The 576,716-nt window shown below is 41.4% G+C and overlaps 7 protein-coding genes across 11 annotated transcripts; 3 read left to right on the top strand and 4 right to left on the bottom strand.

The window, feature by feature from the left end:
* Positions 1 to 26,362: 26,362 nt before the first annotated feature.
* Positions 26,363 to 57,339, bottom strand: EPDR1 (ependymin related 1). Its single transcript, XM_087749445.1, has 3 exons — positions 57,035 to 57,339; positions 31,198 to 31,406; positions 26,363 to 29,105 (listed from the first exon to the last, which is right to left on the bottom strand). Exons 1-3 carry the CDS (start codon positions 57,337 to 57,339, stop codon positions 28,915 to 28,917), a joined length of 705 nt encoding a protein of 234 aa, XP_087605571.1. The 3' UTR covers positions 26,363 to 28,914.
* Positions 57,340 to 59,060: 1,721 nt separating this feature from the next.
* Positions 59,061 to 69,742, top strand: SFRP4 (secreted frizzled related protein 4). The gene is made up of 6 exons (XM_087770877.1): positions 59,061 to 59,641; positions 59,808 to 59,888; positions 59,983 to 60,048; positions 62,699 to 62,897; positions 65,914 to 65,977; positions 68,517 to 69,742. The coding sequence occupies exons 1-6, from the start codon at positions 59,200 to 59,202 to the stop codon at positions 68,703 to 68,705; spliced, it is 1,041 nt and encodes a 346-aa protein (XP_087627003.1). The 5' UTR covers positions 59,061 to 59,199; the 3' UTR covers positions 68,706 to 69,742.
* Positions 69,743 to 76,545: 6,803 nt separating this feature from the next.
* NME8 (NME/NM23 family member 8) lies at positions 76,546 to 94,034 on the bottom strand. Its single transcript, XM_087759449.1, has 15 exons — positions 94,002 to 94,034; positions 93,850 to 93,907; positions 92,833 to 92,939; positions 91,730 to 91,801; positions 90,570 to 90,686; positions 89,533 to 89,593; positions 87,594 to 87,673; positions 85,847 to 85,939; positions 83,220 to 83,371; positions 81,698 to 81,876; positions 80,449 to 80,593; positions 79,626 to 79,733; positions 78,526 to 78,677; positions 77,354 to 77,498; positions 76,546 to 76,768 (listed from the first exon to the last, which is right to left on the bottom strand). Exons 1-15 carry the CDS (start codon positions 94,032 to 94,034, stop codon positions 76,546 to 76,548), a joined length of 1,725 nt encoding a protein of 574 aa, XP_087615575.1.
* Positions 94,035 to 126,890: 32,856 nt separating this feature from the next.
* LOC104012089 (putative G protein-coupled receptor 141) lies at positions 126,891 to 130,071 on the bottom strand. Its single transcript, XM_087747829.1, has 2 exons — positions 129,960 to 130,071; positions 126,891 to 129,126 (listed from the first exon to the last, which is right to left on the bottom strand). Exon 2 carries the CDS (start codon positions 129,118 to 129,120, stop codon positions 128,236 to 128,238), a length of 885 nt encoding a protein of 294 aa, XP_087603955.1. The 5' UTR covers positions 129,121 to 129,126; positions 129,960 to 130,071; the 3' UTR covers positions 126,891 to 128,235.
* A 17,527-nt stretch (positions 130,072 to 147,598) lies between these two features.
* Positions 147,599 to 167,750, bottom strand: GPR141 (G protein-coupled receptor 141). 3 transcript variants are annotated; one of them, XM_087737977.1, is made up of 3 exons: positions 167,658 to 167,750; positions 156,031 to 156,092; positions 147,599 to 150,786 (listed from the first exon to the last, which is right to left on the bottom strand). In XM_087737977.1, the coding sequence occupies exon 3, from the start codon at positions 150,781 to 150,783 to the stop codon at positions 149,842 to 149,844; it is 942 nt and encodes a 313-aa protein (XP_087594103.1). In that variant the 5' UTR covers positions 150,784 to 150,786; positions 156,031 to 156,092; positions 167,658 to 167,750; the 3' UTR covers positions 147,599 to 149,841. The 3 variants fall into 3 exon arrangements, with proteins under 3 accessions (XP_087594103.1, XP_087594095.1, XP_087594090.1); XM_087737969.1 differs by lacking the exons at positions 156,031 to 156,092; positions 167,658 to 167,750 and adding an exon at positions 153,800 to 153,935; XM_087737964.1 differs by lacking the exons at positions 156,031 to 156,092; positions 167,658 to 167,750 and adding an exon at positions 152,367 to 152,410.
* Positions 167,751 to 178,504: 10,754 nt separating this feature from the next.
* LOC148057570 (uncharacterized) lies at positions 178,505 to 192,087 on the top strand. The gene is made up of 10 exons (XM_087746787.1): positions 178,505 to 178,566; positions 179,152 to 179,257; positions 184,392 to 184,466; positions 185,184 to 185,240; positions 187,296 to 187,355; positions 187,853 to 187,914; positions 189,368 to 189,421; positions 190,012 to 190,069; positions 190,371 to 190,420; positions 191,928 to 192,087. The coding sequence occupies exons 1-10, from the start codon at positions 178,505 to 178,507 to the stop codon at positions 192,085 to 192,087; spliced, it is 744 nt and encodes a 247-aa protein (XP_087602913.1).
* A 50,281-nt stretch (positions 192,088 to 242,368) lies between these two features.
* Positions 242,369 to 555,695, top strand: ELMO1 (engulfment and cell motility 1). Of its 3 annotated transcripts, none has more exons than XM_087767900.1 (23): positions 242,369 to 242,521; positions 243,674 to 243,744; positions 291,269 to 291,418; positions 305,115 to 305,155; positions 306,302 to 306,374; positions 319,298 to 319,348; positions 329,094 to 329,263; positions 342,059 to 342,094; positions 349,711 to 349,810; positions 355,435 to 355,586; positions 356,475 to 356,553; positions 361,132 to 361,182; positions 362,799 to 362,921; positions 364,297 to 364,428; positions 387,368 to 387,472; positions 402,526 to 402,634; positions 449,074 to 449,210; positions 526,396 to 526,559; positions 532,333 to 532,445; positions 540,446 to 540,553; positions 544,161 to 544,243; positions 549,752 to 549,829; positions 554,386 to 555,695. In XM_087767900.1, exons 3-23 carry the CDS (start codon positions 291,341 to 291,343, stop codon positions 554,584 to 554,586), a joined length of 2,184 nt encoding a protein of 727 aa, XP_087624026.1. In that variant the 5' UTR covers positions 242,369 to 242,521; positions 243,674 to 243,744; positions 291,269 to 291,340; the 3' UTR covers positions 554,587 to 555,695. The 3 variants fall into 3 exon arrangements, with proteins under 3 accessions (XP_087624026.1, XP_087624017.1, XP_087624036.1); XM_087767891.1 differs by lacking the exon at positions 242,369 to 242,521 and adding an exon at positions 242,889 to 243,111; XM_087767910.1 differs by lacking the exons at positions 242,369 to 242,521; positions 243,674 to 243,744; positions 291,269 to 291,418; ... (12 more) ...; positions 402,526 to 402,634; positions 449,074 to 449,210 and adding an exon at positions 471,357 to 471,624.
* The last annotated feature ends 21,021 nt before the right edge of the window (positions 555,696 to 576,716 follow it).

The raw sequence follows: 576,716 nt of genomic DNA, 5'->3' as shown, positions 1-576,716 counted from the left end.
AAAACAGTTCCTGTACTGCAGCCTGGGATTTTCAGACTTCTTCAAGCCTGGCCAACTCTCTCTCTACTCCTCTAGAGCTTCGAGAGGAAAATATTGGCACGCACCTTGGGATAAGGTCTTTTAACCTTTAAGGTTACTTTGCCAGTGCTGTAATTACTGTTCTTTAAGGTTGCACTATGTGATAATTTATTTGCAGGAAGTTTTGGATGTCTCCATGTTAAAATATTATTTTTGTTACAACAAAAGACCTCATATGATTGTTAAATTTGCAGGAAAAAAAGATTCAACAAACTGGTGTGTTTTCAAAGAGCATGTAAAAATAAAGTTAAAATATTATCAAAGGGCTATTTGGGAGGAATTTAAAAATACTTCTGCCAAGAAAAATACTTTTGGAAGCTGACAGCAAGGTCAATATTTGAAGTTTTTATTCTTTAACTTTCTTAACAAATTCTTTTCAGTACAAACAAAGATACCCTATCATTAGCCATCCACTCGGACGGTCCTGCTGGATTTTCTCTCTCATAACTCTGAAGAATGGTCATAAGTCTTCATGAAGCAAGGCAAAATTTTAATACGCCAAAAATTATATAAGTGAGCTGGAGGTGAAACATTTATTCCATTAGAGGGTCCTGTATTTTAAAAATAAATGGCCTTTTAAATGACGCACAAGAATTTCCCTCCAGACTGGTCTTGTGAAATGCAGTGGCTTTGTCTCTGTCGTGGTTTGGGTTGAAGGCCTTTTGGTAAATAATAGGTTTTTTTAGTTCTCATCCAATTATTCCTTCAGATGCAATCTAATATCTGTCTAGGCTTCCTTCTGGGGCAACGATAATATTACAGTAAGTGCTCTATCTTCAGTGAAGAAGAAAGAAACGGATTTTAGGAAAGAACATTCAGCTACACCTAACTTTTGCTGTCAGCTGACCTGCAACTATTTTCTCATCCAGAGTGGGCCAGCAAAAGGACTTGTATTTTATCAGCCAGTAAATCTCTTTTTAATTCCGTGGACAGGTACAGTCCTTGAAGGCATCTCCAGAGGGCTGAGGGCACGCACGTCACTGCCAGCCCTTTGTGGCCAGGCTACAGGCCAGCAGAGGAGAGGAAAAAGCAATCCTTCACAGGATCATTAGAAAGTGCACGTCGTCAGGGCTGCTCAGCACCTCCCTTTTCTTTCAAAATGTGTTCATGAAATAGCGGTGGTACTGGCGGGGTGGACACTTTCTGCAAGGACCAGTATCATTCTTCCTATCTGGTACAGACTTTCTCTATCTAGGTCTTTTAAAAGGATGCTAAATACCCAAAGGTTTTATTGCAAATCTGTAAATAATTATCTACAGCCATAGCACAAAGCTGCATAAATACTGCCGTTGTACTGACGGGTTTAAGTGCTCGTTAGAAAATATCACTATTTATTTTAAACACAAGGACAAAGATTCAGAGGAAGCCTAAGCCTGAGCCCTAAGGTGCTGATGAGTTTCTTGCCTGCCTGGGGTTGGCTGAGCTACTCTGGCCTGGAAGGTTAAGGCTAGAGTTTATTGCATTGTATTGTACAGCATGGCAATTTGCATCTGGAAACTTCTTATGTCGTTGAAGGAAGTGAAAAATAAATTTGAGGAGAATGCTTGGTCTCCCTAATTATATACCCAGGTGCTTTACTTAGTTCAGAGGTGGGTGAATGCTCCACTTCAGCTAGAGCAAAATACTTCCATATTAAATTATTGGTTATGAATTCAGAATGTGAATTTACATCAGCCACTGAGGTTATGTTTGGAGAAACGGCTTAGGTTTAAAACTAAAATTTGCCTGACTTTTCCAAGTCTCTATTCTCTATGCTCCTGGGATTTACACCTTTTTCTTTTTTTTTTTTAAGTTATCCATCAATTTTGAATGTTTGAATAATAAGCTAATAGCAGCTTTTACAGCTTTGATTTAGACAATGCTCTCAGCTGACTGAGGAAAACATGCAGAGGCACTGAGAAGTAGAGCAGTTCATGCCTATGTATCAACCTCAGTATTATTTTGTCTGTAACTGCTATTGTCGTTAAAGAAGTAAATTGCTTTCTCCTGTCTAAGCCACAAACTTTTCTGCCTCGCTGCATCAGAAATTGGAGTATTTGCCACAGAAAGTTGAAGTTTCAGTTCTAGAGGATGTTGCTCAGTCTAAATGGCAGTGAAAATAAGTCAAGAAAAAGGAAGTTATTTTCCTCTGTGATCTGAAGGTGATCAACTCTTATAACTGCATTTGTGTTTTGTAATATTTTGAAAATGTCATTTGAATTTAGAAGACCTGGCTTTTTAGCAATGTTTCTAAAAATGTAGCTGATGCTATTGAAAGTTGTTTCCAGGATAGTAGTATTAATAAAGATACTCCAATAGGAGACCATAAATTACTCTTCATTTTACAAAGTAAGTCTGTCTACGTATGTGGCTTACCATGCCATGTCTGGGGACTTCATCTATTGCAGATGCCTCTTCATTCTCTTATGTGTCAAAATACGGGTTCCCTTTGGTAACAGATCAGTATTTCATTCCAAAATTCACTTGAAAATTAGAAAGCTTGGTTTCAAAGAGAAAATGGTAGAAGTTGTAAAATAATGATGAAAATACTAAAAAAGTCCTGAGATAGTCCTGCATTGAGTAGGGTTGGACTTGAGGGCCACCAGCAGTCATCTCCAGCCTCAGCTATCCCATGGGTCAATGAGTCTCATGTAAGATATCCAGATAGGGTAGAGGTGTAAAGACCGAATAAAACATTCTCACACCCTTCAGAGGGATAAGGTGGAAGAAGATAAATGTCTCCAGAAGACAGGTTTATAACAGAAATCTTGTTCAGATTCTCAGGTTATAGAAAATACTCTGTAAAGTTCTCTCATGGATGCACTTTTTGCAACATACAGTGAGAAATCAGTTGTCTTCTGAAAGGATTTAGTTCAAATCCTTAAGTCAGCAGCAAGCTTGATGATAGTCAGTGTTAAGCAGCTGAAAGCCGCTGTTATCTGGGCAATACAGATTCTGGAAGCTAACTCCTCTTCCAATTGTGGATGGTACTGCGGGTTTCATTTTCATTTAATAGAAAGTTCTTGCTAGAAAACATTCACCATGTCTGTAATGATGATATTATAATAAGTTTAAATGAATGCAATTTTCTAAAATCCTCAAAAATGCTCTACCATATCTTTTTTTCTGCAAATGTTTTCCAAAAGTAGCTCTGCCTTTATTGCCTTTGTATGTTCTCTCCCTGAGAAAAAAGTAATTGTAGTAAGACAGGAGGAAATAAAGCCATTCATAAGTCAAGTGATGAACTTCTTAAAGCTGAAAATACTCTGAAAAGAAGACAGGTAAATCCCTTCCTAAACTGTCGCATAAAAACTACCAGTCTTTAAATCTCATGTTAACATAAGGCTTTATGAACATCAGTTGAGGCTTTCTAGTCCTCTGCTAGATACACAAACATAAATTTTCAGTTTTCTGAATTGGAAGTCCCACCGAGAAAGGAAGATCATGCTTGGTACAACAATGATTTAAATGCAAATTAAAAACCTGACTTTATGAAGGAGTCCACAAGTAATGACTTTTTACATTGCTTAGGTTTAAAATTCCTCAGTAACAGTGGTTAAAATTCTTTAAGTGCTAAATTACAAGTTAGCTTCCCAAACTAGTTCAAGTGGATGGTACAGCAGACTGCAAACCAAAGTTTGCATCTTTTCCTTGAGAGACTGGTCCTAAGCCAGTTGAAGCTAACTGGAATCTTTCCAGTGAATTCACTTTGGACTTTGGAAGATAATCAATACGTAAGTGCTTATGTCTTTTTAATCCCCTTCGGGTCCCATGCAGGATATGCAAAGAAAGGGGAAACCAATGAGTGGATACAAGCTTCTGAGCGTTGGGTCTGAGGTGCAGTAGTGACACGTGCTAAATATCCCATTTCAGTGCTATGGCAAATAGTCCACACGACCTGCAGACAAGCATTGAGAGCCACCTCTGTTGCCGGATGCACAGTCCACCATTTTAGGCCGCAGATCTTACAAGGACATTGAGTCATCCTCCACAAGAGTGAAGTCCTTCCTTGGATCTGCCCCCAGGATCCTGCAACCCCCTGACCCCCCTGATTAACATACCTGCAGGAGACATCTGTGATGCACCCAGGGTTTAGCTTCTCTTACTGGTAGCTCTGGGTGCCCACGTACTGAGTTTGAGCTCTTTGCTTGGCATGATCCCACTGCTAAGCCTGATCTCAATTTTTCCAAGTGCATAGAATATAGTTTTATGTCTTACCGTGGAGCATGAGATTCTTAGCTCCATCTCATTCAGCCACTTGCATTGTGATTTGAAGTCAAAAGGCTACCTGAAACTAAAAGATATTTTTCATGCTCACCTGTCTCATACGTACTGATATGATACGGCAATCAGACAGTTTTGCAATTCTGTTCTTTTTGCATCAACGCAAACCAACTTTGCACAGGCAAAATCCCAAAGCATAAAGAGAGGCAGGACAGAAGCTCTGGAGAAGCTTATTCATCCTGCCACTGCTGGGAGCGGGGAGGAGAGGCAGAAACAGGGTCTGCCGCTATTAGGAGGCATCATCCCCGTCCATAGCCCAGGCACTGCAACCCTCACCTCCTGTTCAGCCCTTTGTGTTTACATAGTATTTTACATCTGCACGGAGCAGGGTTGTGCGTGCTTTAGGTGGCAGGGGTTGAACTTGGTGAAGAGTTTGCATTGTCTTCTGCCAAAACTGCTGTGTCTGCTAATCACTACAGCCCCGTAGTTTTTAAAAATGCATTACATTTTTAAATGTTTTTGCAGGGCTAGAAGCTACCAGATCCCAAGCATTTCAGGAAAAAAAAAAAAAAAAGAAATAAGGTTCTGAAATGCTGATCATCTGCATCCTACCATGGCAAAAACACAAATTTAAAACTGTGCTCCTGTCTGCTCTAGCTCCAAGTAATGGTGCACAGACCCGTAACAATGAGAGTGTTTCACAACAGATTTCTGGGGGTTTAGATAAAGTTCAGTGGCAGTCTTGGCGATAGATGCTCTGACGTAGTTGAATAATTGATGAAAATGTCTGCTGTGAAACGATTTGCTAGGTGCTGAAACACCTCCTGGCCGTGAAGTGTCCATAGAAACACTTGCACAGCCAAAGCCTGAGCCCTCCCTGCCACCCGGTGCTGAGCTAATTGCCGCTTGCCTCGCATCACAAACTTCTCTTTCTTAATGCAAAACTGCTGTTTTGGCTGCTTTTCCCCACTTTGTTCTTAAGTTTAAAACAAGGGCTGGGTACAATCCTTTTGAGGTCCCCAGCATGCATGCTCACTCTGAGCAAGATTTTGGTATAGTACCATCTGATTTGTATGCATAATCTCTGAACATTAAATGTGAGTCCTAGCTCATTCTGAGGTCTTTTGTTTTGTTACCGTAGTTAACACTTTAGTGTAGGAAGCCTGAGCCTAGTACCTCAGCTGCAAGGCAATGAATGTTTACGGTAAACTTTCTTTCTCCAACCCCCAAACTTACCCAGTCCCTAAAAAGCCCAGACCTTTACAGACTAATGCTTGTGGGCAGACCTGGACAAAAGCTGTCTGTGAGTGTAAAGTAACATATACAATGAAAAATACGTAGTTTACAGGGTGAAACTATAATTATGTTGTCTCAGATAACTCTTTTCTATCTTAGCTGCTGGAGAGGTGGAGGTGCTAATACTAGCTGCAGCATACTTTTGCCTAATATAAGGGGTTAAGGCTTGGGACAGACACAAGACTAATGTGGAAAAGTAGGGCTGTAACCTTGCTAGGACTGGAAAGCTGGCCATAACCAAGATACTCTCTGGGCAAATACCTCTTACGAATTTCCTGTCCTTGGGTAAAACACCAAATCTAGATAAAAGGCTCCTCCTGGCTTCAGGAAGCCTGCTTGTTTGCCCACAGAGGTTAGGCTGGGTGTTGGGACCTACTTCCAGCTGCTCATGCTGCTTATGGGAGCCACGTGGCAAATGCCCTTCTGTTGCAGGCAGGATCCAGCCCTTGCTGTGCAGACACCAGTCCTCGACAGCGCTTCCTTGCTTCAGTATCAACTACCTGTCAGTCATAGTCTTTGGAGCTGGCTTTCCAGGAAGATAAAAGTGTTCTACGCACCAAAGAAAAATCTACAATCATCAACACTGGGCACACGGACAGAGGAATGCTGTCTGGGAAAAATACAAAAGGCAGCAATAAAACATCCTGCTGCTGTGAAGCGTTCCCGTCCAGCCTCATGGAAACCAGCCTAGAGCCAGAGAAGCCTGTCTGCGAAGGACGTGGAAAATTTCACAAAGTGAGAAAAGCTTGAATCTGTGTGAAGAATCTGGGTTCGCCCTCCCGAGCATGGCGATAGCCCTGCCTACAGCATGGGGCCTCATCTTGTCCTGTTGGTGGGGATCATGGGGTGTCTTCCAGCATCTTCACCATCCCGCTGCACCAGGCAAGCCTAGGGAAAGCAAACTCCCTGTGGGAAACTTTGTCTCCATTGGCATGCAGGAGTATTCGACCATGAGTTGTAAAGAAATAATTGCACATCCACTGGGAAGCTCATACACTTTAATTTTAAGGGGTTTAAGCCACTCTCATTATATCTGGGAGCATTTTTCTTGACGTTTGAATGCTTGGGGCTGGCAAAACAGCCTCAGTGGATGATATTTGGCGCTTCATATATTTTCCATGCAAGGTGAGCCAACAAGCCCGAGGTGGCTGGGGCTGGCCAAGTCCTCCTCCCTGTCGTGCAGACTCATGATGTGCCAAGGAAGCCCCACGAGTGGCTGCATGAAGGTGGGAAGGCAGCGGGGGGAGAGGAAACCTTGGCTGCCCATTTCACTGCTCTTCAAATGGCCCCTAACATTCAGGAGGAGAAAATACAGAGGAAACCTCTCCCTGTATCCGCAGCCTGGCTAACAGGAGACCTTTCTACGCCAGCCCAACACGTGATAGTCCTTTATTTGGATGCAGCTTGTCTCCCACCCCCTCACCGCTGGTGATGAAAACCCCCAAATTTGTCCCAGAAGCAATGTACCTGACGGTGTGGAAAAGGACAATTGTCTGCTGCAGAAAGAGCAGCAGATTGGGCTGTGGTTACTGACCCTGTCTGTGGCTGAGGGCTCTGCCAATGGAGGAGCCTATGTCCAGCCCTCGGCGATGCTCCTGCCTTCCAGAAGTGGCTGGCAGATGTTGCTGATGTCTTTGGCTGCCCCGAGTGTCCCTCTTTCAAGGGCCTGCACAGAACTCCCTCCTCTGCCAAGAGGTTTAAAAAATAAAAGAAGAAAAAAAAGAAGAAAAAGAAAAAAAAAGAATTAGAATTACATTTAAAAAAGCAGTTTGGAAAATATGTTGCTTAAAATCAACCCCCATTTAAAAAAAATTATTTCAAGATGTTGTCACTTCCCGAGCCAGGAGACATTGGGAGCACAATGCAGGAAGCCTGTCCAGCCCCTGCACTCCCCTCGGACAGGGACAAGTTATTGTAATGTGGGTGAGATAAAAAAGGTTTCAAGTACCCAGACAAAATTTTCCTTCGACTCTGTGCAGTGTACGTGTAACCCAGTCTGTGACCTTCACTGACCAGCGGAATGGAAGAGATTCGTGGTCCTTTTTCAGTTATACCTCTATGAACTCACCTGTTTCGGACAAATTACAAACAGCAGTATATACCCATGCTGTGGTAAAGCCGATTTCTGCCATGTTGCCAGCAGGATGTGGCTAAAGAGGGCTGCCACAGACCCCCTTCACCCCTCCAAGTCCACCCTCAGATCAGGGCTGGGAAAGCTCCAAGCCAGTCCCTGGTATACCAACAGTGGGCAAAACCCTGCAGTAGCATCACACCTGCCTGCATGACAAAGCAAGTGCTGCAAAAGAGCTGTCAGTGTTTGAGGCTCCATATTTGAGGCTCCTGTTGGTGTCTGAAAGTGTGACAAAGAATAACTGAAAAAATCAGCAGAGAAATGCAGCAGCACAGTGCAAAGAGCAGATCAAACCGTAGGACTGTCAGGTAGAGAAGAGGCAGGATGCTGACGCCAAGTAGTGCGAGGGGACAGTGAGCCAACCACGAGAGACATAGGAGCAATTAAATCTTTTAAGTGAGCAAGAATAATGCTCTGTGTGTGTGTTTGTTAGGTTGTGATACATGCTAAGAGCACCAAGACATAGAATGAGCACTGAGACATAAAGATGCCTGTTTGTTATCTGTTATTCTGTTATCACAATATCTGTCTTCCAGCATGACACTGCAATCATATTCATGTTTTATTTTAGATGGAGAGATGAGAGGAGGAATAACTTTTTTTCTTTACCACTTCAGGACCAGATCCAAATGTCTTTAAAGTCAATAGGCATCTTTCCAGTACTTTCATTATGTTTCAGTAGATATCCTGATTGCAGTAGAACAAACTGGCATTATTATATAGGTAGATAAATCTTCCATCACCTTTAATTAGCAGTAAGCTTCAGTGCAAGAGAGACATAACTCATATTTGGGAGTCGATATATTGTTTAATAACTCTCTGGCAACACTGGGAGGTATGTGATTTTGGATTGCTTCGTAGAACTGAACATCCCAAAGAGAGGAAAAATGTAAACTGGCATCTGCTGTGCATAAGGTGTTGCTTCCAAGAGCCCCTTCTTTTTCTTCTCTTCTTTCTTTTCTTGTTCCTAATTTCCTTAGCCTGCCCAAGCTCTCTTTTTTTACTTTTATCATAAGGTTTTTATTTCAGTGAGCCAGTACTCAGTGTGTAGAATATGGACTCCAAGGTGAATTTCTTGGTAACATGGTTTTAAGGCAACTCAAATTTGATCTTTCTCCGTTTTTTAGCATTGCAGCTCTTTTCAGTGTCTTGTAAGTTAAAATATATAGTATTGTAGTGTGACATAAAGGCTTATAAGACACAAGCAAAGAAGTGCCAGTTCCATTCTCAACACATACTTTAGTAGACAGAACCACTTATTCATTAACTTAAGGAATTGTACAATTTAATAAGAAATTGTAGTTGTCTATACCTATAAGTAGAACTTTCAGAATTATTTTTTCTCAATATGATCTGTATACATTTCTGAAGAATAACAAAAATGTAGTTTAAAGGGTCTAAAACATATTCTAAAATAACTTTCAGATATAGAATATTATAGCATTGAAGCCGGATCTCCCAGGATCTTCTATAGAAAGGGCTGTATTTCTACTTTTGATGTTATCAGTGTTGACTCTAATTTTTGAAAGTGAATGTCAGAAGTTAGGTTTCGAGTGAATTTGCTGGCATTTGAAATACTATTTTTTTGGGCTTTTTTCAGGGGAGAACATTTAAAAAACCACAGTCTCTGATACTGTCTTAAAAGTGCTTAAGTATGAATTTAAGAAACTGAATTTTGAAAGTTAGGGGATATTTCTTTGGCTTCATTTAACAATTTTTAAAAACATTGTTGCCTGTAAACTAGCCTTAAGATCCATACCTATACACTGACAAGGTTTAATTTCATAAAGTGATTTGAACAAAAAGAGGTATTTTCCCCTCTCATTTAAAGACAAATTAAAGACTGCAGAGATTAGCAAATACATGATATTTGCCTCCTTAGGTTTTGGTAGAAGAGAAAACAGTTCTTTTGTGGTTGAAGTAAAAAAAGTCCCATTTTATCTTCAGTTGCAGGAATATTTGCTCCATATTTAAGTAAATGAAAACCCTGGCTACAGACTAAAAAGTCTTAATTTCAGTTCAGGTAACAATGATAATAATACCCTGAGAAATTAGTTGTATGATAAAGGAGGATGAAAAAAAAGATCTAAGAAATTAACCACTTCACAATGTAAGATTTGTATCACTACCCAAAGGGAAAATCATGGCAACTTTTGTTAAAATATGCAATACGAGGCAATAATACTGGCACAAAAAAAAAATATTCAAGTTTGGATGCCTAAATCTGGGAACTTTGGGCAATTTCCTTTAACAACGGTGGAAAACAGAGACAAGCTTCAAAGGCAGGTGTCAACAAAGTTACCTGTATTGCAACTGGATAGAAGAGATTAATTTTTTAGTCAATGCAAGTTATAAATGAGCATTTTGAGAGACTGATTTGTCTCCTCCTAAAGGAGACTTCTCACTCAGGTCGCATAGCTCAGTCCATAAAGTACCTCTTTCTATTCATTGCCTCTAAGGGGAACTGAGATTCCTCAGCCACATGCAGAGCTTCCCATGCTGGTATCTAAGGTTGGGTGCAATGAATCCTACCAAAACTGTCTAGATTGCACATGTAGCTTTGAAAACATCAGAGTGAATTTTAGTTGAGAAACCTAAATCTATGACCTTTTTTTATTTTCCGGATACTAAGCTTAAAAATTCCTGCTGAAATGAAATAATTTATTTTCATTAGAGATACATGAAATGAGTCAGAAAGTCTTTGACCCAAATGCCTAATTGCTTACATAGGTTTTCTCCAGAAGACAGAACTAAATATAATTGTGCTTTATGTTATTTTTCAATGTGTTACTTTCCAAATTAAATGTAAAAAGAATTTGTAATTGGTTATGTATGTCTGCTACCTGTGGCTGCTTTGCCCTCTCTTTCATTGAGACATCTGCACTGTTCATTTCTCTCATCAAAATAGAAATAACTCCTATCCAAACTTTCTTCCTAAATTGAAAATATAGGCAAACAATGCCAGAAAAGAGGAGGTTAAGCATAATTTCTAACACTACAAATCCATTCAAGCCATAAATAGCAAGGTGATTTGGTTTCTTAATGCTTACCATGACTTTAAAACTAGTAGTAAGGAGTCTCCAATGCTGGAAAGCTGAAGATTGTTAAGGGTTATGAATATCAACCAGAACTTAGTTGTTAGAAATGGGGGTATAAAACAGGCCAAATCTGTGCTAGCTCTGAAGAAGTAAGGCTTACAACCAAGAGTCACTGAGTTTATGCCGAAGAAATTCTCATTTGAGCATATTATTCCACAAAATCCACTGTACCTTGTCTGTGTGCCAGCAGCTTTCAGTGGGACGTTTCCTGCTCGCCCCGTGCAGTCTGGTGGTGAGTATTGAGTAAGAGCAAACATGCAGAGTTTCAGACCTCCAGTTCAGACTGAGACATTGCGTGCTGGCTGCCACAATGGCAAAAAATGGACAGTCCTTGCCCAGGAAGGTAAAGCTTGCTCTGGAGTTACCTTGATGGCCTTGGGTTAACTCTTGGGTTTGACTTTGAAGGTGCCTATTCACAGTCCTCCAGTTAGGGTTTGGGTCTTGTTTTGAGTTCATTCACCTTGAACAGGCGCATAGCTCAGTATCATGATGACATGGTATTAGAACAGTGTTACGCACTGGATTTTTCAGCAGGTTATCTCAGTTTTGCTGTTCTGATTACAGATCTTCCCCTGGCATCCTTACAAACATCCCTGTGGCCTAAGCTTGGGTCCTCTCAAGGCATTTCACCCAAGTGGAACTGGTTATCCAGATTATTAACAGAAGATGCCACAAACTACATTGTATGGAAACCTCAAGCAACAGGGACCTCTTGGATTTGCACGTATGCCTGTATGTGCACCACAACTTGGGAGGCCAAGTATTACCTTTTCTGTTTGTTGGGTCGGGACTACCTTTTGTGGTGCTTCAGGTGCACAGAGGTTAGACCCATGGGGTCTGTGCACCAAACAGGACACCCAAGTAACATCACCGAGCCTGTAAGTGATGCTGATGAGCACTGAGCTGAGCACAAGTAAAGAAAATCCAATTTGCAGAAAGCACCAGCTTGCATGGCTCCGGAGCCTTGACCTTATGAAATGCACTTATTGGCAGAAGGCTGCTGTTTGCTTCCGCTTTCTTTTTCACTGGAGCTGTGTCTTTAATCGCAGTGAGTGCCACCCCTGTGCGGTCTGGCTTGTGCTCATTAGGGGATGCTGAGCTCCCAGCAGCCTCCTGCAGGAGTTCATTAATTACAAGAACAGAAGTGCCGCCTGTGCGCTGTGCCAGCGTGTGGCTTTCAGGTCTTTGATGGCGTGTGTTTATGCAACTGCGGACAGCGCTGGCGTCTGCTGTGCCTTGCAGGGTGACAAAGAAATGTAAATTGATGACAAGTAAATTCAAGGCTGCCTTGCCCACTGCTTACGCAAAAACATCCTGCTTTCATCATGCCAGATAGTGGCCAATGTCGGCACTCAACGTTATGAGGTCACTTCACCAGTGTCACGTCACATGTCTCCTGGGGTGGTTGCATGGACAGACCAGCAAAGTTGAGGGGATTCACATTTTGTTTCAGAGGCAGTTGACCAACACGCCACTACCAAGGTCAGTGAAAACAGAGATAAGCCTGAGCCAGGCTGTAAAACAAGGAGCTCTCTAATATGGCCCTCGGAGCTCCCCAGCATCCCCAGCCCCGAATGGGTTGTTTGCCCGGATTTCACAGATAGCAAATGGTAGGTAAGAGTCAGTGGCTCACTTGGCGCCAGCCAGTGTAGCTCCACTGGATGCTGTGGACTGACACTGGTTTGTGCCATGTGAGGATCTGATGCACGGTCTTTTGGGCCTCCTGATTGCTGTGAGTCATCCACATTCCAACTGAAAAATAAACCCATTTTAAGACAGTTTAAAAATGTAAAATTAGTGCTTAGTTTCTTGACTGCTAGCATCAAACCTGGCCAAGGCAGCTATCAGTAATTTTAGAACGTCTTGAGAAGATTTATAGATCTCATGAAAACACTCTTTTCCATCTCCCTGGTGATTTAGCCTTCCACTTGCTTTTTAACTTCAGTCCATCTTTAGATCCTGTGGAAACAACACCAAAGCTAAACACAGAATGAGAATGAGCTCACACCATCTGCAAAGACTTCTCTTCTGATGCTGTGTTTAACTTAGGAAGACCCCTACCAGGGCAGTGGGAGTTCAAATGAAAAGCTTTCTGTAATAAATGTATTTTAAGGGTGTGTACAGTGATACAGAGCATCACACTTGCTGATATCTTTGCCAGGATTTGCTACAAAGGAACATTAAAATAGAAATGAGCTTCATGAGCAGATGTCAACCTTTTTTAATGTTAGACTGAAACAAAGCTTTATAGGAAAAGGAAAATAGAGGAATAAGATTGGAAAAACTTAATATAATGATCACAGCAGTGGTGGAAACTTCCAAACATGGTGTTATAACCATTGCATGTAAAATGAACAGTCTTCTTAACAATAGTTCCTATGTAAATAGCTACAGTAATAATGATTAGTGCTTTCATACCTGGAAATTGCATATGTTATGCTTGTGTTGTACATGTATGTACAACATGCATCTGTAATATCATATGCTGTTAAGAGTGAGGGATGAGGTGTTCTCAACTGCCATCTGAAAAGAGATCAAACATTTTAGTACCATAAAAGGAATGTTTACAATATGCTTGTGTTTTACAATACTCAAAAAATGGAAGCAGTGGGATGGAGTAACTGGAAAAACAAAGTGGTATAAGGGAGCTTGGAGCAGAGGCCAACCATAGGGTGGGTAGAGAAGGAAGGACTTTTGACAGGAAAATATAAACTTAAACTTCAACGGGTGTCGGCTGAGCTCTGCAGCTACTGCAGATAAATTGAAATAAAATACTAGGAACTGTAGAGCCAACATGCCTGTGCTCTTCTGAGAACTGCATAAATTTAGGATACCAGTTTTTCTTCTTCGAGTTTTCCAGTCTTCCAGAAAGACATTTCACAAAGGAAAATCAAAAACCGCAATGAACAATGAACAAATAAGGAGCCCAGATCATTGCCATATTGGACCTGGAACCGAAGATATTTGATAGACTCTTTCATGATGCTACTTCATGCCCATCTGCAGATTACAGAGCCCTTGAGGCTCCTGTTACTGAGCGTTGCATTGTCAAGCTTGAATTGTCTGCTGGGATGTCTGCTTTCCTATCATACTTGCCAGGAAAACATGTGGCTGAAAGTCCAATCTGAAGCTGAATACTTTATTTCTGTTACCTGATGCTACACAATGGGTGAGACTAACTTCTTACTGTCTGTCAATGAAATAAAAAAATGGACTCCCTGGATTTATCTTCCAACAAAATAAAAAAATGGACTCCCCATGGATTAATCTTCCAAGAACTATCTGGTATGAGGAAGATTTGAAAGTCCCATTAAATTGTCCTTGGCTCCATACTTGCATAAACTCACAGAAAGTTTAGGCTTTTAGTTTTCTAAAAAAATTAGATAATGCAGTAGTCCAGGTGCTCTTCAGAGAAGGCTGTATTACAAGTATATTACCATTACAACCAATGAACAAGAACTATATTCTTGAAGGCATTCTCAAACTCCCTCTTTGTAGCCCAGTTAGCCAATTATGCTACTCCGGCAAGCACGGAACCAGGTGTGTTTACGCAATAGAGGTCCCCACTGACTGGAAGCTACCCAATGTTATTGCAATTTACAAGAAGGGAATGAGGGAAGACCCAGGAAACTACAGACTGTTAGTCTAACCTCAGTACCTGGAAAAATTACGGAGAAAATCATACTGGGTGCTATTGAAAGGCATTTAAAGGGCAATGCAATCATCAGGCACAGTCAACATGGGTTCACAAAGGGAAAGTCCTGTTTAACTAATTTGATAACCTTCTACGATAAGGTCACCCACCTACTGGATGAAAGGAAGGTGCTGGATGTAGTTTTTTCTGGATTTTAGTAAGGCTTTTAATACTGTCCCTCACAGCATCCTTCTGGACAAGTTGTCCAGCTGCGAAGTGAGCAGGTACACAGTGCGCTGGGTGAAGAACTGGCTGAAGGGCAGGGCTGAAAGGGCTGCAGTGAACAGGGCTACATCTGCTGGAGACCGGTCACCAGCAGTGTTCCTCAGGGCTCAATTCTAGGGCCAGTTCTGTTCAACTTCTTTATCAACAAACTGGAGGCAGGAGTTGAATGCACCGTTAGTGACTTTGCTGATGAAACCAAACTGGGAGGTGCTGTTGGCTGTCTCAAGGGACAAGAAGTCCTGCAGAGGGATCTGGATAGATTGGAGCACTGGGCAGTCATCAGTGGCATGACATTTAACCAGAGCAAATGCTGAATTCTGCACCTGGGGTGGAGTAAGGCCAGACACAAGTATAAATTGGGAAAGGAGTGGCTGGAGAGCAGCCCTGCAGGAAGGGGTCTGGGGTTGCTAGCCAACAGTAGGCTTAATATGAGACAGCAGTGTGCCCTGACAGCCAAGAGGGCAAACTGCATCCTGGGGTGCATCAAACACAGCGTAACCAGCCAGTCAAAAGAGGTGATTAGCCTGCTGTATGTAGTGCTGATGTGGCTTCAGCTTGAGTATGGTGTGCAGTTCGGGGCCCCATGATTTACAAAGGATGTTAAGGTACTTGAATGCATCCAGAGGTGGGCACCAAAGCTGGTGAAGGGGCTGGAAGGCATGTCCTCTGAGGAGCGGCTGAGGACACGGGGTTTGTCCAGTTTGGGGAGAAGGAGGCTGAGGGGTGACCTCATGGCTCTCTGCAGCTTCCTGAGGAGGGGACGGGGAGAGGGAGGTGCTGATCCCTTCTCCCTGGTACCCAGTGCCAGGATGCGTGGGAATGGCTCAAAGCTGCGTCCATCAGGGGAGGTTTGGACTTGACGTGAGAAAACATTTCTTTACTGAGAGGGTGGTAAAACCTGGACCAGGCTTCCTGGAGAGGTGGTCGATGCCCCATGCCTGTCAGTGTTTCAGAGGTATTTATTTGGACAATGCCCTTAATACCATGCTTTAGCTTTTGGTCAGCTCTGAAGTGGTCAGGCAGTTGGACTAGATGGTCGTTGTAGGTCCCATCCAGCTGAACTATTCTATTCTATATTCTATTCTATTCTATTCCTCCTGCACTCATGATGAGTCGAGTAAGGATGAGACTGTTATTTGCCTAAAATGTCAGGGTTTTTTCAGCTCCAAAAACACTTTCAAGGACACATAACGCAGAGGATACAAGTGGAAACAGGATTTGATTTTATTTTTCTGACTCTGTTTCAGGGCAGATGTTCACAAGCATTAACACAATGCGCAAGTGTAGCCAGCTGGGAGCAGGCTGATGCAATCCTCAGTTTAGCTCGAAAATACATCACTTGAAGTCTGGCAAAGGCAAGTCAGAGAGCTACAGAAAGTCGCAAATCCCCTACATTTTGTGGAGAGCCATGTGCTATTGAGACTGCATGGGGAATACCGACGATTTCTGGCTCACCCACACGTCTCTTGTGACAAGGAGTTAATGGCACAGTTAGCATCCAGCACGGTTGTTGTGAACTCCACCTCTCCAGGCAAGTTTGCCCACAGAGCTTCTTGCAATATCATGAATTACGGGCTGTTTATCTTCCTGGTGAATGTCCTTCACCCAGGCGCTGCAGGGAATGAACGTGCCGGTCTGTAGACATCATTCCTTCATAGGACATACTTTGTTTTGACCACACATCCTTCCTGAAGCCTGCCATATAGAATAACCCAAACAATGGGACTGCCTGGAGCCGAAAGAAGGGGTGCCAGCTGAACCCAGCCTCCTTCAGATCAGAGGCAGACACTGGGTCAACCCACAGATAGTACAACAATCCTGAAAATATGTAACTGTTATTGAAAAAACAGCAATGCACTAGAAAATATTCACCTTTGCCAGAAACAAGAAAGCAGATAAGTGACCGATGCACAAAGAAGGCTCTTTCTAGAGCAATCTCAAAAGTTTTAAAAGTGTGATTTTCTCTTTTCTTTTTTTGGTAAAGAATCTTTTTCACATGAATTTGTATTTTGGCATTCAAAAAAAAACCAAACCCCAAACATTCCCACACCTAGTTTATAATTATCTTTTCTCTTTTGTTTCTAAATTATTTTTTTCTTTTGTCCTTTGAGAAGAAAGGACTAGAACCACTCTCATGTATCACTTAGGAAGCAACAACTCAAATAATATGGGAGCATGAATACAGGCCAAGCAGTCAGTGTTTCCTGAAGAGCGAGAACAAGGATCAGTACCAATCACGCACAAAGGAAGAGGAGGTGTGTGGTATTCCCAAAAGTATGACATGTAGCGATGACAAGCATACTTCTTGCCTTCCAAAACTTGCTCCGCTGTGCTTCTTGGCCAGCAATGCATGAAAAGCGCTCTCGTGCCTGCCCGGCCCTTGGATTGCACGCAGGGAGAGCTGAAAAGTGGCAGCTCTGGATGGTGCAGCGACCCTGGAGTCCTTCCAAGCCCAGGCTGTTTTGCACAAGCAAGAACCCCTGGGGAAATGGAGCCAAGGGAAGAGCAGAGCTCTGTCCCGCTCCAAACTGGCAACGGGCAAGAGAGCCAGCGAGAGCCAGGGCACGAGTGGTGCCTTGGAGGTGCAAGGGCAGCGGGACGAAAGAGCCCAGAGGAGCCCTGAGAAGGGGCTGTGCTCAATGCTACAGAGGACAAGAAGCAACCCCCGGGGGCCACCCTTGGGGCCCGCCTTGGGAGCCTGCAAAGCTTCCTCCCCCCGGATGCGGGGCACGAGGGCCACCTTCGTGGAGCAGGAGCAGCAGGCACCTAGCCAAAGTGGCCCAAAGGAACCCCGGCAAGTGCCCGTGCTCAGTGCTGCAGAGGAAGGCAAAAAACCCCCGGGGACACTTGCTAGCCCGCCGTGGGGGAAAAAAAGCCTTCCTCCCCCCAGCTGCAGGGCACGAGAGGCCATCTTCGTGGTGCATGAGCAGCAGGCAGTAACCTAGCCAACAGGGAGCAGAGGAGCCCTGAGAAGTGGTCATGCTCAGTGCTGCAGAGGAAGGCAAAAAACCCCCGGGGAGCAGTGCCAATCTGTCCCGGGGGAAAATTCCTTCCTGACCCCAGCGCTGGCGATCGGCTATTCCCTGAGCATGTGAGCAAGACCTGCCTCCTCGTCCCACAGGCTGGTCACGCCTCCCAGGAGATGTCCAAGCCCTGTTCTCCCTCACCCTGGAGCCATCTCAGGGGCTTCCGAGAGCGGCCACATACCCCTGGCCTGATGGCCCTTTGGGGAAGAATCCTTCCCATGCCTGGCAGGACACCAGCGGGTGCTCCAAAGCCCTGGGACCCCTCGCAACATCTCTGCGTCCCATTTCTTACGGCTGCTGCCTCTGGCTGCGTAAGAGAAGAGGATGGTGAGCCCTGCAGTGCTTCTCCAGAAGGCATTCCCTTGGTCTTGCCACTGCTATCCAGCTGAAAAGGATTTCCATCCATCAAATGACCTTTGGAGGGGTCCCTGCCAGGAGCTGGCCTTGCAGCGGAGAACCTCCATCAGCCTCGTCCAGCCTCCGGTCTTCCTCCCTCAGCCCCCTCCAAGTAATTCCACTGGCTCCTCAAGGACTTCCTCTCGGATATCTTCGGGCTGCGCCCAGGCCAGCTATGGCAGTGGGACACGGGACGATGCTCCCTTTTATCCTGCCCCGGGGCATTGTGACTGCTGCGTTGCTGGGTGGTGGCCCTGTGACATGGGGGTGACGGGGCCTTCCATGCACAGCCCCGCCTGCTGCAGCCCTGCCCACCGTCCCTCCTTTGGGGTGCTGGCCAGGAGGCCCAGGGGGCTGTCCCTGCCCTTGGTGGCCTTGCACTGGGCAGAGCTGCTGGGCATCCCTGACGCCTCTTCTGCCACTCAGCTCCCAAGGACAAACCCGGTGCTGTTCCTTTTCTCTCAGGCCGTGGCAGAAACCAACCCTGCAGCCCAGAGGCCGCCCCTATCAGCTTTCCCCTCTCTGTGCCAGAGCTAATGGCCATGAGGCCATGCAGCGAGGAGGACCAGGGACACAAACCCTTTTCTGGGGGGATAACAGGGGAGGGTTTCAGCAGGCACAGCCTGGAGGAAAGCCAAAGTGTAGCCAGAGCCATAGGCTGGGGTGGATGGTGCCGCTAGACCGCCATGGAAATAAGACAGGCTTTGAAAAACAAGTGAATGGAGGTGACACCGGTGTGGGGGAAAGGTTGGTCGTTTTCAGACCTAGAACATTTGGATCCATGCCCAAAGCACAGCCAGGCAAATGCCAACTCTTCCAAACAGCAAAAATAGCCATTGCTGCTGTCGCCGTCACAACCCCTTTGCCCACTGAAACCAAGCTGCCCAGCTGGCTGTGCATAAGCACAGCATACAAAATGTGCTTCAGCCATGAGGTAAAACTTCCACAGCTCATTTGTGACTTTCCACTTTCTGAGAGTTCTTTCTCTACCTCACTTTGTGGGAAGATGCCCAGACCTTATCTAAAACCCTGGCAAATCTCTCTTTCCTTTAGGATCTAGTGTTTTGAGCACTGAAAGAGTAAGGAAGGTACTGTCTTGTCATTTTGTACATTTGTGCCAAAACTCATATGTACATTCAGGGTGTTAAAAAACAAACAAACAAACAAACAAGGGGGGGTGTTTGCTTTTATACCCTAGACATTTATTTGGTTGTGGTGATGGCAGAGGTGGAAGAAAGGGTTTGGTTCCCTCTGCATGAAGTTTGCAGAGACATAAAGAGCATGCATGATTTCCTTGCCGTTCCTTACCAGTGCACCAAGTGACATGTGCCACTACACTGTTGTGTATGGTGAGGTCGTCTGTTTGGGATGAAGTCCTGAACTGTTTTCTGTTCTTTATCATATTTTTCCTTGCGCTTCAGTAGCTCTTCTCCTCCTTTGGCCTTCATCCTTGATATTGTTCTTGAAAGTGATGGCAGCCCTCTCGGCCTTTGTCTTGCTCCTTCTAGTCGTCGTCGTCTTCTGTAGGTCCTCCATGCTCCTAATCAACTGCTTAGTCTTTGTCTGCCTTCATCCCAGATGGAATTTATCTTTCTTGAACCTGAGTAACGAGAAATGTCCATAGTGGTGTAGATGAGTGGTCACCAGGGCTTTGCACGATGCTTGCCTTTCCTATGGAAATACCTTGCCTGACACGCAAGACTGCATTTGCCTGTATCACATCCGTGGCTCAGAGTCACCCTGTGACCTGCTCATGCCTCCAGGAACATTTGCCTACTCCGATGTTTCTGGACTGTAGCAGAAACTCATGGTGCTCCAGCTGACATTGTGTTACCTATTTCTACCTTGCAGTTCTTCATGCATGGTTTATTGATGTAGGGGCTCTCTCTTCTGTCAGAGCTTCAGCTGGTAGGGAGGATGGGGGCCGTAGAACTATACCATGAGAGAGGGCTTTTTCTGGTTCATGGATGCCGTGAACTCCAGAATAGGATGTGCCCAATGAATGTACCTTTTGGAAGGCAGGAAGCCTCCCTATCTTCAACAATGGTTTTCTGCAATCTAAATTCAAAAGACCTGACCGTGAACCTCACTGTTTCATCCATTTGGTGACATCAAAGCACGAAGGGTGGAGCCTGAGAGATGTGTCAATGAGACTTTCACCCATCAGTGGCCTGCTGGAGTCCAGCTCCACGCAGCCATGAGCAGCAGACCCAGCCCTCCACCAGCCAGCTGGGCAACAGATGGGCTGTGTGGGTGGGCTCTGAACATGAAGCTGGTGGTGTCAGTCCAGTCACTTTCAAAAGGGATGTCTGCCTGCTAGGGAAGAAAATAACCACAGCCAACATTAACTGAGATTCCCTTTTATTTATTTTTTTTTTAATTAATGAAAGAAACTATGGAAAACAAGCTTCTAGCATGGACTTTGTGAGAAATCATTTTGCAAAACTGGTGCAACGAGTGCAGCAAGCTGCCAGGCTGCGTCTGTTCAGTTAAGGAATCTCAGCATCTTGATGCAAGCTCAGTGTGACGAGACAGGCCCTCGCATGTGTCCAGAGGTGGATCTGATGGACCAGCAGGCAGAGCGAGGCTAGAGACAAGTTCCCTTGCCAGGAGTGTCCCCTGTCCAGAGGGCTTGGAGGCAGAAGAGAGTCTGCCAGTAGCAAGGATTTCAGACTATATGGAATTTTTAAGCTAAAACCTACGCTTTGAGTCACGCTTGAAAACCAACGGGTAGCCAGTGCGTTTTAAGACCATGCTTTCCTCTTTGCAAAGGGCCCCACAAGGCAAATGAATGCTGAACGAGCACATCCTGAAACAATTAGCTCTAGCTGTACTAATTGCCTTCCCGCACTGTGCTCTATCTAGCAACAATCCAGACTGGAAGTAACAATTTCCTATACAATTGGCACGGACTGCCACATCAAAAAAAAAAAAAAAGAAAAGTCACCGCTTTTAGCCAGTGTAGACGGAAATTTTTTTGGAAGGGCAGGTGTTACTTGGCTTTTTTCTTTCTCTAACAATTTCTTGGCTTTTCATTTCTTTTTTAACTATGGCCATTGGTGGCCAGACCTGGGGTCTATATCTCATCCCAAATGTTTTCCTATGAACTGCTGTTACCCAGCAGGGCACTTCAGCGTGAGGGTTTTTAGTACAAAGCAAGTGCTGTTTACAGCACTCGAGTGCAGCGATTCTGCTCACACCAGAGTGTGGCCCAAAGTTCATTGTAGCACTTGAGACACCTGACCAAACACATGCCACATATGTCTTCCTCCTCTAAAGCCCTTTGACAGCCGTGCTTCAGGCAGCGGCTGTAGAAATAAAGGAGGAAGCTTTAAAGATGTATTGTGCTTGGCCGCCCTTGGCTGGTGCTTTTGGCTGGCTGGGACATGACTCGCCGTGGAGGCAATATCCAACATTTCCTTCTGCCCTTAACAAAGATCCTCCAGAGAGGGAGATTTCATTAGCGAGCAACACATCTGACATCATGCGAGCGCTGCTCTAATATAGACAATATTAGCCCCAATCTTTGAAGCGCAATAGCGCTTTGCTTCCTGTGGCTTAGTTTTTGCGATTGCCCGTTTCACAAGTCCAGCTCGGGTGGCTCGTGTGATGGGAAAGGCAGCAGGTGCACGGGAACATGTCCTGCTTTGCTTCGTTCTGGACTTCTCCTCCGTCTGGTTATTTCTCCTAATGTTTCCCATGGGGACCTTCTGTGCTTTTCATCCACATCTGTAAGAGTGAGACTGTTGGAACAAATAATCCTAAGGGCAATATCATTCTGGCAGCGTGAGCTAGCACAAGGTGGAAATTACATGGAAGGGAGTTAGGCGCTTTCCATGTCCAAATTCAGCAGCTCAGTTAAGAAAACTTTTCTTGGAAAGGAAAGAACAGGGTCATAAGCGCTGACTGTTGATTTCCACTGGCTAGAGATGATTTTGCGCTCAATCTGTCCACTTCAGCAGGAGGTGCAAATGTGCGGTACTTGCTTGAAGTGAGTCTGAAAGGTCAAATCCACCCAAAGCCTCCTTCCCAAGGAGGAGGTGGAGGCCCACCCAAAGCCTCCTTCCCTCCGCAGGGCAGCTGAAAGCCCTGCACTGGTTCCCGCGGGGCCATCGGGCGCTGAGTGAGCAGCGTCAGCGTGAGCAGACCCCACGGGTGCTCTGTCAGGCTGGTCAGGTCTTTCAGAGGTTTGTATTGCTTGAGAAGAAATGCTGATGTTTAGGAACCTTTAAAGTTGGATTTGGTCCCCCATGTCTTCTCTATAAACCCATAAGACAGGCTGAGAAGGGGCAGACAAAGATGGTTCTCTGTCATCTTCCTTTTTTTTTTTCTTTTCTTTTTCCTTCTTTAATTTGGGATGCGGTTGACTGGTTTCTGGGCTCCCACTCTGTTGGCATACTTTAATTTTGCCTCATGTCACTTCTTTTTTCACCTTGCTCTTCCGGTGCTCTTTTCCTCCCATTCTCACCTACATGGAACATGAACCTTAAACTTCTGAATGGCATTTCCAGTCTAGGATGTCCCAGCAGGCCAGAAACAGCGAAAAATGTCACCAGTTTGGGTAAGCTTTCTCCCATGATAAGGGACACTGGCTGTTGGTCATAGCCTGCTCTGTATTCAAGCAAGCACATTTGACTAAAAAAAAAGTTTGACTAAAAAAAAAATCCAGGACAGATCCTGTGCTGGCATAAACCATCATCTTTCTTTGGAAATCTGCGGAGTACCAAGCGTACACACAAGTGAAGAAACCACATCCCTTTGACAGGACAAGGTTTGTAGGAAGAGGCAATATCTTTCACTAGCTCAATTGGCATGGTTGGAAAAAGTATCAAGCTTTAGGCAAGAGCCCCTCTTCAAGCCCACAAAAGAAGCAGCATCTTTCAAAGCTGAATGCCAGTTGAGAGTACTTAATTCAGAGTTCAGTCTTTCTGACAAGCTGCATTATTTATTTACTCTAAAGTAGAAGTTCTAAGGCTGAAAAACTTTAGCTTAAAGCTACAGACTCCTTTATAGATCTAGCTTTTGTTTCACTACAAGTGTTTGGAACTTTCTACATTCCATTTCTTTAATTCATAAGTCAACACTTTCTGCTGATAACTAAGTTTTACATAATTTCTGTAGAAGCGTGCTGGGAGAAAACATGTGTTTTTCTGTCCCTCTATGAAGCAACTGCTCAAGAGTGAGCTATGGTCACGCATACAGGATTTAGTACAAGACATTACTTTAATAAAGTAAATGCAATGTGGGCTGCCCAGCATAGCTACTGATTTTCCTTTGGAGAGGTGTGGGGTATTTCTTGGGATGAAGTGTCTACAGCCTCTCCAGAGCCCCCTCCTCAGAGGTTTAACAGTGTCGTAGTACTTGGTAGTCACTTGGGCCACCAGTAACAGGATCTCTGCTGTCACTCATCATTACTTTCAGTATTTTCACCCCCTGTGCTCTTACCAGTGCAAGCTGCTGCCAGCATCAAGAATGTCTATTGCTATACAAGTCGCTGAGTATGAGATATTGCAGCAATAAACAAGGGCCGCTACCTAGCATGAAGAGGGTGATAAAAAAATCAAAGCTCAGCATCCCTGTGACAAAACGCCGCATCAAATTAACAGAAGCAGCTCTCCTATAAAGGAGATAGCAGCCAGCTGAAGCAACCACATCAAAAATGAATTTTGAAATGGCACAGTGGTGGGAAGAGAGGAAGGGCTTTTCCCACACCTTTCCAAGCCCCACAGCAAAGTGGAGAAGACCCGCCAGCCTTGTGTGTGGGGACAGTGAGATCCCTGCTAGACCCTTGCTTGTCCTGGGGAGTGGGGGATGGAGAGGGGACAGTGGGGACAGGCTGAGGAGCACTGTCCAGCTGCCCAGGAGGCTGTCACAGACTGCCAGACGGGGGCAGGTGGCATGGACACAAACCCCTGCCAGCCAGGCTGGGATGGCAGTGGCGGGGGCGATGGGAGCAGGCATGCTTTCTCCACCAAAACAAAACTGAGTCCCTGGCCTGGCCTGAAGGATAATTTTAGTGCAGAGGGTGAAACGCAACCCTCTCCTTCAGTGTGACACAGGCTGTAACGCAGAGCTGGCAATTCAGCTGCTGCTGTTTGAGGAACGTCAAAGCTGTTTATCAGCACTGGGCAAGCGTGGGAAAAACCCCAGCGGGGAGCAGGGTGAGCCCAGCAGGCTTTCCTTTCTTTTCCTCTCCTTTTCTTTTGCTTGTGAGCCCCTTTGCCTGGCATCAACGAAGCCCGAGCTGAGCCCAATTAATTGTGACGGCCAGGTCCTGAGTGCATGAGCAACAACCCCATGCACTGAGTGAGCACACAGGGGTGCAAAGGGTAAGCCCACACGTATAACACACACGCATAATTTTATTACACGTTGTAAGGCAGAGACTGGGAACCCTCTGTGACATTCGCGCTACTGCAGCAATGCCTCCAGGCCTCCGGCTGAGGCAGTGATGTTGGCCCAGAGCTATCACAGTCAGGAAGACAAGAGCAGTAGAAAGCAGAGTTATTGTGCCCAATTTGCGGAGTGGGAAAGGAAGTTGCCTGAAGCAGGTTCCCATGGATGGGGTGGTGGTAAGAGTAATTCTTCTGTCCTCCGGTGTGCTCAGTCTCCGCTCAGAGGCAGCAGGCAGCACCCCTCCTGAAAGGCACATATATTCCTGTAGCTAAACAGGCAGGTCACCAGTCACTCACTCATGCCTGCAAAATGTGCACTGCTGGGCTATTTGTCCTTACTTCAAACAAAATATCATACTGTAACTACATGCATAATTTCATTCAGTACACAGTTTCAGGCTCTATGCTGAAACAGCCGTATCAAACCAGATGGATCTTTATCCTGGAGCATGTTAAACCAGTATGCACTCAAAGTAATGTTTGGAAATTTATCCTAGCAACTTCATAGCAGCATCTCATCATTCTTATCCTACATATCTGTCACTGGTTTCTGAGACTACTCATTGGATCATAAGCTCTTCTCCCTCTCCCCTTACAAAGCAGTAAATGCTCAGAAGAGTTTAAAGAGCTTGCTTCATTTGCTCCTATGCCCAAGTGCAGTTGTGAAGATTAAATCTGTACGTGCCCGCGTCCATGCCATACATGCAGCCTCCTGGAAAGGTAGCTGAGGGAGACCTCGGGATCTTTACAGTCAGGGACCTCTGTCTTTTTGTGTGGGTGCTCTTTGAAAATCTTTATTCCTCACGGCTAGGGAACAGGCAAATAGCTGATGATTTCCTGACACGCCTTTCTGTCATGTGGGAATGTCCTGCAGCTTGCCTCCAGCACCAGTTTGTGGCCGAGGATGCAGGAGATGTAAGATGTGATGCAGGAGTTGCAGGATGCGATGCAGGAGTTGCGCCAAGACCTCCCATTGACTGGGATTTCAGGACACCAGTAATTGCATCTGAGCCAACGCTGCTCTCCCTGTCGGTCACCTATATGTAGTTCAGCGTATGTTGTTCACATTTGGTTATGGCTGGTACCACTCTTGCACTTGAGATAAGACTGCTGGCAAAATTAAAGAGGTCAGGTTCAGATCAAATCCATCAGGTATTTAGTTACTGAACTCCTACTGAAACAAATGCAAATGAGGGTTGTAAATACCATTTTGGAAGTGGACTCCACTGACATTAGGAAATAAATGGCAGTGGGAAGAGATGCAAGGTTACAAGGAGTAAGTGTGAGCACTAGAATGCAATGAACTTCAAGGTGGAAAAAACACTAATTTCATTAGAGTGTCCCAAAATAAGAATATTGTATTGTTTAGGGATTTCTCCGCTAAAATGTACTTTGACTATGGATTATTGTATTTCTTCCTACACTCTTCATGAAAGTTGGCATGCCCTGGTAAATGGCAGCACTTCCATGGTCTGCAGCATGGCTTGAGGCAGCAAAATCTGGCCTAATACTAGAGTTAAGCAAACTGTTAAAATAGGAACTGAACCAAATGCCCAGATCTCCTCCCCAAACTCAAACTAAACCTGTTTTGAGGTTCAGGAATGTTTGCTTAACTTTAAATAAAACAATGTTGTGCTTCTACACATCCTGCTTTCAGCAAAGCCTCCAAGCAGCAATACAAAAATATGGCAGGCAGATCTATGTTTGCACTATTTCTGGCCCAGCTTAAACCAGGAAGCCCTGGAAATCTCACAAAAATAGCTTTGTCTCACAGGATATCCAGCTCCCAGGTTCTGTCATCCAGTAGAATACAATGTAACTCATGTACATACCAATTTATTATTAATTTTCCACTCAGATAATTGTGATAAACAAATTCCCCAGACTATCAGACATATGAAAGCCTTTTTTTTACTTTACCATGGCAGCACACTATACGGCTACTTTAAAATCCTTTTATGCTCATTCTTATTAAGTCATTGGCATAGTCGCATAAAGACAAAATGTCTCTTGTGGTACACAATAACAAACCACAGCAAATTATAACAAAGATAACAAACCAGGCATACGCCATTTTGTCCTTCATATTTGGTTTGTGGCTAATTTAAAACACGTAATCCAAAAATTTGTTATTTGACATCTCTTTGATAACTCTCTTTATTGAATTTGCAGAGCATAAATACGAAGACAATAGCATTGTTTTAGAGGAATGTGTTTAGCCATATAAAATCGCTCCGTATGTCACGGCAACATTTTTAAAGCACTTCTGTGTACTAGACTTTTGCAAATTCGTATTTAAAGGAACCTTTAACGTTATTGCTACAAATGATATCACTGTCAGCAAAACACAATACAAACACCCTGATTACTCAGCTATCGGCTCTACCACAACAAAGTCATCCCAAACGATACAGTACCACAGCTTCTTGTTTGCTAGCCAGATTTATTCTATTTTCCAGATTCTAACAAGACACAGATATTAAGAAATGCATGTTAATCATTGCCCTAATGAGAACAATATGCAGCTAGGATCTAGGTTGTCACAAAAAATACAGAAGGCGAGTACAGACTAAATGCACTCTAAATTCAAGGAAACCAAGTCCTTCTTTCCACAAGCACGTTTCAGTGGAATGGTCATGTCCGAGAGAAATTTTTTAATAAACTACCTAAATTTTAGCAGGTATGTGTATATGCTTTCATTAGGCACAAGGCAAAGTAAAATGCCATTCTGATCACAACTGTGAAAGCAAAATAACCACTGTACCGCTTGCTTACGTACAAAAAGCTATGAGCATATAAAGCACTAAAAGCCTGCCCAGCAGCTCTCCTCCAGAGACACCAAACTTCCCAGTGTTGCACTGTTTTCAGCCAGACAACTTCTGGAGCAAACAATTACCCAACATGTGTAAGAGGACAAGAATCTGGCTTTAAGCATATTTGCAAATAATAAATAAAATGCATGCCTAGACTTACAGAAAAAGTCAATTAATTTCATTTGCTAAAAGCACAGAACCTGTCACCATTCCACACTTCTGAGGGCCTGAAGGTGCATGAAAATTTGAATTTTCTAAAGCAAAATATGTGCACTTCCCATTCTTGTTTTGGTTAGTTATTTATTTCCCTTAAGGAAACTTTCACACTGCCCACCAGAAAAGGATGTGGAGATGATAAGGTTTGAAATGCTGGCTGAACAGCAAATATGGCAGGCATCAATGGAGTGAGTGCAAAAGAAAGCAAGACTATAACTTCTGCTTAGATTGCAGTGCCTTGCAGTCACACCAGACAGAAGACGTCTAAAACCTCTCCCTCTCCCTCCGATTCCTCCTCTCACCTCCCCACACCAGTCACACAGCTGTCTTTCATTCCATCCAGATTGCCAGGCACTGCCTAAATGCTGACTTAGCCTCTAATAATTATGCACTAACAGATGTTTTTCACTTCTACCTGCAATTATAAAGGTCTCTCCTTGAGTAAGGAAAGACTTTTGAAAATAGTTACAAAATATTAAAGCCATTTAGAGTGCAGTATCTCTTAATCTCTTTGCATAGGTTAGAACTAGTATTGCCTTGAAAAGTGGGTGCTAAAGTAAAATATGATTGAAAAATGTCTCATCACACCCTGTTGGAACACTTTGAAGTGTAGTAAATGCAATAAAACTTTGGCTTATTGTTTTGGGGATGTCCTTCTCCCTCCTTCCCTTCCTTTCACATCATTCTCTCAAGAAACAGAAAAGGATTCTTTTGCATGTCAGCTAGCATTACACGAATAGAGCTACTCCAGTTTCTTTTCAAAAGGAAAAAATCAGCTCAAGCATTAGACTACCAGCTTCCTGAAGGGCAGAAAGAAAAAACCCACAAAGAAAAACAAAACCAAGAGAATGAGTTTCCATGCTTTTGAGGTACATTGTTTAAAACGGGGTGTTTTTCGTTTAGGGATGAGGTCTTACCCAGGACATACTTCCCCTTCCCTCAAGTCCCCAGAAGTAACAACAACAACAAAATCTAGCTTTTCCTTCTTGATGTTGCCATTATTGCTGTCTGCTTATGCTTTGTCTTCCTGAAAAAATAAATAATGAAACCTTTGCAAAAGGAAAATCAGCCACAGCTTAAATAAATAATATCTATAAATACTCTCTTAGTGGTAACTATATAATACTGCAAGTGCATCACTGAACAGATTAATGTGATGAAAGAGATCTTTTGTGTTACATATTTTACTCAGTTAAATGTTTATGTTCTCTTTCAAGTGAAAACTTACAATTCCCAAAAGAGCAACAATAAGCTTGAAAAATCAGGTTAGACGTCAGCAGCTGACTATTAATAACGATCCTCTTGGCTAATATTTGTTTGCCCAGGGCAGCCAGCGTCCATAATCAGCATTCGTCTTTCATCTTCCTCGGCTGGGCTGTCTGGCAGGTGCTGGGTGGGGTAAACACCGAGGGGTCGGCAATGCCCAGCTGTAGATCAAAAAAGCGAGTGGAGGTTGTCACGCTGTAGTTCTTCGTGTAGGTTTCCTGTACCGGGTAGCAGTCTTTGACTGTGTAAACGCCGACCCAGGATTCCACTGCAACCAAGCAGAAATGTTAGACAACAAGCATGAATGAATGTGTCGCGATGATGTCAGTCAAGAAAATGGCCATTCCTCAAGCAAAGCCTATAGGCTGGAACTGCCCATAGTTCTGTCCATATGCATGGCAACACCAAGAAAGGCCACAAAACTGGTACAATTTGGACACCGCAATGATCTTAAACCTGAACATGTTGGTGTCAAGCACATTTCAAATCATGATACCATCATGGCATCAGTATGTCACCTTTCAAGTATACCGCTACTGAAGGACCATCACTGCTGCTTAGTCACAAATTTAGCTGTGTCCTGCACAAGTCTGATTTCTCTCATCTCTCATGCCACTTTCATGTCAGCACTTACTTCACCAGTAAAGCAATGAAATGTTCTGTTTTCCCAGAAGGCAAGTTTTGGTGCCATCAGCTTGGGTAGCACGGGGACATTTCACCTTACACTCTGTTCTTGACAAGTTGAAAGGTGTGATTACTGAAAACCTGTGGTCCATTAACAATGTTGGCCCTGAACACAGCCTTTGGCACTCTAAAACACTTTTAGTCCCCCCAGCTATGTGGGACATCCGATTCCTTCCAGTGCACAAGAAGTTCTGCACTCACCTACCCAAGGAAGCACTTGTCCTCTGCTGTGCTGGGGACTCCTCTGCACCAGAACTGACAGCCATAACATCTTGCTTCCACAGATTTTGGTCATCTATAATCTTAACTGTCATTCTTTTACACTGATGATACTCACTACATCTTTAATCCAAATACACATGACCTTGCTTCATCTTTTTCCATGTTACTGTCTCAAGCACAGAGGGTTTGTCTCATTTGAAGAGGAACATTCCCAAATACAACTCCAGTGCCTCCATCTCTTCTTTTAAATCGTTCCTTCTGTTTATTGCCATCGATTCATATGATCATTATCATGTTCATTTTTTTAATTCCTATTCCTCTCAAACATTCCTACTGGTTCATTAATTATTTCAAGACTACACTCAATGCTGATCTCCTCCAGACAACTTTAAGATATTATTTTTCTGAATGATCATACAGAAAAACACTGGAGATGCAAAATACTACAGGATAAAAATCACACATCATTAACTGAATGTATCTGGATATGAAGTTCCATAAAAGTTCCAAAAATACTGGATCTGAAAAACAGAATTCTTGGATTGAGTGATAATTTGCTTCTTGTAGAATACCAGAGGATATATCGACATAGTTACAGAGGCCTAACGATCTTATCCTTCATTTTCTACTTTATTCTTTCTACTTTTATTCAAGAAAGAAATATTTTCCCCTGGCTAAATGGTCAGGTTCATAACCAGTCGATATATTAGATGTCTATAACCATAAGTATTGCATTAGCTGAATAATGCCATAAATTTCATGGGGGTTTTAAAATTATTTTTATAGTTGTCTGGGTTATCAGTAAACCGTAGATGAAATTGAAGCCAATGTGCTAATAAATTGCTACGCATCCAAAACCTAACATACTGTACCTTGGAAAATTCATCCTACTTTCTTTTATGATGCAGGTGTTCAGCTGCCAAATGCAGAACTAAGCCTTGAGAGCAGATGTTTCTTACTAGTGTAGTGGATAACAAAATTTAAGTGCATATTAATGATGTCCGTTGCTGCAGAACCATGTATTGGATGTATTCTATGATAACACTTGATACTAGTGTCTAGACACACACTGACACCTGCTTTGTTTCTATTATGCACACTCTAGTTTGAGTGTGCCCCTAATTATATTACCAATTTTTCTCTACATAAATTTTGGATACAGGCTGCTAGATTCAGATGCAAAATGATGCCGTTCCATGCCAAAAACTGTATGATATGAACTAAAATACAATCAAGTCCCTTGGACATATTTGATCCTGCTGAGATATGAAACATTTTCTTAATAAAATGCATTGATAATAAAATTATATGCTGTGCACAGGGTATATTTATTATTTCTTCCAGCAAACTTTGTAGAAATATGGAAAGCTGGGATGAAACATGAACAATTTCATTTTTCCCTGGGTAGCAGAGACAATGATTATTATTAAGATGAAACAAAAGCTTGCACATACATTTCCTGGCTGGTTTTCTGTCAGACCATTCCTGTACCATAATTTCATCTCCAGGTCCCCCGATGTAATACTGATCTTCATAGGTTGAATTGGCGGGAATATCATATGGATCCCATGGCTCTGTCAGAGCAATCTTCGAGCAAAGCTTTGTAACTTGTTCAATCTGAAACATCACTGCATCTTTGTAGAGCAATATATACTCAAAGAATCTGAAACATTAAAAAAAGCAGTTAATACATATAGTCTTTCTATACTAAACAAGGAGCATTGCTGATAAGTATGCTTGCCTTTGACTTCTCAGTATAAGACCATTTCACTTCCATTAAACTTTGCCAAACTTTGAGAAAGTCTAACCAGTTGGGCTGAAATTTCCCATGCTGAAAGTTTGTCTCAGCTGACTCTTTCCAAAATAAACAAATCAGGCTGAACTGGTTCAGCCATTTCTGAGAACAACAGAACAACTTTTCTGAGAACAACTGAGAGAAAAACATATTATTATTCCTAGTTTTGTTTTATTTTTTAATAACTGTTTCATTAAAAAGCTCTAGTGCCTCCATTTTTGGAGAAAGGAACTGAAATTTGGCAGGGGGAAAGTTTTCATTAAAAGATGCCCAGATTTGGCTAAGTTATAAGCCTTTGAAAAAATCTGCTTGCATGGGCTGGATAGATTCAATTCCCTATGAATGAAAGCCTTTCTCTGTGCTGGTTAGATGTGGTATCTGCCATCCTCACAGATGCTCCTCCATGGCAACCCATGTAGCTCAGTGGGACATGCTGGTGATGGGGAAAGTACATGGTCCCAAGTGCAGAACTGAGAGGCTCTCTTTCCTAATGGCAAAGTTTCTCTCTGGAAGCCACCAGACTCAAGAAGCAGTGAAAGGAGAGCAGAGGAGCAAAATAGTAAGGCAGAGATAAGGAGAGATGTGGAGATCAATGAGCTTGAGAGGTCAGAAAGGGAGGTCAACAAAATGGATAGTTAATAAAGGATTTAAAAGCAATCTTCTACAGAGTATGAAGTGACCAAGCCCTGCTCTGAGGAGAGATGATAAACCTCTTCATGGACATTTTAATCCAGTTACAAGTTACAGTAGTTGGGTCTACTACAAACACTGTGACTTTGCTTCCATTTCTATAAAAAGGAGGTGGTATGATCCTTACCTTATAACTGGGGACAGAAACAGAGAGAAACTGAAATCAAAACTATCAGAAGTATCAGCTGATTTTGAATACGCAACCAGAAACACCAGAAGCCTAACTTCTCCAGCGTACTTAGCATTATCAATCAGATGATGAGTTGTCCAAAGCACAACTCAAAGCATCCTCATGCGTGCTCTGCACCTTTTGCAAAGGCAAGCCAGGAGTCACGCTCTAAAACCCCCCAAAACTGTGCACTCATTATTAGAGGCTTCCTGTGAATATCTCAGCTCAAGTATTTGGCTACAGTCTACTGTTATGCAATGACTCTAGAGAAAAGGAAGGGATGGTATTAATTCCCTTGAACAGCTTCACCCTGCGTATCTGTAATAGTGTCTCTTTCCATCTGTAATTCCTTGCTTCATTCATGCTGCTGCCTCCATTTCCTGAAAAAAAAAAATGGCTTGTGTGTCCTTTGGACCGTGGCATCTTCCACTTCACAAACCTGATGCTAGCCCCTAACAGTATTCATCCTGTGCCATCAGCAAGATGGCAAGCTGGTGGAAAAGAGTGCATAATCCATGTAATTGAAGAGATGATGCACAAAAGCCAGAGGAGACCTTCTCTGTGGTATTTTCCAACTCCTCCATGTTTCTCTTTGCAGTCTTCACATTCTTTTGGGGAGAATGTAAAGTTTACATAAAATAGGGCTGACAACAAAACAATTTACAGTTTTAATTGTTGCACTATACAATTGCATCAGACAGGAATCACTTCACCCACCACTGACACAGAGGCATTTGAAGGTTGCACTATAAGAAATATCTAAGCATGGTTAAAAGCATCTGAGCAACATTCCCATCACTTCTTGAGAGGATCATTTATCCAGCATGTGGGCTGGATAGACAGGCTAAATGGCATTAGCCAAACTGAACGGTGATGAAGAATGTAAAAGGGGACAAGGAGGCTGACACTAGGCAAGCTGGGGCATACCTCTCACGGACAACCTTGCACAACACAGGAGGTAGCTTGTCCCGCTTTCCGTGAGGGAATCAGTCACCGGGAACTTCCCACATATTAACAAGAGAGGCTGACAAGCTGCAAGACTGTATATTTATTAGCTTCCCCATGGTAAATCATTCTCCTGCCCATATCTTAAAATATTCCGGCTTCTGTGATGACTCGTACCAACCTAAACTCACCTGCCATTTTCTTAGTCAAAGCCAATGTCTCCACAGTTGTGATATGCTACTGAAGCATTCAGTATATATAAACTCGTTCCTTACGTAAACCCAAGCCTGTGACCACGTAAGGACGTACATAATTTTTATATCATGTTCAGTCCAGAAAACATACTCAGAAGAACACTAAAATGCACTTATTTATGTGTTTGCAACGAGGCTCTAATGACTCAACTACTGTTCAGCTGGCTGCCCAGCAGCTCCCATAAAGGTGAGATGGGGAATGCCTTAGAGATGAGCCTGTCAATGTGTTTGAGATATTTGAGTGATAATACAGCCATTTTGTGAAAGAACAAAAAAGCAATACGTTAGCAAAGCATTACAAACTACTGGGAATAAAATTAGAACAATTACATTTCTTTTTTATCTTAAATCCTTACTTAAAACTTACTTCACACAGAAATTTTATTTGCATTTTTAACAATAATTTTTTCATGTTTTCTTTTTCATTATCCTTTCCTTTCCAAATTATTTCATGGAATAAATATCTTTTGTTCTAAATTTTGTAGCCTGTGAATTGATATCATTGCATGAGGGACATGTGCCACCTTTACTCAAATGAAACAGTAGTTCAAACTTCAATCTGACAAATACATGTATTTAACTTACAGCACATGGATAGCCACTGTGACTTCAACAGATGGCCTGAATACTTGCAGAAGGAGGGCCACAACCCAAAAAAGCCTACTTTCTTCACTTTGCTGTCTTCCGTGCAGACAGTAAGATGTGCATTATGAAACAACAATGAAAAGAATTAGAAAAATCCAGACAAATGAAACTCATCACCAAGCCTCTCTCTAGCACCCATTCTGCACAGCAAGAGGCTCCAGAACCTACATTTTTGGTTCTGGGAGTGGCAGAGCCAACGTATGTGGAACAGACACCAGTCGTACGATTTGATGTGCTGCTGGGATGAATTCAGCAGCTACAGTGGCAGGCACACAAGATGGGAACTGCAGAGAGCATGGCTCTACTCACTGTGCGTGGCAGCCCTGGGTAAGCAGTGAACATGATTTACACTGTCATTATTTAACCTGGATGTACCTCACATCCAAGTTTTAAAGAGAATTGCTCCTGTGTGTGTCCTGGAAATAGCAAGCACAGAAACCTAAGATTACACAGGATCTGAGTTTAACTGCATATGAAAGATGAATGGTTAAGTTGTTGTTTTATAAAGAGAATTATTTACCAGCCAAGATTAATAACAAAATGTGCATGAATAGAAAAATGACAATCTAGCATATTTTAAATCAAAATATTTAAAAATAATTTCCTCTTTTTTTTTTTTTTTTTTTACCAGCCAAGTCCTAAGTATACTGCCTCTATTTGTTTTAGGTGCCTGAGATTTCATTGGCTGCTTGAGGGGAAGCACAGAGTCCTGAAAATAGGTCTTGGCAAAGAAACAGAAGAGGAAATTATTTTTAATTAGTTTGTTTTTTCAGAAAAAGTAACATATTTGCAGCCTGTGCCCACCTCCAATATTATTTTTATAATAATTTCATTCCTTAAACTGTAACTTTAAGAAAGCCTCAAACTGTTCACTGGGCACCTTCAAACAGATTTGGAGAAGTTACTTGGACAAGTTACCCTATTTGCCTGATTGAGATTATTTCCCTTCCTTTCCTATCCTATTCCATTCTACCCTGACCTATGCCTCACACCCTTTGTACACTATGCCCTTAACAGGACTCTCTCTTGGTCCTTAATACTCCCTTTGTCTGTACTTGAAAATGGATACATTCCAGCATATAAAGACACATGCATGATTTTTGCTCCTATGCTTTAAAGAATTTCTTAACAGTGGACCATATTCTGCGCAAATAATTCCATTGACTTTGCTGAAAGTAATCATGTCAGACAGGTGGGATACACGCCGAGTTCAGTACTCCCTTCTCCCGACCTAAGGAAAGCATTTTTCTGAATAAGAGACCAACTGAATTCAATGCCAGGACAGAATACCATGCCCACACAATCACAAGGCGAAGCACTTGCATTGAGGCCATACTGCGAGGAGTGGGTGTGCATCCAAATACCGTCCTACTTCTGAGATTCCTCCTGAAATTTGGGGAGATAGTTAGAGGTGCCTCCCAGGAGACAGCCCAGATAACAAAAAGACACACTCTTGGACCCTCGTAAATAACTGAAACCAATAAACATATCTAATGACTCGTCTTTTGAATGGATTATTGTTCTGCGTGTTATAAATGCAATTCAAACCAATGAATTATTTTTTAATATTTGTCAGAAAAAAAGTCATTAAACTCTAGACCATGCTACCAGCTCTGTTTCAGATACTCAGTCTGCACTGAGTCCTGATGAAAAGTGCCCTATGCTGAGGTCCTTCTCAGCTGTCAGTCCTGAAGCGTGCTAGCCTGCCCATCACCTAATACATCCGCATGACTCCCAGGGTTTACTTCTGCATTTCCGAAGGCTTCCTTGTGAGTGTCAAACCTAGAAGGAAGGAGCTGTTTGCTGTGCAGTTGCCTTCGTAGTGACTCAGAGGAGCAGAGGTGCTGGCAGTAGCATGCCAAGAGGCACTTGATGTATCAAAGCACATCAGACAAGATCATTTGCTAGAGAGAAGCAAAATAATAGTCTGAGGCTGAGACTGGGTAAAAGAAATTCCTTGTGTGCTAAATCTGGCTCTGCATCATTTCGCTCTGTGGCTTTGGACAAGTAACTTAGTATCGGAGCCTTAAAATGCCTTTCTTGTTGTATATTTTTTGATTGCTGTAGCACTGAAGAGACACTAATGAGGGATCAAGAACCAGTTGTGCGAGGCATTGCATTAACAAAAAACAAAACCCCAATTCCTGCCCCAAAAAACAATGGAAGAATGGTTCTTGTAAAACAGACTTTCCTTTCCTGCAAAGACATATGGGGTTTCGTGCATCCAGGGCTTTAACCTGTTGATTCAGTTTTCCCAGCTGCAGTTATTGTATCCTTAAAACTCCCACTCATGTTAGCCAGGACTTATATTACCTAGTAATTATTATAAAGCAATTGAAAAATGAAAGCAAAATATTATGTGTGATTTGTATCAGAGATATTGTGTTGCTCAGCAGGGAACAGTATTTGATATTTAAGATATCAAGTTGAGGTCCCTGCAATTATTCCAAAACTAACTTTGCTTTCTCTTTTGAGATTAACCGAAAGCTTGAAGCATCTGTCTGCCTTTGTGGTATTATTTAATTCTTTGTCGGCCCTGTTTGTAAAAAGGCATTTTTAAACACTGTGAAAGAAGTTAGAAACACTTCTAACTAGAAGAAATTTCACTAAAAATATCCCAAACAAATTCTCTGTTCTTGTGTACACTGACGGGTACATCCAAGTACGTAATTCTTGAGTTAACTTGTATCGTCTTGATAACATACCCTACAAAATTTTCATAACAATACCACTAGTTTTTACATGTTTCTTACTGAGGAAGTACTGGGAGAATGGGAACCTTTACTAGAAGGATGACTACAAAACCTCATCTTCTCAGCTCTTCAGATGAAGAACATTTTCAAGGGAGCAAAGCTGCCAAGCAGACACGCAGACAGTTGATAAACACTCATCAGGTCAAGAACATTCATCTGCTTTTGGAAAGCTCTGCCGAGCTCTTTTCAAAACTGAGAAGCATTCGTTTTTCAGTATATTTCTGGGAACTCCTTTCCTCCTTCCCATGAAGTTTTCGGTAATTTCAGACTTCTGTTTTTCTTCTGGTGTATCAGACCTCAACAACAACAGTAATTTACCATATTTGATCTCACATGTTTGGCAGTGGTGTTGGACTATGGTATGTTGTACAAATACAGTATTGTGCAAATACATGTGACAGCAAATGTAATCTGATATTGTGTAAAAGCAGTATTTTTTAGTCTGACTTAAATCACTCACAGATTGTAACGGCCTTTTTTATTTTCAAGGCAACCAAGCCCCCTGTATCAGGTATCTAATTAGCAAGGTATTTGAGGAACTTTGACAGCACTACCAGTTTCCGAAGCAGAGAGAATTAGGCAGTTTAAGTCCTGTTAATTATGAAGTTCGTGTAGAAAGAAAACCTTAAATATAAGAATCGAAACCTGGAAAGTCAAAGCTACACCAGCTAAAGGATGACATATTTTTGTGATTTTAATTATGAAACTCAATAAAAAAATTATGCAATGTCTTATTCTTTTAATTGTTTTCCCACAAATTAGATTAGCTACTTTGGCAAATACTAAGGGAAATTAAGTTCTTCAGCAAGAGCGCTGTTTCCCTTGCTGTCCCTTTTTGGCTATTTGACACTCCATAATAATCAGTCTGATCCACCAAGTTGCACTGCTGAGAACAACACATTCTAATTGAAGTTGAAATTCAGGAAAACAATAAAGCATTGTGTTTAAGGGAGTCATGTTTTGCAAGGGGCTAAAAGATGCACTGTCCTTAATAGAGAGCGTCTGCGTGTTTCCCTAAGTAATGGTATTTTTGTGAATTGGAGCCCTCGGTCAGCAACGGCATAGCTCAAAAGGAAAGGAATGGAAGATGTAGCCAGAATACCATAATGCTTTCCAATGAATCAATGGAATCACCTCCTAGGGAATATGGTATATACCAGTAGAGCCACATGATATCAAAACATACTTGAGGTCAGAGATTATTTTCCTGTTCTGGGTTTGTACAAAAGACTAGTACTGTGAGGTCTTGCTGCCCTGACTAGGTTAATAATAATAAAGGTTACTGGAAAATCCCAGCACGGCTTAGAGGAGAACAAAAAGAATGAGGAAGGCCAGGATTTACCTCTCAATATATACGAAAGACCTTAGGAAGGACAGAACAATAAGGAGGGAAATGACAGAGGTACGTTATCACTTATTTATTACATTTCTCATCCTCTTTGTGTTATATACAGAAGGGAAGTAAATAACTCAATTGAAAGAGTGGATGCTCAAAACTGAGATGTGGAAATGCTCTTCTGAGTGTGCAATTATATTAAGGTACTTTATGAGCTTGGAAAAATGTAACAAAAAGGAAGCAGAAATTTAACACATATAGAGAACCAGAAAAATCATGGTTACAATGACTGAGAGTATCTCCAGAAAGAAAAAACAAAACAAAACAAAACAAACTAAAAGACATACCTGTCTTCCTGTTTTCAATTTTACCTCTAATTGTCAGATTTATCTGGAGCTTTCACCCCTTTCTCTGAATCAGGCTCAGAGACAGGATATTAAATTGGATCTTAGCTCTGCCCTGATATGGTAGTATCTGTTTTACACATCAGAAAGGCATAGCAGAATGAAGTCCCTAATCACAAATAACTAAACTTAACCAGTCTCCCTTTTCCAGATACTTACTTTGGAATAAAAGAATAATAACAAATAAACACCAATTTTTCAGCTAGGACTGGGCACTGCAGCTTCTTACACATCTTAACTTCTGTGTATAAACAGAGAAGGACCTTCAGATACCATGAACAGGGACTATATTAAACTCAGGAGAGCTATATTGCTCTTCATTGAGATTGTAAATCCCATCACGCATACACTTGGCCAGTTAGTTGCTTTTCAGTACGCATTCCTGTATAAAAAGTAATCATGAAGAAGTCTGAGGAACAGATTGCCCTTTGGAACAGATGCGGAGCAGGTCCCTATTCTGATAGAGCAAACTTTTCTTTCATGGCGGAATGTTCCCTGGAAAAATTTGTGAGGATATGCGCTTGTACCAGATTACTGCCCCAAGATGTAATGATTTCCACCTTCCATCTGCAATGATTTCCTTAAGAGGGATGATTCAGGTCTTTCAGATATCTGTCCAATGTAAAAAATAAAAAACACCAGGTCTATTTTCAAGGGAGTTTGGAAGTCAGGCCAGCTAGGATAATCAGACAACACAGTTTGAAAGCTAAGTACACTTTAACTTTCTAACATCTTTCTCCAAAGATCGGAGTGTAGCTTATTTTCAAATAAACTTTGTGAAAGATGGAGATTCACTTCACTGGAAATGAACGCCACCTGAAGTCCTGGCACTGCACTTCATTCTCCCTCCCCACCTCCAGTGTATAACTAACTTCTTCATTTCATCCAGAAGTCTTTGTGCAGGTCTTTTTCTTCTTCCTTCAGCAGCTATCAATCAAAAGTAATATTGTTTGCTGAGTGTATAAATTAGTGACTGGATTCAAATACAAAATGGTTGGTGAGTTAAAAGTCCAGGTGGGCCTGACTGAAAGTGTGCAAAATAAAAGAATTACAAGAAAGAGGGGAATGTCTCTGTGAGAGAAAACTCATCATTAGGGACAAATGTTAATTGCTCCATGGTTATAAAGCAAATGGCAGTTTGAACACATATCCATTGAGATGTGGTGCAGTACACAGTAATGATTTAGAAAGGCAAATTCACAATTCTGGGTCAATTAGGGAGATCATTTATTCTGTTCTGCTTAGCCCTGATGAGGTCAGAGTGGTAATGGTGTTCCTGATTTTGGATGCCACTCTTAAGGGAACAGCTAAACAGACTGGATATAGTCCAGAGAACAGCAAGAATGGTGTAATACGTAAGGAACAGGACCTACAAAGAAACTAGGCATGTTTATTCTACAAAAGGAAGACTGAGGTAGGACACATGATAAGCTGTCCAGTATATAAAAAGTTAAAAAAGAATACCAGTTTTTCTCCATGTTACCTGAAGGTAGCATTGGAAGAAAACAGCACCACTTTCAGCAAGGAGGGTTTGAGATCCTCTGAAAATGTCTGTATGTGTAAGTGCTGCAGGTTTCCGTGGAATCTTCTTAAGATCCAGCTTTTACAAGAACTGGTAAGAAAAACAAAGGTCAGAGACATCCCAAACACAGCTTTGCTTCTCTGGGATGGAGGAACAGGTTATATGGCAGCTCAGAGACCTTCCCAGCCTTACACGTAGGTGAGTAGAGAATATTGATGGCTGCTCGTCTCTTCTGGTAACAGACAAGGTTAATCAATTAGTCCTGACATTATCAGTTCTATGACTTGGATCCTTGACACTGCTACCTGCCCAAAGGTGCTGAACAACCTTCAGGGATCACTTTCTGAGACCTCTCAAAAGCAATGGTGGCAACTGTGCATCCTCTCTGAGGAGTCTCAGCAGAGGGCTGAGCTTCCATCTTATTTCACATGGGGAGTCTGGGGATTTGAGGGATGGTGCCATCTCCTGCACACTGATGATCCTCAACTCTGTTCGCTTTTACAGTTAACCCTAGTTACACCGTCACATTGTTTTCAGTGCCTGAATGAGTTAAAGACAAACACTGTCTAAAATCAGGACCCAGGGAGATCGGATTCAAATGATACATGTTCAGCATTCAAAGGGAATAATTAAAAGGTGAAACTATCTGTTAAAATTGCTCTTCACAAAACTGGGGTTTTTTTGGTCCTCCGTTGAGTTATTGTGCTTTTTTTTATTACAGCTGCCACTAACTCACAACTTCTCTGCCTGTTGTGGGGGACTTTCAGCAGTCACCACACATATACTGCTTGCAGGAATCCTCCGTAAGCAATATCCATGATGCATCACAAGAAACTGGCAGACCTCAGTATGTTCTTAAAAATCAGTTGGACTGCAAATGCATAAATAATTAATAGATGAATATGAATTTCAAAACCTTTCTCTTCAAATTATTGAGTACTTGCTTTAGGGTACACATCGGTATATTTGATGCAGAACCATTTCACAGATTATCTGTTAGACCATCACAGAAACAACAGTTGCTGAAGACATAGCAATCAGCTAAAGTAAGCATAGCTAAGAATACATTTCTATTTTTAAGAATGTTTATAGCCATTTTAATTGTATTAAAAACCTGACACATTTATTTTTCATTCAAGGACAGTTCTAAGAAGCAGTAGCAAGGAGGGCAAGACCTGTAAATAATATTGGTATAAATATACTGCACTGGCACAGCTGAAAGTTTTCCATTACTCAGGAAAAGGTCACTAGACCTATTGAACATGTTTAGACTACCCATGCTGCTTAAAACATGACAGAAATAGCTTTACCATTTAGCATCTGACAGAAATACAAACTGAAGGCTTTAGCAAACAGGTATGCCTACCTAATTTTGGGGTGTTTTCCTGACACAGAGCCCAGTGTCATACATTCACTGCCAGGGAGCCACAGTTTTCTTTGAGCTTTTCTTTATTAATATGAATTCAGAACTTTTGTACATGTCAAAATTATTTCACTTTACCATTCCTATAACCATAACAAATATGAAAATAACTCGTTTTTAAAATACAAATTACTTTATTGAAAATTTACACAGTGTGTCATATTTGCATATTGTAGTTTTTTGTTGTTTCTAATTGCGTTATTTTATACATTTAATGGGCAAGATGTTAAAAAAAGACCAGTGATTTTGAACAGCTTCCTATTTTGGACGTTCAACATGAAGATACTTGAAAAGGGCAAATTTTCAGGAGGACAATATTCAGTATTTTCTGAAATTCAGTGTGTCAGTGTAACCATTGCAAAATCGAGGTGCCCAACATTGCTAGACACCTTTTTTTCTATACAAAGACTGAATAAGAAACTCCTGAATTCTCTCCCCAGAGAAGTGCATCAGCAAAGGCACTTTTCTGCCCATCAGATTTTCTCTCCCATCTCTCATGTTTCCCCTGGCTGTCAAGAGACAATTGTTCTTTCCACATCGTAACAGCAGATCCTCATGTAACTGCCGCTGTTTACAATTTCCATCTACCAGCTATGTAATTAGAGATAAATCTGGCTGTATAACTCCTCCAAAATTATACATTAACCTGATCCAAAGCCCTGTGAAAGCAGCCAGAAAAGTTTCACTGATTTTTACAGATGTTAGATCAGGTGTTTATTAGCCATTCCATTTAGAAGAAAAAAGAAGCTGAAAAATGATTAAAACCTAACACAACTATCAACTTATCTCAAATGGGCAATCTGAGGAGATGCTGGAAGGCAAATATAACATGTTCTATGTACTCTCAATTCCCCAAAATGCATTTCCACAAGTTTAAGCTGTCTTTGAATATTCTGGCTTTCATCATATTTCTTGTTCTCTTCTTTATAGTGTTCTGGACTTTGCTTTTAGGCAAAGTAATTAATATCTTTATATCCTTAACTACAGACACTTAAATTATTTGAAACATCTTTTTGTCATAAAAACCCCTCTTTGGGGCCTTTTTTATGTAACCATTTGCTACAGTTAACTTCACAAAAATCCTACAACTCTGAGAGTATGAAAACTCAGAAAAATGAATTCACTTATGGGAAATCTTTGCAGCATTTTCATTCATCCATTTGTTTTCTGGTCTGCTGTATCTCCCAGGGTACTTGCTCTCCCAGGTTCTCTGCATGGCATTAACCCTGTAGTTCGACTCATTCAGTGAATAGGAAAGCGATTTCTGAGGGAGGGAGCTGGTAAGGAGCAAAAATCATAGAGGAACCTCACTCTGGCCAAGGTGGTGATTCAGTTGCTGCTCACCTCTTCTTACAAAAAGCATCTAGGTGGAGGTATGCCCAAAGCCTTGAGCAAGTCCTAAGAGGAAACCTCTGTGATATGTCATTTTTCTTACCCTGGAAATCCTCCCTATCCTTAAAGCTTTACAGGGCAGCAAGCAAAGGCTATTTTATATCACTCTGGTTATGACAACATGGTCCACCTCCACCAGCAAACTGCTTATTAACATGGCCATGCCTTGAGCAGGAGGCTCTCTGGCCAGAGACATGCTGCTCTGCTCCTGCAGGTCCCCTTCCCGACAGTGTCCCCAGTGGTGCAGGTCAGCCCTTCCCAGCAGAGCCAGCCACCCTCCATCAGGATCAGGATCAGGATCAGCATGCTTACTGCTGAAGAGGAACCGAGGATGGAAAAGGCTTTCTGTGCCAATGAAGAAGCCCCATGTTGTCACCGCCTGCCCCAGCCCTCTACACAGCAAGTGTATCTCAAAGGCATAGTAGCCAGAGGCTGCTATGATCAGCTTTCACAAAGCTTAACCTCTACATATGCTGCTTCAGTATAAACAGTTTGAGCTAATGATTTAAGCAGATTTTTGTCTTTATACTTAATCCTTGTTCATACACTATACTAATTTCCTATCAAACATCATATGCATATTGTAATGATGAGATATTCTCCCTCTTTTCATAATATTTTAAGTGACATTTGCAAAAGTACAAAAATGATCTATGCATTTTTACAGCCTGAAACTGCATTCAAAGATTCGGCGGAGGGGGATGAATTATGAAGACCAGACTGATTATAAATGGGTATATAGCAATTGAAAACAGCAGATAATTCATTAGGCCAACATGCAGGAGAACACTGGATATTTAAAGAACTGCCATGGTTAAAAAAAAAAAATAGCCAAAGGACATTGAACACATTGAACAATGTTTATAGTTACTATTGCTACAGTATATAAGCATCTCAGTTACAATACATATCCTGCAGAGACATAACACAAGCTTTGTAAGTGAATTTTTCCATTCTTTCAGGGGAAGAAAATACAGAGAACCAAACTGTGTTTCAGGCTTGTGCTAGACTTTCAAAACGCAGTAAGAGAGGGGATCCCACTTGACCCACCGTGGATCCCTTTATCGGGCTCCAACTAAGCAGTTGTCATACCTACATTTGGCAGTGCCTCAAACAGCAGCTCGTGCCTCCATGCCAGCTTGTATGTCACTTTGACCTGGCTTGACTATATTGGCACAACTGATGTGACAGACTGGATATCCTGAACGTATCTGAGTTATACCCTATTCTGCCTCCATCTCTGATGGCCAACTGTTTTCTACGTCAGAAGACTAGATTACTTACTTACATCAAGGATTTAGGAACTTAAACCAACCTGCCTATAAGGTATGTATGTTGTGAGATCACCTACTCTTAAAGGCAATGTAACTAACCAAAAAATTAAGATAAATATGTCAATAAACAAAGAATACTTGTAAACATACTGAGAATCAGTATCTACATGCTTACATTTGGTTTTGGAGACAGGCAGCCCAGAAGAGCAGTTAAAAAAATAGCAAGTCTTTCATCTTCTGCTATGTTGAGGCAGTTAGATGGTCCCTTACATTTTCACTCTTCAGTAACAAGGGGATAAACGAAATGCAAGGGGTGTCTCCACTCTCACATCCTTATCTCCTTTTAATCTCCCTATTTCTTTTTCCCCTCTATAAAAAAGTACAGGAGATGCCACACCTTCACACTTTTATCAAGCATACTATCCAAATTCGTCCCTTTCATTCTCTTCTGGGATAGGGAGGGTAACAAACTACCCTGACTTTGAGAATCCATGTGGTTTTGTGCACAGGTATTTAAAATGACACAATCAGGTGTCCCAGTCCCCAGATGCCACCACAGATAAGAAAAAAGAAATTTGTTTCTTCTACAGAATACGCAGGCCAACAAATCTGGATCTAATTAAAGCGATACATTAATTTGGGAACTAATTGTAGCAAGAATTCCTCATCCTGTATGGAACTCTACTTTCCAAATAATAAACATCCTCTGGGAATTACCATAACTACATAGCATGAGTAAACTTTCCAGTGCTGGCTGCCTAAAAGTATGGCAGAATCATAAGTTTCCTGGCAAGAAAAGTATCTGAATATGATAAAACCACAGTTGCAAATGGTATTAGGAGATACTGAAAGAATGAAAAATGCGATCTTTCTTTGCTGTGTTCACTGCATTGACTCTGTGCCCCATATGAGTGTTTCAAAGCCTTTAGAACTGCCATGCACAAAACTGCCCTTGGAAAACTTTGAGGAAAATCTGGCCATTCCCCCTCAGAAACATTAATTTCTGAAACAACAGGTATCCATACAAACAGCAGGTTTCCATGCAGACAGACTCCTTAAGAAGAAATTCCCAGCTGTTCAGGAGCTAAACACTATACAGGTCTCACAGTAGCTTTCCTGTGTAGGGTTTCACCAAAATAAATGGCAAATGCCAAGCACACCACACTTTCAGGAACGCTTTTATCTGCTGAGCCATCTAATTTTCAGACAAAGCAGCAACCTCACCATGAATTCCTACAACGAACTGACAGGAGGACAGCAGATAAGGCTTGCTAAGTATGAAAGTACTGGAACTGACAGAGAAACAGATGAGCAACATCAGAGACTGAAACCTCGGTGGAAAGTCTTGTAAGTGGTTGTCTTCGTTGCTATCTTACACCATTTTTTCTCTGCAACTGGTCCCAAGCTCAGAATAAGAACAGAGCAGAACAAAGGCAGAGGTTCTTTATTCTGCTAGTAAGTGGTACCATCTTGTGGAGGTGTTTTGGGGGGCTTTTTTTCTCACCTCATTAAAGCCTTAAGAAAAAGTAGGTTAGGTTTTAAAAAAAAGAAATATGTATTAGAAAACAGTTTGTTCCCAATAGACAACCTGGGATATTAGTTACAGATGTTATAAAACTTTTCCTGCTTTACTGCTAACTCCAGTAAAGCAGTTGACAGTGTGTTTTGAACATGCACTCGAAAATATGAAATAATATTTGGCAATAGCTATAAAGGAGTAGATTCTGAAGAGCACGTTACTGCACAAGAAGTCAATCAACAAGGGTCAGTGAAGCCATTTTTGGAATGAATTACTTGTGAACTATTCAACTGACCAAAAGGTAAATATGCAGAGCGTTATTACAATGTTATTTTTCAAATGGAGTAAAGAAACAAGGTTCATCATAAGTAACCTTAATATGGGATGTTGCAATACATGTGGTAATTTTGGTCTTCTGCATTTTTTTGCTATCAGTCACAATATCACATTTCATTATGAACTGTCCTCAGGATAAATAATACATGTAGAAAATAAGATATCCAGTAAATATGCAACATTACCTTCCATTTGAGAAGGGCAAATGAGTTTAATGAACTTAAGGATAAGCCACTTCTTGGGTATTTCATATTAAAAGACAATTTCAACTGCAATGAAGAGATTGCTTTTGTTCATAATTTAGGGAGGAGCTAGAGCAAAACAGTTTCAGCCTTCTAAGATCCAAAAGAAGGCAGCAATTGAGATTTTTACGACTCTTCCAGAATTCTACAAACCTTATGTGCATTTGTACCTGTAGTTTTTAGATGGCTCTTCGGGGACATTTGGGTTGAATCAGACAGTTATGCAGTTCTACACATATTTCTATTAAGTTTTGAAATGTTCTTTTTTATTTACAAAAAAATGCAGGCAGAGCTCCAGATTTAGAATAATTTGGTACCTATCAATGACATCTGATAATCCAAATCTTCTTAACTACCAAAATCTTACAGTTTTGTTGTTTGTTTTTTTTTGTCAGACAAGAAATTAATAATGTCCCAAGATCAGTCAGCTCTATGTTGTTTTATATGCAAAAGAAATAAGCTATACACATGCCGTGTGGTATCCGCACATATTACCAGTGACTGTTCCATTACTCTTCCAATATGGCAGTGCATACCACTGTCCCTCATCCACAGGGGTGATTGATTGGGGTAATTTCCAATCTATGCATCCACTCCCTTCTGCTCCTCCGGCATGGATACAGGGGCAGCAACACAGGGGGATCCAAGTGCCAGCCAATTATTAAAGCAACAAGGACCTATTCAGTGGGGAAAGGCAGAAGGCTGGATGGAAGTTCCCTCTGTGCTGGATTTGGCCCACAAAATATAATCTGGATGATGACAGAATGAAAGGGTAAATTTCATAAGGAATGAAAGGTATAAAATAGGCTTTCATGGAAGTAATAGCTAAGCAGATCCCGAGACATAAGAAATCTTAATAGCCAAAGACTGAAAAATTGTAAACACTACCGTGTGAGCACTGTACATGAAGAAAAGTGCCTGCCAAATTCATGTTCTGATGCCAGAAATTCTGAAAATCATGAAAATCTGAAAACAAAACCTGAAAAAGCAAAAATATGGTCATTGCTAAGTTATGGGAACAGCCCTACTGACTGTAGGAATGTTGCTAATAAAATTCTCAGAGCAAAAGCAAGAATTGCTAAAATTAGTGTTACCTTATCCACTTTTTCTGGTACAAGGGAAGCATCTTTTAATAATCAAGTGGGGTATAAAGCCAAATGTGTGCACATAACTTTCAAAAGAATGATTAAACTGATTCTCAAATAAATGTCAAGGATCTATATTTAGAAAAGATTAAAAAAAAAAGTACAAGTTCACATGCAAACAAGTCATTCTTTCTTTCTTACTACCACCTGTTATAAATTAGGTTTTGGACAAGTACAGTTATGCTGCTGTTGGAAACCCCTAATTTACTCCTGGGTATGAAAGTATAAAAGGTACCAACTCCGGAAATTAATATGCAACTGAAAACAAGGACTGTCTCACATGTTGAGCCTTCCGTACTTTCATGCATGGGAACAAACTCTTGGCAGAAAATCCCGTCCTTGACTTGTGACTCTCAGGTATCAGAGAGTAACCATGATATAGGCAAAAAGCCATCCTCCAGAGCCTTGGGAGGACACACAGTTTCCCTGTGGAATCTAAGATCTCTTGTCAACATACATGTATCTCCCCCAGGGCAATAAAAGTGAGGCAGTAAACAAAAACAGCTGAAAGAAACAGGTCTGCTTGGCAGAGATGAGGAGAAGTTTCACTGGGCAGTGGTACATTCAGGTTATGCAATGCCATGCCGGGCATAATGCTCCTTATTCTAGAAGAGCCAAAATATTGCACAAGGTGGCCCTGTTATACCCAGACATCACCCCCTCCCCAGCACGCCAGACACTATACCATGCCTTAAAAACACTTTGGAGGAGAAAATAATTTCCCCTTTGAGTTAAGAAGAGCAACAGGTAAAAATACTTTGAGAGAGAGAACTCGGTGAGTTGCTGAGCATGCAATTCCTTGCAAATCTACAGGGAAGACAAAGCTGAAGGCTTTCTGAAGATAGGGATGCAGCTGGCCAACATGAGGGTCAGGAGTTGGACTGCTGCTGCTGCAGCTACACAGATCCACAGCCCAAAAGTCACGGGCTGGATGGCCACAAGTCCGTTTCTCCAGAAAGCAGCCCTAGTATGACAGGCATGGGAAAAGACTCTTTCCTCCAGTCTCTGCACAGATCTGATGCCTTAATTGTGGCTTAAAAAGAAAACCTATTTTCTACTGTGTTCATCCCTGAATTGTCAACATTCCATTTCTAAGACTGCATCAGTTTCTAATCTTACACATTTACTTACATGCCTCATTCCTCCTCTTACCTCTTCACAACACCTGGCCGCTGTAGCAAGCATTCTTCTTTCCCAACGCTCTGTAAATTTCACCTTCTCCCATGTTATGTGACAGAGAAGTCCATTTATTCTGTTTCTGAATAACTCAGTATTATTTGCTATGCTACTGTCCTTTCCTGGATTGAAACATCTAATCATGTCAAGTTTAGCCATCAGTTTATAGCAAAATGGAGAGGATGGAAGGATACTAGAACTCTACCTTTCAATTGCATCAGCTAATGACCTGGCATACAGATAAAGGCATAAATTTGTACCATTTCATTGACTTCACTTGTCTATGAAAATGTCACCCAGTTGAAAACTTGTCCCACACAGTTAATAGATGGACAAGCCTGTTCATATGCAAACCAAATCAGTTCTCAGATGGAGTAGACAACTTTCAGAGCAGGATGACCTCTGACAGGAAAAAGCACAAGAAAAGCACCCTCTGAACTACAAAATAATAAACTTGTAATATACATAAACTCTCTTGTCACATGAACAAATCAATAGTGATATTAACCAAGGAACGGCAGTAGCACAAAAATTAAGTACATTAGTGAAAAAACAGACTGCAAAATGGAATGCAGGAAACTTTAACAAAAAAAAAAAGTCTTCTGTTCTTATAATTAAAACGTCCTGTCTCCTTCCCTGAACACTTCCTCTCCTCTAACTGGCAATCGCCTACCAAAATTCATCCTTAGAAGTGCTGGCAGAGGCAGGGTGTGGATCAGGTTCAGAGGCACAGGTTTTATCACTACATCTTCCAGTTCCACTCAGATGACACAACATTGAAAGCCATCCACCACAGTTATACCATTGCTGTCATCAGTGAGGCTAGAGGCTGAATGATGGTTTCAGTTTTGGCAGTGTGGACCAACCTCAGGAATTGAGGCCGAGTTTGAATTGGAAACAGAGAAATGTATTTCTTGTACGTACCTCCCACATATGTTACAAATGTGCATCTAACATAAAGTCCTGTGATAAGATCTTTGTGCCAAAGGCAAAATTCTCATCGACTTCACTAAGTCTGCAGCCCTGAGTTACAAAAGTAAGTAAAAAGTAAGGGAAAAATCTTTTGCTTGTTAACCAAAACTCTTCAGCTTTTCAGTATGCTCTCAACTGTAACATATGCAGCCATCATATTCAAAACCCTTCTCCTTTTCGCATATCAAGAAAAATACAGTTCAACTGCATATGGATGATAAACCGTGGGACTGAACAATTCAGTGTGTCCCCTGGTCTTAGCTCTCTCCAAATTCCAGGATGCAGTCGTACCTCCTAAATCCTGCTCCTGGGAAGATGCCACATCTGCTCCCCAGCTGTTGGGACAATACTGGAGCATATTCCCTCACCCTGCAACGAAGGGAGACCCGGCACACGCCCACCACTCAGCCCAGGGACAGCTACAGCCACAACAGAAAGCTGATGGATACGCATTGCTGGGAAGAGACTGTGCCCTAAACCACCCTATCGTGTCATGCACTGTAATTCCAGTGAACCAGACTGGGATGGGAAGATATAGGATAGGAAAGATTCTAGAGAGTTATAGCACGTATACTAACTGCATGAACGGACAAATTTCCGGAGGCTTTTCTGGAGGCATTTCAATAAATGCTGTCTTGAATACCTGAAATTCTTTTAAATTACTGGCCCTTTTACATTCAGGAGCCCTGGATCCTTAACTTAAACAGATTACAACTGAAGGACTAATGCATCAACTGGTAAAGTGTCCTTTGGATGCTTTTATCCCTCAGATTTCTCTGAAAGCAATGCACAGTCATTTTTTTCTCAGCTCACAGCAGTGCAAGATCAGCCCTACATTAGAAGATTATGGTTTATCCTTCAGAGGAGATAGTTTTTCAGACAAATGGCATTTGGTCCTGTGAGAATAGGTGTGATGTTGCCAGTTGCGCCACCTGAATTACACCAGGCCTCAAGCTGAATGGAGCCCAAATTAAGACCATGAATATAAAGATTTCTTTCATTGTGTTTGTTTAGCTGTGCAGTCACGTCACCATCAACTGTCTGCGTGCTGTCTGTGAGCACAGAACAAATTATGAAGTTGAATCTCTCTCTCTATTCATCTCCACTCTAAGTCTCCACCAAAAAAAAAAAAAAAAGTAAAAAAATCCCTGAATAAAAATGACAGTGAAAACACTGGTCTTGTGAAAACATTGGTCCACTGATCTGAGTTACAGATATGTAGGCATATTATATCTTCAGTGCAGTCCTGGTTTTGCTTTAAGTTTTTACCATAATATCCAATAGTATAAAACGAGCCATTAAGTTTCTATGCAAACACACAAAGAGTTCAAATAGACAAAGAAGAGATGGTAAGAGGGAAGAAGTATTCCCCTAACTTTAAGGGGTTCAGATGGATAAAAAGCTTAAGCCAATATCCACTAGTATCAACTGCAATATGGTGCCAGTGGCTATCATTTAACAATGTTTTTTAGAAAAACAAAACTTCTTGATGAGAACCTCTATTTTTTTTAAGAACACCCAGTCAACAATATCTATAACTGATGTGATAGTAATGACCCCATTGAGTGTCTGACACCAGTTTCTAAGCACACCAACCAGCACTCCAGCAAATTACCAATTTGGGGTCACTGGACACTGCTTATCTACATTTTCTCTCCAGCTTTAAAGGGTTTTGTCAATCCTGTTCTTTCAAACTGAAGAGCCAGTTTATTTTTTGCAGTTTGGGTGGGTGCTGTGTTTTGGTAGCGTATGAAATGGCTCCAGAGTACTTAGCATAAAAAAGGGGGTTGAGAACACTACACTAAACAGAATATGGCATCTCAAAGCAATGGATCTGCTTTATTCATACTCATTTATCTTTTTTTTTTTCTTTTTTTATTTCCCCCACAACAAAGATGCTGCTGTCCAAGGAAGTTATCAAAAGCATAAAACACAAGACAGCAAAAGCATTGCTAAACCAACAGTTCCCAGCTTCCTCTGATAGAGTCCATTTGCGTGTTAGTGCTGCAGCTCGATGGCTGAAGACTTTCAACCACCTCCCCCGAGCAGTGTTTTCATCTCTTCCCACCCAGCCCACCTGTAACAATGAAGGCAATTAGCTTCACTGCCTCCCTGAACTGTATAGCCTGGCTGACCTCCAACAAGATCAAGAACTTGGAAAGGGAAATGGCTGTTGCCTCTTGTAGGCAGAAACAAACAGAATGAACAGTCCGGGTGAGACAAGATGCTCCTCCATGCAGCCCTCATGGACCACGGCTCTCTCCTTGTACAGTGCTCTTCTCCAGGGAACCAGCCACTTTGGCAGAGAGCATCGCTGACAGACTCTGTAAACTGACTCGTAAATCAGCTTATGATGGAAATGCAAAAGTTGAGGCTTGTACAGCCAACCCTCCGTACCCCAACAGCACACAACTCTCACTAGAACAACTGCTGCGTGCTTCAGGCTATTGCCTAGCATCTGACTGCCAGCCCACATCCATCACAGCAGCTTTCCAGTGCCCCCTTTCCAAATGCACAGTTGTTAGCAGCAGCAGACACCTGAAAGAAACTGGTTCCTATGGGAGGAAAGTAAATGCAGGAGGTTTGAGTACCTTCCCTTAGTTCTTATTCTCAAAAGTGACTTATATGCACAGCAGCTTTTGAAGCATTTTAGATCCCAAGAACTCACGTTGGATTTAGGGAAACTGCTGAAAATTCAATTCTATGTTTCACTGCAAATTAAGGGTCTCAGAAGTTTGCATACTCTACATCATCTTAAAAAATGGGGCTTGGGTTCCCAAGTAACTTGGCCAATTCTGAAAATTTTACCCATGACCATCGTTCATTCCCCTAAACATTAAGTTGCAGAAACCACTCCCAAAACCAAGTCTGGGAAACAAATTTGCAGTCGCTCAGGGTAGCTCAATACTTAGCCTGTTGAGTCACCATAATGACCACAGAACGGATGCATTATATGATTTTAATAGGTCAGACACTGCTGTTTTTTCCTTTACGATCACACATCCTAAAACAACTAAGAAGTAGTTGAGATAAGTCAGACACGTGTGCCCACACTCTGTTTATTTTGAAAAGTCATCACCTCTTCTCCAGATGAATGCTGTTATATTTGCACCTGACCATACGCTGCTTCTCTTCAGTCAAGGACAGGGATTGACACATGCATGCAAACAGTGTGCCGGAATAACAGATGTATTTCTTTAAACACAGCTTTGTTGCTCCTCTATTGTACTAGCAGTTTTTGTTGCCAAGTGAAGGAGTTAATCCTGCCCATAACTGTGCCTGTCTGTTGCAAATTGAAACAATACAATTGAAACTAAAGAAATTACCAACACGCAGTTCTGTTTATAAATAAACACTGCTATGATATCTCCAGGTTGTTTTTCTGCTCTGCTGTCATGGTTGTTAAGACAATAACCCTAGCAGTCTCAAATACATAGGCATCCCAATGTGCTGCATGCTGTACAATGGCCCATGGAGGTTACATGGATTTTCTTCCTCCTACTGACTTTCTTGACCACATGGAAATTTTTTTTTCTCCACACCATTGCATTTCTCATAGGACAAACTGTTACTGGGCCTCCCCTGAAAATCACTCTGTGAAAAACAGTATGGAAGATAAGGGTGAAACTCCATGAATATGGCATGTGGTAAGTAACACCCCAGCCCTCAAACACCACCTGTGTGATTTCTGCTCTGCTCCCCACTTCATGCTTTTCTTCCTTCGTAACTGAACACTAATGCCTGTTGAGTGCCTTCAGCAGTGCCAGGCAGTACACTTCTTGCTCTGTTTCTCCAAGAAAATGAAAGGTGATGCAGGACATGTGAAGTTCTGGCCACAATGCAGCCAGTAGGATTTTTGGTTTAGACCTTTGTAGTGCCAGGATTTCTCACCAGTTCGCAGTGGTGTCATATTCAAATCTGAACCATAGATGTGACCTTAAAAATGAAACACTTTTTCCCCAACAAGAAAACCATGCTGATGACTGTTACCTATTTTGTGAAGTGTCCTGAGATGGTGGCCAATAGAGGGTTGAACACAAGCGAGGAAGGATTAATATACAGCGAGCACAAAAGGAAGTAACTCTATGTAGTAGCCAATAAAGGATTAAAAAACACGTCCCATGTTTAACAGGTAAGGTGACACAGCTCTGATTCAAGAGCTCTAGGGAACCATTTGAAGTGCTCTCCTTTCACATCATATAATAACCCTATTGGCATGAACTCTTCCAAATGCGAAATGGCACAATCTACTCAATAAAAACCTCTGTTTGTTTTCTTCTCCCTTCTCCTGGTATCAGCTGAGAGCTACACAAAACCAAAAGAGAAGACTGTCCCTGCCCTCCTTGTCTATCCCCGAAATTTTGATCCTGAAGGGGAAGGAAGCAGCAGGGCAAGGCACACTGGAGAAAACATAAGATGCAGAGTGTAGCTAAGGCTGGGGCTGTAAAAGAAGCAAGCAAGAAAGTTTAGTAATGAATCCAACTGGAATAGGTTCTCCTCTAAAAAGCTCAGCCTCGGATCACCATTGGTAGTTTTCTACACTCTAAGCCAGAGTGCAGGCAGTCAACAGTATGACCCAGAGAAACACACACCCAAGAAGCTGGCTGAAACAACCATCAGTGATTGCTTTAATGAACCAGCTCCACTTGGTCGTACAGTGAGCGAGGTGTGTGCTCAGGTGGCCGATGGGGAGCAGGCAGCCTTTACCAAGACAGTCACTGCATCTCAGGTGCTCTTGCAATGACTGGCAAGCAAAGCAGTGATGTTAACGAAGCAGCGATGGGATATTTACCTTATGGTTACTTTTCAGGAATTTACTTAAAACACTGGGTTGATGTAGGTATGAAAATGCCACATAGCAAATTACATGAATTTGAAACATATATCTGCAATAAAAACTGAAAGTTTCAGGTTTTCCTGTGGTTACGAGCCTGCAAGCCATTCCACACAGGCAGATCTTTGTGTCCCTGATTAACCTCAGTCAACTAACTTAAACAGGGCTGTGTCTGATTAAGGTCCACATTTGCAAGCTTCAGAAAACACTTTGTATAAAAATTTGGTTGTTGGCCAACCCTGATTGCTGCATGTCAGTTACATCTGATAGGAGCAAAATGTGTCCGTTCATGAGAATTTAGACTGAAATTTCCTTAGAGACCCGGACAGCACTGTTTTTCTTGTTGCTTTTGTAGTCACTGCTTCAGTGTAATTACCCTTTTCTTGCCAACATCAAAGTGGAGTGGGGGAGAGGTTATTTTTCAAAAGACATGATAAATTGATAAATCCCCTCGCCTCTGACTTCTGAAGGCTTCAGTTTATGACTCACTATGTCCACAGTGAAATGAAGTTGTGATCACAGCTCCAGACCCAATCCAACACACATTGAAATCAATGGGAGTCTTTCCGTTGACTGCAATGGAAGCTGGGTCACGCCCTTAGCAGACATTAGCTGTGCACATAACAAAACCACCCTCCAGTTTTGGATGGCAGAATATATGGTCAGCCTGGAAACACCAGGGATCCCTGAGGTCAGAGATTGTCTGCAACAAAAAGCTAATGCAGGAAAAACCAACAGAGAAATGCTTCAAGTGCACCTGTCTGCACTTTGCCTCTTCCTAGCCCTATCAGCCCAGACGAAACTGTGTCCAGAGCAAATATTTATCAAAAATGTAAAAAGAGCAGATCTTAGCAAAAGCCAAAATCTGGCCCAGAGCAGAAAATGTAGAGTAATTATTCAATCTTAAAATAAAGTTTTCAAATAAAATAAACATAAGCTTGAAGAAATGAGCTCAGTACAACTTAGAAGCTCGAAAAGACTTGCATCAGACTTTGTAGCGCAGTTTTAAGTTTGTCAAACATGAAGGTCAACCTAGGACTCCTAAAAGAAGGAGAGTATAAGCACAGCCAGTGTCCGACTCTAATGTTGTATGTTAGCAGACCAGCAGCGAACAACTGACCATATGTTGCCTTTAACATTCTTCATATGGCTCCTATATGAAAATAGTAATAAAGGAAAAAGCTTACAATGAGGGAAAAACTAAGCTTGAAAATGAAACTCATAAACCAGTTTTAATAGTGTTTTGGGACTGTCAGAGACAGGACTGAGGAAGAGCATACACTCTGGAAAGATGAAAACAATGACTATGTGATGTTGGTAAGAAATTGATCACTGTCAGGAAAAAAAGCCAGGAGCAAAAAGGAATATTGATCTTTCAGTAGCAGAGATCATTTAGTTTGGATGACACAGCATTTGTAGGCTGGTCTTCACCTTGGCTTATACGTCCCCAGGACTGACGCACTATTATTTGAACAATTTTTAGGTGGGAGAGGTGGAGGTACAGGCAGACCTGCCACCCTCACACTGACAGATATGTCTTGACATGGTGTCTGAGAGTTACTGACGCTCGGTACCCAGAAATGTCTCACTCAGGAAGGCCCCTCTGGGCTGATCATTTCTTCCACCCAGCCTGTCAGGGCCTGAGCTTGGCAGGTTGAGGAGAAAAAAAGAGGCCCTTCTTCAGTCAGCTTTTCTCTAGGCTTGTTTTTCAGCAAAATCAAGAAATGCACAATGACACAGGGATTTTGTTGAGTTAGTAATGGGCTTAACAGACACATACTTTATAAACTAAGAACAGGGAGGTCCTCCGGGGCTGGGCAGCCTGTGCAATGTGAATAAGTACGCTGTACCACAGGTAATAGATCCTGACACCCTGCACTGACTTAGCACTTGCAGGAACCGAGAATGAGCAGACAACTTGTAAAACGTGACTCAAATTGGTTAGCAAATTACTCGGCTAGAATCCCCCCCCCTCCCCGACATTATTCCCATGTTTGAGTGTAATCTCTTCATTATACCTCATTATACCTGTTATACCTCACATTTTGGGCTGTATTTTTGGACTCACTTCCCATTCCATTTAAAAAACAGAACAGCTGGGAGAGAGGAAATATCTCCGATGGTAAAAAACTGACACTGTTGATCATAAATCTCTCGCTAGAGTTATATATATATATATGCGGAGCACGGATATAAGTCATGCCGGTGACAGGTTTTCCAGCGCCGGTTATTCCCAGCGGCTCCCCCCCGCCGCCGTGCCCGGCCGCCCCCCGCTCTCCCCCGTCTCACGCCGGGGAGGTGCCGCCCCGCAACGCCGGGCGAGACCCCCCCTTCCCCGCCCCGCATCGCCCCGCACCCCCCCGGGAGGCGCCTCCGGGCTCTGCGCCGACCATCACCGCCCCGCCCGGCCCGGCCCGGCCCGGCCCGGCCCGGCCCCGCCGCGGGGTCCCGCCGCGGACACCTACTTCTTGCAGGGGATGAGCGCCTTCCTCTCCTCCAGGATGCGGAGGCGCTGGTTGGGGCCGTCGTAGGAGACGGCGGCCCGGGTGTTGCGGCCCGTGCCGTGCTCGTAGGACACGGTGCGCCCTTCCCACTGCCGCGGCGCCTGGCACGGCTCGGCCCCCGCCGTCGCCGCCGCCCCGCCGCCCCGCAGCAGGAGGCCGCCCAGCAGCAGCAGCCGCAGCAGCAGCAGCAGCAGCCCGAGCCCCGGCCCTGGCCCCGGCCCCGGGCCCGGCCCCGGCCCCGGCCCCGCCGCCGCCGCCCGCGCCATGCTCCGCGCCCCGCTCCACGCACGGCCGCCCCGCACGGCGCGCAGGCAAGCGGGCGGGCTGGCGGGCAGGCCTGCGCCGGGGGGGCGGGGGCGGCCCGCCTCCAAACCCGCATCACCTCAGCGGGGAGAGGCGGTTTCTGCTCGAGCTGCCGTATGCAAGCGGGATGGGAGAGCGGGAGGCGGTGGGGCGACAGGCGATGGGGACACTCGCCCCCCCATCACCCCCTCCTTGCACCCGGGGTGGCCGGGAGGGTTTGCTTGCCGTGGCTGTGCCCACCAGGGGCGATGCCAGAGGGGCACCTGCAAGGCCCAAGCCTTGGGGTACTTCTGGGCACTCTGTGGGGGCTTTGGGAGCGAGGGGATACACGAACAGGATGGGGACCTCCTGGGTGAAGCTGCTGTAATGTTGCTGCCGAGGGAGGAATCTGTTTTTTCCTTGCCAGTGGCTCCCCACAGACAATATCACCAAGCACATGCATACCTTCATTTCCCACTGCCCTCTCGGGTTTCTCAACCGTTGTTTACTGCCTGCTCTGGATCAAAGGGACGGGGGAAGCCTCTGCCCCACAGATCCTCTGTGGCACCCAGGCCCGAGCCCTGCCGATTCACGAGGGGAAGCCCTGGTGGCACCACGGTACCTGGCCAGGGCAGGCTCAGGAGCTGCTCACTCTGAGCCATGCTGGGGCTTTCCCAGGCCACTGCGATAACCTGGCGTTGAGTTAATCTTGTTTTCTCAACGAGTCCCTCAAAGACTGGGGTGCAGCATTTGCCCCCAGTGGAGGAAGGGCCCATAGGTCTTCTCCGTTCATGGGAACTGGAGTGGGAGAGAGCCCCTTGGTCCCGTGTGGGCATGCCGCTGCGCTGTGCCAACGGTGCGTGGCCATGGAGCACCACGGAAAGAAAAACACAAAATATCTTGGAGAAAGCCTGAAATCCCTTCTCCCACCCATTTGCAGATGCGACTGGGGGGGGACAGAGGTGGGGGGAGCGCAGCGGGGAACTGACTGCCCGCAGAGCAGCCCCGCACCGGCCCCGCGCTGCCCCGGCCCCGCCGCCCGCTCCCGCCTGGGCTCGGCCCCCGCCGCTCCCCTCGTCCCGAGCAAACCGGGCACAGAGCGACTTCCCCGCCCGCCTCAGGCGCTCCCCCGTCCGTGCCGAGCTCACGGAGGTCACTCTGCAACCCCCTGCAGGCGCCGGGAACAGCCGCAGGGGCTCCCCCGAGCCCGCAAAAAGTTTCTGCTCCGTGTCCCTTGGGAAAATGCAGCGCAAAGTTCAGCTCCGCAGGAGGGGGGCTCCGGCCGCGGCTCCCGCGTTCCTCCTGCCTCCTCCTCCCCTCTCCCCGCGTCGGAGCGCCGGGCTCCGCGGCAGATGCGTGCGGTTTGGGTTTGCTTCCCCCCCTCCCCTTCCACCTGAAGGAATTTATGACACAGATGAAAACTGAAACGGAGCTGGAGCCGCGGACGAGAGACGCAGTGATGTCGCCGGGGGATTAAACGGGGTGGAGGTGATGTCACCGTGCCTGCACAGCAAAACACACGCACACGCGCGCACACACACACACGCGCGCACACCCCCTCCCACCCACCCCCACCCCCCCCGGAGGAGCGGTGCTGCCAAGGGAGCGCGATCGGCCCCACGTCACTCGTGCCACCGGTATAAATGCGGTCCCGCGATGTCCATGGCTGTCGGCGCGGCGGCGGCGGCTCCCGCGACTCTACTGCAGCCGGGCGCCGGGAAGCAGCGCCGCTCCGCGCCCTTCGGCCGCCGCGACCCGCGGGGCGGCGGCGGGCGGCGGCGGAGAAGAGAAGGAGGAGGAGGAGGAGGAGGAGGCGGCGGCGGCGGCGGAGGAGGAGGAGGAGGATGCTGCGCGCCTTGGTGGCGGTGTCCCTGTGGCTGCGGGTGAGCCCGCGGGCGCAGGGTGCGCCGTGCGAGGCGGTGCGCATCCCCATGTGCCGCCCCATGCCCTGGAACATCACCCGCATGCCCAACCACCTCCACCACAGCACCCAGGAAAACGCCGTCCTCGCCATCGAGCAGTACGAAGAGCTGGTGGGCACCGGCTGCAGCCCGGTCCTCCCCTTCTTCCTCTGCGCCATGTACGCCCCCATCTGCACCCTGGAGTTCCTCTACGACCCCATCAAGCCCTGCCGCTCCGTCTGCCAGCGCGCCCGCGACGGCTGCGAGCCCATCATGCGCCGCTACAACCACAGCTGGCCCGAGAGCCTCGCCTGCGACGACCTCCCCGTCTACGACCGCGGCGTCTGCATCTCCCCCGAGGCCATCGTCACCGACCTGCCGGAGGGTGAGCGCCCGGGGGCGGCGGGCGGCCGGCCGGGGGCGGCGGTAGGGCTGGACCCCTTCTACCCCCGCGGGGCGCCCCGGGCGGGGGAGGTTGCGGGACCCCCACGCCCCTGCCCCGGGAGCTTCTCCCCGACAGCTTTCCTTCCCCGCCGCCCCTCTGTTTGCAGATGGGAAGTGGACGGACTTCACGCAGGGCGTGCTGGTGCCGGAGAGAGCCCCGGAGCCCGAGTGCAAGAGCCGCGGCCAGGGTGAGCCGCGGGCACCCCCCCACCCCCACCCCCACCCCCGCAGCCAGGCCCCCTCTGACACCCTTCAACCATTTCCCCTTCTCTTCCTTTGAAGAGCGATGCAGGTGCAAAAAGACAAAGCCTACGCTGTCGACCTACCTGGCCAAGAACTACAGCTACAGTAAGTGCATGGGGGAAAACGCTTCTCTTTGCCCGTCACACCCCTCTCTGCTCCCCTTGCGAGTCAGGCAGCTCTGTGTGGGTGCTGCACCTACGCCAGGCCCTGTCCAGCAAGCATGGCGTGAGGACACTGCTCCACCACAACCTTTCCAAGTGGGTGTTTTTCCCCAAGGACACCTAGCCATCCTCTTCCAAAACCCACCACTCGCGCACACCTCGTACAGGCAGTAGTAGTCATTGCGCAGATGATGGTGCGTTTCTGATAAAAGCAGTGAAATGCTGGTAATGCGCAACAGGTCGCTCTGCAGAAAGGGTGCTCGCTACGGTAAAGGCTGCTCTAGTAAGTGCAATTACATCTAATAGGAGCACGACCATGTGCTGCTTGGCCAGCTCCTGTTTTCATCCAGCAGGTGGAATAAACAGAGGTTTATCACCTAAATAACACGTGTAAATGTGAACGAAGCTGAAGCAAGATAAAAAGTTATTACTTAGCAATTCATATATTCTTTTACTTACTAGCCAGAGTTTCATCTGGGGCGGAATTCTCAGAGATTAATTGAATTCAGTGACAATTTGCACCATCCAGCCAATGAGATGGACGATAGTTTTATCATATGTTGCATGACATATTGGCAAGTCAAGTAAGTGTTGACCCCTCTTCCCCCTTGGTGTCGTCCCCCCCCTGGGTTTTCTGATGCTGGGCGTCAGGTAGAACTGTAATGAAGATCAGATAAATACCAGATTAAACGTCTGTAATGTCAATAGAACCCCCCTATTAGCTATGAATTTAACATGCTGGTTATGGTCTTTTGCACTTTATGGGTTTTTTCTCAGATGGCAGTTGTTTCTTCAAGGGATTTATTTAGTTCTTATGCAACAGGGTTATTATATCCATTCAATTCCTATTTGTCTGATATCAAATGAAAGTAAGTTTGTAGTTCTTTGCTTCTTTGTTAGTATAGGAAAAAAAAAATCCAAACCCCAGTTTGGCAGGAATAATCAAGCTGAACATCTAACTTAGGCAATTGTACACTTTTTTTGGCATTTATGTCATATATTCTTTTTATAGAATTCCTTAATCCATCTCAGTACAACATAGTGATATGTTCAGGTGGGACAATGAACTTCCACTGTTGTCTGAAATATATGAAAAAGCAGTGATATAAAATGACTATTCCAAAATGAAATACAGGTGTTAGCCATACAAATTCTGATTCCAGTTACTTCAATGGGAGTGTTGCTTAAATAAAAACTGTAAGTTGGGGTCCAAAATTTAATTCCATTGCATTTGTGAAATGAAGATTTTGGTTTTGAGAGGTAGATTTTTATTCAGCCTCCTCTGAAATAAGTAGACATGCTCATATGGAAAATGAATTGAGAGACAAGACAAGGCAGAACAAGCTGCAAATAAAATAATTTTTTTTTTCTGAAATCCTTTAGAATAATATATACAGCCAAACTGTACTTCTAGCTGGTCAGAACTTCGTTTCAATCAGACTTGAAAATGGATTGTGAGTCTCCAAAACTGAAATCCCTCATGTGTTTTGTGGCTGTTACACATGTCCTGATAAAGTTAGCACATAAAACCCGGACTGCATTAAAATTGCTGGTCTTCTGTTTTCTACATGTGAGGTTTATTCCAAACGTTAGGAGGTCCCTTTGAAGGACTTTGACCTGGTGGCTGCCAGGGGCAGCGTCAATGCAGGCTGATCACCCTGTGATCCGTTTGCTTCTCATGCTTCTTTCACTGAAGAATTTTGTGATAATAGCACCCTTCCTATTTTGACATTTCCTAGAGACAAAGTCCTTCGTGTAAAAGTCGTGCTTCATTTCTCTGATTTGGTACTTCTCACAAGAGAGAAGGGGTGAAATGCGGCAGTGGTAGGTACTGCCAGGGTTTGCAGGTACAAAGTTAGGCAGGGATCATCCTTAGAGCAGTCTACACAGTTTCACCTTCTTGCATCGATGCAGACATGCAGTTTTCCTCCATAAAAGGTAAAAATATGAATGTTTGTGTGTTCAGAGTCAGAAGAACCCATTTCAGAGTCTGTTTTATATGACGATCTTACTATTGATGGATAATCCAAAGGCAAATGATGAAAAAAAGTGTAGACCAAGTAAATCACGACAATCCTAAGCCTCTTAGTTTTTGGCTACTTGTTTCAAACCTTCCCTTCTTTCTTATATTTAAGAAAAGACTTCAGTTCATGGATGCAACCTACAGGGAAATGATTTTATTATTGAAAAGACTGAATTCACACTAACTGTCTGTGAGGTAAATTATTCATTACTTAATTGGAAAGAGCCAGATGTGGCTACAGAACGGGTTCGATTTATGCGAGGGGTTGTTCAAGTCTGAATCAAAGGAGCTGCTTATGTATACGATTCCAGGCAAGATCGCTTGGCCTGATCTGGCAAAGATTTAAGCACATGTTTAATTTCACAGTTGTCAACAGTCCTACTGAAAACCAAATTGGGATCAGGCCTCTGTTATTCTAAGCCACTGTACGTGCCCACACATGAAGAAGTAGTTCTAGTTTCACAGCCAAAACAACAGCTTTCAATTTAATAAGTTTTGTTTAATTCTGAGATGTGTTTAAATTTCTAAGACTGTTTGTTGTTCTCAACAACCTCTATTTTTCTAATTGCAGTCATTCACGCTAAAGTAAAAAGCATAGAAAGAGGAAACTGCAATGAGGTAACGACTGTGGTTGAAGTCAAAGACATACTCAAGTCTTCGACGCCAATTCCTCTGTCTCAAGTGCCTCTTCTTACAAACTCCTCCTGCCAGTGTCCACCTCTTCAACCGAAGCAGGATGTTCTCATCATGTGCTATGAATGGCGCTCAAGGTGAGCACAGGCGACGTGATGAAGAAAAGCGTTATAGCTAGCTGTGATAGACGGGAAGGAGGACCAGCAAAGCTCCCTTCCTTATCATGAGCATGTTTTGCTGATAGTTTTGCTTGGGATAACTCACACATACACCAACATGTTTCAATTACCTTCGCAATTAACTTTTTCTACTTAATCAGCCTCAGCTCTGAGCCACAACGCGGTGTTCACAAAACCTGGCTCACACATAGAGCATAAACCCTGGTGGCATTAGGTGCTGCTAGCATATTGCTTAATGCATCGTGCAGCAGGTCAGCCATCTCCAGCTGTTTGGGAGTGTTTTTCCAGGAACACTTTCCAGAGGTATGAACTGCTTCATATGCTACAAGCCCGATGGTGGCTGTAGATGGTGGTCCATGTTGGCAGGACCACGGGGAAGGCATAGTTCTGCCTCACCGACCCCAGGGGAGGGTACAGGAGATGATACACATCTCCTGTCTGCAGAGCTGCTGGAGACAGAGCCAGGCCCTCTCTGCCGGCCTATCCATACTTTGGATCGGTGCCATCAGGGAGATGTTTCTGATCCCACAGCTGTACCGGGACCAGCCAAAGCTGCAGCCATTGGAGCTCCAGCTCCCGAATGGCAGATGAAAAGTAAATACTCTCAGAGCAGCTTGCCAGTCCCGCTGTATGATTAAAAGACAAAACAAAACTAGCTTTACCAGACCTTTCATCTGGCAGTCAGCCTAGCCCCAGGCAAGGAAGGAAATCCAGCATGCTGGTCTGGAGGGGAGGGAGTAATGAATCACCGCTCCCTTTTCTCCCTGGGTCCTTGAGGCAGAACGGGACATCCCATCCCTGTTAGCACCCAAGTGTACCAGTAGCAACAGACACCAACAGGACAGGTCGTGGCGTGGTAGGTACGTGGGGCTCTGTGCTGTGGGTCAGAGGTAAGGCTGCTCGTAAAATGTGCAGGCGGGTTTTGCATACAGTGATGTGACTGTTAATTGAACATGCACACTTGTAAGGACCATAGAACATCTACGTGCAGAACTTGATGGGCTATATCCATATTTTCAATTAGTTTTATGTTGATATTTTAAGTGTGTTCTATAGGTGTTTCTAAAAGTTGCCATCTGATACCTTATTACCTTAACTTTTTTTTGTGAGCTGACAGGCATAACATTTTACTATTACACGGCACGTTGCCCCTCCGGGTCTGCAAGCGTTTCACAAAGATTAATTTAGAGCCCTCTACTTGTGTTAGCCGTTTTATGGATACATACTCTGAGTCACACAGAAGGACCATGACCAGATTGCGATCGAGGAGCTCTGACCTGCAGAGCTTTGTTGGAGAGGACCCTCAGGAAGCTGTCAGGGAGAGGAAATTTCAAAAATGAAAGATCACAATCTGCTCCTCCATTACTATGGAAAAACACAACATTCACTGAATATTTTGTGATGGTTTTTAAATGTCACTGAGGTTTTTAATTTCATATAGTGTACAAAAGTGGATTTGAAAAAGAATCCTAAACTATTATATATGTTTCTGTTGAACTCAGTGGCATGCAAACAGAAGGTTTTGAGTTACAATATCTTTTTAAAATGCCAGAAGAAAAATGGGTGGAAGCTGTATCTCCACTGAAGTCAATGGCAAAACATCCATTGCCTGCCAATAAGGTTAGGGTCTCACTCAATAATTTGACCTGAGCAGAAGCTTTATTAGATGTACACCGTGTTATGGTTTCATTCATCACGATGTGGCCTTAGCCCCAATCCTATATGTTAATTCTCCAATCTCTCCTCAGAAAGAAAAGGAGACGTGTATCATGTTGGTCTTGATTCTCCAGGGCTTGCACTCACTGTAGTACTTTCATGTTTGGGCAAAGTGGATGCACAGTGGCTAACAGCTACAAGTGGCAGAATTTTGTACTCTTTTTGAACTGGTATGAGCAGCAACGCTGTTCATGGAAAATGGAGTCAGGCCCTGCTACACTGTGTAAACCTCACCCACCAGCAAAGTGCTGTATGAAATTATATGCATTTATAATGATATTTTGATGTCTTCAGCCAACACTGATGTTTAAATAAAGACCTCCAGAATTAGGGAAATTATATTAGGGAATATTAAGGCCCAGTATCTCAAAAAAAAAAAAAAAAAAGAAAAGAAAAAAAGCAGAAGAAAAAAAGGTTACAATAGTTAAATAGTTAGCAGTAGAGGAGATACAGAAATTCCATCATCCCTGTGCTGAAAAATAGTTGTTTCTAGGGTGGGACTTAGAAGGTGTGACATCAGACTGCTTTAGAATAAACTATTTTAGAAGCTGCTTAAGGCAGGTACATTAAATAGTCACACTTTTGTTTTGTTCATTTCATAACATCTAGACTGAGTATTTTCATACAGGAGCCAGACAGGTTTCATTGGTAGGCAAATATCACTGACCATACATATTCTGAATGTACTTTACAGTACTCATTAAGTAGTTACATGTAGGAAATACATAATACCATCATAATGTATTTATAGGTAGCAATGGAGACAGTTGTAAGTGGTCAAATACCGTATTACCATTCATCAGCTGAGCTTTATTAACTGGTGCATATAAAACCTGGCTTTTTTTTTCATGGGATGTTACCCAACCCATCACTTTTTGTTAACAGTGATCAAGACAGGACAGTATTCCCCTGCAGAATAGCTGCAGGTGAGAACAAAGCGCTCTGAATGTTTTCTCAAAACTGGCCATGTGCTGCAGTTTTGGCTGTAAAATCTGATTTCTTTTGAAAACTATTTTCTGTTTTTACAGAGTTTAGAACAGAATTTCAGAAGGATCTGTATAAGCATTCAGAAATCCATTAGAAAGCATTTAGGGATGGAGAAAAATGTTTTTCTGCCTATTGTCCCATAAGCAGAAACTGTCAGTACCAGTACCTGCTGGTTCATTTCAACCTCAGTCTGTGTTAAATCATCTGGAATGACATCTCAGGAATCAAAATCAGAAATATCTGTAACTTGTATTTATTTCTTAATTTTCAGGTTGATGCTTCTTGATGGATGTCTAGTTGAAAAATGGAAGGATCAACTAAACAAAAGATTTAAGGTAAATACCAGCAAAGAAAAGAATGCCGATGTTCTTGATGCAAAGTTGAACACCTTTGTTCTACTTCAGCATTGAATAACTTGCTTGACTTTCAGATATCCATAACACCTCTGGGTATTATTATTTTCACTTCAACATTTTCATACCTCATAATTATGTATAAGTGTAAGTGAAAATTTGAAAATTTTAGTCTTGCATTTTAGGGTCTGTAAAATTTTATTTCTATTTGATCTGGAAACTGTCCCTAAGTAGGATGGCTGGATGATCTTTGTGTGAACTCTGGCTTATTACAATAATGACTCTAGGAATTTCTTTCATATCGCTGCTAAGGCAAGTAACTGTCAGATAGGTGATATGCAGATGAGTATCTAGTCCACATTAGGTAAGAAAAGAAGTTAAAATCCACTGCACTGGATAAATGGGCTTTGCTGCATTAAAGATTGCAGGCTGGAGACACAGACTTCTCACCAGTTACCTCCCATTAAGGACCCACTGAAAGTATTGGGCATCCCCTCACTGGTTTCAGGGAACATTGGAAGGAAAAGTCTATAGTATTGAGACCTGGGAGGCAGGGGTAGCAGATGCTTCTGCTTTTTGGGGCTTCAGCATAGTACTTGCTATCACTCCCTGCTTGTAAACTCCTCTTTATAATGGAAAGAAAGGGTGGATCAAGACAATGTCTGACTCTTCCTCACACTTTTAGAGATGGAAGAAAGTTATTTCTGGAATTCAGAAAAGGTTTCAGAGCATTAAAGACATAAATGTATATTTATTTTAATTATGAGCTGATTGGCAATTGATAGAGAGGGGGAAAAAGGATGCATGTATCCATCAGTAGAAGCTTTTTGATTACAGACCAACTTCTTGCAGGATATTGTTTTTGATATTTTATCATTCCCTTTTCTCCTCACTTGCTCATGTAAAACCTATGTGTGAAAAAGAAAATATGCTTTAAATCTTTAAAAAATAAATACATTGCAATTGCAGATGATACCATGTGGGATTTAGGAGAATACTGACATATGAGTCAGACTCTTGAAATCCCTTAGCTGTCAACTTAATGGCCTGTTACTGGCAGGCAGTGTGTTTTAGTGGCCTCCTCACACTGTTTTGTCATTTCTAATTGTGTCTTGAAAGCTGTTTGGACATTCATTTCCAGACTGTCAAATAGATGCATGACTGCCAAACAAAATGCTTCCTAAAGTATGTGTCATTCCCTCTGATATTAATAGTTTCATAAATTAAATCCTCATTTAAACATGTTTGAGTGGGACACACCTAAATGCCTGCTGATGGTTTTTGTTTTATAAAAGATGCGTATAATGACCCTGACTACACAAAGATAGCCAGTATGGAGCTAGGTATCACAGTGGCTTCATTTTAATGCCCATCATTCACCTCTGAAGACTTGCATCCAACTTTTGTCTTGAGTTACCACTTAAAATGAATGTTTTGAGCTGTCTGTGGACCACAGAAGACAGCTGTTAACATAACCACAACATGGCTGGTCTCTTCTCTAGCCAGGACGAGTCTGAGTTGCAACAGGGTCAGTGCAGAGATACTAAATAGGAAAGCTGGAGAGCACTTCTCTTGCTCTGATCACTGGGCAAAGCCCCTGCCTTTGGGAGTTTCAGAAGAGAAAGTTCATTAGTAGAGGGGAGAGGTGAGACCCCTTCCAGGTTCTACTATCATCTACCTTGCTTTCCTTAAAATAAGTATTTCTGTTTCTAGAGGTGAAAGACTGCAGTCTCTGCTGCACTGTTGTGGATCTCTCCATATTTTGGCCCACCTAACCACTTAACCTCACTGTAAAAATCTGTTTTCTAACCACTGCACTTTTGGGTTTGGAAATCTGACAGCCATTCTCTTTGGTGGGCTCTTTGATCTAACTGCTTTTCAAAATTTCTCAGGGATGCTGCTGAATAAAGCTACAGGTGCGTTATTCACAACCATCCCATTGCAACTCTGAACACTGTGATTTCAGTGGTCATCTCTGTTGCCTGTCTGTAACATAAGCTCTTTCATGCCCAGTCCTCTCCACCCCAGGGGAAACCAGAACCAGAAAGTAAAGACCACCTTCCCTTGTAGCTGTGTGTTTAAATACATATTGTGAAAGGATAGTCTGCTTTCTGCAGACTTTTCTGCAGAAAAGTCAAGTGGCACGTTCAGTAAGACAGCAAAGAAGGGGTTTGCAAAGGAGTCCCAGTGTGCAGATCCCGTCTTTTTGATGGCGTGGTGCCAGCTCCCCTGGATTTCTGAAAAGACATGAGATGGGCATTCACATGCAGCATGCACACGAGATGTGCAGTTGTCATTTTCATCAACTGATATCGTGCAAATTCCCCCACCCAAGAACATGTGGCAGGTTCCCCTTGCAGACAGCCATAACATACTGACATCAACGGCCCTGCAGGATGGAGCACAAAACTGTTAAAAGCAGTACTAGTTTCAGTAGTTCAGGATAGCTTTGATTAAAACATAATTGTTTATGATTATGTCCTTCCCTAACTCAGCCTCTTTGTCTTCTGCATTTCCACAGAGGTGGGAACAGAGACTGCAAGAACAAAAGCTGCGAACGGCCCGCAGTAAGAACCAGAATGCAGGACGCAGTGGTCGGAGTGGACCCCCAAAACCATCAACCAAGAACACCAACCCACCGGTCAGTGGCCCCAAAAAGGCCACTAAAGTAAGAAATGGCCAGAAAGAAATCAACCCTAAAAAAGTATGAGTGTGAAATTTCCAACAGGAAAGACTTTTCCTTCATGCTGAGGGTCACAATCTGGCTTGGTCGGCATGTTTTATTAATCCAGAACTCATCGACTTAAAAACTCATGGCAGTTTCTACATAGACATTTTTGCTGCACTTCACTTTTAAAAGGTTTGCTTTTCCTTTCAGGCCACTGCAAGCCGTAGAGTGTAGGTTTGCACTAATATGTGGTAGGCATATTCAAGCTGACTGAACTTTATCTTAGGGCTCTGATTTGCAGTTCTGGGTAGATCTAGCCTTGGCTGCCAGAAGTTTTAACTCTTTATGCCGGTTGCCAGCCCTGCTTCCCTGCCAGAGGTTGGAGAGCTGCATGGGGCATCTCTTCCCTCCTCAGAAAGTGCACCCATTTAGTAGTTGGTGAGTTAGTCTGTGAGTTAGTCTGGTGAGCTAAGAACCATGGCAGCTGAGGTGCAGCAGAGGGATGGTGACCTCTGGCTGACATCTGGGGCAGCAACCACTGCAGCTGCTGGAGCTGAATCTATCTGCTATTTGGAATCACAGCCCTTGTTGAGAGCATTCAGAAGCATAGTTTACCAATAAGCATCTGGGTATGCATTATGTGATTATTTTTACCTGTGTGCCAGAAATATGCTTACAGTGTCAGTACTGGATCTTGTGGGTTTGTGTAGCAAAAATGTATTGAAAGCAGACATTTAATTTTTTTATTGTACTTCAGGCTGGCTTCTGTTGTTATAATTTCAAATATATTTAAGCATCTAATTGAAAAATCGGTATTTTTTAAAAGGACAGATTAAAGAGAAGCAGATCTGTAGAATTCTTAAAAGTAACACTTATGTTTGCTGTAATATAGCTTTGTTATGAAAACTGGAATAGAAGCATTATTCTAAACATAACTGACAGCTACTGTACAGTATTAAAGAGAAGATAGGGCTTCATGTGGCTCAGTGTTCACTTGGATAATTTTTTATCATTTGTCACCATGTTTCTGAATCTTTCTCTGATACCAAATAAATAAATAAATAAATAAATAAATACATGTGGCTTGTCCCTGTTCCTGAACTTCTCAAAACAACTGGCTATCTGCAGTTTTGCTGATCAGAAGGTAACATTTACTCTGCAAAGGGTCACAGACAAAGCAGATGCTTTTATTTATGTACTAAGTTTTACTGACAACATTTGCCCTGTGAGATAGTAAAATAGCAAAGGTGATATAAATCTAATTGGCATAACTCCAAGATGGTATTTATGCTATTCCTGCCCAAGCTCTACCTGGATAAGACAGTATGGCTAGCACAGTCTGACTTCTGTTAACACATAAGAAGATCACCTGCATTGACATTGTAAGAGCTCATGATAGACATCTTAAAGACCTTCAATAATTCCTGCAGCAAAACTAATGACTAGACTTGGCAATTCTGGTATCTATAAAACAAAATGAGCATTTCTAAAATAGAGAGGGTCTACGTCAGAAAGAGTTCTGTGTAGGTTAACCTAAAGAGTTACAACTCATCATATCAGTATAATGATCTATGTTATTACAAGAATTCCAATGAAATTTGCATATATGAAATTTAAGGCAGAATATGCTGGAGTGATTTTGGTAGCAGCAGTAATACACTTGGTAATATGCTAACACAAGCGGAAGACATAGATGCCAAGTCAAAATGCTTAAAACAAAGGGTCAGGGGTGTTACAGAAAAATTGAACAATAGTGTATAGGCTAGTTCAGGGGGAAAAAAACAACCCTACAGGATCATTGGTTGAGTTTTGAGCAGTTGGTTAAAATATGCAAAGGTCAGCATTTGAATGTAGCCCTTCCTGCTAATTCTGGGCAGATGCAGAACTTTATCTCCATGGAACATCTGCAGAATTAGATTCAAAACTCAATCCAGGTGCCAGGAATGCTGAGCACATATTGCGTCTATTGACTTTAGTGGGAATTATGTGTCTAAAAAAACAGACCACAAACTTCAGTGCCTAAATACAGACTATAGGTGAAATCTTAATCCTGTACAATGAAATGGAAAAACTGAAATCGAGATCAAAGGAGACAGAATTTCACTGCAGGTGACTGAATTAGGTGAGTTTGAAAATGCTGACTTAAGTAAGCATGATCTAAAAGATCAGCATGATTGGAAAGCTTCTAAAATAGTTTTATCTACTGTGTAGCAGGAGTTCTTAAGCTTTGATTACCTACTGATCCTAATTTAAAGTACCCCAATAAATATGTATAAGGTTAGCTATTAAAAATGAATGACAGTCCCATCAATGTGATGTTGAAATAACAAATACCAAAGTTGTGATATTTCATTTCAACGAGTTTTATTGTGAACGTTGTCAAATGTGGTGTTTGTTGAATGAAACCTTTGGAACGGCTAGCTAGACTTCATAGCAATTTTACATATTATTTTACAGCTGTTAAAATCAAACTTTTTTCATTTTTTGATATTGGAGAAAAAATATAAAAAATATTTTCTACAGAGAATTGTCACCATTCCTTCTGTAAATTACCATTGTTGGACTGAAGATTCCAGTATGCTGGAATAAACTTTGATGCACCAAGCCCGGTGTTTCCAAAGTCCTTGATGTTTTTTATGTGTGCTTTATGCTGACTAACTTTCATTCTTATATTGAAAAAATATGGAAGAAGGAAAGTCAACACAGCAAAAAGCAGGGGATATCGTAATACAAAGAACAGATGTGCAGACACGGGGGATGAATTAGTAAGGTTTCCCTTACTGTTCCTTTTGTTTTCCCAAAATAATTTTTTTCTACTTTTTAAGCAGCCATGGGTCAACCCAATTCAACACTAATATAATTCACTCCGTTTTGAAAATCCCTTACAATTTTTAACTCACTGCGACATGAAATGCTGGCTGAAGGCAGACCCAGAACATCCCTGCACTCCAGCCTGCTGCCCTGCCCTTGGGAAGGTGCGAAACAGATGTTGGAGCGTTGAGGGCTGTTGGAGCACTGAGGGCTGTTGGAGCAGGCAAATGTATCCTCCTGCAACCCCACGTGGCCCACTCACCACTTCTGCTCCCCAGCATGTGGCAAAAAGTCAGATTCACCTCTCCTTGTGCACATCCGTGGCCAGGTGTAGTCATTGTCATGCTAGTGCACCCCAGGACCGGAGTCATGGAACCTCAGTTTAGCAGAGTGGGCAAATAGTCCGCTGATGGAGGAAAGTAATTACTGTGCCTATTTACAGCTGAAAAAATTCACAGGGCAAAACTTGAAGTGTCAAATGTTTTTTCTCAGTGTTACAGCTGCGGGGCTTGGCATCTTTTTCATATAAAATAAAAATTGCCTGGAACACCGAACAGATGTTTCTAGTGCATTTCTTACTACCTCCCACACAGAGGTACCCGGTTTAGTAAGAAATGCCATTGAATATTTTCACTGAATGTTCTAACCTCAATTCCAAAAGAATGAAACCTGAAAAAATATTTACTCTAATTGTGAATAATTGGCCCTGTTTTAGAAGCTCACTGTAAATGCAAATCAGAACTCTTTTATGAACCACATTTAAAAAAACGTCATAAACCCCCCTCCAACATGACCTGAATGACCCGGTCACTTTGATTCAACTCAGTGTTGCAGCTTTGTTACTTTTATCCAGTCATTGCATATAACTGAGAAATACTTCCCGTACAAATAAAATGAAGATTTTCCAGTCCAAAATACTCAAACAGCTCTTAAATTATTTTATCCAGCATTCTAACCTAGATTCCAAATGAATGAAACCTGAAAAAATATTTACTCCAGTTATGCACAACTGACACACACTTTTTGGTTGGGCTAAGTCATTGAATGTAAATGCACATTTGAAAACGTTTCCTCAACCAGATTTTTCTGGTAAACCACATCAGCTCCAATTAATTTTGTAAATAAATATAAAACCATCAATATGGGTCAACAAAGATTCAAAATTATGTTTCCATTTATGGTAAAAAGTAATAACTTGCAAGGACCTACAAATAAGTATTTAATTTCTGTAGAGGTACATTACTTCTAATTAAACCTAGTCAAGCATCTACATTTGATTTCAGCTGCTGACACTGTATTTCTTGTAACATCTCCAAAAGTGAACGCCAGCCTTAATGGAAGGTGAAACAGGTTTTCAAACTTGATTCTTAGAGAAGCAGTAAATTCAAGGGGTTCCAGGTAGCCTATTAATATCAGACTGGCTCCTGTTGTTGCTGCCAAAAGGCTTGTGCATAAACCAGTATGGCAATAAGCATAAATGAAAGTATTTGGAAGGGAGGGCGTAGTCCTTTTCTCTAGATGGGAATTCTGAGATCAAACCCCAAAAGTACCTTAAATATGTCAGACAGTGTATGTTACAGATAGACGGTTGATGGATGCATCAGAGTGATCAAGAGATGCCCCAAACAGACCAACACCCTAACTATTTTGATTCCTTCTGGTTACAGTATAATGAAAACTTTAGTTTGTAGATACTCAGAGAACATCAGCATTTATCCTCTGAACAAGGTAATCAGAAAGCTAATCATTTCCTTACAAAGAACTGTGGATAAAGTGAACAGATACTTGCGAGGTCTGACCTGCCAGTGCAGATCATTCAGCAGCCAGAGCAAAGGAAAAACAGTGCAGCAGTACACAACCACAAGCTGATTGACTCCATCTTCTTGGCGGGGAAAAAAGCTTTTTCCCCACTTCTCTTATTTTATTATGCAGTAATTCAGTACAAATACTCACTACAATCAGACATACTAAATCTTCTTAAGCGGTATTTTGAGATTTAGAACCAGTTTGTTTATTATTCTAAATTGAAACAGATCTTTAATATAGTCTTAGTGTCAGATTATGATTTTATTAAAGTTCCTAAACAAGGAAATATGTGGTCTGTTGTACAAATAAACATGTCCTGTGGTTCCATTTCCCTCCTGCTGGGACAAAAATCAGAAGAATAATTATGTTATCTTCTGTTAGTGTTGGAAGAATTTTCATCACAACTCTGCACCACCTAATTCTGCGCTGAACCGCGAGATATTTTCTAAATAAACGGCTATGAAGGTCACATTCTCTTTTGGTCTGGCATTTAGGTATGATAAAAGGACAGAGTCAGACTTTCTGTAAGATTTGTAGGCAGAGGAGCTGTGTAAATTTAATTGCAAGGAGATTTTCATCTGTGAGACTCAACTGAGTTTATGTTGGAACACATTCCTCCTGACTCTATAAATGCAAATGTTTGCTGATCCCATCACAAGTGCTCAAACTCTTAAACATTACATCCATGTCTATGTCACAGTAATATAAAATTCGAAGAAGAGTGGATGGCAGTCTAAATTATGTGTACAATACCTAAGTCTTGAGTTAAACTTTTAAAGAGACAAAGTAATCTGTTAAGATATTGACAGTATTTCAATTGCCATGCTTTTGAATACATGATATTTTGATAATTCTACAAAAGTCTGTAGCTCAAAGATACACAACCTTTGTGAATCTGAATCTCTCCATCAGCTGACTGAAACAGTTATTTTTATTGTTCTGAAATGTAACTCTTAAATTCCTCCTTTCCAAAGCTGCTAAAAGACATTAAGATCAAGAACATATTTAGGACAAGCAAATAAGCATTAATAAATTAAATGTTCCCACATTTCAATTTGGGTTTGCATACTTATGCAATGGGTAGAAAAGCTGTCATAGATCTATGCATAATATTTCAATGTAATCTACTGAATCATTTTAACCAAGCACTTATGATCCCCCAAGCAGGGGTCATAAGTGACACACATGAATATATGAACTCAAATAAATGCAGTCCTTCAACAGCTAACAGTTAAACCAAACAGGAAAAAATGCCATATTGCTTGAGAGTGATGTAATGGAGGATGAAGAATGATAGTTAAACAAGCAATAACTCAGTATATAAAATTATATCACATTTAACCAGGCAAAGCTCCTGTACCCCTACAGCTAAGGGGCTTCTAAGATCAGTGCAATAAATAATCCACAGTATTCAAAACCTGTGTGTGATACCTATCAAACATTTACTATTTGGTTGTGAACTTCCATCAGTAGATTAATGAACTCTTAAAACATAAACATATCTTGCTGTTTCAGCATTTCTGCTCCTGTCAAAAAATAATCCTATCTAAACCTTCAACACTGTATTTGCTCCATTGGTAGAGAAGCCATTAACTCTAGCAAGGATTTTGGGAAATTAATTGATATATCTGAAATTGCCCTACTCAGTCCTTTTCTGAAACTGCTTCTTAGTTTCAAGTACAGTGTGCCAGCACCTAAAAGACACAGAGTGCTGAAATAATGCCAGGAAGAACAGTTTTAATGGATTTTTGAAGGAAAAAAACAAGCCAAAAACCATACAGCAATTCTGAAGTATTTTTCTCAGAACTCACCTCATGAGGCGACATAGAAATTCTGCACTAATCACAGCTTCCTACAGGCTAGCTAGCCTCAAGTCAAGTTTATGGCAGTAAAGCAGCTGTAGGTGAAAATGGGCCACAGGAGAATGCTTAGTCCAACTTCTGCTGGAGGAATGTCTATAATAACAAATGCCCCATCACAACAGAAATATTTGTCAGGAAGCTCTTTAAAACAGCTAGTTGTATTAAATACAATAGGAGCAATAAAGAAAGTGTGAGACAGACTTCATTCTTTCTGGACTTCGCATTTATAATCAATGCCGTAAGTAAATTGCTTTAATTGAATGGCATTCTTTAGTATCTCAACCTTCAACAGACTCGGACAGCAAAAGTGAGAATATATCAGCTACGGAAGAATTTTTGTGTTCTTCATCAAGGCCAGCCAAGTTAGACTGAGACAGAATACAAATTCACTAGTTTGGCAAGGAGGTATGTGTCAAGAATAGTTGTTATGTAAGAGCTGACTTTATATTTTACTTCATCTTATATATTTGAATTGAGTAAATGGACTGGAAAGGACCTTCTATTTTATTATCCTACTTGTGACAGTAATCGTTAGAAGATGTTTAGGGAAAGGATAAATAAACAATGCAAATGTTTTTCAGTGCCCTGAGGGAACCAATAGGCCTTAATAACCCTGAGGAGTCTCACCTGGGATGCATATCCATACCATTGGCCAATGGGCCCAGGAGCCCCATTATAGCCCACACTTCGTCTTAATCTTTGTGTGAGCTGTGTTGCAGGAGTACCTGTCTCTGGCCCTCTGGCTGTTGTTCCTGACTGGACCCTTGAATGTGTCCTGGACCTGGTTCATTACTTGATTTGTCTGGAATTGTTGATGGATGTGGCTACCCAGTTCTGCTTGGATGCTGTGGGGCTGCGCCCCACTGGTGAGGGCACAGCCCGTGCTGTGGTCATGCTTAGTTCCTGGCTCCTTCTCCCTTGTGGGGCATTCCCACACTTGCTGCTGCTCCCTGCCAATATTGTAGCAGTGCCTCCACTACCTTTCAGCACTTCTCCTCTGTAGACTGCCTGAACTGGAGGACTCCATCCACATCACAGTGGACATGTCATTAACAGTGTTTTAATGACCTTCCTCGACCCTGCTTTTTTTCAAGTAGTTATGTACAAAACACCTTAGACTCCTGGAACTATTGGAAAGGCATAAATCTGTTAAAATGATGAAAGAAAAACTATCTACTAAGCATACATAAAGAAATCATTACTAACGTCAAACTTCTAGCAGGTATTACTTGTTACATTGATATGCTTTGCAATATGGCAAAGCTGATAAACTGGCTGATAAAAAAATGGATGGAGTATGAAGGAAAATATGTGTGTATATATAGTCTTAAATATAGGTGGTTGGGTAGACAAATGCATCTAATGACATGAATATAAATTTTCAGAAATTGTATCTTAATTGTTCAGTCTGTATCAATCTCTCCAAATACACATTCAATGCTTTTCAGTGCATGTTCTCTATTAGATGATCCATGAACAGCATTAGACAAAATATCTTGTGCAAAGTGAGCTCGAATTGATTCAGGAGAGGTCTCTTTTGCCACTTCTGGATCGGTTGGACCTATTAGCTGCCTCCACTCTTCCACAGCATTTTCCTTTGTTAAGATCATTATCACCGATGGGCCCCTGTAAAATCAATACATGAAGCTCTTACACTATTCTGAGATGCAGACTTAGCTTTGACTTCAGAGGTACCATGAAGGGTTATGGTAAGCATCACACTACCTGACTTTCTAAAAATTGTTTAAATTTTTAAATTTGTTTCTGAGTGTTTTGTTTAAGACAATGTCCTGTATTTGAAAGCCAAAAAGATTATGATGATCAGCTATTTGGATTTGGACATTTTGTCCTAGAAAGATTCTCACCCAAAAATTTCTGAAGCAAGGCAATACATACTGTTTTATCAACAGCTATACTAACAATATTATGAGGAAGATATTTGTCCTACATGGGAGGAACAAGAATTCCACCAGAAATTAGTTCTTTTTTTTTGAGAAAAAAATCCAAAGTAATAGTCACTATTCATAAGTTTGGAAAGAATTTTAAATCTTCCTTTTAAAGGCAGAGCATTCAAGCCATTAAACTTGCCAGAAAGAGTGACAGAGTGTAAAATCCTTAGCCCACTTTGGGTGTAGCATGTTTTGTTGGCACTGTAAATTCAAAGTTTGATGTATACTTACATATCTCAGTATTGTACAATGAGACACTTACTCAGTCATACAAGTCACTAACTCTTCAAAAAAGGGTTTTCCTTTGTGATCCTTGTAAAACTGTGTAGCCATTTCACGAGTTAAAGCTTCTTCTTTAATCTTTGAGATGGTAAATCCAGCATCTTTAACTTTTTGCATAATGTCACCTAGGAGAATAACAAGCAAACTCATTCTTGATTTAAATAGTTTAGATGCAAAAAAACACCCAAATTTTAAAAGTTTCAGAAAATACTAGATGCTTTTAAAAAAAAATCACCTGTACCTATTAAAATTCTACTTACAGTATCAATCATGGACAATATGACAAACACTTCAATAGTCCTCTAAAATACACAGAAACCATTGTCATTGCACTAATCCATCTCTATGCAGGTGACAAACCCAGACTGTTACAAACTATACCAGTAGCTTTCACTGCTGTTTCTCACATTGGATAGAACATGGACTGTCAGTGCAATGCTACATCACACACCAGCTGGCCTGCTAAAATCAGTCTGGATGGTTACAAGAGAGGAAGAAAGACTCACAAAAGACAATGATGAATTAACATTAGAAAGTTTAGATGCAAAAAAACACCCAAACATTAGAAAGACTACTGAAATTTGTTAGGACAGAAAAGAAGAATGCCAAGAAGAGGCTCTGGATAGAGGGTTTAAAAAAAGTGGCAGCAAAAATCTTTAAGGTAACATTCCAGATTGTACATGGTATACTTTGACCTTTCCTCCTCATTCCCTTTGTCTAACAGTGACTTAAACTAAGGATGGGAATGCATCCAATTAAGCAACAACCCCTTTTTAGTCAGTAGAGATACCTGTTTGAAATAAGTAACATGACTTTAGGAAGCCTCTCTCTCCTTTGACTTAGAAAGATGCTGAATGGCGAGTTTGCGCAAGTGCCTGGTTTTTAAACTGTTTAACTTAGCTAAGAACTCTCTCAAGTCAATTCACCACTATTCTTGTGCAGAAAGAGCTATACGCAGCCTAAACAAAGGAAATATGACATTTGAGACCTCAATATGAATTATGCAAGCCCTCTAAAAGCATTTCTCTGCACAGAAAAAGCATTTCAGAGAATAAAAAGAATGCATCTGACATGACTTACTGCAGTGTACATTGCTAATATTTTGTAGAAATTGCATCTGTAGACATAGCCCATACTTTCTAGATCATTTACCTTTATGTTGCTTAGCAGCAGCAGGTTTGATTAATGCCAGTGTGTGCTCCTGAGGGAAGAAGAACTGTAATTCCTTCTGAGCGTCACTGGGTGTAGAACTACCATGCAGTTGACCAATAGGTACGTTGTTGACTGCATACTTTGCACGTAAACTAAAAGTCATTAAAAGAATAAGTTACTTAAAGGAATAGCCATTTTGAGCTTCAACTACGACTAGCCTTATCCCAGTGAATATAAATTAATGTTGATCTGGTGACTTAACTGCTTGATGATCTCTCTGTAGGAGTAAGAAGTCTTCATAGTCTACAGAAAGAACAATCAGCTTTTTAATTAACTGCCTGCAATATGAACACCTTCCCTCCTAACAGTCATCTTGTTATATTTCCAAAATAATAACAGTTCTTGCTTAATGAAACACAACAGGTAAGATGATACCACAGCAGTTTCTTAGAACAATAAAATAAGCAAGTAAAACTAAGATGCTCATTTATAAAATGTGTAGAAGAAACTTAGTCACAAATAACATATGCTATGGATGGAAAGTTTTAATTAAGCTAAGAAAATAAGCATTTATTCTAAAAAATAATGGTGCTACTTCAAGCAAAAAGATCAATAAGCATGACATATTACCAATATTTTTTCCACGTAGAAAATTAATAGCAATACTTCTGTAGACCACAAAACCTAAAAATTGTCATCCATGGTCACAAAGATTCAACTTAATAGCCAAGTAACCTGTTCATATGACCATCAGAGCAAAATTATAAAAAGATTATTACAGGTGAATTCTTCCTGTGGTATGTGCTTCTAGCAGACAAGGATTTTTCTCTGACCCAAGAGATCTTCTTTTGTTTCAATACTCTTTTTTTAAACTCAGCTTTTCATTATGTTTAATATACATTATTTCTCAAAAAATGCTATAGTCACTACATGTAATACAACACTTCTTCCAAGAAAAGCTTTACAAACTGCAGAAATATGTATCAGTTTCCAGATGATGGCACTATAGTTACACCAGTTGAAATGTGGTATTCATTGAGACGAGCAACGCAAAAGTAAATTGGAAGCTGTGAATGGTAGTTTACTATTGTAAGTATTACCTGTTCGGATTTTCCTTCTTCGCCTCTTCAACAGTCTTTGGGCCTAATAAATCTCTCCAGTGTGCTACAGCATTTTCTCGTGTTAGAGCAAGTACAAGAGTTGGACCACTGTAAAATGGGAAAACTGGCATTAAAAACATCAAATATTAAACTCTCTGTAATTCGTAAAAAGAATTTGATTATGTATAGTCCAGGCCAGGAAAATGAGTCCTAGTATTGGAGGATTTAAAAACCCATCTCCATTTAAACAGCTACGGTCTTATAAAACTTTATGGGGCTTAAATGCAAATTTAAATTTCAAAGTTACTGACTGTTAACACGACAGCAAGAGTGTTGTAGAAATGAGCTATGTCTTTATTATTAGACATAAAAATGCTGAACAGCTCCTAAGTTTTTGTATTTGTCCCAGCCATGTCCCAACTTCATATGAAGGCAATATTTAAACACGATTTATTTTTCCTCCCCAAGGAATCCAGCACAAAACCTGGATGAAGATTTCAGAACTCTCCTACAGGCAACCTAAATGCAGCCTTCCAGAGCAGAGCTCAACTGTTTTCACCCAAATCAATGGAACTGGCCACTGACTTCAACATGCTGCATACAGAGATATGGAGTAGCTAGTAATTTTTAAAAACCTGATTTATTTATCTACTATACTTGGTAATTATCTCATTATCTGCAGTTGTCTAGTCCTGGTTTTGAGTTTTACTAAACTCTCAGATACATGGGTGTCTTGTAGCCATGTATTATTCAGGATAATTATTCATTGTGAAAATTTCAGTCTTAGTTATAGATCACCATACTCTTTTTTCATTCAACGTACCTGGTCATTTGCTCTAGAAGGATTGGGAAGTAGTCTTGATTTTCATGCTCTTTGTAAAATTCACGTGTCTGTTCTTCAGAGAGGATTATTTCTTTCTGCATTGCTATTTGGAATCCATCATCCTTTATTCTTTGCATGATAGAATCTGTTTAAAATATTGAAATAATGCTAAATTGCCATCCATTCATTAATTTGCACACTTGCGAAGAAATGACGTGGACTTTCCAGTCATAATGTTAAATTTTTACAGGTGAATTAATTTTTTAACTGGAGAACAGAAAACTAACTTAAAGCAACTGCTAGAGGGCTTCAGTAGTGTCCTGGACACTCAGAAAGCTGATGCTCACTTTCTTAAGGCTTTCTCTCACTTCAGAAACCTCAGTAGGAATTCCTGACTGAGAAATATGATATATGTTGCTATCACCAAAAGAAGGTCTAAGGATTTTGAATAGGTGAATATTCATTTGATTAAGTCTTACAAGACCATATGCATAAGTAAGCAGTGTTTGGTACAAGTCAAAATGACTCTGTAATTACCCATACATGGACTGCAAAACTGCTGCTCTAGCAACATACTAGATAACAATCAAGAAAATTAATACACAAGGAGAGGTCAAAATTGTAGTCTTTCAGATCTCTGTGTATAGGTTATTTCCAGTACAGAGGTTCTCAAGTCAAAAATAAAAGTGCGACCTAGAATCTAGGAAAAAAAATGAAAATATATGCCTGAGAAGAAAAGTAAACTTGTTTGGATGGATCTTCATGCTAATGGGGTAGATTTTCTGATTTAATCTGTAAAAACGTCTGTATAGACCTGCCTTTGTGCAGCACTGCCTTGTGCAGCATAAGACATCCTGGGTTAGATCTTTTTCACCTTGCCATTGATCTACCATTGACCTGTCATTCAAGGATAGTATCAGGTACTTTATTACGGCAGAAAGTGTGATCCCCTACACTATACTTTGAAACTGCTAGCTTATCTGAGAGGTCCTGTAGAAACATTCCATCCAAATACACAATCTAAAGACATTCTTGAAAAATCAAGCAAAGGAACAAAATAGCATTGAAATTTACATTCTCAATATATCAAAAACATCAACCATGTAACTCTTTTTCTGACAAAGATTACTGTCAGCTTAATGCTGGTGAGACAATATAGCATAAGAACATTTCATTAGTAGAGTTAGAGTTTTTAAAATATGAGACTTTTTCTATACACTAGATGGAAGATGTAGTTATTAACACTTACGCCGTCTTTCCTTTAAGAGAGAAGGTCTAATTAAGGCCAAAGTCTTTTCAACTTTTTGGTCTGTGTTCTTTCTATCAAAATTTGGGAAAAAGAAGGCAAGTTGCCTGCTGGCATCTTCTATACTGTCTTCGACATCACATATATTTAATATACTCTCAGTTTCCATGGTTCCTTCCAAACTAACAAGACACAAAGTAATACAATATTTAAGTTACTGCATGCATTGTGTTAATAGTTGACTTCTTGAAAATGTACTTTCTTAAAGTTTAGTGAAACATAAGAATAGAATGCCAAACTAAGTTTTTATTAAATTCAGATTCATGACTGAAATATTGGTTCTGAGAAGAGAATTATTAATCTTCTCAAAAAGTGCCTTGTCATGTGATATGAATGAGAAGTCTCAGCCATGCAGCTTTTCTAATTCCCCTCTAGCTTATTCAAAAGAGTCTCTCTGTTTCATTAGACAGAATTACCACTGACAAGTGTACAGCGTATAATGAATGATCAATAAAAGGATTGTGCTTAATTTATGTATAGCATGAAAAAAAAACCCAAAACTGATAGCACTACGGAATTGTCTTTAACAGAGATACTGCTCATTGTTACTTGCCTGTATTTCTAAGGTTTATTTAGCTATGTAAATACAGTCACTCTTGGCCACTTACAGAAAATGCAATATTCCTCAGTTGTACTAAATTAATGCAGAAAGGGATGCAGCAGGCATCAACAAAAATATTGATGACAAGTTCTTTTTTGGAACAAAGTATTTAAATTCATGTTGCTTTAAGTAAATCTCATGTCTAAATGTAAAACTGGATCCAATATTTGAATTTTTGTGAACACTCTATTGTCTGATGCTGTGTATACAACTATCATCCTCTTTAAAATTCTCTACAAATATTTGGCATAGGAGAACAGACATTTCAAGATACCATGGTTGTGAACAGCTAATCCTTACAATGCTTTTATGCGTCTTGGAGTGGAAGGGGAACAAAATCCAAAACCTTCCCACTTGTTTGCTGGCTTTTACAGAGTGGTCCCAGGGAGCACAGCATGTTTCAGGTGTCCCCTAGTCTCCCATGGGCCACATCTACAGCTTTCCAGCATACATAAGAGTAAACATGGGCAAGAGTGCAACCCTCAACGGGCAATGCTGGTGGTCACTTTGTCTGGGTGAACTAGTATGAAGTGGAATTTTATGGAGTACATCAGCTTTGACGTATAGCACTGTTCCCGTCAGTCTGACAACCTATTCAAGGCTAGTTGAGAAATGGCGAGGGATCAGTGCTCTTTGCTTGTTGTCTTTACCTAGGAAGCAAGTAGTTTCTGTTCCCACAGGAACTATGATTGCATCTCTAGTAATGGTCTTGTGGAAGATCAGCTGAACTCTGCCTGTTCCCTGGACCCTGTGCATATGGACATGTGAGCATCTGCAAGAATGTGGTGTGTTTATGTGATTTGTGTTTCTGGTGTGCTCTGAATACTGTAATTGAATCATATGCACATTTTCACTGTTAGTTACCTGTCTGGCTTCTCAGGCTCATCAGGCACACCCTTACTCGATTTCCGTAGTTCTTTCCAGTGAGGAATAGCATCAGTTGCTTCTTTTTTAGTGATTACCAAAACGTGGCATGGTCCACTCATCATGAATTGAACAAAATCATCAAAATCAGGCTAAAAAACATAATTTTTACCCTATGAATTGCAGGAACTCTGAGTTTATAATCAGAAATGAGATGACCATCCTTTCCAAAGTAACTCATAGTTCCTGTTCTAAAATGGCATTCACATATATTACTCAAAACCCTGTCAAATTGTTTGGGAAGTTTTTTGATCAGTCATTTGAGACAACACTACTATAAAATGTCTAAAACACAGTTAATTGAGGTAAATGAAGTAATAAAATTACATTAAGCAAGTGCCACATGTTCTTGCAGGTTAAAATGCAAATGACAAGAGTGAAGAAAATGATCTAGAAACTCGATGTGATCAAATGCTATGCTTGCTGTAGCACATATAGTGTGACATAACAAACTGCAATACAGTTCCAGGCATAATTTTTGAAACTAAAAATCATGTAGCTGGCTGCAAATACAGAATACTGAGATATTTGCAAGACATTTGTTGGCTTTTACTTCATTCTCTTTGCTATGTTCTTTTCACTCCTCCAGTTTCAACCTTCAATCCTATAAATGTACATTTTCATCAGAAAATAACTTTTGAAACTGTTGTGAGTTTTTAATCTTTTTTTCCTTGTATGTCACCTTCTTCTTCAATATTGTGAATTTCCTCAAATATTTTTCTCTCCTCTTAAATATTTGACTAAATCTTTTCTTTACCAGTCACCCTCATCTGATTGTGTATGATACATTTTTCCTTTAATAATATGAGGATGAAATATTCATGTGCGCTTTCAATTAATTACTTTTCTCTTTCAATTATCTTCATATCTATGCATACACTTAACCCATTTCACAAGATGAACAAACTCAAAAGAGAATCGATACAAGTACAAAAACATTTAGTACAATGCATAAAGGGAGAATCTGTACTGTTGTGGCTTCAAAAGTACACTTGCTCACATCATGTCTGTTAGAGTTGGCTCTCCTGGCTCACCCAGCTTTATCGTTAAAAAGAAACAATTTCTCCTTCCAGTTATATCTGAAGGTCTATTACCTTGAGTCTCCATTCTGTTATAACAGGCAGCCTACTCTTCAGCAAGCTTGCAGAGTATTAAATCAGGAATAATTTTGCCCACTGAGCTCAAAGGAATCTATATTCCATGTTGTCACTTTAACATAATTATTTTTCAGCTTAGAACCATACTTAAAGAATGGCAAATAATTGGCTTCTCGATATGCATAGGGGCCTCTGAACCGCTTCTGATAGTTCATAGTAGTTTTGTTATTCTCCCTGTCCTAATGTTGGCTAGGATCTGCTGTGGGGTAGTAGTGCTGCCATATATCAAACACTGCATGCTTTTTCCCTGTCTTTGTTCCTCCCCCGTCTCCCTCTACACCTAACTAATCTCAAATTTGGCTGCTGTTCCCATGAAGATAGCTTATTTTTACCTTTATTTCAAAACTGTCTCTGTCTAAACTGGAATCCCAGCTTTGCCAAAACCAAGCTCTTCACAATTCCTTACAAGGCCTCACTGTTACTTTCTTTCTAAACAATAGTGCAGCCATCTGGTGATTACTATCAGATTTCCTTTTTCCCTCTGGCTTCAGTAGGAACCATCTTGTCTCACTCTCATTCATTTGGAATGCCACAGGAACACTTTCCCAGCTTCTTCTTTTGATTATGCCAACCCTTTCATTGATCCCTTCTATTGGTCCCTCTAACAATATCAACCGAACTAGTTGTCTGCATATAATTCCAGCCTCTGTTTTATCTTATGCAGATCTTAAATAGCAGAAGGCATAAATATTTGCTGAGCAACTTCATTTTTGTGATTCAGATCCTTCTGCAGAGTTAACTTTATCTATCATACTGCCAAAGAACTTGACAATATTCAGGTGCTAGTTTGCTAGACCACTGCCATTTAATGGTGACCAGCATAATTTCATTGTTTTCTTGAACTTTCTGTCTGCCCTTAGCTATTTGTTGTCCCCTAATACAGGATAGGGCCAGAAAAATAAACTTTAATGGAGATGCTTTCTCTTTCTGCCTGTGCATATGCTTATTCCCAGTGCTACCCCATGATAAAAGCTGTAAAGAAGAAAAAACATAATATATACTACCACTTATTTTCTGGCTGGAAGAGTATGTGTCAAATAGATAAGTACTGTCATATAGATGACACTGGATTTTGGTTTTGTGCTACATTTCAGCACCTAACAGCCTATGTTTAGGGCCCTGACTAAGGGTCATACACATTCTGATAACAGAAAGAACTACAAAATCTTTTGATATTTAATTGGAGTTCAATTTAATTTAGTTGAAATGTTAGAGTGCTACCAAGCCATATTTGTATGAAGTGGTAAGAAAAAAAGAGAGAGAATATCTCCTTTTTTCTATGTACTAAATCTACATTAATTCAGCTCTTCAACATACTAAAAATTTACAAGACAGAGATTTGCAAGCACATGTAGCTACAATGATATGTTTTACCGCTTCCTTTTGTTTAGGTTTTCAGTTTGGTTTTACCTGTTCTTTATTCCGGGCATAGAATACTCTGATTTGCTCTTCAGTTAACATTTTCTCCTCTGCTGCTTCAATGCCAAATCCTGCATCTCTAATCTGCAATTATTCAATTATTACTCAGTGGCATTTGAAAATGAATATATACAAATTCATATGTTATTGTAAAACTAAAGATTGATTGATTTTGGAAGCTATCTTAAGTTTAAAATTCTACAAAATATTCCACATATAACTGCTATGTTTACATAAACTAAAGTTCCAGCTTTTCAAAACACTTCACTAAATTCAGGATTACAATGTCCACTAAATTAATGTTTGTGAAAAATATAGTGCAGTTCAATCTATGTATTCATTCAGTAGTTAATAATCCCTTTTATTTAACATTGAATAAACTCATTTTAACCATTGTGAGTGATTAACATGCAACCACCTCTAAAAATATTATTATAAATTATATTAATCATAGTAGTGATATAAATGTGTACTTGTCAACAATTGTTGTATTTGGCTAAACTACTTGGCTTTAGAAAGAGCAAATAAACAAAAATAAAATCTATTTTATGATTATCTATTTTAAGTTACATTACTGCACTAAATGCAAGTATGTGTAAGAGATGCACACTTACGTGACCTATATCAAAATTCATAGTCCACTGGTATGAGGTTTATACCATATACTGATATTTAAACAACAAAGGCACTACCCAGCCCCAATACTGATCATATGCCAATATTAATCTGCTTACCAGCACTCTGCTCTTTAAAAGCCCCTATGAGGCTGCTGAGTGTTTCCAGACTGCCTTGACAAGGCTGAGTGTGGAAACAGTATGGGTACACACCTCATAAGGCAGTGCAAAGGCAGAGCCAACTAGCAGCTGCTTAGCTCCAGCTAAATTGCTTTCAAGCACTGCCTGCTTTTTTTGCCTTTACTGAGCTTCCTTCTTTTCTAGCCAAGGTAGAGTAATTGCAGAAACAACCTATACAACACTCCGATTTTCTTTCCTTCAGAGGTCCCTGGCCCTGTCATAGCACTTTTTAAAATTAGTGTAGTTTTAGCTTGATATATAGTGTTATGAGGCATTTTTTGTAACAGAAACAGTGAGAAGTTTCTGTAATTGAAATGACCATTACTATAGTATCATATTCTGGAAGGCAAAAGAATTTTTATTTCACTGTGTGACAGCTTAAACAAATACTGAATCCCTGGATGCACCCTTGCGTACTTTCTGGAATCACATTCTTCACTGCAGGAACAAATACTGCACTACTGACAAATATTAGCGTACAATGACTAGTATGCATGAATTAGCCTCACCATCTACACACATATATTGTCATATGTGCCTGCGCACACACTCTCTTCCATAAAGAACTGGTTACTTGATTTATGTGTGCCTACAACTCTTAAAGATGCCGTGCGAAGAGCTAACTTCACCACCACAATTTCTAGGTCTTGTTTCCATTGCAATATAAGGAAAAAACTCTTCTGTTTGTATATTTCATGTCACTGATCAACACAGTATGAATCAATGTCATACCTCACCTAGTGACATAAAATATTAAAACAATAGTGTCAATCTGAATACCATATTATTTCAGGTCTAAATTATCTTGCTTTTATCATCCTGATCAGAGAAGTATTAGCAGGTCTTGTTCTAAAGTCTAGGAAAAAATTAGGATCTACTTAATCTTACATCTTGCTACTATGCTTATGCTAAATACGATGAATGAATCTTCAAATTTTGTCTACCTTTTGTTTAATTTCCTCCACGCGTCCCTCTAAGACATCATCAGGTTTTATAATTCCAACAGAATATCTGACAACTTCTTCTGGGAAAGGGGAAAAAAATGTGTCAATGAATACATTTATCAAAATAAATACACAACTGAATTTTCCATTACTTACAAGCTGGTTTCTCTAAATAATTCTCCATTTTAATATTGAGATGGCCAAACAGTGGTTCCAAAAAATAAGTGACTCCAATACTTAAAGCATGTCTTGGAGTGAGGGACTGTCTTTGGCCAATCCTGGAATCCACATTCCTGATGAACCACTGGTGTTTTGGGTCATATGGTGGAGAAATGGTTCATATGCAGCTAGGTTTGGTGGAAAAACTACTACTTAAGATGGGTGCTTTATCTAGGGAGTTCTGTATGTACAAGACTAGAAATGTGAAAGGGATTAATATTACTAAGGAAAATTCACTAAGTGAAAATCTGTATGAATATTAGAGATTTCCAGTAAAATATGCATTTCTTGTCACAGTAGATGCTTGTTTCCTTAGCATTGTGGATGCTGAAGTCATTTGCAATAAACAACTGTTGAAGTAATATATGCTTGCTAACAGAATCTAATGTTTAAAACAAGAGGTGTTCCTGGCTGTAGACATACAGTTACAACATCCATAGCTTACAGACCCTTGCAAAATGACAGAAAGTGGTTAGAAGAGAATATAAGCTACATCTCTCTTTGCAGAATCTGAGGTTTACAGTTAAGCATTAGCATGTAATTCAATCAGATCCCAAACACTGTCGAAGAACTTGATAGCTTTAACGGAAACACTAGGCTACTACTTTTTTTCCAGCACTAGAAAACACTCATAGGCACCTGCATGCAGTAAGGAAAATATTACCAAAAAAGTGTTAGTGTATTATGGCTTCTGAGGGATCCTCTAACCTGAAGCTGAACCCAAGCTGAAAACTCTCTTCCCTGATTTTGTCACACATTTAGGTTCTGTGGATTAGTGGAAAGTCTCTATATAATTGCTAAATGATTTATAATACTGTACTACTAGATCTCAGAGGGTTTAAAGCTGAGGTCAGGAATATGTCACTTGAACCATACAATAAAGAAGACATGAAGAGGAAGGAGAATGGACACAACTTAATCTGTGACAGTGATCAAATGCCTTATCACAGGAAAAAAAAAGCCACGATAAAGAAGAAGAGAGAGGATGGATGAGTTTATTCCATCTGAACATTGCCGAATGGTGTTCTGTGCGTCTAAAAAGCAGTAGGAAGCTTCAATAGCCACAGGTAACAATAAGAATAGAAAAGATGTAGGTCCCAGCTCATGACAAGCCTGAAATAAATCATAGGCACAAGACTCATAAGCAGGATGGTGCATATTTTTCAATCTTTTTGGAACCTTATCCTGCTATTGTGGATTTTTGATCTTATGTAAGTCTGTTCTTTAGTGCTTAAATCTAGTCTGGTGAAAGAGTTAATTAAAAATAATCTGAAATACAAAGCATGCCATTCCTTCGGAGATTAACTCTTCCAGCCTTCACAGGTTGCCCCTATCTTGGTGTTTCTGTAGAACATCCAAGGGTTAACAAGTACCATCCCAGCAAAAGTATATAGCTAACACAGGGACTGTGTAGAAGTGACTTTCAGGCACTAGTTTTACACAGGAATATTCCTGGCACGTAGCACTGCTGCTATATGCCAGGGACCTAAATTCTGAAGGTTCCCAAAGCAGGGGTGAAAACACTAATGATGACAGTCCAATATCTTAATTCCTTACAGAAGAAAGATTCCTCCTAGTTTGATATCCTCAGTCATAACCTCTCATGTTATTAACTCAAAGAAAGGTCTTTGGTGCTGGACATACACAATTCTTAATCAAATAACTAAAAAGATGTTCGTTCTTTCTGTTAACATTTCTAAAATAAATCAAATATATTTACCCTCATTCTCCTCAACAGTCTCTTCTGATGATTTCTCTTCTAGGAAAACAAGTTCATCTACCTAAGGTAATTGTAAAGACAGTACAAGTACATCATCAGTGTGAAGCTGAAGTCACCAAACACAGCTGTGAGATCTTTACAACACTTTTATCTTAATATAATAACGTATTTGCTACCCAGGAAAGCAAGCAATTCTAGGAAATACCTTGGGCTGGCCTGGTTTTCCTTAACTGAGCTACAGTTTGTTAAAATTTTCCTTTTATTGTGAGCAGAGTTCTTTCATCTCCATTTTCACTCAAAACAAGCAATGAGACATGACTATTTCCCATGTCTGTCTTTGTTTCATATGATGCATTCTTACTAAGTTATATATGAAAAAAACTCAGTCCTGAAAGAAAAAAGATTACTAAAACCTTCATGTGCTAGTGACATAGAATCATAGAATCGTTAAGGTTGGAAAAGACCCTTAAGATCATCGAGTCCAACCATTAACCTATCACTGCCAAGTCCACCGCTAAACCATGTCCTCAAGCACCAGTCTGGAGAAGAGGAGGCTGAGGGGAGACCTTATTGCTCTCTACAACTACCTGAAAGGAGGTTGTAGCGAGGTGGGGGTCGGTCTCTTCTCCCAAGTAACAAGTGATAGGACAAGAGGAAATGGCCTCAAGCTGCACCAGGGGAAGTTTAGGTTGGATATTAGGAAAAACTTCTTCACCGAAAGGGTAGTCAGGCATTGGAACAGGCTGCCCAGGGAAGTTGTTGAGTCTCCATCCCTGGAGGTATTTAAAAGACGACATTTCGTCCATCTCTCCATTTCTTGTATTAATAGGCTAATCTGTAAATTTCTTAGGTTTTTATAAAGTACCCCTTAATGGAAATTTCTAAAAAAACCCCTCACATATGTCACTATACTTTCAAGAAAAAAATACAAAAAATTAAACATTACATTACAGAAAACACTATCACAGGCATTGAGAGAAACCATGTAAGTGTAATAAAAATACTCATTTATATTTAAATATCTGTTTTGTGAGTACCTTGGCGCGTTCCTTCTTTCCAGCTGCAATTTCCCTCTCTTCTTGCACTAGCTCTGTTATTTTCTTACTTATAAGAGGACCATTTACACCTCTCACTATTGCAATAATTTTGCCATTCTGTAAAAGAGAAAATAACACTCTTGGTGAGTTTTTGTCGCTTAGTTTACACATTAACTCGAGTTTTGGAACATGCTCTATCTTGCTATTTTTTCCAGCAACAGGACCACTTCCTATGCCCAGTGAAGTGTATATCATATCTACTACTGTCTCTACTAGTTCAGAATGAACTTTTCTTAGTCTTACTTCCTCCTTTCCTTTTCTGCCTCATTTTCTATGTTTATTTCTAGGCTCACCATTAATAGTAAAGTCAGAAGTAAATAGAGATATGAAATTTACTGGCTCTTAATTTCTGTAACATGGAGTTTTCTATCTTTTCATTTGCATTACGTTTCATTGTGTGCTCTACCACACTCAGGAGCACCATAGTGAAGCTGGCTACTGATGATCAAAGATACTGCCAACTTCACTTGGCAGCATTCAGATTCAAACCTGAAAGTGTCCTGAAAGTATCATGGTTCTTGGCCCTTAGTTGCAGGAATTCAAATCCTAGAACCCTCAAGTTGAAAAAACCCACTGGCTCGTAAGTGAGCAGTGTTCTACAATGGAGTCCTAGGAGAATAGTCTTTCTGTATCCATCAAGGAGAGATAATAAATATATGATTCATTGTTACAATTGCTCAGGTGTGAAAAATACAATTTTAGTTGTTTATCTTAAAAAACTTGAAGTGGCAGGAAATGTAAAATCTTTTTCCCTGAGGGAAGATGTGCATAAAATAATCATTTCACTGTAGCCACATGTAGACACTTTACGTGAGGCAACCCTGGAAAACTTATACTGATTTCTCACTAAGTAACTACCAAAACTGTGGCTACCACAAATCTTCTGTGGCTGTATGTGCATCAGCCACAACAAAAATGTGCTTGAGAACCACAGATTTAGGCATGGGAAAGCCTCGAGTAAACAACATCTGATGATATGATTGTACCTACTGTAAAATGTAAAGATATGATTTATACAGCTTCACATTTCTTCTTAATCTGCTGAAAAATTAATGCAAAAGTAGGTAGCACATTGAAAGAAACTGATGTGATGTACTTACAACACAGAAAAGAAACACAGGTTCACATTTATTCCTAAATGGTTGCAGAGTCGGAATGCTGTCAGCCTCTGCCTGAAGTCAGATGAAAAAGATTATTTACTTACGTGAATGTGTATATATATGCATATATATATAAAAATATATATATACAAATCTTTTTGCCTGCAAGAAAACTTCAGTCTTATATACTTTGGTGTTACACACTCAAACTGCAGTCTTAAATACAACTATCAGTCCTTATGGCACTTGCTGGTGATGAAGAAAGAACTGGTTTGGTAACGTGGGATTGGCCTCCCTTCATATTACAGCAGCTAATCATGGAAAAATATCTTATCCTAATACTGTTTTCCCATGTAGGTCATAATAACATGCATAAATGAGGAAGTAGTCCATGCAGTCTTGACAGAAGAGATTATTCACTGTATTAAGTTCTTTGTGACATGTGGTCAACTTTATGAAAGCACTCGAGATAATCTCTGAACACAACTGCCTACTTTTTGTATATAAACAATACATGTATTTTCTGCAAAAATGTTTTGATTGGGCAAACGAAGGTTTTAAGTAACATCAAAAAGTATGATCTTTGTCAACATCTGGGAGGAACTGAATCTGTGAGACAAATTTATCTACTTTAAATATGATACATACCTCCTATTTTATACTGCTAGTGTAGAGGAGTATTTTTGCTACTATAGTTTTTGTTCTTTTGAAAATGAAATATAAGGGAATATTTGGGAAAAACATGTAACAGCATTTTTCCGGGATGTAAGAATTTTCAATGTGATAATCAATAATGTACAAGCTTGAAACTAAAAATCATATAGTCCAGTTTTTGAATGTTTGTGCAGTCTCATCAAGGAAAACAAAATTTGTGGGATATCAGCTCCCTTTCTATTAATGTCCCTTCCCTATTTATTACCATTTCTAATCTACCTCTAAACAAAGTCTTATGAGGAGATGTGCAGAAGAAGAGGTAACCAGGTGAAAATTATGACCACTTGATATAAGGACAGTAAAAGGAAAGCTCTGTATATGCGGACAGAAAAAAAAATACATTTAAAATAAAATGTAAATTAAGTCCCATACAGAATTTACATCCTTACCACTGCAAAATGCAACACATCATCTTCGCCAAACTCGTTCTTCAGTTTTCTGAATAAATTCACCGCAGCTTTGCAAGGACCACACCAAGCTTGATACACATCTATTACTAAAATGTAATAGTTTGGAATTACAAACAGCTGACTTGTGGAACTTATAAAACGAGACATATTTATGAATGTATTGGAACAGTACTGGAAAGACGTTCATATGCATCTTTCAGTACTCTCCTAGTCAATGAATGTGTCATGAATACATCAGTGTATTCAGTGGATACATCATGGTTTCCTCTTTTATTTCAATTACTTTTGACATCAACAACCTACTTCACAATACTGTTTGAGATGATTAATCCAAACAGCTACATTTCTCTCATTCCTTTTCCTTTTACTTGTTCTTGTTTTTTTTTTCTTTTTCCACTGTTGCTTTTCATTCTTATCTGAATCTTTATTCTACAGGATTTTTACCTCCATGAACCCACACAGATAATTTCTCTCCCATTACTACTCCTCTGTAGATAGGATGCCATTACAGATTTGTTCCTTCTACCCAAATACATTTCCTAGGAGACACTGTTATTGGACAGAGTAAACTGCAAACACATCATAGAACATGCACTCTCAAGAACGCTGACCGATTAACTGCTAAGTACAACCGCACAGTATTAATTTAGTCTGTACAAGATTTTAGGCAAAAACTTCCACAGAAGTGTCCTACCTCCTACAATACAGAATAACATATTGGAAAGGTATTTTCTGAACACTGGTCTATAGCAGTGCATAAAATAATGGATAATATGATGTGTAACAAGTACTTATTTATCAGAGAAAACAGTATATATTCATAAACACAATATATAAATTTATTAATATATTAATATAACCTTTCTTTAAAAGATAATATGGCCCTAGTCTTCTAGATTTATGACAAGTATCTATTAAAGATGATATGAAATATAAGTATGAAAAACTGTGAATGTCCTCATGAAAGATTAAACAGAAAACAGTAACAGTTAGTACCTACTACACCTTTTGTCAGCAACATTTCATCCCACTGGTTTTGATTGGTTATTATGGCCTGAAATAAAATGAATTGACATTTTATCATCTTAAAAAGGCAGGAAAAAAAATCTATTCATCTCTAGAATTGTTAAAGTAATTAGGATTTATACCTGGAGCTGGGTTTCTTTCTTCTTGCCTGCCATTTCCCTGTGATTATAGAAACATATCAAAATACAAAGCACATGTAACAGTTTTTTAAAAAAAACATATGACATGCGTGAACACCTCACGTCAGAATTCTGGGGAGCAATATACAACTTATTTGCAAAACCCACATAGCACAGGAAACAGAATAAAATTTAGTTTCTTAATCTGTTAGAGTCTTGTTGCCTGTGCATAAGCACTTGTGTATGAAAGTGGGTCCCTGCATGCTCCTAGGTAGCACCCTGATGGACCATCTGCTCCCTACCCTCGAGTTCTATGAAACTGAATAAAATACAAAAAATCATGGATGGAAAACACTCATTAAGGTACACCACACTTCAGCTTGCACACACATGCACGCCTGCGTGCTTCCACAAGTACATGCAAAGACTCACATCCTTCTGCAGGCACCCAAGTGTGCAAGCACACACCTCCATTATACCAGTGCGCACTCATCTGCGCAGGCCCTCTCCATGAGCACGCCTGGGTGTGCACACATGCACGCACTCTTGTGCCTAAGTCCCCCTTCTGCATGCACACACATGCATACAGGAACATGAGTAAGTGAACAAACGCGTGGACACATGGCAGCTCAGGGGCAGCATGCTACGCAGGCTCCCATAACGAGGACGCTCAGGTGCTCGTGCGCCCAGTGGTTCGAGACACACCCTCCACAACAAGCACGCCATCGCACAACGGCTTGGGTGCCTGCTTACCCCTGAGGTGGGGGCCAACCTGGGAGCAGACGGGCACTCCTAGACCCACACCAGCGTGCACACCTTGCCCGTGTCCTGGACCAGCCACTCGCCTGAGGACGCCCCACGGCTGCCCACCTGTCACCCCCCCAACGGCTCTAACCGCCTTCCCAGGTCGTCACCCTGCCCCAGCCCGCCTCGCTGTTCAGTCTTCAAGGGTCATTTTCCCCCCATCACCCTCTTTTGGCAGTCTGGGACTGACATGGCACGGGGAGCCAAGCTGCAGGGACGCAGAGAGGGGAATGGGGAGGGAGCTGGGGGGAGCAGGGGTTGGAGGAGGCGGCGCCATTTCCTGCACTCTTTCTCCTCTGTTTCTCTTCCCCTAGGCAGAATCCAACCCTAGCCTTTAAAACATGAGAAAATTAGTCTTGGAACCTTATTAGCAATCTACCTTCACTCTGTGTTACTTGCAAATTGTGAGACAATGGGGACAAAAAGAGGAAATTTTTTAGTGGAAGTCACCAAAGGAGGGTCTTGAAAACCAAATAACAGTGACCGCACATGCTCACCCCACTGTCAATGCAGGTCTGTGACCGCACCAGTTCAGAGTAGAGTATAATTTTTCAGATGTAAACTTGCATCTCAGCAGCCACCAAAATTCACAGAAGATAAAGGCGAAGTTCATTTATACAGGTAGAAAGCATGGTTGGTCCAGAGTATGGTGTGACTATTTTCATATATAGGTAAACTCTTAAAGGCATCCCAGCTGGTGAGAATTTCTTTGTGGAGGTATAGGTTTAAGAATGATCATGAATCAAATGTAAGTTTCTCTGAATTGTTCACATCTCACATATGCCTGTTGCTCCTCATTTATAAATCGTCCATGCTTCCAATTTACTGCTTAAGCCCTGCCCAGGCATACTAAGTGCTGTTAGGTCTATCTACTGCATCTTAAGAAAATCTAGTTTCAGTGACTTTCTTGCCACTTTTCTTAAGCTTTCTGGGACTGCTCACCAAAGCATGACTTGCAAAGTCCCTAATGAAGAGTTAATTTTATTTCCTGAAACTAATATGAAGAAAAAAGTAGGGTAACAGCACTTAAAGGAGCTAGAATAGATGTTCTTTCTCACTGTTAAATCATCACAAGTTGATGGATGTTCTTTCTGCAACAGTGTGAATGAGGCAACCTTTCCACAGAGCTGCAGAAGTTTTCAATGCTGAGATTGTGCTATACCCTAACAGCTTGGATTAGATCGATTAGGTGGCAAGACAGACTTCACATTCAGATCAGAAATAATGAATTTATATAGCCAACACTAAATCACTTCCTACATTTTTTACTGGAAGAGTCTAGCTTTGGAACTAGTATAAACTCTGCATTGGCCTGCTTGGAAGTGACAGAGTGCCCTTGAATAATCTTTCTTTTCCTGCATGAAGTAGGAAAACAACTTTTGAAACCTTAATAGGCTTACAAAATTAGAAAGAACTACAAAAGATGAGATATTTAACCCACCCGCCATATGGAAGTTAAAGCCCCAAAACATAGGCTATGTTTTTGGGGTTTCCTTCGTAAACTGCTAACATCTTTATCCAGACCACTTTCTTCATGAACACCCACTTTTTATATATTAAAAAAAAAAAAAAATCTTGAAGAGAAACACTAGAATGAGGTAATGCTCATGTACCAAATGTTAAAAGGCTGATGCAGCCTGTTCTTTAACCGCTCTGTTAGAATATATTATATGTATATTTTGGATATCACAAAATATTTAATGTAAAAGGATCTCATTCATAAATCTGGTATTTTAAAATATTGGACTTAAAAAAAGAGGTTGATTTTCACTGCACCCATCCCCATCAACATACTTGCAAAATTTAGAAGCAAGTAGTAAATGAAGATTGGAGTTGTGTCATCTGTTTGTTAATCAGCAGCTGAACCTCTTCTTCTTGGGTCTCATGCCATGCCTCCCTCATTTTTTTTTCTGATCATCAACATTTCAGTGAGGAATTAGGTCTACATGTTACTGTCTAGTAATTGTTGGGTAAAAAGGGATATACCTTATAAGGTGGGGTGGGAAGGAAGGGAAATAGTAAGGGCCTTGAATAAGGAAAAATATTTTCTCCAGCTTTTTATCTTTAACCTCTTCCTTTTTATACACTTGATTACCTTGTGCTAGTGTGAATTTATTTGGGGAATAACAGTCAATGACTCTTTCTTCCCTTGGTCCCTGGGGTGATGTTTGAACCATCATATCTAGAGAGACATGAAAGCAAGACCTTGATTGGAGGTTGTACCCAATTTCCATGTCACTTTTTTCCCCCCAAACAAAGGACTTTCTGCTGTCAGAGTGTTTTAGCTGCCAACTTAGGCAGTTTCAGTGCAGCTTGTTGATTTAATATGATGTTCGTCAATAATGGACCCTATCAAAAAACTCTGCAAGTCTGGACTTTCAGTGGAACAAGTATAATACAATGATGCTTCTTTAGGTTAGAGCACACAGTTCTGTAAAATTCTCGATGAATTTAATGATGACATACTCACCTTATCCAGACCAGAACTTTCGGTGGTCATTATAAAAGGCATCAGAGAAAAGGGGTTAGGAGTTTACTGTCTTTTTATCCTGAATCAAAATGATTCTGTAAGTATACTGAAAATATGCAATGGATAAACCAAAATGGGTTCATGATGAATGACTACACAATTTTTCTGAGTATCTTTAAAACTATTTCACTCCATTTTGTGCATACCACTTGATTTCAGGTCTGCTTTTTGTCATGAGTTGTTAATGCCCGGAGTGACATAGTTTCAAATGACTAACATTCTTTTACAGAGTAATGAAAACCAGCTGTAGACATTGCTGAGACTTTAAACCCTTGAGACAAAACTAGAGATGGGTTTTCCCTGCAAGTCAGTCTTTTTATGTGCCCTAGTACATGCTCGGATGCCCGTGCCTATGTAACTGTGATGATTACCTGCTAGTAAATGCACTAGAGACTTTAATCACCTTAATTTATTATCTCTTGTGATCTCTTCTGTAGCTGTATAGTCCACATGCATGCTGGCGCTGCAGTTTATTCAATCTGTGCCTTTTGCTTGCTAGATTTCCTGGATGTGTCCTGCCTGGATTCACTCTAGGATTGCTCATGATGAGAGAACGTCTGACATTCCCAGCTCTTCTTCAGAACTGTTCTTAGCCTGGCAGTGTAGCAGTTTGGGTAACTTGAAAGCTCTGTATGTGTGTACTGGCTTTCTCTGCATCAGCCATAAGTAGACCATGGATCTGACAGCAGTGGAAGGGTTTTCTGATTTCTTGTATTATTGTGGAAAACAGAAAGAAAGGATGTGAAATGGTGGACGTTTTCTTTTCTTGAAAACAAGAACAGCTGTTGTGGTTCAGAAAGTTGCAAAACTGAAGAATATAATGCTTGCTGCTGCAAGTGCAGTCTCCATTGCACAGACTGTTGCTGGTGCAATAGTTCTGTGCGGCAGAACTATATTCATAAACAAAGAAACAGCATAAAATAAATTAACAATCCAAAACATTTTCAGTAAGGACTTATTGTGACACACCAGCATGTGTGGTCTCAAGGTGAGAGACCAGATGACTCCAAAAACAGGCAGTTAGCTTCTAGGTGGCAGTCCAGGACTACTACAGGTTACAGTTGTGGAGGTTTGAGGCATAATTAATATTAGTTTTGCCCATAAATGGTAACTAATATATGTAATTGATAGCTTGCTTTCAGAGAATAACCTGGCTCTGTCAGCGGTACATCCCCCTAATTTGCCCTGAAGACAACATGAACGATAACCCTAAAGGATGTTACTAATACAGAAACTTTTGCCCATAAATGGTAACTAACATAATGGAATTGACAGCTTGCTTTCAGAGAATGACCTGACTCTGTCAGTGGTAGGTACATCCCCCTAATTTGCCCTGAAGACAACATGAATGATAACCCTAAAGGATGTTACTAATACAGAAACTTTTGCACACTTTGTACCACAAAAGAGAGGTTCATGAATGCTAGCATGGAATATACAGAAAATGTGCAGACAAAAAGGAATGGAGAGAATGTAATGTTTTAGAAGTCTTGATAAATACAGGCATTAATCCTTCCAAGTAATATGGCTATCATCCCTGCGACTTGGCACCCTAGAGCAATAAAAAATCAGGGGTGTTTTATTCTACCTTATCCTAGAGTCTCAAAATTATGTGAATGACAGCATGGTTAATAGTTGCGGAGGTAATACACATAATATATTTTTTAATTTCTGCCTTTGTTAAAGTTTTCTTTGTGTTTGGTAATTTGTGTGTAAATATTTCTACATATTTGTCATTCCTTGTCTGTATATTGGTTTGTCTTTTGGGTGTATGAAACATATTCAGCATCTTACATCATACTGATTTACAGAATACTAGAGTGTAACATTGGGCTCATCCTTTGTAGCTATAGTATGTGCCCACCCATGAACACAAGAGTGCCACAAGAAAGAATAAGTGTTTTACAACAGCTCAAGTAGTCCTCATCAAAGAAACTGGTAACTCTGATCTGGATCATATCTAGGCCAGCTGAAAACAGACTAGTAGTTTGCTCTCTGACAGTTTCAAATACACTGATTCACCAGATCCATGTACAGTTTTCCATCATTACTCATGTGTTGCGGTTAGGACTCTACTGAAAGTGAGACAGAGAAGACTGGTCTTTGCAACGGGATATGGAAAGCGTAGGAAAGTGAAGATACATTGACTTGAAGCAGCTTCCTGTATATTGAAGAAAAAAAATCTGTGATATCAGGTAACAAAGGTAGATTGTAACTGAGGTTCACATAAGTATTTAAAATCAAAGTTAACTGGTAAAGATACAGAGATGGTTTCTAGTTTATCAGATCTAAAGGTCTTCAGAGCCTAGTTTAAGGACCTCCAGAATATTTAACATGGCTGGACTGAACTCGGACCTCTCTATATTTTATGGAACTCCAACTAGTAAAACCTTGTTGCATATTGCTGTTTTGACTGGGAGATCTTCATCTGCAGAGACAATCTGAACAGGTATATGTGAAAAGCTTTAGCGTATTCATGGTAGTAAATCCCAGCAGGGCAGAAAAATAGGGGATCAGACAATCACATCATCTTGATACATTAAAGTGAGCAACAAAATATGCTTGAGGACAGTATTAGGGTTTTAGGGAATACCAGGCCTGAAAATATGATGGAAAATTACATGAATACTTGAATTGTGATGTAGTCCAAGCAGAATATGCTGTTATATTCCAGTCAGGGGACAGGCTAGTAACTGCACAGCTCTATTGGGTAGAAAATTTTGTAGTATATGAAGTACTGTTCCTTGCTAAGGTAGGAGCGGAAATTAAACAGCACAGTAAAATAGCCACTAAAAACTTTGCCAGAGACTAATTGAGGCATGTTTTTATGGTCATAATGAATAAAATAGTCAAGCAGTTGGAGCACGATTTGGCTGCTGTAAGAGTTTGGTTTGGTTTTGTATTTAAATTCCCTACTAATTGGTACTATGTGGTCATTTAAAAGAAAAAGTAAGATAGTGGGTAGTTTATAAACAGGAAGAGCACACAAGGCAGAGACAGTTGAACAGATCACATTGAGAAGGCTTAATCTAAACAAAATTTTGTTAGCTTGTTCTGACTCTAAAGAATGTGCCAAAGGAGTTGAAAGTTTTTCAAGCTCTGCTCCTTCAAGCTTTTGTAGGAAAAAAATCGTGCTGCGTTATTCTCTTTATTGACTCTTTCAGACTCTGATCCAATTCATCCAAGTAAAAAAGTATGTATTTCTAAACAATTTGCTCTACATCTGTTCTAAGATAATAAAATTGTTAGGAACAGAAAACAGATCTTGATACAATGTCTGCAGTCATCATAACATGTAGCCAACCATAGCTTTCAAAAATATACCCCAGTCCTTAGAAGACTGCTGGTTAGAAATGGTGAATGCTGGTGTCACATTCAGGAACATTTTAAATGGTAGATCATGTTTCAGATGTCACTTTAACATTCAAGGCTTTATGCTGGTTCAACTTGTTTAATGGATGCAAAGTCCTGGCTTGTACGCAGCATTTATCTGCATACAGAAGTGCTGCACAGGCCAGCAGTAGCTGAGCTTTCACCTGGCATAAGCCACACTTTTTTCCTTAAGGACTTTGAGAGATAAATGCCATATACCTCCCCAGTATATGACAGAAGCATGAGATAAACCACAGGTGATCATTTCTGTCATATGTTCCTGTGGATGGGAAAAGGAAATCTGGGGTTCGATCATGTACTGAGTGATCATACGTCAAACACAGTGGTCATTGGGAGAGAGAGTAATAGTCACTTGTTAGCAGAAACCAGAAGTTTTCATGTGGCTGGTGATGTATTTTTATCTATAGGTGAAGGGTCCTGCTGGAAAAGGGCCATACAGTGCAGGCCCGTGGCTGGATGACTCCTCCTATTTGTGAGCTGCAGCTTGGGTTTCTCACAGGGTTTCCAACATAGCATGTGCTAGAAGATCAGAAATCACCTCTGAGTCATCTCAAAACCAGATTTGCCTCTGCTGTCGTGGTTTCCTTCTCTGTGCTCCAGCTGTACATAGTGCATGCGTACACTTCACGTGCATAGGAGTTGCTCCCGGTTGTAAGGATCGCTATTGCTCACAGCCCAAGTGCTGAACACCCTGCCAGTGCCAACACACTCCACCCACAGAGGTTGGAGGGGTAACAAACTTGTTTCCTCAATACTGGTCTTGAACACAAAGACAGATAGGAAACGTATATATGCATTCAAATATATGCTGCAAACTCAGTACGTGAAAATGTACACAGTAATTCCTTGTTCTCTGATTGCTAATAGCTATGCTATCCCATGTGTTGCTCCTAGTACAGATGATAACATGGCCTAACAATTTTTTTCCTGAAGAAAGGTTTCCTGGTGAAAGATGGTCCAACAGTGAAATAAAGTAATTGGAGATCCATTAGGGAACCAGGGGTTTATACTTTAGATACATTGACAAAAGCTTATTTAAACCACTTCCTGATTTTTTTTTAGCATTGCAGTTTCTATTTACCAGTCCTCTTTTTTTTTTTTTTTTTTAACTAAGTCAGCTGCTGATCCCCGTCAGTTATCCTCACTGTTCAAATTCGATGAACTTCAAGACCAAGGCTGATGAATTTCAATCTGAAGCCCAACTGAAAGTTTATAACCTTTTCTCTTTTAATACACATTTTAGTTTTAGAGTTCCATGTGTTATTGGTAACACAGTATATAAATATATCCTGATATATTTATATATCAGTACATGCTGATATAACTGCAATGATATGGTCGTCACACCTATCTGGGAGAGTTTGCTGATAATTTTTTAAAAATTATTCCCTCTCTTATGTGTACAAAATTGCCATCATGCTGCAGGCAGCTGTTTGATGCTTAAATGAGAGAGGTTCTAGCTTTATTTAAATGATGAAACAGACTATAAAAATGGTAATCCTCTTAAGAATAAGTAAGTAAATGATCTTCCAGGTATTCCCAAGATGACATATTAGTTTCAGCTTTTTGCTCTGTAAAAGAGTACAGTAGTGTTATACTGTACACGTGTGTCTAAATTCAGTATTTTATAACTACATGTTAAAGAGAACAGGCCTATTTGTTTTATAAAAGTAGCTATAAATCCAGTTTTACCTTCAACTTTGAGCACATACAAGTTTTAAAATCTGATTGCACACATTTTTCAATGTTCTCAATTATCTCCAGCTATTCAGTTAATATATCTCATAACTGCCCTAAGTTTTCATTAACTCAAGCTCAAAACTTCAAAACTTTTCCATATGAATCTACTGCTAATTTCACTTTCACCACTTTGCCCAAAGTTTCAGCATCTGAAAGATGCAGAGAAACAGAGAGTTACTTCAGTTACAGATGGCAGAAGTACATTTGTCTCTTGTATAAAAATTCTGATAGCTTTTCCTTTTTAATGCAAGTCAAGTAGTGCATATAGCACAATAGAGCCATCAACATACCTGGAATTTTAAATAAAACACTTTCTGGATCCAGAACGTTTTTTCCTCTGTGTCTCAAACTCATTTATAATTTCCAGATTTAAATATAAATGGTTCCAGGTTTAAATATAAATTACAAAATAGGAATGATATATAACTTCATCTCCAGGCCTAATGTCCTATCACATCACTCAGCTTCACTTATATTGCTTCACTTGTATGATCCACATCAGACAGGAGTGGTGGCAGTGACCTGATGAGTTCAACACACCTTAATCTTGAAAGGTTGCTCGAAAGAGAATATTTGATATTAAAACCAGCTGCCTGAAGCAGAATCTGAATTGCAGAAATTTCTCTTTGTTGAAGGCTTCCCAGTAACTTGGCTATGTAGCTAAACTGAAATGTTCCATACAAGTTTAAAAACATTTTGTCTGCATGTGTGGAGGAAACCTGGCAGTAAAACATAGCCATAGCAGCAAGTTACAGTCATACTGAGTGAAAACACATAGAGACATCAGCTCAAGCCAAGGGAAAGCTCTCAGATTTTCTTGTTTTCCTTGTAATGTCTGTCCAGCCTCAGTTCTATATCATCACACTTTCGTTGTGTTTTTACTCCTATATTGAACCACATGCATGATTGTTCCACGGCATTGGGCTTTCTTAGTAAACCTGTAAACTCTTAGAATCATCTGTAAATTTGATGAATGAGCTCAGGAAGGTATTTATCCCTGACAGCCAGCACTTTCCCTAAGCTTCTCCTGCACATGGCGTGAAAGTTGGGGGGTGCTAGGGACCACTGTTGCTTACTACTATGGATATGTCCATGCTTGCTTTGACATGGTACGCTGGCAGTGTCTCAACAAGTCTCAGTCCATGCTTCAGGTTCTACTGGACATACTAATGACATGCTATAAAACACCCATTCCTTTCTTCTTTGACCTTGAGTTCAAGAAAGGCATGGGGCTGGGAGGATGGTTGCCTTTCTCCTAGCCAAAGAGGGTCTGAGACAAGAGTGAGAGAAGTCTAGCTCCACCTGGGACCCCTTGGGGACTACAGGAGTGGAGGTTCTGAGTATCATGTCCTGTTTTCTCAAGACACTGAAGAATACAATGGTGATGTTCAGGAGACCACAAGGCTGAAACCACAGTCAACTGCAGCTTGGCATATATAAAGTTACTGTCTTGATCTGCAGCAGATCTTCAGCTCTGAGGCCTCGGTTGGGAGGAGGGGATCCCAAGTACGCAGTCTCCAGCTTCCCTTTCGGCTGTGTGCCATTCTTCAGAAGCATCATGCCAACCTCCAAGAACAACCCAGGTGAGGGGATCTTCTCTCACATGCTGACATCCTGCTCAGACCATCCTGCTCAGCAAGAGGATCTTGCTTGAGGTTTCCTCTGAAACAGGAAAAATGAGGTTTATGTCTTAATTTTTTTCATGGCAGAGAGTGGGGCTGGATACTGAGGAGATTTAGAGACAGATGCCTATAGATGTGAGCCAACACCTGCAGAAGCAAGGAATGTGCTGTAGCAGATGGGAGGGTGGAAGGGGGGAAAGCCAGCAGCTCCTCCTCAACTGAGAGTATCCTATGGCAACGGCAGCAGATAAAATAGCATCAGCCAGAGCTTGTCTGCTGACAACCAGACATGGTCCCCACTGGGACCTCCGCTCCCCTTCATGCTTGGCATCAGAGTGGCAAGCATGATAAAGTGGTTACAGCTGCCAGCTGAGATTGACTTTGGTAGGCACACAGACTATGCTACCCCAGAGGCAGGAACTTTCATAGCCTGTCCCTTCTTCCTTTGCATGTGGGACTTCCAGGACTCTGCCACACTCTGGCACCCACCAAAGACCACAGCCTCGGTGACACAGGGAAAAGGGCATAAAGAGACCAAGACGTAAGAAAATAAGGAATACATCATGGCTTCATTTGTAGAGACAACCCTGGTTGACTAGGGAATGCCCATCTGTCACGTGCAGCGTTTAAGAACGGTTCACAGGTAGAGGAGGTGCACGTAAAGGTCTACACATTGAGAAAGGCTGGATGTACAAGGTCTGCCAAGGGTGAAAGACAAATCTAATCATTTTCAAAAATGCGAGCAGCATGGCTGCAAGGCTTTGATGGTTTGATGCACTGATTTATTTGATCGCTGTGGTGAACTAGCCCTAGCCCTGAACCAAGTGCATCAGATGGCCTCATTGACTTTTCTGTCAATTTTTCTTGGGAGGCCAGTGGGGCTGGGATGGCTATCCAGGTGTTGGAGGTCCCAGGTTCTCCGCTGTCATTTTGCTACAAGGGTGGTGACAGTGTTCACCACGCTGTCGTCTAACCTGTGCCTCAGAGCTTATAACTTCATGGTTATGTAGCCAAAGCAGTGGTGTTCTGCACCCATAAAAGTAGAATCATATGAAGCAGGATTTAATTAACAATAGCTTGTTTTGAACTCAAACATAAGTAAGCTAATATAACATAATTGGTAATAATATATAAGCATTTCTATACTCAGTGGCCCAGTAAAAAATCCTACCGCAATCACTAGAAGCAGGTGTTAGTGTGCTTTATGCTAACTGCACAAGGCTCCGGTCCTGGTCTGTTAGGTTTGTTATCGAAGTGTCATGAAAACTTGCTGTGTGAACCAGAGTTAGGTACCAAATGTCCCATGTTACAATGTACAGTCTAAGCTTGGAATAAAAGCAAAGTTTAAAACTGGTCCCATTTATCAATCTTCTAAGAATTCCTACCACAGAATTCTCTAATTCCCTAAATGATATACCTGCTTTCAGTCATACCAGTTATTTGCTCAAATGTGTATTCATCTGAGACCCTGGATATCTGCATACTGTGATCTGAAGTAGCACGTGGTCTGTGCTTTCTGCCAAACAACCATGTGGCACAGGATCGTAGTGGGTAAGCAGCATCTGCTATAAAGTGGCTCTCAGACCTCTTACAAACAGATGTCTGTGGGTGAGAGGAGGATGTCATTTCAGCCTTTGGAGAGTGTTTTACTCTGGCAGCAGCAGAATGGTTAGTATAGCAGCTGACGGTGTCCATAAATCTTCCCTGATGGCCCCTGAGGCTTGCAGTTAATGTTTGACAGACTCCTTGCAGAGAGCACCAAAAGGGAACAGGAATTACACTGCACAGTTGGAGAGGCTACAATGAGCAAAAGATTGGTCAGCCTTGACAGCGTGGTCTTGAGTGATACCCTCCATTGTAATGTGGCCTATTGGAACTGTCCGCTAACCAGTTGCACACTGACCAACAAGAGCCAGGGGTAGCAAGAGGCCGCCAAGTTGTCACAACACTGTTTTCCACCAGGATGGGCTCCCAGAAGGTGGTGCTTTGGCATGCGGTGATTGGTGCCAAACCTTTGCACGGGGCCCCAAAGCTGACCCCGCATGTGGAGGTCAGTGTGGAATTACTGGCAGGAACAGCTAAGTTTGCATTTTATGTAGAGCTCACTTTTGTTGATCCAAAAGCAAAATGATTTATTTTACCAGTAAAGAAAAAAATCCCATTAAATTGAAAATTTACTCAACAAATGCATTACCACATGGCACAAAAGCACATAACAGAATGACCTGCAAGATACTGGAAACTGCATCTCCCATGAGAAAAATAAACCACCTACTACGGATCAGTGAGATTGTTTTCTTCCCTTCTAACTGGTGGAACAGACACAGAACTCACTGCACAAGTTATCTTCACCTGCACTCAGTTTCCGAAAGCCAGGAAGTCTGTTAAGCAGCTAGATTTAGGCATGAAATAATTTCAGTGACTGAAAGAAAAAAACATTCCTGGAACACTATTTCTTGCCTTAATGTCTTTGCCTCTTCTCCCCTCTCCCCCTCCTTTTCTGGGTCTCTTATTCATCTGGTAACCAACAATTTCACCTTTTTTCTGTCAGTCAGCTGGATTTTGACATGGCATCAAAAAGTTTTATATATTTCCTGAATCCTTTTTAGGGAAAAAGCTTGGCTTCTGAAAGGTAGATAAGACAGGATGCACAAACTGAATGTAGAGCTTGGGGTAATGTCAGTCTTTTACTTCCATCCATGACCAGAAACAGGAGGTAACTCCAAATCAGTCATTAACTATCTGATTCACCAGTGTGCAAGAAACATATCTTAACAGTGCTGTCATTCAGTAGAGACCTTAGCAACTGCAGCAGAGCAGCTTGTCTAATCAGCAGGCACAAAACCCCCTCATCACTTCTGTAGAAATTTGAAACAGTATCTAGGAAATTTGACTTCCTCTGTACGTCATGAAAACATTAATTTTCTAACCTGTTGTTGATTGGTTTTGTAATTTTTAGTTGTTAATTAGCAATTTATTATTAATTAGTGCATGTTAATTGTGTAATCTTCCTTGCAAAAAATACTGGCTTTGAGAAGTTTTTTGCGGTATTGTATAAAAATCTGACAGTCACAGTTAGGGTGCACCATCTGTAGAAGTCACTGATGGGTTTCAGGTTCCTTTAGGTACTAACTTTCTTCATAGCCGGTAGAGGCTTACTTACTGCATCAACTAAATGTCTTGAAAAAGAACCTGATGATTCATCTGGCTGTTCAAAACAATCCAAAGGACGTCATTTGTACCTCTTCTCAACCACAAAAGAATGAGTAGACAGAGGACAGATTAAACAGAACTACTCATTTCTTGTCTTGAGGTCTGCTTTCCATCATCTTAACTTGATTAGGATAATTTATTATAAATAGTTTGTTTGTTTGTTTGTTTTGACAAATTTTAAAAATGTACATGGTTATAAACTCAAGTAACTCAAGGTTACAGTATATTTTTAGTTTGTGATTTACTACTTGGCTTAGGTATTTGTTTTTCAAAATCACATAAAAGTATGCTTCTATTTCATTAATTTTCTTACTTTTAAAAAAAATGTCATTGTAGATTTTTTTTTTCCAAATGGAGACATTTTTGTTGAGTTTGCAAATTCACAAATTAAGGTAAAAGCTGACACTTTGGGTAATAAGCTGTGGAAAAAATGATGCATAGCCAATTGTTGCAATTGTTAAATGGTCTTTTGAGACATTCCCGAGGTAAACTTGCTATGTGCTTTTGGTTTTAAAGTTCCTTATGAATAATGGGTTCTCTTCTATAAATATATAGAATCGAATATCACAAACATTGAAAATCCCAGTTTGGTGAATTAAGAAAGTTATGTTTACTCAATTTATTTTGGAAGCAGGAATCTGTGGTAACTATTTGTTTTATGCTTTCTCCTTGGTCAGTTTTTTCTGACTCTAGAATTGCTACATAAATAAATATAGCAATATACAGCAACATATATTTTCAGTCCATACATAGCTGCTGGGGAAAGGAAATGAATCCCAAATGAGATCTGGAAAAGTACTTACTAATTTATTTGAAATAAAGTTCTCACCACAAAACAAGAAGGCCAATTTAACCATGACCAAAATTCACAAGAATATGGGGTACTGCCTATCTAATATGTATCTTATTCTTGCACAAATGAAAGGTGCACACGTAATCCTCTTTAACATGAATAACACTCAGGACTGGGCCTACTTACAAAACTGGTGCTTCTTTTTCTATTAACATTTGTGTTAAAGTCTGGACAAATCCAAGAACCTCAACAGATGAGATTAAGAAAGGTGAATAAATGCTCACTAGTGCCCAGTGAATGCTGGGCACTTTGATTTCATACCAGAGGAGGCAAATTCTGTTTTTTTCATGGAAAGTTGCATACTTTTACTGAGGTGTTTTGTGTATGAGACTTAAAAGATTTAGTAGAGGAGTGATTATTCACCACTTTTTCATGTCTTGTCTTTTTTACCTGAGTCTGCATATACAGCAAACATAAAATTTTGTGGCATAGACAGCTATACCATCAGGATCTTTGACCTGCTTTTGAGTAAATTTGCCAGCAGGTACTACTACAGCTTAATTTAAGGGAACCTGGAAACATCCAACACTGGATTCTCATACAGTGAGGTAATGATGTAAACCCTGTATTGCACATTTGAAAAAAGGTAGATTAACATGTTTCACTGGCAAGCAGCATATCTGTGGTTAAAACTGAGTGAAGATATACTGTGAAAGCTGTAGCATAATATAAATGTAGTGTTCCCAATATTAATACAGAGGAAGTTTGTACATGAAATTTGTATATATGTGTACACAGTCAGAATGTAAACCTACAGGAAGGAAGCCGTACTATTTTTCAACATTTGAAATTAGTTCAGAAAATCAGCCTTGAATTTTCTACATTTTTCAGTTATGTCATGTTCTTCCTTCCTGTTGCTGATTGCTAGCTTTCATTCCTTCCCCTTTGTCCTTTGCTGGAGTTGAAATGCAAATTATTGCTTTAGTGAAATAATTTACCCTGCAGGTTTCATAAGTGTGTTCTTTGAAATTATTAGAGAAGTTGAATGTATACACTTTAAAATAGCTGCTACAACATTGTCTCTTACAAACAATAAGGGTAAACTTGCCAACAAATGCTAACAAGTCCTGAAAAGGAATCATTTGTAATTTCATAATGTAGGGTCAATATGCATATACTTTTAAGAACAAACATCCTGGAAAACATGTGTTCATGTTTCAAACTATACGCATATCATATGTCAACAGTAATTACCCTGAACACCCTATAAGTGAAATAGAATCATTTGCAATCCATTAGATTAATTATGATTAGTGCTACTTGCAAGCTTTCTCTGTACTGAATACATCAATCATTTTTGGATAATTGAGATTTTCATCAATGTCATTTTCAATAGATGAAGTAACTAAACCAATTAAATGAGCCTGTTATGTCTTAGAATGAAGGTAGATATGTTTTGATTATCTGCTGCCACAATAGTTGCCAGAATTGCTAGAGATGCCTGCAGCATCGTGCAGCAATTCATCTGCGCAATGTGTGAATCATAGCCCATTTCAAAGGTGTGAAGGTGTCTTTTGAGGGCAGCTTTATGGGTAGGGTGCTTATTAGCACTGCAAGTTCATCACGAAGTTCAGCTGTATCACCATTAAAACCCCATAAAGGCATGCTTGGAAAACATCTTTTTCTAGGTGCTGAAATGTCATGTAGAAATCCTAGAAGTGCTACACAAGCATCAAATTGATTAAGCAGTGAAAAGCAGAAAGCTTTTGCACCTAGAGATATGTTGCCTGATATTCTTATCCTTTAAATAGTAAATTTCTGTCTCTGGTATATATTCGGACCTGCCTGAGCTCCTCAAAATAGTTTCAAGCCAATCCGAGATTTTATTCACTATTTAAACACCGTATCAAGATGCTCTTGCAACTCTGGGAATTAGTTCTCAGCTATAATGGAGTACAGCACTGAAGCAGACTCCATTACTGTGCCATAACATGCTCTTCACCATGATCTTTGCAAGGACACTGCGTCAGCTCAAAAGCAGTAAGACTGATTTGTCATCCAGAATCTGGGGTAATACAGTAATTCCCTTTAAGTTAGGGATCTCCTGAAGATCCTGCCAAGGATGATCAGCTTCCATGCTCTTTGTGTGTGTCCAATGTTATCCTCTCTGTGGCATTAGCACGGGAGGTAAGACTTTTCCACTGTGGAGAACAAACGGGAAGACAAGAATATATTCTCAGTAAAGAAATAAAGCAGAAAATTATAGAAGGGCAGGAAGACAAATTCACTCCTTTTGATTTTCCAGTTAAAAAATCCTTTCATCAGTTCCATTGCCTTCACTTACTGCATAGCAAGAATGAGAGTGCTTTACCAAGTTTGTTTTACATGGAGTGATTTCAGACATTTCAATATCTTTGTGTTTTCAACTACTAATTGCTTCTTTTAGTTCTGTGTGATCATACTATCATGCTGCAAGGCTTCAGGTTTACACTCATACCGTATGCATGTTCTCATGCATTAAGCTCTCAGATTTAATGATAAGTTATACACTCAAAAGGTCCCAATATATAAGCAGGAAAGTTTACCTGGTGTTCCATGAAACTCACTGTGGTGAATTTTTAAATACTATATCATATTAAAAAAGTTCCTCTTGTGCCAGAATTGAAGTAATTGCTGATTTAGGAACATGGGGGGTGCGGTCAGACAGGCTCTGTCAGAACCTGAGCCACTTCTGTGTGCTAATCTAGTGTTCTTGGGGCAGTTCCTGGTCCTTTAAGCAAGTACTCATGAGTGGAATATGGATCGTGCACCTCAAAATTACATGAGAGTGGAGACACAAGCCTGGGTCTGGCAAAGAAGAAATAAACCAGTTGCTGTTCCTCTTATCTGCCTCTCTCCCTGCTATTCAAAACCTACTTATATGGTATTCATTGTATGAAGCTTCTTTCCTGATTTGATTTTTCCTTTAAAAAAATTTATTTGTGAAAATGAATTAATGTAGGGCTCCCGTAAACATCTCAACACAATTCCCTGACAGGAACAGCACCTGTGAACTTTCTACCGCTATCTCACTAAAACAGTGACTTACAGTCTGGTGAGTCCTTCCCCAGCATCAGACACCCTGCCTTTGTGAGTTCTTCTTCCATGGGGAGGAAGGTGAGGAGATTTCTTCTACATATGTCATCCAGAATATTGAAAATTTCTAAACAAAAATATAATACATTTTTAAAAAATCATAGCATAAAATGAAATATTTCACCTGTTGCTGCCCCAGTTCATCCTGCCCAGTGTTTGTACTCTTTTTGGTTTTGTTATTGTAAAAGCAGGAAACAGTAAGACCAGGGAGTTATGTGATATGGTTAATACCAAAGTCTTGTCGTTATGAATCATTTCAGAAGTTTGAAAAATTGACATAGTCTACCCTGAGCTGCTTGTAAATTGTGTTAGTACCTCAGCAGAATTGGATCCTGAAGAGAAATATGAATGGTGGAGGAGTGGAGCAAGGAAATGGTGGCAGCTGACAGAACAGTAACGACTTTGTACTAGAACTTCACATCTACTTTCTCCTACCGTTCTGAACTGATAGACATGTGATACCATATAAACAGCCGAGCAGCAGGGCAGCTATCGCTGCTTCACCCTTCCTGCAGTCACTCAGATGATTTCTTTAGAGATGTTTTGTCCTTAAAAGAAAAACCAACTGGAAAAAGGAAGGAAGAAACTATTTTTTTGTTTGTTTGTTTGTTTCCACCATCTAGGTGGATTTTTCAGATACGCCTCAGGCATTTTGTTAAAAATCTTTATTACTTGGTATATACTTAACATATACTTTGGAATAATCTCCTTAATGGGACTTTCTTTTGGATTTTTGTGTTCTGTGATGCTTCCTTCTGTGATACTCATATTTTCCTACAAGAGTAAGAATTTTGTACTAACACATTGCAAACACCATTTGTACAATTGGTCAGAGTGGTTTAATGCAAAACTAGCCTGCCTGCAAGTCGCCACTACACCGTGGTGTTGATCTTTACTGTCAGGCTGTGTATTTACCAGAATTGGTAAATTTTATATTAGTAATGTTTCTTTGGCACTTCAGTTTTCTCCTAATCTTAACTTCCAAATTTATAGTGAACACATCTAGTCCAATGCAGGACAACTGTGAACCACCTTTCAGGTTTTATTTTAGTTAACAAGGACAGACTTTAAAGTTGGATACATGCTTAGCACTTCACAGATTGTTGACTTATTATTGAAGTAATGTTTTCTGGGTGAATGAAGTTATCAAGAAGTAACGTGTCATGTACTCTCTCAGGGATATTTAAAATGAATCAATGGGACATGGTCATTTCAATTACATTTTTTCAGCATGGGAAATTACTACCAGATACCTCCCAGTATCCACTAAGTTTACAGAATAACTCAATAAGCAGTCAAACATCCACTCGCAGATCTAGCTAGACTGGGTCGAGAAATTAAAAGCCATATTAGTTTATTACTACTCCACACTTGAGATGAGGGATGTTTATTACGACTCCACACTGAGCGGGATGCCCTGAGCTTAATCCCAGTATGGAAAGCTGTACTGGAAGCAGAAAGCCAGCAGGTGGCATTCACTGCACTGGGAGAGAGTGCCGGGGAGGGAGACCTCGCAGGCAGCCGCTCTAGGAACCGGCAGCGGGTATCTCTCATAAACCTACAGGTCGTGTGTGATAACGCCACAGCGGTTTGATAGCATCCTTCGTGGATGTCACTCCCTTCTATGGCAAGATTGAAATTACCCCTTAAACAAAAGACACTTGAGGTCAAAAAGTAATAGTTTTAATAGTAAGACTTGGGGAAATTCATAATCTTTTTTTTTTTTTTTTTTTTTTTTTTCCTGTGTGCTAGGGAAATCTGTATCTTTATCTTTCAGATGATAACAGAGTAATTTCAAGAATAACTATAAAAACAAAATAAAATAACGAAGTGTGGCTACCGTGTGAACCCATGCATTTCTCACCCTTCTTTTTTCTGTCACAGAATAAACTTATTTTCAAATGTTGTTTAAAAAGATGCCACAGAGTGGCAGAGTCTTTCATTTTTGTGGGGGAAACATTTCTTCTCTCTTTCTGCCTTCCCCCGCCCCCCAAGTCTGTGTATATGTTAAATTTTGCTTTTCTCAGTTCTTGTTTCTCTTTCTCTTTTGAGTTTGCCTTGTATTTTTATTATCCTTTTATATCTTTCAGGTTCTAGAAACCATGCTGCCTTACTGGATTTCAAGCTGGGTAGTTGTAGTTCAAGTATGCGTACTTCTTGTCTTCTGAAGTTTTGTTTCAAGTCAACAAATAAGTTATAACTGAAAGGAGGGTTTGCTTTTTAATGAAAATTGATCTATAGCCTGTTTTTAACTAAAGGTTCTGGATTTCATTTAAATCTTTATTCATGACTCACTGAAATGCTTCTTTTACTAGTAACTACTTTCTGCATAACCAGGCTTTCTGTCGTCAATCATATTATCTGTTCAGCTAGAAGGGCAAAATGTAAAGAATGATAATATTGCAGTAGCACTGATGTTCATTCTCAGAGCTTTAGTAGGATAAGCATCAGCACTGGTGCACTTAAGCATCATCTGTTGCAGCAACACTGAAAAGTGGAGGAAGAAGACAGACAAGTTAGTTGACATTTATGTATGTATCTCATGTATGGTCAACTTAGTATTTGCTCCCAATTGAAAGCAAAAGTATGTAAAGGAGAGGTTTATGTAAAGTGAAGATTAGTACTCTAGACACATCACTTTTACTAATCTAAAATTATGAATGGAAGACTACCTCTCTGTGAGGAAGGACAGAAAGACTGAGACAGACATGAGAATTCTCTGTGTATTTTTCTAGCTGATTGACTTATCATTTTGAAGGAGAGACGGGGCAGGGAAGAAATAAGTTCTTGAAGCAGCTCCACGAAGCAATAACTCACCTCTGAAATATGAAGCAGCTCAATTACAATTCACTTCAGATTCTCATGTCCTTGGGTTTGCTATTTGCTTTTATTTTTAAATATAGTGATATCAGTAGCAGACTGGTTTCAAGCATACCCTGCCTCTACCTGCTATGCAACTCGTTGTGTGTTGTGTGTTAATATTGGAGAGCCTGGGACTAAATTACATCTCTCCACCAGCTTCACTGTTACATGATTAATACCTGTTATGAATTCTGCATAGCTCCTTTCAAAGAGCTCGGGTAACTCAGATCATTCTCCACAGATTTATCAGCATTGTACTGCCCAGTGTGACCTCACTTACTGTAAATATTTCCAAAAGAATATAAAAAGGTCTAATGAGGCCATGAAAACTAAATTGTAAAGCACTGGAAATTAGATCAGTTAAGCACTTTACGATAATATGTGTAATGGGAAGTGCAGAAAGCTTGGGTGTTTGATCTGGGAGCGTCAGAGGGGTGACCTATCGGCTTGGTTGTTAGAGCCAAGTATGGACGAAGGTCAGGTGGGCAAAATATTTCCCTTATATTACTGGAGGTACATTTAATTTCCTTATAGTGCGTTCCAGAAGTTAGACGGAATAAGGCAGATATCTGGACTCTCTGAGTAGTGATAAAGAGATTGGTGAGTTCAGATGTTACTTCTTCTATTTATCTTAGACACCAATTTTTGAAAGGGATGGACTGCCTGCTGACAGTACCCATCTCTTCAAGATGACTGGCTTAAACTATACAGATATCTTTTGGGTGGCCACAGCAGCAGTAAGTGACTTTATGACGAATGGGAAGTTTAAACAGTGGAAACACAAGGAGAGATAACACCAACCACAGAGTGATTCATTACAGCCAAATGGAAAAAAGGTTTTGTAATCTTTTTTAAAAACACTCTGTTAAATGTTATGCACTGCTACTGTTTTTCAGTGTGTGCTTTTCAAATAGTAGATTACCTGACATAACTGGTTTACAGGTAGCTCCACTGGTATGAGGGATATTCTCAGTTCCAGGTGTTTTTTAGTGGCCTGTTTTTCTGAGGAAGCACGCATGTGTCTGTGAGGGGCAGTGAGAGGCAGTCTGTTCAGAAGCCAGCTCAGCTCGTGGTGAGGAACCTGACAGACCTGGGTGCTCTTTAAGAGGGACTAAAATGTAGGAAGCATAGAAACTGTGCAGACAAGTTCGAGAATGTCACTTGGTGGCTAGGCTACACTGAGGAGGAAACACATATGACAGTGTGTAAGAGGCTTTCTGAGAAGCTGACAAGTGGGCAGACACATCTGAGCATTGTGAAGAAGGAAGGGAAGACAGTGCTGATGAGTAATCCCACTTGAATCCCACTTGAGTCTTTCATGGCACCAAAACTAACAAAAAATGTCATGATACCACCAAGTACCACAGTTCTGTTAAACAGATTTGAAAAGAATTATGTCAAAAAGGCTTCTAATGGTGGCACATTTTGAGTCATCTAACATAAATGATTACGGTATCAAACATACAAAGTGGTTATTGGGAAATGTGTCTGAGTGACTTGAGTTAATAATTGCATTGTTATGAAAGCTTCATAATGTGGTGCTCTCCATGCTGTCACAGCTATTGCCTATGCACATACAACACTCTGCACAATAAAACTAGTGTGCCACTTAGAGTGACAAAGCTGAAGACTTTTTTTTCTTGTGACATTACAGGAAAAGCTACTTGACAAAACAGAAGTAAAGTCAAAAGAAAGAAGTGGTTATGTGGCTGGGTTTCCAGTTACTACAGTGGTTGCGCTCAACATAGCTACCTTTTTAATGAAAAAACAGGTATCATCAGGTGCTTGAGAGAAAGACGGCTGCATGCTGGACTACAGATAAATCCAGAAATGTTACACACTGCCTGCTGGAGATGTGCTGCAGGGCAGCAGATATTTCTTCACCACTGAAATTATTGTGGTGGGGGAGAGTTTGTTGCTAGATTTCCTCCTCATCAGTGAGTCAAGTTGTGCTTGCACCACTTCAGCATTACTTCTAGCTCAGTTCATATTGACAGAAATTAAATATTTTAAAGCATATCTGTGAGCTTCTAATTTCCAGCAATATTACCAAACTGCACATATTTTTCTTAGACAAACTTTGTTTCAGCATCTGGTTCATTCAGCCAATCTTCAGGCAAAGTTAGTTGGCCGGGTTTTTTTTCTTTAGTTGTTTGAACTTGCTTCAAAGGAGATGCAAAGTCAGATTCTAACATATCATCATGACATTGACAGTTTTAGAGCCAGAGACAAGCCAAGTTCCTGTTAGAGGCCTAGTGCAGCCTTTTGTTTCTGATCGAGTTTGACCCTTGCAACAGCACATTTAATTTATTGTGCAAGGTGAGCAAACATCCGAGAAGCTCATAGTATAGTCAATATCTTCCACAGCACAAAAGGCCTCATAATGTTCTCTCTGCTGCCGTCACCAGCCATGCCTGACAGAACTGTGAGGACATCTTGCTTTTTCCAGTCTCAGTGGGTCAATATTAACCAACAGCCTTGATTGTCTCAACATGCCTTGCACTCAGCTCCTCCTGTTGTTCCAATACACAGTCACCTGGGGCTGATGTAAGTCCTGTTTTCATTGGCACCTGAAGAGATTACAATATGAAACACTATCAGTCCAAAGCAAGAGGTTCACCTACAGATGGCCCCAAAACTCTTCTAAAAAAAAAAAAAAAAAGCTTTGTATGTGCTTTTGGAGGTGGCTGTTGATGAGGTCTGCTCATGTAATCTACACCAGTTCAGGATGTTCAAGAATGCTGCCTGCGATGCGCAGCAGTTCCACACATACTGAACAGCATCACTTCTTTCCCTGTAACAAGTAAGTAATCAACAGTCACTGCCACGAGTAGGTCCATAGTCTGCTGGCCACAATACGTGAAAACATAGAAAGAAACTAAAGCAAAAGACTGATAGGGTTGCTGTGTGAAACTCTGGGATTTCAGTTCCCGGTGAGAATTTGCTGGTAGGTATTTGATTTCTCTGTAGCTCTCAAAAAGTTCTGAAATCATTCTTTCTCCACAACAAAAATTGGGATTTTGTTCTTGCCAATAAACTATAGCAATGTCTTGAGAGTCAGTGAGATAAGCGCTGTTAACACTTTGTGCCGTTTACTCATTGCTGACACCAGCATGCTTACCAGGTAGACCTGCTGATCGCTTCCTTCCTGATGTAGAGGGCATGAGATCCAGTCCACCCAGCTTGCGCCTGTGTTTTAGACATAGTGAAACAGTCTTGCAAAATGTCCATCTTCCCTCAACAATCAGTGGGGAGAGGTTTGTGCATTGGAACACCATGGGTAAAACTTCTCCACCTCAGAACAGATACTAACAAAGCAACTTACTGGCATAATCTGCCTTATTTCTTTGAAGACATAGGTCTTCTTTCTGAGACCCACCAACTTCACACGTAGAGGATGTCTACTGGGTCCTGGCATTCTGATGGACAGGAAGAGGAGCTCTAAGCATTAGAGGAAAAATTAAGAGCATTAGAATAGGACATGGATCATTACTGGTCCCTTCTTCCCATTGCTGGAACGAACGATCACGCAGCTACAGCTGCTCAGGCTTTGGTTCATACTGAGGCAGTGCTGAGCTATGCAAGGCAGAACAGATACTAGTACTACACATACATCAGTAATATCCATGCCTAATAATATTAGTTTTCCTCAAAATCATTTAGAATCAAACTACTACCGTAATGCTGATACACAACACAAGAGAGTTTGGCAAGAGAAGAGGGCAAGTTCTCTACAGCTCTGATGGATGGGGACAAGTGATATTAATCCTGTAAAGAAGTCTGCACTGTTAATTCCATTGAATGTCCTGAAGATTGTTTTTTATGTGCATTTCCATGATGCCCACTGGTTTTTCTAAGGACAGGTAGTAGCATACTCCATTTAAGAGTCATGAATCACAGAGTGACAGGACATTCTCATGGTATCGTGGTGTGGCACAATTGCACCTCAGTTCAGAGGTTAATGAGCTCTTTTCTCTGAAAGCTCTTACAGGTTTCAAGAGGGATACCCCAGAGCAACTCACATGGTTGTTTAATGATTGCAAAACTGGGTCCTTGCATCATTGTTGCGTCTATTTGAGATATTCCACCAGTGCCTCTTCTAAATCTGTGTAGAAAGGGTTTCTCAGGTTACCAGATGGATTAATGGCATATTTTGACTCCTTGAAGTCTTACTATATTTTTTTAATATGCATTTGCATAATTATTTTTCTGATTGATTAGCATCCATCTCATTTAACTCTCTGAAAGTGTATTTTGTTGGTTCTGCTAGCTGCTTATAAACTCATATTCCCACTGCCCTCCTTCCCAGGAACAAGTGCCCAGCCATGTGCCACTGGGCAGCTGGCAGCACCTTGTGAAATGCTCCTACTGCAAGGACATTACTCACCAGAAAACAAAGGCTGGCGTTTACCCTTAGCAGCAAGGAATGGTGGATAATCTCTTCTGGTTTTGAATGAGGAGGAAGAGTTGATGATCCAAAATTGTCAGATTGCAGTTTCGTGTAGATTTTGTAGTTGGGAAGCCCCATGGACTCTCTTCTTACTTATAAACTCAGCCAAAACCACCAAGCTCTAGCTTACCTAGCTGTGTGCTAGGAGAGTGTTTCTAAAGTCCAAGGATTGTGGCTTTATAGCCTGGTGACTGGCAGTACCTGCAAGTATTAGATCACTTTTGTTTTGGTCAGATGACATCCAAGGCCCTTACCCCTCCCTGGCTCTGGTGTTGTTCCTGTACCATGATCCCACAGGCAGAGGTATCCCAGGCACATCACTGCACTCTGTGGCTGGATTACAAAGTGACGCCACTGGGGTGGAAGCACCTCCATGACACTTCAGCCTTCTCTGATGGCAGCAGCTCAGGGAAATGTCAGCATGAGGAGGCAGTCCGGCGACTGACAGCCTGTTACCTGCTGGCAGAAAAGCCAGGATGCTTTCATCAGACTCCATCTGGCTCATGCAGTGTGGGTGTGCAGGAACAGAGGTGAGCTGAGAGCTTTTTCCTAGGAGCTATTTCATGAGGAGCTAGCCTCTGCAGAACTAGGTGTAGAGGATGTATTGCTTTCTTATTAGATTATTATTCTGTCTGATCAGATAGGATCTGATTAAACAGATTTTATTCTGTCTGATAATGACAGAAGAGCATTTCTTTTTAACTTAATTCCTTTTCAAGATCCGCGAGCACTAGTAAAACAATAATTCTAGAAGGAAACTAATGGAATTGGATATTGTTATGTGTAATAAAAGAGATATTCTGATTTGAGGTCACTTCAGAGAGCAATTCAACTTCTGCAAGTGTAATCCATGGTTTTGGTCCACTAAGACTCTCCTAAAAATACCTTTCATGTTTTCCTAGCATTTCATCTTCACCATTACTCTGTGTTCCTGCTTATTTCAGCCACCTCTATTTATCAGCCAGTAATGGTTATTTTTGCTTGACCCATCAAATTTTGTTAGCTTACTTCAGAGACATCTTTTTGAGCTGCCTCTTTTGTTTCTTTGTCTTTTTATCTGTTTCTCTCTTACACTCTTTTAACTTCTTTGTCATTTTAAATAATAAATAAGCAAATCGTTATGAGTTACAGTTTTCCTTCTTCTCCCATTCTCCCTTGCATCATTGCATCTTGACTTATAATGGCCCGAGTTTTGCAATTGAGCTATTTCTCTTTTATAAAACCTAAGATTTTGTTGTTGTCTCAGTTTTGCAGACTTCTCAGAGTTCCTTCATTTCCTCTATGTGGTTCTAATCTTGCTCTAATGCTTCATGTGCAGATACTGCTGTTGTGAGATTATTTTGTAAATGATTCTTATATTTATACGGAGTGTGCTGTCAGAGGAAGCCACCATCGACACTGCTTAGATATTTCAACAAAAAGCCCCTGCTTTGGCACAAAGATTGTCTCATAAATCAGATGGCTGTGTCCATTCCGTGTATATCACATGGGTCTTAGAAGGAGGCTATCGAGGTGAGGTGGTTGCATGGTGGGAACCTTCTTAAAATGCAGATGTCCCATCTGTGGGCAGACACCACACTTTGTAAGAATTTTTGTTACCTAAATAAGCTTTAAAGCTGTTTAAAGCTTCTGGAAAGTGATTGTAACCGCAGCATAACTTTGGTTTAAATCCGTGGTTCTCAAACCTTATACTCTCTAGCCTCCTCGTGCCAGAACTTGGCTGGCAACAAGTCAAATAAGTCAAGCATTAGTGTCATCAATAACAGACTAGCTCAAATCTAGAAGCCTGGAAAAATTACACTGAACTTTCTGGTGCTCAGTGAGTTACTTTTCCTACCCACAAACATAAAAACAGTATTTCACTAAAGAGATGAAAACAAAACAGACAGTGAGGAGATGAACCATGTGCCATATAATACCAAACTGCTCCTTCCTTAAAGGGGGGTAAGAGCTACTTACAAAGAGCTCTTCATGAAGCTGTTGCTGAGGAGCCATGCACTAAATCCATGGTAAGTTGTAAGTTGTGACCATCTGTTGTCACACAAAAGGTGTGACATAAATTGTACAGTTATTTTGTTCATCAGCTTATGTGTTGCCTAAAATTTTAGAAAGTTGTAACTAATAGAGTAGTAACTTCTGCTGATGTACACTTCTCAGGGAGAGTTAGAGGGTAAAATTTCAAGGGAAGGGGGAAGTTTGAGATAAAAAAGGCTGGCAGTTTTCAAGAGCCATTTGTCTGAAAATATGTTTCTCCTTTGAAGAGTTCTAGGGGTTAGGAGGACAGATTGTTAGGAATTAGGAAAAATGCTTTTTTACTGATAGAAATGTTTTTAGGGTAACTGTAGAGGGTAGCAGTAGACCTAAAGCAGGAGGGTGCCTGGTGACTTTTCTTGCACAGCCTGTTTACGGGACAGGCTCCACCAGCCTGTGCACTGCCATGTTGTGCTTCCACAGCAGAGCCAGAGGACAGTGAGAGAGACACCAGAAGCAGCAGATGAGTCATCTTGGTGTTCCTCATTGCAGAAAAGCCTCTTCCTGAATTCGTTTCTTCATTTGCTCCATCAACAATACACAGGCAGTCACCTGGTTAGGTTAAGCTTTGAGAAAGGATACTGGTATGACAATGCCAGGGAGAAAATAAAGTGTGGAGCTTGTGAAGATTCCCCTTTATTACCAATTGCTTTTATAATTTTGGGGAGAGGAATTTTTTTTCCCAGGTGGTAGCCTTTTCACATGAATCTGCTGGTTTTCATATTGCAAAATTTTAGAGGGGGTTTCTACAGAGAAACAACATTATGATGAAAGAGGAAGAATTGCTATAGGAAGAGGTTTTATTAAAAAATATGGCTGAAGGATTGTTTATCACATCTTTGTGTAAACATTGGAGGCGTATTGACAGAAGATGTGTCACTGGATTTACTTAGCATACAATACTTCTGCCAAGCAGAGTATGAAATGAAAGCAGCATGTATTTTTATGCTATTGTTTAATATCATATAAAGGCTCTACCTTATCATAGTGGTTTCATATTTTCTTGTTCGATAGATTAATGTAATTTATTGCCATGGAGTATTAGAACTTACACTGTGTTTTATGCGATGATAGCATGACTTGGGTAACACAAACCAGCCTTCACAGGTATTTAAAAGAAATCATGAATGAAAGAATTGACATGCAAAGCAAATGTCTTCTAGTCTGTCTCCTGCAGCCTTCTTTCCTCTGAAACATTCATCCTGTCCCTCCTTGTTTGCCGGGATGTAAAAGCAGGCAGCTACTTTCTTGTTAGCACTAAGGTAAAGCTCTGAGAATGATCATCACATCTTTCTTTGGCAGAGAGAAAATTGCTTCATCTAGAGCCCAACTTTCCTGTCTTCTGCTGTGTGCAAGTCCGGTGCTTCACAAGCGACATTCAGCAGCTTGTATGTTTCTACATGTACTTCAGTGTGGTTTTCGATAAATGATCATATGCATCTACTTGAAGCAGAAGAGCCTCTGCAGGCGGGGATGCCATCTCAGTCCCAAGTGGGTCAGAAACTGGGACATGAAGGGTGCGCTTGAGGGTCTAAAGTGGGGAGAGACAGCTAAGAAGCACAAGGAAGAAGAACAAGGCTGCCAAGCAGCTGATTTCACTGAGTGCACAGTGAACGTATTTGCTGAAGACTTCACATCCTTTTGGAGAGAAGTTCTGGAGACTGTTTGGGAGCATACTGGATGGATCAAAACATGAACCCTTTCAAGACTCTAGGTAGAAGCTGTGGAGTCTAAAGATTCAGAAATGGGGTTGCTCAGTGCACCTGATTTTGGGCTGTCAGACTTTTTCTCTTTCTTCCCTAGAACTCCCAAGAGTTTATATTCTCTATCTGTTCAACACAAGAAATTGTCTTACAACTGAGGAATAGGTGAAGCAATTCACTGGCAGCTCTTTGCCTTGCCTCTTGTTCTGTTAAGATAATGACAGTGAGTAGATGACTGTGAGCAATTACACTCATCAGTGACAGTATTTAGAAATTACATTTTTTGCTATTAACTTGCCATTACATTGTATGGTTTCTGTGATGCAACTCTTTCATCTTGTAAGATATCATCGTCTTCCTCCTGAGCTATGGCTCCTGCCCTTTGATTGTCAGTCTGGTCACAAAATTGTCAGCTGATGAACAAAATATCTCTGTACAATTTATGTCACACCCTTTGTGTGACAACAGATGGTCATGACTTACCATGGATTTAGTATTTGGCTCCTCACCAACAGCTGAAAACAGTGTAGTAAAGAAGACATGCAGAAATTGTGAGTTTTGCTGGCCATTTGTAGCTTTGTTGGTGTTTTAAACTTCTTTTTTTTCATGCTCCTGTGGGTTTAGTTTTGTCTGATATTTATTCTCTGTGTAACAATCGTTGCTATAAATGCTGCCCTCCTGTAGCTTTTCTGCAATGTTTTCATCCATGAGCTTATGGATAAAGTAATTTCAACACAACAATCCTTTCATAAGTTTACCCACATGTGGTTCTGCTCTGTATGTCAGATAGCTGCTCCGTGGCTCATGGTGGCACTCAAAACTCCAAACCGGAGTGTGTATGATAAAAGGCAGGAACCATAGTGTGTTTTTATGTTTAAGACTGCAATGGAAAAAATAGACACAGTTGTGAAAACTACTGGTCAGAGCAAGGACACCCTGATGCATGTGAATCCTAGGCTTGGGGACTGACCCCTTCATAGTAAAGAGCCACCCTGAAAGTCAGGGTATCTGGATCGCCAGGACAAGGGATTCAGGCTCAAACAGTGAAAATATGAGACATATTACAGCTTTAGCCCTGAATTCTGTCTGGGCAGAGTACGTGATGTGAACAATTTCATTATTCATGGAGACAAAGTTGGTCTGTCTGTACCCCACTCACACTCTGCAAGTGTGCTGTCCCCACACCATTCTCCCTGTGACCTCTTACAGGTGACTTTCTTTGGTTCATACTTCTGTAACTGCAAAGGAAATGATCTTCAGCTATTGCAGACAAGAGAATGGGGACTGTAAACTGTAATGAGCTTCCTGCTATGTATGGTTCAGGCAGCTTGAGCCATCTGAGGCAAATAGCATTACTTGATCATCCTTTCTTTTTCCCCACCAAAATCTGTTAGTGCTCAGAATGCCAGTGCTCAAGTGGAGAAGAAAAAAAAAGGGGAGGGGGAGTGTGCCTTTGTTTTCTCCTAATGCATCTGTTCCTTCTGCTTGCTTACGGTGAGGGGCATGTCCATCTGCAAGCATCATCAGTATGACCTTTCTCTACAAGCAGGCAGAAGGAACAGATGCATCAGAAGGAAATGGAGACTTTTTTTCCATTTAAGCATTGCTGTTCTGGATACTAGCAGATATGAATTAAAAAAAGATATGCCCTTTGTGCAGTTTGCCTGTGCGTGGGCTTATATCACCCTCAGCACTGCTTAAAAGGATATGCCTGAGTTAGGTAGAAACAGGCCACCTCTAGTAGCACCATAGCTGTGACGGCAGTGAGCACACTAGTTTTTGATGGCAAGAATCCTCTTGCTCCGCCTGTAGCTTTCTGTTATCAAACTAACTTAGGGAGTCAGATGTACAAATGAGATTTTGGTTTTGTTTTGTTTGCCTGCTTTTTTATGCAGAACTTCATGCAGAGAACAACGGAAGATACATTTAGCAGTTTGATACTCTTTCCTTCAGAATGTCTGGGGATTTTCCTAGTGTTCATTTGATGGCATTAAAAATGAATGGGATGACTAAATGGTTTACAATTTTACATATTCAGTTAACGTGAAAGCAATTACTAATGTGTATAATTATCTCCAGAATTACTTGGATCATGCAAATGGCATTCAAACTAACAGTTTTTAACAGTTTTCCGGGGGATGTGTCATTACATAATTCATAGTAAGAATAGTACCCTACAATCTGAGCTCAATGTTATTGCCCTTTCAGAATTTACTTCTCAGATTATCCTCCTGGAGAGTGATAACATTCTATTTTTAACAGCTTTTAGAGTGCTTCCAGATCTCAGTGGGGGACTGGGTATTGAATACAGCTTATCTCTATCACTTTAATGTGTCTCAGATGTAACAACACTGGGATCAATGCTTAATCCGTTATCCTCTGAATTAAGAGGACCATACTGAGACCAGTGAGTGGTTTGACCTCACATGACTGAGCCCTAGTCAGTGAGAGAGGGTACAGAGAAAATGGTCAAGCATAAAAAAAAGATAAAGGAGCTTAGATTAAGATGCAGGAAAGATAGATCAGTGATGAAGGCCAAGAGGCAGAGAGGAATGTGGTTCATGGGTAGGGTTAAAGAAAGTGGCTGTTGGGTGGAAGAAGGAATGTGGATGAGGTATGAGCTGGATGGTACAGCAAGCACTAGAATGATGTTCTACCTGAAGCCTTGGTGCAAAAACTGTTGTAGTTTTTAATAACTGTGAGAAGCTGAAGCATAAGCTGAACTTCACTTTCTGTACTTTCCCTCATTGCAATAGTTAATAATAAAGGTTGTTTGGCTGTGGCTGCAAGGAAGAAGCACCACAGATGCAAATTTCAGCTACATACAATTTTCTGGCAACAGGGCGCAGGGATCTCACCAACAAGGGGTGTGTGGTGGGCTGACCACAGCCAGCAGCTGAGCACCTACACAACTGCTCTCTCAGTCCCTCCACCCCCAGCAGGACGGGGCAGAGAACAGGAAGAACAAAAGCAAAATTCATGAGTCAAGACACAGACAGTTTAATAGGTGAAGGAAAGAGAAAACAGCAAACAACAAGCAGAAAATCACTTACCATCTCCCACAAGTAGATCGATGCTCAGCCAGTCTCTGAGCAACTGCCAACAAAGAAGTCAATCCCCTTCCTTCTTCTTATACCTCAGTTTGCATTGCTGAGCACAATGTCATATGGTATGGAATATCCCTTTGGCCAGTTCAGATGAGTTATCCTGCCTGTGTCTCCACCCAATGTCTTGCCCACCCGAAGCCTACTCACTATGGGGCAGAGTGGGAAAGAGAGAAAGCCTTGATGCTGTGCAAGAATCAAGCAGTAGTCGAAACACTGTGTATTATTAGCACTGTTTTAGCCACAAATCCAGAACACAGCACTGCATGCGCTGCTCTGAAGAAAGTTCACTCCATCCCAGCCAAACTCACCGCAGCGTGCAATCCCATGGTACCCAAGCAAGGCAAGCAGAGCAGGCCCAGTGACAGCCAGCAATCAGTGGTTACCAGACAGCTGTGAAGGGCAACACAGCTTCAGCATCATGCCAGGAAGTCAAGTCAGTGGGTCAGGGTTATTTCAACAAGGTACACAGCCAGGCACAGGTGAAAAAAAAGTCAGGCAAAAGCCAAGGGCAAGGCCACCAAGGCATGATTTTTTACCATAGCTGAGGACATGCATGTAATTTCTGTTTTCCTCTCCAAACTTGCACACCATTGTGCTGGACTGCTAGATTATCAGCAGACTAACAAGCAACACCAGATGACTCTGATCTTTACCAGGTAAGGCACATTGGAAACACTTGTCAGTGAGAATAGGCAGTGACACAGGACATCTTCAAGAAACAGATTTTTTGTTTAGCCACAGAAGTCCACTAATCAGAAGGGAAAAGCAAGGTACTTGTTGCCCCAGCTAGAGCTTTACCAGTTTTCCTAAAGATTTTGGTAGATCCAACTTACCCCAACTCTTTGTGGTGGCAGAGGTGCAATCGGCTTCTCTGCAGGTCCTGTCTCTTGCCTTATTTTCCTCAAAACCCTCCTGAAATACCAGAGCTTTATTTAAGCTTTTTCACCTTGAGGGGCCCTGGCTCTCTTATCAGCTACATATGCTGCATCCTGCCTGGAGAAGGATTTGAAAAGCTGCTGGTTTGGGAGCTATTTACCCATTTTAGAATCTGTCCCTTTGCATTTCATCTCTGTTGTATTGTATTGTACCTCTAGTTGCTGACTTTTTGAAAATCATGGGCTGAGCAGACTGTATTGTATGAACAGGAGTGGATCTGTTAACGCTAGAGGAAGCCATAAGGACAGGATTTTCAGGAGACTTCAGGACTTGTTGCTCATCCCCTGAACACCTCCCACTTTTTAGAAGAGGCAGAAAGGATCCTGGAACCATTGGGAGTTTTCAACAAAGTTTTTTAATGGAAATGTAAAGGCAAAAGCATTTATTCAGGATTGACAAAGTAGGTGTAAGCTCTTTCATTCTAAGAAACACCATCAACCTGAGGCATCACTAGCATTACTTTATAGGTGTAACTTTTCAACCCTCCCAAATCAACTTTTGACCTGTTTGAATCCAGGGATCACAGCACTTCTGTAGCAAAGATTACCAGGCTAAAAATTATGGCAACTTATGGGGCTATAAAGGAGGAAGCGTACCCTTGTGTGACTCCTGCAAGTCTGGGGTGGGAGAAATCTGGCCTCAAGCTGTTGGGATGCAGCAAATGACAGTGGGGCCTTTGGCAGAAGGGTTAGAGACCTTCCACAGTGAACAGAACAGGCAGAATGCAATAATGAAAAAAACTTTTACATAATGAAGATAAAACAGAGATTCTCATAACGGATGTGGTTCCTAAAGAATATAATCTGTCTAATGGAGAAAATATGTATTCCAGCACAAGTTTGTATACACTTACATGAGCATATGTTGAACTGATTAAGCACAGTTCAGTCAGTTTATTCTAGTTTTGCTTTGTTACATGTACAAATGGAAAAAATATGGCATCTGATAATAAATCAACAGGCAACTGAAAGTGACCAGACATCAAAGGTTTTTTGAAGGCTGATAAAATATTTCCCTCTCCTAGAGAGCGGCTTATCCTTCAGTAAAGGACCAGATCCCCCAATTTGAATTCCAGATCCAGTTGTGGGACCACAGTAACTTGTATTTTTTTGGCTACAATGGACCTAAGGGATAACAGCCACAGATCCAGTCCTGATGGGAGAGTGACATAAGGCAGAAGTTTTGAAACCTGTGGCCTGTTCCACTCTCACTCACTCTAAATGTGTAATTACCACAATTCAGCGAGCTGCTTGTGGTTTTGGAATGAAGTAAGTACAGGTGAAGCTGTGAGAATGATAAGTGTTTTGGTATAATTTAATTTAATACACATTTTGTATAAGTGAAGAAAAGAAGGATTCTGCTGAAATATGTTACTACAATATTTCATTCATACCCTGTTTCATGCCTTGAATACTTTTTTATTTGAATAGTGTTTGTGTCCTTGCTATCGAAAATCAGTAGTACAAAAATCCTCTAAAGTAATTTCTTTCTTCCCTCTCTTCCCTTCAGTATCACAATTGCCAGAAGAAGCTGTTAGACCTTCAGAGTGGACAACTTATTGGCCAGAGTGGGCTGTTGTTACTGAGGCACTTTGAGGAAAAAATAGAAAAGAATGGATACCCTTGCTGTAATTGTTAGAGAGGGACAGCTGAGGAAAGTCTTAATGAAGCTTCAGGAGATGACTCTTAGGTCAAAGACTAGAGTAAGACTCGTGTCTGCTTCAAGAGAGAAGATAAAAACCAGTAGCTTCTGAAAGATGGATCTTACTGGTTTGCAAAAGCCAAACAACACTACAGACCTATACAGTCATGCCAAAAACTCAGCAGTCTCCCTAGCTCAGCAAAGTCCTGACACAGTTTTATTTCTGCCAAAAGCCAATATTGACACAGCGCAGCTGGATTTCCTGGTAGTTCACAGTTCAGTGGGCTATTCCTGCTATGAAGCACAACATATCCAAGCAGCACATTGTTGTTAAAGCTAAAAAAATTTCATTGTATTGGAGTAGTTTATGGTCTTTATCCAGGTGGCAGTTTTGGATGTAATATACTCTGAATACATGATGAGGCATAAAGCACACTAATGTTACCAAGATGAAGAAGAAACTCTTTGCCTGAGCCCTGAATTCCACATGGGAGTTGATGTCAGGCCAGTATTTCACAGCCAGTCTACAGATGACAGACAGCTGGATTATGGTGAGCACAGCACAAACTGCCACCAAAATCCCAACCAAGCAGTAGTTTGTGATCACCATGGGCACCTCTTGTATCTCCTTGTGGAACTGAAAGCATTCGGAGGAGTGGTATGTGTTAGAGGTGCCATAGTACGAGAGAAAAACAGGTGTGATCACCAGCACTCCCACCAGCCAAACAGCAGCCACCCAGGTTGTAGTGTAGCACTTCCTAAACTCGAGTCGGAAGAGGCGTATTATGATGATAGCCACGTAAAACATGAAGGTGGTGTACATGTGGAGGTAGATGATGGCACTTGTTAGCTTGCAGGCAAACCTCCCGAATTTCCATTCCTGTAAAATGTAATAGCTGAGGCGGAAGGGAATGCTAAGTAGCATAAAGGTGTGCAACACCAGGAGGCTGATGATGATAATGGTCATCACAGATTGTGATCTCCTTTGAAACAACTGATGGGACATCATGATGACCCCGAGGGTGCCACCAGCCAGCTCGATGATGTACAGGGCTATGAGAAGAGTGCGGAGTGTCTCTGAGGTGTCTGGCAACGTCTCGTTTGAGGAATGGTTCTGCTGGGTTACTCTGCTGTTTGGCATCATCCTAAGATCCTCTTTCATAGGTTACTGAAAGTGAAAAATTGAAATTTAAAAAATATGCACATTTTCTTTGTTCCTTCTTTTATTGTTGACTATGGAATGTCGCAGATTCATGAAGAGACATTTTACTGAACTGTGTTTGAAATGGTGTTATCCCATGTAGTATACAAACTTATAACTATTGTCATACTGTATATGACAGCAATAAACCATGCCTCTCAGTGTCAAAACCATGTTTTATATAATTATGAAGAAGTTTTTAATTTACTAAACTGCATTATAGAATTTTTTTTTTCAGTTATTTGCCTCTAGATTCAGCCATTTGAAATAGCCAAGACACTGCTTGTAAATTATACAAATTTAATCCGCACTCACATTATAAAGCTAAAATTGAAGGTGGGGAAAATACTGAAATGTGAAGAGGTTGTACCTATAATTTGTGGATACTTTGTGAAGACACCTGAGCCATCTTTTTAGCATCTTGCTCGATGGGTGCAGGACACCCATAAGGCAGCAACAGTTTCCATTTCTAGGTGCACAGAGCACATTGAAAATAAAGATCTGCAGATGAAAATTCAGTTTCTTCTTGCTTCAGCTCCAGATCTTTTTGCTACAGAATTTCACCTGAGCTACTCTATGAAAAGTGAAGAAAAGCTAAAAATTAATTTAGGAACAATCTTCTGAAAGATATAATCCTCTGGGTACTTGTTGAACATAGCCACATACAGCTGCATTCTTATTAAACTTAATGCAAAATGTGGACTGTTCAGTTGTTTGGGCTTGCATACAGATTTCTGTAAAGGTATATGGGGATAGCATGCAGGGTACATGTGTACTTTGCTAATGAAATCTGTCCTTACCTTACAAAGAGTTTCAAAAGAACAAAGTAAGAGTTGAAAATGGTCTCTTAAAAAAGCAGCGTCTTGTCTCTCTGATTCCTTTGAAGTTTGAAATCAGTAAACTTGTTTTAATCGGCAGTTCTTAATTCTGTTGCATACATCTGTCAAATGATAGACTGCAACTGCAAAACATTTTCAGAGAAACTTCTTATTTATGAAGCGTCAGGCAAAGCATCTTTAGGTCATTGGAGTGTTGTGTCCAAGACTGATATAAACCTTTCTGTGCACTCCCTTTTAAAATGCGTGATCTTAGAAGCATTTAAATGGTTAAAATTGTATACCCACTTAATATTCCTGAGACCAATGTGAGAAATTTGCTTTCCCAGAAACTTTGCTACAAGAAAAATTTTGCAAGCTTTAAGATGACTTTCCGCTCTCGTCACAAATTCATTTTCCAACGTATATTGTTAATATTTCAAACTGACTTTAAGAAGGTACAATCTTTTTGTTGTTATAAACAGAATAATTATAGCCTAGATACCAACATTTTATATTACTCAGAAATAGATTATGTTTTTTCACTATTTATAGAAATAAAATACTTAAAATTTACCTTATAATCTCTTATTTTTGTGACTTCCCCCTTCTTCTTTGCCATTTCCTGCGTCCGTAGCATATGACGCATATAATCAGCGTGAAAAACAGAGTCTTTGGTATTACTGTTTTACTGCGAATGGTTGAGAGTTTTCTCAGCCCACATACAGGAAGGCACAAGCCTTTTTTCTTGCTTCACTGTGATAGCAATCAATCACATACGTTCAACATCCAATACTATTTTGTTGATTCAGAGGGAACTGCTGAAAATCTGCTGAGCTGTCAGAGACCATCATTGTGCTCAGACATGTAGGACAGACCCACGCATCAGGACTACTTCTGCCCACAATTTGGTCAGTCTTAAAGCTCAGATGGGCAGTGATTCCCTGAGCTATACAACTACTACAAGCTATTAGGTTTTGCTACTAAGCAAGTAAGAAGTGCCACTGATCAAGTGAAGAAATATGCAGCCGAGCAGAGGATTTTTAATTATAGATGCCCTTTTTCCCTGAACTTGTTTTATGTTTAATAATTAAGCTAAATGTGCCGGAATAACAAAGTGTTTAGCAGAGTTAACAAAAGATTTCACTCTAACATGCTATTAGATCTTCAAGAATTCAGAGATTAATCACTGTTTAAATATTGTAAGTAAAATAAGCTTCAGACATAGATGAAAAGTGACTTAAGAGTTCTTACTGTTAAAAAAAGACATGCAGAGGCCAGTGGAGCTTGAAGATTATGCCTGACCTGCTTGCATGAATGCTGACCCCAAACCATATCATTAGTATAAGGTAGCTCACTAAAAAGAGGAAAGCATTGAGTCAGGACTCTTCTAAAGACATTAAAAAGCAGTTTCTTGACTAGAAATTAAACAGAAAAATGTTAGCCCATTTTATTTTTCTATTGGAGTTCTTGGCTGCAGTCAGAGTCATCAGTACTCAAACACGAAAGGATAACACACAAGGTTTTGTGAACAATAACATAAAAAAAAATATTCTAGCAGGGCTGAACTATCATTGCTCCTGCTATCATGCAGTCATCCTCTGCTGTGGCTGTGAGGATGGTTCCCTCCGAGAGGCTTCTCTCCTACTAAGTAGAGTCATTAGGAAGAACAAGATGTGAAAGAGAACTATTAGAAGTAAATAAATAAAAAGACTCAAAAAAACAAGGGTGCTAAAAGTCAGGGAAAAAAACAGAAAGGGTTGTGAGGGTGAGCGAGAACATGGAGACAGCAGTCTGTGAGACATTCTCAGGATAAACTGAAAGCTTTGAGGGAGCAGTTACCATCTCATCTAGACCAGGATTCAGAACAGGAGGGATGGTCATTTTGGAGACTAAATATACTTGTGGGCTTGGGGTAAGAGAAATGTGCAATTGTTCCAGCAAACAGAGCTGTGTGAATAAAGGTACTCACCAGGTGTTGTTCCAGCATCACTTAATCCCACATAAGGACAGGCTGCTGCCTGACATGGTAGCAATGGTGTTTGGATGGCAAAATGATCAGCTGGTTCTGCAGAAATACACAGGAAGGTAGGGAACAGCCTGGGTGTCAGGCACCAATGGCTTCGATGGGTTAGAGTTAGATGAAACTACATCCACAGCCTCTGGGTGAAGCAGGGAAATGCCTGCAGCCTTGTGCTCTGTCCACAGGACCTGAAGTGATCCACAAAGCTTGAACCACCAAGTAATAATGCAGAAGAGACATGAAGAAATTGCATTCCTGAGATAGCTGCTATGTGACAGACGGCACTCAAGACAGAGCTGAATCAAGCTATGAGATCAAGAGCTCTGTGCACTCTATTACCTTGTTGAGTCCAGTCTGAGCTCTTTGGATGTAAAGTGATGCCAAAAACCCTGCAAAGGTGTTGCATAGATAATCCTCTTGTCACCCTGGGGAGGGCGCTGTTGGCTGACACAAAAAATGTTACGGGTCAGAAACTGAACTTCTCAATTGATGTTTCATACTTCTGAGTCACTTTGTCCTCGAAATGTTTCCTGAAGGTTGTATGTTGAAGCTGTTCAGTTTGTTAACCTTTCATCTTCATGTTCTTCCGTTAAAAAAAAAAAAAAAATCACTCAGCTCTGTAATCCAGGTCTTAAATTTTAGGTTAGTTTCTCATTTGAGTACAAAAGGAAACTGAGTCACATCAGCCTGTTCAAATGAACTTTCAGATCTTGCTTTTGCTCTTTACTTCATCAGCACATAGTTTGCCTTGACCAGTGGTGAGAATAAAGGTTGAAAGAGAAATGCATATATATATATCAGAGAACCATGTGAAGACTAGCATCGCAAATTGATTTTAAGGAAGGCAAGAACTGGGCGGGTCTGGTTCAATATTGGGCGAAACAGAAGACAAAGAAGAAAGGTAAAGGTTTAAATTATTAAGAGAAAATTAAATAGAAGAAGCAGCAATAGTTGAGAGAAGAGGAAGAAGGCCTGTTGGATGTTTAGAGACAGGATGAGTCTCTGTGGAAGCGTCACTGACTGTGCCTATGCATGGGCGTAGCAGAGTTCCTTTAAGCAGGGGCTAGATCCACAGCAGAACTCTAAGTTTTTATTTTATTTCATTTCTGCATGATTTCCTCTGCTTTCTGTCTTGCTTTGTAAGAAAATGTTATGTTTACTGGTCAGTATAATAGCAACCAAGATTTCACATACGAGCTCAAGAGCTCCTTTCTGTCTAGGAACAACGACGAAACTGCGCTACGTTGTGTTACTGGGTAGGTTTTCAGTTTTAGCTGCTTCCAACCTAGGGTCACAATTGCTGATAATTTGAATTATTTATTAATATTAAACCCTTTATTGCTAGTTACTTATAAGAACTGAGCTACATATAGGCCAGAGTCATAAACAACAGTAAGACAGTGAATACGTGTTATGTTTTAACGTACTGCTTTTTCTGTGACTGCAGATGCAATCACAATTCTTGCTGTCTCACTCCCACTCTGTTAGACATGAGTCACAGGTATGGGAAAGTGAGCAAATCGTACTCCATGGTTAGTGAACTTGCAGGATAATCCCTTTAACTTGCCAATCCTACCCACCCATGCAGCATGAAGAATTTAATAACTTCAGCCAGTAAATGGTCAGCAAGGTTAGCAGATTTGAGATTCTTGAACTAATCTTCTACTTTTTTGGTTGCAGATTTGCTGAGAGGTTTCTCAGGCTTTGTCTGTCAGGATGGATGAGGCTATCTGGCTTCTCTGCTTATTAGAAATAATAATATATAGTTGCCTCAGTCATACCTATTTAATATGCCTCAAAAGTAGACATTATGCTTTATGTAAGTAGAAGAAACATATGGATTTCTGTGGAGGAATTTGGCAGAGCATATCACATGCAGGCTATGACTTGCCTTTTGAAACAAAACTTATTTCTTGGGTTTGGTGCAAAGAGATGAGATTTATTATTAAAAGTTCAGGAACTTGTCTTTATTCTCTTGTGCTGGTACATACCAGTTTAGTAGTAAGTTAGAAGATTTATGAAATACTTATGTCCTACTATTTGGTCTACTTGCCCTCCAACACCTGTAGAGGCAATTAAAGTTCTTGCTGCTTTAGGTTATTGCAGAAAATTGATAATGCTGGCTTTAAAGTGCCATTGTACTCAGGAACAGCTGCAGAGAACCACATGTGAGCCAAGGATCTGGCACTGACAGTACATAACCTTTTCTTGGTCCCAAATGCTTTGCTTTCTGCCTGAACATGCTGCCACCCATCCTCCTTGTCAAACTTAATTCCCTTTGTTTTCAGTCCCACAGCCTTTCTCAGAAGTCTGTGTTTCTAGGGATAGCTCCACACAATGCTACTTTACCCTGTTTCTTATGTTCTTCTCCTTGATAAACACAGTCACAGCCACAGAGCCCAAATTCTTCTTTCCTGATACTAATATGCAGAATCAACAAGTCTCTGCAGAAATTAGATCCCTGCAATAAATGTTTGCTTTACACGAGTTGGGCAAGGCTTAATGTTTATTAAACTAAAAAGCAATTAGAAAGAAAACACGTAAACCAATTAACTTATGCAGGAAAGCAGAGATCCTCATTGCACTGATAGCAGTTTTCAATGAATTACAGGAAGCATGGAGGGTGCCCAAAACACAGAGATGGTGCTTTCAAGGTGGGGTGGAGAGGTTGGTTTTGGAGTTGTTTTTTGGTTTGGGGTTGTTTTTCCGAATTCCTGTTGATCTTAAACTCCTTGAGGTCTTTCAACTGTGTGTTTGTGACCATCTCTGACAAAAATGAGCCTTACCTTTACTGAGGAAAGTTTCCCATTTTTCTGGAAGAAAGGCAAGTGCTTATGTTCTGGATGGAGTTGCAGAGAGAGCACTAGAAGACAGGGACTAGGACTCTGAAAATAAAAAAAAATGTTTGCATTTGTCAGGAAATTAGTTTACAATTTGATGATTCTGGTGTCTAGAGGCCTGTCACCCAGTTTCATCAAAACACACATGCCAAACAGCACATCTACTAGAAAAACAATGACAAAAGAGGATTTTGAACTATAGAGAACTTGAAGTATCAGATATCAGCTCTCTAGAACCCAAAGCCATGAGTAAATCAGAAAAAATGCATTAGCATTTATCCTTACTGGGGTGGGTGGTAAGAATCAATATCAATAGTGTGAATTCTGAGATATAAAAGAAATTAAATATCAGTATGAAACATAAGACCTAGAACATCTCCAATATGCAGTGGTAATATTTCATGCTGTTCTCAGTGGTGGAAACTGGACTGGCTGTGAAACTAGAAGATTTTTTAGTGCCTATCACTAAATGGAGATTTGAATACAAAATCTATGCTGCAGGCTACCAGCCTTTTCCAATTTAATTTCCTGTGGGATTTCCAAAGACGCCTAGAGAAGCAAGAGTGAATTTGAAATTTGAATAGTTTGGCTAGTGGGTGCCACCACAGAAGCTGCTTCCTTTAAGTCCCTGGAAGAAAAGACAAGAGCCAAGGTCTGGAAAACCTGCAGTGGGGCAAATCCACAAGCAGAGGAAACTCCAAAGCTGAGGCCATTTGTGCAGTGGACTAAGTCCTGTATTTACAAAAACTGACTCTCTCACCCTCAGAGTGCCTTGTCCATAGCATGGCCACCATCTGCAGAAGAAAATACAACAGAGAAAAAAGCAGTTCTGCAACACTCAATGATAGAAGTGGCTTGGGAAGTAAGGCGTTGTGCAGACAAGAATGATCTGAAGGGATTTAAAAAGAGATGCTCATCATGTGCTTAAAATATACTTCCACTCTGCCTTGCCTTAGAAAAGGTTCTGTTGACATCTTCAGAGATGCCAGTAGCAACCAGGAATGAACCTATGTGCTGGCCAGTCCATCACCCATGGTAAGACCAGCAGTTCCAGCAGACCCATACATTTCTCAGGGCAGAGTTGTCATTTTATATTCTAATCACAAATATCACTGGCATCATCAGATCTGGAAACTCAATGGTTTAATGAAAGACTGCCAAAGTTACCAAAAAAATAGCATCTCTACTGGTGTCTCTCTCTAGGCCTCGGGTTTCTTTTGGGTCCAAAGCACCCAGTTCTTCCTCTTTTCAGGAGGAGGCTGCAGACCTCTTAAATGACAACAGTGATTAGCCCAGCTGCTCTGACTTACATCCAGCACTTCTGCTCCTTCTAGTGCTATGATAATGATAAGTAGTGACCACAGCTTCCTTACAGAAGGGCATTTTTTTACAGGAAACAAAAAATGGCCTTTAAGAGGAAAGATTTAAATCAATAAAGCAGACTCTACGCTTATTTAGATCTTACCCAGGTTTGCTATTTGCTGAAATGTGAAGAACCATTACTTGAGAGCATGTCCCAAAGCAACTCGGAAAGACTTTTTGCTCACTATATTGGATAATATCTTTAAAGTTATATCTGTTGTACATATTACTAAATAATTCAGCCACATTCAGCATTTGGAAGATGAAATAACAATGTCATTTCTGCTGCCTTTTTGCTAATTGGGAAATCTCTGTGCTTCCGTTATACATGCTGTTTGCAGGAATGAAATAAGATGAATGCCATGTCGTATGGCTGTTTATACCCCATACTCTCAACACATGGCAAAGACAATATGTACAACCAATCAAAATGCTCTCCTACTAAAATGATCATGATCCTAAGTACCATCAAACTGTCTGCATCAATTTATTCAATAGCTTTCACTGTTTCTTTGTTTTCTCAGTTCAAGGATTTGAGCAATTACTGTAATTGTAAGAACATTTCTACCCTAAAGCATAGATGGGCCATCCAGCTAATTAACATACTTCAAGCTAACTCTATGAAAATGAAATACGTGATAGGTTCCAAATGAACTGTTTAGCAGAGTCCTGTTGGACTTCTCTTTCCATTGTAACAAAAACAGATTGTAGAACAAGAGAATGGGATGGAGGGGAACATGTAAAATGAAGCGATTAATATAATTGCTTTTCTTTCAACCACCAGCAGTTCTTAGAAGTGAAGGATGGGAGAAGCCTTTGTTAATGCACAAGACACAGGGAGGAAACTATTCCTCTACATGCAACACAAGGTTACTTTATAAAATCTTGTACTCAACTACCAATCATTTTTGAATGACTGAAACTAAAATGAGTACAAAATGTCACAAGCTTGAAACTTGAATATTTTAATGCATCAGTTGCAAACTGAAGAGAGGCATGGAGAGAGGGAGTCAAGAGTAATAACCAAATCCCTCCATTCCTAATATTGTCCCACTGTAGGTAATCAGTCTTGGCTTCAGAGAGATAGAAGAAGGATACCTTTAAAAGCAGAAAGGGGTCTTTAGGATTCAGCAGTTACCTCCCTTTGGGGGTAGAGGCCGCTCTTCTAGTGCTTTTTCTCCACTTCCCCTGGGAGCATGCAGTGGTTACTGGGTGGCCAGTGCTCCTGAGCTCCAACAAGCCTCTCGTGTCTCTGCTTCTGGCTTGAAAGTCTCTGACCAGATATAGTGGAGCAGAGATTAAGAACCTGCTGCTCTTCATCCAAAAATTTGGTGGGGGAACATCCCCAGATTCAGGAAGAGCCTTAAATCCATGCAATCCAGCACAAATATAACACTTGCTAGTGATGCACTCCTTTCCCAAAGAGCAGAAGGAAAGACCGAGGCCCGTGGATGAAGAGAACAGACTGCCGGCAGCACTGTAACTCTTGAGCCCAACAGGAGGAATCAAACACCCAAAATGTTTAGAGACTGAGGGGAATACATTTCTCAGGGCACAGTTGTCGTTTTATATTCTAATCACAAATATCACTGGCATCATCAGATGATGCCCCAGGGACAAGGCCTAGAAAAGGTGGGGGTAGAAAAGTTCTTAGAATTAGATAAAACAGCCGAGAAACACTCCACAATGAAAAAAAGGAAAAGGTAAATCAAAATAAAGTGGAATAGCAGGGCTAAAAAAAGTAAGGTTGCTGTTGCTCAGTGAAGCAAGTGGAAGAAAGGAGAACTTTTTGCCTCTTTCATACCCACGTACAGCAGGAGGCAGGATTTGACAGCGCCCACGTTAGACTGCTGTGAGTCTGAAAAAGCATCTGTGGTAGTACTCATATGGAGGTTTATCCACAGGGCAAATATACATTCTGGAAAGAATTAAAAGGAGAAGCTGATGTTTCTTTAATCATAGCTGGTGGGCTACTAACCTCCTTGCAAACCTGCCTGACTAATCTATTACGCAGTGACAGTGTTGTCAGCTGGCTGTTCATATAGACCTCCAGGAGCTCAGAGGGTACAAACCCTTCTGTAGGGAAATGCAGTCATCTGGACTGTGAAATTGAAAGGGCCCGAAGTCCTTGCTCAGCTCCCATTTTAAATACCTGTGAGAAAAAAAGTGATTGCATTTCACAGAGGATCATAGGACTAAGTCAAGCCAACACAGGTTTATAAATCACGATGCTTTTAGATACGTTCCCTGTATACCTTTGAGATAAATAGAAGCCAAAAAAACAGCCCAGTCATTTCTCTGCCTTATCTACTATTCTTTTCTCACTTGGAGGTCCATTCTCTGTTCATATAAAAACCTTCTGGGTGGTACTGGCCTTCTCATCCTATAGCTGCCTTCCAAGGGTGACGGGGCAAGCAGCTGTTTCCCAAGGGTTATCACTGACCCACGCTACAGATTTGCTGCCTGAAGTGTTTTGCCTGCAGGATAACTGCAGCCACACACACTTGCATGAGGAGATTTTCCATGATCCAAGTACCACACTCATTTACCTACTCCAACCACATGTAACATCTCTTCAGCAGCTACTTACTATGCAAAATAAGCTTGGGGGAAGATTTTCTTTTCAAGAGGTCATACTTTTCCTCTAAGCAAAACCTGACCTCTTTGGAGATTTATTTTATTTGAATCTGAGAGAGAGAATAAGCTGCCTTAAATATGATTAATAATTTGATCTAAAGTGCAGATGAAAATCAGGGAGGGAGTTTACCTACATGTTTCAAAAGTACATAGTTTTATGTGTTTCAGTTGTACATTTTCAATGTACAAAAAAGCAGAAATAATTGTAGTAGAAATAAGCATCTTTAAAAACATTAGATTTATCTGTAAAGCTGAAGGCCTAATTCATCTAAAAATTGAAAGTTACGTTCCTTTACATCAGAACATGTAAACTCTCAAAAATAAATCCAGGGATTATGTCCTCAGTTCAAAGGAGGACAGTGAAAGAGGCAATTAATTCTCTTTCTTACTTTTTTTTCTTTTTCACTAAGCATGGTTTTAGGCATGACTGTCAAACCATTGTCAGCCAGTATCAACCAGTTGTTACCTATGAGAAGCTAAAAATTAATTGATTTTAAAGTTTGTTAGATCCTCCTGATACTTAAAAATCCTCCTGCTTAAGAAATGAATAAATAACATAGTTTTTTCCTGTTTGAGCCTTGGGGATTTTTTGCATTGCATGTTCAAATTTAACAATTTGAGTAAAAATAAAGTTGTCTCAAAATCCAATTTTATTTTCTAAACTAAAGCTCTTTGGTTGAATCCAAACCACCAGTGTAAGGAATTCTACAGTCTTTTATCTCCTCCTTTAAAAATGTGGCTTAAATTCTGAAGTGTGGTGCATTGACCCTGGCTGGCATCTAAGCCCCCACCCAATTGCTCGCCCAGTTCCCCCAGAGGGGTGGGGGAGAGAATCAGAAGGGCAAAAGAGAGAAGAAAATTTAATAAGTGAAGGGGGGAGAAAAAGAAAGGAAAAAAAATAATTAAGTGATGCAAAAGCAATCATCACTCACCACTAGCAGACCGATGCCCAATCAGTCTCCGAGCAATGGCTATTTTGGAAACTGCCCCCCAGTTTTCCTGCTGAGCATGATGTTATACAGTATGGAATATCCTTTCAGTCGGTTGAGGTCAGCTGCATCTCCTCCCCACCTCTTGCCCACCCCCAGCCCACTGGCTAGAGGGGCAAACCAGAAAAACAGAGGTGGCCTTGGTGCTGTGCAAGCATGGCTCAGCAAGAGATAAAACACGGGTGTGTTCTCATCAACACTGGTTTGGTCACTAATCTAAAACACGACACCATATGGGCTGCTATGGAGAAAATTAACTCCACCTCAGCCAGACCCAATACAGAAAGGAGAAATGCAATTTTGAAGCAAACAGTTGAAATATTCTGAAAATGTAACAAAATATGAATCTTTTCAAAATAAAGCTCTTGTTTGTAAAAATTAAAAAAAAAAAGTACGTTCAGTAAGCTTTTCTGGAATATGGATTAATCTAGAAAAAAAATTTTTCTAGGCTGCAATTTCCATCTGAATGGACCACGCTTACCTAAGTAATAAGGACCATACTTAATATTTTCCCAAAAACATCTGTCTCTAGTAGCAAAAATCCCTCTTACTGTTTGTAGAGGAAGGCAGGGGCAGAGTGGGGTGAGTTATAAAGGTTTCAGTCACTGGAAGATGGGGCATATCAGGTGAGCGAGGACCTCAGGTGTGAGGGTCAAACATGGCATTGAAAGACCCCTGAAGAGGAGCTGGCAGGAATAAGTGGCAGTCAGTTAGAAGCAAAGCTCTTCAGTGCTGGATCTGATACCCTTCAACATTGTCACCACAAGCTGCGTAACAGGACAGAGCTTTGTGGATAACAACAAATGGGAGGGAGCAGTAAAACGCTGGAGGGCAGGGCTGCCATTCAGAGGAACCTCAGCAGACTGGGGGAATGGGCCAGCAGGACTCTTAGGAGGATATCAATAATAATTTGAGAGTGGTGCAGCTGTGAGCCAGGAGCCCAGAGAAGGTGTTTGGATTCTTCATCCTTAAAGATTTTCAAAACACAACTAGACACAGTCCTGGGCAGCCTCATCTAACTTTAAGTTTAGTCATGCTTTAAGCGGGGCAAGGACTAGATGATCTCGAGAGATCTCTTACGATCTATTTTTTCCTGTGATTCTGTGATTTTGACTCGTCTTAATACCACAGAGGTGAACCTCCCTTCCACATCTTTACTTCATATTCACAGCTTTGTGAAGGTTCAAGTTACTAAGTCTGGTTACTAAATATAGTAACTAGCTTGCAGCAATTATTAATGTGGAACATTTAGTAACACAAATCTAAATTACCATTTGCTCCTACACACATTCTGACCTCCAGAATAAGATTTTGTCCTTGCTATTATTTTATCAGCTCAGGGTTTTTCTGTTATAGGAAAAATACCCCTTGACATTAAAATATGTGAAAACACTTTGGTCCAACACAATTATTATTTTTTTCATTTTCCCTTCACCAGTAACTGCAGTGGTTTCACACTCCTACACACTTTTGTAAAAGGTATTGTTATGGTGGTATATTTCACATGCTGTATTTTCCCATATGCCTCTGTTAACACTTTTTTTTGTGTCCTTTGTATAGTTAAATATGCCCACAAGTGACCAGTTTGGGGTATTTAACCAAGGAACAGTTGAGACTTTTATTGCAGATTCATTTTTGTCTCACATCGTGGCTTTACTTACTTGTCTGTGAACTAACTCTTTACTGTCCAATTTCACTTGTCATGTTTTTCATCTGTTCTTGTAGTTTTGCTGCTTCCTGTACTTCACATTCATTGGGGTGGAAAGTTTGCTGGTGTTGTTTGCCAACCTTGTTTATCCTCCACACCCCACTACTGCATTACAAAGAGCTCCATCTCTCCTAGAGCACCCGAGAAGGCTCAGCCTTTCAAATTGCTTAATCGACTGAACATTAATACTGCTCAGTGAAAGAAGTATCAGCTTGGGTTTGCAGTCTGCTGTTAGTGGTGGACAGAAAGAGAACTCCACTTTCACATGTGATTATTTTTCATTAGTTTATTTGTGACTGAGTTTCCAGGTCGATTATTGTTGAGATAAAGTAAAATGCATGAAAGTGTGTAATATCCACTCAGCAGTCCTGAAAGGAACATATTCTTGAATATCAGAGCACTGCTACAGTAAATTGCCTCTTATTTATTACAAGATTGCATACAGAGGAGATAACAGCAGAGCTAACGAGACTGTGCATATATATGGGTTACATTAGTCATGAGAAACAGCTATGCTAATTAACTCTGCTCCCTAATGAAATTAAATTAATGCAGTAAAAGACATTTATAATAAAGTCAATACAAAACCAAAGTGTATCAGTTTCTAATTCCTTCACTATGGCAGGGTGACATAAACAATATCATGATTATATATTATCATGGAACAGTAATCATTGACAGGGAGGAAGGGGGACTTAGTGTTCGTAGGCTGAGGTTGTTCCAGTTTCCACCAAAGAAAACAATAGCTTCCTTCCCTTACCCCTTCCTCTCCTCCAGACATGCAGACTGGTAAATTAGTGGACTATTTGTTCTCACTTTTTAAGTTAAATTTGGAAAAATAACTTGATACATTAATTTGCACATGTAGATTCCTTAAAAGCAATGTAAGCTCAAAATGTAAGCTTGAGTAGAAGACATAAAGCAGCATTTTTTCCCACTGATCTCACAATTATTTTCATGATTGAGACAATGGTGAAAAGGGCTGTTGATGCTTCCATTTTGCCCTGTAGCATTTCAGTCAACTTGCTTGCTGGTCCATCCTGGGGACAGTCACATCATCTCCATTGTTGCCAGCTGGGTGTTGACTTGGCCATGCCTTCTCGTCTCACTTGCCGACCCATGTTGTTCTACCTGGCCAGCCTGGTCCGTCCGTGCTCCTTCATCCTGCTGGTGAAAACAGAGGTCAGCTTTGGAGTCTGGGGTAGCTAGTGGTTGTCCACAGACCATGGACTCTGGTGGCAAAAGGTTATGTGTCTGTACGTCTGTGTGGGTGGAGGCTTCTGAGGTAGTGGGTGAATTTCATGTGACAGAGACCCAGTTGCAGGCTCTGTTGCAGCCTCAGCTCTAGTGGCAGTACTGGTGGGGTCCTCTGGAGCTTCATAGGCTGTGGGGACTGGTGATGCAGCAGGGGTGGTCGGCACAGAGACCAGGTCCTCCTCAGTCGTTAGGCAGTTGATGATATCCAATGGAAGAGAGGTTGAGGTGAGCCCACACCTGAGATCTGTTCCAAACAGAGCTGAGTACAGTGCACAGTTTATTCCCGAGTGGTGAACTGAATTCTTAGTAAACTGCACAAAGCATAGTCCCATAGATCAGTCCCACGAATTATTGTCTGCCATCCACTCTACGAACAATCGCCTTAATATTGCTGTTTGGATGCTCTGCTAGTTCTTGGCTTTGAGAGTGTCCTGGTTTTCCAGGCACCAAGCTGAGCTGAGGCCACAAATACTTGCATGAATTGAGTAATGAATTCTGTTCCATCATGACCCTGAAACACAACAGGGGCTCCAAAAGTGAGAAAGATGTCAAGAAGCTGTAGAGCCACCTCAGCTGCTTTTTTTGGTGTGAGTGGATGGAGAACACAATATTTGGTGATGCAGTCCTGGTACACCATAATCCACTTCAAGCTGCCTAGACACATGGACTGCATATCGATAAAGTCAATTTGCCCATGTGCTAAGTGTTCCTTGTTCAGAACAGACCAGCCAGCAAACCCTTCCAAGTGGTGCCTTCTTTTTTCTTGGCACACTACACAGAAGGAGTTGAAGTGCTCAACAGCATCTCTGGTGATGTTTGCACACTTAGACAACAAGTGTTTCGTGAGATGGTCACAGCCACCATGGCCTGTAGCCATATATGCTTTTTTGGTCATATCGTATGTATCCTTGACGCTTGCATAATATGTGGGAGATTCCTCTTTCATCTGCCTCCTCTTAATCAGCTTCTCAGTGTCTCCGCATTGCAGAATTTCATATCTGAAATGGGGGAAAGAGCAAACAGTTTATTATCAGTAATGCTATGTATCTAAATGGGAAAAGCAGCAATGTATACACTGAAGAGTTAAAAAAGAATAGGTTCTCCATACTTTGTAAGCAGATAGTATTCACATCTTGACTTTGACTTAGGATTCTGTTTTGTCTTCTTTATTTCAGCAATAGTTTCACAATACTTTGCTTTTGAGGTCATGTACTTGGAGCATTTCTTATACTTTTTGAATAGTCCTTCTCTAAATTTAACTTCAAAGTCCTGAGCCATCTTCAGGAATGATTACTTAGCAAGTAGAGAAATCTGATTCAACTCCCTCCTTTTATGTACAACTGCTCTTGCACCAACTTCTGATGTATGCTACAGTCATATGGTGTAAAATGACTAAAATCTTCAGCCATTTCTCAAAATGACTTCCAGTTATTTTGCAAAATGACAGAAAATAGTAGGCAGGTACTATGCAAAAGATCTAATCTCTAGCTTTTTGAACTTATTAGCTTAAAAGACAGCAGAAAGAGTTGGTTTATTTCATTTTATTTCCCAAATTGTTCAAAACCACACAGTATATCGCAGAGAAAACTACATATTATATTTTCTAAAATAAAGACTCTCATGAGGTCAACTTTACTTTATAAAATTCGTAGCTGTTTTTAATTTTTTTGTTCCATTAGATTGATATTTGAAACACCTGACCTTCCCCACTAGAACAATAGTGACAATAGTTCATATTTTGTGAAATGCTAGAAACCACCAGGCCTTTCAGGTGAAGACCAAATGAAGAATGCAGTCCAGTGGTGTAATAAAATGGCCATTATTTTCTGAAATGCCTAAAACCAGTCATTTTATGTGGCTGAAACAGTCATTTCATGAAAGAACTGCAAATTTCCTTTTTTTTTTTTTTCAAAATAGTCACTTTCACAGTATCATCATAATATAAACAAATTGTCTGCTGTTTGGGTTTAAACTTCTGAAGGCCAGTTTACTGTAGAGATAGCTTTATTCTTGCAAGCTGAATTTAACTTACGAACTGCTTTTCATTACGTGAAACTTCGTGATGCTATTTCTAGCATATGGACACAATTCATGCCTTGAGCAGATCCTGATTCAGCTGCTCCTTCTGTAGCAGAGGATGGGAACTGCTGGCTCTCTCCATCTATGTGGAGCTCACACCCATTCGTGTTTCTCTGCATGCAGTCCCCAGACTGGTGAGGCTCTCCTCTCCAAGGGTATGATTCAAGGTTGTCCATCACAGGATTTTCTATCAAAGTAGATACAGTCTATGCTGCCCTTTCTTATTTTCTTATTTTCTTATTTTCACCTGTGCTTTTGTAACACTGGGAAGACAAAGTACTGTCTGCAATTCTTACACATCTCTGTTGGAGATCATGGTGCCACCACTAGTGTACGCTGCCCCCTCAGCCATAGGCAAGTTGTGTTTCTCTATGCTTTAGACCTCTAAAACAGATGAGAGGCTGTGAGGTTTTTTCTATGAGTCTTCTTCTCTTAGCATGCAGCTCCTGCTGAGCACAAGTCAGGGTCTTGCTTCCCAGGTTCAGATGAAGCATTTGGAGATGCTATTAAATTTCTGTGCTGTCTTGCCTCTTTTGTTGGCATTGAGCATGTGGCCATTCCTGACCATGACCCTGCTATGGATGGGGTTGCCTGTGGATTTGATATCTGAGCGCCCAGTTGGTTGCATGTTACCCTTCCCAGCTATGGGACTTGCACTGTTTCCATTAGCAAGACCTCAGAGTCGGGTGAGCCCCAGACACCCATGGGTGGCATCCAATTCATTGAGGGCACAGCTACCAGAGCTAAAGAGCAAAACCAGCCAGCCACTCCCAAACTGGAGGCGTTACTGGGAGAGAGGAAAGTTCTACTGGTTGAGAATGAAAGCAGCCAGCCAGCCTGTCTTCTGCCTCACCAGAAGAAAGAGGACTATATATTACTTACAGTTATACTTCAGGGAACGGATACTATACATTATACTTATTGGTATTTCTCTTTTCAACAAAAATCTGGCTTATTAAGCAGCTGTTTACAAGTGGGGAAAATTATCTCATTGAGTTCCAGAAAGTTTAGTTTGATTTTCTGAAGTTTCTGTCTGGGAGGTCAAGCTGGTGTTTTATTAATGACCCTTTGACTTTTGAAACCAGCCCTTGTTTCCAATCAAGTCTTAGCCATAGGGTTTACTTACAGGGAAAGTGCACACAAAGTCCTCTTTCTCGGAGAACAGCAGAAATGAGTGACTTTATGGGTCAGAAACATCCAGTCCTGCAACTCTATTGAGGTTTCTGTCCAGGAACTGTTGCCTCTGCCACCTTTGGGGATTGCCATGCCCACCTCTCCCCATCCCTGGAAAGAGCATGAAACCCCTTTCCTGGCCTGCAGCTGTTGAGGTCCCTCCTTCCCCTACCAGCACCTCTAGTCTAAGGCACCCTGGTCCTTGGGAGCATATGGAAATGGAAATGTCCAGTGATGTGGATCTGTGGAAAACTGCCTGGGAAAAAAGAAGTTCTGGATCCTAAGGGGAATTAGACAAATAGGACTACAGTCTGACAAATGCTCCAAATCAGCATTGCTGCAAAAAGCAGTCTTACTGTATTTATCCTTGCATTGACTCGATTTTCCATGACTCCCCGGTGAGCTAGAGAGGGAACTAATGCAGCTGAAAGCCATTCAGCAGAAGAATCCCAACCCTATGGAAGGAGTGATGTGGGAGTGGGAAGAAGGAGTGATGGAGGGCAAGTTTGCTCCTGTCAGTGAGAGTGCCACTTTTTGGCAACTTTAAGGGTTCAATAAGCAACATGAGCTGAAGGCCAGAGACACAGTCTATGTTAACTTGCTGCTGTGTGGCAGAAACATACTGATATTCTGCTCTCCTGTCCTCATCCCCTGTTGCATTCTCCAGGTCCTATACCCTCTGTAATACAGCTTTTTGTGTTCTCACATGGTTGTCTTCTAATCCAGAATTATCCTCCATGATCCAGAGTCTTCTTTAAGCCAGTGGTGCCTCTGATAAAGCGGATGATGGTAACTGGACATCTCCCCTTCCCCTGTAGGTTGTCTCCCACACGTCAGCAGTTCCCCATCACTACCTCTGCCATCCCCCATCACAGGAGCCGCTTGGCTACATTTCGGATGCCGCTCTGGCCTTGTCTACACTTTTGTTTTCAGGAGTTACTTGGACTCTGCTTCTGTGGCATTGCCTGGCAGCACCTCCACCCCACCTCAGCCTTTCCAGGGGAAGCGAGCAGGGAGGTTGCCTGGGAGGGTGGGAGAGAGCAAGAAGCCAGTGAAGGGCAAAGCAGGGGGAGGCTGGAGGGACCAGCAACCGGTCCTCCCTGCAAGGCCAGTCAGCACCCTTGCTGGAAGCATCACCTCTGTCACCACCTGGCAGGGCAATTCCTGCCAGTGTGAAGTGAGACTTCCTTCTCTCAGGGCAGAGGCAGGCTTTCTCTGCTGGGCACTAACTTTCACAAAGCAGGACGAGTGGCAGATGTAAAGTTTGAGTAGATAGTCCCATAGAAAGCATGACTTTGTGCCGAATAGTATCACTAACTTAAAGCATGGAATTACGACCCCTTAATTCTGCTTATTATCATCCTGAGTTAGCATTACTATCATTAGCATGAATTTTTATTTGGAAAAAACCCACAGTATCTAGTATTTTTTGTGATGCTATGGTGCAGGGTATTGTGAATGTGTACATTTTTACAAGAATTAAACAACTTGTGATTTTAACACATGCATGAACAAGATTGATTAAGCTGTATGGTCAGGAGGTGCTGTTTGTAAATGTATGTTTTATTTTTTTAAAGTCTTGCCAAATTCAGATACATGAGATACAATGCTTTTCATTTATATGCATATTTGCAGGAAGGATTTGCTTAACTTTTTCAGCACATAGGAATTTTGTTTGTTAACAACTTTGTTATCACAGAAGGGTTATAACATAGTGTTACAAAGGCATGAAGTGCCTACAGAACACACGCAAAGTATTTTCTTCTGCCAATGGTGTTGCTACAGGAGGAAACAGAAATCTTGTGCCATTTTCCATCTTCTCTCCTGCCTCAAGGAAAACTTGCTTTGTTTGTGTAGTTTTAAAACAAATCTGGATCAGAGCAGTTTATTGCTTCCTTAATGACACATAATTAACTGGTAGTGAACTACACATTCAAGTTGACTCCTCCCATGTTATGAAAGTCTCAGTAGTTCTCCAACTACTGTTGAATCAGGCTGGTAGTTGTCTTCCTCTTTACCATGATCCTTTTGGGGCAAATGCCTTCTCAGACAGTTTTGTCTCAGCTCTACACACACTGCAAGCTCTCACATTTCTGTCTTTCCAGCTTTTGGTGTTGTATAGCATTATTCAGATGCTGACCTGAAAATACTCTCTCATGATCAGACCTCCTGAGAGATACAGAGGAGCTTGAAGCAAGAAGGAAGACAGGGAAGAAAGGCTATAGAAGAGATGGGATCCTATAAAGTAACCATCTTTGGTGGGACCAAAAGCAATGAGCATAGCAGTAAGATTGTACAGGTACAGCAAAATCAACCAATAGTTATTTGATTGCTGTCTGATGAGCAAGACATGTTGAAGGTGAAGTAGAAAGGAATGGAACGATTCAGAAGAATGAAATGGTGGACTTCAACAGCATCATGAGGAGACACTGTTGCTGGAAAATAATCAGCTGATAACCTCTAATTTGTCAAATTATTAAAATATTATTCCACTGACTCTAGATTAAAAAATGTGACCTTATGCAAATGGAAAGAAGAAGAAAGATAAATTAGCCATTGCTGTCTTGGGTTATAGCAGTCGGAGATTTATACTCTTTTTTGGGGATAGGGGTAAAACAGCTGAGCTATGAAAGCCTGAATATCTTTCACAGAACTATTTTGCTGATTTTTTTCCTCTTTTCAGATGGAATCCAGTTCTGTCTTCAGAGATAGCAACTCACAATGCATCACTGAGATATAATAAGCTTTTTAGCTCCTCCAGGTTCATTAGCTTTTTCCACCCCTCCAATCCAAGCAGTAACACTTTAGTTTCTTCTACTAGCACTAAATTTATAGAATTGATGTCAAGCTAAAGATACTGTGAGTAATTAGTTATAAACTTCAGAATTGTGCAAAATCAACATAGGATAAAAAAAAAATCATTGTTACCTTGGAGACCTAAAAAAATTTGACTTTTTAAGAGAAGACAACTGCTGTCTGAATGATCTAAATAAAATGATCCTCACTGTTAACTTTTTGTTTTTTAAATTGAACAATTCTGTAAATAATAATACAGGCTTTTGTTTGAAATTACAATGTTCATTTTAGGAACAATGTGTCATTTTTGTTATTGGAGACATTTTCATAATGTGTGAAAGAGAATAAAACTTTTTTCTGCTGCAGTGATACCACCAAATGGTGATTTTGATAAAATCTTTTAAGAAATAAATATTTAGTGCTAGTTTGTTTTTAAAGAGTTGGTTTAATTGTTCAGTTCATTTAGAAAGTTACACTTGTCTTTACAGTGAAGGAACAGACCTACTCAGGAGGAACAATAGCTTCCCTGATATTTTATGAGAGCTTGTGAGGAATAAATAAGAAATGTATGTGGAAAACTATAGAGATCTTTAAATTTAAAAAATCTGTACCTTATTCCATAAAAAACTGCTTTTCTATTTGTGTTTCTACATACTTTGCAAATTCTCTTGAGTCTCCTCCTAGTGCCTTTGACTTCACAAACCTTGATGTAAAAAAAGTAAGACAGAAGAGCCCATGCCCTTTCCTCCCTCTCCTCCAGGTGCATCTGCAACTCACTAGGTAGCACCGTGAGGAAATTCCAGAGGTAACCTTCTGGTTTACCAGCTGAGACACTGGAGGCACTTTGCCCCGTTATTTTGGGGAGCAGGTATGCAGAGCCCTGTGTGAGTGTGTTGTGCTGTTTCCAGGGCCCACCCTGACTTGCTGAGGAGGGGGTTTGCCACGCCTGTCCAGCACGCTGCTCTGCCAGGTCCAGGTCCACGCACGCTGCAGGAGGTTGATGCTAGCAGCAAGACAACCTGCTGCGAAGCACGCCCACCTTTTGCTTGAAGAGGCGGCTTCCACTCAGCACAAATGACAGCAGGTCCAGACAGCTGAGTGCAGTCAGACTCAAAAAAACTTCATTGTAGCTTTCTAACTGGCCAAATTCATTCACGTGTTGTATGTAGTAGGCCCTGAAGAGGTGATAGGGAAGGAAGCAAATTATGATGACGCAGATGAAAATCAAGTTTTTCACCTGGGCCCAGAACTCTTGGTGTGACCAGAGGGAGGTGGAAAATTTTCTTGCCACTTTTACCAGGATGAAAATCTGCAGGCCCAAGAGGATACTAGTAATGCAGGCGACTGCTGCAATTATGGTGTAGTTCAGGGCTTTCACGCTCTCCTGCTGTAGTTCTTTGTGGAACTTAAAGCATGTTGTATCACTGTATGATCCTGAGCGTCCATACTCAGAGAAAAAGACTGGCACCACAATGACTATGACGAAGACCCACACGGCAGCACTTGCTGCAATGGCGTGCAGCTTCCTGTAAAACTCCACCTTGTCCTTCCATTGAAAGAAGATGAGCCACCGGATCACCAGAGTGATCACATAGAATAGGAATGTCAGGTACATGTGGATGTGCACCATGGCACTCACCATTTTGCAAAACGGCATCTTGAATACCCACTTCTTGTTGACATAGTAGTGCAGGCGGAAGGGCACCGTGAAGAGGAGGAGACTGTGCACAACAACCAGGTTAATGATGGCTGTAGTGGTCACGGACAGAGTGTTCATCTTGACCAGCACAAATGACATTGTGATGGACCCGATCCCACCTCCAGCAAAGGCAACTGAGTAGGCAGTAATCAGTATGGCACTCATGGTGTCAGTGTGAGCGAAGGCAGAGGAGTTACTGCTGTTCCTATTCTCTTCAATCATGTTCCCGACACCTTCCTTGTACATGTTCTAGAAATGAAAGAATACATAAACACTAAGATAAGGTAGGAATGAGAGGGCCCACCTGAAAGGCCAGCAGAGCTTTCCACCTGGATCCTGCTCGAGGGATAATCCTGGAATCTCACAGATGGCACAAGCTGTAACCAGTAGTTTTACCCAAACATCCTCCAGCCTAAAGAAAAATGGCTGAGAAAGTTGGGTGGAGAAGCTGCTCTAGTCCTTAAGACATTGCTAGCCATACTATTAAAAAGAAGCATGAGTTAGTAATATGTGGGAAGAAGAGATCCTTAGAGAAATTACATGATTGTGGTGGTTTTGAGCAATCTGTGTTATTAGTTCTCCTCTCTTCTGAGCATCTGCATGCTTTTGCAGTGAAGATCAGAGATACTGTTTGAATTCTGCTACTCATTCATCAGTTTGTTTATTTGCAACACAAATCTGCCCTTCCCAGAGCCAGATAATAACCATATGTTGCTCTATCAAAGCTACAAATTTTGTTTGTTACCAAGAGCTGAGTTTTGCACACATTACAGTCAACTCCTTCTCCATGGACAGTTTATCTGAATAAGGGATTAAACACCATGGATACCCAGGCTCCATGGAGATGTTGCTCAGATCCTGCCAGAGTAGCGTGGGCAGTGCTGTCTGGTGCTCAGGGCCATTTCACATCTAATATGTGGTAACCGGGTGTTGCAAAATGGGCTGCTAGAAAACATTAGGAAAGGACATCCTGGGTTAGTGCAAATAAGCCTGCCCGGCCCAAGCTGAGGCTAGATGAAAGTTAATAGCAAGTTTAATAAGTATCCTATACCTTTTTAATATATTACTGTTTCAAAGAGAGATCAAATGTAATTCTTAGAATTCTAAATGTCACTTCTGGTAGGATTTTTAAGTACTACAAGATCATGTGCGAGGGGAAGAGTTCAGGCAGGGTGTTATCCTGGAGCATGTTTGCATCTCTGAAAGTATCAAGAGGATGTTCACACTACAGTCACAGAAAAGAAGCAGGGAAAATTGAACAGTCAGTGCTGGGCTCTGGACTGTCCCAGTTATATTGCTACTGCTACCTGAACTATAATTTAAAACTGATTCTGGTATGTCATCCATTTCACCAGTGAATCCCAAAACACAAGAGAGGGTTTTCTCCTGAGTGAGTTTTTGCAGTCTTTCTTTTAATACTGCAGTGTTGTTAACTTCACAAAGTAGTTCCTCTGTCGCTTGTACGAATGGTGTTTCAGCTTATTTTCATTTTTAGGTAGTACATACTGCCAGAAGTTGGGAGAGGAAAAAAGTTCTTTAGCCGTTTTCTCTTTTGTGGAAAAGAGGAAATACCTATAACAGTTTTATAAACCGGTTTTGCTCACAGTGGGGAATGAATATCTGTGATGCATCTCAGGTAGTTTTTGTTGCTTCTTAGCAATATTTCTAAGCATTTGCCCCTACAGTAATCAAGATCTCTTTATACATTGACAAGTCAGTTATTCTCTAGCTATCCCAATGCATCTAAGACTCCAGATATTTTATTGTCATAAACATAAATATAACTGCCGTATCTCAAATTGTTGTGTTGTTTGTTGGCACTTACTGACCTTTTCTGTTTGAAACTGCATTTCAGGGTTACATGGGCAACTAATTCCAGTGCATTATGAGAAGTAAAATGGGTTGCAATGAAAGAGCTTTTTCTCAAAGGCACTGCTGATTGGCACACTGCAGCTCTTGCATCAGAAACCAGGCAAGTTCCTTCCAGTTCTGTTCTCATTTCTGAGACGTTGCGTTTCAGCCTCACAACCCTGCAAGCCAGAAGGGATCAGCAATAGCTGTTCATCAGTTTCTCCAAGTTGCTAAGCTCTAGTTCGAAAAGATGTCTCTAAAAAGTGGCATTATCACACTGTTTTAATTTAAAAAGCATATTTAAAGTTTAAAAAGTGTCACAGCCCTAAAGGCAACATGCTGGAAATGCAGGTTGGTGTGAGCAGCCCCAGCAGCAAGGCTGCGCTTGGAGAGGAAGCACCCCTCGCGGTCACCCTTCGGAGCCTGGCAATGAAACTTGAACTGAAGACAGTAAGGAACAGATAAGCAGAAGTCAGATAACTGGTATTTTCCTCAGACAGTCCTATTAAGGGGACAGCTAGAGACCTATTTCTGTCTGCAAATAAGTAACCGAGACACAGAAATGCAGGTTTCTACAGAACTTTGTGGTTATCGCTAAATCCCTTCATTGTAAGATTCTGCAGGAAATCTCATTTTCATTAATCTTCAAAAAAACAGTTACTGAAAGCTATGATATGAGATTATCAGCTCCCCACTACTACAGGTGCCTCACTGAAATATCATTGCGTGATGAATATAGAGTATAGCGCAACACAGGGTATGTTTCGCAGAGGAAATGATGCTTTCTGGTGAAATTAAGTTTCCTACTGTAATGATGTTCACTTAGCTATGACCTACTGACCTGAAATACAACTAACAAGTCCTTTGGCCAGAATTTAACAGGAGGCACGTGGAATGAGAACGAATGCAGGTCCTACAAGAGACTAATTATATAACACAAGCTGTATACTGACCCAACTGGAAACATGAGCTATAGAAGTCTCCAGGAGCCAGAAAATATGTCACAGAAGAGGAGGAACCACAGAAGGGACCACTGAAAGTGGTATCAAGCTATCTAAGGGATGGTCTTCCCCCATGCTGCTTAGCCCCTTGCCAATGTCAGCGGGTGTAAGCATTTGCCAGCTGTAACAGCATTGCTTCAGTACTGAATCTAGCTTGCTTAAAACTAGCTTTTTTAACTATCTTGCATTTTACAGAGTGGCTGTACCCCGTCCACAGAATTACAATTCAGTGTCATCCCTTCTTCCCTCCTCCCCACACACCTCCTGGCCCCAAACAATGTCTGAAGCACCAAGGAGCTCCTTCAGGATGGTACTTTGCAGCTTTGCCTCACCCAGGTGGCTTCCCTTTATGCACACTAATGTTAGTTCTTGACATCTGTAAGAACAGAAGGAGCACAGAGACGACGTACCCCATTGCGCATCCAAAGGCAGAGAGTTTCTTCTCAAGGAGGTGTTTTTGTTTCTATGCTTTCCTACCCCCTCTAGCTACTGCCAGTTCGGTGATATTGCTCAAGTTTTGGAGCAAGGTTTGATCTTCCTCTGTGTTAAGCCTCTCATCACTTGGCTAAATTTCTGCTGGACATGTGCTTTAAACAGCCATGAGGCAATGATGGCCAACCACTTAATTTGAATGCCACTGCAGTTAAAGAGACATCTGCTGGTTGCAAAGGCTTGGGGACAATTGCTAAAGTAGCTGTGTCTTAGTTTGACAAAGGAGGTAGACTGCCAAGAGGTCAGATGATGGGTTCTTTCAGAAATATGGTCAGCAAAAAGTTTCTTGTGCATTCAAGATTCATCAGTTATCAGTGTGGATAAAGCCGTCACATTCATTTCCTGTGACTTTCTGCACAGCACAGTCCACGGGACTTCCCTGAACTGCTCTCTTCAGGCCAGAGCATGTCATGTACGAAAATGATTCGGTCTCTGTCAAAATTTTCCCAGTAAAAAAAAACATTCATTCCAACTTTCAAGAACTTGTTCCTCTTTTATCCTACTGTTAATTATCCTACTGTTATAAAAAAAAAAGGTGAACCATATTTCTACACAGAGTTTATACAGCCTCAGCTTCCAGGCATAGTATGTACTTCTGGTTTTGCCTTCAGATTTAAAAACCCTTTGTCAAATTTTGGCTTTTCCTAGAGATACCTGGAGATAAGTAGAGATAAGAGAGAGAAGATACTTATCTTCACTTCATCCCAGTCATATTTCTTAGTCACTGAACTGCCTCCACCAACACTGTGCTCCTCTTCTTTGGTTCTTTGCATTTGGCAGTGGTAAAATGCATGTTGCTAGTTTGCACCTGACTTAGCAATCCAGATCAGCCTGTCACTGGCTTGTCCTCTTCATTGCTTACTATTTTCCCAGCCAGGTTCATCAGTCACCATTATGTTGTCTCAACATTATATCAACTTATTAAAAAAAAATAAATCTTATTTGTCAAAAACTATGACACTCTTACAGTCTCTGCCAAACAGCGAGCTCTTACTCTCTGTATAACAAATGTTTGCAAAATTTTACCCCCTGTATATATGTCTGCTGAGGGACTGGCAGGCTTCACACAGATTTTCATGTGTTCTGATAGTTGGGTTCCACAGAAGAAGCATTTGCAGCCTGGATGCACCCAACTGAGAAGTTTCATTTGAATTTGGAGGGGAAAAAAGTTCAATTCAAATGAAAGATTTCTATTTTTGACAGACTTAATAAAATGGAAAAATGAGTGTTTGTCAGAACTGACATCTCTGCATTGAACTAGACTAGGTTGGAGGCAGTGCAAAATACAAATATTATTTAACAAAAGTCTGTTTAAAATGTGCATTTGTTTCACGAACATCCTCATTTAGTCTCAGAGCTGCTTTCTGTTGAAAGCACTGTAATTGCTTTTCGATTTGCTCTAATTCCATGCTGTGTTATGGTAATGTAGGCTGTGCCACTACGTTAATTGCAGCATTCTCTTCATTTCAAAATAGCCACACACCTGAAGTTTGAAGTATAAACCTCTGCTTAAAGGAAAACATTACAAATTAAAAATATGAAATATCATTGTGTGTGTTTAAATTTAGATATTGACTTTTTTTGATCAACTTTTAGTGATTCCTCTAACTCATTCACTAGCTCATTGACTCATCTCTTGTAGGTTGTGTCATCATTATACTGATACTTTTTAGTTTAAATCCAGTCTATTGAAGAACAAATGGGATGGAAAAACATGTTGAGCTAGTCCTCTTTTGCTTGAGATTTTCACTGTTTTTACACAAAAATGGAAAGCATGGAACCTTCCTAAAAATAATTATTTACTGTCCTAGCTGTACCGTATCAAAGAAAATAAACTTACCCTTCTGGTCTTTACAGAGATTGGATGATATCAAACACATGCACAAAGATGGATGAAAACAAAGAGAGTTTCCTCCCACTTTTAGGACGTGGTGTAGAACTACAGGACAGCAATATGAAACAGGACAAAGCAATGTTTTCCTGTACTAGGAAATTACAAATAACAATGACAAAAACGGTTGGCAGAAATCTTTAAAATGTGTTCAAAATAAAACAGCTAGACAATTGGATACTTTTTTCCCCTAAAGTTGCAATCATTGTTTTAAAAGCATTGCAAACCAAGGCTTTTGTTCATTCTCTGCATACTTACAGATTAGAGTTTATCTCCACTCTTCAAGTGTTGTTTACTTGTCTCTTCATTTTACGTAAGCTCTAAGAACAAAAAGCAAAACACCTGATATTTTAAAGAGTCATTGCCTTACATCCTTCTTTGAACTTACGATGAAGCAACAACCACCAACCTCAGCTACGTGACAGCAGGACTGCCAATAAGCACAGAACATTTAGGAAGATTTTTACTTGTGTTCCCAGTGAGGAGTTCATGGGGAGAAGAAATGCCCCCTTGGTTTGCATGTTACTATCCTCTACCAGTCATTTGATGTTCTGTCAGAACAGCTCTTTTGTGAATTTAACACAGGATCCCCTAATTTGCAGCTATTTCTTAGCCATGGGAAGACTTCAGAGCCTCCCATTTCTGAACAGCTACATTCTTCTACTGCCTAAAATGGTCAAGTTTGCACACAGATGGAAGCCACACAGATCACAGAAATGCTTGTTTGGAAAGATTATTCCCCAGAGTGGAGGGGATCATTTGAAAGAGTGTTTTTAGAAAACATGGTAGCACAGGAGCAAAATATAATCTACACTGTAACTAGCTAAGTGTGGGTTTGGGTATGGTTAAAGCATAGACATCAAAGTGTAAGGGATGAAACAAAGCTCACCCTAAAGCCCAGCACTATGTCTCAGCCCTGCTTTCTGCCAAGGTTGTAGCTCAGCATCTGGATCTCTTGGGACTCGGTGCCACTGCTACACCTGTACACTGCTAGCAAAATGAAACTAGGGGATTTTATTAAAAAGACATTGGCCATGTCAGTATTGAAGGATCATCAGTGACAACGGTCATTGTGTGGTGTGTGTGGTAAAAGATGTCTTACTGCAGGATTGAGTCTCTATTAGAGTTTGTGCAAGGTCAGTTTTGCCCTCCTCATTAAAACTTAACTCATTTCTGTCAGAACACACAGTTATGTTTGAGTATAACAGTTTTGAAAGCAATGGCATTAACATTCAACATTTACATATAATCTTACATAAGAACATTTTAACTGACTACATCCTGTTGCTTCACATTTGGTTAAAAAAGCACAAGGGACATACTGTTCTGTAGTACTTCACAACAGACTGGTATGTGATGGAGACCGTCTTCTTGCATTTTGCGATTTTATCAGTGGCTAACAACTAAAGAGCTGTTCAGATAATATTAAAAAATGATTGTAATAATGCTTAGCTCTTACCTATTATCTTTTTTCAGTTGATTTCTAAGCTGTGTTAAAGGCATACGTATCATTCTCCCCGTGCTACGGCTAAAAACTGAAGTCTCTGTGGCAAAGCCAGGTATAAAGCTAAGATATCCTTAAATCAAATCCTGTACCTTCTCAAGTTAGTCATATTGTCTTGGCTTCTTGTAGGTCTTGTTCTAGAATAAATACATCCCAATTAATAGTGGGAAGAAAGCCAAGATATCTTAAAGAAAGACCTGCAGGTAGCAGCTAAATGTGGGGGGGTTTAAAGTTATATAGTATTGTTGATACATATAATAAGTTAATACATATAATATGTTAATATGTATAGTATTGTTGATACATATTGTTGACACATATAATAATTGCATAACATATAAGCTATATAATATTGTTGATAAATAACAATGTTGTTTTCCCAAGCAGTCATCACAAATGGGGTTTTTCAGGTTGACTTCTTTCCATGTGTTTGCATTCTGCAAATTTTCAGTCCTTGCACTGACTCAGGATTAAAACAAACATTGAAATATCAGAGTATGGTCTAGGGGACACAACCTTATTATCTTTGTTTGTCGCTAAGCTGTAGTTAGTGTCAAGCTCTAGATAGGTACAGAAAGCTTAATACACATAATTGCAATCCATTTTTCTTGCCAAATTGATACAATTTTGCCCAAGATTTAGCAACAGCATGTATAATCTCTGGAGTATGTTTCTCACACTGTCGTTCAAAGAATAGATTCCAGACTGGTATGTTTAGATTTTCACCAGTAATGTACCGAGCTGGTGGCAGAATATGATTATTTTAGAACATCACACACCAGCTGAATTTAAACACAGGTGCTAGAAATGCACGTATTTTGTAAGTTTTGAGTAATTGCTGATGGTCTTAGCAATACCGCAAAATCCAGAAGTATGATAGTGGGTTTGTACGGTACCATTGTATCACCTGCATCAGACCTTCACCTAGTTTGAATTTGCATTATAGCAACAGTTTCATGGGCCAAGGCTGTTTAATAATAGTTGAGAGTCTGGCCCAGATTTCAAGGACTACTTGTCCTGAGATCTGAGCAACATCAAGGCTCCTTTACTCTGGATTGTGTGAAAGGTCCTTGAGAAAAGAGAACCGTATCCTTTATGCTTAGGTATAATACATGCTGTTAGTGATTTTTCAGCTGTTCCAAACGCAGAGATGTACACAGAATAACCATGGCAACCCACGTGTTTTGTTTTTCTACATTTATTGCACCAGGACTCAAGGATTTGGAGTGCTAATTCAGAAGTGGACCATACGGGGTGGTAGGAGGTATGCAGGTGCAGTGGTTGGGTCTTCTGGAAAACTGCTCCTCTCCTTCACTTATGTAGGTGGCAGAAAGCAAAAAATAAGATCCACCTGAACACCTTAAATTCACTGTGGGTAACCTGACTTTTTTAGTTAGTTGAGGGTAAAGCTAAAGTGACACTCCTGAAAACACTGAGCTGGTGTTGATAGCAGAGAAGCAGGCCCCCAGAGGGGTCTCTAAACCTGTGATTGCTAAGGGTGAGTTTTGAAATATTCCCCAAAGTGCAAGGGACAGTTACTTGAATAAATCAGCTTTTCTGGACCAGTCTTTGATCAGTCTTTTGATCAGTCTTCTGCCAGCCAGAAAACTGTACTAGAAGTAGCAAAATATTCCTTAACTATATAATTTTCTTTTACACTGGAAGAGCGAGACCCTGCTCCCCATTACATTAATGAAAGAATCAGGAACTGAATTATCAAAAAATTTCTTCAGTGCTGGTTTCTAGCCTTCTTCGTTTCTTGTATCTATTCATATCCACCACATAAACTTCATTTATATTAAGAAACATAAGCTTGTTTATACCAGCCAAGGCATTGTCCCATAGTTGTGTATTAGTCTTGCAGTAAGCCATGAGCCTGATTCTCCTCTCTAGTGCATAATTTTAATACTGTCCTCTTCCAGTTTCACCAATGACACCTCTGATTGAGGCTGGTGGGACAGCAGACCGAGGTCCTGCTTTTGCAATTTTCCCTTTGATTTGTGCCTGAATATAAAGCAGCCAATCACAACTATGGCATGAAGATAGGTTCCTCTGAAACTGTCTTCCAAAATCCTGCAGTAGAGATATCAGAGGGCTGGACAGATTAAAGAAGGTTCAGTTTCTTGACAACTGATCTGATATAATCTATCCTTTCCTAAACTGGGGGAAAACCCATATTGTCATGTATGTTTGACTGTGAAAGAGATGGTTTTAGTAGGTGTACCTGTCGGCTTGGTGTTGGTCATCTTTTCCTCAGGCCTTTTTTTTGGATGGGTCAGAGCAGTGTCCTCAAGCAAGAGGAGTGTCTGCTTCCTAGGTAAAAGGATGATATATAGGGAGAGCATCGTCCACTATATCTTGTGCTCCTTACGCAAAGCCCAAATCTACTCAGAGTCCCTCCCAGTGCCAGCTATGGGCTTGGTCCTAGTATGTAAGACTGGCTGGATCAGTTATTAAGCTGTAATTGTGATAGGTTAATTGTAATTTATCATTACATAAAAGATCAGCTGCTAATATAAATAGCTGAAAGGCAGTATGTAGTTAGAGTAACTTTCAGCTGCTACCAACGAAATTATATTTTTGACTCATATTTCTAATGTGCCTTACTATTTCAAGCACCTGAATAGAAAGATATTAATTATCTACAAAAGGAAAAATGTTCAGTATCAATAACAGCCAAAACCATTTTGTAGATAATAGGTTTCTTAAAATGTCTCTATCTGGGTTCTGAAGCAGTTGTGATTCGTGGCTGTCACCAAGGCAGTGCAAGGCATCCTATGAGTGAGAAATACTGCCTGTAACACATCTGAAAGAACATTTTGGGAAAGTATAGGGAGGAAAATATGACTTGCAATTCCTTGTTTCACACATCTTTGCACAGTAGAGATATAAATTCAAGCTCCTCTGAAAAGTGGAAATACATCTGGTGGCATCCTCCTAGTTCCCTTTTCTAATTTAGGTGGAAAAAATACTCACTTTGCACGTTACTGTCCTTGGGCATTATTACTTAAAAGAAATTTGCTTAAAAGTACATGAGGAAGAGTGGTGTGGAGAAAGTCTGTTTCCCCTTCAGTCTATCTCGCTACATTTCCCTCCTTTGGAAGCACCAAAATTGCACCTCATTCCATGTTGAAGTATAGCATATCAATAAAACCACCTCAAATTTCTGTTCAGCTCTTACTGCAATCCAGATCTTTCAACAGATAACTACTGCATACAAAACAAAGCCTAAATCCTCATCAAAATCTGCCGTACTTCTTCTTCAATAGTGTGTGTGGAAGGGGGCACAAATGTAGAAAACAACTGCTCTAACACTAATAATTTGCCCAACTTTCCCTATACCTACTTCTGTTTTATACTGGCACTCTGCTTTGACCTCAGTGTTTGCCACCGAGGACAGGAGGAGCAATCAGAACCGCATAGAAAAGATACCTATGCAGACTCCAGTCTAGATGGACCTTTTTGAGAAGGTGTCTTATTTATTTTTAACAACTGCACATTTCCAGCAGTCTATCACTAACTTTAATATTATCTTGTTCTGCAGGATTTTACTAGTTCTGTTGCTCACCCATAGGTTTTTCAGGAGATACGTCTTTCATCAGGAATCCAGCACAGCAATTCACTCGTTATCGGAGCTTGTTCTCACCAGGATAAAAAAAATGGAAGGGGGAGTTGATTGACAAGGAGATGCATTTCTCCTGCCATAAGGATGACATTTGACTGCAGAGAATGAAATCATGTATGCAGTACCATGCCGATCCTATACGCATATATGCCTTTCTGAGAAGAAAAAGCCCTTCCCTTCACCTGAAAAGACAGTGCTCATCCTAAAATTTGTTTGAACTCCATACTAGCCTCTCACTAATTGCCTGCTGAGGCAGGCAGCATGTTGTAAGGAACAATTTTTTTTTAAAAAAGTTTACAGCACAAGTCTGTTGCTACTCGCCATGAAATTGTTTACTGCACTTGCTAATACTGTTTTACTCTCAGATTGTTTATTTCATTTGATTTCTGACTGCAGAGGTAATACAAATGCTATCATCATGTGAGTGGAAAAAAATCATTTTACTAATGATCACTTTCATGCTGAATATACACATACAGATATTTATGAAATTTAGTATGCTAAAATGTGTTGCCTGTGTTGGCAGAGAAACAAACCTCCCTGCGTTAGTCTAAGAGTGTCTGCCTAGGAGCAGTACATAAAGCAAAGCTTAGTACTAGTCCTGCTAGACTGATACTGAAGATGCTTTCCTACCTCAGCATAAGCACAATGAAATACTTCCCTACTACAGTTGGGTTAGACAGGAATTCAGGGTTCCTCCTATCTCTTTCAGAAATGAGGGATTTACTGCAAGGGGATTGTTCCACACTGCATTCATAAAGTACCTTGATTTGTAAGAGCCTTTCCTGATCAGCACAGCTAAAGACTGCATAACGGAATGAGGCGCTGTGTGCATGCGGGTGCTCTATTACATCAAACTGTTTGGGCTGAAATGGTTCATTTTGCTGTTAAATCTGGAGGTTTCTGTTCTGAGCTAATGATAAGCATTTGTCTTAAATTAAGATCTTCAGTGCATTTGCCAAAGTGTGAAGCTAATTGTGTTAGGAATAAGCTCATTACTGATGCATTTTTCAAGACTTTTGCCTATTTGAAGTTCAGCTGAAATGTTTAGGATGCAGCTAGAGAGTCCAGCCAGGAGCAGCTGCAGAAATAGCTAGGGTAAGGGCTGCTTTTCTGGGCTCTGGGAGGAATACCCACACCTGCCCTTTGTCCCACCGTCCTCCTAACTTGCTTCCCCTAAGCCTCTTTCCCCATTTCATCAGCGCAAGACTCCCCAGAAAATCTTGGGCCATGCTGCTTGTGGCCATGGTGATAGTTCTTGCCCGAATCTGCTTATTTGGTTTTGGACTGCTCTGTGCTGTGGTGTGGCACAGAGCACCGTGCCACTGGGCACCTATTCTTGGTTGGTCTTTAGACCTCTCTGTAAAAAATAGAATTGAAAACAATAAACTATCAGTTAGCTTCCCTGCCTAACTTCCTTCTTTTCATTTCATCCAGGTTATTTTGTTTTCTGTACCGCTTTCCAATCACTGGAAAGCATAAGTGCCAAATATTTTACATCATTATTTGCTATAGGTGTTACTAGCTCTTCTTAGCTGAAGACAGACTGACAGGACATTCCCTTATGATATTACAAGCCCTACAAGATAGATTTAAAAAAAAGAAAAAAAAAATTGGTAAAATCCAGCTGGAGTCAGTGGAGTGTGGTGGAGCGAAGCCCAAAATACCATCAACATAAGTTGGTACAACAGTGTGTGGTGTAGGAGTTAGATACCCTGTACAGAAATGAGCTCTGATCCCAAAGCAGAATAGCCAAAGTAGGGCAGTGACATGTCCTTTAGCTTCTCAACTGGATTTGGTGAGACTGGCCATAGCACCATGTCTCTTTAGCCCCATTGCTTCTGGTTCTCAAGTTAGCACATTAAGCACTAATTCAAATACATCTTCACAGAAAAGATATCCCCAAAATACCGTTCCTGTTGATATCAGTAATGTTAAGAATTTGGGGAGATTAAGAAAATAAAGTACACAGTTAATGTGCTTAATTGCACTACTGAATTGGAAATGAGAAACATCAACTCACTGAGGAGAGATTGCCATTGCTTTCTTTTCGCTCTGCACCATCAAATCAGGAACATCACTGAAAGTGATTCAATGATTTCTACAGCCCTCATGGTGAGAGATCTCACCATTCACTGCTAAGTATGCTTAGCACAATGAAAAGTGCAGATAAAGCAATGTCTATTGAGTATCCACTACAGATTTTCCCTTATGCCTCTTACTTTGGCTAAAACTCTTTTCCCCTTAATTTCACTTAAGGAGAAAGATTTCACTTTGTTCAGCGAGCTGACAATAAAATAATGAATTCTGTATCAAAATCTATCTCCACTTAATTTTCAGATTCCGTTTCCCCTAGACGAGTTACTGGGCATCTGAGCTCATTCCATTCCCACATGTAAGATTATCCTCACATGAACTTAATTTCAGCTGTGTACCAGAGATCTCTTCTAGGTTAGGAAAAAGTCAGTTAATCTGGTGAGAGATTCCAGCATTATATTTTGTTATGCTTTTTTTGAAGTATTTTCCTCCTGAACTTTTTTGTTTCAGATTCAGAAGCTGCCCGCACGTGTTGTTTTAGGGGTAAAAGGGTAGAATTCATGCAGTCCTTCTGTATGGCATTGGCAAAAGAAGATATGAATGTTACCATGTGAGTCGGAGGTATGCATGCAATTCAGAATGCAATGCTATGCTGAAATATCTAAGCTAGCTTTAAATAGGTAGTTGGTGATAAATCTGTGCTGGTGTGACACTCCCTCGGTCAAATTTATCCCAGTTTTCCAGGCTTAGGGGCTGTAGTATTTTCAGCACTTCAGTTACCTCCTCCAGAGCTAGTTTCGGTACCTCTGCATAACACTGCAGAAAGCCATGTGCACATCCCAGTTTGTGTCTATTGTGGCTGTTGAATCATAAAAACATACAGGTCAGCAGGGGCCTCCAGAGATTTTACAGTCAAACCTCCTGTTGAAAGCAGGACCTTAGATTGTGTTGTCCAGGGTCCCATCAAACCAAGTCTTGAATATTTCCAGCAAGGGATATTCTGCCACTCCAAATTTTTCAGTGTCTGTCTTGGACCAGGAAGACTAAACCTGGACACAACATCCCAGGTGTGGCCTAACAGGTGCCAAGTGGAGTGGAATAATCACACCCTTGACCTGCTGGCTGTAGTCCTTGACCTGCTGGCTGTACTATTCCTGATGCAGCCCACAACAAGGTTCCCTTTCATTGCTGTAAGGGCACACTTCTGGCACACGTTCAGGCTGCACCCCAGGCGGTTAGTCACACCTCCCCACACACACAGACCATGGGATTACTCTGTCCCAGGTGCGAGATTTAACAATTATCTTTCTTAAACTTCATGCAGTTCTTGTTGGCCCAATCTTCCAGCCTGTCACAGTCTCTATTTGGTGGCCCTTCCTTTCCGCATCTCTCTCCTCCCAATTTGTTGTCATCTGCACACTTGCTGAGGGTGCATTCAATCCTGTCCTCCCAATTTTTTATAAAGGTATTGAATAGTATCAGGCCCAGTATTGACCCCCAAGGAAGTCCACTGGCTGCTGGTTCAACATTGAACCCACCACCCTTTCAGCCCAGCATTTTAGCCAGTTCTCCACTTAGCTGTGGTCCATCTGTCCAGTATGTATCTTGCCAGCTTGTCAACAGGTTATTAAGATGACCATGTCAAATGCCTTGCTAAAATCAAGGTAGATGATCTCCATGGCTCTCTCCTCATCCACTGAGCAAATTGTTTCATCGAGGTAGGCATCACAGAATGGCAAAGTAATTACAATGCTCTTTGTAGGATGACAAGTACTTTTCTCCTAAATAAACCACCTTTACGCTAACCTCTTCATCATTTCACAGCTATTTGTCTCAAAATTTCCTTCAGACAATGCCACCTATACAGCTAACACCTTCTTAAATGCTCAAAATAATCCCGATTGTGAAACCAAATACCTGGCATGAATTCTTTGTGCCCTTCTTCCAAAAACTGCCCCATCTGTTTATCCTTCCCTATAGGAGGTCAGTGAATGAAGAGGCAAGCTTTGAGAAATGCACAGCTCAGGTTGGGAGGCCTCATGCCATCTCCTGCAGCAGAAACTACACACCTGCAATCACTCGCTTCTGTCAGGATCCAACAGGAAGGCGAGTGTCCCACCACCAAGCTGAGGGCTGCCTGGTGCCTCAGTTTCTGAGATACAAGGTTGGGAGAGATCAAACTGGGCAGGTCCACGCCAAGCCACCCCTAGTTATCCACACCAATATATTTGTCACCTTGTGATGTAAAGTGAGATGTAAAACCTTCCATCAGCTGTGATTGCCTGCAAGGCAGACCTAATGTTGGTCTGATCTCTGTCTGTGACGCCTGTGTCACTCCGAGGCTGAATGGCAGCTGCACATATTTCTGGGACGTGGAGTTCAGGCAGCTCGAGCTGATATGGATGGCTGCAGTGCAGCAGCCCATGCTACAAGAGGGTCCTCTACCTCAACACCAACTTCCCACAGAAGATCAGGACCCTGTTTCTTCTCTTCAAGATGCCCCACGGCCCTAGCCTTGTTTTTCAAAGCAGCTACTCCCAGTAACAGAACAAAGATCACGATGAGTGACTGCACTTCGCAGAGACTCTTTAAGATAAGGATAAAGTGATTGAGATGGTCCCTCTCTGGGATGGCTCTAGGGCTGAGAACCGTGACCTAATTACCACGAAGCTGCAAATGCGGTGCAAGCTCTCTGCCTAAGCTATTGCCTCTCTTACCTCTTATGGAAATTCATAACAGCATATTTATTAAAAAAACCCACAACAACTTACCAAATAAAATATCATGCTGCAAAAGTTTCTGCATTTGAGTAAGGAGAAGATGTGGTAAGAAACAATCTGGGGCAGCTGGTTAATATAGTCACTTTATTCAATCTAGCTTTGAAAGGTATTTGGATACTTTGTGAAGATCACAGCTAGATGTTATGACAAGGTCATCATTATATAAACCTATACATAATGGTAACAGGACTCCAAATATTTTATCCAGTTATTGGTATTGCTAGCTTTTTCACTCATAAAATGACGAGCAGAATCTTCTCAGACTCTAGTTGCTTCTGATAACGTACTTGAAAGGCTGGTTCCTTTACATACCAAATGAAGGAAAACCCTATAGCATATAATTATGCAACAAAGCAAGGCAAAATAGCCATCACACTTGCTACTGCCCTTAGCATCACTTATGAATAATGTGTGATTTTTGCAGCAGTTTTCTTAGAAAGTTGAGTCTGTGTTTGGCTCACCACGTGAAGAGCAGCAGATATCCTTTTTTGGGGGCCAAACATAAACAGCATACTCAAAGGAGCAATGCCTTTCCATGGGTGCTAACCACACCAGGGAGGTTTAGGCTCTCATGTAGGGAGATGCTCCTGGACAGCAGCAAGTGGAGCATCTGGTGCCCTTCAAACGTGCAGCCTAGTTTTCCCTGCTGTACGTTGTTTGTGTGCTTCAAATAATAATGCTGTCACAAAGATGAGAACTGCAACGATACAGCTCAAAGTGGAAGGTGAAAAATCAATTCTGCTATTTTCTGTCTTCTCAGTACGAGAGGTGCGGAACCTGTGGGTTCATAACGGGGAGTAAAAAGCTGCCACTGCTGCTACAGAGATAGAAATAACGCACCTGATACATGATCACCCAGCAAAGTTAGGGAGTCCAAACAGAACACCACTGTGGAGTTAACTGAATAATACACACATGCATGAGTCTGCATTTGGTGACACAGGTCATTTTTGCTCATGACCCTTCTGATCACTTTTCTCTGTCCTCCAGCCACAGCTCTGTCTTGTCTGATTTATCTGTATTACTCAGTTCATGCTTTTCTTTTCCCTGATCACTGAGAAAGACACTCGGCTGCTTTTCCTGGCTAACGAAGGAAAGCTCTGCTACATGAATAAAATGAAAAAACCCGTCACCCAGGACTCCTTTGTTGCCTTCCTAATGGCCTCCTGTACACGCTGAGCAACAGGAGGGAAGGGATGTAAAAATTCAGTATTGGAGCAGATAACCAGTGGCTAAGCCAGCCATCCAAAGCCCCTCGAGAAGTGGACACTAAACCACTCAACGGCTGTCCTTGCTGAGCTGTGCAAGTGTCTGAGAGCATCAGGGAAGGTGTCCAAAAGCACTGAAGTGAAGGCAGAACTGGCAACACTCTGCCAGGGGGAATTGTGAACCTCAGCATCTGAGGTATTTTGAGAAATTTACTCTTCACATAAGAGTATCAAAGCCTATGAGAAAGCTAGTAGAAGCAGTATGGAAATTTCCTTCCTATTCTTTGTTTAAAGATTGACTGCCAAAACCAATAACAGTACTCTTGTCCTCCTGGTTTACATTTTCTTTTAATAAATTAATTTTCAGAAAGGATTATGAAAGTGTGGATGCTATTGTAAAAGGACCGCAGGTGCCCTTCCTGCAACGCTGACTCCCAATATACACTTCTAGCTACGTTCTACTTTGCTTCCACAGATTTCGCAAAATCTCTGACATTCACAACTGCTGCAGTGGACTGAAAACCTGAAGCACTTTTAACTTGCATCCTATAACGTTTCCTCCCCGTTGTGCTTTAAGCTTACCTCCCACCAGGAACTCTTAAGCTCCATCCAGATCTGCAGCCTTCTCATTAGAGTTTAATAATATTTCCTTCCTCCTCTCCAAGGTGAGGGGCAAAATACTCTGCATGTCTGCCTCCAGTACCTCTGCTGAGTACCTTTGCAGCACTTACCCACGGACTCTCCAGTGGCATAACAGGAGACTCTCCTCGCTCAGTACAACCTCTCAACTTTGCAGAGAAGTGCTGCTGAGGAACTGCAACTGCAACTCAGCTCTGTCTGCTTCCTGAAATGTCGCCCATTGCCCATAAACCACAAAGAGCTGACAAATGTGATTGGACCGATTGTTATCAACTCATGTATCAAGTCTATTGATGCTGATGTGTTTGGGGCTTTTATTTATTCTTCTTTTGTTCAATGCATATTAAATATTTCCGGTTATTGCAAAATGTATCTGCTTGTAAGCGGTTACAGCTGCAAGAAAGAAAGAGAAATAATCAGACTGGAAGTGAAAAAGCACATGTGGGAATATGTGTTTGTAGTCACGTATGTGGATATATAGATACAGGTATTTCTCTCCTGTGGTACAAAGGCCACTCAGTCTCTCAGTGTTTGCTCAGTTGCTCAGATAACACCTGAGAGGTGAATATATTGATCTGAGAGCCCTTGCAGGAACTTTCCTCTTGATGCAGTGGCAAAACATATGTAGCAATCCTGAAGCAGGGCAGCCCGCAAGGCTGAATGCTTTCTGGCACTCCTGAAATGCTTCTGTCTCATTATCAAACAGTATTCTTCCAAAGAGATGCCAGTACCTGCTCTGCATGTATTTTTCGTACATTATAGTCTTTTCATAAATGAAAAGTATTGACTCAGTCTTTTTATAAATGAGGAGGATAAGGCATGTGAAAAGAAGAAAATTTTGGTAGTGATTTGCTAGGAGATTATCATGATCGTCTTTATTATACACTGTTGGCTATGTTCCTAATTGTATCCAATTTATAAATATGCTACCAGAAATCTGGCAGAGCAGCAGAGGTACACACAAAGGTGCTATTATTCCTTCACCCCCTTTAATTTCCAAATGTTCTCTGTCAGTGGCGCAGCAGAATACCTGCAAAACCTGGCCATGCAAGAAGTAGCAGGACAAACTCATTTGTCTTCAAAAACTTGAAGAGACATTCCCAGGAGTTTCAGTATGAATAATAAAAGTGTTCAGAATAAGGATGTTCTCTTTCTTCCAAATTAAGGGGATACGCTTGGAGACTTTTAAATCCAAAAGCTCATTAAATGTTCTGTTCTAACCCTATGTTATTATGTTCTAACCCTATCCTATATTCTACAGGATAAAAACCAATAGTTGGAGAAAATACAATACTATCTCTAGCAATGTCTAACTGCTCTTTTTAGGGTTTGATAAGGAAACTATTGAGCTTAGAAAATATTCTTGTAAGATTTTAGTGATCTGCAATTTAATACTTACAACAGGTTCAATGTAAAAAAGACATAGTAATACCTTTCATCAAATAAACAGCAATATTTTCCACTGCACCCAAATGCAAAAATTAGAAAGTGTTGAATTTGTCTTAACTGTGTAATAGCCTACTAGTCCTATATTACATGTTGTGAAGGTAAGGCAGAAAAGAGTTCCGATGATTTCTTCAAAGTTACTTAGTCACTACTACTGAATCAGAATTAGACTACTTTTCTCCTAATCTTGTATCTTACGCTTTAACATGTAGGCTGTATTTTGCCTTTCAGTAACAGTAAGAAAGGCTTCCAGAACGAAACTGTTCACATTAGCCTGTGAAATCCAGTAACCTCACTGTTGCCTCAAGCCAAAAGCAACTGTAGGTTTTTTAGGAGCTGCTCATCCTCAGCACTTACATGGAGCATTAAATATCCCTGAGACTTTGCTTCTTAGAGGAGTAAAGTTTGCACTTTCCCTGGGAATGTAGCTTTATCTATGTCTCTTAAAGACTGATCTACTTGCAGAGTCCTAGGGTAATACAGGATATGGACTTCTGGAGGTCATCTGTTTTAGCCCATCACTCAAAGCAGGGCCAGCTTACGTCACATTGCTCAGTGCGTGGTTCAGGGGAGTTTGAATATTTCCAGGAATGGAGATCCCATCATCTGTGGGCCCTTGTTCCAATGTTTGACCACCCTCATAGTGAAAATATTTTTTTCTACATCTGACTGGAATTTCCCATACTGCAGCTTATATCCATTGCCATTTGTCCTATAGCTATCTACCTCTGAGAAGCATCCATCTCCATCTTTTTCTACGGCCTCTCATGAGGTAGTTGGAGAGAGTGATAAGATCTGTCTGTACTTTTAGTAATGCAGCCCAGGATGTGGTTGGCCTTCTTGGCTGTCAGGCCTCACGTTCAACTTCCCTACCAGGTACCTCCTGGTCTTTTTCTGCAAACCTGTTTTCTAGACAGGCAGTGCCCAACCCATACTGTTTCATGGGCTTATTCTCTCCCAGGTGCAGGGCTTTACATTTGCCTTTGCTCTCATGACATTCCTGTCACCCTGTTTTTCCAGCTTTTCCAGGTCCCCCTGAATGCTCTTGATCCCTGCCCTTGTGTGTAGCAGCCACGTGCCCTAATTCAGCACCATCCTCAAAGTGGCTGAGGGTGCACTCCGTCCCATCAGCCAGGTCATTAATACAGACGTTAAACAGTATTGACCTCAATATCAGATGAGAAATGTTGCTAGTAGCTGGTTGCCAGCTCAACTTCGTACCATAGATCCCAACCCCTTGAGCTTAGTCAGCCAGCCAATTTTCCACCCAACCTCCTGTCATCCATCCAAGCCATATCACACCTATTTAGCTATAAAGATACTATGGAAAATTGTGTCAAAGGCCTTGCTAAAGTCAAAGTGTACAACTTCCACTGCTCCCACCTCCTTCACAGAGCCAGGCATAACATGATAGAAGGCAATCAGACTGGTCAGGAAGGATTGCCCTCAGTCAATCCTTCTTGACTGTTCCCAATCCCCTCATCTTTTATGAGTCTGGATACTATTTCCAGACAGATTTGCCCCATAACCAATTGCCGCAGCCTTCCAAAGATGATTGAGAGTATCATTGTAACAGTAACAGCAACTCTCAGCAACCTTGGATGAACATCAGGTCCCATGGATTGCGCCCTGTGGGACATGGGCTGTGATCAGTTGATGGTGTTGGTGGCCACTGGTGAAGGTGTAAACAAGGCTGGCATCAGGCATGGAATCTCCCTGCCATGCCCACTGTTTGCATCACAAGGGCTGGCAGCCCTGCTGCAACTTCTCCCAAGGCTGGATCGCTGCAGGCACAGACATGTCCATGCTTCTGCCAGGGTAAAACATCCTCAGGTAGGCAGTAAAAAATATAAAAGAGTAGAAACAAGTAAAAGAAAAAAAAAAAACCGAGAAAACTGCCTGATTCCTACTATCACTTCCAGAGAAAAGCAACAGAACCGTGCAAAGTTTCCCACTAACTACAGAACCATGGAAAGAAAAAAGTTTAACCAAATATGTAGTCAATACAGCATTAACTTTCATGGCTTTTCCCTTCTATTTGCTGTCCAGTTCTTTTCTCTTGCATGCAAATAGAGTCTTACAACATAGCAAGGTGAGGATTAAGGATAAAGGGTAGCAATGGAACAAAATGGGACAGGGAAAGGGTGTGGGGCAGGTGTGAAGACAACGTCATTCTCACCATAAGAACAGACTGCACCTCCTGACCACCTGTCTGTCTTTCATTCTCTTTCCTGCTCCTCCCCAACCTTTTACTTACTCTTTCAGATGAGAAATATTTGACTCTTATTCAGCTCTACAGTAGTAATCTTTGAAGGGTCAAAAGGATATGAACATGATAATGTATTCTCCCAACTCCGAGATGGCTGGAGAAAGTTATTATAATCAGAACAACATCAAAGCTTGGCAGTTACCACTTGAATTATCATGGCCTTTCTCTAGCATTCAGAAACTACATATTAATGGACCAGAAGTTCAACCAAATATCTGTTCTATGTGCTACGCCACAACATAGGCTGCAAAACCCTTTCAACCTCCTATAATAAATGTCTGATGCTTTGCGAAGAAGAAAATGTTAGCAACATCAAAGTGCTGCTGGACACAAATGGACTGAGCCAGCAAGTCTTCAGCCAAGTGTTGTTTCCCACTCTGTGTAGTACAACATCTCTGTGAGGACTACAGTTGCATCTGATGAAAATGGGAGATGTAAACATATACCCTTGGTGTGTTACTGAGAACAGATCAGAGGACATCTCTTCATTGCTTCTGAGTATCTCTTTGAACAAGGAAGAGGAGGATAATGGATAAGCCTTTGAGAGAAACAGAAATTGTCCATTGTGACTTTTATCCCTCCAGGAATGTTTTGCAAGTGAGTGAGCGATACAGTATGGTCTAGGTTGAGGAAGGCTGCAAGGAGACTGAAGAGTTTAAGTATCAAGATGTTGCCCCAGCTTACAAGAAGATGTCTTCAGTAATTTGTACAAATTTTCGCTATGTTCATAGACCTGACCAGAAGTATTCAGTAAACATGATAGATGCTTGTTGTTTGCATTGAGTTTTTACTACTTTCTCCAATGTTTTTCCCTTGGAATCAAAGTTTACAGAGTCACAGTGATACAGTGATAATTATTAAGGTCTCTGGATCATGTGTAGACTATTTGAACACTGAAAAGATCACTGAACTTTTTCAGAAAAACCAATGAATTGCATTCTTAGAGGAAAAAGTGAATAATTTCTGCTAGAAGAGGGCACAGTTGATTTTAGCTGACCTTTACTAGCCAGAAGAGCCATGGATCTGTTTTATAAATATTTCTTATATCTTCCACAAGACAGAAGAGCAGCAGGCAGTGGTCGAGAGCAGCTGCTGAAGCCTTGAGTTATCCATCTTGTCAATGAATTCTCTGGAGGGTTTATCTTTCCCGTAGTGCAGGATGTTTTTTACGGCAACGTCTGAAAAACAAAGTTGGTTGGTTGTGCTGTGCTGTGCAATGCTGTGCAGAGAATGAAATAGAGAGCATCCTTTGCTTCTGCTGTTGTGGTGGCCATGTTTGGGAACAAGTTTGCCTATAGGCAGACAGAACTAGTTTTGAGGCAATGACAATCTATATTCTGCTATTTGGGTTTTCCAGTGCAGTTTATCATTGAAATGTGGTCTAGGTCTTTGGTCAGCAAGGAGAAGGAAGCAGCTTAGACACTAGAAAGGTAGATTAGATACCAGAAGCAGTGAAACCACTCAGAGAAAGAGAGATGTCCTGAAATGTTATAGCATGTCAGCTCCTTTGCTGCAGAAGTGTGTGATTTACTTTTGCAAAGCAAACTGGAAATGCAAGGAACTCCAAAGCTTTCTGTGTTGGAGTCACCTTTTGTATCTCTCCTCTCCTGGAACAAGCACAGAAATCTTGGTCTGCTGGGCGGGTTCCCAGCCTTAAGCAATGGGCCATGCCTCTGGGAACTGTCTGAGATGAAAAGCTAATCCCAGTAAGGCATAAAAATATCCCTATTTTTATCCCAGTTCAGATGCTGGCATGTGGTTGTCACGGTTGCCAAATCTAGGTTAAAAAAAATATACAGGAAAATCAAGTCTTTCCAACCACATGGAAGAGAAGCCAAAGTACTTTAAGCACTGTGTCTACTAAAACCAAGATGCAGGCATCCACTATCTGAGCATTCATGGCAGACATCCTTCTCTGAGCAAACAGACTTGGAAATAACAGAGGATTTTTAAAAAATACCATTGAATAAACAATGAAATTGCACTTTGAAAACTCATGGTGGATGCAGAGCAGTGATGAACTCAGATATGGGTTTTTTTACCCATACACAAGCAAGAAATCTCTGGATAAACAAAATATAAATGACCATTCAGCTGCCCAAATAGGACAGACATCTGTACCACAGAACAGTCAAAACCCTTGCCTTGTTTAGGTGAGGCCCTCTGCAGCTGGTGACCACAAGATTTCACCTTCTTCTGGAGGATGGGGGAGCTGTCTTGTGAGTGATTGCAAGTGGTAGCCCAGTACTTTTACAGGGTGGAGTACATGGTCTGTAAAGAGCCACTGATGTCCCAAAGAAAGAAGACAGCCATAGTGTGTAAAGGAGCACAAGCCAAAAAAAATTAGAAGTAACGGCATGAAGTCAGGAATATGACACCGAGACAGAAAAATCAGGAACTCAGAAGTCAGGGAATGAGGAAATTTGAGCAGAACAAAGCCAAGTCTCTCTGTCTAGATTTTTCTCAGAGCCAGCTTCCTCCGTTTAGGAGACAGCGTTTCCAATTTGCTAAATGCTGGGAGGATGGAGGGAGGAGAGGGCTGGTACTACAGCTGTCAGCAAGCTGCGAGGGTTAACCAGATCTGTCTGGGATGTTCAGCCTGAAGACTGTACCTCCCTTATTTGCTTCAGTCACAGTGTTTTGGTGATGTTTCTAGGAGATCTGATGAATGGGAAGACCAGGCTGATACTTTCTGCTGCGTCATCTGAACATTGAACCTAGACATATTTCATTTGAGCTATAGCTACTAAAATTGACATCATTATGGATGTGCTCAGGGGCTGGCGTTCAGCGTGAGAGCCCCATAGCACTGGCTGCGTTTCGTACGTTGCTGAGAGATGATCGCTGCCTGACAGAGCTCACGGTCTGAGCTGGCAGTTAAGGTAAAGCTTCTTCGAGGAAATAGCTCTTGCTGTTTTAAATTGAGCCAAGACAACACCCTCCTAATTACCGAGGCCTCTTGTCTCACCTCCTACACCATTACTGCTTCAGTCAGTGACCCTCTGTACCAACCCTGCCTATGGGAAAAGTCTCTTAAGGCTTCACTCCCACTCCCTCTACAGTCAAGATATGGCTTCTTCCTGGAAGGCTGGATGTTGTTCCCATCTCTAGGTGTTCTCAGAAGGGGATGCAAAGCCAAAAGTATTTAATCGTAGGCAGCTATTGGGTTTTTTCCTCGCTATCCTTTTACATACATGCAATCACACACACGTGCATACACAAACACAGCTATGTCTTGGTTTAGACAGAGTTGTTTCATAGTCCATAGCTCAACATAGTTGAATACAGGTTTTAGATGTCTGAACTAAAAATAAACACTCCCGGCTAACACATCACACACCTACACAACTAAAACTGCATGCTAATTATAACAGCCAGCTTTCTAGTTCCCGTTTTGCAGTCACAGCAGTGGACTTCCAAAGAAGACTTCAGTGCACTACACTAAAGTCCACGTCCCTAGAGGCTGACGTGAAGAATATCTCTAAAATGCAAACAGGCACAAAAACAAACTACATGATGAATCTAAAGCAACAACAGCAATAACAGCAAAATCATTCTTCTATTTAAAATTAAACTGAGAAATTCATCTGGGGACTAGTGGAAATAACACCAGCTCCAGCTGGTCAGACATTGACTGCAGCAATAATTTGGTCCAGGTTATTGAATCATGTACATTAGCATGTAGCACCGCATTTACCTTTAGCATCTGTAATTCCTCAGAGACTGACTGTGAAAAATGACAGCCTAGCTGGGCTGCTCACCACGGACCTCAGTAACAGCATGGCAAATGAAGATGTTGTGAGCCAGTAGCTTGCTGTATGAACCACTCCAACCACAGCTGCATCACAGTTTTTGTCCATCACACAATTTTTGTTGGAAGAGTTGAAAGTTTTGACATTGTAGTCTTCTCCTATAGAAGCATGTGGTTTAATTGACAAGCTTATCAGTTTATTTAGGTTAGGATGTCTCTGTGGTTAGTCTAAGTACAGTTGTACAAAATGAGATATCACTTGCTGGTTAGCAAGAGCTCTGAGGTGGTTTGTTTCATGAGCCTGCTTGTAGACTTTGCCTATGTGAGAATATATCTGGCTTCACAAATATGTATCACTTCTAATCACTGTCTTCAGCTCTATCTGCATAACCTTGCAGATAGCATCCTGGCTTTCCTGCTGTTCCCTCTGCAGTTAATCCTTCTGTCACTCACATGTACTTTTTGGGGGGCCTACTGTGATGCATACTAGAAATCTCAGAACTCATATGATGTCAAAAAATACTCAGTTTTCAGATTCCACTGAGACTGCCTGAAGGGAGGAGAAAAACTCCCTGTTTGGCTTTTAATATATAGTCCATTTGTTCATTAAAGCATTTAACTGATTGTCACTGAAGTGCTGGCATACTGCATTTTCTGGTTGGTAAGAGCTGGCAAAGAGCAAGCCAACACATTCTTACTCTTTGCTATGTTACTATTGAACGTATAGATTTTTCAAGGCCCTATCTGTTTTCTCTTTTGAGGAAAGAAACTCCAGGGCATGTATTTGTTAGCTGGAGCTTGTAATTGAGTAGATTAATGATTTGATTGGCATGATATAAGGCCCAATTTTAAAAGCACACAATTAACTTTAAGCACTAATATTCCCATTCAAGTCAGTCATTATTCCTTTGCTTAAGTGCTTTGTTGAACTGGGTCCTGAATATGAAGCAGCCCTGTGTTACAAAATTAATTGCCTCTCTGCCCCAGGAGCTTAGCTGCTTTGCTGATAGAACCAACACAGAGAAATTATATACACTGTTCGCAATGAGAATTAATAGCACCGCTGACGTGACTGGTACCTGAGAGAATGGCCATCAGGAGAAAGAGATTTCAAAGCAAAACTGAAAAATAACAAGCCAAAATCAATGAGCCTTACATCTTTCTGGGGTGCATGGTTGCTTCAGGTCTGGTGAACTGCCAAGGGATGTGACCCCTGAGAGCAAAATCCTGCAGCTAAGAGAGCAGGGGCTGGGAGCCATTGGATGGTGGTGGGGTCAAGAGGGCAGTGCAAGGAGTGGCCTCTCTGCACCGCTCGGCTCCTCGGGGCTGTGCTCATGCAACAGGAAGGCAGCAGGAAGCCCACACAGCCCATGAGCTCAGGCGTGGTTGCTCACTGCTGCCTGCCCCGCTCGACCCATGCTGCACGCTGCTCACCCCTCTGCCACACTGACGGGTGGAAATGCTCCCCGGGTCGAGGACACTGTGGAAGTTCAACCAACCTGCACCAAACCTGTGGATGCAAAAGCCGCGTCAGGGACAGTGCCACTGTAGGGATGATGGCAGGGCTCTTTCAGTTGGGAGCAAAACTAAGCCTTCTTGGAGAAATACAAAGGCAAGATGCTGAGTAGTGTCAGTTAACTAAGAAATTATTATTTTATGCCACCTCAGTGTACCCAAAGGCCTTGGGAGGCTGGATGTGGTAGATATATCCGTCACCATGTTTGGAAAAGAGTTCATCTTCTGCAGTCAGGGAACGTGGCCCTCTGACCTTAGCTTTTACTTTCTACACCAGGTTTTTCTTCATTTCCTTCTTATTTTGCTGTGTTTTGTTTCTGGCTTGGGTGCAGGGTCCACCTTTTTGGGGAACGTGTAAATAAGTCTGGCTGGCAGGATGATGTGAAGGTGTAGAAGAGACTTCTGAGGGTTTTTGTGAGTTCTTGCCAGGCTTGTCTCTCTGCTTGTAAGGTCCACAGCGGTGAGTTTTTGTGAAAGACTATGCAGGAACAACGCAAGCATCTCTCAGGGCTCTCTGACCCTCCACTCCTTCCCCTCCACAGTGCAAGTATTTACAGGGTAATACAGAAGACAAACTTTTGTAAAACTCTAAGGTAGTTTCTCTATCTGGATGGCCAAATTGAGGATACTCAAGGAGCATAAAGCAGCTTAAATAATGGAGCTTTCAGAGAGAAGAGGATGTGGGATGGAGGGAGGATGTCACCCTCCCTAGGAGCAAAGTGTGAGTGTCTGGATGAGCTGGGATTATCCTACATTTTAGAGATGATATCTAAGAGTATAGTGTTGTATGAATCCTCCTTCATCTCTGTTCTCATGTGCTCTATTCAGTAAAAATTTAGTTTATGTCAAAGTCTTCACACTGCTGGACTGAGACACCTACTTTTCCTCCAGCACCCTGCATACATCCCCACCTCTTGCCTCTCACCTTGTAGATGCTCTTGTTTTTTTAGAGTGAGCCGAGGGATTTTGGTGCTATGCCCAGCTGCGTGGTCACCAGTCCTGCCCATAGACCCTCGCGGGGCTGCAGACTGCATCCACGGCAGCAGCCAAGCAGTTGCAGCACTCAGAAGGCCAGCTGTCCCAAATCTGTCCCTCAGTTTATATCTGTCATCCTTGCCGTGAATGCCAGAGGAAGAGCTCAATCCCTTTGCTGTATAAATAGGGCGGCAGAGCTATCCATGGGAAACTCCTCCAAAAGCTCCTTTCCTTCAACTTATTTTGTCCTTGAAAGCCTGTGCAGAATTTCAGCAGAGTTTTTTGTGCTTGGGATCAAGAAAAAAAAAAACAACACAACAATAGTGTCACAGCCTCACCCAGTACTTCCTTCTGCTGAGCAGGGCCTGAGTAAGCTGCCGCAGCCCCCTCCCTTGCAGCATCCCCTGGGGCATGGGTACATAGACCTGTGCTTGTGGGAGCCATCCAGCTGAAGCCTGGATGGGGACTGCTTTTTCTGGCTGAGTCGCTTATATCCTGTATGATGGCCTCGAGCCTATTTGTGCCCAAATGCCCTGCCTAAAAAGGGAAATGGGGATAAATTCATCAATTACAGTACTAAAATTAAAATTAGACTTACCATGGCTTAAAAAAAAAAAAAAAAAGAGCCAAGAGGTTTTGTGTTTGCCTTTTGCAGTTTTATGGCAGTCACTGCTATGAAATAAATTGTATTGCTCTGTTAAAGCTTGGTATGAGGACTGGTTTACTACCAGCCTGTCTCAAAATCTGTAAAAATCTGGTATTGCAAACATGTAAGAGACAACTCACTGTGAGGTCTGTCAGACATGAAGAATTTGGGAGAGCAAATTATATCGTCCACCTGAGCATCTCATTCCAGCTCTGCAGGAGATGGCATATGACACAGTGTTTAGTGCAAAAAACCAAATTTTTCTGTGCAATGTTTTTGTAGGAAGATACTGTTTTCAGATGTGACCTTATCTACAGAGTGAGAAGATCTCAGCAAGATGGTTTCCAAACTTCTCGATGAAAACAAGCAGCCCCTTCGAGAAAACAGACATTTCAAGAGGTGAGTGAAGCTTGAGCAGATTCCCTCATTATTGTGTCTTCTAGAACAAGCAGAAAGCAAACAAATTCTAGAGTATTTAGTGTAATAAGGTTACGAGGTGGAGATTTTCTGGTGTCACATAGGCCTGAGCAGAAGTACAGGCACTTCCCAGCCCACTCAAAACTCACCAGGAAAACACGATTTCTTTCCAAGATTTTGTCAACTTCCTTTTTCTTGTCAGGCTAAAATAAACGCGAGATAAGGTTGTTCCCTATACAATTTGGTGCACGTACTTCTTGGCCAAGTCAGACAATGAAAAAGTGCAGGAAAAGATGAATGCAATAAAATATTTTGGGGAGCTCATCAAAACCTTTCATTGGTTGAAAATGGGATTAAGTTGGTGTTACATAAAAAGGCTTGATTCTGTTATTTTATAATCATCTCATGTAACAAGAAAAACCATACATCGGGGGAGGAAAGAAATGCAAAAGGTAAGGTGAAGTTTGAATTTAGGTTTTAATGCCCTCGCTCCTGCCTTGCCTGTTTTCACATAACCAGAACAGTGGCCCAAGCTGTGACCCTTCATCTGACACCGTAATTCTATAGTTTTCAGACACTGCCTGTGCCTCCAAGGACCGAGATGAGACAGAAAGATGTCGCAGGCTTCACTTCTGCAATGGTCAAGAAAGAATTGGAGTGGCAGACAGAGGAGGTAGGACGGGGCTGCTAATGGGTCTGCGGTCAAGGACCTGCAACCATCTTGTAGTGCCTGCAGCTGATTCATGACGAGACCGTGGGCAAGTCGCTTGCACTCCCTTGGTCTCACTGCAGTCAGCAGAATCTTTCTGGGTGATTCAAAATGGCTTTCACTCTCCATTTCATGTGCTTTTGGGCAGAGATGGGGAGGGAGCATGCATATAATCACACACTAAAATATTTACTGACAGCATCATGGTAAAAGAAAACTTGTGAGGTCAGGCAATATTCTACTTTAGCTAATTGCAAAGAAGGAATAAAACAGGGTTTATTTATGTACTTTCCAAATACTGTGAACTTTCTGACAATTAAAGACAACTGGAAAATATGGCCAAAATACATGTTAAGGTACTTGAGGACTTACCTTGAAAACAGCCTTCACCTTTCCAGTGTTCTTAGAATCAAAGAATCATAGAATCGTTAAGGTTGGAAAAGACCCTTAAGATCATCAAGTCCAACCGTTAACCTAGCACTGCCAAGTCCACCACTAAACCATGTCCTCAAGCACCACGTCTACCCGTCTTTTAAATACCTCCAGGGATGGAGACTCAACAACTTCCCTGGGTAGCCTGTTCCAATGCCTGACTACCCTTTCAGTGAAGAAGTTTTTCCTAATATTCAACCTAAACTTCCCCTGGTGCAGCTTGAGGCCATTTCCTCTTGTCCTATCGCTTGTTACTTGGGAGAAGAGACCGACCCTCACCTCGCTACAACCTCCTTTCAGGTAGTTGTAGAGAGCAATAAGGTCCCCCCTCAGCCTCCTCTTCTCCAGACTAAACAACCCCGGCTCCCTCAGCCTCTCCTCATAAGACTTGTGCTCTAGACCCTTCACCAACTTCGTTGCCCTTCTTTGGACACACTCCAGCACCTCAATATCCTTCTTGTAGTGAGGGGCCCAAAACTGAACACAGTACTCGAGGTGCGGCCTCACCAGTGCCGAATACAGGGGCACTATCACCTCACTGGTCCTGCTGGCCACGCTGTTCCTGATACAGGCCAGGATGCCATTGGCCTTCTTGGCCACCTGAGCACACTGCTGGCTCATGTTCAGGCAGCTGCCAACCGACACCCCCAGGTCCTTTTCCGCCAGGCAGCTCTCCAGCCACTCCTCCCCCAGCCTGTAGCGTTGCATGGGGTTGTTGTGACCCAAGTGCAGGACCTGGCACTTAGCCTTGTTGAATCTCATACAGTTGGCCCTGGCCCAATGATCCAGCCTGTCCAGGTCCCTCTGCAGGGCTTTCCTACCCTCCAGCAGATCGAAACTTCCACCCAACTTGGTGTCATCTGCAAACTTACTGAGGGTGCACTCAATCCCCTCGTCCAGATTATCAATGAAGATATTGAACAGGACCGGCCCCAACACTGAGCCCTGGGGAACACCACTCGTGACCAGCCGCCAACTGGATTTGACACCATTCACCACCACTCTCTGGGCTCGGCCGTCCAGCCAGTTTTTAACCCAGCACAGAGTGCGCTTATCCAAGCCGTGAGCAGCCAGCTTCTCCAGGAGAATGCTGTGGGAGACTGTGTCAAAGGCCTTACTAAAGTCCAAGTAGACAACGTCCACAGCCTTCCCCTCATCCACTAAGCGGGTCACCTTGTCATAGGAGACTAGGTTAGTGAAGCAGGACCTCCCTTTCATAAACCCAGGCTCGCTGAACCTGATCCCCCAGTTGTCCCACATGTGCCGCATAATGGCACTCAAGATGATCTGCTCCATGACCTTTCCCAGCACCAAGGTCAGGCTGACAGGCCTGTAGTTCCCCATATCCTCCTTCCAACCCTTCTTGTAGAGGGGCGTCACATTTGCTAGCTTCCAGTCATCTGGGACCTCACCGGTTGACCAGGACTGCTGATAAACGATGGAGAGTGGCTTGGCAAGCTCCTCTGCCAGCTCCCTCAGTATCCTTGGGTGGATCCTGTCGGGCCCCATGGACTTGTGAGCATCCAGGTGGAGGAGCAGGTCGGTGACTGCCACCTCTTCAACAACTGGGACTTCATTCTGCATCCTATCTCCATCTCCCAGCTCAGGGGCCTGAAAAACCTGAGGATGACCAGTCTGACTATTAAAGACTGAGGCAAAGAAGGCATTAAGTACCTCAGCCTTCTGCTCATCCTTCATGGCAATGTTTCCCTCTGCATCCAACAAAGGAGGGAGATTCTCCCTGGCCCTCCTTTTGTTGCTGATATATTTGTAAAAACTTTTTTTGTTGTCTTTAACGGCGGTGGCCAGTTTAAGTTCTAGCTGGGCCTTTGCCTTTCTAATCTTCTCCCTGCATATCCTCACAACATCCTTGTAGTCCTCCTGAGTCACCTGCGCCTTCTTCCAAAGGCGGTAAGCTCTCCTTTTTTTCCTGAGTTCCAGCCAAACTCTCCATTCAGCCAGGCCGGTCTTCTCCCCCGCCTGCTCGACTTGCAGCACATGGGGACGGCCTGCTCCTGCGCCTTTAAGACTTCCTTCCTGAATAACATCCAGCCTTCCTGGACTCCTTTGCCCTTCAGGACTGCCTCCCAAGGGACTCTGTTAACCAGACTCCTAAACAATCCAAAGTCTGCCCTTCTAAAGTTCAGGGTAGCGGTTTTGCTGACCCCCTTCCTTACTTCTCCAAGAATTGAAAACTCCATCATGCCATGGTCGCTGAGCCCAAGACAGGCTCCGACCACCACATCGCCCACCAGGCCCTCTCTGTTCGTAAACAGCAGGTCCAGCGGGGCACCTCCCCTGGCTGGCTCGCTTACCAGCTGTGTCAGGAAGCTATCTTCCACACACTCCAGGAACCTCTGAGACTGCTTTCTCTCTGCTGTGTTGTATTTCCAGCAGATATCTGGTAAGTTGAAGTCTTCCACGAGAACAATGGCTAGGGATTGTGAGACTTCAGCCAACCACTTGTAGAATACTTCGTCTGTTTCCTCATCCTGGTTGGATGGTCTATAACAGACTCCCACCAGGATATCTGCCTTATTAGCCTTCCCTCTGATCTTTACCCATAAGCACTCAACCTTAACATTACCTTCGTTGAGCTCTAGACAATCAAAACACGCTCTAATGTACAAGGCTACCCCACCACTTCTCCTTCCTTACCTGTCCCTTCTAAAGAGCTTGTAGCCATCCATTGCAGCACTCCAGTTGAGTGAGTCATCCCACCATGTTTCCGTGATGGCGACCACATCATAGTTTTCCTGCCATGCAATGGCTTCCAGCTCCTCCTGTTTATTGCCCAAGCTGCATGCATTGGTGTAAATGCACTTCAGTTGGGCTATAGATCTCTCCTCCAACACAGGCATGCCATTCCCTAGGCTCATCCCTAGCAAGCCTGTTTTTATCCCCTTCCCCCTTCGCATCTAGTTTAAAGCTCTCTCAATGAGGCCTGGTAACTCCTGAGCCAGAATTCTTTTCTCCCTTTGCGACAGGTGAACCCCATCTGTCTCCAGCAGGCCTGGTGCCATGTAAACTGCCCCGTGATTGAAAAACCCCAAATTCCACCTCTGGCACCAGCCTCTGAGACATGTGTTTATGAGATGGGTCTTCCTGTTCCTTTCTGTATGCCTCGTGCCTACTGACGGGATGGAGAAAAAACACTACCTGCGCTCCTGATCCTTCAAGTAATCGCCCCAGTTCTCTAAAGTCCCTTCTGATCGTCTTTGTGCCTCTATCAGCTACCTCATCACTGCCAACCTGAACAACCAATAGTGGATAATAATCGGATGATTTTACTAGCCTAGGGAGCTTCCTAGTAATGTCTCTTATCCTTGCCCCAGGGAGGCAGCAGACTTCCCTATGGGATGGGTTCAGTTGGCATATCGGGCCCTCTGTTCCCCTCAGAAGGGAGTCGCCTATGACAATTACCCTTCTTTTTTTCTTACCAGTGGCCGTTGTAATGCGTGGGGCTGACTGGTTCCCCCTAGTCAACCCCTTGGATGGATCACTGTCCATATCTGCATCCTCCTGGCCCTCGAGTTCCAGAGCCTCATACCTATTGTGTAAGGGCACCTGGGGGGTCAAGGTAGGTCGGGAGAGGATTCACCTGCTGCACTGAGCAGGGATCTGTTTCCATCCTCCTCCTTCTCTTAGGTCCCCTCCTTCTGCCTGGTGGCAAGAGGGTAGGGGAGCCTCCCCTTCTCTTGATGCTTCCATCTGGCGTGCTCGTCTCGGGGATGGTAGGGAGTGGCTCCACCAGTCTATCTCCCTCTTGCACTCCCTGATACTCCTCAGTCTTGCGACTTCTTCTTTCAGCTCTGCCACCATGCTGAGCAGATCCTCCACCTGCTCGCACCTCTAGCAGGTGTTGTCTTGGGAGCCCTCCATCACCAGAGCAAGGCTCTGGTACTCCCTGCAGCCAGAGACCTGGGTGGCTGCATGTTTGAGCGGGAGCTCCATCTCTGTCGCCACATCCCTTCTGGCGATGGCTCTTGTCCGAGTGGAAACCATGGCTGAGTCTCTTCCGGGAGGGCATAGACGACAAGGAGAGCTCGCCAGCTGCCTGCGTGAACTGCTGCGCAAACTGCCATGCAACCTGCCGCGCCACGCGCTTTCTGACGCGCCATGCCCTGTTTGCCCGTCCTGTTCGCTGCACTCCCCAGGGGCCCGTTTAAATCTCCCGCGGTTGCCCCAGCAATGCCCAAGCCCTGTCTGCCTCGCCCGCGAGAGCAGCTGGTTTTACTTTGGTGTGATGGCCCCGCCAGGCTCTTTATCGGGTTCCCCAGCACAGGAGACCCCCTTTTCCACCCCAATCTAGTGCCCAGTCACAGGACTTACCGTTGCTGCCGCCGCGTGCCTCACCAACCGAGTTCTTAAGTAACACCTATTGTTACTTTAATATTTCAGGCATGTTTCGAAAATTATGTTATGTCCTTGATGGGAAGCATAACTAAAATGTCTTCTTGCAAAGACACATCTTTAGAAATTTTTACATTTTTCTGCCAGTCTATTTCATAACTAGGCCTCACAGGGAAATTTTCTGTTGTCTTGAACAGAAACACACAGGTCTGAAGAATCAAGAACCCTTGTATAAAGAGAATGGTGAAAAAACCCCTTACTTCCCACCACATTGTTGCTTCTTCATGACATATCTTTGATTTGAATTTTTCAGGTTTCTGTATTCCATGAATATAAACCTCTTAAGCATCAACAGGTTCCATGTTTAGAAGACTTAAGTCATGTGAAGGCAAGTGGTCAAATAATAACATATCCTGCTATTAATGATCTGATAAAATATGTAGTACACACACTTTACACATTTTGACTTGATGCACAGAAAAGTCCAGACACCCCTGTTTCCCAAGGGCTGGTTAACTTGAGCAAGAGCATCTTTTCTGGGGAAGAATGCAGGAAAAAGATACACTGGCTGGTAATAAAGCCAGAACTAAACTGTGGTAAACAGGGTCCTTAACCAGGGGTAGTGTTTGGTATACCAGGTATTTTACACGCATAAGGAAACATCCAGTTCCTCATCTAAAGGCTTTACAGTTTAGACACATGCACAAGAACACTTGAGGCCAGAGTTGCTGCTATTGGTAAAAACAAGCAAGTGGACTTTTTTTTTCTTTTCAGCTGGCTCTTCCACCGATTCCTATGTATACCTGCAGTAAGGAATGGGTTGTAGGTTGAACGCACAAACACACACGCACACACACTTCCTACATCGTCTTGCTTGTAAAAAAAGCTCAAATGACTGGCGCAGGAAAGATTTGATTCATTATTTTCTGATAGGAATAAAACCAAAAGGCATAGTTAGCATTGAGAATGCCTATGGATAGGTATTGAGACATGCAAAGCTTACAGCAAGGCTCGTATTTGGTCGCCCATCTCGCCAACCCTGTGACTTGTCCCTGTGCCTCACTCTGCCCACCCTCACCCACTGCTAACCCTTTTCCTGTGACAGATATGTTTGCAGGAGCTGGTGAGAACATTGGAAGAGAAGGAAAAGGAACTTATAAAGGTATCAAAATGCCCTTGTGAAGAAAGAAATACGTATGAGATGTGAAGAACGAGTGTGAGAGTCGACCATAAGATTATTAAAAATAGATTGTAAGTTTGGACTTGCCCAGGAGCAATGAAGACCATGTCAAGGTAGCTCTGTGATGTCTATCTCTGCCCAGATGCAAGCCCATCAAAGATTTTGCTGGCTGTCATTGGCATGACAAAACTCCCCCATCATTGCTGTCTCTGAGTGCAGGAATGGCCTGAGAGCAGGTTTTTGGATGAGTCAGAGCAACTGCGAGTTTGTGGCTTACTGAGTCTTTGTGGTCTCCTCTGATGCTGCCCAAAGTGGATCACAAATTATTTGCTCCTGAGGTGTGCAGTTATCAATGAAGAGATGTATGTGGTCCACCTTTCTTTCACAAATATCAGCTGGTTACTGACCGATTTTCGACTGTATTTTTTCCTAATATCTCCTATTTTGTGGGGATAATAATGACCTCATGCCAACAGACTTTCTTCTCCTGTTTTACCACGGGAGCAAACACAAGCATGTGGGTAGCTGATGCCTTGGTTTGTCCCTCCAGTGGAAGGGGCCTTGGGTTTCTAAACACACAGCTGGGATTTAAATAAGCCTTTTGGAAATAAAATCTTCCATATTTCATCAACCATCGTAAGACTTTGAAAAAGCACAGTGCTAAACAAAATAGACTGTTTTGACTTACAAATTCCTTTTCCTGCCTCCCGCCCTTGACTGGCTGATAGGTTCTTTTTGTTCAGTATGAATACAGGAGATTATTTTTTTCCCAGCAAAACAATTAAATGCAAGTACTTGTCATAACAAAGTCTCTAGCAAAGTTTTGAAATGCTGCGTATGTCTGTGATTTCATGCTAAGCTACAGAAAAGCAACACTTCTATTTAGCAGAGGCCTCCATAAACCAATCTGACTTGATTTATGAGTCAGCAGAGTAACGGGACCACAGAATAATTCAGGTGGGAAGGGACTGTGGAGGGGTCTCTGGTCCGACCTTCCGCTCAAAGCTCAGAGCAGGGTGCTCAGGGCTGTATCCAGCTGGGCTGCAAAACCTCCAGGGCCAGAGCCCGCACAGCCTCCTGGGCACCTGCACAGCCACCCTGGGGCCTCCCCTGAACTGGCTGAAATTCTTTGACAACCATCATGTGCTGGGGGGAACACAGTATCCATATGTGGTCTAATGAGTGTCAAGTAGAGGAAGATAACACCTTCCCTCGACCTATGGGCCGTGCTCCTGCCCATAGGGGTGGGATGCTGCTGGTCTCCATCGCTGCCAGGGCATGCTGGGGGCTCACGCTCAGCTCCTGTCCCACCACTCCCAGGCCTTTCCCACACTGCTCAGCTCTTGAGGATGCTTTCCTGCTCAGGGCATTCTGCATCCCACAAGCTACTGAGCCCCCCAGCTGTGTGTTTGTGGTGGCGGAAGAGCCAGGACGCTTGGTTGATGTATGCCTCTTGTCCGAGCCCATGACTGCACACGCAGTGTCCCCTCCATCATCCCCTCTGCATTAGCTCACACAAGCGTGGCTAAGCAGGGCTGCGGGTGACTCTGCAGCATCACTGATCTCCAGTGAGCTGCCTGTGAGACCCGCCTGACACGTAACGCAGGTGCTGCGGGTGTTAGTTTCTGCTGATAATGAAAAGAAGCCATCCCAGTGGCCATAAGCAGCTTGCTTGTGTAGATCCTCTGGGCCTGATAAAATAGTTATAACCACCCTCAAAGCATTTATCTCAGCGTGGACATCAGCTTCAGCTTCTGTCTTCTATCCTACTGCCTATTTTTACCAAACAGATAGGAATTTTCTTTCTATAAGATTTCCCTTTACTGCTGATATCAGCCACAATTTCCGGGGCTGGAAAGACTGTCAAACATTCAGTGTGATCATATAATCCTCACTTCTGATAAATGTTTGATGGATAGAAGGTGCTGGTTTGTAGCTTTTTACTAGTCTTTTTACATTGCATGTTTAACCAATACTACTGTTTTAACATTAATACTTTTCCCCTAACAAGTTATACTTGATTCTGTCTATTTTTAGGAAAAAAATGAAATATTGGAAGAAAGAGGATTAGTCATACAACAGGACAAAATCTTAGAGGTACGACATCCTATTGCGTGTCACCATACACACTCTTTCTTTGTTTAGACCAGCACCATTCTATAATAGCTTTTACAAAGGTAATTACAAGGGTGTCAAACAGCAAAGTGATAGAGTAAAATATAATACAGGTAAGAGTGTGGGCAGTAAGTCTTCCAGTAGTCTCAGGAATACAAAAATAATGAAACACTGAGAAGTTTTGAGTTAGAAGTTTCACAGACCATAGTGTGCAAACCAGCAAGTACGCCTTTAAAATGAGTAACCTTGTATTATTGGGAACATAAGTCGTCCAGAAAGTTACTGCAATATAAAACTAATACCAGGAGGGCAGATTCCTGTAGATTTCTATCAGAGCCAATTTGGGAGAGGAGAATGTAATATCTGCAAGGGCAGCACTGGTGCTGATCTCATGCTAATAAGCTCTGACTTGACTTTTATTGCACATCAGAATGATGGACTAATATTAAGATTGTTTGCTTTTCTTTTGAACTTTTAAGGACATGCAGATAAAAATAAGCCACTTAGAAGAGCAACTCAAGCACCCTGAACTAATTGGGTTGTAAGTATTAGCAATGCCCTCTATTCTGGGTTTCTTATTTTAATATCCAGAATATTTCCACATCGGCCATACCTGAAGCATATGCTATTGATTGTAAGTTAATATGGTTTATGCTGCATCAAGGAAGAACCTCATATTTATGTAGAACAGCTTCTTTTTCTGTCAAGTAATCACCCAACCACAGAAATGCAAATGAAATTTAGATTTGGAAAGTCTCATCTCACTCCTAGCAGATTCAGGAGTAGCTTATCTTTTCCTCAGATGACCAAAGTTGTGGGGCATATCCTGGATACTAATTTCAATTCTCTCTCTTAATAATCTGCACCAGGTTCGTATTATTACTTTGCAGAATAACAAGTAAAAGCGGCAGCTTGAACAGCAGCAGAAGCAGCAAAGCCTGCAGCTACACAGTTATTTTCCGAGGAAGTGCTCTCTGTTCTTGGCCAGCATTCATGTGCCATTAAAACCATGCCCCCTTTCGCCTCATTACTGGACAGTAGTTTCCTTTAAGTAATGAGGTTACATAGAATCTCTGAATTTCAAAATACCACATCTAAATGCAGAGCCCAGCCCATGTGGATCTAAGCACCGGACTTCTCACTCTCACTCTTCTCTTTCTCAACTGCTCTGCAATGCAGAAATCCTCTAGCTTCAGTAAACACTAGGGGTTAAGTATTCCTTCTAGCAATCACTCCCAAATTAAGCACAAAGTATGAAGTGCCGGCAGTAAGTATAAGCCCTGTTTAAAAACTCCTCTTTCAGTTCTGTGACATGATTTGAGATTCAGTTTTGTGCTCTCTGTGTTTTGGAGAGAAGAGCCATGTAATTACATTATGTATGCACTGCATGAACTGTAACAACAGAGGCTAAAATATAATATAAAGTTTAAAATAAGAAGAATTTTGGAGGGAATCTGCTGTTTCCAATAGTAGGGCTATCCCCACACCTGAGGGGCACTACAGATCCTCTATTTTAATTACTGTAGTGCCTCCATCAGGCAAAATTGGAGGACATCCTAGAAGACCATACCAGACCCTTTTTCCTCCCTTGCTACCATGGTAGCACGTTTGATGGGAGAAACCCAGCAATACTAATGCTTTCCTGCAATAAAATAATCTAAATAGCGTTAGCTCTGTGCTGTTGGCATGCTCTCTTACCACTGTGTGGCTACTTCAGGATTGCCTAGTTTTGCCTCTTATCCAAGACTGGATGAACCCATGAATTCAGTTGTTCCACGTAGTAATTCCTATGAAGGTGCACCAAGTAAAAAGGGGTTCCTAATCTAGGTGCTTACAAACACATGAGAAGGTACAATATCCCACTAGAAGTTGTTTGAGGCTCTCTGTAAATGGTTGTATAACATGCAGCAGGGGGATGTATAGCACAGCAGCCCTGAAATGATTGTGAGCACAACTAAGTAGATGGAAAGAATTATTTTTCTTTCTGTTTACAGAAAAATCTCAAAGCAATTGCAGAATCAGATAGAAGCCTTGGGAGCAGGAAGCAGGTAAAAGAGAGGGCAAGATGAAAAAGAATATGCAAGACAAAAGGCATGTGCTTTGGTGGAGGGGGGAGTTTGAGCAGACCGGCAATAAAAGCTGACAAGAAACAAAATCCTCATTTCAGCCTGTAACACAGTCCAGTGACGTCAGTGCTTGGCCTGGAAATTCAGTGTGTGCCTTTCCTTGTCCCTGCTGTTGCTCCTGAAGGCTGACTCCATCCTGGGAATCCTTATTGGTTCTCCATTGCCTAGGTGGCTGCTGGAGACAGATGCTTTTTGGAAGCTGACTGTCCCCAGACACCATGCTCTTGAGGTCCTCACTCATGCCTAGTCAAAGCAAAGTAAACAGAGGTCCAAAATGCAATGTAGCAACATGTACTTTTAGAAAGAAGACACCGAAACATGCTCAATCTAGAAATGTGAAATTTAAGATGGGGAGAAATGGGAGGGAGGGAGAAATTAAATATTTCTTTAAAAGTTCTCAAAGGAACTGCTTGACTTTGCTGTCAATTTAGTCTCAACCCTTTACGGTGTTGCTGTGCAATACTTTTTAATGCAATCGCCCATCTCTGTTGGTGTTTCTTTTTGCTCCACAGCCAACAAGGACAGAAGGTCAACAACTGCCCAAGCTCTCCTGCTCAGAAGATAGCCATGGTGAAACTGGTAAAAGAGAACTGCACTGCTCCCCTTACACCTGCACTTGCAGGACCTCCTCTATCTCTTTGTTCCAAACTGGAAACCTCCTTTTTTCATCAGATGTGACTCATCTTTGAGGTTTTCAGCCCCAGTGGCTCCTTATATCATCTCGGTTCCTGTGTCTCAGGTTCACCACTTCTTGCTCAGTTTCGTTAGTTTGTGAGCCATTTTTAATTCTTTAATGTTTGTTGTCCTACAACTTCATTTCATGAGAAAACTTCATTTCAAAGTGATTCACATCTCTTCTTTCCCTTTCTAGACCCAGAAATCAATGACCGGCTACCTAAAAAAATTCTGTTTCTATCTTGGGTAGGTAAAATGTTCTCACTGCCTGCACACTTGGTTAGTTACACCTGGAGGACCATGGAGTCAAGACTATTCTGACAAATGCTGGACCATCATGGGAGAAACAGTGTGAGCAGGGAAGAGAAATGTGCTGCAAGCATAGAGCTGTGTGTGTGCAAACCTAGTGGAGCATCAGACTGAAGAAATCAGGGTGCAAACTCTGTTCTGGCCCTTGGCTACATTCCCTTATGAATCTGCTCACCTGCCACCTCTGAAAATGCAGCATTTATGTGCATGCTGGCAAATGTCTCCTTCTTCCCTCCTTGTGGGGAAAGGGAAGAAGGCCTAAGGTCTGAGCGCATGGTTTTCTCCTCCTGGGTGTTCCGTTACCAGCCCTCCATTAAACCCCTTCTCTGCCATACTCCCCTCACCAGATGGATATGGAGGGGTTGCTGGTGGGCTTTCACCTGCCTGGGCCAAAGTAGTGTGGACTCACTGAGCGCCAGGGCAAGCGATGGCATTTCTCTATTTTCTTAGTCTTGGCTGAAGGTAGTTTGAAGAAAAGGAGATATTTATGGATTAATTCTTCAATTAGTCACTTTGTGGTCAGGGTGCAACTGCTGCTGAAGATATTTACGGATTAATTCTTCAGTTCGTCACTTTGTGGTTAGGGTGCAACTGCTGCTGAAGCTATTTATAGATTATTTTTTTGAAGGCTGTTGGTGTTAGAGTCACCGACCATTGCTCATTTACTTTGTCCCTTTCCACCACTCCAGCAGCAGCAGGAGTGTCTCCCGAGATACATTTGCCTTTCTGTGATAGTCTTATAGTGCCTTTGTAAAAGGAAAACAACCTTCAGTTTGCTTCTGCATGATAGAAAGCTTTGGGATGGATCTTGCAGACAAGCGTCCAGAAAATGGATCAATTGTTATTTCCCCTCCTGAGGACACAGAAACATTTTTACTATTGTACAACCAACCACAATCAGCAAGTGCTTATGGCTTGTTTCATTTGTGGAGCTTCATTTCCATTTAAATCTGTGCATTTTGTCAGAAAGCTGTTCCTGCTAACACAGGGCATTCACCTGTGGGAAAAACCTTCCAAAAGGAGCAGGTAGAGGCATTGCAGGGTTTGTCTGAACAACACAATGTAGAAGCGGTATTGACCGACAGCATGGCTGGGCTCACAATGAATGCTACACACCTCCCTACATGACCTCAGGCAAATTTCTTCCCTCCAGACTTCAGTTGCCCACCTGTAAAATGACAATAGTATTTGTTTTCTCTGCTTTGCGTCCTCCTCATGCGTTCACACTACAAAAACTTTGGTGGCAAGAGCTATTGTTAAGTGTTTAAACACTTGCCAGGGCCAGACTCCATGGTAATTTTGCCAGCAAAAGGAAGGAAGGATTCTACTTTGACAAGGGCAATGAAATACAGGATTAGATGCTCCAATAGTTTTTAATATTAATAGAGCTGTTTTACAGTGTCTGTATTTTTCTCTGTGTATTTCTCTTTCTCTCTTGTTGCAGGAACTCTTTGTGGCTGTTTGGCAGGCTCTTACTGCACTCTGGCTGCTTGTGCATAACACTGGTCTTGTTTTATAAACACTTATCTGATGCTACCTGGATATGTCGGCTACTGAACAGAATCTCCCACCAGTACTACAAATCTTGGCTGTGGCCACATTAACCCTAGAAGATTTTAAGCGCTCCAGACTGGATTTCTGTAGGGCTACTGTATGGCTTCTGGGAATATCCTGCACTTCAAAATAAAGCATTCATGAATGCTAAAAGCCTGTGATAATGTCTGTCTTCCCTGTGAGAACTGCATTAACTCCTCAGAGGAAGAAACTAAAGCCCATGTAACTCAGCAAGAGGGAGCATGCTTAAACACATTCAGTTGTTTGCTGTTGGAGGCGGTTCTGAGATGCAAAAATTGCTTCAACATCCACATTCTGATCTGCTCCCCAAATCCCTGAATGTCCTGCCCCCATCAGCACAGGCATGAGTGCGGGAAATCTGTAATTAAATCTAAATAGGATCTTCTGTTAATGCAAATTGAAATGACCTCATTATCAGCAGAGCAGTGATAACTGATAGGAGCTGAAGCTTTGTCCTAACAAATGCCTCTTGGCAGACTCAGGACCACTCAGCTCTGTGGATTAGTATGTCAGTTGACCACCTTGCTGCCTAATGACAGAAGGCCTGCTAATGGGCTCTCTCATACACGCAGAGCAATACTACTGCACATCTGCAGCAAGCCCTTCATGAAGCATATGGGGTTGCCACCTTTGCTCACAGCACAGGGACTATCTGCAGGCTGTGGCAAGCCCTGGTGTACCTTGGAGGAACCTGTCTTACACAGACCATGTATGTGACAGGGCTGCAGATTTCAAATGCCCTGCATAGGCAGAGGTCATCAATATGTCTTCTGTGCACTTCACTGAGCAGTCAGGCCTTCCCCATCCACTGCAGCATGCAAGAGACCTTGATCAAGCTCTCACTGGTCCCACAGGACAGCTCTTTGTGGATGCTTAAGAAGACTTCAGTGCAACCTGCCTTCTGGGCTTGGCTGCCCTAAGAGCCCTCCATGTCCTAATTTTCTACCCTCCAGAAGGGCATTGTGCGCCCTTCGTCCTTGAATCAGTTTTGGAAGTAGACCGTCTTTGATCACGATGGAAAACACGCTGCCTCACAATGTCATACCTAAGTGTTACAGGACACGCAGTTTGCTTGTCCTAGTTACAAGTTTCCATGCCTAGTCTCTGAAAGGAGACCAGGATGGTCTCCATACAGATGCTATGTCTACTTCTGGGTTTGAACAAGGTATGTCAGTGCTTCAGCAAGTATCAGCTGGCATCCGTGTTTCCAAGTCTCACTGACAGCATGTTTTTCCCTGCATCTTCCAAATTCACCAACCATTCACCAACTGCACGAGAGCAGTGGGAAAGAGTCCTGCCTGGCTGTCATTGCTGCGTAAGTTATGCAGCAGCAAATTAGAGCTGTTGAAGATCAAAATAACCCAGAAAATGGTTTTAACTTCCTTCTCATGTTATCTCCTGCTCCAGATATTTTTGCTCTTTTTCACAGATTAGGAAGAGCATGAAAACCACTCTCTAATGAGACAGTATCTTGCAGTGCTGTCTTGTCATATGCCCAATTGCCTTTCATGGCAAGTACCTGATGTGAAAAAGGAGCTGAAACACCGAAAGTTGGGAAAGCAAACACACATAAACTGTTTATGATGGAGAGAAAGTGTGCTGAAAGCAAAGTGCAGCAGCAAAATTCCCCGTTTCTATGTAGAAAATGGAGCTTTCAAATTTGAAAAAGAAAATTCACTAAAGCTATAAAGAGGGGATATGATTGTAGGAAGCCCATCTTACAAGACAGAACATTTGTAGGAACTCGTAAAAAGCCTCAGCATATTACAAACGACTGAAAACCTGTGAAAATACCATCTAAGTGATGCGAGATGTTGCATGGTGCATCTCCTGCTGCTGCTTGCTTTCATGCATCCAGCTCAGGGCACGCTTCTAACGCAGGCGCTCCATGAAGCTGGGCTTATGTAGCCTGGGGGGAAATTTGGAATTGTGCTCCAAGATGAACATCTGTGCTTATTACTCTGTCTCCATTAAAAAAAAAAAAAAACAACTGTCCTAAGGCATCTCCATTATTCCCTATAATTGCCATAACCCACAGGTTGTAATCCTTGTGACAGAAGTCTTTAGCAGAAGGCAGTGTAGTGGGGGATGATTTTAGTACCGTTGTTCAGCTCTGTGAGTGAAAATCTTTGTGGGCAACTTGACCATAGAGTTTAAAACACAAGATAAAGCAGTGTGACACTTGACGGTGCCATGAAAGAAAACTGATTGAACAGCCCAGTATGCAGCTGTGCCTGGTAGAGTGGGTGGTAGTTGCTGTAGGGATGGCATGTGGGGGCAACAGTAGAAGTTTGGGAGAGACCAGCTCCTCTTTGCTGCTAAAAGTCAAAGTAATTTCTCTGTCTTGTCAACTGACAGCTCCTCCTCCTCTCCCTAGGCAGGAGGAAGGGCACTTTCTGTTTCAGTCCCATGGTGCTGTGCTGGACGGGATGTAGAGGGAATCTTGCAGGGAGCTGCAGTAGAAGTGATGATAAAGGTGCTGCTGGGAGCAACCTTTCAAACCCCAGCATTTAGCCACGGATGCATTACCAAAGCCATACTGTGCAAGACTTAAAAAAGGGCAACAATACCATTGCTCATCTTCTTCCTTCCTTTGCACATTCTAAATTTTGCTTTTTTAGTTCCAACTCAGTTTATATGCCACAGGCATACAGTGTGTTTAGTGAAGTTGGACGGCTTTGCGCCAGCTTTCTGTCTTTGGTTTTGCCTAGTTGGGTTTATCTCATTAGTACCCTCTCCTCTGATGGGACTGGATTAAATCACTGCGTTTGTAAAGGAAGTTAACTAATTCACATGTCAGCTCTTTACTTCTCTCCACCCCCCCAAGTACACAGTAGTGCACGTTGACAGGATCAGAGGCAATGGGCACAAACCAAAACACAGGAGGGTCCCTCTGAACTTGAGGAAACACTTTTTTACTCTGAGGGTGACCGAGTGCTGGCACAGGTTGCCCAGGGAGGCTGTGGAGTCTCCATCCTTGGAGATACTCAAAAGCCACCTGGACACGGTCCTGGACAACTGGCTCTAGGTGGCCCTGCTTGAGCAGCGGGGTTGGACCAGGTGACCTCCAGAGGTCCCTGCCAGACTCAACCATTCTGTGTGATTCTGTGATTTTGGGGGGAAAAAGTGTCCAGTTTTGATTATATGATAATTTTCTCTTATAGCTTTTCATACTTTCCAGAACTTTACCTGTCCAGCATGCTCTACGTGATCAGGGGCACTGACATTTGTGATCTCCTTTCTAAGATGTTGTCCTTCTCCACTTTTTCCTCTCTCAGGTGGAGAAAAGATGGTTGCTGACACCACACCTCAGTACCCTGAGGGACCATGAGGTCATTTGGGTTCAGACTGAATTGCCTGACAAATCCTTCCAAATTTCTGCAGCTGTTTCTCTCTGAACCAGGAAAAGGTATTCAGAGGGGAGGAGGGGGATGTAACTTAGAAACACAATGGTGTTGAATGCTCACAATCCCTCCTGCAAGGGTCTGCAGGAGTTGAGGGAAGGCACAGATGTATAAAAGTGAGTGGTGCAGTTGACACGCCTAAGGGATGCCATCCATAGGGACCCGGACAAGCTTGAGAAGTGGGCCCACGTGAACCTCATGAGGTTCAACAAGGCCAAGTGCAAGCTCCTGCACCTGGGTCAGGGCAACCCCTGGTATCAATACAGGCTGGGGGATGAAGGGATTGAGAGCAGCCCTGTGGAGAAGGACTTGGGGATACTGATGGATGAAAAGCTGGACATGAGCCGACAATGTGCGCTCACAGCCCAGAAAGCCAACCGTATCCTGGGCTGCACCAAAAGAAGTGAGGCCAGCAGGTCAAGGGAGGTGATTCTGCCCCTGTACTCTGCTCTGGTGAGACCCCCACCTGGACTACTGTGTCCAGCTCTGGGGATCAGGACAGGAAAGACATCGACCTGTTGGAGCGGGTCCAGAGGAGGGCCACAGAAACGATCAGAGGGATGGAGCACCTCTCCTACGAGGAAAGTCTGACAGGGTTGGGGTTGTTCAGCCTGGAGAAGAGAAGGCTGCGGGGAGACCTTACTGTGGCCTTTCAGTACTTAAAGGGAGCTTATAAGAAAGATGGGGACAAGCTTTTTAGCAGGCCTGTTGTGATAAGACAAGGGGTAATGGTTTTAAATTAAAAGAGGGTAGATTTAGACTAGATGTAAGGAAGAAATTTGTTATGATGAGGGTGGTGAAACACTGGAACAGGCTGCTGAGAGAGGTGGTAGATGCCCCATCCCTGGAAACATTCAAGGTCAGGTTGGATGGGGCTCTGAGCAACCTGATCTAGTTGAAGATGTCCCTGCTCATTGCAAGGGGGGTTGGGCTAGATGACCTTTAAAGGTCCCTTCCAACCCCAGCTATTCCATGATTCTATGATAACCAGGCACACTGCAAAGCAGGGCATCTTTCCTGGGTGCAGAAGAACCACCGACCATTGACACTCTCTGGGGGACTCTGTCTTCACTGTTGCAGACCCTGACTCTGAGGCAACTTATTGTTGCCCTAGATGGGTTTAAAAAAATTCCAATGCATTGAAATTTGTCACCTTAAACAAGTGCACGCGTAGCTCCTATGTTTGCATAACCCGTTCCCCCGCACAACACTGCCCCCACCGAATGGCCTTCCTATTCTTCACCCCACAAAGGACTAAGTGATGTAGATGCAAAAAGTTTAGGCGGATTCACATCTGAAAGCCTGAAGGAGTAGTTGGAAGAGATATCTCTTGAGGGTGACTAAATAGGCAAATTGCATTAGGCTCAGGAAATCCTCTGAGCTGAAAATAACTGGAGGTGGGGACAGTACTCAAGGGAAGTGCCATATATCTTTGTCCTATTCTTACTTTTCCCTGGATGTCTGCTTATGGACACCATTCTTATACATTCTGCATATTATACACATTTATCAGTATGGTCCTAACAAAACTAAATGCATTTCCCCCGACCCTCAAAAAAATCTGGTCCCAGAGGAAAAATAAATGGTGATGTGCGTGTGGGGCAGGGGAACAACAGGAAAAATGGAGAGAGGTGAAAGCCCAGTAGTCAAAAATGAAGTGGCTTGGGCCAGCCTAGCCCTACTGGCCTGAGAGGGAAGAACAGGGTCAGGCTATGGCTTTATGTAAGGAGCACAGTCACTCGAGACAGGGTGCCCAACGGGAGTGTACAATCCACCCTCTGGAAGTGAAAATAAATCCTCAGAGCCAGCAAAAAGGGATAAAAAGACCAGGACAGAACCTGCAGCAGCTGCAGTGCTGCAGCAGTAGGACCCCAGTGCCCCGACCCTACTGGGAGGTGCTGCGGAGGCGAGGCTGCATTTCCGCCCTTGGGAAGCCCTTTCCCCACCTCTGGGGGTGGTGCACGCACACTGCCAGGGGTACATGTGTAAGCAGCAGTAGTCTTGCTACAGCTCCTTTTGCTAGATCTTGGAGCATTAGTGATGACAAACAAGTCAAGGTGGCCCTCAGGACAGCACATTAGTCAGCAAATGAGCCTGCTGACAGGTAATCCAGTGGTAATGCACCATTTTCATTTATTCTGGTGTGTCTAAGCAGATATGCTGATGGCCTGCGGTTTAGATATTCATGTACGTTGTCTGTAACGGTACCTGCACGCCAGTCTCTACTGGCAGAATGAACCGCAGTGATTTATCAGGTCTTGTACAAATGCAGACCTCGTGCTGGCAGGCAGAGATACTCAGCTATTGCCAGAGAGAAGATGGAAAGGACAAGTCCAAAGAGGAACAGTCCAAAGAGGAACAGGAAGCATGTTCCTCTGTGATTTCAGCGGGCTACGGGTCCAGGCATTTGCATGCATTATCTGAACTACTGGGGAGAGGCTTGAGGCTACAGGAGCTAACGCCAATTATTTCCATATCAAAGGGCTTTCTGAATAAGTACCAGAACAGACATTTCCCTCTCTGAGTGTTATGGGTGCTTTTTTTTTTCTTCCAGAGATCAGAAAGAGTAACAGCTTAATCTTCTTAAAGAAGCCTTGATAATTTGTTAAGCAAAAAAACCTGGCTCTGGGACGAGGTTCATAACTTATATTTATAGATGGCCAACCTCAAGCAAGCAAGAAACGTCTAGATTCAGAAAAAGGAGAAGATGAAATAATTTCTGTCATTTTCAGGGAAAAATTGCCTAATGTCTTCTAAATATATTATACATTCAGTGTGCATTAATGTAATTGGTTAAAACTCAGAGAACTATACTTTAAAGTCTGAGCCACACCATCTGGTTCTCTCCCTGCTCAGTGCCCTAAGCATATGGCCAGAGAGAGCATATTTCTTTTTCTCTTCTCTTCTGTCTCCTTTTTTATTCTGCCTAGCCTCATTACCTTAGATTTCCTTACACTGAATTTATGTGCATAAGCCATTTATTTGCCTTGTCTCTTAATCTAGCTGTGTGAGTCTGAACATCATTTAGGCTGGACTGGCAATCCACATTTCGCCTTGTCAGAAAAATTATTCACCGTAATGCATATTCATTCCTCTAAATCATGATGTATAGGGAATTGAATTGGTCCTAAGGATGTTCTTTGTGTCACTTTACTGCCTGTTTCCTGTCACCGAGGACCATTTTCATGTGAATTCACTCTTCTGTTTCCAAACTCCCATGTACAGAATCATTGTGGCGATAAGGTAAAGCTGTTATCTGCTGATAAAAATGGCTTTGAGCAGTGCTTGTATGTGCTATGTTTTTTTTTAACTATGTGGTTCTTCACTTGAGTGAAACTCCTTGAATAAGACCTTTTTAATGCTAAATAACTTGAAGACCACTCTGAAGAGCGATTTTTTTGCTTAGACCCCATTAGTTGTGTTGGCCTTCAGGTGTGGATCCCTAGTGGGCCTATCTCTCTGTCTTAGCACATATATTAACTTTAGCAAGAAGAAGATATTTCTTCACCCATTCTTGCCTCTAGGCAGTCTGACTGCAGCGCTGTTTTTCTGACTGTGGAAAACTTCTCAAGCTACAACGAAACAAGGTCCAGCTGCCTGATTTTTGCAGTGGTCGTAGTGATGAAAACATTGCCAACACTGTGCAACATGTACTTCCATTAAATCTCTTCCCTGAACTTGTTCTTTTCTGCAAAGACCTCACCATAGCAATAATACTTCCCCTTCCCTTGAGCCATGCAGAACTTCCATCTAGGTTTGTGTCCAAAGCATGAGGCACCACTTCCACACGATATTTTTCCAAGCAGTTCAGTTGCAAGAAGACAGACAGGTCCTGCAGAGCTATCTCTCCAGCAGAAACTGAATATCCTCACTTGTCTTTCCACATATGATCCCTGCCTAAGGAAACAAAAGGGTTTTCCATAGTCCATTATAACCTTTATTACAGTGATGTGTCCAAAATACAGAATAGCATTTGGATCATTTTTTTTTTCTTCAAAGGAGTTGCTGTGGAGGTATTTCAGTTGTACTGTTAACCAATACGGCACAGCAAAAATCAACAATGTGTGGAGAAACAGATGTGCTCAAGTCCTTAACGCCAACCAGGACTTTCTTGATAAAGGGATGTTTAACCTTAATTGACTTATCCAGATGCAGCAAGGTTACATAAAATAACAAATGCATCAACATATGGTACAGACTTGATGTTTTCATTTGAGTTTCATTGGTGACACAATCCTACAGCAAAGATTTAGAAAAGAAATAAACCACCCCAGTTTGGAAAGAAAATACAATACAACTGCTCAGAAGGAAAACTACAGAGACAGCCTTCTGTTTCCAGGGATGAGAACAATTTTGCTGCCTTTCACCAGCAGAGTAGGGAAAGCTGAATGCTGCTGGGAAACCGTTGACGTCACTGCCTAATATCTATGGAGCATTTTGCACACAGTAGAGAACAGTATGACCAAAGCTGATGTCCAACATAACAGCCAGGAGTATTTTATCTCCCTGGTATGGGAAATGCTGTGTTAAATGCAACTATTACAAATGTTTATTTGAAGGAAAGATGATATTTAGCTTAGGGCTTTGGCTTGACACTTGGGATATGTTGAGTGGCTTTCCTAGCTCTGCCCAGTGCCATGGGCAAATCATTTAGTATCTCTCAGCCTGAGTTTCATATCTATAAAATCTAGACCCTAATTATTTCTTCTGCTCTGACTTTTGAAGTGGGCAGGACTTTCAAAGTCTAAAATACACAGGTCAGCAACTGAATCACTATGTGTCTTAGGAGTGCCCAATACAACTGCACCCCAGCAGCAGGATATCTGTCCCTAGTAAACAGAAGGGGAGAAAACCTGTCCAAAACGAGTGATCAGTACCTTCCTGAAAGACCTGTGGCTCTGATGTTGTGCTTCACGCAGGGGCTTTTCCCCCTGAAGGCAGAGCAGTGCAGCCATCACAACAGCAATGCTCTGCCTGGGGCTGCTGAACTGGACCTCCCTCCTGTTGCAGGGAAGGGGACAGGGAGGATCCTGAGGTCCTCTCTAGGGGCAGACTGCAGCAGCGCTGCCTCTCAAAATTTTCTTTTCCCAAACAACTGTGGAAGCACAGAGGAAAATTCCATTTTCATTTGCACTGAAATTCTCTGCAGAAGAAAACTGAATCCTTTTTGATCTGTTGCAGTGTAGCTCTCTGCCCCGTGTAGACCGGGTATCAAACCCTGGTGTGATAAAAACACAGGCAATAGGTCACTTCACTCCACCCACCACCCAGAGATGGCAAAATGCTTGCCGGGGGCTATCCAGAGATGGCAAAATGCTTGCCAGGGGCTATCTTTGCTCCCTGAGCATCCCAGTGAGCAGCTGAGGTTCAACAAAAGACCAAGGCCATGAAAAACATAGCAGATGCAAAATGCCTTCACTTCAGTCAATTTTGTAAATTGCTTCTGTTTCGGTGGCCCTGAAAAATATCTTTCTTTTTATGTTGAAAAATTATTAAATGAGTTGTGAGTTGCCATGGATGCGGCATTCGGTTTATTGCACACTTTGTCTCTTACTGTGCAGGACTTCATTCTCAGCGCTCTCCTGGGCTTATAAATATTGAATAAATTGGCCCACTTTCTCTCAGAAGTCAGAGGCAAAATTGCCACTAATTTAAAGGTGTGGGCTCAGGCCTATTATATCGCATTATATTTTTTATAGCATTGATCACCTCTGTTTTGGCAGTCTCCTGATTCTGCCTAGGAAGTCAGGCTTCCACTCAGGTATAAATAAATCTTCAAAATAATAAAGGAAAAAAAAATCCCTTTCCCTCTATAAGCCAACACGGGAGACTGTTTGTCCCTGGGAATGGTTTTGGCTGGGACTCCATGGCAAGTGTTCTCATGAGTACACAGAAAACTGTAAAGAAACTGCCTCTGCATTGCAGCAAGGTATTTGAAGAAATCAAAGTGATCTGCATATAGTATGTTGTTTAGCTGCAGTAGTTTTCCAGCCGGCCACGGTGTCAGGGACTGAGTGGATGGTGCTGACAGATAAACATTTGAGAATTGCTTGGACTGACTATAGCTGCAATTACTGTAATGAAATTTGTCTCTGGCCCTCTCAGAAGTTATTTGCAAGGAAATGGGTAGGGATAGGGTCTAAATCTTCAAAGCCAGCTGGCAATATTGCTTAAAAAAATTAGGGAAAATTCCCTTATACTCCATTCTTCTTCTGCTCTAAACTATTATCTTTCTTTTCAGAGGAAGGAGCTCTGCAGATGCACAGACATCTGTATAAATAGTTTTTCTCTACAGTTAAATCTTAAGCATTTCTTCAGTGATTATAAAAAAAAAAGAGTCGCAACATTTCAGGGCCACTCCTGAATTTGAAGTTGAATTTCCTGGGCTCTGATGCAAACCATCAGACTTTAATATTCCTATTTATGCACATGTGAAATTCAAGCCATGCAAGGACAGCTTGGACTTGCCATGAAGCATGGGGTCTCACCAGAGCAGGACCTACTCTGTGAGATGCTCTACACTCATAGAGCCTGGGGCAGTTTTCATGCAGGCTTGCTTCTATGCATTTAATAAGGTATCTTGTGATACTTAGGTGGCAAAAACCTCCCTGCAGACTTCCTCATTTTCTCAAAATCTTCGAAGCTGTCTACAGTTGGTGACCCCCATCCTGCTTAAGTGATTTATGCATGCAAAATGAGATGTCTAAAGCAGAGAACAACGATAATCTAATGACTTGGCCAAAGTTGCTTTAAATAGTGGTATCCGTCATTATTATTATGTATTCAATACTGACAGCTTATTTCACTTGTTTTAAACAAGAAAAGAGAGGAAAACATGGAACTTCAGTTCTCCTCCCTTAGGACTTGTTACGTCCACCTCACTCACCCCAATGTTAGCAGTCCTGATTCAGAGCAGCATAAGTAAAGGGAGGATTAGATCCACAGTCACCTTCCCAGCATGGACAAACAATCCAATTCCTAAGTGGGCTGGTCAGAAGGAGATATTTTTAGTTTGCCAGGCTGATTAAACTGGCTCCCCTTTCCTCCCCGCGCCCATTTTACACTCCCAGCCCAGAGGGTGCCTCTGTGTTCCCAGGGCTCAGCCCCAATCTCAGCTGGGACAGAGAGATAGCCAGGGATGTGGCAAAATTTGGGGTGCTCCTGTGTAGGCTGAGAGGACTCGGGGCTACAGCACTAGGATGGACTGATACAGCCTCAGGCATTTTTCTCATGATTATCTACAAAGGAAAATAGCCTGATAACCGCCATAGGGATACACTGTGTGCGGTGTCAGCATATGAACCACAGGGGACCCATAAAGGGTAAGGTGTAGGTTTGTCTTTCCTTTGCAGTCACCCAGGTTGTGGCCTCGCATCTTAATTTTTCTCCATTAAAATCATCTCCTTCCTGACACTGGGATCTCTATGTTTCATCTAAGTGCAAGTGCCAAGAAGTACCTATGCCCTGTCCCAACCTATCCCCTAAAGAGTATCTCTGTCCCAGCAGGATGCCCTTTGCAGGAGCTGGGATGGGGGCACCGGACTCCCAGCTTCATGCAATTAGTGTTTTAACCCTTCAGATCCTGCTTTATTTTCCCCCCAGACATGATGTCCTTGCAAAGGCATGTTTTTGACTGGAAAGCAGTTCTCTGGGACAGAGAGAAAGAGACAGAGAGAGCAGTGCTCAGGGCTGCTCCTCACTTCTTGGCCTGCTCAAGCAAAAAAAAAATCATCTTTGCAAACTGAGGGCTTTTTGTCCTGCACTGGCTGAAGTTTTTCAATAGTTATGGAAAATCGGGGCGGGGGGGCAGTAAATTCTGGAAGAGAACGGCAACAACGCACAAAGGACATCTTAAGGATTACTGGACCATACTGGGCTCAAGGTGATTGGAAATACTGTAGGTGAAGGGCAAATGCCACTTGACAAAAAATGGTATGGGTTTGACTTTAAATAAGATTTCATAAATCCAGGCTTTGATAAGTGAGAGAGGACTAGAAGAATGAATCATCCCAAGCAATTTCAGGGTAGTTTACATAGTCTGACACTTTATGTCAAGCCACCCAGCTCTTCTATTTTTAGTACAGCTAGAGATGGGTCCAGAATTTGAGGATTAGAAGTAATACTTCCCAGCATTTGCAGATCTTCGGATAGAGATTTTTGGCTCGACTGTCAGCAAAGATTAGGTGCATCTGCAGAGTTTGGAAGCAAAATTATATATGGTTTTTTTTCCAAGGTTCAGGTTGCATTGTGTTTCAAGGCTTTGGATCAGGAATGTTTTGACAAATCAAAACCAGAAGTATCTGAATTGTGAGAAAAATGAAGGAAACAAAGATTTCAACCTGATGATAGGTTTTCTGTTATTCAGTAAAACATATTATCATGGTTGAAGCTACCATATGAAGTCCAGGGTAAAGATGCTATTAGCAGTATGCTGTTGTTCTTATTTCATAATTAGGCTATATAATAGCTACACTTAATTACACTGAAAGTTTGGAAGTACAGAAGAACTCTAATAAGTAATACCAGTTTGTTAATATACAATTTGATTTTATTTCTGTAAAGGTTCAATTGCTCAAATCCTCATCACTTTTTCTTACATTTACTTGGATTTAGAGAGAGATTTCAAATACCCCGAGCAATATTGATTCTTCCATTAGTAAGACCTTGGTTTGCCATGCATGGCTGATAGCTATGACTGTTTTCTCTGTTATGTCTCTGAAGTGAAAATATCTTACCTGTATAAACGAGATATCCATATGTGAAGACTGGTTCTGGGAGAAAAAAGGTTTGTTTGCTTTCCCACAAAGACTTTACATATGCTTGTTTTCCTGTGGTTTGTTTCATTTTTTTTATTGCTGTGATGGATGTTGTTTTGACAGCATAAAATAAGGGCTGGTGTTTCTGACACTAAGGTGATTCATGTCAGCCAAGGATTTTGCCTAGGGGCATTTTCTGTTCCACTTGCTGTGCCAAGGTGGCACGGCACAAACACTGTCCCCCCCAAGGTGGACACCTTTTCCAGCCTTTCCCAAGCAGACAGATTTATGTTAGCCATGGAAAGCCTGGCTGCTTTTGCAGCCACTGCAGGGAACAGTGCAAGTACAGGGCAGCAGCTACTTCTGGAGTCCCTGAACCCAAATGACTGGCTTTCCTCCAGGCGTTAACTCTAGAAAAGAGAACATGCTATGATGATCTTTGGCTTATGTCCCAGCACTATACAGAAATATCAGGATCACAAAATCACAGAGTGGTTGAGGTTGGAGGAGACGTCTGGAGGTCATCTTGTCCAACCTCCCTGCTCAAGCATGGCCGCCTAGAATTGATTGCCCAGGACCATGCCCAGATGGTGTTTGAATATCTCCAAGGATGGAAACTCCACTACCTCTCTGGACAACCTGTGCCAGTGCTTGGTCACCTCATAGTTAAAAGTGTTTCCTGATGTTCAGATGGAGCCTCCTGTGTTTCAAAGTGGGCCCATTGCCTCTGGTCCTGTTACTGCGCACCACTGAAAAGAACCTGAGTCCATCTTCTTTGCACCTAATGCACTTCAGGTATTTATATACATTGATAAGATCCCCTCTCAGCCCTTTCTTCTCCCGGCTAAACAGTCCCAGCCTTCTCAGCTTTTCCTCATACGTGAGATGCTCCAGTCCCTTAATCATTATCATGGCCTTTCATTGGATTCTCTTCAGTATGTCCATGTCTCTCTTGCACTGAGGAGCCCAGAATTGGACACAGCACTCCAGGTGTGGCCTCACCCATGCTGAGTAGAGGGGAAGGATCACCTCCCTTGACTTGCTGGCAATGCTTTGTCTAATGCAGGCCAGGATACTATTCACCTTCTTTGCCGCAACGGCACATTGCTGGCTCATGTTCAACTTGGTGTCCACTGGGACCCTCACGTCCTTTTCTGTCAAGGTGCTTTCCAGGTGGGTCGCCCCCAGGATTCATGAGGAGAAGCCATAAGCAGAAGGAACTGCTTCCTTCTCTGACCCCAAGCACAGGTCCTCTCTTGCCCTAGGCTACTGTAGCCAGTAATGCCTCCATCCACCTCCAGGACCTCCTCCCCTGTTGTGCTATACTGTGCAACTGCTAACTCACCCCCAATGTCTCACTTTGAGTGAACTGATTAGTCCCATTCAAAATTGAATGAGCTCTTCTGCGGATACATCTTCTTGGGGACCTCTCCTACAAGGCAGCATGGAAGAATTTGTGCTAGATTTGGCCTTCTGCATTTTACACTCCCCTGAGGCTACCCCAGCAAAATTTTCATAGATAAGCAATAGCTAACCTGCGTTTCGTGCTATAAAAATCTCCCCTTTGGTAAGTAACAGTGCAGCCCTCATATTCTTATGGACATTTCAACTGGAAGAAAACTCTAGATCCAAAACAATAATTGTGTCTCAGAGCTGCAGGGGTATCATATGGGGCCCAGAGGAGTTGCATGGTCAAGTGCTACCCATGTGGACAGTGCTGCCTGCTCTGAAGGACCCATCTGCTCCCCTTGGCCTGGAGGCCAGGACGTATTCGCTGAAGCAATTGCAGTTAGCAAGGTAGTTTAAACAGTAGGAGACCACATAGTCTTTTATTATAATAACAGTTATTACCACAATTATTACTAGTTATTCTCCAACCGAGTGAAGAGAATTGAACTGATTTTTGTCCTCCAGCATCTGTTATGAGAGGTCTGGCACATTTGACAGCAAGGATCTATTTTCTTGCTGTATTTGCCAGCCAAAACATATTGAGGATGCTGATATTTAAAACCAAGCATGTAAACCAACCATCATATGGCTAAATTTAAAGTATAGGTATATTATGTAGTAAATATTTGCAATCAGTAGATCCGAATTCTTGAAACTGAATCTGCTGTCTTCTTTTGCTGCCCCACAAGATGACTCTAGTACAAGTATAAGGCTTGGCCAATAAAAGGCAGCAGGACATATTCTTTGTCACTATATATAAGAAAGCCCGTGCCCTAGCAATCCTGTGGCTGAGGTCTGGCATGCTGAAATAAGTCAGGATAATTCAAGGTTATGGTTCCCTCAACAACTATATTTCAGTCACAGTGCATGTATATAATAAGACATAAAAGTTAGCATCGCATACTGTGATACAAAATGTTACACATGCCCAAGGGGCTTTGAGTTATGATTTCTGCAGGAGTTAATTTGGTGCTGTTAGTGGAGTGATTCCTTTAAAGATGCAGTCAAGGTAACATTTTACATTTAATTTCCCCATTGCCATTTTCTTTGGCCTTGTCAGCTGTAAGAAAAAATCAATGGTGCATAAATCTCTGCTCATGTAACTAGGTAGTAACAGTGGAAGATGCACAGTAGGGAGGGCACAGACATGACTGTACCTACTTAAAACTTCTTGGAGCTTGATGATGCGCTGTCTTAAGGATCTCCGTTTCCTTTCCAGATGCTTAGCCTCAACCAGTGGAAAGGCACCAATAGAGAATTATGGCTCAAAATAGAGGCAAGATAGCTATTTGCCAAGTCTAATAATTGTTTTTTTCTTTTGCTCTCTGACCATATCACTGGTTCACTGTCAAACACTTTCCCTCTGGAACTCTTCACTCTCTAGCAAGATATTGTCCATATGCTAATACAGAAATACTCTTCAGGTACTGTAATTCACGATATGGCTTAAAAAAGTGTTCCCTCTAGGGGTTTCTCCTGGAAAAAATACATGTCAATAAAGCCAGGGGGAAGTATTTCCCTAACACTAATATAGCAAGCTTTATCGTCCCACATTTGGGATGCCATAAACTGGTTTCTCACCAAGTGGTAGAACTCTTCTTCTTGCTCCCTTCCTCCTTTCCTCTTGAATGTAACTCCAATAGTAAGTAGAACCGTGAAAATCAAGTGTTGTTTGTAAGATTGCGTAGCAATAGCCTGAGAAATCTTAAATTTAGCCCTTCTGATTAGTTATTTTGTACATGACAGATGTACCCACAGTAGTGACCCAGACATGAGCGCATTTCTCAAAAAACCAACCAGATCCATGCAGTTTCATTAGCAGAGACACAACAGATGTGCTGTGAAATTTAGATGTTGAAAAGCAACTGGGATTTGTTGGTAAAGCTCGTGTTTCCAACTGATAGAGGAGGATAGCAAACCTTCTATCACTACTGTACAATCCTTCATCTGTTGCTAACTGTAACGGCTGGTGTTTTACATATTGCATTTCATCCACTGAGCCAAACGGCAGTGGGTATGCATTACTCGCAGTAGTCCCAATTCTACACGTGCAGTAACTGAAATGCAGAGGTTTTGTAAAACTGAAGATGATAGCTTGGTTTTGCGGACTTCACCGGGGACAAAATATCATGCCCTAGTTAAACAGCTGCAGCTATATTTTCACGTGTGATTGTAAAGAAGCCTGTCTTTTTGTTTCCAAAAGGAGCAAGTTCACACAGACCTACTGGGAGCTGCAAGCAGTTGATGTCTTTGGAAAGTAGGTCATTGCTATGTTTGTGCCTAATTTGAGGTAGCCAAAGCTTCAGCACTGCCGCGATTGCCACAGAGAATAATATGCAGCAGAAGAGTGAGATATTTGAGAATATAGACTGGGTATCCCACCTTCCAGTCCTGGCCATTGGTCATATCATGCTTTCCACTGGATACTGATGGAGGGAAAGCCTGAACTGCCCCTGTTTTATTTTTCTGTGAATCAATTTATATATTCTTCTTACAGAAGTGCCTAAGCATTGCTGCATCCATATTTTAGGAGATAATCTTTATTGTGTTTCTGCTCTGGACACTATCACAGCCACAGAAAAGGGGAACATTCTTTTTTGTAATGAGGATTTTATGACTTCTTTGTCCTCTCCTTTGCCCATCCTAGCAAATCATACCCTTGTTATCTGAGGTGGCAGGCCTTAGCTGATGTAGCGCTTGCTCTGTGGGTCCACCCTCACCCCTCCTTCTCAGGAGCATCATTACTCTGCATCCGCATCCCTCCGCTGTCAGACACCGGCTGCTCACAGCTTGGGGGATTCATGTTCCACAACCGCCCCGAGGCAGAGATTTATGAGAAACACAGGAAATCCATAAAGAGCAACCCATGTGGTGGTACAGCATTTCTGGTCCAGAGCCTCCAAATGAATGGGGGAGGAGGGCAAGGAAGATTGGGACTATTTAGCCATATGGCCATGCCCACGTGTGTGTGATATGAAGAAATGCTGCTGCACCCTCCTTAACTCTCCACTTGCTGATTGTCTGCACTGGATCCAGAGGACAAGGTGGGCGCCTTGCAGCTCTGATGGCCTTTCGTCCACCCTAGGTCAGCAGGAAGACCTGCAACGTGCTGGCTCAGCCACTTCAAACAGCTTCATCCCATGTTATAGAAAGAATACATGGAACAATATGACAAAATAAGGGCTTTTCTCAAGACAACAGAGATACTTCCCATGCCATGGGGAAAACACAATCAGCAGTGTGTGGAAGCTGCCCATCTGCCCGCTGTGCTCAGTGGAAGCGAAGGTGAGGCATTTAATAGTCTAAGGGGTTAAGAAGCAGTGAATTATCCGCATCCAGACAGATGAGCTTTGCAAGCCAGCTTTGCTAATGCTGCCAACGGCAGGTGCATGAACCCAATCAGAGAGTTTGTGCACTTCATTTGCTCATAAGCAATGATGGAAGAAGGGCCAGGAGCCAGTAGACCGAAGAGTTCCCATTTGCCATCAGTGCCTAATGCTGCACTGTCTGCTTATGATTGCTTCAAGCTCATGTAGTGGCTGTACTGACTGGTAGAACTTTGTGTATTTGTACAATTTTGGATTGGGAAATTGTTTAAGAGCAAATAAATCCAACGCACAGCGGGATTTCATACAGTGGTGTTTTTCCATGGTTAATTACATTTTGCTCAGTGAAATTTGAGCCGAGAAAAAAATGCTTAGCACCAACTTCATTTATCACTGAATATGCAGCCAAAAGCTAAAAGTAGCCAACCAACACAAGTTAAAAAATATTACGACATGCAAAACAATACCTATCCCATGCAAGTCACTTGGTGGGAAATGTTTCCTCTGAGTCCTTGGCAACATGTAAAACTAGTGGATGAGCAGGAGGCAGTGCCGAATGAAGGCTGGGGACCCATGGGAAACACCTACAGCCAGAGCAAAGGACAATTTACAGGGAGTTTCCCCCAGCAGTCAGGACACAACCGCAGAAAGCAGGAAGGTGCTTGTTACAAAATCCCAGCACAACATCAAACATTACGTTGCCCAGTTGCCTATCCATCCATCACTGTGTCTCCAGACACCTTCCACATAAAATTGCTATTTTGCCAATGGTCTGCAATTCTGAGCTTCACCCTTCAGTGACCAGCCACCGGTGGCGATGACCTAAATGGTGAGCAGGAGGGACAGACAGGTGTATTACAGAAGCAGATGATTTTGGAGGAGCAAAAAAAACATTGTGGGTTCACCCTGGAATTCAGAAGCATTTTGGAAAGGTATGTTGAAATGGGACTGGAAACACTGTGGGTATCTTCATATTGTAGCCAGCTATTTCTCCAGAGCCTGCCGCAGGCAGACTGCCGGCAGTCCTGAAGTGAGTTAGGTGAAAGACAGTTGAGTCATCTCGACTCTGCAGTGTGGTTGATAGAGCTGTGGATATAAACCTTGAAGTCAGAGATGCTGTTTTTGTCAGCCTTTCTATGACACATAAGAGGAAAGGAGTTCAAGGACATAGGGGACAACACCGTTGAAAGTAACATAATATTTGAGAGCTCACTGCAGCTAGAAGAAAACAGAGAGGGCTCTTTGCTGTCATTCCTCATTAAAATGCAAAGCAATGTCTTTGTGCACTCTGTAAACATGACTATTTCTTCTTTTCTGCCTGTGAACTTCGAACAGATATAAAACTTGGGTATATCAGGTTCCAAAGCAGATACAGTCTAAAGTATTTTTCCAAGAAACATCAAAAAATATCTCTTCACTATGTGTCTTTCGTGATGCATATATATGGATATATGGGAGCTGGGATGTAAAAAGGGGGGAAATTTATCTCAAGCATTTATCCTGCCCGTTTTGGAAAATACCATGGCTTAAAAATTGCCTGAGTATTCTGCAAAAGAGCTCTAACTGGGTTCCCAGCATATTTATTCACCACCTAAACCACCAGTAAACGTGCAGTAGCAGAGTCTGCAGTGACTCTTCCTGCTGCAGTTTCTCTTTCCTGGAAAGCTTGTTGTTCTTCTGTTAAGAAATATTCCAGCAGAAACTGTTCCTCCAGATATATTGCTCACTCTTGCTGCTCTACCTTCAATAAGTCTAACCTGTAGTTTGCAGTGGGCTGTGTGAAACCAGGATTGACAGAAAGTGCTATTCAGGCACTGCTCTGGAGCCAGCCTCCCTGGGAGACCCTTTGGACCCACTGACCATCTCCTATTCAAGCTGTGCAAGATCACAGGGGAGGCCACTGAACCTCCTGTTTCCAAGGCTAAGTCACGTCAAGCTGGAGTGCACCATATCACAAAACTTAGTGTGAAATCTCCATATCTGGCTTTAAAATCCAGGTGCTGCTCTGAAGTATACCCCTATCGCTGATGGTTTGGTGCAACACTTATTTTGTCCTGCTGAACTAATGATGCACCATGCAGGGGCAAGAGGGTCGTAATTTCCTTAGTCCTGCACCTTGCCTCACCCTCTGCTTTGGGTGTTATACTGGTATGCTATGATTAACTTGATCATATTTTCCTTCCAGTTTGTACCAGTTTAAATGAGATTGGCCCCTGTAAACACTGAGAGCCATGGGCATTCCCACTGATTTTAGTAACACAGCTGAAAGACTGAGCCCACTTTTGAAAATGTAGTGTCACCTTCTACTTTCAGCATCAGTGACACCGTTTAGGAACAGAGCATGACATGTATCCAACCAAGCGGAAGTGGGGTGGAGCAAAAATGAGAAATTAATGTAACACATATGGCTTTATTTTCCCTGCAAATCATGTTCAGTTTAGGCCATAATGATTTATTCTAAAAGCACATTTAACTCCAATTTGGTTCTATATAACAGAACAGATGGGGGAAATCCACAGAGCTGTACTTTTCTGCCTAAATAAGAATGATTGCATTCATGTCCTGATTCATTTTTCTTTTTCTCCCCTCCTTCTGTCTTCAGCTATTTGATTTTTACACTTAAAATAAAATGAATTGACAAATAATTCATGTACTGAATTTATGTGGTCTTATCTGGGGGAGAGGGGTGAGTTTTCGAACTAGCACGCAGCCATTGCTGTCCAAAACCAACTTTGTCATTCTGCTCTTCCCCCTCCCTCCCCTTGTCCTACATTCGCACACAAATACCATTGTTAATATAGGGCCTACACTGTATTGAGTTCTGCTTATGAAGAACACACCAAGCAGCGGAGAGATGGATTACGTGTATTCCCACAGCTGTGCTGGCACAAATGGAGATGCTGGTGCATCAACATGGGAGCTATCAAAACAAAGGCAAACAAGGCTGTATTGTTTTGGTTTCATTGAAGAGAACAAGAGAGAATATTTTCCTTTCCACTCTTGAGAAAGGAGAAAAATAGCATGACCGGCACTGTGTTACTTCCAGTTTGAGAAATCAGCATCTTAAGAAATTTCTAGGAAAAGAAAAATCTCACCTTGAAAAATTAAGACCAAGTCAAATGCCCTGAGGCTTCCTATTGCTTTTCTTTCTGTTTGTCAGGCTTGCTTCCCAGGCCAGCAGCTTCCAGCCAAAGCAGGGGCTAACAGCAATTGCCTTTGCCCAGTGAGTCAGAGCCGAGGCTGGGTTGCCAGCCCAGTGCAGGAACTGCTCTAAGGCAGCAGCCTGCTCTGACTCTTTCCAGCAAACAATTTTACAGCCCTGGAAACGACTCTGGGCTGGCAAATGACATTATTTTTATGGGCCGTTGCCTCATTGCAGCACTTTGCTCCATCCACTTTAGCATAATGTGTCTTTTTATGCACTATTTTACCACCCTGTTATCTCAGCTCCTTACAGAAGTAACCTGCCATAACGCTGTTTCCTACTACGCGGGCAATATGCCTTGAGGGCACCGTGCATTAGTCTCAGCATCGCTCGCCTGGGCTCGGCAGGCCAAAGACCACCATTGCCCAAGGCCGGGGGACCATTCGCAGGCCTCTGCAAGGGCTTTGCCTCCCCCATGCACATTTACACCCCTGACCAGTAACTATTAGCGCTACACCTTTGGCTAACGCCTGCACTCTCACAAGCCTTGCACCATCTCTGGTGGTCCCCCCAGGTTCTCCTTCCACCCAGGGCAAAATGTAGCCTTATTCTGGGGGGCTTGGGTTGGACTGGAAATGTGCATGAGAGAAACGCGAGAGTGAGGATAGATGGATTTGGTACAGCTGGCACTGCTGTTGTGGCATGTAGGGCTCAGGGAGCTGAACTGGAGCTTTTTCTTGTCTTCAGGAGGAGGAATCTGAAACTCAAAAGATCCTTGCTTGATTTGCCTCTTTTCTTTTTAGACACCTTATGTTCTTGAGAGCATGAACAATGTCATATAGCTGAAAACTGCCTAGCTCACCCAGGGACTCCCCTTTTGGGGCAATAGTGGACTATATAAACCCCATATAAATTTAGTATGTAACTAGCCCAGTCACAATGATACGCTTTGAAAGTTCAATTCTGTTAGCTTTAGATCCCTTTGAATGTTCATTACTGAGAACAAACAGGAACTCAGAGGAGACGACAATCGCTTTCTGGAAGAGAGGGTCTATCTTTGCAAAGTTCGGAAAGTGTAAACACTACACAACATCCCTCTGACACTCTCGCTCCTGCTCTGGCCCTAGGTCAATGACTTTGTATGAATGACAAGAACCCACATTGGTGGAGTTCATTAGCCGTGCCTCCAAAGCTATGCCATGCCATGCCAAGCCCTGCTGGTAAATGCGTAGCTATGGCTGGTAACTCTTTCCAAAAGACAATGAGCAAATTAGAAGTCCAGAAGTCCTTTTTTAGGAGCCCAGCAGTCCTTCTTTAGGAGTCCAGGAGTTCTTCTTTCCAGAAGTTTATCCATTAATCCCAAAGAGTAAACTCTTCAGAGCTATAAAGGTAAACAAAAATGTCAGATGCTTTTTTGAACTAGAAAGATTAATACCATTGAAACCAATAAAAATTCCATAGGATTTATTGGTCTAGCCATGGACCAGAGGTCAGGAGGTGAGAACTCTCTTCTATACATTAATTGATCATTTGTTACAAAGAGTCTTCTAAGTATTCAGAGGGCTTTCTGCATCTTTTTACTTGATATTTTCAGACCTGTCCCAGCTGGCTTTTTCTTCCGTCTGCTTCCTGAGCATGCCTTGATTTCAATTTCAATCTACTTTTCTTTCTTATCTCTCTTACCCTCCTTTTCTTTCCCTTTCACTGTTCTCCTTGTAATTAACCACCTCCACCTGCTCTCCCCATCATAATTTCATGAACAGCATGACCTGGCCTGTTCTTGGGTCCCCTTGGGCTGCCTCCCTCACTGCATGGCCATCGCTAGGCATATCTTGCTGCCTAGCTTCACAAAGGACCACAAGATGGTGGCTTCTACGCCAATGAAAACATTCATAAGCTGCAAGCTTCAGCCATTTTGGGAAGTGGTAAACATATCCTGGGTACAAACAGGCTTCAAAAATTATCTGACAGGAAAAAACACATTGGTCATCCTAGCCAACAACTCTTCTGTTCTGAGAAAAGCAAAAATTGACTCTAAGTGGCAAAGACCACTGTGCACCATGGTGGAACTGACATCACCGGGACAAGTCAGTGAGAAGTAAATGCCGTAAGCATTTCATTCTGCCATAAAACTCATTGTAAATCAGTTTTATATATATTAAAAAAGTCGTCTTTCTTCTTCTGTCTTGGGGAGCTATGCATTGCACATGTATTTCATAGAAGAAATGTAAGTAAAGCCAAAGAAATAATGTCTTTTTTCTGTTAATTTCCCTTTAGGGTTTCCAGCCTGTAAGACACCTCTTACAAACTTTTGTGGCTCTGGCCCCTTCTCCAGTCCCAAAGTGATGCGGCAGGGGATTGCTCTGGAGCTGCTCCCTTTGATGCACGGGTAGGACCAGGCAACCTGCTAGCAGCCTTCACAGCCAGAGGGAGCCCTGACACATTTCTTACCTGCCCCACTCCTTCCTCTGGATGATTACATAGGAAAACAGCACCATGTTTTGCTCTGATTCACTCCTGGTTTGGGTAGCTGAGGGGAGAATGTGTACAGGAGGTCCTCAAGGCTAAGAGAACGGAACAAGTGTGTCTGTGAAAGTCGTATTTTCAAGCCATCAGAAACCAAAGGCTGGACACCAAACACTTTGCCTTGTGTAGCCTGCTCACATTGCTCATGCAGCAGTCCCTGGGCTGCTCGTTTGCATGTGTTTATAGCTGGGGGTGTGTTTAATTGCTCATTTCCAGAAACAAGCCTCCATTTTCATTCGGTTGCAGATAGATTGCCAAATTAGGGACTTGACCATGCCCTGTTCACATGCACCAAACTAACTTTGCCATCCCCAGAGTCCCATTTTGATCCTGCACCCTAGAAAAGGATGTGGCTATTTGCACCCCCCGGGGCAAATGTAGTCCAGTGGAGGAGAGGCGACTTTCCACCTTTATTGCTGCCAGCCGTGGCTGGTAGGAGGTACGTCTGAGAGCTAAGAAGGAAGCTGTGAAGGGAACACCATACCTTCCTAAGAGGCTGACACTCAAAACACGTATAGCTAAAGGCTAGAAAGGCTAAAATTTATTACCACTTGGGAAAGGACGTGGGGGGTTGGGAGTTGTTGATTTTTTTTAGCTTTTTTTTTTCTTTTGGAAAAAGTAAAGTTTGCAAACAGTAAGGGAAGTACTGAGATAAATTCAGTATTCAAAGTCTTACATTTGTGAGCTTTTTATATGGAATTTGAAATATTCAATGCATTTCTGAGTGGAAGGACTTAAATCCAAAAAGACATGTAAATGTATCTGTCTTGAGTACCAAGGCAATTGTCCTGTGATTTGCTGTCCCTCGTGTATTCCATTTGCACCATTCATATTTGTTCATGAACTTCCTTAGCTATCAGAAATCATGATTTCTGAAAATTGTTTGGAATCCAAGACTCTCGTTTCCTGTCAAACATCTGCACAGAGCTTTGTTCGGCTTCAAAGCTTAAGTCAACTGCATTTAATATCTGAATTTGTCTCTGAGGCAGCAGCAACAGCAACTGACAGTAATAAAACCCTACAGGAAATAAACTTGGAGTAGAGCATATGTGAGCCAGGTCTTGGTTAGATCTATCTTAAAAGCCAGGATAAAAGGCAAAGCCAAGAGGACTTTGCATCAGCAGGTTAAAGCATGGTTGCCAATTGCTTGTTGGAATTAAAGGATCTTATAGAGCTGTTCTATTCATCCCTCTCACACAGAGACTGCTAGGCGTTAAGTCAGCCAAGGGTCTTATATTTCTAGCTATTTTGGTGCATTCTGAAATTGTTTCTATTCTTAATACTCTGTAGTCATTAAATTACAGCCAGCTGTGTCCTGTCACTGACATTTTTTTGCAAACTGTTTTTAAAATGTAGTGCTTGCAGTTCATAGATGTTTGGTTATCCAAGAGCTGAATGACAAAACAGCATATAACAGCGCAGAGCAGAGAGCAACCCATGAGCTTGTCCTGCAGTATTTCACAGTTAATATGAAATGCAGTCAAAATGTAGAAGGGACTGGACACTGAGGAAAACTGATCGTGAAAGGGGTTTAAGGCATAAAGGAAATTAAAGCACAAACTGACTTTGCTTAAATGAACAGGAGTGAGATTTTGACATGTCATTTAACATTTCCCATATGGCTTCAACTAGAGTTGATTTGAAACCTTTCAAAACATTTTCCTTGTGTGCAGAATGACCCTTTACAACAAAGGAGAAAAAAACCCATAAACCATTTGACTGTTAAAGCCATTTTAGTTAAACAATTGAACTGGCCTGTGTGTCTCCCAGGTGGGGAAGTCTGGGATGCTGCTTTTAAGCAGCAGCTGCTGGTAGAGGCACGTTTGCTGCAGGGGAAGGAGAAGAGGTGAGATAAAATCCCCCTCAAACCTGTCCCTGGGCTTCAGGGGGGCTCACTCAGTTCTGGCCACATGAAACTCCTTCCTGGTGTGAGGCTGACCACATGAAGGTAAAGATTTTTTTAAAAATAATGGCTGATATTGAGGTTGTCAAAGTGCTTGTGCAGAGAGCTAGGGCTGCTATGTGGGAACATGATTTTCCAGCAGTTGAGAGCTCTGCACTTTTTGAAGGTGTGGCTCAGAAAGGCTATGGCACATTTGGGACTCAAAACCAGCCAGCTGCCTTTGAAAATCAAGAGCCAAATATGTGAAGGTAAGGTCCCAAAGTCTGACCAAAGTCCTTTCTTATAGACCAAGTTTCCACCTGAAGTTCAGGTTGCAGAGCAGTGTTATTTGCTCTGTGTCACTGTATGGTTCCCCTGGCAGACAGAAGCTGTGACAGGAGCTATGCATAACCCAGACACTGGCTGGCACTTACCAGGAATAGCTGGTGAGTAGAAAGAAAAAAAAAAAGGGGGAGGGGAATAAAACAAACAAACAAACAAAACAAAACAAAAAACACAAAAAGTCATGATACTTCTGCAAATCAGTAACCAAAGAAAGAATTCTGTACAAAAAGTTCTTTGCAAGAAGTAGCCTGACCGGCTTGCCAGGTGACCTTCCTCTGCCTTGCAGGGGAACCGTGAGCCCTAATTAGCCCTTGAAAAGCACCCAGCTTTGCTGAGGAAAGGTGCTCCCAAAGGGCAGGGGAATGGGAAGAGAGGTGTTTTGCTGTAGGCTTGCAGTGCTCCATCAGTACTGTTTCAAGAGAGCTGTGGTCTGGAACTTCAAAGGTCCTCTTTCCACCACTGTGTGCTTGAAGTCAGGGTTTTCTATTCAAGGAACAAAGGCAGAGCTAAATCCACCAAGGCCAGAAATCCTAGAGGAGGGGGGGGTTCTACCACTTTGCAAAGCAAATTGATTTTTGAAGTGTACAGTGTGAAACGCTCAGAGGACTGCTACTTCTTTGCCATAAAAACACCGCTCCTGCGTGGCTCTTGACAGAAGTTAATGTTTGCATCCCTATGTGTGGCAGGGGCAGGTCCACACGCTCAGGGCTCTTCCACACCGTTCCTTTCTGCAGCTCTTGTCTGGCTCAGAGGACAGTTGATTCAATCGTCCAGCACTGCCGAATAACACCTGGCAAGCAATACTTTCATTTCCTCCTCTTTTTTTGGAGTTATCTCGTGCAACAAGATTACCTGATAACCCCTGAAGAGCAGGGAATGCTCTGAATCCCAGCGGGATAGCAAGCAGCATAGCTAATTTCTTCTTTCACAAATTGTCTAATTCTCAAGCAACTGTTGCTGCCAAGCACTTCAGCAAATACACTGAGGCAATTTGGGCTGGAAAAAAGAAAGACAGTGACTAAGATCCCCTGTATTCCTTATTTTCAGTCAAAAAACAACTGAGCATGCTCCTTCAGAAAACAGAATCTAGGGGAGGAAAAGCAGTGGTTTGTTGGGGGTTTTTTAAGATTTTTAAAGATTTTTAAATGTGGACAGGATTGTAGTCAAGGTCATGACGGTTTCTTCAAAGAGACTAATAGCTCATGTTATAAACACGCACTTCTAGCAGGAAGAAAAACCTGCAAAATCACAGGATCTTCAAGCATGCTGAATTGTAGGGGGAAAAAAATAAACACATACACTTCTAACCATGAAGCATCAGTTCACATAAATTCTAATGAATGGGTGAAACAGCAGCTATAAAACAACTGTATCGGGTGATAAATCAACTTTGCCACGACCAAGGCCCCTCCAGTGTCAGAGGCTTCCCTAATGTGGATATTCGCCCGGTTTTGTTCTTTCGTGAGTCATGACTTGGCATGCTTTCCTCCTCGCTCCTCCACACGCGCAGCAGCAGGAGAAGCACATCCCTGGCCAAGCGCAGGGTGGGCTCACTGCCAGCGGCAAGCGCAGCTCCCTGGCCAGCCTGTGGCCAGAGGACTTCTGCCAGAGGGTGTTTTACCAGCAAGTTGGTCTCAGTTGACCGTCTCCAAAGGGCTGATGTCTTATTCCCTTTATTGCAGGCACAGCCCAAGCTCCCTTGCTTAGGATGAACCCACTACACCAGTGTGGGACTGGTCCCAGAGTATCCCTAATGGGGCTTCAGTGAGCCTTGCTCTAAATTACTTCATTGACAGAGTTGCCACCACTTCGCTTGAAATATTATGAGCCCTCTTAGCCCTTTGCAGGACATGTTTCTGAACAGCATCATCTCTGACGGGGATGAAACTGCTTTCCTCTGCACTAACATATTCTGGGTTGTGGAGAATGTGGGCTGCTTTTGTAATTTTTTTTTTTATGAATGGGCTGCAGGATCTGCACTAGACGTTGTATTGAGTCATGTTTGGGTGTGAAAGGATCAGTTTCTGCGTAGGAACCGGGGAACAAGAGAGCAAGTGTCTTGAAATCCCATCAGCCTGTGAGAGCGCATTATCAGCAGTTACCAGGCATCATGTGTCCAGGTTGAGTACAGCCTGTTTAGGTGGGGACGGTGGCTTGGGAGTTAGGAGAAGAGAACTTTCTTTGGGAGCAAAATTGCAGAGGCACAGCCTCAGTCCAGTCATCATGTGGATGTCAGGCTCATTTGCTGGGCATGAGCCCTGTGCCTGCTCCCACCCCATGCCCAGATGATGTTCCGGTATTGCAGTGCCCCAGGAGGGCTACAGCTCTGCACTTTATGCTCAACACCAGGCATTCATGCTCTCCTTATCTCTCTTATCTTGCTAAAGCTGCAGCAGTACAGAGTAGTACTTGGAAGAGAGTAGCAGGAAACAAGGCTGAAGCTTCAAAGTCACATATTGACATGGGGGGTGAAGTTACAGGACCATAAAACCCACAAAGGGCTGTTCTTGGTGACAGAGACTTAAATTTAGCTTGAATACACTAACATAAGGACTAGTGATGGGCAGATCTACTTGATGTTCTTCATCCACTGTCCTCCCAGGACCTGCTCCTGTCCTTGCTGGTCCCACAGCAGGAGGAGGCTGCAAGGGACCTGGTCATGGGAGGATGAAGGTGGGAGGTGGTGCAACTGGGGCTTTGGTGCACTGTGCAGAGCTATGCATGGCAGGGAGGAAAGGGGCACAAGATTAGTATCTAAGATATCACGGCAGCACCCAGTGATTTTGATCTTGTCTGGAGTTGGAGGCACCTTCATATTACGATATTAGTGTCACCCATCACTGATACGTGTCCTCTGTACTCAGGTCCAACTGACTGAGACATGCTGACTTCTTTGGAAAAGCCATGTGCATCAGCCATGGCCACTTCTGTCGATGTTGCTCACCTGTTGGCACAGTCCTCATGAGCAGCTGAGCTCATTTAGACTCAAGGACAGACAACAATAAGCAAAGGGTACTGAAAGCAAAGGTGGGACTCCATCCTTTGAAGACTTTTCAGCTGCAATAGCTTTCTAGGGATATTTAGAGGAACTACACCTAGAGCTAAGATTTCAAGCCACAACTAAGTCCATGACCAGAGTAACATCAAAAGAAGTAAAAGTATTCCTCCTGGGGATGCTTCTTACAAATCCAGGATAATCCAGAGTTGGAGGCAGGAAACAGGACAGTACATGGATGAATGGGTCTGAGCCAATGATGGCAGTTCCTGTGTCCCTACAAGAAAGAATAATGTAACTGAGAGCCCGAGGAAGCTGAGCAGCGAGGACAGCCAGCAAAGGCCTCCGGAATTTATTACTACTTATTTTACTGCAAAAAAATTGCAATCTTGCACAAATGCAAATAGAAGGCAGGCAGCTCAGCATAAGCTATGGAAAGAATGGAAAGCAGGCATGGTATTAAATAAGAGATGAGAAATGTTAGTAATTTATTATTATGGCTTTAAGGGAAATATATGACTTCTCTGAAGTTATTTTAATGAGCAAGTTAGGAGACAGAAGTAATTCTGGAAACACTGCTCAGAGATTTGTATTGGGAATCACTGAAATGCACCCACCAAACCAGCCTGGGGCTGCTAAAGAAATTTGAGTGGGTGTCAATAAAATATTTTGAGAGAAAGAGCTAGCCTGAAAGTGCTGACCCACTCCCAGCACCCCTTGGGATGAGGCAGTTGGTCACCTGGGGCTGATCTCCTTTGTCCTGTGCAGCGGTTATGTACACCAGGGAAAACAAGATGTGAAATCCACTGTGGCATGGAGAGTGCAGGTCACATCACTGGACACTTGGCAGGCTTTACTCACAGTCTGTCCACATTTACTGGCACAGAGAGAGAGCCAAAGCCCTGTGTCATCTGCCCATATCTCCACAAAAGGGAACCTAAAGCAGCTATAGGAACTTCTGAGACATATCTCTCTAGCCAGCTTCCTCCAGCCTTTGCCCCCCCCAGGCTCAGCTTCATTCACAGGGTCCTATGTGTCCAGAGCAGTCCAAAGAGCATCTTTATAGCTCCTTTGCAGTTCAGGCACTAAGACTCTCGCCTCCACAAAGGGAAACGCTGTGTCCAGCTAAGGCTCCAGCATCTCCTAGCATGGCCTTGATGCACTCGCTGAGCCTCTGAAATCTGCCTCATTGCGTGGGGTGGATGTCCAGCACCAGAAAGGTTCAGAACAGAAAAGTAAACTGCTTTTCTGATGGTTTCATACGGCTCCCACAGCCTGTGCGAAACCAGAGACATCTGCAGAATCCCATTTTTGCTGCACCTTTCTTTTCAGTCCTCCCATCTGTGGCCCCTTTCCTGGGCAGAAGATCTGAGCATCTTGGAAAACAGCCTGTTTGATCATTCATTTGTGAATCCTCATCATATACCGAGCAGGAAGGACTGCTCACTTTCTCCAAGGAGCACTTCAGGACATCATACAGACTGTGTTTGTTGCTTCTCAGGATATGTTGACCTTTTAAAGAAAAGGAATTCAGAATGCAGCTGGGTTGTAAGAATTACTCTGCTTCTCTCACCACTTCTGTTTGCTAACAATGGGTTGCCTGTTTTTTGATAAACAATAATTTTAAAAAAATTAGCAAACAAACAGGGGTATGTGTGATTTGCTGCAATGCATGAATGTACAAGTGGGATGCTGATAATCCTGGGACCAGAGGCACATACTAGATGAATAGTAGTTAGGGCTACTAACAGCCGAAATGTGAACCTAGACCCATTCCCCTACAAACAGGGAAATTATCAGGTCTGTGATGACCAGTAACCTGGTGATTCATGATTAAAAGAGAAGGATTTGCCACTGGTTTTTACTCATAAGCAAGGACAGAGTTGGCTCACAATGATCCCCATAGGCAGAGAGTTCCTGGAGGAAAATGTCCTGTTCTCCAAGGGCTGTTTTGCTCTGGAGGAGATTGCATGCTAGGCAGAAGGTGGCCTTCTATTTGCTGCCAATGTTTTATGGAAGACAATAGTCTTTTTGCAGAAGAACAGCAAATTCTGTTGCTGCCTTTCCCCTCACTAAAAAGCCATGCCAATTCATGGGCTGTTTTGGGACAGGCTCCACCAGCTGCATTTGGGGTCTTGTTTGAGACCTGCAGCTCCAGTCTGCCTTTCAGCTGCAGTGCAAAGTTGAGCAAGCAAAGCTGTTCTGTTCAGGGACTGCTTCCTTCCAGATTGAGCCCACGGAGGCCAAAGGATATGCTTTCAGTGCAGCTCCCCAGGAGCACAGTCCAGCAGAGCAGCCTGTCTCAACCATTTGCAGCAAGATAAACACATGGGCTAAGTTTCCCTTTCCTAAGGGCTGTGTGCTTTATAGGTGTCTGTAGGGCAGGCACTCGTGCTGACAGCCTGCCACTCAAATTGCAAACAGACAAGCTCCAAAGGTCACCAAGTCAGTTATAGGAAGTGAACCAGAATAAACAGCCTCTTTATCAGGCTTTATTTTCTAGCAGACTTGCAGAAGGCTTCAGCTTCTCTCTCTGAGGGAAGTTGCCTGCCGTGAGACGCCTGGGGATTTATCTGGCTGCGGCTCAGCTAACTTACACGCTTGGTCTCCTCTCCCACATCTGCTTCCTCTTCCACCTCATGCTTGGCACCTTCTCCTTCTGGTGGGCGAACAGAGATGCTCTGCAAGAACCAGTTTGCTGCTCTCTGTGTTCAGGTAAAGACTGCACTGGCGATGTTATCCTATATTGAATTTTTCCAGCATTTTTCCTCCTGGGAAATTAACCTGTTAAGGTGGCTTGCATTTCCATGATCTACTGGGAGCCCCCTGCCTGGGTCGCTGTGTACAGCACTTCTCTGATTTCAGCTGGGTTTTTTCAGCAAAAGCTGGGCATGCTGTGGTTTGGGGATTTGCAGAGGGGAGCGGGCTGTTGCAGTCACCCCTGCTCTGTGGCCAAGGTAAGCGTGGTGCTGCTCGCCCCAGCCCTGCGAGCACAGTGGCTTGCCTCACGCCAGCCATCTGAACAGGAAAGGAAGCAGGCTCTTTTCTCACTTCCCACTCACTAAACAAAGGCTTGTTCACAAGGTCTCATGCTTTTTCCCAAACTCTGTTTCTCCATGGACAACTGCCACAGACCAGCACGTACTGATAGCATCAAAGTTTTCCTTGGAAGACCTCCAAGGGATTCAGCTCGGTGGACCTCACAGTTGTTATTCATACACGGTTTGGGAACTACTGAGCTGCCTGAATCCAACTAGACTTTTTTCTTTGTGCCATTGATCTCACACTTTTCTCAACTACCAGAATGCTGTTAGCATTTCCCATCTCTCTAGCAGCTAAATTTTATTCTTTGGGCTTCATCTGTGCATTACTTGGTATGTCCACACCCACCCCCGCACATGCACCCCTTGGAGCAACACCGGCCCCATCCTCCAAGATTAAGCTCACTTATTGTCTTTTTTTTAAAATGTACTTAACAGTTGCATGTGCCTAAGCAAGAACGGCACATTTAGAGAGGTAAGAGCCCAATACACACCTTTAAGACTCGCTGCAGGTGTGATCATCCAAACCCAGAAAGATGGGACAGAAACTCGCAGTGGCTAAACACAGTCCTTGAAAAATAGACTTTGAGATGTCCTTGATATCAAGTTGCAACAAACCTCTCCATGGTGGTTCCTAACCTAGAACTTTCTCCCAGCTTTTCATGGGTCTTAAAATTACGTGAGCGTGGGATGGCTTGCTGGGTAAGCATCTTTGCATGCTTTTCTGCTGGAGTTATTTGAAACCTCCCTGAAGAGCTAACCATGATGTTGTGGGGCCCATAATGGGGATTTAGCCTTTTCAGTGTCCCATTGTGGAGAATTTTTTTGGCCTTGTCCGCAAGCTACTGCTCCGTGATTTCACCCCTTTCTGCATGCAATTCACAGTGCAGCATCTGCTGAAAAACAAGAGGGAAGCTTTCCTAACTGGCCTCAGGCTGTGAAGCAGGAGGCTGCATTGTCCAGTACAGACACAACCTGTGCTTTCTCATGCTCGAGCTGTAACACAAATCTCTGCATGATTTCTATCCCTGCATGATTTTATCCTAATGCGTTTGCTATCAGGAGAATCCACTTGCTTTGCAAGATCTTTATTTGACATTTTGGGTTTTTACTTTTGGGGATGAGCGCAAGGTCTGAGAAATGGTTTGATGGCCCCACAGTCAGTGGGGACAGCATAGTGCTGAGGGGTCGTGCTGGGGCACTGCCACTCTGACAGGTCTGCAGGGCAATTCCATGGGGCTATTCCTTAGGAAACTGCTGAAATCCTGTTTCTGTACGTGGGGAGGGAAAACAGCCTAGAAGTGCTGCTCCTTCCAAAGTTTTGAGCTTGTTCCTACCAAGTTTCACTCCAGCTTGGCTTACACTGCATTAAAAATAACTATATTTCCATGTTGTTTAAGGCCTCATTGATAATATGCTAAACAAGTCTGACTGCAGTTAAGATCACAGCAATGACTCAGAAAAGCTGCTCATTAGGAAAGGGTTATTCTGTTATGGACGGCTTGTATAGCAAGATGTCTCTTCAAGGAGGACCTCTGGCAGGAAGAACTCAAAAGCAGTATCTTGTGGGGAATAGATGCCCTTCGGTGCTGTCCTGGATTGGAGCTTACAGAAGAACATATTTACATTCATACAGTCTGAATAAGTCATAATTCAGAAGTGTGCCCTGGGATGCGACTGCCACTACTTTTGTTCCTGTTTCTAAAAGTCTTTGCTGGCAAAGCTAAGCATGAGTGTCTGACTCAAGCTGTGGGAGCTGCCATCTACCCTCTGCCACTGCCTCATTGTGCGGCCTTGGGCAAGTCCTGTAATTACACTGCGACCTTGTTTCCCAGCCCTGAAACTTGTATAATTAACATCCCTCCACTCACACTAGGTTTTCTGTGACACTTAAAGCCAGCCACTGATCCTGCCTTTCTCCTTCGTGCCTTCCTCAGCAAGAAGCCGCATTAATTTCAATGAAGTTGCTCATTGTAATGAGGGCTTCTCTGGATAAGGGCAGCACTGAGGTCTGCGGTGACCAGTCAGCACTTGGAGATGTGTGGGGGAAAGACACTGTATCATTACAAACAACTAATTACATAATTATTAAGTTCATTACTGTTTCCTGCTGAAAGGATCAGTATTCAGAGCCTGATGTGTTCTCACAAGAAATCAATGGGATACAGGGTTTGTATTCATTTCTCTGAGAGCTCAGCAGATCCTTAGCAAAGACAGTGAACGGCATAAAATGTTATTTAAAAAGTAGTTACTGTGCCTGTACAGGAACACATGTGAAGTACAGCATGAAATGTGGGGAAAATGTATCTTTTTAAACAGCAAGGTTTTATTTCTCTTAAGTTAAGCAATAAAAGCTTACAGCTGTGTTTTTTCCTAATAGGTAATTTTAGAACAGCTTAAATATACTTGCACCTTACCTCTGTGTTAACTGCCCTTCGTTGCCTCTTTAGGCTGCAGTGAGCATCTTTCCCAATTATATTCTCATTCTCTCTTGCTCTTCTTTCCCTCCCTCCTTTGACTCTTGCTGAAATAAGCCGTTCTAGACAACATCATACTCTGCACAGATTTTGACATTTTATTAACACCCAGGGATGCAGATTAACATTTCGATTATTCATCAGAGATGATTCCAGTATTGAATAGTCATTGCTATTTCAGCTGCCCTGCAATAGGAACACCAAGTTCTCAGATAAATAGAAGGAAAGCTGCCTAATTTCACTCTAGCACTAGTACATTTCTTGTATCTCACTATTTCTTGCCCTTCCTACTGCAGTTGAATAACTCTCTCTAAGTATGCTCCGCACCCCAGTGACTGGCACAGTATGCTGCTGAGCTGAGTTGGTAGTGCTCCAGTGGTGAAAAACTCCAGGACTGTAGCAAATGATTACTAAATTGTGACCAAAAGCTGGACTTTTGGAGGTACAGGATCAGTAGCAGGTATAACAAAGGAGTTTCTCCCTGTGGTAAAGCACTACTCGCTACTCCGATGCGTTATGTAGTTTTGCCATTTTCTTCTAAAGCGCTTGTACTGGTCAGTGCTAAGGGGAAGATGCTGGATACAGGAATGGTACAATCTGTTATAGCATCTCACATTTTCTGAAACAGCAAAACCGAAGTATCTCTCTTGTAGTCCATTGCTCCCCTATGCTATTTTTTGTAATGTGCCCACAAATTGACAAATAGTACACGTTCAGTAAACTAGCAAGACAGGAGGAAACTGCATTAGGTGTCTTTATTGATGTGCTGCTGGTTTGCAGTTGATTCTCCCTGGGAAGAAAGTAAACAGAGACAAAATACAATCATCTGCTTTATTTTCTTCCTTTTCAAGACAGCTACCTTTTTCCAGGGTTAGGGTTTCCCAGATCCTCCCAAACCATCCTGGAGATTATAGCTGGCATAATATGAAACTCGGACAAGCTGCTGATATAGTCATTTATAATAGTACTCCTTAAGCTGGGACACAGGTAAATAACCTTTGTTATCTGTGGACTATTAGTGCTCAGATATAAAGGAGCCCCTAAAACCACCACAGACCAAAAGATACAGCTGATCTTTTAGGCAGAGCTATGGATTAGTCTCTCCCAGCCTATCAGCTCTGCGTGATATGAAACCTGCTATTTCTCTGTAGATTTTTGTTTAGAGAAGAGATATCATACTAATCCCTTCAGGATCAAATAAACAATGGTGAATTTCATACAATTTCTCCAAGTGAGACCTGAAAATAGATGTTAGGATGGTATATTTTTTTCTGTCCCACTCCCCAAGATGATGGATGAGTAATGACAGTTTGTGCTTTGTTAGTGCATGTGTCTGTGTTTGTTCACTTAAAAAAAAACCCAAGACTTAAAATTTTAATGTAAAATAAGTTAAAAGGGGGCAGAATGGAAAAGTAGATAGCCCTCTGGCTTGGTGCCCAGAGTGAACTTCTCCTAACTCGTGTTGAGGACAAACCTCCTGGTCAGCAGCCAGAAACTTATTATTCCAACAAGTTTATTATCATGCTGGTTCTACAGTGAAAGATGGTATGAAAACAAAAGTTGCCCAGGGACATTGTGTTTTGCTGAAACAAAACATGAAAATTCTCAGAGAGAGCTTCTCATTGTGCAATCCAGCACACTGTAATGCACTGTGCACTCATCCAAGCATTAACAAAAGAAAAAATTCCAGTAATCATAAGTTCACCACAGCTCATATAAGAAGAGTAATGACACCAGACCAAATTCTGCTCCTGCCTGAAGACAAGAGACATCCAGAAAAATACCCTTCTCTCCCAGTGGAGCAACTCTGGATTTACATGAGAGCATATCAGTATCAAATTGAGCCCATTGTGTTCTGTCCTGTTCTCGTTTGTTAGACACAAAAGACAACTGCATTAAGTTCTGTCCGAGCAGCAGCCCCCAACCGAGCTATTGTAAAGGGCTGCCCCATTCTTGGGACACGTGATTGGCACTTTGAGGTTTCTCCAGTCAGACATCAAAAATTACAAGCAACTTTCAAAAATGCAGGCCTCCAAACAACATTACTGAATTCTTGTTGAGATTATTAAATGAAAAGGCATTTTCATTAAGATGGAAATTCTGGCCCTGCTGAAATCAATGGCAAGATTTCTGTTGGGTTGGTTGGAGCCTGGTTTCCCTCATCCATATTTTAACGGCATCACTGCTCATTCTCCAGAGAAAAAAAGGAAACTTCAGGGGAAGATTAAATTTGCCTTTCCAAGTGATTCTTGTGCCTTCTAGTTAGTGGAAAATCTGAGTGTAGATCTTGTTTGGGGGTTATGCTCTTACCTAAGGAAATAAATGGGTAAAAGAAGAACAGGGCAGAAATCCCTTCCTGTTGCTTAATAAACAGTTACACCTCCAGAGCCAGCAAGGCCAGTTGTCTTAATTGAATGAATAATGTTTTTCCACTACTCCTGATCTTCTGTAAATTAATTACTAATTGTTTTCAGTAGCACCCATCTGTGACAAGCATGATTAGGAGATTGAATCAATTATGAGATCACTCTGAATTTACACCAAATGCAACAAGAGCGAGGGAACAGCTGCCTCAAATGTGAGGTGAAAAGGTTTTGAAGCTACTTCACGTCCCCAGGTAAGCAGACATACAGTGTGAATCCTTCTCCTATGAATCACATTGTGCTTATCAATTGTTTTTTTGTGATTTGCTTAGCAGAATAAATCAAGCTTGCTTAGGTTCTTTTGTCCCCAGTAACCTTGCTAAAGCTATATAGGCACTTCTGGCTTTTAGGTCCCCTACTTTCAGATCCTGATTTTTTTTTTTTTCTTGCCTTTTTCAGAACTCTCCTCAAGGGTATTCTTTCATTTAAGGTCTCCTTTCTATCTCGCACAAAGAGCTGACTAAATGCAACACCTCAAAAGGAACTAGTTCTGAACTGCTCATCACCTAGCGAAAATGTACTAAAAGGCTCTTGAGAACAAACTGTAGAGAGAAATTGGCAACTGTAGAGCTAATATAACTGTGCAGGTACTGTGAGGATACTGGGTTTGGGAAAACATACTGCTTTCAGAAATTCCAGAAACGAACTGCTGCAAAAATGTGATACTTTTGATTACATATTTTATGGTTTAGGTCAATAGTGTGGTCTGTAATTCTTTCGTCCTGAGAAAAGACCCCAGAGATTGTTCAGTCAATAGGCTTGGTTGGGAATAATACAGTTTCTCTGATCCTGTGGAAGTGTGCTGGTGTTCTGCTTTTCTTGCAAGCATGTACGACATCCCACACGAGACAGGTCTGTTTAAGATCCATGATTGCAGCAGGCAGCCAAGGACCAGAACCCCAGCTGGAGAAAACCAACTGAGGCCCCTTGGTTTTAATGGGTGGCTGCTGAGCCACACCACTCCAGCATCCGGCCCCCTCATCTTGGGATGCAACTAATTACAGCAAATAATTAGGTTTCCTCATCCTCACCAGATCCATTCTGTAATCTATTTTTAGTACTCTTTCAACAGTAGGCTGTTTGCATCCTCAAAAACTATCCAGAAGCCCCTTCCCCATAGTGTTCCTATCAAGCAATAGTCATTCCTATTTTCAGTCTCACCATCTGGCTAAAAAAAAATAAATCCCCATGGTTTTATTTGTAAATTCTTTAGAGGGGGAGAAAATAGATCTTTCAACACCTTCATATTTCACAGAGCGCCTCCAGGGTCCCTCTTTATCTTTATGAAGGTCCACCTTGCAATGAGTGAAAAACCTGTAACAAAGCATGCTAATAATGGGACTTCACAAAAGAACAAAAGTCCAGTAACTGTTTGCTTAGTCCATCTCTGGGGGGAAAAAAACTCCCAATGATTTCTAAGAATGAGTGACCGCCTTCTCTGCGCCGGGCACTCTGTGTTAATTACAGCACAGCTGGCATCATGCAGGTTCACAAGCGATCTGTAGCACACAGTACATCAAACTGCGTGATACAGACCAGCGTGAACACTTTCTTCCCACCTCTCTTGAGATGCCTGTGTTTTTAACATATGCTGTGAGCTCCTCATTTTGATATTGTGATTATAGAAAGCAAGAAGAGCCAGAAAGCCATTCCCTGGGAAAATATTTTTAAAGTGCTTCAGCAACTTACTTGTTTCCAAACTACAGCTTGTAATGGGCTTTAGTGACAGCTTAAAAAAGGAGAAAAGGACAATTTTGAATGCACTGAACTCAGGGCTGCTCTTTAGAATTGTCTGATGGTGCTGGGAAGCATAGACAAGGTCTTTTTTGGTGGGCTTAATCTTAAAAGGCATACTGGGAAGAGAGGGGTTGCAATATAAAGCCTCTTCTGTTGTTCACAAATGTATTTCTGGTTTCTTCTGCTCATGTGCCTGGAGCCTTATTCTAAATTGTATGTGGGGCGGATGCCCCTGAGGGAACGGTTAGGGTTTTCTGGAAACAAAGCAGTAGATTTTTGTTTATTCCCAGTTGAGAATAACGGGGAGTGAGGGAATGAAGCTCTGTGTGTGACAAATACACTCCCATGTAAGCTGCATTTCTGGTTTGGTTAGAGCAGCTGACTCCTCCAGAGCTATCATGGGCAGGATCTCAAGCTGAGGTGATGGGAGGACATGGTGTCCACATTGCACAGCATGGTGGCTCCAGAGAAGTGTGATAATTGAAGAAGAAGAAGGGGCTGCCCTAGCCTGGAGGCAGGGCAGGCAAGGTGCGAGGGGAGCAAGCACCGACAGAAGCTGCCCTAGAGCTGCTCATGCTTCCCTCTGCCTGGAGCCCTGCTCCCTCCCTGGGCTCCCAGGCACAGAGGGGAATTGATGCTGCAGGGAGCTGCACCCCCAGCAAGCCCCAGGTAGTGGGGATGCAGTGACACACTCAGGCTTTGGGCTGGTGGGGGGATTCTCCACACCACAGGCAGCTCATGGTAGTTTTAATTCCTTTTTTATGCTGGCTGTGGGAATAGCTCAAGAAGAGATACAGGGTGGCCTGGGATCTGGCTGAGGCTGATCTGGTGTAAGTCAGAGGAGTTGACCTAGGGTAGGAAAGTCCTCTGTGCAAGCAATGAAATGCAGGTTGCTCCACGACTGCCAGGAAGCAACGTTTGCAGTGCTTGACGGCGCGAAGAAGCCCTCTAAAGGGCAATATCTACTACTCCAGGTAGACACAGCAGTCCTGTGAGTGGGCAAGCTGGTCAGAAGAGCAAACAAGCAATGATCTTTCATTAAGCACTGAGTGCCAGGAAGCATCCCTGACTGGGGTAACTGGTGTGATCTCCTGTGGAAGAACTGTCCAGAGCACTGAAAACCCAAGCAGTTGCCAGTGGAGATGGCTGCATTCCCATATAAGAAAGAATTTGCACTGCAATATCCAAATGGCAGCACGGAGAGCTCATCGCCACTGAGCACAAAGCTCCTACCGATGCATAGGATGAGCACAAAGATGCATTTTATCAGCTGTGTAAAAAGGACTCAGTTGGATTTTGTGTTGTGATGCCTGCATCTTGCTGTTTTATTGATGAGTGTCAGTGTCAGAATCCACGAGCTGATGGAATGGGATGGCAGCAAGTCAGGGGAAGGAAGAGCCTGGGAGAAAAACAAAGAAATAAAATTGCCTGGCTCTGTCAAAACAACTATTTGATGACAAGATAAGTGATGAAAGATAGGGGGCAAGGGGGCGAGAGAACTGCTGCCTTTCTGAGATAAAATAAGCCCCTACACTATCATTGTAAAAACACAAAGTCTTGAACAAATGTGCCTACCAAGGAAGAGAGTAAGATGACCTGATGGCTGGTAAAGCAACAAGATAAACAATTCAGATAAACATGGAGAACAAAATAGCGAAAGGAACAATATTTAGGGATGTGTGCATAAGCAAAAGGGAAAACTGGCACTGGCACAACTAGGAATAATGCCACCAAGGCAGTGGGTCAATCTACTGGAAAAGAATGAGGTTCATCTCGTTCAGGGGACTCCCAAAGTGGATTTAGTTTCATGCATTAGAAGACAGCAATGCTCCTTTGGAAATTGTCCTTTGCCCTTCTTCTTGGGCAGTGCCAGAGAGAAACCCACAACAGAGGAGAAAGGAAAAAAAAATGAAGCAGAAAGGTGTTTAAATCATCTCAGTGATGAAACAGATCTTTAAAATACTGAGAACCAGCTACAGGACAGCTAAGCCATAACTAGTGAGCACCAAATATTGTTGCACTAGACCAACTTTAAACAGGCTGACTTCACTCTGTCCATCTCTTCCACCTGAGGAGATTTCTGGGGATAAATAATGGAAGAAGAGGGAATGGCCTTGAGGCATTCACTGGAGGAGAGTGAAGTGTATGAAAAGCAGGACACATCAGAGAAGTAGTGATAGAAAAGCCCAAGCAACATAGTTGGAACATGAACTGCGAAAAAGGTACAGAGAAAACTTTTGAACTAAGTATAGATGAACAAAGTCATTTAGTCCATCAACTTGTCTTTTGTTGTTGTTTGATTTCTGTTATACTAAAGGAAATGCAATTTAGTTACATTCTCTGTAAATTGATGGGTCTGCATCAAAGATACCAAACTCCGCTTTAATATCTCTTTTTAATGAAAAAAAAAAAAAAAGCTGCAAGGTCTGAAGTATTTGACTAATGATACAGGACACAGCATGAAGTCAGAGCTAATAGTAAGATGTAGATGATAAAACCAGCATCAGGACAAATAAGATATGGACAGAAACCTTACATGATAGCTCAAATCCGGTTAAAATCACAGCAAAGTGAGCTAGGTTTCTTTTGATGGTTAGTATTTTTTTCAAACAAATAACTGCCTGGCTTCTCACTCGGAGCAATAGGGAAGTGGGTAGGTACAGGGGAAATTTCAGCCACATAAAAATTCTCAGTCTAGAGAAGTGTTTCAGGCTAAGGCGTGAGCACCCATGCCTGTACCATGACCTGATATTGAAGTGTGGGGACTGCCATCTGAGAAACCCCCTTTTGAGGCATGGCAGATCCTACTACTGAGGAGGAGGATGATCATTCATCAGAAAGAAACATAGAAGTCAGAAGGGTCCAGCTTCCTGCTGAAGCAAAGCAGGGAGTCTCCGCAGCAGCACCGAGACCAGCTGCCCCTCCAAACAGGTGGCCTAACATCGTAGCATTGCTTACTTCATGCTTCTCGCAGAAAGCTCCTCGTCCTTTCTCTGCTGAACTCCTCACCAGCTCTTTAGGCCCCATTTCCCCATGGAAAGGGGAAGAAATAAAAAAGGAGTCAAGATCACACTCACGTCAGGTCAGCTGCCACCCCCCAGTTGCCAGGGAGCACATCTAATTCAACAGTATAGCACTGACTGAGACCTGTTCTCAACATGTATGTACCCAACATGCATATATAAGGACAAAAACTGTGGGGGAGATGGGAAGAAAACCAAACCGAAAACCAAATCACATCTAGCATGATCAAGCTTTCTGTAATTTAGCCAACTTAAAAGTCGGGGGGGGGGGGAAATTTCCCAGAAGACAGCACCATCAAAAACATGTTTGAGGGAGGAGGGTGAGTTATCTTATTTATGAGCTTTAAAAAAAAAAAAAAAAAAAAAAAAAGATTTAGCTCTGTTGGTAGGAAACATCTTCATCGCTTCCTTTAGAAGGTTTATCTTAGTCTTTATTAATGAGCGTACTGTACTGATGTCCGTAGGAGTCATCTGGCCTCTGTGATATTGTCCCTTTCAAAGTGCTGCCGTTCTGAGCAGTTCTGGTGGGCAGGCTTGACATGGTCAGCAAGTTCAGCCTGCAAAATCCTGCTTGTATTTGTTGTATTCTCTCCCTCTGGGTTCTTCCATAAATCACAGAGGGTACATAATCCCAGCCGAAAGCAGGACAGCATGAGACTATGTTTCTTGAGGAATGGGTCAGAACTGATAAACCAATTAACAAAAGCTTGAGAGCCGTGGTCTTGCTGTTTTTATACCACACCAATTTTTGCAGCAGAGGATCACGGTGCTGATTTTATCATAAATCATTAGTCATTATTTCTTTCAGCAAAGCCTTTGACAGCTTGCTTTGTGTAGTGTAGAGGAATATTCCACAGGATGACAAAGCAAACATATGTTTGAGGATCTGTGCAAGACGCTAATTGCAACAGGGCATAAGGACAGGTGTGGGAACACGGTGTAGTACGCTGCTTTCAGTGACACATAGGCCATTCAATTCCCCATAGGTCCTGCACTTCATTTACTTTTGGGAAGATATTGTGTAATACTATCACAGATGGGAAGGAGAAGAGAAAGCAGAATTGGCAGCATTTTATGGTATTTTACACTACAGCAAGACAGTGGGGAGCTCTGGTTCATAAAGTCGATCAATATTAAAGTTTCTTCTCTTTGAATGCTCACAGACAGAGCAGAGGTTTTTCCATCCTGTTCCTCCATCTGTACACCAGCTCAAAATGAATCATCTGCGCTAGTGGACAGTGAAGAGAGTAAGTGCTTCCACAAAACAGCTTTTTTAAAGAAAACCTTTAAGATTAAACCGTAGCCATCTGTCACGGTAAAGCATAGATACACTTTTCACTTTCAGAGAGCTTTACAGGCATTGACTAATTAGTCCTTGGGACCTAAGAGGACCGATTTTTTCCCAATTTAGATTGGAAAGTCAGCAGGGGCATCTTGTATCCTGGGGCAGGAATTTAGGCTCCCTGTGAGGCAGAAGAATTGCAATCCTTTTGTAGTAGTCAACGTTTTGAAGCGGGGGGGTGTAAAGTTGACCACTTCTACCCCTACTTATGCACTTGTGACAAATTAAAGGCTTGATTTTTTTTTTCACAACTGCTGCACATCCAGACGCTCCTATTGACTTATAAATACTAAATGTCCAATCTGAATAGGAGCTGCAGGTGCTCAGTCCTTTGAATATTAAGCCATTAAAAAGGGTGTGAATTAGACCTACACAAGCAAAGTGTCCATTGATTTGTTAGCTGAACTGGAAAATATTTCCCATGCTCTAAATGTTTTTGAGTTGATCTGAAAAATTTTTTATTTTTAAACAAATTGACCTTCTGCTAGCACACTTTTTTTTTTTTTTAAATTTTTTTGCTGAATAAAATGTTTTATTTCATTTTCTGCATTGGTTTAAAGAATAAGAACTTTATGTAGCTTAAGTCTTGAAAGGTCATGAGCTTTGCTCTGTTCTGTCATTTAGAAATGTCAAATTAAAAACTTCCATTTTTTAAAAAAAAAAATAATCTTTTGACCTAAAGTATTCATCAAGTTTGATGCAAATACATGAACAGTTTTTGTTGACTCAGATCTTCACATTTCATCAAATAAGTCATTCTCATGTCTCTAACTTCAGGCTTGGGAACTGAACTTACGACATTCGCAGGGTGATGGTAGCATTCCAGATGAACACCTTGGATTCAAACTCTGCTGGTTCAGGCTAGAGCATTTGAGGGACCGCAGCCTCCAGCCATCTGCCTTGCGCCTTTGCGGGAGGTTACGAGCTTCACAGCAAAGACAATTTGCCGCAGAGCTACAGTAGCTCACCAGTTGTTGTGAATACTGGTTTGCAGATTATCTTTAATGCCAGGCTGTGGACCAAGGCCGCTGCTTCATGGTCTCTACCAGTCTGACTGACTGAGCCCTACCCAACCCTTGTCCTCCTTGCCTCCCTTGTCTCTGTCATATGGAAAGGACACCTGCCTGAAAGCCTTGCCAAAGGATGGCCCTACTTAGAGCAGGAAAGGCAGGGGGGAAAGGATCTTTGAAAACACGTGAGAGGTATTTCAAAATGGTAAGTAGGAGAAATGTGATGCAGTGACCACAATATGTTAGCAATGAAAAATATATATGAAGGCTATGACTTTGAGGCCTCGACATAAAGAAGCAGACAGTACTTTGAGCCATTGAATAAAAGGAGGATGGCAAAAGGGAAAACCCAAAAGGAGGCATGAAAAATGGATTATGTAAGTGCATAAGAGAAACACATTAAAGCACGGGGGTGTGAGAATGGTGAATCTCCTCCATTGGGTTGTAATAGGACAGGATGTTACCTACAAGACCTTTGCCTCAGCTTTTCAGAGTTGCCATAAATCAATCAATACATAGTCCAGCAATGATGTGAAAAAAACATAGTATTTAAGGCCTTTCAATTTCTCTGAAGCGTTACGTACATTGAAGTGGGATGTTTTGAAAATTGCAGCCCAATTTTTGTGCATGTTTGTTCTAAGTGAATGTTATTTAGGATACCGTGCTATCTAAGGAATGTGTGTTCAAAGGCTGGGATGTTTTGAACATTTCTTTATAACCAGCTCTGAAGCCTCATGAATTTTTTTGGCACGGACAGTCGTTTTCAGCCATGAGCATTACACTCCTCAAGAAATATGTAAAATAAAATGTGACAGCAGGGCAAAATATTTTATAGGCAAAGTGACTTTCCATAATAATGGAATAATAAATGCAGAAGGGGGAAAGGCCAAGTACAAATGCTGAAACGCGTTCACAAGTGCATTTGTGCTGCTTCTACAGCTGCTGGAGTGCCACTTATTCGTGTGGATTCATTCAGTGAAGCATTTGAAGTTAATCAACTCATTAGGAAAGTGGGCATCCAGCATACCTCTGAGGAATGAGCTTGTATTCTTTATTGCTACTTTGCTGCCAGCAGTTACTGTTGATCAATTAATATTATGAAAGGATTAAAATGGATGATAGACAGAACAGTCTGTTATACCCAACAAGAAAGCCACAAATCTGTCAAAAGACTTGTGAGTAAGTCCTAGGGAGGGTTTGCTAGTGCAGCAGTATTCATCGTGCTGCGATTTGGGATAGGGGGATTTGACCTTGATCGGTAGTGATTTGTGCTGTGCTGTTGCCAGAGACAGATGTTGTGCTACTTCTTTGACTTTCTCTGTACCTGCTTGTTTTCCCTAAGTGTTCAACTCTGTGTTTTGGAGAAAGGATGGCATTTACCATGACTTTGGGCAGTGTTTAGCTTTCTTGCTAGTTGAAGACTCTCTAGCTTATTGCAATATAAATATCACTGCTGCTACCCAGAAAGGATGGAACTGGTCTTTAATATTAAAGATCCGTAATAGTATGCGACATGGCTTCCTACCCTTCAAACTTCAACTGCACATACAACACAGCTGCTAAATTGATAAAAATAGGCTACTTTTATCAAATATTAATCTGTATAGAACACAAGGTGACTAGAAGACAGATGAATGTTAAAGAAGGTTTGCAGCCTGTTGAAGGAGTGAGGAGGCCCTAAGTTTTGGGGTTTTTCTTGTTTAAGTTTTCTATGGTTTGTGCACTGGCCAGTAATGTTCTTACCTACAAATCAAATAGGATAGCAGGCTGGGTAAAGAAGTAGAAACCTCAATCAAAATGCAGTGAGTTTCTTCACAAGGCTAGGATTATTAATAATAACTGTGCTGCAGTTGTATCAGGAGACCTCAAATGAAATTGGAGCTGAAATATATTGGTTATCTACAAATACATAGAGAAACAAAAATCTGTCTTGGAGAAGTTATAGCTTAAGCTGACAAGGTTAAAAAACAAACAAACAAGTAAACAAAAAAAAAAAGCAAACACAACAACAGAACAAAAGGAAAGAAAAGAAGGAGACAGGGTAGGAAATGAATTCCCAAAGCTGATACAGTTCACCCACAGTTGTATGGTGGATTAAGGGCTCACAGTTGAGTCAAAACTCGAGTCCCAATTCCCTGACTGCCCGGCTCTATCGTTTCAAGAGAGGGGAAACAAAACAAAGGCTAAAATGAGTAGAAAGGATATTGACCCTTAAATGTGGTTGAAACAAGTAGGAGGTTTTATCATAAACTGTTAATCTGATGGCAGATACAAGGAACGTCACTGTGTGGTGGAGAAGAAAACATAGCATGCAGCAAACAGCTCTGTTATGGCTTGGAAAGGTGATTAAAATTCCTCTAGTGTCTTCTCCAAGGACTTCTTTTAGTGCCTCTGCTTTCAGTCAGGCATCTGAACTTGGAGCTGCAAAGAAATCAAGTTCTCTTGTCTCCTCTGCTAAACTCTTTTCACAGCCGTTGTTGATAAACCACTGGTGTTACACAGAGCGAGGGGGCAAACCCTGCCAGCAATCACAGGCACACACAGCCAGCAGCCAGCCGGGGCTGGGAGCCTGCCCTGTTTCAGGTCGGTTTTGGCCATCTTCTCTTCCTAAGGTTCACGGTTAGACATCATGGTCTGTACCCCAAGGTGATTGGTAATCAACTTCCCATTCCCTAGGTCAAGCATCAACCACTTTTCTTCATTATTCGAGGGTGATCCAGTGCGATTTCTACCAAAAGAGCAATTTCTGCTCATTTCCATGAGGGGTGAATTAAGCCCTTGGAATGGAGGGTGAAAACTGTGTTTACTATTGGTGGCAAAGCTGTGGTAAGCTTTCCTCTCTCGTAAATTATTCTGCCAGAGATTCAAGAGTGAACATGCTGAGAACTGCCTAGATTCCTTGTTATTTAAATGGATGTGCAGAACTTCTTATCAAAGTCAGTGAGAGTTACCAGGGCTTACATGAAAGCTGGGAAATAGCACTGCATTCACTACATATGGCAAATTGTAGGACTCGGTTGAATTCCTGTTTGAAGTTACAAAAAGCGAGATTTAGCTTGCACCAATGTCTCAGCAAAATGCCTGGTTTGATTTAAACTTTTCTGGTCAGGACCAACTTACAACAAGCATTGTGCAGCTCCAGTGATTGATTTTTTTTACCGCAACGGGAGAGAAGCTCCTCCAAAGTTCAGAGCTTGCTGAACTTCAACATTATATTTTTGTTGGTTTTTTTTAAACTTTTCTAGCTCTTCCCAAGTTTTTCTTCTTCAAACAGCAGCAGACTGTGATGAAATCACTTCTAGACCTTATTGTTCATGAATTCCTGAAGAGGTCCTTCATAAGCAAGCTAAAATATAGAAGAACAAGTAAATGGCAGTAGAAACAGTTTGTAGAGGTGTGTTTTTCTTTGTAGAAGCACAATAGGTTAATGACATGAAAACTCTGAGAGCCATTCCTGACCTCTTCATTTTCCTGCTTGCTTATGTTTGGATTTCATAACTGGCGTGATGATCATAAATATTATGATTTCACAATCTTAACTTTTAACAATTTGTTTTATGGTAAATCTATGTCCAGATAAGATGGAAATGAGTCCATAAACAGACCTAAACTACTTTTTAGAATGGGGTTGTTTGTAGGTTAATTAAAACATGCCTTACATGAGCTTTATTTATTTCTTCATTAAGCTGGCTGTTTTGCAAAGGTCATCATTTTCTCCACATATGTTATATACAAATGTATACACAGCAGCAGATTTACAGTCTGAATAGGTATACTAAAGCTGAGTCATAATAACCCTTACATCATATTGACCTTGTTTAATCATCCCTCATCAAATGTTCATATATATGTATATATGAATATAAAATTCATACATATATAAGTCTATAAAGGCAAACCGACAACTATAGTTTAGGGACTGGAGTACAGAGATCAGCAAGCATAATGCAGCTTAGAAAAATGAGCTTGAAGTTTCTGATACGGTTCATTTTTATTGATGTCATTGTTCATGAATTTAGGGCAGATCTTCAGGACCTATTTAAAAATATCTCATAGACTATACATGCACATGCATGCATGTATACACAGACAACCTGTTTTCATTCAAACACAAGAGATAGCAAGCATGTCAAAATAAAGAAAAAATTATCTGTGACTTCTAAAACGTTAAAATGCAATAATAATCTTGTATTTTGTTTCAATATCACAGCTGGCATCCTGGTATGCTTTAATGGTTACGAACAAGATTCTGTAGGTAGCTACTTACATACGATTAAAATACTGATATTATTAAAGGCCATTCATAAAGCCTATAAGCACAGTAAAATCCAACCATCTTTGCCAGTGGGCGTAACAAAGCCTGTCTTGGATAATCCGTGCCTCAGGACGGTTTTGACCAGAAGTACTATGACAAAACTCAACTTCTTCAAAAATTGTCAGGAGCTCTTTCATCTCAAGATCTAAGGTTTTCACTGTCAAAAGTGATTAATGGCTTTGAAGCTTTCCTACAGTTTTGGGACAGTCAAGTTGAGGTTTCTACAGGCCAGGATTCAACAGGTGATTAGCACCTACTGGACTATCCTGGAACATCCTTGTTGTCAGCAGAGCCAAGCAGCAGTCCTTCCTGGAAATCCTTTTTTTTTTTTTTTTAAGGTTGCAGCTGAAATAGCTACGCAAATTAAAATGCTTAATTCTTGGTGTTTTCTGTTCCTGCGCTCCCTCTTCTGGCTTTCTAGAATTATTTAGCAAACATCTTATGCCCACATCATAAGAATAACTCCAGTATCAGTTGTAAAAGCATCAGCTGTAATGATAACACATGCTTTGGTAGCAGGCACCATAAAAGGGATGACTACTAAATACACAAGGAAACGGCCATAGCAGCCAAGCACTTCTGTACATACGTATTCCAAGTAAAGGTTCCCTGGGCTTTTGGAGAACAAAAATAATTCTACTATTGGTGCAATAGATGCAATACTGTGGATATTGGTTATGGATAACCAGCAGGCTTCACTGGAGCATGCTCTTCAGTTTCTAGTTTGCTCTCTCTCTTGAATGGTGCAATAGAATGCTATGCTTAAATTTGTCCCCATAAACCAGTAGAATTTTTTTCACAAATTTTCTTCTCAATTGTGTAACAATAGGATTGTTAAATAAACATTCTCCTGCACTGTTTAAAATCCAACTATTGTGGTAATATACAGCTGAAATCAATTTTAATGATTTTCATTGCTGAGCCTGAGAGAAAAATAAAAACATGGTGAACAAAATTTTGCATTTAAAGTACTGTTCATTCTTAATATTTTCCCAAACATCTTTCCTACCACTGTTTATATGTGCATTTATCTTCACAAACAAAGCCAGCCCCCCATGTAAGCATACTGGGAAACTGGTCCTGAGCTAATAGTGTAAAATGAGCTAAACAAAACTTTCTTGCACATCTTATATTTACAGTGCCCTTTTCTAAATTGTAAATGCTTTTTGCTTTCATTTCAAGCACCAAAATCCAGGTAACACATACAGAAAAAAGCCTCAGTATTACAGAAAGGGTTCAAATGCAAACCGAACAGCCATTTACTTGGTGTCAATATCATCCCTCTTTCAATAAACTCTGTGTAGCTGTAAGAAAGTCTAGAGGTGGTTTGATAAGTGTTTTCAGTGCATATAATAAGAATTATATTACATATGCACCTCACATTTTCAGTTTTGGAGTTCTACCTTAATAAAGCAGTATGAAAAGGTGCTTTAAAATGTATACTAAACACAGGAACCAACACATTCCAGGTTAATGTGCTAAGGCCAGCTTCACTGCGGATTTTACCATTTGAGGAGGTCCTAAAACTCAATGGCTTTAAAGAAATGTCCCTTGATAGCGGGGAATTCCTGACACGGAGAAGTTTCAGACTGTTATGCAGAACCGTGATGTCTCCTGCCCCAGCTCCCCTGGTTCTCATTGCTGTCACCCACACCATGCGCCAACATGCGAGGTGCTGGAGAAAGGGTGAGCAGGCAGGCAATTGCCCTCTATTTCTGAACACGTGAAAAGGAGCTTCCATGTTTTTAAGGTGCACTTTTATCCCCTGTCATTTGGTAGAGTCTGCGCTCTAGTCCTATAAATATAGTAATGTGTGATTCAGGTGAGTCATGCCATTTATTGCCTTACACCGGAGTATTTGCTCAGATCTAGCGTATCGCTGACGCGGTGCATTACAGCCTAAGGGGAGAACCAAGTCCCGCTTCCTCTTCTGGAAAGCCCCCCAGCAATTCTGCTAGGTATAAAAGCCTAGTAAGTGGCTGCGGTACCTTTAGGGCAATGAGCCTTATAAATGTCAGCCGATGCATAACAGCAGTATTGTGGTCTGAGGACCTGGGTGTTGCAGGAGAGTGGTTTTATAGGAAATTACTGGGAATTAGTAACCTGCATAAAGATACTCTCATATGTAATTATTTGCGAGACTAGAGCCAGTAATTTTGCAAGTTTTCATGTATTGTGTGATAGTTCACAAGGAGCAGATTTTGCTATACCAGACAATAAAAGTTGCTATACCACAGCAAGGCTTCATAGCTATGCCATCAGTTCTTATCAAAGCGAAATGCACAGGACTTTGGGAAAAAAAAAAAAAAAAAAAAAAAAAGACCTCACCATCTGTAGTATTAGCAGTATGGTGTGATGGCTTGTAGTGCCATGCATTGTGTGTAGTCCGTACAGTAGCTGTGAGTGAAGGCATTTAAAAAAAAAAAAAAAAAAAAGAAGCAACCTTACTGACTGCTTTTCTTTTGGGGAGACTGAGAGCAAAAAGCAGAGATCCGCTATTTCACGTTTCCAGCGAGCGAAAGGCACGAGTCAGTCGGGCACTCATCTCACACCGGCTTTAAGGGCCCCGGGATGCCCGGAACGCCAGCCAGGGCGGCAGCCGGTACGCCGTACCCGGTACCCGCAGGCGGCAGGGCCGGTGCGGAGCGCGGGCGCTGCCGCCCTCTCCCGGCCGGGCCGGACCCGGGGCGCGGCGCGGAGCGTCCCGGGCGCGGCGGGGCTTCCCCCGGCCGCTCGCTCGCTCCGCCGGGGAAAGAGATGTCAGCCGCGGCGCGGCAGCTCTGAGGCTGCTCAGCGGCGGCGGCTCTCTGGGAAGAGAAGCAGCAACAACAACAAATAAACAGTTATTCCAAAGGCGACGAGGACGCCCCAGATCCCTCGTTAGGGACCGCAGGAGGAGGGACGCCAGCGGCGCGGCGCGGGGGAGAGGCGCGCCCGGGCGGTGCAGGGGCAGGTAGAGGCGGGGGGCAGGGCGGGGGGCGCCCCGCCCTCCGCCCGCCCGCAGGTGCTGCCGAGCCGCCGGACCCCCCCCGGCGGCGGCCGGCCCGGGGCTGCACGTCGCGGCCCGGCCAGCAGGAGGAAGGAAGAGGAAGTGAGAGCGGCGGCGGGGAGCCGCCGAGTGCCTCTGCGAGCCGCGGGATGGGATAGCGCCGGCGGCAGCGCAGCGAGGCGGCGGCGCGGAGCCCGGCTCCCGCGGCGGTGGGCGGCCAAGCGGCCCCGCTCTGCGCCGCGCCGCGGGGCGGGGGGCGGTGCTGCCCGCCCTGGGAGGTAGGCGAGCCTCGGGGCCGGCGGCGGGGAAGCGGCGGCGGGGCGGGTGGCCGGGGCGGGCTGCGGCGCTGGCCGGGCGGTGAAGGGGAGCGCGGGGGGCAGCCGGGGAGGAGGGACGGGACAGGACGGGACGGAGCAGGCGGCCGGCGAGCCCCGCACCTGCCCGCGGCGGGCGGCGGCAGCCGGTCCCTCGCCGCTGGGGGGGGGTGGGCGGGGGCGGCCGGAGGGAGCGGCCGCCGTTGCTGTGAGGAAGAGGAAGCGCAGCCTCGTGCTTGTCAGTGCGGCGGGGCCTCGGCCGGCGGCTGCGGGCGGTGGCGGGGGGGGGGGCCCGGCCCGCCTCGCATAACGGCTCCTCCCGCCGCCCTGCCCTCTCCGCCGGCCCGCGGCCGCTCCTTCCACAGCCGCCCGGCTCTCCGCGGCGCGACTTCGCCGGCGCCTCCTCCTCCGCCTCCTTCCCGCTCCGTCCCCTCTCCCTCAGCCCCCTCCCGTGCCCCGGGCGGCCCTGCCCGCCCCCGGCTGCGCCTGGTGGTCGGAGGCCGCTGGTGAGGGGCGGCGGGCGGGGGCCGCGCACCTCCGGGCGCCGCCGGGGGGTGAGTGGTGGCGGGGCCTCGCCTGCCCCGGCGGGACCGGCGCGTCGCTTCGCGGTGGCGGGTGGCCGGGAGGGCGGGCGGGCGGTTTTGGGGGCACCGGCCTCGGCAGGTCCCGCCGGGGTCAGGGCGCGGGGTCAGGCTCGGGCGGAGGCTGCGACCGCAGCAAGTGTCCGCACCGCCGCGGGCGCCGCTCGGGAGGAGAAAGCTCAACTTTGGAGCAAGTGCATCCCTGCCGGCAGCCGGGCTCCCGGCTCGGCGTTGGTACCCAGCCGCCTCCTGCGCGGGCATGCCTCCCCCCCGACCTGGCCTTCGGGAGCTTTTGGCGGGGGGGTGTATGTGGGGGCGTGTGTGTGTGTGTCTCTCCCTAAGTTTGTGCTCATACAAGTGATCAAACCGCTGATGAGTTTCAGATGAAACGATGGTTCTGAAATGTGGGTGGTGATTATGCAAAGCCACGGTGCGCAGCCTTGTGTGAAGCAAGTGGGTATCAAAAAGTGAAGTTTTAAAGGTTTCTTGGCTCGAAGCCTTTATAAAGTTTATTTTGAATATCTTTTCCTTGCAGAACTAATACAAGTGTCCAGCTCTCCCCCGAGAATGGTATAAAGTAAATATAGGAGTTCCTGAAAAATAACAGTGAGTACATTTCAAATCAGCAACGTTTTGTTGTTAACTTTATGAGAAAACCTCTTAACCTGCCAAGGCTCAAAATGTGCAACAAACACATTGAGAGTGCCAATGATAATAATAGTGTAGGAAATGTACCCTGTGTTAATTGCTTTAGTCTAAACATGGTTGCCTGTGAGCTGTATTTCATGATACAGCACTTACGGTGCAATTTCAGTAAGGGATGTTTTGAAGTATATTCATAAGGAAATGGGTTTTCTTTTGCTTTTGTCACTCAGCTGCCTGACTGCCCCCGGTTAAAATATTTATCATTTGGAAAGAGGGGGAAATTGAGTACGAACTGTGCAGAGTCCTGTATCTGTGACTGGAGGACGTTGTTTCCTCCTCTTCCCCTTAGCTCTTTCTCCCCCTTTCCCCCAAATGCACACACACACGCATGCCAGCTCGTCTTCAGTTATATAACCTTGTAGGCATTTATGGATCATTCATTGTTCGCATTAGTCCCATTCTTTCCATGTCATTCCTGCTTGATTGAGTGACTTACGCAGAATGTTACAAGGTAAAGAAAAATATATTTGAATTTTCATAAAGTTCTTCCAGTTTGAGCTGCAAGTTTGCTTTCTTTGAAGGTTTTCTTTCCCTGATTTCCCCCCCCCCCCCCTTTTTTTTTTGGAGCTGTATAAGTAGGTGCTAGGCATCTAATCTGATGACGGGCAACTAGATAAGAAGAAAGAAGAACAGTGGTGACAGTTTGCTGGTAAAAGTCCCTCTTGTGTACTGTTAGGAAAATATCCATTAACACACATTTCATAAAGCTGTTAAAAGTACTGCAGCAACTTTTAAAAACTCACTAGTCAGAGAAAATAAAGATTAATATGGCTAAAACATAAACATGATGTGAAATGAGTATTATTGAAAGTTACTGTCAGTGCAGTCTGTGGATCAGAGTGTGTGATTTGATGAGTCTAGAGGTGTACCTGATTCACAGTTTATTCATGCCAGGGGGGTTGCATAGGGGTAGTTGACTTTCCTTTGTCTCCTTTTGTAATTTGTTTGAAATTCACTGTGCAGTACCACACACTTGTCTTCTCTGTAGCTTGCAAGTTTGCTATGAGTGTCATTATCTGAAGATTTTTGTGTAATAAAGAATGGGGGGGGGGGGGGGAGGGGGAAGAGAACCAGTTTCTGTACTTACTGTTTTGGTATTTTTCCTTATATTCTCCATATGCCAGGAAAAACTTTAGGTGTATGATTCAGATGGATTTTGATGAGGGGATGGGAAGAATTCTTACCTACTTATTCTGTAGCAGTCTTACATGGTCACTGAAAGTATCTGCAGTTCAGTAGTCATTATTATATAACCTGACTGTGTTCTTAAAAGCAAGTAATTCTGTTTCCTCACTGTTCAAGTGCAACATATTGTATATGTTGTCCTAAGAAGTGATTTTTTTTTTAATGCCCCTTTGCCCTAGTATTCACAAAAAAAGCTTATTATGCTACATGAAGGTGTAACTGTTGCTGAAGCACTGCTGTGTGCGTTGTACTTCCTGACAGCAGTGCTGTTCTGCAGCGAACTGCCGATCGAGAGTAACGTGGTGCTCCACCCTTCCTTCCGCTCTTTGTTTTATCTACCTAGTAGAAGTCCCTTTGATTTTAAGGTTTGGACTCACAGACATGGTTTCACACAGTGTCCAGCCTACAAAGTGGTGTTGAACTATGATCTCATGTTTTCCGTGTTGATACACACGTAAGATGTGTGGCTTTCTTCTTCTGATCCTCTAGATGGGCTCAGTATGTGATGGAGTGAGAGGCTAATGTCTATAGATTTAACCGTAACTAGGAAAAGGTTTCCATAGATCTCTGCCAGTGCACCTGCACGCTAACATGCAGTGTCCTCCTGTTCCAATGACAGGCTTCTTTTTTGGATATATTGCCAACTGCAACGTTTCTAATTCTGTGATTCTCAGATAAGGATTTGCTTGGGACTTAGCTGAGGCCATCAAGTACAGATTTCCTCTTGAGCTGTGACTCTACTATCACTTGATTTTCAGTTTCCTCAAAGTAAATGATCTCTTTAAAGTACAGGAGCTCTCTTTGTCACGCTGTGGTGCGGACGTGCAGTATGTCCTTGTATTAAAAAAAAAATGTTTGTAGAAGGTGATGGGGTTTTGGGAACCCTGGAGACTAGAAAACATCACACACCCTTGGAGCCAGCAACAGTACTGTTGCCTCTTCTGGTTTATTTCTCTGCACAGTTATGCCTGGGTCTAGGAGACTTTCTCCTCTGCGGTATCCCTGCACTGTCCTGAAAGTACAACTTAGAGGGAGAATGAGTTGGTCGGGTTTGCCTCCCTGTTCAGTCATTATCCTATTAAAAAGGAGATTTCAAAAAGAGGTTTTATGGTTATGAAGTCTTTGTGGTTTGAACACTTGTGACTAGAAATGGCTTTGTAATAGCCATCAAACCACCATTCAGTAAGGTCTGTGCTGTATCTTTAAAAGATTTCCCTGCTTTGAATGCGTTTTTTTGAAAAAGGTTCTTGTATTCGTGGCAAGAGGAACGTGCCAAGTACACGTTGTTAAACTTGTGTCAATTTAACAGAGCAACTGTTTAAAGGATTTCGGATAATTTTCCTTCTACTTTTTTTTTTTTTTTTCCTTTCTTCTCTCCCCTTCTTCTTTTCTTTTTTTTCCCTTCTCTCCAAATATAACACTGGAAAAGGAGAGAAAGAGAAACTAAAAGCAATTGGCAGAAGCCAGTATGTTGGCAGGCATTTGATAGTACGGATCGTAAGAGGTGATAATATATATGTGACACTTAACATAAAATAAACTGCATACATATGGTGTTACAGAGATGAATGGAAGAATAATCACAAAATTGTGAAGCTGTCTTTCAGTCAGCATTTTTGCATCAAGCTGTTTGCAAGGATTTGGTTTTGTGGTGTGATCTTTCATTATTGCAAGTGTTGCGAGGCACAAAAGAGAGATTGAAGGATAATGTCACAACCTTTCTGCTAGTTTCCTCGGTTTTCTGATCACTGTTAACACTTAAGAGGAGTATGAATGAGAAGTCTATGCCACAGGGGATAGATAACGTGTTTCTTCTCTCCGTTTCAGATCTGACAGAGGTAAACCTCTGTGTTATGGGCAGGTGCTAAGTGGCTGGTGCCACCTGTGTGGTACCCATCAGTAAGCTACTAATTTCTCAAGCTGCTGAGTAGATCGGTTTGTAAAGCGCATGCTTGTGCTTGAGAGCAAGGTGAACAGTGGCTGCAAGGAGGGGGAAGTTAGTTGTGAGAGAGTGGAAATGACGGACAAGCCATTTTTATGTTCAGCAGTAAGCTGCACTGTGAAGAAGACTTGAAGCCACTGCTGGTAGGGGTCCCCTTAGGAAAGTGTTCTAGCTTATGTACAAATGAACTCACTTTGGTACATTTCTAGTGAGCAGCCTTTGGAGTTCCTTAGAAAGCTGAATATACTACCTGAAGATGTTATGCAAATGTGATAAGCGACCTATTCTTACTGCTTTTGAGGACATAGGTCTACTTACTGGTGCTTCTGCTGTGCTCCATTTACAGTAAAATAACTCTGCAAAACTCCACAGGAGCTAGCAGTAGCGCAAGGGAGGGAGTGGGAACTACCAGTCAATGCTGAGGGAAAAGGTTTCCTCTTTCAGATTGGATTTGGTTGATTTAAAGTGTTTGTTAAACAGCATCTTCAGTAAAGAGGCTGGGGAGGAGGGGAAATAAGAAAACAAATTGTTCCCAAACAGATCTGTTCCAAAATAATAGCTGTGTCCTAGCTGTTTGTGTTTTCTTGTCCTTTGCTTCTGCTTTCCCTCTGGTTTTTATGTCCCAAAGTTAAACTCTCCTCATAATTTCTTCTTGTGTGTTTGCCACCTCTACCTTGGTACCTTATTCTTTGGTCTTTGATGTATTTATTTATCCCAACTCTCATGGTTTCACTGACTTTTGTTCAGTCCTTAAATTCTTCCCTGGGCACCCTTAGGTTATTATTCAAACAATTTTATTTAAGATTTGCAAGAAAAGCTGAGGACTGAAGCGTGTATCACCTCCTATGTTCTTTCAAAGTCTCTAGCTCAAAGTGTTTATTGTACAGCCCTAATTTATGGGGGGCATATGAAGTGTGAAACTGTCTCTGAAATATTGCGTCATCAGGGACCGAGTAATTTTTTTATCAGCTACATGAATACATACATGATAATCTGGCTTTTTTTCTTGTTGAGCTTGCTTCAACTGAAAGGGAGGATGGGTCACTGCTTCTAAGACAACTTCAGATTCTGGAGATGCAATGGCTTTAAATTCCCATTCGTTACTACAGCAGAGAATGCTTGCTTGAAGGTGATCTGATTTCCCATAGCTTTTTGCCAGTCGGAGAGTGTGTGTGAACATGGACAAAATGCCCTGTGTGGACCTTTTTTCCCTTAATGTATGAAGCTGACAACCTGTGGATCAAATACATCCAGCGCTTTGAAGTTAGAAAAAAGGAGGGATATGCAAGGTAGGGCAACGGGCTCAAATAATGCCATCAGCACATCAGCCTTCCTCCTTTGTTTGAAATATACAGTTCCTAGGACTAAATGGCTGTTGCTATTCAGAGGTGTTTTTCTTCTAGCTCATTGTCAGCTTGACAGTAAGAATGGGAAGAGTCAGGGCTCCTAATTTAGTCTGTTAGAAGCTTCTGTAAAATTAAGCATGTAGTTGTGTCTTCCCGTGACAGTGCACATGCTGTAAGTAGAATATACTTTGTGTATTTATTTGCTGACTTGGAGCCTATATCTGTTTCTTCTGATGCTGACTTGATCTTTTACGTAGTAATAGGAGATGCATAAATGTTGTGAAGATAGGAGAATGATTTTTACTTTAAAAAAAATTTAGCTAAAACAATTTTTGCTATGTTCTGGAGTGATGGAAAGAGTTTAGCAAAGCCAGTATTTCAATAAACTTCTACAAAATGCAGTTGTTTTAACACTTTCTTCCATAGATATAGAACTATCTTAGCTAACTATTCATATATTCTTAGTACATGCATGGATTCTGGTGCTTGAATTTGTAGCTGAAGTGAAAATATTACTTGCCTATTTTTCTTTCTCTTCAGCCAATGTACGTGTGTCGTATAGTCCGGCCGAAGTGTAAGGGATATGTGGGTCTTGGCAAAGATCCCTCACGTGAGCAGTTCAAGCTTTTGTCTGGCTAGACTGGCAATCTGCTGTATACTTTGTTGAATCTTGCTGGAGTGACTATAGTCGGTTAAGTTGCTGCTTCGTATTTTAAGAGAGATGGTAATCTATTGAGATAGGGTGATGGGGAATTTATAAGTATTCACATAATACCCTCTGGCCAGACAATAAAGTTGATTTGCACATTTCTTCTTGAATAATAAGAAGAGAAAAATGGCTATGACACAGGTTGGTATAATACAATTTTTACTCTTAGTGCCAGCGCATGTATCTATTACATTCCAATACAGTCTTTTCCATTGCTTTGCTTTCTGGAATACAATTGCACATTAGTTTTCATACCAATGGTCGTGGCTTCAGCTGGAAATTGAAACCTGATAAGTATTGGCTTGGTACATGGACTTTTGGACAAACTTTTTCAATAACACTGGGCCAAACCAACTCAAAAAAAAAAAAAATGTTCCCCAAACGTAAGTACTGGTCCTTGCATTCTGGAAAGGATATCTGGTATACCCTTTGGTTGCTAGGCTTTTAAAATGCTGTAGTATTGGTGTTTGTCTTTTTTTTTTTTTTTTTTCCCATCACAAGTTTTCTTTTTTTTTTTTTTTTCCTCCTCCCTTCAAGCACCAGGGCACTCATCTGTTGAAGCTCTACCCCCTGTGGTTCAAGTACATTCCTCCTATCAACCTTTTCACCCCACCTCCCACTGTCCCTCTTCACACATACTCTGACATCTCTTCTGTTCACCAAACTCACAAAATTCAGGTCTAGATGTGGGGTCTAATTCTGAGCTATGCTTTATGTAGGTCTATAATCTTCTCGTATAGATATACATACAAGTTTCTTGTTGTGCTTAACCTTCTTTTCCTGAAAAAAAGCAGAAAACTTGAGCAAATGAGAACTTCCATTGGAGAGCAAACGACAGAACATTTGATGTGGTGGTTGTTAACTGCTCAGGAGAAGATTGTAAAGGGGGAAAAAAGACCCCACCAACCAAAAAGCCTACAAAGCCAAAAGAAAATGTAAGATCTTTCCCACTTTGGACCACTTAATGTAATTTTAACCATATCTATGGCAAGTAATTAAAGATTTGACAGCTAGTGCCAGTTCCAGAAAAGGAAGAAAAGCGCATGAAAAATGGTCCACATCTTGAACAAAAATACCAGTTTGTTTTTTTTTTTTTAAATTGTAACTAATGTTAGAAGTAGGACAGTTTATGCAGTCTTTTTTGAAAAGACTAATTTTCGTATTTTATAGCCAAAAGTGAAATTTTTACAAAAGTGCAATTGTGGAAAGCAATATGTAAAATTTGGAAAGGGAAAAATCATTTTTTCTGCCCTGTGCTGCTCTGAGCCATTCTCTGTCCTGGCTTTCTTCTCTGACATATTTGAACTTGGCCTATTGAAATTTCTGCATCTCTTCTTCCCTCCGTATAAAATGCTGGTGATTTCAGTCTATGTTTCTTGGGTTTGCCTTAGCTTGTAACATGCATGGCACCTTTCATAAAACTTTCTAATATGCAATGACCTGGGCTTTTATTTCTTGACCTGCCAAAAATAACCTGTATTTTTCCTTCAGCTACCTTAGGAAGTTAGCTTGTTGGAAGAGCATGTTTGTGTAACAACAAGAGTCGGTAGCATTGTGCTGTGTTGGGATGGTTTTCTGGAAGGCAGAGGTTTCAAAGACTTCATCCCCTGCAACTGCGAATGAGTCAGAAAACACATTATGGTAGAGAGGTGTGCAGAGGGAGAAGGGAAGAAAATAATCTACATAATTTTAAATACAAGTTGGAATTTGAGTTCTATTTTAAAACACAGACATAAATAAAATGGTCTTGGGCTATTTGCACTGTAATTTTAAATTGATTTCCTGGCTCATGTGCCAGAGGGATCAAAACATCCACAATTCAGTGGTGGTGGTATGGGAATTCAAATTAAAACAGTATGTTGTAAGATTTTTTTGTTGTGTTTCAAATCTCTTAAATTTTATAAAATTATTCACCTCAGTCTAGAGATGGCGAGGCTTTTAGCTTTGAATTAATTTTCTGTAATTAATATATGAAGGTTGAAAAAGCAACTGTGCTGGCCTATGGGCTACTTTTCTGTAATTAAAGGAATGACGAGATGGGGGGAAAAAAGGGGAGAGCAAGCAGTCAGACTTCCCTCCCCTAAATGGATAAATAGGGAACCACCAAACTAGACTAGAAAATCAAACTTAAGTCAACCTGCAGATCCTTTGTTTCCAAGTAATTGTTCTTGCTGTGTTCACTGGTCCCCATAAGCTTGACTAAGGGGATAAGCCTTGCTTTCCTGTCTTGAGGCTTTTCTCTCTTGATCTATTGAAATTCAGGGTGGAGGGCCCCCTTTAGAGAATGTCCTGTCGGTAGCTGTTTCCTCTACAACAAAGAGGCTCCAGCTGTGGATATGGATTGAAGAGAGAGGTAGCCTCTCAGGCAAACAATTTGGAGTCATTTAGGAAACCAGTAGTTTTAATTTCATTTGGAAATGGTAAGCTTGAGTCAGTGCAGGTTTTGGACCACTGATGTCCGGCACTTGAATTCAGACAGTACCTGGGCAGGCCCAGTGTGTTCTGCTACAGGTTCCGTTTATGAGATATGTAACTGTAATGGAATTACATGATGCGGGTATGTAGTTTTAACGTGATGGAAGAGACGGTGTAAGTCACTGGTTTGACATTGGAAAGATGTAGTTTCAGTCTTTGCATGAGGTAAAGACTGGTGCCCTGAGTGCGTGCATCCTCAGGACAGCTGCTCTGCCACGCTTCAACGCTAGCAGTGTTCCCACAGGAAGGAGAGGAGAATTCAGGTGTGCCACTTAAGTGCGAATTCTGGTGAGAAGTAGTAGGCATAACCCCAGTCAGAAGGGCAGATAGAGTTTTTTCTGCATCTTCTATCTTCTTCATCCCAGTCTGTTTCAGCAGCTTCATCTTTTTTGAGCTACCCAGCCATTAGTTATGCATGTATAATTACAGCTATGCATGTAATTAACTGCATTATCAGTATTAGCCAAAGGGAAAGTGTTGTGTGTGTTAAGCACGGTAGTCCATGTGTGTTGTCATTTCATATGCATCTTAAATGAGACAAGAGGCATTACTTAAAGAGAAGCCTTGGGAGAAAAGTATCTTTTTAAAAAATTAATCGGGATCTATTGTTTTGACAAAAGTAGTACCACTGAAAGAGTAATCAGTTGTGATGTAATACCATTAGCTTGTGAGAGCTGCAGCAAGATCTCTTAATCCACAGTATTTACTGAAAGGGACAGGTAAGTCTGGTATGGTCAGCAGAGATACTTGATCTTTACTCATTCTATGGAGAAGTTACAAGCGGGAGCAAGGCATGGGTGTGTTCTGTAGTGATATAGATAACCCGAAGCAGTTAGAAAACTTGGAGATTGTTTGGAGCATCTTCTCAATGTTAAGTTAAAGATAAAAGGGTAGATAGTAGGCAGAATGCAGGCATAAAGGGATATATTTGCAAGCTATTTTCTGAGTAAAAGCTGGGGATTTGCCTTCCCTACAGAAAGCATAGATGGTATGCATCAGCAGTGGTAACTCTTGTTCTCTCCTACTGTTTTTCCAATTGTAATACGAAGTTACTGCTGTAGCTGTAGTGCCTTGGTGAGCTGATTCAGCCTAACTGGGCAGAGAAGATCTACGATCAATTCTTTTCAGATAGAGGCAGAAGTTAACTGCTCAGTCTACCAAATAATGGTAGAGGAGCTCCCATCAAACACTGGGAGGAGCACAGGGCAGCTCTGTTTAGGTCAGGCTGTCCAGTATTTGTGTTGAAAAAAAAATCTACATATCAACTGTAGGTACAAATTCGGGCACTCTTTGGGTGTATGCTGAAAGCAAAGAAAAAAGTATTTAAAGTTTGGATTCGTTTTGAGATGTCTGCTATTGTTTGTTTTCATTTCTTAACCTGGTGCTGGCACAAAGCCTCATGAACATGAAGTCAAAGAAAAGGGGGATTTTTTAGAAGGCACTTTGTCAACAGATGTGAACAAAGGTGGTTTTAAAGTGTTACTGAACCATTGACACAGCCTCTTAAAGGAGCGTACTGAGAGACTCTCTGGAAACATCTAGATTTCATGAAGGGAAGGACCATCAGCTCTGTCTTTCCTCACTGAAAGAGAGCTGATTGTTCCAGTAATTCTATAGGCAACAGCGCTGTCTCTTGGACTGTAGTTTCTGTGTGTTATAAAGGTTGTCCATAGATGAAAATCACTAAGTAGCAATATGATTTAGTTGAAAAAACCCTAATTCTTGGCATTCTCTGTAATTCTCTGTTTTATATTCATACCGCTTCCATGTCTGGATATCTACACTTAGAACTGAAAAAATATGAGTTTATTTTGCGAAAGAACAACTTAATCTGGAACTTTTTGTTGGCTTCATGGAGAGAGCTGTGCAGGTGGTTATCTTGGTCTCATGCAATGAAAGCTGGTAATAATTTGCCATAATATTTCCAATAAAAATGTTAACCAAATAATCCTGAACTGCTGGCATAACTCAGTTCCTCCTGCTGACATAACACATTTCAGTTCAGTGGTGTTAAACCACTAGAGAGTTTGGCCTTTAGAAGAGGAAGAAAGAGAATTATCCTATATACACAGTGCTGTAAATGTTGACTCTTCAGTTCTAAGCAGTGTGTAGCCTCGTTGTGCAGAGAATCAGTCCATGGGTTCATAGTTCAGCACTTAACAGTGTTGAATGAAAAAATTAGTTCAAAAAAAGGAAGGTGCCTTCCTTGAATTGTATGAGAAATTGATACAGACTGTTAAAATATTGAGAGTTACTTTTTTCTTTCTAAGGTCTAACACTGGTCTTCAGCTACTTCTGACCCCATTGAGGAATTCAGGAAATCAGTGAAAGTTGAGGGTGATACATGTGATAATTGCAAAGACTTTTGCTATTTGCGGTACAATTTGGATACCATAAGGGAAGAAGCTGTCTGCTTCTTTCTCACTGGTATGCTACTAAAGCAGAACAATTGTATTTAGGAAGAGAAGGACCTTCTCTGATTTTGTGTTAGTAGAGTAACTGTGTCTTAGGAGCAGCGGTTTACCCTTGTACACAATGAGATTGGGTTGCTGAAACATTTGCATAAAATAATGCATCTTCCTGCAGTAATTCTTTTAAACTATTTCTGACAAAAAATAGCGTCTTTCTGCAGTTGTCAATGGTTTGCCTTGTACAATTGTCAAAAGAAGAGCAAGAGTGTACTGGGAAGAACCAGCAGAAATCTGTAGCGTTTGGCCTCGCCATTTGCTTCTGTAGAAACGGTAAAATTACTGGAGTGTTATTTACGTCTGTGGGTATCTGAGATCCACAATGTAATGTCTTTTCCTTCTTTTCTGCAGGGCATTTTTATGTAGGTAGGAAGAGCAGGTGCTCGTTGCTGGTGAAAGCCATTGTATGCTACCTGCCCCTTTGGAAGCAAGAATTTATGTGCTTTTATTTAAAAACTGCCAATGCCAGCGGCATTTTTTTTTTTTTTGTTCTCCTTTTAAAAACCATGTCTTGGACTTCCTTATCTCCTGTCACAAAAAAAGAGATTGTTCAGTTTCGGGCTCTTTGTTGGAGCTGTACTGCCAGGAGCCTTCCTGGCCTCTGGCGCTATCAACAGAAAATGCTGCTCTTGAAAGAATGGAGTATAGTTTAGGCGAGGGGAGGGGGGATACCAAGACTGGCAGCGAAGGGCAGAACTTGGCATTGCAAAGAAATGGCTGAAAAAAAAGGTTCATGTTCCTTGAAACTTTTTACAATGGTAGAATGAGGTTAAATGAAGGAGGAGAAGAGAGAAATAAAGCAAGCAGAAGGGGAAAGTGTTAGCAGGCCCCAAAAGGGGGGGGGGGGAGGGTATTGTCAAGTTTATTTAGGCATCGTCTTTTTTGCAAGATATGCCTGGAACAGGTTTTTGGTCATCCATAGTGTTTTAGTTTAGTGATTTAAATCTATGCAGTACATAATTACGTATTTTGGGTTTTCTCCGTTCACTCAGCCGCACAAGCTTAGTCTGTCAGGGGTATGGAAATTGAGTTTGAATATTGCTGGGCAGTAGTGTAACTTCTATAACGTGACTCTGAAGAATGGAAGAGTGATATATAATGGCACATTCATCAGGTAAGTATTCCTCAGTAACACCTCGCTTCTCCACAGCTTTAATGCATGTTTATTTTTATATAATGTATTGTCCAACTGTGTGCAAAATCTCTAGCTGGTGACAGGGCAGGACCATAACTTGTTCATAAACAACCTTTGCCTCCTCTGGAGTGAATGATGAAGCCCCGTTGCAACTTGGATTGTCCTGCGGGTCAGGAGCCATACAAACTGGCTGTTATCTCGGAACCATCACTCTGGGCTGTTTTTATTTTTTTTTTTCCTTCTCCCCATCCTTTCTGTCTGTTGATGCAGAGCCTGTTTGAGTCCTCAGCAGACAGCATTATGGGTTGTCTACCATAAGGCTGCAGTGGGAGTAAGGAAGCTCTTGAGCTAGGAAGCTCTTGAGTTTTTAAGGCCAATCCTAGATTATTCTGGGTCTTTTAAGGTGGGTGGGTGTGTGTGAAGACAGGAAGGATTCTTATTCCCGTTAAATTACAATGAAATATGCACTTAAGTTTTGTTTTTTTGTAAGTAATCCTGTTGATTCTGCACAAACCAAGACACATATGGGTCATATTCTTTTTTGCTGTACAGGCATGAATAATGATGGAGAAAATAAATGCATGGGTCAGATCAGCTGAGTGGGAAGCACCCATCTTATGCAGCTATGCTTCTGACAATAGCTACTTTCTAAACAGCTTGGAAGGTCTTCCTATGAAGATTTTTGCTATTTAGGAGACAAGATTGTAATTTGCATTCAGGAAGCGTTCTTTTAATCAAAATATTTGGCTTTTCTATGCATGCATGCGTGTGCATGTGTGCAAACACGCAGTATGACAGTGCAGTAGGGCAGTAGGGTCTTTGCTTATTTTTTTTAATGGTTGTGAATGTTAAAAAATTAGCCATTAAACTGTAGATGGAAACTGAGTTCCTGCAAATGTAATGGAAACGGTGCTTGGATAAAGGACACAGGCACATGGCTGTGTTCTTTATCAAAAATCTGAATTCTGCTGGATTGATGGTTTTCATCTCATTTCACTGACTTTTGGCCCTGAGAATTTTATATAGCTAATAAATTAAGCCACTAGTGGATTATTTGCTATTCATTTCAGAAATCCACTATGCTATAAAAATCATAATGTCTGTCTCATAGTAAGGATGAGCATTACGCTGCAGCAGTTGGGTGTCTCGGGTGTGCAGTGAGGCACGGCGCCAAAGGCAGGCTGCTCCTCGGTGCTGTAAGCACACCGTTGGCTTGCAGTTGTTGGAGCATGATTGCTTGGATTGTATTGTTGCTCTTAGAAAATGTTGGGTGTTGGGTTTTGTTTGCTAAGTATCTGGCGAGTGTCCCCTTTTAAAGCTTGAACACCATTTGCAATTAAGGGATAATAGTATATTTTCTTGAAAGCTGAAAGTGAATGAAATTAAACAGTCCTTCATGCTGTTCTGACTTCTGCATTAGAAAAGGATGCTGGGTATCAGGGTAATAGGCAGCACATCTGAAAATTTTCTCTAAATGTTGTGCAAGACCTGTGAAATGAGTGGTTCTCCAGAGTGTTAAAAGAGAATAAAGTTTTATTGCTTGCTGTAAAGCTACTGGTGGAGGGAGTAGTTACACTAAAGCAAGATGAAGTTTAAATTTAAACCAGCCTGCCTGCGCTGGTCCATGTAGATAGATCCATGCAGATATAATACTTCTGAAATAAGCACCTTTTTAGAAGGTCTTGGAGAGGAAAGGCAGCGAGTTACTGTTTAGATTAGTTCAGGGGCTTTTGGATTAATTTAGATTCTTTCCTTACACTTGCTCTTGAAGAGGAGCCATACTGACTTAAGCATGTAGCATTTTGCTTTAACTACAAATTTTACCATGGAGGCAGACAAAATGAGGAGAAAGAAATAAATGTTTGCAGATATAATTTGTTGTCCTGACTATTCTGGCGGTTCTAAATATCAGCAGTGCGTGGAGAGTTGCTGGCAGGCCCTTTACACAGTGTACAGCTTCAGCAGCGTGGCTGCCAGTGAAGCCAGCAGCTTGCTAATAACTGACTAATCGTTTCTGTCACACCTGCACAAGCCTTTCTATCTCTCCAAAACACATTAGCATTCATGAGAAGTTACTGAACCACGATGAATCACAAACACATTTTAAGTAATTCTTTTGTCATTCTGCTTGGGCCAAGTACACCTTTCCTAAACAATACCTTATTTTTCTACCCCATAGAACCTTTTATTTTTTTAGTCAGAGAACTGAAAATCAGAGAAATGAAACTGTTGTGTATTCAAGTTTACTTTTTAATACGGGCTTTGTACCCCCACTTCTCGCTTTTTACCTCTGAGCTCCATCATGTGATTAGATTAAAAAGCTCTGGTCTGTGCTGGTTTTGTTAATGCAGTAATATGGCTCAATCGCATAATGTGACACATTAGATGTGAAGCTTTGGATGCCAATTCTGTCACCTCCCTGGGTGTTCACCGGCTAACAGCTGGTTTCCACGGCGGTCTGTGTCCACCTCAGTATTGCTCATTGGGTCAGATGATGGTTACTGAAACTGCATGGGAACTCCACAAGCCTTTTCCATATGAGAGAGCCTGTGCTATTCCAGGATCTTGCTGTGATCTCACCAATACGTGACTGCCAAGCGCTTAGTTTGATTTACTGTTCTCATTTTCTATGTCGACTTAGGCAATCATGAAAGGAAAGATTAAATCAGAGTGGGAATGACTATGCAAATAACTGGTGGAAATGTAAGAATGAACAGCAACAGCTATAGAGATGTTTAACTTCAGATATTTATTTGGAAAATTGATCAAAAATGCCATGTTTTGCTGGGACTGGAAGGAGATCTTGTACAATGAAATGGAAGTATTAACTGAAATCTCATATAAGAGAGAACTTCAGGTGTAATTGTGTTTGTAACTTGATGTTTCCAGCATCCATAAGCCGAGGCTTTAGGATGGATTTCTACTGGCAAAATGTTGTAGTAGGTGTGGAGAGCAAGAAGGGCTCCTATTTCAAAAGTTGGTTCATCACCCCACCCTCTCAGTTTTTAGCTTGGTACCCTTAGAAACAGCAAGGGATTCTGTTGCTCGTATGTATGGGATCTGTGTCTCTTTTCCCCGTTCCCCTCTACAGTAACTTTTAAATTGTCAGCTGATTCCAGCCAAGTCAGCAGAGCAATAGAAGTCCCAAAGATGCAAATTTCAGACAGGTTCTGTAAAAGTAGGAAACTGGATAGAGCAGAAACTGTAAGGGAAAGACTCCAGTGTGATCTTTATTAAACAGCTGGAAACCTGCACCGGGGATTCAGATGGGTTTGCCTTAGCCCTGCTGCTCACAGGAAAGCTGTTTGCTTTGCTTGGTTAGACAAATGTATGAGAAAAGGAATCTCTCACTTTTTAAAGGAAAAACAAAATGAAAAGCCTGTAAGACGAAGCTTGTGCTAAAACCAGATTGCCATCTCATAATTTACCTAACTTCTAATCTGAAACATTTTACTGTACACAAAGCTTCACTGTTAGATTAGTTATAAAGGGTCTTCTAGATAAGTGAGATTCACGCTGCTCTAACACTTTCATCAAAATGTTTAAATAAAAATATTTAGGAGCACTTACTTTAAACAAAAACTTCAAAACTGAAGTGAAGCACTATATTTTATTCGCTTTTAGGCAGTCCTGTGCTGATCATACAATGAAAGAGCAGAATTGGGGGGTAATACTGCTAACGAAGGAGACTTAACAAAGACATTAAAAAAAAGTACTGTGTGTCCATATGGGATAGTGCTGTGCAGATGGTAGACAAATACAGATGAAGAGTTATAAAATCTTGCTTTACTGGGGAACTCAACTAAAAAGAAACTTTTTACTGCCCAGGAAGGATGGATTACAAATTAATTTTATGTGTTTGATAGGGAATCTTTTGGAGCTTGAAAAGATCCTAAAGCACGAACCCATGCTGGTTAGTTTTGCTGTAACTGTAAAGTCCACAGATTGTTTTTTGTCTCTTTATAAATATTTTAAATTCTACAGGGATGCAGAAGGGAAGTAAAAACTTCCCTGCACGTGATGGTTAAGGAAAATAGGATGTTAATTGTTTCCAAATGCTGGCTTGCTCATTAGGTAGAATTTATTACTCATCTCCAATTGGAGGAGCCATGTAAATTCAGATGGCCAGTGGCCAACGAGGCACCAGGTCTGGTGAAGTCGTCTTAGAGCTGGTCTGGTAGTAGCTTCTGCCATGGCTTTCCTCAGACCTCAGCTGGTGGCTTAGTTCTTCCTTTTGACCTGCAGCTAGCCAGGGGCCTGACCAGGCTGGCTTTTCCAGCTGGAACTGGGAGAAAGAATTTGGGAGTTTTGGTGCTCCTCCCGGCCACTAGTACCATTGCTTACTTCTGGTACCTGTTCATAGATGAAATGAATAGGTGCTGTAACTCATAATCTTTTTAATTTTTTAAATAATTAGTTCCTCTCCCCATGCTCAGCATAAATTCCCTCTTCGATTTGAGGAAAGTGCATTCCCTTGAGTTTGTCACGTGTCTCTCCATTCTAACTGTTGGATTTATTAAGTACCTTTTTTTTTTTTTAGTGATACTATTATTTTCTAAGCCCTTGTGGCATCAAGACTCATGGACTGTTGTAAAGTACATCCACTGATTGAATTGTAGCTGTAACTGCTGTCTGTGTTTTTTAGTCCATTCCAGTCCTGGCTGCCTTTTTTGCTCTAGTCTCTGAGGTTTTGGTCTTTTCTGCCCGAAGTGTTTAAATTCTCACATGTCTATTTCATTTACAGTTCTTAAAATCAGATTTATTTTCAAAGTCCTTTTTGAGAAGGAATGTGTGGGAATGTGTGTGTATAAACCATAAAAAATGTTAGTCCCTTGGGAACCACATCGTTTTATGGTTTGTGTTCCTACCTACTGATATCTGTAACTAGGCCATGCTTTCCTTTCTTTCCTTCCTCCCCGCCCTTGGGGAACACTATTTGAGGTGAACTTTCTTCCTTTAGGATTTTGAATCCCAGTCAGAGCAGGATTATTCATCTTTTACAGACATTAATTCTGAGTTACCGCTTCTGTAGCAGCCCTGAATATTATATGCCTCTTCTGGGTTTGTGGGTTAATGTTAATTTAATGCAATTATTTTCAGCTACTGTCTTTTCCCTTTAAATCCTATACTCTGCTATGCTAAGCTAATGAAACACAGCTATTGTGGCGTACTCAGCTGCTCTGCTTACTAAAGGCAGTTGTAATGTGGAACACACTAACTGAAAGAGATTTTCCTGTCTGCAGTACATGACAGTTCATAAAGGGCTGCAAGATTTTTTTGCCCTTCTAAATACTTTTTTTGGCTTAGCCTTTTGCCACTTCCTTCCATTTGGAATTTTCTTCTTTCTTATTTGTCTTGGTTTAAAAAAAATACAATAAAATAGAAAAATCTTAAAGTCAACTGGTGATGGTATGGAAGGAAAGAGAGTAAAAGCCTCTGGTCTGCTGGTTCGCCTTTCATACTAATGCAGATGCATCCTGAGTTTCTCTTATGTGTTGTGGTGGGAGAGCACCTGGTAGCTTATTGCAATAAGAATCACTGTGCTCTCAGGGCTGGACTGCTTTCCAGATGAACTAAAAATGCCCACCTACTTGAGAGGGTGCAGGATTCAGCTTGAAGTCAGCAAGATGACTTCACTGCTGTATCATGTAGGAGGAGAGGATTCACTGCAAGGGAGGCAACATATGTTTAAACTTAAATATCGTATAATTAGCCAAACTGGCAAAGGAAACTGTGAACAACATAAGGAATATGTATTAAGTCCATTTTATGATGTTTAAAGAGTTCCCCAGTGCGAGAACCCCTACTCCAATATTAATCTTTTAAGAACATTCCTATCCTACTAATGGATACGTTCGTCTCTGTCAGCAATAGTTACAGCTTGTTTTGCTCTGCTTCTTCCTCAGGTGTGTTGATACACCTGTTGTGGTGGGGAATAAGGTCATTCAGGGAACCCATCCAGGTTAAAAATAAATTTATTGGTTTTTTCTAGATTATTTTTCTGCTCACTTGAGGCTTGGATCAGTTCCCCATGTCACACCGCAAATAGTTTGCCCGACGTGGCTGAGGGGCTATGCTAGAGGAGGGGATAAAGCAGGAGAGAAAGGGAAGGAAAGGACAGGAATTAAAAACTTGGACCCTGGGAGAAATGTCTCTGTAAATAGACCTTTAGGGGAGATCGTAGGCGTCAGTAAGGGTACAGCAAACTTGTGAATGAGAGCAACATGCCACTCTTCCAGCTGTACATATTTTTAAAGAATATTAACAGGTTTAACTGTGTGGGTATTCTTCATTATTTAAGTGAAAAGATGGTTTTATTCTTGGCATGGCAGATCCTAGTAACATCAGCCCCCTTTTTTACTAAGGTATTATTCAAGCCGATAGGCTGTTTCTCACCAGGAATAGTGAGAGGCAGTCACTGCCCTGAAGATATGGGCCTAATTGCATCAGATCATGCAGGGTTTGAGAGAGGGGCAGTGGCACCAAGAAGGGAAGCGGTGTGGCCAAGTTCATAAAGTGGGTCAGAAGCTGAGTCAGTCGCGGAGGCAGGTCTCCCGTGTCTGTCTGGCTTCCTATTCCTAGCCCCGTCACACTGCCAATCTCTTTGGCTTTCTGCAGTAATCCCCTTCATCCCCTAGAGCTGGACTTGGAGCTGCTGACATGGGGGAGAGAAGGGGGAAGAAACAAGGGGTTTTATTTATGAACTTTTCTCTGTGTAGCATACGGTGTCTTGAAATTCACTCATTCTGGATGTGACATCCGTCTGTCATAAAATCACAAGCATGTGTTTGTTCTGGCTGATGGTGCCAGCAACAGCTACTTGCTTCGAGTGTGTGCGTGTGAGGTCTCAGCATGAAAATCCTTTAGCAGGGTGATCCTTTGCATGCACTGACTGAGAGCACTTCTGCTGCCTGACTTAAGCCCCTTGCTATACTAGTGTCTGAACCAGGCTAGCTAGCAAATCCTTCTGTCCTTAGTGCAAACTGTGCAACGTGTGTGCGTGTTATCAACCTTTTGTACTGTAGACAGACTTAGGAGGAAACAGTGATTTGTACGTCTTACAGTGAAAGTGTTGCTACCATAATAGATTTTTATGCTTGTTTGCATCCCTTTTTTTAATGCAAAAAAGCCAATTAATTATCTGAAGTTTCTCAGACTCTGTTTCATATGATTTCGGTGAAGCTATCTGATACCTCTTACTCTGTCTGTGTTTGAGGTGCTGTGAGACAGTTCTTTTCGACTAGCTTCGTGCTGGACCTTCATTCTTCGTTGTAAGGAGGATTCTTCTGTTGCTAGAAGAGTTTTGCACAGCAACTGTTAAGTGCTGAAGAGCTGGAAAAAGAGCTTTGTAAAAGTCCAGGAAAGGGTTTTTATTTGAAGGCTTATGTATAAGGATGGCCTCCTTGGTAGCTGTGTACTGCCTTATCTTTGGAAGAATGACATTGCGTATGAATCACATTTTCATATGGGTCTAATTTACTTATTAACTACACTCTGCTGTCATCTGTCAGAAAAAGTATATTATTTCTGAGGTTACTCAGAAAGCTGGCACAGCGAATGTTTTATGGAAAAACAAAAAAAACCACCTTGTGCAGTTGCCAAGAGTGTATCTGCTGTCCTTTTCACTTGGAGTACCACCAAAGTGGAGAAAAACTAGTCTCCTATCAAGTAAAGAAAACAAACAAACAATGTCTTATTCTCCCTTATGTTTGTAAGTGATGAGAATGGGAAACAGAAATTTGAGGGCTGGTATAGGTTGAGGATTTTTTGGGGGAAGAAAAAAAAGGACGCTTAGTAATAAAACAAAACCCCGTTTGTATGAAGCCCATCTGTGACAGCAGTTTTTACACTGCCAAAGGAACTCTTGGCTAGTTCACTCACAAACTTTATAAAAAAAATATGACATATTGGACCTCTAGTAATGAATGTGCTCCCAAGGCTGAGAGGTTGGCCATAAAAATTATTCATCCTTTTTTTTTCCTAACTGCATAACTATGGGTATGACACTGAACAGCTGATACTGGATTCCTTCATCACCTGCCTTCATCAGATGGGTCTCCTGAATAGCCATGTTGGTTTCTTCTAGCAGTTGTGTAAAGCAGGGTTGCTCTCGTCTGTCTTTCTACCGTGACATCACCTTTAGCTGCGATTTCTTACAGTGGCTCTAAGTATCAGGTTCCTGCAGTTTTCTTTCTTCCTCTTAAGCTCTTTTCAGGTTACTTAAGGCATCCTTCATGCTTCTCTTCCCTGTGCTAATAGCGATTCCAAACTTGTCTTTTTTTGTCTCATCGTGACGTTAGCTTTCTCTGTGCTACTTCTGTCTCTGAAATGCCTTACCAATACTCTGCCATGCTTGCCCATGTGTCAGCAAATCTGCAGCAGGAACTCTAGCTCAGAGGTGCTGACAGGAAGCAGTCAAATTCAAAACACAATCAAAATATTCCTCATTCATCACTGGCTTCTCACTGCACCTTGTCTATTCCCTTTTGTCATTTAGATTGTCAGTTTCTTAAAGAAGTAGACAATTTTCTTTGTAACTTGGATAACGCTGAGCACTTTACAGGTACTTAATAAATAGCAAATCAAATAATTTATATCCATGTAATCGCCTGTTTTTACACAAATCACATACACTTGTCTTTTATATTGCCTATCCCTCTTTTTTTATCCACCTTGCAAAGCAGCGTTTACACAGTGCAGTCTAACATTGGAAAACTGCTTTGAATCAGACTTACAGGTAGATTTTCTTAGAGTTCTATGGGTTTTTTTTTGTCATGCTTGCTTCTTTTGGACTGGTTATTCCATTGAACTTAAAGATACATTATCATTCCAGTGCTGCTTGCATGGCACTGTACCTTACATTACAGAGCTCATTAAAACTATGAAGGCATCTGGTCAGTGTGGATAAACTTGGTCCCTTCAGGATAGTTGCTGTTGGGGAGCTGACTGATCTCCCTGCTCTTATCTTCCATACGACTCTGAATCCAGGCAGTGCTAGGCGTTTCTGCTGCTTTCTAATTGATTTACTGTTGCTATCTACTCTGTTCTGCTGGAGCCGGGTTCAGCAGCGTTCATTGTAAAAAGCCTGTGGGGGAGGAGGTCAGTCCGCACTCAACTGGGAACTTATTAGGACACTACAGCTACATCTGTTGTGTGGCAAGTGTCTGTCATGGTCACGTCTTGGTTGGCCTGTGGAGACGTGGCCCCACCTGGCCTCCTCCTGTGAGTCTTCTTCTAGTGATTTAGTCTCAGAAGGTGATGGCCATATCTCACCGAGTGAAGGTGAAACCACAGTGCAAGTGGGGCTTGGGTAGACAATATTTATCTTCAGGCGAAGATCTAGCTGAAAGTTTTAAGAGGCATCTGGGCCTTGTCAGGCCACCTGTGCTAGTGGCTATTTCATCCCATGTGAACTTTCTGGAGCTCCCCACCACATAGACCATTTTTACTCTGGAGGACTCCTGTGTTGCAAATGCCATCTCATTTGGTCAGAGATTAAATGTGCTCCGAATTTAATCTCGAAGCACCGCATCAGGAAAGAGGGGCTAGTTTGTTGTTGCAGTGGGATTGTAATTCATCAGATTCAAAAGTTGTTGTATCTCTTGATGTGACAGAAGTGCTCACAAATACTGTGTGTTCTGTGCAGTGAACAGTCCTGGTGGTGCCTGCTACACATTATACTGTATACACCCCATTAACTGTGAGTTACTCAGCTCTGTTTCACTATAGTTTAATTAGTTATTCCAGACATATGATGGAAAAAATAAATTCAGTTTCTCTGGGTTATCACCTTGCATATATTCAGTTAAATTGCATATGCTTATCCTCATTTCACCCCAGATTTTGTTCCCAATTATGTTTAATAGGCACAGGGTGAATGCACCTCGCATAGCATTTATATTGCTTGCACGTTTTGTGGGGAATTGCATCTTTCTGACCTTTCCAACCCAAAGTTATTCTTACAAGAACAATTGAGGTTCAGCCTCATATGTCACAGGAGAAGATCCTGAGTTTTGTTTCTCGCTTCTAAAGTTGAGTAAATTCATATCATGGTTCCAGTCAAATACTGATTTTGCTCCTATATTCTCTGCTTTTTTGTATGCTTCTGGTTTACATGATTGCCTACTAGTTTTTTATTGATTTAGTAGCTAATGCTGTCTGGTATTGCTGTCTGAGAGGGGCATTGTGAGAATAAATGCATGAAGAGTTGTGAGGCATTTAGTTCTATAATAATGACCCACATAAGAACTTAGAAGGAAAAAGATTATTTGCATATATGCAGTTAAAATATTCAGGAATTCTGTGACTAGCGAACAGTAGAGAATACTTAGATAATGAAGCTGTAGCAAAAAAGCAACTACATAGCTACAGAATATCTTACTGGTATTCAGGATAAATTTACAATTTCAAATACATTATTTGACTGAATACCTTAAATTTATGGTTACACATTTATGTCTCTAAAAGATCTATCCTAATCTTTGGGAGATGTAGTGTGAAATATCAAGTAAATAAGATACATCATCACTGCTTTGTTAGAGTGGCTTTAAGTTAATGAGAGAGATTTATTTAAATTAGATGATACTTCATAGAATATTGCGCTCTGTTCTAGATTACAAATCTCTGCTATTTAAATATTTTTCTGTGGGGGCTGGTGATAGGAGTGGGAGGAGATGCAATTCTAGTTTCATCTGTATCCTTGAATTAACTATGAAAAAGGGTGGGTTCTTAATTTAACTAACTTAAGCTAAAAGCTTAGTGAAAACACAGTTTATAGTCTTCTGCACAAGCTTCCACAACGTGTTTTAATTTTCTAAGTGTTCTGCTTTCATTAGTTGACCATATTGGGAATGTAGGTTTTTCACAGCAAGACCAACCTGCTGTGTATTAGTTCCTGCCACTTCAATAGCTGAGCCTCCTTGCCTTCCTCTCCAACTTTGGCCACTGACCCATTTTCCCGCTTGGACAGGGCAGGGCAGCTTTCTCTTCCCCTATCTGGGGGACCAGCGATGAGGCCTGGTAGAACTTCTGTGCTTGGTTTCAGATCTCGTCTCGCCTGTGGCTGCTCGTGCTGGCTTCTTCTGAGGCCCACCTCACTCTAACGTGTTGGGTGGGTTAGGTGGGGTGGTTGCCTGTGGGCTGCATGCAAGACCTGACCTGCAGAACAGTTTCTATGGCTTTGCTGTGGAGTAGCAGCTCTTGTGGGAAGATGAGTTTAGGAATAAGTACATCTCCAGCTGTGGTTGTGCACTGCCAAATGTTCAGAACTGCAAGCCAGAGTCCTTCTGCATTTTACAAACAAGTTTGTAGGCTGGTATCTGCCTCTCATACAGAGAGAACTGAGTTGTCTTGGTGAAGGGTTTTATACATATGGCCTTTATATAAATGAGAAAGTTTTGCACACAGAAGAGTCAGCCTGCTTCTCATGCCCTCCAAAATCCTCCTGCAAGACATTGTTGAGTCTCAAGAAAGTCTGGAAAACTCTGATTGTGGAGGAGGTGCGTTTCATTTGACTGAAGTTAAGACATCTACATGAAATTAAATGAAACAAGCTATATCAACCCATCTGTAGGCAACCATTGATCTTGACAATGGTAGATAAAAGACTAGATGTTGTATGTGAAATCTTCGTTTTTATTTTAAGGGACAATGAAACTGAGAGATCTGGTTGAGACCGTATTTGAAACTGTTTTTTTGCTACAAGCTCAAAAATAAAGATTTAATTTCCAGTAGATGGGAAACATTGAACCTGAGATTAAGGATATCTGGATTCTGTTACTTAAGGGTATGTAAGTGGGATATTGATGTGTCATAAGGTGAATTTATAGGTCACCAAAAACTCATCACTAATCTCAATCTGTTTTGCTAAGTATAAGGTAGTTTATCATCTTTGTCTACATAGGAACACTTGGAAAAACTAATCTGGCTTAAGATATGCTTTGGAAGTGGATTAAATTACATAGTACTCCTATATAAGGACTTCTAAGCGGAATTTAAGTGGCTTTAGGTTTAGTTTCTTTACTTCCTCAGTTAAGTACATTAAATCAAATTAAAGGCATTTAAATTTTGCTCAAATGCCTGTAGAAGTTTAATGTAATCTTATTAACCTGCTTTTAGTAAAGTTTATCTGCATTTACTTTCATTATTTTCTTGCAGGCAAATTGGAGGCATGTTCAAACGAGCAGGAGATGAGATTAGCAAGTTTAGTGTAAATTCATAGCTTTTATTTCTTGTACACTAACATTCTCAGGTTGACCAACTCTGTTTCTCTGCTTACTGATACTACCCAACTCAGTCTTCTGGTTCTCAGGTCCCTCATTTGCAAATTGTCAGTAATGATTTTTATATCCTCGAAGGGACTAAGGGCCCTTCATATGATAAGTGCTAAATAACAGCTGTGTGGTGGTATTTGATTATCATCCAAATGGAAATCTGAAATTTATGTTTGGCTTTGTTCATCAGTATAAAGGTGAGGGTGGAGTTGGGGAAAATGAATGATTTACAGGAACTTTACCCATGAGTATAGTTATTTTTCTGTAAAATTATGACAGACACAAGTAAACTGTGGTTTTAATGTAACATAGAGTTCCGGCGTTTACATCTGCTTTTGCTGCACCTGGCTTAGTATATTTATGTAAGATAAAATGTGTTCTGTCTTTAGCAGACTCTTAGATGAGGGACATATACACACATTAATCACCAGATGGTAAATATGGCGTTTTTTCCCCTTACAGAAGTGGAGACAAAATGTGAGAGAAACCTTGCTTTGACTGACCAGAACCTAACATTGTAGAAGTTGGTTTGCAAAATGGCAGCTGCAACTTCGGACCTTTCAAAAGACACTTCTTTTTCTTCATTATTCAAGGCTTGATACAAAGCCAGTGACATAGGGTACTTGAGAATAGTAAATATTGTTATGCACAAATAAGAATGAATGGCTTGAAAGTTTTGTGACAAATTACTCATGTTGGCATTGCAGCGTGAGGGCTGTATAATGCTGCTATATGAGGAGACAGACAGTGATTGTAAGTGCTCCCTCCAAATATGCAGAATGGTGATCTCTGGCCTGTATTTTTCCTGTACGTGGCAGCATCTAGCAGTGGGCACTTGTAATATCTGGTGATTTGAATTGCCAAGTGATGCCTTTACACTAAAATCCATAAGAAACTAACCTTTTCCTCTCCCACCCACAGCCCCATTGAGAAGTGAAACATACTGAGTTGCAAAAAGTATGTCAAATATGCATTTGAATGCCTTGCTTCTCTGACGTTTGATTTTGATATGTGCTACATGTGACTTTGAAGCATAATAGCACATTGTCCTAAACTGATGGAGTTAGACAGTGTTTGATCTCTTCAACTGAACAAATGTATTGTTTTAATGCTAAGCAAAAGACCTTTTAAATAGGAGAACTGATTTTATACATTTTTAAAGAGAAACCAGGATATAGCTGTGGTTTCTTTTTCCTTTTGGATTTACAGCAGTATGACAACAGATAAGTAATGTTCCCTCAGGCTGAGGTTGAATGCATAAGAGATGGTAAATTCTGTGGTAATGTTAAGCCCTCTAAAAAACAGTTATTTTAACTATGCAGTGTGCGTAATAAGTTTTAGAAATGAAACAAACAAAAAAACTTAAAAGAAAAGTTATCAACAGCTTTGGAAAGATCCTTAAAATACACATATTCTAATGACAATATTGGAAGAGTTGTAACTGTTGGCCTGCTGATGTTCATGAAACATCTAGATGGTATACCTGAAAGAAAGGAGCTCATAGTTTTACTTACTAAAATCACGTTCCTGTGAATATAGCACAGGCGAGGGAGAAGGAAAGAATTCTGAAAAGCATACTTAGCAAATACTGATTTGTGCTAATAGTCTTTCTTGTCATCTTCTGGCAGCGCTTTTGAGACACCAGGTTTTAAATCATGGGGCATCAGCTGTGGGTACAGGTAAGTCAGTGATAACGAGTTTGAATATAAGTAGATCCAACACGCTCTGTACTTAGCCAGCATTTTTTGAAATATTGCTAAAACTGGCTCTGTGCAGATCTGCAGCTGATGCAAACTGGAGGTTAGATCTATTGGATAGCTCTGAAATAAAAATTTTGTTCTAAGATTGTCTTTAAAATTAACCTCCCTTTTGCTTGCTGCTCTTCCGCTCCCCCTTTTAGAAATAACTCTACATTTTGAGATAACAAATTGGCTAGTATCCCTTGTGTATGGTTCCTGGCTATATGCAGTTAGGTAAGACCATGAGCAAAATGTAAATTCTTCGGTAACTCGGCAGAAGATACTATTTCATCACAATTGCTATTTAATTTTTGCAAAAGAACCTCCCACGCTGAATGTTCTTTGAGTTATTTGGGTTGATTTTTCATGAATAAAATTCTTAGTCATCTTCAGAATCTATGCAATATCTTAAAGAAATAAAGACACTGCACATTTCAATAGTTAGTTGGTCTCCTTTTGTATTGCTCTTGATTCCTGCACTCCTTGCTGTGGATGTGAAAAGTTTGAATTCACGTTGAATTTGGGAGCTAAGCGGTGAACTTCTTCCCTTGTGGAAACCAATGCAAAAGAAATTTGCTTTTTTTTTCTACTTTAAGCTCAGACAGTGACTTTCTGCGTGACCTTGGTGTGAAGGTCTTAGCAGCAGAGTTTATGCAGATAATCTGCACCTGGATCTACAGGGCAGGAATGCGTTGTGGGCTGCCACATTGCAAGGTTGCATACAAGTAAATGGTACGTTGGGCAGTTGGTGTGTTCCTCCTCCTATGTGGTAGGACTCTTGAGGATGCTTGAGGTCCTTCATGTTTCATCAAAATGTAGATAGGCTACCAAACCAAGAGACATCTTTACATCAGCTGTGCCCTCTACCTCTGCTCCCCAGCTGCACAGCTTACATCAATTCATATCATGAACAGTCTTGGATCAGTAATTTTGTGGAGGGGAGTACTGGGATGTTGTGCAAATTGGCCCTTTAATTGCTGCAGTGAACACAAGCTCGTGGACAAGTCACAGAACTTGTCTGTACCTGGGTAATGATCTGTATTTGCATACCTAATAGTATATGCCAATACTATGTAAACAGGGAAGTTCCAGAACATCTTTATGAAGGGCTTTGAGGTCACTAAAAGTTAGCAGTGAAACCAACTCCTGTGGTTTTATTGCAAATATCAACTCTTGATGCTATTCTAAAAGCCTGAGCTCATGAAGCTAAATGACTGCATTAAAAAAAGGTTTGTTCATGGGGGTAATAACTCTCATTAGTCTAATTGGTATAGCTGGAGAAGGTAAACAGTCTGAGTTGCAAAAAAATGTTTTCTGTCATGAAGTACAAGCAGCAGTGTTCAAAGCTAAATTCAAGTTAGAGAACACATGCTTTGAACTTGCTTAGGTCTCTTATCAGTCTGACAGAAAAGGATAGTTGGTATCTGCAGAGTAAAGGACATGATGATAAAGCAAAAGAAGGAAGAAGGCTGTCATCTATGGGAAGGAGTGAATCAAGTAACATATGGTCTGTAAAACATGGAGACATATTTTTAGAATGTGCAATAAAACTATTGTCTCTGAATCTCATCTTTTGTTAGGTATCACAGCTATGATCTGAGGCTTGTTTCTGGAAGGCTGGTGGTGGTTTGTTTGTGGGGCTTGTTTTTTGGGGGGTTGCAGTGTTTTTGTGTTTTTTTTTTTTAAATTTCTTTTTTTATTTTTTTAAATCTCCAGTGATAAATGGTTGTTTCTCTTAGGTTTTATTTGTTTTAATTGGTGCCCAGGTGAGTTTACTCTGGTGTGAAGCAGCGTGCATTTTGCAGTAGTTAATTTTAAATTGCTGTGTAAAACTAATTAATGAAACAGTATCTATCTTTTCTTTGTTTTGTTTTTAAGCAGCATGATTTAATAGTCACCTTAGTAGGGAAGAGAATGAATACCAGCTGAGAAAGGTAGTTGTTTCGTGTTTAGGTACTGGGGGTAGCAAGCTTTGGGATTAGGTGCCCTTGGAATACACCTGTCACAGAAGAAAGGGATGGGAAAGACAAAGTCTGAAAAGCACTCTCTATCTTGCACAGTTAATTTGAAAAGGGCCTCTAGGAAAACTTGCAAGAACCATTTTGAAGATTGCTGAAGAGTTTGAAACGCTTGCTCCTTCCAACTTTGCTGCTGCTGCACTTACTATTTGGTTAAGCCTCAGGAAAACTCGTGGAGGTCCAGCAAAGTTGGAGGGCATACCTTAACACTTTGTAAAGCAGTGTGCCTGATATGTACTGAATGTATTAATGTTTCTATCTTCTATTGCCTGTGTACATTATTCTGCATATTGGAAAGATAAAAGCCCTCTCAGTTAGGGCTTCAGGTTTTGGTGTGTGGTTTGTTTTTGTTTGGTTTTTTTTTTTTTTTAAGTGGTCCAGATTAAAAAAAAGACTGAAGTTAACCAGAATAGTAAATCTCTTTTTAATGGATAGAGGGAGGGAGGAAACAAAAACTAGCTTTATGGCTTTGCTGGGGGCAGGGGGGGGGGTGGTATTGGGTACTCCTGGTGTGGGTGGTGAGCTCTGGTTCTTTGATCTGGACTTTGCCCAGTGGCTTTGGTGTTGGGGGAAAAAAAACCTGTTCTTTAGCTCCCTCTTAGTCCTGTGGGCAAGTCCAGGGGAAGAAGAAATGCTTTCATAGATTGGGTGGAGTGGTAGTATCTTCAGATCTCAAGAGAGATTTGAAGGTCAGGGACACTGTGATGGAGAGCAGACCATACCAGTTGGGAGAGGACGGGTTTCTACTGCACTATGGTGCAGTGGCCTCAGGCCAAGGGAGGGATACTGTGTGCAAGGTTGATCATCTTTGCCTTTTTAACCTGTGCTGCCTGGCCTTTAGGTTGTTGTCTTCTAGGTTACTGTGCCAGCACAACTGCATGTTTGTTTTCCTGCGCTGGCCCTTACATGAAGGGATGTGTGCCGTATTTAGGCTCTCTCCTATTGCAGGGCTTATATTCTGAGGTCACTCTTAAATCACTGAGCTTCTTGAGTGGTACAGCTGTGACACGTGCACGGGCTGTTCAATTACTTTATGAAATGCAATTTTATTTTGAAAGTAGTGTGTTCCTTCTTAGACACTTGCCCGGTGTGCTAGCCTTATGGCTAAGGAGAATATCAAAGTGGTTTTGTCCTATGCTCCGTGTGGAATATAAGTGAACTAGTATGAACTATACTTGCTTCCAAGAGGAGAGAATGGAGCTGAATAAGTTTAGCGAATACAAGTTGAAATAAAGTCACGGTGGCTTTAATGTGAATTTCCTTTTTGATTAAATACTTATTCAAATCTAAAATCATCTTTACTTTGAAGTGAGGTTTCTTTTTATGATGTAACTAGGAAGTGTTACTCCAGCTGATGAATGTTATTTTATTATTGGGTGGAGTACTAAAAGCCATTGACTTTTCTTTGCAAGTGAAAGGAAGAAAACCTTTTTTCTTGATATGAAAAACCAATTACTGTGTTATCAGGAAAAGGCTTTAATGGCTGTAGCTCACCTAATGAGGGCATTATCAAATGATCACCCTATAAATCTGTGAATAGGGGGTTATTTCTTAGACTGAATTGTCTTTGAAGCTGCCATTCAATCTTAAATTCTTTGTAGTGGAATAGTTGGTGGGGTTTTTCTGGGTTTTTTTTGTTTGTTTGTTTTTTTCTTCCAGGTCAATATGAAAACATTTCAGTAAGTTTTATTTTTGTTTTGACCATAGGAGAAATTTTTTTTCCAAATCACTGTAAAAAGTTGAGCTAATGGTGTAGTTTAGGTGCTAATGTGAAGCTGCTGCTTCAGATTTATCAGTAACCTTTAAAAGTAAGCACATGAATAAAAATAATTTCTGACAAAAGTCCCAATTCTTAAATGCTGAAGTTGCAGGGGTTTTCTATAAATTATGAAGAGGTTGGGTAGGGCTGGGACTGAATTTGTTTTATTTTCAGATTGTGGTATGTTACAGTTTTATTTTAATGGCATAGGCTGGAAGAGGCAAATTAATTGCTGTTGTGGTGTAGAGGCATGTCAGAGTTTGAAGAATTATGGAGTTTGTGTTGTGCTGAATTGGAGTGATGAAGTACAGATAACAGGCCACAGCTGTGGCCACAAATTAGGCCTCTCCAATTTGATGCTGAAAGTATTGCATTAGAATTGCTCTTCTAGGATTACCATGTGGAAAGTCTGATGAATAAAACCAGATCTGAAATAGGGAAACTAGAAATGCGTGCTGCTGCAAATGCTTGTTGGGGCTTTGTTGTTGTAAAATGAAGGTGACTGCTTTCCTAAGTGAGAGCAGTGCTTGGGAGCTTACTGTTCTTCAAGAACTTCACTGGTTTTTACATCTTAGTATTTCCTTAAAGAATTAGGGTTCTCAGTGGGTCCTCTTACAGCCAGCATGGCTTGGGGGAAGATGAGAGTTGTGGTCCCTCCTGTGGTCCCACAGCACTTGTCCTTATGTGAAATCCATCAAGAGTTGGGAGTGCGGGGTTTACCGGGAGGTGTTTCAGGAAGGTGCATAAGCTTTGGTCCAACTGAAGTACTGTGCAAAGGCCGTCCTATATAGGAAGGATCCAGTGAGGAGGTAAGCACCACCTTATGAAATCCTGTGGGTATTGGAAACTTCAACACAGGGGTATTGGTATTGCTCTTGCATTCTGTGGAGCTACCCTGTTGCTGTGGGAATATTAATGCTCCAGGTATTTCCAGGCACAAGATGGTAGGGTAGTGATAGATCAGATCTAACTCACAGGGATATTTCTGAGCAGTGATAGTTTTATTAGCAGAAGTGTTCAGAACACCAAAACTACAGGCCTCTAGTCCTGTGATCAGATTGACTGGCAGACAGGCCAGTGCTAGGTACACAGATGGTCCAAGAGCAAGAGCATGAACTGGGGTCGACTGGCTGAAGCTGTCATAGGTGCCTCATGGTTGCCAGGGTCCTATAAAGTTGACTGGGGCATTGAGTTCCTATGAAAGCAAGGGACAGCTCTGGCCAAGAGAGGCCTGCGTGTAAACTTCACTTGTCCCCAAAACACCAACTCTATAAGGTATAGGGGCTGGAGCCAAGAAGGCGTCGAGTAATAAAAGACTGTGCGAGGTCCCCACGGCTTCCTCAAATGTTCTCATTCAGTGAGTGTAGCTCTATTCTGACCTGCAGCATCCCGTTCATTGTTTTTGTGCTAAGAGTTTCCTGAATGCCCCATGGAAAATGTGACACGCTTTGTAATGTAGAACAAATATCTTCTGGAACGGGACTCAGCCAAAAGGATAAAACCTCATTCTGCATTGTGACTTTAATCCAGATTTGCATTCCAGTGAAAGACGCTGGTGGGGAAGGTGTCTGGAACATAAGATACCACGATGTAAAGCACACAGTCGTTGCTTGGATTTGAGGATTTATGTGTGCACAACTTGGAATCGGTAAATCTCTGACCTTTTCAAAGGACTCTTCCTTTTTTCTTGTGGATACTTCAGTATCTTTCAAATGCATTTGGCATTTTAGTGGATTGACAGATGACCAACTGATGTCTATGTACAGTAGCAGAGGTTATGTTATATTTGGGATGTAGTATTTTATTTTCTGCATCAGCCTACTTTTGTGACTTTCAAACTGGAATTCCCATCTGGTCCTTCAAAACTATCAATACACATTTTTGAGAGAGGAAGAAAGATTGATGGCTATTCTAATATTTGGTATATAAGGCCTTCATGATAAATTGTTTTCTTCTAGCTCCTCTGTTCATACTTACTTTCATAATCTTGAAAAGCAAAAACATTAATAAATCAAAGTGGGTTAAAGATCAGGCACGCGGTTTTATTTTAGTAAGGGATAAAGCTGAAATCTCACTGAATGTACATTGTTCAGCACTTGTTCTCTGGGGCATATGAATCGGTCCCTTCATTACTGATCCGTAAGCTTTTCCTTTTGTGGTTACAGTGTATTTTCATTAGAAAAACCAATGCAAGATAATACTCAGTGTGTTACTTTTGCTGCTTATGCTCATGCACAAAGTTAATCTTTTTTTTTTTTTTTTTAAAAAAAGGGCAAGCCTTTTGTGGCCACGTGAAGTGTTGACTTCACAGAGTAAGTTTGCTTCATTTATATCTGTCAGCAGGAAGGGGATTTTGAGAAAAGGTGTAGTAAGCCTGCAAGCTTGAGAAAGAGGTATAATTTTTGTGGTTATGCCTTGTGTATCTGGGACACGTTTTCCCAAAGGGTTCAAGGTAAAATGTGCTTTGGGGACTGTTTGCTGTGTGTGTGGGGAGGAGGACAGCAGGAAATGTGTGTTTCTCCTAGCCTTTCCTCATTGCTGGTAGTTAGCATTTGGGACAGTGTGCCCCAAAGAGGCACAGAACCTGGTGGAAGAGGAGGAGTCATAAATAAGAGAATTAAAAACTTTGAGACCCATACCCTCTTCCCCCTTGCTGCCATACGGATGCATCCGCTCACTCTTTGGCGTCTTTTTATCAAAATTGTTGAAAGAGGCTGCTAGATGAAGAAACCAGTTTTCCTTTTGAACTTTTAACCTTCATGAAAGCTACAGTAATTGGCTTCTGCAGAGCATAGATTGTTTGAATCTGACATTTTAAAAAAAAATACAGGAAGAATGAAATATCAATGTACACTTCTGAAATTCCCAAATTGCCAGTGAAGGTCTTACTTCTATGTGCTTTAAAAGCCTCAAAAGTGCAGAGAGAGACTGGGGAGGGGTGAAGTGTCCCTGTTGCATCTCAGCCGGGACATGCTTTGGCTGAGATGAAAGTGCAGCCGTTGGTACAAAACCTCCACCTGGGCAAAAATGGTCGGCGTGTGTGTGAATAATCTCTTTGAGGGAGTGGAAGAAGGCTTGAGGAATGGGTCATGTAAAGGGACATAAAACACTGTGAGAAAAGAAAAGGGTGGGGGAAAAGTGCCAAAGGTGGGAGAGATGAATCGTACTGCCTAGGCTAAAGGTGAGGATTATATTTAGATTTCTTCTGTGAATGAATGGCGTATTTAAAAATAAATAAATAAACAAATGAGCGTTTCCCCACTTCATTTCTGTTACAAAGAACACAGTAAACCTCCTGACAGTTGCAATTCTTTCAAAGAGTTGATCATGTGAAACTTTTATATACTAAAAGCAAGGAGAGCACATTAAAGTCTAATCCCCACTTACTTTAGTGGGTCTTAAAGCTGTCATCACTTAAAAGTCATACAAAAGCAAAAATGGTATCTTAAATACAAATGACTTTTTGCCTCCAATGACTTTTAATGCACATACTGTAAGTCAATAATTTAAAAATCTAAAAGCAGATCCAGGTCAAATCATGCTTTAGATGACATTTAATCTAAAATGCTTAAAAGCAGCTTTCATGGGTATCATTGCTAGCTTTTTCATCTGTATAAAAATGTAATGTATTTTTGCAAACTTGAAAATGAAAATTTAGAGGGACACAGTCTGACGGCAGAGACCTGTAGCCCTTCCTTCTTACACACAAGCAAATAGCTGTGCTGCCACATCATCACGTGTGTAGCTGCTGAAAAGGAAAACGTGCTCAACAAGGCTTTTCATTTCTCAGCTGCTACAAGAAACTGCCAACCTTTGGCATGGTTGAGTTTCTCTTAACAGAAAGCAGCAATACATATTGTAGTTAACTTGGCTGGTGGCATGCAAAACTACCTTGCTGCCTTCTTCCTTTTAAGATATGAGTCGTCTTTCTAAAATAAGCTTGGTTAATGAACCAGGAGAAATAGTGATGGATATAAGAAAGGAACTGTTAAAAACAGGCAGCTCCTCAATTTACAGGGAATAGTTCAATTTGATTTTGTTAGAGATGAAACGGTTCCATGCAAGATGCTTTGAGTGTCTTACCCTGAGAAAAGTGGGATCCCTCGTAGCTGTGGGATTTTTCATCTTGCTGTCACGTTATGTGTCTTCAAAGCAAGAGGCAAGTGTGTTCTGTCATGTGCCTGTCTCGTTTAACATCTGTATTTCCACTTCAGCAATTAAATGACTAAAAGCAAAGGCGGGAGGGTAGGGTAGCCAGCAGCCATGCATTAATTTCACTGTGTCAAACTACAGAGATTATTCAGGGCCAGAAAGAGGTAACTGTCACAGGACAGTGGTCTCTTCCTGTCATGTGTGTGCTGAAAATAAGGCAGTTGCCAGGAATGACTGAACCAAGGAGCCAGATGACAGGTTATTTCTAAGTTGAGAACAGCTTAAACTTTCAGGGCTCTAAAACCAAAGCACACTGTTTTGCGAAGTCACCCATATTAACTGATGAAAGCCTGAGTAGAAGGAGGAATGTGGTAAAGAGGTGAGCAGTAGTTGCTCACTGGGCTGTTTCAGAGTATTTGCATTTTGATTGGCTCTACAGACATGTGTGCGTGCCTCGGGGACTCTTAACGTAAGGAAAACTAGCTTTCTATGTAAAGAAAAATGCCAATGAGACTTCAGCCTTGCTCCCTACAGCATGTTGTGTGTGCTCTTTCAGTCTTGGCTTAAATGAATATAATGGTGATGCTTTTATTTTTCCTGGGAAATTAGTTCCCCTTGCTGATTTGGTTTGAAGTATGTAATCCACCTAGAAATTTATTTGTTGTTTTGTGCTGGTAATGACTTCTTCTAATTTGGCAGAGTAAGAGAATTGGAAGACGTTGGCCAATAAATATAGCCACAAAATGGTTCACCCCTTTCTGTCCCATCCCAAAGTCCATACCTGGGATTCCTGTGAGAAGCCCTGTCCGATGGCTAACTGCAGTAATGTACTCTGCAATGCTATAAAGAGCACAGACTGTTTTCAGCAGACTCTGAAGCTGCATCCTCTGCTTCTACGTCTCTGGTTTTTAATGGCAGGTGTTGCTTTCGAGCTAAGGATGGTAGCAAGAAATAGGTAAGCCAGTCTCTGCTTTCAGGACCTTGAGGGCTGGGAAGGGTAAAATGCAGGAAGAACCGGGTGAGTAGTCTGTCCAAGCTCGTGAATAAATAAGGCAGCTGCCCATTCTGGGTAATCTGTCAGCCTGATTTAGGTACAACCCCCTGTAGCCCCTAAATGCCTCTCAACTTTTCTGAGGAAGTGTGGTGTCCCATTTTATAGTTGGCGGTTGGAGGCACAGAGGGCCAAAGGGCAAGTACGTGGCCACACACAAAGCCTTTGAATAAAAGAAAATTAAACACAAGTGTTCTTGGTTCCAAGTTTAACATCCTTGTCTTTGAAGCAGACTTTATGTTCATTTAAACAGTGTGATTACTATGTGTGGTAGGGAGTTCTTCTCTTTAATCAGTGCTGTGGGGGAAAAAACTTGGTGGATATAAGGTCTATTTGCAGGTGGGTGTTTTCAGTTTATTTTTCTCTGGTATATCTTACACTAGCTGCTAATGATTACATTCTCTCAATGACACCAAGGTCAAATAAGAATCTGGGGCTTTTGTGTCTCGAGGTTTGTTTTGCAAATGCAAGAATACATTTTTCTATCTTGTTTAAATGGGAGCATTAGACTTTGTCCTGTGCGCTGATGCAGCATATTTACCTCTTGGCACTGCTGCTTCAGAATTCCCTTCAAGTGCCTTAAATGGAGTTAATGTCATAATTTTTTTTTCCCAGTCCTAGTCAAAGTTGTTGGCATAGTGGGCGAGACCAGCAAGGTAAGAGATGTGGCTGAAATCTATCTAATTCTTTAACACCCCAAGAAGAGAGCTTGTGAAGGTCGTGTGGCTAGCAGGAATCTGCTCCAGAGTTTGGAGAATGGCACGTGTGAAAAGGAAGCTTCAAAAAATCTTCAAAAACATCTTTTCCTTCATTCCTCATATATGCTGTCGTCTTAAGTTTTGCATACCCAGATCAAGAAGAAGCAGTTGGGAACTGCATGTTGTGGAGAACATGTCTTTGTGAGCCCTACGGACTGGAGTAATCTTCCAAGCAAGGTAGAAGAAAGTCACATCCAGCTCTGACAGAACAGCAGAATACCCTGTTGGGCATAGGGGACTATAGTTGAAATGGGATTCAAGTCTTGGTCTTCAGAGATGTGGAATCCACTTACTTTTTACAGGGCAAATTGTTTGGCAGCTTTGGAAACAGGGCATCTCTTGTGCTGATCATACTCCTTACTGCAAATTAAGACCTTCTGATGGGCTGTGGCTATGGTTCTGTGAATGCAGCATAAAGACTGCAAAAACAGTAACCTGAAGGATCCGTGTGCTGTGTGATGGGGTGGGGGGAGAGAAAAGAAAACGGAGTATTCTTTTAGTAGAGATGTGCATTGTGGCTTTTTGGAAATGGTTATACTTTCAGTGTACAACCTGTGAATATTGCTTAATATAGTGTAAAATGAGAGTGGGTAAGGCTCTGTGTTTACTGTTGTCGTCATGCTGCCAAACCTGTAAAGCTATGTTTTAGTCTTCACAGCAGAATAGAAGTGCTTTATTGAAGGGCAGAAAGAGGACTCCATTGTGTTTTAAAGAGATTAATAGCTAGTCGCACTTACTACTTGAACATTAGAGATCTACTGATGTTAAATTACTACTGAAAGCAGATGAAAAGTGCCATGTAGTTACTGCATTGTGCTTTGTTTTAGTGTTGCCATTTTCACACAAAGGGCTTTTCAGCCAGGTGTTAGCCCTCTAGGAAGTTCAAAATGGTCAACTTTAGTTGACAGCTTTATTTGGAAACACTTCTAACTGTGTCAAACTGAACTAGACAGTTAACCGAACAGTGATTTGCCACCCCTCACCCCCAAGTGCAATGGGAAAATTTAATTTGGGAACACTGAAGTCTGAAAGCAAGAGGGATAAACAGTTGTTACTCTCACTGGGGATTTGGTGAAGGGTTACTTTGTAGTTCTGAAGGTATGAACTCTGGCAATCATCAGAGCACTAAAAATGTACTTGGATTTTATCCAAATACTTTAATCTTTTAATGTCTGTTACAATTATAAAGGAGCTTATTGAGTTAATGAAACATACTGTAATGAACTTAGTAATTGCATATTTTTACATCGTTCTCCTCTATGGAATTGTATCTCAGCTGTGTGCCGTGAACTTTGCACAGGTGAAATAAACCCTCTTTTTTGACTCAGGGCATGTTTCCATGATGGTTTAAGATGAGCAGGTTATATTCCTGCTTTCCTCTTTGCCCTTACCCATTCCTTATGGTGGTCGTGATGCTTGGGTGAGTGAGAGGCGAACGCATTCAAGGGGCTAATCTGGCTGAAAATGTGTCTATGCTTTTGTTTTGTGGGGTTTGTTTTTGGACAGTCCATCTCTGAACTGGCCTGCTGGACAAGTGCCAATGCTGGCACTGGGGAGGAGGAGGCCAGGCCATGACATTGGGGAAGCAGAGACATCAGATCTGCTGTGGAACTGGACTTTGAATGGCAGAAGCCTGAGGTTTTTGGAGTAGAAAGGTTTCATTTTAGCAGAGAACATAAGGATGGTGGCTCAGGATGATGTATGTATTACAATATTTTTAACATAAAACACTTATGAGGATCCATTTTTTTGCTATGTAATAAGTTAGAGGCATGCATGCTATTATGCAGCAAAGGCATAGTGTCCTTTTGTCTGTTGCTGCCAGCTTTTCCCTGTTCTGTAATAGCATTTGTAAGTTCTTAGCAGGTAAAATACTTAGCAGTAACTCCTGGGTGGAATCAAGAGGGTATTAAATATTTGAGGCACTCTATTTGTTTTTAGGATAAGAGAAAAGCATCACACAGCAGGTGTTGGTTCATTTTGAATAGGTGTTTGGATATAGCAGTTGATTGAGTTGCAGCAGCAATCAGTGACGACTGGTGTTCTGGCTCCTGAGAAGGAAACTGCCACGAGTCCTATTGCAGAATAACGTGGCTGGCACAGGTCTGTCCTCGGTGTGCAGGCAGTGCTGGTTGCCTTGTCTGGATGCATATATTGTGGGAAGGTTAAGCGCTCGGTTCGTTGATTAGCCAGTTTGGAAACAGTGAGTGTTTTGCTCATTCTTGGCATCACTATGCATGTTCCCAGAGAGGCTGGAGCAGGAGCTTCAACCGGAGCGTGGAGATGGGGGAACACAGCTGTGCCGTCATCAGCTTTTGACAGTGAGCATTAGCTGTAGCCATTTGGGGAGTCTTAGAGAACCTTTGTAACTATAGTTACTTATGAGATAGAAGATACCTGGAGAAGCAGATCATATATACTACGAAGGTGAATTTTTCATTGATAATGACTTTTTACCTGAGCAATGAAGTAAACATATTTACTAAATTAGCTAGTATTTTTCATGAGTCAGGTTTCTTTGTTAAAGTATTACCACTTTTTTTCTAATAGTAAAACAGGAGGCAATCCTAACACCTCTCTTTAGCTTTAACTGCAGTGGCTGAATTGGTGACTCCCCCCCCCCCCCCCCCCTTTTTTAATAGCTCAGCATGATAGCATAAATCAGATTCAGTGGGGTTTTAAGTTGACACGTGGGTTGTAGTTTCAGCATGAACACATCGTGTGTCCTGCTGTCCGTGCTAAAAGGGAGAGACAGTAAGCTTTTCAGCTGCTTTCTGCTGCTTAAACAGCATGACTCTTTAGAGCCTGTGAGTCAAACCAGTAGAAGGATGATGTTTGCATCACTCTTTCCTCCTTCCCTTGGCCATGTGGATTTTAGTGTTGAATAAACTGTGCAGTAAAATTAGGGCCGACCACAAATTGTAGCGAGTGCTTGAGTGTGATGTTTTAAACTGTAGCACAAAAGCAATTTACTGTAGTTTTCCTGTCAGAAGTAAAGTTTCATCTTGATCTTTAAAATCTTAGTTCAAGTTGTGGAAGACTGGGATGTTTTTTGAATGAGTGCTCTTGGATGCCAGCTGGGAAGAGTTATGGAGATTGTTGTTCCTAAGTTGTAACAAATGGCTGGTTTTAGTGTGCTTAGGGAACCTTGTTATGGCATAGAAGGCAACCTGCTACAAAAGCAGCTCTTTTTGCGCATTTTGTGCACGGTTGAGTAGAGAAAAGGCACAATACTTGAACACAGATGGGCAGGCTAGGCCTTAAAGAGTGCTTAGAGTCATTGTATCAGTGTACTCACAGAATCACATGGTTGAGGCTGGAAAGGACTACTGGAAGTCATCTTGTCCAACCCCCCTGCTCCAGCAGGGTCATCTGCTGCTTGTGGTTTTGCAATACAGAGATGAACAAGGGATAGTCCCCTGTTAAAATACCCAGATTTCTTGTTACCAAGTGTCACATTTAATGCAGTTTACCAAGGTTTACACAGGACACAGCTCTCCTGGAAATGGGCCGGGTGAGCAGAGTGTTGGCACTGCTGTTATCTTGTAGTCAGGTTTCTTCTGAACGGTTTCTAGCATCTGTCCAAGATACCCTCTGCGTTCTGGTTGTATGAACCTGGAGCTTGCCCTGTTCTTGGGCTCTTCAGTATCTTTTTGCTTGTATTTTACCTTACAGTGATCTTATGGTTAACCTGGCTGGATAATTGAGAAGATTGCTCAGGTATGCAAGCTCTTCCTGATCTAGAATTACAAACAATGGCCCCAAGGTATGTGTCAGCATTGAAAGGGAGGGTGATAACCTGGTTGGGATGACCCCGGGAACAGTGGTTCCAGGCCTGCAGGTACACAAGACTGAGCAGTACTCAGCAAAGCAGTGTGGCATCAGTGTTAAGGATGGGCATATGCACAGTAGTGTTTTGGGGATGTGACTGTGTCCATGTTTGTTTCCTTAGCATCTCTCTATTCCTGTTTCCAAAGTGGGCTTAATAATGTCCCAGATTAGTCTCAACAACAAATATTGTTTGGAGATGCTCTCTCTTTAATGCAGAATATCTCAAGTTATTCCCTAAGTTTTAGCTATAGACAAGGTCTCCAATATTAACTGTGCCATGCTTTTTTTTCCTGGGTGGCCATCACTGTGTTTCCCATTTGCAGTCTCATTGTTTTGCTGAATGTCCTTCAGAGAGCAGGCACTGGAAAGTCCACAAGTGTTAAGGGCAAATTGTTCTTTGTGAATATAAGAGTGTGAACTGGCAGAGAGCTAGGAGTCTACAGGGGTGGATTCAGAGACTGTATAGTGCTGAGAAGTCAGGAAAAGATGGGGTGTTTTGACTGTTAGCTGTTTTGATGCACTGATTTCAGTAAGTATAAGAGAAACGTTGCTGGTAGGAACACCACTGTAGATGGAGCTGCTTTATGCTGCAAGATTACTGACAGGTTGTTTTTTCTTCCTTCTTTTGGTTTTTGTCATCTTTGAAGAGTGGTGTCAGTGCCTGAAGCAAAACCTCGTGTCTTCAAAACTTTTGTGTCCTCATTAGACTCATAAATGGTATCCGATCTTTCTTTTGCTGTTTGTTTTAATTCTGATGAGCATGATGAGCATTAGGCTCTGCTTATTCACTGTGGAGTATCAACGTGTCTCTCTTTTCCACAGTACTTTTCTTTGCAGAATGATTTCTTTAGAAGATAATTCTGTAGGTTTCAACCTTCGACATCCTGTCTGTGCTGTCAGTTAACTTGGTTATTTCCTTTAGCATTCATGCATCTCTCTTGCCCTCTCTTCCTCCATTTGACTGCTGACTTCCTGATCGTGCCGTTAGTTCCTCTGTATGTGTCATAAACACCGATAGGGTAAAAAAATTCTCTGGTTTTTATATTGCTGCTTCATCTTGCTTCTAGCAGGAAGTTTAGAGTTTCTCCCAACCTTGAGCTTATCTTCTTGTATCTGTTATCTCCTTTGGGATATAGCCAGTCATCATTGTCTTGATTTGGCCTCTGCTGAAGTGAAGCAATGAAGTGTTATCATCTTGACTCAAGATGCTCCTTTGTGTGTCCTTTCTAGCCCCCTGATTTATCCAAATGCCAGGAAAGTCCCAAGTACCATAGCCAGATCATGCTAGTGCTAGAAAAGAGGACTGTAACATTTTGTTATTTCTTCATTCTTAGTCGTATTCTATTCAAAATTGCTTTCCTGAGTCACAGCACTTTTGATGAACTTTCTCTGTTTCTCTTCAGCATATTTTTAACTGGCCTCTAATAAATTTATTCCATTTCCAGTTACATTGGACTCCTTTGGAGTGTGCTTAGCTTAAGCATTAAAAAGTGTCTGCCCCCCCTCCCCCCCCAACCAAAAAACAAACAAACAAAAAACCAACAAAAAAACCCGCAACAACTTGCATCCATCCTTTTGCATTGTAATATTTAGCATTGGTTTATTTTAGTTGTTATTTCACAGTACCAGTTTTCTTTTTCCTTTCTTCTCCCCTCCAACTTTCTTATTGCTGAAAACTTCCATTCTATGCTTACAACCCTTTAAGAACAGCGGCACCACTGGCTGAAATTGAGGCTTCATCTTTTTCCCATTAATTCCCTCCTACCTCTCAGGTTATGTGAGACTACCCTGAGAGGCAGGAAAAGAAAATTGTATTCAGCTGGCTTTTAAGGGATATTTTTTGCTGCTTGCTTCAGTTTAGAAACATCTGGAGTACAGCCCAATGATGAGAAACAACCTCAAACGAAGCAGCAGGCCCTGATAAACTGTGAAAAGTTTAAGTGGATTCTAATGTTTTATTCAGAGTAGTGTTTGATTTTGTTCTGTACTTGGTACCTGCCATGGTCTTTAAATTCCACATGCTAGGCAGGTACTCAGCACCTTTGAAAAGTCATGCTTTTTTTGTGAAGCTAGATAGACCTTACCTCTTTGACTGCCAGGTTATTGTTGGTATGGTGGTTGTTGTGGGGTGTTTTGGTTTTGTTTTTTGTTTGTTTGGTTTTTTTAATTTCTTGGAATACTCTTTTGAATATTTGAGTTTGGTACTTTCCTGATCTCTAGTTTGAAGAGCTCAGATATTAACATCTTTAGTAAACAGAGCATCTTTATCTGACTGGATGGTATATGAGTGTTATTTAAATTGCCACAAAGGTTCAGATACCTTCAATAATCAAAACCAAGGTTTATATGTCTCTCTTCTGAATTATAGATGTGTAACTAAAAGTTCCTTAATAGAAGGAGCATGATCTTCCAAGAAGTGGGGGAGTTCAAGTTAAGTAAGTACCTGAATTTTTCTGGTATGCTTCAAGACCAGACAGCCTGCTTGTCTGTATTCTGAGTACATCCAGTCTGTTGCGTTTCCCTCCACCTTTTCTTTTCAAGCACCCTTTAAAGCCTATTTTTCTCTCTGGTTTTAGAGAGCACTTTTTTGAAAGTGGGCCTGTCAATGATAGTGAAACCTCAACCACATAAAATGCTTCCTAAGGAGAGGAACAACAAGATGACTCTGGGAAAGGTAAAATACTTGGAATGAAATTGTGAAGAAAGGTTATGGGTCTGTGAGAATGAGACAGGTGACAACCACATGAATATTCACCATCTTTCCTGGGTGGCTTCGCCAGTGACAAAAACTGTCCTGTTGTGTATATTTCACAACCATATTCCTAAAATCTCCTCCAGTACTAGGCTTCCAGGTATTTTGGAGACTAAAAGTGGTGTATTTAAACCTGAAGGGTCCAAAGCTCATTTTATCATAATATTAAATGGTGCATTCCTGGGCTAATGATGCATTATTGATCAGCAGATTGCAGGTTCAGCATCAAAGAAACATTCCCATTGGGAAGCTGATGGACCACTCTGAACCATGGAAGTCAGTGGAGTAGGGTCAGGTCTCCCTGCAGGGTCAGTGGCTGCTGCAGAGGGGGTAGCACCCCCCCTGGGTTGTCTGCTCTCTGAGATTGCCCCCTCTTTTCCATCGCTCATAGCTCCTGCAGAGCTTTATCTTGCATTGTGGCAAAGCATCTGTGGATTTTATTGACGTGGGTCTGCTGGGCCTTTGACTCCTGTCTAGTTCAGGGGCGAACAGCACCGAACGCGTAACGAAAGGGAAGAAGGCAGAATGAAAGCTTTTTGTGTACGCAAAGTGTACATCCAGCCCCCTGGCTTCTGTGCCCTGTTTTTACTTCCTGCAGAGGTGGTAGAGCATGTTTACAGCTCCTTAGACTTGTCTGTTCAGTCATGCAGTTTAACTCCAAAAATAACTCTCTTGGGGGATATTAATCCAGCGTTGGATTATCTTTCTAAAATCGTTAATCAGACTTGGTCCCCGAGGGACCTTCCAGCTGAACTTGCCGCTTAGTTTCTGTTTTCTGGGGTGATGGGAGCCGAGAGGAGGAAGCTGATGAGGTCTGACAAGAAGCGGTTACTTACGTAAGGTCCCGAGCAGAGGGACCCGTCTGCCTCTCCTCCCGCTGCGGGTCCCCGCGCCACCGGCCAGGGCTCAGCTCCCTGCTGGCTCCCGCTGTGTCCTGCCTGGTCCTGGCCACGTTATTGCCCTCCCCTCCCTTCGCCTTGTTTCGCCATTGGGAAATGCCATGGGGAAAAACCTGCTTGCGAGAGGGATAGCGGTGGGGGTCTGTGCCAGCTTCAGGTGATTCCTATATATGCTGCCTTTTGTCCAGGGAGGAGAAACACATGCTTTGTTTTATTGAATTCTCAAATGCACGTGGCGTTCCTTTGGTCGCTTTTTAATCATTAACTTCCTTACTCAAGCTGTTCATGAAATGACCTGGCCTGCTGTTTGAACATGACCTCTTTTCTGTAAAAGAAGAAATGAGCTGTTGTAGGCTGCTGTTTTCATATACGACTAGAACTGCTAGTCACATAAGTCCTATTAGCCTTCATTTTTTCTCCTGTCTATAGAGTTGGAATACAGTTTATTTATTGAGAAATGTGCTCTGATAGCTATAAGTTATTTAAAATACTTTGAGATCCTTGTATGAAAAGAGCTAGGGAAATTGCAAAACAAGTTTAAAAAAAAAAAAAAAAAGAGTTCTACTGAGAACTCATTTCATACACGAATAAAATCCTGTTTTCCACGTGCAATGCATAGGTAGAAGGGGAAAATTCAGTATGTTTTACTGACATATGTGCTGAATTAATCCCTCAGAGCCAGGCAGGTAAATTGAGAGCTTGCATGTCTGTGCTGATGCATTTTTGCATTAAATTTAACATACTTTGATTTCCAACTTGAGAGTTTATTACTCTGACATAGTAGACCACTGGAAGCACTGCATAGCATGGTTGAAATGCAGATATATAATATATGTGGTAATAACAGTAACTTGCAGAATTTGCACGTTAATGGGCTAATCTGTCATAGTTTGGAAAACCCTATTGATGTAAGAAAGTGTACTCAAGTGGTAGGGATGTTTTGGTTGTGGCTTTTTTTCCTCAAATTATAAAATGGTGTGCTGCTTAGCCTGGAAGTTGCTTAAACCTCCTCCAGGTTACAGCTGCATGCAGGCATTAGGGAAAATAATGGGAAGTTGCCTGCCTTTTCCTCAGACCCCTCCTCCACTTCATACACTTGTGCTCACACGTGCATCCTGTTGCCTTCAGATTCTGCCTTCAAAATAAACGTTGTAAAAATGAGTTGCAAAGTTGCTCTTACACGTCAGTGCTTCTTGGATCCCACTGGGAGAGAAAAAGGAATTGCACTTGAGAAAACTCCATAACTAGACCCTTTAGCGATGTCTGTATCCTTTTTGCTGCTTGACTGCTGCTGGCATAACAAAAAGCAGTTGAAATCGGTTCTAGTTCTTCATTCACATCATGAGAATTGCTTACTAAATTGGAGGCATTTCACAGCAGAGATTGTGAATTCCTTATTTTACTGGGCGGTGTCTAACACACTGTGTACCACTGGAATAAATAGTAGGTAATTTGTAATTGTTAGCACTGTAGATTGCAGAATTTTCTTTGCAATCATCATTTTGTGATGACAGCTAAACATCTATTTTGGCCTTTAAAAAAAAAAAATTGTTTCTGGCATTGCCACAAAGGTAGAACGAAGCTAAATTACCTTTTGGATCCTGCATTGAATTATTAAGATTATAAACTGGGAAAAAAAAAGTTAGCACATTTGACTAGGATGTCCACTGAGAAACAGAAAGAAATTTGTAGTGATGATTTTATATATGCTTTTCAACATTCAGACCACACTGATGTCTCGAGGTTGGTCTTTCCTGCTGAGAGAAGTGGAACTACATCCATTCGTATTAAAGATCTGTCACTATGCTTTGTGTTTTATGACTGTATAAGCATACGTATATTAATAATTATAATTATGTAGGAGATCTGTGCTAGCCTGCATTAAAAACTAGTCACATTGAAATTGTCTTCTGAATGCTGTGGTAGACTTCTCTTGTACCTTGCTTTGGAACGCAAATCCATAGCTGAATTTGATTAACTTACCGTCAACTTTCCTTGACTCTTCTTTCTTAAACCATTTGCTTTCTTCCTGCATGACTCATTAAGATGGACCACAACTCACTAAAGCAAAATGAGGGTTAATGCCCACGTTTGTATGTGAGAGTGGAAGTTTTCTGCAAATCTATTGCTGCATGATGTTGTTTTGCTTTCATAGTCATGGCCAGTGGCCGTGAATCATTGGGTTTTTTCTCCAGCATTCATCGTGAGTTTTGGAGTTGGGTAACCTCCTAGGGGAGGCATTGGGCTGCGAGTTCCCTACCTTCCCTTTGCCTCTTGCGGTGAGAGGCAGCAGTGCTCAGAGTTGCTTCCCTGGCTTTCCTAGTCAAAACAAGGTGCACTTGCCCATGCGTTAGGTGGATTCTAGGATTTTTATAGGTCTCCCTTCTCGCTGTATGTATGTGGCCTACAGATGATTTTTTCAGGAAAACTGTAGAAGAAACATGGTAGTATGGAAATACAAACTGTTGAAAATAAGGACTTGCGCATCCGAAGCTGTCCTCAGTCAAGTTTGTCTGGCAGGAACTACTGCTGCTCTGTTTGTGTTGTGGCCAGTAAACTCAGGCTCTGGCTGAGGCACCGCCGGCTTCCAGCATCCCTCCTGCCCGGGATACAGTGCCGTGCCGGGGCACACGGGGAGAAGCCTGTCAGTCACGCACTGGGTCAGCCAGCTCTGCTTAAGTGCTGCGGGCAGTTTAATACCAAAACTTCACCAGGCTGAGACTACTGAGGACTGTTCTGCTGAGGAGGTGGGAGACACCATCACTGTGAGTGTGAGAGCAAAAAGGCACTAAGTTTCATTTGACTTTCGATGTGGATTAACAGCTCATTGCTGCCAGCAAATCTTGCTTCTCCTCCCCCCTGTGCGTTGTGCCACCTCTGGAAGCTGTTTGACTTCAATGTGGTAAAAACCAGATGACTGAAAATACGTATTTGCTGGTTAGTTGTGTCAGTGCACTACACAGCAAGGGGAGCGCTTGTGGGAGATGTAAATGGCGGGAGCGTGAGGTATCAGGGGAGAAATGGCAGGAGCTTTGCATCCGCTCAGGTTCTGTGGGAGGAAAAGACAGCCAAAAGTGAATGTCTGACTATTCTTAATGACCAGCAAGCCAGTTGCATGCTTTAGTTGTGTTTATTCCTGGTCCCTGTAACATCTACCAAAGGCAGATGATATCACTGTTTCTTAATCACGTTGTTTAGTCTTTCAAGGCACTTCCTGCAATCCAGTCTTATTTATAGACCGTCCATTGTCTTATTTACTGCTTTGCGCTTTGCTTTGTGGTGATGTGCGATCCTGTCGGCATCAGAACTGCCATTGTTGGAAACAAATTGCTGGAGTGTTAAAGTTCGTAAACTGCTTTTATAGTATGTGTTGAGAACCCTGTGTAGAATGTAACAGGGCTTGCAAACACGGAGGACAGCCTTTTCAGAGTAGACCAGAAGACTCACAAGAAAAAAGGAAGGGTAGAGCCGTATACATGAAGGCTGGACGAACTCCCACTTCTAAGTAGTCTGAGACGAAGGTAGAGAATTTCTTGATGAAGGGATGGTTTCATGATTTTGTTCAGGCTGATTTTAGCTCACGCTTCTGCTGCAATTGGAGGAGGGCTGTTAGACTCGGTTAGTTGAAGCAGCAACTGAAGGTGGTCAGAGCCTTTTTTTCCTGTACCTGTTTGTGGCTTTTGGATGTCTGGTATATTCTGTCAGGTCGTCTCTTGCCTTAGCTCTTTCAAAGGGTATATGTGCAAGCATGTGTCCATGCTTTCACCACTTCCTTCTCTTTTCTGCTAAGAAGAAGTGGGACTGCACCTCTGGGGATTTCTACAGCTTCTCTCATTTTGTCACACATGATGGCATTTTGCTGGGTCTTGGCAGAGCGTGTGGGAAACGCTGTGGTGGGCACCGAGGACTTGGAAAAGCAAGCCGAAACCTCCCAGTCTGCAGGAGGGTGCACGAGTTGCTGTGTCTGAGAATTGCAGAGCTTTGCTACTTCAGTGGATGTCCTGCTACCACCGGGCTGGGAGAGGGGTGCAGAAGGTTCGTTTGCAAGCCCAGAGAGGCACTACACCCGCTTTAAAAACGTTTGTTGTTATTGCGAGGTTACAAACTTTGATGAACTGAAAGAGACAGCGCTTAAATTCTGCACAACCTGAGGATTTGGTTCTTCACCTTTCCTCTCCTTCCCCAAAATTCACAGCCTGCACTATGCAACATGAGGTCCTATTGATATTTCTATTCTTGCAGAACTATGACGTTTTACGTAGCTGATTATATCATTGTGAATGTACACGATATCCTTGCGTGTTCACGTGTCTGAGACTTACCATCAGGAAGTATTTCTATATGGGTATCTCTGGATCCGTTAGGTGAGGAGATGTGTGTGTGTATGTATATGTGGAAACTGCTGTGTGTTCTGCCTTCTTCCTGACATCCTGGTTGCTATAGTGCAGTGATCTATTTGTGAACACCCAGAAGATCATTGCTATAGTTAAAAGAAACAGTGTTTCCTGGCCATAACTTCCTGGGCAATCTCCTCTTCTGGAGCGCCAGCTTTAACCGATTCAGTCACGTTCCCCGGGACTCCAGGAGCGACACTGTAACAGGAGCTTCCTCTAGTTTGTCGCTTTTCCCCACCAGCATATTTAATAATATTTAAAAATAGTTTCTCTATTTAAATCTAATGCATGCCTATTATTCACTGTACATTTCAGTGCTTCAGCCATCTTTCTAACAGACTGTCGAGCTGTGCAGTGTGTTGTGGCGTTGTGTCCTGTGTTTGCTTCTGTAATATGTGCCATTCTTCTGCTCTTGCACATACATACACACATACGTTTTCATCCACCTGCCCAGCCAGGCAAAATGTAGGAGACGAAGCGGCAGCGCCGGAGTTCTGTCTGAACTGCTGTATTTTTTTTTTCCTCCTCTTCTCCCTGCAGGTGTGAATGAGAGAGACTCTCTGCAGTATTTAGTGTCCAGTTGTACCGGCTCTGAAGAACAGCAGCATCGCAATGCCCCCTCCTGCTGATATAGTGAAGGTGGCGATCGAATGGCCGGGTGCCTTCCCCAAGTTAATGGAAATAGATCAAGTAAGTGCCTGCGTACGTGTGCTCGGCCGGCCCCGTGCGTAAATAAGTTCTTCTCTGCGCCTGTGTGTCTCTGCATCTATGTTTAGTTAGATGCACACGTATGTTCCTGTGAGTGCATGTGTGGTAGAAGGTGTTTTTTATAAGGGGTGTAACCCTCTTCCTCTCTTACTGCTGAGTGTTTTTGATGTGTTTAGCTGTTTTTTTTATTTGCTTTTTCTTTTTAAACAGCTGCTTAGATAAGGCATTTATTGCTTGTGTGACCCACTTAACGCTTTCGTGCCTTAGTTTATTAAACTATAAAATTGTGGTAATGTTGTTACCCCTGGGTGGAACGTCTTTTCAAATTTTTAGTCAGTGATTTGCATTTGTAGTATGATCGTACTGAATGGCTGCAGCAAGTGCAGATTTTGGAACTTAAGTAGTGGTGCACTGTGAGCAGGAGGGTCTTTGCTGTTCCATACAGGAATCTCAGGGGTTGTCCTGTTCAGCTGGTTATTTCTAATGCAGTGGCCCCATGGACTGATTTGAGGCAGTGTACAGAAGCTAACAAATTGAAAATTATGAATTAAAGACTCTTTGTAGGAAATTGTGGAGTGGGGGAAGAAACAAACCAAATTAAGTTATACAAGTGCCGTGTTTTATGTTCTGGACTTCTCTGAGATTGTGGCACATGCATTAATATTGAAGGCAACTCCTTTAATATTTAACAGCTTACCCATAACATTTTGAAATCGTACAGCATGTTACCTGTTTAGAATAATTATTATTTCTGGAAATAGTATTCAGAGTGAAGGAAAGTGTTGAATAATGTGCTTTAGACCCTAGTGTATCTGGGGACCAAGTACGTTATAAAGTTCTATTGGAGAGGATAAAATTTGAATTCATGCTGAAAATGTTTTGCTGAAATGGGATCCTAATTTCTTCATGCGGTGCAATCAGTTTCACTTCTAGTTAGCGCTTCTGTGGCATATGCCCGGGAAATTGCTGCATGAACTTTGGGGAAACACGGTACTAGAGGACGGCTGGAATAACAGCAGTGTGTTTTTCAGGCACACTGAAAGCCCCTTTAGAGGAAAGGGGAGTTCCCAAGCACTTAGCACTTTATGGTTTGATTTCCAGACCTGCCAAGCTTTTCCATTTTAATTTGCTGAAATTTTTTAGTAAGCATATATCTACAGATACAAATCTCTTGCCTTCTGGAGTGAAGAATGTTTTACTCTTTTTTTTTTTTCTTATTATATAACAAATGGTAGACACTGTGCACACTGTGTTCAGGGAAAGATGCATGTTAGTCATGATGAACAACAGCTTATTGCTACCAAGTACAGTGGGGACAAAAATGAATAAATATTATGCAGTCGCCTTCCAAGCAGCAGTAAAATAATACCAGAATGATTGTTTTTAATTTACAAAAGGGCTTAAAGTAACTCTCCAAAAAACCTCATACTTTATTTGAAATATTAGCTTACTGTGCTGGAACCTTGCTTTTATCTCTATTATATAAGATTTAGAGGGGACAAGAAAGATCAATGCTGACTTATGTCGGGTAGAATTTTTCCAACCGAGCCTGCCAAGTTGTGTGCAAGCTTCCTCGAACCACTTTATGGGCAGGAGGAAGTGGAGGGAAAATAACATTGAAAGGGAGAAGGCTAGCAGCAACCTGCTCCTGACGCAGGGGGAAGTGGGGGAATGAAGACTGAGAGTTTCATCCCTCACCTTTCTAACATGGAAAATATAGGTGTGGTGACAAGAAATGAAGATGGGAAAGAAACATCCCTTCCTAATACCACAGAATCATGGAATAGTTTGGGTTGGAAGGGACCTTTAAAGGTCATCTAGTCCAACCCCCCCTGCAGTGAGCAGGGACATCTTCAACTAGATCAGGTTGCTCAGAGCCTCATCCAGCCTGACCTTGAATGTTTCCAGGGATGGGGCATCTACCACCTCTCTCAGCAGCCTGTTCCAGTGTTTCATCACCCTCATCATAACAAATTTCTTCCTTACATCTAGTCTAAATCTACCCTGTTTTAATTTAAAACCATTACCCCTTGTCTTATCACAACAGGCCTGCTAAAAAGCTTGTCCCCATCTTTCTTATAAGCCCCCTTTAAGTACTGAAAGGCCGCAATAAGGTCTCTCCAGAGCCTTCTCTTCTCCAGGCTGAACAACCCCAACCCTCTCAGACTTTCCTCGTAGGAGAGGTGCTCCATCCCTCTGATCGTTTTTGTGGCCCTCCTCTGGACCCGCTCCAACAGGTCGATGTCTTTCCTGTCCTGATCCCCAGAGCTGGACACAGTAGTCCAGGTGGGGGTCTCACCAGAGCGGAGTAGAGGGGCAGAATCACCTCTCTCGACCTGCTGGCCACGCTTCTTTTGGTGCAGCCCAGGATACGGTTGGCTTTCTGGGCTGTGAGCGCACATTGTCGGCTCATGTCCAGCTTTTCATCCATCAGTATCCCCAAGTCCTTCTCCACAGGGCTGCTCTCAATCCCTTCATCCCCCAGCCTGTATTGATACCAGGGGTTGCCCTGACCCAGGTGCAGGATCTACCCATACACAGAAATATGCACATTTGCCTTGGTCGGGGATGGGAGCAATGTGGGAATGAGCCCTGAAAACATAGAGGGTGATACATGCTTCTAAACGTATAGCTCTGCCTTTAGTTCACTTAATGCTAACTTTTCCCCAATCTGTTTCCTTTAAAACATCTATTTAGTTGAAGAGCTGTAGTGGAGGAGATGATTCATACATCAGATGGCTAGCTGTCGGAGATGATAAAGGGGAGGAGAGAAAAGGAAGGCAGAAAAGAGAAATGACTTGCCCATTGACCAGACATTGCAGCCAGTGCCTGTCTGCTCATTCAAGGACCATTTGACATATATTCAGAAAATCCTAAAAACTTTGCCTTATCAGTTTCCTCCATCTCTGATCCCCTACCAGCAAGAAAATCAGTATTTAAAAGAACAGAACTGTATTATTACTTTAAAAAGAACAACGAAAAAGCCTCACTGTAGCATGACGCAAGTTCTTTATCTTTCAGGGTACTGAGGCTATTCCAAATATTGAAGTGCAAATGCCATATAAGAGATCAGAGGAAAATCTGGGGTTTTTCTTGTGGTTTTTGTTTGTTTGTTTGGGTTTTTTAAGGTTGCTTGTTGTATATGCTTTGTAGCATTTATTTATATTCAGTTGCACAGTATCCCAGTTCATCTGCTGTGTATATGTATATTTTGCTTAGCAATGAAGAGAATAAAATATTTTCAAAATGAGGAAATGTCATTGTGAAACCACAGTGATAGACAATGGTGTACTGGAAGGTGTTGGTCCTGAAAAGAGCTCATGGGTATTTTTTCCACCAAATATTATTAAACTTTACATTAAAAACCTCCCCTTCAGGTGCATGACTTCTGACAATCTGAACTTCATGAGGCACAGAGCTTTTTCTAGTTGATGCTTCCCACTGCATTTCTATAGGTTTGTCGACTTGGGTTCATCAGTGATGCTCTTAACTTTAATCACACAAAATTAGTCTCACTTAGAGACTCTTTGCCTGCACAATTAATACATAATGAAGTGCTTTTCAGAACCAGGCTCTGTGCCTAACCTTTCTTCTCATTCATTGAAATGTACTACTTGACGTCAGGGTTTTACAACTGCTATTTTCATGGAAAGTTGCTTTAAATAAGAAGGGCAAAACTGCATATTATTTACCGCCCTCTCTCTTACCAGGTGGGGACTAATTAAGTTGCAGTAAACCCAGCAACTGGCTGTTGCCTGTATGAATTAAAGCTGATTTTAAAGCGTGTGCAAGTTTAATATTCTTTTCTGCTTTCTCCTTGAGAGATGGACTTGGCTGATTTCAGTTACTCTCTTCTGGAATACTTGGTGTTTTTTAGTTGGTTTTTTTTTTTTTTTTTCATTTGGGTTTCCCCTCATTTCCATCGCTTTCCTCAATTATAAATTTGAAAAGTAACATCTAGGCTCTTCCCCCCTGCATAAATCCCTTCTGGCAATATTAGTACTATGGTCAAAATTAATTTTTAATGGAAAGATTTTATTATGACCTTAAGAGCTAGGTATTCGGATGATCTTCCGCTTTTAAGTCTTCTTGTCATGTAAGGGGAGGAATAGAAATGTGTTGGTGTCTGAATTTGCATGAAGATCGTTTTGTGGACTTTTTAGGGGTGCAGTCTGGGGAAGAAATGAATGGTAGATGCTGACTGCCTGTTACCTTCTTCTCCCAGTCTTCTGGCTGATCATTCTGGAAGATGTTAAGAGTAGGGCCACAAGGGCTCTGTACAGGTGAACCAGCATGTTGGCTAACCTCTTCTGTCTTCTCTTTATTTGTCCCAGAAATAGCCATTTCATAAGAGGATGTTATTTCTTGTGTCAGATGGAAATTTGCATGCTTTAATTTGTGCCCATTATGTATAACTCATTCTCAACTGTCAGGGTTTTTTTTACAGCACAAATTATTTTAGGTAAGCCAGTGCTGATTTTGGGTTACCTGGATACTTTGTTCTGTGGATTTACAGCTTCACTGTTCCTGCTGCAGGGGAAGCAGCTTCCAGGAGAGGAACAAGGTGTATATTTGGGGACAATAACTGTTTTAACTTATCTCATTCAAATCCACTCTTGTGTGTTAACACAAGTTGTACTAAAACCAGATTTCTTTAAACTTGGGGATGAACTTCCTCACCATTGGAGGTCAACACTGTTCTTACAGAAAGGAATGGTTTGTAGTTAAACTTAGCTGTATAGTCTCTTCCTCCAGATTTATCTACCAGATCATTAAATATAGATTAAATTAGCAGGTGTGAATCTTTACATTAACAAAAAAAAAAAAGGCAAAAAAGAAAAAAAAAAAAGCTGTGGTTTGCTTTTCAAAGCGCAAATCTGGTACAGTGGGCAAAATTTACAAGAGCACTGTCAAATGACAATTTCATGTTAATACAGTACAGTGAAGCACATGGGAAGAACCATGGGCTGCTTTACATTAATGCTTTCTCTAAGGTTTAGATTTAGTCACCAAGTTTATCTTTTAAGAGTGTCTTTCAAGTTGTCTCTTCTGCCAGTATATACTATAAATGTCATTTTAATTATTTTTTTTTTCTTCAGAGAAGTCATTGTACTTCACTACATATTAAAAGGAAACCAGTAAGATTTTTTTTTTAAAGGGAACTTTCAAATTCTTTTGGGTTTCAGACCTAAATCTGGATCTTTGGGGACTGTTAATTGATTTAGTGCAGTGTTTCTCAAGCTGTGGGGAGAAACATAGTTCAAAAGGGATTGTGAAATGCTTAATTAGAGAAAAGAAAGTGGCATATCACTTCTGCCGTGTGTGTGGACTAAGAATAGCTGTAGTTTCTGCAAGTGCTGTCACTAGTAATAGCAGTATACCGATACATCACGAGTCTAAATGTATGCAATATTAGTGAGCACCAGCATCGTTCAAGTGGTGAAGAAGAAAGGGATATTGATGTCTCTCTGCACCAGAGGCTGTACGGTGAAGTGTCGCTCCCTGCGCTTAGTTCTGGCCCCAGACTCTGACTCCCTCAACATCAAGGGCTTTAGTGCTGAGGGGATGAAGGAGGAAAGATGCTCTTACCTGCTTCCCACAAACCTGCAAAATTATATGAACTCTTCTCCAGAAAGTGTGATAGTATTGCAGTAGCTGGAGCTACTGATACTTTTTGGTATGAATATTGAGGAGATTTCCAGTGTTATTGCACATCATGAGTTTAAAGTAGTTAAGGGAAAAGTCAGTGCTTTTAACAGCTGAGAAGATCTCAGTTTCTTGAAGACAGAGGACTAGGAAGCAGCTCGGGGTGAGGGGGGCAATCTTACACTGACTTACAAAAGTGTTCCCTGCCTGGACTTGCTCGCAGCAGCTCCTTTCTGTCAGGTTGGAGAAGGGAGTTAGTGCTTGAGGCCGGCCACTGCAGCTGTATCTCAGCCATTCTGAAGAAGGACCTTGGTTGCTGCTGGTGGAAAACTTACCTGAAAATAGATGAGCCTCAAGGTGGCTGCCTTATCAAAAAGGCTGAAAAACACTCAGTTAGCTTAAGCCAGTTTGTTAAAGGTAGGGCTTGCTTAAAATCAGCTTTTAGGTGTTACACAGATGCTAACAATAATTAATGAGTTTTATTGCTCCTTGTTGTAACTGTCAGTATTTCAGCTTCACAAAACCAAAGATGAAACTGTTCATAAAGCAGATACTAATCAGCATTTAAACATAGTGAAAATATTTAACATTTTTTAAAATCCTTTTACTTTTGTAACCATCAGGGATTATTAATAGAACTGGTAAGGAAATCATATCCACTAACTTAATGTGCCATTTTCTTTGTTGGACTGATGAAAGGTCTCAATTTTTTTGGGGGGGAAGAGGGGACCGGGGGCAGAAAGCTGTTCAGCAATAAGAATAACCTTGGAAACAATAATGCAGATGTTTTAACACATGGGATATATTTCAGTGCACTAACACATGTATATACATAGACAGTGCTTTGTTAACATAATGAACCAATCATTGTTAATTACAATGGATGTCAAAAAACATGATTTCTTTTCTTACAGGACTATGGGGTTGGAGTAGTCATTATTAGAGCTCTGGTTCTTTGCTGTGGTGGCAGCCATCCATCCTGGATAAAAGGGCAATGTTACCATCATGTTACGTTTTATTAGTCTGGCTTGTCCAAAGCCACGTTGCCGCTGGTTGGTTGGAGCCTTTCAAGGCTGCAAACAGACGTCCCGTGGTGTGTGGCTGGGACCTCATCACTGAAAAATACATAAAAACTTTGTCCTATGCTGTTGAATACAGAGACAGCAGCAAAGCTTAATAGATTGAAGAGGCAATAGCTGTGGAGAAGGGTTAGAAATTGTAAAAGAAATGGGGGAAAAAAGAAATAAAAATATTTAGTGAGTTACAGTCTAATGGATACTATTTACACTTTCTACTTGGTGTTGTCTTCTGTGTTAGGAAACATCAGTTAAATGCAGTAAACAGTTAAATATTTTTTTATAGAAGTGGAAATGGAGCCGGAAAACACTTGAGGTCTTGCAGAAATAGTATCCCAGCGTTCCTCATCTCTAACATAAGAGATGAAACACTTCAGTAATTCTCTCCTTGGGTTTTTTTCTTGTTGTTGTTGGTTTTTGGTTTTTTTTTCCCCCTGGTTCTGATTTTGTTAGCCCCATAGTGTTAGCCAGAACCTCCCCATTGCCTGAATTCTGCTGTCTGCAACTGATGGCATTTTCAAGATGAAGGCTGAACATGACTGTAAGGTTGTTGCATCCACATAATTTTTTAAGAAACAGCTGGAGTCTCATCTCATAAGAGTTAATTCTGCTATATTTAAAGGAAATGTGTAATGATGAGATTCCTGGAGTTACGCACCACTGAATTAATTACAAGGTACTTCATTCACATTCTGGCCAGCTGGAGTATCCAGGCACACTTTATGATTTAATTATATTCTCCTTACAGAACTCCAAGATTGTAGTACAAAAGACAGTAATACTAAAAATCCCACAGTATAAATTTTTTTGTGCCTGCACGTAGAGACTTTTCTACTCTGGTAGGCCAGCAATGTGTCAATCATGAGCTGTGGGTTTGGGGTGTCTCCATTCAGTTTTCAAAGGTATGTTCACCTAATAAAGTGGTTGTGTGAAGAGCCGCATCTTAAAGTTCTGCTTTGTAACTCTTTGGGTCCTCTGAGACCTGTTTTTTAAATATGTGGTGTGAGTATGTGGCAGGCAAACATGCTGTAATCCACAGCTGTAGATCCCTAGGTGTTTTATAACGCTTCAGTACTCTTGACTGGAAGTTTTTGGTGTCCCTATTTGCAAAGTACTTGAGGAAACAGAATGTTACGGCTTGTTGGGACACCCGATGTGGAGTAAGAAGTTCCTGTAAAATTCTGGTTTTTGGGTTTTTTTTTTTTTTGTTCTTTTAATAATGTTATGTTTCACTGCTTCCTTGTTGTACAGTCACTTTGTCATCCTAAACATGTGATCTGTGGGGCAACGCTTAGATCTGGTGAAATGCAAATTTAGGAATGAGGATGTCTTTGGGGGAGGGAAGGGAGTAAGGGAGAAAGCTGCAGCAGAGAGCGAAAGGGAAGAGGACATGAACAGCCGTGTTTCCCCAAGTCTTGAGTGCTTGGCAGAACCCCTACTGCTATATTTATACCAAAGTGTTTCTACTGACACGTTAAAACTGCCACCTTAAGGGCTGTGAACGGAGCTAATAAAAGCTCTCCCGTCAGCAAGCTGTAGTTGTTGAAGGGTTTTGCCTGTCGGCTCTGGGGTGTGAATGTTTCCTGCCTTGGGTTGTGGTGCTGCACTGACAGAACCATGTGGTGTTGACCTGGCCTTGGCTGGGTTTTATACTCTCTGTTACCGCGGTGTTGGGGTGTCCCTGTTCTTCAGGTATTTAATCCCTCTGGTGCTCCCCTGAGTTAGTGAAATCCTCTTCTCTGTCTTTTACAGAGGCCCGATGCCTAATTAACAAGTCTGGTCTCACTAATACTCCATTGTAGTCAATGGAGAGAGTTGATTCCCAAAGTGGTTCAGAGCAGGTTGGGGAAGCTGAAGCCCAGAGCTATCCAGTGCCTCCCCCTTACAGGAAAAGACCTTGCCTCTTACATCATGAGAAGTCAGTGATGAAGTAGTGAGTCAAGCACCCAGGCGTCCCGGCATCTGTTATGTTTGCCACTGGACAGTCCTGCTTCTGTTTCTGTAGCCCCTGGTGTATGACAGTAACAAATGAAGTCTCTACTGATTGTGAAAAGAGCTAGTTTTCTGTTTTGTTTTGGTTTTTTTTTAATAGCCATAGTTTGTTTTTTTTTTTTTTATGCTGAGTGTTTTCCACTAACAGGTGTGCTACATCTGCTCTTTTTCTGTGATAAGCTTAATGACAGCAAGGGTTAAGGTTTTCCTTGTTACTTTTGTGATTAAAAGGTGTCAGCCAGGCAGGGTGATATCCCAATCATTGTCAAAAAAAAAAACCCAAAACCAAACACCAAACCCAAAAAACCCCAAAAGACCAAAACCCAGAAAAAGAAAAAGCTATGAATCTCTGCTAGTAATTTGAAAAGGAAAGATATTCATCCTTGGCCTAAAAGAAACTTATCTACATTTTCCTGGTATAATATAATCAAAGTATATTTGAACTGCATGTATAATGCAGGTTTCTACCCAGATTTAGGCTTCTGTCCTCTTTACAGTTCACACGCACATACTTGCTATTTGATTTGGAAGTGCTTTAAACCCAGGTTAGTGTACTGGTGGCTTGAACAGGACCTAGGGCTTGATCAGCACTGGTGTTTTGAATGTTCTAAGCTTTCTTTTGCTCATTCCACAATTGCCCTGGAACAAAAGAGTGGCCTGGACTCACTCAGGCTAAATTCTTGCATGCCTGTGCCTAGTGCGTCCTGGTGACTGATTACCTCTATGGGGAACCCAAGGTGTAGGCACGAAAGGGTAAAACTGGTGAGGAAATCGGAGTGGGAAATCTCAGTCTGTGTTCTGCAAGTTACTTTAGAAGTGCTACAAAATATTGCACAAGTAGTAAGGGCAGGTACTCAAGAAGACTAAGTTAGGGATGTGTGTGTATCTTAGCACACAAAACCTGGAGACGTGACCTGAGACACATGCAGGTAAGCACAGAAGTGGTGAATACATACTACTGCATGGTGGATGTCATTAGGGCTACACTTAGCCAGCATCTCAGACACCTGTACTGACCAGTCAATGCAGATAAAGCTTTACAGGGTGTGTCAATTCACGTCAGCTCTAGTGCTGCCTGTGCTTGGTGTCAACGGCATGATTCTCCTGATGTGTGCAGATCAATAAGTCGTAAGGCCACAATGCCCCATTATTGTTTCCCACTGGATTTCAGATATCAATTTAATACCTACCTTAGGAAAATACTTTTATACTAACTGATGTGTTTGGTGCAGATGGCTGTGATATGTTAGCTGAGGGGGGTTATCTCCTATAGGGAGCATAAGATTTACTTTGATCTGTGTTATTTCATGCATTAAAGCTACAGCTTGATCTTCTTAGAGCTTTAAATGAGCATCTCAGCAGGTGTGAAAGCACACTTCATTTTAACTAGTGTAGGGGAGGACATAGAGGCAAAAACCCAAAACTGAAATGCACTAGCACAAGATACTCACTTCAATGAAGGAAAAACTTTGAAATATTTTTGGACTATCTGATTGTAAGGAATTCTTTGAAGTACATTGACTGATAAGGTGAATTTGACCTTTCAGAACTGTAAATGCAGCAAACATATTATGTAAATTTCCATAAACATAATTTTATGAAGATTAAAATAACAAAAACATCAAGTCCGTTCTCTTTGACATCAGGCAAATATTTACAGCCAGGCAAAAAAAAACCCATGTCTTTGAATGGCCTGCTGAGTGGATTTACTTTGCAGAGAACGGAAATAGGCTTGTACCTCATCCTTCATGGTTCAAAAAGAAAAAAATATAATAGCTCCCTTTTGCTTGTCGTCTAATACTGCTACATTCCTATATGTACAGTAAACAGTTGTGTCCTGTCCCTGTTGCCTAAGCATAGATAGGTCTCTTACAGCCTTCAGTAGCAGGACTGCAAAGGGACTCCGGACACAGGTGTGAGCTGGCTGGGAAGGGGCGGCGGGAGCTGGTCGCTCGCCCGCCTGTCGCTTCCAGAGCGAATAAGGGTTTTGTTGGCGCAGAGGCCCGGCCCTGCGCAGGCAAGGCAGCAGGAGCACTGCCACTGCCAGGGCCTTCCCGCAGCCCGCACTTGCTAGACCCCGCCAGAGCAATTGCACGGGGAGGGAGTCATGGCAGCCCTCACCTGCTTTCAGCGACATCCCACTTACAGCTGTGGACAGGGTGCTCGTGACAATTTACCTGCTTGGTAGGGAAGGAGAAAGAATTTTGTCTGGAGACTTCGATGTAGGGGGAGTGCAGCCCAAGGGATGATTAAGAGCAGCAGCTTATTAGGATTGCAGTAGTATTTATTTTACATTTATTAATTTGTAAAGCTCACTCTAGTGCTATCAAATTACTGATTGCAAACTTTCTATCCCAGAAGAGTTCCACTTTTTTTCATCCTGTTGCTGATAACTGAGTTGTACTTAAGTCACTTCAGTGTTGCAGCAATAGTACCACAGGAGGATAAAGCAGTACTGTGAAAGGCTGTCTATATTAATAATTTTTATTATTATTGAAGATCCATTTTGATTTTCTTTAACTGTCCCTTACGGGGTCTAGTTGATTTGTTGCTTGCGTGGGTTTGTTTTGTTTTGTTTTGTCTAAGTTTTTCATTTCAAGTAATGGCATATAATAATTCAAAGGTGATACAGAATAGGAAAAGCGTGAGGGAGATGAGTAGGATTGAGAAAGGACATAAAAGCTGATGGTGTAGAGGACTTAGAAGTATCAAAGTAATGATTAGGAAAGTAAGAAACCTTCCTAGTGTTTATATTGTTGCCAGGTTGGGTTCTTAAAGTGTCTTTTTGTCATAGTTTCCAATGGGAAGCTATAGTTCCTATGAGAAATAATGGGGAGGAGAGGCAGTTACTGGTTTTGTTCTTCGTTGTATTCAATCTGTTATCTGATATCAATTAACTTTGTAAAGGGAATTAATATCCCAGAAATAAATTTTGTCAAAATAGGGAAATACAGGAGCGGGACCTGCAGTAACATGTTGAGGAGAGAAGAGGAGGCAGCATGCAGAGCTGTACTCTCTGCTTGGCAGCAGCCTGCCCGCAGGCTGGCACACGTGTGCTGGACGGCAAACTGGCATTATCCCGCTTCAGACAAACCTGGCTTCTCCCTCTTCCCTCTATCCCTCCTGAAAAATGGGGTTTTATTTTTTTGGGGTAGGATAGAGGGAAGAGAGCAGTTGGAATCAGAAATTGCTTTCACAGGATTGCAGAAGCTACAAAATCCCTTGGGGAGGAGGACAGCAGGACAAAGCAGCTGCACATAAATGACACGGTAATCCAGACTGAGGAACTGATCAGGCTAAAAAATTGTGGGGAAGAAATCGCTCTTTTTCTTTCTTGTGTGATCTGCCTGATCTGCTTCACACCCTGACTATGGCTACACAAAGAGCTGAGCCAGCACAACGGAGAAAAGCTGCTGTGGAGAAGGGACATGTTGGCTGCTGCAGAAGGAGCAGTTTCATGCTTCTTGCCTTTTCTCCCATGTGCCAGTATTTGCTAGTCATTTAGGCACATAGGTTTCATCAGGATCGCTTCATCTGACTTGCTATCTCTTTCCTTTTTGCTGGGCCAATTTTTAGTTTGATCAGGTTCCCTGAAGTGGCTCATCTGGGTGTTCATGTGAAAATAGTAATGGCAGTGAAAGAGGAAGGATGGAAACCAAGGACTGAGAGAGTATGGTAAGGGGCGGGGGGATGGGACAGGATCCTTTCAGCAGATGCTTTTATTCATGTTTGATTAAAATGATCTTGTGTTACACTTTTCTCTATTTATAAACTGGCTTAGTTGACTTGGCTGTTGAAATAACAAATCCTTCCCTGACTCTGACCTGATGAGAGAATCCTGTCTCTGGTTTTCTGTCTATGCAGTGATGCAGTTCAGAAAACAAATCCAAGAGAAAAATAATTCTCCCTCCCCATCATGTCCCCTGCTACTGAGTTAATTTTTACCCGAATCAGTTTTTCCTAAACGTTAAAGGGACACTACTTCTTTTGGCAACAGTGTTGGTTTATGAGTGGTTGTATGGTGGTTTTTTGTTTTGTTTGCTTTTTAAGAATTCAGTGAACTGTGATTATTGGACTTAAGTAGAGAGGAGGCTCCTATACTGTTCAGGTGATTTGGGGAATTTTCACGCAGCAACAGACCTGTGTGACATTGTGTGGTCACCCAGTATTGGAGAAAAAAGACTCAGTAGTCACCTAAAAGTGAAATTTGATCTGTTTCTTTTTGCCATGCAACTTCATCTATGTTTTGGGTTGTAAAGATGGATTTTCTTTTAGCCAGGAACCTTCTGAAAACACTTGCATGTGCACCTTGTGTTTATAACAATGTTCAGAGCATTGCAACATTGTCAGACCAGACTGTTCCTTCTATTTTGGGACCCAAAGTAACAGAGCTGTTTTCAGTCAGTCCAAATGCTCGTGCTCACAGATGTAGAGAATAAAGCAGAACTGATACATCTGGGATCTTAACACCTTCCAGCTGGTGTTCTGTCAGAGGGAAACCTGCATATGTGTACGTAGGAGAGAGGATTACTGTCATCATATGACCATATCTGAAAGGGACAAAAGAAGGTTTAAAAATATTGAATGTCGTCTTGCTTCAGATGTCATTCCTGGAAAATGCTCATGTTGATATCTAAATCTTCTGTTTCTGTTGGGTAATGAGATGCAGTGTACACAAAAGACCCTTTGATTTCTCAGTTGAGAAGCTGAGTTGATGCCGTATGGGTTAATGTTGACAAAAAGGAATGATAATGTCATCATGTGTATGTGTAGAATTGCTGTCTTTATAGATTATCAGACCAAAACAGCAGAAAATTTTTGGGTTCTAGCAAGCTTGATATTAAAAAATGAAATACTACTAACTTGTTTTGTTCTTTGCAGTTAGTGGTTTTGGAATCATTTTAAGAGCTCAGGGCTATTCCAGTTTGGTGACTTTTTTTCTTCTTTCTTTTTTCCTTAACCAGAAAAAGCCATTGTCGTCAATAATAAAAGAAGTCTGCGATGGGTAAGTTCTGCCATATAGTACGTACTAATACTATACTTTTTGAGTTATTAAACCAATCAGTAGATAATCTTTTCTGAAGAAAATCTAGGTCTTCTATATGACTAGTCATTAGTTTCTTAAATCTTGTAGTTGTTTTATCTTCAGATTTTGAATTTGCAGTGTATTTTGGATCAATTACTTGCAAGATGAGGTTCCTAACAAAGCATCTCCATCATGTGGGTGGCTCTCATTTACACTATTTGTCGCTTTTCTGCACAGCGATGCATTTCACCCACTCAGTTTACACTTGTGGTCCCTGCAGTTCATGGGTTAAGGAGCTAAAGCACTGACTGTGGCTTTGATTTTTAAGCGCTGGGTCTAGCGGCTACTGTAAGGTGATCCAGTTGATGTGACTGCTCACATGAAACTGAAGTGTTAATCACGAGTCCCACAATGTGAACTAATAATTGGCTAAGAGAAATATCTTACTTTAGTTTAAATATGTTAATATTTGGGGAAAAAAAATGCTGTTTTAAGCAAGTGCTACCACACAGGAGAAACTAGTTTATATTCATCAAATTGCTGCTGAGTTAACAAGGTGGTATTTTATGCATAGTGTAATATATTAACCAAATACTATATGCATTGGGTATTGTATAAGCTAGCGCAAAATCCTAGTACTGTATTTTTTTTTTGTCTGTTTTAGTGATTTAGTGATCTTGCTTACTGCAAGCAAAAATTACGCTTGCTATTTTTTTGTAGATCTGGGATGAATATCAGATCATTATCAACTTATTTTTGGAGCACTGAAGTGTCACTGTAGCGACAAAGTAGTTTTTCTTCTTTTGCCCCCCTGCCGCCTTATCTTTGCTGTGGAAGGAAAGTGTTTGTTATGTAATTTCTTTCTCGACCATGGTCAAGTTTAGGGCTTTGTTTCAGTTATGCAAAGGGAAAATCTCATTAATAGGATATATTTGTACTGAAGTTTTCCCTTTGTAAGCATGCTTTTGTCTTAAACTTTGGAACTCATCATTGAAGGCTATGGGTAAGTATAAGAAATACATGGGAATGACAGGCACTTGTTTGACCATAGTAAAATTATGTGAAGGGTACTTTTTGAGTTTTTAAGATTTCATTTTGTGATTAATTTATTTTCATATTTCTAAGGTGGTCTCTTGCAAATCATGATCAATTTGCACTGCAGCATGCTGATAGTTCTAATTTCTACATCACAGAGAAGGTAGGTAAATCATTCAACACAATTCTTGCATAGCCTATCAAAACGTTTGCCACAGTAATTTATTTTAAATTAAAATATATAAAAATACAGAGTATTTTCCGTAATGTGATGCCAATGAGAGGGTGAGTACCGGGAGACCTGGTTTAATGATTTTGCACTGATTTCTACTGTTCAGAAGGGCAATTAAAAGTTTGAATGTGCCGAGGCCTTCACATCTATTGAGTTTGATCAGACTTCAGTGCTGACCCCTTCAGCTTTGGTATTTGTGCATGTTTAGTATTCTGCTGACAAGTGGTGTACAGGAAATTGAAACATGTAAGACATGAAGGGCTCTTTGAAGTCTGAGGAGACCTTCACTGCATGTCACTTCCCTCTTTGGCTCATCAGGTAGAAATAAGTTTCAGTGACTGTGTAATATTTGCTACTGCTTCCCGCCTCCTATCTTGTTGTTTTCCAGTTCTGTATGTTACGTTGGCTTATTTTTTTGGTCCCCAGATAGCATGGCAATAGGTGATTCATGAAGTGATGCGATGATTTCAGCACAGAGTAACAAAATGGCTGTAGCTGTAATAAAAATGGAATGTCTAGTCTAAATAAATGGGACATGCTCATCTGAATGAGACCAAGTAGTACATTCATTCCTGGCATTGCTGATAGAATTGCTGAAATTACTGAAATCATGGAAAAAAAAAAATTGTTTGAAAGAGTGTACACATTAGCGCTGCAGAGGTACAATTTCTAAGCAATGGGAAAGGAGCACTGTTCAAAACCTGCTGAAGTCTGCATGCAGGTTCCCTAATCTCAGTGGTTTTTGAGCTAAATAGACCTGAGCTTAGCTGCATAGATGTAGAAGCCTCTTGCATACCTTGTTACCAGTTTAGTTTGGCTTATGCTTAAGTGGAAGGGCCTTTTGGGTTTTTGCATTTTACAGTTGTTTAGGATCTGCTAAATACAGCTAAGACATGAGCTAACTTTTTTCTTGCTGTAATTGTTACCCCCACCCAAGAAATAAAGGGAACTTAGGCACAGTTAAGCATTTAGAAAGACTAAATTTAGCAAGACAGCTAGAGCAATTGCTCATAAGATAGTGCTGCTTGCCTTTTTTTTTTTTTTTTTTAGCAGACCAGTTTCAGTTTTTCATTTAACTGTTTGTCACCCCGGACAACCTTCTCAGTGTGTCACAGTTTGTTTTAGGATCTCCCCTTTTTCGCTTGTGTGTTTTTTCTCCTTTCTTTTGAAGTTTCACTCAGCAGACACTTCAAAGGGCACCACAAGTAGAACTGTTGAAGTAATTATTGGCTGCTGTGTTTTGCCTCCACCCAAATTAAATAGTGAGACTGTTTTGCTAATTGCCCTGAATAGTGACACAACATTTTCCAATAAGCCAGACACAATTGAACTTGCCTGTTGGCATTTAAACTCTGATTGTACAGTGAATATTTCCAAGAAGCCAGGATTGAATGAATAATCGGGCTTGTTGCAGGAATTTGTCCTGATGAAATTGGAGGAATCTTCCAGGCTTTGCCTCCACCTTTGGTGGGTAGAGCCCTGTAGCTTTGGAGAAGAGAAATGTTTTCTGTTCTTCATGAAAGGAAGTCTGATGGCTTTTGGCTGCCTTTAACTTGCAATAAGGATGGAAAATGATGGTCTTCTAGAACATTTTGGATTATACTGCAGAGAGGACTTTGACTTTGTTTATTCCCTACAGAAAATATGCAGAGTGTCTGACTCTGAGTCACATAAATAAGAGAGAAGAGCTCTAAATGCCACCAGTATTACTCAGATGTCTGTGACTTTTATTAGATATTGTTCACTGTTTATCACTGCGTATTGGATAGTGGTTATAAAGAGAGGCTTATATAGGTTATCACCCCTTCTACATACTTTTCTTCATTTGTGTGCAGTAGGATATTGTTGCTTTCTGAATTAAAACATGAAAAACAGGCATGAGAACAAACAGATGAACTTCAGTGAAGCTACACTACTAATTGTTAAAGCCCACATTGCTTTAATCTGCCTCTTACTAGGACATAAACAGAGCTCTTTTGCGACAGTGACAACTTCTAATAAGTAAATATTTTTCACTACTCTCAAAGATGAATTGTATGTCTGTACATATGGAGAAAACATTATGTATAGGTCATGTTTCTGCAGAGCCTGGGTGACGGCTGATTTATGGCCTTCCAGGTAGAGATGCCTTTTAAAAATATCACCCTGTTTAAAGTTACCAGAAAGAAAAGCAATTAGTGAATTCTTGTACAATGTAACAAGAAACTTTGAAGTGAAAATGTTACAAATGTGGGACTGTCAACACATGGCTTACAATTATATTTTTGGTTTTGGGTGGCAAACAGCGCATCTGTGTTTTGGTTGTCATATGCAGAACTCTTTATCATTTGTAGCTGACCTATATTTCCTGATTATACCATACATAAATAAAAACAACGCCCAAGCAGTTCTGTCTCTTACTTTTTTTTTTTTTTTTTTTTTCTGGCTGTATTATTTGGAAAAATGCCTCTACAGGAGTAGCAATAACTCCTTCAGATGGTATAAGGGCGGTCTTTTAACAAATCTTGAGTCAGCCAGGGTTCTACTAGAGATAGGGCTTATCACAGCAGATGCAGTTTGGACTGCTGCCTCTGGGGTTCTGGTTTGGCTATATCTGTGCCCCTGAAAGTGTGGTAGAAATTATTAATTATGTATTTTAGTCATTTTTTTTAATGGGATAAATAAAATGAGAGGTTATGTGAACAAGAAAATCAAGCAGGCGTAGTGCCTAAGCTCAAGCCTAGCTGGTGTTTTGATCACAAGATATTTGATTTTTTTTAATTACATTAATAGGTGTGTCTTTTTTTTTTTTAAAGGCCTTACTTATCATGGAGGGGCATTTCTTTGGTAGGTCAAACATCTAAAAGCCTGGCTTCTGAATCAGAATCTCATTGTGCTAGATACTATATAATAGAGAATAAAAACGTCACCTTTGCTTCAATCCATCCAGGTTGTACCTGAATAGATGCTTGTGTACATCAGGTGTCATAACTCAGGAACACTATAGCCCAGATGAATTCAGGTTTAGAACAGAAAATGCTATATGAAGAATAGAAAACGTCTGTATCATTTTGCGTGCTGTGTGTGTTCCTGGGCTGAAAACCACAGCTTGAATATCTATCCACTTTGTTCCTCTGCTGGCAGTACTAGGAATCCAGGGGCAGATATAAGAGTGGCTTGTGCAGCACATTGGTGGGTATGCCTGGTCCCTTATCGCTCCTCTAGATCCATTTGTGCACCTGCACTTCCCACCGTGGGCTCTGGGTCTGGGGGGGGTCATTATTAGCTCAAACTTGGTCTCTAAAAACAAAAAGATGGTGAAGGAGCTGGATCATTGCAGCTGTTCAGATTACGGTGCAGCCTCAAAAATGGTTGTTTTGTCACATCTGAAAGTGTGATAAACTACAGCATTTATCAACAAGTGGGCCTTGCAGGAATGTGAGGCTGGGGAAGATCAGTGTTCAAGCTGGATTCACTGCTGGAGGCAAAATGTGATGGGTCTTAACCCTGCACCAGAGCAACTATCAGGAATAAAAGGCTGGCTCGCTCTTGCTGACGGGCTTTGTGAGCCAGCTCTGAGCTATGTTCAGCACACAGTGATGATACTGCTGCCATTTTTTATGTTATCTTTTAAATGGAAGGACATTTCATTCACTCGTTTATTGACTGCAGTCCATTTTTATTCAGTCACAATTTCATTGTGTTCAGTTTTTTCATCTGATGCCTGTGAAGACTCCTTGTGTTCTTCTCCTTCATTCCCGACTCCCACATTTCCCTTTCATTCTTATGTGTTATTGCATGAAGTGGAGGAGAGCAGACACCAAGTTCCCTCCATTAATTTCGAGAGACTTTTGTGCTGTTTTGCGAAGGCAGCTGCCCCCACCTTGCTTTCGTTGTCGTTACTCAGCTCCTTGCTGTGTTTGCAGATGGGACGTCTTTCTAGCCCCTGCTTCTACCCCCTGCTTTCCCCGAGCTGGGAACCTAGGTAGAGTCCCTGGTGTTTGTTCTTTCTCAAAGGTGCTTTTGCTTGTGACCTATTTTTTGCTGAGTACAACCTCTAATTGTATACTCATGTGAAATTCCACCATGCCATTACAGGCTCCCTGCGTGGGAGTGTATGCAAATGACAGGACGAGAAATGAGCCACTTGTAGGGCTGGGGTTTTTTGGAGGTCTTTTTCTTTCACATGTTTTTAGTATTTGTCTGTTTTCACTGATTAATTGAACTACAGTGAGTTGGAAGTAAACATGCTCAATAATGAAGGTTTGTGATTCACTGAAGGACCTGGTACTTTGTAAGCAGCTGAGAATGAGAAGTAGCATGAAGGCTGGGAACGGAGAAATGTATTAAGTGATCTGTTCCTCTCATTTGCCACTTTGCATTACTCTTGATAATTCATTTGTTAGTAATGCTACATAAATGGCAGATTCCAATCCAGATTTGACCTGGACCAAACTATGCCCGACTTTCCCTTTTCTCTGCCACCGATAGGACATGTGGTATTTCCCTCATATTCACAAATTTCTTACTATTTTGAGGCATCTGCACAGCCCTGCAGAAATTTCTAATAAGGGCAGCACATGGAGTCAGGGTGGCCGTGCTCCTGCCTGCTTGATGGATGCTGGCGACACAGCCCTGTGGACTTCAGTAAAAACTAGTGGACACTAGCGTATTTCTCCAGTGAACAGAAGTAAAACTTGAGTATCCGTACACTGAATCACTTTCAATCCTGCTTCGTTCAGGCTGATTTCAAGAACAGTGGTCGTCCTTCTCTTAGCAAATTAGTCCTAATTTTTAGGACTAATTTTGTAGGACTTTAGGTTTATGCTAGATTTTCCAAAGAAAATATTCTGTCCTGTCAACCTGTTATATTTTCTGGCCCCAGCATGAACAGCTTAATTCTTCTGCTTGCCTCCTTTTAAAATATTTGGGATGACAATATCTTCTGCTTAGTTGCTTAGTTCCACATCAAGGCTGATGAGATGGATCAAGTGTTTTTTGAAAAAGGTGTATAGATATTTATTTTCTTGAATTTAGTTTGTAATTTTGCCTCACAAGTAATCACTAGAGAGGAGAGGCTCTGAAAAGGTTTATCTTGCTGTTACAGCGCTTGAAGATAGGTATGGTATACCACAGGCGCAGTGCGACTTTTTGGGTTCAGCTGATAGCAAACAGTTCTGTTTAAGATCTGGCTGACAGAAATCTTTAAATCATCTTCATACTTAAAGAACAACCTGTTTAAGTAGCTGGGTAGTTTTACAAGGTGTGGTGAACAGACATCACAGCTCGCTGCTGAAAGGGGACAGTTCTGATTTCTTCTCCCCTTCCCCGTGAGATCCTGCCACTTCATTTCTGCTGGTTACAGCATTTTTTTTGACCATTTTTGGAGGCAGTGGCAAGGGGGGATCATTTTGTGCCACTTGAATTCATTAAATGCGCTTAATAAAAAGTCTGCCTGATCTCATATACCCCTCATGGTGGGGCAGGACCCTTGAATCGTGTCCAGGAATGGGCTGCAGAGAAGGAAGAAGTTAAAGGAAGGGTAGGAAGAGGAATGGAACTTTGCTCTTTTTAACAGCTGTGAGCTGTTATGTCCCTCAGTTACTTCTGGAACTGGCTTAGGCTGATGTGGAATGAACTTGTTGGCAAATTCTGACTGTAGTCACAAATGGAGAAGGGATGTTTTACCTACAGTCTCTCTGTGTCTGAGGAAGGGCTCAGGCAAGGGAGCAGGAGTAGGATGTGCACATTAGAGGGGCACAAGCACCTGCAGGCTTCCCCTTAAACAAGTCTCAGTGTGGTTCCAAATGAGGTGCTTGCAAAATGAGCTGGTCCTCTTTCCTGCTTATACTATGGTGCCTATTCCTGTCTTTTCCCTTACAAACTGGGCAAAACCCCAAATGATAACATTTTCAGCTGGTTTATTCCCCTTGCTGACTCATCAAGTAGTTACACAACTGTTTATGCCACATAAAAATGGTAGTAGGAATGCGCAAGAGACTGAAAAGAAAGACTCTGCTTTATGGTAGCAAGCTGTGCTTTGATTTGGCAAAAGTGACTGTGAACCACAGTCTTGGCTTGGGTCTTCAGCTATTTCTCTTAGTAGCAGCATCTGCTTAAGGAGCTACTGCTCCTGCGCTGAGCCCTCAGTAGTGCTGCGGGTGAATGTGTTGGGTGAACTGCATCAAAGAACTGACTTCAATTTGACAATCCTTATTGGGGCTTTTTTTTTGGTGTCCATAGCAGTTCCCTGTTCCGATTTCCCCACATGATCTCGCCAACAATAGTGTGAGCCCAGCTAAGTCTGTCACTTCCCGACGTTTATTTTGCAGCGTGCAGCTCTTATTTTCCAACTTAGCAGAGGATGATGGGGCTGCTTGTTATCTGCCCACCCCTTCCGTGTTACTGGTACAACTGTCTGTGTGGTTGCTTGAATTGGGGAACTGATCCAGGTTAAAAATAACCTGTGTGTAACTTCTTTTAATGTGTCAGAAGGATGCCTGCCCACAGTGTAATACCACTGCTGCTCTGCAGAGCAAGTGGTACCTGATAATGTTGTCCTTGTAGATCATGCAAAGTGTGGACTTTTTCTTAGGATGTGGTTTCAGTGGCATTCAAGCTGGTATAACTGTGGGCTGCTGGAGAAAAAGGTAGTCGAGCTTTCTTTTTCCCCTCCTGTGCTTCATTCCCTTCACTTCTCTAGCATCCTAGTGGCTGTACTGCTGGAAGGTGAGTTGGTTCAAGTCGTGGATCTGACAGAAGAAAACTCTGGATTTTTGGTTTTTCCCCCCCTCCTTTTTGTGAATGAAGGGAAGAGGAAGTGGTAACTTTTTTAAGGTTAGGTGGTTGACTGTGCTGCTGCATGTTGGTGGATCCGAGGTAAGGAAAGTGTTGGGAGCCCACATGCTAGAAGGATATGTGCAGAATTGCGCCTCCAGTGGGCTGTAGAGTTGCACTGGATTAAGTATACCCTGAAACTGCACCACTGGTGGAACTTGGTTTATTTACTAGCTTCTGTAATCCTTGAATAGGGGTAGATAAACAGTGTGCAGAAAACTTTCTCTTTTTAGAAACTTCAGCCAAACTACCAATGCTTAATTTTTTAAGGAAAATGCTATCATCAAATTCTAACACGAAAAACCAGAAGACATCCTCCCTGTTTCCAGCAGCTTCCCAGAAAAGGAATTTTATCACAAGATCAATTGCCTCAGTGTTTCTTCTAAAACAGTACAGTCCTGTCATGCCAAGTAGTACAATGTTGATAATTACCTGTATGTCTTAAATTTCATCTTACTAAAGTTTTTGGTGACTAAAAATGAACTTAAGAAATTTCCTATCAAGTCAACTGAATGTTATATCTAACCTCATAGTCTATCTCCAGCTGTAACCATAGCAAATGCCATTCAGGGTTGTGATCTGATGATGGCTTTCACTCCCTTCTTGCTTCCTCAGCTTTCTCATTTGTTGTACTACAGGTGTTGGAGGCTACATCTACACTTAGTCTATTTAGTATCCATATGAGGGCCATGAAATTCTTTCATCTCTTCTTGAACCTGCTGATAATGCCTGCTTTCACAAGCTCTTGTGATAGCAAGCTCAAGAAGTTCACTGCCTGCTGAATGAAGAGATACATTCTTCATCTGGTTTAAACTGATCCCTTAATGCTTTCATGAAGTTACCTCCTAGTTCTCATATTGCAGGATTTGATAACAACAGCTCTGCATTGAGCTTGTCCAGTACTTTCCTTCCTCTGGCCTTTGTCCCTCCAACCTGAGGAGACCTTGCCTTGTGAGGCAGCTGCTCAATCCCATTGAGCGTTTCATTTGCCTTTCTCTGCGTTCTCCCTGACACTACTGTGTCCTCCTTAAGATGTGAAGATCAGAACTGCACACCGTCACCTCCATATGGGTGCATGAAGTTCTTGCGTTGTGGCAAAATGATGCCCTCTGTCTAGTTCACAGTACCACTTCTGATGATGCCCAGTGTTTACTGGCTGCTGTAGCACGTTGAATCAGTGCATTAAGGGAGATCTGCCAACAAGGACTTTGCTTCTCTTTCCTGAGTTGTTGACTTAGACATGAACTCTTATTATGTATCATTTTGTCCTTATTTACTACTTGCCCAAACTCATCCTCATGAAAATGTTATGGACTCACTAACTTAAAGTATATTTCATAGCTCTAATTTTTTGTTGCGTCAATGTGGAGGAAGGTGTAATAAAATAATAGTAGTATGGAAATAGGGAAGAATCTATGAATTTAATGATATAAACACGTGAAGAATTTTAGATTTCTTGGCTGTTACTCTTTAGCTGGTTAGAGAAGTCTGAAGGAAGCTGTTTAGTCAAGGTTAAAGAATAGTGCTGAGTGAGCTATAACCATGGGAACCAACACTTCTGGGTCTTCCTCAAATATGTTAAGAAAACATTCCATTCCAACCAGTAACAGTGAACTGAATCTTGAAGCATTTTCCTGGGTATAACAGATTATTAAAATGATAAGACAAATACATAGCAAAATAAACTTGCTATTTTGCTTGATAAGTTTTCTGAAGTGTGTCTCCAGCAAAGCTCTGAATAAATGGCTTGACTGTTTTGATAGGATTTTTTGAAAGTGAATTCACATACCGTCATCCCTCTCCATCGTTTGGTGGACTCTTAATGCTTGAGGCCTGCTTTTTAGATGCAAGTCTATCTAAGTCTCCTGCATGTGTTTTTGGGCAAAGTAGCCTATGGAACAGTAAAGGCAGAGCTTTGAGAAGGAACAGAATCTGGTGGCAGATAATGTAGGTTCATGTTGCTCCAGCTGGTGGAGTTGGAAGTCAGAGCCCCAAGACGCGAACACAAGGCGAACTGTCCAGGTATCCTCTGCTTCCTGCTGTGTTTTGTTGTTCATGTGTTTTCATGGTAGTACTTGTCTGTCTGATTGAAAACTCAGCTTGGAAAGTGTTGTGCAGCAGTATGATGATTGGAGATGCTACCTGCTCAATTAGAATAAAATCATCTAGTGAATGTAGACTCTTGCTAGGTATAATATTGCAGATGGGGCTTATTTGTATCCGTAATATAACTGCTGTCTTAGTCCTAGGTAACATTTATAACAAATCTGTTTTGTTGTTATGGAGTTTTTTTAGGGGCATTTTGGATAGTGCTGTTTTCACTAGTTCCCTCTCTGCCCAGAAATAAGCTTCCCTAATGCAGTTCAACATCATGAACATCTACAAACCTGATGTGCACTTGAGAAACAGATCAGAAATGTCTTGGAAGAGGTTTTTGGTGGTGGTGCTCCCTGTCTTGAATAGCAGTGGTGCTTATGAGTATGTCTACCAAAGCCCGGCTGCTGTGTTGGAATGACGCTCTGTTATCCTGGAAAAGAAATCCACAGGATGCTGTTCCTAACACTAAGCAGATTAACTGTCTGTAAATGTTGCAACTGAAATTAACTAGCATGGCGACTACTGCATCACACAGTTAATGTAGGAAATCCTCTTGGCTTAATTGTACGCTTACATGCTGTTTCTTGGTCATTATTTAGAATGGATAAACAAAATTGGATTTTTGATTGGGGAACAGCTAACGTTTTTCAACTTTTGGCTAGCCTGCTGTGTTACAGACTTGATGCTTTGAATGCTTCTGGAGAGAAGGCATGGGCAATTTTCCTTAAGCCTTTGTCTAAATCAGGAGTTGAAGATGAGCTCTTTATCTCTTGTGATAGCACTGATTGAATTTACGGTATAGGGCAGACTTAGGCACTTTGCTCTGAGCCAGGCATGATGAGAGAAAGGTCTTCGTGCTTCGCGTGCTGTGGGCTCTGACAGGCATTGCAACTTTGAGGCTGAAAGCTTTGGTGTTTCAGACTCGGCTTGATAAATAAAGACCCCAAACAAAACTTGCAGCGATGCTTTTATGTACTCTGTGTGTTCTTTTTCCTCTGCTATTTTATATATAACGTGCTGACATATGGTCACTCTGGAGAATAGTACTTCTCTTGTTTATCCATATGTTGTATCTGAACTTCAACCAGGTTATCAGCTTCCCTTTTTCTACTTGTTTTTAAATGCCTCTGACTATAGAGAAATACTGTATTTTTAACAAGATATTTTTCACTTGCTAGAGTGGTTGTAGATTCAATCTATAAGTGTCCTTATGTAATTAGAGGTTTATTTTTTTAACTTTCATGCATGACACTGTAGAGAGTGTATCAGGTTAAGCCCAACTTTTTATGGGTTAGGGTTTCAGCTTGTGACAAAACTACTGTAATTGAACAAACTGTGGAGCATGGTTTCAGCCTGAAGCAACTGCAAAATAATGTAATTTGGGCTGTGGTTGACAGCTTGCTGCTCCTCCTCGTGCTTCCCCTGTTCTCTTTCCCCCTACCCCTTCCCTGCTCTGAAAGATGTGGTTCAACCATCTTTCCTGGGTTAGCACTGGTGCCTGACCCTTGCAGAGCTTGTTTCTGTTTATTAACCTGACAGAAAACTCCCCTCTCTTTCCTACCAGGGCTGCTTTCTGCCAGGTTAGTGAGATTGTGCGATTGACCCCTCAAACAGGTCTGTCCAGTGTCAGAGCTGGTGTGAGGTAGAAAAGGGAGCAGGCAGGCGGGAGGGAGGCACCCCTCCGTGCAGTAGTACTCTGCCGTTCAGCAAACTCCTTGGACCTTCTGAGACCATAGTGTAGCCTTCTCACACAAAGCCTGGTACCTCATGTTTGCAATGGACTAAGAGTGTTGCAGAGATGCTTATTGTGGCCCAGATGGAGTGACTTGACTTGTTAAACCATGAACTAATTTGTACATCCGATTTGGTAGTTTGTGTTAACTAGAGCACGAAACATGAGAAACTTAAAGCCCAAAGTCATGCTGCTGAAAAAAAAAAAAGCCTGTGTGGGTGCTCTTACTTATGTTTAAGAACAGTCTATTTACTTAGCTCCAATATTTTCATAAGGATATCAGTGAACTTTCACTTCTGAATGTGATTGGTACAGTTTAAGTTGTTTTAAGTGTTGTCTGATTCCCTAACAGTTTTTAATATTGTGGCATGCTGGGATTTGCTACGTTCCAAGTAAAGCTGATGGAACCCTGTGTGTGTGTATGCGTGCATGCACGTACTCGGGCCTAGTGCAGCTGAAGTCCAGTGCCTTAGCATAAGCTGTTGATGGAGGTAGATTTAGCCTATGCTGACTGTCTGTCCTGAAGCAATTACTTTTATTCAGTTCCACAAATCCAGGAGGTGGTAAACAGTTTAAGCCACCACAACTGTTTGCAAAGTGAGTTTGTTTCAACACTGATGTAGATTAAACCACACAAATGCACTATTACCACTGCATACAGATTCCTTAGACATGATGAGACATAGCTGGGTCTGGTGCTCTTTTACTACGAGAGGAGAAAATCTGGCACTTCGTTAGTGCTGTGGGAAGTTACCCTGTACTTAGCTGCTCACCCTTTTTTGCCCCTCTTAAGTATAGCCTGGCTGGCCTCCCTGGGGCTGTTCTGGCAGGAGGAGACTGCTAAGGCAGTTACATGCATATGTAAGAGAAGATGCTGTAAAAAACCTTCTCCCTTGTACCCTCTGTGTTGTCTGGCACTTCAATTATTTCAGTTAGAGTGAAGAAGTGTTTGTGGGTGGAGGATGATCTTGTGTATAGCTAGAACCAATCCCACAGAGGACTTGGGTACCAAGAAAGAGACAATGTACTAGAGTTTTATTTTGGGACTGCTTGACCTGGTTTCAGGCAAGATTTATCCTGTTTTTAGCATTTTGGATTTGAGATGTATCAGAATGGGAGCAAGAAGGATAAAATGAATGGGGGAAAAATTGCATGAGAAGAAATACACCTTCATTTTTTTTTTCTTTTGCTAAACACCAGTCTGCAGAAAGCCTGCAATGTGGTCTTTAGAACAAAATTAGCTCTTATCTCTCAAACTGTGAGGGATTCCTCTGATTCCTTTGATGAAATAGGGTGATGGCCGAAGAACAAGCTATTGAACCACGAACGAAGTTGTGACTGCATTGCGCTGTGCACAGTCAGTACCTGTTAGTATGTTCATTGTGCTAGGTCCTGTGTTCTCTTAGCCTGTGGTGAACAGGAGGTAGCTTGTTGAAAGAGGGTCAGGTTCCTCTATGCTTACCACAGGGGAAGACAGGGCACATGGGCACTGACCACAAAATTGTGAGGATATTGTAAGCGTACACTATAGCTTACGCCATGGCAGCTTTTTCATATACCCTTAGCTTTAGTTTAATTGAACACGTTATGTGAGCTTAACCAAAAGAAAATGTTTAATGCTGCCTCTTTCTGCCAGCCGGGTAAGGAGAATGACTTACGGCATGTTTGAACTTTACTTACCACTAACAGCGATGCTTTTTTTACTTTGGGGGAGAATGCGAAGTCGTGGTGGCAGAGCTCAGCGGGTTGGTTCCAGTGGTTTAAGTCAGCATGTTCTTGTTATAGAAAATGGAGAGCCAGTGGGATAAATTTGAAATCCTGCAGATGTTTAATGACATGTTTCAACAAACTTACGAACTCCTCAACTATGTAGCACAATACCAGAGCCAGACACCATGGACAGTATATTTCAAATAAATATTTAGAAGTTGCCAGTTGAAGCTAAACTTTGAAAAACATGAAGTCATTGTTGAAAGGGTTTGGTTTTGTTAAATATCATGTGAACAGCCACCTATTTCTTGAAGCTAATGTTAGTATGCCTCAGTGGGGAAAATACTGTATAGATGTTAGCTCACATATGAAAGAGGGAAGCTTTTGCATGCAGACAGGAGAAAGTACTGTTTCTGGTTTAGTGTGGCATTCTGCTCAATGCATGTTTCATCTTTTTATGTGAGTCTTAAATAAAACCTTTTGGATTTTTCTCTTTCAGAATCGTAATGAAATAAAAAATGGAGCGATCCTTCGATTAACAACATCTCCAGTGAGTTATTGTTCTGTTCTTCTCTCCCTTGAAAGTGAAGATTTGATTAGTAAATCATTGTGAACTGATGCATGTATTTTTAAGCTTTAGCCACACTGTATCCCACAAATCCCCTGCAAAGGAGGATGATGGTGTGATCACAAGATGACCGTATGTGTTGTTCTCTTTTTTTGAGTTATGGGGGCAGGGGTGGTATCTCTGAGTGACATTTGGTGATAGAGTTGGCACAACTGGGTGTTTTTTGTCTTTCACTTCTCTCCCACTGGGAATAGCTTTCATGTCCAAGATACGTCTGCTTCCCTGCTGGCACTGCAGGCTCACTCAAATGCTCCTTTTCTGCCTCAGAGCTGAGAGCCAAGAGAAAAGGCTGGGAGTTGAATCATGGAGAGCTCTGCTGGGCGGCTCAGGTCACAGCTTTCCTGCTCTCTGGGTTTCTGTTGAGTGAGCAGCAACTGTAATGTTGAGACTTCACTGTTTTGGTTTGGTGTTTTTTTTTTTTTTTCTTTTTTTTCCCCCAACACCACCTCCTTGCCAGCTCCTCAAAAAGCACGGCAGAGTTGCTGGTTGCCTTGTAATGGCCTGTTTTCCTGCTGAATTGAGCAGTACTGTTGCCACATGCTGAAAGCCACTATTAGTCCCAGAAGATGTATGTCTAAGGCAGCAGCAATCCCATTTCCTTGCTGACAAACGTAGTGTGCCGTTAAAATGGTTTACCTCTTCATGGTGGTGTTCTAGCTTCTGCAGATTCAAAGCATTCTTATGGCCAACCTCTGCCACTCTGTACTGCAGCTCATTTGAACAGGCAAGATGGAGCTGCGGTGGTTTAACTTTTGGCTTCTGTTGAACCTGTTAAGAGTGGGGTCAGTTACTACCATAAAATGTGAAAACTTCTATATGAAGCCATGCAGAGATTATAGATACATTTTTGGATGGATCACTTTTTAGCTAGTAGGGCCTAGGCTCAAAGTAAAGAAACAGAGAAGTGTATGTTGTTACTAACTTCCCAGGTTCCCCAGGTATCATGCGCATTGCCACTCCTCCCCAGCCTGCTTAACCTGATGATGGCTTATATTGGACTTAGGAGGTGACTGAATTTGTACGCAGGTTTGTGTGTAAGTGGAAATTGAAGAAGCCAATATGGAAACATGTACATGCCTCAAGTTTTTTGATAAGTGACTGCAATATTAATCTGCAGGAGTGTAGCTTCTTAACAAAAAGCACTTCTAAGGAGCAGCCAGCTGGGCAAAGACAAGAGATTTCCATTATCCTTGATGATCTTTTTCAGTGGTTGTTACATACAGAGCTTTACAGTCACAAGAATAAACAACAGTTTAATACCATGGCTCTGTCAGAGTCTATGTGACTCCAGAGTCTCTTGCCATATGTCACCAGAACAGCCTTGTACATGGGGAAACAACTTGCTAGTGGAGTAAACCCCATTTGGTGGAACTTCCTCAGAAACAGACAGCCCCAGCACCAGCTTCTCCTAACCTCTGGGACTTCTTAAGAACAAATATCCACTCCACTGGAAAAGGGCTATCTAATGCCCAGACTTTGGGATCTCATGAAATCAAAACAACATCTGTGGTTCATCAAGAACCAATGTGGTCCAAATGCGTTGCATCATTCTTTTGTGTAACCACAGCACAGAGTGACAGCATGAGATGACTCATGGAATCCTTCCCTGTCTCAAAATCCGCAACCAGTTGCACCATGCAAAACTGAAGAGAGGCTGTGCTGAGACAGATCTGTGGAAATGGCTGTCTGTCTTCATGATCGCTTGTGCAATTGGAAACATGACCTACAAACACAAAAGGCAAATTTTGGATTTATAACACTTTCTGCTAATAGCTATGGGCAGGAAGGTGGGACTTTGCATAAGACTCTCTTCTGTTTGTTCTGTTTCTTTGGCGATTTGCCTTAGGGTCAGTCAACCAAGACAGAGGTCCTTAGGATACTGAGGTATTACCTGTTACCTACCAAGTTATGGACCACTCTGGCACAGGCCTGCAGTTATGAGTGACTCAGCCATCCTGCTATAAGATAGAAAGCCACTCTACTTTCTAGTCTTCAGTATTGATATTTGTCCCTGAACCAGTGCTTATTTTCAAATTTTCTGACATGTTTAAGAAGTTTTTGTTAACTTTTTTCCAGAATCAGAGAGGTAGCTTGGAAGGAGGTTTCAAAGGACTGGATTGGGTTTTGTCAGATTAGAGAGTATTTGTATTCTTTAAATAGACATAAAATGAAGTTCTGCATGTTCCCACCCTACAATAGTAACTTTGCTTTTAAGGTACTGTCGAAGTGGTCATCATAGAGGTACCTCAAATAGATAGATTAAAGGCTTCCAAGCTGTGGTTTTTAGACTGGTGACCCACACAACGCTTGTCGTTTACCCTGAAAAGCTAACAGGCCATCTGTTTCCATTTTTCCTCTGAAATTCTATATGACAGCAACAGTAGTTGGAGGAGATATTGTGAAGAACAGGGTGCATGATACTCCTGCAAAAAGGGAAAGATGCTTTCCTAGCTGCTAGAGCTGGGTGGGAAATTTTTTTCTCATCCTGTGAAAATATTAAGATTCTGAAATCCCCCCCCCCCCCCTTTTCTCTCTATCCTACATCAGTATAAAGCTGAAACTATCTCCCCCTTCCCCTAGAAAAAGAAAATCACACCACAAATGCTTTTTGAAGAGGTGGAGGAATTAGAAAAGGAGAGGAAGATTGAGAGAAATTAAGAGGAGCCACGTACAGATTATCCAGTGTCTGGGATGTGTTCATGTATTTCCAGAGAGGCCTGAACTGCCGGCTTCCTGGCTATTGTGGGCAAAAAAAATCTGTCCTGAACTTCACAAGTGTTTTGAGGAAACTTTTTTTTCCTTGAAGAGTTGAGGAATCGTTTTGACCACTTCTGAAGGCTGCATGAACTTAAAATGCTTTTCCAGTTCTTAATTTTCATGCAACTTATTACCATGACAGCCAGTAGTCTGGCTATACCCATTCACAGCTGCATGTCGCGAGTCATTGAAAAATGGGGTGAGAAGGATGAGATATGATCTTTTTGGGTTCTGTTGTCATTAGCCTCAAATTGTGTATTGCTTATGTACCCAGAGTAGGTACTATTAAAGATTTAAAGGAGGGGGGCGGAAAAAAGGTAGTTTTATCTAGAAGTAGTAAAACAGCATTTTTGGGTTGGCATTTTTAAAATTAGGATTTGAAATCTAACTCCCCAAATCTAAATGTTAAATACTTTGACTTTTGTAATCTCAAATATAGATTATTTTATGTGCGTGTATATAGGGGCCTTTTTCTGAAAATCATTGTTAATATTGCAAGGGCAAAACTGCAGTTATGGTGCGCTGCTAAATCCATTACAAATGCTTGCCTTCAGAGGTTTACAGTGTGTCTATTTTAAACTTCTTTGAGTTAAAACTTTGCAAACGCCAGTCATTAGGCCTGGTGGGAATTTGAACTGCCTCTTTGTTTCCATAGGTCTGTTTGCTAAGTTTCTGTGATTCTCCGAAAGGCTGTTTTTTCTAAACAATGCTATTTTTTTTTCCTCTGTAAACCACTCACCACACAGACACTCTGTTTCCTAGGTAACTTGAGTACAGATTGAATTTCTCTCATATTATCTTTGTTCCTATATCATCTTTCTTATTTATTTTTAACCTCTGCTATCATCTTTCTTAACAATTCTTTGTGCTACTGTGTGTTTTTGCAGTTTTCCATGACCTATTTTTCCCCCTTTGTCCATTTGCATTTCTGAAGGGACTCATCAAAAGTTTCTTATGCAACATTTCTTTGTATTTGAACATACGTGACAGCTGAAATGCCAGATTGCTATTGTCTGTTTTGCGATACCCATATTCCAATGGATGCTGGGTAGGTGTATAAATAAATGAGCTGTAATTGCTCCCAAGTGTGAGACTGTTCTGAAAGGACAGTTGTGTCCTCCAATGCAGCAAGTAGAGTCCAACCTTCTAGTGTGTGCAACTGCAGGATTCCTTTGATCGGATCCTGCAAATCCTCATTCAAATGACTAATCATTTTGAAAGGATACTAAAATACTGGGAAAATTAAACTGAAGAAGCTGGCCTCTTTTTTTTTTTTTTCCCTTAATTTAATGGTTTTCAAATAGAACTGATTTTTTTGAGCACTCGTTGTTTATTTGAAAGTAGCTTCTTGGGCACTTAAAAAACATGATTTGCTCATGAATTATATATCTTAAACGTTGAGTCAATGGGTAGTCTTTTCTCATGTGGTATTTATGGTGCCTGATGATTTGCTTTTGTCACATGCTTTTCTTTGGTCCCCTGGTTGGAGATTGGTTGAGTTCTGAAACCTGTAAGTTGTTTGTAGGCAGCTGTATTAGCATTTCTAGCATGAGCAATCATGTTAAATAGGGGTGTTCATTAATAGGCATAGTGTTTTCCCTGAATGCTTTTACAGATGTGAGCAACAGGTTTTTTTATTTATATGTGATCTACAAAGACAAGGAAGCGTAGAGTTTTTTTAACCTATTTCTACTTATGCATCTGAATCCTCTATCTTTGAGTAAAAGTTGGGGGATCTGGTCTATAATATTTGATCTACAATTGCTTTAATATGTGCTCAACTGACTTAATGTTCTTGGAGTTCAGTAAATGCATAAATATTTGCAGGTCCAGCCTATGATTTTGATTATGTTTATCATGTAATGGTGAATTAGTTATTGTTGAACCCTATACCAGGAGCACTGACCATGGAAGTCAATGAGCCACTTTTATATTTGTCTGCTCATAGTATAAGAGGAAGATTTGGGAAGTGGAGTTGGTTTTTGTCTTTTTATACATAAAGGTTTAATCTCATGTTTTCAAGTTTCCAAAGGCATATTTTGAATAGTAAGCAAAAAGGATTGTTTCAAATGCAGCAAGCAGAAAAAGTGCTTCTCAAGCATTCATAAGTGGCTACTGATTGCATAAACTTATTTTAGGCATATTTACATAATATATGTGGCTATGCATCTGTAAGGCTTTTATCATTGATTTAGTACGCGACTCTAGACATGACCATTTCCCTGTTTCTCTGCCTCCTTAATTGTGTACAGTGATAGCGTAGGATTGCTCTGTGTATTACGTTCGTACAGGGCTTTAGATGTAGAAATTGTGCTTGAGTATTAACGTAAAAATGTTAACAATTAATGTCTTTTCTAATGAAAATGTAATCTCATTGCTTACCTGGCATCAGACGCCAGTCAGCCTTGCTGGGTCTGTGGAGTCTGGTTTGCATATAATGCTGGTTATGTAACGTACCCACTCCTCCATTGCTTCCTGACGTATATGCCGTTGCAGGTGAAGTGGCAGTAACAAGCCAGGAAAAGGCAGCAGTTTAAACCACCACGGTGTTTCAGCACTGAGTGATTTAAATTAAACCACAGAAATGCACCTGTTTGGTTAGTACAAAACTCTATTTGGTAGATACTGATGGTCTGTATGCCCTTTTTCTAGCAGAAAGTTGAATGATGTGACTAACTTATCTACAGGGAAGACCAAAATACTCATATTTAATTTTATTTGCTCTTTATAAAGGATAAAGAAGAAAACTGATGACATAATGGCAAAACAACAGTTTAAATCAATGGTCCAAATTTCTTCCATAGCCCGTTAATATTTGATAGTGGTTGCATTTGGAATCTGTGTCCTCCCTTCTGCCCTGGCTCACTGTATTTTGTATTCTGTACAGTAACCCTGTGTACGTCTGGGTAATAAGTTGCTTTCAAAGTTTGCGCAAAGTATTCGGTGGCAAAGAAATGATAATTTGATCAGTAGAATCCCTTGTTAGGATGATCTTGGGATCCCTAACCTCCAAATGGCTATTTGAGTCTCTAAGCAAGTCACATCTTGGATTAGTTTTCTTTTTAAGCTGACAGTCTCATCAAGCGGCTCCTTTTAAGCACTGCTACTCCCTAAGGGCAACCTTTCTGGCTGTCCTTGGAGCAAGTCATTTAAGACTAGACATGCAGCTTATGCCTCTTGACAGCCTTTTGAAATGCTGGGGCTTCAACAGCGCACCTTTTACAAGCTTCCTGTCTTCCTTCCTTTCTAAACAGGAGAGCAGTTAATGCTGTCTTTCTTTTACTTGAACAGCCGTGTTTCTGTTAATTCCCTCATAACAGTTCTCAGTTGGGCAGATTTTATATATTTATTTATTCTTACCTGAATGGTATTTCAATAAGAGCAGAGACATGGCAGCTAGCTCTACAGTTGCTTTAATGAGCTGTGCTCTCTGTCCATCCACTGATGGATTGTAAATCATTAAAATAGCTCCCTGGTAAGCACTCAGAGCATATTTCATCTGGGTTTCATTTTTTGATGCAGTCATAAGTGAGCTGTACATTCCATAAGCACGTATGAGTGCTATGGCAACAAGAACTAGGAGGCTTGAGAGAGTTGCATGGTATTCACTGAAGCAATATTTTCACCCATCAGGCACTTGTGATGACAACAGCCAACATTACTTTTGGCCATGTCTCCAGTGAGACACGCACCAGCACTCTTGCTGAGACAAATATTTGTTTACCCCTTTAATCAAGATCTGCTCTTCCATTATCAGTTCTTTTCTGATAGTAGGAGCAAGGTTCATTGTATGCAGTGTCTTGTGAAACTTGTTTAATGTAAAAAAAGTACTGCTGTGTAGAAACTTTGCTGATGGGGCGTTAACATTGGCATAGTCAGATAAAGCCTATGATATTAGTAAGCTCTCTTTTATGTGCTCTAAAATAGGGCTGAACCACTTTTGTATCAGAGAGACGTTGCTTTATAGATTTTTGTGCTCTGTAGAGGGGACCAAGCCGTCTCTGATCTAAGATTATATTTTGAGTTTAGTGTGGTGAATTTCAAAGCTCTCTCTGACTTCAGAGGAAACAGAATTAGTGTGATCTCCGTCGATAGGTTGGTCCTACCCATGCTGTAGGTGAGCTGTTAATGCACCTCCCTGTTACTGGTGGTCTCAGTTTTGGCAAGAGGTAAAGTTAGTTCTTTCCATGCTTGGTATTGATTTGTGTGTAATGGAATTCTAACTGGGATGGCAGCAGCAGTTCACCAGCCCCAGATGTTTATGCTGGGGGCAGGAATCTCTCCTCAAGAGGAAGGGTGAACTTGGCCATTAATAGTCTGTTGTTAATGTATACGAAGATGAAGCGTTGTTTACACAGCAGTTGTAGGTGTGATGTGAAGGGGTTTGGAGGAGGATGTTCTGCCAGCTCTACTTACATGTTCTTTCGTGCCTGCTACTGTGCTACCCAAGTGATTACAGTCCCCATCTGTTTGGTCACAGCTCTGCTGCACAAGTTCTGCCCACTCAGACTTACTGGTTGAGCAGCTCTCCCGAGCTGCTCAGTCACACTGAACCAGGTGTTTTGTTCATCTTCCCTATTTGTTTCATTTTTCACTGAGTCCAGGAGCTTTCAGAGGACCTCCTTCTCATGGAAAGCTGGAAGAACTGTATCCTTCAGTGGGCAGATAGTGGAGGTGGTAGCTTCCCAGAACCATGGCAGGTGGAAGAAGGCATGTGCACTGATCTTAGTGGCCTTAAGGTTAAATTTGAGCAACCATTTCCAAAAGTCAGGGGAATGCAGCTGCCATGGTGGTACTGAAGATTTTTTGAAGTGTTTCTTTTCTGAGGTGGGCAGGAATTCAGATGTTGCATGTATTCTGAGAAAGAGTAATGTTTTGAGGATGCTTTGCATCTCTGAGTCTTCCTGAGTTGTTATAGTAGGGAGTCGAAAGAGCTCAATGAAGGAGGTCATTTGGTGAGGTGGGAGCTGACTGTTGAACTTCTGGTTCAGTAATGGTAGTGGTTGCTCTGAATTTTTGCAGCTGATGACACAAGAGTACCTCAGCAAAACTTCCTTTACCCGCTCTGACGAAAGGAAACGGTTGGAGGGAGTATTCTGTGATTATCCTGGAAGTTGGAAGTTAGTGAGATCTATTTTTATTTCTTCCATAGGCTTTGGCAAATGATTTAGCCTACCAGCTGCTTAAGTTTGAGAGAATATTCTTTTAGTACCGTTCAGACGGACCCTGCCATTACAGAGAGACTGTATAAGCCATTGTTTCCCCATTACAGCTCAAACCTATTGATAGAGTAGGTACCTTAGGGTGGCAGAAAGACCTTTTGGATGACAGGATTCTGCCTTTTTATAGATAATGCAACTGCTATGGCTGCACTGCCCAATACTTAAGGCATAGAAAAGCTCAGGACTAAAGATACTGTGTTTCTTTTCAATGCTGTCTTAACTGAGGATGTTAACCACAGTCATACTAACTAGAAGATACTTCCTCCCAGTACATGCTCCTCACCACATAGGTTCTGGCCAAAAACTGATTGGAGACCATGCATTAATTTTTCTTTGTAAAAATGGGAAGTAACAAAGCTTGCTGATCTTGGAGGATATTGGGACATTTAAATTATTAATGTTTGTGAAGCAAAGTCATGTAGATAGGAAGCTGTATCTCTAACAACACGGTGGTGTTTTTTCTTGTGTTCCCTGTTTAAATATTCACTTGCACTAAAAATGTCTACTATCTCAGAATCTTGATCTGCAGAGATGACCATCTCTGTGAAGAATATATTCATTACTTGAACAGAAAAGGAATTGTCTGTCAGCACAGCCTTTTCTTCTATTTTTCTTCTCCAGCTGAGAAAGAATAAGCGTAATCTCAGAGAAAATAACTCTCAGCAGAATTTACCAATTTGGTTTCCTAATGACACATAGCTTCTCATTCACCTTTCATTCGGTTCAGGTAAGAAGTGAATTTTAGGAAATTGAATTCTGCAAGTACCTGTATATAGTGAGGAGGATTATTTTTCTAAGAAAAGTACTGGCTAGCTAGCTATTAACTGAAGCTTTTGGGTATTGTGTTCAGGTAAGTGAAAGCATCAAATTGAAAACGTGAGATGTATTTTAAAGTATTTGTATGGCTAAAGAGAGAGACAAATTTAATATGCATTATTTAAATATCCCTTTAGCTTTTTATCATCAGTGTTCACTTCGGATTTCACTGTCTCATCCTGTATTTGAAGCATTAATGGGCAGAATAGCCTAGTATATGTGGATATTGAACTTGCATAAAGATGAGTGAGTGATAATATCATAGTATTATGTGGGAAGTAATTATTCCTATGCTCCTTATAAGAGAGTATGTAGTCTTTTAGTTGATTGTGAACAAAAGGAAGAGGGGGAGGAAGGAGCAGAAGGCCTGAAATTGGTCTCGACTGATATAATCTGATTAGGACAGTATATGGTCTTTGTTGTTAAAGGTCATGAGAAGTGTGTAAACTGAGTAAGCGTTGACAGGGAAAAAAAAGTGCTGCCATTATTATACTGAGATCGTCTGATGCAATTTGTTTTATTTTCATTTCTGCTTTTATTGATATGACACATAAGCTCTTCAAGCCAAAGGCTGTCTTTTGTAATGCTTACATTTTGCCTGAGACAATGGGATATCTATCCATTGCTCAGCATATGATTCTGCAACAATCCAAATAATTATAGGTAATAATGGACTAATACATGAGTAATATACTTTTACAGAAGTAATTTGTACGTGAGCTGCTTAATCATTTCTGAGCATGCAAGTGTTAAGTATCATTAATATTAAACATGGCCATTGTTCCTGCTTGAGCTGATGTTTTATTCATTATTGCCATTGTAACGAAAGCTTTTTTGTTGTTTTTGTTTTCTATGTTTTGTTTCTCTCTTAGGCTCAAAATGCACAGCAGCTCCATGAGAGGATCCAGTCTTCTAGTATGGATGCAAAGTTAGAAGCACTGAAAGACTTAGCCAACTACTCACGGGATGTTACATTTGCCCAAGAATTTATAAACCTAGATGGCATTTCCCTACTAACACAAATGGTTGAAAGCGGCACAGAGTAAGTATTCTGCTTAAGCTCTGGCCTTTCTCCCATATGGGTGCTTTTGTGCTCACTCTCTGAGTGCCTGAAGTATTTCTGTGTACAACTTATTATGTAAAATAAAACATCTGAAGAGTTCTGGGCTGCTAGGATAGTATATCCATTATCTATGAGAATATTTTTTTAATTTTCTCTAATAATGGTCTGGTGGGGATTGGGAGTGAGCAAAGAAGGAAGTCAGAGTACCCTGTGTGCCATAAAGTTTTGGGGAGACTGTGGTCCTAGTTTCTCCTCTAACCATTGGAATTTAGATAAATCATTGATGCTATATTTAAAGGCTGATATTCAAGTGATGTCACCTGAAAACTGTGTGTTAAATTTCATGTTACTGAGAACATGTGGAGCAAAACCCAGTGCTTGCTTTATTTCCATTTTTGTTGTTTTAATTCTGGCCGGGTGTTTTCAAATGATAAGGGCTTTTTGACATGAAATTGAAAGCTGACCTCTGAAAATACATTTATTCTTTACCAAAACATCTTCCCAATTTTCACCATTGGTGAAATTCAGGACCGTGGTCCTGAGTAAGTGTCTATTGTCTTAATGTGGAGGGTACTACAGAAAAGTATCCACTGGATTGTTGCACTATTAAATTATGTTCTAGCAGTCACTACTTCAAGTATGCTTTTGCTTTCAAGTAAGAGTTTTAGTGCTTTGCAGTCGGTGTCAACCTCTACTACACATGAAGATATCAACAATACCCACACTCTTTCCTGAGAGAAAGAAAATTCTCTGAAAGTAGCCTTCTTATTCATTGGGGGTGTTCAGTGTTGTGGACCAGACTTCTGAAGTCAATTGCTGAAATCAATCCAAATCCCCTCTCAAATGTGCTCGTGTTCCCTTGGATTCAAGAAAGTAAATAGTGTTAGAGGGTAAAGCAAAAGTAGCAAATGGGCTTTGAAATGGAACACAAATTGTCTCTGATGGTCCCATGCAAGATATCCTGGGGATTTTCCACAGAAAAATTAAGTGCTTTCTAGAATCCAGTAGTCCTCAGATTTGGGAAATGTAAAAGCACGCTCTCACTGATGCCTGCCTGTTATGTGGTCAATTGTTTATTCGACTTTGAATCCTTATTGCCTAACTCTAGCTATATACTGGATTTCCAATAGCTTATGGTTTCATCTTCAGTGTTTTGGGGTTATGGTCTTTATTTTTTTGCAGTGATGTGGTCTGTGGCACATATTATGCCACTTTAAAAAAAATACAAAAAAATGCTTCTAGGTATCAAATTTGTCAACTTGTCTTATATTCATATGATATTTGTTGTTTAGGGACCAAATTAAATTTAAAACCAAAAGCAGCTTAAGTTAATGTAAACATATGCACACAGTTACTGTACTAATTAAAAAATAAACTGAATGAGCAGGCTCACATGTGCCTATGAAGTTCAGAACATAAGCAAATTGAAAGTCACTGCCTCTGTAGTTTATTTTGTCATTAATTTAAGTTAAATGGTTTAACTTACTCCACTGTGGAAGGTATTTAAAGTAAAGCACTTTATTTTCTATTGAAACAGACAGAGGACATTGACATTTTTTACAAACCTTTCTTTTAGCTGCATCAAGGTTAAAGCAATTGCCCTCGTCATCCTGCAGATGTGTCTGTGTAGCTGTGGGATGGGTCAAGCTGTAGCAGACTAGTCTGGATTAAAAATAACTATTTGGGAGGGAAGCTACTTAAGCCAGCACGACTGTTGAAAGAACTGCTTAGCAAATTACACCCTAGTAGCAATTTCTGGCTAAGGGTAGAAGTTTTCAAACCACACAGCAAGCTTGCAGACTGGACATATGAGCAGAGTCTAATTTTTTTTTTTTTTTAAGTGGCTTGCATTTGGAAGGATTTCAGAATTTTCTTTTTAGCTGGTGTAATGTATCACCAAAGATGCATTGATGAATCTACCTGTCTAATCTATTTATCAGTGTTTCTGCCTGTGGGGAGAAACGCTGTCTAGTTTGGCCATTGAACAAAGACTCAGACACTAAGAGTTTCCAGCAGCTTCACGTGTTGATGAACTCTCAGTACTCACTGCAGTCTTTTTCGTGTTCAGCAGCCTAGACATTCTGAGGGGCTCTGCAGGTCAGGTTTTTCCATGTCTGGCTTTGGGAAGGGAGTTGTAAAGCAAGGACATCTGTGCTATGCTGTAGATTCCCTTCTGCTTTTATACTGTGCATCACTGGCTGATAAGTGCATATTTAACAGAACTTGAGATTTAATGAAAGGAGCAAATCCTAACATACACAGACTCATCAGCCTAAGCCTGCCATAGTGCTGCTGCTTTCCTTTCTCATCTGACTTCAAGCTATTGATCCTGTCCTCCCACTTCAGGGTCTGTCCCTCATTGCTGTTTCAGCACATTAAGCCAACAGACAAACTACTTCCACAGAAGAAGCATTTTTTTCTTGGTTTTGTTTTTGACTTTATTACAACAAAACAACTTCCTGAAATGGCCTGTGAGCGAACAAGGTGTGTGTGGGACCCAAAGAAAGGTAATACATGGAGGAGAGAGTGGGACAAGGACAGCCAGCCGATTGAGCGTCCTAGGCTGTCACAGCAAAGCAACTGGAGTCGGTCAATTGTCCTCTTATTCCTGTTTTCGCTTAGACTCTCTGCAATACCGTTAATAAGAGTGTCTCGCAGGATGCTCGCTGAACAGGCAAAGCAAGCTGAAGGCCTCCTTGCCTCCTTGCCCTAGTAACGAGTGATAGAATGAGAGGAAATGGCCTCAAGCTGTGCCAGGGGAGGTTTAGGTTAGATATTAGGAAAAACTTCTTCACCGAGAGGGTGGTCAAGCATTGGAACAGGCTGCCCAGGGAAGTGGTTGAGTCTCCATCCCTGGAGGTATTTAAAGAATGGATAGATGTGGTGCTCGAAGACATGGTATAGATGGACTTGGCAGTGATCGGTTAACGGTTGGACTCAATGATCTTAAGGGTCTTTTCCAACCTTGACGATTCTATGATTCTATGATTAGCTCCCACCCTGGGCTGTGCGCCCTCAGCAGTGTGGCCTTGTGAGCTGTGGTGCTGACCAGGTCACCCAAATGCTGCAAACCAAAAAGCTCTCTTCATTCCTTTTCCCTGCCCCAATATCTGCCACTTTGTTTTCCCCGATAGTATTTTTAACTCTAACCATTTCAGTATCCGTAGGTGGACCTACCCAAAGAATTATATTAGCATTAGAAAGGAGGGCAGTATTAGAGGAGGAATGAGCGGTCAGAAGTTTCAGGAAAGGACAGAAACTTCTTTGATGGCCCAGTTTTAGAAGGCAGTACATTTTGTAAAGATACCTTTAAGGTGTATCTTCACTGTGGAGTTCTTACCCACCTTTGAGTTACTGTTTTTGAGCCAGCCTTGCTTGACTGAGGCTATGACTCAACCATACAGCTGAGAAAACCCTAATGGCTCGGTGCTGCTAAGAGATGGTCCAGCTCCCTGCCCTCTTCTCCTGGTCCTTGTGTGTTTTCCCCTGCTCTCCAGCCCAGTCCTGCTTCCTTCCTGGAGCTGGTTCTGTCTGGATGCTTCGCAAAGCCAGTCCAGCTTGTTAACATAGCTGAAAAGTATTCACGTCTGTTTTCCAGAGTTAGTTTTCTGCTCAGTTTGAGACTTGCAGAAGCAAGAGAGGAAGTGGGCATGAGCAGATGCAGAAAAGACCCTTTTTTGTGGCAACAGACTACTGTGGTGGCATAGATGCATCATTGAGCCACAACCCGAGAGCAGGCATGTTGTGAAATAGCGTGAGAGTGGCTGGCTCTGGTATCGCAACCTAGAGACTGGCACTAAGACTCTGAGGGGGTCAGAGGGGATGGGATGTACCCCATGGGGCAGCCGCTGCTGCTCTGCAAGGAGACCCTCTGTGTGCTTTCCCAGCTGCCCGTGGGTTAATGCAGCTGAGGGCAGCCCTGCATCAGTAAGCCCAGGCTGAGTGGTGCCTCTGTTCACGGTGTGGTGCAGCTGTGCTAGAAATCGATGAATTTTCTTAATTCAAGCTTTATTCTCTATTTTCCCCAAAGGGGCAGGCAGTGCTCATTAAAAGTACCGTCATGCTCAGTGTAAGGTTGCTCTGAGGTTTTCTCTGCACGTGGAACTCATGTTAGGGGCAGCTCTTAAGTTATAATTTGAGTGTGTAATTAAGTTTTAGTGGGCAGCCTCTGGAAAGCAAGACTCCAGCTTTTTATGTAACTTTCACTGAGGAAGAGGCCTATGCTTTATTTATACTTGGCTTTATTTATTGTGCTGCTTGCTCATTATTTCAGTGAAGCTGATGACTATAAAAAGTACAGTGACCAGAGTAAGAGAATTTCAATCCCTGGGTTTCTAGTTACCTCTGCTTCATTTTGCTGATGATGAAAAGAAGTAGCAATATAAAAAGTTGACAGGAACTGACAGTGTTTTCTAGTTAATTTTCCATATGTTATATTCCTGAATATTGAAGAAAATTAAGAATGCATTAGAGAATAGCCTTTCCAATTTCTTGCTGTTAATAGCTTGAAAAATAACAAATTGAGAGTGTGGGTGTTTTATTTTGCATATATTTTCAGAAGTGGTTTTAATACTATGTGTAGTTACTATAATTTGGGCCAGATCTCCTTGAGTGCCTGCTGCTTAGAGGAGATTAACTGTAGACATGGTATGTGCTGGGACAAAGCCATAGGGGTTGGTGGCAGGCAGATTGTAGGGTGCATGGGGCCCTAGTGAAGCTGAGAGTGCATCTTGTCAATATGAATATATTTATATCAGCAGAGATGCAACATGTCTCAGAAACTGTCCACATGTATCGGGATCCTGTTGACTGACATGGCTCATCTTTGTTTTTCCTTCAGGCTCATTCTTGCTTCCAGAGCATGCTATGAGTCTCTTATTAATGGAAGAAAAAAAAAAAAAGAGGGGAAAAAAAAAAGCTAAAAAGCCTTTTTTATGTTTATTTTTATAGTTCAGGTGACCTATAAATTGTAGCAGAGACTGAAAGACAAGTTAGGTCATGAAGAACAAGTAAATGCTGATTCCATTTTATAATTATCCATGATGTCCAATCATTTTTTGGGCTCTGTGCATCTGTATCGCCAAAGAAGGGGTGTGCATGTGCACACACAGTTATTTTCCTTTTTGGAGACTTTTCAGAAGGAGATTTCCATAGCCCTTTTAACGCTTTTTTTTTTTTTTTTTTTTTTTTTTTTTTTTTTCTCTTTGTCTGAAGCCTAGTTCGTGCCTAGTTAAGGGGAGCTGCATACGCGGTCTGTCTGGTCAGATGTATAGACAATGTAAAAGGGAAGTGTAGGGCTATGCTGCTTCTGCTTCCCCCTCTCCCCCAGAGTGCAGTGCCCTAAAATGAGGCAGAAGGAGAGCCATGCTAGAAGGTCCTGGTTACCATAATGACTGATGAAAAATGTGTTGAGGAACCAAACTGGAAGAAACGATCGTGTCTCCTTGCTACCCCATCTGAGATAATGTAGTTTGCTCATTCAGAGCTATATTCCATAGTCTAGCCCAGAATTAATATTTCAGAAAATCATGGCTGTATAGATAGTCTTTCTGATGTAGCAGAAGACTGGTAAATATGGGGTGGTGTTTTGTTTTGGTTTTTTTTTTTTTTCTTGATGTATCAGAAGGGTCGTGTGACTGGGCCAGGCTCACAGCCTTCCTTAAAAGGAAAAAAACCCTTCATAGTCCCTTATAAAGTAAAAAAAGGAAAATGTAAGTCACAAGCCATAAATACTGAAAGACCAAAGAGTTAATAAAAGGAATCTAAGTTTATTTTTGTCATTACCAGTAATAATAATAATCTCATGGCTGGGAGGAAAAAAGGAGAAAGGCCTATGCAGAATTTTCAGTACTTTTCTATTGGCAGTATCACGGTCTCTGTCACTTGTCATTTGGCTGAAATAACACGCAGTTTTTGCCAAAAAACTGAGACTATGCTAAGCCTAGCTGTCTTGACAGTAACCAGAATTGTTTCTGCTGCTGTTAAGAAGGTTGTTCTTCAGAGGTCTGCTTCATTGATGTGGCTGTGCTGAGCAGCTTTATTGTAGTACTGCCGTGGTACAGGAGCACGGTAGTTGATGCTGCTTGGACATGGTTGCAGATAGCCTGATTTTAATTATAAGGGTGTTGTAATTGCTTAGTGCACAGATTGGAGAGAAAAACTTGCTTTAAATTGGGATAGTTCATAAATTTTGTCATCTTCTTGTTCGAAGTAATAAACGCGGCTAGATCAGATTCATGTAAGCTTCTAAATAAATGTGTATTTGTGTGGTTTTTGACTCTCAACTAATAGGAGTCTTCTATTGAACACATGCAGTTGCAGAGTTGGCTGCTGTACAGCTGGAAGTCTCTGAGACGGCAATTGTGCATGCTTTAAGGACAAATCGTATTGTTCAGTGAAATTCTAGCTCTTGGCTTGTCTTACAGAGATAGTACTGTATACCAGCCCAGTGGAAAACTGAAGACAGATTGATTTGGAGTTACTCTGACTTTAACACGCTTTTTGGGACAGTTGCTCACATACCTGCTAATGGTTTTTTCCATCCCAGTCTGATGAGTATTTCAGTAGTGCTGTCAAAACACTTAAGCAGCCCTTGCTCACAGCCACTTGTTCCTGTCCTGCTTCATCTGAAGAGTTACACCGGTACCGTTTGTAGCAAACTGGACTGGAAAACTGCTGTAGGTTATTAAAAGTGGCAATGAAGGCTACTTTTAATACAATATTCCTTAAACCAGTTCAGTTTCCTGATCGAGCTCACAGTGTTGCTCCAGAAAACAGTTGTGGAAGCACAACTCGCTGGGTAAATGGAAGATGAATTTTTGGAAGATATGAACAATGCTAAGTTAGTAGGTCTAAATAAAGTAGTCCTTTTCCACTCTTCCCAAGTACTCGTTGTGTAGTCCTAGTTTCCTCTGTTGGTCAGCTCCAATGCTCATCTGATTCCTCAGTGAGCCAATTCAGTTTGCTAATCCGGCAAAAAATAAGCCAGCCGATGGAGGGAGGAAAATAATTTGTATTTTTGACAGCACTGGGCTGTTAGACCGGCTCAGACATTCCTCTGAAACTTCACCTGGAAGCATAGATTACTTAATCTGACATTGCTGCCAAAATCAATCTTGTCCAACAGGGGCTTTACGCAATCTTCATTTCTTAGTGCTTCCATAATGTCGGGAGAGGGTGACTATTGTCTATGAGGCAAAAATCCAAAATAGTGTATAAAACCAGGTTATCTGGTTATACCACTGTGGGGATGGTAACGACAAGAGAATGAGAAAGGGCTGCAGCCCAGTCTTTCAGCGCAGTTCCCATAAAGGAAGAAGGTGGGGTAGGTTTTCTTTGTGGGTGGATTTTTTTTTTTTTGTTTATTTTTCTCTTGCCTGCTCTCTTTTGGGTTTGTTTCCCCATCAGTCTTCAGGCTTGGATTCCACCCTCCTTCTCAACACACATACGAGCACGATTTGCTGTATGTCCTTTTGATCAATGTCATATACATGGCACACACTGTACATTTTATATAAAAGCCTCATCTGAAGATTGAACCATCAAAGATCACATTTTTGGAGGGAAGAAGGGGGAGAGTTGCTGCTCCTTGCATTCTCCCCATCCTAAATGCCTTTTCTCCAGGGTTGTTTTTCTTACTTTGACTGTGCTTAAGAATATTAGCATTTAAATGACCCCTGCTCAGTGGTGATATCAACACCTTGTTGACAGGAACAGGGAAGAGGAGACAACACAGTTTTACTGGTTTTTCTTTGGCAACCACTTTTGTAGAATATGATAAAAAGAGCAATTCTGGCAGTGGATTTATATTTCCGTGTGTTCTTCAGAGTACCAAGCTGGACAAAACTAAATTTTTTTTTTTTTTAACTCCAGACAAAAGCGTAATATTTGAGGAACCAGCAAAAATAAGAAGAGCTTAAAAATCTCCACTTCTGCAACTTTCCAGGATGTTTTCGTCTCTTGGACTGTGGTGGCTGTGGGATGTTGTGGTGTCTGTGAGGAATGGGAGTGCTGCTGCATAACTTAATAGTTATTTTGCAGATTTCATCCAAATAATTTGTTTCAACCTCCTGGCCAGAGTGTTTCCCAGGCTTCATTTATATGTGATAGCCACACATAATACAGACGGAAGCCAGAAATATGTACTCCTGTGTATTTGTCTTGTCAGATTTCTAAACACTGCCTGTTATCCAGAATGTGGGCTCTCCTTGTGTTTGCCTGAAAAGCAGTAGCCAAATACCAATTTAATGTGGTTAGAAGGTCGTTCAAGAATCATAGAATAATTTAGGTTGGAAAAGACCCTGAAGATCATTGAGTCCAAACGTAAACCTAACACTGCCAAGTCCACTACTAAACCATGTCCCTAAGCGCTACATCTACATGTCTTTTAAACACCTCCAGGGATGGGGACTCAGCTGCTTCCCTGGGCAGCCTGTGCCAGTGCTTGATAATCCTTTCGGTGAAGAAAATTTTCCTAATATCCAATCTAAACATCCCATGGTGCAACTTGAGGCCGTTCCCTCTTGTCCTATCACTTGTTACTTCAGAGAAGAGACCGACCCCCACCTTGCTACAGCCTCCTTTCAGGTAGTTGTAGAGAGCAATAAGGTCTCCCCTCAGCCTCCTTTTCTCCAGGCTAAACAACCCCAGCTCCCTCAGCCGCTCCTCATAAGACATGTGCTCTAGACCCTTCACCAGCTTCGTTGCTCTTCTTTGGGCACACTCCAGCACCTCAATGTCTTTCTTGTAGTGAGTGGCCCATCCATCATCCCGTCAGTTTTTCCATGGAGGAGGAAGTTTTTGCGAACATCTTCCACCTTTGCTAATAATGGCCCTCTCCGTGGCCATACTGCATGAAAAGCTTTTATCCTCACTGGTATTTTTATCCTACTCTGCACATCTTTAAACAGTGCAGGCTCAGAAACGTTGGTTGTGGTGATGTGGTGTGACTGCTTTTGCTCTTGGCATTGCTAACTCCAGTGGGTCTGCACTGGCTTCCCCAATGAGACAACATTTTAGTAGTTCTCCCCAGTGCAGACAAGCCCTTACTGTGCACTGTGTGTTACCCCAGCTGGGGTTTAGATTTGGGGTATCTTTGGTCCTTGTACAGCAATTTTTGCACGTGAACAGATGGGAGTTGATCTGGTCAGGTCCTTGCTAAGCTAGTCTCTGCTGGAAGCTGCTTGTGACATAACCTGCAGTCTTTGAGCAAGTATTAAGTCTGTATGGCTTAGGGAAGTCCAAAGGGAACTGCTGCGCCTTGGGATTCAGCTGGAAATGTATCGCAAAGTTCCTTTGAGGCCAAACAGGGAACATATTGTGGTAGCGAAATGTCTGAACCGGTAACTTATCATTAATGTTTATTTTGCATTATGTTGGCATTTGTTTTGAGATTTCTCCGTGTATAAAAATTCCTGTCTGTTTTTGTCTTTCACCACTATAGTATCTGAACCTTTCACAAACGCTAGTTAATTTACCCTCATAACATTTGTGTTTTGGCCATGGTTTTATTCCCATCTATGCAAGTGCAACTGAGGAATGGTTTCTAAAAAAAAGATAAATACAAGTATCAAGCTAATTACAGTGTCTAGATTAGTAAGACTTCCAGCATTTTTGACCACACCTGTGGTAACTCACCCAGGAAGCGTTTTACAGAACTGTCTGGTTGCGACCACAGAGTCAGCCCCCTGGAAGAAACAGAAGTCGTGTATATATAGAAAGAGGAAAGCTGATGGAGGTGGCAGACTGTACTTGTTCCTTTCCAGGCTGACTTGCTGCAAGAGTTAGCTTGGCTACTCCTTCAGTGGTAACTTTAGCGTGGTCTGTGGGTGACTGTGACAGGAACTCCTGCTCATGCCAGGTCCCTCTGTATTGGGTTTGTGGTTTGATGAGGGGATGAAAATCGCATGCACTCCTTTAGATAACAGCCTCCACCTGTTCAGTGGTGAAAGTCTGTGCCATGTTGCTGCAACATTTGATGTCCTAGATTGATTGCTGATCTTATCACACTTTCCAAAGCAACAGAGATTAACAGAAATTGTTTGGTCTAATACGATGTCTTGACTCTCAAGTCAAAATTTGCTGTCTTTGTATTGCTTCACCAGAAAAGTCCTATATGATTAAATAATTTTTCCATATTATTCTAAATTTATATTTTCTTTTACATTGCACATCTTCTGATGTCAAGTTAACTGATTGCTAGTTAACTTAAGATGAATAAGAGTTTTGTAAATACCCAGAGAGCTGCTGTCTAAATGTTTTGTTCTAGGATTCAGATGTTTGTTCTTTAATCCCTGGGCTCAGTCATGGAGAAAATGCACCTGATTATAGCCTGTTGTGGAAAATCTCTGACAAGACTGAGTCTGCCCTTTGAAGTGCTACCAGTTTGCAAATGCCACACTTGCCCTTTGATGTGAGACAGACACAGCACCAATTTCAAGTTTACTTGCTGCTTAGCCAAAGCCAGCACCTGGGTGAAAAGCAGCTGTTTTAAAAACTGGGCTCAGAAGGATGCTATGAAGTTTTGCTGGCATGAGCTGCATAAGGTTGCTTGGATCCACGCACATTAGGCAGATGACAAAACCTGTTTGCAGTGGTGGTTGTTCTTGTTAGGGTTTAGCAGAGTCTGCCGCAGCAAGGAAGCACTCCTGTTTGCAGAAGCACAGGAATGACATTCTGCTGAAGTTGGGATCTCCTACTGTGGGAAAGACTGAACTTTTCTGCTCCTAAAAGCATGTTGAGGGTAACTTTCTCCCCTTTTTAAGGCTGACTGATCATCAGGATGCTTTTTGTTTGCTCATTACTACTGGCTACACAGATAGCTGTTGTAGCATAGAAGAACTAAAGCCATGAGATCCAAGGACAAAATCTTGTCACTTTTCTAATTTGAGCTAGGCCTGTAGCCCAATCTGTGCTTGGATACATGGTAAACTGTGCCATCGTTATCTTCAGGCACAAGTATTGCAGCTCACAGCTAGCAATGAAGGATTTTAAACCACTGTTCCTGCGATGTACTCTCTGTGTTTTCTCCCCTGATGGTTACATAAGCCAACCCAAAAGCTGCCCTCTCTGAGACTGGTCCTTCTTGAGAAAAGTCTATACATAGACTCATGCAGTCTCTGTAGAAAGCACAACATTCCTTATGCATAAGCAGAATGGAAAATACAAGGTGGGAGGAGTTACTGCTGTACCAAAAGGAAAAAAAAAAAATCTAGCCAAGTTCTGGGGGAGAGTTGAATCAATGATTGGAGAGCTTGGAGTCCTAGAGCTGTTGTGGGCTGGAAGGCATGGCAGCAAGTGCAAAGGGAAGGACCTGGGGAGAAGGGGACAGGGAGGAAGGAGGGACCTCTTTGTTCTCCTTTTGAACAGTAGCCTGCCCAGTGTGAAGCTGCAGCCAACCCTCTGAAATAAAACTGTGAAACAGATTTAGGAGACACAAGAAAGGGTTAAGTAGGAGATGGATGTTTTTTCCTCCTTTTTTTTTTTTTTGTTATTATTGTTTAAGTGGTGTTTTAAAAAGAAGTTGTTTATCTTGGATACCATTTTTACCATTAATAGTGTTTTTCTTCTGCTTGCTTAGTAGCATAATCAGCAGTTCTGAAGCCGGTTATTAGCAGGCAGATGACTTGCAAATTGTGATTAGTGGGCTACAGCTTCCAAATGCACTTATTATTTGCCTCTCCCTCCTCCCCTTGGTTAATATTTGGCTTCCAGTTTCTTGAATATAGTAATATGATGCCATAGCTTCTGGTTCACCGATGAAACACAACAGTGTATGTCTTGGGGGAAAAATAGAAAATGCCTAAATAAAAAAACCTCTTGGGGTACATTAAACCTCTTGTTGCAACTAGGAACCAAGTGTTTTGGAAGCTACTGGGAAAGCAAGAGCATCACACTGAAGGGTTGGGTGTGTAGCTTGGCCTCTTAAAATCTGAACCAATAAGTGGTGTTCCTAAGCAGGTCATTGTCTTTCTCAAGTGGGTTGATTCAGCACCTTGGGTCTAGGCGTGTCCATCAGCATGTGGATTTTGAGACCAAAAGATCTACGAGTGTGCTTACATGTTCTATTGGAATAAGGCTGCTGCACTGTATGTGTCATGGAGCGGGTGCAAGATGGTTCTGAGTTGCTGAGTAAATGCAACTCTGTGGTTAAAAACCCAGAGTAAACTCGTTGCTTCCCTTTGAAGTCAGCAGAAAACTTGTCCCTGACTTCAGAAAGTCAGGATTTTGGTCTGTGTTGTTCTAGCTACACAACAACTTTCAGCCATGCTGACAACTCTGATATCACTATTAGTGATGGAGACTGAAAGTAAATAAAAAGACTTTTTCAGGCAACAGACTACACATCATAGCAATGAGACAGAAAATGCTTAATGTGTAAACCTTTATTGTTTTGTACCAAAGACTGCTTTGATACAAATACTTAACTAATTTAGGATGCCTAGACATGCTTTAATGGTCAAGAGAAACAGGTTTTCAAGAAATCTGATATACTTCCCCCATCAACTGTCTTTTCTCTTCTGCTTTTTTTCCTAACAGAAGTTAACACAAGTATTCTGAACAAATATTTGAAATTAATTTTGAATGTTCTTTATAAGTTACTGAACTGTTTCTATTCACAGTAAATTGTTAGTAGCTTACTGCCTCTTATTGTGTGTCTGTCTTTGAATTTTATGAATCAAATATGGGTGTGTGGGGGTGTGTGTGTATGCATAGGTAAATAGAGTACAGATGTTTTAAAGTGTGTCTCCTCACGTGCAAGTTTTAATTTTGCAGACGATATCAGAAATTGCAGAAGATAATGAAGCCCTGGTAAGAACCTGATTAGACCATCACTTTGCACTCTTCCTCTTCTTTTGCATGACTGAGTTCAGCCCCCTGTGCTAATCTTTATATGTAAATGCAACTGTGCATATTCATTCAGCCAGTCTTCAAAATTCTCTGTTTTCTGCTCTTTGATGCCTGTTAAAATTTTCTGATGAAGCTTTTTTTTGCTTTGCTTGTGGAATGGGTGCTTCATTTTTGTAACCTCTGCAGGGGCTTCTACTATTTCCTAAGTAAGGCTTTTGTTTTGTTTTGTAATTTAAGCAAACAAATAATTTCCCTGCCTTCCCCAATTCCCCTCTTAAATTTGTCTGGCTTACATGATTGATAGTAGGCAATTTTAATTGTTAATGTTAGTCGGATGAAAGTATGAGTCATTGTGCCAGTTTGAATTCCTGTTATTTGCTGGTCCTAGGTAATGCTGATTGTTGCAGATAACTGCATGAAGGAAAACTACAATAAAGGGCCTCATATCAGAAAGTTCAGAAGCGTGCTCATTGCCCTGATGATTTTGAATGGGACTCTTCTGTGTGCTTCAAGTCAGGCACAGGCTTCATAGGCTTTGATAAGTTCGGACCCCAAGAGATATTCTAATATCTTGATTGACTTGCAAGTTTGACATGTCAAGTATAGCTAAAACCCAAGGAAGCAAAAGAATAATTAATCAATTAACCGTGCATCTGTCACTCTGAGAGCTTGATGTGGTTTATCGTGCAGGAAAAGCAGCTCCCCATCTGAATCCATGCTAAATCATACTTCCACAAATCTGTTGTAAACCAAGTTCTGAAACATTTATTATTAAATCATTGCCTAATAAATAAATCAGACAGTAAGAATGAATTTGGCAGGAAACTTAAATCCGTACTCTACATTTGCTTTCTCAACCTAATACAAAGTAACTTGTTTCATAATAGAAAAGTTTAGATCCTGAGGAAAATGATTAAACTGGCATGAGGCTTTCAGAATTCTTGGCAGCATCACCCCTGCCGAGACAAGATACCTCCTGTGCATTTAGATGGTGGTTTTTTCCTCACTGCTGTGAAAATAGTTCTTTGTGGAAGAATATACTCCTTCAGCATCTCTCTGCTTCCAAATTCTGTTATCCTGTAGGCTTCTCTACATTAAATTATGTGGTTGTCCTCAAGACAGTACTAAAATACTGACTTATAGTTGCATTGCACCCTGGTTTTAGGACCTGATCATACTGATGATCTGAATTAATTTTTTTTTTTACACAGTTTAGTTTTGTTCACTCATGGGAACAAGGCATTACCCACTTCAAGAGGATTCTTATTGATCAGTGTAGATATAGCACGTCAGTGGATACAGTAGTAAAGAAAGTGTATGTGACTAAAGTTTACTTTAACTTTGGAATTTAAATCTTGCCAATAGAATCTTCAATTTAAATTGGGGCACACAGTTTAATATTTTGATTTCCATCAGTAGTACATGAAATGATACAATTAAAATAACACAAATTCTTGACTTTGGGACTTGTACTAAAAAAATATACCAGAGCTATTGGCCAGGACTTGAAACCGATAGTTCTTGGAAACTGGCCTGTTCGTACATTTTGAAGGTAAAGTTATACACTAGTGCTCTATGAGTGTAGTTACTGAACATCCCAACTATTTTTCACCCGTGTATTAATGGGAAAAGGTCCAATGAAACAAGAACTATATAAGTTTTGATTTACAGGTTGACATATTTCATAAAGCGCCAGTATTTCATTTTATCTCTGGTAGCTTGCACATGCTAGCCTGCCTTAATTAAAATCTGATTTTCACAGAGAGGCCTTGTTTAATAGCTTTCTCCACTGAAGGAAGTTCTTCTAAAATGTGAGTTTCTTTTTCTCTGTCTCTTCAGTTTTAGGGGTTCCCATTTTGTTTTGGGATTTTATTTATCCCACATTGGCTAATAGTTGGATTAAAAAAAAAAAAATTCCCATGAAACAGCTCTATCAATTGACCTTTGCAGTACTGAATTGTAGTGAAACCACGCTGATTGGAGAGTGATGTTTTTCCTATGTAGTTAGTTATTCTTGGTCTTTTAAGAAAAGCTGTCCATTCAAGGAAATTACCATGAAATAAGCAAAACCAGGAATTTAAAAGATGAGGATTAAGAGAAAAGGTAATTCTAATCACATCTTCATGAGGAACCAGTGTGTAATAGTTCCTCTGGGCTAGCTTCCCATGCAAACAAATGGTTACTGTCCCTCAAAGTGGATTTAGTCATATCCCATAATAAGAGTATCTATTCCTGGATTAATTAAACAATAGTTACAGTTCTGTTTAAAATTTGCAGCTTGTTTTCTTTAATCAGAGTTAATTTTCAAGCTTAAAGAAGCCTTTATACCAGGGGTACAAAGCTATTTCAGGTTTTTGGAATGCACGTGGTCTAAAATCAATAGGGCTGATCCCTTGTAACGAATGCAGGGAAACTGTACCACAAAGAAATAAAGAAAAAAAAACAACAAAAAAACCCCAAAACCAACAAACAAACAAACAAACCCCAACAAACAAACCAAAAAACCCAAACTGTGTCAGTTGCAGTGTAGCAGTTAAGTGCATTTTCTGTAATCATCTAGAAAAATAGGGGCAGCTACCCTGCAGGTTGTTCAGTCATTTTCGGCTGTACAGAGTAAGTACCAAGTAGGTGTGAATTGCTCCTAGTTTGATTTGATGGTGGCTTAGCTTCACCCTTGGAAAGGTTACTTGAAGAAACAAGGCAGTGTAGAAGCAATGAAGAGGAGCCAGAGCAATAAAAAAGGTACTTGTTCACGCTGCTTGCAAAGCATCCTGCTGCATCATCAGTCTTCCTTTTAGACTTGGTTAGGTCCTTGCCCCCATGGCTCTTCCAGAGCTCTTGTCCTCTGATGATTAGATATATTCTGCTCCCCTGTTTAAATTTATTCATGGCCGTTTATCCCTGACAACTCTAACTTAAAAAGCTGTTCTTACTCTTTGATGTTGACCTCAATGATGTCAGGCCTTTCAGCTGCCCAGTATTAGGCTGTGAGCACAGTTGCTGAATGATAAGGGACTTAAAGTTAACTGCTTCCTTAACTCTCCTGCATTTGGTAGTAGGCTGCAACTCTTTTGTTGCCTCCTGCCCAGTTAAAGTTGTTTCTTTGCTGCCTTTCCTCTGCACAATTAGAGGTCGGCTTTGGTTCTGTTTTGCCCATGACAAATGGTTTGTGTAAAGATGTACTGTCTTTGGCTTTTAGTCCTAATGGGCTGGTGGCTGTATTCTGGTTGTGGCATACAAGCAACAATGAATTTCCAGGTTCTCCTGTGCAACTTTTATCATATAAAACATGAGACATTCCACCTAGCTTTATAAAAGCTTATAGTGCCTTTTTTTTTTTGTTACCTGATGACAGCTGAACCTGACTAATTATCTCGATTTAAAGAATCATTTGAACAGCTGAATATTTTTCCCTCCTCAGTAGCAATAAAGTGTTCATTTTGGTGTGCGTGTTAAACATGGATTGAGATTCCGCCCCCCCCCCCCCCCCCAAACATCTAGGGGTTTGGGTACTCAAGTCCCATTAGTTTGTTTTGATGAGAAATCCAAATTGCTTTAGGCATCTTTAAAAATATCAGACATAATTCTATATATACATCTGAGGATCACTTAGCACACATGATAAAAAGATGGCTTAGCATGTAGAAATGATACTAGCAAGGCAGGTGAGACACAGGTGTGGTGGCCAGGTTCACATGCACATTCCTGTCATTTTTATTTTTAGGAAAGAAAAGCTAGTATAAAAATGTGTGGCATTTTTTTTCTTCACCATTTCTTAAGGTAAGAATGCAGAAAATTCGTAGGAACATGAATTAACAGCCTTTGACCTGATATTTCTCTAAAACCTAGAAATGTGAAACGCAAGTGTTGACTTACTCTTCAGTCAGGTTTGTCAGAGGGGTTGAAGCGCACAGGCTGTGGATCAGAGCATGGCCATCCATCCACACTGGAACGCCTCATGCTGGGACAGCCGATGGTGTTACCGACCACAGCTTTCTGCTGCTTTAAGAGGCATTTGCTGAGAGCTGCTGTGGGTGAGGAGGTGCTTCATGACCAGCTCCCCCGTCCTCACAACGGTGGTTAGAAGAGGGGAGTCAGACAGAAGAGACTGGGGAAAATTCATCAGCTGTCCCAGCGTAAGGTGTCCCCACCTAAGAGCCAGAGCCCTGAACAGCATTCAGGAGGGATTGTACAAGTAGCTTGCCTGAGAGCATAATCATTAAAATGTCAGTGTTAGTGAGATATGAATTTGCAATTACACAGTGCATCTTTCCTGATCATTTTTCCCCTCTTGCTGCGATGACACACATTAAAAAGCACGTTCATCAGGAATTACTGTCAAACTATTAAGTCATTTTGCCAGAGTAGCAAGGGTTTGATATTTAGTGAACTGTCGTGCCTTGTGCTGTGGATTAGTCTAAAAAGATTTTATGAAGAAAGAGGCCCCATCATTTTTCGGACTTTTTGTATGACTAAAATACTTACTTACTGAGATTTCGAGTTAAACAGCTCCTACCACATATTTTCTAAGATTACTACTTTTATGAACAAGCTTTGATTCCCGTGAAATTTCTAGCATCTATTCTGTCTGCCACTCTTAACAGTATGAGTGTGTCTGTGTGTGTGTCTCTCAAAATGAATTGCTTGGAAGTCTATTTCTACCTCTTTGTGTTTAAACACATAACAATGAATCAACGCCACTCCCTTCCCCCTCCAGATACTTTAATCCTTATCTTGCTCTAGTTACCCTGGAGATTGCTTTCATCTCTAGCTGTGCTATTCCTAATGCTCATCCTTTAAGGCTGGCTTTTGACTTTCGCAATGCCACTTAGTGTGTACATGTGTGCAGGTGCATATGTATAGCTACATATTTAAAAAAATACATGCTATGTATGTGTGGTGCTGCATAATATAGAGAGTTGGAGTATTTTATTCTGCTTGATTAGTCCCAGTGGTGCACCTCTTCACTCTCATTAATTATTTGAAGCAGTGTCCCAGGAGTGACACCTGGTGGGGTGTCTGATCATTTTAAGTTGAAAAGTACTTTCACCTTCTGGATCTCAACTGGTTGTATCATTGTCACATCTACTAAGATCAGGTTTATACAATAATACCAGTATTTTCAGCTTCATTAACCCAGTTTCCCCTCCAAAGATGTGGAGGAGGCTGGATTAATTGGCAGGATTAATCAGTAGTTTTGGTGAGAAGAATAAATGAGACTGTTGAATGTAAAGGAATTAAACTAACCTGAATTCCAGCCACTGCTGTTCTGCAGGTGAATATCCATATGCAGGTTTAATACAGTTTAAATAATCATTCTAAACTGTACCCATTGTTAAGGGGGATTAGCTTTCATGTACAATTAGTTTATAGAAGAGTATTTATGTACTAAATGCAGGTTAGTTGACTACATTTTTAAACTATGAGAAGATCTAGGGGAGATAAATTATCTGCTTAGTTTAATGCTGGGAGAGATATTTTTATCTACATTTCAACCTATATGACCTATCTTTTTGTAATTTTTTTTTCTCTTTATTTGGATCTAATTTAGTCTGGCTTCTTAAAATACCAGAATTCCATATATTTTTAAAGTATTCTGTCATGAACATGCATGAGAGTTTGGTACGAGTTTTTAGAAGGAAGCCTTTACTATGGGTGCTGTTTTATTTGTGGATTCAAAAATAACCATTTTATGCAAAAGGAATGGATTGAGGAAAATGACAGGACTGGAGCTGATTAAATTTCCTACAGAGTGTTATTGTTGTCTTGTTATGAAATCCATGGTTATTTGGAATGCGAATGATGGCATTTTAAATCTAATTTAATTCTTAAAAGATTTGCAATATTAAAAAAACCCAAGCAAACAAAAGCAACCCTCCTACCCCCCCCAAAACAAACCCCAAAACTTCCAGATAATGTATTTGCTGAACAAAATATTCCTTGCAGAATTACAGTGGATTTTTTAAAGACACTGTATTTTTCTTGTTTGCTCTTTGGTGTAGTTTTTTCATTTTGTCATAAATTATCAAAGCCACTGTGAATACCCTTACTTACTGTGGAAGAGAAAGGTGTATTTTGGGTTTTTTTGGTTTTCCTCACAAAATGTCAAGAACGGCAAATTTATTTTTAGTAGAGGGCATCTGTGGAGTTTTGATGAACAAGAGCTCCTGTCTTAAATGAAGGGGCTGCTAAAGGCTGCATCTCACCATCAGAAATCCCTAAATGGCAGATTATATCAAATCCAGTAAACTGGCTATTGGAGTTGCTACACTGAAACTGATTTTCTGCCTTATTCCTCTGTACTGCAGTACATGTCTTCCATCTGAATGGATGTTCACTTATTTGTGTTGGGTTGGTGCGGGATAGTAGGGGAACAAATCACACAGTAAGGATTACCAATTACATTGCTTAACTATGGCTGTAGTGTTAGACTCGGGTTTTGAACATACTGAGCATTGTAGTTCCAATCTGACAGTCTTTTTAATTTTATCTTTTTATTAGGTAAGCTGTTGCATTCAAATCAGTGGGACTATTCATGCTGTTTAGATTGATTGTATGCTTATGCTTGTTAATGGCTTAGTGGCAGAGTACCTTGCAGGCAGTTTGGCATGCCCTTAAAGGTAATATGTTGCTTCATTTCAGGCTCTGTGCACTGCTGCTTGTATCGAGTTGAATGGCCTCATTGAATGGTTTCATTGAAATCATTATGGTTGCTGACTGTTTGGTCCCCTGACTATATATAGAAATGAAGCTAATCTTTAAAAGCTGGTTTTTAACGTGGAAAATTCCTGTGCAGCTAGCCCGGTTAGAGCATATTCTTTATGCTGAGTTTAAACCTGTTTTGAATTTAGTTGAGTTCATGCACTGAATCTCAAATTTACAGGTGCAAGTTTTCAGGTGTAAAATGCAGTGTAGTTGCCTGCAAACACTTGACAATTTGAGCTGCATGCCTGGGTCAACGATGGGAACTTTGCAATTCGCTTGTCATGGTTGCCCATAGATAAACAAAAGGAAATGCGTCTTCAGGTTCAGAGAAAGAAATCGAGGCATTAACTATTGGAAGATTGCTGCTCAATGTATAGTCTCTTCTGGTGCATTTTAAAAATATATTTGCTTCCTTGTAAGAGAAGGAACAAACAATCCACTGGCTTTCTGCCAATCTGCTTGATGCAGAGGTACCAAAATGTGGCACCTCTGTATGACCTTCAATTAGGAGCATTTTTATAAGTTGCTAAGAAAAAGCTCACTTCTTTTCTTCTGTTAGATCTAAAACTCTGATTTTAAAAGAGAAGTTTAATTTGGACTATCTGATTTTCTTGAGCATTGCATGTGGTGTTCTCCTGGGGATTAGTTCTTCTCTTACAAAATTACTTTCCTCCAGGTGACTGTTCTTGATGTCCATGCTAAATTGTTTTGGAGACTATCTGTTGCACGGCCTCTCTTGCTCTTCTGCTACCTCTTAGTCCCTAATTGGCTTCATTTTCCTGCCTTTCTGAAAGCTTCCTCCTGCTTTATTCCCTCAGTCGTTGCCCTGCTGCATCACTGGTAAATGTTGTCATGACTCCTGTCTCTTGCAGCTTTGGAGACATGTTGTCCTTTACACTGACTGCATTTGTTGAGCTGATGGATCATGGGATTGTATCGTGGGATACATTCTCTGTGGCATTCATTAAAAAGGTAAATTTGTAATCAATGCTATCTGTTCTATATCAGTTTAAATTTTTGAGGTGAGTTGTGGTTTGTTCCCCCCCCCAGGTATATTGTTTAGGTCATTGGTCAAAAAGGTACATGAAAGTGGCATTAAAGTGCTGTTTCAAACTACAGGTATTTGTAGTTGCAGGATCTGGCCCAACTTCTACAGACATCAATGGGAGTGAAATGGGATCAACGCTGTCTTAGGCTTATTACACAAGAAATTGCTTGCTCAGTTACAGTGTGACTTCCCTGTGCAGATACCATGCAGTTAAAGCAAAAATCAGTATTTTGATTTAATGTAAATTCAAATGAGTAATACCATATTTCTTGAAACAAAAACAGCATTGAAATGTTTCCTCTGGGGGTATGGGAGGAAGAGAAATGAGTTGGTTTACAAATTGAAATTAAGCTGATATGTACTGAGTTTATCAAGTTGAACTCTGGCTCCCCTGAATCTTGCAGCTGAGGTCTGTGGTTTTGAAACAGATCTTTTCACGATTTGCAACATTTTTTTTTCTTACATGTAGGAGATGCACAAAAGCAGCAGAAACATGGGAGTACTCATTAAGTACAGAGGTTTAACAGACTTCAGAAAAAAGTTTTTGTTACTGATTTAACCCTTTTCATCTACTGTGGAAAAAAAAGAAATCCTACACCTCTTTACAAGGAATTTTCAAACCAGATTGAACTCAGAACTTATCTTAAGTTAAAGTGCATTTGTACAGGTTCAAAAGATACCAGAGTTACTTCACTAAAATGATATCAGAACCAGTAATGGAATGAATATAACCTGTGGCAAAGATCTCTTCATTTTAACACAGTGTGTCAGAGCAAAGGCTTTTAATTTAAATTTGGTTAGAAAATTGCTACCACTAAAGGAAAGTACAAATTTACTTTTGTTGCCAAAAATGAAAGAAGAATCAATTATGAAAAGAGCATTAGATATTAAAGCTCAGTTTTGGTCATTAAAAATGATGGATGCTATTTGTAAGAAAAATCAGTATAATTGATCTGGTTTTTGGACTCTTTTTTTTTTTTTTTTCTTTTTTCCAGTCTCACAGTCTAGATAGATTCTGATGATGATTATTGTTATCTTTTCATGGGAAAGAAAATAGTACAACTGTTTTTTAACTGACTTCATGAGAGACAAAGTCAAGCCCAGAATGCCTTATTTGCTAGGGGAGCCTACTAAGAAGTATGAAGAAGTTTGCTGAAATAGATCAATCTACTTTGTTAGTGACTCAAAAATGATTGTCTGTGTCTAAACATATCAACATCTTTTGCCCTGTGGGTTGTATAGTAACTACAGAAGAAAGTGTTGTGTTCACCACTGTTAATGGCTCATCTCTTCTGCCTGGCACTTCCATAGGTTTCCCTGGACAGTGACCCAATTTAAAAAACAAAACAAAAGACACAAACAAAAGCATTCTCATGAAGTACCTGTAAGAACCAAAACTGGCTGGTAAAAATCAAAAGTGAACTGGTGGCCAAGAAAGGGACCAAGGAGAAGAATAGGACAATTAGAAGAGAAAGAGAAGGACAAAGAATGACAGAAAGAGAGGAAGGAGGCACAGGTGTGTCCTGACCTGCTACGCGGCTGGAGCCAGAACAGCAGAGCCCTCAGAGGGGTTCTGTGGGCAAGGGGCAAACCTAAAGGAGCACCGTTGGACCATGTCCCTCTGGTGCCTGTCTGCAGCTTTATTCTCACTTGCTTCTGTGACCTTGGCTTTTTGACAGGCCGCTTGAGGTTGCTGATGGGCTAGCTCAAGTGGTTGACAGAATGGATAAAGGAGCTGATAAGTTTCTGCTAGCTGAGGGGGAACTTTGCAATCCTACTTCAAGTGCTTCTGCCCTTTGAAACTGTCTTTCCTGTTAAATGGAAGCCAAACTAGAATGGGGCGGAATTAATCTGAACTATTTTCTTGAATAGTTTTCTGACTTAAAATGTAGAAGTTGGAGACCTCAAGGGGAACCTTTAACTGCTTCCGATGACTAACTGCTTGGTGTTGGATGCAGTCTCCCTCCCATCCTTTGGGTACATAAAGCCTGCTGTTCCAGCTGCTGCAAATAAGAATTGACACTTTCAAGGAGAGCTTTGTTCCTTACCTTAAGGGAAAATAGCATGATTTGATAAAACTTCCTTATGATATGCAAGGTTCTCGCAAGACTTTTTTCGTGCTTATGACAAAGTTTATTTCCAGCTTCCATGGTTGCCTAAAGGATTTGGATGCCCAGTTCTTAGAAAATGTCATGGGAATTGGATATCAAAATACACTATACAAATCTGGTACTCCCATCTTTAGTTCCTACAAGAGGAGAAATAAAGTTTGTAGTATTGGTTGAGATAGTTAAAAATATCTCTTAGAATTATTTCTATAATTGCTGTTTCATAACTGTGCGATGCAGAGTCTTAACCTTGATGAATTGTTTACTCTGCCTTCTAAAATGTACTGTGCAGGAAAAGGGGGTGGCAGCAGGGAAAGTGTCTCTGTGTCTCACAACTGCCAGTTGGTTTTTCTGTAGTCAAGTGCAACTCTAGTTTCTTACTTGAAAATGAGATGCACACTTTAAAATTTTACCATGCATTAGGACTTAACAGAGACAAAACTTTGTTAGATTTTTCTGTACATTTCTGACATCAAAAGGTTCCAGGCAGGATTACTTCACTGTTCTTTCCCTGTGTGGTTTTTGTTGGTGGCGCAGTTTATTTTGTTTGGGTTTTTTTTTCTTTTAATTCTTGTTTTTTAAATTTTGAATTCTTTCCTGTGCTTAAGTGATGCTGAAACAGGAAGAGAACTGAGATGTTGTAGTTTAGTGTGCTGTAGGTTTCTCATCTACCCTCACTTTACATGTTTAGCACCTGTTTCATCAGAGCACTGGGGCTGAACGTGTAAAGGCATTCTGATTCCTAATTTCCCTTGAAGTTGATAGGAAGTTAAGCACCGAGGCATTTCTTTTGTACGTGGCTATATATGTCCCGAAAGGTTACAGGTATTTTGCTGAACAAATAGTTTTATCCTTAATGAGACACACCCATGTGGCAGGTTTTCATGTGAAAGTGCAAAGCAATGAAGTTGCTTATTTCTGGAGGAGAGGTTGTATTTCTGTGAGCTTGCATTATTTTTATCATCAGAATTTTTGATAAATGAGTGCAAGATTATTTTTGGATGTTGAAAGCCCTCCCTGTGCGTGGTGCTCAATAAGCAGAGAACAGCAAATAACACAAATTTGAACTTTTATTGATTCTTGTCTCTTTTCAAGAAGGGTCTTTTTTTCCACATTCAGAACTTAAAGTATGGTAGTAGAATTTCTTTTTAATCTAATTTTGCTCCCTCTGGAACTGGCATACCTTATTTATCAGGGTAGACAAGCCTATTGTTTCTGGCCAGACTTCATGCTTCAGCAAGGTGGTTATGAATATACATAGCTTGACATGCATGTTACCTAGCAGATGTTTTGCATGTGTGTTCAGTGTGATAATGTCATAGCTTTTTAAACACACAAGCCAGCTTCATACCTTGGGTTTGTGATTATGATTAAAAGACGTTATGGTCCAGGGTCAGAAGAATAATATGTCTAAGGCAGCCTTTCCTTGACTGAGGTTTCAGTTACCTATACTGTTACATTTCTGCAGGCCCCCGATATGAATATGTTATATCCCAGTGAAGCATTTACACTGCCACTTGAAATATCATGAGAAAGAGCTGCTGCACCAAGAATAATTCATACCTGTCAGGGCTTCTAAAGAGGATGGTGACAGCAGTCTGACAAGTTGGGACACAGTCTGGACATACTGTATTCCTGCTGCACAACTGACCCATGGATGCCTGATGACTGTGAGGCATCCAGAGCGCATTTGGTTTATTGTGTGAGCGGTGCAGAGTTGCTCTGTGCATACACTGTCTGTATTGTGGGCCTTTGGGACATCTGGCAGCTCTGGCTGCAGTGCATCAGAAAACAACTGGTTTACCGTTAAGAGAGGTAGGGTAGTACAGTGCTTCTGAGATGCAGCTTGTTGCTTTAAACACCACCATGTGCATCATATACTAACGTAAATATTACTTGGGCTCAGGACTTGCAGGCAGGAGATATTGAATGCCCAGAGTAGAAAAAGGCTAATTGAGTTGCTTCTCTGCTCCTATTCTCTATGCATGCATGGGTTGGTTCTTTATTTTCTGTAAAGTCAATGTGTATTTCCTGAACTGAGTTATATTCACCATGGAATGTTCCTGTTGTGGTAATGCAAACCAAGTAGCAGAGCAAACAGCAGCACTGCGGTAGATTAGAAGAAGAAAAATCTGTCCCTCTTTCGTCGTCCTCTCCAGCCAAAGTTGCAGAAAGGGTATTTTGCTCCTTCAGCACTACTCAAAGTGTCACAAGTGCAAAACAATGTCATTGTCCACATGTCGATATTTAACTGTGAATTTTACAAGCAGCTAGGCAGCTTTTCCAAGCATACGGCATGCCTTTCTTCTTGCAAAAGGAAAATGATGCCAAAGTCTAAGGAAACATCCAGAATCAGAAGCAGTATAATCACATTAGTGGCTTGTAGCATGAGTACTGAAGAACCACGTGGACTTGAAGTTTTCTGGAAGGAACGCATCAAACTTGAGACAGGGCCACTGTAGTCTGTTACTTGGCTGTCAAGAGCAAATAACTGTGGTCAAATGACGTTTCTTCTGTCTGTCTGTGCTTCCTCGGGTACCTTTCAGCTTGACTGTGCTGGTATTGGTGCATTCAAGGAAACCCCGGCAGTTCCCGCTTCCTGCGTCAGCAGAAGGCAAGCTTCTTCCCGGGAAGCCAGGTCCAAGGACTGGGCAGCATGCGGAAGAACGCAGATTGCCACATCTTACTGCACAGCTGTGTTGACTCTGCGGATGAGTGTGCAGCATGCCATTGCCACACTGCAAAAAAGCAGCGGTCAGACCTGGCTTTGATTAACGTGCCATTTATTTGTGGCAGCTTGCAGTAAAAGTGAAGGTTATTAATGCATGAACACTTAGCAAGAATGGACTCTAGACAGAACCATGGAACCAGTTGTGCCGATAAAAGATCAAGAGAATTTTAATTTGCAACCTGGAGAGAGCTTTCAGTGATGTTGGTAACGGCAAGGGGGAAAAAAAACCAAACGTATTTTGCTAGAGCATGTTTTGCCAGAGAGCTAGATGTAAATTTCTCTTTTGAAACAGTTGTCTTGAGCCTAGATATTTGTTTAGAGAAAACTGGCTGCACAGATTTCTGCTGGAGAGAATGAGAAGTATTCCTCTTGTCCTTTCCAAAGTTTTCCTCACAAAAAATATAACCGTTATAGTTCTTTAATGTTGATTTATCGTGTTCAGAATGTAATGTTGAAGCATATATTTTGGTGGTATGAATATTGACATAAATCTATGGTGATTTGTGCCAGCTGAAGAATCTGCGCCATTGTGTCCTTTGAAGGTATCTGCAGTGCCTGGTTGATTGCTTTCAGGTATTCACTGATACCTGGGATGTGGACAAGACTACTTTTATTCTAATACATTTCTGAGCAACGTCCACAGTTTTCTTTCTTCCCTTTCCCTGTTTTCATGACAAAATGTAAATTCTCTGAATGTTTGATTTTGTAGATAGCAAGCTATGTGAACAAATTTGCCTCGGACATCTCGATCTTGCAACGGTCACTAGCAATCCTGGAATCAATGGTGCTCAATAGCCATGACCTGTACCAGAAGGTGGCACAAGAGATCACAATTGGGCAGCTAATCCCACATCTGCAGGGGTGAGTGTCTTCAACTGCCACCAGATAAGGTGGATTATTTTTTTCCCCAAATGAGCACAGCATTTGGAAAGAGTGGTATAAAGACTGGCAACCCCCTGTGTGACTCCTCCATCCACTCTAAGTGGCTGGATGACTGGTAACCAGCTTTCTGGAGCTGCTTGATCATTGTTTTTTTGTTGTTTTTTTTTTTCTTTTTTTCTTTTTTTTCCGCACTAAGCTGCCTGTGTAGTTGGAAGTGGGGAATGAAGGGAAGAGCATCCCATAGTAATAAAATGCTTAACGCCATTAGCATACAGATGGGGTTGTTTTGCTTGCCAGCCTCTGGGAAGTGTGTAAGACAAAAATTGGTCAACTTCTGCTGAAGCTATATTTGAAAAGGGAGAGGCTTTTCCTTAAACAGTAATGCGCAGTGGTTAAATGGATGTAAACTGCCTCTTGTAGCATAGGGTAATGTATTGTGAACCATAGTTATGCTTGCCTCCCAGCTGGGAAATTTTCCACTTACTTGAAAAGCTTTTTATACCATCAGGTTCATCTCCAGAACCCTTTAGGGAAGATTCCTCTTCCTACCTCTAGCTGTTGGGCATCTGTCAGAAGCTGATTGTCTAGGCTCCTGATATGATGTGTGGAGGGTCAATGGCACTTCAAGGGTGTGATTCATTCCACCTTCTTGAATGCTGAGTCTCTCTCTGGAACATCTTGTCTCTCTTAATAATAGAGACAACCTGGTCATGACCAACTTGGACTGATTGCCTAACTTTACATGGTTAAAATTAAGTGCAAACAACCCCTCCACTTCTACCTGCAGTAATGCAACTGGAAAATCAGTTTCTACAGCTTGTATGTATTCACGTTCTTTTGTTGTGTTGATAATTTTGTTCCAAACAGGACAGACCAAGAAATCCAGACATATACCATAGCAGTAATAAATGCACTTTTCCTTAAAGCACCGGATGACAAGAGGCAGGTAAGTTGTTGGGTCTTGTTGTCTATCTACATATTTGTAGGAAAAGTGTGTCATATTCATACCTGCAGTTGTCCCAGTCACACTTTTCCTGCAGTTATTTCAAACTGAAGATTGTTCTGTTGTTTCATGCTGTTATAATATCATTCATTTTAATGGAGCTACCTCCATCTTGCACCATTATTAGTAGGGATTAAGCATTCTTCTGTGCTTTTTTAGTTCCCTGTAACCTCACATGAACCATATTGACTGTGGCTGGCTGTAGTATTTATTGTACTGAACTCCTTGCCAGCACGGCTTGTAAAACCCATGCTATTTTTTGGTAAACTGTTCCCCCCACCCCGATTTTTTAATAAAAATTGCATTCCTTTTGAAAATGGAAATATCTTGTCATGTAAGCATTTAATGACTTTTACAGTATACTATTTTAAGTTAACTTTAGTGCCAGAGATCAGAAGTCTCAAAAGGAAATACTTCAAGATGCTAGTTGCTGTTAAATGAGGATGGAATGCAATGTGTTATGAAACAGAGAAGTGTTACCCATGTTTATCAAGTCATTAGCCTGCGTCAAAACAGATTTAGTCATTTATTTATTTAACGTTTCTGTCACCAGGAACAGTGGTGATAATTCTTTTGGTGACATACTGTTAGTGTCCAGAACAAGTTCATTGAGAGCTGCTGACCAGTTCTGACAAGGACTTTCTTTAGATTTATTTACATTTTAAAATGCTGGAGATTGTTTAAACAAACATCAAAGCCCTAATGGATAATTTTTCTTTTTTGCTTCAAAAATATTTTTAAACTTACACAGAGGAAAGTAAAACCATGGTTTAATTTCAAAAAAGGCCTTTTTTCCCCCCATTCCTTTTTTCCTTCTTCCTCCAATACAGCCTTCAGTTATTAAGGGAAGAAGGCACCTAATGAACAAAAATTGGAATAAAAAGTTTCTTTCAGTTTTGACCCAAATCTATGATAGGTCCTTGTAAGAAAAATAAATATTTCACTTTTTACATTTGTAAATAGTTGCTACTGCTTTGTTTTTGTGAAAAGTATGCTTTAGTTATATTTGAAGTTGAGAGACAATGTCAGATGTAGATAAGACCTTAGTAGTAATCAGTGGGCATGTGTTTCTGAAGATGACAGTACCACAGGGTCTTCCCAGCAAGTGAAACTGCATTTCACTCACAGCGTAACCATCTAGTGAGGATGGCAGTAGACCATGCAGACTTCACTTCGCCTGTAGTACCTGCTGTGACACAAAATCGTTAGTCACGGAGTTTATGACCATTAGAACATAAAGACCTGATTTGACTTGAAGGCTAATAACTATGACACTTACAGAAAATTTCCTTCAGCCTTTAATAACCTATAAGAAGTGTTCAGAATCTGTTAGGTTTCTCCTTATATCTGTCTTGTGGTTAATTAGTAAACCATACATCGAAGAAGGTAGGTGTCCATTAGCTTCAAGATAGGGATAACTGATATTGTTTATTGAATTCTGTCTTTCTAAGACAGCAAACTTAGGTGATGCAGTCTCATGTAATTATCTGACTATAGGTCCTCAAAAGTTAAGGTTCAGCACTGTTGTGGTTTAACCTGGCGGGCAGCTAAACACCACACAACCATTTGCTCACTCCCCCCACCAGTGGGATGGGGGAGAGAATCAGAAAACAAGGTAAAACTCATGGGTTGAGACAAAGACAATTTAATAGGACAGAAAAGGAAGGGAAAATTATAATAATGATAAAAGAATATACAAAACAAATGATGCACAATGAATTGCTCACCAACCGCTGACCGATGCCCAGCCGGTTACTGAGCAGTGGCCCTGTCCCCGCCCCAGCCAGCCTCCCCAGTTTTTGTTCAGCGTGACGTCATATGGTATGGCATAGCCCTTTGGCCAGTTGGGGTCAGCTGTCCTGGCTGTGTCCCCTCCCAGCTTCTTGTGCATCTCCAGCCTCCTTGCTGGCAGGGCAGTATGAGAAGCTGAAAAGTGTAAGCAATGCTCAGCAACGACTAAAACATCAGTGTGTTATCAACATTATTCTCATCCTAAGTCCAAAACACAGCATGATACCAGCTCCTAGGAAGGAAATTAACTGTATCCCAGCTGAAATCAGGACAAGCACTCACCACTAATTTGGTTAGGAGTGAGAAACTACACCAAACCCCATATGACTCTAGGAGCTTTGGTACCCTCCCTGCTGCCATCTTACAGGGACTGGCATGATGTGGATGACTGCACTGCAATTAAAGAAAGGATATAAATTGGTGCTGGTATCTGAATTCCTTCCCCTCCTTTTTTTTTTTTTTTTTCCTTTTCTATTTCTGTAGTGCAAAAAGCCAAGAGGGTCATGGCTTTTCTTTTTTAATGAGGACTCCCTTGTTGTTTTGCTTCCTCTGCCACTGTCAAGGACCAAATCATCTAGAGAAACCTAGGTTATTTGAAAAAAAAAAAAAAAATCTTTATCAGAAGAGAGCTGTGAATTTGAACATTGGAATGATACTGTGAATGTTTGAAACACTTTTGTTGGCAATTGTCTGCATTTTTAGAGAGATGTGTTGCTATGGGAAATGAGATGGCAAATTTTGTGAAAAAATTCTTGTTCTCATCTGTTACTACAATACTTATTTTAGAAGAGGCAGCTCATCAGCTGCTAATAGCCATATAGCCTTCTTGGAGACAAAGTTGATTTTGTTGCAGTAATTGGTTTTGTGAATGCTTGTTGCTCCTATCAGTTTTTGGTTCAGTGACAAAAAACAACATCCCAATAAAGGCTTTTTAAATTACAGGTATAAGAAAGAAGTGACAATTTGTTAATCTTCTCCAAAAAGTAAAATAAAAGAATTCCCATTTTTTTACCTTGAATGCAGAAAAGACTTACCTCATATTCTTTACCTGTCCATCTTTTGGCAGTGGATATAATTTGGCAAAACCAGCCAGTCTGTTTCCCGTAGCAGCCAGTCTGTTCCCTGTAACATGAAGTATATCGTGTGCCTGGCACTCCCCCTGCAGCTCAGTTGTGCATTTCCAAAAAGAGATGGAAGCATCTGTATCATTCATTCCTTTGCTGTTATGTGCAATTGAAACCTGCTCAGCTGGAAAAGACTTAAAAACTAAAGCGGAGTTTCTCTTGTCTTTAGTCCCTTCTTCCGTCCTTCTCGTTCCCGTGTTCTGTTGCAGCACCCTTTATCTGGTATAAAGAAAAGAGTCAACATCCATGACTGCCTCCTGTCTCGAAATGAGAATTACTTCCTTTTTGCAAGCAAGTTCTCACCCTAACGCTTGCTTTATTTACATCGTTTCTGCAGCCATGTTTCAGCAATCCAACTCTTTGTACGTTTTATGCAATAGTCTCAGTTTTCCTCTTTCCTAGTTTCTTGTTTGTTATAGAAAAGTAACCAGTATGTACTCTGTATTACTCTTCAACTCTCAAAGATCAGCAGGAGTTTTTTAAAATTTGTTTCTCCTGAATGTGAACAATATTTTTGATATGGCGCCAACTGCACAGAATCACAGTGCATCCTAAGAATGTCCTTAAGCATGTGTCAGCGTTGATGTGATATGTTGTGCTGTATTATGTAAGGCTGTGATACATGAGCTCTATTTCCAATCAGTGATCTACTAATTCCAAACATTACCCCTTTATGTACATGTAAACAGTGTCTAAATAGCAGTGTGCAGTGTTATCCAAATCCTTAAATAGTACATTTTGAAAACAAGAATTTAAAAAGAATTACAAGATGATAATTACAATAAGTGGTATGCGTTGCATATGCTAGCATATGTCGACACACACACACACGCATTTCTGTATTAATGGAAAAGATCATGGAACTTAAAAATGAGGTATGGACTTGTAGGTATGGTTAAGATTAGACTCTCGTGCTTGGTAAGTATAAAATATTCCCTCGTATGCATTGTAGGACGGTTTGCGGCATGGACAGCCGGGATCAGCTGCTTAAGAATGAAAGTGAAAGCATATTCACCTTGGTAGTGGCTTCAGACAGGTCTAGAAAGAGAAGTTAAGAAAGAGAAGACAAAAGAGTGGACCAATGTCAACGTTGCTACCAAAATAGAGGGGAGAAGTAGTATTTGCTATGATGAAACAGTACCGAGTTGTAAGCTGATTTATTAAGTGAAAGTTAGAGCACTTGACTTTAAAACAGCCAAAATATTAATGTAAATAAGCATGTTGTTTGATGTCTTTTAAAGTCCTGGCTGGCTTCCATTCCGTGCTTCCTTCTGTGTTGTTTGTGGGGGGAAGGTTGTGCTTGAACAAGTGTGTGTAAATACTCTGTTTAACCCTCAGAGGTCTCTTCTGAGGTCTTTCATTGCTGGTTTTGGATCACCAAAGTCCTCAGCTTGTGACACACTTGTCACTTTCTTTGCCCCTTTTGTCATAGTTTGGGTTTGTGACCCTCAAAATAATGCATACAATCGTATAGCTGATGTGCTGCTTTATTTCATTTGTAAATAACACTGCAGAAACTTAAGACTAAAACTTTAAGTCAGTGTTCTTCTAGGTGTGGCACTAAAATACCTGCTTCTAGCTAATTTTTTTTTTTAACTTAAATCAGGAAATGGCAAACATTTTGGCACAAAAGCAGCTTCGCTCCATCATCTTAACTGTGAGTATATAATTTTCAAAGTTATTTTTCACTAGCAGACAGAAAAGGTGACTCCAGTTTTGGTGTTCATAGGTTTTATCTTAATATATTTTAATTTGCACTTGTATTTCAATATGTTTTGAAGCCTGTAATATACAAGATAAAGGTTTGGTTGTTGAATGGGTTCAAAACTGATTATCAGGAAGGGTATTTTCCCAGTGAAATAAATTGTGGTTTCTTCAGGAAAATATAATAATGAGTAAAAGAAGAATACCTCAAGCATTTTCTTCCCATGGAGAATGTGAACTTTAGTGTGCAGATGAGGGTTTGTCTGAGGAATTTATAGCAAGTCCTCTGTGTTAAGGTTTGGAGCTGATGACAGCTGAGTAAGCTGCACAGGGCTTTCCATCTTGCAAAACGAACCTCTGTGTTTTTTGGTTCTACAGATTATTCTGTCTTGATATAAAGTTGCACACAATTTGTCACCACTTGCACAAAAGAAGCATGAAATATAGCTCAGTGTGAAGTTAATGAATGTAATATAAAAGACTTGCATCTGCTGTCATGGAAAATCAGAGGGATTTTGCCTTTGGCTTTAGAGTAGATTACATCTTCAAGGGAACAAGGGAAAGTGCTCCTTTTCTGTTATGAGGTACCTAGGCAGTGTCAGACAAACCAAACAACAACCAAGCAAGGCCCTTGTTCTTTCTCATTCACTGTCATAATTTCAATGATGCATACAAAAAACCAGAATTTTTTTTCAGAAGGCATATTTTTACACTGCTTCTATTCATGATAAATTCGGTATAAGCATATGGATAATATTCTTAGGTGTTCATTTACTATCATAAAATACTCTAGTGCCTTTTGGCAGACAGATTCTTTTATTCTCTGGAGCTGTACAATATCAGTTGCTGTATCCATCTGCTACTTGATGACTCTCTCTCCTTATGTATGCTTTGCTGTGTTTAGTGACTTGGGTTTGTTTCCGATATAGAACCACTTGGTGTTTTTTTGGCACACCAGGGATTTTTAAATTGTCTATCAATTTGGTATCTGCTTTCTAAATGGGATAATTATGCACATGTGGCGCATTGTATGCTAAGCAGTTTTCCTCATACAGAACAGAGTTGTCTGGTAGAGGTAGGATTGTGGTGTGGTGTTGACTCCTGCAGCAGTAGCCCTGTTATATCACTGTATTTGCAGGTTGTGTTTGCAGCCTGAATACTTTTTCTGTTCAGGTAGCTACTCTCTTAAATATTTTCTTAATATACTCTCTTTTTATTTTTATACAGAGCTCTAATGCTCTTGGTAAGGAGTTAATTTTTCTTCAACGTGACTTCTCAGTACTGATTTTTTTGTTTTTATGCCACTTCTCAACATGTGCACAGGCTCTATCTAGTGGCCGTAAGGAGAAAGCTTCGGTGCATTGTCATTGTAAAGTCTTGTCCCTTAAAGTTACTTATATAGTAGTACCTAAATCAGTACCATTAGTACTGGTTTGTTTTTCTTTTTTTCTGGAGTGTACATACACTATTGCATAGCAAACGCATCCTTACAGAAACGGAAACACCTGAGTGCACCTGAGGTAATTTTCTGATAAGATGGCATTCACCGGAGTCTCTCTTTCTTTGCAGCATGTTATCAGGGCACAGAGGGCCATCAATAATGAAATGGCACACCAGCTTTATGTTCTGCAAGTACTTACCTTTAACCTTCTGGAAGACAGAATGATGACAGAAATGGATCCACAGGATCAGGTAAGCACCTGGCACGATCTGGTCAGAACAGGAAGAGGACAACTGCTCATTGCTCTGCCTAAAGCTCTTTATGGATGAAAAGACACTGCTAGGAATGCTTACACAATTCCTTCATTCGTTCTCTCTCTCTGAAGTTGGATTATGTTTTCTGGTTGTTAGAAGATGTACTGGCTATTGCATTCCTTGTGCAAAAGTACAACAAAACGGCCAGGCCTTTCTCCTTAGCATGTAGTTCCATGAACTGAATTTGATGTCATCCTGAGCTAAAACTCCAAGCAGTGGTCCAGCATTTGTTGCGTTTGTGTACTTCTCAGAAGCAACAGAGATGTATGGTCCTTCCTAAAAGTACTTCTGTACAGCTAAAATGAATGTTTAAATGAAAATTAAAATTATCTGACATGTAGAGTTGAAGTTAATTTGTGTTACAATAAAACCCATTTTTGTTACTGGGAACCTATATAGTAGTTGTTCGTTTGTTTATTGCTCTCTGTGTCCAAACACCAGCTTTAATATTATTCATTGCGAAAGAAGAGACACTCCCCTAAGATATTCAAGTTTAAATATAGAGTCAATGAGCCATAGAGAAGATGTGTTTTGTTTCTTTATTATTTGTGGCCTTTTTTTAGCCCCTGTACAAGGAGGAACCTGATTTCATTTTTAAGAGGGAGTTGTGTTAAGACTTGGTGATAATTTGGAGAAGAGGAGGCGGGAGAGTGAGATGCTTGTAACCATAAGTAATAGCATGCTGTTGGATTTTACCCTTCCTGTTTCTTAAGTTTGAGGCAGGAAAGTTTGGCTCTCAGTAATGTACATGCAGTTACGTGGTGCAAATCTCCACAGAGAGTGACTAACACAGTGGTGTTAATATTGATGGTAGGATCGTTATCACTGTCTTGAGACATTTCTAGTGATGTGTAACTGCAGTAATTCCTCTCTTGCCCATTCCTGTGCTAGCAAAAATGTACAGTTACCAAAAGGAATGCAGAGTGCTGAGCCATTTTAATTTCAGCCAGCAAAATGCTTAAGCACCAGCTTAATTTGAAACGTGTGTGATCTCTTGGCTTCTGTGGTTTCATGCCTGTGGTTAAAATTAAGTATGTAGTTAGTGGCCTTGCTAACGCGAGTCCAGCTTCTGTAAGTCAACACTTAAGCGTCTGTGTGTGAACCCCACAAATGTGAGGACTTTGGAAAATGGGAACCACAAAGTCATTCTTGCTGACTGTCTCTCTGAGTATGAAGTAGGGAATTTAGACCAAGAAAGGCTGGGTAGTGGAGGGAATGCAGTGTTTTGAAACAGCCTTTGTGGTATTGGTTATTAAAGTAAGAGTTAAGTTATTTTAACTGATTTTTTTTTTTTAACCTTATTTTAACATAGGCTCAGCGGGATATCATATTTGAACTCCGAAGAATTGCATTTGATGCAGAATCTGAACCTAACAACAGCAGTGGCAGTATTGAGAAACGCAAATCTATGTATACTCGAGACTATAAAAAACTTGGATTTATTGTGAGTATTTTTGTGTGGTGGTACACTGAAAGTGGGTGAGTGCATCTGTTGTGGTACATCCTATAATCAGTCACTTCTCTTACTTGGTCTTCTGGCTATTTGCTACAAGGGATTAGCATAATTTCTGTGGTGGCGGTATTTTGGTTTTGTTTGTGTTTTTTGTTTGTTTGTTTTTAAATCTTGTTAACTTGACGAGATTGCTTTATCAGAAGTTAGGGTTAATTGGAAGAAATAACTATCTGAGGTTGAAGCACATAGTCTTGCATGACATGCCGTAATTAAAATCTAACTTTTAATGATATCTTGGATGAACAGGCATTATCTAATGGATCTGTGGCAGACCTGTAAAGTCATTGTATTCTGTTAGTAATAATGTGGGCTGATAAGCTCAATAAATCTGAGGTAGGACTTTATGGTATTTACTTGTAGGGCCTTGTGTTTTGGTAGCTTGAACTACTTTTATCTGTGAGTCGGGGATGCAGAATCTCTTACCCGGACCTAATCAGACCAGTTGGAGTTCTGGTCTTGGCTGAAACTGTGTTGGGGAACAGAGCACGATCTGGCTAAACTGTTGCATACATTTATGTTAATGAATAATGTGTATTTTTCCCCCTCTGGAAACACAGCATGCACACATACACTGCAATCAGTATCTTGATTTATTGTTTACTTTAGGTTAGTATGCAATTTTTTCTCCTTAGGTAAAATTGTATGCTTCATATCTTATGTGATTCATTACTTTGCTGTTGGCCTGGCAAATATACACCGAATATAGTACAGTAGCCACAGTTATAGACAGGGTGGTTTTAAACATTTTTGGTGCAAGCTGAAGCTCGCTGTGCGGTTTGAGCGCTCTGCTCAGCACCATGGCATAGGGCTCAACATTACCCAGTTCCCTTGTGGTTTTGGGAGGAGGCTTTCTGGGTTCTGATATTTGTTTTCATTACTGATGAGCGAGGAAAAATTGCTGCTCTATCAGTGCTGTTGCATTTGTAAGAAGTCATAAGTAAATAGACAGGAAGGGACGAACTTTGGGTTGTAAGCATGATCGTAAAATTAGGGCTTTAACGTGGGTTTTTTTGTTGTTGTTGTCTATGAATCTATTCTCGGTTCCCATGCAAATAGAAGACCATTGCTATCCCAACTTCTGAGACTGGCAACTCCTGTGGTGAGATGAGCAGAGGACTTTGTACCCTTAAGGCCAGAACTAAAAGAAAATACAGGCCCTGGCTTAGAGACAAATGGGCTGGATATAGAGCCTCCAGCTTGTGCTGAATGAGAACAGAGGTGGGGGTCACTGTCATAGGAGGAGGCAAAGTAACTGGTGGCAAAGAAAGAAATGGTGACAAACAGAGGGAATGATGGGGTATGCTATAGTCATGGGGGGGCTGTACATACAGGGATTGTGGCATATGGAAGAATCAAAGAGATCAAATTTAAAACAATCGTTCTCTAATTCAGGCTGATCACTTGATCACTTTTGGATATCTGCTGCTCACTCTAGTTTTATGAGATGTTAAAGACTTTCAGCTCCCACAGCCATCACTGGCACCTAGGTGTCTAGCACCTCTGAAAATCTGATCGTGCTTTCTTAAAGCTGGAAAACTGAGCATGTAACGGAGCATCCAACAGAAGCTGAACTGGGACTAGCGCACAGACCTGAATTCCAATCCTGTTTTTCTGCTGCTTAACAAGGACTAAAGGCTGGCACTAGTTCTTTCAATGCTGTTGCTTGTCCCACAGGATATATTTTGATTCTGCAGAGCTGAAATTATCCGCAGCAGCTTGTTTTAGCTGATGGGGTTGTGAGGAAAACACTCAGTGTGAATCAAAATATGTTACTGTCTTGTCTGAGTTTGCAGGAACTCTCTTACTGTGCCTGTGCAGCAGGGACTTATTCATTATCTTCATTACTTTCACTTGGGCTGTTCATTGGGAAGCCTACTGAAAACACTACAACAGTTGTCAAGGGTACCTGCAGCACTGTTTACTATTTAATTCCACTGGCCTTCCACAAGGGGATGGGGAACAAAGTCTAGGAGGGAATGGGAACTGGGATCAAAGCAATGAAGAAAATGTGGCGAAAGCGTAATGGGATATAAGAAGAAATATGGCAAAGTGAGCTGTGAAAGGAACACTATAGCAAGGGTCCCAATGGGAGGCAGGTTATCCCACTAATGGTATAATGAGGCAATGTAAAAATAATAAAAATGTTAGTTGTGAGCTGTGAGGAGTGTTATTCTACTCTTGTACAGAAGTTTTACTTTGAGCTAAGAGCACAGGTGCATGTACAACTTTTCTCACAGCTGAAAAGGTGTTTGACCTTCCTCACAGAGCTGGGGAAGGAAGCAGGACCTGTTGTGAAATCTCACTGGTGATCTCCAGCCTCGCATGTGAGCTGTGCTCTTGGCTGGACTCCAGTTAGCCTGGTCGCCTTCACCCCATCTACTTCTTTTCAATCCATCATTAAAGTGTCTTCGATGCTTTCATAAAGGGCAGGTGGAGGTATGCGTTAGCAAAGCAATCTATGCCGGAATAATGGGAGGTTTCTCTTTCCCCCATTTTGGCTGTGTGGCACAAGAAGAAACCAGGCAGAATGGAGGCTGCTTTTGAATGCTGTCTTCATTCCACTGGTGGTGTTGGTCAGGATGCTAATTTCTTGAACTGATTAAACATTCTTTCCAAGGGGGAGAGATGTCTAGCCATCAAGTTGTTCCTGGACTGCTTGTTCTCTTTCTGCATGTGAAATGCAAGAATTCTCTTCATTTCTGTCTGCCACATCAAAAAGATTTGCCTCACTACAAATGTAATGTCAACAAGAGACAAAGTCCAGACATGGTTTCAGAAGTTTACAATATCATTTGTAAAACTACATAGTTAGAAACCTACATCCAGTTCAAGAAACCACAAGGCCTTTCCAGATGGTTGTGATGACCCATGTGAAGTTTATTATAGGCAAAGAGATTTTTGGATGAGACAGTCTTGAGGAGGTTTAGTAAAGTGCTGATGAATACAGCAAAAGATGACCCAGTTAAGAGATGTAAGATACACTCCACCCTATTGAATTATTTTCTGAGTCAACTGCAAATTAAATAGCCTGAATTTCTTCTTGTCCCCCAACCCCCTTTAAAATCTCTTTTGGCAGAGACATCCCAACCAATGTTTATCCCTGTCAATTCCTGTAGTAGAAGTAGAGTTTTCCAGACTTTCAGATAATAATGTAGTTCAGTGTTAGAGATATTTAAAAGATAAAGCCACATATATTGATAATGATAAAGTCAGTCCTAAAATTCCTGATCTTTTAAAATGATTTGGTTTTGTAGAGCTCATTGTATGTGAAGCTTTTAAAATTTTCTTGCATTTGAGTAACCTTAATTCCCATAACCAAGGCAGGCAATAGATACAACTCAAGAAACTGATATCCTGTATATTTTCATTGTAATTCTTTAAACATCACTAACTGCCATTGAGAAGTTATAGTGAGTGTCTTTGTTTAAAGTCAGAGGCAAATCTGACCAAATTCTAAGAAACTTAAATAGGTTGAAATGTTGGGGGGGAATCATCTCATCCTAGAACTGTTTTTCTTAAGTTTGCAGTGTGTAGAACTTCTGGGGTTTTTTGTTTGACTTTTCTTCAGTAGAATATAAATGCTTTGTAAGAGTGCAAAAAGTCAACATGGAAAGTGATTTCATAATTCTGCCATGCCATACTGGAATTTATTAGTGTAGCAAAATAAAATGTGAGTTAGTACAGGAGATATGAAGTCAGTAAGGAACTGTCTGATAAAAGGTGACAATTAAAAGGGAAATTGAGAATGGTGGGATGTTCTTCAAAAGGCAGGCATGGGCTTGACTTTCAAAATATTAGTAGTGGTGACATAAAAGGGTGAACATATGCTGATGAAATCTTCTGATGAAACAAATTTGGGAGGCATCAATGAAAGAATCACCATGTTATTCACAAATTAGGTGACCCTTTGGATTAGAGAAATAGAAATGCAATTTTATTTAGTGATACAAAGTGCAATGGTGTTCATTTAGGACCACTGGCAAGTATTTCTTCTGGAGGCAAATATCTAATCTATGAGAAAAGAGAAGAGAAATTGTGCAATGTAGATACAAAAAACCTAAATGTTCAGGTAGGATATATCTGGAAAGATATTTTCCAAGCAGCTAAACTGTTAAGGCCATTTTCTGCATTTCTGAGACATCATCTAGAACACTGTGTAATTTTAGTTACCTGTGCAGTGACTTGTGGACTGATTGAATGTAGGATGAGTGCAGAGGGCGAGGCTTGTGCAGTGATGAGGGAGATGTCTTACAAGAGATGACTTTAAAAAGTTGGCTTGTTTAGCCCACCAGGCTGAAGGCTGTGGAGATACCAAGTGCTTGAATGCTGAGAGGAAGGAAGTCATACGTAAGCTAAAAGGCAGCGATGGCAATCGGTTTATGGAAAAGATTTTTAATTGGAATGATGGGGACAAAATTCGTTACTTGTTTAAAGATGGAGCTTGATCCTTTATGAAAAGGTCTATATACTATATTTGACAATGGTGGATCCAGGAAACAATAAGCATGAGGACTATATGGAAAAAGAAAGAAAAAAACACCGGGTGGCTTGAAGAAGTCTGAAGGTAGATATGAATAATTAGATGGCAGCATAGCTGATTTGTTAGATGTTACAAAAACTTTCTAATGTGAGGAGAAGCAGCACCAGAATAGATAGTTCAGAGGATGTGTCTTGTAGAGATCTCTTGAAAGACTCTTAAAAAAATAGTTCAGAGTAACTAAAGCATGTCTTAGGCAGAACGTAGACCTGATGAGCTTCTGAGATTTCTTCCAGACTTCTTTTTTTCCTCTTCTTGATGTCCTAGATGAGCAGCTACTTTGTTTTATCTTTCCATCTTATTCTTCAAAAATCCGTTGTTTCACAGCACAGTATCCAAGTAGCACTCTGAAGAGAAAAACTATTTAGCTTTCTCATAGGTTCTTCTGTGGTGCTTCTCATGGTTTCTTTGAACAGTTCATTAGCTGAAGCCTAGGAATAGTGTTGCCCATTTAGAGATTAAGAGAAGGGTTTTTTTTCCCCTTGATTTTTCTGGCTAAGGAAAGATGCTCAGGATTTTATTTTGCAGAATGTTTTCTGCTTTCCGCAATGGGTGGTTTCTGTTACACCTGTGTGAGTTACTGTCTGCAGAGCTGAGTGTATCAAGACAAGCATTTGGAAAATGAAGAACATACAGTTAGTGACTGTCTTGCATGTTACAGTCTTTTGTAAGTCCCCTTGTTGTCTCTGGACATAACTTTATCACCAGGCCAAGTCTGTGGCTGTCTTAACTGAGAGGTTTGGCCTGAAGTTTAGGCCGTCTCTGTTCCACCAGCAAATGGGAAGGACTTGTTCGGGACATTACCTTTGCAGGCATGAGCAATCTATGTGTCAGAGTGACTTTAGTGAGTCAGTTTATTTTTTTTTCCCAGAGCAGGTGAAACTCAGTCATTCACTATATGGAATGGAGAGTCCTTAGGTTGCTGTGGCTAAGAATAACTTAAGACAAAGTCAGTAGCTGCCTGGATAATTACCCAGCATGATTTATTCCCTTGGATCCATTTGGCTTCTTCCTGTACGTTTATTCCTGCAGCCGTCTCGAATAGAAACCCCTCTCAGGCTGTCTTTTGTATGACTTTTATCTCCTCCAACAAATTAGAATGATTGGGTGCAGTAACCTCCTTCATGTCACGATATATTCCCCAGAAGTAGTCCCTTCTCTGCACTGAAAGGAGGAGGTTATCAGGGAAATAATCTGTAATCATATAATTACTATTTTGTAATGATTACCTGCAAGAGGGGCAAACTCAGATGACTGCAGCAAGTACAGACATACTCCAGCCTTTAATTGTTGTCCTCTTCAACCAATCTAGTAGAGCTCTGGTGTGTATAATTTCCTCATGCTCACTTGGAAGCTGCTCATCCCCCCAGCTCATTTTCATGTCATGCCCCATCTGTGTCCCCACTCCTGCCCCAGGATATGGAAATGAAGGAGTAAAGTTAAGCTTTGGAAAAGGATAAGGGGAAGGTGTTGTTTTAATGTTTGGTTTTCATTACCCAAATCTATTTTAATTGGCAATGAATTAAATTGACTTTCCCCAAGTCAAGTCTATTTTGCCTGTGATGGTAACTGGTAAGCAGTCTCCCTGTCCTTATCTTGACCCGGGAGCTTTTTCATCCTTTTTTGGTCCTTGCTGTGTTGAGGAGGGGAGTGGGTGAGCATCTGGGTGGGTGTGTGGCTGCTGGCCAAGGTTAGTGCACCACACCTTTCTGGGTTTTGCTAACTCTGTCTTTAGGCTGCTTCTGGGCTCACTCCCTGAGCCATGGTAGCTCGGAGGCTTCCTCCTTCTGTATTCTGTTGCAGTCTCCTTGCTGTGTTATCTCACTTTCCTTTTTGACTCCTTATCTCCTCTGGCCTTTCTCTCTCCATTTCTCTCCCTAGCCTTTGGCTTTGATTTCCCACTCCCCTTGGGCTCTTTGTTCCATTTTGATCTCAGATTGAATCTGTCTCCTTCCAGCATGTCTGATTGCTGAGCCCCATTACCTCATCCATTTAATCTTCCTGAATTTCCTCTTTTTCCACCCCTACTCCCTCCTCATGATGTGGTTCTGCTCTGGGTTTTCCCTTGCCTCCCTCTCTCCACCTCCTCCTCCCACCGTGTTTGTTCCTGCATCAGTATAAAGCCTTCTCAGTCAGCTGGCTCTCATTTCCAGCCTTTGCCCTGAAAGTTGTCAGGACTTTTCTCTGAAGACAGACCCGAATTGAATTTTTCCTGTGTTTTATTTTCAGAAATGGATGGGCTGGGTTTAGCTGCAATGTTCCAAAGATTAATGTTTGCTTCAGCGTGGAAAATTTCAGCTGCTGTGATAAGTGCTGTCCAAGCTATTAACAACTGAGAACAGGATCTAGTAATGGGAAGAGTTGGGCAACTGTAATAATAGTCGACACTAAGAGACCCACCTCTAAGTGACCTGTAGACAAAGTGCTTTCCTTTTCATTTTTTTTGACATAAAGTGGGAGGTTCTGACTTGAATAGCTCAACCATAGTTAGATTAAATTTTTTTCTAAAGATATGGTGTTACTTTTTGCTTATTATTTTGGGCTGTGAAATAGTTGCATCCTAGTTTTGAAGAATTTGACTTAAACTGTTGATTTATTGTAACCTAACATTAATGATAAAAATTATGACCTCAGATTTGAGGCATGGGTTTACCTGGAATGGGGGGTGTGTGTATTAAAAGAAAGTTCAAATTTCTATTGCTAGAAAAACAGTAGATAAATACTTAGATTGCTGTGTGATAATCATTCAGCCTTTATTACTGACTCTGATAGAAAGAAGTAAAGAGTCAGAATGAAATCATGCAGTGAAAGGGCAGTGCACAATTCTAGGTAATTTGTATGGTGTGGATTTGTGGTGGTCCATTAAGCGGTAGATTGAGATGGGCTCTAAAAAGGAAAAACTGAGCAAGACGGAGGTTGGGTTGGGATGCCATGCCCTGCAGGAATATTAATAGTCCTTAAATTCTCTGGAGTTATTAATGTCAGCTAGGTTTCTGAAGCCCCTTTGTTCCAGCTGAACATCTGGATTAATAGTAGCAGTCTGCTAGGCTAGGGAGGATAAGATTTTCCTAGGAGGGAGGGTGAGAGGGAGATAGACAGAAGCAGACCCCATGTGATGCATTTACTTAGCTATTCTAGTTGAAGACCTGAGGATGGTCATCTTTTTTCTTCCTAAAAAAGGAAAGTCTGAGTGTTTGAAGTTTTCAAAAATCTTACAGTGAATTGTAGGAGTGGGAAAGCCCAGAACAGGAAGCCGAAGGTTTGTGATTTGGGGACTAAAATCTGGAACTGGTGTAAAATGCTGAAAAACTCATCTAAAAGGTCTCCGAATAGTCGTTTTCAGCTGTTCTGTTCACAGTTCTCTGATGTTTCCTCCTGTTGGTGGCATTCTGCAGTGATGGGAAGCATTGTGTTGTTGATCCTTTGGGGGAACTTTTCAACTATAATAAAAGTAATGCTTTCTTACATTCAGATTCTTTTGTTGGCTTTGGCAGCGGCAGAGGAACATTATTGAATGATACTGTCTGTGTGCCAATCTAGATCTGATTCTTTTTTGAATTTTAAATTGATAAGATTTAATTGTTGGCTTAATGATAGAACAGCATAGATGACAGGTCATCTGTACTACTAAAAACCATTTGTAGTTTTCCATCCTCCTTCACTCATTCTACTCCCACAACCCTCTCTTTCCCTATCTGCTATTTCAAAACTTGTGAAATAACTTGTTGCTGGAAAAATAATCAGTTTGAGAAGATTTCCTTTTGCTGAGCTATTCCGATATGCAGTGGCTGAGACTGCTTTGCCTCGAGACAGAAGTGCCTGACCCTCAGTTTGGTTGCTATATTTCTATGTGTAACAATGGCCCACTCAAATCCTTTGTCGTTAATTAATATAGCTAATAATTAAGCACCATGCAGCTGAGCAGAAACCATGTCTAATGCCACTCCATCAGAAAGAAGATTATTCTTCTTACCTTTCATTGTCATACATGGTTCATAGATTTGAGTGTCCTTTTATTTACCAAAATAAAATGTGCAGATGCTATGACCAGAAAAAATACATGGTCTGCCTTTTGCCACTGAAATTCCCCTTAATATTGAACCAGTGGGGTAAGACAGGAATGTATATAGCATTCATTCTCTCATTTTTACCGTTATGACCACTAGAGGTTGCTCTTCTCCATTGTTTGCAAGCTTCACTCTCCATTCTGTCATTCGGTTTTGAAGCTGAATTTTTTCAGCACATATTTTAGAAACAACCTATTGCTGATTCATTCCTCAGGGTAAGTTTTGGAAGGTGAAGGCTAATCATACATATTTATTTCTAGGTGTTATCAGAGAGTTGTCATTGTATAGTGACTGTTACTTTCAGTGTTTGATCACCTTTTAATTAAAAAGATATAGTTAGAGAATCATATGGCTGTATTTGCTTTCTTAAACACTTATTTGGAAGCACTTGAGACAAAACAGAATTTGAGGACCAGTTCTGTCATTCCTGTTTTCGGAGAGTAACATTTATCTGTATAATCCTATCCTATCTGTATAATCCTATCCTATATCCTAATCTTTCTCTCTTGTTCAGCCCCAGGCTGATAATTATAGTCCTCCTTCCCATCTGTCTTGGTTTCTGCCCTACCACTTTTGCCCTCCTTCTTCCTCTAAGCCTTCCCACTCCGAAATGCCTGACTTTGACCCTTTCCTCTCACTGTTGCTGTGTGCCTGTCTATTTAACTTCTCTTTTCACTCCACTCCTCTTTTGGTTTTTCTTTAAGCCTTCAAGATGGGGCCAGGAAATGCTCAGGACAGGCAGTGTCTTCAGAAAAAAACTCTGCGTGCTACAAAGAGACTTGTTAAATTCAGTTCATCCTGAGTCTTTATTATGTGGTCAAATGTAGCCTATGTTCCAGAGGAATTTCAAGGCTGACGCAAGACTGACACAAGAACAAGTCTTTTACTAAACTAGAAGTTTTTCTTCCATACCGTGAGTGGGCTGGAGTTTCTTGACAAAACAATTGTGTAAAAATTGATTTAATAAGAGCAATACAGTGCTTAATAAAACATTCCTAAAAATGATCAAATAATTTGCTAAAACTTGCTAAATCATTTGAATCTAAAGGAGATGCTAGGCATTCTGTCCTGATGCTTAAAATAGTTGTAAAGTATCAGAAGCAAAAGAAAGTCTTAAAATGGAAAGTATCAGACAACCTGAACTGCAGGTGGCACAACCAGTTTTATTTGTAATTTAAACATCTTTCTCAAGCTTCCATTTGCTTTTGACATCTTACTTGCCTAATGTTTGTGTGAACATTGCTACTTGATTGATCTATGACAGAGCAACCACAAGTAGAGGTACTGGATTAGAAAGGTGAACAAAATATGAAGTACAAGAAGTACAAGAAAAGAAAAGTACAAGAAGTACAGGAAAAGAAAAACAGAATGGAAGAGGAAGGAAACATAAATGAACTGATGATGATACTAAAGATGTAACTAAGGGTTTTACTAGTCTATACTGGCATTTGGAGGAGCCACAATCAGTAAGACCAGTTGTTAATTTTACAGTTAAATTTCCTGAACCTATATGGAGATAATTCAGTCTGAGAAGGGATTTTTTAAATTTTATTTCCTACTTAAAGTTTCCATTTCACTTGTTGAAAAACAAAGGAATATTTTAATTTTATTAGCTTAATATTTTAGATTATTTTACAGTATACAGCTCCACATGGCAGTCTCGCAGAATGTTTTCTAGGTGAATATTAGATCTTCTCTTTACAGTAACACTGAATGTCTGTCAGAATTGCTTTTCTTTAATACTCACCTGAAGACAGAAATTCTTGATTTACTGTATTTATATGGCTTGATATTATTTGGAGTACAGCTGACCTCATTTTAAAAGCTGCTAACTTATTTGCAATATTGCACAGCAGAGGGCCCTAGCATCACACCAGTTGTAGGTTCACAAAAGTTGTTCAACAGCTCACTTGCATGGGTACAGAATCATTTCAGCCTTAGAAATAGTAGAAATAACTGTTCTGGTCTGTAATTTCCCATTTCTCAGTTGAATGCCAGCAGATGTTTGATGTTTAGGCTAAACGATACCTCTGGGGGCAATAAAAAGTTACTTAATTTGACTTGCATGTCACAGTTTGTTATACAGTACACTAAGTAGAGTTTCTTTTCTGTCTGGCATTTACTGGCAAGATATTTTATCCCTCTGAAATAATAGTTTCTTGTGTCTGAGTGTTTTTCAGCCTTGTGTAGGCTCCGTGACAAGGATGCTTTCTTGCAATCTGGATTTTTTTTTTTTTTTTAAGAGAGATTTTATAAAAGTAGTTAAAGATCTAATCAAGAAAACTTATATTTGATTGCCAACTCAGGCTACGTTCTGCAAATGTGAGCAATAACAGCAAAGCATCAATATCCTTCCAAACTTGGGAGCAGAAATACAGAAATCATTGAAGTGCCACGCAAGCTTACTCTCATAGCCATCCTGATTCATCCTGATCATAGCCATCAGATTCTTTTCCATAAGCATCGTTTCATAGTTTTAAGTTACCGTTTGCCATAAATGAAGCATTCTACGGTTTCATGTCATGCTTTGTATTTGGTGCTAGGTTGTGGAAACGTGGGACTGTGTTGGAAATAGGTTTGCTGCATGTAGAATGAAGCACTGCATGCTGAGTTTGCAGCTTAGCAGAATTCATGCTGAAACTCCACTCTCCACACTGACATCTAGATTTGCTGAGACGTTCAAGTCAATGTATGGCTGTGGGGGAGATCTCCTCCGGTATAACTTAGAGGAGGAACAGCCCCCAGGGTTAGCGTTTGATCCGCAAATCTCTTCCGTTGAGCCCCTGAACCGCTCTGAGCAGTGCAAGGAAGCGTGGGTAGATGCCTGCTGAGCACAGGGGACAGCTTGGTTGACCCTCGTGTATATGAGTGGGGCAGAGCTGCTGAGGATGGCTTGGGGTGTGACCCCCTCAAGTGTGATTGCAGTGTGGAATAAATACTGAAGAATGACAAAAAATGAGACGAGTGGTGAAAACAATCCAAAGATAATGCATTTTTCATCATCATCAGACTATTGTCTGCTGACCCTGAGTGCTAACAGAGGGATGCAACAGAATTACTGCTGTTTCGAGGCATGAGGTTTCAAAAGGCTAGGAGAAAACCTGAGAAACTTATTTTATTAACAAAAATTGGTCAGTTAAAACCAGGAAAACCTGGCCTTATGAGATGCACAGTGGATGATAGCTGTGTATTAGAGGAGCTACTAAGTTTATATAAACTCGGTACTGTTGGTCTGAGCCAATAATTGCACAGAAAGAGGTGCCTGGGTCAGATACAGCATCGTAGTGACCAACTACTGCAGCCAGCAAGTCCGTACGTTAAAGCTGCAGTTCTTGGTTACCATGCGGCTGCATGTGATTTGCCAGGATTGTTTGTCAGGAGCTATGGCTGTCTAACAATTTGCACATTGTTAAAAGGAATAAACCAGCCTTTTACTGTATACTGCTGAATTCTTCTTAGCTTTAGTCCTCCCAGAGGAGAACAGATTTAAAAGAAAAAAAAAAAAAATCCCATGTTGATGGGCTACCAACCTTCTTTGAACTTTCAGTATCACTTTAAGAATAAAGTTAAAACTAATCAGAATGAAATATCTGTGGTTGTGTGTCTGTAGGAATGAACTGACTCAGTATAATCTCAATCTTTTTGTTTTGATTTTTTTTAATACTTTATTTGATCCTTTTGTGTTTATTATGAATATTAGTTGGAAGAATCATCCTTTAAATCAGTTTCTTAATGACAGGGTAAGTTCTGTTGTTTTGCAGAGGAAGTATAAAAGGATTTTTATCTTTTTATACCTTTCCAATATTTTTAATTGTGAAATTGTAAAACAAAAATCTTGAACTCCTGATGATTTAAAGAAATATGCCTCTTTTCAAGAAAACTCACTAACATGTAAATGTGCTAATTTAAAATTAGGGGCAATGAAACATTGCATTTCTGGCATATGTTTTTTCTATACTATCTATGATTTCACTGTATTGTGTTCTTGTTTGCTGCTTATTTACTATGTGCATCCCGGTTACAAACTCGTGGGGGCGGGCAAGCTCCATGGATTTGGATGTAGCAGGGCTGAGTAGTTTCGAGTGTACCATAATGCTACGGGCTTGGGGAGGAGTGGCTGGAGAGCTGCCTGGCGGAAAAGGACCTGGGGGTGTTGGTTGGCAGCTGCCTGAACATGAGCCAGCAGTGTGCTTAGGTGGCCAAGAGGGCCAATAGCATCCTGGCTTGTATCTGGAATAGTGTGGCCAGCAGGACCAGGGAGGTGATAGTGCCCCGGTACTCGGCACTGGTGCGGCCGCACCTCGAGTACTGTGTTCAGTTTTGGGCCCCTCACTACAAGAAGGACATGGAGGTGCTGGAGCCTGTCCAGAGAAGGGCAACGAAGTTGGTGAAGGGTCTGGAGGACAAGCCTTACGAGGAGCGGCTGAGGGAGCTGGGGTTGTTTAGCCTGGAGAAGAGGAGGCTGAGGGGAGACCTTATTGCTCTCTCCAACTACCCGAAAGGAGGTTGTAGCGAGGTGGGGGTCAGTCTCTTCTCCCTAGTAACAAGTGATAGGACAAGAGGAAATGGCCTCAAGCTGCACCAGGGGAAGTTTAGGTTGGATATTAGGAAAAACTTCTTCACTGAAAGGGTGGTCAGGCATTGGAACAGGCTGCCCAGGGAAGTGGTTGAGTCTCCATCCCTGGAGGTATTTAAAAGACGGGTAGACGTGGTGCTTGAGGACATGGTTTAGTGGTGGACTTGGCAGTGATAGGTTAACGGTTGGACTCGATGATCTTAAGAGTCTTTTCCAACCTTACCTATTCTATGCTTCTATGATTCTATAACAGCAGAGTTCTTTTACTGCTAATTGTTTTCTGACCCCTTCTCCTAGAGATGGATCTTGGACATCTTTCTCTCGATACTATGTACTGCACATGCCTCAGAATTTGCATACAAAAAAATAAGATGAAGAAACAGGCCCCCCAAAACTGGTCAGACATAATGACATCTCTCTTACAGTGTGGGCTTCATCTGTTTCACAAGGCTTGACTTGGATAGCTGATTCCACACAAACCCTTGCTTGATATTGAAGTGATGGTAATTTTGTGAAACAGTGTAAATTCAATTTAATCTTAATTACTGCAAATATTGGGTTTTTTTAAGACTATGCAATTTTTCAGTGTATGCATCCATGCAAACAGATATGTATGTTACTTAAATGTACATATCGCTCTGTTCCCTCTTCTCTCATTCCTCTTTTTTTTTTTGCCTGTTGTAAGACCTAAAGGATAGCAAATAACATAGCACACAAGGTATTTAGATCTTCTTCAGTTACAAAGAAATACAGACATTCTCTTTGAATATGTGATTTCATTAACTTAGGCCTGTGAATGAATTAAAAGACAAGGGGGAGAAAAGCGACTCATTTGTGAATAACTGCGTTATTTCCCCAAATTAAAAACACCTTTGTATCTGAATCCTGAATATTTTGATTGCTTGATGTAGTCAGCTTGTTACACCGCCCCTACATGAGCGGTAATGGTATGTGTCTTTTTAAAAGATCCTTAATTTTCTTAAATCTTCCTACATTTTGGTGCAGCTCCATCCTCTTTTTGATGTCTGTCTGGAGGAAACTGGAGGCAGAGCAGAACAATGCCCAGACATGCAAAACATATCTGCATTTTGCAGAGTACAGCTCTAGTCACAAAAGCTTCACAGTCCTGTAGAGGGAGGCAAAGAAAAATGGAAGTCAAGTGAACTGAAATTCCCCAATAAATGGATCCAGTGTTTTTTTGTCTTTTTTTTTTTTTTTTTTTAATTACCTCGCTACTGAGGGCAGATGAGGGTATGCTATAGGATGGGCAGAAGCTATTGTTGACTTAAGACAGAAGTACGGACTCAAATGTTTCAGGAGGGATCAGTCCTTTATTCCAAACCCATCTGTAACATCTACAAAGTGTGGCTGTTTGCACTCAAGCAGGGAAGATTTGACTGTAGAGCTAGTCGTTTTGGATGTGGGCACTTACGTCCAAAGGTAGCTAAAATATCATAGATGTTGACAGTTCCTTTACTGTAGATTATTTTTCAGCTTGTTCTCTGTGGTTACTGGAAGCTTGACCTGGTCACAGGTAGTAAAAGAAGTGGCAGTATGTGAACCACAGAGCTCTGTAGTGGCAGCAGGTTTTTTTTACCTACGACTGTGAGTCTGTATGCCTAGCCGCAGGTGACATTTCAGCTCAATTCCCCGGTTTGAAATTTTGACAGCTGTTGTATCTGGCTGCCAGGCAGCCAGTAGATTCACATGGCTGATTCATTTTGAAGTGGAGTTTTCTCAGACAGAGCTGACTTCTTTCTACTCTTTATTTGAACTACACACAGCCTAGCCCTTTCCTTTTGCACATGACAGCCATTTTAGTAGCTTGCTTGAAAAAGAAAAATGTGAAACCTTTCTACAGAAATATCTAAAAGGAGAGCAAGATCTATCCCAACTTGCCTTTGTGATACTTGGCACTGGGTTTAGGTTCCTTGCAAAGCTCACCGTTCTCAAAGCAGCACGGCTTGTAAGGACGCGGGGATGTCCCCAGCTGCCACAGTCATCGTTATTAAAGTTCCAAGGGAAGTATAATTCACTGCACAAATGGAGTGCCAGTCTTCTTGTTCTGTCGTTGTGCTATGCCTACCATAGTACATAAGCATCATATCCTTCACCGGAGCTGATAGTTGTTACAGCAGGAAGGATCCCATTCGGAGTTTCACTCGAGTCTTCTGTGTCATGTTGTATGGGAGAGGCAACTGCAGCAATTATGTGAGCTGCTTCCCATGTGGGTTCCCTGTAGATACCCATCCTCGGGAAAATTCTAATAATTATTTTTACCCTGATTTTACTCAATTGCTTATAATTGAAGTAACTTTTCTTTAAAAGAAATAGCAACTAAAAGGTGTTTTAATTAATGCACCTTAATTACAGAGGCAAATGTTATGTCAAAAAGGTTAAGTTCAGATAAAACTACCTGAAGTGTAACTGAAACAATCAAAAAGATGCTCTGCAAGTAGTCTTATGCTTAGAAGGCTCTGATTCAAGCAGCCCAAGATTTGGCAGAAATTGGTTTTTAAGCTTTCATTTTACTTAATAAAAAGGTCTAGAGAGTCTTTTTTTTCTTGTCAATAGGCTATGCAACTTGTGTAGTTTGGCCATATGCTAAAATGTATATGTATGTACACTTGTTAACTATTTTGTATCACTTCCTTAACTTTTATACAAAATGCCTGTTGAAGAGCTCTGAATTTCTCCTTGACAAGTAGTCTTTGAACCATCAGTCAGGACCATTAAAGCTTGTATACCAGTATACCAACAGTGCCAGCCATTATGCTTAAATAGTGAGTGGGAGTCACAGTGTACCTTACTCAACTGACATTAAGCTTACCTGAACTCAAAAAAAGGTTTTCATGCCAAAATTGGACTTAGAAACACTAAGTCTTAACTAATTTACACATCTGATAAGATTCACAAACAGAGATAAATTACTCAGGTAGATTTTGATTCTGTCGTGTCTGACTTCCGCCTAGTTGCAAACATTTAGTCTGTGTTTATTTACAGTATTCAAGTTTAGATGGAATAATTTTTTTTGCTTGCTGTTCCTGCTAGCACTTTTCACATTGTTTTCTCACATGACTGTCTTCTTGCTAGCTTGATAATTATCCTGCTGGGCAGGATGAGAATTCATGCCTTAGGATCCTATCTATGTAGAAAAGGCAAACTGCTTTAATGACACTGGTAAAATTAAACCAGTTGATCTCCTGACACATTCCAAGGTCATAAAAAGGCCCATAATTCTAACACTATTTCTTTTTAGGTTGGGGATACTCCATGCCAGTTTATCCTGGTGTACTTGACTGATACAGTTCAAACAACACAAAAATTGCTTGCTGGCCAGGACATGGGTAACAGACTTCCATCATGATTTTGGAAGAGCGGGAGCTATCTGAAAAGCTGTAGCCCTTGGTTGCTCTCCAGCTGCCCTGGCTGGAGGGATACCTACCTCACACCCTTTCAGTTGAGCCTTTAGAAAGTCTCCTGGGAACGGTCCCTAATTCCCTGCAGTGAAAGCCTTCTGGATTAGCTTACGCCTGGTCCAACAGCAGTTTCATCTAAAGAGGACTGACTTTGCCCCAAAGTGTGGAACAGGAAATCTGGCAGGATCCGCTGACGTGGCTGTTAAATGAACTGCTAATCTCAAGTGTTGGAGTAGTAGTAAACTAATATGGCTTTTAATTTCTCGACCCAGTCTAGCTAGATCTGCGAGTGGATGTTTGACTGCTTATTGAGTTATTCTGTAAACTTAGTGGATACTGGGAGGTATCTGGTAGTAATTTCCCATGCTGAAAAAATGTAATTGAAATGACCATGTCCCATTGATTCATTTTAAATATCCCTGAGAGAGTACATGACACGTTACTTCTTGATAACTTCATTTGCCCAGAAAACATTACTTCAATAATAAGAAGTCAACAATCTGTGAAGTGCTAAGCATGTATCCAACTTTAAAGTCTGTCCTTGTTAACTAAAATAAAACCTGAAAGGTGGTTCACAGTTGTCCTGCGTTGGACAAGATGTCATCACTCTAAGTTATAGCACTCAGTTTAGATTCTTTTAGGCTTTCAAACTATTGCCAGTCCATAGGCTTAAGTTCTTGGAATCCAAAGCATTAGCTCCATGTGACTGTAAAGCTGTGGTATAGGTATGTATAAAATAAAAAGAATTATGCAAGAGCTTTATGTCTTGCTTTACAATGTGTAATTTATTCATGGCTGAAAATATGCAGTGCTTGTCTTTTGACATGCCCTGTTATGTATTATCTGATGATTTTAGCTGATTTAGTTACACCACCATAACATCCAGATTTCTGCAATTCTGGCCACCATAGCATCCTTTCGTAATTGGGACAGATTTCTGGTGGTGACTTATGTAGAGCTCTGTGCTGCTTTACATTAGATTACATTGTAGCTCAGGGAATCAAGGGAATACGGTAGTCAAATTATGATTTTTTTATTATTATTTTTTATAGGGCAAATTATGTGCAGATTGTGCTTATGATTTCTTTGCTATTGAGAAGGTCAGTTTTATATTGGTGAGTTCAAACTTGATCCAGAAAGGCTGTTGCTTAACATGTTATGTAGATTGGAGTGAGTTTTATTGTTGAAGGATAACATTTGCAGTTTACTAATATGCATTGTAAAGCTGTCATTAAAAAAAAAAAAAAGGTTAAGCAGGTGGAAATGGCCAAATATTTGCTGAAACACGAAGCTGGAAAAAGCTAAAAATATGTTGAAGGAAAAACTATCGTCGTTGCATGCAAACATAATTTGTAAGTCTTTGTGAAAACTATAACCAGAGTTGTTTATATATGATGGAGTAGGGGGGATGTGATTTAAATGACTTGCACTGAAAGTATCTTAAAAGATTTTTTGCATATCCTTTCAAAGATATAACAGTTGCTGAGCTTGGATACTTCTGACTTGAGGTAGACAGTGTTTTTATTTTAGTTTAGTTTATTTATTTTATTTTATTTTTTTAAATTCAAGGATCCTCCAGATACATTTTCATTCTATCATAGAGTTCTGTTGGAAAATTAAAAAATTGTCTTTGGAAGAAAAAAAATGCACATTTGCATATTTAAAGAGTTATCAAGGGAAAACCAAATCTGTTTGTTAGTTCTTGCTTTCATTGAATACATAGAGGTTGAAAATTCCCAAGTCACTGTTCTGTCTCATTAAATTGGATGGTGGAAGTTGTGTGCATCATCATCTCTTTGAATATAGTGCTGTTAAATAAAAAGACAAGATTACTTCCTCATTAAAAATTTTAGCTGACTACCTCTTCACAAATGTTTTTTTTTAATGTAGCATTTTTTCATATTTGTTATTCTTGTGTAAATGAACAGATGGGAATATTTTGCGTGTAAAACTTAAGGATTATTTAGGGAAGGGGTAAATGGTGAGGTTGTGTCCTCGTTGATACTTCCAGCATAAGTTTATCAATTCATAACTCACTGTGAATACCACTTAAAAAGTTCCCACCCTCCTGGTCTTGAGTTCTTATGAACAACCATCCCTGTATGTACTACTTTAATTTTCTCATTTGACCCAGGGAGGGTTTTTGCGTAGGTGCTGTAGAACCAGGTGATTGCTTTCCTTCCTAACCCACAGAACAGTGGGTTAGATTTAAAAGAAAGAAGAAAATGAATAAGTGCAAGTAATTGAAAATGGGAGAAAGTGATTACTGTCCTTTGCACTATCTTCATAGACAGATTGTTCCTTTTTCTGTAGAAAAAAATATGACCAGTTTTGAGAGTGTTCGTTTTAAATAGAAACCATTTAAATTGGACTCTCCTTTTGCAGATGTTCTGAAGTTCTTTTATCATCAGTTCTTTTACAATCCTAATTCCTCCCTAGGATCTTCTGTAGTGTTTTTATCATATGAACCTACAGAAGGGAGGCGTACAGAATAGCGTTTCACCTGAGCTGCTTTGGGGTTGGGAAAACAGAAGTTTGCTCTTCTGTGTAGAACAGCTATTACCAGGTCTAGCACCTACTGCAAGCAGCTTTCAGGACAAACTAGCATGACTTGGCAACTGATTTACGTAGTTGAACATAGCACTGATGCAAAATTTGTGATAGGCTGTAAATATCTGTCGAGACAGCAATAAAAAGTTTATACCTAAATCGGCTGGGAATGCAGGGAAGTAAATGGTTTCTGTGCTTCAGCATGCTCACACGGAAAATACTGTTGTTGAAATAATATAAGGAACGAGCGGTGCTTATTCCATTAGCAGTTCTCTACAAACAGTACACCATTACTGTGACTGGGGATCTCAGCGTGAGGACACATTCTCCATGACTGAAATCTACACGTCCCTCAGAGATTGCCTTGGAAGCCTAGAGTAAGAGAGTGGAGCCATTCAGGACAAGAGATAGAGAAGAAAGCTTTACGCAGCTAGGACTGCATGAGAATGCTAGGTTGTCTGAATATAATTACTGCAGTGGAATTTATCTGGAATAGCTGTAATCTTGTGAAACATGCCACGTGATGATGATTTTTTTTTTTTTTAATGGCATAAGCAGACATGATTTTGGGTTTGCATATTGTCCAAAGGAATGACTTTTCATTTCCACAGTACCCTACTAAGCTGGCTAACAAATTCTTGATGCTTTTGGTATATACACGTGTGGTATAAGCGTGTAAGCTGTTAAATACCGCTCAAACGCTGAAGCTGAAAGATGCATAGATAATATTCAGTCTTATGGAAAAAATCAAAAATAATCTGAAAAATTGGAGGTAACAAATCTGTTCCATTTGTATTTCTTACTCCTGGCTTTTTATAAAGAGAAAAATGCAATAGACTTTGTACTAAGCAGATGCAGCTAATATGCCTGAAGCATCGTGTTCCATATATTTAATAAATTATGTTGTAGGTGGAGGTGTTTGCATACTTCTGAATTATTCACTACAGCATTTTAGATAATTTAGCTTTGTATCTCATTTCTAAACCCACTCTCAATAAGTTAATATTTCAACCACAAACATTCAACATGTTAAGAAAAGGATGATTTTAGGGGGAGGGAGGAAAGAGGAAGGGAACAAAGCAGCTGGCATTCCTTTTGAATTTGAAGAATAATTGAAGATAATGTATTGTCTCATACATGCCAGAACTGTCTTGTGGATCCTCAGCTATTATCAGCAGGCATATCTCCAGTTATTTGACTTAACAGAGCTGAAGATCAAGCCCTAGTTATCCTGGGATCCAAAGGGACAGAAACTTTTGAAACAAACAACTGAAAATAGCTGAGTTTATAGGCTTTACTCGGAAAAAGTAATAAGTGATGGAGAGAGAGTTTCTGATTGAACATAGAACTAGTAGTGATTGTAAGAGACAAAATGAGTCATCCTTACTAAATGTGGTGAGATTTCTAATGTCCCCACTGTTTTTTTGTCAACCTTTCTATATAATTTCAGAAGTAGAATGGGATGAAGGAAAGAACTATTCAAGCAACAGTAGGTCAGCCTTTTTATTTCAGTATCTTGCTTTTATTTTAATACTGTTTGTAAACAGCAGTGAAATGAGTGCTAATATTAATATCTAGAGAAGGGTAGCTGGATCTTGATACTCTCTGCTTGCCAGGTATTTAGCCAAGTATACTCTGCCTGTGCTGTAGCTTGGGGGTGGAGAGAAAATGTGCAGCCCTATGCTGAAGTTCTTGCAAAAAGCACTGTAAAACAGGTGCAGTTCCTTGTTGCCAACCTCCCAACAGCTTTCCCAAGAAAATGTGCTCATGGTGAGGCTAAGTGTCAAGTGGTGTTCCCCAGGAATTGTACTTTACACCCAAAATGAAGGTGGTTTCAAATGCATAGAGGGTCCTGCTAAGATGTTCATGCTGAGTTTGGGGGAAGGGGGGCGTTTGTGTGGCTGCCAGACCCAGCCTCTCAAAAAATGCATGTTCTGGAATGCTTGAAAAATGATGGGGAGGGAAGGTTTCTCCTTCCAGAAGCTGAAGTCTGTTGGGCTTATGATCTGTGTAAAACAGTTTGTACTGATTTTAAATCTTCTGACTGATAAATGTATCACACGTGGAAGATGGAAGGTTGAGTGGAGAAATAACCACAAAGGACTTTTGTTCATCATTCAGATGAACAGATGAAAGTTTAAAAAAGGAACAAACAATCCCCCCAAAAAGGTTAAAAAAGATGAGTTTTTGATAAACACAATTCAGTGACCCTTTGTTTTCCCACTCTAGACTACTGCTCTTCTGAAATATCTACTGCATATAAAATCTAGGATTTCAGGCATCCTCTTGATTCCCTATCGCAAAATGATAAGCCTATGATTGTATTGCTTGTACACCAGTTCTCCTAAGCCGGAGATGTAAAATGAACAAATTGTGCACGCTATCTTCAGCCCCAAATCTTTGTCTGCTTTTAAAGTGGCAGCAGCCATCTTAATGTATAATTTTCGCTTTCTAGTATTTCTAGTCTTTCACGTGACTATGAATTATTGACTGGCTAAAGCCAACCTATCATACATCTAAAGGTAAGATGGGCAAGAGAGTGGAATCTCATATTTCTACTACTTTATGGCCTGGCAGAATCAACAGGAGGAAAAGTAGTAAAACCCATGCTTTTGTCAGTGAGGTGGGTGGATCAGACCCTGAGCACACAGCAGAAACAGACTGATGGAAGAAGAAATCTGTGCTGATCTTTGCCAGTTAGTTTTCTGCTAGTAAATGCACTTTTAAAGTCTCTGTCAGCTGGGTCTTGCAGAATAGAAATGCCATCGCAAAGCAGCTAGGGAAATCTTTCTGTGTCAGAATGATGAGTGGAGCTGGAGACACTGCAAAGGTGATACTGATAAAAGAGCATAGCAGACGATAGGAATTTTTCGATGGAGACATACTCTTGGGTCTTTGCGTTTCTGAGCAGCTTCTGTGGTGTTTTTGAGCCTGTCTGTAGCCAGGCAAATGTTCATCTCTAAACCGTGAACTACATGAAACTTATTCAAATGTACATTCAATTCCATCCAGTCAAAAGTTGGACTAATGAATATTTTGAGTTAATGCAGTTTTTTATGTAGTGTGTGAAACTGAACTTTTGCAATTTGTAGGAGCATGTGGAAACTAACAAGTTTTGGTTATATTTGGTATGATCATTCATTAATTCCATAGTTGAAATCCATAGATTCAGAATGTAACAAAAAATTTACCCGAATTCCATGAGATGAATCTGTTTCATTTCATACAGTTTTGTCTGACGTCCTTTGTGTTCAGGAGTCACAAGATCCAATAGACTTAGTACAGCTTTGAATCTAGTAGTCTTTTCGCCTTTTTGTGGTTTATTTGAAATTGTTCCAGAGCAGTTGTATAAATAAGTGCTTTGGTGGCAGTTTGCATATGTATCTGCATTTTCATATAAATAGTACTTTTAGTCTGTAGTACCACTGAGGAGTCTATCGGCCATGAAAGACTTGAAGATATGGGCTTCTAAAGCACTCAACCTTTGGGAAACCTCCATTGAGTAGCTAGAGAAGTGAATGACTGACATGCCAGCCTTGTAGTGTTTGCATTTGGCTGTGAAGTTCTTTGAGGCATGGACCATTTCCTTGTTAAGAGTTTTCTGCTCAGCAAAAGAGCTCTGTTGCTGGACTTTTTGGCATAGGATGCTAACATGGTGCACGTCACTGGGGAGCTGATAGCTTTTGTAAAGATGCTGAGTGATCTTGTTATCTTTTTACAGAATCATGTAAACCCAGCAATGGATTTTACGCAGACCCCTCCAGGAATGCTAGCCCTCGACAACATGCTGTACTTTGCTAAACATCACCAGGATGCTTATATACGGGTAAGGCTTATCCTTGTCTTTGAGATCTGTGCGGTTGCCTGTTCACGCCGATTATGTCCTGTTTACAGTTGACTTTGAAGAGGAGGTTCAGTATCCTGATATCATTAACAACAAACTCTAGGAAGGCAAACCACGTAACACTAAAACATGACATAAGTCTGTAAAAGCTTTGGGAGAAAGCTGTATAGCTGCCTAGTCTGTCATTGCTGAGTCAAATATTATAGAAACATTACTTTTTGCTTAGGCCTGCAAAGAGAAGGGGGATAAGCTTCTGCCTTTTTCAGATGCGTGGTGGATGTCCATAAGCTCAGAAATGAGTAATTGTGCAGAATTCTCTGCCCTGCTCTAAGTCTACCAAAAACTGTGTCAGGGTTTTCTGTGGAAAGAAGGCTTTGATGAGCAAATGCCTTGATAACTGACTGAGTTGGCAGTGTCCTGAGAGTTAAGATGCTCCCACTAAAATGACTGCTGTAGGTGAGGTAATGCTTAGAGAAAAATAGGTAAAAAGCATCATGATTCACTTGCACAGCCTGTTCCTGCCCCCTGCCCACTCCACTTCGTACATTTGTTATTTCAAGGGCAGTTAAAGCAAGTTATATGTTGCATCCTTACAAGAAGAGGCATACAGCTGAATAATACCTGCCTCTGAATAGAACAGCTTTTCCTGACCTTTATTGAAGTCCAATATTTGCCAAGTGTAAACCTAGCGAGCACAGATGAGAGTAGAGGATAGTCTAGAAAGTCAGTGTCTTGAGATAGTAGGAATGGTTTAACTACCCAAGAAAAAGCGCACATGCAGACCTGCTTAAAGAAGGTAATGTGTAGCAAGGAGACAGTAGACACACCAATCATTTCTACTAAAAAGTGAACTTCTAATATGCATTATTGTCTCGGTTTTGATCAAAGCAGAATAGTATCAAAGTTCTGATAGGTTTGCAAAGGGCGTGCTGATATCCAGGCCAGGATGATCCATGGACAGCATAGGAGACCACAAGATTGTCAGATCTGCTCTTTAAATATATCTTTCTGCCTCAGTCTGAATCTAGAAATAACTGTTAAAAGAAACTGTGGTAGCATGCAATACAGCAGAATTTATGAAACCCTATAAACACTTGAATTGAAGGGTTATTTTGCATACTAGGCAATGAGTATATTTTCTGGATAAACTATGCTGAAATATGTTTATAAAAAGAGAATGGGTTACTTTTTCTCATTAAAATTTGGTAAGATCTGGACGGTGCTACTCCATAGGCTTCTTTTGAAAATTCTAAATTCTGAGAATATGCTTAGTATGGGTAGCCAGTGCACCAAATGAAATTTGAGTTTTAAAGAAGTCTGAAAGAATTTAAAGAGGACAGACATTCTGTTGAAACAGAACTTTCACTGACATCTCTCATTTTTTTCTTATTTTTCATTTTCACGTTGCAAATGCTGTCTTAAAAATTGAGTTCAGTGTAGCATGTAATTAGCCACTCTTTAGAAAGGACTTTGGTGCTGGCTCAGCTTTGTTTCTATAATGCAATATTTTTGCTGCTGCGTTACTGAGAATTTTTGCTGTTATTTTGAGATGTGTGGTTTTATTCTTGTACGGTTCCTGTGAGGAGAGCATTGGGGTGCTTCATGTGTTTCCTGCCTGAGAAAGAGTACACATGCACTAGAAATGCCATACTGAGGCATGCTCAGATTAAACTGCTTGCTCAAAGCTGCTTTGGGAACTGTTAACACCTTGGGAGTATGTTAGCCTACCCATCTTTCCTGAGTAGTTCTACTTAGTGCTTATGCTAGCATTGCTGGCATGGTAGCTCACTCGTCTGCGGTGGTCCACCTTGTCATGTTAACAGCATGCTGAACACCTGAGATGAACGGTGTTGTGCAACTCCTGCAGCGTTCCTAGTCTTTGGTTGCAGAAGACACGTACTTTCTATTTCTTCATCTCCTTGACTTACTAGCTGGTGTACAGTAATTTCCTGTGGGCCCTGAGATGCCTGTTCCCTTCTCATTTTGAGTTCTTTATTTCACGTCTAACATTACCTTTTCTTCATGGCCTTTGGCTCCCAAAGCTCCCGCAATACCAGTTTGCTCTACTTGTACAGCCTGTTGACCTTGCTTATTTTTCATATATTTTTCTACTGCTGTACCTAACAAAAATTCTCTCTGTGGTTAAGGTTAAGTTTCCACAAGAAATTGTTAGCTATACAAATAATACTTTCATACTGAACAACTGGTTTGACAGGAGCTCTTATCTTTTTTTTGTCATTGATACTAGGAAATGTTTTGGTTCCTAGGAGGAGAGATTATTTTCAACTTGGCCCTTTACAATACAGTTGATTGCTGTATCATGGGTTAATTCCTAAGCCACCAAATGAGATAATATCTCTGCTGTGCAGTAATTGAAAATTGAGACTGGGAATCAGAGTTGGTTTGAAATGAACTTGGAAAATATGAAGTTTCTCCCGACAGAATGTGGTGTATTAAGCAAAGACACTCTTAGGAAATCATGATGGTTTCACGGGGTCTATTGGCAGCGCTGCATTTTAATGGGCAGCATGAATCACTGCAGTCTGACCTGACACTTTCTTAGGATGCCCCAGCTGTATGGCCCTTAGTAAGGTATCTTCTTGTATTACTAAAAAAAAAATGGGTAAGGAGAAGTTAGAAGACAGGCAATAAGTAATCTCTTCCCTCTTCATTCCTTGTTCTGCCTCTCATAAATGATTCTGCTTAGAAATAATTTGCATAATAAATGGATTAGTTAGGTGGGAAGGATGTCTGAAACTGAAGTGCCCTTTTGGGGGGGGTGGGGGTGCAGCAGTGGGGCTTCAAAGACCAGTCCCAAACAAAAGTACTCATAGGAAGAGTAAATACAGTTGCAATCTGTTGAAGAACATGGGTATGAAGGCAGTGGAGCAGATGGGTAACTGCATCTTGAAAGTAGAAAGCGTTTCAAGGTGAAAACGTGGGTGTCGCATGGTGAAGGGGGAAACAACAATAACAAAACTTTTTTCCCCTGTTTGATTCTTTCTTACCTACTTCCCCACAATCCATTTCTCTCATTCACCTTTTTTCCTGTTGGATACTTATTCCTGAAATCACAGTAATATGTTTTCTTTGCTTGCTGTCTTCCTTCAGATAAATGCAGTGTTGTTTTTCTTTATTTAGACTTTGAATTAATTGTTTTTGAATCTCGGGTTTTGTTTACTATACAGTATGACTGGAGCCTCCAGAAGAAAGGTTGTTTCATGGATGGGGAAAAAAAATCCATGCTTTCTTTGATTGTGTGGTGTCCTTAGATATAATTTGGATTTTTAAAAGAAGTTTCGTATTGAGTTAGTTTTCTGTTGAGTTACCTTTTCTTTCTCTTTTTTATTAATTGTCTGGTGCTATCAGTGACTGATATGCACTGCATTTTTTTCATGTTCCACTTAAATAATCAATCGTCAGAGGCTTTACTTTTAAAAGGTGGTGACATAGTATATGGAATGCATTGATGGAAGTAATGTTGAATCTCTGCAAGAAATTTTAAAAGTTTCCACAGGAAATAATTGGCAGCTTCCCAAGCTACATAATTATAGGACAGGCAGTGTATAATTAAAGTTAACAGTGAAGAAAATGATTGGAATAAAGCTTTGTGACAGATAATATTTTTTTTCGTTCTTTTGGAGCAGGCAAGTCCCTCCCCAGTTCCAGTTCACTCCTTTCCAAAACTACTTCAGCTTCACGTTCTACTAATTTTAAAAATAAAATTATAAGTTACCGTTTAAAATAGGCTTTATTCAGTGCAGACATCTTGAGATTTTTCTTACTGGTAACTTGTAGCAGTATGCCTTTGAAACTTTCCTGAGTGTAAAAGCGGTCTGAGGAAAAACCTTTCCATGGAAATACTATTATGCCACCGTTGCTATTAATATTTCCATTTATTGGTGGTTTGTCTTCGATTTGTTTGGGAATTTGTGGTGCAGGACTATTCAGATCCAGTTTGGTTTCAAGAGACAATGAGGAGAGAGGTATAAATATAGGGAACTGAAATATTTTGTTTGCATATGTGTTTGTAGGTGTGTATTCATTTGCCTGATTTTATTTTTTGTGTGCATGCACTTCAGTGATTGCTAATATTGATGTAAAATAATGATACTTACTTAATTTGGTATAAAGTGCAAGCCAAAGGAACCAAAATACAGCACTCCTTTTACTTGTAACCCAAAAAGAGAAATTTGATAGTTGCTGTCCTGTGTTTAAATGTGCCATGTTTGTGCCTGGGATGCTTCTATAGAAACACTAGCTTTGCATTTTTTATAAGTTGATCCCTGTATGTGCAGTCCATGTTCATTCAGGTTTTCTCGATAGCAGGCAGCAAAATCAAAGCTACTGCTCTAGTTGTGAGTGGACTGCCATTCATCTTGGATCTTAGCTAATTTAACAGTGTTTCCAGGCAGAAAGAACAGATGGTATTGGGTAAACTGAATTTACAGCAACTACACCTTAGCTTCTAATGCACTACCATTGAAATATTCCATTATTTTACATTTTCCTCACAATCATCTACCTATAGTGATAACCTTTCTTTGGGAGGGAGTGTAGGGTTTTACTTAGAGGTTATTGTATTTCACGGAAAGTCAGCTGAGTCACAAAGAAGTCCTATACGACATTGTCTCTGGTGGGGTCTGCATTTCTCATTGTAATGAATTTGCTTTTGATGACTGACAAGTTGGTGACTTGTCTGTATTTTTCTTCTGCGCTTATGACCAGCCATATTCTAGCAAGTCTCACTGCTTCTTTGGGGTGAGATTCTGCCTTGAGAAGACACACACCATGTCTCCTCGTTTTGTTTAAGCACAAGAGATTGGTGCTTCAGGCAGAAACTGCAAATAAACTTAGCGGCTCTGGGTCTGAGTGTTGGCTGTCCATCTATCTGGATTCTGCCCAGCTGGCTACCCAAGTTTATGCCCAATTCTTTGCCATTTATTAGATTAGTAGGTTCTTCGTATGTATAGGGAAAAATAAGTGTTCCTTGGACAGAGATCATTTTACTGTAGCCTGAAATTCAAGTCCCTCATCTGTAGAAGAGAAGGTTTATCCCTTTTCCCACCAATTTTATCTATTTCATGCAAATGTTTGTAAGATATTGAATGTAAAATTTTCAATATAAAGTATTGTCACGAGGGTGGGAAACCAGTGTTGAAATCCATGCTGAAAAGTTGGGCTTATTAATAATCCCTTGGTATGTTTTATAATGGGTCCATTGCTACTACATTTTTGTGAATGATGTGCAAGATATTTAGTGGTATGCTTCTAAATTTTCTGTTCTTGTATTTAGAACAAATTTTAAAAGTTATTAAAATGCTCCAAATCAAAACAATGTTTGGACTTTGGTTGAGCCAAGAGTTATTTTGATCATGTGCAAATTAAAAGTTGAGCTGGTTTAGGGTCAGTAGTAGAAAATCCCCTTTTCCCCTGCATCTGCTGAGCTGGAAAATTGGTTATTCACACAGCTGCAATGCAGAGACACTTCTTCCCCAGCAGCTACTTGAGTTGCTGCTTTTGGTGGCGTTGAGGAGGGAGTTCTTTTCCTTTTGAAGCCTCCAGAAGTCACAGTGGAGGAGCAGGTTCTGTTTGCAAGTACTGGTGATACAGGCAGGAAGATTGCTGGCATCCTGCAGAGACCTTTCAGAACTTAAATGGGTTGAGTCACAGTCAGACTGTCTGCCGTATACTTTCTAACCCATGCAGTTGTATAGGAGGCTGCCTACACATCCTTCCGTCAATTCACAAAGTCTCCTCATGCCTACTCATTCTACCCTGATCAGATATGAGTAGTCCAACATGTAATTTCAGCATTTTCCGAAATAAAGCTGAGCCTGATTTCTGCCATGCCTTTTTTTTTTTTTTTCCCCAGAAATGATAGGAAGAAGGATGTAATTTATTTCTGTTCTGCTAAAGGTAGAGAGAAAAGTGAGCTTTGTTACATGTGTCTTCCTGGTGTGTCTCGTGAAGGCATGCGGTTTGCCATGTAAGACCCAATTGCCTAAGCCCAGTGGTTCCCAGCTTGATAATGTGTTCTTCCCTTCTCTTTTCTCTGCCAGTCTTTCCATTCTCTGTTCTTACCCTCCACTCAGATATCTGACTGGTTTTCTGCCTGCCTTTTGTTTTTTTCCCAAACATCACTCAATGTCTCTGCTTTCTATACCAACACACCAGGAAGTCGTGTGGTTTTGCTCTGAGGGCCTGCATCACTGATGGCAGAACTGAGGTGGGTCCCCTACAGTAAACAGGCAAAAACCTGGAGTGGCTGGTTGCAGCATAAACGCAGAATTAAGTTAGTACTGAGGGAGGACGAGAATTGTAAGGGAGTCATGGCACCCACTGCACAGCCCTGTGTGGTGTGCGCTATGAGATACATAGGACAGCGTTACAGTCCTGCATATGTTCAGATCACTTCTCACCATTCATAGCACACCTAAACTTTCCCACGTATATGGAAACTGTTGGCTAAACAAGGTCCTGATCCAAAGGGCCCAGAATTTGTTGCAAGTCTGGCTATTGTCTTCAGGAGGTTTTTGAATCATACCATGAGTTGCAGCAGTAGCACAGAAAGATTTGGCTGGTTTTTGTGGAGCCATGATCCCTCCACCTGCAAAGCTGAGATGTGTATACACGGGGAGAGAAGATGACTGGTTATGGAGTCTCACAGGTTTTCCCATGTACTCTGTGCCAAGAGCTTTTGTGATACTGCTCTAGCAGCCAGTCTCATTGACGTGCAATAAAGGTTGATGCTTTTCTAATGTATCCATAGCACAATGACGTTAGGGCACTAATAGGGCCTGTTTCACATTGTGAAAGAAAATAAAATTCAAAACTTGCTATATTTTGCAGGTACTGCAGTTTCCTACCCTCCTCCTGTGCTACAGGTGAGCAAGGAGAGGATTGCAGGGAAAGCATTGCCTTCTTACATTTGTGTGGGGCATGAAGGGAGAGGGAATAGCTGTCTGGTAGTTTTCAAACTGGACCAGGTCAACACCAAATCAGTCCTGTGCCTGTGGGAAGCGAAGAGCACATCCTGGTGCTGCTTCTGGAGATGACATGGCAGCTGTGCCTACTCATCTTGGGTCCTACCACCATGCCTTACAGTGATTTGGTTGGTTCTGCATGGAGTGGCAAAGAAAGGAGGAAGATACATAATATTTCAAGACAAACCACTGTGTATTTAGCTTTTGATGGAAAATAAAGACAATACAGTCATGCTTCACACTAAGGTGTTTGTTTGAGAAACAAAGTTTATTGCTAGGTGAGCAACTACGGAACCATCCAAATTTAGCTTGTGATAGTGTGGCACTAGATTTGTTTTAAAAGAGGGGGAAAAAACCACACACCATAATTTTTCCAGAAGAAAACCAACTATTGGCAATTTTAAGCCATCTTTGTTAGAAGTGTTTTATGGCTGCAGAGTCAAACACTGGCCGTAATATTACCATGGCAGTTTCAATTCACCCTCTTACCTATATGTTGTTATATAATGACATAATCAGATGCTTTTCTTTTCCCTCCTGCCCTGTATTGACTGTGTCACTGTCTCCTGACTGCTTTGCCATAGTGGGATCCGTGCCTTCTGGTAGCAGTTCTCCGCGGGAGCAGCAGGTTACAGTGCGCTTCTCAGGCAGTGCGCTGGTTATCCCCCAGGTGCTTATTCATAGTTGTGCACAACAAAGCACGTATCAGACTCTTACTGTCTGATCCTTAACGTGGTCGTAAACTCATGGTCTCTCAAACAAGGCACGGCTTTGCGTCTGTGTTTCTTGTGTCAGTGGCTCCTTTCTTTTTCACTATCTGTAGTAGGTCTCAGCTCTTCTCTCAAATCTTGGCTTAAATTGCAATTCTAGTGCCTTCCTGAGGAAGGCAGACATAATGGTTGCTTTACTTTAGTTTTGCCATGAGGAATTTGTGTTGTGTGGAAGTGTCAATCTGCTGGAGAGTAGGAAGGCCCTGCAGAGGGACCTGGACAGGCTGGATCATTGGGCCGGGGCCAACTGTATGAGATTCAACAAGGCTAAGTGCCGAGTCCTGCACTTGGGTCACAACAACCCCATGCAACGCTACAGGCTGGGGGAGGAGTGGCTGGAGAGCTGCCTGGCGGAAAAGGACCTGGGGGTGTTGGTTGACAGCCACCTGAACATGAGCCAGCAGTGTGCTCAGGTGGCCAAGAGGGCCAGTGGCATCCTGGCCTGTATCAAGAACAGTGTGGCCAGCAGGACCAGGGAGGTGATAGTGCCCCTGTATTCGGCACTGGTGAGGCCGCACCTCGAGTACTGTGTTCAGTTTTGGGCCCCTCACTACAAGAAGGACATTGAGGTGCTGGAGCGTGTCCAAAGAAGGGCAACGAAGTTGGTGAAGGGTCTGGAGGACAAGCCTTACGAGGAGCGGCTGAGGGAGCTGGGGTTGTTTAGCCTGGAGAAGAGGAGGCTGAGGGGAGACCTTATTGCTCTCTCCAACTACCCGAAAGGAGGTTGTGGCGAGGTAGGGGTCGGTCTCTTCTCCCTAGTAACGAGTGATAGGATGAGAGGAAACGGCCTCAAGCTGCGCCAGGGGAGATTTAAGTTAGACATTAGGAAAAACTTCACCGAAAGGGTGGTCAGGCATTGGAACAGGCTGCCCAGGGAAGTGGTTGAGTCTCCATCCCTGGAGGTATTTAAAAGACGGATAGATGTGGTGCTCGAGGACATGGTATAGATGGACTTGGCAGTGTATGTTAACGGTTGGACTCGATGATCTTAAGGATCTTTTCCAACCTTGACGATTCTATGATTCTATGAATTTCTGTAATACCTCAGGAATGTGAAGGAAGGCTGAGATAAGGGAGAGAGGAAGCATGGGAAATTGAAACTAAAATAATGAAGATAAGACAGGTGAGAGGTGACAGTGCTGAGTGAAGGATCTTGGAAGAACATGGATGCTGAAGTTGAGGCAAATGACAAGCTGCCTTAGGAAGAAAGCAAAATTGGTGAAGAGGATGAATGGAAACCGAGTCTGTCTGCAGTAGAGTCCCTTATCCTTCTTAGGAAGCATATCCTTAGGACTTGTTTCCTGGAGTTACTTAAAGCATCTAAATGAAAAGGGAATGGTGAAGCCTACCATATGTGATAAGGAGGCTTACAAAAAGGAAAAGCAGTGTCCAGAAAAGGAAGAGCATGCCTGCAATTTTTGGATATTAAAATGCTGCCTGACTTTTCACTTTGGGTCTAAGGAGGTTTTTACCATCTTTGCTAACAAACTCTCTGAACTTCTTGATATTAACCTACAGCAGACTGCTAGGAAACTTGGTATCTATTAACGCAGGATTGTTTTAGATTAGTACTACAAAATAGGTCTGGGGAAATGGTCTTTTTTAATAGTGCAGCAATGCTTGTTGAACTGTCTGCTGTGGGATTTATTATAAGTATTGATGCACCTATAGTGGGTCTTGCCTTTCACTTCTGTATTTATTTCCTAATCATAATGGATCTCTATTCCATTACCAAGGTCTGAGGTTGGTTCGGGAATCTGAGAATTACATCTGCAGTTGCTGTGGGCAGTATACTTTGAGCCAATTTAATCTTTAATGTGGGGGATTAAGGGATTGGGTAAGTCAATATTCCTTCCCAGTGAAGGAGGAATATTTCTGTTTGGTGGTTTCATCCTCCTGGATTTGGATGAGGAAGCTTTTGGATATACCTGTCTTCAAAATTTTGCTTTTTGTCAGTCATTAACTCTTAGTTGCAGGAATAAGCTTCATTATTGAAGCTGATGCAGATTTTTAAGCCCATGGTAGTCAAATGTGGAAAATTGTTAATTTAGTCCCCTGCCTCCCTGAGGGTCTGTTTTGTGCTCCTGAGGTAGTGATGGACTCGATGAATAATTCAATGGACAATCTACAAAGGAACACTGCCATGAAGTTAGAAAATCTTTTTATTTTGGTTTGTGGTTTTTGTTTTTTGGTTTTTTTTTTTGCTACTGAAGATTTTGCATTATTTTTCTGTGATCTTGGCATGACACTTGGAATTTATTTTGTTATTATCCATGCCATTGGTAGTTATCTTATAAAGGGAGGAGAGCCTTCTTTGGGTGATGCTGAGCACCATTGATTATAACACAAGGGGAAGTACAAAAGGTCTTGCAGTTAAAAACAACAACCTAACATATTCTCTAAGGAGGCATATTCTTTCCTGTATCTCTCTAAATGCTTTGTTGGACAATTGGATGTTGGAGGGCTGCCTTCCACTTCTTGAAAAGACTTTTGGCTTCAGAGGAAACAGGGTACTTCAGGCAATTCATATGGCTAAATCCCAGAAGAAATTCATCTCTCACCAGTTGCTGACCAATGTTGCCTGAATTGTCTACCTTGGGAAACACAATTAAGCCTTCATTTCTCTTTCTGATCACTCGTTGGTTTTGTTTGGTAATTGGGAAACGTTTCTCTTCCATTTACAGCACTAATTTCTAAATAAGAGAGAAGTATATATAGTAAAAACTGTACAGATCTGTATTCTGCTACAAATACTGTCAAATTCCCATGCCTTAATAGGCTACAGTTTCATCTGTAGAAATGTCAAGAAAATGGATAACACTGGTTTCCTAAGAATGTCACCTTCTTGCATTTTTAAAAACATTTTTAAACCTCTTCCTTCCTCCTCTGCTAGTCAATTAATCTCATTCTTCTTGTGATATGATTTTGTTCTCATTCTATGCTTCTCTTACTCAATTTCTCTTTTTTCTCCCTTTTTCTGAGCTGCATTTTTTCTTTTTTTTAAAGAAAAATCAACTTAAAAGACTTTTTTTTTTTTAAATCAACTCTCTTTCCTGTCTTTCTTGTTAATGTCTTTTCATCACTCAGACTTTTACTGGCTGCCCTCTTTTGAAAATTTTCTTTCCCTTTTGTCTCAATTTTTTTGCTTTTCCCTAAAGAAAAAAAAATATGTTGTTGTTGTTATTGAGTGTTACATATCATGGTGGTTTTCTGCTTTGCCTCATGGTAATGGGCAGAATTGGTCAAAGGAACAGAGGAAGAGAAGAGGATCTGCAGCATTTAGTACTCCCTTACTGTGAGCTGGTTTTGTCTGTATAACACCTAGTGTGTTAGAAGCCACGTTTCCACAGTGGATGTTCCCAATTGTGTAGCTCTGCAAGGACTGAACAAAGGAAAAACTGGCAGAAGTAGATTCCTAATTTCAAAGTCAAGGGCAGCCGAGCAGACCAGAGTTGAGGTAGGACTGAAGGAAGATGGAATATGAGCTGGCAGCGTGCCCAGGTGGCCAAGAAGGCCAACAGCATCCTGGCTTGTCTTAGAAATAGTGTGGCTGGTAGGACCAGGGAAGCGATCATCCCTTTGTACTCGGCACTGGTGAGACTGCACCTCAAATATTGTGTTCAGTTTTGGGCCTCTAACTACAAGAAGGACATTGAGGTGCTGGAGCGTGTCCAAAAGAAGAGCAATGAAGCTGGTGAAGGGTCTAGAGCACAAGTCCTGTGAGGAACGGCTGAGGGAGCCGGGGTTGTTTTAGTCTGGAGGTGGCTCAGGGGAGACCTTATTGCTCTCTCCAACTACCTGAAAGGAGGTTGTGGCGAGGTGGGGGTCAGTCTCTTCTCCCAAGTAACAAGTGATAGGACAAGAGGAAATGGCCTCAAGTTGCGCCAGGGGAAGTTTAGGTTGGATATTGGGAAAAACTTCTTCACTGAAAGGGTAGTCAGGCACTGGAACAGGCTGCCCAGGGAAGTGGTTGGGTCCCCATCCCTGGAGGTATTTAAAAGATGGGTAGATGTGGTGCTTAAGGACATGGTTTAGTGGTGGACTTGGTAGTATTAGGTTTACAGTTGGGCTCAATGATCTTAAGGGTCTTCTCCAACCTAAATGATTCTATGATTCTGTGGTGCCAAGAGTTCTCCTGCAATGTCCATGGTTTCTGCCTTTAAATATGTGTTTCCCCCAAGCAAAATTTAACCACCGTACCTGCCAACTGTGAAATGTCTTGTGCATCTGCAGCTTACTGTGGATTTGTGAGGGGGAGGAGGAAGAAGATAACAGGGTGTAGCCACTTCATGAGCATTAATGATAGACCTCCATTTATATGAAGGTTGTGTGGGCTTCATGACTTCCTCACTACTTTCCTTTCCTTGGTAAAATAACTGTTGTGATAGAAACGTGAATCAAGCCAGCAGTATGCTCTGTAGACACACAGAAGTATTTTCAGTCTAGAGCTGTGTGTTATTTTTCTTTCCCTGCTATTGTTTTCACCAGTTTATGAAGTAAACATGTCCGTTCCCTGCTTATTTCTCCTCCATAACCAGAGTGATAAAGGAAATAACATGAAAACCATGCCGTTATCAACTGTATTTATAGCATTTTACTTTGGAACAGGATATGAGTCGCAAAGTCGTGAAAAGAGTATTACAAATATAATAGTGAATGTTGTAAATCTGTTGCCAAGATTAGGAATGATTTCTCATTGGGTATTTATAAGAACCTCTTTTTTTTTTCTTTCTCTTTTTACCATTGCTGTTTCTTACTGAAGATCTGTATCTGTCAAATTTGCCTACAGATATTTAAATGTAGTGAAGGGCCTTCCATCTTCCTTTCTTACAGAAATGTAACCTGTCAGCTCTACCTTATTTTGCACAGCAAATGCTAAAAGATGATGCTTGCAGAGAGTGTGTCTGAGGATCATTTCAAGGCTGCTTTACATATTGATTACTCAAATTGCCATTTAATTTGCTGTATAGCAATACACAGAGCCTTAACTATTTCTCTGGCATTCTTATTGATTGCTGTAATTCTGCCTTACATTATATGCATATATGGTGTCACCATTAAATATTTATGTGCTCATGAAATGTTAATATGTTGGGTTAATGTGAAACTCAACAAAATGCATTTGCCAGAAGCGAGCAGGAATGCTGATCCAAGTGCTTCCCTTCCCCTCCCCCTTACCCTTTCATTTTGTTTCTCCATTGATTTTATTACCAGTGTTTCTCTGCTGTATCTAAATCTGTGTCAAAGCAGCCCCCTGCTCCAGTATGCAGATTTTATGTTTTATTATGTGAGAGATAAAACACAGTCATAATAAAACAAGAGAAGTGATCTCAGGGAGGTGTTGAGACACAGCGTTACATTGCGCTTGTGCTACTCTGTTATCGCTCCCGCATTTGGGTATGGAAATGTAGCACCGTCCTCCATGAAAGAGATGGAAGCAGGATGACTCATCCAGAATGCAAAGTCATGTTCACATGTTCCTCGAACGGTGGCTGCAGCAATGTAAAACAAAAATTGCAGGGGTGTTTCTTTGATTTGGTACAGCTGTTATCCAGAGATTACATGGAACAATTAGATGTAATTTAAACCAAAACTTTAAGAAGGAAAGATAACTCCTCTTGGCAGACTGGTGAACATGATTCTGACACCATCCTGTTGGAAAAGCCCAGTAAAAATTTGTGGGGGTCAAATACTTATATTCTCAATGTCTTTCTAAGCTTCTGTGGGAAGTCTAGGTGATTAAAAAAAAAAAACAACAAAAAAACACCACCACTGGAAAACAAAAGAAAGTGATCATCCACTCTCATAACACAGAGAGCAACCACCCTTTTACATCCCTGGGTGATGAGTTGGGAGCAGAGTATCAGGTAGAGGCTGGCCTTTGTCCAGTAGGACTAAAATAGATGCTTGGTGAAGAGGCTTTGGCACGCTATGTGAAGCACATAACTTTCCTACTTGCTTTGGGGTTTTCACTCTTTCTCACTTTTACCTTTAACTGCTTCACAGAGAAGGCTTCTGCATGTAAGAGAGCATGAAACAATCACAACCAAGATCTGGGAGGGAAAGGTTTTGCTGGCATCCAGTGTTGCATTGGTCCTCTCCTCCACCACATTGTTTTGAGTGAAGTTCCAACCTTGGAGCCTTCTGTAAAGCTTTCTTTGCTGCCAAAATGGAAAGACTTAAAACAAACAAACAAAAAAACCCAAACCAAAAACATGATGAAGATGGGAGCTAAGGAGACAGGAGGAATGCAAAGCAGAGAGCAACGTCTAAACACCTGTTTGTGAAGAAAATTTAGAGAACCTCTGAGGTTCTCTGGTGCTTAGCAAAATCTCTTACCTTTGAAATTCATTTTCTTCCTCTATCCCTCATCCCCAGGCTATGCAGCAGCTGTTTAGGATATGGGTTTTGTTTTTGTTTTTGTTTTTGTTTTTTTAAAGCTGGTGGCAAAGTTTGTTACTGCAAAGACAATTCTTACTGCGAATCTGTTTTGACCATTTTTTTTTCTAGCCCCTATTTTGCTCTCTTTTCAGGCTCACAGCTTCAATGAAATCTATAGTATTTTTATAACAAATTTTTTCATCTACAGTGAAATAATGTATCTGATATGGCAGAGCTTAATGGGTATAAAAATGTCCAAGGAATTCTTTTCTCCCATTTATTTTGCAGTGTCACTCAACAGAGAATATAATGGCTTTCCTTGAGTCGTTTTTGCATCATTCATAGGCTTGATGCAAGAGTGATCCCTGAAATGTTTTGTGTGCAAGTTTCTTCCATGATAGAGACAATGTACACATTTTCTTCCTTTGTGGACTTCAGTTTGATTTTTGAAACTTGGACCTTTTTTGGAGCCTGAATCTAAAATGCAATTTTGGTCCCACTTTTTTTTTTTTTTTTAATAGTTCCTTCTAGGTGTGTTCATGTCTATAAATCATTATCTCTAATTTCCTTTAACTGACAAATTTGAAATGAAACCATTTCTTTCTCTTTGGCTTCTACTGCAGTTTCTCCAAGCCAGGGGTGGTGCAGAACAGCAACAGTGCATAGGAATGGCAGAGCTTCCCACTTGGTCATGGAGCAGGACTGCTTCTGTGTGGCTGACTGCCTCAGACATAGGTCATTTAGCTAGGGGGAGGGCTAAGGTTTATAAAAACAGAGCCTCCACATACACTTTCCTAAATTCAGCCTAGTATATCTTGTAAATGTTGGATGTGGAGGACAGTACTTCAACTCCTGGGTTCTTCATACTGATTATTTTCCATTTTGATTCCTCCTTCAGATTGTCCTAGAGAACAGCAGTCGAGAAGACAAGCATGAGTGCCCATTTGGCCGAAGTAGCATTGAGCTGACAAAGATGCTGTGTGACATACTGAAAGTAGGAGAGCTACGTAAGTTGACCTGTTTGTTTGACCTCTAAGAACCGTGGAGTGAATTCAGTGATACCTAAAGTCTATTTCAATGCAAGAATTTTCTTCTGAGAATAATTTCTCAGTATGGTTACATATTGTACACTGGCACAGACTATGCCTATTTTTCTGTGTCTCTTACTAATTTGTGGACATACCAGGGATGAGGGTGGAGTAGGGCAATGGAATCTCTTTGAATCTCTTCTATATGAAACAAGGCAGTTACATCATTTCCAGGGGGGTCGGTTAATTTCCCATCGGATGATTTGGTGTAGTAGAGTTCATGGTCTAACCATTCCACGGGCTTGTCCATAGGTTGGTTTTATATGAGTATCACAGTCATTCTTTGTGGGATTGCTCATCGAAACTGACACATCCCATTTTCTCTTGGATTTCTAAAGCTCTATCTAAATACCAGATGATATATGTATCATTTACTCTTAAGTGTGATACGAAATATTGTATTTTAATACAGAGTAAACAAGCTGTCTTTGGCTTCGATTACAGTCCCTTGACAAATTGTTAGATACTATCGAACAGAAGAGCATGTCTGTATCTTCATTAGCCTAGAGTGTTGGTGTTTAACTCTATGAGCATATATATAAACTTCAGTTACCCATCAATAATGTTTTGGATCCAGCTGCAGTCTGTTTTAGCAAGCACCACCACGAGCTTCATTTTCTTGTTGCACAAACAGGGGGCACAACTGAGATGCTTTGTTTCCTTCAGAGATGCTTTCTTCCTTTTGAATTTATCCCTTAATAAAGATTTTTCTTTTACACCCAAGTCCACAAAATGTAATGAGAGAAGAGCAATGCAAAAGGCAGCAAGAAAGCCTGTAGGTATCATTAGTTCTTGTTCCTACCAGCTCTGCAACAGGCATCAAAAGCTCTGTTTTAAAAGTATGATTTGGCTGTTAATACATCTAAAGCTTTTAAATGCAGTGTCTTGAGAGAATTTATTGACCAAAGGAAAAAAATCTATCCTTATGCAATGGGCCAGGATAAAATGTGTGCATTGCTCGCAGCTTCCAAATTGACGCTCAGTATTTGACAGGCCCAGATGAATGATATGATGTTTACTTTTGAATACCGTCCTAAGTAAACCAGAGTTATTAAGGAGCTCATTCACTATGTCTATAAATAGTTTATCAACTGGTTTAGATGTATGGTAATGGTAATGTGTTGTGTAAGGTTCAGACCGTAACAGGTATGTCTCCCATAACATAACGTTGTTGCTGCAGCTGAGGTGTCTAAGGCCAGATCATGCATGATAGGTCTGTCTGAATTTGATCTGCTAAAGATCAATTTTATTTTTACAAATGCACAGAAAATATCTGCAATCCAAAGTATGGCTTTGTACATGGTATTTTTGTTTATGTCCCATCACTCCATGGGACTTGCACTGCACTGCTAAGAAAGATGATTGATCTAGAGGTTAGCCAGGTGTCTCAGACTTCTTCCTTGCTGTATCATAAGAGGTCATTCAATAAATAAACCTTTTTTGACACAGGCGTGTTTGTTGTCCACATGCAGGAGGCTATTAGTATGGAGATGATTTGCCATGTGTGGTACTGTTTGTTCCAATTGCTTCTAATTTCTGCAGATAGCTCCTCTTATGTTATAACTTTTTCATTATCTGGTCTTTTAAAGTGGGGATTGTGAATAAAATAAGAGGATTTGGGTTGGGGTCTCAGCTACCACATGAAGAAAATATGAAAGGAAAGCTTTTTTTGCTATCTTAGCTTTAGAAAGAAAATTGTCATTTTTGTTTGGTTTTTGGGGTGATTTGGTGGGGGTTTTTTTGTTTGGGCTTTTTTGTTTGTTTGGTTTGTTTTGTTAGAGTAGCTCTATGGTTTGGAAGTGTGGGGTTAGAAAACTGAAAAATTCCTCAAGGATAGCTCTGGCTAAGGGACATGACCTTTTAATGTTCTGAAGCCACTTGCTTTGGTGTTATTAAAGCTGCAAGTCACTGGGATGCTAGGTGCGCTGGTTCGCAGCAGGCTCCTGTGGTGTTCTTTCATAGGTGTGTGACGTTGTGCAGAGAAGATATGATGCTGAGAAGTAGTGCACTGGTGCTTCTGTTGATAGAAACCAGCTGTAGCACGACTGACTTCTGTAAAGTCATGCTAATCTACACCCACAGAGCATCTGTCTCTGGATGTGGCAATAACATTGCATTGTAGCCTTATGTTCACAGGGGACAGAGCTAAGGTTACCTCTAACTCATCTTGACAATTCACCTGTTCATCAGTATGTTTCCTTAATGGTTTTGTTTATGTGGAACTCTAGTTGCCATTTAAAAAGGCTGTAATAAAATACACCTTTGAAATAATGTACAGAAAGCAGATTTCTTGAAAATGGCTGTCACAGATGCGCATCTTAAATGGCCTGTGATCAGCTGTATATTTTGTTGAGAAGTGCAAACTAGAACTGACATCTTAGGAAAATGTACATTCAGGTTTATTTTTTACTTGAAAATAAATACTGTATTGCTGAATAAGATTGGACATCTTAAAAATCAGTAGTTACAGTTTAGGTCAAAGGTGTCTCTCGTAGTTCATATGTGTTAGGTTTGAAAATATGTATTTAGGCTGCCAGTGTTTCTTTAGAAATTCAAAACTAGTCATTATTGTATTGGAACATAGAACTTTTTTTCTAACAGTTTCTGAATTGTATAATTTAAAAGCCACAATAAATTACCTTTTGCTCATGAAATATTCAGCAGTGGAAACTTTCTTAAAGTGCAGAGTAGATAAAAGCTGCTAGACTGTCCATTATTTATGAAGAACACTTTAATGCTCATTATATTCCCCTTGCTCCACTGTATTAAATACCTTCAGGCAACAAGAAGACATTTTACCATTTCTTTTTGGTCCTTTCAAGCATGCATTCATCCCAGCAAGGACTCACAAGAAAGTGTTAAAGGCATGCCACCTCTTCTGCTTTTGTATTTCCTCAAATCAAGGTACTGGATTTCTTTGACTTTTGTTCCAAAGTGTTCATGACTTGGAAATTCATCTCTTCTTCAGCAAAGCTTTTAAGTGTGTGTTCAAATCTTGTGTAAGTAAAGAAAGCTCAAGTGCAAGCTGTGAGTTCAGCATACGGTAACTGCTTTACAGAGGTGGACGTACAGAGTAGAGGAGCTAAACTTAAGAGAAAGGTTGGTGTAGTGTTTAAGTAACGTGGAAGTTAGCGTGAAACATGTCCATAAACCTCTTCAATGAAATCTCTGAATCAGGAAAGAGTGGGATATTTGACTATAAATCTTTTAATCTTGTGCTACTGTTGCTGTTAAAAAGGCATTGAAGAGAACGGCTTTACTGAGTACTTGCCAAGGCAGTCATCTTGGCAAGCACTATGGTAATTCTGATTTCTCCAGTAATAGCTTCCTTTGTATATCTTGGCTACTGGGATAATTTGCTTCTCGCCCTCTGTGTCTTGAAGCTGACATCAGACAGCAACACCCCATTCATCAGTCCTCCTTCTCCTGTCGGGTGAGACACTCTGACACTCCACATCCCTGGTACACTGACAAGTTTACAAAGAACAGAAAAGGTCAGGCCATTCATATTTCCTCCTTAGCAGCTATGAAAGCTAAGGTAACCTCCATCTTCCCTCTTCTTCCTTCAAGTTTCAGTACATGACATATATGCTCAGGGGAGAAGGAATACCCATGTAACAGAGTCTGGCTTTGCTGGGAGGCAGTAGCATTGCCAATAAATATAAACAACAAGATCCAAAAGACCTTCCAGAACTGGAATTGGTAAAGTTAATGGGAAATTTGGAGTTCATTAAAACCTATTATTTATTGTAAGAAAGAACTTGAGCTCAGCAGTTTGTATAAGTAGCCCTAACCCTCTCTGATCTCTGCCTACAGTGTACCTCTGCTCAGCATGTGACGCTGTTCCTGCCCTCAAAACCCCTTCAAACTCTCATTCCTGGTGGGAAGTGGTACTTGACTGTGTTACCTGATTTATGCAGAACTGGTACAGCTTTCCAGGCTTGTTGCCTTATTTCCATAGAGGTTCAACTGAAATTGTTTTGTGTTTGAAGCTGGTGAGGAGGCCCGTAGCTGATAGATGAACGATAAATTAGTGCTGTGTGAACTGAGGAAAGGCCAGTGAGGAAACCACCAGAGCTGCAGCCTAAAGATGCTCATAAGCCAATATTGTTGCATGCCTGAAGTTACTTTATAATTGAAGCATGTCAGACTTCGAGTATTTTTCAGTGTATTTTTGAGCAGGACGCAGATGTTGAACTGCCAATGTTCCCATTTGATTGTTTTGATGGGTGGTGTTTAGGGGCCTTTGCAAAAATCTGCATTCAAGCTTTGTGACAGACCACAGGGGTGTATGCCACATGCCAGGCATATGTATTGTCCTAAAGCTTCTGTTGGATAAACAACTTCTTCACTGGGTTTTCTTGCTTTTCTATTGTGGGGAATTTAATTGTCATGGGGTTTTGTTAATTTGATTGATATATCGGATTTTTTTTCCTTGAAAGAGAAGATCTAAATGCTAATCTATTATAATGCCCTTGATGCTGTTTGTACATGTTTTTGCTATAGATTTCTCATCACAATTATTGCCCAGGTTGCAGAATTTGAGTGGTGTAGAAATTCTTTCATTATTGTCCTTTTATCAAATAGAACGTGTTGGGCATTAGGAGGTATACAGTGATATTCATGGTTGTACCTGCTGAGATGAAGGTAATCAAATCTCATGCTTCAAGGAGTAAGCTGATTGCTGCAAGGGTCAGGAAGCCCTTTTTTGTCTTTGCACAGTTTTTCCCCTGCATTGCACAATCCATAGTGCGCGATGTAGTTTGTTTCTGTTGGTCTTTCCCTGAAAGCATATTGGTCACTGCAGGATCAGCATTCTAGACCTGAGGGCTCGCCCGGTTTGATTTTCTTTTTGCTACAGCAAATCCAATATTTTTATAGCTGAATGTCATATTTTAAATTTTTTCCCCTTGCTTGAAAGCTAATTGCCTTTTCTACCCTCCTCTTCCTCCTCTTTCTCTTAAATTTAAATAGAATAAAGCATCAGAAATAGTAAATAAAATTAGATAAGGGAATTTTTACTGTTCTTGCGCTTCTTCTTGCAATTTAATTTTCTGGATACAGAAACATGTTATGAGTCAGGAGATGTTTGTTAAGAAGTTGAAAAACTTTTCTAGCCAAAAAGGTATTTAGTGAAAGGTAGCAATTTTCTGTTTCATCTTGAACTTTTATCTTATCTTTAGACTATGATAAAGTAATTAAACAGAAATTCTAACCTCCTCTGTCTTCGTTTTTTACTGCATTCATTCTTACATGTCCACCTTTATATCCTCTTGCGCACGCCATCACATCAGATAACTCCCAGTCACAGCAAAAATTAAGCAGATCTTGAGTGAAGCCTAGAAGATAAAGAACATTTGAAAACAATTCCAGTACTAGTGAAGGGGGAAAATATACCTAAATTAATCCATATTGATCTTGAGTTTTAAGGGTTCCTTTGGAAACATTACTAGCAAATTAGCCATTCCTGACTATAAGGACATTAAATATGCTTGTCCTTCTTGATGCTAAGCTAACAAGTTGCTGAGCAGTCTGGATTGTACTTTTGTTTTGTATCATAGCAGAATCTTACTAGTAGACCTCTATTCCTGTTTGCTGGTACAGTCCCGCAGGAGAGACAGAATGAAACTTTCTTTTTCTAGGGAGATACTAATTTCGTTGCAATTAACCTCCTCTTGCTCTAAAAAGTCTCAGTCTCTTCATGCTTATGGTAAACTGTGAAGTCTCTACAAAATATCTACTGTAATCTATGAGGATATGAGCAACGTAGTTGGAGACACCTTTGGGGCAAGATGTTCCATTTTTACCTCTGAGTGACAGTGAGACAGATTTTGGAACGTTACTTTCTACCCATGGTACTGTTGGCTTCAAAGTTGTTCGGTCTTGGCTTCTGGGTCACTTAGCTAGCCACCCTGCTCTCTCCAGTATCTTGTGTTTTCTCCTATCATCTACAGCCATACGTCTGCTCTTTGGAGCAGGGATCATAACTCGTTTTGTACGTGTGAAGTGCTTAACCTTATTGTGTCCTGGGTGCAGGATTCTTTAGCTTCTTTAAAATTACATTTACTCAATTTTCAATATTATTAATAATAATAAAAAGCATGTGTGTTGGAACTCAAAAAAACACTTACAGGCAAGACAGAGGTGTGGATGTAAGGGATTTTTTTTAGAAATTGATTAATGTATCCAAAAGACAACAAAGAGGTAACTTGATGAAGCGTGAAGAGCTCTTTCATCTGGTAATGAAAGGGATGGCAAGAATCAAGACCTGGAAGTTAAAGCCTGATAAATTCAAACTGGGAGTAAGGTATAGGCATTAGCTGTGAGGTTGCTGAACTAAGGAACTAGCAGAACAGAAAGCTGAAGAATAATGAGAGGAGAAGAAAAAAAAAAAAAATCTCGATGTTGATTTCCTGTGATTACTGGAAGCTATAGCTTTGGCAAACTTCATAGCGTGGTAGAATAATAGGTGTTACTTGTTTTAATGTGGTTACTGGAACCCAATTCTAGGATTTTTTTTTTTTTTTTAATAGGCTATAACAGACGATGTAGTAACTTAAAATTCTGGGCAGATGTGACAGCAAACAAGAAATATTAAAATATTTTTGGGTTATTGCCACAGGAATAAATGGCCATAGGTTAAAATATTTTGGATTATTGCCATAGGAAAAAATATGGATAAAATAAAATCTTCAAAATATCTCCCATTTTGAAAACTCTGCATCTTTTCTGAGCTTGGAAAACTTTGTTAGCTGCTCAATCTGTGTGTTCAACAGCATTTCTTTGTTTCCCAAGAAGATAGAAGTGAACACTGTAAAAAATACAACAACAAGCTTCCCTCTTGCATTGTCAGGCACTGGCACAGGCTGCCCAGGGAAGTGGTTGAGTCCCCGTCCCTGGAGGTATTTAAAAGACGGGTAGATGTGGCACTTAGGGACATGGTTTAGTGGTGGACTTGGTAGTCTTAGGTTAATGGTTGGACTTGATGATGTTAAAGGTTTTTTCCAACCTAAATGATTCTGATTCTAATGGTGTCTGCCTTGAAGAAGGAAACAACAGGCAAAATCTTAAAATAAAATTCAGACTTTTAAAGTTCACTTGCAAACTTGCAGAAAGAAGGAGCTTCAGACAGCTGAGATGTAGCCAAATGTTTGTTGCTCATCTGGAACAATTTCTGCACGTTTTAAGAGTTGGTCATTGTTCAGGGACAGTTTAACGCTGAGCAGATTGAAATGAAGAATAAAATCATCTTGGAGTCCATTCTGGACTTCCTTATTTCACTTTGTGTTAATATTTTATAAATACGGATTTATTAAAAGTAGCCAAAGTCTCTTGTATTTTGCAGCAATCTGTGCTTCAAATCTAAAGTAAGCTCTCACGGTTTCACAGCACTGCTGTGCAGCAGACTGGAAATTTTGCAGCTGCTCCTTTTAAAAAAGGCATGAAGTTGCTTAATGAATTGTACACAGAATCGAACAATGTCTAAAAGCCCAATGTTGTTTTAATGGCAGCTTTCAGTGTATTTTAATGTTGCTTTGTATATTCCAGAAATGTTTGTGTTGGCAAAGCTAAAGGATTTTGAGGGTGGAAGTGAGACGTGTTGCAGGTGAAGAGGTGCACTTGAGGTTAAGGCAGAATGATTTTGGGGTTTGAGGACAATTGCATTGGCAGGATGTCTGCTGACATGAGAACAGGATTAACTGCTAATTCCCGTAGTTCCCAAGACAAGGCTGTACTTGCAAAGGCTAGAAAATGCACAGTATTCTGGGAAACACACGAGGCCTTGCAAAGAATACCCCCTTCCTTGAGCGGCTGAATGTCCTTGTAACAACCCCCTGCTGAATTGGCTCTCAGTTAGTGAATGTACCACTAATTGTCCCAGGTTGTCCCTGCACATGAAGCTTCATGGATGCTTGAAAGGCACTGAAGGCACTTCTGGATTGCTATTGACTGTGTAGTCGGGTCCTCTGTCAGAAAGCTGTACTCTCTTAGACTTTTGAACTTTGTTTATTCTAAGTAAAAGAGATACCTTTTTAAAATTTGAATTGATGAGGGGAGCTTCTGAGCTTTGAAAGTATTTAAAATTCAAATTGCCAGGCTTCTGAGAGAGAAGATCAGGCAGAATGCCCTGACGCAGTACTAACCAGGGGTAAGGCAGGCACCGAGTACAGCATTTATCTGAAGCTTTTCTCTGGTTAAGACGTGCTGCTTCTCCAGCCATTGTAAACACGCTGTTTGTGTTTATTCAGGAGGCCACGAGGGTTCCTTCTGTTGCTTGGTGGACCAAACAGATGAATACAGATGTTCTAGGAAAAAACACCAAAGCAAGGAATACTTAACACTTATAACAATAACAATTGTTATGTAACAATTATAACAAACAATAGCAATTATATCATATAACTGTACTTTTGGCACCACCTGGTTCTGTGGAAAGCAACTTTAAACTGACTGATTATATACCCGCTTGAAACTGTGGGAAAACTGTTTTCATGGAGGGGTTATACTTGGCCATTGATCATTCCTAATCAATTAAAAAGGGCATGTCTTTGATTTATTTTTTTGCAAGAGTGTTTTCTCACAGAGTTGATCAAAACAACAATGAAAACAGAATAATGAGAGCCTGAGATCTTAATATATTTTCTTTAAATTATTTGTCATTCACTAGCTGTATTTAGTTGTAAAACATGATCAAACTGCCCTTAATGTACTTTGTTGTAAATCTTTACCAGTCAAGCTCTTGTCTTTGCAAGTAAAAAGAACAGTAAAGGTGAGTAACCTGAAAGACTGGAGCTGCACTGTGAAGGTGACACAGATTTTCAACACTGGGTTACTGATGTTATGTACATGTTAAAATACCATCCGTCACTTTCATTTCTGTTGAAATGCTTGCTAATGAAAAGCTGAAGAAAATTAGTTTCTAACAATTAAACTTCACTTGCCCTTCTTGAAGAAGCGTAGATTAGCTGGAACTGTGACAGGAGGAAGCTATAGACCCTCAGGCCTTTTACAGACCTTAGAGATGTTCACATTTAGCAAGAGCTTTTAATAGTGCTGGCTAAGTAAAATAAAAACAGGAGTCTGCGGAGTTATATTTTGCTCTGTTCCGTGAAGAAGGATTCAAAAAGTGAGTACAGCCACTCTGGAAACTGCCCTTTCAGCTTTACTTCTTTACTTTGCATGTGGCATTCTCTATTCCTGGGTTAGCAGGAACATTGCATAAATGTTTAAATGTCGTGAATGCATTTTCATGGTATATTTCTTTATATGTGACAAGGAACTGAATTTCTTGTTTCATAACATTTCTGGTCTCTTTGTGCTGAAGTTTTGCCATGGCTATCTTTTGTGAATTGAAAAATAGCTTCAGTGTAAGTTTTAAATACAAAGCTTTAATACCTGTGAGTAAGAGAGAGGGAAGGGGATTCTTAATTTTGGGAGAGGAATTCCAAATAGCCTGGAGAATTGGCTTATGGCATTAAAACAACAGTAAATGTGATGTAGTGTCATGGGGTGGAGCAAGGAGGTGAAATTGTCACCTCCTAGAAAACTTTACATTAGGATCCGGCATCCCTCCTGTAGGACATTGGGAATGTAAGCGTGGGTACACCTGGGCAGTTTTTTAGCTAGCATAGCTAGACTTTCCATTTTGTTATTTTCATGAGAGTTTTGAAAGAAAACAGCCCTAGTTCTTCTTGGGGGACTACAATTCTCACGTTTCTTTTGCTCAGTGTGTCAGGACGTCCATATGCGCCTCTCAGGGCACCTCTCAGAAACAGCAGAGTCTCCTGTAATTTCTGCTCACCAGTTTTTAAACAAATTAGAGCTGCGCTCTTTGTACGCACTAGTTGTGTGCGTATATATGCTGATAAGTCGTTAGAGGAATATAAATATATGCTGCCTACTCCAGGAGCCCGTCACAGTAGGCAGTTCATTAATAGGGAGACGTGCACCCATACAGACTCTTGGTCTTTGTCTTTGTAGCCAGGTCATCATAGGAATTTAGGCTCCCATAATTTTTTATTTCATGTATTGGGGATATCGGAACAAAATGGAGCTCTCTACGAAGAGTTATTAGATATGTAAACGCTTTCTGACAGAAGAGTTGTTAGCTGCCCCTAAACACCTTTTAATGTACGGTGCCCCTTTGGCATGGAGAGCCATGACTCTGTTCTGGATCTTTCCAAGTTGTTTTTGAAGGAAAAATTCATGGCTCAAGTTAGACACACCTCTTTTTTTTTTTTTTTTCCCCCTTCAGTCTTGTTCGTTACTGACATTTGTACAGACTTTATTCTTTTTCTTGCAGTTTCAAATGCTGTGTATTAACAGACCTCTGGCCTCCAGCAGTTCTAGGTTCCCACTCTTTCAGGATCAAACTATCTGCTTGTTTTTCCCAGGCCTTTGTGTTTTATATGTGCACAGCTTGCTAAATTATTTACTAATAATCCCCCAACTGGCTAGTGGCTCTATTTTCTTCCCTAATTACCACTACAGAGCATCAGTTTAATTATTCTATCGAGCCTCTAAGAAAGGACTTAAAACATCCATCAGCTCTATCCAGATTTGTTGTCTCTTCACATCAAAGACCCACTTGATGACAGACACTTAAAAAACCATAGCATAATAATGTTAGCTATAGGCATGTATAAAGTGACTGATAAGGAACTAAGGAAAGTGTTGGATTCCTTGTTCATCTGAAGTAGATTATCGAGACACAAAAAATAATGGGTTGTGTACATATGAGTGTGAAGGAGCTTGTTGGTGTGACACTGACTTCCTTAAGCTTTTTGCAATAAGTTTTCTTCTGGTGGATAATAAGTCCTTTGGTTGTTTGGTTGCTCTTTGGGTATATTTCATTTTTAAGTTTATAGCCTCTCAGCACAAAATATAGTTGGTATTTGCATAGTAAAATTCTAAGGCAAGATCTCTGATAGTTTGTTCTTTGGGCCTCTCCAAGCACTCCATGAGAATCAAGCACCAAACTTACCAAAACAGAAAGCAAAGGTAATTGCCTTATAACCATACATTTCACTTGTGTTCGTCCTGACATTGAGAATAATTTTTGTCCTTTATGTGTTCAGCCATCCATAGTTTTTGGTGTCTGGTGCAGAATACAATTTATTCATCCTCGTCAGTGATGGGACATTGCTTAGCTGAACCAAACAGGACTGAACACAACAGAATTCAGCATAGGTTTATCACAGGGTGGAGCAGAGCTCGCAGGACCAAGTTATAGGCTCTCATTTTCCAAGTTGTAGGCTGCACAGTATCTCGGTGAATCGCTCAGTTACTATTCATCTGGGGGTTTTAGAGTAGATGGCAAACCTCACCTCAGATGTTTCAGGGTGTATACCTAAGCAGGAAAAGCTACCTTAAGTCTTAAATAGTCAAAAAATTGGCTGAGCCATAACAGAGGAGTGCTGCTGCTACATGTGTTTTGCTACAGGCAGAGACTGCTATCAAAATAGATGAAACCATTTTGGAAGAGGAAAAAATTATCAGAGCCAGTGCCAATGAAAAGAAGCCGTGAGGATGTGAATGGTTTTCCACAGAAAAAAGGGTTGAGTGTGTCTGCCTAGGCCCTAAATTTAGGCTGCAATTAGTTTTAATTTAGTCTTTTGATTTTTACGCTTCGCAATATAAAAAGTTCGTATGATTCTTGACTTTAAAAAACAAAAACAAAAGGAAAAAAACCCCAACAAACCTCCCCCCCAAATGTTTTTTTTATAAAACATAAAGGCTTGGGATTTCAGAGGCGACAGTACTGCAGGTATCGAAAAAGATGAGCTTTGTGTGGAGCCATGGTGCAACTTGACCATTACCGTGAAAAATAGTGCATTTTTTGTTCTAAAAAGACGTCAAACTTTAAGGACAGTGTAGCTCTCAGCTTTTTAGTTTTATTGCCAGGTTTTCCCGTATCACTGTTTTTTCAGCTGTATTTTGCGAGAGGCTTGTGACCAGACTGGAGCAATCCCTGCAGTGACCAGCTGCAGGCGCTGTTAGAACTCGTGGCCCTGGTACCAGCCTCAGAGCTTAGATGGTAGTAGTTTTTGCTTAAATTAACTCCCTAGTGTCCAATGTACTTCCAGTCTGGAAAGTTCACTGCCTTTTCATGCAGTAATCCATGCTCAGGATTGTCCTAAGCCTGTCATTTGGAAGCACTAGAGGATGACTGATCTACAGTAGTGTTTTGTTGATGTGCTGTATTTAAAGGCATTAAAAGTCTGGAGAATTATTTGTGAGGTATTCTTGAGCTTTACAGGCAGATGTTTGGAAGCGTGTCCTGGAATTCATCTCTTCCTTCAGCTTTCAACGGTGGAGCCATCAGCCACCCCTTCCGTTTCTTTCCCCTTCTGTATAGTGATGGGTAGTTCTAATGATTATTTCCTTGCATTTGAAAATTATACATTTTGGATTTTGTGAACACCTAGCACATCTACAGAATTTGTAGTTCAGCTGGTCTAGAACTCAACCTGTTGTAGCTCTGGCTGTGCTTTACTTGTGTGATGATGAGGTTCCATTTGATTTTTTTTCCGCTGTTTTTAAATAGCACATAATCATGTTTTAGGAACATTTGAGTTGCGTTTTCAATCTTTTTCCTAATATTTGCATATTAATAAGTCATTGAAAAACATTATGTAAATTTTATATCATGGTGAATATATTATCAAATCAAATGGCCTTTAAGGGTAATTGTAGAAAGCTACTATCAGCTAGGGAGATGAAATTTGACTGTATTTAACTTTTCTCTTTTCCCATACAAAGACTTGGAATTGATATAGGCATTTCAGAAATACCACTAAAATGTTGGAGAGGAGACATACGTTGTTGGGCTTTTTGGAGGCTGGGTTTGGTTTGGCATTTTTGTTTGTTTGTTTTTCCCAGGAAATTATTTATTTTCTGTGAAGTCACAGTTGGATTTTTAAAAATATTTTGCCTTAAAGGTCTGTTTTGTTTGCCCAAGTTGAGGACATAAAGCTGTCCCAATCTCTGCATCTGCAACTTCAAAAATTTTTTTCTAAGTAAAAAGTGTTCTCTTTACCAGGCAATTGAGAGCAAGGGGAAGAGGTAGTCTCCATTTTAAAATTAGGAATGGACATCCCAAGACTGACTTAAAAATCACAAGATGTCTCTTATTTGACCCGTTTTGCCATCTGATTTTTGAGATGGCTTTCTCTGCATCTATCAGTGAGCTTAGAAATAAACAGTAGAAGTACGATTCTTTTCATCTCAGTAGGTGGAGTTTCAAGATGACACCAGATATGGTGTGATATGAAAAAAACTCCATTTGTTGAAACTTCTGGATTAGGTAGATGGAGCACTAGGTAATGATGAATGTGTTAGGCTGAAATTTTCAGGGACCTTCATGAGAGGATTTAAAATCTCATTGAATTTATATCCTTTAAACTTCCCAGTTAGCTGCAGTAGCAGCATCATCGTGCATTACTTAGCTTTGAAAAAGCTGAGCTGACCCTCAGATGGACAAGTTTACGCATCATCTCAGCACACTGGAAGAGCTATTTCTGTCCCTGCTCACTGACAATGAACAAATAACCGAGCATTTCCATCATCAGCAGTTCCTTTCCTCCTCTTTTCCACCCCCAGATTCCAGGGGTGGGTGGTGACAGCTTGAAGTGATTAGATATATTTTCAGATACCTATTCATTTTGAAAATTAAAAAAAAAAAAAAAAAAAAGTGTTTTTCCTTGTCACTACTAAATTATGAATTTTTAAATGTTTTTGTAGATGCTTTGGTAAAGCTGCCAGTTATTTTCTTGTATTATTCATTCCAGTTTAAAACTTCCTCTGCACTGTGTGTGTGTTCCTTTTGTTTTCCCATTAAATGAACTTCTGCAAAATCCAATCTTACTGTACAAGTATTAATGGAAAGCAAATCTTCACGTGCATGGACAGTCACACCACAAGTGGTGCGTTTTACTGGGGATTGGATTTCACTTAGTACAGCAGGGGATAATATTCCCAAAATGCCTTGCCGGAGCATTGGCGTAGAGGCAATTGTAAAGGCTGGAGAAAGGGTCTGATGTCACCCTCCGCGGTAGGGAACGCACAGCACACGTACATACGCAAAACGTCCCATTGCGTAACAGCTAATTTACTCAGATACTAGTTCTGACTTCCCTATGAAATTCAAAATTGCAATAAACTTCCCCGGGATTTTTTCCTGATTTATAAAACTCATGTTTATCCATTCACAAAAGAGATGCAGTGTCATATGATTTGCATAAGGAACTGAATTTCAGTGTACATGTCTTGAAGTATTTATGATCCCAACATGGTTAAGCAAAACCTATGTATTATTTTTTAAGAACAAGAGAAAGGAAAATCTCGATAAAAATAAAGTGCGTCTTGTTCCTCATGAGAAGGCAGAAAAAAATTACTGCGCTGGCTCATGCTCAGTAGGCTAAGCTGCCCCAGTGGAGGAAACCTTTACGTCTGATATGGTGGGTTCATATACCCTGGTTGTACTACGGTGTAAGAGGATGGTGGTCAGAGTCTGTTTCTACCTGCTTTGTGCCCAAATGCTCTTGACCTTCTCCCCCAGCTGAGACAGCTTTTTACAGGTATGCCTATAATATTAACAGTTTTTGTAGCTACATAAAAAGTTTGTATCTTAACTCTATCAACTTGCACAACTTGCTGTAGATGGTGAACAGCTGTGTGAAGATTAGCTGCCCTGTGTGTTCTTCCAGTATCAGTTTCACAGGAAAGACCACAGGTTAGCAAACAGGTTAAAAGCTAGGTAATTAATCTACTTTTCTTCCAGCTGAACTAGCAATTAAGCAGAGATGATATACTCAGTGAGGTTTAAACCACAGATGATACCTGAGAAAAGGTATGTTCCCAATAAATTTTTGAAGATTTGTCTTTGTACTTAACTGAGATGTGATCCCAGCTCCTTTCCAAGCTTTCCGTACAAGTCTAACTTTTCTATTATCACCCTTTAAGTCTGATTCACAGAATACTGCCTTTCTGTAGCAATTAATGATTATATACCTGTCAGGAGCTCCAAAACGCATCAGAAGTTAGAAGAGAAGGCCAGAACTGCATCCCACTGACAGTTTCAGGGAACCCTATGACTTATCATGTCTGGTATAGTTATTCTTTTAAAAAACAAAAATAAAAATTCCTCCCGGTATAGTTGTATTGAGAAAAAATTAGCATGTAGAGCAAGCCTGTTTTATTTCCTTTTTATCAAACATTCATTTTGAAGGGTAGGCTTCTGTAAGTCATCTCATTAGTGGGAACCCATCTGCTCACAGACTACCTTGGAAGGAATAACTTGTGTGTGTTGTGTGTATGCATGCATACACAAAGGTTTCCAGTTCTAGTCAGTGTTGATTCCCATTAGGCTTCAGGCAGGAGAGGAAAGATTAATGATTTGGGAAGAGGAGAGAAAATTGCACGTGCTTGAAAACCTGTCTGGAACGGTCTAACTCCTCTCCCTCAAATAACAGCCATGTATGATTAATGAGAAATTTGCTCATTTAAGCTACAGTAATGATGGTTCTTATTGATCATACCTGGGCCCTGATGTGAAGCAAAGCAAGATGTGTTTGTCATGTGCTTATGTATCAGACTCTTTCATCCTATTTTCAAGTTGTGCCCTGCTTAGTATGGAGTGGAACCCTCCGTACAGAATGTTTCAAAGAAGTATTTGTTCTGGTATCTTGAGTCTTGCAGTATTTTCATCCAGACAAGCCATGTTACGGGACCTCTTGTGGCCGTGTGCGTTTTATTGCAATGGAAAGATCCGTCCGAGATCTGAGGGAGGAGGTGTTCATCTCTCACTCCTCGCACTCCTGTCTGAGAAATGAGGAGAATCATACAGCAAGAGGACTGCTGTTTTCTGACTTCTGTTTTATTACTTAGACATTTCGAAGCTGATGTGAGTTATGATTTGAGAATTCCCAGGAGCAAGACTGCAGCTTTTTCCCCTTTACCACCTGCGTTTCTCAAGTGCCACAGGCTTTTAATACAGCCCTATCGGAAATCTCAGGAGTGCCGTTCACTCAGAACAGATTGATGGTGTCTTGAATCTTGTGGTCTTAGGAATGCATATCCAGTCTTATTTTGGTGTGTGTATAAAAAGCTGATTGTGTTTTTAAGATGTAGAAGAATCTATTTAGTGACACACCTTTAATGCTGATGAACAGCCTACTCGCATTTCTCGCAGATGTGTTATCTTTTTATTAAAACCTCTTTGATCTGTCATACGTTAAACCTTGAATTCCTAAGGTCAGATCAAGGATATGTTCATTGATATTACTGTGTTGTGAAGAGAAAGAAAAAAAAGTATGGCATATATGGGACCTACTTCTACAAAAAATGTACGTCTCTTCTCTGTCTCGTTTGTGTCAGAAATGAGAATGATGGCTGTCAGTCCTGTTCTAGCTGATACACGTTCGTATTGTGTAATCGTGTTTCCAGCAGCTCTGCAGTGGGTTACACTAGGCTTTCTTGAGAAGATTTCATCTGCAGTCGCATGTGCTGAAAGCTATATTTATTTTTTTAAATGAAAGCTTAAAAGTTACATACACTAGGGGATGCCTTTTAAGTGTGGTAGACACGGATACCTCACAGCAGAACCAGCTAGGAATTAGGCAGTGGCTGAGGCTTTTTCCAGCAGTGACTAGTAACTTTGAATGCTTCAGTTCTGGAGTGCTTTGAGCCCAAAGTCCATGGGGCTCAATTTTCAGAGTGCTGAATCACCTTGTCGGAAAACAAGGCCTTTGCTACTCTTTACCACCCAGGTAGAAGCCCCAGATATTAGCTTTTGAAAGCCAAGATCAATGCACTCGGTAGAGATTTTTCTGCTTTTGAGAAATTGACAGTCTCTTTGAAATACATGAGGATTGAGTGCAGGTTTTTTTCACCTAGGAAAAATGTAACACTGGCAGTATTAAATATGATGAAGTCATTACTTCTGGAGGTGAAATATCACTGTTGTACCAAATTGAAATCTTTGTGCTGAGGCATCACTTTCAAGGAAAGTGCACGAGCCTGTCAGTATCTCATTTCATCTTGACTAGGGGGGAATGCGGACAGGAATATCCCAAGTAACTGTGTGAGCGCTGTGTTATAAGGAAGACGGATTACAGGGAGAACAGAAACAGAAGGGGGGTGTTAGGTATATGATGTAACAATACGAAGAAGTCAGCTTTCCATTAAATTTTAAGGTTTTTTTGTCTTTCCTTCTGTCTCCTGCTTTTAAAGTCATCCTGTTTCACAGTGTGAATTGGTCAATTGGCTTTGAGATAATGGATTTCTGGCAAGCCAGTTTAACTTTTGTGTTGAATGAAAATGGTTTCAAGTAGGTGGATGTATGTGGCCAGAAAAGGAAAGAACTGATGGATTTTGTGATGGTAGGAGCAGAAATCAGATTGACCTGTGCTACTCAGAAGAACAGAGATGAGCAGGTGGGACAGTGGCACAACTGGATTGGTAACCAATGCAAATGTGGCTAAGATGGCAAAGGGGAAGAGCTACTTTGTGTGAAAATGGGTTGAGTCTTCCTAATATTGAATGTTTGTAGGCTCGTGCTGATTTATTAAATGATGTAGATTTGCCAGCTTGAGCTCACAATTCTATTCCACTACTGAAATTTAATTTTTCGGTGCATGACTTCTAATTGGCGGGTTTATAGCCTGCCTGGAATTGGCACTCAGCGGCAGGAGCCAGATGTTGCTGAGGCAGGTGTTGCAAAAGATTCTTTAAATTAAATCTTGGTGGTTGGGGGCCTGCTTCTAGTCCAGCTTTCACTGAATTGAGGCACATTTATGAGAATTGCAATGAAGGTTACGGTTGCCTAAATGTTTTTGTAATAAGTCCTATCATTTCCACCTTTTTGGAAGCCTTTAATGTTTAATATGAAATCTTTCAGGTTATTAATCAATGGAGTTTTTGTCTTTTCTTTTTTTAGGGCTTTTAAGTAAGACATAGCTTAATGCCATCTAACCCAGTTACTCCGGAGTAACTCAGGGCCAGGGCAGTAACTCTCCCAGTGTCCTATGAACTGTTAGTGCCAAGGGAGATAAGCCAGGTGTGGGTACAAAGCTGGCTAGGGTCATTTAAACAAAGCTTAGCAGCCCCTGGAGAGTATTGATGTTGTCATTGTAAATGCTTGAGACAGGAGTTGTACATGTTACAGAATGGTGTCAGCGTGTGCCATCTGGTTCCTGGGCTGCAGAAGGCTCTATTTCATGTTACATATGGACTGATGGCACAGAGTTGCTGTCCCAAACAACTGGAGCCCATGTCTTTCAGCTCCCTTGTCAGTGGCTCTTTGAAGTGACCAATGATGTTTCTTCACAGTTGGTGTTTTTGTGGAGGATATCTATATTGATTGAATATATTCAAGGTTTTCATTTACTTCCCAGGTAAAATCTGGATGATTTTTTTGTGTGAAATTTTCTACTCTCATCCAATTCTTTTGCTTAGGATGGATAAATCAAGTTACCATAAGCAGGACTGTATTGAGATAAATCAGTATAATACTGGTCATTGTGTCGTGGTTTAACCCCAGCTGGCAACTAAGCACCACACAGTCGCTCGCCCACTCACCCCTGGTGGGATGGGGGAGAGAATCAGAAGGGTAACAGTGAGAAGACTCGTGGGTTGAGATAAAGGCAGTTTAATAGCTAAAGCAAAAGCCGTGCACGCAAGCAAAGCAAACCAAGGAATCCAGTCACTACTTCCCATCGGCAGGCAGGTGTTCAGCCATCCCCAGCAAAGCAGGGCTCCGTCACGCGTAATGGTTCTTGGGAAGACAAATGCCATCACTCTGAATGTCCCCCCATTCATTCTTCTTCCCCCAGCTTTATATGCTGAGCATGACATCATACGATGTGAATAGCCCTTTGGTCAGTTGGGGTCAGCTGTCCTGGCTGTGTCCCCTCCCAGCTTCTTGTGCACCCCCAGCCTCCTCGCTGGTGGGGTGGGGTGAGAAGCAGAAAAGGCGTTGACTCTGTGTAAGCACTGCTCAGCAGTAACTAAAACATCCCTGTGTTATCAATGCTGTTTTCAGCCCAAATCCAAAACATCGCCCCATACTAGCTACTATGAAGAAAATTAACTCTATCCCAGCCAAAACCAGCACACATTGTTATTACTACTATAACATTATGGATAGCATCTTATATCGTTACATTTCAAAGCTTTATTTAAAGAAGAAGTCAGTATTGTTACTGTGATCTTGTAGGTCACAGCTGACCATAATGAGCTGCTAATAACATCTAGGCAATAACGTTTTACCACAGCCGCTATAGCTAAAGTCTTAATGGATTACATTGTGCCTAGACTGTATGGTGATGCACAGTGGAAAGAGGTCACAGGTGCTTTTCTCTGCCCTTGGAAGCCTGGTTCTATTACAGAGGCATTGGTACTAGAATAAAAAGATATTGTGGACCTACCTCCCTTTTACTGACTCTTAAAGGACAGACAGCTTACAGGGATTGCACAGGGCTCCATCAGCAAAGACTTTGTCTTTAGAAGTGCCCCAAGCCTGCGCCAGGCAACTTTTGGTGGGCTCTGCCAGGCTTGGACTATGTCTGAAAGGCACAACTGAGCTGGGGATGTAGAAGAAAACTAGTGAAGAAAACTAGAGTTTTTTCTCTTCCCTCCCTCTTCCTTAAAGAACAGAAGACAAAAAGGAAAAAAAAAAACTAAATAAACAATTTTGGGAAAACATTTCAGTAAGCAAAAGCCTACAAGATGGAGTCTAATAAATAATTATTTAAAGATAGGGTCATTTGGTGAGAGTAAACAATGATCTAGCTGTGTAAATAAGCTATGGCACAGGTTACTGAGAGACCACAAGAATCTCGAACTAGATTCGGGAGTTTGGTTTCTTTTAAGGCCCAGCCAGATTCACAGCTGTGAGGAAGGATGGATAAAATGTAAAAGGGCATGTCCTGCTTATGTTTTTTTTTCTTTCCCATGGGTTAATCAAGCTCAGTGATGAGATAAGAGGAGGATTTGGAAATAAAACTATGAATTGTTATGAAAATTTATTTGTTTGGCTACACTTTGTAAGTATGTTTGGAATACTATTTATTTCTTTGGAGATGTCTTGCAAGGAAAAGAACTGAATAATGACTTGCTCTCTCTGTCTGGTGATACTACCTTGAATAATTTACTTGAGTCTGCAGCTGAAAGGAGATGAAACAATTACAAATATACTGCATTTTTAAAGGGAGGAAAGGAGGGAAATTTTTTCCTATATGTTACAAAAATTTAGCTGGTTTGTGCTTAATTTCATCTCCTTTTCTTATAGAGGTTGTTTTTTGTGATCCAAGAACTATCCTAAGTAGTTAGGAAAGGCAAATTCCCTGAAGCTGCTGTGCTTGCTTTCTGGTATGATGTGAAAAGCGTCTCTTTTAACCTGCTCTGCTAAAAGAAACGCTGATTCAGCAAAGGCATCTTGCCTCATTGTCCAGCTGAGTTCAGGAGGACTGTTTCTTAAGCAAAAGCAGGATTAGAGTCTATTTTCCTAACTCAATGCTAGCTTACATTTTTGAAAGTTGTAGAGGTTGTAAAACAGTTACCTACAGTATGCCAAATTTAGGCACTTACCCGACACCTAAATGTTATGCACCTTCCCATTGCTTCATTAACCTGTATTCACTATTAAATAGAGCACACAGGTTCTTAGGTTCTTTGAAAGGTCTCTGGGGAGAATTTCTGTCTCTCTACCTCAGGCTCTAAGCTGAGGCAGGCACGCTTGCTGCTTCAGGAAACAAAAGCATTAGTTCACCTTTTCATTTAAACATAGCGGAAGCATATACAATTATTTTAGGACGACCGCTTTAGTAAGCACTGAAAATGTAGGTGCACATCAGACACTGAAGTTAAATACTTGAATCCACTGGTATTCTTCAAGTTTGTTTTTCTTTTTTCTTTCTTTTCTCTTGCATGGCTGTTTCTGTCTTCACTAAGATTCTGGGAAAATGCTGCTCTTAAGCTGTTAAAGTTGTCACTGCAGTATGCCTTCTGCTTTGCTTGAAGACATGGTTTGTGTGGACATGTGGAACTACAACTGAACTTGCTCTAGCAGGGACACATTGCCTTAGTAGCCAGGCCAGAGCCATCCACTCAATCACTACGCAGAGTAGGCTCAGGTGGAGATGCCCTTAAAATTGCACCTCTCATTAATGTCTGATGATCAAAATCTTATCTAGGGAATCTGATTCATTGTTGTGAAGTTGAGCAGTGCTGACAGTCAGGGACGTGCAAAATTGTCTGTGAATCCATAATTAGGGGAAAAATGGTTACAAATCTAGTGGTTCTCCAGATGGTTTAAAAAATTTAGAGGAAAATGGTGACTAATATAACCCTCAGTTCCAGTGAAATCACAGTCCACTTGTGTTTGCTCTCACTGCTTCTTATTAGAAGTGCTTTTAAGAGGCAACATTACATCAATGATAATTGCTTATCGTTGTTGAGAAAATGCTAAACTGGAACAACAGGCCATGAACTCATGGGTATTCTGTACTCAGAACACTTGTAAGATAGTCCCATGGGCTGCATCCTTATATTTGACTTCAGTTATTTAACTTCATCTTAGGTTTTGTAGGAGAGCTTGAAAGAGCATAATATATCATTATTATTATATTGCATGGCTATTACTCTTCAATATATCTTCTATTATGTTCATATATTACACACAGAACTTAGTCACCTGTTTTGCTAATATTCATTTAGTGCAAGGATGAAGATGACTCAAGAAAAACTGACTGTTTTGTTTTGGTCTGTAGAGCTTGCTACTGGAACCAAATGCCCTTCTACTTTATTATGTTAAATCTTATGTTTCAAGGGAGCAAAAAGAAGTGAATAAAATAAAATCTCTCTTAAACCAAAAGCCAACATAAACCACTACAGGCCAGGTTCTGCCACTTGTTAGTGTGCCTGACAACTGATGCACAGTGGACCCATTGGGTGTTGTCTTTGTCATGGCCTAAAATGGGTAGTGATGCAGACAGAAAAGGATGCTCAGGGCAGTCTCTTACACTTAATGGCAAAGGAATCAACGCAGCATCTATGTCAGATGCAGGAAAGGTGATGTAGAGCTTAACTGTCCTGTGCAGCCTCTTCCCAACCACGAAGTCAGGAGCACTGCTCTCTGGCCACTGTAGGAAAACACATATTGGGTCTGAAATACTTCTCTGTAGAGCAGCAACAGATGGACTTTGGGAGTCAGTGCCTCTCATTTGGAGTCCAGCACAGTCAGAATGGCACTGTGGTGCCTCAAATGCAGACTTAGGAGAAAACTGTGGGGGCTCGAAGGCAGGTACTTGTTAAGCATATGGGCATTGGAACGTAATCCCTCATTACTCCCCCATATACCCTGGAGCTGCCAAAATTTGGCATCTTTCCCACAGAGCGAGTATCTTCACTCTGTAGAATGCATAATGCTGTGTGTCAGAGACTATACCATTTGCACACAAACAGAACTGGAGAGAGAAGTGTGTGAATGTAGACGCAGTGTAGAATGTAAAGACACCGGCCCCGTTTCCTACAAATGCTGGGGGATTTGCGTTGGGTGAGTAATGCAGAAACCTGGATGCCTAGCCCTGAATACTGTATCTAAGGAAGATTTGAAATAGCAGTTGAGAGATGAACAGAATCGGCATACTAGACAAGCGTATCAGTTCAATGAACTTCTGTCTTCATTACATTTGTAGTTCATTGCTTATACTTCTTGACAGGGAAGCACGGATGTATGCAGCCTACTTTTGATGAATGTTTTTGTGTGTTAACCTTTCGACAAATAACTATTACTATTTTAAAATATTTATTAAAGAAGCGGTTCATGTCTTTTTCAGGCTTGTTCGAATGAGTCAGCTCAGACATTTTAGAGCTGCTCCCAAATTATGTTGCGGTTTTAATTGTCTGCTTATGAGAAATGAAAATTAAGCCAACAACTGAATTGTTTAAATATGGAAGGCCTGAGTAGGGTGTTAGTAATTTATTTGGGATTCTGTGCAACTTCTGTGCATTTTAATGAATTGATCCTTCTCTCTTTTGGTATGAGGCTCTGAGCAAATCAAAGGCCAAATGTGTATCTAATAATTTTACAGCACACAGCAATAAAATGAGATTCAGGCTACATCCCAGGGTTCTGGAAAGGCTCAAACTGGAATTCCAGAAAAATACGATTAATACTTTTAAAAGCAACTTGGCATGAGCTATCTTTTAAAACAGTGGTATGAAACGTTCCTTGGGGTCAGTTTTGTCCCATATATTACAGAAGGAAAACAAATGTTGTAGAAACTGCAGGGTTTTATTTAACAGGCTTGGGAAAAGAGGTGCCATGCAGACTTTCAGTTGTTGCAGTCCTGGAAAACTTAAGGACTACTTGCCTGGTTTAGGGTTTGATTTAGTGTTTGGCTGTGAGACGTCTGGGATGGGGTATCTGAATTACGCAAAAGACAGCCCTATTTAATGATGCAAAATGCAGTTTCCCTGTTTGAATTGTGAAGTTCTTCCATTGTTTCAATGGAGATTGCAGTCTGCTTACTGTTATGTTTCTGGATGTGTCTTATTATGGCTGAAGGAAAAACAGGCATACTCTTCTTTCCTGTTTATCTATTAAAAGAATGGCCTGCTGATACTAAATCAGGGAAGAACCTGCGATGCACGAAGTTGCTTTCTTGAATTAGTCTGTTGAAAAATCTTATTTGTAATTAGCCAATGTAAGATTTCCAGCAGTTTTTATATTGTAATACCTTGGGTTTACTGTATTTTAAGCAGTTTATAAAATTTTAAAAATAATTTGGACAGACTGGGGACTCCCAGCTATGGAGGATGTGTTTTAATAGCTCAGTGAGCATATGTATCAAATCATCTCTGGTTTTACCTATCAGACTGGTAGCTTTCTCTGCCATCTCCAAGTTAAAAATAACCTTTTCAGAGTAAAGAGGCACTGCCTTGTGTAGGACAGGAGGTGGCATGAACTGTGAGAGTATCAGCATGCAGAAAAGTAGGATTCTTGTAGATGAAGAAAACAACCAGAATATGGGGCAGTTGTTTTCTGCAGTGAAATTACGCTTCTACTGTTTTTCGTTGCGGGTATTCGTTGATGGTGTTGCATTTACCAGCTTCTCTTTGACGACTCATAGAAACAGCTCCAAGACGGATGATTTTCATCATCTGAGTCTGCTTCATTGGTGTATCATAATCAACTTCACTGCATGCGGTGATGTTTTAAATATTCAACACAATGCAAACTCATGTCTCATGCTAGTTGTTTTGTTTGCTTTAAGATATGAGGCTGCTTTAACTCCATGATTTTTGAATATAATTCTTCATGTTGGCATTAGGTTTTGTTTTTTCCTTAGTTTTTTTGCCCTTTTGTATTTCAGCCTTTTGACTTCCTATTTTTTAATTTTATTCCATGCTTAGAAAGACAAAGGTTTTTTTGTTATTTTCAGTCTGTTTTCTTAAGAAAATGAACCAGATGTGATCAGATTGTTTATGTGTGCCTGTCCTCCCCAATAATTTGGGCATATGAGTCGGTTTCAACTCAATTTTGCGAAGGGAGGTATGGAGTTCTGAAAAAATTAGAGAAAATAGCTTTCTGAATACAGTAGGTTTCTTCCTTCAGTGTGAGGAACATCTTTGCAGTGATCTCGCACTTTATTAGACATCAACAGATCCCTGTGGGATCCTGGGGATTTAAATGGAGACCTAAATCCACAAGAAGATAATTCTCATTGATGTTACTGTTCACTGGAAAACTAAATAGTATCTTCCACAATGCTTATTTCTCTTATGTTACTGATTTTTTTATTTTGGGCTTCAAGTGAAAGCTTAATGTCACTGCCATCACAGACCAAAAAGCACTGCTGGCATTTATTATGGAAACATTGACAGTTGGTGACACGAATGACTCCCTGGTAGATACAAAGTGCACACAAAGGCAGGAAACTTGATGGCCCAGTGGAATTCCTGGCATTTACCATACATCCTGTCCATGAGCTCGATCTCATGAGCCTCTAGGTCCAATGGACATAGTTTTCAGCAAAACGGAAGGTGAATAGGAAAGTGCATGAGGCACGCATATGACTGCAAGTTCTTTGTATGGGAAGTGATGGGACTGAGAGATGTCCTGAAGTGGAGGCTGTCAAGAGAGGCAGGGTCAGCACAGTTAGGGTTAATGGGGAATACCAGAGTTATTAAATGCTGTCATAGGATAATGCTCTCCCACTGGCATGTCAATGTGGAGACATCTGTGGGTAATTAATGTCAAAGCCAGGCAGAGATGTTTGTGTTTGAAGGAGATATTGATCCTCTGGTACTGTACCAGCATATAACGACTTTATTTTCCTTATATCAATTGATTGAGGCACTATCAATTGTTTTATGTGACGGATGTTGGTGCAATAGCATGACAGTTGCTTGTATAACATTATCTAATTGCTTGATATAACATTGATCACTTCAGTTGGTTTATACCTGCTATATATATTAGCCAACCATGGAGTGCCACCTATAAAACGTACAATGTTTATTATGAGAAGCTTGAAGAATTCTAGAAAAAAGAAAATGTGTCTGAACCCTTGATGGTAGGAAATATTTGTGCCTCTGGAACTTCTTCCTTTTTGCTTCTAATTCTATGTAGTGGCACGTAAAAGAAGAGATTTCACCCTTGCATTCAGTGCAATGCAGAAGTAACTGTGGGTTCCCTTGGGAAAAGCAGAGTCCAGCCTAACCTGCATCCATAGAAAATTGTCGACATAGGGTCACGGGAGTGCAACACCCTTGTAGATCTGAACTGCCAAAATGATTGGTGAGAACTCTTGCAAATAAAGCAATAAGCCTGAGCAACTCTGGATAAAGTAAAGTCTGAGAGAACTGACCTGCCGGGCACTCTCCTTTGATGGTGAGGTACCAGCTGAACCGTATTTAGACTTCAAAGACCTGCGCTCCTGAGGTGCAATCCCTCAGGTCGTAGTTCTACCTTTAAGGAGATGTGAAGTGTAACAGGCCTTTTCCTGTGAGTAGTATACTTTCTGGAATTGAGATCTAGAGAGGAGGTCTCCCACTTACATGTTTACGATAAATCCTGAATATACGCAGTTTTTTGGGGTTTTGTGGTCTTTTTTTTTTATATAGAAAGCATACTTTTGGAAGGCTTCTAGGCCAAGTCAACCTGTGATAAATAAGGTCTTCACACAGCTCAAGCTTATGGCTACGTATTGACAAATTACCCTCATCCATTTTTGTATTCTTATCTTCCTCTCAGACACAGGCTGGGTCACTTAGAGTGGTCAGACACTTCTTGCATCCTCTCTTCCATCACTGAGTGCTGTTGGGCTCCTTCTGACGCTCCCTCACATCACATTAACCTTCTATGTCCGCAAGAAAATCTGCCCTTTGTCTGTTTTAAAATAACACCACCACAAAAAAAACCCCAAAAAAACGAAAAAAAACCCAACCAAAAAGACGAGCCAACAAACAAAAACCCCAACCCAGCAACAGTGACATGTGTAGTCTTAAGCAGATGGTAATTAGGTAATTACAGGCAATTCAAAATATTTGTTTTGCATGCTTTTATTCTGTGAAAACAACCTTCCCCCCCCCCAATATTTTAACGGAAATATCATGGTATTGTTTATATTTAACTATTTCACAACAAAAGTTTACCACGTTATCTATGTTATGTGGACCAATCAAAAAGGCTAGGTGATTTTTGCTCAGGGAAATCTGCTTTGCTCCCCCCTGCCCTGCCCTGAAAAGATCTAAAAAGTTGTGAAAAGCTTTGAAAAAAGAAAAAATAGATCAATTTTCTTTTTTTTTTTTAATAGAATAAATAATTAATTAATGGAAAATTAAAAAGTAAATTTAAGTAATTCTTCCCCTGAAAATGGCATCCTGACCAATTCTGCTCAGATCATAAGCTGGGGTATTCTCAGAAGTTATTCTTGTTATTCTTTTGTGTTTTTACTAAGATACCACTTACTGAGCCTATATATAATTTCATCCTTTCTCTGCAGACCAGATCATGGAACTCCCCTTGCATCAATTTTAGTGAAACTTTTTCCTTCATGAATAAGTGAATCCAAAATCTAAACCTGTATAATTTGACTTGGATTGGTACAATTAGTCCCACACATTTAAGAAAGACCTCCAAAAGTACTATAATAAATGCGGGGCTCAAAGTATCTGACTGCTGTCTGTGCAAGAGTTCTTCATCTTCTTTAGCTTAAGATATTTAATCAAAACTGAATATGCAGAGGGGAAAAAAGCCAGTACATAAAGCAATATATTAATGCTGTTCTTCAGACACTGTTGCCAAAGACTTCTTGACACTTGTCTGTTTGAATATGTGTACAAGAACAAAGTTTTTATGTGAATAGTCTCTTTGGCTTCAGATGCAAGCACTTCAAATTAATTAGAAGTAATTTCTTCTGGAAATGTTTGCAAGATATACTCTGTCTTCGAGATATATTAATGCTAGTAGAACTGGAGAGTGTTTCTCACCTTCCCTTTGCCTTGTGTCATTTTATTACAATGGCTTGCTTTGATGTTTTGGGTCCCTGACCACAAATGCCCACACATGCCATGTGGTGTTTCTTTCTGTTAACTGTGTCAAGCAATACTCTGCCTTTTTCTGTGAATAATTCTGTTGTGCCTGCTAGAAGAGCAGTGTAATTATTTTTTTCAATTTCTTAAGCAAGAGGTTTTGAGTCATAAGAATGGCTTGTATCCAGTAAATACACAAATAACTATTTTCTAAAGTGGAGGAAGAAAGTTTAAAAAGAAAAAACAACCAAACACACAGACACCACCTCCCTCTAACTGCTTCCCCTACCCACCCCCATTGAATTCATACCACAAAATGTGTGCTCTGGACTCTCTGGGTTTCTTTTTCCTCCTATTGAATCTTGTGCTTATTAGTAGTGGCTAAGCCCAAATTCTCTCTCACATGACTTAGGAAGTACCTGGGCTACTTTGATTAAAAAACCACCCCTCGCTTGTGCCAGTACTGCACTTTTCAACCAGACCAGCTAGCTACCTCCTCTGCATGTGTAGGATCTAATGGCGTTTTACCTGCACATAACTGAGAGATTTCCTGTTTTGGCTGTGGTAGGTACCACAACTGTCACAAAACGTTACCTGTTACTCATTCTGTGCCTTCAGAGCACTTGCAAAGTTGCTGGAACCAGTACTAATGTGATTCAAGAGCCTGTCTGCACTTGGCTTTAGATGGTGTTCATGCTAAAACATAATTGATATAATCTCTCAGGAGAGGAGGAGGTTCCAGCCCAAGCACAGAGGCTTGGGATGAATGTCAGGAGCCCTGCCCACAGGTTCCTCCTGTGGAAATGGGCACAGCGCAGTGGAGAGCCAGTGTCTCAAGAGGTACTGATGGCAAGGCCTGATTTATCATGGAAATAAGGGGCGCTGCAAATTCCTGTGCTTTTACCATGTCTTCTGGTATTATGAAGAGATTAATACTCCTATTCTTAGGCAGTAGAGATTATAATTACATTCTGCATCCCTGCTTCAATTTCATTTAATCTCATTGAAAGGGAGCTGTCATGGTCTGGCAGAAAGTTTGTGTTCTGGGGGTCTTTGCAGTTGGTTTTAAGTTTTGTGACCCGTATGTTGTTTTGGGGGAAGGACCTCTTGCTACTCTTGGAACTTTGTAAGTCTTTTGAGAGCTTACTGTCCTTTTCTAGGTATCCTGATAGGATTAATACAATTAAGTAAAGCACACTGGTAAATATTTAGCTTTTGAACAATACTTGGTCATGTGCATCTATTTGAAAATAGAAAAAAATGAAGAAAGCACAGCCAGTTCTCTGTCTTTCTCTGAAGGGACTCTAGCTCTTCTCAGTCAAGTCCAGGAAGGGCTCATTCCAAGATATTGGCAGCTATTTGGTTTTATAGTGTTCCCCACAGGTAAGGTGCTACTTTATAGATGTTATTCTAAAGGAGGCAAAATTTGTTAGGAGAAGTAAATTTTTTTAGGCTAACAGATACAATGGGGGAAAAAGTTTTTACAAAATAATAAGACAAGCTTTTAGCAAAAAGCTTGCCACATTTTTCTGATTGTGTCAGAAAGAGAAAGGAAATGCTCTCAAGTGTGCAAGCTCTTCCTTAAGCCTGGAAGCTGGTTGTAAATCTTTGACGAATACCAGTTGGTCTAATACAATTGTCCCACAGCTCTTCCTCTGCTTGCATATTAGACCTCTGACAGCTCTATTAGTGCAGGTTGGAAGATACCACTTTGAGAGGCCAATAATGAGAGAGAAAGGCACGCACACATACACATACACATTTCATTATTTTGTGTCATAATGGTGAAGCCTGAGTCATTAATGCCTGGCTTGTTATTATCAACAAAGTGTACCAAACTGCAGGCGTACTAATAGAACATCTTTGCCATGACTCATGCAAAATGGGGATCAGAGCCATTCATAATCAAAAACGGCCTAGAGGATATTTCAAAACAATAAATAAACTTTTCTTGTGATATAAATAGTCTTTTTTTAAATCTTCTCGCCAATAAAACTATCATAGCTAAAATACTTCTTATGGAGATGTGGGTGTACAATAAAATAGGGAGATTTATCATACAGACATGCATTGAACTACTCTGCCTAGTTCTGCCTTTGATCAGAGTTAGTTTGCTCACCTTGTAGCTCTTCTGGAAAGGTTCAGATTAAGCAGGTGTTCTTTTACGCTCTGTTAAAAAACAAGTTTCCCATTTCTAGCTTTATAAGGTTACTTTTCCATAAGGTGGAATTTGGGTAACTCCCAGCTTAGGTTAACAAGAGTTTTGGGGCAATTGGAGACCTGTAATGACCCTCAGCAGCAACATCGTTCGGCAGGGGGAAGGTGGAGGGTTCAGGCAGCGAGCAATATATTCACAGCACAATTAAACAATCTTGTTTCTGGTAGATTCAGCACTAGATATGGCAGTGTCCATCATTATGCGGTGCATGGCTGGGCTTAACATTCTCCACTTATATAGTTTAGAGATTTACTTTAAAAAATAAAGCATCGGCTTTCAAAATCTGGTATTTAAATGGAGGTGACCGTTAAGACTTTCTGCAGTGATTTATCAGAGAGGTAATCTATTTAATAGGAAAATCGCAGTCATCTATTCAGTAATACTGAGTAATCTATTTAATAATAAAAACCGTTGTGCCGCATTTCTGAAGCCTGTTCTTTTTCTATTGGTGTGAGTTTAAGATGGAGTTGACTTTTACACCGTCTTGCTGGAGCGATGGACAGCCTATTTGTTAGAATAGCTGAGTGTTCCTCCTCCTGTCAAGGCTGAGGTGAATTATGGGTGCCCAGGGCAAAGTTGTTTCTAACATACTGGTAGATTTATCATGAAAAGTGATGCATATTAGAGCATCTAAACAATCACTCTCAGAGGAAGAAAGGAAGTATTAACCCTACTGTATACTTGAGGAAACTGAGTTGTGTAGTATGATTCTTGTGCTAGCAAAAAGAGCTTGAATCAGTTCAGTCCCAGTTGATATATCCTGGTCCATAGCTGATGAGCAAAATTTACTGAAGACGATGCTATTTTTGGTCCATCTCTACAATAGTGGCATTGCAGAGGAGGTGTGGGATTTGTTGCGAAAGGCTGAAGGGTATTGTAGTGTTTACCTGAAATTCGAGCCACTTCAGCTGAGAGCATGACAAAGATTTCTAAGAATAGGAAATCTTTACGTCTTGGCAGTTTCAAAGATGAGCATGTGAGGAAAGGAGAAAAAGTAACAATGCAATATTTGTAATAGTTATGAAACTGTTGGAAAGAGTGTTTGTAAGAGTGCAGGGCACATTCCTTAGTTCACTTTCTCATTTTGTGTATTTATAATTATAAACATTTATCGTTCATTAAGACAGCCGTGTCATAATGATTGTTGAAATATTTTGAATTGTCCCTGAGTTCTCTAATGCTTGTACTGACTGATGATGTCACACCATCATTAGTGCAGTTTCATTTCTGGTAAAGAATTACAAAGTCTTAAGTACAAAGGATTTCTGGTGTTGTGCAGAATAAGTAACTTCTGTTTCTTGAAAGGTAGATTTTTTTTTTTTTTTTTTTGTATACCTGTATGGTCAGTAAATTTTCTTACTGTCCATTCAGTCAATCAACATCAGTCAAATTAAGGTAGAAAAAAATAGTCCAGCAGTTCCATAATAGCCGGCCTCTAAAGGTTAGCTGGCCTAGACTTAATGATGTAAATGCAGAAAACGGCACTACTGCAGAACTGAAAATGAAGGGTTAGAACTGGATCATTGCAGGTAGCCGCTTTGTATATTCCCATTCATGGATTTATTGAACTACATACTTATACTAATTACTGCTCTTCTCATGTGTGTGAGGGTTGGAAACCTTTTAATTTCCAGCCTAAATTTATTCAGAATTATTTTAAACCAACTTTGTTCTTTATTTAATAGCTCTCCTCTTTCCGTTTCTCTCCCCTTCCCCATGTATTTATATTATTTCTTTTCATCCTTCATCCTGCTAGATTAAATCAGCACAGTTATTTCAGTCCATTCCAATATTATTCTCTGCTGACCATTTTAGGAGCCCTTCCTTCCTTGCGCTTTGTTCTTATTTTAAGTCCCCGTATCCTGCGTATGGGTGACCAGAATTGCGGACATTATTCCAGTTTGTGTACTACCAGTGCCTCGTATCGTGTTTTTGGTACTTCACTACCTGCGCTAGAAATTTCTCACTGATTGTGTTTTAGGATTATTGTTGCTTTTCTTGGGACTTTTGTCACAGTGATGGCTCTGTATACAAGGTATCTTTTTCTCTGCTCTTTTTTTATAACTGGTGAGTCTCAGATTAGAGCAGAAATCCTTTTTATGACTCAAAATCTTTCATGCTATTCAGTGTCATACCATTCTGATTTCTCCGGGTCTCAAAGTCCTTCCTTTATGACACTCTGATCTTCCCTTAGGATACCATCAGCAGTGCCACATGCTTTGGGCTCCAGCAAATTTTGTGGAGGTACTCCTAGATTTTGTGCCAACATCTTTAATGAAAATCCAGAGTCCGACTGACGTTTGAGAAATTCCAGTAGTAGTACTCTTAGCTTGATAGTTCCCCTTTTCTTTTTGTCATTTCCATATGTGGCCAGCATCTCACCCACCTCACTGATTCTTGTGTCAAATCCCATTTTCTCCAGATGAAGTAGTAATTTTCTGTCTGGCAGACAGTATTATATCAAAATATTTTTCTTAAAACAAGTCAGATGCAGGAGAACTAATCTGTCTGCTGTGCAGATAAAGTCCACCACATTTCACCCATGAGAAACAATAGTTATTTTGTCAAAGAAGATTAGATGAATCAGACTTGATCTCTTCTTGGTAAGCCTGTGCAATATTTATTCCAGTCCCTATTCACCTCAGTATGTTTTTACTTACTTTCCTTCAAAACTTGTTCTGAAGCTTTGCCTGATATTGAGAATAGCCCTGACAATAACCAATTTCATTTTTCCCTCCTCCCGTTTTTATATATAAGCCTTGTGTTTGCTTTCATGTTCTGTTTACATGACAAATTTATTAAAAATCTGCCTTCCTTGCAAGGCCGTGTGTAGGACAGAGGGGGAGGACTTCATGAGATGGAGAAGGAAGTGTCCTGTATGATGAAGGAAAGGGCATGATTTCAAAAAGGGGATGCTTAATATAAAGCAGATTCTCTTGCAGATTTTACAGACATAAGTTTGGCACAGAGTTGGGGTACCTTCATATGGGTAGCTGTGAAGACTTAAGCTTCTTTAAGACTTGAAGCTTTTATGAAAGCACGAAGGAACTGTGGCTATTTACATGTTTAAACACCAAAAGCATCGACTGGGGTCTGAACTGTCAGCGTGACAGGAGCAAGGTCTGTTGAGAGCGAGCTGCCCAGGCTCCGGGCCCAGGGGGTGCCAGGCCAGGCGCCATGGCAGGGGTACAGTGCAGAGATGCGCCGTCACCTGGGTGGCTGTGTGTCCCAAACTGGGTGACTGCCCCACTCCTTCTGGGAGGTGACCGAAATCCCTCCTCTGCTCAGGCAGCGGAGCCACTCGGTTTGGGCCTGCGCTGGGGCGCGGTGAGGGAGTGCAGCTTCAGCTGGGCTCCCGCTTGTACTGTCAAAAACCTCTGATAGTTTGGACTTATATCTTTAAAACCTTGACTGTGCTGATTTAACTTTCAAAAAAATTTCCCTCATGTCTTTCAGGCATGAGAAGGAAAAAAAAGAAAAAAGTCTGTAAGCTTTTAGCTTCCTGCTAACTCTACTGAAGAACAGTGAAACCACTTATATTGTGTGAAGAGGTGCTGGCCTTCTCTAAAATAAATGAATAAATAGATAACAGAAGGAGAAATCACTTGAGTCCATTTGGAATCGGTTCCAGTTTGAGCTCATATGCTGGCTGAGGTCAGTCTGGTTCTGTTTTAGCACCGTCTGTTGTGCAAAGAGGAGTAGTCGGTGTCCCGCAGGCGCTGCCTCTGGTGCCACCTTCTCTGCTGGAACCCAGGCACCATTTACTGTCCTCCCACTGAGCCCCAGCTTCTCACCAGCTCCCTCGCTCCCCCAGCTCTGCCTGGTGGGACAGGAGAACCAGAGGAGAATTGCACCGTGGCGGTGGGAGCGGGAATGATGCTAATGCTATGTTTGGGCAGCGAGAGACACAAACTCATAAGAAAGAAGTAAAGGTCTCTTACCCTGCTCTTGCTAAGTCTGTGTGCCCTGCCAGATATATGCATGCACATCAATGCAGTGAGACACACCACCCAGGTTACCAGCATAGGTACAACTCGCAGGTGATTTTTGTAGTAAAAACAGGGTAGTTCTCTGTGGGAGAAACAGAAATCAGAGCTATGACCTGCCACTGCCCGTGCAGAGCTGTTTGGCTGCAAATTACCTCCAGCAGGAGCAGAAATATTTGCACTGACCAAGTTGTAGTTCCTTGTGCTCAACAAGTCCCGATTGGGGACAGGGGGTTTCCATTTTCATTTGAGCTGTTACTCTGAGCTGCCGAGAGCAATGCACTTTCTAATTCTGTGCGAGTTCAGGCTCAACAGAAATTTCTGAAAAATGAACCAGGTTGGGATCCAGTTAAAAAAAAAAACAACAAAATCAACCAACCAAACAAACAAACCCCAAAAAATGCAAACAAATAAACAGAAAAAACAAACAAAAAACCCCACAGAGGTTTAGAATGGCTTCAATTCAGATTCTTTAATTCCTTGCTGGGGAAAATTTCTTGCTGCTGAATTTTAATCTACCATAAGAAATGTTTCTACTATTTTTCTCAAGTTTAAATGGGAAGGGGTTGACTATTTTTCTCATAAAGCCAATCTGGTGCTGCTTTTGCCTCAGTGATTTTGAAACCAACATTTCTAATCTGTCCTATTGGTGATGGAGAAATTTAACTATTTCTCCAAAAAGGCATTTGAAATCTCAATTGTTTCTTGTTGGTTTGTTTGGAAATATTATTTCTGTAACTTGTCACAGTAGATGGGGAACTACTTTCCTTTTCCAGTTGTATTACTTTAAAATTTTTAAATAGATGCAAATAACCTGTACATACAGATGTCACAGCTGATCAGATTCAGTCAAGAGAGAATTGAAGAATGCTTTTGAAGGCACCACGGTATTTTTTCAAACGAATTTATATTGTTTAGCTTGTGTTATGAACAAGTTTATTTTAACAGAAGCAAAGCTAGTACACTTGGCTCTTATGCAATGTCTCTTGAGATATGACTGGGATAATGCTTTGTAAAAAACCAGCCAAGCAATAATCCTAAATTTTGAGAACTAATTTTAAACTGAAATGCAGAAGCAAAGAAAGGTCTTGTCTGAGATGAGTTTCATTTTTCCTGTCTGAAATTGGTAAGTGTCTGCAATGGGAGTAATAGGAGAGAATTTCTAAGCAGGTTAGCTTAGCTCCTTTTTCAAATACAGTCATAGTCCAACAGAGAAATTTCAGCTGCAGGTTTTTGTCTGCTTTTTTTTTGTTGTTGTTAGTTCTGAGAAATCATTATTTTCATCTTTGTCTGTTGCTATTCTGTGATCCTCATGCATAAAGACATATTTCTGGAGTGAGTGGTAACACACTTGGGAAAATAAGACCCTCAAGGAAAAATTAAGACAATTACTCATGGTCAGAGTGGAATAAAGTGATAGAAAAGGTATAACTGTCTTCAGGAACCTCAAGGCATGATGTAAAAATTGCTTTATTCAGTTCTCATAGTCAACAAGGACAAAACAAATAACGGATTTACAATACAAAAGAGAAAATGTATATCAAGTAACAATGGCAACAACAAAGCTAGAGACTAGATAAGTAATGGAACAAGCTACAAGGGAATACTGTGCAGTTATTAACATCAGAGACATTATAGTTTAGACCAAATTTCCTCCTTATTGTCCTGATTCTGATAGTTTACAAAGATGTGACCTCAGCAAGCCTTAATGTGTTTTCTGGGCCTCTTTCCTCTCCCAGTCTCCCACACGTTCACTTCATTTATATTCAAGGGCTTTTTACACCAAGCGCCATGAGGAGAGAACCTGCACTACTTTACTTATCCCTGAACTAGGCGATTCTTTAAGTTTCTTTATAATCTAAAAGGTTTGGGGTTATAATGAGTTATGTCTGCTAATATACAATGCAAATGCCCTAGGATATAGAACAGGAATTCATTTTAAACTGTTTGCACTCTCAAGTACTTTTAAGCAAGAGATCTGTTTCCCAGACTAAAATACAATGTTTTAACGTATTTTTTTTTTACAGTGGTACGACTGAAATGCTGATTTAATGTTTCAGCCTATAAAGAAGAGCAATAACATAAAGTAGGGCAATATTAAAGCCTAATTAAACATTTCTAAAACATAACTTTTGATGACAGTAGTTTTACCTATCCAAAACTATGCTTTGGCAGCTGTAGTATCAAACAGCTCAGTTCATATTAGTGTAAGAAGTGGTAAACTCCACTAAAGTAGCTTATGAGCTGAATGTAACACTTGGAAATGTGTTGTTTAAATAGCTTCTCTTGTTAAGCCTGTGGTCTAATTAACTTGATTTTCTGCTTGCCTTTCAAGAGGTTAAGTTTGACATCTGAAGAGTTGGTGTTAACTAATGTCCTTCTGGAGATTGATTAATGTTCACAAAGCTATTTGAAGATGCTTGGCACTAAGGCAGTGCATTATGGTGACAACCTCGGATAAATACACTAACAAGCACTGAGGTTCGGTGTCTCCTGAGCAGCTTGCCCCCTACCACATCACTGTTTTCCTTTTTTGTGAGTAGCAATTACTCAGTTTGGTCTATGTCAAAAGAGTATGCTTCAGCAGTTTTATTTTTGTTCTGCCAGTCTGACTTCGGGACTCTAGCCCAGATAGTTAAAAACATAATTTACAGATTAAGACAATTTGTAGGGGGAGAAAGCAATTTAGACGGTTGTGGTTAGATAACTAAGATGCAGTTTTCACAGTGAGTTAATGACCTTTGCCTCAGCAAGACCAACTGGGTTCCAATAGTGACTGAGTTCGTGAGGAGAGGGAAGATTTGTATTTCCCCACAGATCACTGGGTTGTCGCTGCCTCGCTTAGCACTGTTGGTTGCCTATGGCATACCAAGAACGGAATAGTAGTTGGGCTGTAGACATGCTAGGGTGTTGCCAGCCTGGGGTATATTGCACAGGATTTTGCTTGAGCAAACTCGTATCCAGTGGCCAGTTTCTTCATTCTCACATTTTACTTCCACAAAGGGGGGGGGGAAAAAAGGTTATTTGGCAATTTGGCGCATATATGTGTAAATACGCATGTTTTAAAGGAGGTACATAGTTTGTAGGGATGCAGAAGGGGAGGGAGGAGAGATGTTATTGCTAAGCTGGGTTATCCTAAATGGAGCTGTAGTAGTGGTGGTACCGCACATACTTTCAAAGAGGTCAAAGAGAGCTAGTAGGTGTGCATCTCCTGGTTCTTGAACAAGCAGTGTAGTTTCAGTACAGTTCAGAACCAGATCTGAAGTGAAAGATGAGCTGCCATCGCTTTAAGATGTGCGATACAGTGAATTCCCTCACCTTAACCACAGGCAATCATTTTTTTTTAATTGATATTGATGTCATCTTTCCCCGTGTCTCATTCTGTTACCTTGTTTGGCATTTTGAGTATGTCCAGGATTGATTCAAAGCAAGTGGTTGAATTTAGAGTTCCGTTGCCTTTTCTGTGATGGCAGAGGAGCTAGCATAAGTTTAGCTGTGTTACTCACTTTCTGGATAACTGGTCATTTGTCCTCCCAGCTTTTGCACTTCAGGAGCTAGCCTGACTGATTAGGCAGAGGTATCAGGCCGCCAGCCTTCCTCATACCCCACTATGGGGGTGTTGAAGGTAACCTAACAGCCTGAAGGTAGCCTAACAGCCAGTCACAAAAGTGCACCAAAGGAGGCATCTCGTATACAAACACCTCTGATGGTAAGTACAGAGGGTTGTGGCTGGTCTGTGCCAGGTCTGCATGGGTAATTCAGTTGTAAGGTTTTTTTTTCTAATAGGGGAATGACTTGGTACCAAGATGCTTTTCCGTTCTGGCTTGACTGCTGGTTTGTTGGCTTTTCCATCTGCTCATTTGTTTTTCTTCCTTGCAGTTCTCCTGCTGTTGCTCACTTGTAAGATCAAATACCAAAAAACCCTATGTTTTTTCATTAGTTGTCTTACACAATGACCGCATAACTTCCTTGAACTATAATTTCAAACATTTGATTTTAATGAGGAGGGCTGTGTGAGGGAGGGAGGAATGGGAGCTGCTTAGATAGCAAGGGGGGGGGGGGGGGACGGACCTGAAAAATCTGTAGACTTCCCAGGTTACTGTTTGCAGTGTTTTTCTTGCAGGTTTTCATAGGCTCCTTTAAGTTTTGCCTACAGATGGAGCCCTAGCCAGCCTATTTAAAGCAGAATTAATTTTCAGTGACAGCTCCTCTCTTGTGAATCGAAACGGCATGGTCTGTATTTCAAATGGTAACCAGAGTATATTCTTGATGAAGTATCTCACAGAAGGTCTTTGGAGAGGCACGAGCTATAACCTGTAATGCAGTCTATGTAACTTCCTAATAAAGAAAATGGGTAATTAGAGGTAAGAGTGTGCTTTTTAGCAAGAATCCCTTCAAGAGGAGAAGCAATAAGCTGGGGCTCTCTAGAACAGTCAGAGTAAGAAGTGAAAAGTCAGCAGTCCTGCCATGAAAGGCAGTTTCTTGGTGTACTGCTCATGGGAATGGACATCAAGGAGATGGGCAAGTGAAGGCAGAGCAAGTGCCCACTTCTTCCGCATGTGGGAACTTCTGACTCCAGCCCTCAGTGTTCTGGGTCTGCAGTGCTGCAACAGTTAATAGAAAATGTGCCAGAGTATAGCATTTAGCAATAAACTTTGCCGATGGGTGTTGTAGGGCTAAAAAGAGTGGTTACGCAGTGTAAGTGACTGCCTTTATGCTGCTCTTTATAAATGCTGAGAATATCTACCTCCCCCATTGCTACTGTCATTCTTCCTGATTTGTCTGGAGATACAGTTAAGGCTAGTTTCTCTGAGGGCTTAGGAGAGAAGGAATGCAGCAGGGAAGAGACTAGGGTATCAACGTGTAACAGATTTGATAAGGTGTTTCCCTTGACAGGTCTGAGCTTAGCTGGCCGCATGTCAATGCCACTATCTGTGTCAGTCGGACTTCAAGTAGACAGACAGTCTGTGGGCTTAGAAATTGTCAAAAATGCTTTTTTATATGTTTTTTTGTGGGGTTTTTTTTAAGCTTTCATGTAGCCATCACTGCCTTGTGTGCTTTACAAGGAGTCAGGAACCTGACAGAGCAGCAGTGTTATCTTTTGTAAGAAGGTTTGGCATAGTACGTTTACTTGCAAAACAAGCTTCTGTAGATTCTGCTTTATATGTGTAATTCCTTATTCTATAAGTTTACTAGAAGTTACCATGAAGACTTCATAGTCCCTAAGCAAATTTATCACATTAATTGGTTAACATTCTTTTACGTTGCTATTCAGGAATACTGTAAATATGCTGGAGCATAATTGCGGACCAGTGCTTGCAGATCTATGTCGTTTTTTCACAAAAGACATTCCTTTTGGATATGACAAATACAAGCCCTGTTTTTTTCATGCCATTTCCACTCTCATGGATTGTTCTCCTAGAAGCGCATGACTAATTCGAATGAATTGCTCCCTCACCTCTGAAATTGATACTCCAATTTATCCATCAGGTTTTAAAACTGCATTTTCTTATTGTTATTGATAACTACTTTTTTTTATACTGGGAGTAGTGGAGGAGTGAAGAAGGAAGCAGAGTACTTTCCTGTTTGCCCAACAGTGTGCTGTGACACATTGTAGAGGCAGTTCAGAGTTATTCATATCTGGCACCTGTTTTATCACAAATAAGAATAGGCTGCTTTTGAAAGAGATGCGGAACCTTGTCAGCACGATGCTGACTCTTTGTAATCTTTTTCGTTTCCTCGATGCATATAAGAGCATTTTTAGTAACTCTCCTCTCTTTGCACTTTGGCTTTCTGCTTGCATTTCCAAACCACGATGTTCAGTCTTCAGGTCCATTCTAAGTAGGAGAGGTGCAGTGAAATCTCCATATTTACTGAGAGCTGCAAAAGGAGTTACTTTTACCAAGTCAGCCTGCTTATGTGGACGCTACGGGCTTCATTGGTTTCTTTCAGTTCACCATCAGCTCTGGATGTGGCAGGGTGAGTCTGCCCAGATACTGTTCTTCAGCTGCCTCCTTATGGATGTAGCACAGATGCCACCTCTGAACTGCTGGATCTGTTGGTATTGATGAGTGTAGGGTTTTATTGACTTGTGCTGCAATAGTCAGGGTTCTTCTTCCACCACTTTTATTTGGGACAATGAGAGAGGCAGATTTTTAAATAGTGGCTCCTTTATTTAATGATATCTTGGGGAGGGGAGGTGTGTTTCTGACACAGCAGCAGGCGCTTTCAAAGCAAATCTGGGTAAGTTAGCGAAGAGCTTGGGGCTGCATGTGCCATAAACATCCTAGTCCTGCCTGTCACGTCAGGCTTGAAGCTTCGTGGAATCCTTGTTTTTCATTGCATAGTGAAATTTATTCTCAGCCTTGAAAAAGGAAAGCTTACAGACGGTAGGAAGTCTTTTATGTGTACTTTTCTTCCAGTTTCCTTCTATAGCTCCCCTAATGAGAAGTCTCATCGGTTCAGAGAAATCCTGTTGCCTTATGTCTTTATGAGGAGTTTGAGCTGGTAGTTTTGCTGCATGTTTAGGAATTTCCTGTAATTTCTATTCCAACTAAATACGTGATCAGGTAAGGTAAGTTGTTGAAGGTCTCTTGTAGCCATGTATTGCTGGGTAATTTTGGTGCTCTGGAAATGCTACATACCATATTAAAGAGGGGGCATTTTTGCCCTACTTTACATGATCAGCTCATTGCTTTCCCGAGTAATTGTGTGTATGCTACTTTGGTGCTGAAATTTTGGATTTGGTTTCACTCCTGATATCCTTGTCTGGGATGACATTTTCTGAGACACACATACATGCTCCCACACCCGGCAGGAAACCAGCAGCACATCTTGCACAGTTCAGTGGTGCAGTGTGCTTCCTTATGCCCTTTTTGTTTCAAAGCAGGTGAAACAAAACCCTCACATAATTCACCTAGATTTGGAATTTAACAAATGCAGCTTTGCTTTTTGCATTGTTTTGCTGTGTCATGAAGCTTAATTGGTTGTATCGTACTCTCTCAAAGTAAAAAGGAGGAGTGGCTTTTGTTCTAATACCAGTTGAGCCTTCTAAACAGCACTGTTCCCTAGGAAAGAAAATTACATGATTGGCAGCAATATTACTACTTCATTACTGCATTGCCATTGCTAGTGACCTTCCTTGCCTTAAATTACACTGTTTCCCTATCATGTGCCAGAAAGGTAGCCAAAGGTTTTCTCTCAGATTATTGCCAGCAGACTACAGGGATCAGTGGTGTAGATAACTTGGCAGTCGCTGTATTTCTGCAGTATTAGGTGTGCTTTTTCTTACGTACTCTATGTGTTACTGAGAGAATTTTTGATTACATATATAAAAATGGTCATGGCAGTAGTTATTTTTACTGTATCGCATCTTCAGGGAGAAGCAGAAATTACAGTGCTGCTTCTCCTGAGAGCTAGTGAGAACTAGTTGCTCTTCGGTTGTCTTCTGTTATTGGCAAATAATAATCCCAGAGGAGGCCGTGCCAAGTGGAGATGATATTTCCAAGGTCCATATTGCATCCTTCATTTGTGGATCTTGCTGCACTTCAGAAAGTGCAATGGATCTTTCCACCCGCCTCCTCTCTGATCAAATATTATCATCTCCATTCTGTGAAACTGGGGAAAACAACAGAGGGGATAAATGACTCACCCAGAATTAAGCAGCAGCTCAGTAATAGAAAACGCAGATCTCTCTGAAGATTGGATCGCGTGGATCCCAAGTACCTTTCAGACAGGGAGATGTTTTCAAACCCCTTTCTCCTTGGGACTTTGCAAAGCAGTTTCCCAGGGCTCTGTATGACTGCTTCCCTCATCTCAAAATTGTGCTGATGCAATTTCAGGATGCTTTTCTTGATGAGTTTCATGGTGCACAGGATCCATTAGTACCACCCCCAGCACAGAGGCTTACTCCTCACCACGGGTGTCTGTCTGTCCCTTTATGTGTGACAGCATTAATGCCAGGTGACCGTATTTATGTGGCTGACTGAATAATTTGATTGATTTAAGCTGTGTGTCTGCTTTTGAAATATTTGACAACACACAGCAGTGTTACCACTTTTATTTATTATCTACTTAATCAAATCTATTCTAGTTGTATTTTGTAGACCAATTGTACATGCCTGACATCCATGAATGAGGTGGCTCGCTTGTGATTAGTAAATTGTCTTTGATATGCATTCCCAATGTGATGGGTCCAAGCCTTAAATTTACAGAAAAATGACCATTTAAATCACCTCAACTTGTCCCCCCAGAGCATTATGAATGGATTTTGGAAATAATGGGTTGGGTGGTTCCTAATTTCAAACGTTCCTCTTCATGATAGATATGGCTATTTATTATTTTGCTTTCACACCAGTACAACCTTTTTCATTTCTCGAATTCAAGAACTTCACAATGGAGGTCAGAATGACCAGCTGCCATTTTAAAGACGTGGTGGGGGATGACTATCTGGTATCAACATGGTAGTTTAGCAGAGTCAGGAAGAAAGCAGAGGTTTCTTAAGATCAAGGGCAGTAGCTTGCCTAGAGAGGTGTATTACTGTGTCTCTGTCTGCTGTTGTAGCTTTGCGGGGAGGGAGGGGTTATCTCTGTTACTTCCAAGTATTGCACGAAATAAATTCGAAAATAAAAAAATTGTATTCATATTTTTTTCCCCTTTCCAAGTGGGAACTAGTTATAGGTATCTACACATAACCTACTTTTTAAGGTGGGGAAAAGATGTAATCAGCACTTCCATCTATCAACAAGCTTCTTTTGAACTGGTGACTGGTTTGGACAGTGGGGTGACACACCAGCCTGCTGCCTGGTCTGGTGCACTTGTCCTTTCCTGGAGTCTGTCTTACATGCAGAAATCCCTATTGTCTGTATTCAGTTCACCACAGCAACTTTGAAATTTAAACCTCTGCTGTACTTCAAGTCGAACAGTTATTGAAATATCATGATATAATCTGTGCCCTTCCAAGACAGGCTTATGCAAATATGCAAATACCTAACTGTTCTTGACACTGCTAGAAGAAATTCGGTCCTGATGATGATGTTTCTCATGGGAAAAGGCATTTAGAGATGGGATAAAAAATGAAGGTATAAGTCTTTTCTTCTTTCTCAATTTGTTTTCTTTTTCCCTGTTGTTTTCTACTAATCCACTGGGGAACAACATAACAGATCAAGTCTGTTTACCGCTCGAACAGTCTGGGATGCTTGAACATCTTTGTTGTAATTTAGAAAATGAACTGACAGACAAAATTGTGTTGGGTAGACACTAAAAATATACACTGAAGGAACCACGTAAACTCCCAGGTAGAAATTAGCTCTTTTTTTGCCAGTGCAATTTATGATGAGAAATGAACTAAGCTTCTTCCTCAAAGTCACAGCTATAGATCAGCTAGAAGCTTGAAGGACTACTTGAATCCTGCGAGGAGGCACATTGATCTACAGCTCCAAGAATTGTGCCAAGAAAGGAAAATCAACAAGATCTTCACCTGATTTATGTAGGCCAGACATCTGTGACTTGCCTTTCGAAGGTGATCTCACAGAGGCGTAATTAAAACTTGATGGTGTTATTAGATAATCATGATGATTTGTGTCCGTGTGTTGCAGCTGCGTGTGTGGTTTTGTGTGGTTATAAATGTTGTTAGTCCCTGCTCATGAAAATGAAGGTTAGACAGTGCTGGGCTTAAGGGCAGGAATTTTGCACACAGCTCTTACGTAGAAGGTCTCCAAATTACTCTAATGCTGGATCTCTGCTTCAGTTTACAACTAGTCGAATTGCAAATTAGTCAAAAAATAAATCCAGGAAGTTTTTAATTAGTGAAGCTGAGCAGCCTCTAAATTTGCCCACTCTGGAGAGAGAGGTAGTGCTCTGATATTGGAGATGCTGACTTGGGGCTGGAGAGAGTGGTGTAAGACCGCAGGTTGTGACTCGGTCTTACTCTGATCTGGAAACCACTAGTAACACAGTATTGCCTTTTCCTTCATCCTCATCTTACCTGTCAGAGGGAGAAAGAAAGTAGTGGGGCAAGCGTTGTCTTTCATTAGATATTTAAACGCTCTGAGCAGAACATAGATGTGACCTGAGCTGCAGCCTGTAGATATGCTATAATATAAACACTGCTGATGTGTTTCATTTGTGATTTTTCCATTGAATTGTATTATTTTGGATAGAATTTTCAAGAGGTGCAAAAAAGCTACCTCTGAAGTTGAGTATGGATTTTTGTTTTCCTCTACTACCTGGATGCTGGCAGGAATTTTGAAGAAGCTGTTTATCATTTGGTTTTGAATTTTTCGTAGGATTTGTTATGTGCTTTAAGACATTGATCCTGCTTTCTAACAGACCTAACTTTCTCCATTTATATCAATAACAGTGATTTTCACTCTTTCATTTTCAGACTGAAAAGACATTAAACACAGTATGTTGCCTAGTTATGAAAAAAAGGAGGGGGAGAGGTGGCACCTCTGATTCTGCATGCAGAACAGTCAACATAGTAGATATGGTTTGGAGCTGATTATCATAAGAAGCATGAGTTAGAACCAGTGATCAAGTTTCCGAGAATCCCTAGCCTTTCCATTAATTTTGATTTATTGATTTTTATGAGCAGGAGCAGTGATAAGCTCAGGCTCTGAGGAGGATCAGAAAGGCCAGTGCATGTAGAGGGTTATTGCCTTGTTTCGTGCTGTGATTTATATAGCGAAGGTGCTGGCTGCATTCTTCTGCTTGGTGTTATTTTATTTCTTCTCATCATTATAGTATTTCATGACTTAAAGACAAATGCCCTCTGAGAATCTGTTCTGTTGTGTCTCTGACATTATTACAGACTGGAAGTCTGATTATTGGAAATGCTGAGCTCTTGCAGCTCCAGTGGAATGAATGGAAGCTGAAGGTGCTCTGAAAATCATGCCTGAGGCATTTTATTCTTTTAAAGGGATTGAGTCGTGCCTCATAAATATAGGTCTCTGCTTTGACTAATTCCCCCTTGACTGCACATCCTTTGAAGTAAATGGAGTTTATTTGATTAGAATGAAACCTGTGCTCCAAAATTAACTCTCATCCTTGCTATGTAGCTAAGGAATTGATTAGATCTTGGTAAATCTGATGTTAAAATTGAGCTTCAAATTTACAATTAAGCTTCAGAGTTTTGCTTTATAATTGGAATACTGCATGTTGGGAAAGATCAGAAACCCTTTTTCTTTGGGGGTTCAGGACATTCTGAGCGCAACTCATGTTCCTGTGGCAGAGCTATTGGTGCAGCAGAGGTAACTAAACCTGCTGAAACAGTGGTTTTGTGGCTAGAAGAGGTACCAGGACCAGGTGTTTGCAGCTGATGCAGGGAGTCAGCCTGCCTGAGCCATTCACATTCTCCTGCAAAGAGTCTTAATTTTAATTTCTCCAGTTCCACTGAGAGAAAGCAGATGTCAGACAATCATCCAGCCTCAGGAAAAGGGTGATTTATCCCGATGCTTGATAATTCTGCTGTTCTTGCAGGGGAGGAAGCTTGCCTAAGCAGTGGCTGCTTGATCCTGAAGTAAGGGAAGATGCTGCTGTATAGGCATGTGAGGGACTGCTGGAAAAGTCCAAAGGAGCACTCATGCAGATGTGAAAGCTGAAGCTGAGAGATTTGAGGACTGGGTATATGAAGAAAGGCTTAGTTAACTTGACTTTTTTTGTTAGTTTTTAAAAAAACATAAATATGCAACCTACTGAGGTGGCCCTGCAAGTCATGGCAGGGATTAAGGATCCTTTTCAGTCCTTGGCTAAAGCCCCTTCCATTCCCAGGTTGTTCAGATGTGCCCAGAGGTCAGCATTGCTTCAGCCCTTATTTTTTTGAAAATCCATTCTTTGCTCAGGGAGATTGACAGCAGTCTTACCAAACTGTACTTTTCCTTTTTGGGATCATCATTATAGTATTCTTTTACTTTTTCCTTCCTTAAAGCCAGTATTTGATTAAAAAAAGGAAGTTTGGGGTTGTGTGGTTTTTTTTCCCACCTCAGATAAGGGACAGGTGACAGAAGATCCATTTCTTTTGTTTCCAGTTATTTTCAAAGAACAAATTTAATCAGATACATTCTCCTCTATATGTCTAGATTTCTTTGGTTACCTCTGTGGTATATCCGTGTACAATATGGTAGATCATCTGCTGTGTCAGCAGAGCTTCACATTTCAATGTGTACATTGATCTAATACTATTTTGTGACTGATGGGGTTTGGTGTTTGGTTCTCAGCAGGCAATATGGTACATGCTGTTAGCAGTGGGGAGGGCTGTTGTTTTGATGAGGAGACTTGTGCTTCTTCCCTCTCTCTCTCTGTCCCGGCCTGAACAACAAAACTTGGCACAAACAAAACACCCATGGAGACAATATTCAGGCAAACAGGTAGTTGCTTCCTCTTCTTGCTGCTGGTCTCCTGCAGACAGGCTCTATACAGTGTTTTCATCGTCTTTAAGACTGTAGATCAAGGCTGACTTTTCGGGATAATGTTTTGACATCCTTTGCGACTAGAACTGAGATTCCTCTCAATTACAGTGTCTTTTAAATTTTGTGGCTGATTGTATTTTATGTTTATTTTTTGAAGCTCCTGCCTGTACATGTTTTATTCCACCCTCCTTGTTTTTCTGTTTTTAGCCAGTGAGACCTGCAACGATTTCCATCCCATGTTCTTCACCCATGACAGATCGTTTGAGGAATTCTTCTGTATCTGCATTCAGCTCTTGAACAAGACATGGAAGGAAATGAGGGCAACTTCAGAGGACTTTAACAAGGCAAGAAAAAGGGTGGGGTGGGAATAACTGGGCAGGATGGTGAAACAAGGCCGTGTATTCTTCCCTAGAGGCACAGGGGTTTACTGATCCTGCTTCTGCTGAATGCTGTGGAGTTTTCATCTGTTCAGATTCTTTGCACATCAGAGGGCCAGCATTTAGAAAGTGGGGGTAGGGAATGGGATGTGTAAGGGAGGTTCACAGCCCTTTTTCCATCATGTTGCACTGCAGACTGTGAAACTAAAAACCTGGCTTGAGGGGAAATTCTGCCTTTTTATGTTAGCAATATTATGCTGAAGTGCTGCAGCCTCTAAGGTTGTAAATAATGCAAAGAGAGTACTGCAGTGATAATTCTGTGCATCCTTTTCATTTCATATGAGCACTAAAGTGATAAAATATTCAAGAGTGGACACAATCCTGACAAAGTGCTGTGCGGTTTAGCCTGCTAAAACAAAAACAACCCAAACCAAACAGAAAAACCAACACAACCACACCCACACCCCCCTATTGCACCCTTTTTGTTGTAAGACAAAAGTAAGAGTTCTGGAAGTTTAAGCCAATCTCCTGACTCTCAGCAAAGCTATGGAGAACAGGCCTTTCTGTCTTAACGGTCCCTAGACACCCTATTTTAGCTGTCTAACTTACCGGGAGGCTGAAAAGTATCTTTGGCATTCTGTAAGAATGACAAACTCGTGCTTTTGTGGCCAGCTGGCATCCTTATCTTTGTTGGGATCCTTTGACTGGATCTTGAGCCTCTCCCTGAGACTAGATGTTGATTGAGAATGAATCAGCTGTTGATTGAGAATGAAAAGTGAGACTGTTGCACTGTGTCAGCATGTGCCATACCAGTGCTCTGAAGTCACTGGACTCAAATGTTATGTGGGAGCTAGTAAGAATGATTGAGCCTAACTTCTAATTGGAAATATCTATTATTAGAGTGGTCTAAATGTCCATTTTCTACTGCAGAGTAAAGGTGAATCTTTAGGACACAGTGTTGAATAACCTTTGTTGGGTTCCTTTAGGTAAGGTAGTTGGCAGCAGTACCAGAGCCCAGGCAGAAGAGAGAAGTCCAAAACGTGTGCTGCTGTAGCTAGATGACCTAGAGGCTTGTTCTTGCATGGAATTTCTGACACACTTCTCTTACCTAGTGGTCCAGGAGTGCAGAAGGAGCAATAGCAAGATAATTCACCAAACCGTATAGAAACCTAAAATCAAGGGCTTAAAAAAGCAACGACTTTTTTGAGACTACTTCATAATCTGTGGTTGTTCTAAACAAATGTATTAACAACGGCCTATTACTTACAGAGCTTCTGTCTCAGTAGAAGAAAAACTTGGGTACATAATTTCTCACATCTTGAGTTGGAATATTACCAGTAATCCTAGGGGATTCAGGAAAAGAATGGTCCTGTTTCTGGCAACAGCCCAGATCACCCTAAAAAAACCCAAAGAAATTTACTTTTCAGTGTTAGGCATTGCTGTGGAGCTTCATGGAAGACCAGGTAGTTTCTTCTCTGATCTGACTAGTTTGCTATTTGTGTTTTCTGTTACTGAAAATCCTGCGAATTCACCCAGCAGCTCTTTCAGGTTCAGCAAGGCAGGCGGTAGGTCTTACTGCATGTGTCATTGAAGACATAGCTGATCTTTAACTCCATGGGGCAAATCTGAAACATTTGCCATGGTGCTACCAGGATTTGTGTCTGGTGGTGGCACTGTGGTGCATGAGAGATGAACCTAGGATCTCTGCCTGTGGAAATCACTCTTGATTTTGTAACTGTTTTTGTAAAGGGGAGGGAATACTAAACTCTTGTGACTCTCACGTCTAGCAGTTCAGTAATTATGTTCTGCTTGTTTAAATCCTTTCTTTTAGTCATAAGGAGATTTTTGAGCTCTTATCCACTTCAAATGACATGTGGTGGTGATGTGCATTACTCAGCTGATAAATGTCTAAAGGGATCTGTAAGGTGGAGCAAACTGTGTTGTTGTGTGGGCTTGTGAAACACTTCTGGATTTGCGGGCGATGATACATTATATAGTGGTAGTGGTACCCAAGGTTTACCCATCTGGTTGGTGGGTGACAGCTGCCAGTGCAGATGGCTTTAGCAAACTAAACACCACCATTTTTAATACTTACCTGGCAAGAGGCTTTGGTGATCAAGGCATGTTAGTATTCCTTCTGCATCTCTCCTGTGTGCTAAGGGTACCTGTTTCTGTGGAGTTACTTTTGAAAACTTGGCAGGTGAAGGCCATGTGGACCCAGGGAGCACTCAGCCCCTGCTTCAGGAGTGAATGGGAAGAAAGCAGGCCTCACAAGATGTAGTAGCTTAGTTACTGTGGAAAAATTCTCTTTTATCCTCTCTTTGTGTTACTATTTTTCAGTTTCAATAACTTGATTGTCATGGTAATGTATGAAACACCACTTTGCTACAGTTTACTGGCTGATGGGATCATTCATTTTCTTCCTTCTTCCCTTCCTCCCCCAAAATCTCCAGAACAAAATTGGACCCTCTCAGTATATTGCATGGTAAGTCTTGAGACCTGGAGATTCTGCTAAAAAGCTAATCCACTTGCTTTGATCTTTAATCATAATTGAAGAAAAGGAGCTTTTTGTTTAATTTTAAACTTTTGATTAATCACAATAGCTTGTACATTGAGGGTCTGTGTGCACATACGGAGATTTGTTTCCTCCTCTCTTGCACTGGAGAATGATAGGCACTGAAAGAAGGGAGATGACTGAATACTTCCCCTCAGGTTTCATTGCCGGTTCTCAAGGGTTTTTTAAGCATCAGATTAAGACTTTCTTTTGATGACAAAATGGCATACTGTGCCATCGTGGTTCCTCAATCCATGTTGTGGAGATATCATATAGGTTTGTTCATTTTTCAAGCTTCAAAAAAATAATTAAAACGGCACTTTGCTCATAGTTGGAAGAATTTTATGGTGTTTTAGTGAAACATTTATGACCTCATGCTTTGTCTCTCTGATTCTCATTCATTAAAACAGACACCTTCTGTCAACTCTTGCATTAGAAAAACTCCTTGGATCTTTATGGTGATAGTATGATACTGTCAGACCTAAAACCTTTTCTACAGTCTCTCAGTATACTGGTAGATATCTGAATAGAATAATTCAGTCAGGCAGCTAAGCTTATATTACGCCTTTATAACATTTTAAGACATACATAATTCATGTCTGGTGAGTTTTCTAGAGAAATTAAGATGCAGTTGGATAGACAGACATGCAAGTGGCAACAATTCCATTTGAAACCTTTTTGTTTTTCTTTGAGCCTACAGATGATCAAAGGACACTTTACAAGCTCTGTCCTCCAGAGTCATTTGTGAGCAGACAGCATGGTTTATGACTTCGAAAATATAATCTCATCTCCAAGCTTTACATAATTCTACGTGTTTTATTGCAGCAGAAGAAAGCATTGTGTATTGATTTTTGGAGTCAGTGCTGACTGTAAGAAAGCTGGACTGAGTTATCTCACACTGCAGCATCTAGAAACCTTCATCCCCAGCTTGCCCATTTAAACAGGTGCCCATCAGTCAGTTTTCCCTCACACAGGGCCCACCTATACTCTGCTAAGGGTAATTAGGCCCTGCTGCCACACAGGCTAAGATGTACTTAAATTGGTTGGGGTTCTTTTGTTTATTCTTAACAGGGTGGTAGGTGGAGTTCAAGGTAACGGCCGCACTGTGAAATTCCTTCCATGGGGCCGAATGAAAGCATACTCCCAATGGAAAGTTTTTTGTTGATCCCCACGGGTTGTGCTTAAGTAAATGCACCTGTGTTGCCCTAATGAGGATTTACATTGAGATCGCTATTTTATTAGTGATCTTCTTTTAAAATACACATATTATTTCTCATGAGACAAGGAGACCACAGACAGGACGTTATGTAGGGGACAAGATTATCCTCTTACCTCTGTTCTCCAGAGATTTCAGTCTGCTACTTTTTATAGGTTTGAAGTTCACATGCTAATAGGAAGAAGGGTGAGCAAATGGATTATTTTAATTGCAGGGCCAGTCATAGCTTGTCTTATTAAACCTGCAGAACAATATGAACAATTCTCTAATTCTGTGCCTAGTGTAGTGCCATCTTAAAAAAAATTAAGAATAACAATTACTGCTTCCAGTCCCAGTGTGGAAGGAAAAAGGTGAAATTATTTGATTCACCTACGAAGGTTTTGAAGCTGCTTTGTAGAGAATGGGCAAAATAATAGCTGCTTTTAGGTTTTTAGATGGCCAAAAATGACTAGTCATGGCAAGACACAGATTATCATTTCAACACGGCTAAAGTTAAGTAGGGGATGACAAAACTGAAAAACTTGGAAAGCCCTGTGGTGTATGGCACTTGAAATGAAAATCTGCATTCACTGAAACTACAGGTTTAAGGAATAGGAAAGTGGGATGAGGTTGGCTAATGATGCTACTGATGCATTTTTCTCATTATTGAGAACTCTAGTTAATTTATTTTACCCGCTGGCCATGTGTTTGAGATCATCATAGTATAAAACACCAGCTTTTAAATGTTCTATGAAAATTTATTCTATAGTAAGAAAAACATTCTCAGAAAACCTGATTTCAGCATTTTGGCGAAGCTAGTATTCATTTCACAGTGAAAGACCTGGGTACCCTGAGCAACTGCACTTGCGGTATTTGGCTATTTCAGTGACACACCAAGCCGCAGCGCTGGATCCCCGTGCAGGAGTGGGGTCTGCTCAGGAAGACGATAAGATGTGTTGCTGACAGGTATACACGTAACAAACTGTCTTGTGTGGTAATCAGTAGAGTAGACATTGTTCACACTGGCAGCAGATGCAAACAATAAATGCCCTACGTGAGTCCTGTAATTAAATACCAAAGCAAACACTGAGGCATTTGATAACCGCAAAAGATGTTTATTGCTCATGCTCAGACCCTGTGAACATTTTTCCTTGCTCTGTGACAAGATAACAGAAAAGGTAACCAAGCATAACATAAAAATGAAAAACACCATTTCCTTGCTCGCTGACAGTTTAGAAATGCAATGCCACAGGTTTCTCAACTTCTCTAGTGTTGTCATGCTTTCGGTAGCTGTAGGATGAATAATTGTGTAAGGCTAGGTTCAAAATATGACTAAGTGTTCAAGGGCAGGTTTTTAAGGACCGTACTTGTGTGAGTGGTGTTTTGTATGGAAACGTGTTGTGTATATACCACCATCAGGTAATGTGAGTTACCCATACGGAAGCAAAGGTATAGAGGGTCATTTGGAAAAGGTCAGAGCAGCAGCGTGGCAGAGGAGCTGTCACCGGCTTTTCCCAGTCCTCTGCAGATCAGGGAGACTCCAGGAGCAGACTGTGCACAGATCCTGTCCGAAATGCCCTCCGGCTGCAACCTTGTTGTCCTAGTGCTAGTCCTTGCCATGGCAGCTCCATGCCTGACCTGGAAGTGGCAGGGCTTTGCCACACACCTGGAGGAGGAACAGGTCTCCTAGCATGCTCAAGTGATCCCCTCTAGTGGCATTAACAATATTCTGCACTTTTCTGCTCATTGCCGAGTTGGCCATGTCTTGATAAACCCCATTTTACATGAAGGAGGCAAAGGCATCCAGAGCTCGAGTGCCTTGGCAGTGAAGCAGCGGCAGGGCCAAAAGCAGAACCAGGATTTCTGGTCGTTTGCTCCAGCCTCCTCCACCACCCTGTCACAGCTCCAGGCTGCAGCAGCAGCTCCAGCCCCGAAGGTGATGCTTTCCTCTGTGTCTGTGCGCCTCTTTCCACCCCCTCACAGGGATGCGTGGAGGAGGATGGCAAGTGATAGCTCTGGGAACGTGAAAGAACCATTACCTCAAACAGGAGAAAAATTAATTCAAACAAGCTTGAAAGTAAAATCCTTTGGTCAGTCTGTAAATCTGTCTGTCACCTGCTTTTCCTTTCAATGATAAGGAGGGAAAGGGATGATAAATCACTCTTCACAGATGCTCTCCAAAGCATTTATTGTTTTCTTACGGGTGTTTTTTCACCAGTCTGAAGCAGATGAATTTAACTTCTTTTGAGAGAAGTTTTGAAAGGCTGTTCTGTTTGCGTTTTACCTATGAAAAACGCTGGGCTAGTGGAATGATGGTACCTCTCTGTTAGCTTTATTGCACCTTCCCTTGGCAATGCTTTGTTTGTATCAGTCAGGGATACCGCAAATAAATTATTCTCACATAGAGTGAGTTCAGTATTCCCCAGGCTTAGGCAGATAGGCACAAATTAAATTCCACATTTTCACACCTGAGGCCATTAGCACTTTATTAACTTTTATTGGAAACAGATAATTGCTATAAATATATTGTATCATTAATTGTGTAATGCATGAATTTATAAAAAAAATGTATAGCAATTAACATTTTGCAAATCTGCTCCATAGCTTATACAGAAAACATGGGGTTTTAATTGAAGAAAAAAAAACACCCTCCAAATACAGTGGGAATCTCCTAGAAGAGCATAATTTGGGTGCAGGAAGGTTGTCAGGTCTATTCCATTAGCAACCATTTCCTTCAGAAGGCTCTGTTTTAAGCAGTGCAATTTAATGTAATGTAGGGAGAGCCTGTTTAAGACCTTTCCCTAGCATTTGGTCAGTGTTCCCTCTATGTTTTTTCTGGCCTGGATATTGCAAGTTTATTCCTTCATTGGCTGCTCTTTTAGGAATGGCTCTGTTTAGTCTTTTCCATCTCTGTGCATTTATCTACACCTGTCAGATCTCCAAATGTGTCCCACTGCGTTTGTCAAAGCCAGTTTATTACTCATCTGCTGCTTCTGGCTGCAGGAACCTGAGAAGGGATGTTTAAGACACTGAAGATGCAGTCTTCCACTTATGAGGCATCAGTCCGTAAAAATCTGATCTAAATTTAAATGTTAGTACCCCAAAGGTTGGGACTGTCAAGCTCAAAGGAACTGAACAAGAGTATTGCATTTTTAAATCTAGTTGGTTGCTTCCTTTTGAAAATTTTTCTAGCATTGTCAAGAATGCAAACACATTTTAAAAAAATTAATTTGTGAAATATAAGTACTTCCACTGGATAATGAAGCAGTAAGGAGCAGCACTTGCCCTTTCTCTGCACTTTGTAGCTTATGAACTATTTTTCTAGTTCAAAGATTTTTTTTCATTAAAAATAGTATCTTTACTATTTTCTGTCTTTGCCAGAAGGCTTTGAAAGTCTTTGGTAGCAGGGTCACATCTAGTTATTATCCTAGCTGAACTATCCTTCTCCAGTGATCTCTTATGCAATGATTTCATGGAGGGCATAGGCTTAAAAGGAAAAGCATTTTAAAGCTGAAATTCTTCCTATTTTATATACCAGGATGGGTACGCTAAGAAAGAGATGGATTCTTCAAGCAAAAAGCAAGGAAAGGAAGGGGTGTCTCAACAAAACATCTGGGTTTTGTTTGGTTGGTTGGTTTTTGAAGTGGAAAACAGTATTTTAGTGTAATCCATTCCTTGGTCAGAAACTTGTTCATCTTATCCTTTGCCCAGTGATGAAAGTCACTGTTGGTTTCAGCAGTGAAATCTCTTATTTGTGAAAAACCTAGCTGTCATTGGCAGAGTGGTTTTTATCCCCCAGCTTCCTAATGAAGCTTGTGTGTTACTGTAGAATGCGTACGGGTCTGCTTAACACCCTGGAGATGGCAATTTTTAAAACTGTTGGTACTTCATATTTTCAAAGCGCTCTTCATTTTCATCTCTGTGGGTGCTGATCAAACCAATAAACATCTCAGACTTCAAAAAGATGATTGAGTGGAAAGCCTGATAACCAGAGGAGAAACATTGAGTGTACGTTTTCTGTGCTAACCACTTCTTTTTTGTACTCTGTAGAAACATTTTGCACTGGGAAAGAATTCCTTGCTTGCATGTAGAGTGTGTTAGTCACTAGGGGAAATGATAGATCCTAACTGGAACTGTCACCAAAACAGCATATTTTGTGATATTGCCCCTGTCATTCCTGCCTTAAAGTGTGGATAATAATTAGATCCCAGGAACCATTCTTGTCTCTGTATTTTTATTTCTTCTTTCTAGGATATGTTTTTGTAGTACAGTTAAATCAGAGGTGCATGGCATATGGCTTTTTGCTGCATGAATTGCTGCTGATGTGAATGTCAGTGGGCATATAATACCAGATTTTCATTTTGTGAATCACAATGCATGGAATTCAGCCCGAGAGCTCCCCAGACTATAGACCTTATTATAGGCAAATAAAAAGGGGAAGGAAGGGAGGGGAGGTGATGTCTCAGAGATTTTGTTTCAGTTGAAATGAGGTTATCGTGATGAATGATGCAGCTGACAATGAGTTTTTTATACCCTCTCTTAGAGTAGCAGAAGAGCTCGTATTATTGTTGGTTTGCTTTAAGTAATTGTGATCTAAATAGCACCGTGGTTGAAAAGAGCAGCAGAAATCTTTCATATGTGTCTCGTAAGCAAAGCCAGGGCGCTTTGTTGTTTTTGTCTCATTTGTCCTTATACAAATGTCCTTCATTGTTTGCAATTTACATCTCGTGTATTATCTTGATTGAATATGTCAGTCACCATTAAAAAGGCGTTTGCCAGTCAGTCACTGCTGCTGCTGCGTGCCTCTATTTTTAGCACATGAGGTAACTGGCCAGCATCTGACAAAATGACCCTGCTACCTGATGTACTGGTGTAAATTGAGACTGACTCTGATAGAGCTACATGGGAGGGGAGGGCTGCTGGGAGCCAGAGTGAGAGGAAGAGACGGTGTGCAGGTGCGGGTGGGCTCTCCTTTACGCACACCAGCTATTTCAAGCCATGTCTGCACCGTGCACACGGGGCCAACAGAGGTACCTGCCTCTGCTGGCTTTCCGTAGGTTACTTTGGGCGCCGACAGTAGGGCAGCTTATAGCAGAGTTAGTCCTACGTGGGCTGCACAAAGCTTTCTTAGGCGATCACAGGTTAAACTGGGCCTTGGTGTGCTAACATGAACTGGCCTCAAGTTCCCAGAGAGTGGATGAGTGGGAAAATGGAGGAGGATGAGAGGTGAGGGATTTAGCATGTACTTTCTGAAGGAAGTGTTAGGTTTTGCCCTACAGAATATTCAGGCTTGAGACCACAGCAGGGGCAGTTGTTTCCTGGGAATGGTAGTGAAGCTGAGACGTGAACTTGGGTTCTGCCACTTTTCCATTGAGAGCAAAATAGCTTACTGGAGGCTGGAAATTGGTGTGCTCTGAAAGTGATAAGGCCCTTTTTTATTTGCCCTTTCACCTCTACGCTGTTGATTTGAATAGCCATACGAAAAATGTTGTGGATTTATTGATGACTGAAAGATAATTTATTGATAGGCTCCCTCCCAGTTCCTCAAGTTACCTTTATATGTTGGTCGTGGCAAGCAGAGAAGCAAGGTCCCTAGTAATACATACGAAAGCTGAGGAGTATCACCTTAGAAGCTGAGTACAGGAATGGAGAGCGATTTGATACCATGTAACTATATTAACTCAAACACTGGAGATAGGTGAAGAAACAAATACCAAATTCTGTGTCAGAATCCTTGAAAAAGACATTAGTGCAGCTGATTAAAGATCTTGCCATGTCAGTTGAAGATATGCACGCCATGACCATGAAACTGAAATGCTCGAGAACCATCATTGCATCAAGACTGTCAAGTCTGCATCTAGAAAAGTGGAACCATCTTGGGAAACAGCTTCCACACATGCTTTGAATTTTATGGTAATTTTTCTCTCTGGAGACGTATCTTTAGATTTCAAGCATCAGTTTTCTGTCTCAGGGAAACTGGCTGATCTTTGTTGTGTTGCTGATATGAGAACCTCAGCAGCGAGAATTTTAAAATTGCAGTTGTATCCATTTTTCTTGAATAGTAAAGGCGGCCTAGAACGTTTGTTGTACTTAACCAAGAGTCCAAAGGAAACTACAGATCTCACTGTATCATTGTTACACTGTCAGCCTCTTCAGAAACAATTGATCATCCCATCGTAGTTAAAATAACGTCTCAAAAGTCACCAAGTAGGAAAATGGAACATCCTTATTTTTGTAAAATCAGATGTATGAAATGAAGGATGTAATCTCATAGCTGTCAAGATTTTCAAATTCCTTCCAAGAACTCTTTTCTATGTAAGCTAGGGATTTGGAAGTTGTTAAAGGGCTGTTTTCTTCTTGGTGATTTTTTTTTTTTTCAATCTGAGTTAATCTGATTGTCATATAACTGATTTTTTTTCTGCATTTTGAGGCCTGTATGTGATTTTTTTAAAAGCACGTACATAAACTAGTGACTGGATGTAGAAATCTTACTGGATTTGTCTCTCTGGTCTAAGTGAAGCTTCCTTTAGCCTCTGTCCCTGTTCAATACTCTGACCTCCAACAGGATTTATTCCCCCAGTCTTTCCCACTGCCTGTCCCCTTTCCTTGGAGCAACGTCATGGCTCATACAGCGCTTCCACCTGTCTTAAGAAGGGTGTTAATAACTTTTCTCACTTTCTATAGATGAGGTACCTGCTGACTACTTTGCACAGCCACATCTTCTCTCAAGAGATGAGAAAAGACCCTTTGATGTCATAGAATATTGGAAGTCAGTTTGTGAAGCCAGGATGGGGGTTACTGGCAGCTATGTATTTTCAGCAGTGGTAGAAATCTGAAGGACACTGTTAAAATTGTAAAGTCAAAACTACATGCACAGATGTGTTTCTTATTCCTAAAAATGTAGCTATATGGACAAAAAAAAAAGTCTTCCCTCATGGGTAATGGCATAAACACAACATTGTAATAACAAGGCCAGAGAGCTGGGTATTCTTTTATCTAGCCTAATTCCACATACAGTGGGCTGCAAAGTTTAATTTACTTTGAGAAAAGAACTATCTCCACCAATCTGGGAGATAAACCTCAGGTAGAAGGTATTGTATATGTGCAGCTTGCAAATGGCTTCAGTTATATACATGGCCTAAATGGCCCTCCATTGTGTAAAATCTTTAAGGTACCAGCTAAAGCAAAATCTTTAAACTGGTGATTTTACTTGGGGAGAAAAGAAAGAAAATCTCTCCATAAAACTTATTTAGCTTTGCATGGGTTAGGGGTTTTTTATTGCCTTGTTGCTTTTAAGCTCCAGAGAACAGGATGTCTCATAGCTGCTCAATTTGCTTTAGTTATTATCATTTGAAAGAATTTGATGATTCTAATTTCCTTCTCTATGCTTCTTGATTTTAGTACTAGAGTAACACTTCAGTATCTAGTATTGATTTTTATGATGGCCAGGGCTTTGATATTAATTTGTGCACCACAGCAAGCCGAGGATGGGTGATTGCCAATGCAAACTGAGGACTCAGAAAGACTAATTTCATGTTTTGCAAATATAATTGTAGGAGTTTGCTTGTAGGATGGTCGCTGTGTTGATGAACCAGCAGTGCACCCATGTGTGATGTGGACTAACTGCATGCTGGGTTGCATTAGCTAAAGCATAGCTAGCAGGTTAAAGGAAGAGATTATTCCCCCCAGCTTGGCACTTGGCACTTGTGAGGCAGCAGCTGGAGGACTGTGTCCAGTTTTGTGCCCCAGTAATGGGGAGAGATTGATGAAGTGGAGCTAGTCCAGCAAAGGGGCCACCAAGATGATTAAGAGGGATGGAGCACGTGGTGTTCAAGGGAAATGTGAAGGAACTACATTTGTTCATGCTGGAGAAGGCTGGAAGGAGGAGGGTGGATCCAGTTGTATCTTCTTCCACTATCTGAACAAGAAGCTATAGAGAAGGTGCATACTCTCCTCAGAAGTACACAGTGAAAGAAGACAAGTTGCAGTGAAGGAAACTGTTAGGATATAAGGATAAAATATTCTGAACTACTGATACTGGTGCAGCACTGGAATGGGCTGCACAGAGAGGTTATGGAATCTTCGTCCTTGGAGAAACTCAAAACTCTCTCAGACAAGGCCCTGAGCGATGTGACTTAAGCTTGAGGTCAGCTCTGCTGTGACTGCAGGACTTGATGACGCCTAGAGCTTTCTAGTAACCTGAATTATTCTGTAGTTTTATGTGTAAAATCTACTTTCTTGTCCAGTATGAAACAGGGAGAAATAGTAATTCATATCATTAATAGTCATTAAAACGAACACAGATGCAGCATCAACCAATCTCATAATTTTTTTCTAATGTTAAAGAAAGTGCAAAAGATCCTCGTGATGGATGCAGTAACCACTTTTAAGAACTCAGGCTTTCCCCATTAACTACAGTGACCCCTTTAAAGCAGTTTTGACTTGTTTTAGCTCTGACAGCTGAGCTGTTTTTACTCAGGGGAATTCAAACTCCTTCAGAAATGTGAGGTCAAAAGCATTTCCTCAAAATGTTCTTGCTAACATTTAGGTAAGTATGTTGCACTAAATATTTACCACTGGCTACTACTGCAGCTTGGCCGATGAAGTAACTTGTCTAACCACTAACTTGTTATAAGTGCTTAAAGCAGGCAATGTGTGCAGCAGTTGCAGAGTGATGTTTAGCTACTAGTGGATTGGGGTTTGGGCTGTTTGTTGGTTTGCATGTTTGATTCTGTGGTTTTGGGTTTTTTTTTTTTCCAGTGCTTGTCTTGTACACAGACCTCTGTTTTAGCTAAAGCTCCATGGCTTACAGGTTCCAGCAGCACGTGCAAGCTGTCACTCCACCGTCCTGGGAAGTTTCAGGCTTTTCTCTTAAGCATGGGTTTCTGACCAAAGGAGTCTGCCATTTAAATTGACAGAACATACCAAAGGTAAAAAAGGAGAAAGGAAAGGTGATGTTAACTGATTTTTAATTGGATAACAAGAATACATAAATGATGTTTTGCTGCATGTTGCCTGGAAAATCAGTGGTAGAGATGGGAACTTAGCCCACACCTCACTTCTCAGGGCTTTAATGACAGGACAACCTTATCTTGGTTTCTTTTCCCCTGTCCTGATACATGATTCTGTTAGCAAGGAGAGGTACTTTTTTTTCCTGTGGTGGAAGCACCTTCTACATTTAAGCAAAATATTTTCCCGTTGTTTACATCCTTTAAAGGTTAAAGTGATGATGTGGTTAGATGCAGTGTTTGCTGCATTTTTTATGTAAATGGATGAAATGAAAATGTGTTGCAATTTGGTACAGTGATGAGGAGGATGAGGAAAAAAGGAAGAGATGGCATTCACGCTGTCTTTCTGTGCACGGCCTTAGTAAGCAGTAAAAATTAGAGAGCAATGACAAGAGAACCAGAGCTGTCAGAAATTAAAATTTTCTCTCTCTCTCTTCAAGTGACCAGGAAGACTATAGTCATAAATGACAGATTTAATAATCAACGGGCATTTATCAGTGTGTGCGTGCACGAGCACAGCATATGCAATGCTTGCTGTGATTACCAAGGCAAACTAGGACAAGCTGTACTCATGGCAAGCCCAGCACTGCAGCTGGCTTTGGGTGGGTGGGCTTCTGCGACTGCCACAGATGTTACAGATGCTCTGTGTTGGGCAGAAAATCCACATGTGAGACTGGGACCTTGAATGTAGAAACCTGTACATTCATGTTGCCTGGCTTCGGTACAAGCAGCGGTGCTGTTATTGCCAAGGAGAGACTATGCCTCAGCCTTTCTGGAAAAAAGTTCCTTGCTGTCCAGATGTGAAAATTAGTTTCAGGCTAACACAGAAATGTTGAGCCCCACTAGACAGGACATCAGCTCAGGTGTGGAAGGCAGCCAGACCTCACTGTGGGCTGCGGGCTCCGATAGAAAGGTTGTCTACAGTGACCGTATCAAAAAAGAGTGATATTGGAAGCTTTGTATACTACAGAACAAAGCTATTCTGATTAAACTGATAATTTTAAAATAAAAGGGTGCAGAGGAACCAAGATAACCAGCAAATAACTTTTCTATTTTTCCAAATAGTACAAAGTGTTATTGGGGGAAAAAAAAAAAGAGGCTGTTAAAAATACATTCAGGAATCAAAGGAAGAAAAGCAGGCAGAAAAATTGTGCAAGCACCGTTAAGCTGCGGAAATTTTCCTTGGACAAGTTGCAGTACCTTTTCAAAGCAGCATATGGGGTTTATTCTGGTGACTCTAATTTTAACATGAATGGGAGTCACGTGGAATACTCCTGGCATACTGCTTTGAAAATATATCCCTGCATGATTAAGGAAGACTGAAATCTTTTTAACCCTCTTTTTTTTTTTTTTTTTTTTTTTTAAACCAATTCTGAAATGTTTTTAAAGGAAAGCATTAATGGAATGAAAATGGTCCAACCCTGAATAAAGCGGTAATGTAACAGGTAGAAATACTACTGGCGTAGCACTATAAATGTGTTTGTGCTTCAGAGGCTGGGGAATAGAAGGGAAAAGAAAACTTGGAGTTTGTACCCACTGTGGCAACTGCCTCTGCATTGCTTGACCTTTATAAATTTGTCTCTTCACTTGGAAGATGTAATCATTCCACCTACCATGTGCAAAGAGCAGAGAGTTCAATGAAGAGAGCGAGTACAAGGCGGGATTTGCTTCTGAGGTGGCAAGCATGGCCATGCTGCAGTATTGATAGCATCTTTAGCTCATGGATGACTGAGAGTGAAGAAATATGTACTCTGAAGATCGATTAGAGAGAGATTCATTAGTGGGAAGGAAGTTCTGAGCAGATGCAACAGCCCTGACAAAATGAGCCAGAACACTGATAGAGCTGGGCCTGGTGTGTGGGCTGAATGTGAAGTAGGGTTGCTGGAGGGAGGTTCAGAGAGTCCTTTCTGACAGCTGGTCCTTCCTACCCATCTTCAGAGAAAACAGTCTTAACAGTTTCTTGAAATGTTTTGAAAAGGATAAGACAGAAAATGCCCATAAAACCATATTGATGAATACAGACATGAGCCTAGTGAGAAGTATGGACATTAATCTGGTGTCCTTCCAAAGATGCAGAGAAAGAGGGGAAAGTTACTTTTCCTTTTCTAATAGTTTTTTCCTTTTTTTTTGCAACTGAGAATGTAAGGCTTATTTTTATAACTTTGGTTTTGTGTGGGCTGCTGCTTTAGTGCTTGAAGATCTCCTCTGATTGTTTGCAAGTTCTTCTTGCCTCTTACTAATATTTATCTGTCTTGATATCACAGATGCACATTAAAAAAAGTTGCCTGCTTTTTTTCCTTTTCACAAAATCTTTACCAGTGATATGATCAGGATGCTGAGCTCACCTGTCCTTCATATTTGTTGACTTTCAGAGTGGGGTGTTAATATGCTTTGCTGGGGTTTCTCCAGTCGTTCAAACATGGTTGCCGCTTTCCAAACTTAAACATGAGATACAAGAGGCAGCATAAAAGAAAGAGTATTTGTGTCAGCCTTATTTAAGCAAGAGACTTCATTTAAGCAAGCCTATTTATATAGCGAGGTTATTTATACTCCATTTGGCTGTGAATGGGCGTGTGTGGGCATGCTTCTGTTGGGCGGGCGACACGTGTTTGGGGTATGTATATTTGGCTGCACATTTCCATGTACATGGATTGAAAAAGTGGCTGTTAATGTCTTTGAGAAGGGGATGTTTGCAAAGCCCAGCTTAGCCTAGGGAGGCTCTGAAGCCCATGGGAACAGGCACGTGCTGCCAGAGATTGACACAGAATAGGAGTGTCAGTAGCTTGTTTTGCGTGCTCCGAATTGCCCTATGATGGTAGGAGGGTATTGCCCTTTCTAGCTAAAGCTAAGTGTCCACTTGGTAAATTGCTCCTATTAGAGCATACTTGCAAAAAAATAACTACGCGGCAAACAGCCCTAACTCTTCATTCAGCTTATGTGATTATTAATTTGACTTTCATGCCTGCATGAGGTAGAAGCAGACAGAGCTTGTTCTTCTCAAGAAAGTTTGTTGTGCATTTCCTGGACCTGGAGACTAGGCTCGTGCTTTCTGTTCTTCTCATTAACTGTGGTCTTGGCAATCCCTTTCCGCACTTCCAGAGCCTTCTGCTCTTACCCTTCCCTGTGAGCCTGTGATGCGAAAGTAGCGTGAAGTGAATGTGGTAAATGGTGGATAGGCCCCCATTGACAGCTATTAAAATAATGGTCTAGAGGTCCTTCAACAGCAGCTGGGAAGGTGAACCAAGGCAAAGATAACCCTGTAATTGAGCTGTTTTCAGTACGTTCTTTCTAAACATCGTGAACCAGCATTGTCATTCTGGTCTTAAAGGTATATAATCCCACTAATACGTTCCTCTAAAGGCTGCTGAGCATCTGATTGTTACTCTTAAATAACACAGAGCAGAAGCTTTTGAAATAAAAACACACATGTAGAAAACTCTCCTGAATAAAAATCATATTTCTTTTTCCAGAATGCCTAGGCAAGTATATACAGGGTTTTTAGAAATCCAGAGATGTTTGCTAATGTCATCCATTGCGCCAGTCTTAAGGGCCTGTTGGATAAAACCCAAAGCCCCAGCTTCAGGTCTCACACTACTAACCTCTTCCCCATTAGCAAGAGAGAGCATGGAGTTTAGTGTGAACAGATTTAATCTTCGTGAGCAGCAGATGTGCTGACACATGGGCTTCTACAGTCAATGGGGTTAATAATCTCTTGTTTAAGTAGTTCCTAAGTAACTATTTATGTAATTAACATATTAAAAAAAATCATGCATCATTATTTAAATGGTGAACCACGACAGCATCAGAGTAAGTTTAGATACCTGAGACAGATGAATTTTTCCTTTATTTTGTCCCTCCTACTGTTCCTTGGTTTTGTTAAAAGCAGAAAAGTAAAATAAATCATTCTGTTGCCATTTCTTATGATCGATTAGAGATTTAATCTACATCTTCCAGAAGAAAACTGAAATGCACTAATGAATAAGATGGAGGGGAGCATACATGCATGTAAGAGAGCCAAGACCAACATGGCATAATCTTTTTCAACAGTGTTAGTAGTACAACGTACATTCCTCAGCTCTCGTCCTACAGAGACCAAGCATTAAAAGGAAGTCTCAGGCTGTTTGGATTGCAGATAACTCCGGCTTGTGTTGCTTGTTTGGCAGTCTGTGCAAAGCACGAGCTGGAGAAGTAGCTAAAGGTAGAAGAATATTGCAGGTAAAATGCTGCAGTCATGTGAAATTGTTCTGTCCTGGCCATGTGTGCTCCAAACCAAGTGAGTGAATGAGAAAACTGAGATTAAGATGACATGACTGAAAATTCTCTCAGCGTGTTGCAAAGGGGTTTTGATACAAAATTATGATAGGCATTTGAACAAAGCGGGCAAAGGAGGGAGCAGGGAAATCCTAACCCCAGCCCCAGATGATGAATATGTGATAGATTTGGCAGATAGTGCTCATATAGGGTTGTAAAACTCACAAGATGATTTCTGTGGCCCTTGCAGTTGTGTACTTCAGAGTGCTACGTAAGGAATCTTGAAGTCGATGATGTGTGCTGTGAAACCTTTTTCTGTCTAATGTCTGGATTTATTATAATTGATTTGAAATTCTTCAGTGCCCTCTCGTGCTATATGACTGCTATGGATGTTTGAAATGGCAAGACTTAAAGGTTGCAGACAGCTGCAGGGGCTTGTGTATTTTAAGGGGTTTTTTTTATATGATAGCTATACAAAGACAAACTAACTATGATTCTATATGACACCGCCTCCAAACCTAAACATCACTTGAGGTTGTTTGTCAGATAGGGTTCTGCTGTTTCCATTCTCAAGGTTAGAAATAATTTTGTGTGTGTGTGTGTATCAAAATCTATCCAACTTCAGATCTATTCGCAGTGACAGAATGGTCTTCCTCTAAGCAACGCGGTTTGTCTTTCTTCCTTTTTTTACACCAGGTTTCTTATGTGTGGTTGTGGTGGCTTTCTTCTTTCTGTTTGTTTTTTTTTTGTTGTTTTTTTTTTTGTTTTTTTAAGATGGGGATATTTTGGTTCTGCATTAAACATGAGGCATTTTAGATCTTCTTGGAGTTAACACTGGAGGTGGAAATGGAGCCTACAGTCATGCTGTCTAGACTAGGAAGTCTCCTTTCACCACCCAGACTACGTGTAATCGTTTAGCAATAGGAAAACTGAGAAATATTCATGTCAGTTCCTGTAGCCAATTTCAGGATTGTTTGTAGGCTGTCTTTGGCTTAGCTGAAGAACTTCAGTTGTCAGAGAAGATGAAGAATTATTGCAGATTCAACACCCCTAGACAGTCATCATCCAGACTGTTGTTGTCTATGTCCAACGCTGTTTTATGAAACTCTGTGAAGCTCTAATTTCATGTGTATAAGAGGAGTGGAGATTTTCTTTAACGCACCTCCGTGCATCTCGGAGGCTTTTAACATATGTATGCATCCTCAGAAGGGGTCCAACTTGGCCAGTGGTGCAGGAGGAGACTTGAATGCTCCCTGTGCTTGAAGTACAGGAGAAGGCAGTGAATATTGAACATGCATGTTGGTGCTTGGATGGTGGAAATCAAACCCATCCATGCTTTGCAGAATGAAAGGTTCTGCGTTTTTGTAATTCGTATAGACCTTACTGGGTGCTGTGGTGGCAGATCACCTCTGAAGGTCGTGTCTAATCTGATTTGCAAAGCTGTGTTCCTGACAGTGTTTTCGGCAGCTTATATATCACTTGTTGTTCCTAGTCAGATAAGCTCTATGGTTTGTAGTAAGGCTGTCTTAAGTGGCAGAAAGGATAGATATCTCTTTATCCTGTGGCCCAGCTTTTTCATTTTAATTTGTGTTTATGTGTTGCTATCAAAATCTTCTTTCAGATGCAGTAATATTAGAAAAACCAAACAAACCAACCCCCACCAAACCTGCTTGTTTGAAATACAGTGTAGGAGGCTCCTGATAAAGGAGACATAAGGTTTTCTGATATTAGGATTTGAGGAAAACCAAGCTAAATGTGAAATGTGGCATTGAAAGTCTCCGAAATACTTGCTTGTGTTATCTATAGCCTAGGTCCTAATTGCTGCTTCAAGAATACAGATGTGGAAGGAAAATCTGTAGGTATTCCTGGAACAAATGAATAGGACTAGCTGTTCCTCTTGCAAATTAGCTGCTTCTACAAATAGACTGTTGAAAGGCATGGAAAGTTTACTGAGAATTGGCAGGTAGTTGATGGCACTGGAAGAAGAGTCACTGGGCGCCAACCAGCAAGCCTGTGACTTGGGAAGTGTTAGTAGGTTAACCAGCTTCCCCATGTAGGTATTGAGACTAGAAAAGGTAAAACCCGCGATCTAGAAGGATGAGTAAGCATTATATCACCGTTGATTGTTCCTAAGCTCCCCCACACAAACAGGTCTTAGCCTATGACAGCATACTGCCGAGAGCTGCTGTCGGATTGGCAAGTAGCAGCTTCGATGTGAAGCCTTCCTGGAAATCTTTGATCCGTTTGGTTGAACAACATCATTTTATCCCACAATCTTAGAAAATTTTTCACAAGTCTTGTTTATTATGTTGCTTTGAAATTGCCTGGATTTTTCTAACCTTGAATTTTTGATCTTCCTTAAAAGCTTTCTTAGCTATTTGTGCCCTGTCCTGCTTTAGAGTGCAGTGAAATTCTTAGTCTGTTTATTCTCACACCACAACCTTGAGAGGAAAAGAAATGCAATTTTCAGGGGAGATTACTAAGAAAAGAAAGTGACAAAGGTTGAGGTTTCTTAAATCTAACAGCTTGCTGCCATCAGAAGCAGAGATCTCTGTCCCTTCTGTTCCTTTCTTATGGCAGGAAAAGACCTTAAAAATGGGTCTTCTGAGTTCTTGACTAGTTGCCCTAATCTGGGACGCAGTCTTCTCCCTGTCCTTCACCTCCTGGTGAAATGCAGATGAAGAGATTTGGAAACTGGGCCAAGGGAAGGTTTCTCCAGATACTTCAAAGTTGCACTGATAGTCATTATGTTTGCTTGCAGTAGTGCTTTGTTTTACAGAGCACAGTCTAATGGAGAGTTTTGAACTCTTGTGTATCATACAACAGAAAGGAACAATTTATTTAATTAGGAAGCTCTCCAATTTAATATTGGCTTAAAAAAAATTCAGTATAGAGACCCACTAGGAATGTGACAGTCGTTTTTCATTGTCCAGTAACATTTTATATATTTATTTATGGTTCGTGTGACTATTTTAAGCTCTACATGTTGACAATACTTCCAGTCCATAAGACATGACAATAACAGCTAGCAAAGTGAACGCTGGAACTGCTGAGCTGCTTAATCATTCACACGCAAACACGATGGGGTATGCTCCACACCCTCAGGCCACCCTCTCCCCGGTGTGATTTAGGTGCAAGGACGGGTGGAACTCGGTAGATTGCCTTTTTCCCCAGCAAGTCCTGTCAGCAAATCTAGGCTTTTTAATTAGCACCCCCTTCCCCTAAAATGCACATTGAACATCTTTCCACAGTTTAATGTTTCAGAACTAAAAGAGTGACCGCAAAAGCCTACGAGCTCAGGGTAATGATTATAGCGATGGCGCTGCAGGAAGCGGGAGGTGGTGCTGCTCTAAAGGAAGATGGAAAGCTGGAAGAAGTACAGCATTGCAAGAAGTGAATCCTTATGGCATCCTGAGCCGTTAAAAAATACAGTTCTCTTAAAAGCTCATTTCTCTGTTAAAAATGATAATTGAGTGACGGATGCCCTGAAAAGCCAGATCTCCTGGTGTAGCTCTCTGTTCTTGGCCTTGCTCTTGAGCACTAGTCCAGCGGGCTTCAAAGACCTTCCTGGACTCTGGATTAGGCCCACAGAAGACTGGTAGAAGACAGTTAACAAGGAGTGGCCTTTAGTAAACAAGGAGATCTGGGAATCTACCTGCAAGACTCTGTCACGATGCGTTTTAAAATGCCACTATTTACAATGGCTCATGCTGTGGATATCTGTTATTAGAGCAATACAGGAATGTTTTTGGTGTGGTTTTTTTTTTTTTCCAGAGGGGCCTTCATTTTTTATTCTGCTTTTAGTTAAACAAATGAAAGTAAGTGTTCATGAAAAAGCAACATGTCCTCCTTTTTCCCATCTGAAATTCATCCCTAACACCTTTATAATAGTATGTCAGTGTCTCATAGTCTGTCTGGGCTTATCTTTGTAATATAAATGGATGCATTTAGGTATTCTCCCCACTCTTCAGTTTCAGTAACAGAAGCATGGAGAGGATGAAAGATTTTTTTCAAGTGTCCCAGAGAAACTCTGAGGAGCAGCCAGAAATTACCCCAACCTGCCATGTCCCTTTACTTTCTTTCCTCTTCTGACCTAGCCATCTCTCCTTCCTTGCCTTGTCAGAGGGTAGCACAGAGATTTATACCCATGGATAACAACCCTGTCGTGCATTAAGTTTTCCTGGTGGCATGTTTCATCAGGCCCTGGGCAGAATAGGCAACATCCAGTACAGAATTAGTTGCCTGAAGACTCAGGTCACCGTCTGTGGGTGCCAGATGTAGTTGTGGAAGCCCACTAGCAAAACAGCAGATTGCTTAGGAAGTTTCATAATAGTCATGTCAGATTTTGACCCCATTTTGGACAGATGCAATTTATGAAACTGGAAAGTGAAATGTAGTATTTTGACGGCCCATACAGCAGTCTTGTCTTGTGCTGGTCCATTACTCAAACTTGAAATACAAGTAATGTGTATTGCTTGGGTACACAGGGAGTGTACCTCCTTAGCAAATGCATGCATATGAGTGAATACTTCTTATGTACATATGTTCATATACATATGTGTAACATAGTATGTTTGCACAGGGAGAAAGTCAACGTCTGCGCAGCTCTGTCTGTGTGTACTTTCCCAGTGTGTATGAAAAGAGAAAGCAAACTCACAATCAAATAAGCAGCGAGAGCAGAGGAAAAAAAGATAAGATTGCAGTTGATTATGAGCCTGGCAGCAGATGTGCTACACAAATCCAGCCCGCTGCATCCAGGCTGTTTCCATGGCGATGGAGCGAGTAATTGTGGAGCTCCGGCGCGCTCCCCCGCGGCCCCCGCCAAGGTGGACACGGGCGCGGGGTCCCCACCAGCACTGCATTGCTCCCTCCGGGCGAGCGCCGGGCCCTGGGAAAAAACTAGCAGGCGGAGAAGGGGAGACCCAGAGATGGGGAGCTCCGATTTATTTATTTCCCCCACTGTCTGATGGTGGAATGCTAGGAGAGCGGCGCTCTTCCTCAGAAATATGGTCTCCCAAGATGCTAAATAAATGGGCAGGAGTTTCCCCGAAATGGGAGCGGGCTGCGATTGGCTGCCGCCGCCCGCCCGTGCCAATGGGAGCCCGACTGGCCGTCGGGTACCCGCAACATAAGCAAAGCTACATGCTCGCCCCGGCGGCGCGGGGACCGGGGAGCAGGCAAAGGTGTGCAAAGGAGGGGGTCTGCTCCTCTCACATGGCTACGCCGAGGACGGATCTCGTTAGAGAGCTTCGTCGGAGACCATCTGCCGCTCGCGCGCATTGTGCCTTCCACAAAAAGCAGCATTAAGTCATTCGCTCGCTGTCGTGTGGGAGGCGAATTTGTCATCGGGAACGATGGAGCTACGGGATCTCTGTAAGTAAATCTATGTACTTTATCCTGCTATTTCAGCCCGGGCATAGATCAATAAATGGTGTCGAGGAATAGCAAAAGCAAATTAGCAACAACTGCAAATAGTACGAAGGATTTCTCGCTTTTATTTCACATGTAGCAAGACATGTTCTTCCTAATGGTTTCGGGCATCAGACAAACTAGTTAGCTGTTTGCGTTGCCTTGCGTGGTTGTTTAGCCTAATTAAGATTAGTCTGTGGAAAGATGCTGTATTCTCTGAGGCATTTCAGAACGCCTCTGTGTTCAAAAAGGAAAGCAAACACATGGAGCAGAATATTGCAGGCACAAAAGTCTGAGGTGCTCATAGGTAGTCACCAGCATTTGTGGTGTTGGTATAATAACAGGCACGTTATTACAATAGTTTGTCAAACACTAGTTCAGACCCTGAGCTAAGAAAACACGAGTTGCTCGTCATTCATCACTGTGCTCAGCACAGAGAATTATTGCTTTTCTTGCCTTTGTGTTCCTTTTTTTAAATTAATTTCTTCTTTGGAGGAGACTTTTAAAAAAAACACTTAATTTAAAAGCTTTCCTTTTTGTTGATGAAACAGGTGAATACAGGAAAAGTGGGGAGAGTTTCCTTTTTCACCATTGCGAGGCATAAGTTAGAAGTTGATTCCTTTGCCTGTCAGGACTCTGCTTTTGATTCTGTAAAGCAGAAACGGTATATTTAGAAGGGAGGGGGGTGCGAATCTGTCCCTCTGTAACCCTCTGGGGTTACTTGAGTTACACCAGCCATGAATTCAGCTCAGCATTGTTCCTGTTTTATCAGGTATTTGCCGTTAGACTGGGAGCTTTGCTACACGGAGCTCGTGAGTGACTCTCTGCTTAACGCTCTCAGAGGCTGTAGTTGTCTTATCTGGTTTGTGAAAATACATAGGAGAAAGGACAGAAATAAGAAACAAAAAGATGTAGAAAAAACTTCCTGTATTTTGACTCTGTGCCTGAGCTAGTCATGTGTATCAGGAATTTTATAGTAACCAAACTAGGTGCAAACATCATATGAAGCTGGCTGCTTTTTAGGGATCCATTTTTGGTGTCTTGTGTTCATTTTAGAACTAAATGCACAACTTCCTTTCCCAGTGTTGGGAGCTGCTGGGAAGTGACATTGCTGCCTGGGAATCTCAGGCTGAGGGTGTAATTTTTTTTTAGATATGGCTTAACTGCTCAGCTTTGCTTTTGAGATACTGCCTTGCAAGTTGTGGCAGGAAGGTGTGTCCGTGGAGCTTATCCCTTCAGTCAGAGGAATGAGCATCGCCTCAGAGTTGATACCGAAAAGAATTGTCAGTGGTTTCAAGAACTGTTTGATCAAAATAAATTTGAAAAATATGGAACATAGAATTCAGTGCATCAATACAGTGAGAGTGTCTGTTGGTGAAAGCTATGTTAAGCTCCTCTGTGTACTTTTGAGTGTTTAACCCGATGTATCGTAAATGGAGGAGGACTCCTTATTAAGTTTGAATTATTGCCTTTTCTGAAGACATAGATTTAAGATAGATTTAACTTAAGTGTGGGTCACCGTTTATTGAAATGATGGCCCCAGGCATCCTATGGCACTGGGCTTAAAAACAATGTAATTTTCCTAACCTATACAAAAATGATATAACTGTTAGCTCTTATTGCAATACTTATTTTTGTTTAGCAGTGATGCAAGTGCCAAGAATGAAATTTTTGAAATGAAGCAGATATTTAGCTGCTATGTCACCTTCCCCAGGGGTTTGTATCATTCATTTTTATTTACTTAGCACTGATGTAGCTGAAAATCCCATCACATACGGCAGTCTAGGCAAAGAGATGTGCCGACTCCCCATCTTGGAGGTGGATGCTTTGATCTAGACTGAGATATTCCATGAAAAGGTGAGGGAGAGCTTGGACTCTTGCACACCTGGGCATGGTTTGTTCCTGGCTCCAGGCTGGTCATTTTTAACACCTTTGAGATGCATCAAAATGAAGCTCCATTGCACATTTTGGGGTGTTTAATTCTATACTTACTACCTTCTGCTTTATTTTCCGATTGATAATGTGAAAGCCTAGGAGAACATTGTCTTTTAAGTTCACTGCAACTCTTAAGATGATATTTTAGTTCTTGTTAGTGCTCCAGGGATATAGTTCAAACAACATAAACCTCTCAAGTTTAGTCACTAGCATTAGGCAAATACTGTGTGACTGATAGAGTTCCTATATCTCCCATAACCTTGTTTGAAGGGATTTGTTTGCTTGTCTATCCCTGTGCATTAGCAGATAAAAGGAGGGGGACAGGGAGGGAGAGAGACAGCCTGTAACTGCTAAGCTTTGGATAGCACATTGGATCAGTCAAACCACAGTGGTGCCTGTGGTAGAAAAATTTGTGTTGCAGTCAAAGGCACACTTGCATTAGATTTTTGACCTGATGGTGCAGAGAACAATTGCTTGTCAGTAGTGCTCGGGGATGATCTATGTGGAAGAGGCATTTCAGATTCCCAGGCTATAAGAGTTCCAGCAACAGAGGAGTGAGTAGGCTTCAGTCAGAGCTGTGGCATGCTGGCAGCAGTTGGCAGGATGCAGAAACTGAAAAATGCTATCTTGGGGTAGCTTTAATTGGTTGCATTGGAAAACACGTGGTTTGATGGGCTCATATGTCTTCTAAAACGCTTGGTGCCAGACCAAATTGGCATACCTCCATTGACTTACACGAGAAGCCACCAGACATCGATCTGAACTTCAGTCTTATGCTTATGTTTTTCTTGGAAGAGCAAGATCTTTACAAAGGCAGCAGGTTATTTTCTCTCTCCATTTGCTCAGCAACAGTAATATTGAAAACATGAGTGGAACGGGCATTCCACAGGTTTTTACTCATTTCCATGGGCTTTAAACTCAATAGGTTATCCTTCGTCTGCTTGCAGAGCCTCATTCTCGTATGTCAGTCCATACTGGGAGTGCAGAGCAGGAATCCAGAAGGGAGGCTTTATACATCTCCAGAAATACTAAATTTGAATATTTCATTCTTTCCCTGGATCTTAACTCTCCTTCAGTTTCACTAGAAACATTCTGGTCATTCATGTTCTAGGTAAACAGAGGCTAGAGCCACTAGTCTTCAGTTTTGTCTCAGTTGTGTTTTTGTTTTTACCCCATTATTCAAGTAAGTAGGTACTACTTTTATGCAAACTATAAACCAAATACTCTTCTTTAGGTGGCTCTGATGTGTTTACAGTTAAATGAATTGCAGACAGTCGTAACTCCAAATGAGACTAACAGCTCAAATGAGAACAGTTCCTTATTTTTGTGTCCCGAAAAAAACATTTTTAGGAAAACTTACTCCATGCTAGGACTTGGCTTACATAAAGCATCACGCCAAGTCACAGAAAGCTCTCAGTCCCTGTTTCAGTACATGCACACTCACATCTCAAATGGCAAGTGCACACAACAAAGCAACACCAAGCACAGAATAAAAATGGAACAGCAGTAAAACAAAGACGAGTGAATCGTGAAAAGCCCATTGATTAGCTTGACACCCATTTTGTTCAACATTGTGCAGTGCTAATCTCAAAACTCCTGTGCGTCACAAAAAGTTTTCAGAACAATAAGAACTGTCAATTCCAGCAGATTTTACAGACCTGTCATTATTCTTCCATTGTCTTGAAGCACTAAGTGGCGTACAGAGGGATTTTTGGCAGGAGTTCAGGAGTGGTCTCGTAAAGAGGAATTGCGTGTCACTACCTCACATATGTTATCCTTTGCAATTAGAGTTTAGCCCAGCACAGGCCCCTAGAAGCATGTCTGCCCCCATCCGAGTGTGATACTTTTATGGTTCTCATTTATTTTGTCTCTTAAAAAAGCCACAACCACAAACCACCGCTTTTTACTCTTCTTAATTGCAAAAATGTAAAAGCAAGAAATTATAGATATCTTTCTATATTTTGATCTGATGTCTTCCAGAGAACTAGAATACTGTAATAAATTAATATCCTGCCCCACCTGCTGCTCCTTTGGAAAGGTGGGAACAGCAGCAGTGATGGCCACAAGTGTTAATTGATGGCCACAAGCACACCAATGAACTCCCTTTCTCTTGAGATGGTATTGCTGGTACTTCTCTTGGAGCACCTCTGCTCTAGTGGAGCAAAATTCCTTCTGCTCTGCCCTGTATTTTTTCACTCCAGATGTTTTGCCCCCCAATTAACAAAAAGAAGCGCACACACCCCACACCCCCAATCACTGGGAATTACAGCCCCTCTCAGGGACATGCCCCTGTGAGAAGAAGCATGATGGGAAGAAAGATTGGCTTTGTATCAGGGAGACTCAATTTTAAGTTCTTTATCAAGAATCAGAGGCCATGTAACTGGACACTGTTTTGTCTTCCATATTTACTCTTCCCAGCATAGCATCATCCGCATACATACCTCACCCAAATTAAATAAAGTTCCAATACAGTAAAGGTCATGACATTCAGTCTGAAAATAAAAATATGAATTGAATTATGCATCCGTGGTATCGGTAACTTGAGGAACCCATACGTATTGCACTAAATCTGCAGCATTTTGAAGAGTCTGCGGGGCATAGATCCATTTTTGTGGACTTCACGCAGATTCTGGCAGGTTTCACTACTTAAGAATTTAGTGGTTTCAAAAAAACATGTGAAAGTGAGACCTCAGAGGACACTTATGACCTTCATATAAACTAGAACTTTGATTAGCTGTAGTTTGGGCGTTTTCAACTCCTCTGTAATGCACAAAATCAATCTTGTAATGGGGTGAAAAAGGAGATCTTCGTATTAATGTTAGCACACTGTCAAATTAATACATCAAATAATATACTCTTATCCTGAATTGGTGGACTGCTTTTATCAGTGCTTTTGATGTGGCAAAGAAAGTGCTTGTTCCATAGCTACAAACCCAACTCTCTTAGTCTTCCCTTCTCTTTGAACTTCAATTTTCTTAGGACTTGGAACATCACGATACAGAGAGCAGCTTTCACAGGTAGGTATTTCAAGATTCACGTCCAAAGGCATATTAGAAGCCACACAAAGGGATTTTCTTTTTAAACGAGGTTTTCAAATATATGTAACCTTCTGGCTTGACCTCTGGATCCACTCCTAGTCTGCATTTCAAGAAAAAGAATCTACCCACATATGGTTATCTCCAGTAAGATCAAAGCTGTCACTGTATTCTGACACTTGTGAGAATGAAATGGATATAAAAAAAAAAAGTGGGGGAAATGGTGAAAAGATTTGAATGAGTTCACATTTATAAAAGACATGCACCCACGGATCTTGGAAACGAAGGGAAGACTTTCAGGATTAGCTGCAGTTCTTCTGTTCAGAAGCAGCAGAACGTTTCTTCATTTGTTAGCATCACCAAGGTAATTAAACAGACTTGAAAACATAAACAAAAATAGATTTTCTAGATCCCTACAAATAGAGATCTGAGAGCACTTTGCTGTGAAAGTTAATAAGGTTCTAACTTTAGACTGGGTTTTCTGCCTAACAGAAGCCACTGCAAAGGATGGTGTTATTTTATGCAGCCTTTGGAGGCCCTCATCAAGGTGTGGTGTCTTTCCCAGTTTCCACCCTTCTCTGGCAGAGGTGTAAATTGTCACAGATTTATCCCAGCTCCAGTGAATACTTCCTGAAAGACTGCCCTGTCTGTACCAGTAAGTATCTGCAGGGTGAGACATGCAGCTCTGTTCATCTGCTTGAGTTTCCTGCTGTCCTGTGTGAAAGCAGCAGAGTGACTTTGCGGAGCCTGTATGCCCTCCACGTAGACAGATCACGGACATAAGGCACAGGGGAGTCAAGGTGTGCGTTTTGCTCTGTTGTGCCCTTGCCCTCAGCACAGCAAGCCACAGCAGAGCCCTTGGCTTTGAGCTAGCTGGGATGTGCCAGAATGTGCTGGAACTACTGCCCTGAACTCCCTCCAAGGGAAGCATCTCCCCCACAAGGTTATCACCTCTGCATCTGATAATTCAGCATGATGCTGAGGAATGTTGTGACTAGAAGAACCTTGCTCTGCAAGAAAACTAATTCACGGTCCCTGTACTCAACACAAGGGGTTATAACGTACCTGTGACACTAGCCACAGGGAAGGGAAGGACCACAGATCAACCAGTCCTGTCTCCTGACTCACTCTGTACCTTCATAAGGAAACTTCTCCTCTCCCCCTCCCCATACTTACCTTTTGTAGGGTGGAATTAAGCCATTTGGCTGCCAGAAGCTCTGCTCAGCTTTCAGAAAGGGGAGCCTCCCTGATGTGAGACTTTCTATTACCTGCTTAGGCTCTTGGGGTCTTGCTTTGAAACAGCTACAGCTGCAAAGAGGTACATGATGCCTATGAAACCTCTTACTTTTACACCACTAGCTGGTTTGGTGCAGAGTAAATAGGCAAGGGCTTGAGTTAGAAATACCTCTGATGCTTTGTAACTAACTGCAATGAGAAGTTGGATTACGTTTATATGTTAATAGTTGGTCTTGAATTTTTCTGCCTTTAAATGCCATTATAACCCAGTTAAAATTTTAATAGAAAAGTGGAAAGTCTATTCACAGTTATTTCACAACTAAATTCCTTTGTTCTCACTTCCCAACTTACCTTTTAAAATCCCCTGTTCAAATTAACGCTCTATCTCAAACAGCAACACAATGTTTTGGGGTTATGCTTAGAATGTCTTAAGTCCCATTTTCAATTGCAAGTGCTCATTTCTAATGGCACAGAAAACGTACAAGTGAATCTCAAGATAAGTTCTGCTTGTTCATGCGTGAAATTATATATCAGCCCACCTCTGCATGCAGGATTTCCATCATTTGAAAGTCCTGGGCCTGTACTCCAAACTGAACTTTGCATGAATCCCAATAATAGTTTTCACTGCTAAGCGTTCTAGCCCATCAAATTTCAAGGCTTTGAATTTTTATTATATATTTAAGGTATGAACTAGAAACTTCTAACCAAGAATTTCTTTGGTGGAGTAAACATCAGTTGTTTCAGGCATACAGATCTGAGCATTAGCATTTATCATTGATTTGGTAAGACGGAACAATGTGTGTCAGATTTTTTAGATTATAAAGCACTTCACTGTCAGGTTTCAACCAAGAAGGAAATAGTCACCTTTCTAATTCTGTTAAGTGTTACTGGGTATTGGTCATTGAATGAAACTCGTTTTTTTTCAGTCAGATACATGACAGTTTTGTAATGTGAAAAGTATAGGAAAGCCCCACAGCTAATTATATGATTTTAAACACCAGAACTCAGTTGCTGCTCGTTCCAGAAGTTTGCCTGAGCTATGATTTAAAGGCTTTATTGCACCAAAATCCCAGAGGTTGTTGCAGTTTGCAATAGAGCGCTGCCAAAAGATAATCACAGTGTGTAGTTCTTGTGATTGTAAAGAATTGCATGCATTTCATCGTGATCTCTGCACAGGCAGACACCTGGGCCTGAATCCAGATCCTTTCAGATCATGCCCTTGATCTGGTGTCCTCATCATTGCCTCTGCATCATTAGTGATGGCAAACTGTGCAACCTAACGAGGGTATTGTCCCTCTGTAATGCCACAGCCCATTTGGAGCATCTCTCTGTGGCCGATGCCACAGAGCACCCATGAAAAGTGAATGCAGTAGGTTGTGTGGGAGTTTTGGTGCAGAGCACAGCGGTCCTCCTTTGCAATTCCAGTTGCCTCAGCAGTATTTGTTGTTTATATGAACATTGTGCTTAGGGTGGAAACTTGGGAGCTGCTTAAAAGGAACACCAGTGCAGAAGGCAAAACCTTGGCTGTGTTGAAACAAGTGCTAAAACTCCCATCAGTTTCAGGCTGGTCCCCAGAATCAAGGGGTTGTCTGTCTTCTGGAGTGAAGTGGTCAAATTGTACTGTGAAGTCAGTCAAAAGGCACCTCCTCCTAAAGAAAATGAAAGATGTCAGAGAGCTCTATGTGAGTCAGCCTCAAAACAAGCAACAGTTTCAATTACTGATATATAAAAAAGAATGTTTGTTCCACCAGGGATAACAGCTTGTTACTTGCTTTGCTCTCAGGATGCAGGGAGAAAGGAAGAGAAAGAAAGTACTTGTAGCCAAGTTCGCCTCTCCAGTCCAGCAGCACAGTCAATCAAATTGTTTCATCATTCCAAGTCATTCTGTAATAGCACTGATTTATCTTGCTGCCATGCAATTGTCCCCTGTTGATAATTCCAGTTTTGTCAAGAGATGGCAGAGATTTTGCTGAAAACCTGCAAGCTCTTCTTACCAGCAGCAAACAGTAGGAGAGCAGAGTAAGACTTCCTCCTTTTCATTGATGCCTATAAATAGTCCGTGCTAACCCTAACAGCCTTAAAGATGTAGGGAATCTTTTTTAACAAAAAGAATCCACTATTTTTAAAACCGCATTGACTCAGCAGAAGTAGACATGTGTGTTTTAGATCATGATAGATTGATAATCAAGCCCTGCTGTGAATGCTTAGCTCTTTAATTCTGGCTGTAACATTTTACATTTATTTTAACTCTACAGCGGAGTGGCACAAGTCTTGATATAATGGCCAGAAAGGAGGCTGCTACGTTATTGTATACATTAAAAAAAAAAAAAAATAGTTTTTACAATTTAGTTTTCTGTTTCTTCAGTTTTCTCTGTGTATATGAGAAAGAGAGCAGATAAGTAACCAAAGTGCATTTAATTTATATCTAGGAACAGGTTGCTTAATAACAAATTCTGTAGTTCTCCATTGTGCTAAGCAGAACTAGTCACAGGAGCCATTTTATGGATTTCAGGGGGATTACTGCAATATGCAAGTGCTATCCAAACATGATTTGAGCTACTTTGAAAAGTATATGAGGTTCCTTAGGAAAGCTGAGTCCTTTGGTCTTGGGAACAGGAGGGGTTTTTTTAATATGAAACTAGTATGCATGCATCCAGTTAGAAATTATCGGAAAATCCGGTTTTATGTAGTAGGAGGAGATAACCAGGATGCTTGGCATTGCTGATGTAAGAAGAAAAATTGTTTGGTCTGTGTGTATAGATGTTATAAATAATCTAGGAATACTTCACCTTTTGGTTTGCCGTGTAGTCCTAGAAGACTTCTTTCTAATACAATTCACAGGCTTATCACTGGAAATGTAAATTTCTGCAGAACATGCAGATCTCTGTATTGCCAGGTTGTTTTTATTTTTCCTGTGATTCTAGGCAGACTTAAAAGGTATCTTAAAAAAAAAAAAAACATAGCTAAATTAATACATATACCACACTGACAAATGTATAAGTGAAACAAGGCTGTACAACAGCCTAAAGATGTTACCTACCATTCAAGTTATTTTCTTGCTGGTATCAGTCTTGAGGAGGAGTTGAGTTCTGAAAATACTTTACCCATAAAAAGGTTTTTGGTATGAGTTTGAAAAGAAACAAAAAGAGCAGATTTCTACTATTTTACATATATTTTCAGGTTTGATAGAGAGGAATATTAAACTCTGTGTGTTTGACAGCAGCATTTGATCACTTGAGTGAGATTCTGTCTGCTCTGCTCTTAATCCTGTGGTAATTCGGGATCCTTAACCACTGATTTCTAAACATGATAATCCAAACTCCCTGCAGTCAGTTGTGTTGGTCTCATCAAGAGCCACGCTGGACTTTCTGGTCTTCAAGTAGAAAGTAACCTAACAGCCAGTTAAGTGTTGTTAGATTTTTCTTCTAAATGAGTTTCGCCGGTCTAGTTGTTGGTTTTGGTGTAATGCTTAGATGTCATTTTTCTCTTCGGTGGATCTTTTGAGGATGACCTTACTGAAGTAATGATGAAAATTATCCCTGCTTAGGAATCCAACCTCTGGCAAAACTTCTGTTAGCATCATGAAAAAGAGCTTTCCTGTACAGGCTGTTTGCTTTGCTCACTGATCTGGCAGTCCACCGTTTCCCCAAGCGCTTTGCTTTAGTAAGGTTTGCCTTGCCACAGGGTAAATAAGAGAGAATACCTCACAGTAACCATCAAAGATTTCGTTGAAATGGCAACGTGAGCTGACTACAACGCCTCCAGTGCAGATATGCTACCCTACGTGTTCTAGATTGCTATTAGGAAGAAAGAGAAGGGGAGCCAGTTCTTAGGCTGTGCAACCCCTTCCTCCCCCAAATGCTGTTAATGAACCTTCAGAATTAGGTGGATCTCTTTTTAAATACTATATCATATCACGTTACATTCCTCTCAGTTTTATTTTAGAAATTCATTCCTAAGATAAAGAAATTTAGAAGCAAAAATACCAGGATAATGCTATAAAACCAGTGGTACTGTTTTCAACCGTGCGAGTATTGGGAATTAGACTGTAGATGTTTACAGATGCCATCCAGTAGCTTTTCATTGACATCAGTGGGCACTCCAGCTTACTATTAGAGGAGCATAATAAATTCTATATTGGCCAAATTTATCTTCAATCAGAAGCTACCCTCCAAGCATATAATAGGAACAAGCTGCAGAGACACACATGATACTAGCCAGCAAGCTAGCTACCTATTAGATATATGCTAATTTAACGTACATAACTGCTGCTCTCTTCTATCATGTAGAGTGGCGAGAAGGTCATTTCTTCTGGAGATCTTTAGTACACTTACTTAAACCAGGAAAACTAGTAAAGAAACTTGTCTCTAAGGCTCTGGAAAGGTGAATCAAAGTTGCTCTGAGTGTCACCAGAGCAGAATGATGGCCAGAAAGTACTCAGCAAAATCCAAGAGAGGAAAGCAGGCTGCAAGTCCTTGCAGCACTTGAGGGCAAAGAAGAGTGAACAGTGGGAAAAGCAGAACTGCAAGCCAGGATTTGTTGTAGCTGGCGGTCTGTGTTGTGAAGGGAAGAGAGAACATTCATGCCATATCTAGAATGGAAATACCAAGAACAACCTTGAACAAGAAGGTATTCTTTGTATTTGGCAGGCATGCTATCTCTGAGAAGCAGCAAAGGAGAAAGCACTGTCTCATGGTGCAGTTGGTGACTAAGTCAGACTGACACAGTCTGCTTCAGTTTCTCCATCCGCCACAGATTTGTTGTGCCACTTTGAACCAGGCAAGAGAACTTCGCTCTTGTTCCCTGGCTTTCCGCCTCTGACACACGTGAGCAATAACGCTGTCCTGACTTAATGGGATGTTGCAGATATAAAATACACTGAAGATTCAATGCTGTGGTTCAGAGCAAGCAAAACCAGACTTGAGCCTGTAGAGTTAAGGTTGCCTTGCAAAGGGCCTGCAATATAGTTTACGAATGTAAACCCATTTTGTTAGCCAAGGACACTTTTGAAGTTAAAGCACAAAGATTCTAGTTTCTTAAAGGAGATGTGAAATTTCCTTTAACAAAAGTGGTTTTGTAGAGAAGCAAGAATGACCAATGCTATGTGCTAACCCTGAAATCATTCTTGATGTTCAGTTAAACTTACTTCTGGCTCACTGGGTCCAAATGAGGGCTCTCTTTCTTTAAAACTCAAATTTATCAGTGTTGGAGCCAAATTTGGATCTGAAAGACCTAAAATGTGAATAAGTATATTTTATAGCATGTGTGAAAATACATGATAGGGAATAGCTGGGCACTGTTAAGTGATGCCAGCTTGGTTGTTGATTGAGCAATGTTGGGTCAAGTAAAAATTCAAGGTCATGAGCTGCTTCACTGTTACATGATTGGGGTGGTACTGCACCATGACCAGAGTCAATGCGTCCTCCCTCTGCAGTGTACCCTTTCTCAGAACAAGGCTTAGGCCTGCTGTGTCATGGGAAGGCTGGCAGGTTGGCTTCTGGGGGAGGGAGAAATGAGGGGACCCTCAAAAAAAGGAGAGGGAGGGAGGAAGAGAGAGAGAGGCCATGTGAATTGTTTTGAAGGCAGTAGGTAGTTCACCTTCAATTAGGTGCCCATTACAGAAGCCTTTTCCAAGTTTGGGCAAGTGCTGGGGTTGGAAATGGTATTTGAGTAAATCCTGTATCATTTACATTTTCTAGTACTTCCAGTTACATTGGGACGCTTTAGTTCATCAAAATAAATAAAAGACAATGTAGCATCCTCACTGTGTTGGCCAATTAACAATCATCTTCAAGGAAGAAAAGACTGGAAATATGACAATAGACTATCAAAAATATGCCCCTGAATATAAAAAAATGCTGAGTCCTAGGATGTTTCTGCTGTTAATGCTTTGCCTCTCCACCCCCTATTTCTTTTTCTAGCCTAATAGTGGCAGCTGATACAATAATGGGCTACTGCACAATTTTATACCTAAGGTACACAGTCACATTTAGAACCTGACAGCGTTCTCTTTCTGGAATAGGAACACTGCTTGCAGCCCACAACTGAAACAATTAGCTATAAAACAGAAAGCAGATTCATAAAAAAAAAATAATTGTTCTCCGGCTTAAAGATACATTTTAAGAATTTGTTAAAAAAAGGCAAAAGAAAAAAATTCAAGTAGACAGGGGAACAAGCCTCAGAGTACTTAACCAGATCTTACGGGTTTTGAGAATATAAATGATTTAAATTAAAAGTCATTTGAGAATATATAATAGAAGAAAAGGCTCTGACAACAGCAGAGCAAGCAGAATAGAAATGGTAATGTTACTATATGTACCCGCTTGCACTAAAAACAGCAACTGAAAGGAGGAATTTGAACTAAACTCTATGAACATGTATCCTTATAGCTCTTATTAATGGGTTGTTCTGTTCCTCTCCCAGTTTCTCTTGACCCTTTTCTGAGGGTTAAATTAATCCCTTGTGCAGCTCAGCTGGGGATAATGAAGTGCCCTGGGGTACAAATGTAGCCCTTGGGTTTGACCTACAGAAGGCTGAGCCTCTATTCTTCACTATGTTTTCAGGCAGTTTTGTTTATGTTGGACTAATTAAAAACACCCTCTCCATTCCCCAGGCTTATATGCTCTCCTGCACAGAATAAAGGAGGTTCCACTGCCTGGCCTCTCTCAGCCTATCCATGCCTATGCAGAGACATAGTGGAAAACGCTGCTAATGAGGGGGACTTAATGACCCTGATCATGTTTGTGAGCAAAAAGACGCATGTTCTGATAGAGCCGATGTGGGCAATGTTTATGATGTGAGAGACAGTTTGGATTCCTACAGGCTTGTGTTTCTGGAGCCATAGGTATTGCTTGCATTTGGCCAGTAAGGCAGAGTCTTGTTTGCTGGAGATGAAAGCAAGGCGTTAAACCATGTGGTCATCTGGAATGTGATCTAGGGTAGATAGACTGAAATGCCTGTTCCAGTTCCTGTGTATATTAGATTTTTAAAAGGTTTTGGGTCCAAAATCTGGCTTTATTCGATGTGAGAGACAGATTGGAATCTGGTCCAAAGTTGCCCCATTGTTCTGAGAATTTTGACTGCAGTAACTTTCCTCTTTCTTTTCTTCCTTTGACACACTATTCTACCCCACCTATCTTTTATTCCCACATCCTTCTTTCTATCATGCCAGCGTGCACGTACCACGTAGTGGCCAAGCAGAGGCTGGTGCTTTGCTGTGAAGCATCAAAAGCAAAATAGTATTGAGAGAGAGGGAAGTTGCCCTCATGAGAGCAGAGCAAGAAAGCTCCTTTACCTCAGTGCCATGAAAGCTAGGTGGAGCCAGCCAAATCCACCCTTCCTCTCCCCTTTTTCTTCTTTACCCCTCTAAATTCTCTGTGAATTGAGGTTTAAGCTGGATTTAAGATAGCCTGTGTATATTAGTTTATTCCTTCACAAATCAGGAGACTTGGCACATCTGTTGTAGCATAAGCATTTCATTTCAGTGTCCAGTAACAGCAGAGACAGTTTTGTTTGTCATGGGCAGCAATAGATGGCTTCTGACAACTTGGAACTCCCCAGAGGTATTGAGAGCACCATTGTACTGAAATTTGAGAAAGGTTACGTTTTCCTTATGGTCAAAACCAACGTGTGAACACCAAAAGTGATTTTACAGTAGGTGCTTAACGCATACCAGTTATGTTTCTGATGGCGAGGTTGTGCGCTGGTCCTTTGCTTCTGTAAATGTTTGATTACTTGGCTAGCATCTGTCAAGAGGGTATTTTCAGACAAAGGAAAGAGTGGTGGGCTAAGAAAGACTTCTTTCAAGGTCTGTAGTTGCATTGGATTTGTTTTGCACTGATTCTAGAGAATGCTGATTAATATAAATCATCTTGTATTGCGACACTTGACCAAGGCCTATAATCATGCCAGTACTTCAGCTGTGTCTGATTCAGAAGTCCCTAGATTAAGCAGAGTACTTACAGTGAGGAGTCCCCTCTTTGCCAACTGGGAAGTTGAAACCAGCTGCATTCTGAAATTTGAAAGAAAGAATCTGTGAACTGCTTTAGAAAATGGTCTCTTCCTCATTACCCTAATCACATAAGTATGCTGAAGGCTGCAATCAGCTTTTTTTTCCTTTTTTTCTTTTAAATCAGGCACAAGAAAGGAAAAAACTAGTGAACGGAAAAGGATCGCTTGGGTCATCCAGGTTCCATCCCTGGAACTCAGTAACAGGCATTAGAGCAGAGGACATCATTAAACTTCTGTTCCATCTGTCTTGTTGCATGCTTCAGGACACAATGTTTCCCAAAGCCTTTGAAGCCATGTAGATCTACATGGAGAACTAAGTAAGTGACCTGTATAATGTGCCATAGTATAAATCAAGGGGACTGCTTATCTCAGGATTTCATTTCTTAAATGAAATAGTCTCATATCTGAAAATTACAGTTCTTAGATGAAGTTCCTAGGTAATGCAGAGGAAAGTAACAATACCCAACATTTTCAGTTGCCCTATTGGATCTTGTTCTCCTAGCCCAAAGTGGCACTGGTGTTTAAACCCTGAGTGTGTGAGCAAGGCCCATCAGTGAGCACATGAGAGATACTGAGACTACCTGTAGCATTAGCTTCTCCTGTCTGCTCCCTTAGATGTAGTAGTGGCCAGTCTTCAGCGCTGGGGAGTAAGATGAAAGGAGAATGAACGCATGGAAGGATTAAATGATACGTCCAAGGTCATACAAAGGCACCTGTGGCAGTCAGCAATTAGATCTATGCAACCTAAATGTTAACACAGTGCATAAATTAAAGGGATGGCCTTCTTTCAGTTGTTTTTTGGTGTTTTAAGTGAGAAAAGAACCTTCAGGTAGTACCCAGACTGTGGTCCTTGCCAAGTTTTTAGCTCACCTTTATTCAAGTAGTGCAAATTGGTAATATCGTGCCACCTGTACTTAAGCAGAACTCTGGGTATCCACGAACATGTCAAACTCCAGTGTAGTACTTAAACTCAGCCTGTATTTTCTCATTACTATTTGCATGAGGTTTCTCTTTTTTTTAAGGAGTGTTCTTATTGCTATGACCTCTGTCAAAGCTTAACAAATGAGGCATGGCTTCACCAGCAAAGGCTTGGGATAGGGGCTCTGTTTGCTTTCTGGTAGGATAGGACAAACATTTATCTGATCAAAACAGACCAATAGCACAGTGGTAGCTAGACCAGATCTGGCAAAGCACAATAGAAGCATTGATATTGCAAATATAAAATGTGGTTAATAATGAAGTGGAATGAAAAGTACCGTGTTCTGGCTATGGGCTGATCTGAGCGCAGAAGAACTTTGAACTCTAGAGGTCCCATAGTATGCTCCAGATGTATGTGTTAAGGAAAAGAAGAATTTTTTGGTTGTGGATATAGTGCGTATGTGACAAGAGACTTTATCACCAGTAGATTGATCCTGTGAGATCCGGAGCATTAGCAGCTCTCAACAATTTTGTTGTCACTTGTAAAGAATAAAAATGGACTCCTAGTGCAGGAGGCAAGACCAGAAAATTCTCCCCCCCAAAAAAATTAAAAAAATAATAATAAAAAAAAAAAAATTAGCAGCCTTTTGTTTTGGAGGAATATCTGTGTTAAAAATGTTACTTTTCACAATTGGGTATCTCTGCCTTGCATGTAACATCCCTGCTTTGCACACCAGATGAAAGTCACATCTGTGGCTCCATTTGTCTAACAAGCAGTTTTCCTGCAGGCTCTCTAATACTTACCCTGGGGGCAGTTTGTAGACCTTATCTAAGAGGAGGAATTACTTTGTTGTGGCTTTGACATGCTCTTTAAACAATATTCAAAAACCATCTGAAACCACATTATATAAAGAGGATCCTTTATGTGAGTCCCAGTGGAGAAAACAAGAGTGAGAAATTTCCGTGTTCCATTTTCTGGCTTTGCTCTGTTTCCTAGCCAAGGGCTAGGAAGCTGTTTAAGCCATAGGACTCAGTAATTAATATTAAAACAAACAAAAGAAAATCTAAAAGACTTTCTGCTGCTCTTCAGTGTCCTTATTCACCTGTTTCTCTCATCATTTAGGTGACTCCCAGACTGGCATGTATTTAAGTGATGTCCTACTTCCATTGGTATTTGCTATGCAGATTACTGAATACATTCCTCATCTGACAGAATAATTTAATCCTTGTTCTTTAAACCACTTATTGAAACATGCTCCTAAGGCTCCTGCTTTAAGCTCTGCCCTGCTTTCTCCAGCCCTGTCACGTGAGCTTGCGGGGTACGTAAGGTTGCTAGCCGGTGATGTGGCAGAGCGCTGACCTGCTGGGAGCCGATAGCTCATTTAGAGTTGAACCCAAGAGGGTCTCAGGAGCTGGTTTTGAACCCTGAGCCTCTCAGTGATTTATGGCAGCAGTTACACTCTTGCATTCGTTGAAATGGAAAGTGATACAGATTTATGATGCTGGGTTTGATTGCCATTTTCAATAGGACTTTACCTCTGATTATGGAAGAACTCTTATTTTCAGAAAATTGACTGTTCTCTGTGAGAATAGTTCTAGGGAGTGACAGCCTTTGAGTAGCCACCCAAAGGTACTGGCAGAAGCCAGTCCCGCTACCTTGCGCTGTCCTAGCAGCGCAACCCAGCCTCTGACCTGAAGAAACTGGGACAGAAACCAGGGGTTAGTTCCTCCTTCTCGTCTGCTTCGGGCATGCCTGTAGTTTGGTGATGTAAATGTCAGCCTGCAAGGAGCCAGGCTTGAGATCACCTGTGCATTTCATTCCTGGGAGTTAGCTGTAGAATTTGAGTTCACTTTTGAAGTCAATTACACTGAAATCTCGCATTAAAATTTCTCCCCTGCTTGAAAATAATGGTTATGTTTACAACAGTAACAGCAGCAGCCAAATTTTCAAAAAGGGAGGCTTTTTGTTGTTTTGGGGGGTGGGGATGATTTTTTTTGTAACGTTAAATCTCAGCTTGGCCTTGGCGGGGAAATGCCATGCTGCTGTGGCTGGAACACGACGGAGAAATGGGCTCTTTAGGTTTGACATCCCTTTAGCTTTCTGGCGTTCTGGAGGATCCCCAAGGCCCCATGGAAACCAGATGCATTCCTGCTGCAACAATTAACGTAACCGACCCTTGCAGGAAGGGAACATTTTTTTTGGGGGGGGGGGGGAACATTACAGTATTTTCTTTTGGAAAATTCCACTATTGACATGAAAAACAGCAGGGTAACAGCAAAGATGGATTGCAAATTTTGACAGCACCGACAGGTAAATATTGGCTTTGTGCAAACAAGTTTCTATAAATAACCCGTCTGCTCCAGAAACTCCACAGATGGCAGCAGGGCTGCCGGGGTATTGATTTACCCACTGTGCTCAGTGCAGAAAAGCACAGCTGTCAGCTTTGCTGTTCTTCTCGTCCTGAGTGTTGCTTCTGCGCCTGCTGAGAGCTGCGTGCCTTGTTCACCATTTTTCTTTGGCAAGTAGAGATGAAGATTAAGAGCCCAAAAGAAATAATTTGAAAGAAAAACCTGCCAAAACAACGAAGAATAAATGGAACAAGTGCGGAGAGTAACTATAGAGAATGCTGTATATATGTATTTCACACACCAAAAGCCAGCAAGAACCTGTCTCTCTTGCTCAGTCTGTGTCAGGTAATTTAATACACCTCACAGGAGTGGTCTGTAGAGGTCCAGGAGACCATGGGAGGCTTGAAGGGCAAGGAAAGCTTATGAGGAAACAATAAAGAGTTTGTACATCACGGGGAGTCACAGGCAGAGGTTAGAGTTGAGGAGTAGAACCTGGTGCTATCTTTTGGGAGGCCTTACATGCAAATGCAAGTTCTGCCAAAAATCCCTAGCAGCTGGAGGTGACTTATAAATAAATGCCAGCCAAATAGGCAAACGCTAAAAATTGTCGTGATTAGGTTTTTGGCTTGTACGACCCATTTGAGGGCAGTCTAAATCTCAGGATTATGATTTTCAGACAGTAGAGTCAGCCAGTGCAACTACTGTCTCATTAACAAAAATGTTGATTTACAGGCATAATATCTGAAACTGCTGTTTAAAGGAACATCTTAGATAGACTTCATAATCTCAGTTCCGTAAAAATGTTTGCCTGCAGTGCAGGTTTGCTCCAAGGGCTCATCAGTAGCAGAATTGTGTATCTCCTGGGGCAGACACAGCGTATGCCATTTGAAGGCATTTTGCTGCTGGTTTTCTGTGTAATTTCTGTGTAGTTACACAATCAACCCAGACAATGAAAGTTCCTCTGTCGTTATAGCTACATCTGCATCAGTGCTTTTGCCCAGAATTCCTGGGTGAGCTTTTTGTTGTCATTTTGTCTTGGGTAGTGGCTTTGGGCTTTTTTTGTTTGATTTGTTTGGTTTGGGTTTTTTTTTTACAGTTAGCTTGCATAACTAACGTGGCAAAAATTAAGATGTCAAGATCTGGCCCAGTTGAAATAGATGGTTACGTTGTGGTTTTTTAATTTATTTGTTCATTTTGTGAACTTCAAGTCTGGGTGGCGCGAGCTGGATTTCAGTTCTCCTGAACTTGCTCTGAACCCCTGGGTAGAGCTGTCCAGCGCTTTTCAGCAGAGCTCGTCCTGATGCTTGCAGTTAACGGCACCTTTAAGTGCTTGCCTGGATGGAGGCCTAGATCAGTTCATTTGTCCTATTTCTGCCTGAGTTTTAGATGATGACAGGAAAAGGCAATTTAATCAACGAAAAGTATAAATCAAGAGTTATGTGCTTACATAAAATTCAAACTTGATGCGATTCTGTCTCAATTTTTGAAAAAAATGAGAGGTGCCAAATGAGAAAGGATTTTTCCCAAGATAGACCAAGAATCTTTTATGGGAGAAGAACATGAAAAAACAGGGCTGTGAAAGGGACCATGCAAATACCTTAGAATTTTTTGAGATAATTGGCATTACTTTAACTATTATTCAAAGTAATTACTATACAAACTAGGTAATTCATAAGTAGTAGGGCATAAGAAGTTGTTAAGAGGAGACTTCTGTCTGAGTCACAGAATGTTACTGGGCTGAAGGAGCTAGATGCTAGCCATTTCTGGAAAGGCTGCATATTTATTGCCTTTTTTTTTTTTTTTTAAAGCATTTTTAAGTATTGAGTAAGGAATCTCATGTGTATCTTGTAGAAGTTACACTGTTCCATCCAAAGCTGTTCTTTTCCCATACTGAAATTCTGCCTTGATTTGCTGAAACAACAACAGGCAGAAAGAATCTTGGCTTCTGAGTTGTAGGTCAATAAATTCACAAATACAAGGACAGGTCAACAAGCTTGCTTTGTGTGTGCTGTTGCCCATTGTGGTTTTAACTGAGCCCCACACAACTCATACTGACACTAAGATACCAGTGTCCTACTGCCATCCCTGTCAGTTTCTCCTGCGCTTTGAGTTCAGATGCTGCATCCTTCATCTTTCACAGCTAGATGCATGTGATGAGGTATGCAAACTACAAGCTGATCTGAATATGATGTGCTAAAGGTTTCAATGCTGAATACACTTCAAGCATTTTGTTAGGTTTTTCTCTCTCATGTTATATAAATATATTATTTTAATATAAATACTTAATCTCAAGCTGTCCCTGAAACCAGAGTCCACTGTCTATTTTGAAATTTCATTTCTCGTGTCACAGATTCAACAAGGGAATAAAATACCAATTTGTGTCTGCTCAGAGGAGGAGGAGGGGAAAAAAAGGGCATCCTGTAAGAGTATAACACAATGTGATGTCAGTTGTCACTGCCTTGTACCACTTTGAGGTTTAGTGACCCGTGAGCTACCGTTTCCTTGCTCTCTCATTTGAAGTACAGTTCACGACATTTTCATTGTACTCTTATTGCAGTCCTTTTTCTGAAACCTGACCTGGGGGAAGAGAGGGAAGAGTTATGTGTTCAAAGAAAGCAACATCAAAGTATTCCCAGCAGCCAGTCAAAACTTCAGCTAGTATTAATTCTAACAACTCTGTGGTTGGTGACGTGGACTATTTACATGGGCTAGCCGCCTGCCTGTCTCAGGATATTCGTGGGTAATTGCAGACTTCTCTGAGGTCTTTTTTTCCTCCTTTTTTTTTTTTTTTTTTTTTAGGAGATGTATTTGTGTTTTCTAGTAGATATTAGTCAACAATACAGAGCAAGCAGTGTTGGATGCAGTGTTATCATAATAGCTATATCAGAGGTCAATTGGAATTACAACAGCAAGGTTGATAGGAGCCTTGGAAATGATGGGCAAGAGCATTAAATGAAATTAAAAGGTAGAAAGTGATCCTTCTACACTGGATGCAGTCACCTAAAGAATCTTAAAAGCCTGTCCGCAATATATGTGCCTACGCTAGTGCAGAGCAGTTATTAGATTTCAAATTAATGTCATTGTTTTTTTCAGCATTATGTTCCTTTTTTAAGTCACTAAAGTTGCTCCTAGTTTATGATCGTGAGATCAGAATAACTAAAAGAGAAAAAAGTGGATAATTTTCATTGTGGTTAATTTTAAGTCAAACTCTCACAATTAATGGGAATGTCTAAATTGCCAATTAAAAAAAAATACACATATTATTCATTGACGATACAAGCCAGCATATTGCATGAATGATCGTTTAAATTGCAGCGTGTACTGAGTTTGCATGTATGTACAGTAGCGTATGTGTATATACATTAGCAACAGACCTGTACGTCCTCTGTAGTATTTTCTTGGGACAGTGAGTTTTCATCTCTCTCTGTCAAAACATGTCATGCGTTACAGTAAGCTAATGTTTTCCTAGGTTAATCACTAATCTGCCTGTGTATCGGTAAACATGTTGCCATGGGCACTGTAATAGCAGAACTGAGAGATGAGCTTTCGCCTGGTTGGAGCTGAAAAATGCCTATTTTTACTTTCGATACCCACTTGCTCAATCACAAATGAGGATAAGAGGATAAGGAAGCATGTTCCACCTCCTCTTTAAAATATAATTATAGAAACATTTTTCATATGTACTTTTCAATATGCAGATAATATTTACTATGTGTTCATTACTTGTAGTGTTTGGACAAAGCTCTTTTTCTGTTGGGCTTCACATTTCTTCATCAGATTGTTTTACAAAGTGCAGTCTCCTACATATGACCAGCAAGGAGAAATCACATACCTTTCTTCACTCCAACATGAACAACACCCATTTTGGGTATTGCCAAGTCCCATTATTTAACATTTAATTCCTTCCCTAAAGTACACCAAGCTTCCAGAACACTGCATAAGTTACTTAGTTGTGCAGATTTAAATCCCGGGCTGCCTTTTGTCACTTATTTGCTTTTCTGAAAGAAAGAAGATTAAACTATGTAAATGAAACATCATTATGGTTCATTTTGTTAGCATGTGCAGCGATGAGTCTTTGACCTACATTTCTGGTGTGTAGTGTGCTCTTGCCCTATATCTGGATAATGAATGACAGAAACATTGGTGTGGGTTGACCTCTTTTTGACATAGTTTTTGGTCTTTTTTTATACGTAAGGGAAATACTGAGATACAAATCTTCAGTTAAATCTTAATGAAATCTGGAAGAAAAAACACTAAAGAAAAGATTTAGGCACAATATCTGATACATAAAGTTATTTGGAAAGTATATAAAGGGCAAATCTGGAGTCTGCTTTTAAGTCTTTTGGGGTTTTTATGTAATAGATGCTCATGGACAAGATTATGCAACTAGAAGTTGCATCCTACAGACTGTATCTGTTTTGAAAGGTGATTTTATCAAATTTGAGCTGAGTTAACAAATCATCCTCAGAAGCTGACTTTCTCTGGATGCTCTAGAAAGTCAAGCTAAGTCTCTATGCATGAATCTTCAGCCTTTTACTGTTCTGAAGACACTGACCTCCAAGAAATGCATCTGAAAACATAGGCACTGCGCTCCTTCGTGATGGCGTTTCTTTCCCTGACAGTGGTGCGGTATTGATGTGTTGAGGGAAGTGCACATATGTAGCCTCTATTAACACTAATGGTCTTTACGGTTCAATAGGAGAATATAAGCCTGTAGGACATAGTGGTATAGTTTGCTTCACTAATATTACTGTCAAAACTACACATTTTCCCCCTTTAAAATTACTGCCAAGGTAAACAGATTTTTGAGAAAACTTATCGAAACTAAAATAAATGAGTTACTTCTGATTATTTTGATGTAGTCTGTTACACAGTAGGTCTGGGCACTGTAAGCAAAATGGAAGAAAAAAACTATTGAAGATATTTAGTATTGAAATCAATATGATACTTCCATTATTTCTTTGAAAGTCTGATGTCAATAGTGATATACAATTAAAAAATAAAAATTTAAAGAGGGAGCCTTTCTAGAGGAGGAAATAGCAATGTCCCTTTGTCCTTCAGCAATCTGTTTTCAAATTGCTGTCCAACCAAGCTCCGAGGTTTTAATATTTCTAGAAACACCTACTGTGTATAACTTACTCTAAATTGGCACATATATCAACAGTATGAAAAAATGTTCACACCTCTGGGAAACTGAGCTAAAAGGTCACTTTTTCGACAAATTCATAAGCTGGCAAAAACAAACCTAGCTTTCCTCTGAATTTTTAATAGCGTTCTTTTTTCTGTGTAAAGTCCAGAGGGCAATACTCTGTAGTATAAAGGCACCATCTGAACGATCCAGTGAGTGTTTCACACAGATTGGCATGCATTTGTTCATCTGCTTAAGTTTAGGTTTGTTTGAATTTGCATGTCATGGGTTTGATAGGTGTGTTCAGCAGCTCTACTTATTTTTAATTCTAGGTCATTTGTACGGTATTTGAAGGCTTTCCATGAGGCTTTTATTCTACAAGAGGAAAACGCCTTGAAGGTCTTCAGTTAAAGACTGAAAACATTAGGAAAAGCAGTGGGAAATACATATTTGGATGGTAATATTGGGGCCTCAGGAAAGGTTATTTAATAAGAAGTTTTAGGTGGGAGGTGGCTAGTAGGAATTTTAGCATAACTGGAAATCAATGTAAGTTATCACCCAGGTGTCAGAAAACTTCTGTCCCTTTGTTCACGGGAAAACATGCAGCTCAATTTTTTTCTTTCAGTTCTAAGTATAATGTTTGCGAAACTCCTTGGAACAGTGAATTATATAGCCATACATTAGTCACAAAGACTTCTTCCTGTGCTGCAGCATGGAGAGGTTAAGAGGTGATCAGACATTTCTTTCAGGTTTTCTTTTCCCCTTTGTTTCTAGTACAGCCTTTGTCAAGGCATTGAGGTGCTAATATGTGAATTTTTAGGACATCCTGAAAAACCTGCTGTGTTCAATAACCTCTGTAGGATAGATGACTGTAATCAGCAGTGAGCTCTCTGGCCTCACTTGATCTCTTCATCATACTCTTTCTGAGGCATGGGGGGAGGTCTTTCAGATTGATCTTTCAGAAGCTAGGTCCTAGCTTCTAGAGGGCTTTAACTACCAGGACCAGGATTTCAAATGAGTGAAGTTTTAAATCAGGAGCTGAGACAATTCAGTTGATTCTTGTCTACCGGATTCTTTGAGAAGCCAGTTGAATGGTGTCCAACTTTAATACTCATTTCTTTCTACTGCAGTCAGCACACCTCGTGCTGGTGGGTAGGAGAGATGGTCCTTCCCTCCCCCCCCCCCCCCCCCCCTTTTTTTTTTTACATTGTTGCATTTTGGAGAAATAATTGGAAATTGAGAAATCACTATTCTGTGTTAATTTTCTTGATTGAACTTGGCATGCTTGGAATCTCAAGGCAAAGAGCTGTGGGATTTTCACAAGGACATACCTTATTTCTGTGTTGCCTGTAATTGCTTGAAGCCTAAGGGAGGCCTGGATGGAGATAACTCTTCACAACATTTTTGAAAGAAAAAATACAAATTTATGTTTTTATTCAAAGTTTAAATAAGTCTTGGATAAAGCTAGCAGGCAGGTTAAATTATTTGATTTCAAATAATAATTCCATGTACTGTCTCCAGTTCTGCTTCACCCATTTAAATTACTTTTGCCCAAGGTACTGATAGTACTATAATGGAAACAGTTTTATAATAGAAACAGTGGAAAACATTTTGTTTTATTTTAAATACATCTCACAGTATGGTTCCTCATGTTCCTCTCTGGAGTGCCTAACTTCCTATTCACCAGGATATGTGATTTTTTTGACAGATGGGCAAATATTGTGTTCAGGGTTCTCATGGCAGGGTGTGCTGGTTTTGGCTGGGATAGAGTTAATTTTCTTCATAGTAGCTGGTATGGGGCGATGTTTTCAATTTGTGCTGAAAATAGTGTTGATAACACAGGGATGTTTTAGTTACTGCTGAGCAGTGCTTACACAGAGTCAAGGCCTTTTCTGCTTCTCACCCCACCCCACCAACAAGGAGGCTGGGGGTGCACAAGAAGCTGGGAGGGGGCACAGCCAGGACAGCTGACCCCAGCTGACCAAAGGGGTATTCCACATAGTATGATGTCATGCTCAGCATATAAAGCTGGGGGAAGAAGAAGGAAAGGGGGGGACATTCAGAGTGATGGCATTTGTCTTCCCAAGTATCTGTTACGCGTGATGGAGCCCTGCTTTGCTGGGGATGGCTGAGCACCTGCCTGCCAATGGGAAGTAGTGACTGGATTCCTTGGTTTGCTTTGCTTGCGTGTGTGGCTTTTGCTTTAGCTGTTAAACTGTCTTTATCTCAACCCAGGAGTTTTCTCACTTTTACCCTTTCAATTCTCTGCCCCATCTCACTGGTGGGGGGAGTGAGTGAGCGGCTGTGTGGTGCTTAGTTGCCAGCTGGGGTTAAACCACAACACAGGGGGTTTAAATATTCTCTCATTTCACACATATATGACCACTTTTAAATATGAACTAAGGCATTTGAATTAAAATGGTTGGATGGAACTAAGGTGACCTAAAGGTGGCCAATTAGCTGCTCGGCATCTCTGGTAAACTGAGCCATATTTTTTATATATATTCCTAAAATGGACTGGGGAGCAGGGTCTTTGGCCCTTGACAACTGTTGCCTCTGACTTTTTTCTGTGTGCCGCGAGTTATCGTAATTTTCATGCATGGAAAGAAACAGATGAATACAGAGTTCAGTACTTAACAAAAGCTCATTACAACCAGTGAAAACTGGGTTGGGATGGAGCCTGTACACACTTGTGCCAAATTAATTATTTAGTTGCTGTGATTTTCTACTGATTCAGTTAAATGGTTCCAGTTCCTACTCTGAACTTTTAAATGGTATACACTGATATTACAAATTCTTGTCCCATGTGGGAGAGTATTAAATTACCACTACAGATCCCCTTTATACCTGTATACCTTCCCCCTCACTTATTTAACCTACTCATTATACCTCCTCTTCAGGAATATGGTAGCCAACCATTCAGTCTATGGGTAACCAAGGTAGACAGTGAAATTTCTTTTCAATCACTTTAAGTGAGGAAGTGCTTCAAATACTATAGTATTTGAAATATACTATACTATAAGAAATATACTATACTGTAATAAATGATGTTTGTATTTTTGCAGATTACCTCATGTGCAGTGGGATTCTTTTTTTATGGTTGCTTTCACGTGAGAGTTTTTGTATTACACTTTTATAAGATGAGGAAATTTCTAGTACTGTATCATGCCACCACAGTCTGCTTTGGTGTTCTGGGTTTTCAAAGTGCTGGTAGGCTTCTGTGGAAGCCACTTTTATTGCAGAGGATGTGTCTGTCTTCTAGACCCCCTGAGTACTCTTGGAGTCATTGTGGGAGCTAATCAGGTGCCTAAACTTTGGTGTCCAGTGTCATGTCCAGCTCCACAGGAAATCCACATCTGCACAGGCCTGGCAGATGTGACGTAGGTTCTGCAGGTGCTCCCAGTCCTCCCATGGTGGCAGCTGGAAGGCACAAGCAGATTATGTGAGTCCTATAAACTCTTGAAACCTAACCGCTCTTAACGGTATCTCCTGGATTGTTCAGGAGAAAAGATGAATGATGTATTTTGTGTATTTTGTCTGTAGAGATACGAACTCTTGTCAACATGAGTGTTTATGCCGTTCTTAGCACACCGAGTTCCCAGACTCACCTGGCATTATCATCAAGATCATCTCTGGAGCACTATTACTACTGTTCCTATGCTTACTCTGGAGGACAAATACAGGTTTATTCAATAGTAAATTCAAGAGATATCATAGATTGTTGTATCCTGTAGTCATTCATAGGGTGACCTGCTGGCTGTCAGATTCTTGAGGAAGAAGAGGTACAAAAATTAGATTAACAACTGACATGTTTACAGCTAAAAGTTAACTGTAGGGAATCTGTCACTGCCAGGCTGCAGAGAATTAACTGTGCACATCTAAGATTAGAAGAAAACTTTCCTATAATTACTTAGAGCATGATGAACTTTTCCATCAAGGCTTGGCATAGGAGACAGGTAACAGACTACACAGACTCCCTGGCACATGGTTTGCTCTATATGGTGACTTTATGAGGTGAGAAGTCATTTTGAATTAATGTTTTTCTGTGCTATTTATAAGTATGTTGTGATGATTACTGCCTGACTCATTCTTGCAGTAACATACTTCTGCGGGTTCTAGATCATCTTATTCTTAATGGATTGCTTGTACCCTTAAACAAAGCCTGGACCTCTTCTTTTACCTACAGAAAATAGTAGCGTTTGTCCAGATCTCCGGGCTGACAGATTAGTTTTTGGATGGCTCTTTCATCTTGCTGAGAAGCAGGAAAATCTGGAAAATGTGATAAGGTCATTTCCCATAATTTAGCAAGGATTACTAGAAGCAATTTTGCCAGAATCTGAATGCATCTGGGAGATTGCTGAAGTGCAGCAGCCATCCACCACTTCTTTACCAGTCCAAGGTGATAACAAGGCATGGGTTTCCTTATGGTAGTGGAATAGTACTTACAAGTACTTGGAAAGTTGCTCATTCTGATAAGTACCCATACCAATTAAGTGAAGAAGCCATTTAAAACAAGATTTAAAAAGACCTCAAATAGCAACAGAATATGATAGCAATGAAAAATGCGCCACTGTGCATAAAACCACCCATTCTGTTGGTCAGGTATTTCATATATGCACTTTTCCTGTAGTCTCTTTTAGTGGTTATAAAACTTCAGGATTGTAGAATTTTACTGTGATGTAGCACAATTACTTGGTCTTAGCTAAATGTGTCCCCATTAAGTTGAATTTATGCTAATTCTGTCCCAGTTAAACAGCAGACGATGTTATTGGCTGCACTACTAAATTGCTTTCCTAGGAGACATCTCATTAAATAAGTGATGCACCCAAAGTGGAATATAATGAATTACATTTTTACTTAAGCTTAATATGTTTTACATCTGTAAGCAGGATAGAATTATGTGCACTGTGGATGACAAAAGACTCCTTGGGTCATGTTGTCCAGTCCTCAGTGAGCATGGAACTTACCATGTGGTTTGTCCAGCTGATTTTTAAAAAAACAAGGCCATTTCTTTCATTTGTGTTGGAAAGTGATTCCACAGCCTGACATTATTTTTCTAATATTTAGCTGAAATGTTGCTTTCTCCTGGTTTTGTTTATATCCTCCCAGTTATTTACCTCTCAGACTGCTTATGTGCCAAGAGCATTTGGGCACCAATCCATTCAAATAACCTTCTTTAATTATCTGGATAGTCTCACTAAAACCAGAATGGCTGGGTGAATTTGACTGCAAAATTTGCCCTTTTGTTCGTTACGGCCTTTAGTTGCTTGTTTCAGGTTACACGTTCCCTCTGTTCAATGACAGCTCTTTATGTCAGCTGGATCCAGGAGGAGCATTGTCCTCTACTCTCATTTCAGGTGTTGGCAGCACTCATTGGGAGGAGAAAAAGCAAGCAGAAGGTCTTTTACCAATGTGAAGGCTGCCCTCCAGCATGATGTGTTAAGTCTGTGTTCAGTGACATTTGAAGTAGATCAGCATCTCAAGTAACCTGGATGTGAAAAATACTCCATTTCCCATCAGGCCGATCGTGGTTATAATTCATGTAGTAACAGGGTGAATTGTAATGATGTTGCTTTTAGGGACAAACGTTTAGTTCCTCCAAAGTTCTATTGATCTGGTTTTGTAAGCAAACAGCTTACAAATGTGTTCGTATGTTTTGAGTTCAGGCTATGCGGTCATGGGGAACTATGCAAAGCCAGTAAGTGTGACTTAGAGACCAGAGAGCTGCAGGGCAGAATTCCTCAAATTAGCAAATGAGGAGTGTTTGCTAATCTGCTTCGTATGCCAGAAGAGGTGGGCAGCGGGGAGCACTGCATTGGATATCAGGCTGTGTAAAGGACTTTGAATAAGAGATTCATTGTCTGTGAAGAAAGGTAAAAGTTTTCAAGCCCCTTGTACCCTAGTCGCTAAAAAAGAAACATAGCTATCAGCTACAGAACTAGCACATGCTTTCCATTCATGCTTTCTGAAGAGGAGTCAAACAACTATTCCCAGGGATGCCGGAACTGGGAGCACAATAGAAAGCCATTGTATGCAATCCATGTCAATTGTAAGCTTGATCCACAAAATCTTTTCAAGAGTAGCAAGAAACATAGTGATGCTTAGTTGGTTTCTGGAGTGTGACGGTAGGGATCTTCCCTAGTGAAACTGAAAGTAATACAAGTTCAGTAAGCAAGAATTCTTCAAGAAGATACATAAATAAGAAAGATTTCTTTGCATCTCATCTTCCCTCCATACTGATTTTTAATTCTTCATAGCAATTTGGGAAGTCAACCACTTGAAAGGCTAGTTGTTGGCCTTGAGAGGTGATTCACTGCAGGCAAAGCTGTACTCTAGTGATTGATAAGTGGAAGCGTGTGCTACACTGAGTGTGGACAAGAACAGTGGTTCAAGGGCTCTCCTCACCTCTTTTCCCAAATAAGTACATTTTTGATAGCTGGTATTCTGTAGTTGCCATATTTTCATAAACTGAAACCTATTCTCTTTAATATTCTTGATGAGTTTATGGTCGGAACTAGCAGGACTCCACAGAATTCGGTCTTCTGCATGGTGGAACATTTGCTGGGCTCCATTTACACAATGCGAAACAGCAGCTTCTATAACATCCCACATGTAGAAGGAGAGCCATAATAGTCAAGAGGTCAGGACCAAGGACTGTGCCTCAGGGGCAGTCCAGTCCAACTTGCATGGAGCTGCTGTACAGCCTTGCGAGTTCTCTTTCCTCGTGAGCATGTTCCACTTTATCGTTTGCCGTATCTAAACTACAAGTCTTTGCAGCGTTGAAGTACCTTGCTTGCTTACATGGTGATCAGCACATGTGGCAGCATACCATTGCGTAAATAACAAGATGATGGTTGGGAGGGTTCTCTCATTCTCATATGGCAGAAACAGGATTGTGGAGTGGTGGGGTGGGAAGAGAGGTTGTGCACCCATCTTCATGGGAAGGTTGCGGAATAGACTTTGAGCTGTTAGATACAGTACATGGCTGAAAATGTCAAGGAGTGAGTTACTTGGCAGCACAGCATGGCATTCTTTTTTGGATTCCATCAGCTCCAGAAACAGTCTTGGAAAGCTCAAATAAGGAAGAAAGGGTGAGATTATAGACAGTAGGTTTGATATTTGAAGAGTGAAAATCAAGTTGCGAAAGTAGTAATAGAAAAAAAGAAAAAAAAAAAAGACAACTAGAGTACATAGGACAAGGCTAGATACAGGGATAGCATATTTTAATGTGACAGATTGGATGTCATACCTACATTAGGGAATACAAATACGTATGCACCTTTTTTGATTCTGGACATTTTAAACATTTGACAAATCACGGCTGGGAACTGGCAAGAGCCTTCGTTTTTTGTTGCCTTGTAGTTGCCAGGGAAGGAAGTCAGCATTCATTCAAGCTCTGTCTAAACAGAGCCCCACACTTCAAGCACATCATTATGCCATCAAGCTCAGGACCTACATTCTTCCATATGCAATTTCAAATGTCCTCTGCCAGTCATGTTATTAACATTCTCCAACTTGGCTCACACCACCACTTAATCATTTGCAGATGGGTAGAGAAAAATTGCAGCTAGCTCAGTTTTGGATTTTGAACTTCATTTTACAATCCTCCAAAACCCCAGCAACTAACTAACCTGAGAAAACATCTATCTTGCAACTTTTGTGGCAAAGACTAGGGAGAAGAATGTTGCAGGGCAGGCTTGGAGCAGACATAAGAAGCATGTGTGAGTCTGCATTACTCTATCTCAGCACCTTACATCCATGCAGATTCATCCAAGTGTTGGCAAAGAAGGATTTGCGTGGGAAGAAAGGCTGCCTAAGGCAGCATCTGTATCTTGAATATGTTCCCACAGTAATACCACGCTTTCAGCATGAATGCGCTTCCACCTATGGCAAAGGCTTAAAAGCATCTAAATTGGGCCGTGTATATTACATGTGCATGTGTCTAGGTATGCATTAATTCCTTTCTGATGATCATTTCTATAATTTTTACTGTAGGCAAATATCTTTATCTGGACATACTTCCTACACTCAGAATAAAAATTAATGAGTTTCAGTAGCCAACAGTACAGCCTGGCATTAATTGTCCTTTTTAAAAAAAAAAACTCTGCCCAATAATCACTTTTAAGATAATTTCAGGTTAGTTATGCTATTGCACATATGGTAAGGGAAGTGATATTATAAATAAGGCCTGTTGCAGTTATGTGGCCACAAAATGATGGACTTTTTTCTCATAGACGAGCTCTGGTCTTCTTCCAGGCCATTATGACTAGGCAGGAGGGAATTCTTCAGAAATTGCCTCATGTACAACTTAGGACGTGGAGCCAGCTGTAAGATACAATAGCTGTTGTCTTGACGTTGTCTAGTAGAGTGTATATGAGTCCATATGTAGGTGTATATGGATGAGAGACAGATCTTAAACAGAGAAAGAAGGAATTTTGGTTAGGAGCATTAGACCTCTTCCCCAGTCCTTTAGTGAGAATGTGAAGTTTGTTTTATTTTGTTATAATTTCCCCAATTTTCATGCATTTTTGCCCCTTTACTTCTGTTGAATACAGTTGCTGAAGGCCCATTATAGGTTGTTAAGGGTTATTTCTAAAATGGAACGATGGAGATATAAAGACTGATAAATTAGTCACCCTGAGAGATGGATTCCCTACCTCTCAGACTGCCAGTCTTAGCCAGATGCTAGTCTGAGATGATTTAGAGATCTGTAACTTACTCAGAGCAGTGCACATGTGACTCTGCAGAATAGAGTGACCTTTGCTGGGGAGCAGTTCAGACTCGTTGATCTAATGGTCCCATCTGGACTGAAAGGCTCTGAATCTTGCATGTCAAATTACTAAGACCGAAGAAAGTGAAATGAGGTTATTGCAGCTCTTATGATACATAAAAAAAGAAAATTAAGTAAAAAAGGTTTAGTAGGCATTGCACTCCGTTTTTCTCAAGCTAGAGAGCAAAGTTTGTACACTGTCCCCTAATAGAGATGGACAATTGTCCTTTGGCCACAGCACTCTGCAATATTGGCCATAGCTGGACAGTAATAGTAGCTGCAAAAGGAGATGCTCACCTCATTCATCTGTTGGGAACAATCTCAGTTCAGACAAGGACAAGAAAAAAAGACAAGCTCTTATGACAAGCTATATTTGACATGGCATTCCTGTTAAAAGCATAAAGATAAAATGTAGTTCTGAGGCCTATTCCCTAGAGTTTTCCTCAGCATGGTTGCTTATAATGTAACCAAACCTCTACAGAGTAGATCATGTATAACTTTTAGCTCATCCAGATATAAACTGGCCAAAACTTTGTTGGAATAAATTAATGCCATTAATGGTACTCAATGGAGCTAAGCTTATTTACCCCAAAAGAGAGTTTTGCCAGATTTATTACAGCGGTTGCAGCAGAAAACGTTAGCAATTAGGGCAGTCCTGCTCTAAAACGTGCTTTAACATTGTACCATCTTACCCAGTGAATATCTGTCTCTGCTGTGGGTACTTGTTTACTAATGTGATTTCCCTTTACTTTTTACTCCTGTTTCTGTGCTTATAGGTGAGAAGACTGCACAATTCTGGTTTGTGCATAATGTGTATAATTGCTAGTAAGCATCAGATTTTGGAGCTTCTGGCTCCAGTAGCAAGTCTGCTCCGCTCAGGAGAGATTTCAGAGCACGAAAGCAAGGGAATCAGCCAGAGCTAAGTGCCCCTACCAGTGCCCACTGATACGTTTGTTAACATGACCTTTATGATGATACATATACAGACTTCCGAGCTCCCTGTCACATTTACAAAGCCACGTTCCCAAGTTCCAGGTCAGCTCCCATTTGAATGGAACTATTTTGCTATTGCAGATATTTCTGGTGATGGCAATAAAATAAGCATGTCTACCAAACACCTGAGATGATAAATACCATCATCACTGGGCAAAAATCCATGTGTGCTACTGCTTATAGAAAGCGTAACAGAACCTTTCACGGTGGTGGTTTGTGTTTCCTGTTTTACCAAACTGCTGGGAACTACCAAAAATAATACAACACGATATGCCCGAAATAGTATCATTTATTTCACTGCTCTGACACATTTGAGGTTGCACAGAAAGAACTGATGCATGCATTCCTTTCCTTTCTGAGGAACTCTAACAGCTTTCTCACAGTAAAATCCTTTTTGAAGTAGAGTGCTCTGGACATGTCTGAAAAATACCTCATTTTCATTTAAATGATAGTTGTGTGAAAGACAATAGCAATTTAGTACTTTTTTTTTTTTAAAAAAAAAAAAAAAAGCAAGGGCAGAGGCACAGCAAACTGGCAGATGAACATTGTAAAAGCCCACAGGATGAGTTCTGTATTGACAGAAACAAGCATCTATTTTCCCATCATCGGCTGTGAACAGCTATTTAGCAAGTTGTGAATCCTGATGAATCTCATCTTCCTCACTCCAAAGAGTAAAAAAGCAGCAAAAACCTTACCTTTCTGAGCTGTGTGTGTACCGTGATCCTCTCTGCCCAGACCCAGGTTCTTTCTGTTATTGGGAGGATTGAGAAGGATACTTCTTTTTGCTAATACTTTCTTAACACCCAGTGAAGAGCAAAAGACTATTTCTCTTTTAACAGCAAATAATTACTTAGGTTTCAACTAGAAGTCAATCAAATTTCAGAACCGATCTCACTGTGATAGTTTTGTGTAGCAGTGCCTTGCAGGGAGTATTCCAAATCAGCCAGTTGGATGCTCCTCAGATCTGTTGCCAAATGGGTATCCCAAAGAGTCTGGGCAAAAACGTTTTAATTAGCTCTTCCTTGAGTAGGTCTTCCTTGATTAGTCTTATCTGAACATCAAGTTTCAGAAAGAAAAATCCATTTAGAAAGGGGCAAGTGTATCCTATAAAATTCATAACTGTCCTTTGCATCCAAGTGGGAGTTCAGTTCACAAGAGGCCAGTATGAAGCCAGCTGATGTAGTAGCAGCCAGAATGCAGAAGGCATTGGTGGGAGTCTTGATATTGATGAGGTTAATTTGTTATGTACTGTGGGACAAAAGGAGAAAAAATTCATGCTGACCTAGCTAAGGCAGTACTTACACGTATGTGTATTTATGTGGCAGGGGACAGCAGTGGGAGGAAAGCTGAGGAAGAAGCAACAATAAGTAAACCAAGATTGATTTATGAGCTCTGAATTGTTTATCTGTATTTCATTCTTCACTGTGCTGCAGAGGAGGAGAGTGGCTCTGGCACTGTGGTTGGGGAACAGAGCAAGAGAGGGGGAGGAAGGTGATATCTATCACAGGCACCAAAAGTATTTAATTTTCCAGAGGCTCTGATTAAACAAATGTCGCTGCTGCCTGGCAGCCCTTGTAGACGTTTGTTGGGACAGAATTAATCAGGAGGTAATTTGTCTGCTGCAATGAGCAGAGTGGCTTGGCAGCACAGTCTTGATGGAGACCTTTTTTCTGAGTTTCCCGGGAGCAGCCATATTTCCCAAACTTCCTTCTGTGCCCAAGGTAGTGCCACCGGCTTTCACAAGGATAGGGAGCTGCTGTTGATGGGCCCAGGCAGGGTAAATGATGGCCACAAATAATGATGTATGACCGTTGTTAAGTTGATTATGGAGCCCTGGTAATTATGAGGGAGGAGGTCAAAAGGAGTGACCCGTGGGACTGATCTAAGGACTGCTCTTGTGCAGAACTAAACGGTGCTGAAAGGGGTTAGGCTCTGCCCCATGCAGGAACGGGGAAATGATTTCACTGCTGATACTACCTCATGTAAATGGGAGCTGAAGGGGCCAAGAGAGAAATACCTTGCGCTTGAGAATAGTGCATGGTGTCTGGGCATGAGCAAGGTAGGAACTGGGTAACCAGCATAGACATACCAGTACTGTGTGTAGACAAGGTTGGCTGTGTTTCTTCTGTTTGCCTAATTGAGGTTTACCTGTACTTTTAATCACCTTTAAACTGTAGTTATCCCATTTAGTGACCTTTGCAGTTCACCCTTGTGCAACTACAAGGGCCTCAGTCACAGCACAGCAGAGTGCAGATCGCCCCAGCTCCAGCACAGATGAGGATGGACGCTGCTCTTCCATGTGGTATTTTTGAACTTCCTAAGCACATGGAAGAGGAGTCATGTGAAATGATTACTGTGTCCTGCAAGGTATAAAACCCTGTATTTATTGACTTTTGTTCTCAGGATATACAGTGGCTGAATGGGCCCTATAGCAGTGGTGCAGCTATAGGTGAGCAAGCAGATCAGCACCTAAGTTAGCTGAACTCACTTTGCCCTTTTCCTTTCGCCTCTTCTTACATATTCTACGTGATTCTACCTTCTACTGTTTGTGTGTTGTGGGTATAAAAGATAAGTGACAGTGCAGCAAATAAGTGGTTTGTATGAGCTTGCAATGGCCCCGCTGTCCAGGAGGGATGAAGGCACAGTTTAATTATGCAGGCCACTCATGGGAGTGATTATAAAATCTTAATACCACTCTGTGAAGGACACGAGTATTATAAAAATCTTATTTCTGCAGTGAATTAGGAAGTTTAAAAATACATTCCTGCAACTAAAAGGCAGTCTGTCTGATTAACCTTTAGTCCAAACTTCCAGGGCTCATGGGGAAAGAAAGATTAATTCTAACTGATGTAGAACAGCTACAGGAATGACTTTAACATGCCTAATGGTGAAACTATTGTCATTTTAACACCTTTTGACTCTGTGGGACTTGAGGTAAGCACTGTCAGCCCTTAAAAGGTAGGAATCTCGCTCTTGCAATGTCCTTGACCTCCTTGTTTCCAGGCCTGTGGAGCTATGAGATAAGAGGGGACCTTAAAGCTCTGATATTCTGTTGTCTAGGAAACCTGTTACTAGCCTGAGACTGAGTCTTTGCCTCTCTCGGGGTGGACTTACGCTTGATGTCCAATTCTATTTGTTTGGGGGTTTCACTCCTTTCTAGTGGAAATGGAAGAAAATATTATTGTTTCTTGTTTCAGTAAAGATACTGGGAATATCAGTTGTCTTCATAAGATAAAACAGGAGTTGTTTGGTGCAGTACCTGTGGAATTGGGATGGATGGATAAAGTCATGGAGATTTATGAGTAGGGGACAAGTGATAACATCAAAGCCAATTCTTCTTGTGCCTCTCACATAGCTACCATCTTGGCTTCTGTAGGGCACAGCTACAAATATGGAGAGAAATGTGCTTGCACAGAACAGATTTCCCTCTCAGCTGTACTTAGACACATTTGCATTGTACTCAGAAGTCTAAAGTAAGAAGTGGTCTCAGCTGGCCAAATCTTTGAGCATCTCAGGAGTGGAAAAGCTCTCCCCCCTTCTTCCTTTTGATAAGATGGAAACTGGAAATTTAACATCTGCTCCTTCCAGTGAGTGAATTCAGTAAGTCTGAAAGACATGACTCTAGATATGCAGGTTTATCACCTCTTTGAAATAGAAAGCTTTCTGTCCTGTCTAGCATTCTGTTTTCTGTCCAGTGGAGCCTAAAATTTGTTTTCCTCTGCCAAGGAAATGTAAAATGAAGGGGAAAAATCTGCAGCACACTCTGCTGAGCTCTTTTGGTAGGATAAAGTATTTTGCAGCCCTTGGGAATGAAATGTTCTCTGTATACCAAAGAGAACCTCCTTTTCGGACAGGGGCTCCCCAGCAGGGCATCCACGTGTGCATCAACAGGTATTAGTGCTGTGGCCACATTTGTTCTGTACAACCAATGTGTGTGCCAAGTGTTGGGTTTTGCACTTAAAAATGGGCTTCCTGATGGTTTAGGAGGAAAAAATTACACATCTCTCTCACACCTACTTAGGCTACAGTCATTCAGAATATCAGCTTGCCTTTTCTGATGTTAAAGAAGGAGAAATTACAGGGGCACCATTGTTATAAGTGTGCCATGTTTCAAGTGTGGCTCTTGCTCGAGGATAAGCAAAGCATCTCTGGAAAAGCACCGTGCCAAAGGAAGACAAGGCAAGTAAAAGGGCCCAACAAACACAGCTAGTTTAGATAACAGGTGGTGTTAGGCTGGCCTGCGCAAGGGAGGGCTGCTTGTGGGAGCCCATAGTTAAAAGGGTCTTCCTTGGCCCACTGGCAGAGGTTGACCCACAGTGCCACCATACTCTGCTGCTCTGCAAGAAGTGCTTGCTGTCTGCGAGCGTGCGAGTGTTTTTCTGTTCCTTTGAGCCAGAGCCTCCATTGCAATGGGGAATGTGCAGTGATCCCTTTGCTCCAGCCGACATCCATCCCTTTCACCCCTTAAGCCTTCAGCATCCTTTTGAACAGCAGAAAGTCCTTTTCCCTCTTTTCCTAGCTAGGGGAAGATATTGAGGGAGTGGAGTATTTGTTAAGCAGTTGCAATAGAAATGGTAGTCTGGGAAGAATGAGGTTTGACAGAGGTGCTGGAGGTGCTTACTGTAATATCTTAAATCCTTGGAGTGGGAGAAAGGGAGTGGGACTGTGGGAAAAGCAGTGAGTAGCGGCAGTTTGGGCAGGCTGAGAGTTGCAGCAGAAGGAGGCTGACCCTAGGTTTTATCTCTGACTAAGGGGTAGTGGCTGTCAGGTGCCCCCTTAGAAATGCTGGCAGTCACAGCGCTGGGAAGAAATGTATGGAGGGTGCCCGCTAGCTCTGCTGCTGCCTGTCCCATTCGGATGTAAATGATCTGGGGGCTGGGGGGCGTGGGGGGATGCTACAGCTGCGGCATCCCGACCCTCGCAGGCTTCTTTGCGCGGGCGCTGGAAAGGATGCGCTTCCTGAAGAGGCACTGTGCCCTGATAATAATAATATTCCTCGGCAATAAAAACGCACTTGTTTTATGTACTCAGAGCCTGAGATTAGTCTGACCCAGTAATACCCTCCACCAGCATGTTTCTTAAATGAGACACGAAGAATGTAGAGGGAAAAGTATGAAAATTTACATCCTCTGTATTCCCCGCCGTAGGCACATCACAACAGGGCTCCGGTTGCCTCGTTGCTTTCCTTTCCCCAAGCAAAGCAAGGTTCCTCCCACCTGCCCACAGCCCTTCAGCGAGCGAGAGCACAACTCCCACACGAGTCTCCCTGCCAGAGTTTCAGCTGCTGGTGCCGCTTCCATGCGCAGGCTGCTCTGGGTGCTGGGCTCAGAAGGTTGATTTTTAAGCTGTCTGTTGAGGTTTTTTTTTTTTCCCCCTTCTCGCCTAGCTGCATTTGGCTATTGATTTGTGCTCCCTCCTCGGCACCCCGGTCCCAGTTTGGGGCATCAAGTGATGCCTAAAAACAGAGGGAAGCTGAAAGCAGAAGGAGCTTCTTGGTGGGGTGAGAAGTTTGCATGATCGGTGGCCTCTGTCCCCCGTCCCAGGGGCCACATCCACTTTCCTGCCAGATTGTCCTTTGGTGGTCATCCCATACTCATCTCGTCTGAACCAACACCTGAGTCCCCCCGACTCCCTGAAGTCTATTGGGAGCTGAGGGCATTTTAACTTCACAGGTTTGTGGGTATGTTTGGTGAGTATCACCCACCACTCTGGAGATGTTTCCTACCGTAGAAAGTCTCTTATCCATAGGCAGATTTTGCTACTCAGTTTCACCTCTTTTCACTACTTGCCACAATTTATAATAGATAGGATATGCATAAAAGTGTTGTCATGGGCAGCTCTCTGCTGACTGGCATATAAAGCCCTTTAGAAACTGATTATTTGGATTATTAATTTTTTTCCAGGCCATCCTATATCTGATGTTCTGTCGTTAATTTGTTACCAATTCTCTAAGTAGCTCTAATCTTCAAATGACGAAATATTCCTGATGCCTTCTTTTTACTGATGATTCCTTGTTCATGGCTTCCTTTATTTTAAGAAGTGGGTCTGGAGGCACAAGCAGGAAAAGAAAAAGGATTAAAATGACAAATTGACCAAAAAGATGAAAATGACAAATAATATGTGGGCTGCAGTCTTCCAAAAATCCAAGAATAAATAAAGCTTCTGTTAAAGTGCTTTGAGGAGGAGGTTGATGATAATTTTTTATCTATTTTTTTCAAAGTGAGATCTCTAACTTCTTTAGATAAATGTTTTAAATGTCCTAAAACCTAGCCCATGTTAACAAAAGCACCTCAAAATAGATTTTACTGGACTATTTTTGTGAACGGGAGGTTGAGATATGGAAAAAAAATAACCCAAATGAATTGATAATGCCTGCGGTAGATATATTATTACAATAACAATCCAGATTCAAGCCTCTTGCATGCTAGACCTATACATACATGTAGAAAGGCTTATTTGCAATAGTCCCTGCTGATTGATGGTTTTTCAGCCACTGCCTGCTGTCTCTCAGAATATACTGACTTTTGAACAGAGCAGTTACCAGGTTCTTAAGTAGAGTCCAGTGTTCAGTGGGACTTCTCAGATGTTTCTCTCTTGACGTAAATACTTACTTTCAGTCCTTTGATCTGTTTCTCTCTCCTCAAGTTTTATCCTACTTTGTGGAGGAGGGCAGGAAGAGCTTAGATTTTGAGGAACCTGAATCATTTCCCAGTCTCACTCAGCTTGATTACAGTAACATGGGGGTCAGTTTGCCCCCCCTCATTTTCTCTTTTTGTTATCTCATTTTGATAGGCACCCTATGGCAGTGGAAAGCAGTCCTGAAAATGGGTGTAAACTAGGGATTTTTTTGCCGATAGAGGAACTATGTGAACTTATGCCCAGATGAAGACTCTCCACATGCATGGGGAGCTGTACTGTTCTTCTCTCGCTTGGTGAAGTTAGGCTTGCATTGCTGCCTGAGCAAAACCTGTTAGAGCAACAGCACGTTCCGTATCTTCGCTCAAGCACTCCTAAATATTTGCCCTTTTCCTTTGCAGCCACTGGACCCTCACTGTGCTCACAGTGAAAAGCGGGCCCTATTTGAGCAGCCGTTTTCTCTGCAGCCTTGGACTCCCACAGCTGCCAGCCATGCCGCAGGGCACCTAGGGCCAGGGTCTGCGTGGCCTCCAAGCACCCAGGAGCTCTGGGGACAATATGCTATTAGGGAATTTGCTGACCTGTTTTCCCCTTGGTACCTTCCTCAACAGAAAGCACTGCATCTCAGCTGATAGAGGTTTTCCTAATAAGCAGCTCCATTGGTTTTATTTTTAACATCCCATTAGGAAGTGCTCGCATCCAAACTTGCTGTGTTGCTGTCTCTGTCAGTAATGCCAGCTGATTATTTGGAGAAACGTTTAGTTGCCACCTGTGTTTTTTGCGTGGGTACCACGGACTTGGCATCTGTGAGTTTTATGGGCAATGTACTGCAGATGCATGAAGAGCACTGTTTCAAGGAGGGCAGGCAGCTGGTCCTTTGGGAAGGGAAGGACCTTGGCATTGTACCCAGCAATTGAAGGACCCTTCGTCAACTGTCTTTGTTGCAGTGCAGGGCTGAATCTATATCGAGAGCTATGCTAGGTATATTTGCTGTGAATGCTCAATAAGAAAGCTATCATTTTGTTTTCATTGGGAAATATTTACCTATCTTTGGGTTCTATCCTGCTATTTGCGGAGATGTCTGTGTGAAATAGCAATTCTGAGGACTTGGGTTTACATAGATTTCAACAAGCAATTGGCTGTCCTTTGTACTCTAACCTCAAGTATCTTTTCTTTTAAAAATGATGCTACTTAGCCCAGATTTCTGTTGGAATAGTTTAATGCCTTCCCAAGGAGCTCTAATAGGTAGCTTTTTTCTTCCCTATTTCCTTCTGACAACTTTCAAAAATGGGAACAAAGCTAATAATGGTGGTTTGCACCTACATAAGTCCTTTTATCTGATGAACTCAGGTGTGCGTTATAAATGTTGGAAGGGTCTTGCAGTCTTACCATGAGCTAAATACAATAAATACTTTTCTACCCATTCTACAGCAGAGATAACATGACACGTGAAGCAGGTGCATGCTGCTTTCCCAAGACCAAACATTGGTTTATATGGGACAAGGGAGCCTTGTGGGGTGTCAGAATTAATTTCACTCCAGTAATATTCTAACGTGTAGCAAATACATGCCCCACTTTTATGTTGATGCGGGACTTGGATACAGTGATGTACAGTGCTGGATCAGGATAGCAGCTTATTATTTTTACCTGTACAGAAAATAATGGTAATTGTCTGAACCCTGCTTTCCATAGGCTGTCTTTCCAGCACCCATCGCTTTTGTCTGCTTGGTAGGTAATGGCTGTGAGTTGCAACACCAACTCTGCTAAGGTCCCATTTAGTTTGGCAAAGATTCATGATGTGCAAAAGAATTTTGCAGGGCATCTGTGCAGAACTAGGGGTGCCAAAAGCCATGGATCAGTCAGCTTTGGGATCAGGTTGCTTGGCTGGATTTTTTTTTTATTTAAAGCTCAACCCTAGCCTTTTTGTGTTCCTGTAAATCACTGAAACCCACCAAACAAGACACAGTACAATGTATTCTGAGCTGTGGTCCTGCCCCGGAAGAGAGGGGACTGAGGAAGCTGAAGTTGTAAGCAAATTTGAACCAAGCCCTCTGAAGCCGCGGGTGCTGATGGCAGGTGAAATGGCAGGAGGTATTTCTCCCTCTCATGCCAGCGGCCAGCAGCAGTGCCTCCCACGAGCCGTTTCTCCTGCCTCTCTGCCTCAGTCCTCCATGGAAACCAGCCGTCCGGCACTTGCTGCCCCTCACCACTGGGCCCCTGGGCACTTCGCCCGGTTCACAGCTGCCGTGGGGAGCTGCTATTTTTCTCTCTTCTACTATAATAGCATCCTTATGAGGCTTCCCCCAGCCTGTTTCTCCTCTGCGATAGAAAGTTACATGTTTCCGCGGGTGGCTTATGCTGTGATATTTGGGTTCATTTACTATGCTCTTGGGAGTGCATTTTAACTGTAGAAAGAAAAAAAAGGAAGGGAAAAAAAAGGGGAAGAAAAAAAAAAAAAGGAAGGTTAGGGAAATCCTAGTCTGCAGCAGGAGTTAGACAGAAGATAAAAACAAGAAGTGGTTTTGTGTGGGAAAATTTGCTCTTGCTGAACTGGCTGTGCACCAGTGTGGGGCAGTGACAGCGCAGGCATCTGCCTTCTGCTGGGCAGACTTGGGATTGCTCAGAAAACACTGGGAAATTTCAATTTTTCAGTGGGAAGCCAGTAATAAGAGGAATCTATTTAGAGAAGATGCCAGAGATGGCTGACTGCTCTCAGCAGTCTTTGGACTTGATGTGTTCTTGATGCAAGAGATGGTATGAGGGTTTCCAAAAGAGTCTGGTGTTTAAATATTGGGTGTATCTTATTTTACAGAAAGTATCTGCTCTGTCTTGATGCCAGGTTCATCCAGGCTTACACCCTTTGTCCTAAAAATTGGGTAGAATTTTATTCCGGATGTGTTTTACACAGCCATTTCCAAGTTAGGCCATCATCACCTCTCCCTCCCCGAACCTTTATTACCTTACCTTGGTGTTACAGCTCCTGTATTACCAGCCCCTTCCCACATGCTGCCCATCGCCTCTACCGAGTGGTTTCTCCTTGACTCTACCACATTGATTCTGCAAGCACTTCATACAAAGAAACAAAGGTTGCATCATTCCCACCAGTCTTTCCCTTACAGGGATTTCCTCCCCCTTTCTGCCTGAGTTCCAGTAGGATAAAATAGTAGAAGATTTTTACAGAAACTTTTGTTTTCATTGCCTCACGTGTTCTTGCTGCACTCTAATTACACAATACAGCAGAAGATTCAAAAGGGGGAATAGCGTCCTCATATTTTTAGCCTCAGTTCTAGACTTCTTGTTGCCAACATGTGAAACGGGCGTCTGGACACATTATGTCTGTACCCCTGGACCATGTTCACTCTAGCATGACATCTCCCATTTGGCTTCTTTCTGGACTTGAGCAAATTTACCAAAGCAAATCCTTCATGTAATCACGTGTGAGGCAGTAGGGGAATTACAGAATGAGTCTGATACTTTGTTTTTGTTGACTGCTGCAATCTGGAGTGCACAGAATTCAACTCTAATCTTTCAAAGGAAAACAAATAGCTTGCATTTAATTCTAAATATATCTCCTGCCCCAAAACACAAAGTAAATAAATAGTCACGGAGTTGTAGGGAAGGAGGAGTCTGCTTTCGTATTAGAAATGTAGATTAATGACAATACAGAAAGAAGTGCAGTGATTTATGACAGTATGGAAAGAAGTGCAGTGATAGCATTCAAGTTACTAGAGAAAGGGTCTTTCATCACCGGAAGATTGTAAGCCTTTCTCCATCCATAACTCACTAGTTGGTTACTGGAAATAATACTGTTTTAAGACATTATTTATGATTGATGTGTTTCTGGTGATGTGTGTGTTTCTGTGTGTCATTGATAGTTTCAAATCAATAGTGGGAAGTAAACTTTAAGCCAAATACTTCAATCTTGTCCTAATCCTTCTGTGAGAAAATTTCCTTTGGCTCTGATTTAATATGAGTAAAAGGAACAGGGGGAAAAAAACAAAACTGAGAATGCGGTATTGACGTAGTAGTCACTGGAGGAAAAGAAGCGTGATTTTTCAGGTGCTTCCTATACACGTAGTAAAGGGGATGCAGCAGTGGGACCAGTCTACACAGGCTGATGGTCACTGATATGTCTTTAGGTAAGATTTCATATAGCTGTGGATGATTTGCCCTGTGTTTGTGGAAGTGTATCCTGTTCCTGAAGCAAAGGATTGGGTAACCTCTTTGGTTTGTTCCATTCCTAATTTCTCTGACTAGCAGATCAGTTTTGTAATCAAAGTGAGGTGATTGAATGCTTTTGAATTGTTGATGTTAATATTAGGTGTCAGATAAATCACTGCTATCTATCCTGGGGAGTAGTTTATTTTCCTGTACTGCGTCTAGATCCCAAAAAAGCTTCCCTTTGATCTGAAGGAGAAAAGATTGCTCCTTTGCAGCAATCAAAAATATAGGTCTCTGAAGCCATAAACCATTCCACTGCAGTTTTTAGAATGAGGCATGGCAAAACATGTCATCTGTGCTCTTTCTTCTTCCAAGAATAGTCTAGTTGAATTCCTTATATGCTTGGTTATGTACCACAACTCAGGGGGAAAAATAATATGCATTGTTCTGATTTATTTGACCAGCACAGTAATGATATAACTACCTGAGGCAAAGATCTCATTGGACTGGATTGCACAAATTCCGAATTTTCAAAGGTATTCTGCAGTAATTTCAGAACATTTTAAAATGGCAATGAAAACATTTTTTTCCTTTTTCTTTTTCTTGGACATAGACATTTTGTGGATGTTTGGCAGTTCCAAGCAGATCTTGGTTTTTAATAGTCCTGACAGCACTTATTACGATCTGTCAAGTCAGTAATTTGTGAGCTCTAGATTTACAGAATAATTTTTATAGCTAGCATCTAAGAAGTCACGATGGATTTAATGTTTTCATTGCTTCGTGTATTTTTGTGAATCATTCAGTTAATTCATGCAACTATTTTTATTCTTGTGGCACTGACTGGACTCTCTGATATCAATACAACTATCACTTGAAACAGTTGTTAATATGAGATGTGCTAAAAAATTGGTGTTCTGTAGACATGTTTTTCAGCTCACTGCTTTCTTCAGTGACATGAATGTGAAAACAAGGGTTTACCTAAAAATTATTACAGCTTACTCGTCGTAAGTTATGGTGCATAATAACACATAGGTTCATTCAGAGGAATAGCACATCTGCACAACTGCCTTTTTGCATGGTTCCTAGATGTTCAGTCCTATCATTTACCATAACTGGAAGGACGTGCAAATAACTGGATTGAATGAAATAGTCCAACACCAATGTATTGAACAATTGGCTTCCACATTCATCAGGAAAACCTGAGTGCATCATTTAGTTCTCTAATTAGGAGAACTGAATCCAAAAACACATTTTCAGTCTTTCTGGTCAGTTTTGTTAGGCAGAAACTTTGGAAGTTTTGCTTTTTTAATAAAATGGAATGTGAGGGAAAAAAAACAAACAAACAAAAAACCCCCAAACAAACAGTATCATTGAAATGGTGAATGCCATTTAACTGAAGTCCAGAAAAACAAAAGCTGAAGCTTCCAACTTCTACTTACCATTTTCTTTTCCTTTGTTCATGTGAGTAACATAAAATGTGAGGTGGTACTTCGAAATTTCTTATTTGGGTGCTTACTGTTTGAGTGGTGGGCCACCTTTTGGACTTGCTGGAGAAACACATAAGTATTAGCAAAGCTGGGCAAAATTAGAGCAAGCTCTGTAGCTTTTGCTTATACAGAGTTTAATCAAGATGAACATTTTTCATAGGCAAATCAATTTTTCCCATGTACATTATTCACAGAAAAGGAGAAGTGTTTCGTTTCTCAGATTGCTGAACAAAAATGTCACATTTTTGGGGTACTGTAAGAATGTCTAAATCAGCTAATTCCTAAACTATTTTATTGCATAGAAGCTTTCAGTATTTCAACTTCTGTTCCTTACTAGGGAAAAAGTAAACATCAAAACAATTACTCAGGATGAAAAGTCTGTTTCTTGAGCAGGTGAAGTTCTTACTTTATCAAAGTAAAACCAGCTGTCATTGGGAATAGCATGTGGGTCTGAAACTCCCTGAGCCCACTTTTACTATCCATTTTTGCCTACAACCTTCTTTGTGTCTAAGCAGAGCAATACATTACTGACAGCCCACGATCCTGGGCAGCTAACCAACCCCTGCAAGGCATTCCCTATGTCTAATCTCAGGGGCCACACACCTCTCATTAATATGCCTGTCACAATTAAGGAAATAAGTAGATGATAGAGCTGCAGAATTTGCTAGTCAAAAGAAGTGGAGTTCATTATAGACACAGCGGATGGATTTTCAAGGTCTGTTTGGTTTAGGAGAAGAAGGTTAGCAAAGAGGAGAGGCACAAAGCGGAGAGGTAGAGAAGCTGTCCCCACATTGCCTGGTGCTTTGTGCTAGCTGCTGTGCTTGTGGTTCACCTGAATGACCAGGGATCTCCATTTCTCTTTGTGTTAAAAAGACACGAACTTGGCGAGTCCCTGGAGTTGACTGGAGACAAGGAAAGGGACAACGCAAGCAGAGACAGGGGCAGGCTTGGACCACGTGCAATTCCATGTGGCTGTTCATACCTCAGACAGGGCGGACCTCAGCACAGTAGTTTGCACTGGTAAAGGACCCTGGAGATCTTTCAAGAAATGCAGCTGGTCACACCTTTATTTTGTTTTTATCTGAGCTAAAGGAGATAGGAAGCTGTAAAGCTGTAATGCAAAGCATTGTTCTTATGTTTTTATCCATTTATCAGATGTACTGAGCAATGTTTCCAGCCCCTTCTGTTCCCCATTTTTTAAAAATTCGCTCCTCCACTTTTCCTGTTTTTCTGCTCATCCAAAGAGTCTTTTTTATTCATCATTAATACCCAGAACTTGAGTTCTTGATTTTTACACTTTCCTATGGGAAACACTACCTCTTAGAATCTTATCCTTGCTTTCCTTCTGTAGAACCAGCTGTTTGCCAATATATTACAGTTAATTTTCATTTAGTGTATGCCATTTAATGTAATTGTGTATTTTAAGGGAAGCAGCACCCAAATGTATGTTCCTAAACATGGGTAACTCTCGTATTATTTTCCTTTAGAATTCACAAGCGTGTTATTTCACATCTTAATTATTACATTGGTATATGACTAAGGATACAAATATCTCCTCATTTTTCCCCCTTCCCTCACTTAACATTTTGTTTGAGAAGATCAGTACATTTTGTCTGTGAAAAGCCCTGGATTAAATGCCACCCACAAATGATTTTTTGCATGTTTTATTTTGCCAAAGGAGGTTGTCAGACATTGGGGAAAATAATGTAATATTGGCTGACCTAAGACTTCAATTAACTAACAAGGAAGTTTACAAAAACTGTCATATTAACTTCGCACATCATTTTACTGGGGCAGAAACACTTTGCCACGCAGCACTCATTTCTTGCTTTGCTTACCTCAAGGCACAACACACAAACAGGAAAGAAATGTATTCCTTATTTCTGATGCAAGTAGTATTCTGCAAATATTAAATGTGGGGAAGAGGTTTCCTGTCTATCAGTCATTCCTGTTTTAGCCCAATGTAACCCAAATAAGTGGTATTTGACTTGTGTGTTTAGATTAACATTGTTTTGAACGGAACCCTTGGATTTGAGGGTAGCATCTGGTTTTAGTCCTGCAAGAAGCCAGTGGACTGCTTTCGCATTGCCTTTTACCAAAATGGTTGAAGACGTTATGGACAGTGTTTACATGTATTTTGATGGTGATTCCAAATCCACATGCATTTCAAGTTTGTAAAGGACTGCTGTTCACTTCCCTTTCTATTACTGTCAATTTTACCCTCAACTTGCTCAGGCCAGCCCTTAAGGAAAGTTTCCCTTTCATCAGCTGCTTCCCAAGACATAATTTTATAAATATATAGTTTCCCCCATATTTACCCTTTTCCTATTTCCTTTTAACTGATCTTCTAACAAAGTCTCATTTCTGTTTTTCCTTTAGCCTTCATTTTCTATCGAAATAGAACATCTATCAGAACCAGAGCCTCTTTTTTTCCTTCAAAATTTTCTACCCCTTCATTTATTTTATTACAAGCCATCAAATAGATGCCTTCTTCCACATGCTGATATACCCCACTGGAACCTCTGTTCTTGCTCTGACCACTTTTCCATATTTATAACATCCTTCCTACTAGCTGCCTGCCTTTTTCCTTTGTCCGCTCCAGTCTGTTAACATTCGTTGTCAGGATCATCTTCTTGCCCATCCCTTTAGCCATATTACCCTTCAGTGGAATTTTTTGGTAGCCTTTTGTCTTTTTCTCAATCAAGTTCAAGCTGCTTTTTGCTCCCAGCCAAAGCCTCCACCACTGTTCCTGGATTTAATTGAGCAAATAAATAGTAATGTTAAAAAAGAACTGGAGGCCTCCTTGGTATCCAGTGGTTCTCCATCAGGATCTATGTATCCAAGGGAAAAATAGTCAGTGCAGCAGACAGAATTCTGGGAGTTTCTTTGGCAAGTGCCAAGTCAAGCTGTGCCCACAGGCTTTTCCTGCAGAGGTGGAGTAGCCCAGGGATGTAATATAACAGAGTGCAGCAATTAGTGGTCCATTTCCACTGAACACAATTTACAAAGTGTTCGCATCCAATAGCAGGATGAGCCACGAATCTTTTGCAGAGAATTGAACTTTTTTACATCAGCTCTTACTGTTACTCCTCCCTTCTTACAAGAATGATGAATCCTCTATCCCCTCTCTCATAGTCTTGGATTAACAACAGTCTCAGCCCATCAGTTCCCAGGAACTGTGTGATTTCAGTCTGGTTTCCCACACCTGTGATTCATTAGTCAAGGGAACATAAAAAGCTGAAAAAATCAAGAAATTCTCTGAAATGTAAAACAATCATGGGCCTTGTTTCATCTCCAGCCTTTTCTTTCTTCGCCGCTTGACCTTCTGGATCTCAGGATCCAGTGCAAGGTGAGGGTCCTTCAGGTTCTCTTCCCTCTTTTCCTCACCAGAGGGCAGGCAATTTATTTGGGTCCTGAGGCTCTGAACGAGGTTTCACATTGAAGAGATCTATTATACAGCATTAAGTTTTCGGACACCTGCTACAGACCTTTTGAACACCTTGTATGGAACTGCTGTCACATCTCCTACCTCTCAGCTCCGTCGGCACATCTGCGAGATGTGCTCATTTGTTCATGCTAGGTATTCCTGCAAAATGGTTCCTGCTGAACTGGATAATGATCTTGGTACTGATACCGCATGGAAACAGACTGCTCAGCTTGATCAAAACCATTGCATTGTTTCAATCTCTTCTCTGCAGACTGAAAGATATCTTGGTTCATACTAGAAAAATATAATCACAAGCAAAAGAGTTTTGAAACAAAGAAAGAAAGAAAAAAGGAAAGCCAAAATCCCAGCAACACCAACTTTTTTCACAATGGGTTTTAAATTCTGCAGAAAATGAAGAGATAAAATGTATCAGAGCTTATACCTGCTAAATCCTCTGACAACCGCTTTCTGAAAATGAATCAACTTAATTATTCCTGTGGCTATGTACATCCAGACAGCTTAGAGTTGCCTATTTATCGCTGGCTACAGCAACTGTCCTTGTGTTCTGGAATAGTTAAGAAGATTGAAAACTGAGGGTTTTTTGTAATTCCAGAGTACACAGACCGTAATAGATTAAATGGTCTGGAATTTTGGAGTCTCTTGTCAATGGTTAGATTGTGCCAGCACTGAGTTTAAATTTGCCTGTGTAGGATGACGTGTTTGGATTAATATTCTAAAGTAATGTGGAGTGGAAGCTTGGTACAGGCTGTGACCGAGAGACTAGTGAATTCACAGACTGCAATATGTGGAGATGGGGGCGGGGAGGGAAACGGCATTAAATTATCTTCCAAGGACCTTGAAGTTTCTCAGGATGACTCTTCCGAGTACTCTGAAAATATAACCATTGATCTAGTTAAGACAATTTATCCTTTGGAACAGTCTAAAAGATTGTCTTGAATTACCTGGTGCACACGTTAAACATGTAAAGTTTTCATTAAAGGGGTTGACAGGTTGTTTGTAAACTGAAGTAATTTCCTTTCCCTTCAGAGTTAGATTTTCTTTATGGCCTCCTTTGTCAGTAAGCACTGTTCGTTAAGAATGATTTGGCTATTTCATTCTACAACCTTATTTTTGCCTGCTCTCTGGATTTAACTGAAGGGAATCCCTTTGTGACTGAAATGATCAAGCTGAATCTCAATCACCAAATGATGTTTTCTCCTTCATTTTTTACCCTGTATAAACCAAGCTGCTTCTTTTTGGGAACATTTAGATAGGAAGGATACTAGGTATTGAATTCTTGACAACCAATTTGCAAAGAGACATCTTTCTTCCAGCTTTCTATTTGTTGGCTTGTTGATTTTTGAATGGTCGTGTGGAAAAGCTAGTGAATGAAGCCTTAAAACTTCTCACATCTCAGATGCTTCAAGTTTGGTTGTAGAGAGGGGTCTCTGGATATAGCGCAGTCCAGTGGCTGCTCTTTTATCATATGCTGCAGTGAGGTAGAGGAATCATGTCTTGCAGTACTTGCTAATTTTAAGCCAAATTAGGAAAGCACTGAACGAAGCACATCACTGTAATGTGGGCTCAGGATTTATACCTAAGTCTTGTCTGTGCAGAAGAAAGGTGGACTGTCGTGATTAATGACAATCAGTCAGCATAACATACTGACACACACTACCCCCTGAGTTAGTCACCAAGCAGCAATCAGTGTAATGTGTGCCCCAAGATACCAGAGGTACAACTTAGTGGCTTCTATGAAGGTCTCTGGATGTGTTCTTGCTGCTGTGAGAAGGTCATTACATGTGAAAGGGCATGCTTATTCAAGAGAAACACTTAATACTGGGGGAAGTTATAAGGAGGGTTCATCTCCTGCCTGGTGCTCCACAGATGGGTTCCTGTGAACGTCCAGCCCTTCAGGCTGTTCTGGGGGAGGTTTCTGAGAAGATTGATGCTGTGAGTTCGTAGAAAGACTGTGTCTGGTGAGTGGAAAGCTCAGACTTAAATTCCCAGAAGCTTGCATGCAATGGTAGGTGTCTGAGATGGCAGCCTGTGTTCTCCAGTCAGTGCCAAGGACAAACTTTGCATTGGTATGGAGTAAGTAGAGTAGAGAGGTTTGTGCTTTCCATAGTTGCTAACAAGCTGCCGAAATGTGATCAGTGGGAAGGTTGCTGTAGAGTTTGGCCCTGATAAACTTTTCTTTCTAACATTGGCAACTTCTCTCTTTTTATTTTGTCCCCTTGTTGCAGAGCCCAAGTGTTCAGACCTCTGCTCCATCCTGAAAGGAAGAGACTTTATTTGCCTAGGCAAAACTTGTCATGGCAAGAGGGAGAAGGAAGAATAAAAGAGGGAGTAAATGTTGGAAAGGCAAAGTATTCAGAATGTGATATGACAGAGATGAGGTCAAATAAGATAAACACAAAGCTAAACTAAAACAGCTTAATGAAAAATACATAATTTAATGTTATGGTGATACTGACCGTAGAAATATAAGACACGTTAGATAGATACAAAATATGGGGAATAAGGTCCTATGTGATTAAATAAAAAAAAAGTATTCTTCTTTTTCCTACTGTCTTTCTCTTCATGTCTTCAGTGAATTTACCTGCCTTAGTTGTAATGAAGAATTTGGGATTCTCTTACCATACAAGAGGTCATCTGATAAAAAAGACATGTTTTAAAGCAAATGTGCCCTCTGAAACACTCATTTCTCACTAAGAGTAGCAAAGCATAATGTAATTAAAACAACTGTCTACAGTGTTTACTGTACAATCACGTTGAGCAGAGAATACCTTTAATTTCATTGTAAGGTCAGACACATGGGGAGGAAGGGTTGATGCTGTCTCTCAGACAGCAGTAATCAAGGGCTGGCAACTCCGCTTTGGAAACTGAACAGATTAGAAGTTCTTGGCAGTGATTCCCAAATGCTCAGGAGACTCAACACAATCAGCAGCTTTGACATTTTGGCCAGTGAGTTAAATAGTGTTGGCTATAAACATTACAAGGCAAGTGATCACCCTCTCATGTGCTGGGCCTGGGGCATACGCTTCCTGCCTTCTGTCTCGGGAGCAAGGGGAGCCTCTAAACCAAGGAGCTTTTTGATGGTACCCTGTGAATAACTTTCCAGATCATAGCAAAGAAGAGGAATTTGCATTGTTTGCATGTTAACCACAACAGTGAGTACCAGAGAAGGGAGACAAGGATTTATACAGGATTTTGCAACTAAGCATAAATGACAGCGCCCTAAGTCTACTGAACTTGAACCTCCTTTGCACTGTTTAGCCAAGAATGAGCACTGCTTCATATGGGTGGTTCCGAGATCAGACTGAAAAGAAGATCCACATACATGCAACTCCCTAAAATACAGCATTTATTTATTTGTTTATCCATTTATTTTATGGGAAAAACTACTCAGAGGCAGTTTCCCCAGTGTGAGTGCCTGAATTTAGGAAATTAAATCTATATGTAAGCAACAAAAGAACAGATTTGTACAGATATTTGAATGAATGCATGAAACTGGAACTGTATGTGTGCATAAGCAATTGCAGGACTATATTTGCTTGCAAATCTGGTTTAGTGCTGAAAAATCAAGGTAATATGTTAGTGATAGTTAATACAGCAGTGTAGTGTGGTTAGTTTAGCAGTTATACTATGCCTGTCTGTTTGAAATTGCAGTAATTTATTGCTTTCTAATGGCCAGGGGATTTGATCCCATGAGTGGCGATGGGGCTTACATGTTTGAATTAAGCTACCTGGTTTTGCATGCTTCTTTTGCACAATACTGCAGGCCGGCTGTAAAACCACGTGTAATGAAGTAGTCTAGCACAACTTCTCAGTGGACCTGAGAAAGCAGGAGTGAAGCCAGCAGCTGAATGTCATGTTCTCTGTGAGGGTGAAAAGTTAAGCCCGGTTCGCTGGAAGCCTGGACAGTAGTGTTAGGAGGTACCAACAGTTGAATACATTTTCAATGGGCAAGGTTAGTTTCTAGTCTCTACCCTCTTCTCCATTCCTGGTAGTTAATAATAATCCTGATTAATAATATATAAAATATAAATTAAAATTAATTACCAGCAATAAGTAGTCATTGTTAAGAAGGCAGAAAGAGGAAGACAGAAGGTATTTTTAAACATCCAACTTGTCGCTGTGATTGTCTGCTTCCTTTTTCCCCACTACACCTTTGAGGACGTTTCCTTCACTACATTTCCTAAGCCCTTTTAGGTATTAAACCAAGACCCAGTGAAATCAGTAGGAGTATGCCACTCACCTTGTTGGGCATGATCCATTAACGTTCAGGTGTTATGGTTGTTTGGCCTTCCAGTTTGTCTTTTCCAAGGTATGACAGCACGTTTCTTACTTGGACCGGTGTGGTCTAGTGAGCACACCCTGAATGCAGTCAAGGAGGCATTAATCCCTCTAAGCAGTTGAATGGCAGTCAGGAGTTCGCCTTTCAGATAGGGAAGTAGCTGATTCCCACTGGCAGACCGGCTAAGTAACTCTTCAGAGGGATTTAGCTGCACATGGCCGCCATCTAAAAACAAATACTTCTGTATATGAAATGAGGAGTATGCAGGTGTGGACTACAGAATTCAATGTTGCTTTTTACCATCAAACTAAGTTTTAGAAGACTTCCTCAAATACATAGTAACGTCCCTATTAGATTTGTAGGAGTGGACGGAGCAGAGCTCAGCTTTGCTGGGCCAGGTTTGCAAGATTTACCAAGAGTACGATCTTAACTGCAAGGATGCATTCAAAGCAAGGCTCCAGCCAAGTAAGTGTAGGCAGGCTGCCTCATCCAGGGGGTGGAAATGTGGCAAAGGCGTTTGCTGCCCACCTGAGCGAAGACCTTTGCAAGAAGCATCTTGCTCTTCTTGGAGTAGATCTCTGGGAGGCATGTAGTCCCTGTAGTAAGGAAGGAGATTATCTTCAGTTCTTTAATTGCTTAGTTTTGCCTCCTGGACACAGCTAAAATGAGTGCTTAGATCGCATCTGAGAAAAGTTACATCTCAGGAAGCAAAAATAGAAAACATAATGCAGGCAATGAGTTAGAAGACTGAGGCAACACATGTGAAGCAATGAAATATTCATGTGAAAACAGAAATTTTCACAATGATTAGGGAACCTCTGAGGGGCTGAGCTTCTGTTTTAAGATACATGGTGAAGATGAAAGAATAAAGGAAAATTAACAGTGCAGAAAAAGCTTTTGCCCTCTGTTTTTGTAGCTGTTAATTTCTGTCACACCTCCTTTGATACCAGGGGGGTGTTACCATTTCCTACTGTTTTTTAGCTGTTGGATTTGGGTGGGATGGGCCTTTCTAAGTCTGGTAAATCGTTTTTTTCAGCCAACTTAAGCACAGCATCAGATAAATATTTCAAAGTGTGTGATTTGCACCAGCACCAAGGAAATGAGTCTAGGATTGCAGAGCGGCAGACTATCTGTGATATGTATTTATTTGAACTAGAGCCAAGCAATTCCCCTTAGTTAACTGTGTCTCAGCAGTTTTCTCTTGATAAAATAATTAATATGCAGATAGATGGCTGTTGCCCAGGCATACTTCATTCTCGTTTTTTGGTTTGCATTGTTTATGGCATTGCTTCAAAAGCAATCCTGTAATGTCATTGGCAAATTGATCTCTCTCTGTCTCCCCCCATTAATAGTCTCTTTTAGCAAGTTCTCTTTCCTTCACTGTGTGTGGCCATAACGTGCCTGCAGCGTAAGGCTCTTGCAGAATCACAGAGTGGCTGAGGTTGGAAGGGGCCTCTGGAGGTCATCCTGTCCAACCTCCCTGCTCAAGCAGGGCCACCTAGAGCCAGTTGCCCAGGACCGTGTCCAGATGGCTGTTGAGTATCTCCAAGGATGGAGACTCCACAACCTCCCTGGGCAACCTGTGCCAGTGCTCGGTCACCCTCACAGTGAAAAAGTGTTTCCTCATGTTCAGAGGGAACCTCCTGTGTTTCAGTGCATGCCCATCGCCTCTGGGCATAAGGAATAAGGGAAGCAACGGGCCACAGTTAGCAGCTTTGTGCTCCTGCCTTCTGGTCAGGGAAGCAGCTCTAAGACCAAGTGGGAGAGATGTAAGACCTGAAAAACTCTCTGCAGTTTCTCTTGTGGGCAGTTAGATGGGCCCCTGCAGCTTGCGCACTTTGCCTGGGTTGAGCTGACCTAAGTCAGGATGTGCATCTGTGCTCTCAGTCTGCTCCTTAGGACTTCACAGCTTTGTTCTGCTGTTACGAGTCTGGTCTTTTATGGGTGTCCCCAACATGACGAGAGCATCAGCTCAGAATGCAGAGGAGCCATGCTATTGCTGCTGTGGGCACACAAACCACGGACAGAGTGGGACTTAAAATCCTGTAAACAGCAATTGTAATTTAGCTGTCTAGGGAGACAGTCAAGCAATAAATGACACCCTCCTCACCACCTCCCCCCCCAAAAAATTTTCCTTGTTACAGAGCAGATGAGCTTTTGCTATAAGTTGTGATGCCCTGTCAGAAGTTGGCTTATTTTCTGGTTATGCTATTGAAAAATTGTCTTGAGACCACATAGTACTAATCATCTTCTATACCTAGAAACCTTACTGTGACCCAGAATAAGCTGTGAAACAAAAATGCAGCAAGTGTTAACACAGGTTTTCTTTTCCTTTCCTTGTCAATCGCAGGTAATGCAGGTAGTAAAAGAACAGATAATGAGAGCGCTCACTACCAAGCCTAGCTCTCTGGATCAGTTCAAGAGCAAACTTCAGAATCTCAGTTACACAGAAATACTGAAAATACGCCAGTCTGAAAGAATGAACCAGGAAGATTTCCAGTCTCGTCCGATTCTGTAAGTACTGTCTTCTCTCCCTGCTAATTTTTGCATGGAAGGATTAACAAATGTGAATGACATTTGCGAGCTCTTCTGGGGGAACCCAAGGAGGAAAGCTGTCCAGGGAGCCATGCTCAAAAGCAGTAGTGCGGCATCTGCTTGAAGTGCATTATCTTTTCTTCTGCTGGGAATCATAACTTTTTCTTTGAGTTCAGTTAAACCAGATTCAGCAAATCCCTACTGGGTCTCACATGGCTTATTTGTATGAAACAATGCTTTGACATTTCCTAGCTTTGCATGATTGTGAGCCCGGGTTTGGTGCTGGTAGTGGCTTTAAAAAAAAAAACAACAACAACAAAAAACACACCACAACTTTGTCTTCTGTCCAAGGGCCTTTAAAAATTCCAAATGTCACTTCTCTGAGTGAGACAGGGAGAAGCTCAGAAGAAGAGTACACACTGGCTCCACAAAAGAGTGGTGTTGTGTATGACTGTCTTTGTTTATGGCATTATCTTTGGTGTTAATGACAAGCAGTTACTTATTTGTAAGTGATAACATTCTGGCAGCTAGCCAGTGAGATTCTCACTTCCTTGTTGTTTACTGTGAAGTATCAAATGCTAATACCATCACCATAGCTCCTTCCCATTTCTCAGAATACCCTTTGTTCTGTTATATGAAAAATGGAGGCTGTACTTGGCTCTGGACCAAGTCTGGGCTTGTGGCTGAAGTGATTGCACAGGACAGATGCAGACTTCATGGTGCACAAATGATGGGCTGAGAATAGCAGGAACTTTTTGAGATCAACAGAGAAATGATGAGGACTCCAGAAGCATCAGCTGAAATGTCTTGAAATCCGGACCACGTTTCAAGTGGAATGGCTCGTGGTTTTCCAAATCCCCTTTTCAAGGCAAAGGTATAGAGAAGGGTTTGGACCAGAGCGTATCAGGATTCAGAAGCAGGATGTTTATTTTGATTTGTTTCTAAAGGATACAGATATCTAAGTACAAGCTCTGGGGACACATTCCGCTGGGGGCAGCAGGGCAACAGCAGAAGCATAAGCTAAGTAGAAATTTTAATCATACCAATGTGGATCAAAGGGGGAATGCTTCTTTTATGTTTTCAGTGTATTAGAAGATAGGACCTAATACCCAATTAGAACTGATGTCACTCATAGTAATGCATCAATTAAAAAGCTACAAATGGTTCCAGTCAGTTTTGCATCATTACACTGCTCAGAAATCCCCTGCCAATCCCCTGCAACGTTTAGTGGTTCAAAGCCACTCAGTACTGCTAAGCTTGTCACCAAAGCTTCTTGTTTTCCCTGCTTTCCCTGTGAGTCAACTGTTTAAGTATGATACAGGTCAACTATTTATATTCTCTTGCACCATCGCCTAGCCTCGTGAAACTTGCCAGTGCCCTCTGCAAGGTCTTTATTTCCAGTATCCCTCTGGCTAGTTGCTGCCACAGTGCAGAGTCTCCTTCCCCATCATGGAATGGGTGAAACAGCCAACACAAATAGTTAAAAGCAACTGAAGTGTTATCAGAGACTCATTTCAGATTCAGGACAAAGGCTAAGCCTAAAGGCTATAAAGGCTAAGTAAATCGATAAGATGTTTAAGCAATCACAACTGCATTTGCAGAGATATAACTCTATGCATTTGCATTTTGATTGCATCCATGATCACTTATTCTTGACTGTGAAAAGAAACGGTTCTTTCATTTTCCCCTTTGATTTGATTCCCTGTACTGAACTCTCTCAAATTGCATAGATGGCACAATTGATAGAAATACAGAATCACAGCCTCATTGTAGGGAAAGGGACTGTGAGTGAAGAGAGCAATCGTGGCTGTGCTGTATATTTTAAAGCCTTGCAGATATGCTAAAAGAGATTGTGCACAATGGTGAATGCAAAGTCGGCAGACCTTGTTTAATTCTGCGTGAGAATATAGCAGTCAGACAATGTTTTTTCCTGGCTTGAACATGGTAGAAGTCTTTCTTCTGCTGTTGATTGTATGAAGCACTGAAGTTTTAAGTTTTCAAGCTGCTGGATGAGAGAAGCTTCAGTTAAGTTGGATTTGAATGTAAGCTGGAAAGTGTTGCCTTAGTTTCTTGTAACTACAACTTTGTTTTGCAAGCGTTAGTTTTCTGTTTTATATGAGCATCGTTGTATCACGTGAGATGAAGTTTTTTCAATTTCTACTTTTGATTAGGGAAAATAAAGAAGTCCTTCAGAACAGAATTGATTCAAGATTTTGGGATCATTATTCATCATCCAAACTGCCATTCCACAATGAAATGATAAAGTATCACTGGTTCATTTTGAATGGCTGTGGAAGAAGGTGTCTGGGAATCCTGTGGGCTGTAGAGGACCAGAGGTCTCCTTGGCACATTAAATGGCAACAGAGATGGGTTAATACTGGATAAAGATCTCACATCCAAGTGGAGGCTTGCTGGTTAAAGGAGAGTTAATGTCAGCTAGGGAGCCATTGCTAAGTAACATCTGTGTGAAAATCAGCAACATACAGGCAAATAGAGGGAGGGATGTGGATGCTTTTTGGCTTTTTATCTTACACATTTCTCTGCAATGTTAGAAAGAGTCACTAATGCCCACTCTGAATGCGTGAAGTGATTAGCAGAGGGCATAGCTACAAGCCAGAAAGATAAAAGGACAAAACACATCAAAGCAGTTCTGGGATTACTCTTCTGTTGTGTTGTAATGATTTAAATGTCTGTAATATTCCCCATCCTGGAAGGAAAACAGCTAACAAGAAAGAGTCTTAACTATAAGCTGGAAAGGTAAAAGCTGGAGACAGATATAACTGGTCCTGAAAAAGAACCAGTATCTTTTGAATAATTTAAAAATAATTTCTAATGATTTTCAGATTTGCTGACAGTTCAGGTCTGTTCTTTTAAAATCAAGTAACTGATGTCAGTATCGCCTATAGTGCCGAGACCAGTGAGATCAGAAAATTAATGATCATATATTTTAGTGATCATATATACTACTGTGTGGTTCCCTCAACCCTTCTGACTTACCAGCCCACTAACTTTTGCATTCTTACATGACAGGAACATGGTAGGAAACTAATAGCAATTTTTAAAGCTGCTGTCTTCTTAGACTTTCCGAGTTTGTTCTCTCTTCGCAAGGCACAAACTCTTAAGGACATATGACATAATTGTCATCTGAAGGACAATAAATAAAATTTTCACAAAACATATTTGCATTTATGATCTTATTTTAGCTTATTATTCCTATTTGATTTTAAAATTAGGCAGGAGGACCTATTCTTGTACTGAGGTTTTTTTTCTAACCCTCCTGTCTTTAGACACTGACCCTGAGGAGCTGAACTCCCTTGCCTTCAGATGGCTTTCGGAAGGAAATACAAAGATTCGAAGAAGCACATCTTTTGTTTAACTGTGTGCTGTTGTTTGATTGTTCTGCCCCATTTCTGTCACCTTGAAGTGGTAGAACAGAAGCCTTGACAGTGAGGAGCACTAAGTGGCAGGATCACCTTGCAAAAATGTATCTGGAGTCATGGTATCTGAAAAATAGCTGAAAACCATACAAGTCAGAGTAACCATGTGTTGGCTTGAGCTGCTGAGGACAGTAAGTGCAGGTGACCATGGCAAGAGATGGGTGGACTTACGGGGTGTCACTAAAGTCCAAAGTCACTGAAGACTTTCTTCGTGGAGTAATGAGTTGTCTCCACAACCTCTGTGTGTTCAAGTATAGGGACTGTAAAACAGAAGACAGTTCTACCTCTCAGCTTCATGGTCGTGAGAGCAAACACATGCACGTGTGTAGAGGGACTCCAGCACATCGGCAAAGAGGTGGAAGGTGTCCTTTCTTTCCTACCTCCCTTCCTCTGATGGAAAGTCTGCCTTAGACAGTGAAGTACTTCAGAGAGGATTACCTGTTTATTTTTGGATTGGTTAAGAATCCTTCTCTTCCTCTGGTTTGTAAAGGGAAGATGGGGCTTTAGAGGACAGAAGAGGGAATACTGTGAGCAAACAGTCAGATGTTAATGTGCTGGGTGAGCCATTCACTTTTGTTTTTTTCAGTAGTGTCTTACAAGTATGATGTTATGATATTTTTAACACCTGCTTAACAATAACTATCCAATTTTGGAATTAAACTACCTAAATATCAAACTGATGTTCATACCAGTCTTGAATGTTTGAAATCAGTGCAGCTGGAGATGTAGTCTGCAGCCTGGACTGCTGAGTAATCCACACTGTGTTTTAACACTGTTCTCCTCAGCCCCTGCTCCCAGCTCTTACCTGAGGAATGGGGAAGCTTATCAGCTCAGTAAAGGCAAGACGTTTATTCAAGCACAAAATTCTTTTAATCACAGTATTTAACCATTGAGCATATTCATATCTTAATTCCCAATGAGAAAACAACAGTGCTTGAAAATTATCCTAAAGGACTAATAATACATTTCCAAAAGGTGGCCTGTTTCTATAGTTACAATGCTTCCTTGATTTTTGACCAGCTGGATTTTCACAGCTTGTAAATATGCAGTGGGTTATGCATCAAGAACTCCAACCATTTTGTTAATACCTGGGGGAAATATGGCATTTTTGTTGACAGGCCTGATCTTTCTAGCAGAGGACTTCCAGTGGTTTTAGTGAGGGTCTGGCAGATCAAAGGTATAGGATCCAAATGAATGTGGAAATCAGCAGAGACTGGGCTCCCTAAGTTTTCAAGACAAGAGACATTTTTGTTGTCTCTATGGGATACCACAGCTTTGCTTCCTTTTGATGACGATTGCTGGAACATACTGCCAGACAGAATGATTTTTGGTATTACCTAATTTCCACAGCAATGGAAAATTATGGTTCTGACACACTTCTTATTTTATAAATCCTCTACACATTCAGTTATTTTTTAATCTTACGAGGCTTGCTGTCGAGTTGATGTTTAAACCTGTCTTTTATGTATTCTTAATGAATCTTAATGAATTCAGACATCTGTGAATCCATGTGATGGTATATGAAATAAAACTTTAAATATTATGTGCATACGTTTTCTGCCTAGTTCTTGACATGTTGAACTCTTATCAAAGTACGATGTAGAAAATGGAATTTCTGAAGGACATATAATATTATTTCTAAATGCACTGTGTGTTTCTGCACTCCTGGGCAAAGGTAAAGTTTGATCCTTGAGCAATCCCTAGTCATGGGTTAGTCTTGCACAAAATTCTGATGATAATTAATAAAATTCTGATAATAATGAATTAATTGAATGACATGGAATTAAGAACAAGCATATAGCGCTGGTCATTATTTTAGCTCATTGGCACTGCTCACTGTTTTTTATCGTTGTTTCAAAACGTGTTTTAGCCTGCTTGTGTTGTCCTAAATAATAGTGCTAGTAAAGTATACCAGCAGAAGATTGTGCAACAAAAGGTGACAGACCCTCAAATGAGCTTCACAGTGCTCTTAGGATGAAAGAGCATTATTTGCCGCAGAAAATCCTTGTTGATGCATTATAGCAAGCGTTATTTTTAGATGAGTAACGTAAGAAAGAAATAAGTGACTTGCTTGAGTCATACACTGATATCGTAGCAGGGAGATGTCTACAACAGAGATAACCTGACTCCCATTCTTTGTTATACAAAAATGTTTTTTTTTTTTTTCTGGAGCAGACTAGATTCTGACCTGAGCCTGCCTGTGACTGTTGTCCCCTTCAAACTCCTTGCAGAAACATCTTGTGAGACTCTGTCTCAGAGGAAAGAGGATGGTATTTGATTGAATTTGACAAGTGCCTACTTTCTTTCTTCCCAAGGGAACTAAAGGAGAAGATTCAGCCCGAGATCTTAGAACTGATCAAGCAGCAACGTCTCAATCGACTTGTGGAGGGCACCTGCTTTAGGAAACTCAACAGTCGGCGTCGGCAAGGTACAGCTCAGACTGCCTAGTCAGGCTTTTTATTGTCACTTTTGTCTAAAAGTTGAGATGACGAATACTACTTTTACTGGCAAGATCCTTGGTCGTAGTGCTGTCTTGACTGCTTTTACCAGGGGACATCTGAAAGCATCTCCTGGTTACAGTTGTTGTAGGATTTCCTGTGTTTCCCTGGAACTCGTTTTGGCTTCGTCACACAGATCATCTGGAACAAGTCCAGCATTTGACAAAAATCTCAAGCAGCAGTCTTGCACTCTGAACTGAGTATTTTGATTTCTGCCTCGATATCCAGGCTTCTTGTTCATCTCAAAACAAAATCTCTGCCTCTGAAGGAATAGCACATGAAACTTGGTGTAGCCGGAGTTTGAATGTCTCAGGCTTGGACCACCTTTATATATGCAATGAGCTCATTCTGTACCCCTTCCCCTAGTACTGCCTGTCCTTGTTTTTTGTCTTGTATTACCATATACATTAAATATATTATGGTGTTTAAATATGCTTTTAAAAAGCACTTAGGTCAGTAATTTGTGTACCTTCAGATGAATACTTGATTGACATGAGAAGATTATTTTCCCAATCCTATGAGTCATTGCTCAGTGCTAGATTTACAACTCATTTTATACAGTCAAACTCTCTATGGTTCTTTTCCCCTCAGAGAGGCACACTTCTTTCTCCAGACAAAATAATGGGGACATAGTGTAAATTCAGCAGATTATTTAGAAGTTGTATCCAAAAATTTCATTTTAAACCCCTCATTTTGTGAGGATTCAGATCGCCATTTGTTTTCCACTGTAAATACAATACAAATTCAAAAGTTACAAAAGTTAAGAGTAAGTACTGACAAAGATTAATATTTGAGACATTCAGATCAATTGGGGAAAACTGCTTTCTTCACAGAGAGAAGTATCCCTGCAATGCCTTCTTCCTTAGAAACAAGGAGGCAATTTTCCTTAAGGTAGGGAGATTATTTTGGAAAATTTCAAAGCCTTTATGAAAGGGTTGAGTTGCAGAAAAATGTGATGCAGCTTTATACCCTCTCTGTCAAGCCTACAAACACTTATGAAGCACACTGCACAGAGTTTAGGGAAAGAGCATTAATATTCCACTGTGACTTTCTATATGGATTTCATAGAGAGGCATGATATGTGTTTTCCCTTCAGCAGCACATTCACATTTCACAGAGCGAAAGTACCTAAAGTAACGCATAGTTTGGTTTGGCTATCAGTAGTGAGGGTTGTTTATTTTATTCTCTCAGAGCCTTAATCCCAATGACTGAAATTCTAGGGAACGAGTAGGGTTTGTGGCAAATGTTCTTCTTTTGGCAGATCTCCAAGAGGAAGATAGACTGTTTATTTTATCTTAAACTGTTATTAGTTCATGATTTATAGGATCAAAAGCCTTAGCGGTATAAACTGGTTCAACTTATATGAGTGGAGTTGAAGTTAAAAAATAAAATTTAAAAAAAAAATCAACGTAATCTTCTGGTCTGCAGTTGAGAAGGTTGCTCTGTATCATGCCTTGGCGTGAATTGTATAGGCCACCAGATTAATTGCTTTGATGTCATATTTATATAGGGCCAAAAAAAGTTCAGGATTCTTCGGAAGCAAATAAAACACGCAACCGTGCCTCAAAGAATTTAATCTTCTCTGAAATACATCGGGTTTTGTCAAGACACAAGGCCATTTAGAAGGGCATGCTTCCGCATGCCCTTAAGACTTGTGTGTGCTTTATGTGAGACTCCCTGTATTCCCTGAAACAGAAGTGTAAATTATCCCCCTGGGAGGGAGAGAGGGAGAAGACACGACCATTACAGAAGATGATGATGCATGAGGCTACCAGGACTAAAGCCAGTAAGATCTAATGCTGTGCAATCTAATGAAGAAGCAAAGTATCGTTTGTAAACACAAGCATGTTTGGCGTATAAGCCATTCAATTGGGCTCCTTTTTTAGGTGCCTGGCACAGTCCAGATAACAAATAGTGGCAGCTGGCACAAAGCAGAAGTAGCTCTCTTGAAATCAGCCTTTATCCTTCAGGGTCTCCTGTACCCCAGCAAGCTGTAAGACCAGGGCTGTCATGATGTCAAGAACTAGGAGATGAAGGAAAGTGAATGGAGGACCAGACGTTTAGCTAGTCATACTAAACATCGGGACAGTGAAGCTTTCAGACAATTCCTCTGAACATCCTGATAAAAATAGTACAAGTCCCAGATTCCTGAGTGTGCCTTCTGTTAGCCTTACCCCACCTCCCCATCTCCTCTCCCCCAACCCACCTCCACGTGCATGTGCCCTGTGCTACCTGGGGGTTCAGGAGCCCCGTCACCTGCCCGCTGCTCCAACTGAATTCACCTGCCATGAAGCATTACCAAGGCCCTCAAAGGGCTGTGGTCCATCCAGGTTGACATGGAGCTGAAATAGAAATGGGGAGTGCTGTGAGGCATCACGATTTGCCCATTATGTGGCAACCCACTTGTAAGAGTAGTAAGATCAGGTAGGTGTTTTACTTTAGTATGTATACTGCTTCCTTTACCTTTCCTATGATTCATTTTTTCCCTTGAGACAATCCTGGACCAAATGTCACAAATCTACAGATTGTACAAGAAGAACCTCAACATGCCCTACACAGAAGAAGCTGAAAGCATTAAATTGCCCATTTAAAAAATAATTAACAGGCATTATCCCATGATAAAGGCTCCAGAGCAAACTTCTGTTAAGACTGTTGTTTGAACATGTGGTAGGACACACATGGTTAGTCAGAGTAAGTTGAAAAAATTGACTTACAAAAAAATGAGCAGGGAGTTTACAGCCTCTTATGGCCTTTTGAGAAGAGGTGAAACACTTTCATATACACTTGGCATTGAAAAGCCTCCAATCCAACAGGTGATTCATTGGGGGGTGCTGAAGATTAAGCTGTGAGGTATCTGTAGTCAGATCTCTGCCTTTTGTGTTTCAGCACAGGACTGTCATATCAGCAGGATCTCTCTGTAGCTGAAATTCAGAAATATCATTGTTGTCCCAGCAGGATCCTTAGGACTTTCAAAGAATATATGACCTTTCGCTTGCGAGGTTTCGTAGGAGAACTGCAGCACTAACTCCTGTTTTTATTAAGCATTCTTAATCAGCTGGAAATGAAACAGCAAAATCTAGCCTGCCCTTCTGGTCACTGTTCAACAGTAGATCACGAAGCTTTGCAAATCCCCACTTTGTTCCTTGATCGTGGACATCAGCTGACAGATAGACCTCTTCAGCTTTCCCCTTCCTCAGTTAATTCCTAAAAGAAAGGGGAGAAGACTAAAGCAAAAGCCTGCAAAGCACTTTACAGCCTCAAAAGTTATTATTTCCAGTAGAGCTAAGTAGCAGATAAAGGCATTTTATTGAGGATAATAGACACTTCTGATGCTGTCATCCAGTACATTTGTAGTTTATGTTGCTGGGTGCACTCTTGGAAATAAATTCCCCTTTTAGGTTCATAAAGATTATAGAGAAATTGCATGTTATTGAAATGATTTTGCAGCCAAAGATGAGGTTTCTTGAAAGTAATTTTTGGAAGGGAAGGAAAGCCTGGCGATACACACCATTAAATTAAAAACACGAGGCACCGTGGAAGTAATCTGGAAAGAAAAAGCTTAAATTAAAACAAAAAATCAAGTGAAGACAGGTTTTCCATCTCTTGCTAGGATAAGTAACTCACGCGTCTGAACAAGAATGCACACTTTGTCTTTTTTCTGCCAAGCCCTTTTGCTACTGCTACTCCATCCCACCCTCCACAGTCCCATAAAAAAATAGTATTCTGTGAATGAGTGGCTTGCTGAGAGGAACCGGTTAACCAAATATGCCTCCAGCATTGCCACAGGTCAGTTATTCGCCAGTCATTTGCAGGGCTTGCTGGCTTTCATCTAAGCAGTTAAGACCCGTTAGAGTGAAAATGCATCACTACAGTTGTATTAGAGAAAGACAACACAATGAAAGAAAAAGGGTGAGTCCACATACATATATGTAAAATCTACACAAATATGTCTGTTTTCACTGATATATTTAAAAGTGTGTTCCTGTTGCTAAATCCATGAGGAAGATCTTCTTTGAACAAGACTTCTTTAGTAATCTGGAACATATCTTGGGATAAAATGTATACTCTCAGACTTTTGGCCATGCATATCTGAGCTATTTTCTCCCCAGATTCTAACTGTAGAGCACTTCTGTACTAACCACAGCACTTCCTTACCTGGGATAGCGTTGTTAAGGGCATATGAGTCATTGGCCATTAACGCACTTGGAAACACACTATGAGAATGGCCAAGCACTCTGTAGCCCATCAGCAAAATGTTCTGTGCCCTACTATTTGGTCACAGCTTTGAATATTACTCTTCTAGCCAAATGGTAGCTGGTTTTGTTATTTGGGATTTTTTTTAACCTCATCTATAATCTTTAACAATGTGCTGAGATATATTTAACCCACTGGCCTCTCTAGCAATTATCTGAAAATCAGAACAATTTGTTTCAAACCTTTTCAGGTTAAAAACTGGAATGATTAATTCTGTTTCCCAAATAAGAATCTCTAGCACCTTAATTTGATTGCATCAGTGATCAGTGAGCTAAAAGACATAAGAACTCACCGGAAGGCGTAAATGATGTAGTGTCCAAAAATTGCGATGAAATCACAAGCCTGCATCATCTCTAAAGACTCTGTGGTTAGCGACTGCCTTCCCTACAGCTGCTTGCTCTGAGGAGGCATTTTACAGAGGCAGGTGTAATAACACCGGATACAAAATGAGAGTTGTAGCTCATAGAAAGGACTTAGGCTTTGGGGAAAATTCATAAGCCTGCACCTAAAACCAAAACAAACTCCACTCCTTCCTTGAACAGACAGTTACCCCATTCCAGCTGTGTGCATACACATGGATCTGCCAGCTGTGGAGTACAGGGTCTATGGAGAAATGCCTGTCTCCTCTTTAAAGCCTCTTGTTGCCCTTCAACTCCGCCGACTTGGGTTTAAAAGCTCTGGAGAGTTTGGACAGTATTTTTCTTTGTTTTATTAACATCACTTTCTAATCATGGTAGAAAAGAGCTTTTTCTTTTGCCTTTTTTGTTTGTTTATCAGTTTAGAGCTGAAAGTAAATGCTGACCACTTCCCCTCTGTGATTAAGGTTTCTTCACCCTTTTTGTCAGTGGCAGGAATTTCGTATAATTTTTGACTGCAGCATTATTTTATACACTACTTTTCCAATAAAATTGTGTTCAGCACCTGCACTACAGTAAAACAGCATGCATCCCGTTTAAAACTGTTCCCCTTCGAGGCACTGAGATCTCAAATAAGTGGGATATTGTCTGATAAACTATTTGTAACATCATGTACAGCTGGAAAAAAAAACACCCCAGCTGGTAAGGCTGAGGTGGTTGTAGAAGCAAGGGTTATTTCCCATCACTGACCTGCTGATCGCCCTCCTCAGCCTGGCCGGTGCAGTCGTTCAGTGGCTGTAGCCTAGGGAATCTCGTTAGTTCCATTTGTAGGTTTCATTTAAGGGTTTTCCTCTTGACAGCAAAGCTGTGGTGCAGTGGCGGTATTAGTGAGCCCACAGGAGAATCGCGTTGGACATGCTTCAAGCTACAGTCTATGGCTATTAGTTCTTTAATTAACCTTGGGTTATGGGGAATTGCTGTAAAAGCTCCACAAGCCTTCAGAGCTAGGGTTTCTTCCTATAAAACCCACCCCTTCCTAAAAACGAAGTAAAGACATTTTCACTGAGGGGTTTTTCCCTCTTTTATTATTGGAGCAGGAGATTGAAACAGGAACAAGGTACTGTAACTGTGAGGAGGTTAAAGAGACCTTTTTCAAACCCTCACTAACAACACCAGCCCCATTTGTGCTAAACTGAAAGGAATTATTCTTTTTTTTTTTTTTTTTTTCTCAGTTACATCATCTTCTTGGCCAGGTTATTGAGAAAGTAGTGAAACCATGTTGGCTTTTATTAGGAAAACATGATTGTTGTAATCTTGGAGACAGAAAGGTATATTCCTTTGTACAGTCTCATAAGCAATGGGGCTGCAGTTAAAGCTAGACATGAGAGCCTCCTGCTACAGTTAGTAGGGGCATTTCTTTAGGTAAGCAAGGGGCATAATGGTCTACAGTCAGACTCAACGGGGTGTATTTTTTAAGTATCAGATTTTGAAATGGTCCTGGTAGAGTTTCCTGTAAAAGGTACGAATCTAGAAAAGTTTAACACGCATCCTTCTGAGACACACGGACTGCCCAACGAGTTGATTGTGTGTGTGCTCTTCGGATGAGAGTCTACTGAATGAGGTCTCCTGCTTGCTCTAGTTTCAAATCCCTACAAAAGCTTTGCAAGTGGGGTTTTCCTCTTGACCCCGTACTGTGCAACATCCTATGTACTGCTTACAGTCTAGGGATGCTTGTATTTCAGGAGCTATTTTTGTGTGCATCACAAAATCATAATCTCAGGCTCTCTACTGTAAATCTTTCGGTGTTTTACATGCCTGTGAGTTGATAACCAGAATCTCTTGTCTTGTCGTTTTGAGCCTTTGCCAGTGGTTTTGTAAGGTCTTTTGAAACCTTTCTGTAGAAGGGGCTACACAGTCAGTAAGTGGTTTGAAGTGTGTGGGTTTTTTCCCCCAACGTTTTTACCTACCATGACAAAGAAATTTAAACGGGCGTGTGGAAGCCCACTTATGCCGTTCAAAGCTGAATTGCCTTTCTCTGTGTTTTATTGCATTGCATTTTCAATGGCTGGCCAAGGGACTGGAGAGTGTCCTTTAGAAAGAAGTTGGGTCCATGAAACCAATATTTTACTAAAAGAGCCAAGCAGTCCTTCCTTTGCTAACACCCTGAGCGAGCTCACATATGCTGACTCTGGTGGTTGTACAGCTCCTCTGACATTTTATCCAAACTCTGGCTCCATTTGCTCCCGGTCATTGCAGCACCGTGGGGCTGTGTCAATGCTAACATTTCCCCTAAATTGTCCCTTAGGCTGCTGCTTGGCACAGCATCAGCGCTGCCAGCAATGAGAAGTACAGAGGCAGAGAAGCCCTCTGCCCTCTCCACTGGCATTTTAACATCTACCCTTGCTCTGAGCATTTGGAGATTTATAGCTTGGATGTAACAAGATTGTATTTTTGACAGCTTAACATTATGTGATCTATTCATTAAATAGAAAGTGCTGTGACAAGGAAGAGTAACCTCATTCTTGCCATTTCAGAAAGGGAATTGGCAAGCACCACCCTTGCACCCCTGCAGCATGGTGGCCTGGCTCTGCAAAGCTGATGTTCTCTGCGGGAGCAGATTTTAACAAATATTGCTAAGGTGGAATTATACCCTGCAAAGCAGGAGGTGGCAGGAGATGTAAATATACATCTCCTAGGAAGGGCTAAAATGCAAACTGGAGTGGGACTGCATGGTTGCATGTATGCAGGACAAGGGAGTTAACGTCTGCTTTTTAAATCTTTGCATGTTTGTTATGTCCAGTCCCTCCATAAATATGGGAGTGTTCTCCCATGTCTATAAAAAGACATGAGTCATAATTTTCATAAAGTATGGGATATTTCAAATGTATCAGTTTTTGGGTGTCCCACACAAGACAGCTGGCAGGGCTTAATTTTCGCATAGTGGGTGCTAAAAATGAAGCTTTTATGGGTACATTAAAGTTAGCCACTCAAAGCAGTGGTTACTTAGCTAGTCTTCTGGCTATAAGGGTATGTAATATCATGTAAAACTAAGTCACTTGTTTCTTGCTAGTATTTATTTTTCAAGCCAGTGACTGAATCAATGCAAAAATGGTATATTAGTGCCAGCTTCACTTAATCAAGTAAAATTACTGAGCAAAGTCCCTGTCCTACTTTCCATATACCCCACACATTCCTTCTTCTGAAAGAAAAAAAGACAGTCCTTCCCTGTAGTGCCTCGTTTCAGTAAGCTTTCTCCTACGCTGTTGATAATGCTCATGAAGATATTTGAGTGACCTTGTTTAATCCATTTATTTTAACAGACAAATTTTGGTATTGTCGACTTTCACCTAATCACAAGGTCTTGCACTACGGAGACTTGGAAGAAAGTCCCCAGGGAGAAGTCCCCCATGATTCCTTGCAAGATAAATGTAAGTTGTGCACAAGGATTGTGCTACTTTTGCTTCTTTTATGCTAATTCCTCTTTATAACTTGTAGTAGGTTTCTCTTAACACAGGACATGAGCAACAGCTGTTTTTACAGAGGTAGAGAGCAGAGGACATTGCCTCCTGCATTCAAACACTGCTCTCCTGGTTTTGGGAAATGTATATGAGGACTGAGCTCAGCTTTCCAATGAGTTTATAATCTCATTCAACTTGAAAATGTCACGCCTTTCATGGGGAGGAACACAGTTTATTTTCATTGCTCATCTAACTGCAGATGTCAAATAAAAATACTTGGGCGTCTTCAGAAGAACTTCCTGTCCACGGAGAGAGATGTTTCTTCTGTGGCAAACAGTCTATTGACTGAAGGAGAAATCCGTGGCAGGCAGAGATCTTTTTTATTATTGTGGAGAATGGACATAAAGATGACACATTGCTGTGAACAGTATTGAGAGGACCTTGTAGTTACTGTGTGCCCAACTGGGACAGGACATGCCTTTGTGACAGCTCCTACCAGAGCATTTATCGGGATATTTTTTATGGACAAAAGTAATTCTGGAGCCCTTCAGAAAATCATACTCTCATGAAAATTTCTTCTTAGTCCTTCAACAGGAGTTGTAGATGTTTAACCTGCAATCCTGGGAAATATTTTTGCGATGACTGAGATAATTACCAGTGTAGCTCTGTCACCAGAAAGTGACTCCAAGAAATCAAGCATTGAATAAGGAATCATTTCTTTTTGTTCTTTTCTGAACCTCTATTAGTAATAAATGCCATTGTTGGCATTATTAAATTAAACACGTTTGTACAAGTATTCCAGTTGGTAGCTCCACTTCTTTCATGGAATTGCAGAAAGACTTATTTTTCAGATCCTGGAAATTTCTCCAGCCTGAAAATCGAGGGAGGAGAAAACTATTGATTTAAACTTTCCTGTATATTAGTAAAACAAAGAATTGTTTCTCTTTTCTTCTCCCCCAACCTATCTCCAGGCAGCACCTTTTAAAATTTCTAAGTGCTCCCAGACACAGTCTGGGAGGCAAAAAGGAAGAGCCTGTCTGATGCTGGGGCCCTGGTAGTTCACAGTCACGTTCTCTTGTTTTCATTGCTTTGCAGATTGCCTCAAGGATGTTTCACACTCTTACTGCAGTTTTGGCAGAATGTAGGACAGGGGTTCACATTGCTGCATTGGCACTGGAAGAGGCTGGTTTTTTGGATGAGGCTTAGAGAAATACCCCTTGAATGTTAACAGCAGCGTCAGAATGACAGAAGAAGAAAGAAGGTCACACTGGAACTGCAGGCACAGTCATGAGACCAGCAGTTCCCAGATTTGTTTGCTTTGAGCACACTTCCACACTTAAACCCCTGGCCCTGACTGCAAGCTTCATTTTGCATTTGCATTTTCCGTAGGCTCTTGAGCCTACTTGGGAATGTCAGGATGCCATGGGCACAGAAGGCTCCTACTTCAGGAACCACGGGGCCAGACCCACATGTTCCCAGCGTGTGCCTGCCGGCAGAGCAGATACTGATGCAGTTTGAGAAAGATATGCTTATTTCACCAATATCTTAGGTTTTCAGGCAATGAAGGATATGAGTGCCACCCACGTTAGAGTTTAATTAAACAGAGTTGAGAATATTGCAAGATACAAGATTATTGTGGCACTATTGTTTGAAACGTGTCAGGCCAAACTGGCTTGGGAATTTTACAGAATATTTTCCAGAAATATTATGGTGTTCTTTGTATAGACTTATACTGAATTTTGAACTCTTAAGGTCTGAATGTGATGACCAGATTGTCAGCATTTGGGAGCAGGTGAACAGATGAAACAGAATAGGTGGGTAAGAAAATGGAGGACCAAGAGAAGCAGCATAGGTCATTTTGTGTACTCCTTGCCAAGCTTGAATAACTAGTGTGTCTCGCAAAAAATAAATGTGGGTTTTTTTAACCTTTTCACTTCTGTGAATGTTACCCGTCTCTTCAGGCTAGCAGAGTTAACAAGCTGTGGAGACCCCCAGCTGGGACAGAAAACAGCTGCCCTCTTTCTCAGGGCTTTATCTGTTGTGAGTACATCACATCTCTGCTCACACCCTCCAGCATCTTGTAGTCAACTTCCGATACCATCTGAAGTCTTTGATTCTATGTTTCCAAAGCAAGGAAGAGGCCAAGTTCCAGATAAATAAAGATCAGGATGTCACATCAGTCTGGGACCTACCATAGTAACTGTATTCCAGATCACAGAGATTGAGTGTATGAAACCTGGAGAAAAGCCTGCATAGTTGAGAGATCTAACTCGAGAAAACCCTTCCTTATGAAATCAGAGAAATTTTTTTTCTGAGCATCTTCAGCAAATGGCAGGAACTCTTTCTTCTTAAGAAGACCTTTATACCATAGTTGCAGTCCAGTGTCTCCTTTACTTCCCAGTTTGTCCTAGCTTGCTCTCTCCTCTCAAAAATAATATCTCTTCTGGAAGTCAGCAGGGCCACAGCATGAAATGCTGAGACTAAAGGCAGAAGAGGTTGAGTAGTGAAGAGCCAAATAAGTTCCATTTCTTTTAGTTTTCCATGCAAAGAAAGTCCTTTAAAAATGTCTATTATACCCCACGCTATCCATTTGACCATAGTGCTGAGGTAATCTGTAATAAAATACATAGTGTTGCTGTACCCAGTAGAAGAGAAAATGCATTTCTCCTCTCCAGTATTTCCATTAGAGTTTGTAAAGAACTGGGCAGTAACAGACTTCCATATTATTATGCTGTTCTATATATATGATGCTTTTCCACAGCCACAAGGATAATGGATTATTTATAGATTGTAGAAACTGTCACTCACTGACCATATTGTATTGTGGAGCATATAGATTCTCCATAACATAATTACCATTGGAAAATTGACTTCCACTTGAAACTCGGAGAAATTTATGTTTTAGTGACCTCACTCTGTGAGTGAGTCTGAGTGGCAGCAGCTTCCAATACTTTTTCCTTACCTTTTTTTTTTTAATGATTTCTGATCATTTCACATTTTAAAGCAATTGGAATGGGTCACTAGAAGCCTTAGTAGTCCTTATTCCTGTTAATACCAGAAAGTGACTAAACTGCTGATGGGAGTGAAATAGAAAACTATTTGACAAATTCGTACAGGCAGAAGGACAACAGCATTGAGTGAGGTAGGATCCAACTCGCCCAGCATCCTCTCTCCAGCAGAGACTTTACCTGGATGCCTAGGAAAGAGCAACAACCAGTGAGGCATATTACCTTAGTAAGGCAGAAAACAGTATACGTTTTCTAGATACACAAGTACACATAAAAACTGCCCAGAGGCAGGTACATATCTATATGAAACACTCTTACCCAAAGTAGTCTCAACAGGCAAGAAAAAGCATACTCAGATTTTTATCCAGATGCCTGAAATTTTGTCAAGACTCACTGGTTCCTCTTTTAGTTGTTTTCTTCCCATTTTCTTTGTTACTACAGGCTGGAAACGGCAAAGGAGGTCGCAATTTTAACGCATTAGTCTTGCCTCTTTTTAGACTCTGTAGCTTTTACACACCTTGGTTATAACTCATTTTCTGGTTTTTTGCTTTTGTTTCTTTTTAATGCAGTGCCAGTGGCAGATATAAAAGCTGTTGTGACTGGGAAAGACTGCCCTCACATGAAGGAGAAAGGAGCTCTTAAACAAAACAAGGTATGGTTCTCAAATTGTTACGAACACACACCCTGCAGAATACAAAGCTTGTCAATTGACCTTCCCTGAAGTAATACAAGTATTTTTCATTCCAGCCTGCCACCTTTCTGTGTGTGCACACGCACTTTGTTTTCACCTCAGACCATTTCAGTTAAATTATTAGGACAGTCTACACTCCTTTACTCAGATTTCATGGCAGATGTGCATTGTGATATGCCCAGAGCACATTAGGATAGTCTTTAGTAGTGGTGTCTTCTACCTCTAAAGGAAAGCAGTTTTGACTGCTGCTACAGAGCAGAGCAGCAATGATTGTTGGTACCTACTCCTGTATTGTCTCTGATAAATAACTAGTTTGTTCCAGCTTATTCTCTGATGATCCCACATTTAGTGAACACTGGCACATGCCAAATTTGCAACTAATACCCAGCTGATGGTAACTTCAGGTCCGGTCAGGTAGAAAAACAACTGCCACCAAAAGGATGTAAGGTAAATGCTAGGCAATTAATGAGGTGTATAAAGATGTGTTCAGCAGTGCATTTGGGAAAAAATGTGTAGGAGACAATGGTCAGCTTAAATTAGATTTATGCTGCCTTTTAGAGTTTCAGATCAAGAGCTGTGAACTGACAGTAGGACTCAAATAGTACAGTGCCAGAATCTTGCAGAGTTTTTGTTAGTAAGAACTGCCACTACAGCAAGAACAAATTGAGTTACTACCAAAGTATGACGTCTTTGGTAGTGATGGTCTTCATGCCGTATTGTATGAGATATGTTCACAAGTTTTCCATCAGGTCATGCTCTCTGATCTTATGAGAAGGACTGAGACTCTAACGATGTTCTAGAACCACACCCTGAGGTCTGGGAACCAGATGAGAGGATTTGAATCAGAATTTCTAGTTACCTGAAACTGAGAAATTTTGGGTCCAACTAGAAAGATATTTTGATGGACAAAATAGTAAAGTTAAAAGTTCCTGCTTCAGCATTTTAAAAATATAATGCATGCGTTTAGTCTTCTGATAAATACTGGAAAAAAAAGTTCTGATAGGAACCACAGAAAATGAAAAGGCACTGTCAAAACTACATCACACAACTGTTGCAGCTTCATAGCTGCAACTTTTCTTTCCTTAACTATATGCAGATACACAGAGCATCTCGAGTATTCTTTGCATGTGTTTCTCATACACGAGTTGCTCTAAGTCTGTCAGGGTACCGCCATCTCCTTTCAGCATTGGCCTTACATGGTTGGAAATGAAAAAGTCAAGCCAACCCAGGAAAAAAATCCCAGGAGTGTTTTTCCTTGTTGATTTTCTGAATCAGGGCAGTAACACACGCACACAATAGACTGCATACAACTCCTACCTCATGTTACAGCTGAACCATCAACAGCATGTGGCTGGGGCATTTATATGATGCATATAAAGTATTTTTAGTGCTTCCTTGTCTTAGCACTCATATGTCCACACCAAAAGGAAAGATGAGAAGAAGGAAAGCAGTGGGTGGCAGTGATAGAAATGTGTCATTTTTATGGAGCAGTAATGTCTAGATAGTATTTAATGCTAAATAGCACTGCTGCAGATGAGTTTGTCCCCAGCTGTCAGCATCGCCCCATTTCCTCAGGTAAAATTGCTTTGGACTGGCATAAAACTGCTGGGTGAGAATGTGAAGATCCGGAGTTGATAGGTAGCATGGCTGCATCCATAGCTGGAGCATTCCATTTGTGATCCGGGCAATAATAATTATGATGTTTTCACTATTTCTGGTGTGGTGGGGGATTTTTGGAGTTTTGGTGGGTTTTTTCCTTCCTTGATTCCTTGTTTTTTCCCCTGAGAATCACAGAATTTGTGAAATTAGTTGTCATCGCAATCGAACTGTCATGTGCAATATTGCAACTACTTAACTGACATCATAGGAATAACACATCATTGTTTGTGGAGTACCAGGTTAATGTGGACAATGAAATGAAAATTAAAAAAAAAAAAAAAGCCAGACACAGAATGCAATTCGACTGAGTTTGATCTATGAAACCTTTCACTTCCTGAAATTTCACAATCGGTGATATATTTTTTAAGAGGCCTTTTCGTCCTCTGCTTTCTTTGTACATATGTGACGGCTACCTTAATGTTTATTCATTGGCAGAAAAGAAAATTGAATGGCAGAATGCCACTGCTATGAACATAGCTGGAATTGGCAGAATGTCCATAACAAAGGCTTCAGCATCTCTTCATTTGCCAGCACGTGGCCGTTATTCTTCCAGCGGGACCATTTAGAAATAAATAAGAGTTAAACTGAATTGGAATTTGCATGCGTATGAAGGTGGAACGACTTGAGAGGACCAGACCTGAATCCATTGTTGTTCATCTTGCTTGTGTTTTTAAATTAGGTTTAATTTTAAAGCCCTCATTTCTGACTCTCAAGTAGTATTAATGCATCTCAAGGAAATGAAATATATTCGATTTTGCAGCCTTCAAAACAAACCATGAGAGAAGAATTTGGAATAAACATCACCATGTATTTCTAAGTGTTCTTCTGTCACCCTTTATTTACTGATGTGGCCGGCTTCGGGCTTGGTGCGGTTTTAGTCAGCAGAAACGGTTCTGCTCACTTTCCTCTTCTGCAGCTTCTCTTCTCTTTTATTTTGTGTTTGTTGAACAAGTTCCCTGCCGCTGCAGGTACAGATAGTTCTCTGGGGGGGATCTTCTGGCTCTGGCAAGCAAACTTAACATGGCTGTCATCTCAACCTGCAGCAAAGATTTGGTTGTTTTGAGGCTGTTGATGACAGAGTAGGCAGAGAGTAGTGAGGTCATTCCAGCTGCACTCAGCCGTAGGCACCTAAAATGCCTCCTCACCAAAAATAGCTTGTCTCTGGCCCACATGAGGGGCCGGCAGAGATTGCAGGAGAGAGAAGCTCTGGGCGTGGGAGAGCAAGCTTCCCCTCATACCACCTGCAACAGCTTTCCCTGCAGAGTTGAAACCACAGAGTGGGAAGTGTCCAGCCAGCAGGTGCAGAGTCTCTTGTTCCCTGTTTTCAGTGAAGCTCAAAAGAGAGGCACATTGTGGGTCCCAATAGTGTTACCTTTGACAAGCATCTAGCGAAGGGCAGAGGTCTGAAATGTGCAAGGGTGGAGAGTCAGGAGTGTCAAGGGAGTGAGCTCAGCGGATTGAGGTGAGAGAGGAGGAGAGTAAGACAAAGAGGGAAGGGAGGAGGTTGGAAGGAATGGGAGAGAAGAAAGACCAGAGTGCCAGAGAAACTGGTGGAAAAAGCTGGAGTGGAAAATGACTTTGAGAAAGGTTGAGAAATAGGACAGAAAAGGGAGGAGAAAGCCACAGATTGCTGACAGACACTGGCCAGTTTTCCTTTAGGAATTGCCAATTCCTCAAAATCGCCTGTCATTGATGGGGATGTAACAAAACCAGGTGGGGGTGGCTGACAAGTCAGCCAGCTCAACCACTGAGACCACCATCAGTGTGGAGGGCCAGCTGGCAACTCCAGCTCCTTAGGCTTCCATTTTCCTTGACAGTTTGCTGTGCGTGAGGTGACAGAGACGCTGGCACCTGGAAGCTGTAATTCCTGAGCCTTTAATCTCCGGAGCAGCCAGCAAAGAAGCTGAACTGGAGCCAGGGCTGCCAGACTCCCACTTTCCCCCATAAAGGGAAGCTTGGTGCCCTAAATGTAGCCCTTTCTCATTCTCTGCCTGACTGGGAATGACCAAACCCACGTCTCCCTGAGATATTCCTCTTTCAGGCAGGGTTTTTCTCTCCTTTTCCTTTCTTTGAGATGAACAAAAATTTCAATCCCTTGGAATTTCCCAAAGGACAAATATACAGGGGCCAGGTCTGTGGGATTGTTGTTGACCTTCATGAAATTCAGGAACATCACAGTAAAGCAGTACAAGCCTTTTTTTCAGTGATACATTTTATTTTCACAACCTCAGTTGCATGACTTGGCATGTTCTGTCAGTAATTTATAACACTCTGTGAGAAGATAATGCCATGTTTGTGTGGGCAGAGGTAAATTTGTTTCTGTAATGAGGGACATCACTCTTAATAAGGTGTGGCTGAGAGACATGCCTAAAACACAAAAAGGCTATGTGAGCCATTTGTTTGCTGAGTGCACCAGCACTACTTGTATCTGCAGCTTCCATGGGGATTTAACACAGACTTGTCTCCTGTGGCCTGGCAATACAGCAAGTTGAACCTAATAACGAAACTGAAGGAAACCAAAAGCGTTTCCCATGAGAAGCCTGATCTCTGATTATCCAAGATTATCCCTAAGGATCGCAAGTTTTATGAATCGGACTCTGCTCTTAATCACACAAGTTCAAAAGCGAAATAACCCTTAATGAAATCCAAAGGCCTGTGTCTGTTTCAGACCAGGAGATCAGGGGTAGAAATCTAGAGCAATGTATATGCTGCAGTCCCTGCAGTCAATTCTTTAAAACGTAGCGTAGCAAATTTAAGAAGCCATGCTCGTGTCGCTGCTGGCAGTGTAGGGACTGTCGTCAGCTGAGAGTCAGCAAAGGTGATCAGTATTATGGGGCTCAGGAAGCCAAGAGGCAAAAAGAATAGGACGTATGTTACAGATCAAAGTAGTTACGAGTCAGCACTCTCCTCTGTAGCCGGGTCTTTTTTCCACAGAGTTATTATATCCATATCAGCAAGCTTACAGGTTGTAAAATCCTTTTAACAGCGCTTGTAGTGATGTGTGCAGTAACCATGATAACACAACATCTTTACATACTGACACTGCTAGCCAGTGGAATTTCATTATTTATTCAAATTGGATAGGTTTCCCCATAGGAACCCGGGTCCAGGTGACTTAGGGAAGGTCAGTGCTTAATGAATTCACTTTGGCACCTTTGAAATTCCAGCTTCAATGCCGAAGGGAAAAAGATTATCGTTTTTTCCTTTCCCGAGATTCATTTGGGTCTTTATGACTAAGTAACCTAGATAGTTCAGTTTGACTGAGACTGCTGATTCTTGTTCAGGTAGAGACAAAATGACAGAAATCTCTTGAGAATTAATAATTTAATAGATTTCCAGCAGTGAAAAGAACATAAGTATATACCAGGAGATTAACTGTCCTGGCAAGATTTTTGACACAAGTAATCAAACCTTGCAGAACTTTGCAAGTTTTATCTATACAAATTGAAGAAACCGTGGGTCTTCATTAAGAGTTTGTTGCAAGTGTACTGTTATGGATTATATTGATTTTAGTCCTCGCCATTGCCTAGCTCGAATCTAAACTCAAATGCTAAAGTAATCCATGACCAAGTGAGCTACAGTCCACACTGAGGGGGTTGAGTTTGTTTTGACTGAAGCATCTGTGTTGGGATTCTTGCTGTGCCAGTCTGTTGCAATGGTCTGGTACTGCTGCAGCTTTGGCCAGGCAGGAGAGCGCCATAACCTATTTTTCCACTTGGTTCGCGCAATAAGTGGTAGGAAAGAAAGGCAGACCCAAATGTATAAATGCCCCTCTCATGCAGCATTAATATATGTTTCTTTGTATTCCAGGAGGTGCTAGAGCTTGCTTTCTCTATATTGTATGACTCGAGTGGCCAGCTGAATTTCATTGCTCCAGACAAGCATGAGGTAAGTCAAGTTCAGAGTACAGAACTTTGGAGCCCTCTAAGTTGCTTTATGGCAGCAGCCAGCTTTATAAGAACATAAGAATGGTCATCCTGGCACGGAGTGCAGGTCCATCTAAACCTGTGTCATGTCTCACAACAAACTGAAAACAGAGGGATTAGTATGTGAGCAAGACCTTCTGCAATTTTCATGCATATCCTGAGCCACAGAAGGACCGTGTTTTATATTTGTACATCATAGAGCACACAGGGGTCCAAGTTCAAGATCAGTATTTCTAAGCCCTACTGAAATATGAACCATAAGCAAGAGAAAGAAGAGAGGTTGGGCAGACCTCACAGTTTCCAGAGACCTTGCTCACCATTTCCTGGTGTAGTAAAGATTTCTCCTGGTCTGGTCTACCCTGGAGGATTTTTGCTGCATGTTCATTTTAGTGAACTTTAGTTCAACACCGAAGATTTGTACAGCCAAGCTCTTAAATAATCAGTGCCGTCCTCAGCTCGTCTTGATGATGCCAATATAATCAGGGGAGGTTATACCATTGTTGGGTCTCAATTTCAGCCAAAGACTTGTGTTCTCCAGAATAGCATATCCACTTATTTGTAGTTTCACATTGCTTAAGACCATTCATGACAGGTGATCATAGAAGGTCCTCTCTATTGCATCTTCACAGGGGGTTGTTTTGCAATAGGTCTCACTTGTATGAAGACAGTGTAAGTATCAATAGCCAAAGCAGAATGACAGCCTCCTCCCTGCATCCTTGTCTTACTTGAAAACACAAGGAAATAGACAACATCACTGCCTTTTGGAAGGTGATGGAACTAATTTACCTAATTATGCGGAAGCATTGGATGTCCTTCTCTCAAAGAATTTCCAAGTAAAGATTTAGCAGAATGCACTACAGTAAAAAATAAAGAAGGAATAAAGTTTTTCCTTCTTATTTCTAAAGCAACAAGAGTTGGTGTTCCATTTGCACACTTACTTTGTGGTATCACATTTGCTCTCGGTTCAGGACACTGTGTTAAGATGATGAAACACAGAAGATTGCATTAAGCTGCGTTATACCTGTAGTGTTAGTAAAGTGCATGAAATTGCATTACAAGTGAAGTGTATTTAGTTACACAGTTTCAACATTTGCAATTCTGTATTAAAACCTTCAAATAAACGTTCATTTTAGGAGACGAAATTAAGTTATGCCAATTTGGGTTTTCCTGGGGATTAATATTTGAGTGTCATTTTCAAGTATGTTCACTCCAGAAGAAATATTTGCTGGTCGGTTTTGGTCTAAGAAAGCAGCGATAGGATCCCAGGCATAATGTGCCATTAGAGCTGTAGTTGTAAGCAACGCATGAATGTCTTCATCCTCTGAACTGAACATATGCTAGATGCTTTCTGATATAAAGTCTTCAGAAACTGAATTCTAGTCTGTTTCAGCTCATAAGAGCAAATGGTCATGAAAATCGATAGATTTTTCAGCCACTTGTATCTCAAATGTAACCTATGGCTACAAGTGTATTTTAATGGTCTAAATGTTCAAAAACTGCTACTGCACCCCACTGATGGGCAGTAGCATTGTGAGATGCACTTACCCAATTGCTCGTAATTGTGATAACACACCTATTATTTCATTTCTTTTTAATCTTGTCCAGCTTCTTAGAAACAGAATTAATATGTTCCAAAAAACAGCCAGAGGCAGCAGTCTGTGCTGCTACTTGACAGTTCCCAAATGAATGTTTTCAAAAGGGCCTCTCACTTCCTCTGTACTTTCCCATGGCCTACAGAAGAGTGAGTTGTAATTACAGCAAAAAGTGCAAATGTTCAGAGGAAGCACCCACAAGGAAAGGCAAGTAGCATGTTACGAAGCCCATGACTCTTCACCAAAGTAACTAGGGTGCTTGTCAATAGAAGTGCTAGTTTAGCAGTGTTGTCAGCTTGGGAGATTTGGTGGGTGACATCTTCAGATTTAGAAGGCTTTGTGTGAAGCACCAGGAATGATGTTAGTACATGACAAGTTTAGGTCAGTCTTCCAGGTTTTTTTTCAAGCACTTCTAGAGTCCTCATGCTTGTAGAGTGCGGTCTGAATGTGGGAATTGAGTGTGTCCTAAAAACAAAAATTGAACAAGGATCATAGGATGATTCAGGTTGTAAGTGACCTTGTCCCCAGTCTGACCTCCTGCTCAAAGCAGATCGGCAATGAGCTCAGACCAGGTTGCTCGGGGCTCCATCCAGATGGATGAAGCCTGCACAACCTTTCTGGTTGTCTGGTCCCACTGTCTTGATTCCCAAGGTATTTCTTTAATAAAATCTCATTACTGAACCAATATCATTGAGATTTGGACCTCATTCTTACACACTTAAGTTTGGCAATACCCTTAGCCATCTGTTGGAGCTTACTGCTAGCCAGAGGATTCAGCACTGTAAGATCACTCCATTGTATTTCTTTTCATTTAAATACTAATAGCTGGTTTCAACTACATAGCAAAAAGGTGGATTAATCTTATCCTTGATTTTTGACAGAGAAACTGATGAGGGAGGCTATAATTAGGTTTCATTGGAGTTTTATGAAAATGAATCTGCAGTAAATTAATTTTTCAGTGGCTCTTAGTCTGTTTTGCATATTAAAAAGAAAAAAGCTTCTGAATGAATGCCTCTGTTTTTCTCTCTGCTCAAAATGTACAGGAGTTTAATTAGATGCACGTGCCAATATGGAGATTAGAGAGGAAGCCCCTTTTCCAGGCCATTGCACTCATCTGAATTGTGGCCAGAATTCGGTTTCTGTGGGCCCTGAATGAGTTATATCTGGAAGCAGAGAGAAATGCAGTTGTACTTTCTGGCTCGCTGGGATTCCTCCCCAGAGAAAGCACTGACCGTACTCACTGAGCAGGCGATGGACGATTTACGTCAGGGACTGCATCTGTTGAATGATGCTCTGCACTTCTGTAACCTAAGCAGAGCCTTTTGCCTCTCTGTTCCTTTCCTCAAAGTGAATTCTGGGAAAACTTTCCCAAAGAAAGCTTTCAAGTCAATCATAAAAAATTGTAGTCTGTTCAAAACTAATTACGTTTACAGGATAGCTTCTTTCTTTTCCTGATGTTCTGTGTACACTCCACAAAAATTGCATGCTTTAGAAGTTTTCAGTGGCACGCTTTGGGAGCCTAGAATAGGCTGGCTAAGTTGTTTCTTTAGTACTTGTTAGCAGGACAGCCTGAACCCTGAAGTCTCTTCTATGTAGCTAATCTCATAATAAAGCTGTGGCTTGGCTTACCAACACCCTGGGTGAAATTCTAGCTCTGCTACTGTTTTGTTACTGACTTAAATGGGTCAGATTTCACTTTAGATGTTGAAGTGTGTTAACCATCCTATTTTAAAAATATGCCCTTTTTCTGGATGAAGACATACCCCAAGAGGGGGTTTTCTCTCTCTCCCTTAAAAATAATCCTCATTTCTGCTGTAGGATGAAGTCAGCCTGGCTATCTTTAAACTTGGCGGTATCATGTAGCAAATGGTCAGCTAAATTTAAAATCTATTTTTTGGCATGAAATCTAGCAGAAGTATTTGTAAGATAAAAATGCAGTTATGGTTGATTTAATTTTCTCCTGCAAACTAGGACACAAGTTCATGATTGAAATCTTTATTTTTAGATGATAGCATTTGAGTACTTCTGTTCATAGTTGAAAAAATGGCTTGTAGTAATAAAGGGAAGGGACTTATTTGATAGAAGCTGACTCTAGATCACCAATCTCCCTTGGGTTTGTTCCATATTTGAAATGGTTATTCAGCCCATGTTTATCTCAAGCTGTCAGCTGTTGGGAAAGATGGCATCTCCTGTTAGGAAAAAGTTAACAATAAGGAAGGAATTTTAGAGGCCAGTTCAGCAGTTGTGACATTTAGAATTACACCAGGTAGCTTGGCATTTAATTTTCATGAAAGATACAGCATTGATTGACTGTAGTTTCCACAATGTTATTTTGTGTAAAATAGTGGTAAAGTAGGCATAGATATGTAAGTGAGAGCCTATCTTTGTGCAGGTCAATTGATACCACTTAATCTATCAGAAAGCAAACCATGTTAAAACTAGATAGTTGATACACAATTTCTTACACAAAGAGTCAAGAAGGATTTGGGTGGGATTCAGTTTACCTAACTTAGCTGTCTTGGCATTAAAAGTTTGGTGTAAGATATTCAGGCTCTTTCTGTAAGTACTGGGGAAAGAGAAAGAGAGGGGGAGAAGGAGATATCTCCAGAGGTTCATTGATCTAAGTTAGGTATTCATCTTTCTCCCATAACTATTGAAGAATATTCAACAAGAAGTTTGGAGGAGATACCTATCAAACAACTAAATGTTGCAATTTCTTCCCATTTTTAGGGAATTGTTTGTCCATTTTCTGAGCTATACAGTGGAACATGCCTTCTTCATGATATGAGCTAATAAAATGAATCAACCTCATTTTAGGTCTCTTCCTAAGTCCATGCGGGAGCAGTAACTGTAGAGGACCAGGACAGACAAGCAGTTTGTGTACAGAAAGTCTATTAATGATAGTTTTTATCTTTTCCCTGTGCAGTATTGTGTATGGACCGATGGGCTGAACGCCCTCCTTGGGAAGGATATGTTGAGTGATCTAACACGGAACGACTTAGACACGCTGCTCAGCATGGAGATAAAGCTACGCCTCCTTGACTTGGAAAACATACAGATCCCAGATGCTCCCCCACCTATCCCAAAGGAGCCCAGCAACTACGACTTTGTTTATGACTGTAACTGAGGCTGCCACTGAAATGTGCTTCAAAACTGGAAATACTATAACTGGAGAGATATTAAAAAAAAAAAAGAAGAGTGTGAGGAAAAAAGAAACCCACTTGTGCACCTTGGATTTTGGCTTTGGGGAGGGGTGTAGAAACACTTGCATTCCTCCCTGTTCCCTGCATCCCTCCCTTCCCCATTCCCATCTTCCCCATTGCTCATCCAAATCCACATTGCTTTAATTAACTTGTAATTGCAGGCCGTTGGCCTTGCTTAAGGCAAAGACTGCCATTAAGAAGCACCCTCCCGAGGACTTTTTTTACATTTTTAATACTGGAATAGACATTCTTAACTAAAGGACAATGTTATCAAACTGCATGCCTGTGAAACCCACTTGGCAGGGCAGAGGCTTTAACTGGAAGGAGGAGGGAGGTAGGGAGCAGAAGCAGCTACTGTAAGCAGAAGATTTCCCTAGACACTCCCAAGAGTCTGCTCACAACTGAATCCAATGCGATGATGAAAGTCGTTAACTGTTTCCCAGTGCTCGCGCCATTCGTCACTGTCATTATTCTTTCCACTGCATCTTGACTCTTGCCACCAGCCTTCACCCAACTGATCGGCTCCCAGAATGGAAAGTCTGCAGGTTTTTGCTGTACCATACGCTGCAATGCTGCAACAGCTTTTAACTTCTTTTCCTCCCAGCTCTTAAATAGCCCCACACTAGCAGATCACTCGCACAAACTGTGTATGAAGCCACTAGTGTGTCCCATCCTTATAGCGTTCCCTAAGCCTCAGTTGCCTCTAAAATTGGCTTGTTGCTATTCGAAGTGATTTTTATTTTCTTGGTCCAAAGTTCAACAGTAATTTCCACAAATTAGTTACAACTGCCAAACATCCAGGTTTACATTGTTGTCATTGCTAGTGTTACAAATTTGCAAGGGATTTTTTTTGTACGGGTTCTAATTTTTTTTATTTTGCCAAATAAATATATTTAATGAAAACTAATTTCATTGTAAGTACTTTTGGGGGACAATATTTTTACTTAATTTCCATTTGGAGCATTTGCCCTGAAGGGAAAAAATAATATTTCCCTTCAACTTCACTGTTGAATAAAAATCCGAGTTGTGATGATTCTTGGAACTTTGTTTTTCTTCTGAAGTTGTCTTTTATTCTTCATGGTTCCTAGCAATTCTGAAGTGTCTGGGACAAAGAGGAGAGGGAAAGGCGAAACCTTTCTTATCTGCGTCTGATTTAATTTACTTATTTGTTCGTTTGTGGTGACAAGGTTGAGAGGCATCCAGAGATCTCCGTTGCCACGGGTGCATGAGCCTTCCTGTGAGACGGACCCTTTGTGAAATCCGAAATCACAGCATACTGATGTGCTCGTGGTCAGTTTAAGGCTGCTGCCTCTGCCGTGTTTGCTGGAGTAATTGTGTTCCTGTATTTCCATTTCCTCCATTGAGAGTGTTTCTGGCTGCAGGAGATTGGTACTGGTTTGGCTTTGCAGGATGGATTCCCTCCCTCCTCATGTTCTTCTAGGTATTTCACCAAGTTCAATATCTCTTACTCCAAAAGTGCTGGGTCTAGATCCAGAGAAACCCGCCAGCCCCTTCCCTCCCACCGCACAGGTTGAAGACAGATGTTTATTTGTGTGAGGTCCTCTTCTGCTCAGACCCAGCCAAAAAAGACTGTGAAGGGGTTTTATCAGAGCTTGTGCTAGTGAGAAACCTAGAGGGTAGTTCCAGTTTAGACAAATGCTGAAGACCTCAACTGGGGTGACCTTTGCTCCATCCAGCCGGCTCTGGGGCAAACATCCTGACCGACCTCACACCAGGTGAGGACAGAAATGACGTCCTGCAGGTGCAACGAAAAGGAGGATGAGGAGAACGTTGTATGAATTCAAGCATGAGGGTCCTAAGGAAGGTGCATTCCTGAAGCTGGGTGTGCAGTATTTCATGAATGCCTTGATCTAACAAGGAGATGTAAGTTGGTTTTGTGGTAATGGATGGTAAAATAAGGAAAAAAGAGAGTCTGAGTTAAATGCTGGAGTGGGAAGTTGCAGTGGACTGTGGCCTGAGAGAAGATTCAGCCTGAATGAGAACAGGGATGCGCAATGTGAGATGTGGGAGTTTGAGATGTTTTATTCTCCAGAGCCTTATCAGACTGTAGCAAAGGTAGTCAGGGGTCAGGAAGGAGTGGAAGCAAAGGCACCGCCTGCCACAGGGGATTTTGGAGGGGTCCTGCGGGTGGGGGATGGAGGTAGGAATATGTTTCTTTACAAGATACTGATGCTGCCTCTTGTCTGCATGAAGACAAGACTCAGAGCGGAACAGAGAATCTCAGTTGTTTTATTAATCTCCCTGACCCAGCTGGATGGCTTGGTTGCGCATAACCTTTGCTTTTTATTTACAGACTGCAGAGCTGCTGCTTCAAATGGGTATTGCTCGTTGTCAAAAGAAACACCTTTCACTCCTAAGTGATAAGAGCCAAACACTGCCGCTGCCGGCTCAGTGGCAATCCAATGCCGTGATCTTAGCAGGTAGGCATCTGCGTGACAATCAGAAAGGAGCAAACAAAAACCCTCCTCCAGGGGGACAACTTGAGCAGGAGGGAAGGGTTAGTCTTGCCTCCCCCACTAAGGTCAGTGCCCCAAGTTGCACACCAAGAGCCGTGGGGAGGTGGTGGGAGAAGAGCTGGTAACCCAGCCCTCAGTTTTTACCAACACCTCGTGCCCACCCCCGTTGCACCGAGGCACATTGATGCCACTCAGGCAGTGTGGAGCTCTTGAGCGTGAAATGCTCACGGCTGGCTCTCCCCTTGCACCCTTCGGGCCTCGTGCAAGCAGGCGGCACAGCCCAGCAGCCTCTCTCCCGCCCTGGGAGTCTGCAGGGCGGACGCAGCCTGACCAGGGGGGTGCAGGTCCGGGGCCAGCTGGATGCCGTGGCACTGCCACATGGCTCTAGCTCACCACCTCCCTCAGCCCTGCATTACAGGAGCCCCAGCTCCTTGCGTGGCCCAGCTCTTTGTATGGGTTGTGCATCGTGTGGACCGGTCACATGAGCAGGCATGCTAAATTTGTCACCCCCCACGTGTCCCACCCTGCCATAAGAAAGAAGAGGCTCGAGAGATGCGTTGGCGTAATAGCCCACGCAGCTATTTTAGAAGTGCTCCCACAGCAACGTGAAGGGCCATGGTGCAAACAAGAATCCTGCCTTCAGTTTCTAGAGCTGTCATACAGGCTAGCTTCACCATTATGAAATTAAAAAAAAAAAATGTTTAATGATGAACACGTATCCTGCTGCTTCCCATTCATTTAAAAAAAAATGAGAATGAAAATGGCAAATTCATTTGCTCATGCTGTTGTGTGTTCCGGAAAAGCTTTTAAGGCTTCACAGTCAAGGAGCTGCAGCAGGAAAAAAATTTGCTATTGAAGTTTCTTGTATAATTTCAAAACATTAAGTGGGTAATTGCTTGTAAAAGCCATAAAGGGGAGAGAGAACGAAAAAAATAATCAGTCTAATTTTAGCTCCTGTTTTTGAAATGACTTTGCTGTTGAAAGTGAATATATTCTTTTACCAGCAAACTTGAATCAAGTAAAATATGTATCTTCTTAAGTCAACTGCTTGCCCTGCTTGTAAGGACAAGGAGAAGAACAGCAATGCTAAGTAATCCTGCACAAAAGCAAGCTATGCGTCAGAGAAAGAGCTTGCACTCTGGGCTCTCATTACCGCTTTTCAGAAGCAATTCATTTTTTGGTATGGAGAACTCTTTTATTAAACCTTACAACTTGCAGGGAAAAATAACATTCTCTTGCAAAGAGGCAGGTAGGTGATGACTGTCTTCTGGATTGCAAAATGACCATGCAAGATCCTGATTACTTTATTTGTGAAATCCCCTCATGTCTTCATGCCCTACCCAGGATTGCATTTTGCTTGCCCAGGGCACTTGTTACCGACATTTCTCCTCCCATCAGTAGTCCCCGCTGATGCAGACATGTCACTTGCATACAGGAATGTGAAGGCTTATATGGAAATCTGGGGGGATCCACTGCCCAGAACAAATCCCTGTCTTCTCTGGCAGACAGCTGAGCCGCGCGGGAACCCTGCGTGGCCACAGCAGCCCTGTAGCCCACCAGCTGCTAGCACACAGGCTCTGGCCACTGAACAGTTCTTAAAAGAGGGAGGGATGAAAGGGAGGAGAAGCAAAACCCTCTCCTAGCAGGGGGAGATGGGGAGAGAGGGCATGGGCATGAAACGCCCCTGAACGCCAGTCTGCTTTTTGGTTGCTTGTCATTGCATTGGACTGCAATGATCAGAGGTGGCTCTGATGCATCCAGCTCTGTTAATCCTGAGCAATAACCAGCAATGGAAGATGATGGGAGTAGGAGGACACTCTTGTACTGCCTTATCCCCCCCTTTCTCTCTTTTGTTGCTGCTGCTGCTCTGACAAGCAAATGCCATTAGCTTCACTGTCATGTGAAAGTTGTTCATCTAAGGAGCGTAAGAAGATGAATGTGAGATTTTACCCCCTTCTTGTCTCGTTCTTCTTGAGAGTTAAAAAAAATCTAGCCCTTACTGACCTCGGGATATCTTAGCTGTCAGAAACAAGGCTGGAATACTAAGCATCTGACATAAGAAGAGAGCCCTTCCCCTTACAGCAGCATCAAGGAGCTGCAAGTGGGAAGGATTTCCCACAACCTCTGCATGCTTCTGAGGGTAAAATCCCTGCAAACTCTGGAAGACATTCGTAGGACAGAGTTTCTGTCACTTACCACTGGCTGAGCTGTCATTGCTTTCCCCAGAGCTTGCTAAATCAGGACGAGACTTGCTCAGTGCTCCCTCCCTCACTAGATGATAATTATATTTGAATATTAAGCATCCACATGGCTTACACAAGTTCCCTGGTTAACAAAGCACTTACCCTTGCAGCAAAAGAGGCTTGATTTCAGCTTGTTAAACAGGCACCTAAATTTAAGTGGGTGCCCGTGGACCTGGCTGGATCAGGGCCTGTGTGAGCAGAAAGGCAATTTTACCTGTTACTGAGTTTTCGCTGCGTGCTTGGAGGCGATGCAAGTAATGACTTTTCCGTGTGATGTGTAATTGGATTGGGTACCACTGGTTACTTGAGGAGGTTGAACAAGATGCCGCCCAATTATTCAATGTCACTCCAGCTGCTTCACGCATCTCTGGGACTTACACAGAGGTAAAAGTATTGAAAAGGGAACCCCTTTCTGTATTAAATCAGGCTGAAACTTAAGAGGGGAATGGTGTCAAAAGCGCAAGGTTGTTAGGGCACGACCAGGTGTAAAGTGGATGTTGGAAGAGCCATGAATTTTTATAGCAAGGTGATTTCAAAGTGCTGATTCAGGGAGCGTCATCCTGCGGCAGCCCCATGAGGGCAAGGTTAAAAGAACTGGAGACAGTTTCAAACTCATTTAGTAGCATAGATTTACATTTTATTTTCACTTCTAGCTGGGAGGCCTTGAAGGTCTCTGAAGAGCAGAGCTGGCCTGATGATGCTTAGCTTGCGGGGACACGTGTAGGGCAAAGGAAACATTTCATTAGCTGTTCTTCTCCAAGTGGGGAGATTGCTATTGGAAACAGAAGAGTTTGCTGAACTGATGTGTTTTTTCAATAGAGAATTTCTCAGCTTTACCGTAGCCACCTTGCTGAAGGTTATGCGGAGATCAGTAGCTGTTGTGGTTTTATAGTCTTGCCCAAACAAGCCTCCTCACATTGGGAGCCTCCCCCAAACCCTCTCTCACCCTATTTGGCCCTTGTTTATAGACCATTTCCTCTAAGACGCGACCTATGGGACAGTCAAGAAGCTGTGGGACCCAGTGCTGCCTGTGCCAAGCAGCACGCTGGCCTTGAGTTTCATCCCAGGGAGGGTATGACCACAAGACAGCAGAGCACGTAGAAGGTGGGAGGGAAGAGAGACACTTAGTATAATTTTGCCAAGGGATGCAGCCAAGGGCAGGCTTTCTTTCCTGTGACACTTAAGGATGTGTCTTGAATGACTTTATTTCAATTGTCATTAGAGGATTTCACAGCCTGATTGAGCACTGCGGTTAAACTCTCCCTTGATGAAACGTCGTGAGTCTAATTTTAATCTTGTAGGCAACATGGTGTTCAGCCTAAACTGATGATGTCTTGGGACTCCTCTGGGTTGTTGTGAGGGGGAGGGAGGCTGGTTGTCTTTTGCTTAATAAGAGGCAGAGGTTTTTTACAAGGTTGTGTCTGTATCTTCTCATTTTCTCTTGAAATGCCTCAGATTTAATATCCCCTTCCCACCCACCTCCCCAAGGGGTGAAGGCACCCCAGAGACCTTTGCTCTCCCACCAGCAGGCCATGCACAGGTGGGAGGCTGAGCCTGTGGGATTTCATTCCCTGCCAATTAGCAGAGAGTTTGTCGCATTGGGGTAGTTTTTGAAGAAGTTAGGAGAAGTAATGTAGGAAACTGCCAGGCTTCAAAAAAATAAGTTTTCCGTAAATGCTTAAAATGAGTACACCGAGGATGCAAGCACGGTACGTTGTGCAAAGCTGCTGACTGCTTGCATCTTTCCCAGAGGAAAATGGCTCCTCCACAGGGTTTTCCCAGGGCACAGCTCCTCCCTTCCCCCTCAAAGAGCAGAAGCCTGGTGCATTTGAAAAGCTTGGAGACGTGAGCAGGGAAACATGCGAAAGGTTTCTCTGCCAGGAGTATGACATTTAAAGAGCACCAGTAGGATTATTTCGGCTGTTTTTCACCCGCACTGGTCCCTCTGCACATATTGCTTGACTCACGATACCCTCTGTCAGTCTCTGACCTTTCTCAAAGCCCTGGATTTCCCCTTTCTGTCCCCAGCCCAGGGTGGGTGCAGCAATACCTCACACCTGTTTCCTCTATCCCAAATAGTCAAAGTGCAACCCAGCCAAGACGGCTTTCACATAAACATCCAGTTCACACGCTTGGTTCTCTCGTTTCCAGTACAGTTCAAGGTCCATTGAAAACTGAGGTTGAGGCATTAAAATGGGCTGGCTTGTGGATGGCTTCTCCAGCGTCTGGTAAAGTTGTTTTCAGCCCAGACTTTTCCTTCAGCGAGGACCTTTACTGAGTCCTCCACAGTGATCTTCATAAAACTGGTAAGAGCCTAGCATTTCCGAGCCTCCGACTTCTGATCAAATCTGATGGCTTACAGGTGGGTGCATGCACACAAACACATAGAATCATAGAATCGTTTAGGCTGGAAAAGACCTTTAAGATCATCACGTCCAACCATTAACCAACATGCACGCCCACACAGGGTACAAGTGCCTCAGATCCATTTCCCCAGGAAACCAGTCTGAAACAAGCATGTTTACAGCTTGGCAGTGTCGTATGCTCCAGCGGGCAGCATCGAGACGAGAGGGGATGGAGGAAATCAGAGCTGGGAGCACCCCGACGGAGGCTGACAGGCTAGCGGGGCTGTGCGGGAGGGGACACGGGGAGAGGAGGTTGGGGCAACATGAATGAGCAGCCAACCTCACCATCAAAAATACCTTCTACCTGCAGCCATGCTCAGACACAAAGATGAAGTGAGGATAACACCTAGGAGCAGGCGACAGCACCAAATTGCTGAGCTCTGTATGCGGGACAGCAGGGAACCAGAAAAAAAGTATTGCACAAGACAAAGCAGCCTTTCTAAGGCCTTATTTTAGATTTTTATTATTTTTAATTATGGCTGTTATGCCTTGTGGAAGTGCCCCGTTGGCATGGGTATGCACCATCACTCTGTTTTCATCACCTTGAATCCGCTGCAAGAAGTAGCACAGGGAGAGGAGCACTGCTGTGATGCTGAGCTGGCCAGGAAAGGGGTGGCGGAACAATCTCCCGTCGGAAAATGCCACTGAAGGAAAATTAACACGCATACAAAATCTGTGAATTTAGCTGAATCATGGATTTGGGAAGGGAAACTGAGACGCTAAAATGACGGAAACTTGCTGCTCAGATGGCTTTTGGACTGCCATGGGTCATGGTTCTCCTTCTGTAAAGAATTAGTGTTTCAGGGCTTCTTTTTAGTTCTAAGATTTAAAGTGCCATAGAAAGTTGTAGCTGAAAGAAAGCATGATTCTTTTTTTTTTTTTTTTTTTCAGTTTTCACTTTCTATTAGAAATTGTGAGGCTTTTTTTATTTCTTTTTTTTTCCCCCAGAAAAGAAGCCAAATTGCAGCAGCCTGGATACTCTCCTCCTGATCGGAAATTCTGGCCCAGAACCTCCATCACCAAACCTACATCGCCTAAGGAAAACCATCCTGCCTGCCCGTATAGCTGACTTGCAGTAAAAAGGTACACGTAACAAGTCCATCAGCAGTAACTTACACAGAATGAATTGCAGTATTTTCACCCAAATATATTTCTGACAAGCTGATTTGACAAAAAAAAAAAACAGTCCAAGCCTCCAACTTTTGCTGCATACGAAGGACTGGCTGCAGCCATGAATCAAAACTGTGCTCATGGGGAAAAAGGAAAGCAAGCAGCAATTGCCTTCATTGGTTTGGGTTGGTTTTAATCAAACCCGAGTCACTTTTAAATTCCCTGACTTCAGGAGGCTTCTCAGCAATGGGCTTCTGAAGACAGGTTCCTCAATTAAGCTAATTAGTCAAGTGACGGGCAACTATTCATTCAGATCACCCTGGCTGGAAAAAAAAGAAAGTGTTGTGGATTTAATAACTTTGTTCATGCAGAGCAAAGAAATTAAATGCAGCCGGCAGTGGCACTGTGGTCAGCCTGGACCTGAGCACTAGCTCACTCTCGATGGCCCTGCGAGGTGTCCCGTCTGCCCCAGGATGGGCATCGAGTGCCTGCCGTGCCAGGTGAGCCCTCGCTGGCAGGGAATTGCTGCCTGCAATTTTCTAGTGCTTTCCACAGCGTAGTTTCCCAGAGGTTTATACAAGGAAGAGCAAGCCTGTCAAACAGGCAGGAGGTGTAGTGGGGGAATTGCTTTCTTCTCCTGCTTTGATGAGGCTTGATAGACCCTCAATGCTGAGTTTTGCAGGGACTGAGCCAGGTACTGGTACAGCAGCACTTCAGGGCCTTTTAAAACTGATCCCTCCTTAGCAGAGGCACTGATGGATGATTTAGCACGGTGCCTTGCTGGAGGGGGGCTCTGGAGGAGGCGGTTTGAGTGGCTTTGCATCATCTGCCCAGTGCATTAATTCTTCCATGAGAGCTAAAAAAAGTGGCTTTGCTTTGTGGGAGCCATCCCCAGGCACCCGATGGCTCCTCGCTCGTGCTGCTGAGTGGGGCTGCTGTCTAGGAAAGGCATCTTGCGGGGAGCAAGTTGTTCCTGCTGCTGTCAGCATCCCTGCAGAGTGTGAGCCCCGCACACCCCATGCTGGGTCCAGGAGCCCAAAGGTGGCTCCTTCGGGCCTTGGCATTGCTGGACGGGGCTGAAGCTGTGCTTCACATGCTGTAAAGGGAGAGAAGGCATGTCTATAACTGCCTGGTTGGCCAAGTTCCTGATGGGATTAATATCTCAGTGCTGCTGAGACCATCTTGTCTTTCTAATGGCATATCAGGGCACCCAAGATGCTGTTGGAGCATGATTTTACACTGTGTATTGGAAAAGAAAAAAATTACGGTACCGTGAGATGAGAACTCATAGGTGCTCCCCATTTGTTAATGGACTCGTAATTCTCTTGCTGACACATTAGCACATTAAAAAGGCATTTTCCAGGCTCTTGAATGTGTTAGTGAAGGCCCATTTCCATCAGCCGCCTTTACGCTTTCCCAGCTTCTGAAGCCTGCTGATGCAGGCTCCTGTGGGCAGCCATCCCTGTCTCCCAGCCAGTTTGGTAATGCACCGTGTCTTCTTCCAGCACACCCTGAACAGTCAATGCAAAGGTAACCCGTAACCCTACAGCGGCATTTTCTAACACAAGCCAGAAGTGCAGCACCAGGTATCATTTGGTCTAGGATGTATTCGGATGCCCACACCCCAGCTGAAGACGTTAAATGGTGTTCCCCTTACTGCTATGGTGAAGATTTGAGCCAGGCTGTAATTTACTCCAGAAATATCCTGGAATGAAAAACAGAAGTTAATCTTTTTGGGAGACAGGCATGCTTATCTTCAAGAAAAGAACTGCATTAGTAAAGTAACAGAGGATTTGATTCTACTGTTGCAATGAAGATAATAAATATTCATCTCTGAAAGACAGAGGTGGATGTGAGGATGATAAAACAGGTGTGCAAGACTGGAGTGACAGGTGCTGAATAACTCATGAGGACAATCCTGGGATTTAGTGATGGCATCGGGAAATTTAATGTCTTGCATGAGCCGTTCCCTGCAAACAGAGAGAATAAGGTCTGTTCTGTCCCAGCGATTCCCCCTGGTATGAGCACGAAGAATAGCTCCCAGCAGCCCGTCACACTTGGGACAAATGCAGGATTAATAGCGTTTCATGTTGGCCTGTACCCTAGTGCCTCATTGTGGTCTGAACCTCCAGGGGATGGGAAGGTCTTATTAATTAATTCTCTTAATTCAAGCACCTGTAACTGATTTATATGCAGTCTAGGGCCTGATCCTGCAGGGCACGAGCTCACTTTCGCGAGGCACACAGTTTCCAAATCCCCAGCAGAGGGAAATTACTGGATCTTATGCTGCAACATAAGCAGCAAGGGTATTTGGGAAATCTCTGCTGTTTTTTCCCCAGTGCAGCTAATACATGGCATCTGTTGCTCATCAGTGCTGCAGACTCAGCTCAGCCAAAATTCACTTTCTAGGGATGGCTGCATGCTTAGTTTCATCCATGGGCGACAGCACAGTCTGGAAGAAGATGGGAGAAAATGATGTCAGGAGGAGGAGGGATTTCGCTGCTCAAGGATGCAAAGGTTCAATCGTCCTTCTCACCAGGGGTGGCAGAGATGTGGCTTTTCAGCAAAGGCTTGAGCTGGTCCCTGCCAACTGCTCTTTCAGCTCGGTGTGCCCTGTCCCCAGACCCGCTGCAGTGACCAGCCTGCTTCTAATGCATCCCGGGGATGGTCCCAGCAAGTGCGTGCGTGCCCACTATGTGGGCGGGAGCTGACACTGTGGTCTCGCTCCTCTCCTTCAGGCAGTACCATGGTGCTGGGTTCCACCTGGAAAGCTGAGGGCCTGAGCAGTGGAAACACAAGGGGGGCCAGCAGACGAGGTTTGGTGGTCCCTGCCCTCCCTGGACGGCGAGAGCAGTAGGCGTGATGGATAGGCCATTCAATGGGTCATGGCACCTTTCCCACTCGCCGCTGAATCACCAAAGAAATAAAGTACCCAAACAATCAGGCAATATTTTAAAATGAATGGTAACAATAAGCCCTTGTCCTGCTGAGATCGGAGCTCCCGGGCTTGTTCTGCTGCTTAACCTCTCCGCTGCCGGCAGGGATGAGCCCATGTGCAGGCAGGGTCCCTCCATCCCTGCATGCACAGCTTCCCTGCAGGGATGGCTGCATCCTGCCTCTTCCACCCTGGGGCACAATCCTGCCCAGGCAGCTTGCGAGCAAGCCCAGCAAACCTTGGCAAAGACGTTTGCTGGAGGAGCCGGTCCCATGCTGCTCGGTGCCCTGACCCAGAGCCACAAACCTCTGTTATGACCGCTGTGCTCTGGGATGGATAGCAAAGTGCCCCTTGCATCCCTCAGGACAGTGCCTGAAGTAAATAAACCTATCTATTTATATTTGTCTATCATCTAGTGTGTGAGATAGATAGAAGTACAAACAGCCATGAAAATGACATTTACTTATTAGCACCAAAATTAACTTTTAAAATTAAGGGAGACCAATCCTATTGAGCCCCTCAAATTGAAGGCTTGCTCCTTGAAATGCACAATAAGGCGTTTCAAGATTAATTGTCCTTTTGAATACATATTGAATCTTTCTTTCCCCTTGTATTGCAGAGATGCCAAAAAAACCCATGAAAGCGCTTGAATTAACTATTGCAGATAGACAAACTAACAGATAGCATCTTTTTTCTTTAGTCAAGAGGAAAAAGAATTTGCTTCCATTTTTTTTCTTTCCCTGTAAATGTGACAGAAGAAATGTCTTTCCAGATAGGAGTCCAGATACCAGGATGTATCTGGTGTGTGCACATGCATGCATATGTGTGGAGTCTTTCCTTCACCGAAACTAGACAGTAATTCTGCCTGCCTCACTGCCCTTCTCTAAAAATGCTGAAAGCCCATGTTTATGTTATGGCAGTATTGCTCTGTCTTATGTCCCAAGTGCCCCAAACAGAAGCAAGTAGCTTTAAGAAATTACTAAGGCCTTAGCTACCTCTGTACAGGGAAAATGAACCATTATGGCAAATACAGTAAGAGGCTTCTGTTGGAGGGGCTATCTTCTTTCTCAGAAATACCTTAGGAGAGAGCTACGATGCGAGGGGAAGCTCTGAACGTGGGTGCCGCGGCGTGGAGAGACGGTCAGCACCACCAAAAAGGCTGAGGAGCCACCAGTCGTGCCCTGAAGGCCAAATGTTACCGTCTGAGTGGCCACACTATGCCAAGGGGAGCAAAGTCCAAAGTAAAGGTGAGAATGGAAGGAATCTGTAACATATTTACTTTATAAGCAGTGGCAATTAGCAGGTCAAATTTTAGTGACTGAGGCCTTGGGTTGGGGTATCCCAGCAATTCAGTATTTTAAAATTGGCCAGATTTTGGTGGGGGGATACAGCTGGAAATCTTGCTGGCTATTCTTCCTATTGCAAATCCAAAACAGCACTCCAGACAGCCCGTATTCACAATGTGTTCTGCTTTATCTTGCTGAGAGGAAGGGAATGATTCATTTTCACCTGGGTACCGTAATCTCCCACCATCAAGTAAGCTTTCCTGGTGTATCAGCACGCTTTCCTATGGCCTGCTTGCTCACCAGCTGCACTGGGAGGAGCGAAAACCATGTTCAGAGAGCCTGAATGGCGGCTCAACAGCAGTGTGTAGGAGACATGCCAAACAGCCCGTACCTCTAGGGCAAGGTACCGAGAGACACCTCTGACTTTGTCTCCTGATGCTTTCCTGAGAGCTAGAGCTAAACATGGAGGAGCTGTTGTGGTCCAGAGCATCCTTCCTCCTGCATCCCAGGTAGAAATGTTTAGCATCCTCTGCAGAAAACAAGCCCACCATGCGAGGGGAGCCCTTTAGTGAGGTGGAACCTCCTTGGGGATGTAGGGGAGCACCAAGGATGCCATCCCAGGCCCTGTGCACAGGCAAAGTAGGGGCTTGGGAGTCCTGGAGCAGCTGACATTCTTGGCAGGAGCAGTATTGGGTCACCCCTCTGAAAACACAAGCAGTTGCCTGATAAATATAGCCAGAGAGGTTTAGATAAAAGTTACAGCTTACCTTCATCTGCGGTGACTGTAGTTATTTTTGCTAGTCATCAAAAGAAACTGCTGGCTGTAGGATTAAAGCAAAGGAATGATGTAGATACATGAATTATGAATTTTGCATCACAAAGTATTGCCTAAAATAGCATGATGCACCAAATACATCTAGGGCAGGTGTTCTCTAGTTTTGAAGGACTGGAAATGACACCAGCTTCAGGGAAAAGAAATAGTTTCTTTGTATATCCTAAAAAAAATCGGGCAACTTTCCTTTACCTATTTGGCATCCAATAGTTCCTAATCTCTGTACACAACTTTTGCCACAGCGATGCTTTGGGGTTTTGGCTGCTGATCTTGAAAGGCTTCACTGGGATTTGATTTTCAGAAGGTCAGTGCTAAGCATTTGCCAAAACCCAGCTGTCAGGAGAGGATCAGAGAACCAAACACTGAGACACCCAAACCCAGATGGTCACTTTTGGGCAGGAACATGACTTTCTGTGTCTTTCCTACCTCTTCTCATTTCCTCACCACTAAGTGCCCAAGAACTTGTAACATGGGATCATTAAATTTCTTAACCAACTTCCATGGTTTCCACATCTGAGCTTTGGGGCAGGAGACCTCCTTTCCGGAGGACTCTCAAGGCAGGAATTTGGCTACAGAGGACTACAGAGGGTGAAAAGAGGAAAGGCTTGGGTAGAAGGAAAACACCAGTGAGACCTAGATAACCAGATCACTGGGTAGCTGCATAAATAACTTTGTTTATTGTGGCTAGGACTCCCAGGCTTACCCCTCTTGGTGTTAAACCCAGCCATGCTGATGGGACACCTGCCTATATGCTGTGCTCCACTTCTGCCCCAGCCCAAAAGAAAATTCGGTCTACTGCCTGCCCAGCTCCTAATACGAAATGAAATTACCTGTCTTGCACATTATCTTTTATCTGGACTTTTACCAATGCCTCTATCTGTATCATTTGGAGGCAAGATTATTCAGACTCCCCGCTGGGGATCTGTAGCATCACCGCTGCACAGAAAGAAGCACACCCATAGACCTCAAATAGAGATGTTTCCGATATGCATGGAATAGATTTGGGCATACCCAGCTGTACAATTATTAGCATTTCTGCTTACCAGAAAACATCTCTTGGCATCTGATTGCTGCTAGAAGCGGCTGCTGGTTTGTGTTCAGTTCAGGGCCCGGAGATCTCCAGAAGATACCTTGGCTTTATGTGATGGGAATTTAGTGAAGAGTGACAGGCTTGCTGCTGGGGTCTCTGTCTGCCACCTTTTTGTGAGACTGAGAAAGCTGCTTTGTTAGGTCCCCAAAATGCATTTCCACTTACTCATCCTTCCAGAGGCGATGGAGAGGCTCCCTTTTCCTTCGGGTGGTGAAGTTCGGGGGGTGAAAGTTGCTCAGTCCCCACTTTGTTGTCTTCTGGGCATGGTGTTAGACCAAGATGTTTACTCACGTATTTTCTTTCTGAGAAATTACTCCAATGAGGGGAAGGAGTTTTATTGCTGGTTATTTAACACCCTCAAGCTTTGTTATTAATTTATGTTGGTTACTTTAAATATATATGAATGCTGAGTCTAAATGATGAATGGTGGTGAACAAGTAACCGGGAGACAAAATCCACAAATACTCCAGTGTTAGTTTGTTTTCTAAGCCAGGAAGATGGTGGAGATACTATTTCTGTGTCACGCTTCAGTAAAACCCTGGGTAACATTCCTGCGTCCTCCTCTCTCTGCTTATCGGCTGGTTGTATGGCATTCACCCCACATTAGTTAGGCAAAGAAAAGCAAATCCCTGCTGTGGTGTCCAGCAGCTTTATTTAAAAAAAAAAAAAAAAGAAAAAAAAAGAAAAAAAGGGTCAGGAAAGCCTGAACCACACTTTTTTGTGGCTGTGGACATATCTTTGCAGAAAAAGGAGGTGGGTCCAGCATCAGCAGGCTTGGAGCACTTTATTGTGGCAGATGGATTGATTTGCAAGGCAGAAGATTGCCTGCTCATTTTGTCTGAACAATTTCGTTGGCTAGACTTTGCTAATGCGTATGCCTATACCCCTCGTATTTAATAAACCTTGTACTGAGCATATATCAAGGTTCAAAAAGGATTCAGTAACTCATTGAAAGATATTACAGGTCTTTTTTTATGCATCCAGAGCAAGAGCAGAAAGATGTCAGAAAGGTATTATAAGAAAGTGAACATTTGTCTGAAATGCTATTTATATTTCATTGAATTGGCTGAAAAGGACTGCAGAAGGCCAATAATGAGCGAGAGAGGCAGGCAGGCAGGCAGCCATCCCGCCGCGCACAAAGGACGGTATCTTGATGGATGATTTAATGACTCCAATGTGCGCAGAGGGACCAGAGACCAGGAGGAAATATCCCGCGTTCAGAGGACAGCTAGAGCGGGGAAAAAAATGTGGTGCGGTGCCTGCTTTCTCCCTCGCATACAGTTTGATGGTCCTCGCGCTGCTGATTTTGATTCTCATGGGGCCATTCCTCGTTGTGACGGCAGGAGTCATGCCTGCCTTCTCCAGGTCCAGGGCTCTTTTGGGATGAATTAACTCATCAGATTTGCATTGAGCCCCAGCTGCTCACCTTAGCGCATCCCTCAGAACGAGCCTGAACAAGTGCTGTTGTGCTTAACCAGGTATCTCCCCTAATGCCCTCATTTCTGGAATAAGCCAGAAAAAAAGGAAAATAGAGCACTGAGTCTGAAGCTGGGAAGAGATAAATCTGGGGGTGCCTGGCCAGGGTAAGGAAGCAGAAAGAAGTAAGAAAGGTTTTCTGAATGCAGAGCTGTTTTGGAGAGGCACGTTTCTGCTTTATGGTGAGGTGAGTACGAACGGTTGTAATTAAAACCAGCTGCCCATGTCGTCCTCTCATATATATGCAAGACTAAACCATCAATGTCAGACACCAGCATAGAATCTGCTGCAAGTGAAAAGACAGACAAGTGCAAATAAGCCCTCCATGAATTTTCAGTGATAGATCTGAAAGATCAAGTGTTAAGGGCTGACCTTATGCCCAAGTTGGCTTGTCTGTGTAAGACCAGATTATCCGTGAGGTCAGTGCCATCTTTACTGACCGTAACCTCAACCTCAGCGTGTTTGAGTTAGTGGATATATAGTCCTCCAAATGCTTTGAGTACTTTCATACAGCCTGACTTCCCCATAGAGCATGAAAACTCTGTACATGGCTGGCTGACCAGTGACTTGCTTAATTAATATTGGAAAAATCAGCTTGCACTGCCTTTGCATATTCATCTATGGATGATGGATGCTATCCCTGCAGGGTCATTTTGCTGATGGAAACTGTCCAGCTCAACTGCAGGTCTTTTATTATCAAAGCAAATCAGTGAAACGTCTCTTTGAAAAGAGAAAAAAAAAAATCCCCCACCCTATTATTGAACTGTGAAGTGCCATCAACAATACATATGTCGTACATGTCCTGTTTCTGAGCACAGAAGTCCCAGTACGAGCCTCAAACAATACGTTTAAATAATCTTGTGAACTTTGATATGTGCTAAAAATGCCTCTGATGACATTTATCTCTGTTCCCTAACCCAAACACTGGGAATAATTATCTTTTGTTGGCACATGTTCTGTGTTGAGATCAAGAGGCTGTCGAGATACATTTCTTTTATTTGCAATACTAGAGGAAAGATCAAATGGAACAAACGTAATCAAACATTTCTTTTTCTTCTCCTTTGATGTCATGGTGCTCCCCTTGTAAACACTTATAACCTGACAAGATCTGGGGCAAGCTTTTCCCCCTCCACCATAGCTTCAATCAGCGCTAAACGGGGAGCCTAATAGGGGGTTCCATTTCTTACAAAAACCTGGTGCAATAGCGATAGCTCTGCAGGGATCGATGCAGTAGACTGGATTTTGGCTTGCCTAGCAGGCTACTAGCTGTTTATGGCAAGGCAATAATGGGAGAAAAATGCCATCACACTGAGTTGGTAATGCTTGGCTCTTACTTCTTCGGGATTTAAATGAGTACCAAAACTGCAAGGCAGCGCGGAGTCCATCCCAGGCTTCCTGACTTGTATTTACAGCTGGCTCTCAGTGAGTCTGTTATCTAAGGGCTCTAATGAAGCCTTTCTAATTAGTCCTTTCTCAGTCCTTTCTCATTGCCACACCCTCTTGCTCCTTAATTGCCAGAGTTGTTTCTTTTGTCTAGATAATAGCAAGAATTAGGTCTTCTTTAGATCTGCAAAGGCCCACAGTTGTGCCCACATAACTCAAACTGCAAAATCTATGTTGGTAAGGTTAATTCTGAATTTATAGTGTCATCCGCATGGTAGTAAGAACACAAGAGCCAGGGCTTTTTTCTGCACTAAAACTGATCAGCTAAGGAAATGTACTGCATCACCAATAATGCAGCTGTATTTTTCACAAGTTCCCTATTTGAAAGCTCTAGGAGTCTTGTTCCCACGTTTTGTTATACCCAAAACTGAAGTGAGTTGTGTCAGTGATTTACGTTTCCAGGAGCACAGATATCAACAGCTCTTGCAAGCTGGGACAGTTAATTTCATTAAAGGTTGCAGAATAAAGGATAATCATCTCAGCTACATCTTGGCAATAGCTTGGAACAAATTTTTAGACATGAGTGTAGGAAAATATTGGTTTAAATGCTTTCCCTGCAGCTTTGAATGACAATGAGATGGAGAGAGAGTCTGAAATAGATGCATAACTTGAACTGCAAGCAGCAACTGATAAGGAAACTGGGGCAGAGGGAATGACTCAGTTGGCTGTGGTGCAGTAGCAAATCCACATGGGGCTTTGGAAATGCTCATCCATGCCAGTGATAATGCACCAACCACAGAGATGATTATGACAGTCAGAGAAATTCAGAAAGCAGTAATGAAAAATAACCAACGCAATGAACCAGTGGGAACTTCAGTCAAAGGGCACAAAGGACGACGTTTTGAAAATAAAAGGAAGAAAAGGGACTGAGAGGATCTTTGATCTAAAGGCTTCTTCCTGCAGGTTTTATCTCTCCAGACACAAAAATACAAGGCTTATGTCTATTCCCTTAAGAACTGAACAACACGTCAAAGAGGAGAGAGAGAGAGGGAAATAAGGCCTTCCATTAATCATCATAAAAATGCATGCATGAATGTGACAAAGAGAAAAAAATTGCATATATCTTAAAAATAAATATGTAACAGAAATCTAACCAAATAGCAAAAAAAATTTTAAAAAGTGCAGTAACGTTTGCAGTGACTTGGACAGAATAGGATTGATAAATATACGCTGCTAGCTGATCTCCTTTCATAAGATGACTATTGCATATTTCAAGGGAATGTCTCCCTTTTTCAACCAAGTGGTCTCTAATCCTGACAGATGACATATCAATGCTTACATTCTCTGTTTTGGGGCTTCATGTAAGTATTCTCCATTCTCTTTTCTTTTTGACGGCTTTTTTCAATGTATTTGCTATGTACATAAGCAGGTCTTTAGGGACCCATTATAGAAAGCAGTGTTGAGAATAACTCCATCCTCGCATCTCATTTCACACTTCTAGTGGCAATCACATGAAAGCATCCCCTTTGGGGAAAGGGTGACTCTTAAATTATGTTTAAGCCCTTATTCAGAAAATCAGAAACCCTAACTCAGTTCCATTGCATCTCTATCAGGGGCAGTTAAGGTGGAGGCTGAAACCTTACCTGTCCCCAAGCTTATTTGTTACCACCACCCAAGCCAATGTACATTAGGTGTCAGGAACTGACACTGGAGGAGTGTTGTGGGTCCTGCAAACCCCAGCAACCACACTCCTTCTCTTGGGATCAGCTGCGGGGATTGTATTTCTTCACTAGCTATGCACGTGCCCTGCCGCCATCTGCTCTGCCTTCGTGGAAACTGAGGGTAGGTTCTGCTCGGCTTCATCTGCTTTGCCTCAGGTTTTTGGCAGCCATGCCTGTATGCAAGTTTCTCTCAGCTCTGCCTAAATGGAGAGAGGCTTGAGAGTGTGGCTGGAGAGCTTGAGTTGGGAGTTACCAAGTAGGTCATGTCATGGTCCATTAGTCCCTGCAGCCCTCTCTGGTGACCCCCAGCCAAAGCCCTCTCTGATGTGGTGTGTCCCCCACGCATCACACTTGCTACTGACCTGCATGTGGGAACACGATAACTGGCATTTAGCTCTGTGGACCCTTGCGTGTGGTAAAACTCCCCAAGAAATATAAACTGGAAGGATGTAATAATCTCTTGCATCAAGCAGGGTGAGACAAGCAAGCTCCTCACTGTGTCCTGGCATCCTGAAAGCAAACTGCAGAGAGCTGCAGGACTTTTTCCTTCAGAGCAGCGTTTTACCAAAACCCTACAGAGAATGCAAAGTACATCCCTCCTCGTCTGTGTGCTGAATGGGGGGAGCTGCAGGACCTCCATTTCCTCAGTAGGAAGCAGCAGTCTGTGTGGGGAGGTGTATATGATGGAGATGTGCACATTATTTATGTATTTATTATCACTAGTCTAAATTCAGCCTTGAAAAAATTCAATGGACCCTACATCTCCTGTCTAGCAGTGTGCGAGTGACCTGCGTGTCTGCAGAGCTGGGTCATTGCCAGAGGACTGAGGGTTTTCCATCTGCAAGAAGTGGTGTCCTCACCGCACCTCTGGCTCTCCACAGTCCTCACTCCCTCTTCAGAAGTGACACATGCAGGCCCAGAGAGAGCCAAAATGTTGATTGCATTCTCAGCTCTGTGTGTGTAATGCTGCAGGCAGGTACTTAGTGGGGTTTCCAGGAGCATCTCTGCAGAGTTCATTCCTGCAGCCCACCTGGCTCTTGTGTTCCCCCAAGGCAAGTGTCAGGGCCCTGGGGCACCTGTGGGCCATAACAGCTGTGACCAGCCCCACCAGGGACCCCCACCCAGCTCAGCCCTGAGCACCTGGTCCCCACCTGAGCTACACTCCCCTGCCTCCTGGCTGGACCTGATGCAAGGCCAGGTTGCAAACACATTGAAAAAACAAGAGGGCTGGGGAGACAAAGATGCTGGCAAGCTGTAGGGTGACCTCGCCAGACCTTTTTGGGCAGGGCACATCCCAGGCATCACCCCTGTGCCCTGGTGCTTTGCAGAGAGCAGAGCTCTGGTCTCCCATCGCTCCTGCTGATGCACACTTACATCTAGGTTGACAGCACCTCCTGAGTCACCCTTCTCCCAGGTCTGCTTCCCTGGTTTAGATGTTGTACACAAGCCCAATGGAAGCATTTATGATCAAATCCCTTCCTTTGGGACAGTTCTAATGTGTTTTTTACCTCCCATTAACATCATTCATGCACTTACTAAGATTAAGAGACAATGTCATGTGCTCCTTCACTGCTATACCAAGACGGCTTTAGGTCTTACTGTCTTAGGGACTTAGAAGTAATATAAAATCTACTTGGTAAAAGGCAGGGCTTGCTATCTGATTCGAGTGGGAAGGAGAAAGATTTAACACCCGGGGCGGGGAGGGGTCACCTTCCCAGCTGGCCTCCAAATCTACACATGCAAATCCCTCATTTGTCTGACCAGACGGCGTATTTTAAAAGCGTTGGTGTTTTTCTTTAATTGGTTTAAGAGCTTGGCAAATGCATAAGGTATAGCGAAAACCAGCTCTGTCTCTGTGTTACACATGATTCTGGGTTATCTCACCACTCTTTCCACAGCCTGAAATGAAAGGAAATAACACAGCCGATTATGGGCTAGAACTGTATGCTTTGCAGGTTTACATGCCTGGGAGCAGCTTGGGATCTATCTATATACCTTATAAGTGCCGTTGTTTAGATTTGTATTTTGCTATAGATATAAAGCGGAAAACATTCCAAAGACCTCTCTGCTAGGAAGATTTTTCTTGCCTATTATTAGCACTCCGCTTTTGCAGCAAGTGCTCATGAGCCAATATGCAGAGTTTTAAAGGACTTCAAAGTGTCATTGGGAACCAAGTGATATGTGTGTTAAAAAGGGTTTAATGGAGCTGCAGTCACTGTAGCACAGTGTCTTTTTATAGCAAGTTTTTACAGCGTTAAGAAAAACATCCTGCAGATTTCAGTAGGATTGGCATATGGATAAGGTACTTTGCACTATGATTTTTGTTTATCTGCTATTAAAAAAAAATGAAAACCAGCATTTCTAGCTATAGGGAGAATGATAAGCAGGAAGAGGTCTGCAAAACTCAGGCAACAGCTATTACTTCTATTTTGGGTTTGTTTTTTTTTTCTTTTTCAGAAGAAAAACATACATTTGGAAGCCAATGGCTTGGTTTAGAGAATGGAGATACAGAGTGATTTGTATTCACATTGAAGCTTTCAACAGTCTTTTTTTTTTTTTTTTTCAGAGCCACTGGATTATATTATCATTGTCAAATTCTGCTTATCAAAGTTGAGGCAAACTTTCCGGGACTGTCTTTAAAAATGTCATAGGTCAGGCTCCCACAGAAAAGAAGTGGTTTGCAGAAAAACCACATCAAATACTAAAGCTGACCTGATCCCTGTGCAGTCATGTTGATCCATAGGAATGCCTGAAGATTTGGCAGGGAATCACTGATTTTAATATATTCTCTATTTTCCCTTTTACAACACCATTTACGAGTCTCCTTTAATTACTCCTGGGAAGCATGTGGGGATGCCAAACGAGGCAGGCTCCTCATTGCCCTTTAGCAACCATGATGATAGACCGCCTACTTCTGAAAGAGCCAGGCAAGGAGTGGAAAGGAAAGAGGAGTACCTGCGGCCAGCTGTGGGGGTAAAAGACTTGCCCAGGGTTAAACAAAAAGGCAGAGGCAGAGGTGGGATGTAGCTCTGGCTCTCCAGTGCCTCAGCCCTACATTGTACCCTTATAGCCATCCTTGCATCCACAGTGTCTGGG

Source organism: Nipponia nippon, unplaced genomic scaffold (genome assembly GCF_047370975.1).
Source record: "Nipponia nippon isolate SJK-2023a ecotype South Korea unplaced genomic scaffold, ASM4737097v1 scaffold_1, whole genome shotgun sequence".
Classification (NCBI taxonomy): domain Eukaryota; kingdom Metazoa; phylum Chordata; class Aves; order Pelecaniformes; family Threskiornithidae; genus Nipponia; species Nipponia nippon.
The sequence above is the reverse complement of the archived record's forward strand: the minus strand, read 5'-3'. Positions and strand labels throughout refer to the sequence as shown.

Excerpts from the sequence above, each read along its gene's own strand:
- EPDR1 (XM_087749445.1), bottom strand. The coding sequence starts at position 57,339 with ATGGCGCGGGCGGCGGCGGCGGGGCCGGGGCCGGGGCCGGGCCCGGGG. Across the intron at positions 31,407-57,034 it reads GCGCTCATCCCCTGCAAGAA|ATTCTTTGAGTATATATTGC; the intron begins GTAGGTGTCCGC and ends TTAATGTTTCAG. Across the intron at positions 29,106-31,197 it reads CAGAAAACCAGCCAGGAAAT|TGGAATCCTGGGTCGGCGTT; the intron begins GTATGTGCAAGC and ends GCTTGGTTGCAG.
- SFRP4 (XM_087770877.1), top strand. The coding sequence starts at position 59,200 with ATGCTGCGCGCCTTGGTGGCGGTGTCCCTGTGGCTGCGGGTGAGCCCG. Across the intron at positions 59,642-59,807 it reads CGTCACCGACCTGCCGGAGG|ATGGGAAGTGGACGGACTTC; the intron begins GTGAGCGCCCGG and ends CTCTGTTTGCAG. Across the intron at positions 60,049-62,698 it reads GGCCAAGAACTACAGCTACA|TCATTCACGCTAAAGTAAAA; the intron begins GTAAGTGCATGG and ends TTCTAATTGCAG.
- NME8 (XM_087759449.1), bottom strand. The coding sequence starts at position 94,034 with ATGGCAGGCAAGAAGAAAGAAACCCAGCTCCAG. Across the intron at positions 81,877-83,219 it reads GAGCCTGAGAAGCCAGACAG|TTTGGAAGGAACCATGGAAA; the intron begins GTAACTAACAGT and ends GTGTCTTGTTAG. Across the intron at positions 77,499-78,525 it reads TGCTGCTAAGCAACATAAAG|GTGACATTATGCAAAAAGTT; the intron begins GTAAATGATCTA and ends TTATTCTCCTAG.
- GPR141 (XM_087737964.1), bottom strand. The coding sequence starts at position 152,387 with ATGCAGTTTCAAACAGAAAAG. Across the intron at positions 150,787-152,366 it reads TGCAGTTTCAAACAGAAAAG|AACATGTACAAGGAAGGTGT; the intron begins GTCAGTAAGTGC and ends TTTCATTTCTAG.
- LOC104012089 (XM_087747829.1), bottom strand. The coding sequence starts at position 129,120 with ATGAAAGAGGATCTTAGGATGATGCCAAACAGCAGAGTAACCCAGCAG.
- LOC148057570 (XM_087746787.1), top strand. The coding sequence starts at position 178,505 with ATGGTTTCCAAACTTCTCGATGAAAACAAGCAGCCCCTTCGAGAAAAC. Across the intron at positions 185,241-187,295 it reads AGGAAAAGGAACTTATAAAG|GAAAAAAATGAAATATTGGA; the intron begins GTATCAAAATGC and ends GTCTATTTTTAG. Across the intron at positions 189,422-190,011 it reads GCCTTGGGAGCAGGAAGCAG|CCAACAAGGACAGAAGGTCA; the intron begins GTAAAAGAGAGG and ends TTTGCTCCACAG.
- ELMO1 (XM_087767900.1), top strand. The coding sequence starts at position 291,341 with ATGCCCCCTCCTGCTGATATAGTGAAGGTGGCGATCGAATGGCCGGGT. Across the intron at positions 306,375-319,297 it reads ATTTCTACATCACAGAGAAG|AATCGTAATGAAATAAAAAA; the intron begins GTAGGTAAATCA and ends TTTCTCTTTCAG. Across the intron at positions 356,554-361,131 it reads CACCGGATGACAAGAGGCAG|GAAATGGCAAACATTTTGGC; the intron begins GTAAGTTGTTGG and ends AACTTAAATCAG.